Raw genomic sequence first — 524,109 nt, 5'->3', positions numbered from 1 at the left:
AATAAGATTATTTGATATATGTACTAAAATATCCAGGGGTCATGAGGAGCTCACTCTAAAATCCTACTACTAGGGTAGATGGATATTACTGCCCAGAAAAATAGTAATTATCCCTGGCTTGTATGGAACTTTACAGTGTGAAAAGCACAGCCAGAACTCCTACCCTGTGAGACCACCACGTTCTTCTATGGTTAGAGAAGTTAATCAAGTCACTTCCCCCAAACGCCCCATTGCTGGAGCAGGGAGGCTGCTCAAAGCACTGCTTGAGAGCTAGATAAGTTCCATGACAGCTCAGTTGGTTAGAGCATCATCTCGAAACACCAAAGTTTGGGTTCAATCCCCATTCAGGGCACATACAAGAATCAACCAGTGTATGCACAAATAAGTAGAACAAAAAATTGATGTTTTTTTTTTTTCTCTCTCTCTCTAAAATCAATTTAGATAAATAAAAATAAAGAATTGCCTGACAGAGACAGGTACAGGGAAAGCCAGTGCTTGGGCCTGAAAAGCACTGGCCATTTTTTGCTCAGGCCTATGAGATCTGGTTGCTTAAAAGACTGATTTTGCTTTCCAGAGTGTTAGACATTCATCACCTCAGATTAGTCTGAATCACTGAGCAATTTGTTAACAGATTAGAGACAAGTATTTTCTCTAGTGGGCTTGAAATCTGATGGCCTTGGGAATGAGTCCCAATGTGACTCTAACACTTGCTAGCTGTGTGATCTTTGCCAAGTCTCTTAACTTCTTCGGATCATAGTTTATAACAAATGTAGTATAAAATGTGGTGAAGAGCACAAACCTTGGAGTCTACTGCCTGGGTTTGAACCCATTTTCTATCATTTACTCATTATGTGACTTTAGGTAAACTAGAGACTCTCTTTGTACCTTACTTTCTTCATCTTTAAATGAGGTTGATTATAGTGCCTCCATCACAAAAATGTTGGGAAGCTAAATGGGTTAATACATGTAAAGTGCTTGGAACAGTGACATCAGTGTTAGTTATAATGACATTGGGGTGATGATCCTCATATCTCAAGTTTATTTTGCAGATCAACTGAAATGATGAAGGTGGAAAAGAGTCACAGAGCTATGAGTGCTAGAAGAAACATTAAAGATTATCCAAATAACCACCCTCATTTTATAAGTGGGAAATCAAAACTCAGAAATGAAGACTAACTGGTCTAGCATCACACTTGAGTTAAGGACAGAGTCCAGGTCTCCTGATTCCAAAACCAAACTTCTGTCCTTTGCTCTGCATCAGAGAAAGCAACATCTCCAGAGGGCTGGCTCTACAGGTTCCTTTTATGTAGACCTTGGACTTGTTGCTAGTTAGTGCACTTTCCTACGAGCTGCATTTGAAATGGAGAGAAAACTTGGGAGAGACTCTCCTTCCTCCCCCACTGACTTTTGAGGTGGCATGTTAGTGCAGGGGAAAACTGCAGATTCAGTTTTCCAGGGCTGGGAGAAAAGATTTGCAGAAATCATCACTTAGTTCCATGCCATTGTTTCAGCTAAAAACCAAACATGTGCAGTGTCCATAAACAAGCTAGAATTATAAATTAATCCATTCAATTTGTTTCTAGTATCAGAGAGTTTTCGTATCTTTTTTTTCTTCAGGTATTTAATTAAGCTGCTTCCTCCAGGAGTGGTTTCATATCCGCTTTTTGGTAAAAACTAAGGTTTCACTCCCGAATATATGAGTTGGGGACTGAAACATCTGCGTTTACTTTTCCCAATTTTTTTAGGGTCATGCCCTGCCTTAGATTTCTTCCGCTTTGAATCACATTTCCCAGTTGGACTTCTCAGGAGTGATTGAAAGATGGGTTGGAAGAAAAGTCAGGATGTAGAAAAGACCCTGTGAACAATGGCAGAAGAAATTAGAACTATTTGATTTAGAGAAAGGACAGGTCCCAGGGATCGTGACTTCTTTTCTCAAGTCACCTAAGGGTGTCATGGGGCAGAGGGAACAGACTCTGTAAGGTCTTTAATAGCACATCTAGTACAAATTGAGTGAGAAAAGGAAGAATAATTTCTAGGAGGCAGATTTTAACTTAAAACAAGAAAAATGTTTGGATTATGAGAGCTGCCTACAGATAGTGTGAACAGTGAGCTCCCGTCCCTGCCTAGAACGTGTACTTTAGAGGAAGAGATTTTTGGTTGTGAGGCCTGACAGCCACTTGTCAGAGATGGGGATTGGAATTAACTAGCCAGACTAGGTCAAATTCGAGATCCTACCAACTCTAAATTTGTCAGATTCTGGGAATTTAAGAACCAGTGACCAATTTCATAGAGTTCCCACAGTTAAGAACCAGCTGGAAAGCAGCAAAATCAGAAATTCATGACCTGCTTTTTTATGTGTTTCTCTATGTCTTTCTTGAGCTTCCTAGCGTACTCTTTCATATAACAGGAACCTTTGACATTTTGCAGGGAATAATCTTTTTCTTTTAAGTGTGTTTCTGACTCAGCCTTTGCTCCTTCAGCATCATTAGAGAGCTCTCTGGAGATTAGCTCTGGCCTGTCACCACAGCAACTGCCCAGGCCCTGCGGGCATCCGTGGTAACAGACATAGGGCTTTGAGAGGCAAGCTTGACTTGCAGTGTGAGGAAGCTCCACAGGGGAGCCTCATATGAAATAAGCATGTCATGTATGGGGAGGTTTTTAAATAGGATTAGCTGTGCAGGTAGGCCTCACTTTACACAGTTGGCCAGGCCCTGAAAAGTATATGTGTATCAAGTTTTGGTAAATGGAAGAAGTCTTATTATAAAGGCAGAAAAGAAATTTGCTTTCCAAATCCCTGCAGTGAATCCTCTTTGTAAAATGGAGTCTTCTTTTGTAAAGTGAATCTCTACCCACGATGCAACCTGGCTGTTAATGTAGTGCTGAGTATCTGTAAGTGGGGCCATCTGCAGAGAACCCCTGGGGCATGCTTCCACCTCCACTGTAGGCAAAGAACAGCAGCAATGCAGCTGGCTTGGGGTTGGGGGTGGACAGAGTTTCACAGGGGAAGCACGGTGAGTATGGGGCCACAATGAGGGGAGGTCAGGAGGGTGGGCCTTGCCTAACATGAGCAGTTCTGCTGTAGTAGCGGTGGGGTGTCTGAGAGACGGGTGTTCTTGGAGGTACCAAGCACAGAGGGGTCCGTGTCCAGCGAATCAGACATCTTGTCACAAATGGCATCCACCAGGCGCTCAAAGGCCTGCCTCACGCTGATATTCTCTTTAGCACTGGCTTCAAAGAAGTCAAACCCTGAGGAGAGAGGAGAGATAGAGATAAGTATTTTTTCCTTCCCTTTCATGGCCCCTGTCCAGAATACTCTGGATTACTACAGCCAGTGCTCAGGGGTGAAGCAAGGAGGCCCAATTCCATGGACAGAGAATTCTACCTCAAGGAGATGGTACAGAGCAGGGATTGCCTGCACTGGTTTTAGAATTGGACAGATCCTGGCTCTACCATTGATCAGCTGTGTAATCTCCAGAAAGTCATCTATTTCTCTTCATGAATCAATGCCCTGGTTTATAAATAGGGATAATTTTACCTACCTCATAGAATCAGTTCAAGGACTAAACAAGATAATGAATGTTAAGTGTATAGCTCTGTGCCTGACAGAGAGGGGAGCCATTAGATGTATTTTCTAATAGAGTGACTACTTCAATATGTGTGCACAGTACTTCACCAGTTCCAAAGCATTTATCACATCCATTATCTCATTTGATCTTCATGTCACACCTGGGGGAAAGAGGGTCCAGGCAGACCCTCTCTATTGCACTAATGCAGACACTGTGGCTTAGAGAAATACACTGACTTGCCCAAGATAACTATGAGAAGCCCAGGCTTTGGCCTTTTTAACCAGGGCTTTTCCTCCTCTTTCCCCTGCCTCCCTCTCCTCCTAGTCTTGCTAGCACTAGTTTAGGCTCTGGGAGGTACCCCAAGATCCACACTGAATAAAGCAAAACTCTGTTTGCTTTTTTTACCCACAGATACAATGGCTTAGCTCCATTCAATGGGGTTTTCCCTTCCTGAATTCCCCTGGAATTGCCCTGTATCTCTCCCTCCCCGTGCCCCCCTCCCCCCCAAAAAAGGCCCAGGGAAAACTGCACCTAAAGCATGAGACATTCTTGTCTGTTTTGTATCCTTAACGACACTTTCTGTGGCAATGAAAAAACTTGCTTGTCCTAGGAGACACAAGAAAGGCCCTCTTGATTTAGACAAAGTGGCTGCTTTCCAACTGAGGAATCTTGGCCAGGCTGGTGGAAGCCCTTGGAAGCCTAAGTTGCTTTCTCCATCACTTCCCTGCCCTAGCCTACTCCTTCCTCTTTTGTCTGTCTACCTCTTTCCTTCCTTTCAAGTCTATCTTTATTTCTCCTCAAAAGCTTCTTTTGTCCCTTTTTTTCATTTTAGCTCTCCCTTTTCCCTTATGATCCTTACACTCTCTTCTTGGGGTCTCTAATATTTATTGAGCACTTACTATATGCCAGATGCTATGCTAGGATTTTTTTTTTTTTTTATCCTCACCCGAGGACATTTTTCCATTTTTTGCACAGATAGAGTGGGAGGGAGAGAGGGGAAGAGAGAGAGAGAGAGAGAGAGAGAGAGAGAGAAACATCGATGTGAAAGGGACACATCGAGTGGCTGCCACCCGCACGACCAACCAGGGCCGGGGACAAAAGGCAACCGAGGTACATGCCCTTAGCGGGAACTGAACCCGGGTCTCTCCGGACCGCAGGCCGATGCTCTAACCGCTGAGCCAAACCGGCCAGGGCTATGCTAGGATTTTTACAGATATCATCTTAATCCTCACAGCAGCCTGTTGGGTAAATGTAATCTTCTCCAATTTATAACTGAGAAAACAAAGCCTCCAAGAGATTATATAGCTCACACAAGTCCACATGGCTGTATTAGTGGAAACTGGGTCTAGATCTGGGTTTGGCTGTCTCCCAAGTCCATACACAGCCCAGCCTCCTATTTCTTTCTCTTTCTCCCTTTCACTCACCTTTTATTTTTTTACTGATCATATCTTTTTCTTTCTTTACAAGTATCTTTAGCCTCCTATGCTTTTATCTGACGAATACAGTATCTGGATCTGGGCAAGTCACTCCATCTTTTTGAATCACTTAACCTCTCTGAGTCTCAGACTCCCCATTTGTTAAGTAGAAATAACAGTGTTTTCCTGCTGAGACTAGTTGGAAGGATTGAGTGAGGTGATGGATAAACTGCTGTACAAAAGTTGCCTGTTATAGTGACAGTTTCTTTCTCCTCTTCTTCTTTCATCCATTTCTCTCCTCTCCCTCTTTTTCATCTTTTCCCACAAAGGAGGGCCATTACCACATTATCCACAAAGAGGCTGAAGCCCCCAGGTACAAACAAGGCTCCTCTTCCCCAGCCATCCCAACTTGAAGGCACTCAGAACTCCTGCCAGCCCATCTACAATTGTCGATAGCTTCTCCTGTGGCCCATTTTCTGACCTGAAAAAGGCAAGCTGCAGAAGTGCTGGCTAATTGCAGCATGTGATGAAGAAGGAGGCAGCTGCTGGCTCATTAGCCTCAGGCAGTACACCTAGTCAGCTTCAGAGACCCTCCAGCATGTAGCTTTTCCTGAATATCATCATAATTGACCCTCTGGTCTTTGACTGGCTTATTACAAGTGACAGTGTTAGGGGACAAGGTGGGGGTGTTATCTGCCTAGGAAAGGAGCAAACAGATAAAGAAGTAAATAGGCTTAAGCCAACAGTTTAGATGAACATGAGGACACAGGTCAAGGCCAAGGACACAAATGCCTTCTGAGGAATTGGTACTGAAGGGAAGATATGTCACATTGTGCAGGTGGGCAGTGGGAGGAGGCCCATGAGTTAGATAGTCTGGATTTGAATACAGTCTCGGTCAGCTACCAACTGTGTGATCATAGGCAAGTTGCCTAATGTCTCTCAGCCTGTTTCCTCATCTATAGAATGGGGTAAATGTTACATACCTCATAGGGTGGTAATAAGAATTAAACACACAAAAGTACGTGAAGTGATTGGCCCTTATATTCCCAGCCAACCTTAGTCCCAGCTTCCTTGCCTCTGCATTGTCTCCCAGGACCTTTGGGGAAACGCTCATTTTCTTCATCGTCCATTGTTAATCAATAAACCAGGTCTTTATTGCATACTGATTTTGTACCAGGTTCATGTTGAATGCCAGGGACAAAGGGAGACCAAATGTAATTGTGGAGAAAAGACACACTAATCAGGGTCAGTCCCTCGCATGTGCATGGTCCTTAACAGTTCACAAATTCAATTTTAAAACAACCTTGTGATGGGGCAGGGGTGAGACAAGGGTTATCATTTACTTATAATTTACAGAGAGAAACTGAGTCTTAGAGATGGCGCATTAGCCAGGACTCTATCCCTTATGCCCCCTTGACTCACTCTCAAATGGAACAGTGACAGAACACACTATATTATTTCTAACCCAGGTAGAGCAAACCAGAGGCTGTGCAGGAATGCAGTGGCAGAGGAGAGGAGAGGGAGGACACTTCCAGAAGTTAGTGGGGATGGGAGCCTTTAAGGCCAGTACTGAATGAAACTCTTCACCTAACTTCTCATTCTTCAGGACTTCGTTTAGATAGGGCCTCTTCACTCTCCTCTTTGCTTCCTTTGCCATAGCACATGTCACCCTTCATGGAGAATTCCATTTGACAAGAAGCTTCAGAGCAGGGACCATGTCATTCATCTGAGCTAGAGTGGGTGCTTAGTGGGTACCGGTTGAATGAATAGATGAATGAAGAAGGTGTGAAAGATAATGGAAGGTGTGGGTGAGGGGATGTGCACGGTAAGGGTCATAAAAACTGAGCTTAATGAGCATGGCAGATCCTGTGCTGGGCACTGGGGACACTGAGGTGAATCAGACACAGTGAAAATATTATAATGATAAAAGCTGGAGTGGTAAGACGCCAGAGGATTGTCAGGGCACAAAGGAGGTACCTAAATGAGCCTGGGGACTAGGGAAGGCTTCTTGGAGAAGCTGATTTCTAAGAAGATATCAGCTAGATAAAGACGTGATTGTGAGTGTATGTGTGAGCACATGCATGTGCAACATGCCACATGGGAAAAGTATAAGCACAATAATGGGGGAAAAAACAGCCTTTATGCTAGAATGAATGACCATAGCAGTGTGGTCTTATTAGAGCAGAAAGCTCTAATAGTGAGAGATGAGGTAGTAAGTGGCCAAACATAGAGAGCTCATATGTCCTGCCAAGGACATGTCCCCACGGTCATCTCAAAGGTACCTGAGGTATGAGAACTCTGATTCAAGTAACCAGCTCATTGCCTAGCCAGTTCTTTTGCTAGCAGAACAACTCCAAATGCACCTCCACCCAATTACTGTCAGTCTCCTGAAAAGTCATTAGTAGGCCCAGATGGTAACCTTTTCCCCAGGTTCATTAGTAAGGATTCTCAGGAGCTGAGCATCTAGTGAGATCATAAAGATGACAACTGATTAGTCAGATCTAGCCCCCAGTCCTTGCCTCCCTCTAATTGGCTTCAGAACAATGGGATTTCTGCTGTCTTTAATAGGTCCCAATTCTTAACTGAATCTGGTATAATTCCTTCCACCTCAAAATGATCATGTTTACCTATCTAGTCCAAAGGCAGCTGTCACAGACCCACAGAACCACAAACAGTGTCCATGCTTCCTGCTTCTAAATTTGACTTCAAAATTCCCTTCAGAAACTTGCAACCTACTAAACTCACCTCTCCATTCTGACCCTGCCCCAGAACATTTCACATCCCTTCTCCATTCTGCTCTGATATCTCTTTATTTCCATGATGTGTCAACCTTCAACTCACACCTCTCTGATCACTGATGATTTTGGGAAGGGACTCCCTGTCTTCCTTCCCATCCAGGGTTGTTCTCATTCTCAGGAACCCTGGGTTTCATGTTGACAATCCATCCAACAACACCTGGCCTCTTAATTTCCTAAACATCTCATTTCAGCTACCTTTTCTTTCATTTTGTTTCAGCTATGCCCCTGTCCTTATAACCTGAGCTATTTTGACTTGCATTTGTGTCACTGGAACTGAGAGCGGTCTAATTAATGCAATAGCTAGACTCACTGGCTTAACACCCATGGCCCTGCATCATTTGGCCTCTGTCTACTTCTCCAGCCTCATCTTCCTGGCTGACACCATGTTCCAGAAATATCAACACTTTCTTATTTGGTGCCTTTTCTCAGGCTTATTACTCTCTAGCTCTTACTCCTAATTATCTTTATTAGGAATCACTGATTCCAGAGAGCCTTTGCTTTCTCTTCCCACCCAACCTCTATCACTTTGAACATACAATGTACCTCTCCCCTGTAATAGTACCATACCCAATTGTTTTAGTCAGATCTCAATGGGAAAATGGGAATTATTCTTTTTCTTTTTTAATTGATCCTTTTTAGGGAGAGATGAAGAGAGAATGAGAGAGAGAAACATCAATGTGAGAGTGAAACATCTATTGGCTGACTCCTGCATGCCACCCACCAGGGATCGAGACCAAAACCGAGGAATGTGCCCTGATCGGGATTCGAACTGGCAATTTTCAGTGCACAGGGCAACACCCAACCAACCAAGCCACACTGGGAAGGGTGGGAACTATTCTTAATATTTAATCCAGAGGGAACTGATTATATAGGTGATAGAAGAACTAAGAGGCCAAACTGAATAGTGAGGAAACCCAGAGATTATTAACAGCTTAAAAAAAAAAAGTCTTGGCTAGGTAGTGCTGTTGGTTGGAGTGTCAACCTGATGCACCAAGGTTGCAGGTTTAAGCCCTGGTCAGGACACATATAAAGAGTCAACCAATGAGTGTGTGAATAAGTGGAACAGCAAGTCGATGTCTCTCTCTCTCTGGTCCACAGGCCAATGCTCTTACTGCTAAGCCAGACCGGCCAAGGCTAATGTCTCTTTCTCTCTCTCTCTCTCCCTTCTTGTTGTTCTAAAATCAATAAATCAATTAAAACAAAACAAAACAAAAACTATCACTGGGGCCAAAGGAAACCAGAACCATAGGAGCAGGAGTCAAAGAGGAGCAACCTGTACTGGAAAAGCTGGCTAAGGGGTTGGGGGGGCATGTGCAGATTTCTCCCTTTTCCCCATCTCCCATCACCTGTCTGTGTCTCCCCTTGGCTAACTCAGTCAAGAGCCACAGTCATGAGAGCCTGGGGAACGAACACAGCCTGCAAAACTGAACACCCCAGAGGGGGTTGCAGGAAAAGACAGAGCAGGTTAAGGGTGAAGAATGATAGCAAACAGGCTAAAGACTAGCACAGACGTCTACCCAAAGGATGTTGAAGTGATCTCTCTACTATTTTATTTCCCTGGTCAATGAGGATTTTGAGGGCAGGGAACTCATTCACCTCTGTGTCCCCAGGGTCCATCATGCATTTAGTGATTGTGACATATTGTTCATTGCCCTCCCTGTAGAGGATTTTACATCCCTACAGATTGCCAAGTGGCTTGCAGCGCCTCCTTATAGGAAGTATATATATCTTCCCACTTCAACATCAAATTTGACTCTATGACTTGTTTTGGCCAATGGATGTGGACACTCTAAGTCTCACCAAAATCTTTAAGAAAAGCCTTTGTGTAGTTTAGTCATCCCAGATTGGGTCCCAGAGTAGAAAGTTGTAATGGAGCTGCAGCTGACTTGCCGTGGCATGTAATGTGAGAGAGAGAAAAAACTATTATCTAAACTTATGACTCAGGTTATATATTACCACAATATAATCTAAGGAAATCTCATTAACACTGTGACTGAGGGTGGAAATTTGAAGAGAAACTATGGCAAGTTTTTAGGAAACCAGCACTGGATGATAAAATGGGAGCCTTGGGATTTTAAGTCCAAAGGCTGAGTTTGAGTAGTATTGGTCCTGCCACCTACTACCTGTATGGCTCAGAAAAGTTACATAATCTTTAAAAAATAAAAAATAAATAAAAACAATTACACGACCCTGGCTAGTGTGGCTCAGTTGGTTGGGAACCATCCCATGCACTGAAGGGTTACTGGTTTAATTTCTGGTCAGGGCACAAGCCCGGGTTATGGGTTTGATCCTGGTAGGGGGTATGCAGGAGGTAGCTTATCGATGTTTTGCTCTCACATCAATGTCTCTCTCTCTCTCAAAATCAATAAAAAAATCTTTAAAAACACAATTCCACAGCATTTATTGTTATCTGTTAATAACATAAGGGTAATCAAAACAACATGAATAAATGTTTAAGAACAATACTCCCGCCCTGGCCAGTTTGGTTCAGCAGTTAGAGCGTCAGCCTGTGGACCAATGAGTCACAGGTTCAATTCCAGTCAAGGGCACGTACCTCAGTTGTGGTTCATCCCTGGCCTTGGTCAGGTCATATGGGAGGCAACCCGTTGATGTGTCTCTCTCATATCAATGTTTCTCTCTCTCCCTCCCAATCTATCTAATGACAAATAGAAAAATATCCTTGGGTGAGGATTAAAAAAGAAAAGAAAAGAACTATACTCCCAACAAAAGACACCTAAAAAACACAAACTGTAAGGTCATGTAATCTTTAAGTGAAAAAATAAGACACAGAAGTGTGGTATAGCTCTTAGTGTGCAAGAAACCCCAAGTAGTCTGGACTTAGTGGAGCTGATGATAATGCTGCCTTCCAGGCTACAGGGGAGAGTGAGAGTTATAAGAGAATTGTTGTGAAAGCACATTGTGAATTTCACCAAAGTTAGTTACAATTATCAACACCAACGAGGTCTTTATTTCTCTGGAATCAGGCTCAGTGATGCAAGGTTTCAATAATTCATCCCAATCCAAAAAAACATTCAGCAAGCACCTAAAATAAGTAAGGCAGTATGCAAGGGTCTGTGGAATCTGAGTAATGAGTGGAGAATTTTGTGGCTTGAAATCATAGGATCAAAGAGGAATAAAGCCAAACAGACCTTCCCAGAAAACTAATCCATATCACTTTTTTTCAGAGGGGCAAACTGAGACCCACAGACAAGAAACAAGATGCTCAAGGTCACATAGTAAATTAGTGGCAAAAGCAGGAAAAAAACCTTCAATCTCCCATTTCTAATCTGATGCTTTTCCCATGTGTGTGTCTTTATGTACATGTTTCAAATCCACATTTTAAATGGATCTCTTCTTTTCTTGTAGGCAGAAGCATATTTACCTTTTCCTAGCTTCCCTGGGCTCTGGCCAGACCCTAAAATGCCATGTTTCCTGGAATAGGAGTCCTTGAAGCTCCTTCACCCTCCCAAAGATTCACTTTCCTCAGGGTCTTTACAGCCTGACTCATGTCCCTAGAATTTTATAGAAGACCTGTTGCTACTCACTCACAACTTCAATAAATGCTAGTTTGCTAGTTGCTAGCCATATCAATAGTTTTGGCTGAATGAGCTGAGAAAGCTAAAAAAAAAAAAAAAAGAAAGAAAATCCTGAAGAGGGATCCCATAAAGCAGAGAATGACACTGCAGCTCTCACAAGCAGACTATGGAAACTTACTTAATAGCTGGCATAGCAGAGGGATAGGACTAGGGTGGTGATGAGGAAGGCTAACCATCTTCCCTCACTGTTCCCATATCTGACCACTTCCTTGCAGAATTCTTAACATGGTCCACAAGAAGTAGGTCTCTACCTAATTCTCTACTCTTTTCTCACATGATTCTCCTGTTGATTGCTTAGTCCCTGTGACATGGCCTTCTTTCACTCTAATAAGTGTTTCAAGCTCTACCCCACATGAGGCCTATTCTTGTTGTAGAACACTCCCCTCCACCCCCACACCCTTTTGCCCTGCATACCCACCCTTTGCCTGGCCAACTTTTTCTCAGCCTTTAGTTCTCAGCTTAACTGTTACCTTCTCAGAAGATCTTGACTCACCAGTCTAAACTTAGGTCTCTCTTTTTCACTTTCTTCATAGCACTAGTAGCTTATGTTCTTTTTATCTGCTCACCATACTTTCCTTTAAGGAACCTCTATTTGAAACAGTTGTGGTGTGACTATAGGTTGTAATACTTGCCTCCCCAGCCATTGGGAGAGGAATGTGACTCACAGGTGACCAGTCATATTCTTCCCTGAGATTCATATATGGTGGCTGGGAGAGAGAGGCTCTTTTTGCAGGATTTGGGAAGATATGAATCTGGAGTTGCCATCATCCATCTTACTCCCCATGCAGAGTTTGACTACAAGTGGAGGCTGAAGGGATAAGTAAAGCTGAGAACCAGAGAGTGCAACTGAGTCCTGGGTCTAGTGGACTTGCTGGGTACATGAACTAAATGTGTGTGTGTGTGTGTGTGTGTACACATATATATATTTTAATATTTTTCTTTATTAATTTTAGAGAGGAAGGGAGAAAGAAATAGAAACATTGATGAAAGAGAACATTAATTGGCTGCCTCCTGCATGTCCCCCACTGAGGATCGGGCCCACAGCCTGGGCATGTACCCTGACTGGGAATCAAACCAGCGACTTCTTGGTGCATGGGTCAATGCTCAACCAGTGAGCCACACCGGCTGGGCTAAATGTATATATTTTTAATTAAAGCTAGTTTGATTTGGGATTTTATTATTTGTTATAACAAGAGTCTTAACTCATGCAGAACTTATCACAATTTTTAACAGCTTTGAGATATAATTCACATATCATGCAATTCACCCATTTATACCATTTGAATTATATATATTTTTGTTTAATTATTTGTTAAAGTTTCTTGGTTTCAGGACAGTAAGGATGAGGGCTGTTTTGTTCACTGTTATATCCTAAGTGCCAAAACAGAAACTGCCTGACTCAGAGTACATGCTCAAAATATATTTTTAAATGAATATCTACCATGTTATGGGTGCTTGGAATAATGGAAACAAATTAGAAGACATAACTTCAGCTACTCTTGAGATCTAGCAAGAGATATAGACATGTAAGTAAGAAAGTTCTGGTAAGCAATAGAGGAAAGCTCAGGAAGTTGAGTAGGACAGAAATGGGTTACCTTGACCTGCCCAAATCTGATCAGTTCATTAAGGCCCTCTTCAGGTGCCTCCCTAAACCTCTTACTAAGAATTAATCTCACTTCCATCTACATTTCTACATAAATTTGATAGATCTATACTGACTCCACTACTTCCTAACTGTGTAGTCTTGAGCAAATTACTTAATCTATGAACTTCATTTTCTAGAGTATTGCCCTATAGTACCTACCTTGAAGGGTTATATTGAGAATTAAATGAGATAATTAATGCAAAGTATTTCATAGAATGTTTGGCTCAATATATATCACCCATTATTACCATATTTGCCCTAGAGTGTGGTTAAGTGGTTATGCTCTGGAGCCAGACCAGTGCTTACGTTAAAAGTCTGACTCTACCTATTACTAACTGTGTGACCTTAAGCAAGTTACCCAACTTCTCTGTGCCTCAGTTTTCTCATCTGTTAAAAAAATAATAACTTGTCTAGCCATTGTAGCTCAGTGGTTGAGCGTCAACCCATGCACCAAAAGGTCGCCGGTTTGATTCCTGATCAGGACACATGCCAAGGTTGTGGGCCCGATCCCCATTGTGGGACATGCAGGAGGTGGCCAACTGATGTTCTCTCTCATCAATGCTTCTATCTCTCTCTCCTTCTCACTTCCTCTCTCTCTCTAAAAAAAAAAAAAAAAAAATCAATAAAGGAAAAAATAAATAAACAAAAACTTGGCCCTGGCAGGTTTGTTTGCTCAGTGGTTAGAGCGTCAGCCCACAAACCAAAGAGTCCCGGGTTCGATTGCAGCCAAGGGCACGTACCTCAGTAGCAGTCCATCCCCAGTCCCGGTTGGGGTCATGTGGGTGGCAACCAATCAATGTGTCTCTCTCACATTGATGTTTCTCTCTCTCCCTCCCTCTCTCCCACTCTGTCTGAAGATAAATGTAAAAATATCCTCAGGTGAGGATTAAAAATAATAATAATAATAACTTGGAGATAATAAAATTACATGTCTCAGAAGGTTCTAGGAGAATTGAATTACATGATTAATACCTTAAAACACTTATAGTATCTGGCACATGGTAAACACCTAGTAAATATTTAACCAACTTGTTTTTTAAAAATCTTAGTCATAAGGACTTGGCATGCTGGCTATATATTCTTTTCTAGTATAAAACTAACTCACCTTTTTAAAACTTAGTCTTGTTTAACTCTAAGGACTTGACATGCTGATTATATTTTTTCTAATACACACAAAAATATATACATAAAATCATTTTGCACACTTCCAGTGTTCATGGGTCTCTCTCTTTGAGAAACACTACTCTCAGCTCACACAATCTCATGATTTATGGTTGCGGGAACATGAAATGCTATTCCTTACCTTTGCTAGTGTTATTCCCCCTGTTTAGAATGTCTTGCTTCTTTTCCTCACTTGGCTGCTCCTACTTGTCTTCAAGATGCAGCTTGGGCATCATGTTCTCTGATCCCAACTGAATTAAGTGCCTCCTCTGTGCTTCCTCCTCCCCTCCCCCATATCCCTCTATCACAACACTGATCACTTGGGGTATTGTTTCTGTCCTTCACAAACCATGGAATGTACCCTATTTTACTGCACAGTACGTGGCATAGAGTAGGTACTCAGGAAGTCTTAACTGGATTGAAGTTAAATGGAATAGCCAAATACTTAACATAATAAAAATTTAATAAAAAAATATTTGTGCAGTATCTACTCAGGGCCAGGCCATATGCTAGGCACTGTGGGTACAAAGATAAACGAGACTAATTTCCTGTCCTCATGGAGCTTTGGGGAGATGGACAAGAAGACAAGTGCAATGGGGACTGTGACTGCTGCCTGTATGGGGTACATCAAGTGCGGACACAAAGAAAAGAGCTCTGGGAAGCCAGGAAAGGCTTCATGGAAGGTGTAAAGTTTAAGCTGTTTTGAAAACTGAGTAAGGGTTCACAGATAAATGAGGGTAGGGGATGGGGCACAGATGGGGCATAGCAGGTCCAGGGAGAGTGCTGGGTGTTTTCCTGGTGACAGCAGGTCGAAGACATAAAGACATAGCCTGAGATTACCTAGGTGTGGGCTTCACCACATGCTTACTGTTCTGTAAACCACAAATGGGTGGAGGCATTTTCTAGACCCTGAGAACCTCTGTGATGGTATAAGAATAGCACAATTCATGATGATCCAATCTCCCTATTTATTATTTACCTACAGTTTGCTCATTTCTATTCCAGAATACCCTGGAAAAATAGGGGAGGAGAGAAAGAAGTATAGGACCCCTCCCCCAACACACACTCATAATACATGTAATACAAATATATACAACACGCATAATACAAATATATACAACACACTGGTACATTATACAGTTTACCCACTTCCCAGCCCAAATATCTGTATTTCAGAAATTGTCAGAAAGTATAACTTTAAACTTGTTACTTCTGAAAACTTACAGCACCTAGGCTGTGATAACTACTTAGAGAGACTGACTGAAAGCCAAGCAGTATATCCATTCTTCTAGAGCAGTGGTTCTCAACCTTCCTAATGCCGCGGCCCTTTAATACAGTTCCTCATATTGTGGTGACCTCCAACCATAAAATTATTTTTGTTGCTACTTCATAACTGTAATTTTGCTACTGTTATGTCTTAGGTGACCCCTGTGAAAGGGTCATTCGACCCCCAAAGGGGTTGCGACCCACAGGTTGAGAACTGCTGTTCTAAAGGAAGAGTTCTCTAAGTCAACCTTACATTAAACCCCAATACAGAAAAGAAATGAAAAAGCTGCTATTTCAAGCAAGTATAGGCAGGAGTCCTGCTGTGGGGCCACTGAGACACACTTAAGGTACCTGAGTCTCAATGGAACACAAGAATCAAGATACTTTAACCTTGCTCCTCAGTCAGAGCATTATTGAGCTGCATACTTAAAGCCACAGTTTCATTCCTTCATACAGTAATTTTTGTTGTAAACCGTGTTTTGGTGAGGAAGGATCAGTTTACATTGAAAGAAAGTGTAAGATACAACCTATAACGTTCAGTATTATAGTTATTGTAAGGTTGTTTGATATTAAGGACACTGTCACATGCCACATAGAGTCTGCTCACAGTTTTTGTTGTTGTTTTTTCTTTATTGATTTTTAGAGAGAGAGGAAGGGAAAGGGGGAGAGAGATAGAAACATTGATGAGAGAGAACATCAATTAGCTGCCTCCTGCATGCCTCCCACTGGTGATTGGGCCCACAACCTGGGCATGTGCCCTGACCAGGAATCAAACTGGTGACCTCTTGATGCATGGATCAACGCTCAACCACTTAGCCACATCGGCCAGGCTGCTCACAGCTGCCAATGAAGAGCAGTGCTTCTCTGGAATAATGGGTTTGTATTTAACTTAAGAGTTACCTCTGAAACGGATTATATTTCCCTCTTTGCAATAGTTGCTAGGAAGCTCAAAGCCAATATTTTGGCCCAACTCTTGCACATACCCAAGAATTTACAATATACATACTTATCTCATCACTGGCTTCCTTTTATTTTCCTCCTACCCTTGATTTTCCTTTGCTCCAATTTTCTTACTTATTTTGATTTTTAAAATGTTCTATGATGACTTTTATAAAACATCTCAAATCTTTTGTGGAAGGAGCTAGTAAAAAAAGAGTTTATGATTATTTTAAATTAATTAATTAATTTTTGTTACAGATGTTTCTTCTTTTTCTCCCATTGACTTCCTCCTCCCCACTCCTGTGCCCCACTTTAAAGCATTGTTGTCTATGTCCATTGGTTATGCATATATGCATATAAGTTCTTTGGTTTATCTCTATTCCCACCTTACCCACCCCCTTCCTTTGAAGTTTGTCAGTCTGCTCCCTACTTCCATGTAAGAGTTCATAATTTTAAGTTTTACTTATATACTCAATGGAACAAAATGTAACATATAATAATGAATCACCTAGCACAAAGCTATATGTACATCACACAAATATAAAACAATGCACACAGAGCGCATATGTACATACTTCGCAAGCACAACCCTCCCAAGTCACACTTCCGTGAACACATGTACACTCACACACATGAACATACACGTGTTGTATACATACCAAGCTGCTCTGCGAGGAGCCGGCCCTTTTCAGTGGGAACAACCCTTTCTTCCTCCATGTCACACTTGTTTCCCACCAGGATAACCTGTGCATTGTCCCAGGAGTAAGTCTTGATCTGAGTAGCCCTAAAGAGTGACAGAGAGAGGACTATGTTAGTGACACCCCACCCAGGCTGTAAAGGACTCTGTGAAGCTTGAAGAAACCAATTCCTTTCCATAGGAATAGCAACACCCAGGTTACTGTTAATTAATTCAGCTGAGGACAGAGACAGACACATGTCCCTACTGGCTGTCACAGATGCTGATACCTGAGCCCTGGTTGCAAACCTCACCTAGCTCTTTGGAGCCCTCTTCTGATATATCCACCCCTCCCTCTTCTCGCTGGGTAGAGAACTCTTGCTAAAATGTCTATCTGACCATATCCTTTCTTAAAAGCTTTCTGCCTACTATTCATGCAATGAAGTCTAGATCCCTCAGTTAGGTGTTAAAGATTACTCATCTTCTGTCTCTCCAGCCTCATCACCCTTCCTCCCACTTTACAAACCTTCTCACCCATTCCCCCAAAATGCTCTCCCATGGATTTTGTCCTTGCCTGTACTGGGAATCCCTTCCCCACATTAACTCATCCTCCAAGGCTCAAGGCTCATCCCACAATTCCCTGTGGGAAGCCTTCCCCAGGCCCAGCTAGCCTCTCTCTCCTCCTCTGGGATTCATAAACCTTCTATCACATCAGCAGTGCTTTCTTTCATATACAATGATTATGAAACTTTAAAAAAATAGTTTTATGTACTTTTCAAATTTTGAAAGTGAATATGTTTTACTTCTATAATTAGAAACAAAATTTTAAAAGAGGGGACAAAATAGGATCCTTATATTGTGGAGATGTATTTTTTGTGGAAATGGGCCTAATTCTGTTTTCCAACCAACCACCAGGTAGAAACAATTACTTCCCCTTTTGATCCCCTACCCATTTACTGAGGCTATTGTTACATTTAGCTGAATTTATCTGTCCTTCCCTCCAGGGCAGGGACAGGCTTTTTCATCTTTGGGGTGCTAGCTCCACCAAGTAAACAGATCAGAGAATTTGACAGTGAATGTGTGATGAATGAATAAGCCAGCAAATGGTTAATCCTTAAGCAGATCAAAAATTATGACCCTATCCTGACATTGACCCTCAATCTAACTCAATCCTAACTACAACCTGCACCTATTATTAACCCTGCTCCTAAAGCTGATCCAACCTTTTGTTTAATGGTGAGAAGCCAATCCCTCAAAGGATGGAATTCACTCAACCACCATTTGTTGTGGGCCAACAAAGAGCTAGGTTCCAAGCTGGGCACTGCAGCTCAGATGGCAGGTGGGGGCTAACCTGGGACCAAATTTCTCAAAGGCCAGGACTTGGAAGAGAGACATACTCAGTCTTCATCCTCAAGGCAGTTAACTGGAGCTAACTCTCCATGTTTCCTCATGCAACTCTTCCTGTCATTTTCCTCCCTCCTCCCACTGTAACCACTCTCAACTCCCAGATTAGCAGCTCAGGTTATTCTTGGAGAAATTGTCACCAGGTGTTAAAGTCACTGTGTTCCTGAGGCAGAATGAACACGGACTGATGGAGAAAGAGGTCAAGACCAACAAAGAATGAGCAGTGTGGAGACACTTACAGAAGGAGCTAATCACTCCATGTGGGGAGATGGGAGGAGGAGAGAAACATCATGACTGGAGGGAAGAAGGGGAATAATAAAGGAAAAAAAGAGGAGTAAAGAGAAAGGAAGAAGAAAGAAGGAAGGCAGAGAGGAGTTGTTAAAGGGAAGAGCGAGAAAGGAGGAAGAAGAGGATGATCAAGGAGCAGAGAAGGATAACACAGACCACCATGAATGACAGACGTGCAGATGGCACCCTGGACTACTGTTTAGAACAGGGGGGTGCAGCAGGCAGTCTGCAAGGCCACTCTCAGCTCAAGGCCCCAAGACACAAACAGTGATTCACATAGTCATGGCAACTGTTCCTTGGGAAATGGGAAGTCCTCAAAGGGCAGGTGTTGGCAAAAGGGAGCAGGAGAAAAGCTTGGTACTGGGCAGCACTGCTGCTGTGTGCCCGGCATGCTCAGCTTGCCCCCTCATCCCTCATCCTTTCCACTAATTGGAGCATAGGGTCCTGGCTCCTTCCTCTCATCCATCCTTCCCCTCATGCTACCTTCTACCTGTGAGTTATGCTGCAGAAAGAAAGATTTAAGTTGCTCAGAGGTTGTACCACTGAAGAGCTGTGCTGACTTCCACAGTGAGTTGAATCTTTACGAACTTAGATCGGATGTGCTCTTGGACACCTAACTCATCTCAGGGATAAACTTTATAGGGAAGCAGTATGTGGATTCACTCACTACTATGGCCAGAATGATCTTTCTAAAACATTAATCTGAGCCTGTTGGTTCCCTGCTCAAATGTCATCATCTGTGGGATAAAATCCAAACTTCTTACCCAGAACATAAAATTCTTCATGACTTTTGCTCATTCTATCCTCTTGCCTACCTTCTCCCCTTTGCACATCTATATTTTTTCCTGGAAAATTCTTAACCATTCACCCCTCTGGCTAACTCTCATTCATCTTAAAACATGCAGCATATGTGTCAGCAACTCCAGGACACCTTCCTTGACTCCCCAAGCTGGGTCAGAGCCCTCCACTGGGTTCTGACAGCCCTGGTTACTCTCTTCATCACTGTATCTGTCACACAGTATTTTCATTGCCTGCTTACTGATCTGTCCTCTCCTCTCATCCATGAATTCCTTGAGGACAGGAGCCAATCTGATTGATTCAGATTTCTCTAGCCCACAGCACAAGGCCTACCGTGCTTTAGGTTTTCTTGAACAGTTTGGTGAATGAATGAATGAATGAATGAATGAATGAATGAATCTCATACCAATCTTGGACAGCATTGAAGGACTCCTCATTGGTGATATCATACATCAGAATGAAGCCCATGGCCCCACGGTAATAGGCTGTGGTGATAGTCCGGTATCGCTCCTGCCCAGCTGTGTCCTAGGTGGGAAAGGAAAGAGTCAGCCTCTTAGAAAGTTTGTTTTTGTTTCTAAAAAGTCCCCAGAAGAGTTACCTAATAAGAGCAACTATTATGTCTCATATATTAATCTTGGTGACTAGAATAAAATGGTTTTTAAAACCTCATTGAAATTAATAAGAATATAACTAAAAATCCCAACAGGCAAGAGGAATAAACAATTCACAAAAAAAATGTAAATGAATATTTAACAAGGTTTTATCTTAAAACATGCAGCATATATGTCAGCAACTCCAGGACATCTTCCTTGACTCCCTAAGCTGGGTCAGAGCCCTCCACTGGGTTAACAAGGTTTTAACCTTATTTTTAATTATAATTCCCATAAGTGTAATGAGATATGCAACCTCACATCTGCTCATGGGAGTTGGAATTTGATTCAATCTTTTTGGAAATCAATTTGGAAGTCTCAATAGCATTAAAAATATTTGTACTGCCCTGGTAGCTTTAGCTCAGTGGTTAGAGCATCGGCCTGTGGTCCAGAGAGACCCAGGTTCGGTTCCCGCTAAGGGCATGTACCTCGGTTGCAGTTTTTCCTGGCCCTGGTTGGGTCATGCGGGTGGCAACCACTCAATGTGTCCTTTCACATCCATCTTTCTCTCTCTCTCTCTCTCCCTCCCACTCTATCTGAACAAAAAAATGAAAAAATGTCCTCGGGTGAGGAGATACATATATATATTGCCCTGGCCGGTTTGTCTCAGTGGTGGAGTGTCGGCCCGCAGAGCAATGAGTCTCAGGTTTGATTCTGGTCAAGGGCATGTACCTCAGTTGCGGTTCGTCCCCGGCCCTGGTCAGGGTCGCATGGGGGGCAGCCCGTTGATGTGTCCCTCTCACATTGATGTTTCTCTCTCCCCTACCCTCCTACTCTGTCTGAAGATAAATGGAAAAATGTCCTCGGGTAAGGATTAAAAGAAAATTTTTTTAAATTTGTACCCTTTCACCTAGAATGTTTTCTCCTATAAACTTTTCCTACAAAATTGGAAAATCAAACAAATACCTAATCACAAAAATGTTTGTTACCACTTTATTTAAAAAGTATCATCAACCTATATATTCAGCAATAGGAGAATGACTAAAATATAAAAATTTTTATATGTTTATTTTTGTAAGAGATTGCCCACTAAATATCAGAATTGGGATTCAAAACAAATCTGTCTGACTCCTACACCTATTACAGTATACTGCCTTGGCCATGAACCATACTTTGTGTGATATAAAAATGAAACAAGCACCATCTCTGCCCTCAGGAAGCCTCAGTAAAAGTGAGGAGGTGGCTAAGACACACCAAATCAAACTGATAATTAGCAATATGTGGCAGTATGTCATCAGTACCAGATAAGTTGTACAAAGAAAATGTGTCACACAAGTCAGGTAAGAGAATCATGGTGGTTTTAGGTAGTTATGGAAGGTTTGTCAACAGAGATAGTGTACCAGTTAGGTTAGAGTGGGTTATTCAGTAACAAGCAAGCATAATAAACAAGGTTTTATTTTTTACTATTGTTACTTATCCACTAAGGGTTGCCTGGGTGCTCTGCTTTTCGTCCTCCTTATTCTAGGATCAAGACTGACAAGGCAGCTACCAGAGGGAAAGAAAGTGTGAGACTCATGTATTGACTTAAAACTTCCACTTTTCCCATTTCGCTGGCCAAAGCAAGTCACATGCCCGCACCCAAGAATGTACTATCCTATAATATGCCCAGGAGAACTGGAAATGTGATAGACAACATAATGATTCCCTCAGGTGAATTTGTACTGAGCCCAGAAGCATTGCCTGAAGATGTGCTTATTTGGCAATAGAAGGAGGACAACGGGGGCTTTTCTAAAGAATTTTCCAAGCAGAGAAGTAAAGGAAAGATATTTTGGCAGAAGAAAGTTTTTGCCAGTGAGTACCCTAGAAGAACATCTGGAATGATAGGAAATAGGAAATGGGTAGGCGATGATTAACATGATTAGATCTAAATTTTAGAAAGAACACTCTGACTGTGAGGTGGAGAATGGACTGGAAGGGAAAGGCATGGAAAGCAGAAAGGCTGGTTAGAAGATCGTTGCAGTGGTTCAGGTGAGACCTGATCAGGATTTGAACTAGAGTGGTAACAAAGGGGGTGGAATAGAACCAGATTCAAAAGGTATTTAAGAGAGCCCTGGCCAGGTAGCTCAGTTGATTAGAGTGCTGTCCCAAAACGCCAAGGCTGAGGGTTTGATCCCTGGGGCAGGGCACATAAAAGAATCAACCAATGAATGCATAAATAAGTGGAATAACAAATTGATGTTTCTCTCTCTCTCCCCCCTCTGTTTATCCCTCTCTCCCTTCATCTCTCTCTCTCTCTCTCTCTCTCTCTCTCTCTAATCAATACATTTTTTAAAAAAGAGGTACTTAAGAGGTAAATTATAGAGCATGCTGATAGATTAGATGTGAAGAGATGAGAAATGGCTCTGGCTGGTATGGCTCAGTTGGTTGTTGGTTGAGCATCACCCTGTGAACCAAAAGGCCACCAGTTTTATTCCTGGTCAGGACACATGCCCAGGTTGCAGGTTTGATCCCTGATTGGGGTGGGTGTGGAAGGCAACTGATTGATGTCTCTCTCACACGTAGATGTTTCTCTCCCCCCCCACCCCGAAATAAAAAATATATATATATTTTTTAAAACTCCTGGCCAGTTTGGCTCAGTGGTTGGAGCGTCGGCCTGCGGACCAAAGAGTCTCAGGTTTGATTCCAGCCAAGGACACGTACCTCGATTGCGGTTCATCCCCAGCCCTGGTTGGCGTCGTATGGGAGGCAACAGTTGATGTGTTTCTCTCACATGGATGTTTCTCTCTCTCTCTCCCCTGCCCTCCTTCCCTCCCACTCTATCTGAAGATAAATGGAAAGGTATCCTCGGGTGAGGATAAATAAATAAATAGATAAATAAAAGATAGTTATGTTTCTGGCAGGGCTCAGAGAAATATTCACTGTCTGCCATATCTACATAAAAGCTCTGTGGCCCTGGCCAGTTTGGCTCAGCAGTTAGAGCATCGGCCTGCAGACCATAGAGTCCCGGGTTTGGTTCCCACTAAGGGCACGTACCTCAGTTGCAGTTTGTCCCCAGCCCTGTTGGGGTTGTGTGGGTGATGGCCACTCTATGTGTCTCTCTCACATCAATGTTTCTCTCTCTCTCTCTTCTCCCTTCTCTCCCTCCAGCTCTATCTGAAGATAAATGCAAAAATGTCCTCGGGTGAGGATTTAAAAAAAGCTCCGTGGCCTAGGCTGGTTTGGCTCAGCAGTTAGAGTGTCAGCCTGCGGTCCAGAGGCTCAGTTCTCACTAAGGGCACATACCTCAGTTGCAGTTTGTCCCCGGCCCTGGTTGGGGTCATGTGGGTGGCGACCACTCCATGTGTCTCTCTCACATCGATGTTTCTCTCTCTCCCTTCCTCCCTGTCTCCCTCCTGCTCTGTCTGAAGATACATGCAAAAATGTCCTCGGGTGAGGGTAAAAAAAAAAAGCTCTGTGTGTGGACCTAGGAAACAGTGCAGTCATATTTAATCCACCCCTCCCATGCTCTTACCTCTGCTTCCCGAGCTCCTTAGAGCCAACACCACAGACAAGATTACTCAGATCCTAAATTTTGTCTTCTAGGATTTAGAATTAAGTGACTCTTCTATCCGGACTGGTGACCTAGAGGCCTGGGCAGGATATCTGAGTGACTTCACTGCCACCAGGTCTTAAGTCTTCTTACTCCACTTGCATTAGACTGTTTCTCTGTGAGGACTTCTAGTCCCCCATCTCTGCCTAGAGCCTGGCCCGGTGTCCCAGCTCTTTGACAGAAGAGTTCTGTTATTAACTGATGCCCAATTATTTGGAAATCTTGGTATGGAATAATAAATAAACTTAGACATGGAATCAGTTTGATCTCTGTAGTCCTAGTGCCTGGAACAGAGCTGGGCACACCGTAGGGATTCAAGCACCACTTGTTAAACAAAAAGGCCATATAGTTTGTTTGTTTGTTTAAATCTTTACCCAAGGATATTTTTTCCATTTATCTTCAGATAGAGTGTGGGGGCGGGGGGGAGAGAGAGAGAGAGGGAGAGAGAGAGAGAGATAGAGAGAGAAATATCAATGTGAGGGAGACATATCAACTGGTTGCCTCCCTCACAACCCTGACCAGGGGCTGGTTCTGAACTGCAACCAAGGTACATGACCCTGACCAGAATCGAACCCCCAACTCTTTGGTCCATGAGCTAATGCTCTAACTGCTGAGCCAAACCAGACAGGGCAAAGGCCATATAATTTTGATGTTAAGAGCATGATTTCTGGAGTTAGATTTCTAGGTGTGAATCCCTGTTCGACCACTTACCAACTGTGATAATGGGAGGCAGTCTCTAAAATGGCTCCTAGTGATTGCCATCTCCAGGTATTCATGCTCCTGTATAACCCTCTCCTTGGGCAATCTACCTTTTGTGGTCTTAGTTTCTTTTTCTAGAAAAATAGAAATAATAGCAATACCTCACTTCATAAAGTTATTATGAAGATTAAGAAAGTTATTATAGCCCTGGCAGATTCCGTCCCAGCCAGGGAGTTTACAGGAGGCAATCAATCAATGTTTCTCTCTCACATCAATGTTTCTCTCTCTCTCTCCCCCCTCCCTCCCTTATTCTGTCTCTAAAATCAATAAAAACATGTCCTCAGGTGAGGATTTAAAAAAAAGAAAGTTATTCTATTTTAAATGCCTGGAACAGCTTCTAGTACATAGGAAGTACCTGATGGGCATTAGTTATCAATTATTATTTCCAGAGTCAGCACCAGGAGCAGGTTCTCAAGGTCTGCCCAGCTGGAGTGAATGAGTATCATGCCATGTGTCACTCCTACCCAAGGCTGGAGTCTCAACATGAAGCTTCCTTCAAAGAGTAGAAAATGGCCAGACACAAAGGGAATGAATGAGTGTAAGAGTTGATTAGGCCTTGGTCTAACTCTCACTTTGCCATTCACCACCTGTGTGATTTTGGACAAGTTGGGTTTGTTTGTTTTTTAATCTCTCTAAGGCTCAGCTTCCTTATATCTGGACTGGAAATAATAATGCCTATTTTGTAGGGTGTTTGCAATGAATTAAGATGTTTTTAAAGTGTCTAAGTCATAATAGAAACTGAAATATGGAAATTTATCATTTTCATTATTATTTAATTTTTCTAAACCTTAATTTCCATATCGGTAAAGTGGTGATAATAAGGCCAACCATGAAATAGTTGTGTAAGGATTAAAGATAATGTATGGGTAGAGCCTGGCAGAGTGCCAGGCACACAGCAGATTTTCAATAAAGCTCATAGGAACTACTGCTGTTACTGTTAATATTGTTGATATTGTTATTTCACCTAAAGATAAACAAGGCTGAAAACAACAACAATCCAGCTGTCACAGACCTGTGCTCAATGGAAAGTAGCTCAAAGAATAGCTCCTAAACCTCCCTCCCTCTCTCTTTTATTTTAAAAAATCACTTTGATGAACATCGATTCTCTTCCCACTGATGAGAGTCAGAAATAGAACCAGAGAGGAGACAGGAAGAAGAAAGAAAGTGGCATGACTCACTGGCTACTTGAAGAAAGAGACCATGTCATCAAGAGTAATCAATTTACTTCTAAGAAACAGACATTCATTGAGTTCTTCATATGGGCAGAGCATTAAGCCAGAGAGTGGACACCAGGGTGAGCAAGCCACTGCCCTGGCCTCCAGGAGCCCCATCAATGTGGCAGACAGACACATGAGCAAGGGGGAAGGGAGCTAACATCAACTGAATACCTATCATATGCCAGCCTCTTTGGTAAGTGCTTTACATATGGATCTCATTTATTATTTGTAGTAACAAAATAAAACTGCTAGTTGAGCATTGTTATATGCCAGCCACTTTTCTTATTTAATTTTTTTAATCTTCATTCGAGGATATGATTACTGATTTTAGAGAGAGGAGAAGGGAGGCAGAGATAGAGAGAAATATTGATGTGAGAGAGAACATTAACTGGTTGCCTTCCGTACATGCTCCGACCAGAGATTGAAACTGCAACCTAGGTACATGCCCTGATTTGGAATCGAACCTGCAACCTTTCAGTATATGGGATGATTCTTCAACCAACTGAGCCAACGGCCAGGGTGAGCCCCTATTTATATATATATAAATTAATTGAAGTTCACAGAGATTAAATATATTGCTAGAGTCATGAAGTATAAGAAGCAGAGTAAGAATTCAAATTCTGTCTTTGTGAATTTTCAACATAACCTATAGCCCAGCTGACTGTGTATTCTTGACCCCCTCCAACACCCAGGGCAGGATGTAGCCCACTCCTCAGCCTCCTAGACAGGAGGTCCTCCAACCATGTCTAAGGCTTCCTGGGGCTGACAATATCCTCTGTACCAGAGTAAGGCTAGAAATCACCCACAAAGCTTAAATGGAACCATGTGTGTCTGGCACACAGTTTATATGTAACCAATATTAGTTATTCTCTTTATCTTCCATTGCATCATCAATCCAAACAGACCATTCCTTTCTTTCTGGAATTTCCTCATGGTTGCACACACATGCCACACTCATTTCTGCTCCATATTTCTGTTCATGCTACTATCTGTCACATATGCCCTCTCCCAGCTCCTTCGCCTGTCTTGACTATCAGATTGTTGAATTCTAAGGTTAAAAGGAAACATTAAAAGTTATTCAATCTATCCTCTCACTCATACTAGGAACTCCTTCCATGGCATACTTGTATTGAGTGTTTCCAATGTTGGATGCCCACCCTTGAAAGGCAGCCATTCCACTAGTGAGTAGTTTTGGTTATTAGAACTTTTGTTTTCCTTCTGTTGAGCTGAAATCTGCATGTGGTAATTCCTATCCATTGATTTAATTTTGTTCTCTGGAGACACAAAAATAAATCTAATTTTTCACTTATGTGGCAGCCCTCCAAATATTTAAATCCTACGTTTGTTTAGCTCTTAGTGTTTACAAAGTTTTTTCTTACTATCTCAGTTAATTAGAAGAGAATTTCTGTGAGAGAAGAACACATATTCCTCATTCCACAGAAGAGGCAACTAAAGCCTAAAGAAAGTGAATCATGAAAAGGGGTTTCTGACTCCAAGAAACTAGTGTTCTTTGCACAAGGCTACCTCTCTGATGTTTGAATCACCTGTAACAGGGACTTTGACAATGAACAGAATGACCACAACACTGACGAGAACTTGAAATGGTAACAACTTAAGGAGAAAGATATTTCGTACTCTGGTGAATAGTACTGCTATCTTAAAATATCTAAGGTGCCTAATGGGGTTTTCCTTCTTTCCCTTTCTTTTTTTCAAATATTCATTGGGTGCTGATTGTGCAGCAAGTGTTGGCTAGGTCCTGAAGAGTAAAGAATGGATAGGACACACTTCCTGCTTGATTCTTTGGATGGGGGTTCTGAAACCAGAAGGCTCATTCCCATAGAGCCTTCAGACTGCCTTTCCTTGAGGCAACACCCTTTGGAGCTCAGCACAACAGAGAAGCTGCCTTGACCATCCTGGCAAAGTCAAATGTTCCAATTACATGCTCTCCTTGGCACCATGTGCTTCTCCTTTGTAGCACTCATCCCCACTGTAATTTTGTATTTATTTGTGTAATTATTTGATTAAGGTCTCTCTCCCCTGCCAAACTGCAAGTGCCACAAGAACAGGATGTCTGGTTTTGCTTACTATTGTGTCTGGCACAGCACTGACACATAGGATGGGGGGAGGTTTCAATAAACACTTATTGAAAAGATGGATTTATTGGGTGTCTGCAACATTTTTAATAGAGCACACGGAATGTCAGATAGGTCATTCTAAAATCCAAATCTCATCATCTCCCTCACAGTCTAAATCCTTTCCCTGGCTTCCCACAGCCCACACAATGGGGCAAAAGCTTCTCAGTGAACATATAGACCCTTCCTGTTCCTTCTCTCTTATTCTTTCACTTAGTTCCAGCTTTGCCAAACTACGTGTGGTTTCCCAAACACACTGTTTCTTCATAGCCCTGGGTCTTATGCCGATACGCTGATCTTTGCCTAGAATCTCCTTCTCTTATATTTACAATCTATGCAAAAGTCACATCCTCTCTGAAGCTTTCTTTGCACCCCCCCCCCAAACACACACACACACACACACACACACACACACACACACACACAAAGTAACTTCCTTCTCTGCTCTTCTATGGCTTGACATTATATCACTGCACACATCACATTTATTAGTTACATTTATCTGTCTCTTCTTTCAGATTATGAGCATCTTGAGACCTAGTCTTACGTTTAGTTAAATCCCAGGCCCTCAACTATAGCACCTTGTACATAGTTGCTATAGACACTTAATAATACTGGTGAGTGAAACCCAAGGGATGACAATGTACTGAGTAGGGAAAACTCATTTAGAACCTCAGGATTGGTTGGAAAAGTGTCTGTGAAATCATACAAACCACCTCGTCTTTCTAGTTCCCTTCCATCTTATAGAAAAAAGGGGGAGGCCCAGAGCAGTGACAGACTAGGGAGGTCACTTATCTAGTAAGAGGTTATCTCTGGGGCCTCTATCCCTATATCCTTCCCTGTTATATATCTGGTCGCCCCAGCCAGACACCTCTCTCCCCCTATGCAATTCACTCCCTCCAGGTCAGATGGGGGGATAAGGACGATGAACACTCAGGAGGCAGGTAATGAGAACTTCCAGGCTAGCTCTCCCCACACCCACCATCTAACCCACAACTTTTCAGGGAGATTCAGTGGAGCCAGGGAGAAGCAGAGGACTGAGAAATGGAGAGCACGATCCCTTGGAGCTGGCTTGGTGTTATACCCATCTACCCTCAGTAGTAGAGACCATACGATAAAGTACCCTATATAGTTCACAAGCATTTTTGCTGCATCATCTCACTGCATCCAAACAATGACCCTGTGATGCAGATGTTTTATAGCCAGAAGAAACCAATCATCTTAGAGCTCACTAAGTCTGACAGCTTATTTTGCAGGTAGGAAAACAGACCCAAAAAGGTAAAGTGACTTTCCCAAGGTCACATAGCTACTTACTGTCCAGCTGGGCTGAGACTCCAATCCAAATATTCTGACTCTACATCCAGTGTTCTTTCCAGTATACCATATATTATTGTCGCTATTCATTTATAGGTGAGAAAACTGAAATTCAAGGGCACAGAGCTAGTGATTGGTAGATCCTTGAAGGCACAGGGCAGGAAAGAATTCAGTGGAATCCAGGACAGGGGATTATAAAGCACTCTCTGCCCAGTTATCCTATCCAACTCTTAAGGTCTAAATCAGAGGGCACCTATTCTGGGAAGTTGTTTAGAATCCAGCATTGAAATTCATCATTATTCCTTCCAGGCTTCCATAAAATGTACTTGGGCCTTTATTTTAGCAACAATGGAGCACAGAATTTTAGAGCTAGAAGTCCCTTGTGAGAGTACTCAATTCCACAAACATTTACAAAACCTATGCTATGCCAGTGAAAAAGACCCATGTGATCCCTGTCCTCAGAATTTTTAGTTTATCGAGAAGTTGCCTCACATGTGACAAATCCTATAACAGATATATACAGGGTCAATGCCCTCATTTTACAGAAGGGAAACCAAGGCCCAGAAAGATGAGTGCCCTGTATTCTTATTTTTGGCATTGGTCTCTCATACAAAACCCTCAAAAACTCAAAATTCAAAATCTCTCACAGATAGGACAATTGATTTCCACTAAGATATAGCACTACACTTTACTTCAAGTAGATAAACAAACAGTCATAGGACTTCCTTTCATTGCTCCTCAATGTATTTGGCATATCTTAGGTGTTCAATATTTATTTTTTGAGTGTATGGACCATTGCATTTATATCAGGGATTTGTTTCCACTCCCATCTATGTCTCCTCATTTAGACTGTGGGTTAGGAACTGTGTCTTTGATTTCTGAACCATCATGATTTCTGAACCATCAACAATGTCTAGCACCTGGAAAGTATTTTTAAAATATTGAATGAACAAAGGAATGGATGAAGAAATGAATGAATGAACAAACGAACAAACAATGAGAGAAGGATGGATGATGTAATCTCTCTGTTGCTCTAAATAACAAGGATGACATCCCCAAACATACACACTCTTCTTCAGGAAACTTCTCCTTTCCTCAGCTTCTGTGAGACCTTGCTTCATCAGTTCTTTCCCCTCATCTTCTGCTCCTGCTTTGTCTCTCACACAGGTTCTTTATCTTCCCCTGGGTTCCTCACTTCCAAGTTTCAGATAGAAATTTCCAAATGTCTGCTTGACATCTCAACTTAGTCTAAATGCCTCTGACATGTACATAATTGCTATTAATTATAACCTATTTCTTGTATCTTCTCCAGCTTAAAGTCCCTCATCGGTACCCAGCACAGATCTGGACACATAGCAAGTATTTTAAAGATACCTGCTGAGTGAACCATCACCCATACACTTCAGTGTTTTGGCATGGACAAATTTAGCATCAGAGTTGCCAACCCATTTCCTCTTCACTCCTTTTGCTTCCAATTGACATCAGCACCATTCAGAGCATTCTGAGAAGTCTCTCTGGGGAATTCATTTAATTTACCACCTGCTGTATCTTTTATGTGACTCACCCAACTCCCCTTCAAGACAGGAAGAGGTGGGGGAAGAAGCGAGGCGGGAGAGGGCCAAGAGGAAAAAGAGAAGCTTGGAACAAGATTATATTTAATACATCCCAGGTCACAGCAAGTAAAATAAAATAAGATTCAGGTCCGGTACTAAGAAATTGCTGGTGATACTAATAGGACCCTTATCAGACAGTTTGCAAAAAACAAATGATTAATAAATATATAAATGATTGTTCAATAAATAATCATTGAAATGCAATTTGAAATGACAAGATACCATTTTTTACCTATTGAATTAGATAATATTTGAATCCGGCAAAAGGTAGAATAAAATATAAATTTCACTACTGAAAATCTGTCTAAAGAAAATAATATGAAGCCTAGCAGATGTTTTACACACAAGGATGATCAGTGCAACATGATTCATAACATTCCCAAATTGAGAAACAGTTAAATGTTCCAATAATGGAAAATAACTAAGCTTTGAGAGGCCAGAAATTGTCCCTCTTTCTTTTACCACCGTTTAGACTGCCCAACACAAGTGCAACAAATATTAATGGATATGGTGCATCCTCCCTATAACATAAGATGAAGTCATTAAAAACATATTCATAATATTTTCTAACAATGTTAGCTATACCTGTAATGTTATATTTAAAAAAGCAGGGTAGGCCCTGGCCGGTTTGGCTCAGCGGTTGGAGCGTCGGCCTGCGGTACAGAGAGACCCAGGTTCGGTTCCCGCTAAGGGCACGTGCCTCGGTTGCAGTTTGTCCCTGGCCCTGGTTGGTCGTGCGGGTGGCAGCCACTTGATGTGTCCCTTCACATCGATGTTTCTCTCTCTCTCTCTCTTCCTCCCGCTCTATCTGAACAAAAATGGAAAAATGTCCTCGGGTGAGAATAAAAAAAAAAAAGCAGGGTAGCCCTGGCCAGTTTGGCTCAGCAGTTAGAGCATCGGCATGCGGACCAGAGAGTCCTGGGTTCAGTTCCCGCTAAGGGCATGTACCTTGGTTGCAGTTTGTCTCCGACCCCAGTTGGGGTCGTGTGGGTGGCAAACAGTCAATATGTCTCTCTCACACAGATGTTTTATTTTTCTCTCTCTCTCCTCCCCCTCTCTTCCTCCTGCTCCATCTGAAGATAAATGTAAAAATGTCCTTGGGTGAGGATTAAAAAAAAAAACAGCAAAGATAAAAAAAGCAGGGTATAAAACTGAATATATAGTATGACCTAAACTATGTTAAAATTTCAGAAAAGAAACTGGGAAGAAACCAACAAAGTCAATAATGTTTTCTTATTCATGCTTGGCTCTAATTTCAAAGTATTTTTTAAATTGAGCATATATTAGTTTTACAATTAAGATAAATTAAACCCATAGTAAGAACTGGCAGTTGCATTATTAATAGTCCAGGGAGAAGGGTCTATGCACATGGAACACAAACCATGAGTTGATAATTGTTGTAGATGGTTGATGGGGTCCATGTACTATTTAGTCTCCCTACTTGAGGCAACACTGGAAATAATAAACAGCTAAAAAGAAAAATAGTAAGGCCTGAAACAGCACAGCACCTGGGAAGAGTACAAGCAGTTCTATTTTCACTGGAGTGTAAAATACAATATTTTATGGATTCTTAGATGTCCAATTTTTTTTACATTTTAGCATCTCTGATATAAAAATGTATCTTACAATTGATAGTGTTTTAGATTTCTGAAACACAGTGCTTAAAACACTAGCTAGAGGAGAAAGTAGGTAGGCAGTGAGGCTGGAGCTAGATCATGGAGGTCTTGAATGCCAGACCAGGTGCTTGAACATTGTCCTGAAGAGAACAGGGAGCCACTGAGAGGTTTAGTGGTGTCCCACATAGGGCCTATTTCTTGGAGGACATTCATTAAGTGTGTGTTATTAAATAGTAAGGCCATTGAGGATGGGGTCACTGCTGCTTATGCCAAGGGCCAGGGAAGTGAAACTCTGGGAGAAGTGTTTGAGTCCTTGCTCTCCCCACCTTTTTGTCATTCCATGAGTCCCAGTTCTCTCCAGCTCTGCAAGGCGAACTATTGGGTTTTCTGATAAAGTTGTCTTTCTTTCTCCAATCCCTATATTGCTTCCATTTTCCTGATAGCAAGAAATATTTCCCCCAAACTGGAGCCAGCACCCTAGCTGATGTGAATGATCACAGGCCTGGGTTCCACAGCACCTTCTGACATGTCATCCCAAAGCCCAAAGCCTCAGTTTGGAGCTGGCCCAGGGACCTACTTAAGAACTCATTTTCAAAGACACAAGAGTTAACATATACAGGGCAGGTAAGAGATTAGAAGGAAATTCCCAGGATTTCTAGGATTTAACTAGAAAGATAGTCCAGAACTTCCATCCTGCCCTGGGCTGTGCTTTCCCTTTGGTCTCACAGCTGCTCTCTTTTGGGAATTGGCCCGAGTCACCACAGCAGACAAATTCCCTGCAGATCATTTGCATACAGGTGCCAGCGTGTTCTAAAAATAAGATAAACATTCAGCTCCACAAAGAAAATGCTTTGAAATTTATTTACAAGGGAGGGGAGACAATCATTTGAGAAGGAGGGTGACCTATCAGAGGCAGCCTGCCAATAGTAAGGGAGCCACATAATATAAGCTGGGTCAGGAGACCTGGGTATGATTTAATTCTACCACTAACTTGCTTGGAGGGCTTATGAATACCCCTCACTCTGGGCCTTGAGTTTTCCATTTTAAAATAGGGATATTAGACTAGATTTTTACAGCCACTTATAACTCTAAGGAGTCAGGATAAATAATAATAATAATAATAATAATAATAATAATAATTGCTAACATGAATTACATTACTTCATCAACCCTCACAACCAGCTCTTTGAGGCCAGTAGGACAAAGAAACTGAGGCACAGAGAAGTTTAGTACTTCCCCAATTTAGCAAATGTTGGAGCTAGGAGTTTGACCCCTGTGCTATACTGCTTTTCAGGATGCTAGCTAGCGTTTTCTAACTTAACTGTGTCCCAAATATTGTGTTCCTCACAATCTCTGTGCTTTGCTCATGCTGTTCTCTCTGCCTGGAATAGCCTGACCCATGTACTGCTGAACCTGTCACTATTTACCACTCAGAATTCAGCTCAAATGCTTCCTCCTCTATGATCCACATTTTCCCTATACCCACAGGCAGAAGGAGTGACTGGCTCCCCATTTGTTGAGACATAGAGTGTGGCTAGCACTGTGCTAATTCTTACAACTTTCTGAGAGAGGTTCCATTATCATACCCATTTTACAGATGAAGTTGCTGAGACTCAGAGGTTAAATACTTGCCTAAGGTCATATAGCTGAAAAAGATCTGTAGTAGACAGTTTGATCTCACAGCCATCCTACCCCTATTCTATCTTCTCTGTAATGAACTACTGTATGAATTGCCAAGATATTTGTCTCTACCAGACTATAAACTCTTCTAGATTTTTGTTGTTGTTTTTAAGATTGACTGAACTGCTGGAAGGTAATTTGGAGTGTATATGAAGGAAAAAATCAGGTTAGAGTTAGAACCAAGCTGGAAAAAAAAAAAAAAGATGAAGTCTCTCATTCTGTCTAATTTTGTCACTTTAAATCCCTTTGGGAACAAGACAAAAATATATTTTTTCAAAATTCTATACCTTAGCATCCACTTGTGTTTCCATTTCAAGAGTTAAGATTACCTCCTCCAAGAAACCTCTTTAAATCCTCATTCTTATCATCCCCTTAATTTTAGTATTCCTTCAGCACATATGTGTCATTTAATTAAACACTATATGCATTTAATAAGTGGGTACTGTTGCCCGGCCAGTGTGGCTCAGTGGTTGAGCATCGGCCCATGCACCAAGAGGTCGCCAGTTTGATTCCCATCCTGGTCAGAGCATATGCTCAGGTTGTGGGCCCAATCCCCAGTGAGGGGCATGCAGAAGCAGCCAATTAATGTTCTCTCTCATCAATGTTTCTATCTCTCTCTCCCTCTCCCTTCCTCTTTCTCTCTAAAATCAATAAGGAAAAAAAAGTGGGTACTGTTGAGGGGCAACAGTAAGAGTGTGGCTTTGGGGTCAAGCAAATCTGAATTCAAATTCCAGCTCTGGAGACTTCCAGTCAAGATGGAGGCGTAGGTAAATGTGGTACTCGCCTCCTCCCACAACCACATCAAAATTACAACTAAACTACAACACAACCATCATTCAGAAACACCTGAAACGAGCTGAATGGAAGTCCTACAACTACTAAATTAAAGCAGCCACCACACGGAGACTGGTAGGAGGGGCGGAGGCGCAGACTGACTGGTCCCACACCCACGTGTGGTGGATAAAAATCTGCCTCTGCTGGGAAGACCCTCCCTGAGGAGTGAAGGGTCCCTGTCCCACACCAGGCGCCCAGCTCAGGGTTCCAGTGCCAGGAAGAGAAGTCCCCATAACTTCTGGCTGGAAAACCGAGCAGGAACTGAGGCTGAGGGAGGCTACAGTTGCCAAAGCCTCAGGCAGTTCCTCTTAAAGAGCCTGAGCAGGGACTTACCTGGACTTGCTCCCTCTGAGCTCGGAGGGGAGGCAGTTTGGGGGGCGCTGGAGACAAACAGGGAAGAACTGAGCTGTTTGGCCTCGGGATGAGGGCTGGAGAGGCGGCTCTCTTCTGGACAGACATGCTAGTGGAAACTGATATTGCTTTGGTGAACCCTTCCCTGGGGTGGCAGACAGCTGTCACATCTGGGACTCCAGCAACCTGGCTCACAGTTTGCCCCGCCCAAGTGATTCCCGGAGGCTCTGCCTACCCAACTTTTGAGCCCACCCAAGCTGTTTCCAAAGGTTTTACCATAGGATTGACCTGTCTTGGATCCTGCTTCAGAGTTTCCTAAAATCTCTCAAACAAGCAGCATCTGGTCTCAGCGAGCCCCATACCTCTCATTAAGTGGTCCCAAGCCTGGCACTAGAAGCAACCAGTTTGATTCACAACTAGGCTTTTCCTGGGTACCTCCAAGCCCAGCACAAGAAGCAGGCATCTGCAGATTACTTTGTAGCTTATGTTTGAAGGCCCTGAGTAGAACACAGGCAGTGGCTGACCTTGCCCCAGAGCCAGCACACCCAGTGGACAGCTTCAGACCACATTGAAACATCACCATCCAACCACCTCCACAAGTGACATTCTCAATGAGTGGACTCAGTGGGTACCAGAGCCCTGATGAAGTAAGTCTTGCTCTGTGTGGTGGGCTATACAGCTGATCCTCCAAGGTAGTCAGAGGTCAGTGGTTAGTGGGCACAACCAGTCCTTACAGCTGATCAGCCTGAGTAAATCCCTCCATTGACATGCCAAGAGCAATCAAGCTCAATTACAACAGAAGGGTATACAGTCCACACTAGGGGTGCACCTCGAGGGCCCAGCTGGGGTGATCAGGGAGGCTGTGCGACTGAATCCTACAGGATACCTATAACAATAGGCCGCTCTACAAAGCCTAGAAGACATAGCAACTCTACCAAATACCTAGAAACAAGCACAGGGAGGCAGCCAAAATGAAGAGACAAAGAAACATGTCCCAAATGAAAGAAAAGAACAAAATTTCAGGAAAGGAACTAAAAAAAAAGGAGATAAGCAATAAATCAGATGAAGAGTTCAAAACACTGGTTATAAGGTTACTCAAGGAACTTGGTGAGACATTCAAGGAACTTAAGGAGACCTTCAAGGAACTTAGAAAACATCAACAAAAAAAAGGACCAGTCAGAAATGAAGGATGCACTAACTGAAATAAATTATAATTTACAGGGAATCAATAGCAGACTAGGTAAAGCCAAGAAGAAAACCATCGATTTGGAATATAAGGAAGCAAAAATCACCCAATCAGAACCCAAGCAAAAAGAAAAAAGAATTTAAAAAAGGAAGATAGTGTAAGGAGCCTCTGGAACAACTTCAAGCATGCCAACATTTGCATCATAGGGGTGCCAGAAGGAGAAAAGAGAGAGTAAGAAATTGAAAATCTATTTAAAATAATAATGACAGAAAACTTCCCTAACTTGGTGAAGGAAAAAACATACAAGTACAGGAAGTACAGAGAGTCTCAAACAAGATGAACCCAAAGAGGTCCACACCAAGACACATTATCATCAAAATGCCAAAGAGAGAATCTTAAAAGCAGCAAGAGAAAAGCAGTCTGTTACCTACAAAGGAACTCCCATAAGACTGTCAGCTGATTTCTCAAAATAAACTTTGCAGGCCAGAAAGGAGCAGCAAGAGATATTCAAAGTAATGAAAAGCAATGACCTACAACCAAGATTACTCTATCCTGCAAAGCTATAATTTAGAATCAATGGACATATCAAGAGTTTCCCAGACAAGAAAAAACGAAAGGAGTTCATCACCACCAAATCAGTACTGTATGAAATGTTGAAGGATCTTCTTGAAGGAGAAGAACAAAAATCTGAACAATAAAATGGCAATTAATACATATCTATCAACAATTGAATCTACAAACAAAATGAGCAAGCAGAACAGAAACAGACTCATAGATACAGAGAATATTTTGTTGCTTGCCAGATGGGAGAGGGCTGGGAGGATGGGTGAAAAAGATGAAGAAATTAAGAAGTACAAATTGGTTGTTAGACTGATGAACCTCAAAGAGAAGGGGGGAAGGAGGGCGGGATGAGATAAACCAAAGAACTACTATGCATATATGCATAACCAGTGGACACTGACAATAGTGTGGGGAAGGCAGGAGGGAGACAGGATTGGGGAGGAGGGGGTCAATGAGGAAAAAAAGGGAGGGGGCATCTGTAATACATTCAACAATAAAGATGAGTTTAAAAAAATAAAATAAAATAAATTTTAGCATTAAAAATATAATTCCAGCTCTGCCACTTCCTGGCATGTGAGCTGGCATCTGACTTTCTGAGTTGATTCATTAGCTACAAAATGGAATTGATAATAATATCCTTTTCTTGGTATTGTTGGGAGGACAAAATGAGATAAGTGTTGTAACAGTGCTTGGACAGCTGTAAAGCTCTGTGGATAACCATTAGTTATGCTCATTCTTCCCCTGATGCCATACCCAGGATAAGCTTCAGATTCCTGGAGAAGCTGAAAGTATAGGAAAGTGCAAGGAGGGAGGAGCCCAAGAAAGCAGGGCTGATAACAGCCTGAGCAAACTTCCGCTCTGCTGGAAGGAAATTAAAGGGCTAATTATACCTCAGCTGGTGGTAAATTTCCAGGCCAGCCTTTGGGCTCAATCAGTTGACACAGCAACACACTGGTGGGGAGAGGACCATATTCTGAGGGGGCATTTTCTCTCCTTACAATGTCCAACCTTGGAATCACCTCTGTTTTTCTCTATTCACTACTCTTTTTCGTCTCTCTTATCTCCCTTATCTCTTCCTCCTAGTCCTACCTAAGGAAACTGAACAGTTCAGCCAATGAATGGTGCTATGGGTTCAGCCTGGAGCCTTATTTAAAACAGTCCCTGTGGAGGAGGCTAAGATGTACAGTACTGGTTTGGCTTCAGTATGACTCTTAATTGTTCAGTGTTAGGTCTCCCTTTTTACATGTAGAAACTGTGTGGTCCAGAGGGAAGAGCCCAGGCTTGCGAGTGAGTCACAAAAGCCTGGGTTCAACTCACTTAACGCATTTACCAGCTGTGTGACCTCTGGTAAAGTACAAACACTTTATCTCTCTGGGACTCAGTGTCCTCATGTGTATAAAGAGGATGACAAGACCTCCTTTCAGGATCAAATGAGACCACGAATGCATCGGATGACCTAACTGGACTGGTTTCCACATGGCTGAGAGGAAAGCAGCATGACCTCTCTATAGAGAGGCTAACCCAAGAGGAGCCTCCGACCTCCCAGCCACTGAGGGGCAGAATTGGTCAGAGGAAGTTCCTGGGGAAGGCATACGTTGATCTGGGCCTGAGAAAAAGGTCATATTCCAGGTACAGGGAGAATAGCTGGCCTTCACTTTAAAAGGTATAAAGCCACAGCCTGAGCACTCACTTTTGTTTTGCCAACCTCTACTGAATGCTTACTGTATGCCAGGCCCTGTGTTGGGCAATGGAACTGCGGACATGAATCAAGCTCCTCAGGAAGCTTGCAGTCTGGGAGAAAGACTGACAAGTTCCAGACATTTGTAACATAGCTAGTAAGTATGAGAAGTAAAGGAGGGGCCCTTAACCCAGACTGGGAGAGGTGGATCAGCAAAGCTTCTTCGAGGAGGTTATACTTGAACTGAGTGTTTAAAGTCAAATGGAAGTTTGCTGGTAGAAAATGAGGAGAAGGGATAATCCCTGGGGAGACGGGAAAGCAAGAAGCCAAAAAGGGCACCCTAACTCTCACAGTCAAGAGGAGCCTAAGGAGTTATGACAAGTAAATGTAACATGGTATCCTGAGTGAGATCCTAGAACAAAAAAGGGATATTAGTAAAAACTAAGGAAATTTGAATAAACTATGGATTTTGGTTAATAATAATGTATCAATATTGGTTAATCAGAACAAATGTACCGCACTCATGTAAAATGATAATAATAGGGGAAACTGGGTATGGGTGTAAAAGGTAACTCTGTATAATCTTTGCTAAATATAAAACTGTTCTAAAAAATCAAGCTTTGCCTTTTGGGTTTTGTTTTAGTGCATCTGTGTTTAGATTAGGGGTTTGGAGAACACGTGAGTGGAGCACAGATTGCTTGAAGGGTGAGTGACTAAAGCTGGGGCTGGGAAGGTAAGAAAGGGCCTAGAGTGCCTGGCAAAGGAATTTATTGGGTATTAAGGATCAGCCCTCCCTGGGTTTTAAGCAATGGAATGACAGCATCAAAGAACATAACGAAAGAACGAGACTGAGGGCAGGGACATCCATTTTGGCTGCTGCTACAATCTAAAGGGGAGATAATAGGAATCCGAGGTAGAAAGGGGGCAAAAGGGAAGCCAGGTTTACAGTAGACCTGGATAAATGTTTATGGAACAGAGGAGAGAATGCATTCAAGAGAAATTTGGGAGATTGAATTGATAGTTCTTATGAACAACTGGATGAGTAGGACATAAAGGAGGATCTTCAGTTTGGAGCTGGGGGTTGTGGATGGGGTGCTCAGGACAGGGAGCATAGATATTCCCTTGGACTTAACCTCACATCCATCTCCCCTCTCCTCCACCTCCACCCCTGGGCTTGAGCTTATAGCCTCTGCCGTCATTAGCACGAACTTGACAGACTTCACAGAGGAAGGTGAGAAACACAGGAGTACAGAGAGGATAAGAGTTTCCAGCCGTCACCTGGTAACCTAAGATGTGGGGCAATGGTGGGGGGAGGGGACATTTGCAGAAGGAAGAAATTGTAAATCTTCAGTTGAATGGCTTCCCCTACTCCCACCCTTGCCCTTAACAACACATCAGACAGGATTCAAGTAAGCTAGCAGCATCTCCCACCTTTGAAGGCAACTGGGCGTATTCAGGGGCAGAGCACTGCTTCTCTCTCCACCCACTGAAAATGGGGGTAAAAAGGCCATGAGTCACATCTAATTTCTCTACCTTCTAAACCCCACAGCTCACAATCTTAAAAGTGGTCATAACCAAGATTAGTCACCACAGTACGGCACAATAGAACACTCATGAACTTACCCAGCTCTACCACTCACTGTGTAACTTTAAGCAAATTTAATGAGCACCTACTATGTTAGAGGCACCATGCTAGGTCCTCTCCTCATAGTGTCTCATTTAATCTTTACTGCACTGCAAAGAAGCAGCCATTAATATAATTCTTATTTTACAGCTGAGGAAACTGAGGTTCAGAAATATTGTTACTTGTCACACTGATGATGCCATGTGTTCATTCTACTTATACCACAGCTGAACCCCTCCTCTCACATGGTGCCAGAATGTGCAGCAGCTCCTTACAGACCACTGCATTAAGGGCAAGTCATCAATTACATACCTACATATCAGTGTTGAATAACCTTGGATGCCCATTAGAATCACTGGTGAAGTTGTAATGGGGTGGACGGAAAAGGGCTGGTAGAAAGGGAGGGGAGCTGGAAAGCAAACAGGAGACAGTTTGCAACAGATAACCCCATCCCTTTCTGGGAATATTGGCTTAGAGGCTCCAAATTTTTGCTGTGATATGAACTCTCAACCATTTGTGAGGTCCCTGGCATGTGACAGGGCAGAGGGAAGAGAGAAGAGTGAGGAAGGCGTCTGGGTATAAAAAGAACACCAGCTCTGGCGGCAGACAGCCCTAATTGTGAATCCCAGCTGTGCTATTTACTAGTCTTGTTAAGATCTGGCCAAGTTCTTTAACTCTGAGCCTTAGTTTCTTCATCTTTTCTGTGCAGAATAGTTGTGATGATTTTTTAAAAGTATATAAAGAACCTACACTATAGAGTTTCTGCCCAGTAAATTATAATTCTTAATGTTTTCACCATCTATTGAATACTTTCTAAACACCCAAGTTCTTACCTACGTGACGATATAACAAGGAGGAGTGAGGTACAGGGCATGGGGCAGCAAAAGTTTTGAAGTCAGATTGATCTTAGTTAAAATCTGGATTCTACCTCTTGCTATTGGAGTGAACCTGAGAAAGCTACCTAACTTCTCTTGACCTCAGTTTACCTATCTGTAAAATAGGAATCATAACAGCACCTAGCTTACAGAGTTGTTGTAAGGATGAAATGAGTTGATAAAAGCACTGAGCACAGTGCTGGTATTAGCCAGTGCCACCTCGCACCAACCCTATGGGAGGTATTATCAGCCCCATTATACAGGTCAGGATATTTTACATAAATGGTAGTTGCCAAAGTAATTATTTTTATTTTATTTTAAATATTTTTTTCTTTATTGATTTTAGAGATAGAGAGAAAGGGAGGAGGAGAGAGAGATAGAAACATTGATGAGAGAGAACATCAATTGGCCACCTCCTGCATGCCCCCCACTAGGGCATGTGCCCTAACCAGGAATCGAACTGGTGACCTCTTGGTGCATGGGTCAATGCTTAACCACTGAACCACACCAGCCGGGCACCACAATAATTATTGATATGTCAAATCAAGAGGGACACCAGGCATTCAGAATAAGAGCGGCACTGTCACCAGCCTCTGGGCCTCTAAAAGCAGGGATCAAGAAGACACAAGGCCCCCTATGCCACTGCTTGTCTTGGGGCCAACTGTCTGTGATTTGTTGCACCTTTTATCACTTCGCTCATGTCAGTCATGGCAAGAAGCCCAAGTCACCCAGACCATCTGTGCACAATCCCTGGACTCTGATTCCCACACAGCTCTATATGTCATTTCTTCTAACCCCATCTCCTCCCCTCCCCACTGAAAGCTTTCCCTGGGCCTTCAGAAACTCAGTCAGTCATCAGAAAAATCTCTTTCCTCAGCCTCTCTTCTGATGTTTTCTTCACCTCCTTGCTGTAAGTGAAACCTGGCCCTCCCTGAGGACACAGTATCCCCTAAAACCCCAAAGTGATGGTTGCTTTCTGTCTCACCACCTTTGAATCATGGGGCCAGGAAGTGGGATACACATTGCTTCTCATCCCTGCTTCCAAATTATTCTGTTTCCCTCCTTCAAAAAACAAAACACCTCCAACTTTGAATCTCACATTATGAGATTATGCCACCCATGTATTCCTCTACTAACCAGTGAGCAGCACCTGGTTCACTGTTTACTCTCTCCACAATCCTTGGTGGTTTAAAATTCACACAGATGAGCCTTCCAACATCTTGGACATTCATTTTCTTGAACTGCCCTCCTCCCTACCTCAGCCGCTCACTGTCACAGTTATAACCCGCACCTTTTCATTACTGATAGTAATTTCAAGCCACCCATTCTCTGATTGCTATGATCTTTCCTGCTCCCTCCTAAATTCCCAGCTAAAGAGTCTTCAACCCCTACCATCTCTTCACTGTCCTTTTCGCCTTCATCCTCACTTCCCTCTCTGCCCAGCTTGAATTCTGTGGTCAATTATGACAGTGGCTTTCCTGAACACACCCCAATTCCCTTGGCTCTCCTTTGCTTTGTCACACTCAGTCAACAAAACAACATTCACTAAAGCCGACTCTCTGCCTATTCTGTGACTATACCCACAGAGCAAAACATGGTTAGAGAAAAACATACAGCCTTGCTTCAGATTCATGAATTTATGAATCTAAATTTATGATCACTAATTTCAAGTGGAACCTTAATCAGCAATCAGATTACATTTCCCCAGTCTATTCACTCTCCCACCTTCCTAGGTGACATTCTCCTTGCAATTCCTCCTCCATTCTCACTCCCAGCTGATAACCTTGCTTCCTACTTCATCAGGAAATTGTATTGCAAGAGAACTTCTGCCAGCACATGTAGCCCTTAGCCACACCTGTGCCAATGCCCCTGCTCTTTCCCCTTAATGTGGACGCGCAGTCTGTGCTCCTAGCAAGGATTCAATCTGCTTGTGATCCCACCCCCTCTTACCAACTTAGGGATATTGTCCCAGCAATTTTCTTCTACCTCCTATAGCATCAGTTTTGTGTTTTTGTTTCTTTGTTGGTTGCTTGGTTTGTTGATCTCCATTGGATCGTTCCACCAGGACACAAACATGCTGCTACGTCTCTTAAAAAAACAAAACAAAATCTCTTCCAACTCACTTCCCCCTTCACCCTCAGCTACCATGCACTTGCCTCCTCTTCTAAAATGCTAAATTCAGTTCTCTTCTCCCACTCCTATTAGGCTTTCATCCCCACTACTCCACCAAAACAGGTCACCAATAAACTTCAAGTTGCTAAATTCAGTGGTCAATTCTCAGTCCTCATATTTATGACCTAACATTTGCAGTAGCATTTGAGGCAGTTGGCCTTTCCCTCCTCTGTAAAACTCTATCTCTATTTGGCTGCAAAGACACCACACTTTCCCTTTTCAGTCTCTTTTGTTGATTCTTCTTCATCTTCCCAACATCTTAGTGTTGGAATGTCTTTGGGCTCGGTCCTTAGAACTTTTCTGCTATCTTCAATCCCTCTCTTGTTGGTCTTATTTGACTTCATGGTTTTAAATATCATCTATATGCTGATGACTTGCTAATTTGTATCTCTAGTCAGGGCCTCTGCCCTAAACTGCAGACTCATTTATCTACTTGCTTATCTAACAGGCATCTCAAATTTAAGATTACCAAACTCAGCCCCCAATTGTCTCCCCAAATCCTGCTCTCCCTAGAGTATTTTCCCTATTTCCATCAGAGGCATTTTCAGCCTTCCAGAGGCTCAGTCTAAACCCTCAGCATCGCGCTGGCCGGTTTGGCTCAGCAGTTGGAGCGTCGACCTGCGGTACAGAGAGACCCGGGTTCGGTTCCCGCTAAGGGCACATACCTCGGTTGCAGTTTGTCCCCGGCCCTGGTTGGTCGTGCGGGTGGCAGCCACTCGATGTGTCCCTTCACATCGATGTTTCTCTCTCTCTCTCTTCCTCTCTCTCCCTCCCGCTCTATCTGAACAAAAAAATAGAAAAAATGTCCTCGGGTGAGGATAAAAATAAATAAATAAATAAACCCTCAGCATCATCTTTGAGGCCTCCCCCTCCTTCTCTCCTACATCCAATTCTTCATCAAATCCTGCCAGCAATCTGACCACTTTCACTACCACCACTACTCCTGCCCTATTTGAATCCTCCATCATTCCCTGCCTGGATTATTACAAATCCTAATTGAGCTTCCATGCTTCTGCCCTTTGCCTGTCTATAACTTATTCCTGAAACAGGCATAATCCTGCCTCAAGTGATCCTGTTAAATACTAAAATGTTCTGGAATTAGAAGTGATGGTTGGACAGTTTCGTAAATGCTAAAAATCACTGAACTGTATACTTTTTTTTAAAAGTGAATATTGTGATATATGAAGTATATCTAAAATTTTTAAATATGTTAAGTGCAACACGAATTGGATTCTGGAACTGTAAAAGGACATTAGTTGAAAAACTAGTGAAATCTGGATTAGGTCTATAGTTCAGTTAATGATAATGTACCAATTTTAAATTCTTAGTTTTGATAAATGCACCATGGTCATGTAAGATGTTAATATAGGGAAACTAAATGAAGGATATATGGGAATTCTGTGCTATCACTGCAAATTTTATATAAATCTAAAATTATCTAAAAATAAAGTTTATTTGCCCTGGCTGGTTTTGCTCAGTGGTTAGAGTGTCAGTCTATGGTCCAGAGAGACCAGGGTTTGGTTCCCGCTAAGGGCATGTACCTTGGTTGCAGCTTGTCCCTGGCTCTTGTTGGGGTCATGTGGGTGGCAATCACTCAATGTGTCTCTCTCACACTGATGTCTCTCTCTCTCTCTTCCTCCCGCTCTACCTGAAAATAAGTGCAAAAATGTCCTCGGGTGAGGATAAAAAAATAAAAAAATAAATAATAACCATTCCAACATCTGTGAGGTGATATCTTATGTGTTTTATTTGCATCTTCTTGATGATTAGTGGTGCTGAGCACTTTTCACATATACAATAGTCCCTTCTTATCCACAGTTTCACCTTCCACAGTTTCAGTTACCCATGATCAACTGTGGTCTGAAAATATTAAATGGAAATTCCAGAAATAAACATTTCGTAAGTTTTAAATTGCAGCCATTCTGAGTAGCGTGATGAAATCTTGTGCTCTCTCTCTCCCTCCCCTATAGGACATAAATTATCCCTTTGTTCAGCATATACATGCTGTATACATTGCCCTCCATTAGTCACTTAGTAGGCCTCTTGTTTATCAGAGAGAGAGAGAGACCACATTCACATAACTCTTATTACAGTATATAGTTATAATTGTTCTATTTTATTATTAGTTATTATTGTTAATTTCTTAGTGTGCCTAATTTATAAATTACTTTATCATAGGTATGTGAGTATAGGGAAAAACACAGTATATATAGGGTTTGGTACTATCAGGTATCCACTGGGGGTCTTGGAATGTATCTCTTGCAAAAAATGAGGACTACTGTACCTGCTGGTCATTTATAAGTCGCCTTTGGAGAAATGTCTATTTAAGTCCTTTGAGAGAATTACCATATTATCCAGCAATCCCACTTCTGGCTGAGTGTGTATCCAAAACAATTTAAATCAGACCTCAAAGAGACATCTGCCATCCCATGTTCATTGTAGCATTATTCACAATAGCCAAGATAAGGAAACAACCCAAATGTTCATTGATAAATGAATGGATAAAGAAAATGTGGTGTGTACATACAATGAAATATTATTTAGGCTTTAAAAAGAAAATTCTACTATTAGCAAAAATATGGGTGAACCTGGAGGAAATTATGCTATGTGAAATAAGCCAAAAACAGAAAGGCAATGTTTTTATTTATATGAGATATCTAAAATAGTCAAATTCATAGAAGTGGAGAATAAAACAGTAGTTATAAGTTCTAGAGATCTGCTATACAATATAGAACCAATAATTAACAATACTGTATTGAAAATCTGTTAAGAGTTGTAAATCTCATGTTAAATGTTCTTACCACCAAAAAAGGAGGGGGAAGGGCACACAAGGAAACTTTTGGAGGTGATGAATATACCTATTATCTTGATTGTGGTGATGGTTTCATGGGTGTTTGCATATGTCCAAACTCATCAAATTGCATACATTAAATATGTACAGTTTTAAAATTATACCTCAATAAATTGTTTAAAAACAAACAAACCCAAAAATCTTTACAAAGGTCATCGAGGCCCTGTACAATCTGGTCCTCCCACTAACTCTCCAGCCTCATCTCTGACAGCTCTCCACCAGCTGCAGCTGTACTGGCCTCCTACTCTTCCTGGATTGTGCCAGGCATACCCCTGCCTCAGGGCTTCTGCACTTGCTGTTCCTTCTGCCTAGGATACTCTTCTTCCAAATATCCCATACCTCCTTCAGGGCTTCATTCAAAAATCCTCTGTTCAGAGAAGTTTACCTTGACCACCCTGATTAAATTTATAAGCACTCCTCACTTCCCATCCTCTTTATCCTGCTGTATTTTTCTCCAGAGTACTTATCACCATAGAACACTGTATGTTTTACTTGTTTATTGCTAGTCTAGGGAAATATGGAGTAGGCGATTTTGTCTGTTACTAGCACTGCTGTATCTGCAGCACCTAGAACAATGCTGGGTGCATACAATGTAAATATGCATGAATAAATAAACAAACACATTGAAGTTTGGCATGGCCAGAATAGCTATAGTATGAGGTATATGTGTGACTGGAAGAAATGAGAGGAGTCCAGGTACCTCACAGGAAGAATACCACACAAAGCATACAACTCACCTCCTCCCTTAATGTCTGCCTCCTACCTCAGCTTATGTCCACTCCCTGGCTTGGAATGTCTCTATTATATCTTCCTCCCTTCCCCATCCTTCATTGCCCCAGCCTCCCTCCTAGAGGCCTTTCTTACCCACTCTATCCAATATTGAGCTCTTTCTTTTAAACTTTCACTGCATTCACTCAGCACCACACATTTTAGCTCTTTACGGTTTTCTGAATTGTTTTATCTCCCCAGCTAAACTGTATGTGCCTGAAACACCAATCAGAAAGAATATATGTACCCCTATGTTCATAGCAGCACTATTTACAATAGCTAAGATCTGGAAACAACCCAAGTGTCCTTCAGTAGATGAGTGGATTATAAAGCTGTGGTACATGTACACAATGGAATACTTTGCAGCTGTAAGAAAGAAAGATCTCTTATCCTTTGAGATGGCATGGAAGGACCTAAAGAGTATTATGCTAAGTGAAACAAGCCAAGCAGAGAAAGACAAATATCACATGATCTCACTTATTTGTGAAATATAATGAACTAAACAAACTGCTGAACAAAATTAACCCAGAGACATAGAGATGGGGTACAGACTGACAAGCCTCAGAGGAGGGGGGTTTGTAGGGGAAGAGATAAACCACAGAACTTACATGCATGTATGCATGACCAATGAACATAGACAACAAAGCTGGAGATGGGGTGGGGGGGAAGGGGAGGAGGGTGTCAATGGGGGAAAAAAATGAGAAACATCTGTAACAAAAACAAATTAATAAATAAAAAAGTAAAAATAAACTGCATGTGCCATCAGGGCAGGGCTGTGCCAAAGGGGTCAGCCACCAACCACTGCAGGCTTAGCTCAGTACTCAGAGAAAGAATTCAGGTGGATGTGTATCAACTCCTGAAAAGGATGCAAAGTCTGGCTCAGATCACATCCAGATTCCTAGTTGCCACAAATCAATCCTTGAGAGTAACAGAGTTAATAATAATAAAGGTTACCAATCAGTGGTCATTTACTATGTATCAGGCACAGGCTAAGTATTATAATATATCATTCTCTCAAATACACTATGTGCTTGCTACTAACATTATCCTTATCTTAGAAAGAAGAAAATGAAACACAGAAGAGGTAACCAGACTTGAACAAGGTGGCAGTGGCAGAAATGGGTTTGGAGCACAGTTCTGACTCACTTCAAAGGCTGTGGTCCCAACCACATGCTGCACTGCTTCCTAAACAAGTAAATCATTGCAGGGGATGTCTACACACTGCCACTGAGACAAAAACAGAGGTCAGCTTGGACCACAGAACTAGATAGAGGAGACAGATGGCCCTGCCTCTGAGGATGTTACTGTCAGCTGGAGCCAACTTTTATTACCACAAGGCCACCTCCTCCATGAAGTCCTCCCTGACATGCTCTCAAGTTGACAGGAAGCACTTTCTCTCTGTACTCCCTTAAAACTTTCTGTAGCTCTCATAAGGCATCATTCATGTCTATGGGATCATCTGTATTTGTGTACATGTTATATCTCTCTTGCTACATTGAGTGCCCCTGAGTCTGACCAATCCCTGCACAGCCTACCACAGCTAGGCACAAAATGGGTTCTTGAAAGGAACTGTGCTTTTTCAAATGTCTTTTTTTTTTTTTCTTCTGCCTGTAAAGATCTTCCCCAACATTAACCTGAAAAACTTTTACTTATTTGCCAAGACCCAGCTCAGATGTCCCCTCCTTTGTGAAGCCTAAAGTAACTTTCCCAGGCAGAGGTAGCAGCTCCTTCTCCTGTGTTCCTACAGCACTTTCTCCATCTCTTTATTATGTAATTTATATTGTGTTGTGGCTGTTTATTTGTCCTCTTATGACAGTGCCTGGCACATAATAGGTACATGACACATGTTTATTGAATTAAGGAATTTTCAAATGGCTTGTAAAGTATTTCCTTTGCTCCCACACCAATTTGGGTGCAAAGAGTGAAGGCCCCTTGAATAACCAGTGAGGATTACTCGTTAATTTATTTGCAAGTTACAAAGGCAGACTATGCCTGCAATTCTGATTTGACTTCCCATCGTCTTTGTTGTGATTTTAGAGATCAGATTAAACTTCCTCCAACAGCTGGCTCCTACAGACTTGGGAGAGATGAAAGTGTCAACATGTCTCTGCTGCCTAGAAAAATCAATTCTGATGATCATAAGAGCTGAGTATGGGATGTTGTACTCAGGAACTGTTTCCATATCCCTGGAGCCATGGGGACCTGTCAGAGCCCCAGTGTCCCTGTTTAGCCTCCAGCCTCTTCTGTGCTGCCCATTGGTCCCTCTATAGAGAGACCCAGCTTATGTTCAGGTGGCCAGATTTCACCTTCCTGAAGGTGGCAGGAGAAGCACAGGAATGTGTTAGGAGACCTCACAGCGATTTGGACCCCAGCCACTGTGATGAGCTCTAAATTCAAAGGCTTGTGGGCACCTAACAAGGTGACAGGCATTCTCAGCAGGCAGTGTGAGCCTAAGACACAGACAGTACCTGTTTCAGACAGTGGGAAGGGAACTAGAATTAAAACCTTGAAGGATAGGGAGAATTTATATTAGATTTTTTCCATGTTATTCATAGATGCTGTGGTAGTCAGAATACTGCCCCCCCAAAAGATATCCACATCTTCTTAATCACCAGAACCTGCGAATATGTTACCTTGCATGGCTAAAGGGACTTTGCAAATGTGGTTAAATTAAGGTTTTGAAATGGGAAGATTATCCTGGATTACTCACGTGAGTTCGAGGTAATCACAAGGGTCCTTATGAAAGAAAGGCAAGGTCAGAAAGAGAGAAGATACTATACTTATGGCTTTGAAGATGGAAGGGACCCCAAGCAAAGGAATGCAGGATGCCTCTAACAGCTGGAAAAGGCAAGTAACAGGCTCTCCCCTAAAGTCTCCAGAAGGAATGCAGTCCTGCCAAACCCTGATTTTGGCCCAGAGAGACCATTTTGAACTTCTAACCTCCAGAACTGTAAGATAATATGTGTTGTTTTAAGCCACTAAGTTTGTGGTGATTCGTAAAAGCAGCAATAGGAAACTCATACAGATGCCCATTAGACAGCTGCCCAATCTCATATAATAACCCAGTATTATAAATTCTTTTTTTTTTATCCTCACCCGAGGACATTTTTCTATTTTTTGTTCAGATAGAACGGGAGGGAAAGAGAGGAAAAGAGAGAGAGAGAGAAACATCGATGTGAAGGGACACATCGATTGGCTGCCACCCGCACGACCAACCAGGGCCAGGGACAAACTGCAACCGAGGTACATGCCCTTAGCGGGAACCGAACCCGGGTCTCTCCGGACCGCAGGCTGACGCTCCAACTGCTGAGCCAAACCGGCCAGGGCTAAATTCTTTTTTTTTTTAATGAATTTTTATTTATTTTTTTGTTACAGATATTTTACCTTTTTACCCCATTGGCACCCCCCACCCCACCCCCCCCTCCACCCCGTCCCCGGCTTAGTTGTCCATGTCCATTGGTCATGCATACATGCATATAAGTTCTGTGGTTTATCTCTTCCCACCCTCTCACCTCCTCTTCTGAGGGATGTCAGTCTGTGCCCTACTTCCATGTTTCTGGGTCTACCCTATTCCTCAGATTGTTATGTTCATTATATTCCGTATATAAGTGAGATCATGTGGTATTTGTCTTTTTCTGCTTGGCTTCTTTCACTTAGGATAATACTTTCCAGGTCCCTCCATGTCGTCTCAAAGGATAAGAGATCTTTCTTTCTTACTGCTGCATAGTACTCCATGGTGTATATGTACCACAGCTTTTTTATCCATTCGTCTACTGGTGGACACTTGGGCTGTTTCCAGATCTTAGCTATTGTAAATAGTGCTGCTATGAACATGGGGGTACATATATTCTTCCTGATTGGTGTTTCAGGCTTCTTAGGGTATATTCCCAGGAGTGGGATCACTGGGTCAAATGGAAGTTCAATTTTTAATTTTTTGAGGTAGCACCATATTGTTTTCCATAGCGGCTGCACCAGTCTGCATTCCCACCAGCAGTGTACTAGAGTCCCCTTTTCTCCACACCCTCGCCAACACTTGTTGTTTGATGATTTGTTGATGGCGGCCATTCTGACAGGTGTGAGGTGATATCTCATTGTTGTTTTAATTTGCATCTCTCTGATGATTAGTGATGTTGAGCATTTCTTCATATGTCTCTTGGCCATTTGTATGTCCTGTTTGGAGAGGTGTCTATTCAGCTCCTCTGCCCATTTTTTAATTGGGTTCTTTGTCTTCCTTTTGTGGAGTTGTATGAGCACTCTATATATATTGGAAATTAACCCCTTATCGGATACATCATTGGCAATAATGTTCTCCCATACAGTGGGTTGCCTTTCCATTTTGATGATTGTTTCTTTTGCTGTGCAGAAGCTTTTTAGTTTGATGTAGTCCCATGTGTTCATTTTCTCCTTTATTTCTGTTGCAGGGCTAAATTCTTAAAGTCTAAGGAAAAGTCAACCTTTCTTAATGTCCTAATTTGCTTCCATTAACAAAAATAAGAGAACTATGGTACTCATTTTATTTCACTTTTGGAGTTACAGGTAATTTCAATCTCACCAGTTCCTGAGCAGAGAATGTGTCATATTCATATTAATTCCTCTATCCCCAATGTGCAGCTTGGTAAATATTTATTAAATGACTGCTCAAGGGCCACAATCCTCCTTAGTTTAGGTTTCAGGTGTGATTATCTTTCCCACATTCCTAAGCTCCATTACATTTTTAAAAATGTTTTTATTGATTTTTTAGAGAGAGAGAAAGAGAGAGAAACATCGATTGGCTGCCTCCTGTATGCACCCCAACCAGGGATTAGCCCACCGCCTGGGCACGTGCCCCAACTGGGAATCAAACCAGTGATCTTTCATGTCATGGGACAATGTTCAAACAATTGAGCCACACTGGCCAGGGCTCCATTACATTTTATTGTACTCTTATTACACTGTCCCTAAAGTATAGGTCTTTGACATTCACAAATTTAATATTTGCTAGTTTTATTTTGTTTTGTTTTGTTTTATCCTCACCCGAGGACATTTTTCCATTTTTTGTTCAGATAGAGTGGGAGGGAGGGAGAGGAAGAAAGAGAGAGAGAGAGAAACATCAACATGAAAGAGACACATCGAGTGGCTGCCACCTGCACGACCAACCAGGGCCGGGGACAAACTGCAACCGAGGTACATGCCCTTAGCGGGAACCGAACCCGGGTCTCTCTGGACTGCAGGCTGACGCTCGAACCGCTGAGCCAAGCTGGCCAGGGCGTATTTGCTAGTTTTAATATTTATGAGTGACTCCAAAGCCATATGGTGACCTAAAATTTTATTTAGGCTGCATGTGAAAATAAGGTAGTTGGCTAGTCAGTGAACCTAGCTGACTGCCCAACAGCCCCATCTCACCTGATCTGGTTCTCAGATCCTGGTTACATAGGGAGTCACTCTCATCACTGTGGAATTCAAGATCCTCAGGAAATCTTTTAAGACTCCTCCTATTTTTCCCAGCTTTCACCATTCTGTTTAACCTCCATTTGGAGATCATGCTTACTTATATCTATCTCTTTAATGATAAAAATTGCTATTGGAGGAGGAACCCTCTTTTCTTCCTCCATGAAGAAGACTGTCCCTGAGGATAGAGACTTCTACTACAGACCTGGGTAGGATGCTTTAGGCTATACAAATTAGAAAGTCTAGGTCACATAGACTTTGATCTTGGGTGCATACTGTATGGACTAATTGCAGCTAGCAACTCATGTCGGCCTATGATTGGATTTGGATGTCTATCTGACTCCAAAGTGAAGTATTAGCAAGATCCACTTCCCAGGAGACTTAAGCCATGTGCGTCATCCTAGCTTTTACCAGTAATAAGACTGTCACATTACTTTCCATCTCTCTGCCTCCTGCATTTATCTCTCAATTGATTCCAACCTTAGGTGGGGAAGAAAAGGAGTATCATTTCTTTTTTAATTTTTTTCTTTATTGATTTTAGAGAAAGAGGAAGGGAGAGGGAAAGAGAGATAGAAACATTGATGAAAGAGAACATCGACTGGCCACCTCCTGCATTCTCCCCACTGGGGATTTGGCTCACAACTTGGGCATGTGCCCTGACTGGGAATTGAACTGGTGACCTCTTGGTTCATGGGTCAACGCTCAACCACTGAGCCACACTGGCTGGGCAGAGTATCACTTCTTTTTTTTTTTATCCTCACCTGAGGACATTTTTTGATATTTTGTTCAGATAGTGTGGGAGGGAGAGAGAGAGAGAGAAAAACATCAATGGGACACAACAAGTGATTGCCACCCACACGACCCAACCAGGGCCGGGGACAAACCACAATCGAGGTACGCGCCCTTAGCAGGAACCGAACCCAGGTCTCTCTGGACCACAGGCCAATGCTCTAACCACTGAGAAAATCCAGCCAGGGCAGGAGTATCACTTCTTGATTTCCCTAGAATCTTAATAAAAATTACTACTTGTTGAGTGTTTACTCTGTGCCAGGCACAATGTTGATACTTTCTACACATTATTTTTTAAAACCATCACCAACACAACAAAACATAGAATAATGGAGGAATACACAAGCACCCCAGTGACTGAGGGCTTCAGAGCAGGGAGTTGAAGAGAGAGAAAGGAAGAAGAACAATAATGCCAGGACAGGCCCAGGCGTAGGGACAGTGGCCTATAAATCTTTCACAAAAAACAGAGTTTTGGAACCCTCAATAGAAGAATACTGAATAGGCCTGCCAGTCCATTCCTGTCTTTATATCCCCAGACACATGAGACAGACACACTGAATCAGAGGGAAGGTATGAAAAGGTATGAAAGACACAGAGAATGATTTAAAGCACATACAAGCAGAATTCACGTGGCTGAGTAGTCCTTCTGTCTACTCAAGGCTTCATAGTTCTCCTTGGGCTTTCCTTTCCACTTCCTCAATTGATCTTCACAACAAACCATGAGGCAAGAAAAGCAAAAATTACTTTTTCCATTTGACAGTTGGGAGAACAAGCCTATGGAAGCAAAGGGTCCACTCCATATTACATAATAACTGCAAGGCAAAGCCAGGACTGGAACCCAGGACCCCAAAGTCCTACATCAACTCAGTCCTCCCACAGACCCCCAAATCCTTCCCTTGACCAGCACCAGACAAAATAACCCTGCAATGGGCCCCACGTAGAGGCAGTGAAAGGCTCTCTCCTGCTCTTCTCTTCCCACAGGTCTCCAGGGGTTGCTTGGCAACCAGCACTCAGCAGTAAGTGGCCTCTAGTTAGGTTTGTTGCTGTGGAGCTTCCAAGTCTCCCTCCCTTCACACCTGTTCATGCTTTCACTCTCTATTAATAAGACTTCTCCTCTACCCCCACCACCCTGGTAAGATTCTCTTCTCTGATCCACAATAATTAACCTCCCAGGATACAGAAGGGGCTCTTGGGAACCTATGTGGGGAGGGACCCCAGAGAGCAAGGCACTACCAATGCCTTCATCATCCAATATCCCCCAGAGATGACAGAAATTCCTTTTGTGGATGATCCTGCTCAACTAGGCTCACACCTCCTCTTCTTACCTCTCCACCTTTCACCCTGAAATCTCCTGGTAGAGATCAAATAGGCTGGAGAAATTTAAATGAACACTTTAAACTATACTAATGAGTCCCTGAATGCTGTCCCAGCACATAGGTTCCCAAGAGCCCCTTCTGTTTACAAAAGTAAATATATATGAGTAGATATGTATTTCTTTCTCTCTATATACAATGCATTGATCATCGACTTTTATAAATTCTAGTTCTAGCACTGGCTGGTGTGGCTTAGTGGTTGAGCGTCAACCCATGCACCAAGAGGTCACCGATTCGATTCCCGGTCGGGGCACAGGCCCAGGTTGTGGGCCAAATCCCCAGTGTAGGGCATGCAGGAGGCGACAAACTGACATTCTTCCTCATTGATGTTTCTATCTCTCTCTCCCTCTCCCTTCCTCTCTTTCTAAAAGTAAAGGAAAAGTAAAAAAATATAAAAAGTAAATTCTAGTCCTAAATCTCTATTCTCATTTCCATCTCTTATGCCATTTTTGTCATTGTCTTAGTGTTATATGCCAAATGTTTGTGTCCTCCCAAAATGTACATGTTAAGCACTAAACCCCAGCATGGGTATATTTGGAGAAGGGGACTCTAAGGAAGTAATTAAGTTTAACTGAGGTCATAAGGATGGGGCTTTGATCTAATAGGATTAGTGTCCTTAGAAGAAGAGACTTTCAAGAGGTCACTCACTCTCTCTCCATGTGTACACACCAATAAAGGTCACGTGAGCACACAGCAAGAAGGCAGCTATCTTCTTGCCAGACATCAACTCTGCTGGCACCTTGATCATATACTTCCAGTCTCCAGAACTGTGAGAAAATAAATTCTGTTGCTTAAGTCATCTAGTCTGTGGTATTCTGTTATGGTAGTCCGAGGAGGCTAATACACTTAGTTTAAGCCCTTATAACTTACCCGACCACTAGGTTGTTTTTTTTGCCTCGTTCCCATCTATCCTCCAAACAGAAACCAGAGATTTCTCTAAAATGCAAATCAGACCTTGTTAAGACCCATCTATGGTTTCCCAATGCCTATGGTAGTGGTCCCCAATTTATACCCATATTAAGAAAAATATAGACACAACACCCACAGCATTTGTATATTTACCTAAATTATATATATATTTCTACTTTTATACACAAAAGATGTTAAAATGCATAAAATGACATAAATACTATTTAAATGTTTACATTTGGTGTTTATAAACAGTATAGAAAACTTTTCTTACAGAAAAGCACATATGCATACATACAAAAACGCACTTTCTGTTCTGGCCGGTTTGGCTCAGTGGTTAGAGCGTCAGCCCGCGGACTGAAGAGTCCTGGGTTCAGTTCCTGCTAAGGGCATGTACCTCGGTTGCAGTTTGCCCCCAGCCCTGGTTGGGGTTGTGTGAGTGGCAGCCACTTGATGTGTCTCTCTCACATCAATGTTTCTCTCTCTCTCTTCCTCCCTCTCTCCCTCCCGTTCTATCTGAAGATGAATGCAAAAATGTCCTCAGCTGAGGACAAAAACACACTTTCCTCATTTATTTATTTTTTTTTTTTTAGCTTAGCAAAAGCAATGCGATTGACTATGTCAAATCTAACTAGCTCATCATTGATTTTACCTGAAAAGATGGCTGACAATGAACTTGTACTAAGAGTCAGAGAAGTATCAGTTCAGCCATTTTCTGTACTCATTTGGGCTCACTATAATTAGTATAGTCTTCAATCAGAGGTTCCTTTGCAGGATTCTTCTTTTTTTTTTTAATCCTCACTCGAGGACATTTTTCTATTTATATTCAGATAAAGTGGGAGGGAGTGAGGGAGAGGGAGAAACATCCATGTGAGAGAGAAACATCGCTGTGAGAAAGACACATCAATTGGTTGCCTCGCGCATGACCTATAACTGCAACCAAGGGCCGTGGACCAAACTGCAACCAAGGTACGTGCCCTTGACCAGAATTGAACCCAAGACTTAATGGCCCACAGGTCAATGCTCTAACTGCTGAGCCATAGCAGCCAGGGCTACAGGACTCTTTTAAAGCCACATATCCTTTATGAGAGTTCATTCAGTTAAAATTGGGCAGTATAATCAATAAATCCACTTAACCAGGCACAGGGTAATGGCAAAAGCTCACAATGGGCAAAAAATGAATAAAGAGTGAGAGAGCTACCACTGCCAACCCCTTAGACGAGCAGAATGTCTCTTCCTACCTGATGATTTTTCGAGTGTAGAATATGTGACCATCCGATGTGGACATCAAATGAAAACATCTTTGTCAATCTACATAGTAAATATTAGTAAACATTTATTTTTTCTTCATAGATAAAATAAACTCTAATACTTTCTTCCGCTTCCCAAGGGGTCATCAGGCATTTACCCTCTGACCCAGACAAGAACCTTCTGTTTGTTGTGCAAGGTCTCTCTGACCACAAAGCTGCCATCTGATAGCCTCTTCAAAAAATTTAACTCAGCACCCTATCCCTGCTCTTTCACAACCTTGCTCTAGTTAAGCTGGCTTGCTCACCATGCCCCACATATCCTGTGTTCTCACCCTCCTCCCCCGCCTGTATTGGCTACAGAGAAAATGTCAGATAACATAAGTGGAAATTCTTGGCACATAATAGGTACTTAATAAATGCTTATTGATTCTCACCATGAGGTAGTTAAACTAGATCAGTGGTTTTTCAATTTTAGCCTGCCTCAAAACCACCTGGAAGGCTTGTTATAACACACATTGTTAGGCCATACCCCAGAGTTTCAGATTCAGTGGGTCTGAAGAGGGGCCCAAGAATTTGCATTTCTTTTTTTTTTTTTTAATCCTCACCCGAGGACATTTTTCCATTTTTTGTTCAGATAGAGATGGGGGGTGGGGAGGAAGAGAGAGAGAAAGAGAGAAACATCAACGTGAAAGGGACACATCAAGTGGCTGCCACCTGCATGACCAACCAGGGCCGGGGACAAACTGCAACTGAGGTACGTGCCCTTAGCGGAAACTAAACCCAGGTCTCTCTGGACCGCAGGCCAACGCTCTAACTGCTGAGCAAAACCAGCCAGGGTGAGAATTTGAATTTCTAACAAACTCCCAGATGATGCTGGTGCAGCTGATCTGGAGACAAACTTCTAGAGACAATGGACTAAATGGCCTGATAGCTTCTGACATTTCTAATGATTTATGATTCTTTGGTGCTTATAATAGAGATAAACTTTTATCTCTATATAAATTAATACTAAACATTGTCATGCATGGAAATATAGGCTCTCTAAGGGCTAATGTGCTTATCAACAATGTAGAGAAAACAGAACATAATTTAGAATCAAAAGATCTAAGCTGGAACCCCACTTTTTGGCTGTGTGGTCAACCTAGGGCAAGCTAATCATTCTCTGAATATGAATTGTTTTCTTCTGTAAAATAGGAGTGTATTTAAACAATACTTGCTTCTTGGGGTTAATTATAAGATAATATTAATATATGAAAGTAACTTATATAAAAAGAAAAGTACTGTATACAGACTATACCAGTAAGATATATGCACAATGTATTAACGTGCATTTAACAAGTTGAAAAATAAATAATACATGTTTTGAATACTTGAAATCACAAATTTTCAAAATTTCTAATCTCAGTGTTAATTCATTATTAAAAAATATATGATCTACATGTTGCTATATCATCTCAAATATATATGTTATTAGTACCACTGGTAAATACCAATAATAGTAGCTGTGGTGGCCAGCTTCTAAGAAGGTCCCCCACGATCCTCACCTCCTAGGATTTGTACCATTGTCTAGTTTCCTCCTACATTTAATCAGTGACTAATAGAATACAGTAAGGCTAAGTAATAAGAAACATTGCCACTTCCTCTTTGGTTTCTTGGATCTCTTCAAGAGCTGGGGGAAGCCAGCTGCCATGCAATGAAGACACTTGAGCAGCTCTGTGGAGAGAGCCACCTGGGAATGAACTAAGACCTTCTGCTAACAGCAAGTACCACACTTGTGCTTATGCCACCTTGGAAGGGAACCCTCCAGCCCCACTCAAGCCTTCTGATGACTGCAACCCAAGCCGACATCTGGCTGCAAGCTCATAAGAGGCTACAAGCCAGAAACTAAGCCACTCTCAAGTGTTCAATTCAGAGAAACTGTGTGGTACTGAATTGTTATTGTTGTTTTAAGCCATCAAGTTTTGAAGTGATTTGTTATGTAGTGATAGATATGGATATAATAGCTAACACTTATTGTGCATTACCTGTGTTCTAGGAACTATATTAAGCACCCATAGCCCTGTGATGTAGATGCTATTATAATGCCCAAAGAGGAAATGGTGGCCCAGAGATGTTAAGTAATATAGACAAGGTTCCATGACTAGTAAGTGGCAGAATTAGAATTTGAATCAAGGTCTCTCACTCCAAATCTCAAATTCTCAGTCACTCATTCATACAACCCAAGATAAAGCCTCTTCGATAGTTAAGTAGCAGGAGCAACTAGGCCTCCAGAGGAGAGAAAACTTGTATATAAAATCAGCAAGGGGCAGTCCAGAAGCCAGATCAGAAATGGCATTAGTGCCTGATGCTGTAAGACCCAGAAGTTCCAAATGAGCCCTACCCCAGCCCTGGTACAAGCAGACTAGTCCCCTGTCAGCACGATCCTGCCCAAGATGCCCAAGACTCACCCAGATCTGCAGCTTTACTCGCTTCTCGTTGCGGTAGACTGTCTTCACCTTGAAGTCGATGCCCACAGTGCTAACGAAGGCTGGGGTAAAGGTGTCATCAGCATAGCGGAAGAGGAAGGAGGTTTTGCCAACACTGCTGTTGCCAATAATGAGCAGTTTGAACATGTAGTCAAAATTCTGGTCAGAGGCATCTTTGACTCCGGCTTTACTATCAGTCACTGAAGCCATCTGCAGGAGAGACCTGTGGTCACTCAGGAACACATCTCTAATGTCACCCTGAGTCACCAACCTTTTAATGGTCACTCCGCCATTCACATACTCATTCCCCACCCCGGTATCACTGAGGAAACACACACTACTCAGAATCACCCCATCGCTGCACCTGTCCCAATGTTGTCTCAGGATTGGGTGGAACCCAGCTCTTCCCATTCATTCCTTCAGCAAATATTTACTGAGCACATTGTTCTGGATAAAACCCTGTGCTGGGCATGGGGAATACAAATATGAATCAGACATGGTGTCTGACCTCTGAGTGGCCACAGATTAGAGTAAAAAAGCATATAAACTCAGAGTAACAAAGCAGTAGGGAAGTCTTGGCTGAGGAAGCCCACAAGAAGCATCTAACCCAACCTGGAGGAATGGTGATCAAGGAGAGTCCCCTATGGGAGGCAGCTCCTGAGCTGAGTTTTTTTTTGTGGGGGGGGGGGGGGAGCCAAAACAGCAGACACATGAACATTCCTGGAAAGGCCTAGTACAGGGCTATCATTCCCATTTCAAAAACTTTTATGGCTCCCCACAGCTTTGAAGACCAAGCCCAAACTGTTCAACTTCACAAAGAGCCAAAGAATAAACTCTTTAAGCTTTATTTTCCCCTAAGTCTTTTCCCTACCAACCTGTGCTACTTTTATACCAAATTACACACTTTACTCCAAATATACAATGTTTCCTGCTTTCATCCCTTTAGACATGTATTCTTTCCTTCTGCCTACACATTCTTCTAATAAACTCCTACTCACCCTTAGAGATCCAAATGAAGTCTCCCCTTCCCTGTGCATGGCAGAGGCATGCACTCCTGCCCTGAGCTCCCAGAGCACACGAACAGTACTTGTAACATTTCAGAACTGTTTACTATTCTAGCTCCTCTTTTAGAAGCAACATCTGAGACTTAATGCACTTCATTTCTCCCTCTCTAGCTTCTAGCACAAATCCTAGTACATAATCAGCACTCAGTAAATATGTGCTGAATTAATGAGTCACATCATTACTCTGGGGCCCCATCTCATCATCTGGAAAATGGGGAGAACAATTTCTTCCCCGCTTTTCTCACAGAGCTGTTACAGGACTCAAATGAGATAACAATGAGTAAGACCTTAATAAACTGGTAAATCCCACACAGGTATGAACATAAGTCATTATTATTCCAAATCCTTCAAAACCTAGATCCTTTATTTACTTGTTCATTCACTCATTCATTCATTCAGCAAGTACTTAGAATGCCAGGTCTCCCTGAGACCCCAGCCCTCTGAGACTTGCCACCATCCTCTCCTTTCCTAGAACACTTTGGATCTGCACTTGATAACCCAGCACTTGATCCTGTAGTCTTTGAGTCTTTACTTGCTTTTTCTACATCTTACCAGCTGCAAGTACCCTGCTTCTCCATCTGTAATTTCTTCTTGTGTTTAGCATTGGGTACTAGAACATGCTGAGTGAGTAGGGGAGGGTGGGAAGACAGCCCTCATGTAAGATAAGGTGCAAGGTGTCATTCTCTTTAGGAATTCCTTTTTTACCCCAAAGTGAAAGAAAGACTAGTGGATTTATCTCTATGAGCCTCTCCAGTGAGTTGTAAGGTTAAAGCTCTCTCAATGAAACGTCAGACAAATATGTGAGAGAATTTATTAGCAGCCCTTTAATAATATGTCCTTAAATAAGCCACCACTAGCCTCCAGTGGCCTCTGTTCTTTCTTTTCTCACAGCTCTCAAGCCTTTATCTGAGACCCCCAGCCTCCCTTTCTGTATCAATCTGCCCCATGACAAGGCTCACTGGGTAATTGTGGAACATTCCCGGGAACCCCGGCAATGAGGCATAGTGTTTACATGGACGAACAAAGTGAAATTGGAGGGAAGGGGGCTTAAACTGTCTCATAGCCCTGAGTTTTCAGTTTTTCATGGTACAACATGCCAAGCCTGTTTCAAGAACTGGCAATTCAAAGGAATTATGCTTTTTCTACCTTAAAGCAAAGGAAGCAACCACAATGACCTCACACAAACCTCTGCTCAGCTACCAGTCATCTTTGTTTGTTTATAAGAGAAATTTCAACTTTGAAAGTATTTGTTTATTGTTAAAAATTAGAAAAAAAAAAACCAAGAATATAAAGAGAAATATTTTAATCACTGGACATCACACCCATTCAGAAACTACATTGTTAACATTTTAAGTGTATTTCCTCCCTTATTTTTTCATGCAATAAAATGCTATCTATTTTATGCCCTGGCCAGTTTGGCTCAGCGGTTGGAGTGTCGGCCTGCGGACTGGAGAGACCTGGGTTCGGTTCCCGCTGGGGGCATGTACCTCAGTTGCAGTTTGTCCTCAGCCCCAGTTGGGGTCGTATGGGTGGCAACCAGTTGATGTGTCTCTCTCACACTGATATTTCGCTCTCTCTCTTTCTCTCTCTCCCCCTCCTGCTCTGTCTGAGGATGGATGCAAAAATGTACTCGTGTGAGGATAAAAATAAATAAAAAATGCTATCTATTTTAAATTATATTCTATTATGTGTTCATTTAAAATGTAATACAGCCCTGGCCAATGTGGCTTGGTGATTAGAGTATCAGCCCACGCACTGGAGTGTTGCGGGTTTGATTCCAGGTCAAGGGCACATACCTGGGTTGTGGGTTCAATCCCAGCCCCCAGTCAGTGCTGGTGCAGGAGACAACCAATCGATATGTCTCTCTCACATTGATGCTTCTCTCTTTATTTTCTCACCTCCCTTCCTCCTTGCCTTCTACTCTCTCTAAAAGAATCAGTGAAGGAAATATCCTCGAGTGAGGATTAACAACAACAAAAATAGGTAATACACACATTGAAAATAATTCAAACAAATTTTTACTATTTGTAAGTACTACTTTATCACTATCTGCAGTTGCATCATTTTTTAAAACTTATCTTTACTGTTGAATGTATTACAGATGTTCCTCATTTTTCCCCTATTGACCTCCTCCTCCCCACTCCCTCTCCTCTCCTGCCTTTCCCCACACTGTTGTCTGTGTCCATTGGTTATGCATATATACATATAAGTTCTTTGGTTTATTTCTTCCCACCCCCCAACCCCCCTTCCTTTTGAAGTTTGTCAGCCTAACAACCAATTTGTATTTCTTAATCCCTTCATCTTTTCCATCCATTCCCCCATCCCCCTCCCATCTGGCAACCAACAAAATGTTCTCTGTATCTATGAGAATGTTTCTGTTCTGCCTGTTCATTTTGTTTGTAGATTCAATTGTCTATAGATATGTATTCATTGCCATTTTGTTTGTTCATATTTTTTATCTTTTTCTTCAAGAAGACCCTTCATCCTTTGAGACGACATGGAGCGACCTGGAAAGTATTATCCTAAGTGAAATAAGCCAAGCAGAAAAAGACAAATACCACATGATCTCACTTATATACGGAATATAATGAACATAACAGTCTGAGGAATACGGTAGACCCAGAAACATGGAAGTAGAGCACAGACTGACATCCCTCAGAAGAGGAGGTGAGAGGGTGGGAAGAGATAAACCACAGAACTTATATGCATGTATGCATGACCAATGGACATGGACAACTAAGCCGGGGACGGGGTGGAGGTGGGGTGGGGAGGGGGTTGCCAATGGGGTAAAAAAGATGAAATATGTGTAACAATAAAATAAATAAAAAATTAAAAAAAAAAAAAAGAAGAAGAAGAAGACCCTTCAATATTTTGTATAATAATGGTTTGGTGGTGATGCTTTTTCTTGTCTGGGAAACTCTTTATCTGTCCATCGATTCTAAATGACAGCTTTGCAGGATAGAGTAATCTTGGTTGTAGGTTCTTGCTTTTCATCACTCTGAATATTTCTTGCCACTCCCTTCTGGTCTGCAAAGTTTTGTTTTGAGAAATCAGCTGACAGTCTTATGGGAACTCCCTTGTAGGTAACTAACTGCTTTTCTCTTGCTGCTTTTAAGATTCTCTCTTTGTCTTGAACCTTTTGCATTTTGATGATGATGTGTCTTGGTGTGGGCCTCTTGGGGTTCATCTTGTTTGGGACTCTCTGTGCTTCCTGGACTTATATATCTGTTTCCTTCACCAAGTTAGGGAAGTTTTCTGCCATTATTGTTTCAAATAGGTTTTTGATTTCTTGTTCTCTTTCTTCTCCTCTGGCATCCCCAAAATGCGAATATTGGCATGTTTGAAGTTGTCCCAGAGGCTCCTTACACTATCCTCATTTTTTTAAATTCATTTTTCTTTTTGCTGTTCTGACTGGGTGTTTTTGCTTCCTTATATTCCAAATCGATGGTTTGCTTCTTGGCTTTACCTACTCTACTATTGAATCTGTGTAAATTATTACTTATTTCAGTTAGTGCCTCCTTCATTTCTGACTGGTCCTTTTTTATGTTCTTGAGGCCCTCACTAAGTTCACTGGGGTTTTCACTAAGTTTATTGAGCATCCTTATAAGCAGTGTTTTGAACTCTGAATCTGTTATGTTGCTTATCTCCATTTCGCTTAGTTCTTTTCCTGGAGTTGTGTTCGTTTCTTTCATTTGGGACCTGTTTGTTTGTCTCCTCATTTTGGCTGCTTCCCTGTGTTTGTTTCTATGTATTGCTTAATGAGAGGTATGGGGCTCGCTGAGACCAGATGCTGCCTGTTTGAAAGAATTTAGGAAAACCTGAAGCAGGATCCAAGACAGGCCAATCCTATGGTAAAGCAACTGGCAACAGCTTGAGTGGGCCTGAAAGTTGGGTGGGGCAGGGCCTCAGGGAATCACCAGGGTGGGGCAAACAGTGTGAGCCAAGTTGCTGGAGTCCCAGATATGGTGGCCGTCTGCCGCCCCAGGGAAGGGCTCACTAAAGGAACAAAGGTCTCTGACAGCACGCCTGTCCAAGAGAAAGCTGCCTCTCCAGCCCTCGCTCCAGTGCCAAACAGCTCAGTTCTTCCCTGTATGTCTCTGGTGCCATTCAAGTTGCCTCCCCCACACTGGAGCCTGGAGGGTGCGAGTCCAAGTAAGTCCGTGTGCAGGCCCTTTAAGAGGAGCTGCCTGGAGCTCCAGCTGCCTCAGCCTCTCTCAGCCTCAGTTCCCGCTGGTTTTTCCAGCCAGAAGTTATGGGGACTTCTCTTCCTGGCACTGGAATGCTGAGCTGGGTGCCTGGTGTGGGATGGGGACCCCTCAGTCCTCAGGGAGGACCTTCCCAGCCAAGGTGTCCCTCCTGATTTTTATCCACCACACGTGGGTGTGGGACCAGCCAGTCATGCCTCCACCTCTCCTACCAGTCTCAATCTCACTGCTTCTTCATTTTTGTAATTGTAGGACTTCCATTCAGCTTGATTTTTTTTTTTTTTATCCTCACCAGAGGACATGTTCCATTTTTTGTTCAGATAGAGTGGGAGGGAGAGAGAGGAAGAGAGAGAGAGAAACATCGATGTGAATGGGACACACTGAGTGGCTGCCACCCACACAACCAACCAAGGCCGGGGGCAAACTGCAACCAAGGTACGCGCCCTTAGCAGAAACCGAACCCGGGTCTCTCTGGACCGCAGGCCGACGCTCCAACCGCCGAGCCAAACTGGCCAGGGCCCATTCAGCTTGATCTCAGGCAGTTCTGAATGATGGTTGTTCTATAGTTTGGTTGTAACTTTAATATGGTTGTGGGAGGACCCGATACTGCATTTATCTATGCCACCATCTTGACCAGAAGGCATCCGTTTTCTTAATTTTTAGCATAAAAATAAGTAATGTGGAACCTAAAGGTTTATAGTGGGGGGAAAAAGCTCCCACCCCTGATTCCCAATCTCTAGTTCTTCTCCCCATAGGCAAACATGTTACCAATTCATAAATCCTTCAGAGATAATCTTTGCATATATAAGCATAGAGGTGTGTGTATATAATGATAACATCCTATACATTCTAGTCTATATTTTCTATGTACATTTTAACAGCTAAAATCATATTTTCATTAGTTTTGTACCCTGCTCTTTTTCACTTAACATTATATCATAAATATTTTACTAGATTTTTAAAACTCTTCATAAATACCATTTGTTATATTATAGTCCATCCAAAGATGTGTCATATGACCAATTCCTGAATGTTGTATGTTTAAGTTATTTTTCTATTCTTAATTATTATAAATTAAACCACAGTGACCATTTCTTTACATAAGTACTTGTTTATGTTCCTATTTCCTCAGGAGCAATCTTAGAAATGGCACTGCTGGTGCCCTGGCCGGTTTGGCTCAGTGGTTAGAGCATGGGCCCACAGACCAAAGAGTCACAGGTTTGATTCCAGTCAAGGGCACATACCTCAGTTGTGGTTTGGTCCCCGGTCTTGGTTGGGGTCGAGTGGGAGGCAACCAGTCTATGTGTCTCTCTCACATTGGTGTTTCTCTCTCTCTTTCCTTCCCACTCTATCTGAAAATAAATGGAAAAAAAAAATCCTTGGGTGAGGATTTAAAAAAAAAGAAATGGAATTGCTGGTTAAAGACTAATTACTCAGAGATTTGATCTATATCTCAATTTCCTGTCTGTTATCTTATTTTATCTTCTAACTAAACCTGGGAGATAAAATTGGAATGACAGAAATTATTATTCCCATTTGATCAAGAAGGGAACCAAGAGCCAGAAATTAAGAGTATTTGTCCAAGCCTCATAGCTAGCAGCTGAGACTAGATTTAGTACCGTGCAGTGTTATGGGAAAGTTCAAAATCCCTGCTCTATTCCTCTCTCTCTCTCTCTCTCTCTCTCTCTCTCTCTCTCTTCCTTTTCTTTATTGTTTAGAGAGAAAGGAAGGGAGAGGGAGAGAGAGAGAGAGATGGAAACATCAATGAGAGAGAACATCAGTTGGCCGCCTAGTGCATGCCCCCCACTGAGGATTTGGCCTACAACCTGGGCATATGCCCTGGCTGGGAAATCGAACCGGTGAGCCACCACCGGCCAGGCTCTACTCTTCAGCTGAATTCTTGGGCAAATCATGCGACCTATGTCACAACATTTTTACCTTAAAATACAGAAAATAGCCCTGGCCAGTTTGACTCAGCCGTTAGAGTGTCGGCTGCGGACCAATGAATTGCGGGTTCATACCTCAGTTGCTGTTTATCCCCAGCCCTGGTCAGGGTCATGCAGAAGGCAACCAGTCAATGGGTCTCTCGTGTCGATGTTTCTCTCTCTCTCCCTTTTTCTCCCACTCTATCTGAAGAAAAATGGAAAAGTATTCTCAAGTGAGGATTAAAAACAAAAACAGAAAATACCATCTACTTCACAGAGCTGTGGTACAAATAGAATGAGCAGTTACCATATGTAAATAATCTGGCATAATTTCCTGGCCCATCAAAGGTACTCAACAAATATTATTTCACTGGCCCCTTTAATTTACCTCTGCAGTCAAATCTTGTTCAACTGCCCTCTCCCTGATCTGGGCTACATTATTGGGGCTTATTTTACAATGAACTATCTGCCTCCTCTTCTGGAATAAGTTGAGTTGTATCTATCCTTAACAGCTGTTAATACTTAGGGCATATTACTCCTTTCAACAAATGTTTAGTGATCATTTGCCATGTGCTGGAGATAGACTATCAATGTAAATGCTATAGTATTACTGGTCTTCATTTTTCTGATGCAGCTGTTTATACGCTTAGATTCCTGGAATTAGAAGGGGGTTTAGAGTGACAGCTTTTTCATAACAAAAAGCCTGGCTCCTGGTCCCAGCTTTCCCAGTAACTCAATGCATAAACTTGGGCAAGTCACTTAAACTCTGAGCTTCAGTGTCCTCATCTATGATATGATAATATTACGTACCTTGCAAGGCTGCTGTGAATTTTAAATAAGAGAATGTATATAAGTGTGTTTTGTGCATGCACTGTGTGGAGAAAAATACATGTGGCCTCATGTAGGATCTTTATTAGCTATGTCTGCCATAGGTATGAGAAGGAAGAGAAAGGCAAAAGTAAAAATTAGTTTTAGTTCCTAATCTGATCCACTTCCCTTCATTTTACAGGTCAAAAATTGAGACTCCACAAAGAGAAGTGATTTATCCAAAGTCACACAGCAAGTCATGACCAAAATTCTTGTCATCCTAGATTGGACTGGATTTAGGCAGGGGGTGGGGGGGACGACAACAATTTTAGAGTGAGTAAAGAAGCATCCCCAGCACCCTGAGCATCTCTATCTTAGCACTTGCCGTACTGTACTGCCAACATCTGTTTATGTGCACACAGCGTAGCTTTCCCATGAAGGTGGTATGAAATCAGGAAGAGGCAGAGGGCAGAGAGGTTCAGTTGGAAGGCACGTTCAGATGTAAGCCCCCAAGGGGATCTTCTCAAGATGGGGGTAGGGGCTACACAGACACTTGGAAGAGAGGTAAAAAGCATCCTAGCAAGCAGCCCCCCACGGCAAATCTGAGCAGACAGGTCATTGCACATGGCACATGCAGGACTACATTTGTGAGATAAGCATCAATCACATCTTCCCTCTCTTTTGTGACAGTCACATAAATGATAGAGCTGGGAAGATCACTGTCTCTGTAACAAGCAATATAGATAAAGGCCTAGGGACCATCTGGGAAGTCATTCCTGGTTCCTGGCTAAGGGAAAGAGGAGAATGGCTCCTCTAAGAGTTGGTGTGAAAAATAGATAATGTGTTCAGTCTGATAGGCAGTAGAAATAAGCACCTAAGGAAGAAGCCAACCTCAGACAGGAGGGGTGGGGAGTGGGGTGGAGAGGAGAAAAAAGCCCTAAAATCCAGCCATAAGCGATCAATTCAATACATGCAGTGAATGGATAAACTTCTCTCTGATGGAAAAAGCACAAGATTGAGTCAAGAGACCTGGGTTGAGCCCTGGTTTTCTCAGCAGTTATGTAACCTTAGGCAGATCACACCCTGGGCCTCAGTTTCCTCACCTATAAAATGAGTTAATAAAATGATTTCCTGGCCCTGGCCGGTTTGGCTCAGCGGTTAGAGCATCGGCCTGCGGTCTGGAGAGAACCGGCTTTGGTTCCCGCTAAGGGCATGTACCTCAGTTGCAGTTTGTCCCCAGCCCTGGTTGGGTCGTGTGGGTGACGACCACTCGATGTGTCCCTTTCACGTCAATGTTTCTCTCTCTCTTTCTCCCTCCCCTCTATCTGAACAAAATATCGAAAAATGTCTTTGGTTGAGGATAAAAAAATTAATGAAACGACTTCCTGGCAAACTGTTGTAAGAATTAAAACCAGTCTATGGGAGAGTGCTTTATAAAACACTTAAATTTGTCTTTTTGTCTAGGTGCTTCATGTTTTCTTCTACCAGGTCATCCTGGGTGGTGAAAATAGCTTGGGGTTCCAAATCAAACAAACCAGATTCAGTTTCCAGGTCTATCATTTATTAGCTGTGAGACCTTGGCAAGAAATTTTACATGACAGTTTCCTTGTTTGTGAAAGCATTATTGGGAAGAGTGTAGCCAATGTTGGTAAAGCATCTAGATAGTATATGACATATAGGAGGTGCTCAATAAATTCTGTCTTCCTATTGGGATAATTTATCAGTGAGGATAAAGAGGGAGTTGGGCATATGTGGACCTCACCCTACTATATGCTACGTCTTCCCTAAAGCCATACTCTACTAATGTTTCTGATTCAACCTTTCTTTAGATCATTCCCCACTGTCAACCATCACCACCGTCCAGCCTACCTCCTCACTGTTTCCCCACAGAAACAGTATCATAATAGCTACCATTTTTTGAGCATCTACTAAATGCCAGGCACTCTACCAGGTATTTTCAATGCATTCTATCTTCCATACAAAAGAAGCTTGGAAAATGTTCACTTCCTTCTTTCTTTAGACTGGAAAGAGCCATGGGTGTGGCCACTGACAGAATGTAGGCATACTTGTATAATAACATTAGTGGTCTTTCTCTTTTGTACAGTGCTTTATACATTATGAAAATTCTTTTCACCCACACTATCATATTTGATTCTCACAACAATTCTTGGGGGTAGATAAGAAAATTGAGGCAATAGTACAAGCACAGCTCAATTATTCATTCACTCAACATTCACTGAGCATGTACTGTGAGCCAGGCCCTGTGCTGCATTCTGGGGAGATGAAGAGGAACATAAAGAGTTCAAGCTTAGATGGGAAATCTTTTTAAATATTCTTTACAGGTTACTGATGCTTCCCTTCATATCATAATCCTTAAGAAAATGGAGATTTATTTCTTGGACTAGAGATCATTTTAGAATTTTGCCTTCTCCCATACTATCTCCTCTAATAGGAATATAATTTCTTCCACTGCAAGTTAAATCTTTCATGACCAGAAAGTCTTCCCTGACCCATCATCCTCTAGCAAAATGTCTCTCCTCTGGCACAGGGCTTCCTATTACCATAGACAGGGACTTCCATTGTCTTCCACCCTTTATAGGCACAGAACAGATGGGCATCCACCTGTGCACGCACACATCTAACTCCATTTACTATCCTCCACCCCTTTCCATCTGGATTCAGAGAAACTGAGATGGAGGGCCCTTTCTCCCATCTCTCTCCATATCTCTATTAGCTTCCAGAGGCTGCTTCCCTGCCCTCCCTAAAGTCTCTTTTCACACTTGGACTTCAAAATAGAGTCAGTCTGTGGATGAATTTTTCTGTCCACAATTTTCTTCTTGTCTTTGATCACAGGTGGAAGTGTAAAAGGGTCCAGTGCCTCCATCCTTTTCACAGCCTTCTGAGGAGCTAAGACACAGATAGCACCTGTGTGCCCATGGTCTTCACTCTGGGCCCCCAACATCTTTCCACTCTCATACCACAACTCACACCTGGCCTCCTCCCCAGCCTAACCCAGCCTGACGCAGTGCACCCACTACCCTAAACTCTCCAAGTTCCCTGACAGCTCCTCCACTCCTCCACCAGACCCCTGCTCTAATCCAGTGTTTCTCCACCCCTCACCTCTGGCCAGTCCACTGCCTACATCCGAGGCCACTACCCTCTCCTTGGACCAGTTCTCCACCCCTTCTTCTGCAGGCCAGGTAGACCCATCCCAGGTCCCATCCTCTCATTCGTCCAAGCTTCCCACCTCCAAGCCCAACCTTCGCCTCCCACTCAAGTTACCCACCTTGCCTGTACCCAGCTGGGTTCCAGCTCCATATCCTTTTCGCTCCCAGCTCTCCACACTCAAATCTCCAGTCCCCAACCAGCAGCCCCGCTCTTGCCCAGCGCCCCTTACCTTCGTCACCTCACTCTTCTCCGGCTCAAAACGAGCCCCGCTGACCAGTCCCCCTCCCTTAGCTCGTCTCCCCTACCCTTCGCTCCTCTCAATTCTGTGGCTTTCGCACCCCCTTCACCACCCCTTGGCTGCCTGGTACCCTCTGCCCGCACTGCCCCTCTCTGCTCCCTCCACACATCTCCCCGCCCCCAACGCCCTCCGTTTTCCCCTCACTGCGCTTCAGTGGCCGCTCAACATTTCCCCCCAGCCCCGGCGCCCCCTTTCTGGCTCCCGCACTCCTGCTCCCCCCTGTCCTCGGGGCTCCCCTTGCAGCCCTCACATTTCGGGTAGATCCTCCCTTATGGCCCCCTTCTCAGGCTACGCGCCCCTTCACTGCGGCGGTGTCCCCTCCTTAGCGGCCTCCCCCATCCCCTTCTCCCCGGCGTCCCCTCCGCTGCCCTGCGCTCCTTCGCAGCGCCCGCTCTCTGTCCCCAGCGCCCCTCGCGGAGGAGCGGTCCCTGGTCCTCCCCGGGCTGGGCGCTGGGGCCGCGCCCCTTACCTGGGACTCCGGGTGCGGGAGAGTGGCTCGCTCCCCAACAGCACAGCTGGACAGCCGAACCCGGCAGCGAGTGGCAGAAGGCGCAGCTGGGTTCGAGGAGCAGGGCGGTGCGGGTCCCTTCGGGTCCAGTCTGGTCCCCACCACCACGACTTCGGGCTGAGGCTCCGGCTACAGCTACGGCCGAGTCCAGGCCCCACCCACGCCCCGCCCAGGGGCAGGGTCCTTGTTAGCCCTGCCCCAACTCTGCAGCCCACAGGTGTAGGGTATCTGATATATCTTGGGGGCCCTGAGCTGCCTAATATCTGAGTCAATATCGTGATTTATCTTTTTAAATTTTAAAAAATTTATTGATTAGAGAGAGGGAGACGAAGGGAGAGAGACAAACACCGATTTGCTGTTCCACTTATTTATGCATTCATTGGTTGTTTCTTAAAAAATAATTTATTTTTCTTTATTGAGTTGAGAAAGAAAGGAAGTGAGAAGGAGAGAGAGAGAGAAACATCGATGAGAGAGAACATCAACCGGCCACCTCCTGCATGCCCCATACTGGGGATCCAGCCCACAACCTGGGAATGTGTCGGGACTGGGAATTGAACCAGTGCCCTCTTGGTGCATGGGTAGACACTCAGCTACTGAGCCACACCTGCTGGACCATTGGTTGTTTCTTGTATGTGCCCTAACCAGGGGTGGAATCACAATCTTGGCTTGTGGGGAAGATGCTCTAACCAACAGCCACTGGGCCAGGGCTCTATCGTGATTTATCTTAATTCTCACACCTCATTCTACAGACCAAATTTACTAGGGTGATAAGAGAACTTTTTTTTAAGAGAACGTTTTTTGTTGTTTTTTAATCCTCACCCGAGGACATTTTTGCATTCATCCTCAGATAGGGAGAGAGGAAGGGAAACATGGAGTGGTCACCACCCGCATGACCCCAACCAGGGCCGGGGACAAACTGCAACTGAAGTACATTCTCTTAGCAGGAACTGAACCCAGGACTCTCTGGTCTGCTGGCCGATGCTCTAACCACGGAGCCAAACCGGCCAGGGCAATAAGAGAACTTTGATGATAATGTAGATAATGATTAGTACCAAGATTTGCCATTTCCAAAGCACTTTCCTGTTTATTATATCACTTCATCCTCACAAAAGCCTAGGCAGAGATGGAGAATCTGAACTGCTAACTATAAGAAGAAACTAAGCCAAAAACCTGGGCATTGTCCTCTACCCTATGCTCTTCATCTCATCAGTCTGGTAATAATACTCCCTTAACATATCCTATCTATCCTTTCCCTTTCTCTCCATCTCCACTGCTCTCTCCCTGGTTCAGGCCTCATTATTTCTTCTTCTTTTTTTAATCCTCACCTGAGGACATTCTTGCATTTATCTTCAGATAGAGAGGGAGGGAGGGAGAGAGAAACATCCATGTGAGAGAGACACTGGCTGCCACCCACACAACCCCAACTGGGACCGGGGACAAACTGCAACCAAAGCACATGCCCTTAGTGGGAACCGAACCCGGGTCTCTCAGGTCCACAGGCCAATGCTCTAACCACTGAGCCAAATCAGCCAGGGCTCATTACTTCTTGTCTGGACTAATGCAAAGCCTCCTAAAAGGTCTCCCTGCCTCCACTCTCCAATCCATCCTCTACACCAAAGAGCCTGAGTGATCATTCTAAATGTCACCATATTACCATCAACCTTGTTAAAACAAACAAACTTCAATGTCTCCCCATTACCAGCAGCAGCCTAGCGTGAGAAAAATGTCCTTACCTGGTCATTAGGAAGTCCCAACTCCACTAGAGAAGGAAGGTATATCAGGTAATTAGTACCATATCCTCCCATTCGAACCTGGACTTCAAGTCTTCCTGATGTCACAGGAGCTAGCTGCCAGCTTTGGTTTAGAATCATTGCCCCTTTTCACACTCTTCCCCCATCTCAAATCTTAGAGGTCTGAATCAGATACCAAAACCATTTTTGCCCTAGGTTCTATTATGACCCTATCTACAATTTGTCTCTCCAATTTGGGGAACCACCCATTGACAGCCCCTCCTGTTGTCTTAACTTCTCTGCCAGACTCATTCTTATACTGTTCTGAGCTTCTCCACTCCCTCCCTTCCACTCACCTCCCCCCGCCCCCACTGTCCACCTCCTGGCAGCCCTTTCCACTGTGCCCTCTAGAATCCTGTTCCTTTGTCAACAAACTCCCCTACACCCTCTGCTTCTTCAGAGTAGTCAGATTACTTTTTTGCCTTTATTGAAATTTGAACCTCCTCCAGGACTCCTCTTGTAGCCCTCTGCAAGAAGGCTTCTCACTTTTCCACTCCCCTCACAACATAAAACCAGGAGGTAGGGTCAGCACTGCCACTTCCATGCTTGTAGAAAAATTCTTTCTCCTTTGCTCTCCAGCTATATCACCTTCCATTCCTTCTCATCAAAGATATCACTGACCCCCTAGTTGCTTCTTACGCATTTCAGCCCTTGGCTCCTGGTCATCCTCATTAGCCCCTGCCCTGCCATCCTCCTGGTGACTTCAATAGCCATGTGCTTCTTGATCCCTCAGTCCTTGGTCTCCTCTTCACATCACCTTGGCCACTGGCTCCCATGGTCACACTCTGGACTCTGTAAGCACCCAGAACTAGTGCCTCTGCGATCTTAAAATCAAATATCCTATGCTGCCTGCTCCCTCATTCCCTTTCTCCCACAAGAACCTAGTTTCCTCATTTCGAAATGGGTGTGATGATAATGATTATTCATTCTTCACAGGCATGAGATAACATATAAAACCACCCTTTTGCAGTTGCAAAACAATATGAGAACAGATGGTATTGCGTTTATGTAGCCTCAGGTCTTCTGATTACTTTCTTCTTCTTCTGAAAGGCCATTAGTAAAACAGAAAGAGCACAGACTTGGGATCAGACAGATTTGGTTCCACCACTTGCTGGCTGTGTGCTCTTATGTAAATCACCTACTTTTTCTGACACAGGCACCTCATTCTCATTTGTAGAAATAACAATAGTGAGAGCTAGCTCCCAGGGTCATTTACAATAAAGATCAAATAAGAAAATGAGATAGTGATTGGCAAGTTCTTGACAGAGTGCCTGGCACATAGTAAGCACTCAATAAATTGGAAACACTGTCATTATTAAAACAGGGGGGGAAAAAAGTGCTATTTTTAACCACAACTACCTTCTAAGAAGGATCCACCCTAATGCACAGAAGGTCCTTTGTCCTAGTTAGGGCCCTGAGGAGTGTGAATATGTAAGTGAGGGAGGAAAAGAGGGGAATATTAAATTGTTCTGTGTGAAAAAGGGAGGACAATTTGGAATTCACTTGGCAAATGGAAGAGAGAGGTAATCAAGAGAGCTAGGAGGGGGAAAGAGAAAAGATGAGTAAGAAAATCAGTGTAAGGGTAGGTGCTACATGGGTAAAAGGTCAGAAAAAACTCTCCCATGGCAGGTGGACAAAGGAGTGTTTAAGCACTGGAATACACAAGGGATAAGTTTGTGTGTTTTTTTATCACACATATAATGTAACGGCTTTCTTGCCTTTAAGAATTCACTAAAGGTCATTACACTCAGGAATGCTTTCTGAGCGAAGGTATTTGTGAGGAGAGTTGTTAGGCAAATTGAGCAATGGGCTTTGTTTTTCTGCCTTGAAAAAGGAGACCAGCAGCAGAGACTATGAGACCATAAGCTCTAGTGAAATTGGCAGAAATCTGGAGGGTTTCAAACTTACAAGGGTTAGAAGATATGAAAACTGAGCTTCAATCCCATTGCATTTAGATCTGAAAGGGGCAGAGAGGCCCTTTGGACTGTTCATTTTTGCCCCCCCCCCCCCCATAGTTACCTCCTTATTGACTAGCAGGTCATATATTGATCACCAAAGAATATAATAAATCAAATTATTTTAGATTTTCTTCACTTCCAGATCCAAATGCCCAAGTAAGAAAAGAAAGATAAAATTCTACCTTTTCCCTTAGATGACATTGGTTAACAATTATAATCATTAAGACCTTAAAATACACTGGGCTCATTCACATCTGTTATCTCATTTAGTCCTCAATACAATCATGCAAAGTATTGCTTGTCATCCCTTTTCATAAATGAGGAAACAGAAGTCAGAAAGTTTACATGACTTGCCAAGGTCACACCTCTCATAAATAACAGAACCAGATACCTCATCTGTCTGACTCCAACTCTAGGGCTCTTTCTATCAGACCCAGAATTATGGTTGCTCAGTGAACACCATTGTGATTAAGAGTCCTACGAACAAAATTTCTTTATATCTTTTTCAGTTGCCAGAGTAAATCAGCCTTCTTAGCTCTGGTTTTTACATGAAATTAAAAGTTAATACTTTTTATTGAATGAGAATCAGTCACTTAGAAAAGGTAATAGCATAAGTGTGGATGTCATTTGAAAAGTCCAAATCTTCACAAGGTTCAAATCTACACCCCAGTGTGAGTCCCTCCTGGCCAACCTAAAAACTCAGAAGTGTTGACAAGTGGAATGTTTCCATCTGACCCCATCAAGTGAGCTGCCTCATGCAATGTGGGAGCTAGAAAAGATGCCCGAAGGTCACCAGAACCCGTGAAGCAGCTCTAGGAACATAGGGATCAATGTGGCAGAAGCACTGCCACTCCAGGACTGGAAGCAGAGGCAGGGCCAGATGATCTAATCAATTATATTAGAGATTTGGGAACTTACCTCGCAAGCAAAGATTTTAAGCAATGGAGTAACATGTTTACATATGCATGTAAGTAAAATAGCTCTGACAGTGTTATGACAGACTAGATGGGAAGGGTAGGGAGCAGAGAGACAGAAGATAGGGAACACAGAGGTTACCGTAATAATCCAGGTGAAAGATGAAGAGAATCAGAACTCATGTCATAGCAGCAGGGAAAGTGGAAAGTAGAAGGATTTGATATGTATTTAGGAGGTAAAATTCCCTGGACTTGGTGACAGATTAAATGTGAAATATGAAGGAAAGGGAATTAGCATAAGTGACCAGGCAGACAGTGAAGCCATTTGCTGAAAACAATTGCTGCCTAACAAACCACCACCTAAAAATCAGTGGCCTAAAACAGCAATAATTTATTGCTTCTCACAGTTCTGGGGGTGGCTGAATGGGTTCATCTGCTGATTTTACCTGGGATCACTCATAAGCAGCATTCAGCTGGAAGGTCTGCTATACTGGAAGGTATAAGAAGGCCTCATTCATAGGTCTGGCAGTTGGTAGGCTGAGAGCAGGATGCCATGGCTCTTTGCCATGTTCTAATCCATCAGTAGGTTAGACCAGCTTACATGGTGGTCCTGGGGCAATTTTTCAAGAGGATAAATGCAGAAGATACAATCTCTTTAGGCCTAGCCTCAGAAATTGCATAATATCACATATATTTTATTCTATTGGCCAGATTAAGTCACAAGTCCAGCCCAGATTCAAAGGGGTAGAGAAATAAACTCTACCTTTGACTGGAAGAAGAGCAAAGTTGCATTACAAAGGGGCATGGATACAGGAAAGGGAGGAATCAATGGTAGTAACCAATCTCCCACAGTAGTGGGAATAGGTTTGGATAATAATTTTTAAAAAATGATGAGTATCTCAAATGCCATTTCATATACTAATCATTTCATCCTTCTCTGTAATTCAGGTTCTTCATTTGTAAAATAAATGACTATGCAGGTCCATTCTCTCCCCACCTGCATCAGTTTATGAGGTGAAACTGGTGAATATGCACACTGAGGACACTGTAACATCATCAGGACACACTGCTGTCAGCAGGGGTGGAATCTGAGACACACACAGGGAAACATGCAACATATGAATAGTTAGAATGCAGGTACCACCCATCACCCCTCCCTTCCCCTCACCCACCCTGGCAATGCTTCACTGAAGCCAATCCATTCTACTGCCATTCCATCCCTTCCTCTCCATCCAGAGCCATTGCCTCCATAACTGTCCTATTCTCATGATAGCCACCAACCTTCCCCTGTAATCCACACACCACACTGCAGCAGAGGACTCTTCCTAAACCCAGTTTAAAATCCCTCCCTTTGCCCTACTCCAAAGTCTATCTGTTTAATGTGCACATATGGCCACTTGTGGTCTGGCCCCACCCACCCTCTAGCCTCATTATTGGATACTCCTCCATGATGCTTTGAGCTCCAATATTAAACTACTTATGGTTCCCTTAATATGACCTGATCCATAACATGAATTTGCATCACTTTCTCTCTCTTCCTGGAATGCCATTTATTCATTCATTCATTCACTCACCCACACAGCAAATATATCCTAAGTACCTACTATACATGGAGGTGAATAACAAATGGTCCCTGGTCCAAAGTTGCTCATTGTCTGGTGCAGGATAGCAGGCTCTAAGATCCACTAGTCTGAGCTCTACAAAGACAAAGGACACACTACTGCCCAATACAGTGCCTCCTGGATCATTCTTATAAGGAGACAGAGGGTATTTGCTGAATAAATAGGCATTAAATATTTACAAAGGATTTCTCATATTCACCATATTATTTAACTTTCACAATAAACCTATGAAGTAGGGACTGATTTATATCATCTTGCATGTGAGGAAGAAATAACCAAACCATGGTTTTTTAGCTAATGAAAGTAGGAAAAGCCAAGACTAAAATCAGTGACATAAATTAATTTGGAAGGACATGGCTGTTGTTTTCTTGCCAGCAGGGAGGAGGCTGAGAGTTAGGCTAGGCACCATGCTGGGATGCAGGTCCTGGGATGCAGAGAGACATAAACTGAGCCTTTAAGGATAAGTAGGAGTTAAACTCATGAAGAAGCAACCCAGGCATATGGACCAGCATGAGCAAAAATCCAAAGGTGTAAAATGATGTGAAATCTTCAGAGAACTTCAGGATCTGTCTCTGGAAGCACAGATATGATGGGCACAGTACAGGTACTGAGTGAGGTGGGGAGATAAGTCAAAGCTACATGTCAGCCAGGGCCTGGGAGGCCATGCTAAGGATGATCAGGACAATACAGAGCTGTTACAGGGCTTTATATGGGGGGAGTCTTTGCCAAATTCATGCTTTAGAAAGATCTAAGCCTGCACAACGGGAGATGGATTGGAGATTCCAATATACAGGGACAGGGAGACCAAAGAGAAGGCTGATCCAGTGACTTCAAAGGATCATGAGACATGAGCTGGGAAATGTAGTGGGGCACTAAAGGATGAAAAGAACAAGTTGTGGTGACTGATTGGCTATACATAGGGAGAAGAGAAACTGAGGCAACCAGGAGAACTTTCTGACTTGGGTGGTACCATCCCCTGTGAGAAAGGGAAAAAGGATAGCCATGGGGGGGGGGGGGGCAGTGACCAGAAGTTTACAAGAAGTCTACTTATCTACTATTTTGCTTTCTCCTAGGGTTTACTAAGGGAGGCTGATAAATTGGCCCCGTGATCCTTTGCAAAGGTTTAGTCTCATACTCCCCCTCGTGCTCTGAATGGGAACTGCATTCTCTCAGAACTGACCAGTAGCCATAGTGCTGAAATCAGCCTGAGTTTAGGGGCTGAAAGGAAGAGAACTAACATTATTTTGCATTTATACACCACATTGTTTATCTATTTATCCATTGACACACACTTGAGTTGCTTCCACCTTTTGGCTGTTGTGAAAAATGGTGCTATAAACATAAGTGTGCAAATATCTATTCGAGTTTGTGCATTCAATTCTTTGGAATGCATACTCAGAAGTAGAACTGGTGGTCATATGGCAATCGCTTTCTTTTTTTGAGAAATCCTGGGAAACCACTTTTGGGAAAATGAAAATCTGGATATAAAATTCTGCATTCATGTATCTCTTGTAAAGTCTTTATGTTCTCCAGCTGGGAAACTCCTATTCTGAATTACACTTTGAAATATAAGGGTAATACAAAGTGTGGTGGAAAAAGCGTAAGTTTGGAGTAAGATAAGGATGGTTAGAATCCAGCATTTAGTCTAGAAACTGAGGACAAGCCACCCGTCTCCAAAGTTTCCTTTTCCATAAAATGAGACTACTAATACCTGTCCCATAGGACCACTGATAGAATATAAGAATAGATTAAAAGAATCTACCACAGAGACAATTCACTTGAAAGTACATTGTTGCCTGGCCAGTGTGGTTCAGTGGTTGAACACTGATCCATACATCAAGAGGTCACTGGTTCGATTCCCAGGCAGGACACATGCCCAGCTTGTGGGCCCGATCCCCAGTGGGGGGACATGCAGGAGGCGGCCAATCAATGTCCTCTCCTCAATGTTTCTGTCTCTCCCTCTCCCTCCCGCTCTCTCTAAAATCAATAAAGAAAAAAATAGTTTAAAAAGAAAAGAAAGTGCATTCTTTTGGGACCTTGGTGCACAGAACAGAGGAATAGCCTCTGCCCTAGAAGAGCATGGCTGCCTGGTGACAGCCACAGATGTACGAATAGTTAACTACAGTATGTGGTGGGGAGCCAAGATAGATATACTGGGGGAGGGACATTTTATCCTCATAAGAAAGGTCAGGAAAGCCTCTGGAAGAGGTGGCTCAAAATGTTAAGGATGCATAAAAAGAAAAGATGATTTAGGCAAAGGAAGCTAGCCAAGCAAAGACACAAAAGCTTAAAAGAGCTTGTTGGGGGCAGAACTTGAAACAATATGGTATCACAACACAAAATGTGGAGACATGAATGGGAATAAATGAGGTCAAAGAAGTAGGCAGCTTCTTCAAGGCTATGGTAAAGATCTTGACTTCATCCTGTGCCTTGGTTTTATCATATGCATCAATTCCTTCTGTAAAATGGAGATTATAATGTACCTTTCTCACAGGGCTGTTAGGACTGACGGCAAATGAAACGGGATAACACAAAGCACTTAGAGGAACGCCTGGCACATAACGAGGTCCAAGTGTTTCCTAATAATACTATTATCTTGAAGGCAGCAGAAAAGTCTTCAAGTAGGGAGGTGACATGGTCATATTTGCATTTTGGAAAGCACTGAGGATGGAGTGCAGGACAGGACACTGTAGTAGACAAAAAGGCTGTCACAATAAATAGTCTAGGAAACAGAAAACGCCTGCCCTGTGCTAAAACAGTAATAGTGAGGATGGAATGGAATTCAGCTATTTAAAAAGTTGAAGAGATGAGCTGATGCCCATTTGAATGTTGAAGGTGGGGAATAGGAAGAGTCCCAGATTAGACTCTCAGAATTAGTTTTCTTTCTAATCTCCATCCCTCCCTCCATTCTCCAATAACAAAAAGGCCATCACAACATACTTCCTTTTAAAGTTTTATTAAAGTTTAATAGTACAATTAATATTTTTTAAACCCCAGTACAAAAATACAGTTGACAATTTGACAAAAATGGCTCTGTCTAGGGCTTGAAGGTTTGAGTTTCTCCAACAGTAACAGGGAAAGCATGCTTCCAGCTGAGGCTGAGTCCAAACACACAGCCACTCTGCACACGCATGCGTGCAAACAGGGAAGCCCAAGCAGGAGAAAAGGAAGGAAGTTTCAGGGATTCAGGAGGAAGGCCAAGATTTTTCCCAGGAAAAAAAGAGAGAGAGAGAGAGAGAGAAGAATCAGGCTGGTCTCCTTAGTGGGGGCAGAATTACTCACTTACATTTAGGGTTTGTTCTTGGAAATGATAAGCAATTTCTGCAATTTTAACATTGTAGAAAAAATGCTCCTGATCTCTTTCACCACCAAGGTGAATAAAGTGGTAGGAAATGGAAAAAGTTTCAAATACTTAAGTTTGAGGAGCAAACCTCCAAATGGCTCAAGATTTGTGTCAAAAGGTATCATCCTTTACATTCAATGACAAATAGACATTTAGGTCCGAGGGGCTGGAGAAGAAAGTCGGCCACATGCTGCTGGATCCACAAACATGGAGACCAGCTTCTGTCAGCAGAACTCTTCCACAGTGAGAGAGCTCCTTCTCATGTAGGCAGGAGTAAGGTTTCTTGGTTGGTTTAATTGTTCTGAGCAATTCCTCAACATTCCCTCCCTGCTGCCCTCCTTCCAGAGCACTAACTTGGATGAGAGAAGGAACACATTCATGTTATAACTCATCTTCGAAATGTTTCTCTCTGTAGGCATCACCCGTCAGCCTTTCCTGAGCTTCCTTCATCCCCTGAACAACTGTGAAATAAAGGTTAGGGGAGAAAAGTATGAAGTAGATCTTAAATATTTGACATCTGACAAATAATGTTTTAAGAGAAATATGAGGAGAGCATGGGATCTGGACACAAGATCCAGTTCTGGATTTTAGCCCTGGGAAGTCATTTTACCTGTGTGAATTTTTGTCTACAAAATGAGGGGCAACGCTACTTACACTGCACAGGATGCTTGTAAAAATTAAGGCAGAATGAATAATAAAAGTGTTTTATAAAGCATGAAGTGCTACAAAACTGTTAGTAGTTACTTTGGCTTACCCTCCAGCATTAGAGTTGAACCCATCATAGACTGTATGTGTTCACTTGACACAAGGAATAGAAAACATCCTGCTACCATCCCCATTATATCTTTTGGGTGAATGTTGCATTTATTTCATTTCCTGTCAAGGTTACAGGTTACACTATCTGAGTGTGAGTGTGTGTGCACACCGGGAGGAAAGGTGGTCTTCACTGAAGGAGACAGTCATGTCTAGTATCAACTATATACGGAAGAAGCCAAGTTCTCAGGCAAAAAGGAAACTTGGGAAGAAGGTCCTAGAAAAAAGGAACATAAAACTTCTTGTCTATCTCAGGGCATCCTTCCTGTGGATTTAGACTTCAAGGAAGACGGCTGTTTTGGTACAGGCTCCCTACACAACGGCAGGCCAGGAAGGAGTTAGGTTGAGCCAGTTTGTGAATCTATAATGCTTTTTGCATTCTGCTGCTGGCTAGTCTCATTCTTCAGGACTCAATCCAGTCATCATTTCCTCTAGCAAGCCTTCAGGACACACTATGTTGGGCTATACAGCCCCCCCCCCCCCCCCCCCGGCTTGCTTCAATAGCTTGAAATGTCCTTCTCATATCTGAACAGAGACAAATTCTCATTCTTCTAGATCCAGTTAAAGTTTACTATCTATGAAATCTTTTAGACTCAATCAGCTAATAGTTAGCATGACCCTCCTTTGAATCCACCCCTTCTTTGAATTCTTACAAGAGTAGCATTAATGCAGTGGGAAAAAAAGCTATGTTCTGGACTGAAATCCTGGCTCTGTGACATATTAACTGTGAGACTGTGGGCAAGTGACAAACTCTATGAGCCTCAGCTCTTCAATTTCATGTGGGTCAGTTACCTCCCAACTGGACTGTAAGCAGTCGGGGAAGAAGCACAGGCTTATCTTTCTCCTATATTCTACACAGGATCTAGCCAAAATCTAGTCATGCAGGAGATGCTAACATGTTGAATTGGGTTTCCCATCATAGGCCTTACATATGGTTTATCCTAGATTTTTAAATCTAGCAGCAACCTTCCCTCCTCTCTTTCAACATAACCATACCTTGCTCAGCATTGGTGTAGAAATATTTGTAGCTGGGGTTTCCATTCTCATTGATAATTTCAGGACGCACCTTGCCACTGGGATCTATTGTAGACAAAATGGCACAGGGGTTGCGATAATTATGAGAGGTACTTCAAATACTATATGGTACACTAGGCTCTGGAAAACAAGACCTGCCCATCTTTGTAGCCCATTATCTCACCACTCTACTCCCCATGTTTTATGTTGTAATCACAATGGATTCTTTGCACTTTCCTAAACACAATGCCCCTCCCCCATGTCTTGGCATATGCTGTTCCCTCTTCCTGACATGTTCTTTTTCTATTTGATGATGATGGGATCCTGTATTTTTTTTGTACCCTCCATAGAATCCAGCAGAATGCCAAGTAAAGATTAGGTAGTCATTCAGCGTCTTTTATAAAATTGTTTTTGGGAAAACATTTGTTTGGTTATGGTTCCATTGCCTCTGCTGTACTATGGTGTCAAGGGTAGGAACTGTGGTTTATCTGTGTCCCTTTAGCACCTTACATAGTGCTTGACTTAGAGCTAATGCACAAATGACTGTTGATGGATAAATGGATGATCAATACTTCATTGCTCACAAAAGCAGTTAGTTAATGAGGAAAGCTTTTCTTCACACTTAAAGTTCTGGCACTGAGAACTCTCCCTACTCTCTCTTAAAACTGGTTTCTGTTTGTTGTTTTTAGCCATCCCAGTATAGTTTCACTAGGTGGAGTCAGTGTCTTGCTTCATTTTTCTCTCCTTCTACATCATGGATCCCCAGATTAAGATCTTTCACGTTACCCAGGAAAAGAATTCGTGGAATATAACCCCCATCAGGGCTGAAATCTTCATCCTTGGGCTCCTCTTCATCCTATTAAGTATAAACCTTAAGTCAGATCATGTCCCCTCCTCTCTCCTCAAATCCTTTCAGTGGCTTCTCATCTCACTTAGAGTAAAACCCCCTAAGAGGCCCTACCTGATCTGCCACCTGGGCACTTCTCTAACTTCATGTTCTACCCCTGTTCAGTCTATTTCAAGCACACTAACCTGGTTGCTGTTTCTGGCATTTATCAAGCCAGGCATGCTCCTAACTCAGGCTTTTGTAATTGTTTTATCTTCAGCCCGGAGACACTTCCCCCCAATTATCCTTATTGCTCACTCCTTTTTCTGCTTCAAATCTTTGCTCAATGTCACCTTCTTTGATAACCATCTTTGTAAACTATCCCCTCCACTCTTCATTTTTAGCCACAGCATTTACCACCATCCAATATTTGCCTGACTTCCCCATATTCAAGTCCCCATTAGTAATTTCAATGAGGGTAAAAAATTTTGTTTTGTTCTTTGCCGATTCCCAAAACATCACTGACTTACACATAGTATTTCCTGAATGCATGATTTAATGAAATTGACATTTTAGCTACAATTGTGGAGTTGCAGTCCTCCCAGGAGATAGGACCACACAATTATCTTTCTTTTTCAAAATCTCCAAAGCTGAAGAATGCTCACTGAAGATATTTCTATTTCCTTTAAGAGGTAATTCTCACTACCACAGAAAGTGGCAAGGAGTTTATACGCATAGGAATCAATAGTAATTTTGTCATTTATGGTGTGGTCCACATTTCAGAAATTAAATGAGGTCATTTCTTCAGTTAATATAACTTTGCCTTGAGTGAGGTTTATCAGCATTCAGGCTATCCACAAGCTATATAAATAATCCCTTAGCTGCCTCAACATTAACTATTAATGTGTTCAGGAAATATCCAGTACTATGTTTAAGTAAACATTATTTTTCAGAAAGTTAGGGCTAGAAGTATCATCTTAGAACATCCAGCATCCCACCTTTGAAGAGTATAGCCTAAGAGGCAACATAGCTAGGCCACAGTACCTGTTCTTATCACTTATTAGGCTCTATGATCTTGACTAAGTCACCTCCTTTAGGCCTAAGATGCTCTTTCTGTAAAATGGAGATAGTATAAATGGCCTAAAAAGCCCTTCTAACTCTAAGATCTGATATTCTGATTTGGGAAGCCAAGACCTCTAGTCTATGTAAAGTACATAAAGGATATCTAATCAAGAAACAAAAAGCTGCACATACAAGCCCAGGACAGAGTGGGCTTTCAACTCAATCTCATTTTGCAGGAACTTGCAGCCTGCATGTTACTATTCCTTTAGATCAGCTATACAAAGACATAAAAACATGTCATAATCATGGACTAAGAATGAAGGGATCTTAGGATTCAGTCATCTTATCCAATTCCACCTATCCTACTTCCTCCCACTAGTGGAGGCTGGATAGCTTTCTACTGTATCTGACACAAAACTTAGTGTTAAAGGTCAAGAAAAAACACGTATAAGCACCCAGCTCTGCTAAATTTTATATTAATACTGATCATTCTAAAAAAATAAATAATTAAGATTATAACAGAAAGGAGAAACTCTTACCTCAAGATTTACCATAACAAAATTATGGGAAAGTTCTGAAATTTCTGTAGATTCAGCAAATTTGGGCTTTAAAGCTAGGGGGAAAAAGATTTTGGAATAGAAGAAACATCACTGTTATATCCAAACTCTAATTTGCTGAGCTGATTTATATAACTAACGCTTAAATCAGGACACTTGAATTCTGGTCTGCTTCTGCCACTTACTTGCATAGCTATGTGACCTTAAGGGATTGACTTCATTCCTCTAAAGCTTTTACCTTACTTATAAAATATAGATAATGATATATAAATAAAAAAAATTATTACTATTTGCTTTTTTACATTTCAATAACTTCTATTAAAAAATAATAGACAATAGGGTAACAATACCACTAATGTGTATATATTATTACAGTAATTATTTACACTAATTTTATACTCCTTTTCCAATTAGGATTTTATTAAGTACAGCATAACAAACACACAAAAGTCTGACTTGGAAGTGGCAGGGTGGTATAACAGAAAAAATACATGCTACAGGGTAAAATAACCTTGGATTCAAGTCCTCCAGGAAGACTTTCCTGACCTTCTCATGTCTCTCTCTGTACATTTCAGCTTCCACTATCATGTATTGTCTACATGACTATTGTAGCACTGAATCTCATACTTATTTTATTTTTTTTATCCTCACCCGAGTATATTTTTTCTATTTATCTTCAAATAGAGTGGTAGGGAGGGGGAGAGAGTGAAAAGGAAGGAGAGAGAGAAACATCAATGTGAGACACACCAGCTGGTTGCCTCCCATATGACCTGACCAGGGCTGGGGACCGAACCGCAATCGAGGTATGTGCCATTAACTGGAATCGAACCCGCAACTCTTTGGTCTACCAGCTGACAATCTAATCGTTGAGCCAAACCAGCCAGGGCTACTCTACTTTTTTTTTTTTTCCTCACCCGAGGACACTTTTTTTTTGATATTTTGTTCAGATAGAGTGGGAGGGAAGGAAAGAGAGAGAGAAACATCGATGTGAAAGGGACACATCGAGTGGTCGCCACCCACACGACGCAACCAAGGCCGGGGACAAACTGCAACCGAGGTATGCGCCCCTAGCGGGAACCGAACCGGGTCTCTCCAGACGGCAAGCCAAGGTTCCAACGGCTGAGCCAAACCAGCCAGGGCTACTCTACTTATTTTAATTGCCTCACCCTTCAACCCCCTGCAAATATAACTGCAATTTCTTGGGAGCAGGGAATCTATGTCATATATTTCTTTGGTATTCATTAAAGCAATCAGCAGTCACTGTGTCAAAGTCATTGCTCCTATATTTTAAACGTTAATTTCAGAATACATCTGAGGTTTGATCATTTGCACTTACCTTTGCAAGCTCCACACCAGGATTTATGGATAATCACCATCACGGGCAATCCACTTAAAAACAAAACAAATAAATTATAATCTAGCAATTCCAGTTCTTGGTATCTATCCTAATAAAAATGACCAATTTATGAAGATAAAGATTAATGTATGTTCATGTGGTATGATTTTAATTGGGAAAGTTTTAGGACAACCTATTTAATAACAGATTATTATAATAAATGTACTGATAAGTTCTGGCATTCCTATAAATTCTACAAATTGGGCTTTAAAGCTAGAGAGAAAAGACTGTAGAAAACATCAAATTTATATATTTTTATTGTTGAAAGTATTACAGATGTCCCCCCACTTTTCCCCAGAATACATCAAATTTTTTATTTTTTTAATCCTCACCCAAGGACATTTTCACATTTTTGTTCAGGGAGAGAGAGAAACATCGGCGTGAAAGGGACACATCAAGTGGCTGCCACCTGCATGACCAACCAGGGCTGGAGACAAATTGCAACCGAGGCATGTGCAGGCACGCGCCCCTAGCCCCAGGTCTCTCTGGACTGCAGGCTGATGTTCTAACCGCTGACCCAAACCGGCCAGGGCAAATACATCAAATTTAATTAAGGTGATATAACCATTGAAAATGTTAATAAAAATTTTCATTGGTATAATGTTAAGTCAAAAACTAGAATATAAAATTATTATCTGTAGTTTGGTTTTATTATACAAATATGTACAGAAAAAGGGTCCAAAGGAAATGTGTCCAAATATAATACAGTTATCACTGATAATGAGATTGTGGATTTTACTATGCTTCTTTTTCTACAAGTAAATGTAATTTTTATAATCAGGGAGGGGAAATTTTTTTTTTTTTTTTTAAATAATGAGCAACATAATCCATCTGAACCCATCTTGGCCAGATAAAGCTCTTTAAGTTCTCAAGGCTCAAATGATAACTTGTAGAAGGGTCCTAGGTAAGCAGCCATCATCCAACCACCATGTCACTATACCATTATACACTGTGTAACACTGTATTTACTACACTGAACTATATTTACCCATCTCTCCCCACCAGACTTGGATCCTTAAGGAACTCTCAGCTGTTTCTATATCCCCTACATCTGGCATATAAAATCATAGTGATAGCATTTACAATGTATCAAGCACTATTCTAAATATACATAAATTAATTTAATAAGTGTCAAATGAATTATTCAGCTCATCAGAGGCCTACTACAAATCTGGGATAGATTTCTGCCTCTAATACTTATACAAGCTTATAAACCAAATGAGCAGGGCAAGCTTAGGTGACAAGTGGGATCCAGGTAACTATAATAATAGCCAAAGGTGCTAAACTTTTATTATAAAACATGGTACTGTGTGCTTTATATGCATTGTCTCACTTAAATCCTTACAATAATCCTAAGAGATTATTAATGGTTTCATAATAGGAATGAGAAAACTGAGACTCCAAAGAAATTAAATATTTGGCCACATAAAATCTAGGTTCTGCAATTTACTAATTCTTAAGTCTGACTCCAAAACCAGTGTTCTTTTTGACCAATATAGTGTACTTCAATTTAGAATGGCAATCCAGAATTCATGGGTTTATACCCAACTCAACCAACAATCAATTAACTTAGAATCAGAGAATGAAAGTTAGAAAAGGACTTAGATTTTAGTCCAAACCTCCATTTCACACAGGAATCCTTTCATATATCAGAAACAAAAGGAGGTCCCCAGATTGCCTGATGAGCAGGAATGCATCACCAACCATGGCAGCCCATCCTTTTAACAGCTCCATGCACTTAGAGAAATTTGTTTTGCTCTCTCTTTTCTCCCAGACATTCAGCCTTCTAGAGCAGAAGTCAGCAAATTACAATCAACAGACCTAATCAAGCCCACTGCCTACTTCTATAGAGCTGTGAGATACATGTTTTTTACATCTATAAATGGTTGAAATGAATCTAAGAATAGTTTCTTGTGATATGGTAGAAATATAATTCACATTTCAGTGTACATCGTTTTATTAAAACACAATGACACTTTTTTTTTCTTTTAATCCTCACCTGAGGACATGTTTATTGATTTTCCTTTTTTTTTTTTTTTAAGAGAGAGAGAAACATTGATGTGAGAGAAACATTCAAGCCCATGACCTTTCAGTGTATGGGACAATGCTCCAACCAATTGAGCCACACTTTTATACCTACTATCACTCTTTTTGTGTTACAATGGCAAAGCTGATAAGCTGGAACAGAGATGCTATGGTCCACAAAGCCTAAAATATTTATATTTGGCCCTTTGCTATCCCTTGTTCTAGAGCGACAGTTCACATATTAATCCCCTCTGTAAAATCACCTTCTCTCAACAGCTAGTTAGTCCTTTCCTTCTCTGGACTCCCAAAGCATTCTGTGATCAACCTCTAATCACCAACCCCTTAATTCCTGTAATATTCTGTTTACTTGTCTATATTTCTCACCAAACTATTAACTTCTCAAGGGCAAAGATTACCTAATTCATCTTTGAAAATCACAAGCCCCTACCATTTTTTAAATCAAATCAATGGAAGAATGAAAGATAAGCTTAAAGTGACATTTGCTTTAAAATATAGAATGAAGCACAATTTACATAAGTTATAATCACTTTAGATTAGAACAAAATATCCCATCTCTTTCTAAGCACTACTGAAGTACTATTTCAGTCAAAGGCACAATAGTAATAATAGTGGTTGGCAAAGTAGTTTACTTTTGTTCATATGGAAAATAATACAATAATAAATATAATAAACTTTCATGTACTCACAACTGTAAAACTACTTTTGCCCACCCGTGTATGTATATCTAAAACGTTATATTAAATAAATTAAATGAATGACATTGTTACATTAATGAAAGAGATTCCAGCCAACCCTCTTCTTCTAAAAAAATTTATTAGATGAAATAATCTAGTGGTTATGTCTTTCACTTCCACTAGAACCAAAGCTTCCCAGGTACAGAAACCAGTAGATTTATCTGTGACCCCAGAGACCCCAGGATAGAGACTAGCAGAAGGTTTAGGTACAGCACTAAAAAACCTATTTGTGGTATGAAAGGAGGACCAGTGCAGATGCAGAACTGTGCCATCTTCAGTTTCTGTTCACAATTGTTTTAAAATAACTCATCCATCCCGTCTAATCTCCCACAATTCAGATGGGGGAAATCAATGCAGTGTACTATATATCCCAAGTAGAACCCAATCTAAGCAAGCCCTGTCTACCTGATCTCTGTCCTCTGGAGGAATTTGCCAAGATCCTTCAAGTTAGTTCCACATTCTTTCTAGTCTCCATATGCTCCAAACTCAAGGCCTGGCACCGAGGCATTATGCAAAATATGAATCAGTCACAGAATCACACATCAATATGCTATGCAGACCTTCAAATTAATCTTCCCAGAAAAATACTGTGCAGTACAGGTTAAACACGAAGCTATGGCTTTTCCCCAACCCCCTGTGGTTAGAGCAGGCTCTGGTTCAGATACTGCAGAAACATGTTGGCTAGTTGAGACAGGTTCTCATTGTTGGGACGCACTTTGGTGTAGGAAATAAACTGGCGTCGGAGGCGACTCAGTTCTGCCATGGACAAAGGCCGGGTAAACTGAAGGCGTTCCGTGGTCCCAGGAAGCTTAAGCAAGTCTCCGGGGACCGCGCTCTTCTGCGCTTCCATCAGTCCTGCCAATACCTGGCTGGTGATCTGATCCAACTGGTGCAGAAAGCTGCCGGAGGCAAGGGGCTGGGACTGGGTAGACTGATGGGGTGGAGGAGCCCGGTTCTCAAAAAGGGCAGCCCGGATCTCTGTCAGGGGCAACGGCTCCTCTAAGCTCACTAAGGTGAAGAGGGGTCTGTCCCAGCGGTTCCGAGAGTCGGGAGCCTCGAAGCGCTGTATTAGGGACTCCAGAAGTTCGGGAGGGTAAAAGACACCGGACACATGCTTTGCAGGTTTCTCGAGTTCCGGAATCACGAGAGGTGAAAGATCTGGCGCCCTGGCTTCCTCCGGCTTCAGTTCCTCCGGTACGTGTGCCTGGGTTCTCCCATTTACTACAGAGTCCAATGCTTGCGGTTCCCTAAGGACACAGGTGCCCGCTACCAGAGGTCTCCCTCCCTCTAAAGTACGCGGCCGCCAAGTCACACTGACATTCTGGCTCCGGTTCTCCTCCGCATCCGCCACCCGAGGTCCCCCGCTCAGACTGCCTGGCCGTACGCAGTAGATCAGGCAGAGCGGGGTGCGTGCCGCCCGCGCCAGGCAGTACAACTCGTAGCGGAAGCCCTTGATGTAATTAAGCGAGTCAAGGATGACCACATCGTGACGACTCAGGCGCCGCTCCACTGAGGCGCGGAGGGCCCCACGCAACGCCTTCTCACGGGTCGAATCGCCATACACTGTCGCATCCTCCGCGCCCAGAACCGCCGCGTCGTCCACCACGTACACCGCGCGGCCCTCAGCTGCCAGCGCCCGGCGGAGCTCCTCTGCGCGTCGGCTCTTCCCGCAGTACGGCAGCCCGCAAAACACTACGAGCGGCATCCTCCAAGGGCGCGGCCATGTGCAACCTCGGGGGTCAACTTCCGGGTGTCCGGCTTTTCCGGACACAAACCGGAAATACAAACAACTTCCGGTATCCCTTGACTCTTAAAGGACCTTTTGTTGCTACGAAAACAGGAGTTCCAGCCAATTAGACCCAGGTCCTCTTCTCTCCGAAAGGAGATGGAGACTAGAATGGCATCATTTATTTACGTCAAATGCTACAGGCCTCAAGGGAATGTTATCTCTTTTCGACCAAAGACTGCCCATTCGTTTCTAATGTGGCATTAATGAACATTAAATATTGCAAAAACAATCAGAAATATATTCAGCATATACAAGACAATTCACAAATGCTAGTTCCCTTCATTCCTTACACCCTGTGACTCCCAATAACTGTTTATTCAATAGTCATTTTAATCACTCAACATCTCTATGTTTGGGGATTTGGAAATGAACATAGAACGGTTCCCCCATAGGAGATCAAGGATCTGAATGGGAAAAGTTAGGCACCTACAGCAGAAAAATATATACTATAATGAATGATAAAAGAATGTAGGTTGAGTTGTAACAGTACAGAAAAGGAAAACAAACTGTCCAGAAAAATCTCTGAAGACTTTATCTATAAATAGTCATTTATTTGACTTAGAAATTGAAAAACTAATAGGAATTTTTCTCCTGGGTATGGTTGTCAAATAAAATACAGGATGCCTAATTAAATTTGAATTCCAGATAAGCAATATAAAAATGTTTTTAATGTAAGTATGTCTCAAATATTAAATGGGCATATATATATATATATATATATATATATATATACACACACATATATATATATAGTTTGTTTGTTTGTTTGTTTTTGGGTTTTTTTGTTTGTTTTTGTGGTACGTGCCCCTAGTGGGAACTGAACCCGGACTCTCTGGTCCTCTGGTCCACAGGCCAATGCTCAACCACTGAGCCACACAGGCCAGGGTGGGCATGTTTATTTTTATTTGCTAAATCTGGCAACCCTACTCCAGTTTCAGAAGGTATGAGACTCAGAATCATGAAGCCATAGGATCTGTTCTAGCAAAAGCAAGCACTCTAGTTTACAGAAGTGTGAGGGTTTCTGTGCAAGTATAAGGTAGGTGCACATAGGTATATTGGGTCTTTATATTTCTCCACAATGGTATAGTAGAGAACATTCAAGTCTTGGCTCTGCCACTTACTAGCTGTATGAACTATTATCATGTTATTTAACCATTCTGTATCTCAATTTCCTCTCCTATATAACAGTTCTTATTTCACAGGCTGAACCAACCTCAAAGGTTGTGAAGATTAAACAAATTAATGCATGTAAAGCACATCCCTCCCTTGCTCTGCCTTTTTCACCCCCTTTGTATCAGTTGTCTGAGCATAGACTTGGAACTTGAGACTACTCAGCTTGAGACTATATGGTTTGCTAGTTGAAGGTAGGCTCTGACAAGCCAGAATGTCTGCATCTAAATCTTGGCTTCACCACTTACTAGCTCTGTGATCCTGGGCAAGTTATTTAACTGTTCTGTGCCTTAGTTTTCTTAACTCCAAAATGAAGGTAACAACAGTACCCACCTCAAAAGAGTTATTATGAGAATGAAATAAGCTAATTCACATAATTCAATGCCTGGTGCATAGTACACACTTAATAGATGTTAGATAGAATTATTGTTGTTGTTATCAGGCAACTACTCAGTTCTTGCTCTGCTTTGGCATGACCTTCACCTGAAATTAATGCTAAATTGATGTCTGAAAAGTATTTAACCACCCTAAATAATCTAAAACCATATCTTATACCTGGCAGCTGCTTCTCTCTTCCCATCTTCTAGTGTCCTCCAATGAATGTGATCACCAAAACCTAGAAGAAAAGAGTCAAAAACATTCACATGTGAACAAAGAGCAAAGACCCAAGAAAGAAGTGTGGTATGTTCACCCATAAAGAAGGCTTTCCCGCCCTGGCCAGTTTGACTCAGCGGTTGGAGCATCGGTCTGCGGTCCAGAGAGACCCGGGTTCGGTTCCCGCTAAGGGCACATACCTCGGTTGCAGTTTGTCCCCGGCCCTGGTTGGTCGTGTGGGTGGCAGCCACTCGATGTGTCCCTTTCACGTCGATGTTTCTCTCTCTCCCTCTCTTCCTCTCTCTCCCTCCCACTCTATCTGAACAAAAAATAGAAAAATGTCCTCGGGTGAGGATAAAAAAAAATAAAAATTAAAAAAATAATAAAATAAAAATTTTTTTAAAAAAAAGAAGGCTTTCCTCTGTCAAAAGCATGGTGTTCAAGTCCCAGCTCCACCACTTTCTGGGTGTATGGGACCATGGATGGTCCCATACCTCAAGCTTCACTTTTCAGACCTGTAAAATGGAGATAACATTGCCTACTCATAGTTTTTAAGGAGAATAAATAATGTTTGTAAAATGCTGTGCAACCTAACATAGAGTGTGCAAATAATACTGTAGGAATGAGAATTTTTCAGAGTAAACATAAAGCAGGTCACAACAAATCATTACTATTTGAAGACAATACAACAATATAGCTTTAGAGTTGAAAGACATGGATATGGACTATTAAATGTACCAATGTTGTGAATAAAGTAAGCTCTCCAAGTCCCAATTTCTTCATCCGTAAAATCAAGATAATAATACCTACCTCCAAGTGATGACATAAGAATTAAATGAGATAATATTGTTTAAGCTTTTCTTGTTTTTTATTCCCCACACTTCAGCCAGAGTGGTATTTTAAAATCACATCTCTGGTGGGTAAAAACTTGTCAGAGGCTTTCCAATGCCCAAAAAAGAAAGGTTAAAACCAAACCCTTTCAGCAGACTTACAAAGCTTTCAGAATATGGCACTTGCCCACCTCTCCAGGCTCACTTTCCACAATTTTTCTAAAATCCTACACACAAAACTTATTTTGTTTCCTTAAATGTAGCATGCACTTTCTCCCCTCCAGCTTTCATAATCACTGCTCCTTCTGCCTTTCCTTCCACCCACACTTCCAATTCATTCTTCAAGTATAAACCTAGAGGGCATTTCTTCTGGTAAATCTTCCCTGATTCCCAAAGCCCCACAACAGCACATCCCAAGCTGAATTGTAAATGTTGGATGTGGTGTCCCTCACCCAAAGGGAATTCCCTAAAGGGCGAGGACCATATCTGTCCTGTTCCCTCCTGTTTCCTACACATGGCCAAGGTAAGTGTTCCATAAAGTACTGAGTAAATGAATCTTATTTTGGCTAAAACATAAATGACTTAATTTTATATCTGGAAAATGTAATCATAACAATGCTAGCTGTTATTTATTGATCACCTTATATATGCCTGGCACATCACACATGTTATCTCATTTAAATTTGGCAATAATTTACAATAATAATCCTCTTTTACTTAACCTCTCTATACTTGTTTTCTCATCATTAAAATAGGTATAAATGATCAATAAATGGCAGCTTTTGTTATTCTTTACAGTTGAGACTTCTGAGGCTCAGAGAAGTTACATAACCTATACCAGGTCACATACCTGGTAAATGGCCAACCTGGGATTTAAACTTCAATTTTATGACTTTTTAATTAATATACTATCTCCCAGGGCTTTCTTTCCTAGAAATAAATTCACATTTCCATCAGTGTTAACACAGAGAAATAAATAGCTTATTCAGATTAGCACATGGGGCAGAATTCAAACAAACCACCATTCCTTTTCAGTCCCAACAGCATGGGCTGATGGCCAAGAGGAAATGTGTCACTTTCCTAGGGCCCAAAGTCTAATCCTGAAGAGTGAATGATTAAGTAAGAGTGAAATTGGGAGGATGCTTAGAAGAACTGGAAGGTACCTAAGGTGATCCCCATCTTTCTATCAGTTAATACTTAAATTTAGGCAACTTAATCCTGCTTTGGCAGTCTTAGAGGCATATCCACCTAAGAAACAATGAAATCCTAGATAAAATGGACTTTCAAAATGTACCCACAGTAATAAACACAAACACAAAGTAAGCTAAAACCAGATGAAGAACTAAAAGGTAAGGCTGACCTGAAAGCAAATGTACATTATGATGTGTCAAAGAGACTATAGTGATTCCACATCAATAATACTCCTGGTCTCCAGATTAATCAAATGCCAAACCTTTCTAGAGAAAAGATTCCCCATTTGAAGCCTTCAGGATAGAATGGTGAACAACTATTTTGAGCTTACAATCATAGATCCCCAAATTAAAAAACAAAAACGAGTCACAACAAGTAAGAGTCTGCAGAAACAACAGATAGATTTAGACTCCTGAGAACTTCAGATATTAGAATTATCAGCCACAGGATACAAAAATAACTACGTATGAATGGTTAAAGAAATAACACACAGGATCACAAAAATGAGTATGCAACACACAAAACAGGGTAATCTGTAAAGGCACCACAAAATAGAACTTTTAGAAATTAAACATATAGCCCTGCCCAGTTTGGCTCAGCAGTTAGAGTGTCGGCCCATTAACTGAAGGGTCATGGGTTTGATTCAGTGAAGGGCACATACCTGGGTTGCAGGTTCAATCCCTGCCATGGTTGTGGTTGTACAGGAGGCACAATCCATGTATCTCTCCTGTCAATATTTATTTGTTTTTCCGCCCCCCCCCCCCCCGCCTTCATTCTATCTAAAAATCAATGGGAAAAAAAATCCTTGGGTGAAGATTAACACATACTATGTGTGTGTGTGTGTGTGTGTGTGTGTGTGTGTGTGTGTGTATCAATGGATATGTACGGATAAAAATAAATGAGTTATTAAGCCACAGAAGACAAGGAGGAACCTTAAATGCATATTGCTAAGTAAAAGATGCCAATGTGAAAAGAGTGCATATTGTATGATTCCAACAGTAACATTCTGTAAAAGGCAAAACTATATAGAGACAGTGAAAGGATCAATGGTTGCCAGAGGTCCATGGAGGAGGGAAGGATGAATAAGTGGGACAGGGAATTTTTATAGTAGAGAAACTAATTTATATGATTCTGTAATGGCAGATATATACTGTTATGGGCTAATTTTGTCTCTCCTACCAAATTCAATATGTTGAAGTGCCAACCTCCAGCACCTCAGAATGTGACTATATTTGGAGATAAGGTCTTTAAAGGGGTAACTGAGTTCAAGTGAAGTCATTTCAGTTGACCTTAATCCAATATGTCCTTACAAAAACAGATTAGGACACAGAGAAAATCATGTGAAGACACAGAAAGAAGGTGCCCATCTACAAGAAGAAATCAACCCTGCCAACCACTTGATTTTGTTTGAATTTCTAGCTTCCAGAATTGTGAGAAAATAAATTTCTGTTGTTTAACTGAGTCTGTAGTATTTGTTACGGCAGTTGTAGCAAACTAATACATATGTCATTATATGTTTATTAAAAAGCACTGGATGTGCAGCACAAAGAGTGAATGCTAATGTCAACCATGGACTTTAGTTAATAATAATGTTTCAACACTTGCTCATCAATTGTAACAAAAGTACTGCACTAAATGTAAGATATTAATAATAGAGGAAACTGGAGGTGGGGGGAGATAGAGGAGTGAGGGCTTACATAGGAACTCTATATTTTCTGCTCAATTTTTCTATAGACATTAAACTGCTAAAAACAAAACAAAACAAAAAAGAACCTTCATTAATTAAAAATAATTCAATGGATAGCTTAAAACAGGAAATTAGAGACAGGTGTAGAGATGGATCAGAAGTTATACAGAATGCAGCAGAGAGAGATAAGGAGATAGAAAATGTGAAGAAGAGGCCAAGAGATATGAAGTAGATGAAGAAATAGACTAGTATATATAAAATTGGAGTCTCAGAATGTAAAGATGAAGGAAAGGGACATTTTTTTAATCCTCAGCCAAGGACATTTATCTATTGATTTTTCAGATTGAGTGGGAGGGAGAGAGAGAAAAATATCAATGTGAGAGACACACTGACTGGTTGCCTCCCACACAGCCTGGGATCGAACCCGCGTCTCTTCGGTCCTCGAGCAGATGCTCTAACTGCTGAGCCAAACTGGCCAGGGCAAGAAAGGGACATATTTGAAGACATAATATCACTGGGGTTAGACATTGAGTGACAGGAGAACAAGAGTGGGAGAAAAAAATATACCTTTTAACAAATGAAACCATGTTAATATATTCTATACATAAAAATAGATTTGTGCCCTGGCCAGTTTTGCTCAGTGGTTAGAGTGTGGGCCCATGGACCAAAGAGTTGCAGGTTCGATTCCGGTCAAGGGCATGTACCTCGGTTGCAGTTCGGTCCCCGGCCTTGGTCGGAGTTGTGCAGGAGGCAACCAGTTGATGTACCTCTGTCACATCGAAGTTTCTCTCTCTCCCTCCTCCCTCAACTGTAAATGAGGATAATGACAGCAGCTACCTCACAGGGTTGTTGTAAGTATTAAATAAATGAACACATTAAAGAGCTTAGAACGGTGTCTGGAACTGGAGAATTGCTGCAAGTATTTGCTATTAATATAATATGCCAGGCACTATTCTAAGTACTTTACAAATAACGATTATAACATCCTTTGAAGTAGGTACTCTCATTCATCCAATTTTACCGAGGTACAAAGTTTAAGTAACTTTCCCAAGTTGACATAGCTAGTAAGTCTCAGAGCTGGAAGATCTAAACCTACGCAGCCAAGGTCCAGACTCTTTGCTTTTAACACTACACAATGTTGTCTTTCAAAGTAGAAGGAAGTCACTTGGCTAGTGTGGCTCAGTGGTTGAGCATCAACCCATGCACCAAGAGGTCGCTGGTTCAATTCCCAGTCAGGGCATATGCCCAGGTTATGGGCCAAATCCCTAGTGAGAGGTATGCAGGAGGTGGCCAATCAATAATCTCTCTCATTGATGTTTCTATCTCTCTCTCCCTTCCCCTTCCTCTCTCTCTAAAAAAATCAATAAAGAAAAGAAAAGAAAAATAATTAATTAATTAATTAAAAGGGGGAAAATGTGAGTAGATATGTACCCAGGGAGAACATAGCCATATGCAAGGAGAGAGGTCTGGTACAGATCATTCCCTAAGCCTTCAAAAGAAACCAATCCTATTGATACCTTGATTTCAGACTTCTAGGCTCCAGAACTATGAGACAACAAGTTTCTGTTGTTTAAACCACTCAGTTTGTGGTACTTTGCAGCCCTAGCAAACTAACACAGGGGAGAAAAGCAAAAGTAAAGGAGACTAGTAAAGTGGTTATTGCAATAACCTAGGCAAGCAATGATGATAGTTTGGACCAGCTGTGGTGGTGGAGGGAGTAAGGTACTTTCGAATTCTGGATATATTTTGAAGGCAAAGTCAAAAGGCTTTTGCTATGGATATAAGGTGAGAGAAGGTAAGGGTCAATCTATGGATTTTGGCCCGGGCAACTGGAAGAATGGGGTTGCCATTAATAGAGATGGGGAAGAGAGCAGATGGACTGAGTTTTGGAAAGGAACATTAAGAGTTTGGATTTGGATATGTTTATTTTGAGATGCTTACTAGACATCCAATTAGAGATTCTTAATAAACAATTGAATATCTGAACCTAAAATTCAAAGAAGTTATGGATGTTATTTAAAGCCTGAGATTGAATAAGATCCCAAGGGAGTGAGTATAGATGCAGAGGGAGACCAAGAGCCCTGGAGCACTCCCAGGTTAGGGGAGATAAAGAAAAACCAGCTAAGGCCACAAGAAAGAACTGCCAGTGAGTCGGCAGAAAACCAGCAGCACGTGGAGTCCTACAATCCAAGTATTTCCAAGATGCCTCAAGAAGGAAGGGTGATCAACTGATTCTAATATTTTTGTTAAATCAGAAACAACCACTGAATTTAGCAATTGAAGAACAATGCTGACCTTGACAAAACAGTAGAGGAGTGAGGATGAAAGCGTGATCAGAGCCAATCAAGATAGCCCAAAGAAAGAACTAGAGAACATACAACTCTTTCAAATAATTTTACTGGGGTGGGGGTGAGGAATGATTGTTAAAGGGAGCTGTGAGTTGAGGAAGGGTTTTATTTTATTTTTGTTAATCCTCACCTGATGATATTTTTCCATAGATTTTTCTTTTTTTTTAAGATAGTGTGTGAGAAAGAGAGAGAGAGAAAGAAACATTGATGTGAGAGACACATTAATTGGTTGCCTCCCGCACAACCTCGACCAGGGCCTACAACCCAGGTATATCCCTTGACTGGGAATCGAACCTATGACCCTTTGGTCCCCCCGCCCATGCTCTAACTGCTGAGCCAAACTGGTCAGGGTCAGAGAGGAAGGGTTTTAATTCAATGGGGAGGATGTTGAAAACTGACATAAATTATATAATAATGATAGAAAAACTGATGATACAGAACAAGAAAGAAAAGTAAAAGAATATCTTAACTAGATGAAAAGAAACATGGGATTTAGTACTTAAGTAGAGGGATCAGCCTTTGCTAGGAGTATAGACAGTTTATCCATAAAAAGAGGAAAGGAAGACTATATGAACACTGGTGCCAGAAGGTAGGTAAATGTAGTGGTGACAATTTTTGAAAGGCCTCTTCTAATTCCTTGTGTCCAGCTGAGAGCAAGGATTGTGGAAGAAGCATTGTGGAGGTTTGAAAAGACGAGGAAATATGAAATAGTCCGCTAGGACAGAAGAATCACAGAAATGGGATAAATAAAGGGCATGTTTCAGGAAGGAAGTGATTCCAGAAGAAAGCCTAGATATAAGAAACAGTGAGCAAATAAATCGGTAAACATGTAGATAAATCTAAATATTATCCGCATAAAAATGTATAATGCTCAATTTGTAGAGTTTTGAAAAAGGACAGAACTAAAGTGCTAGACAACAATTACAAGAGGAAGTGACTGAAGTTAAAATGTTATTAGTAACATTAAGATATTAATGCTAGATTTTGTTAAGTATGTAAGTAAAATTTCAAGAGTAACCACCAAAAGAAAAGAACTAGAACACCATCCTCCAAACCAATTAAAGAGATAAAGCAAAATAAGATCAAGCAAATACTCAATCCCCAAAGAACGGGCATAAAAGGAGAAAAATGCATAGAAAAAACAGTAGTAATGGAAACTGGATGAGAGAAATGTGACCATTTCTAGTCACCCACAAACATAAGTGGACTACACTTGCCAATTAGAGTTAAAAGACAGAAATGGTCAGACTTTGGTTTTTGAAAAAACTATATGATGTTTACAAGAGCACCTAAAACAGAAGGACTTATAAAAGTAAAATATAAAATGACAGAAACATATATCAGCCAAAAGAAAGTCAGGGAAGCTAGATTAATATCCGGTAAAATAACATTTCTCCATAAACTTAGGCTACTCAGAAGCTAGCTGACAAAACTTACAGTCATAGGAGGTTATTACTAAGAGAGTCAGTAGGGCAGCGTGGCTAGTGAGTATTTGAAATGTAGCTAATGCAAATGAGAATCTAAATTTTCAATTGTATTTCATTTAATTAATTTAAAATTTAAGAGTGACACGTGGCTAGTGCTACTGTATTGGACAGCACAAACTTAAGAGATCAATTATTCCAATCCTCTCATATTACAAGGCCTAAAAAGGACAGAGCCTACCCAAGACCATGGAGGAAGCCACACCAGAATTTAGGTCTCTTGATTCCTAATTAACATGCTTTTCTGATACCCCAACAGTTCCTTAGCCACTTTACTGCATTACCCTTAGAATTAGTCTAGAGGTATAAATTGAAATAGTTTACTAGATGTACAAAATTTCTTTGAAAATTCATATTAAAAAGTAACTGGGCCCTGGTCGGTTTGGCTCAGCGGTTAGAATGTCGGCCTGCGGTCCGGAGAGACCCGGGTTCGGTTCCCGCTGAGGGCGCGTACCTTGGTTGCAGTTTGTCCCTGGCCCTGGTTGGTCGTGCAGGTGGCAGCCACTTGATGTGTCCCTTTCACGTCGATGTTTCTCTCTCTCTCTCTTCCTCCCACTCTATCTGAACAAAAAATGGAAAAAATGTCCTCGGGTGAGGATAGAAAAAAAAAAGTAACTGGACCCTGGCCAGGTGGCTCAGTTGGTTGGAGCATCATCTCATACAATAAAAAGGTTGGGTTCAATTCCAGTCAGGACACATACATGGGTTTCAGGTTCAATCCCCAATCAGGGTAACCAATTGATGTTCTCTCTCTCTCTTTCTCTCTTTCTAAAAGTCAATAAACATATCCTCAGGTTAGGATTAAAAAAAAGTAATTGGAGCCCTGGCCGGTTTGGCTCAGTGGTTGGAATGTCGGTCCGTGTACAGGAGAGTCCTGGGTTCAGTTCCCGCTAAGGGCACGTACCTCAGTTGCAGTTTGTCTCCAGCCCCTGTTGGGGTCGTGTGGGTGGCAACCAGTCCATGTGTCTCTCTCACATTGATGTTTTTCTCTCTCTCTTCGACCCTTTCTCCCTCCCACCCTATCTGAAGATGAATGTAAGTGTCCTCAGTGAGGATAAAAAATAAAAATAAATAAATAAAGTAACTGGAATTTTTCCTAATAGGAATAATCACCACCATTGCTTTATGAGTTCTTACCTTATGTGATAATTACAATAACATAATGATACAGTAACAATATCAATGACTAACATTCATATGGTATTTATTACAGCCCAGGCACAGTTCTGCATGCTTTTCACATTACTTATTTAATCCTCAAAATAAACTTATGAGATAGAAACTATAATTATCCTCATTTTACAAAGATGGAAGCTAAAGTTAAATTGCTTTCTCAAGGTTACACCTACCAGTAAGTGGCAGAGCTGGGATTAGAACCTAGGTGGTGGAGTTCCAGAGCCTGTAGTTTAACAACTCACGACACTTTACTTCCTCTCCAGCAAAGATTAAATGAATAAATGAATGAATGAATGTGGCTTCACCAAAGCAGAATGAAACCACTGCATTCAGATCTGGAAAACCCTGGTCCTTTTGTTTCCCTTCAAAAATAACTTGAAAGGGTACAGTGTTTACCTTGTTACTAAAATCACCTACTTCCCAACACCACCCACACTCACACACATGCCAACGTGGAACATCTGAAGACAGTCCAGTTTCCTAACGTGTCACCTGCACAGCCACTTAATTTATACCAGTTATCTACAAAGTGAGCTGAAGTCTCCCACGTCAGCAACTCCTTCCCTAAAAATATTTAAAAAAAAAAAAAAAAAAAAAAAGGTGACCATTCCTAAAGACAGCACTTACATCAGACTTTCCAAGCTCTTCGTCCTAAAATTTTCATGAGGGTAAACTAAAGACGTCAGAAAAGTATTATCCACCCCCTCCCAGCTGACAAAAGGTTAAGTGTCAGAGTTGGCAGCCAAGACTCTAAAACAGGGAACACTGTACCTGAGAGGTAGAATAACACAGTGGCTAAATAAAGCCTGTCTGTGGTCAAACAGACCTGGATTGGAATTCTAGTTCAGTCACTTACTGTTTTCACAAATGCAAAATATGGCTAACAAAATGTCAGTTTCACAGAATTGTTGTGAATGTGAATAGGACACAATGTGGAATATAAACACTCTGTATGTGTCAGTGCCTAATTTTTATTCTGAAGACTTGACTATTATCCATTTCTGTTTCAGGAGGAGGGCACATAAATTATCCCCACTGACAACGTTCTCATTTCTCTTTTAAAGTCTTCAAAGGAGTTTCTGTACTCAGAGGCAGAAGTGATATACTTGTTATGAGCACTGGCTCAGGGATTTGTAGCCCAGCTACCCCCACTTACTAGGTGTGTGACTCCTGTGTCCCATTTTAGGTTCTTTACCTGTGAAATGGGGATAATAATAATATTATCCATTTCAGAAGGTTACTATGAGGATTAAACCAGCAAATTGTGAAAAATACACAGAACAATACCTGAAATTTAGCAATGTACAATAAATGTTAGTCATTACACTTCTCCCCATAGGTAATATAGTCCAATGTTTTAGAACATAGAGAATAACAAAATTATTTTAGAGCTCTAGAATGTTAGAGCTGGAAGAACTGTTAGGAATAATTTCAAGTCCAACTCTCTTATTAATAAATGGTCCCCAGGGAAAACCACAGCTGGTTACATGGTCTGACCAGAATTAAAACCCAGGTCTCCTGCCCAGCCAGTGTGGCTCAGTGGTTGAGCATCAACCCATGCACCAAGAGGTCGCCAGTTCAATTCCCAGCCAGGGCACATGCCCAGGCTGTGGGCCAAATCCCCAGTGGGGGGCATGCAGGAGGCAGCCAATCGATGTTCTCTCTCATTGATTTTTCTATCTCCCTTTCCCTTCCTCTCTCTCTAAAATCAACTAAAACAAAAAAAACAAAAAAAACAAACAAAAAAAAAAACCACAGGCCTCCTGATTCCTATCCAGTGCTCACACCATACCACTGTACTTCCTCTTCTTAATAAAAACAGTAGAGTCATGTAGTCTCTCCTGTCTGCAAACTACCAGACCATCTTCTAAAAAGAGCTGGAGCTCCTTATACATCTGGGAAGAAATCCTACTCATTATAATTTTTCATGAACAACTGCTTCAGGTAGCACTTTTCTGGGAGATGGGGTGGGTGGACAACAATTTATTTCCCAAGAATCCACACCCAAGAGATACAAAAAATGAAAGTTTGAAATATTATTAATTCCTTTCAGGAACAATTAAATATTCTTTGGGAAGACATTATAATAAATATTAACTAAACACTTTCTAAATTTGTAACATAATATTTGGAGCCTTTTGTTTTCTAATTTAATGATCACAACACAGTCCTTCTGCCTCAAGTTGCCCTCCTATGTGTTGCTCCTAGTTACCTGATGTTCCTTGCTCACAGTGTCAAGTAATTGCCTGCTGACTTTGTCTTGATTAGTCTTCAGACTACCTCCCATTCCATATGCTGTTCTTACAACATGAACTCAACATTCCTCTATGCTGGGAGAGGTGGAGAGGTTAATATCCCTCCCCCTTGAACAGGCCCAGACAGAGTACAGTGGAAGTTATGCTATGTGACTTATAAAGCTAGATGATAAAAATGCTATGCATTTCCACCTTGTTCTTTTGAGGTACTCACTCTTGAAATCCAGCTGTCTTATTGTGAGGTGGTCCATACTAGCCCATGAAGAAAGACCACATGAAGAAGTAGCACCCCTGCTGAGGCCTCAGACATCACAGAACAGAGTAACACACCTTCCCCACTATGCCTTGTGTGAATTCCTGACCCACAGAATCATGAACATAATAAAATGATTTCTTTATGCCACTAATTTTTAGGGTGGTTTATTATACTGAAATGATAACTGGAATAACCACAAGAGCTTCATGTCTAATAAGGAATAAAAATACTGAATATACACCCAGCCTGTGTGGCTCAATGGTTGAGCATTGACCCATTAACCAGTAAGTTGCCAGTTTGATTCCCTGTCAAGGCATATGCCCAGGTTGTGGGCCAAATCCCTAGTGGGGGGCATGCTGGAGGTGGCCAATCAATGTTCTCTCTCATCAATATTTCTCTCTCCCTCTCCTTTTCCCTTCCTCTCTCTCTAAAAATCAATAAAGAAAAAAAAATTTAAAGAAAAAGAAAAAAAATGTTTAAAAATACTGAATACGTGACTCTAAGGAATTGCCTACACCTAACACAGTACCTGGAACAGAGTAAATTATTTATTGATGTCTGAGGTAGTTATTTTGCCCACTTTTGCAGATGAGAAACTAAACTTTGAGAAGTTAAGCAACTTACCTAAGTAGCCCTCTTAGCTAGTTAATGGTAGAATAAATTGAAACTCAGATCAAAACCCACACTCCTAACACTACACTTCTGCCTGCCTTGGCACTTATAATTTTACACTAAATATACAGTAATCTGTTTTTAAATGGGGTTGTAAGTATTTAAAACATTCTGGCCCAGTAGAATTCACCATGCAGTTTCATCCCTGAGATGGAAACCCATATATTACCTTCTCAGAAAAATATTCCCTATCCTTCCTAGTTCAGGTAATGCCAGCTCCCTCATCCTTTCCAGCCTTTCTACTCTATCCCAGTTTCATTTTCTTTCCAGCACTTTTCCCTAGCACTTCTCTCTCTTATTTGTTCATATGTCTACTCTCTGTCTCTCAGAGTTAAATACAAGCTTGTGAGAACAGGAGTGCCCAAGATAGTGCCTGGAATACTGCAAATGATCAAAAATTATTTACTGAATTAAAGAATGACTGTATTCATGCACAGTGAATGTCCACCCAATATTATCACAGGCCAATAAATGAACAAGTAGGAAGAATAAGAGAAAATAGAATTTAAAACAGCAGAACTGCCACAGTCATTCCATACAGTAAGGTCGGTACAAAAAAATTGGAATTGGAGGAGAATCAATGCTACCACTCACCCACTTAGAAAAGCATAAAGCCTGAGTCTGAAGGAAGATGTAGGTAATAGATGGAGTAGGGAGGTCACATCTCCTCCTATCTTTTATTCATAACCACTGTCTCCTCAGGCCTCACAAACCATTCAATTTCTTCAGACACACTGAGGCATAAAAAGGACAATTGTTGGTGGCACCTCTAACATTAGACATTCTGCTCTCTTTTAGCCCTTCCTTTTGTACCAGTCACCTCACTTCCTGGAATGCAGGTGCTGTTCCCCCCAGGACAAGGAGGAGGCAATAACCTAACTCTTCAGGGAAGAGGTAAGTTGGAGAATCTTCAGACTCAGGGCAAGGCTCTCTGTACATGCAGATGCCCAAAGGCCCTATTTCTCCTAGCAGTAAAAGTGACTGTTCCTGAGGATCTACCAAGTGCTAAGCACTATGCTGGGCTCTTAAACATGATTTTTTCTCATTTAAGGGCCATTCCTTACCCCACCCCAAGAAAAACTTCCCCATCAAATCATTCCCTAGATCCGCTACTCCCTATCCTAAGAAATCTTCAAACTCCATGAGAGGTTGGAGAGGATAAAAAGGAATCTAGTGTGACCTAGTAACAGTGGTTCTCAACCTGTGGGTCATGACCCTTTGGGGGTCGAATGACCCTTTCACAGGTGTCGCCTAAGACCATCGGAAAACACACATTTCTGATGGCAATTCATAACAGTAACAAAATTATAGTTATGAAGTAGCAAGGAAAATAATTTTATGGTTGGGGGGTCACCACAACATGAGGAACTGTATTAATGGGTCGCGGCACTAGGAAGGTTGAAAACCACTAAGAGGTAGAATGGGAGGAGGATCCTGTTACTACAAGAAGAGGGTTATACTGGGCTAGGACCCAGGATAAGTAAAGATTAAGATAAGAACATGGTCTGACCATTTCCAAGCCCAGTATGTCCATCAGAAGAGGTGACCAGGAGCAGGAAACTGAAGCCCAGCAAACAGGTGGCCCCGAGACCAGGTCGCAGCTCCATGGTGATAAGTGTACGGGGCCACCGGGCAGAGCAGATGCAGGGATGGAGTCCTAGCAGAAGGTCCAAGCCGTTCCCTAAGTGCGGCTCAATCCAACCCCTCGCGTTCCCAGAATTTTTTTTCCCCTTAACCCTGAAGGAAGTGATGTTAAACGGATGTGGGTGGTGCCTCCGGGGTCCGGATTGTGACCGAGTAAGTTTAAAGGTGCAGATCACGTAGAAGGGTACGGATGTTGTTCTCAAACACCAGTTGCTTTCCCTGTACCCCGCCCGGATTCTGGATGTTCAGTCGGAGGACCTAGAGGGAAAGGTGGGCCGAGTTAGTGAGGGGTGGGGAGGAGGCTTAGAAGAACCGTTGCTGGTCGCGTCTGTCAGCAGACTAGCCCCGCCCCCTAGAACCGCTGCACTTAATATTAACGCAAATTATTGATCGGTGAGGTCAGCCGCTCCAAACAGTGGGCGGGTTGCCCATTGGCCTCTGGTCCCACTTCCTCTGCCGCAAATATAAAAGACTAGACAACCGGATTTAATCCTTACGTTCCTGCTTAGGTCTCAAGGAGCCCTGGCAAACCTGTTATGTGGTACATGTCTCCGTGCCTTGCAAGAATGCCTCTTCTTGCTGGTGAAGAAGCGCTGGACCTTGATTTCCTTGCAACCGCAATTCTTCCACTCAGAGATTATGTAACTGAGGGCAGCTTCGAGAAAACCCGAACTTGGAATCTATTATTGCAAAACTGACTAGCCTTCCAGGGAACCAGTACAGACATCACTGCAGGCATTAAAACTGTAAAGCTTCTTCTGGTTAAATCTATTTGTTTTTCAATTTTGTGGGTTGAGTATTTCTCCAAAATTTTTCCTGTTCTATAACAAGTCAAAATTTCCCGTCTCTCTTCCTAAGTGGAAACTAGCTGAGTACGACAGTGCGTACTTAATGCCTAGTAAAAGACATCTAACAAAGTACACACCCAGACAAAAATACACACTGCCGATTTATTAGGTTCCCTGCATATTGCAGGCACCAACAATGGAACGCTCGGAAGACTGCAAGCTCCAGAATGCAGCGCGGCTACCTGCACCTGACACTTTCCCATTGGCAGGCGCAGAGCAGGCTGGACCCGGTAGTTCGTATATGCTCTTCCCGGATAGGTTGCTCTGGTGAGGGCCGGCTGTGTCACGTGGGCCCGCTCCCGCCGCCACCGCCTCCGTCGTCTTTCTCTGTCTCGACTGAGGTAGCCATCTTGCTCTTGCCGCGTGCTGGTGTTGGAGGACTCTCCCTGCTTCAGGTGAGACCCCCGGCGGTCCCGCCACTCCACGGCCATAGGCCGCTGCGCACGGTCTCCCCCGCGCCCTCTTCTTCCGACACCCGCCAACCGCTCGGGCTGCCACTTCCGCCGTGGCGCGCGAAGTGGGGGCGGAGGCGGCTAGCCTGGCCTGTCGGTTACCGGCGGCGCAGCTGGGGGTCGGCACCTGAGGGAAGGTCCCCAGCACCACCGCCCTCTGTGGGGGCGAGCGGGCCCACGCAGTTGCCACCCACATCCAGCCCCAGGAGGCGGGTGATCCCCCGCCTCTGTCCTGTTACTTTTCATTATTCGCAGCAGTGCTGTGAGCTTTGAGCTATGTACAGCCAGTCTGTTGTCATCTCATTTGATCCTCTCCTACAGATAGGGAAACTGATGTTAGCAGTCCCCTAGTGCCTGGAACCGAATTACGGTACAACACTCTTCACCTCCTAATGGCAGTATTTACCAGTCGGCCTCCCACTCTGAGATGCCTTGCCCATCCTCATAGTCCCATCACAAGGCTTGATGCGTAGTAGGCTGTCAGGAAATTGATAATTGACCAACAGACACAGTGTTACATCGCTAGTGAATGGTGGTTTCAATTTTCTTTCCTAGATTTTTTCACTATACTATAGCTGTTCCCTCGAGATTGGTAACAATAGTTACCAGTTTTTGTGTATCTACTGTGAGCCATACCTTGTACTATTTATAACTTTTAACCATTAAAAACAACAACAAACGTATGAAGTGTGAGGTGTTACCTTTTCTAGTACAGAAGGAACACTGGTTCAGATAAGTAAAATATGAAGCCCTAAGTGGTAGAACCTTGATTTATCTGATTCCAAATCCTGTGCCTCTCTTAGAATAAGCTCACATGATAAAAATAAAAAAAGTTGGGAGTAAAGGTTGAAATTATTTTATCCATGTGTAAACAATGTATGTGAAAGTGCCTACTATAATGCTTGGAACTCAGGCACTCAAATATTTGAGTATAACCTCATTATCAACACCCTTTCTTGAGTTCTGAGGAAAGGGATCTCCTAGGATCCCCAAGGAAGAACTCAGTAATCATATGGCCTTAGAAAAGTCACTTTTCCCTTTTGAGCCTGGAAAGTGTCTTCTCCCTTTTAGGCCTTCATTTGCAAATCTATTAAATTGGGAGGGAGGTGAACTGTTCATAATTTTTAACCTGCTGCTTGCAAGTATTTGAGATGGCCTTACATACAAGACAATAAATTACAGGTTGATTGAGGAATAGGGAAGTAAACCAGGTGATCTTTAAGGTTTAGTCCAGATTCTTTCTAAGCTTGACATCTCTCATAGAGACTCATCCTCTTTCCTACTTGAATCCCATATTCCCCAACCTGCTAATAGAGGACCACCCATCTTCCTCCCCTACTCTCTTGAGCTTTTAACCTCCCTAAAATACTTTTTTTTTTTTCTGAGATACTCCTTGAGAACAAGTTCTCTGTTGTCGTGATTACCTGAAATGGAATCTGTTCTTTCATCTATGCACTGATATAGTTAATTTTGTTGCTTTTGTTTCAAATACATCAGAACTCTATCTTGGCTTCTGTCTCTTCTCTTCCACCTCTTAGGGACTGACACTTGAAAATGCAGGAGAGTCCCCCATGAGGTTTACCCTATGTCTCGTTCTAATATTTTCACTTAGCCCCATTTTTGTCACACACACACACAAAAAGTCCTTAGGCTCTCTTAGTTGACTACATCTTCATGGCCAAATCCTTTGAGAAAAATGAATATTGGTCCTCTTCTCTGGATACTGAGCAGAGATTGGGATTTACTTCAATAGTAAATTTAAGTCTATAGAATGTTGAGATTGGCACACACCAAAGACTTCTGGTTTTGTATTCTAATCACACTTCCTCCTATGAGATTGCTTTTAGTTGCTTGAGCATTGTGATACAGTGCTGAGCAAAGATTTAAGATCATTAATGCTAAATGTTACTTGATTAGGCTGCACAACTGGGAAAATGAAGACTAAATAAATACGGGATTAATGTAAAATAAATGTTATTTGAGAACTGGACTTTACTTGGCCTTAATGCAGAAATATATACAGGTTAGTGCCTAAGTACAGTTTCAGAATATGGAATGTTTAGTACTTATATAACCTTTGATTCTCTTTCATTTCTCAAATGAAGAAAACAATCTTTTTCATCTGAATGATTATTATAAAGAGGTTAAAAATAAAAATAAAGAGGTTAGAGAATTGGCTGAAAAAAGGTTTAATAACAGCCTTGTACTTTATTGCATCTCACACATCTCAGTAGTAATCTGTTGATCCACAGAACAAGTACAGTAAGACTTTCACATTGGTTTTTACTTGTTTATATGGTGTGGAATGTTATGGCCCATTATAAACTTAAGAACTTTTTTCCTTAATACAAATATTACTGACCAGACTGGGATTCTTTATTTTATAGTGTTCTTAGAATTTTCAAAATTAAGTTAGGCCTAAAGAGCTTATATATGAGTCTCTTCACCTCTCCCCACCCCCAAAATTAAGTATTAATGTAACAGAAATATGTTTTTTGTCAAATTGTGCAATGAGGCATTATACCTTGTGTGCAGGCATATCTTGATAAGTGTGACAAACCATCATTGCAAGGTATTGAATGAACCCTGGAAAATGCTGCAGAAGCACTGAATGTCTAAAAATCAGGTTCTCTTTTCCTATTAACCTACCATCTGACCTTGAACAGAGGACACAACAGTCTCATATTTTGACAGCTAGACAGCCTATTGTTGATTTTTTTGTCCAGCTTTTTTTTGGTCTTCTATTTATAATTCACAAGAAATACAGAATGTGATTTGGGAGAAAAAAATTCTACTTAAAGGTTGTGCCAATAACATTTGGTAACAGCTCTCAGCTGTAAAAATATTTGAGGGAAAAATTGGCTTGCCTACAGAGATTTCATAATTGGTTAGGTTTTACTGAATGCCAGAATACTGAATCGTGATTTTAAGGAGGGATCTTCAAATAAGTAACTTTGCATCCCATTCTGTTTTCTGTTTGTCTATTCGACTCCCTCATGGTATTATTTAATTTTGGTTCTTTTAATATCTGGTTTATGAAGCTAGAAAAAGTTATTAATATTTATTAAGGATATAGACTATTAATATGATGGTGGTGGTAATGAATACTGCAAAGTCAATGAACTAGAAGGTACTGTTACATAAACAGTTATTTTATTTTGGTAAAACAGTGACTTTAACAAATCTATTTTTCCCCCCCTAGATTTACCAACAGCATGAATCAAGAAAAGTTAGCCAAACTTCAGGCTCAGGTCCGGATAGGGGGCAAGGTGAGTGTGGCATAAGAAAAACTGATAGGAGAATGTATTATTACCAGATAATATTATTATTATTTTGGATCTGTGGTCATTGAAAATCTAAAATCTTTTTAAAAAATCAAGATCAAACCACATTCCAATTTGAAAATAATGTCTAAATCTAAAATAATTAGAACACTTCTCTCTGTGATGGTGAGATGGAAATAGCCACTTTTGTTTGAATCCTTTTAACATGTGGTAGTTATGTGACATGAACAAGCTACTCAGCCACTTTTACATCTGCAGAAGAGAAATAATCCTATATAAGATGCTCCTAAAAATCAGAGTAATATCTATAAAACACCTAACATGGGCATGGCCGGTATGGCTCAGTGGTTAAGCGTTGACCCATGCACCAAGAGGTCACTGGTTTGATTCCCACTCAGGGCATATGCCCAGGTTGTTGGCCAAATCCCCAGTGGGGGACATGCAATAGGCGGCCCATCAATGTTCTGTCTCATCGATGTTTCCATCTCTCTCTCCCTTCCCCCCTCTCTAAAATCAAATCAATAAAGAAAGGGAAAAAAAAAACACTTAATATGGTGTCTGGCACATAGTAAATACTTAATAAATTATAGCTATTATTATTATCATTATTTTAAAGATTTATTACTGATATTTAGAGGGGGGAGGGGGGAGAGAGAGAAATATCAGTTGGCTGCCTCCTACACACCCTCTACTAGGGATCGAGCCCGCCACCTGGGCATGTGCCCTGATCGGGATTCTAACTGGCAACCTTTTGGTGCATAGGATGATTCCCAACCAAGTCACACTCTCCAGGGCTGATAGCTATTATTATGTTAGACTCACCTGCAGGGCATCCCAAATGTTAAGGTTACCTCATCTTGGTTGAATACTGCTACAGTTTGGTTTACAAGTAGTTTAACTGGAGATACTCAAGCTGACTGTACATTTTGTTCATTGCTAGGTTTTCCTCCCAAATTCCTGCCTATGTGAACATGAGCATTCTTTTTTTTGTTATCCTCACCCGAGGACATTTTTCCATTTTTTGTTTTAGGTAGAGTGGGAGGGAGAGAGAGGAACAGAGAGAGAGAGAGAGAGAGAAACATCGATGTGAAAGGGACACATCAAGTGGCTGCCACCCGCACGACCGACCAGGTCTGGGGACAAACTGCAACCGACGTATGCGCCCTTAGCAGGAACCGAACCCGGGTCTCTCCAGACCGCAGGCCGACGCTCCAACCGCTGAGCCAAACCGGCCAGGGCAACATGAGCATTCTTATTCCATATACTTTGAAGCTTAAGGAAGAGCTGGTTCTGCGCTCCAAAAGTCTTTGATTCCCTTCAGTTCTGGTCCAGGCTCAAGGAGAATATTCTACCCTTATCTCTGTCCAGTACAATCTTTGCAAAAGGAAAAGCAAGAGTAGTTCACATGTGGTAGATAGGACACTATATAGCAGCCCAACTGTCATTTACTTTGATGATAACCACAGATCCTGGGGATGAGGACAGGAGAGGATAAAGGGAAAAAGTCACTAATACTTTCTCCTTTCATAGTGATACAGTTATATGACTTTTGGAGTCATGTTAACGTTCATGTAACCAAAGCAGTCACATTGTAGCATCAAGTGTAATGTACCAAAGCAAAAACTAGGGATATCTAGGAACCATAGAATATACCTAGAAGAGCTTGATAACAGTGCATCACTATTATATATATTTTAAGCTAGGTGGTTGACACATTCATTCATTTCACTAGTCTATTGAACACCTACTATGTGCATAGCACATAGAAGATAAACAGGTTAAGGTTTTCTTCTCTTGACACAGTTCAACTTGGAAGAGAGACATGCTCACAGTTACACTACAGAGTAAAAATGTTGAAGTACAGCCCTGGCTGGTTTGGCTCAGCGGTTAGAGCGTCAGCCTGCAGTCCAGAGAGACCCGGGTTCAGTTCCCGCTAAGGGCATGTACCTCGGTTGCAGTTTGTCCCCAGCCCTGGTTGGGTTATGCGGGTGGTGACCACTTGATGTGTCCCTTTCACATCGATGTTTCTCTCTCTCTCTCTCTCCCTCCCACTCTATCTGAACAAAAATGAAAAAATGTCCTCAGGTGAGGATAAAAAAAGAAGTACAAAGCACTCTTGCTTAGGAGAGACAAGGAAGTCATCACTGAGCTGAGATTTGAAGAATCAATAAAATATCACTAGGTAGACAGGTGATAGGGTAAGTGGATAGGTTGAAAAGAGACTGTCGTTTTCATACAGGCACAAAGGATGCTGAGATAACATGGTGCTTTAATGGGATGGTGTGCTTTAGTTTGGTATAGCTAGAGTTTAGGATATATAATTTGGGGCTGGATTATAGTTTTATATGCCATACTGGGAGCTGAGGATTTTATCCTAGAGTCAAGGGGCAACTATTGAAGGACTTTAAGAAGGAAATAACAACCTGGCCAGTGTGGCTCAGTGGTTGAGCTTTGACCCATGCATCAAGAGGTTGCTGGTTTGATTCCCAGTCAGGGCACATGCCCTGGTTGTGGGCCTAGTCCCCAGTGAGGGGCATGCAGAAGGCAGCCAATCGATACTCTCTCATTGATGTTTCTACTTCTCCTTCTCCTTTCTTCTCTCTCTAAAAACAGAGAAAATAAAATTTAAAAAATAATAGTAATCTGAAGGAGGCGGCCAATGGATGTTCTTTCTCATCAATGTCTCTATCTCATCAATGTCTCTATCTCTCTCTAAAATCAATAAAGAAAAATTATTTTAAAGAAGAAAAATATATTTAGAATTTCAAAGTATCCATTTAGAAATGAGCTTTTTTAATCTTAGTAAATAGTATGCTTTTCAACCTTTTTGCTTAGGCCAGACTTCTAAACATCATTCTAGATTCCTTTTTTTCTCATATCTGATATCCAATCCATCAGCAAGCCTTGTTCGTTCTTCTGGCAGTCTGAGCTCTCCCCATTGCCACTGCCACAATCCTCATCTTTCCTCAGGACTCCTATAGTCACTTCCTGAATGATCTCATTATAGTTCATTTTCCACAGCATCTTTTAAAAATGTAAATCTTCCCTAGCCAGTTTGGCTCAATGGTGGAGTGTTGGCCTGCAGACCAGAGTCTCGGGTTCGATTCTGGTCAAGGGCACGTGCCTGGGTTGTGTTTGGTCCCCGGCCCTGGTCAGGGTCGTGCAGGAGGCAGCCAATCGATGTGTCTCTCTCATGTCCATGTTACTCTCTCTCCCATTCATGTTTCTCTCTTTCCCTCCCTCCCACTCTATCTGAAGATAAAAATGGGAAAAAAGTATCCTCGGGTGAGGATTTAAAAAAATAAATAACATTGTAAATCAGATCAAGTCATTTCCATGCTTAAAACCTTCCAATGGCTTTTTATTGCAATTGGAATAAAATTGAACTGCCTATGGCATTCTAGGCTACATGACCCTTGCCTATCTGTCTAATTTCATTTTCCTCCTCCTTTCCTATTGTTCATTCTGCTCTAGCCATACTGGCCTGCTTTCTCTCTCTGTAGACTTAACAGGTTTACTCTTGTTTCATTCTTCCCTAGATCTTCCATGGGTCTCAGCTCATATGTCTGTCACCTCTTCAGAGAGACCTTCCCTTAACGTTCTAATAAAATAGTGCTTAGTTCCCACCTAGTACTCTTAACACTGTGTTTTCTTAATACCCTTATCCCATTTTAAATTATCTAATTTGTTTATATACTTACTGACTTTACCCTCCTACTGTAGTAGTATATGCTCCTTGAAGTAAGAGCGTAATGTTTTTTATTACTGGATTCTAGGACTCTAGAACACTCACATAGTAGGCATTTGATTCTTAATTATGTCATAATCTTCAAAGTTTCAGAATATCTTTAGACTTTATTGTCAGGGTATGGTAGGTACTATAAAGAAGTATTCCTTATGATGTTTGAAAGTTGTTATAAAGCACACTAAATTGTCCTGAAGTTATAAGCTATTTTTTATTAGAAAACTTTTGAAACATAATGTGTTAAAATGATAAAGGCTGGATGTTGGAAAGAATAAGATCTGGCTAGAACTGACCTTCAAAAATCTGGATTAGGTTGACAAACACAACTCTGAGCATTATTAATCATTACTATTAAGTCAGCAATTTTTTATGTGGGTTTTAGAGTCCTGTGAATAGGAAGACATGATTGCAGTTGCCAGATACAAGGCATGCTAACCCTTCTGTTTGGTTATTTTTCAGGGTACAGCTCGTAGAAAGAAGAAGGTGGTACATAGAACAGCTACAGCTGATGACAAAAAACTTCAGAGTTCTCTAAAAAAACTGGCTGTGAATAATATAGCTGGTATTGAAGAGGTATGATCACTTTGTAAATTGTAAAATTATGTGGACAAATAGCACATTCACAAATAATTATCCACACTTTTCAAATGTAGAGTATCACCTTAGGAGAATCTGATATTGTCACTCAGATGTCTTTGAAGGACTGTAGCTGTTGAATTTGCTTATTGTATAAAATTGGATGATTGTCCAAAATGATTTTAGTAAATAGTTAAGGAATTTATACTTTTCAGACTGAAAGTATTTGCATATATGACAAAATTATGGAACTGCTCTTGAATATTAATGTAAAATAAGATTTTTAAAAAATATCTTTTTACTGATTTTTAGAGAAAGAGGAAGGGAGAGCCGGGGAGAGAGAGAAACATCAATCAGTTGCCTCCTACACACCCCTCACTGGGGATTAAGCCCACAACCTGGGCAGGTGCCCTGACTGGAAATCGAACTGGCATCCTCTTGGTGCATGGGTTTATGCTCAACCACTGAGCTACACCAACCAGGCAGATTTTTTTTTTCTCTAATAATATAGAAATAAAGAAATCCCAAGATTTCTTAAAATACAGTGGACTTTTTTCCCATAAGAGCACCGTTCTGCTCAGTAAGTCTCTCTATTATTACCTCAGCCAAGAAGCTCTAGCAATAGCTTTCCATAGATTAGATTTCTTACTAGTCTTCTTTCAAAAATTATTGGTTAAATATTTTTAAATAATTTTATTATATTTTGATACTACCTCTCTCAAATATGCAGCCAAAGATTAATGTTATTTCAAAAGACACTCAAGAAAAATTATCATAATGTCAATTACTTGTGATGTTACCATCTAGATCCACTTCTACCTAATGATTCCATTTCTGATAGTAACCAAAGTTTAAATTTTCATTGCCATAACTTAGATTTAATTATATCATTACTATGTGTGGTACCACCTTACCAAAGAAAGGGAAAGTACCTGCCCTATAGCCTGTATTATTGAGCACCTCCCATGCAGAATTCATTATTTACCATCATAGATCAAATAAATACCAACACTGTTTCTGAGGACATTACCATTTTTCCTTTTTCAGGTCTTAATGCAGGTGTTATTTCCTCCCAGAAACGTTGTTGGTATCACACTTATACATTTGTGCAATGAAGGGTTAGATGCCTTTCCTTTGTGCCTCCATAATGTCCTGTTTTTACTATTATCATAGTATTTATTAAACTGAATTGTGAATTCCTTTTTGTTTGTACTGCCAATACAATTCTGACTTCTTGAAGAGTCATAGCTCCAGAACATCACACAAAAAATTAATGGTACATAATAGGCATGTACACACTTTTACATGCACCATGTATACGCACATGTATGAATGCTGTCTTCTAACCCTCACAAACTAGTTGTACTTTTACCAAGTAAAGTTCTAATCTTACTTTCTAGGCTGTCAGTATCAGTGATTTTTCTGCCACCCAAAGCTTAAAATTTAAGTCCTCTTCAGAAACTTCAAAAACTGACAGACTGTTTGGACTGAGATAAGTTTCTCTGGTCTTTTATGTATGCATTCGTTTGTTGACTTGGTGTAATAATTATAATCATATATAGATTTCTTTACATGTTACCAAAGACAGAGAAGTCCAAAGCTATCAAAAAGTAAAGGGCAGGGAAGTGTCAGAGACTGTTTTCATATAAAACAAAGTAAATAAGCAGATTTTATAAAGGAATTCTTAGGTGGATTCCAAGAGTAACCCAGAACTAAATTTCTAGAAATGTTTTATGTTCTGTGACATTTGAAAATACTTGGATGTGCTTCTTATTTGGTAATCTAGTTGGATATGGTGACTGTGCTGACACTTTTATTCCCATGATAACATGACTCTATCAACAATAGGAGTGATTCCATTTCTCAGAAACAATTGATTTAGCAGAATTATTTGATGAAAAATGTCACCAAAAATCTGAATCTCTAGTTGCTTCATCGAGTTTTACTATTACATTCAGCTTCTAAACTAGGGTATACTTTTACCTCTATGAAACCCCTATCTTTCTAGGAATAATTAATCACACTTTCTCTGTATTTTTGCTGTCCATAGCTTACATTGCTTTGCTACAGTACATTTATTATTACATCCTCATATTGTGGATTATAATGGTTACTTATTAACCAAGTTCCCTGTTTTTAAAGTTATTGTTGACCCTTACCACAGTTCCTTCTTCCTCCAACTAGAGCCAGTGGGTGCCAGTAGGTGGACAGCTCTAAGTATAGGAGAGTGAAAGGGAAGTACTATGGCCCATTTACCTTATCATTCCATAGCAGCCTTACTTTATCTTTTTTTTTTTTTTATGTTTTTTTTTATCCTCACCCGAGGACATTTTTCCATTTTTCGTTCAGGTAGAGTGGGAGGGAGAGAGAGGAACAGATATAGAGAGAGAAACATCGATGTGAAAGGAATACACCGAGTGGCTGCCACCCGCACGACCTACCAGGGCCGGGGACAAACTGCAACCGAGGTACATGCCCTTAGCGGGAACCGAACCCGGGTCTCTCAGGACCGCAGGCTGACGCTCTAACCGCTGAGTCAAACCGGCCAGGGCATATCTTTTCATTTTAGTTTTTACTACATTTTTATTGTGAGATACACACACACACACACACACACACACACACACACACACAGTTGAGCAAAAGTAGGTTTACAGTTGTGAGTATGCAAAACAGTTTATTCTTGTATTGTTTATTAATTATTATATTGTTTTCCATGCAAACAACTGTAAAACTACTTTTGCCCTACCCTGTATATAATACATATATAATTTTGCCATTTAAACCATTTTAAGTGTACAATTCATTGGCATTAATTACAATCACAATGTTATGTAAGCACCACATTGTTTTTCATTATTCCAAACAGAAACTCTATACCCATTAAGCAATAATTCCCCATGTCCCTCTCCCTCAGCCCCTGATAACCTCTGACCTACTTTCTGTCTCTGTGATTTAACTATTGTAGATATTTCATATATGTGGAATCATGCAATATCCGTCCTTTCGTGTCTGCTTACTTCACTTAGCATAATGTTTTCAAGGTTCATGTGGTACCATGTATAGAACTTCACTCCCTTTATAGATGAATAATACTTCATTGTGTGGATAATATCACATTTTATCTATTCATCTATTGATGAACATCTTTTGTTTTTAAAATTGCTTTCCCCCTTCAATATCAAAGTATACTGTCATTATAGAAAAATTAGGGGTATGTAGAAAGCATGGTAAAGTTACTAACATTCAAACATAATCCCATTACCCAGAAATAACGACTATTATTAGTCTTGTATTTCTTTCCAATTTTGTGTGTGTGTATAATATATATATATATAAAATATATATATATATTTTAATCCTTACTCGAGGATATTTTTCCATTTATCTTCCGACAGAGTAGGAGGGAGGGAGAGAGAAAGAAACATCGACGCAAGAGGAACACATTGACTGGTTGACTCCTGCACAACCCTGACCAAGGCTGGGGTCAAACCACAACCACTATACATGCCCTTGACCAGAATCAAACCCATGACTCATTGGTCCGCTGGCCAACGCTCTAACTGCTGAGCCAAACCGGCCAGGGCTGTATGTATATATGTGTATATATTTTTTGTTATCCTCACCCAAGGACACTTTTCCATTTTTTGTTCAGACAGAGCGAGGGGGAGAGAGAGGGAGAGAGAGAGAGAAACATCGACGTGAAAGGGACACATCGAGTGGCTGCCTCCTTCACAACCCAACCAGGGCCGGGGACAAACTGCAGCCGAGGTACTTTCCCTTAGCGGCAACTGAACCCAGGTCTCTCTGGACCTCAGGCTGACGCTCTAACCACTGACCCAAACCAGCCAAGGCTCTATATATTTTTTCGCATATACATACATATATCTGAGACTAGCTAGATGTACAATTTGGAATCCTTTTATTTTTTCCCAAATAGCATATTATAAAAATTATTTTATATCAATAAAATTTTCTAAATCATCAACCTAGATGTCTGCATATATTCTAATGTGAATATATCATAATTTAACATTTCTTTGTTATACATTGTAATGCTTTGATAATAAAAGAATCAGATGTTGGACTTTTAGGTATATAAATAGCTAGCTACCTCCATCTCTGATTTCCTTCAAATAGATTCTTGGAAATGCAGCTACTGGCTGAAAGAGCGTGAACATTATTAGATATCTTCATTGATGTTGCCAAATAGCTTTTCAGAAGGGGTATGCCATTTTACATTATCTACAGCATTGCTGTAGAGAATTCATCTCATCTGACTCTTGCCACCAGAGCATAAGAGAAAATGGTCTTAGCATATTACATAGTATAATGATAGCTATTTGCTTTAGCTTGTATCAACAAGAATAGATTATATGGGAGACATCTGTAATACTTTCAACAATAAAGATAGATAGATAGATAGATAGATAGATAGATAGATAGATAGATAGATAGATAGAATAAGAATAGGTTATACTTCATACTAGCCTTTAGAAATAAACAGGTGCTGAGCTTAGAAGGATTGTATTAGGAAGATAATGACTTACGGGAGTGTGCTCAAAGCCCATAATCCTCAAAATATGATATCACTTAGACTCACAAAACCCCAGATACTTATGTGCCTTATTCCTAAAATGTCCATTACTTCACCCCATTAAAATATAGGAGGAAGTCAATATAAAATGAATTTTGTGATAAACATTTAAGTGCCACTATAAGAAAGAGTGACAAGAAGACTTGATTTTAAGAAAACTGTCGCCCTGGCCGGTTTGGCTCAGCGGTTAGAGCGTCAGCCTGTGGTCCACAGAGACCCGGGTTCGGTTCCCGCTAAGGGCACGTACCTTGGCTGCAGTTTGTCCCCGGCCCTGGTTGGGTCGTGTGGGTGGCGGCCACTCGATGTGTCCCTTTCACATCGATGTTTCTCTCTCTTCCTCTCTCTCCTTCCTGCTCTATCTAGTAAAAAATGGAAAAATGTCCTCAGGTGAGGATAAAAAAAAAATTAAAAAGACAACTGTCAGTTTTCAGAACTGCAGCTATCTGACCTAGTGGGGCTTGAATACAAAAAAACACACAGAGCAGAAAGTGTTATGGAGTCAAATATAACTTTGTGAGCCTCCTATAGCCATAAAAACTACTGCTGTGTAGGAATAAAACAGGAATCAGATTTACCAGATAGAAGGCTACTGTGATTAATATATGTGCCCTACTCAGAGGCCAGGGAAGGCAGGGACTTTTAAAGTTTTGATAGCAGCATAATAGTGCCACACAGCAGTTGCCAGGAATGACTTAAAATGGCCCTAAATCCTGTAGGGCAGTTGGGCTGATTCTGAAAGGTCAGAACAATAGGAAAAGTCAGGCCAAAGAAGGTCCTGGGCATCTTCATTGGGGGTATTACTGGTGCTATTTCTAAACCTTGAGGTGACCCCTTATTTAGTATTTGGGAGTTGAGGTGTGACAGCATCATGATTTAGAATAAATTATATAGGCAGTGTCCATTCATTCAGCAAATTTGAGTGACTATTATGTGCTGGATACTTGGGGGTGTACTATATCTAGTAAGGCATGGTCTCTGATCTCAAAGATTTCATCTCTAATAAGATTAAAAACTTGCAAACACAATTATACCACAACAATTCTATTTAATTTTTATACCCATGAAGTATAGAAGGTGCATAAACCACCTTAAGTTTAGTAGCGTCTCACCCAAAACTTGGATAAATGGGAATTTACAAGGTGGAAAAGCAGGAAAAGGGTTTTTAAAAAAGTGAAAACTGCATATGTAAATACATTTGGCATGAAAGAACAAAATACTTTCTGGTAGCCCGGCCGGTGTGGCTCTGGTTGAGCATCAACCCATGCATCAAGAGGTCGCTGATTCGATTCCTGGTTAGGGCACGTGCCCAGGTTGTGGGCCCTATCCCCAGTTGGGGGCATGCAGGAGGTGGCCAATCGATGTTATCTCTCATCACTGTTTCTATCTCTCTCTCTCCCCCTCTCCCTTCCTCTCTCTCTCAAAATCAATAAAGAAAAAAAAATTTTTTTTAAATACTTTCTGGTAACTACAAGACACGTCAGTATTGTTAGAGCAAAAAAATAAGAGCAAGGGCATTTGGTGTTTTGGACTTGGGTCTCAAAAATGCCTCCTTCATTGCTCAAGTAGCATCCTTTACTTTCAACTACCTGTTAAGTAGAAAAAAAACATTTTGACATAAAGGAGCTATTTGGTTGAAAAGGGTATAATAGCTAGTTTAATAGTCTTTGTTGACTTTTCTGTTCTTTGTTCTTATACTATATATAGATTGTATGACTTATTTAGACCAAACATCAGTAAAATCACTGGAAAAAGTAAATTCTCCATATAAAATACATACAATTCGCTTTGTGAACTTAACAAGTTCCTTAGCCCTTCTTTTACCTCTAAAAGGGTAGGGGAGGTATCTAACTGATCAGTCCAACAGTTCATCCTTTGATAGTTTCTAATAGCTTGTGTCTAGGAGCCTTATATAACCATGTTATTTTTCCGTACAGAGGAAGGAATGTTAGAAATAAAACAGTCTGGCCTTTTTAACTTCGAGTATTTTATTCTTCTAAAATTAACTAAACTCTCCACCTCTTTCTGGACCTTTTTATTCAGGAAGCTACATTTTTTATACAACCCCATTTGAAACAACCATTAATAAATTTATTTCCATATCAGTCTGAGAATGGAATTCATCTTACTTTTCACATTAAACTCAGACAAGATATTTCAGACTACAAAGACCTACATAAGGATGTAAAATAGGACTTAGCATTTAGCCCTGGGGAAAAAAGATTGAACAGAAGGGAAACTTACGAATTTGTTTATTCTTTTTGGCCCCAGGTTAGCCTCTTATTTTGTAGCCAGGAAGATATATATATATTATCCATATATGTATGCTGTTTTCCTTTTGCATTCTCCATTGAGCCTATATTCTGAGATACATAATTCTCCAGCAAGCTTTCATGGGGCCACAGAATTGAATTTTTATAGGCAAATAAACATTTTAAGAATGTGAATGACATCATAAGAAGGAAACTAAACAGAAAGTTAGGAAACCCAAGTTCAAGTTCTGGGTTTGCACATAACCAGCTATTTGTCCTTGGGTATATTGCTTCACCAACAACTCTTGTCTTTAGTATTCATTTCTTTAACAACAGATTAGAACTAGAAGTTCAACAAATATATGGCCTGACTTTTTTGGGGAAAATATTGATTTCAAATCTTCCATAATTTTAATGTCTGTAAATTTTTAAAATCTCAAATTCTAATGTTTGAGGCTCTCTTCATACCTGGAAGTATTGAAATAAGTTCTTTATTAAATTATGTGATTTGGTCTTGATTTGGAAAATAAAGCCCTACCATATCTTTATTCTTTCCCCATACTAAAATTATGTGATTCTAGAATAGGTCCAGAGCAACATCTTATTTCATATCCACTGTGCCACTTCTTCTCAAGACATTTCTCTTGCAGATTTTCAGCCACTTTAACATTAAACTTTTCTAACTAAACTATACTTATCTTTAGAAATATATATATATTTTTCTAAAGTTAATATAAACTATTTTTAACTCAAGATGATATTTGTTCAGAACAGCTGGACTGAATGCTTACTGTGTGTAATATATATAATAGAACCTTAGGCACAATACTGAGAGAGGGAAGGGTACAGAATTGAAATAGTGATTTTTATCAGAAAAAAAATTGGAAAGTTATTTGTGGGATTAAGTTACAGTTTTCCAGGGAATTTGCCTTTATTTTCTCTGTGTTCCAGGTCTTGCCTGAAATTTAGACGCCCCTTTCTTCCCCTTCTATTTTGGTGCTATCAGTGGTGGTGATCACCTCTGAGGAAGAAAATCTCACTTCCACTGACCATGGAGAACACTCAGCATCTCTGCTTGATTGTGACAAGGGCAGTTTTTGGATGGATCATGAAATGCTTCTAAAGAAGCCAAGAGTTAACTCTCCTAACCTTTTTATATAATAAGCATGTTACCACTAAGGTAACTTAACCAGTGGAGCCAGCTACATAGTGGAATCACATAATTTACACATTTAACATATGCAAATTCAATTCTACTAAAACAAAGTGCATGAGTGAGAGAAAAATAACATTTTAAATAGCACATGCTTGCCCTGGCTGGTTTTACTCAGTGGTTGGAGCATTAGCCTGCATACCAAAGAGTCTTGGGTTCAATTCCCGGTCAAGGGCAAATACCTGGGTTGCAAGTTCAATCCCCGGCCCTGGTCAGGGTCCTGTGGGAGGCAACCAGTCAATGTGTTTTTCTCACATCGATGTTTCTCTCTTTCTCTCTCCCCCACTCCTTTCCATTCTATCTAAACATTAATGGAAAAATATCCTTGGTTGAGGATTAACAAAAAAATAATTTAAATTGCACATGCTCAACCTTCCTTGTCAATAAGTCCCAGGTTGTGGATTAAATCAAATCTGAAACAATTCATATTGGTGAAAACTATAGAAAGAATGTGAGGATGGTTTTAAAGGTTTTCCAGTAATTGATAAAGCATATTTAGGTGGCCAGGCAAGTGGGTGGGAGAGCTTCTTTTACATTTACAAGAGTTATTGAAGGTTGATGAGACGCAACATTTAAGAACTGGAGCAACTGCCCTAGCCAGTTTGGCTCAGCAGTTGGAGTGTCAGCCCATGGACCAGAGAGTCTCAGGTTCAGTTCCTGCTAGGGGCACGTACCTCGGTTGCAATTTGTCCCCGCCCCAGTTGGGGTTGTATGGGTGGGAGCCACTCGATGTGTCTCACATCAGTATTTCTCTCTTTCTCATCCTCCCTCTCTCCCTCCCGGTCTATCTGAATATAAAAATGTAAAAAAGTGTCCTTGGGTGAGGATAAAAAAAAGAATTGGAGGAACTGATAAAAATCCTCTACTGAGAATGACATGATGAGAACAAGTTGAAATTTTTGTAAATTTACTAAGTTTTCAAAGGAGTAAAACACCTGATTGATTAAATTTCTGAGTGTTCTTTATGGATTTTCAGTGCTTATTTTTACCATACACTATTACCCCATTACAACCTGTTCCCTAAGTAGGATGCTACCAAATAGTATCTCTACCAATTTAGTTTGCTAGTGTAAATTGAGTGAAATAATGGCTACTTCATTAAGAAGCTAGTTCTTGGCTGATTATTTTTTTAAATGAGGGCATGAAGTTCTTTCTCATAGTAGAAATATTTGAATTTAAAATCTAGATTCTTTGACCATCATAGTAATTTGTGCCATCTACACCATTTTACTACCTTGGGAATGCATAACTACCAACTTAAAAAAAAAATAGTTGGCTAAATTGTTTTTTAAAAAGATACTGTTTTAGTTGTACCTATTTTGTGAAGTACATTTTTCTTTCATGGTCATACAGGTAAACATGATTAAAGATGATGGAACAGTTATTCATTTCAACAATCCCAAAGTCCAAGCTTCCCTTTCTGCTAACACCTTTGCAATTACTGGTCATGCAGAAGCTAAACCAATCACAGAAATGCTTCCTGGAATATTGAGTCAGCTTGGTGCTGACAGCTTAACAAGTCTTAGGAAGTTAGCTGAACAGTTCCCTCGGCAAGGTAGGTATTTCAATTTAGTACCTCTTTTCCTCCCCTCCTTAATTGAAGAACCTAATGATTTTAAAAGGTGTCCCTTTTAAGGATTTGCCTGTATATTGCTTTTATAATATTACTTGTATGCTTCATAAATTTTTTAGTTTGTTTCTGTAATAATTATGTAATATGGCATAGGGAATATTTGGATACATTTTGATAGAAATATAGAGTTGAAAGTAATTACCTAAAAGGTAAGTGCCAGGATCTGCAGGCCACATTTTATAAACAGTTAGTTTGATACTCGCTTCTAATTAATGGCATCAAGAACATAAGCCAGCCTCAGCTGTTTGGAATGGTGCTGGACACTCTAAGAAGTGCTTGAACTGACAGTCAGTGGGCCCTCAAGGCCTTCTAACTCCTGCTGACCAGCCTTTCCTTACCCTTGTGGCAGCTATTCAGGACTGGAGTCAAGGCCAATTCTGGGATAGGAAGTAGAGGTTTCTGCACTTCCCATCTCCTCACAGGGGTGTACAGTCTTAGAAAAAGTGACATTTCCACAAGATCCTCGTCTACCACCCACTCTTACATCATACTTTCCTCTCTATTACTTTTAGCTGGAGATTTCTGTGGATAAGTAAATGCTGTTTACTAATTCATGATGAATGGAGCCTTATTTAGGCCCCAAGCAGACTGGCTTAATAGGAGTTATGCTGCAGAAAGAATGACCTAGCAGAGTTATAACATTATATATTGGCCTGGAAATTTATTGGACAGTTGTATAACACTTATGAAACCCATGGACATAGCTTTTAGCACCCACACACGGATAGTTTTTTCTTTTAAATTGTGGTAAAATATACATAACATAAAATTTACCATGTTAACCATTTTAAGTGTACAGTTCAGTGGTATTCAATACATTGACATTGTTGTACATGACTTACAGTTTTAAGTCTTTTGTATTTAAAAGTAGAGCCACGCCCTGGCTGGTTTTGCTCAGCTGTTAGAGCATTGGCCTGCAGACCAGAGAGTCCCGGGTTCAGTTCCTGCTAAGGGCATGTACCTCAGTTGCAGTTGGTCCCCAGCGCGGTTGGGGTCATGTGGGTCGCAACCACTCAATGTGTCTCTCTCACATCAATGTTTCTCTCTCTCTTCCCCCTCTCCCTCCCGCTCTATCTGAAGATAAATGCAAAAAAAAGGTCCTTGGATGAGGATTTTAAAAAAAAGTAGAGCCATGCTCAGTGGTTGAGCATCAACCCATGCATCAAGGGGTCACGAGTTCGATTCTTGGTCAAGGCACATGCCTAGGTTGTGGGCCCGATCCCCAGTGGGAGGCATGCAGGAGGTAGCCCATTGATGTTCTCTCTCATCGATGTTTCTATCTCTCCTTACTTCTCCCTTCCTCTCTTCTCTAAAATCAATAAAGAAAATGTTTTTTAAAAAATAAAATAAAAGAACAGCCTTGGTTCCTTTTCCCCTACCACCCTCCCCTTCATTTGACAAAGTAGATTTTCCAGAACACCTGTGTTTAACTGGTGTAGTATATTTAGAGTACAAGTCTTAGCTCCAAATCGGTGATGATGTGTTGTGACAAGGAGAGTTACGTTGGGACCTAACTGCTCACAAGTCACTGTATGGTTACAGTTCTACATTCCAAGAACTAGAACTCAAGCTGATGTCATCACCATGGCTTATCAAAACCAGCACCAATTTTAGATATATTTACTTATATGTTGAGGAATGGAGTATGTAGGTGGCCAGACAGAGGGGAAAATGAGTTCTAAATACTGAACACTTTATTAAACTATGATAATTAACATAACTTTAAAGGCAACAGAGTTTCTGAATTTTTCACAACTGTCATTTGAGTCCCACGTCCCTAAGTTTGCTCTATCACACAATATTCTGAGGGGAAAATGCAATTAAGTTTAAGTTATATGAATAAAATTTTTATAGTTAAAAAAACAACAACATAGCCCTGGCCAGTATGGCTCAGTTGGTTGGGCATCATCCCACCCACTTAAAGGTTGCTGGTTCAATTCCCAGTCAGGGCATATGTCCGGGTTGCAGGCTTAATCCCCTCTTAAGAGGTATGCAGGAGGCAGCCGATCGATGTTTTTTTCTCTCTCTCAAAATCAGTTTTTAAAAATATCTTACCCTGGCTGGGTTGGGTCAGCGGTTAGAGCGTTGGCCCGTGGACCAGAGAGTCCCGGATTTGGTTCCCGCTAAGGGCGCGTACTTTGGTTGCAGTTTGTCCCCAGCCCTGGTTGGGGTTGTGTGGTGGCAGCCAATCGATGTGTCTCTCACATCGATGTGTCTCTCTCTCTTCCCCCCTCTCTCCCTCTTGCTCTATCTGAAAATAGATGCAAAAGTGTCCTCAGGTGAGGATTATATATATATATATATATCTTAAGTCCTGGACAGTTTGGCTCAGCAGTTGAAGCATCCACCCTTGGATCAAAGGGTCTCAGCTTCGATTCCCAGTCAAGGTCACATACCTTTGTTGCAGGTTTGATCTCCAGCCCTGGTTGGGGTCGTGTGGGAGGCAACCAATTGATGTGTCTCTCTCACATCAATGTTTCTCACTCTCCCCCTCCCTCCCTTCCACTCTCTCTAAAAATCAGTGAGGAAAAAAGATCCTCTGGTGAAGATTAACAAATAAAAAATGAAATATAAAATAATCTTTAAAAAAAATAATTTAAGGAAAACATAACAACATAGTGTTTTCACAGAACCATATTTTTGTTTAATATTATTGATTGTACTTTAGATGTAGCAACCATACGTCCTGATTTTCCAAGATAGTTCTGTTTTCAAATGTCTTACCACTCTTAAAAATCAAAGAGTCTCTTATTTCAGTGCTCATACTACATAGATACTTTCTTATACCAAAAGAGATTTTAAAAATCTTGAATATTAAATTTTTATTTTGAGAATATGGAATTTGGGGAATAAATTAACTATATCTTTTTATTCAAACTAATCTGGATTACTCCATTTTGCATATGTTTTACTTCAATGCCCGTTGAAATTGCCAGCTGTATTTAGTGTATATCTAATGAAGTTAAAGTTTTACTGATTTTAGTATTAAATAAAAAATGTGGCATTAGATTAGACAGTATTTAGCTTTTTCTGAACTATATAAGATATAGATAGGAAAAAAGAAGAAAGTGTCTGTAGGTGTCTTTGTTCTCAATAATTAATTTTAAAATGAACTTCTTGCAGTTTTGGATAGCAAAGCACCAAAACCAGAAGACATTGATGAGGAAGATGATGATGTTCCCGGTAAGCGACAGTTTATTTATTTGTTTATTTTTTTAATGTATCTTCATTGTTGAAAGTATTACAGATGTCCCTCCTTTTTTCCCCCATTGACACCCTCCTCCCTGCTCCCGCCCCCTACCCTGCCTTCACCACACTGTTGTCTGTGTCCCTTGGTTATGCATATATGCATATCAGTTCTTTGGTTTATCTTTTCCCTCCCCCCGCAACCTTTTCCCTCTGAGGTTTGTCAGTCTCTTCCCTACTTCCATGTCTCTGGATCTATTTTGTTTGTCAGCTTATTTAGTTCATTATATTCCTCAAACAAGTGAGTTCATGTGATACTTGTCTGAAACACCAATCAGAAAGAATTTATGCATTCCTGTGTTCATAGCATCCCTATTTACAATAGCTAAGATGGGAAACAGCCCAAGTGTCCATCAGTAGACAAATGGATAAAAAGGCTATGGTACATTTACACAATGGAATACTAGGCAACTATTAGAAAGAAAGACCTCTTTCTTACCTTTTGAGATGACATGGAGGGACCTGGAGAGTATTGTGCTAAGTGAAATAAGCCAGTCATGGAAAGACAAGTATCACGTGATCTCACTTATTTGTGGAATATAATGAACAAAATAAGCTGACAAACAATTCTTCAGTTGTAAGATTTTTAACATCCTATTGATCCCATTTAATTCACTGCATAATGACTTACGGTTTTTTGTTCATAGTGAGCTCATGAATTTAAATTGATTTACAATGATGTGGATATGATCTAATGAAAAAGAATAAAAACCCTCCCATTTAGAACTTAAATCAGAAGTTATCACACAAAGCTTTGCTGCCTGCATATGAATTTGAAATCACTGTGATTATACATTTGCATAGTTATTGTTATAGCATTTCTGTGGAAATTATGATTGACATATGAAAATACTGTTCACCTTAGTATGTACAGACAAAAAAAGACTAATATTTCCCTAGGGTTACTGTTTAAGCAGATAAATCAAACATTAGTGAAATGCCACCAATTCATTTCTGCCCCTTGTCCTATATATTTTCATGCTAATTCCAGTAGCAACAATTTTTTTTTATTGGAGTTAGGAGTTAGGAATTTTATTTACCTCTTTTTTTTTTTTTTGTATCTTTAACTCATTTACTTTTTTTTTTTTTTCAGATCTTGTAGAAAATTTTGATGAGGCATCAAAGAATGAAGCTAACTAAAATCTTTTCTGGTTTTTGGAAGCTGGCATGGACTAGATTTAACAAATCAGCTATGTGGTTCCAAAGTTTTACAGACACGGAGAACATCAACTGTTACTAGTTCCGTAATATAAATATTTTGTATATTAATAATGCTGTTTATTCAGCATTTTTTGGTCATTTGATTTTGCATTTTGCACTTCCTCCCAGGATCTATTCTTTTGGTCAAAATACGAAGTATTGGTGCAGTTTGAGGGTGTTTTGATTTTTGATTCTTTTTTTTGTTTGTTTGGGGTATTTTCGGTGTGTGTATGTTTTATGTATGCGTGTGGGTATGTGTGTATACAGTGGAGAGCAAATTGGAAAACAGTTCTATTTATCTTTCTCCTTTCCCCAGTAGAAATAAAACAAATCTTTACATTTGTTACTTTTTATTTTTTTTTCTAATAATGCACAGAATTAATGAAAAGTGAGTATATTGGATTTCAAATCTGAGGAGATTTTTATCCTTGGAGGTTTGGTTTTCATTTGCTTGGTTATATATTTTTCATACATTTCTGTGGGTTTAAAATGTCGAGATATTTTCACCAGCTTCCTGCTGGTGTAAGGGTAGCATATCTTTGGTGCAGTTGCCTTAGATTCACTTACTTGGTCAGACCCAGAACTTTCGTCCTAAATTTCTTTTTTTTTTTTCTCTCTCCTTTTGGTCTCCAAGTGGCCTGGTCAGCCATTGGTAATGCTCTTCCTCATCTTCCACCTAGCCTCAGAAGGATGTTCTCCATATAGAGTAAAGTGAGTGCCTAATCCCTCTTTTTAAAGACTCTGTTCCTTTATCTTGAGGAATAACAGGTCCATCTTCAACTTTTTATTTCCCCCTTGCTTTTACAGTTTGGTAGATTTCAAACTTGAATAGCTAGCATGTGCTTGCTAATATGCCAGCCTTATTCTGTATCCTAGTTGTTCTTAATAGCAGGTGCAAAAATGCCTCTTTTTTTTAGCAAGGTTGAAATTGGGAATGTCCTTTTGAATCAGAAAAGAATAGGCCATAGACCATAGACTCATTCCCCAGCACAAAGGGCATTCTATGAAGTGTTACTGGCCTGAGGAGGATTTCTTCAACCACTCTCCTACTCTGGCCTTGAACCTACCTCTAGATTGGATCTTACTATTATAGCTGCTTACAGCATCCTCCTGCATGCTTACTAGAATAATGCTTTGGGAAGAACACTGGTAAAACACAGTATTTATTTTTCACCTCCTTTCAGAGGACTTGGAGGTAAGTTGCATTCATTCATTCAAGTTTCCCTCTTGCTGTCTAATGATAAAAAGCTTGTGTTTTGCTATATCAGCATTTGTTATAGCTAATATTTAATACGATTTAGAAAATCTATCATTTCCTAGTCCATCATCAAACGAAGTATGGCTTAACCTCGCAGCATATTAACTTCATTTCCAGCTAGATATCTTTATTTGATATCTAAAGTACAAGACCAACAACATATCAAGAGATCTATAAACATGAAGGCAAAGCTCTTGTGTTTTGTCATCCAGACACCTCAATTTATTTTATAAATTTGTTCGTTTTCCTGTTATGTTTTATATAATATATGGACTTAACTACAAAATAAAATAACAGTAATAAAATAACAGAGGGTTATTTCCTCTTGTGCTTCTCTTATTGTCTGCAGAATTTCCTTCTTTTGTATTTCCTCTCTACTCCCCACCCCCAAATGAAATTTAGCCCAGTCATTATTTGAAATAATGTTTCATCTATTGTTACTCTAAATGGTCTACATAGTCCAGAATTCTGTTCCTCTGACTGTCCCCAAGGGACACATTGTGGGGCAGAGAGGGTTAAGGTGGGCATCCAGTAGTTAGGGACATGTAAGAGATGAATAGTATAGCAAAGGGAAAAGAGAATAATCATCTAGAAGGCAAGAGTCTGGACTCTGGCAATAACTATGTGACTCTGGGCAGGTCACCTAATTACTCTGAAATTCATCATTAGTCAAATGAGATGTTTCTAAATCTTAATCATTCTTTCACTCCAGCAGTCCTGTGAATCTCATTTCTGTAAATTCTCAAGGAGGTGATTTTATCTTCAGAGATATGTTTTTATCAATATCCATGAAGTCTTTCTGTGATACATTCTTCTTTCTCTTTTTCCCTTTTGATCACATTTTAACTACTCATCCAGAGGAATTCTGGTCAATATTTCCTTTTATCCTGTTAACAACTCCTAACGGCTGGCCTTGTGTTTGCAATGGCCCAATGTTCTGTTCTTAAAAGTATTTTCATACCTTCTGCTTTCCTGGACAAAGTATATTGAGATCCTCATTCAATCCAAAGAAATGTTCCTGCCTAGGCATAGGTAAGAGTATAGATGAAACTTTTGTAAATTATAGTGTACTTGCCATAAATAAGAATTACATAGTTGTAATTTTTTTTTTCTTATCTGAGGACATTTTTGCATAGAGCGAGAGGAAGAGAGAGAGCAACATCAGTGTGAGAGGGACACATCGACTGGTTGCCACCCACACGACCCCAACTGGGGCAGGGACAAACTGCAACCAAGGTACGTGCCCTTAACGGGAACCGAACCCAGTTCTCTGGACCACGGGCCAACATTCTAACCACTGAGCCAAACCAGCCAGGGCAGAATTACATAGTTTAAAAAATAATAATATAAAGTAGTTACTAAATATGTACTTTTTACCAAGGTTATGTATTTATTGCCAAGATAACTGTAGAAGATTTTCTGGGGAAATTCACCTGAAATTTTTAGGATAAATCAAGAAATGTCTGTCTGCAGGGGAAAAAAAAGAAATCCTTTGTGTTTAGTGCTTACAGTTTTTGTAAAGCTTCTCATTTATCTATTTTCAGGAAGCTCAAAGTAAATAGTTGGGACCTTATATTTGTTTTACCCTTGTTTTTCCTATTATGCTGTGGTTTAAGAATACATCAAGCACCTTGATTTGTTAAATAACTAGATTTATGGGATTACATTAAATTAATTTTAATAAGCCTACCAGGTTCTTGTGGAAACCCATACTGGGATGTGTTTGATTTGTTTCTTTAATTTTGTGTTTGTCCCCTAAGTGTGCTATATATCCATAAATAAAATGTCATGATAAGCTATTGCATGGTACAGTAGGAAATGCAGTGTTTAGATAGAGATCAGTACTATTATACACCATGCTGTAACCTTTCCAACAGGATTGCTGCAATGCACAACCCTAAAGCCACCTTCATATTTGTTGTGTTCCAGGCAGTGTCGTGTTCATAGAATACAGTATTAATAGTGCTCCTGAAATAGTGCAACAATGGCCTTGCTCTCTCAGCCTGTTTTCTCCTCTAAAACGATGCCTGCATTAAACAGAGTTCCTTAGAACCTGCATTGCTCTGCTGCATAGAGCTTGCCTGGATTATTGTACTCCCCCCCCCCCCCTTACTGATCTTGCTTATGTATGACTCACTCCCTTCAATCCTTCCTCTACACAGGAACCAAACTATCCAAATTTCTTATCTGAGCATGTTGTACCCAGCCAAGGCAATGAGGCAGGCCACCAATGATGCACACGGCTTGCGGTACGTGATCCCTGCAACACAGACCCAAAGGAGCTGGGTTAACCTGTGCTAACCAGTGGTCAGCAACCCTCTGAGTCCAGATCCAATGTGTTCTCCTATCATAGCCCAGAGACTTGGTGGTATCATGGAGGTGCTTCCAGTTGTATTGCTGAGCCCCACAAAATATACAAGATACATGATAAGAATACAGTCATTTCACTACTTTTGACAGAATTGTTAGAAAAGCTTTTTTTAAATATAGAATAGTGTTATTGATTTTTAGAGGGAAGAAGGAGCCCTGGCCGGTTTGGCTCAGCGGTTAGAGTGTCCGCCTGCGGTCCGGAGAGACCCGGGTTCGGTTCCCGCTAAGGGCATGTACCTCAGTTGCAATTTGTCCCCGGCCCTGGTTGGTCGTGCGGGTGGCAGCCACTCGATGTGTCCCTTTCACATCGATGTTTCCCTCTCTCTCTGTCTCTCTCACTCCCACTCTGTCTGTACAAAATAAAAAATAAAAAAAAATAGAGGGAAGAAGGAATAGGGAGAGAGTAACATTGATGTGAGTGCAACATTGATCAGCTGCCTCCTGCACGCCCCCCACCAGGGATGGAGACCACAACCCTGACATGTGCCCAGACTGAAAATTGAACCGGGCGAGGGACGACACCTAACCAACTGAGCTACACTGGCCATGGCCTAAAAGCTATTTGAGATGCAATACCAATAAATAAAAGCTGTCAAAAGTTTTTTAGAAAGTACCATTCTGTTTCAAACTTCTGTTCCTTTGTGCATATTTATATAATAGTACAATATTAAGGTTATTTGATTTATTAATACATTTCCCATCTAGATCACGGGTACCTTGATAGTAGATGGCATATCATACATACATCTTTTATCCCCAACATCTAGCATAGTGCCCAACATGTAGTCTACTTATGATCATAATAACTAACACTTACTGAAATCTACTGCAAAGAGTTATCTCATTTAACTTTCAAACAGTCCAGTGGGGCAAATATTATAATCTTTTCGTTTTTTCTTTATTGATGTTATTTAGAGAGAGAGGAAGGGAGAGAGAGAGAACATGGATTGGCCGCTTCCTGCATGCCCCCCACTGGGGATTTGGCCCACAACCTGGGCATGTGCCCTGACTGGGAATTGAACCAGTGATCATTTGGTACATGAGTTGTCACTCAACCACTGAGCCACACCTGCCAGGCTATAATCCTATTTTTAAAAAGGAACAAAGAATGGTTTAAGAAGTTGCCAAAGGTCACACAACTAATTGGTGGGAGAACCAGGATTCTAATCTAGATCTATTATAATCCACAATCTAAATATCACCACATACCACTCAACAAATATTTATTGAAATGAAAATTATGTGTATGTGGCCTCTATCTAGACAGATATACTCATCAAATGTCAATCAATATTAACCTGAAAGTCAAACCTATCTTAAGGATTATTCAGAAAATAAGTTTGAGGTGTTTTTTAAAGTAGGATTTGTAATTTTTTATATATTCAGACTCTTTGATGGCAGTATTTGGGCAAAAATTCTTAGGTTACATATGTTGATCTCCTTGACACCAGCATTTCTTTTCAAAAATTTGCCACCCTTTAGGCACACCTTGTCAAAAATATTATATAAATGAGATCAAGGTGGTGATAAATTTATCCTGCAGCCACATTTTTTCTGTGTTTCAAAATCAAATGAGTTGGCTGGCTAGTGTGACTCAGTGGTTGAGTATCGACCAATGCACCAAGAGGTCGCTGGTTCAATTCCCAGTCAGGGCACATGCCCAAGTTGTGGGCCAAACCGCCAGTGGGGGTCATGCAGGAGGCAGCCAGTCGATGTTCTCTCTCATCGATGTTCCTATCTCTCCCTCTCCCTTTCTCTCTCTCTAAAAATCAAGAAAAAAAATTTTTTTAAAGAAAAAAGTGCAGTCATTAAAAAAAAAAAAAAAAAGCAAATGGGTCACCCTGGCCAGTTGGAGCATCGCCAGCAAACCAAGGAGTCCCGGGTTTGATTCTGGCCAAGGGCATGTACCTCGGTTGTGGTTCGTCCCTGGCCCTGGTCAGGATCATGTGGGAGGCAACCAGTCAGTGTGTCTCTCTCACGTCAATGTTTCTCTCTCTCTCCCTCCCTCCCACTCTATCTGAAGATAAGTGAGAAAATATCCTTGGGTGAGGATTAAAAACGAAATAAAAATAAAATGGGTCTGCAAAAATGTTAGACTAAATGAATTCAGCAACATTGCAGAATACAAAACCAATACAAAAATCAATTGCATTTCTCTACACCAACAATGAACAATCCTAAAAGAAAATTAAGAAAACAATTCCACTTACAATAGTATCAAAAAGAATAAAATACTTAGAAAAAAACAACCAAAAAGGCAAAAGACCTGTACACTGAAAACTAGAAAACATTGCCAAAAAAATTAAAATACAAATAGACGTTTTATGTTCGTGGAATGAAAGAAAATGTTAAAATGTAAATACTACACAAAATGATCTACGGATTTAATGCAATCTCTTTCAAAACCCTGAAAAAGTCCGGCCGGTGTGGCTCAGTGGTTGAGCATTGACCCACGCATCAAGAGGTCGCCGGTTCGATTCCCCAAAAGGACACATGCCCAGATTGTGGGCCTGACCCCCAGTGAAGGGTATGCAGGAGGCAGCCAATGGATGTTCTCTCTCATCAACGTTTCTATCTCTCTCTCCCTTTCACTTCCTCTCTCTCTAAAATCAATGAAGGAAAAAAAAAAAAACCTGAAAAAGCTTTTGCAGAAATTTTTTAAAAACCTAAAATTTATATGAAATTTTAAGGGGCTCCAAATACCCAAAACAGTTGAAAAAAGAACAAAGTTGGGGGGCTTGTTCCTAATTTCAAAACTTACTACAAAGCTGCAGCAAGCAAAACAACATACTGGCATAAAGACAGACATATAGCCCACCTGGTGTGATTCAGTGGATTGGGTGTCATCCCAAGGACTGAGAGGTCCCGGTTCAATTCCCAGTCAGGTCACATGCCCCGGTTGTGGGCTCAATCCCCAGTAGGGAGTGTGCAGGAGGCTGCCAATTGATGTTTCTCACATTGATGCTTCTATCCCTTCCTCTCTCAAAATATATATATATATATATATATATATATATATATATATATATATATATTTTTTTTTTTTTTTTTTTTAAAGGACAGACATATAGACCAATAGAATAGAATAGAGATCTCAGAAATAAACCCTTACATTTATGGTGAAGAGTTTTTGCTCATTTTTCAATTAGGTTGTTTTTATTGTTAAGTTGTAATTATTTATATACATTGTGGATATCAATCCCTTATCAGGTATGTAATTTGCAAATATTTTCTCCAATTCTGAAGGGTGCAAGACCATTCAATAGGGAAAGGATGGTCTTTTCAACAAATGGTACTGGAAAAACTAAACCTTCACATGCAAAAGAATGAAGTAATTAGACCCTTATCTTACACCATAGACAAAAATTAACTCAAAATGGATCAAAGACTTAAATGTAAGACTAAAAACTAAAATTCTTAGAAGATATTAAAAGGGGAACATCTGTAATACTTTCAACAATAAAGATAAAAAATAACCAAAAAAATTCTTAGAAGATAGAAGGAAGATTCATGGCATTGAATTTGGCAACGATTGCTTGGATATGACACCAAAGGCTAAGGCAACGAAAGAAAAAAATAGGACTATATTAAAAAAACTGAACTACATCAAAATTAAATTCTTGTGCATCAAAGGATACTATCAAGAGAGTAAAAAGCCTGGCTGGTGTGGCTCAGTGGTTGAACGTTGACCCATGCACCAAGAGGTCACCAGTTCAATTCTCAGTCAGGGCACATGCCCATGTTGTGGGCCTGATCTCCAGTGGAGGGCATGCAGGAGGCGGCCAATCGATGTTCTCTCTTGTCAATGTTTCTATCCTTGTCTCCCTTCCTCTCTAAATCAATAAAGAGAAAAAAAAATTTTTTTTAAAGAGTAAAAAAACAACCTGTAGAATGGAAGAAAATATTTGCAAATTGTATCTCTGATAAGGAATTAATATCCACAATATATAAATAACTACAACTCAAAAACAACAAAAAACCTAATTTGAAAATAAGCAAAAGACTTGAATACACATTTCTCCAAAGAAGATATAAGAATAGCCAATAAGCACATGAAAAGATGTTCAATGTCACTAATCAAAAAAACGCTAATCATCCCTGGCCGGTTTGGCTCAGCGGTTGGAGCATCAGCCTGCGGTCCGGAGAGGCCGGGGTTCGGTTCCCACTAAGGGCATGTACCTTGGTTGCAGTTTGTCCCCGGCCCTGGTTGGTTGTGCGGGTGGCGACCACTCGATGTGTCCCTTTCACGTTGATGTTTCCCTCTCTCTCTGTTCCTCTCTCTCCCTCCCACCTAAACAAAAGGTGGAAGAATGTCCTCGGGTGAGGATGATAAAAAAAAAAAGAAAGAAAGAAAATGGAAATCAAAGCTACAATAGGCTACCATTCTACACCTATTAGGATGGCAAGGATGTGGAGAAATTGGAATCCTTGTACATTATTGGTGGGAGCCAGATTGGTTTCAGAATTAGATTTATTTTGGATTTAAAAAATGTAATATAGGACATATGTCATTTAAGTAACACTCCCAACTGAGTTTGAGGCAGTACTCTATAATCCAACACTTTAATATATCTGCAAAGTTTGTACCAAATTTATTTAAAATGTACTTTTTTCCCAAACCATCTTGAATTTAATTGGGGTTTGGACTTGTGGATATTGTAAACACGTATTATTATTTGTAGATAATCTGAAGGCTATTAAGTATGCAGGTTTCCATAGCTTAAGAAAATATGTATATTTTATGAAAGATGATGTGGTGTCATATCCAAATTATTTTTACCAGTAGATGCACTCATCCTACAGCTGCAGCCATTGTGGGCTGATAACAATTCACACTTGTCCCCTTCTCGGAAATGTGCCCTTGAACAAAAAGGAGCCATTTCTCTTTGGGGCAAGGGAAATGGGGGAAAGACCTGTCAATGACTGACATAGTCCCTTATTTCAAGGGACCAATTTTGGGGTACAGCTCTTGTTTCAGAGATTCCCTGTGGGATTAGACTGAAGCAGGATTTTGAATTCATGTTCTTTCTTAGTTTTTCTCTCCTCTCCTATGCTGCTTCTATCTCTCATCTTTTCCTAAGAGTAAGTCCCTCAATAAATCACATGAACCAGAATCTCTCTCTCAGGCTCTACTTCTAGGTAACCTAATCTAAGACATTTAGTGCCAAGAGTGGTCCTAGACAGAGAGTGAACTGATGGTTGCCAGAGGGGTGTGTGTGGGGCGGGGGGGAGGTGAGGGACTGAGTGAAAGAGGTGAAGGGATTAAAAAGTACTAATTGGCGGTTACAAAATAGTCATGGGGATGTAAAGTACAACATAGGTAATATAGTCAATAATATTATAATAACTATGTATGATGCCAGGTGGGTACTAGAAATATCAGGTGGAACACTTTGTAAAGTATATGATTGTTTGACCACTATGCTGTACACCTGAAACTAATACAAAATAATATTGAATATAAACTGTAAAAATATACAATTAAAATAAATAAAAATAAGGTTAATTTAAAAATCCGGAACCTCTATACCTATTAAACAACTCCCTATTTTCCCTCTCCCCAGCCACCACTATTCTACTTTTCTGTTTCTGTAAATTTGACTATTTAGATGTCTCATATAAGTAGAATCACGCAGTATTTGTCTTTTTGTCTGCTCATCCATTCTTGATCTCTTTTAGTTTTATATAATGGGTAGTTCATCTATCTTGGCCCCAAGAACACCAAGTTCTTTGAGCTATTTCCAAAATCCCTGTAAGCCAGACCTTTCTGGCTAGCATTCTGACAATAAGTCTACCCTTCTGATGGTTAAATAGTGCCACTGGTGGATTACTACCATTGTTATTAAATATTTATTGGAGGGCTGTGCTTTAGCTTTGCACAAAAATTACAGCTTTTTATTTTACTTACTAGCATTTACTCTTTTCATAGACTAATTTGCATGGGATTGAGAAAAGACTGGATGGCTAAGTGAAAATAAAATGAATTTGAGAGTTAGACATATATTCAAATCCAGTTTTTGCTGCTTCATTCATTCAATAACATACAAAGAGTCTACGTCACTGTGAGATATAGGGGGAAAGTTGTTCCTTAGATGTCAGGCTTCTATTTTGACTGTAAGGCTTCCATTATGACTAAACACTATATGTTGGATTTTAATACGTCTTTTTAATCTTTGCAAAGTAATACATAAAAATTTCTTTCCGTAGATAATAAAAAAATGTTTGTGAAGGTATGACTTTTTGCTTTTACAAAATGAGTGTAAGAACACTCATATCTTGTATATTCTTTGTGGAATGTCTGACCACCAAGGTCAGGTTAGCTTGACCATGACTGAATCCAGGAAGCCAGAAATAAACTTCCCAACTCTCATTTTATCTAATTAGACATTACAGTGGTATTAGAGTATCTTGTCCACCCCCAGCTCCTGAAGCAAATGAGACAGCAAATAGGACAATGCGATGTTCAGTGTTGTACTTTTCCTCGATAAAGCTCTCTGCTATCTGCCAGAGGCACTGTTTGCCTGTACCAGGGGCCACCCAGCCCTGACATTCATAAAGGGTACAAGAGAATTCTACCTTGCCACTTGTACTATTTTGCCTTTTATTCTTTCCTTCAGAGGCTTAAGGGAGGTTGTGGGTGGTGGCAATAAAGCAGAACAATAAAACTCACTTGGCAATTGGTTGTGAGAGTCATTTCCTTAACCCTGTTACCTGGGCCAAATAAAATAGAACTACATCTCAAGGCATACGAATATGAAGTTTGTGCTCGAAGTCTGTGCTCGCTTTGGCAGCACATATACTAAAATTGGAACAATACAGAGAAGATGAGCATGGCCCCTGTGCAAGGATGACATACAAATTTGTGAAGCATTCCATATTTTTTAAAAAAGAAGAGCCCTGGCCGGTTTGGCTCAGCGGTTAGAGCGTCGGCCTGCGGTCCTGAGAGACCCGGGTTCGGTTCCCGCTAAGGGCACGTACCTCGGTTGCAGTTTGTCCCTGGCCCTGGTCGGTTGTGCGGGTGGCAACCACTCGATGTGTTCCGTTCACATCGATGTTTCTCTCTCTCTCTCTCTGTTCCTCTCTCTCCCTCTAACTCTACCTGAACAAAAAATGAAAAAAATGTCCTCGGGTGAGGATAAAAAATAATAATAATAAAATAAAATAAATTAAAAAAGAAGAATGTGAAGTTTTTCATAGCTTTAATTGGGCTCTACCCCCTCAGAACATCATCCAATCATGACCTCTAATTTACCAAACTATATAGTCACTTTTATGTCACTGATGATCTTGCTCAATGAATTAGAACAATTTAATTTTGGCTTATTTTAACTCTCAAGATTACATATACTGATCTCTAGGCACTTTAAAAGTCCTGTTTTGGATACAAAATGGGGACGTGTCACTGACATACCCTTATCCACCCTAGCTCCTGCTTTTCTCTCTGGTTCTAGACAGAACACTTTTTGAGAGCCAGTAATTCTCCTGTGGGTGACAGTGGCAGTTTAACTCCTCCAGAGAGCAGACACCAAGACACATATAAAATGCAATAAATTCATTGGGGGTACCATCTGTGGAAGATGAAGGAGAGAAGGAGCAGGAGTAGTCAGTGACAGGGTCAGATCTTTTACAGTGCTCCTCTCTTCTCTGAGTCATTGTTCATTCCAAAATAAAACTCAGCTAATAACCCCAGCATACATATTCATTATGTTAAATGCTCCTTTTCCAAGGCGTCCTAGCTGGAATTTAAACACAATAGATTTGTCTAACTCCAAAGCCAATGTGACAGATATTGTGCTTGGGCCTGAGTTAGTGAACAAGATAAACAGTCCAACCCACAGGGAGTTCACAGTACCAATAATTCTCCCAGTAATCATGTTTCTTCTCTGGACCCCAGCCTCAATAGTTACCATTTATTGATTGCTTCCCTGTGCTAGTCACTGTGCTAATTCATTTAGTCCTCAACAGCCTCCCTGTTAAATGGGTATCACTAACCCTATTTTATATATGAAGAAACTGAGATTTGGAAAAATTAAAGCTATTAAGTATAGCTAATATTTATTAAACTTTATGTATAAAGTATAGCTAATATTTACTGAGCTCTCACAATAACCTTATGAAGTAGGTGCTTTTATTATTTTCATTTACAAAAGAGAAAACTGAAGCACAAGCGCTTTAATAGCCTTTCCAGGGAAATACAGCTAAGTAAGTGGTGGAGGTTCTCTAGTTTTCAGAGCTTGCTTGCTCAACCACTATTCCAAACTGCCAGGAGAAATTTTCATCCCAAGCCTGTCTGATTTCGAATTATCCTGTCTAAGCTATACATTGCTTTTCCACTCAATTGTTCCCATTCATTCCTTCTTTTTGTGTGTGTGAGCAGATGACCTACTTCCTCAACAAATACTAAGTGCCTATTATATATGCTATATATTAGGGAAACAAGATATCCATGCAGTATGTACAATATAAGAGAAACTCCAAAATTATGAATCTCAGAGCTTATCAAGATTGGTCTTCACAGCTGCCATCCTTCCCCCCAGAGATTAAGAAACAGGTCTTGGCTCTGGAATATAAACAGATCCTATTGGGAGAGGTAGGAAAGATCTCTATTTCACCTTCTTGGAATGTAAACAAATGGCTCTGGGGGGGAGGGGAGATAAGAAATTTTATCTGTCCAGAAGTCTCATTTTTAGGGTTGCTATTCAATCACTCTTTAAGCTAGGTTGCCAGGTGGTTGTTTTTTTCTCAGAAAGCTTTAACCACGCAGCAATGTAAACATTTTGTGGAGAGTTGTTTCTCAATCTATGTAAGGGACATTAGTGAGATACCAAGTGAAATTTGTATATGGACTATATGTTATACAAAAATATTGAATGAATGTTCAATTTCTTGAATGAATATCATTCAATATCAATAATATAATTGTATTATAATATAAAAAATATATTTTAAAAATCCTCACCCAAGGATATTTTTCCATTTATCTTCAGATAGAGTGGGGGTGGGGAGAGATAGAGAGAGAGAGAGAGAAACATCGGTGTGAGAGAGACACATCAATTGGTCGCCTCCCGCACGACTCTGAGCAGGGCTGGGGACCAAACCACAACCGAGGTAAGTGTCCTTGACTGGAATAAAATCCTTGACTTTTTGGTCCGCAGGCTGGCGCTCTAACCATTGAGCAACCAGCCAGGGCTCATTATGAGATATATATATATATATATATATATATATATATATATATATATATATATATATTTTTTATCCTCACCCGAGGACATTTTCTGTTCAGATAGAGTGGGAGGGAGAGAGAGGAAGAGAGAGAGAGAGAAACATCGACGTGAAGGGACACATCGAGTGGCTGCCACCCGCACGACCAACCAGGGCCAGGGACAATCTGCAACCGAGGTACGTGCCCTTAGCGGGAACCGAACCCGGGTCTCTCGGGACCGCAGGCCGACGCTCTAACCGCTGAGCCAAACCGGCCAGGGCGTGATATATTTTTAAATGTTCTTTTTTAAAGAGATAAGTGCTGAAGTATTTAAGGGTAAAGGGTCATGATGTCTTCAACTTGCTCTCAAATGGTTTAGCAAATAGTAACACCATAAATACTATGAAGAAATAGATAAATCAAATAAAGGCATATTAATAATGCATGAATTAGGGGAAGGATAGTTCATTAAACTGTTCTTATAACTTTCCTGTAGATTTGAACACTTTTTTAAGTATAGAGGCATGAGAGGGAACTTCAGTCTTAGAGAAAGAAGCTAGAGTTCCTGAGCTAGAATCTGGAGTCACAAGAATAGAACATGGAATTATATTTTTTAGAGTCTTGAATTTTGAGATTGGAATTTTGAGTTCCAATAATGCAATATTGAAGTTTGAATGCTTAGCCTGAAATACAAGTATGAGATATGGAATTCAGAGAACACATCTTGAATTCCAGAAGAAAATCTTGAAGTGCCATAGTGGGACCTTGAGGTACAATATTAACTTATGAGATTCTAAAATTGGAATCTAGCATATTAGATTAGCATTAGAACCAGTCTTCAATAGTAACAATGCTAATGGTTAACATTTAAGAGCTTACTATGTGCCAAGCATTGTTCTACTCTGCATGTTTCATTGTTGTTATTACATTTAGTACTCACAACAAACCTGTTGGGTGAGTACTTTCATGATCATCTCTATTTTACAAATGAGGAAACTGAGGCACGGAGAGCTTCAATAACTTTCCAAAGGTCATACACCTGGGAAGCACAGAGACGGTATCCAACATGTGCCTCCAGAGCTCATGCTTTTAACCACTATGAAAAGTGTTTCTAGATTCTAGAATCTAGAGAACTTTGAATTTCAGTAGTAAAAGTTTAACAGATAGAACCTGGAGTTACCCTAATAGAAACTATAGATCTAATACCATTTTGAGTAATCTTTATGTCCAATGATAGAATGAAGGGCTCACACATATAATCTGGAGTTCCCAACATAAATTATTCAATTCTGAAATTTGAGTTTCAAATGAAGAACCTCAATTTGATCTCAATAATTGGAGTCCAAAATTCTACTACCAGATCTTCAGATTGAACTCTAACCTTCGGGCATAATCCTAATAACGGGTCAGTGTTTCTAAGAATTAAGCATAAATTCCTGAAGTAGAATTTTGCTTTCTGGGAGTGGAAACTTGAGGTTTTATTTATTTATTTTTATTTCAAAAATTTTTTTTCTTTTTTGATTTTAGAGAGAGAGGAAGGGAGAGGGAACATTGATTGGCTGCCTCCTGTATGCCCTCCACAGGGGATCTGGCCCACAATCTGGGCATGGGCCCTGACCGGGAATCAAACTGGCGACCTCTTGGTGCATAGGTCAATGCTCAACCACTGAGCCACACTGGCTAGGAGAGGCTTTAGTTTTAACTGATTTTTTAGAGAAAGAGGAAAGGAGAGGGAGAGAGAAAGAAAGAAACATCCATGTGAGAGCAGAACATAGTTGGGCTTCCTCCTGCACACTCCCTGGGCATGTGCCCTGACTTAAAATGAAACCAGTAAACTTTCAGTGCACAGGACAACACCCAGCTGAGTCACACCAGCCAGTTGGTGTGTTCACTACCTCAAGTCAAGTCTCCATCCATCATCATTGATCTCCTCTCTACCCAATGCTACCTTCCCCAACAATCCCCCTAGCCCTCCCGGAACACCAAGTTCTGATCTGTGACTTTTATTTTCTATTTTTGACCTTTAATTTCTATCAAAGTCTGAGATTCTAATATTGAACTCTAGGTGCCAAACTTGGAATTGTAGTTTTTACTGTACTACTCCAGATTTCATTCTGGTAATCCTAAATTTAACTCTCAGTTTTCTGGCTTCTATATCTAGAGATTGGAGACAAAGGATTTTTAAGAATTTCCCAGGCATAATTACTTGATTATACACTGTACTGAATTGTGCTCTCAAATTCCTGGGATAACAAGTCCTTTGATGAATGGAGTCCTCTAGCAATAGCTACAGCAATTGGGAACCAGGTTGCCCAGTGACAAAATTGTGAAGTAAATGAAACTTCCTATAATTCCCCCCTCTCTGTAGCTATTCTTCAGATCTCCAGTGACCTTATGCACTCTCACTGCTTCCATCAAACACACTTAGTTAGGTCAAATGGCTCTCAAGAGTATGTTTGAAGCCCTGGCCGGGTGGCTCGTTCCAATATGCCAAGTTTGTGGGTTCAATCTGCAGTCAGGGCACATACAAGGAGCAACCAACGAATGCATAAAATAAGTGGAACAACAAACAAGTCTGTCAGTCTGTCTGTCTGTCTCTCTCAAATCAATAAATTAAAAATAAAACCATTCTTAGCATTAAGTCTTGTTTTTAAAAAAAAGAATGTACTTGAAACTTTATATTTCTTGATTGATTTTAGAAAGGGAGAGAGGAAGGGAGAGAAAGAAAGATAGAGAGAGAGACATCAATTTGTTGTTCTACTTATTTATGTATTCATTGGTTGATTCTTGTATGTACCCTGACCAGGGATTGAACCCACAATCTTGGTATATTGGGACAATACTCTTACCAACTGAGCTACCTGGCCAGGGCCTGAAACTTTTTATTTTAATTTATGTTTCTTTAAAAAATATGTTGTTATTCATACTGACAATCCCCAGAAGAGGGGGTGGTGGGGGAGAGATAAACCACAGAACGTTTATGCATGTGTGTATGAACAATAGACATGGACAACAAAACTGGGGACAGGGTGGGGAGGGAGGAGGAGGGGGGGATCAGTGGGGGGGGAAGGAGAAACATCTGTAACAAAAATAAATAAATAAATAAATAAATAAATAAATAAATAAATAAATAAATAAAAATATGTTGTTATTGTTTTTTAGAGAGAGAGGGAGAGATAGAAATATTAATGTGAGATCGGCTGCCTCCTGCACGCCCCCTACTGGGAATTGAGCCGGAAACCGGGCATGTGTGCTGACCGGGAATTGAACTAGGACCTCTCAGTCCAGGGGAGGATGCCCAATCCACTGGGCCACACCAGGTGGTCGAAACTTTTTTTTTTTAATTCTCACCCGAGGATATTTTTTTTTATGTATCATCAGATAGAGTGGGGGCCAGGGGGAGAGAGAGAAACATCGATGTGAGAGAGACACATTGACTGGTTGCCTCCTGCACAACCCAGCCCAGGCCGGGAGGAACCGCAACCGAGGTTCGTAACCTTGACCATAATCAAACTCGAGACTCATTGCTCCACAGACCGACGCACTAACCGCTGAGCAAACTGGCTAGGGCAAAATTTTTTATTTTAAAATGGAAATGAATTAAAATGTTCCATCTGTTCTCCTTCCTCTCCCTTTCATTTAAATATTAACAATTTAAAGCCTCAGCCAAAGAGTGGAAGCTCCTAAAGTAGCATTACACACATTTTCAAGGAATGAGGGAGGTAATTTGGAAGGAAAATCATAGGGCCTCTGGTGGAGCCTTGAAATCACCTTACCTAAGTAATTGATATTGTGTTGGGAAAGGATTCTGGGATTTGGAAAAGTTTCCTCATTTGTAAAATGAGGATAAAAATTCATGTCAATAATATATGTAAAAGAGCTTTAAGAACATTAGGCAAATATTAGTTATTATTTCTCTACTTTTTCAAAGGAGCATGTCCCTGGCTGCTTTGACCATGACTACTGTGCCACCTATTGGACATACCTTGAATTACACCGCTCTTTTTCTCTCCGAGTCACCCAACAATCCATTACCTTAGATTTTCTCTAGCATACTTGAAGACCCTTTGGAAAGAAAACTCTCTTGATTGGTTTCAGTGAATTTACAATATATTACTTAAGATTAGTGAGTTCAACAATTATCTACTGAACATTTACCAAGTAGAAAGGTCCAAGGAGAAAAAGATAGAGAAATCTTAATACCTACTGTTGAGGGGATAAGGGACATGCCAGTGTGTTAAAAAAGACTTCACTGAGTAGGTGATCTCCTACTTGGGTCTCATGAAAAGAGTATAATTTGAGAGGGAAATAAGAGCACTTCAGGCAGAGAGAACAAATGAACAAAGGCATAGAGCTGTAAAAGTACCTTTGAGAATGGTAAATTGGTCTGTGTAATCAGAGCATTGGATCTAAGGAAGGAGATGATGCCAGTGATTAATAGCCATTGTTCACAGCCTTACTGTGCAGTGCTTTTAAACATATGTCCTCAATGGAGGCTTTATAGCATAATGGTTGACACCATGGACTGTGATGGCAGCTAGACCTTCATGTAAGTCTGTTTTTATGTGATAATAATTTAACCTCTCTGTTTCAGTTTTCTCATCCAAAAATAAAAGTACATATTTCATTGGGCCCTTGTTAGGATTAAATAGGTTTGTCAAATTCGTATACACTAGCTAGCACTTAACTGCAATAATTAGTAGTTATCATAAATTACTATTATTTAATCTATAAGGTAGAAATTACTATCCCAGTACTACAGAGGAGGAAACAGGTTAAGTGCCTAAGGTAAAATGCCACATCTTACGCTTTCTAAACTATATATACCAGAGGCTCCAGACTGCAAAAGAGGGTTGGGACCAGAGTGTTAAGAATGACAGTATAGCCCTGGCTGGTTTGGCTCAGCGGTTAGAGCGTTGGCCTGCGGTCCGGAGAGACCCGGGTTTGGTTCCCGCTAAGGGCATGTACCTCGGTTGCAGTTTGTCCCCGGCCCTGGTTGGTCGTGCGGGTGGCAGCCACTCGATGTGGCCCTTTCACATCGATGTTTCCCTCTCTCTCTCTTCCTCTCTCACCCTCCCACTCTGTCTGTACAAAAAATGGAAAAATGTCCTCGGATGAGGATTAAAAAAAAAAAGAATGACAGTATAAAGTTTGGGCTTTATACCATGTAGGTTATGGGGAGACACAGAAGACTTTTTAAACAGGAGAGAGTTTTAAATCAGGTTTCTATTTTAGAGAGAATTCAGAACCTTCTGAGTAGAGTCACTGGACTGACAAGCAATAATTGTAATTACAATGATAATAAACATGTATTTCACACTAATTATGTATTAGGTATGTGGAAGGAATAAATCTTTTGCATTGCATTTATTTTTAGAAAATAAACTTAGATGGCATTGCCTCATTAAAAAAAAAATACATAGGAAGCAAACAGAGGAATATTCTATTTCTAATGTGATTTTTTTTTTCCTTAAGTGAAAGGAGGTTATATGTTTGTCTTCCACAGGTATTTTATAGACATTATCTCTCATCTTCACAGCATGCAGAGCCTGGGGATCTGAGGATGGAGCAGTAACCTGTCCAAGGTCACAGAGCTGGTAAAATGGCAGGGCCAAGATTCAAACTCAAGCCTATTTACTCCAGTGTTCTTGCTCTTTCATCATTTCACTTCCTCCCTGTGGTTAAAGGAGATATTTTAAGGCAGGAAGATGCTTCCCTAAAAATATATTCAGAGTGTGAATAAGAGGACAAAGGGTGGATGCTGGGCTCCTCCCTCAAATGGAGAGAAGAAAATGAATTTGAATCCTGGGAGATTCCAGTCATATGAGACTGGGGTGGGTTGGGGGGAGTGGACAAATGAGAGGGGAGCATATGAGGAGGGAGCAGGAAGCAGGGAGGGTTCTGCAGTTGATGACATTCCACCTGCTGAGCTTCATCTCACCAGGTAGGCAAGAGTTCTGGTGGACCTACTCTGTGCCAGGGACCTGGAATTGTGGGGACTATTAAGTTCTGATTCCATAATATTTCACTATGTTACAGTCTCATAAGATCAGAACTAGAAGGCCCATCAGAAACTATGTCCAATATCCTCATGGAATAAGGAAAATAGCCCAGAGAGGAGCAGTGATTTGCACAAGGGTCACACAGCAGTGAGAGGAAGAAGTTAGGGCCCCTGCCCTATTGGGATTTACTTCTCTTTCATTCATACCAAAGTAAAAGTAACTGATAGAAGATCCTTTACCCAAATCATGCTTTTAAGAGAAGAGAGAGCTCCTAGCAGAGAAAGCGGGTATGGAGGGAGGAATAAGAGCCTAGGACCTCCGGGACAACTCTGGCCCCCTCTCCAGTCTTCTCAGGAGCAGACTATGTCCAGTGATTTAAGAGGTTGTTACGTTGAAGGTAGTGACTCTTGTCATAGGAAACAACTAAATTTTGTGTCATTATAATTGGGTTCCAGTCCTGAAATTGGCTCCATGAACTTGGGCAACCTGTCTCTTTTAGCCTCATTCCCTTATTTATAAAACAGGTTTACTAATCCCTACCCTACTCACCATACAGGACTATTATGGGACTCAAACAGGATGGTGCATGTACAAAAGTCTCATAAATTGTGAAGGGCTATCTGTAAAAGTAAATGTCTATTATTAATAATAATCCATAGCTCATCTCCCAAGGGGACTCTGGGTAAATAAAGTAATATTAAAGTGATGTTCCAAGTGATTGAGGCCAACGAGAGAGCTTTGGTCAGTATGCCAAGTCTAAACCTGATCCTCTCCCATGGGTTAGGCCTCTGTTTACTTTTGAAGAGAGAAGAGAGAAGCCTGAATATCTCCCCAATCTCTTTAATGCCTCAGGGTGTAAGGAGAGGAGAGAAAAGTCCAAATATAAGACATGGCTTGTTTGTTTGCTCTATTGCTGTCTGCCAAGATAGGGAGAAGAATCTGACAGATCTCTTTTTGTGTTCTGATTCTTCTGGCTCCTCCATCCCCCAGGGCAGGTGTACAACACTGCTAGAACCTTGGGGAGAAGGGCTTTTTATTAGTTAAACTGATGTCAACTGTTTTACACATCTTCACTGCCCATCTTCACTCTGGCATATCATGGAAAACATATATTCCTGGGTATCCAGGGAGGTGGTGTTAACATATAAAAGAAGAGTCAAATGCTGACCATCTATCTATTCACTTGTTTGTGACCTTGGACAGTTCCTGGGCTTAATGCCTACAACACGTAAAGTGGTAAGAGATGTTGGATTCTAGGATCACTGATGTCCCTTCTCATTGGTGATATGCTAGTAAATGTTTTAATGTGCCTGTTCTTTGAGTATAGGTCTGATATGAATGTTGGTTAATATTTTAGTTTATGTTAATAGGTAAGATGAAAGTAAAACAACAAAGACATAGTTTGGAACTTCACTTATTTGTCAATAATATGAGTGATTTATTTGCTGACTCAGATAATAGTTTTCAAATGCTAGAAGAATATTTCCTCAATTTTTGCTGTGTTTTTCACAATGTGATAGCTCTAGATACAACATAATTTTAGGTTTAATCTGCATTATTAACATTTGCTCTATAACTTTTTGTTGTTGTTGTTAATCCTCACTTGATGATGTTCTTCTATTGATTTTAGAATGGAAGGAAGGGAGGGAGAGAAAGAGAAAAAGGGAGAGAGAGAGAGAAACTGATGTGAGAAAGACGAATCAATTGGTTGCTTCTGGCCCAACCCAGACCAGGGCCAGGGATTGAACCTGCAACCCAGGTATGTGCCCTTGACCAGGAACTGAACCTGAGACCCTTTGGTCTGCAGGCCCATATTCTAACTGCTGAGTCAAACAGGACAGGGCTGCTCTAGCACTTTAAAATTTTTTTGATTAATTAATTTTTCAATTACAGATGTCCCTCCTTTTTCTCCCAATGACACCCTCTTCCCTGCTCCTGCCCCACCCTGCTCTATTATTTTTAAAAATCTAAACAATCAACAAAATAAGCCCTAATTTGTAGCATTTGCCAATTTCTGTGGTATGAATATTCCCACTATGGCCAATTTCACAAAAGGTTTAACTTTTGACCAAGTTCAATTTATCTAGTTTTTTCTTTGCTTGTACCTTTGGTGTCATATCTAAGAAATTGTCGTGTCATCCAAGGTCACAAAAATTTATATCCATGTTTTCTTCTAAGAGTTTTATAGTTTTAGCTTTTACATATAGGTCTTTGATAATTGTGAGTTCATTTTTGTATATGATGTAAGGTAAGATTCAACTTCATTCTTTTGCATGTACATATACAGTTGTCTCAGCACCATTTATTGAAAAGACTACTCTTTCTCCATTGAGTGGCATATAGCACTCTATAATTTAAAATATTTGAAACCTTGAGAATTAAAGTGTTTTATTTCTTTGTGAAAAGTTATCAAGCGTAATCTGAATAGCACTTGCCTTCCTAGTGTATAACTTACAATATGAGTGACCATATTTTCTATGCTTGGAACATGATCCTATTTCTTTTAATTTTGGATCAGCTTTCAATATTTTACTCTTTACACTTTCAACATTGTGAAATATCTCCAAAAGTTTTAACATGAAGTTTTCTGCTGAGGTTACTTTTTATAAGACATCTTCATTCTTTTGGTCACAACCACTTTCCTCATTTATACCAATATGTTTGCCTTCACTAAGTTCCTAGAGGCTGTACATCTAGAGTCTTTCAAATGGAAGGAGTGTCAATGCTCCAATGCTTAACTATTTCTTCTATAATTCTATTTATGTTCAATTAAAATTTCTCTTCCAACCTTATCACTTTTTGTTTATTTGCTCCATTTGAACTATTTTTTTTTTCAACCAATCTCTTTTATTTTTTCCTTTTTGATTCTTCATTTCTGTAAAATGCCATGGGGGTTTTGTCACTGGTAGAAAAAAAGGCAACACAATATATACTTTATTGTCTATGCAAGAACTGAATAACAGACATGAATAACAGACAAGTTATCAATCAATGACTGTGAAAGAAGTGATGTGCTTGGTCACTGATCATGATGTGCATCTGTTTTTTTACATAGTGACTTGTGGCTTGAAGAGATAGCAGCAAAGTTTGTACTTTGTGCAATTGCTTACAGTTAATATACTGTAATAAATGAAACTAGAGTTGTGTTGGGGGATTGATGTTATTTAACTAAACTATGGTAACTAAAGCCCCGGCTGGTGTGGCTCAGTTGGTTGAGCATCGTCCCATGAACCAAAAGGTCTCCAGTTCTATTCCTGGTCTTCAGTCCCTGGTCAGGGTGTGTATGGGAGGCAACTGATCCACGTTTCTCTGTCACATCAGTGTTTCTATCTCTCTTCCTCTCTCTAAAAAATTAGTGAAAACGTATTTTTTAAAAATTAAAAAATAAACTATGGTTACTAAATTTTTTACATTTCAGAACTGCAAAGGGCTTCCTGTATTTATTAACTGTTTTTATATAATTTATTATATATTATTTATTACCTGTTTTTATATAAATTATATAAACTTAACCTTTTAAATGGCTGTGCTTAACAATAGTCTCACAAAGTTCATTAAAATTTAACTGGCTCTCATGAGCTGGCTCTAGCCCATCAGTGCTTTCAGCTCATAGATTACTTTTCTTTTTTTTCTTAGAGAGAGAGAAATGAAGAGAGAGAGAAAGTCATCGATTTTGTTGTTGTTCCACTTATTTATACATTCATTGGTTGATTCTAGCATGTGTCCTGACTGGGGATCGAACCCACAACCTTGACATATTGGGACAACACTCTAACCAACTGAGCTACCTGGCTAGGGCTTATTCCTTGATTCTACAAATCCAATCCTTCCTTCCCTTTCCTTCCCTCAGCCAAAACACAGATACACATATAAATACATTCAAAATTAAGCAAAAACATTCTCTTATTTTCCAGCTCTGTATCCCTATAGTGTCTGGGTCATAGTTAGAGCTCAGTGTTTGTAGAATGAAGATGAATTCACATTCACATGAGATTGCACACATAAGTTCATACACACAAGTTGGGTGTAGCACGCCCAAACAAAATAAATGCTGTGAGTCATAAGGCTGTAATGGATGCTGGCTGCTTGGCTAGTCTACTCTGTGATACAAAATATTTTTTGTTTACTTGGTTTTCTGATTATGAGAGAATACATGTACATTGGAAAGAACAGAAATGATATAAAGAAGCTGTTAACTCTTTTTTTTAAATTTTTTAATTTTTTTAATTTTTATTTTTTTCAAATCTTTATTGTTGGATGTAAAATGTATTAGAGATGTTCCACATTTTCCCCCCATTGACCCCCTCCTTCCCACTCCCGCCCCCCTCCCACCTTTTCCCACACTATTGTCTGTGTCCATTGGTTATGCATATAAGTTCTTTGGTTTATTTCTCCCCCGCCCCCAACCCCTTTCCCTTTGAGGTTTGTCAGTCTAGCAATGAATTTGTGCTTCTTAATCCCTTCACCTTTTTCACCCATTCCCCCAACCCCCCTCCCAACTGGCAACCAACAAAATGTTCTCTGTATCTATGAGAATGTTTCTGTTCTACCTGTTCATTTTGTTTGTAGATTCCATTGTTGATAGATATGTATTCATTGCCATTTTGTTTGTCCATACATTTTATCTTTTTCTTCAAAAAGGCCCTTCATCATTTCATATAATAACGGTTTGGTAGTGATGAACTCCTTTAACTTTTTCTTGTCTGGGAAAGTTTTTATATGTCCATCGATTCTAAATGACAGCTTTGCAGGATAGAGTAATTTTGGTTGTAGGTTCTTGGTTTTCATCACTCTGAATATTTCTTGCCACTCCCTTCTGGCCTGCAAAGTTTCTTTTGAGAAATCAGCTAACAGTCTTATGGGAACTCCCTGGTAGGTAACTAGCTGCCTTTCTCTTGCTGCTTTTAAGACTCTCTCTTTGTCTTGAACCTTTTGCATTTTGATGATGATGTGTCTTGGTGTGGGCCTCTTGGGGTTCATCTTGTTTGGGACTCTCTGTGCTTCCTGGACTTGTATGTCTGTTTCCTTCACCAAGTTAGGAAAGTTTTCTGCCATTATTGTTTCAAACAGTTTTTCGATTTCTTGTTCTCTCTCTTCTCCTTCTGGCACCCCCAAGATGCGAATGTTGGCACGCTTGAAGTTGTCCCAGAGGCTCCTTGCACTATCCTCATTTTTTTGGATTCTTTTTTCTTTTTGTGGTTCTGATTTGGTGTTTGTTGCTTCCTTATATTCCAAATCGATGGTTTGCTCCTTGGATTTACATACTCTATTATTGAAGCTGTGTAAATTATTCTTTTTTTTTTTTTTTTTAATCCTCACCCGAGGATATTTTTCCATTTTTTGTACAGATAGAGTGGGAGGGAGAGAGAAAGGGAGAGAGAGAGAGAAACATCGATGTGAAGGGACACATCGAGTGGCTGCCACCCGCACGACCAACCAGGGCCGGGGACAAACTGCAACCGAAGTACGTGCCCTTAGCGGGAACCGAACCCGGGTCTCTCCGGACCGCAGGCTGACGCTCTAACCGCTGAGCCAAACTGGCCAGGGCTGTAAATTATTCTTTATTTCAGTTAATGCCTCCTTCAGTTCGGTGTATCCATGATTTCTAACTGGTTCTTTTTTATGCTCTTGAGGCCCTCCCTAAGTTCACTGAGGTTCTCACTAAGTTCACTGAGCATCCTTATAAGCAGTATTTTGAACTCAGTATCTGTTAAGTTGCTTATCTCCATTTCGCTTAGTTCTTTTCTTGGGGTTTTGTTCTGTTCTTTCATTTGGGACCTGTTTCTTTGTCTCCTCATTTTGGCTGCCTCCCTGTGTTTGTTTCAGTGTATTACTTAATGAGAGGTATGGGGCTCGCTGAGACCAGATGCTGCTCGTTTGAAAGACTTTAGGAAAAACCTGAAGCAGGATCCAAGACTGGCCAATCCTATGGTTAAGCAAGTGGTAACAGCTTGGGTGGGCTTGAAAGTTGGGTGGGGCAGGGCGGGGCCTCAGGGAGTCAGCAGGGTGGGGCTACCAGTGTGAGCCAGGTTGCTGGAGTCCCAGATATGGAGACTGTCTGCCGCCCCGGGAAGGGCTCACCAAAGGAACAAAGGCCTCTGACAGCACGTTTGTCCCCGAGAAAGCCCCCTCTCCAGCCCTCGCTCCAGTGCCAAACAGCTCAGTTCTTCCCTGTGTGTCTCTGGTGCCCCTCGAGCTGCCTTCCCTCCAAGCTTAGAGGGAGAGAGTTCGATAAGTCCGAATGCAGGCCCTTTAGGGAGCTGCCTGGGGCTCCAGCCGCTTCAGCTTCCCTGAGCCTCAGTTCCCGCTGGTTTCTCCCGCCAGAAGTTATGGGGACTGCTCTTCCTGGCACTGGAACCCTGAGCGGGGCACCTGGTGTGGGACGGGGACCCCTCAGTCCTCAGGAAGGACCTTTCCAGCCGCGGGAGCCTCTTGATTTTTATCCGCCACACTTGGGTGTGGGACCAGCCTGTCGTGCCGACGTCGCACTGCTGCCTCTGCCACCACCGCCCCTCGCGCCGCTGCCCCTCCTACCAGTCTGGATGTGGCTGCTGCTTTAATTTCGTAGTTGTAGGACTTCCATTCAGCTTGATTTCAGGCGGTTTTCAATGATGGTTGTTCTGTAGTTTAGTTGTAACTTTGATGTGGTTGTGGGAGGACGCGATACCGCGTTTACCTACGCCAACATCTTGACCGGAAGTCTTTATTTTATTTTATTTTTGGAATCCTCACCTGAGGGTATTTTTCTATTTATCTTCATACAGAGTGTGAGGGAGGGAAAGAGAGAGAAACATCAATGTGAGAGAGACACATCGACTGGCTGCCACCCACACGACCCTGACCAGGGCCAGGAACGCACAGCAACTGATGTACCCACCCTTGACCGGAATCAGACCCATGACTCATTGGTCTGCAGGCCAATGCTCTAACTGCTGAACCAAACCAGCCAGGGTGAAGCTGTTAACTCTTTTCTAAGCTGTAAAGATAGAGACAGGAGACAGTGTTTGAGGTTAAAAATATGAGAAAAGTCAAGAGAAAATAATTAACTTTGAGTGCCTATGATGTATCTGGCACTTTCTTGGTAACTCTTATAATCAGGTACTATGTACATGAGACAAAAACAAGATTCAGAGCGAGTAAGTGACTTCCTTCAGTCAAACAATCAGAAATTGGTAGAGCTGTGAATTGAACTAAGATCTGCTGACTCCAAAGCATAGGCTCTTTTGGCTATACTATACTGTCTCTGTACAAGGTGGGCAGTATGGAATAGCCTGGCTAAAGGAGCCCTGACTGAACTGGACACCCTGAGGTAAGGCCCAGAGATTCAAATGCCTAAATAACAACTTTCCTCCTCAGTCCAGTCCATGTTTATATCTAGAACCCAGGTGTCCAGTCTCTAACCCAGGGTCATTCCATTATACCACATATACCATGCTGTCTCATATATAATTCTTATGAAAAACACATCATAGCCCGGCCAGTGTGGCTCAGTGGTTGAGCATCAACTCATGCACCAAGAGGACACCAGTTTGATTCGCGGTCAGGGCACATGCCCAGGTTGTGGGCCAAACCCCCAGTGAGGCACATGCAGGAGGTGGCCAATTGATGTTCTCTTGCATCAATGTTTCTCTCTCTCTCCCTCTCCCTACCTCTCTCTCTAAAAATAAATAAAGAGAAAAAAAATAAAAAACAAACAAACACCACATCATAAACATTCCCCAGTATCAAATGTATCCTAATACTTTCCTTCTAGGACAAGAGGATGACAGTGTGAGTCATCATGGACAGAGTGTTAATTATGCTTATGGAAATACCCTCGTTTTATTATTCGGTCTATTTTGACTTACATGAAGGCATTTCATTCATATTATAAATGCTCCTGGTGGTTTTCCCCTCCCTGGTGGTTGGTACACATTCCTACTCTGAGTGTGGGAGGAGGTGTGGTGCTGCTGAAGCAACAAGGACATGTGTAGTCCGATAGACCTGGGTTGGAATCTTTGCTCTGCCACTTAGAATTACCCTGGACACGTCATTTCACCTCTCTGAACCTCAGTTTCCTAATCTGTCAACATGTTGAAACAGTACTCGTTATTTTTTCTATCAAGCCTGTTCCTCTTCCCCTTCTGGCTCTTTGCCTGATAGCATGGGCTACCAAGTTGCCCAAGCCAGAAACTCAAGTGTCACCTTTGATTTCTTTCTCTTTTTCACACACCAATCCAATCATAAATTTGATTATTTTGCCTCCCCAAATCTCTGTTCTCCTTAATGTACCCTAATTCAAGTCATCATCACTTTTGCCTTGATTATTGCAACAGACACTTATAAATGGCTTTCCTGTCTCCAAATGTGTCCTTTAATCTATTCTCTACATAGTAGTTAGAGTGATCTTTCTAAAATCAGAATTGTTAATGCCACTGACCAGCTTAAAAGCTCCAGTGGCTTCCCATTGCTCATAGGATAAAATCCAAAGTCCTTAATTATAAGGCTTTTACTGATTTAGCCTCTGCCTTGGCTTTCATTGCTCCCCCACTCTGTCCTCTCTGCCTAGGCCAAAACTGTTCTATCAGTTCTTCAGACACATCATATTTTCTCTTGCCTCTAGGTTGTTGCGTATTCCATTTCTGCTGCCTGGAACATGTTCTCTTCCTACCTACTACCTTCCTATCTGTCTACCCAATTTACTTAGCTAAGTCTTAGCCATTCTTCAGATCTCCGTTTAGGTATCATGTCCTCTTAAAAAATATTGCTCCTGATTTGTGTTCATGTATCATACTGTGCTTACTCCCTAATTGCCTGTTTTTTCACCTGCTTTGACCAGTAGAGTCTAAACTTCTTAAGGGCAGAGATAGTATCTTGCTCACCACAGAACATAGGTCTGGTAGGCACATAGTAGTATTCAATATATATTTGACCAACTGACTGAATTAATGAACAGTCCTGTGCTCTCACTGACCAGATCCCTGGCTCCATACACTAGGTTTCAGAATCTGGTTCTAGCCCTCTAGGTTTAGGTGACCTGTTCTCTTCTTTCACCCTTGGTAACTTCCAAGACTTCAACTCTGTATATTTTCTCTTATTGTCAACTTCCTCTGCAGTTCCAATGAGGATAATCTGAGGAATCCAGGGTGCTGGAAACCCTGACTACCGCTGCTACTTGCCCAGAAATAATCAGATAATAACAACGAACCACTTAATGAACACCTACTTTGTATATAAGGCAGGCATTAGTCTCATTTTACTGATGAGAAAACATGTCCTTCTATTCATATCTAATAGTTACTCAGGATTTGAACCTAAGTCTGTCTTGTTCCTAAGCTTTTCCACTGCATAGGTTTGAAAGTGTTAAATCCCTCATTGTATCAGGTTTGACAAGAAACATACATGTTGGTAAAGGAGAGAGACAATGGTAGAAATGATACTCCTCTCCCCTTTGGAAGAGTCTGATGATATCTAACAAAACTATATGTGCATTTATTCTTTGACCCAGAAATCCCACTTCTAAGAATTTATCCTTCAGATACATCTACAACATTAGAAAAACACAAACGCACAAAATTATTCATTGCAACATTATTTGTAATACAAAATACTGGAAACAACTGAAATACCTCCACATCGGAGAATGATTGAATAAACTATAGAAGTGTTTCTCAAACATTTTGGTTATAGGCCTTATTTATTTATTTATTTATTTATTTATTTATTTATTTATTTTTTATCCTCACCCGAGGATTTTTTTCCATTTTTTGTACAGATAGAGAGGGAGGGAGGGAGAGGAAGGGAGAGAGAGAGAGAAACATCGACGTGAAGGGACACATCGAGTGGCTGCCACCCGCACAACCAACCAGGGCCGGGGACAAATTGCAACCGAAGTACGTGCCCTTAGCGGGAACCGAACCCAGGTCTCTCCAGACCGCAGGCTGACGCTCTAACCGCTGAGCCAAACTGGCCAGGGCTATAGGCCTCATTTATATGCTTATAAATTATTGAGAATCCTAGAGATATTTTATTTATGTGGATTATATCTATTAATATTTATCATCTTAGAAATTAAAACTGAGAAACATTTTAAATATTATTCAAAATAACAATAGTAAACTCAATATAAGTTAACATAATTTATTTTAGTGAAAAATTATATTTTCCAAAACATAGTAAGAAGAGTACCATTATTTACATTAAAAAAAATCTCTTTAAAATCAATCTACTAGAAGACAATTGGGTTATCATATTTGCTTCCACATTCAATCTGTTGGGATATGCTGTTTTAGTTGATGTATATATATATAAAGAATCTGTCCTTAACAGATATGTAGTTAGAAAAGTGGTGAGTATTTTATTTTTAAATATGTTTTAATTTATTTTTTAGAGAGAGGAAGGGAGAAAGAGATAGAAACATCGATGTGAAAGAGAAACGTCAATTGGCTGTCTCCTGCACACCTCCCACCAGCCAGCAACCTGGGCATGTACGCTGGCCTGGAATAGAACTGGGACTTCTTAGTTAACGGCATGATGCTCAATCCACTGAACCACACTGGCTGGGCAGTGAGGAGTATTTTAACAGTCATTTCAGATACTTGTGAATATTTTCTTTGATACTACATCAACATTTGACAAGTGGTAATTTCTTTTTTATTTATTGTTCCGCTTATTTATGCATTCATTGGTCGATTCTTGCATGTGCCTGACTGGGGATCAAACCAGAAACCTTGGTGTATTGGGACAAGGCTCTAACCAACTGAGCTAATAGACCAGGGCCACAAGTGGTAATTTCTTATAGGTTAGTTGCAATGTGGAATCTGAAACCATATCAGTGAATTTGTGTGCTCTATTCCATTAAAGTCTTTTATCTATATTATACTTTAAAGGGATATTTTACCCATCTATCTTTTTGTAACATCATGCATTGGTTATTTGAAGAAATACTAGCTCATGGAGTTATGCAGATCTACCAAATATTGACACATTCCATTATACAACATAAAAAAACAAAACACTCTACATTTGTTATATTACCACCTATCTTTTCAGAAAAGTTTAGGAAGTTGTCAAGTTCACGGTGGTGAATACAAGTTTTTCAAAATTCTAATATTTACTGCCCTGGCCGGTTTGGCTCAGCGGTTAGAGCGTCGGCCTGCGGTCCCGAGAGGCCCAGGTTCAGTTCCCGCTAAGGGCATGTACCTCGGTTGCAGTTTGTCCCTGGCCCTGGTTGGTCGTGCGGGTGGCAGCCACTCGATGTGTCCCTTTCACATCGATGTTTCTCTCTCTCTTCCTCTCTCCCCCTCCCATTCTACCTGAACAAAAAATGGAAAAATGTCCTCAGATGAGGACAAAATTCTAATATTTACTCGAAAGCTTAAATTTTATCATTGGCAATAAATACTGTTAGTTGTTTCCCTTGAAGTGACAGGCTCACTTCATTTATTTTCTAGAAAATGTCTGTTAAATTCCCAAGTCTGAATAAATAACCATAGTTATTTTATTGTTTTTTATTTTTTCTTTTTTTTCTTTATTGATTTCAGAGAGAGAGGAAGGGAGAAGGAGAGAGAGATAGAAACATCAATGAGAGAGAACATTGATTGGCTGCCTCCTGCATGCCCCCCACTGGGGGTCAGGCCCACATTGTGGGCATGTGCCCTGACTGGGAATTGAACCAGTGACCTCTTGGTGCATGGGTTGACACTCAACCACTGAGCCACACCGGCCGGGCTATTCTATTGTTCTTTAAAGTAAAAATGATGTTCAAGTAAAAGTGGTGTGTGTGTGTGTGTGTGTGTGTGTGTGTGTGTTTTCTAGTTCTACTCACTTATAGAGCCTAGAAGCAATGGCACTGCAGTGGTAATGAGCTCACCTAGCACCTAGATCTTGGATTCTAAATACCATTCTCCACTAAATGGGAATAGAGCTTTTATAGGAAATGGGTGATTCCAGGACTGAGTCTGGGAGAGCACAAGATAAGCCTGGGATGTAGTGCCAGAAAGTAAGGGAAATGCTTTAAAAATTTTGGAGATGATGAAAGAACATAAAAGTCAGCTAAATCTAAAACAATTTGTACATCAAAATAAATAATAATTATATAATTCATAGAATAAAATAAAAATAGATGAGCTCATTCTAACATAAATCAACAAATTGATATATAAATAAATGGGGTAGAAGCAAAAAACTCTCCCATACAGTAGGAAAACAAAAAATGTATAAGGATTGATGATAATGTTATTAGAAAATTGCCATTTGGCAACCACTGTAGTAATAATTATTTCAAGCGAGAATTATCAGTGGATGTTAGAACTTGTGGGTAGTCTCAAATAATTTCCCCACAAGATATTTATTAATTATAAAGAGAAAAATAGTTACTTTACACTGGATAAACCTGGCAAATACTGCCTTCATTAATTAATTGGACAAAGTTGTTCTCATCAATGATGGGACATATACTGGTACCACATGCCACCTAATATGATGCATTCAGAAGAAAACAACATCAGTTCTGAAGTATTCCTCTAAAGATGCATAACCCAAATCTAATCATGAAGAAACACCAAACTCAAATTGAGGGATATTTCACAAAACAAATGGCCTTTATTTTTTTTAAATGTCAAGGACTTGAAAGACAAAGACTGAGAAACCTGTAGATTAAAGAAAATTAAAGAGATTTGACCAATTATAAAGTGTGATCTTGCACTGATTTGGGGTCAGAAAAAATGATTTTCTTTTTCTATAAGGAATACTAGTGGGTCAATTGGCAAAATTTGAATAAGATCATATATTAAATCACAATACTGTATCGATGTTAAGTTTCTGAATTTGGTACTCTTTTTTTAGTTTAAATTCATTTTATTTTTAGACAACCTACATGACTTTTTTTTTTTTTTCTTAAAAACAATGCCTCCGCTCCAAATAAATCAAGGTCAGAATAAATGAAGAGCTCAAGATAACATCAATCCCATTTGTCCTAGTCCTGGTGTGTGGATGAAAAGCAGCAGCCAGTTATGATGACAGGTGATAGATCCAAATTTCCAAATGTGTTAACATTTTTCCATTTCTAAACCATCCTTAAAGAAAATCATATATGGTGTCACACCATCCTCACGGTAGTCCAGCAGAGCAACCATGCCATCTGGATTCATGTTTTCACCAATAAAGAACTGGTAGTTTTTGAAATTAGCAAGGATGTGCTTGATTTGTACTGCAGCCCCTGACATAAAAGGCTTTACTCTTTTTGGTCTCTGTTCTTCAAGTTTCCCTTTGATTGATTTCATGTAATCTTTGATGTACTTCTTGTAGGCTTCTTCTGTGAAGCTTGTTTCCTGCAAATGATGGTTCATGACAATATCCACACCAGTGATTACTCTGCTTTCGGTACCTTCGCCGTCGGGGCCATCGGCGGAGGCATTTCCACCAATGAGCGAATCATCACTGTTACCCTCTGTCCTACTGACCATCTTCCCCTCTACCTCCAGGCACAGCCCGTCTGCAATCTCCCGGATCCAGTAGATGTCAGAGAACATATCATGGCTGAGGAGGCCTGGGTAGATGATCATGATGGCGGCTGGAAGGAGACGACAGCGGTGCTGCCTTAGTACTAGCCCGGAGCTTGGGAGCTGGGAGGGAGGGCGGTGCAGCCAGAGCAGCGCACAGGGGTGGGCGGAAAAAAAAAAAAGTCGTACTCTTTTTTTTGAGGAAATAGACTGAAAAATATTTAAAGATAAATGGATCATAAAATAATTACAACTCCTTCATATATCTCTATTTTTTTATCTACAGTCGGCCTCGTTTATCATGGTTAATCAGTTCCAGATTCTATCCCATAAATGAATTTCCGCAAAGTAGGATTCTTTATTTATACAGTCGTCCCTCGCCACTTCGCGCTTCTACTTTCACGGCCTCACTCTATTGCCGCTTTTTCAAATATAGTATAGTATAGTATTTGAAAAAATCACGATAGAGTGAAGCTGCGAAAGTCAAAGCGCAAAGTGGTGAGGGACGACTGTTTTTCTCCATACAGATAGAAGAAAGAGCAAGAATAAGAGCGCACGCATACACAGGAAAAAGAATAATAAAGCAAATGTGGTTAGATAGGGGTGAAAGATACACAGATAAATAGGATTTGGGGTTGTATTTTTAAAAATATGTTTTTATTGATTTTTGAGAGAGAGAGGAAGGGAGAGAGAGAGAGAAAAACATTGATGTGAGAGAGAAACATTGTTTGGCTGCCTCCTGCACGCCCACACTGGAGATCAAGCCCATTACCTGGGTATGTGCCCTGACTGGGAATTGAACCAGCGACCTCTTGGTGCATGGGTCAACACTCAACCACTGAGCCACACCAGTTGGGTGTCATTTAAAATTCCTTAAAAGGTAATTGTTAATGGATATATAATACTGTACTTCTTGTGTGGAGGTACTGTAATTTTTATTTAAGGTTTGCCTTAAATTTTTGTTATAAGCCCACAGTAAAATATATAAGGAACATCTTTTTGTATATATCTTTGTTCACATATTTGATTATTTCCTTATGCTCCATTCCTAAAATGTGAATTGCATTGTTCTTTTTTAAATAATTCAAATGACATAACAAGCTCCCAAACATCCCCAATTTCCTTTTTAAGTTTGTGCTGCTTTACTGACTTCTGGCCTGCTCCAGGACTTACCTGTTTGGTAACAGAGTGTGAATTCTGGGTTTGACTCCTGGTTGTGGTTGGTGGCTGCAGAGGGGTGTGGGAGACCACAGCTGGCAGCAGCAGCTGGGGTCAGTTCTGGGCTGCAGGGCAATCACCTGTTGAAGGGGAGTCTTACTCTTTGCTGAGACCAGTAAATTAACAGGAAAGGCCTAAAAAGTTACTAAGTGTGTAGGATGCACCGGCTTGATGCACATCAGGCTAAGCCACAGTTCAGTTTAGCTTAACATTCCCTGACATATACTCTGCTGAGGTTGGGTGTGAGGACACAGTGATAAATCAAATACTGAACCTGGCTCACAGGGCTTACAATCTGACAGGCGAGACATACATGTAAACAGATATTGACAGTGCAATGATGAGAACTTATAAATTGGGAAGCACAAGGATTATCGGGAGCATGGAAGAGGTTTTGTGTCTCCTTTTATACAGTATATACTCTTGTACACAAATATATTCATTCATCCCTCCTTTCTCCTTTCCTTTTCATTCAGTGCACCTGCAATTTGTTGAACATCTAACCTAGACAAGCAATTTTCAAACAGTGTGCCACAAGATTTTTTAAAACATGCAACAGCTGACTATTCAGTCAGGGACATTGACTTCTTTTCCCTTAGACTGTCAAATTAAAAAAAAAAAAAAAAATGACAACAGCCAATACAACAATAGCCATCCGGTGTGAATGAATCAAAATTATACCCTTTTTTTTTGTCAGATCGGCACAAAATATATTTTTTGGTGTGCCGCAGAATTTTAGTAATTAGTTTATGTGTGCCTTGAGAAGAAAAGATTGAAAATCGCTGTCCTAGACCAAAATGGGTGGCAGTAAAGTTGGAGAGAAATTCAATAAAAGAAGTAGAATTTATTAGGCTTATTGACCAATTGTCCAGGACAGAGACACAAGGATTAAGTGTGACTCCTGTGCCATTTACCAAGCCAGGAAATGAATATCTTTTTGGCCTGAAATTTCCCCCCCGTTTCATTCAGGTATAATTGGCAAAAAGGCCTGAATTTTAAAGAACAAATTTTATTTATTTGTTTGTTTGTTTATTTTTTATATAAAAACAGATGTTTATTACAGAACATTAAAAAAAATTAATTAAAAGCTTTAAACTCAAAACTGTAATTCCCCAAACTGACTGCTGACTGACTTAGTAGTATGCAAATACTTTAGGCCAGAGAGGCAGGTATGTTTGTTCTTGATTAATTTACATATAATAAATTCTTATGATATTTGATTCTAAAATGTATAAATTGGCTTGACATTATTAATAATTTAAAGTAAAGTGTAAACATAAGGACAATTTAAACACTGGTATTAATTTAGGAGTCAATTTAAGGTCAGTGACTGGAGTGATATATTAAAATAAAATCTGGGGCCAAAAAATATTTAGGAAGCAACCATGTATCTTTGTACATTTGAAGATCAAGAGCTAAAAATCCACTCTTGATGAATACCATTATGCAAAGGATGTATAACATCCATCATACATCTGTTTCGAAAACAGCATTTTCCCAAAATTATACATTTTTTTTTACAAATAAACATTATACTATTAATAACTATAGAGAAACCATTGGAATGAGTCCCAAAATATGTCAGCTCTCACAAAGCATCCCTGAGCCATATCTTAAGGCATCCCTTTTAATCTTGGGGCTTTAGAACATTTTCTTTACTTTAATTGGTTTTATGACTCCATTTTTATCTTCTTCATAATTGGCATGATCTCTTTTTTTGGCAAACTTTTTTCCAATTGTCCCCACCAAGGTCTCGTATCTTCTAGCCATTTCTTCATCTGACATATCAAGCTCCACTGTTTCGCCCTGGCCAGTTTGGCTCAGCGGTTAGAGCGTCCGCCTGCGGTCCGGAGAGACCCGGGTTCGGTTCCCGCTAAGGGCATGTACCTCGGTTGCAGTTTGTCCCCGGCCCTGGTTGGTCGTGCGGGTGGCAGCCACTCGATGTGTCCCTTTCACATCGATGTTTCCCTCTCTCTCTCTTCCTCTCTCTCCCTCCTACTCTGTCTGTACAAAAAATGGAAAAATGTCCTCGGATGAGGATTAAAAAAAAAAAAAAAAAATGGAAAAATATCCTCGGGTGAGGATAAAAAAAAAATAATAATAAAATAAATAAATAAATAAATAAATAAAGCTCCACTGTTTCATCTTCGACTTCTTCTGCTTTGTTCTTAGCATTCATCTTAAGAATTAATTTCTCAACCTCAAGATTAAATCCTCTGAATGACATTCTTCCATAGAGAAGATCTTCACATCACAAGAAACTCTGCTCTTCTATTATGAAACTCTCTTTCTCTTTAAGCTCTGGCAAATCCAAGTATCAGCACTCTTCACTAATGATTTTCTTTTCTACTAGTTGTTTCTTGGTTTCCGAGTCTAGTCCCCTTTGTGTGAACTTCATGCGCAGCAAATTCTTTTTTTTTATTATCCTCACCCAAGGACATTTTTCCATTGTTCGTTCAGGTAGAGAGGGAGAGAGAAGGAGAGAGAGAGAGAGCGAGCAAGACAGAGAAACATCGATGTGAAAGGGACACACTGAATTGTTGCCACCCACATGACTCAACCAGGGGGCCAGGGACAAACTGCAACTGAGGTACATGCCCTTAGCGGGAATGGAACCCCGGGTATCTCTGGACCGCTGGCTGATGCTCTAACCGTTGAGCCAAACTGGCCAGGGCAACGCAGCACATTCTTGGACAACTTAGTCTTGCGCTCAGACGCCATGCTGGCTCCTGCCTGGTGCCATTCTCCACCACAAAGAACAAATTTTAAAGAGCAAAGAAAATTTTGTTTGGGGTGCTACAGCTTACACTCACTTGAAGAAGCCATTCTTAGAGTACTTGCTTTCTATAGGATGTATGTATATGGTATAAAAATAGAAGTGGAGCCCTGGCCTGGTGGTTAGAGCGTCAGCCCACATGCCAAAGGGTTGAGGGTTTGATTCTGGTCAATGGCACATACCTGGGTTGCAGGGTCATGTAGGAGGCAACCAATCCATGTCTCTCTCATACTGATGTTTCTCTCTCTCTTTCTCCCCCTCCTTCTGTCCCTTCCACCCTCTCTAAAAATCAATGGAAAAATATCCTCAGGTGAGTATTAACAACAACAAAAGAGTGGGGAGGTCTTCCAGTTAGGAATAGAGATATTTTAGAGTCACTGGATGATAGTAGTGGAAATCAATGCAAAACTGAGAGTAGGATAACCAAATCAATTGACAGCAAGTCAAGATAGATTAAAATGAGACAGTATAGGAGAAAAACAGACGAGAGACATTTCAGGAGCAGAGAGCAAACTGGGCACAATGAGTCAAAAAGATGAAGGTGGTAAAAATGATAAAGGCAGCCTGTTTCAGCAACATAATTTGAATAGAAGAGGAGAAAGTGTGAGGCAAGAGGAAACTGGTTATGGGAACAAATGAATCATCTTCACGAAGTAGTTACACCCTGGGTAGCATGATTATTCCTAAACAAACACAGATTTCCTGGTGGTGTGAACTAGTCTTGGAAAGCATATTAATAATGTTAGGCTGTCAAACTGATCTAAGTTAAAGGGCCAGTTTCTCTAGATTGAACATTTTTAGCAACCATACCTTACTCTTACAGCATTTTCTTAATATTGCAGAAAGGACTGTTAGGGCATCAAATGGGAGACTGAAGGAATCTCAGGATTTACTTTCAGCTTTTCCTTAGATTGGTGCATTTCACAAGTAAAATGGTGGTAGTATAGTAGTTAATGCATAGAGTTGTTGTGAGGATGCATCATAGTTTTCCTCTGAGCACCAGTTTCTCTGGGTATAAAAAGGGGATAGTGATTTTTGTTTTGTTTTGTAATGTGACTCAGAAGTAGATGGTGCTGGCACACTCAGGATTGGAACAGCTTTCATTGATTGGAAGAGAGCTGTGAGGTTATATTATCTCTAAGGTGGTTGCTCAATTATTATTTGAAAGTTCCTGGAGACCTTATATAATGATCTCATTAAGATTTATTATTATTAGGGCATAACCTCAGTTAAGGTGAGATTGCCTCATAATTTTTTTTAAGAAATAAAAATATACTGGTTCTATGCTGATGTCTGCTATGCAGCAGAATGTCATAGGATCCACTGTATTAAGCTTTATTATTCTTTAGTGGAGGGATGTTATATAAATCCATTACTGAATTTAGGAAAATTTTACCCAGACCAAGGATGATGAAAAATAATGCATCCATCTTTTTTTTTTTTTTTTTTTTTTTTGTACGTGCCCCTAGCAGGAACCACACCCGGGACTCTCTGGTCTGCAGGCCAATGCTGCCGCTGAGCCACTCTAGCCAGGGCTGCATCCATCTTTTGACAGGAATACATTTATACACACACACACACACACACACACACACACACACACTGAGAGAGAAAGAACAAAAGCAGGTGGCAACAATTTTGATTCTAAGAAAGACTGAGAGGGTATTTTGGAACAAAGAAGATTTGAAACTAACATTTAAGTACCTTTTTTTTTTTAAATCCTCACCTGAGGACACTTTCCTTTTTTTTTTTTTTTTTGTTCAGATAGAGTGGGAAGGAGGGAGAGAGAGAAACATCGACGAGAAAGGGACACATCGAGTGGTTGCCACCCGCATGACCAACCAGGGCCGGGGACAAACTGCAACCGAGGGGACAAACTGCAACCGAGGTCCGTACCCTTAGGAGTGGGAACTGAACCCGGGTTTCTCTGGACCGCAGGCCGATGCTCTAACCGCTGAGCCAAACTGGCCAGGGCACATTTGAGTACCTTCTATCGACCAGTTCCTGTACATAAATTATCTCGTCTTCACAATAAATAGCAAGGTAGGCACTAAAAAACTGAGGGCCAGAAATAATTAACTTGCCTGAGATCATAAAGCTAAACATGACAGAGGCTGGAATTGCTAGTATCAGAATCTGTCTGCCACCGAAACCCCTGCTCATTTTACCATACTACTCTATAATAAAATACTGTATTTGTTAAAATTTGAGACAATAGTATTTGGAGAATTTCTCTTTCCTTACTTCCCCTGGGACAGTCTTTGTGTTTTGTTGTTTTTTGGTTCTGATGTTTGCACCCTAAAATTTGAGTGGGTTATCCAAACAGAATGCTTCTACAGTCCCCACAACAGAACAATTTCCTTCCTTCAGAGCCTCTTACCTGGGATTTGGCAAGGGTGGGGGTGGAAGAGTAAAGGCAGGGGTAGGGGAAGGGATTAGTTAGAAAAGATGCATGGGTCTTTTCTTACCTTTAAATTGTTTTGAATTTCAGGACAACTGGTTGGCTATTCTCTTTTCTTGTTTGAAACATCATTCTTTTTATTATAGGGGAGGTTTTAGGGGTTAAGGTTTAGTATCTGCAGGAAATTTCTGTAACGATCTGCATAGTAGATCCAAAAAAAGTTAAGGTCAAAGACAATTCCTTCATCTATTTTGGGAGAGGATTGTGTGTGCGTGTAAAAAGGTTGGCGCTGGGTCACTCTTACACCCAGGGAATCCCCCTGGAACCGCGAGAGAGGAAAACGAGGAGATTGTCTCACACCCCGACTCTCAGGTGAGGGTCCGAGTGACAGGAACGTTCGTGTATCTATCTCCTGAAGCGAAGGGAAAGGTGCAGAGGTGCTCGGGATCTGAGGACCTGGAGTGGGTAGGGGGGTACCAGAGTCGGTGGAGACCTACGGGTTTCCGCCTCCCAGAGGCGTCGTCCGGGGCGGGCCCGAGGCCGTGGGCCTTGCCGGGAGCGCACCGCCCCTGCCTGCCCCCGCCCGCGTTCCTCGCCGTTCCCAGCCGCTCTTGCCTGAACGGCCGCCGCAGTCCTCGCGTCGTAGCCCGGCGTGGGGTCCAGGGGGCGCTGTGGCCCAGCGGCGCTGGCGGCAGGAGCGACCAAGGCGACGCTGGAGGCTCCGCCGAGGTTCTCCGCCCGCGGCGCCTCGGTCGTCCCGCCGCAACCTTGCGCCCCCGGCCCGGCTCAGTGGAGCTCCTCCGGGATCCGCGTGGCTGCGGCGTCCCAGGAGCTCGATGCGGCTCGGTGGGTGCTGGGCCTCAGCAGCAGCGGCGGCCACAGCCCCTTCAGGGGTGGGAGGCTTCGCGGCGGTGCCTGGGGCTGCGCCGGTGCCCTCCGGAGGAGGCTGTAGGCTCAGGGACGACCCCCCCGGGCCATGTTGAGGCGACGGCGGCCGCTGCTGGAGGTGAGTGTTGCGCGGCGCGGTCCCGGGCTCGCTGGCCATCGGCCTCTGGGGGAGGGCCCTGGCGGCAGCCCGCCAGCCCGGCGGACGGGGAGTCCAGCCGCTGCGGCAGCCCCCCTCCCCCCCACTCCGCGGTTCTGGGGCCTCAGCCTTTCTCCCCATGTCCCCCGGGAGGCTGGAGGCGCGTGAGGGGCGACTAGGCCCCACGCCGCCGAGAAGCTCTTGTCCTGGCCTCCGTTCCGGCGCCGCCCGGTGTGTGGAGCAGGGGGCTGGCAGGGGCACCGGCACCCTTCACATTGGCCCCGGGCGGAGCGCAGTCTCTGATCCCCGGCCCTGCACGTTCATCCCCAAGAGATGCAGAGGACGCCTGTTTGCAAACAGCCTTGGCTTTTCCGCGTCCCACTCCGAGCCCCGCAGAGTCCCGGGGGGAAGGGCGGGAGGACAGGGTGGGAATTGGAGTGCTAAAAGTGATGGGCCCGAAAGCCCCTCGTATCTCAGGAGTGTGATTTACGGATCTGATGGGTTGAAAAGAACCTTTTGCGACTTATTTGAGGTGAAATTTCATCACCTGCCGGTAGCTCATCCCTGCCTTCTTCTATTACATTTGTCTTGCAGCGTGGTCTGCCTTGGAGAAAGCTCATCCCAGCCTTGCGATGTTTCTAGATAAATGCTCACAGTTCATTGGAAAAAAATACACACACACACACATTTATATAGACTTTTGTACAAACGTCTATTCTCCCTACTCCCAAATAAGTGTATTTTAATGCTTCAGTCTTTGGTTACCAGAATGTTCTACTTAAATAAATCCATAGAATGGATGACGAGAGGATTTTAAAAGTCTTGCTCACTATCCTAATAACAGATAACTGATAGGAATGGGACATATTGTAAATGTCAGAAATTAAATTATTTGTTCTGGTATCGATGTAACAGAAAAGTTAGTGATTAGTGATTACGCATTGATACCCTAAGTCAGATTTATAGGTGTTTATGATAAATGAGGTTACAGGTTATTCTTGTTTTCCTGTTATGTATGTGAAGGTTGTAGGATTGATAAGTGTTTCTAAAACTTATAAACATGAAAAAATAAATATGCTTATTGTTGAAAACTTGGAAAGTACAGAAAGGTACCATCTAGACTCTCCATAAATATTTAATAATGGGGAAAGGTCACCTATAATCTTATAGTTAGTACATATTTATGGTCATTTAAAGTTTAAGATGGGCTTATACTGTTGGTGATTTTTAAATTATTATTTCTGCATATTAGGTTCAAAGTTACAAGACTATTCCGTTTTACTGTTTAACGCAGTCATTTGTAAGATCTATAAAAATGTTTTACTAAATTCTATTGCAGTCATAGTTTAATTCATCAATTAAAACAGAATAAGGTGGGTAACTACCTAAAAGACCCCTGACTTACCACCTGTGCAGCATGAGAAGCTCCTGAGGTGGTTTGGTGTAAATCTTTTTGAGGACCTATCCTGTTACATGCAGTAGCCTTGTATTGTTTTTGTAAGATTTTGCTTAAATATTTATGATGGTAAAAAATTGGCTTGATTAAAAAAATTTTTTGTAGATTAAATTAGGTTTTAAAAAGTCTAATCCAGTTTTTCTCAGTGTGTCTCTAAAGACTACCAACATTAGAATCAGCTGAAGGTGCTTATTAAAATTTGCAGATCCCGGCCCCTTGAATCAGAATTTCTAGGGCCCTGGAGGGGTAGGTCAGTTTGTTAGAGTGTCAGCCAGCCGATGTGTCAAGGTGGTGGGTTTTATCTCCTGGTCAGGGCACATACAAGAATCAACCAGTGAATGTATAAATAAGTGGAACAACAAATCAGTGCCCCACCCCCCTTCCTCTTCTCTCTCTCAAAGCAATAAAAAGAATTTCTAGGGATGATGGTGGCTCAAGGATCTTCATTCTTATCAAGCTCCCCTATTCTTAGTCCTACCACAGTTTGAGAAATTGCTGATATAATAAGTTTAAAGTTAACTAATCTTGGCAAGCTGAATGAGAATATGGTATTTGTTTTCTAGTAAAGCTGTCAGTCGAGCTTAAGTGGCCATATATTTCTCATAGCAACAAATAATGGTGTTTTAATCTTAGAAAAATGATATTTCCGGGGACAGCTGATTCAGTCAACAAACATTTGAGAGCTTTTTGTGATAGCTGTGTTGTTATAAAGGGATACCTGTCCACTTACTTTGGTACTTATCTCCTTGTACCTCAGTGTTACTGTCTGTAAAATGCAGATGGTTATGCAAGACTGTTAGGATAAATATGTCTGAAAATTTTTGTAACCTGTAAAAGATAGTTATACAATTTTAGCTATTATTTTTAAGTGCCAGGTGCCTTCTTCGGTGTTCTGGGAAACACAATAATGACCAAGGTCTTTGCTAGCAACTAGCTGATTGTGGAAGCAGGATATATTCAGTTAACTGTTACAAGGCAGGGTCAGACAAGTGTTGTAATTGAGTGGAACAAGCTAGATCTCTCTTTAAGTCTTCTATATTTAATTCAGTAGCTTGACTTGAAGAATATTCATAATTTTTATATATTATCTTTCCTTCCTCTTCCAATTTCTGATTCAGTGTTTTAGTCTTTAAGGAGGTAATTGTATATGTTGCCTGTTAAATGATAGTTTTATACTAACTACTTTAGAAAGACAGAATGAGTAGAGATGATCCCATTTCTTTCTCTGTTGCTAAGTTACCTGTTCATTTCATTCAGTAAACTTTTATTTGGTACTGTTATGTACTCGACAGAGATTAGTTGCAAAGGCACAATTTAAGCTTCAATTTTCTCTTCTACAAAATGAAGCTGATAATACCCACCTTATAGGATTATTGTAAGGATTAAATGATATAGTGTGTAAATCAGGTATGATTCAGTCCCAGCAGTCCCAGTAAGTCATTGTTACTCTGGAAGTAGAAAATATACTGCTTGTTTACTTCACTTTGAAAGAGTTTGAAAGATTATTATTTATTTATATAGTTTACTACTAAGAAGTAAAATCAGTATGATCAATTTTAAAGTATTAGAGATTGCTAAATTAAGGAGGAACCAAGGTGTCAGTAGTTAGTATTTTAATTGTGTAGAATATCTTATACTTTATAATACTCAATATTTTATTTAATAAAATAACTTGAAAATGCTATTTTTAAAATATTTCCTCTTATACAAATTAAGTACTTAAAATTTTTTCTTTTGAATTATTGTAAATAGCCCATTTATAGAACTGAACTATTGTAAAAATTAGAACAGTATATAATGTTTTGTACTTATGAAATACTTTCCTTTTTTTTTTTTCTATTTATCATCAGATAAAGCGGGAAGGAGGGAGAGAGAGAAACATCGAAGTGTTAGAGCCACATGGACTGGTTGCCACTGGCACTACCCGACCAGGGACGGGGCCCCCAACTGAGGTACATGCCCTTGGCTGGAATTGAACCCGTGACTCATTGGTCCCTGGGCTGACGCTCTAATTGCTGAGCCAAATTGGCTAGGGCTTATGAAATACTTTTTGAGGGCCTTTAATAAAATAAGGTAAAGATGAAGAAATTTAATATGTCTGTGGACATGTTAAAATCAAGAAAAGGCATTGGGCCCTGGCCAGTTTGGCTCAGCAGTTAGAGCGTCAGCCCGTGGACTAAAGAGTTGTGGGTTCGATTCCGGGCACATACCTTGGTTGAGGTTTAGTTCTGGCCCTAGTCGGGCTCATGTGGGAGGCAACCAATCAATGTTTCTCTTTCTCCCTGTCCCTCTCCCTCTCTCTGTCCCTCCCCCTCCCCCCACTCTATCTGGATATAAATAGAAAAATATCCTCAGGTGAGGATTTAAAAAAAGAGAAAAGGCATTGGATTTATATTGGGTAAGGGAAAAGGAGAGCTTAATGAATGTTAATGCACATCTTTAGGCATTTAGGATTTTATATTACAGAACTATTTTACAATCATAAATTTTTTCTGTCAGTTGTCTTTTAGTTTAAAATCTGTACATTTGTTTATTTAAGCTTAAAAGATGCTTTGCTGGACCTAGGCTTTTGACTATAATAGTTTCTTTAGTTGGAAATTCTGTAGTGATTTAAAATATAGAAGTACTAAATCCATGCCCTAGATTTTATTTTATTTATTTTTATTTATTTTTTTATCCTCACCCGAGGACATTTTTGCATTTATCTTCAGACAGAGTGGGAGGGGGAGAGAGAGAGACACATGGAGTGGTTGCCACCCACACAACCCCAACTGGGGCTGGGGACAAACTGCAACCGAGGTGTGTGCCCTTAGCGGGAACCGAACCCAGGACTCTGGTCCGCGGGCCAATGCTCCAGCTGCTAAGTCAAACCAGCCAGGACCATGCCCTAGATTTTTAAAAAATTAATTGAATTTAAATGGAAATTTATTATCTTTCAAAGGAAGGAGCCTTAGGAACTGGTAAGATAAGTCTAGAATTTTTCATAAACTAGGGAAAATTTGGATATATTCAGCCTTGGGTTCTTTTGGCAGTTTGAAATAATATTAACTGTATAGGGGCTATAACATGTGAAGTGAAGAATTACATATACTTCAATTAAATTTAGAATATTAAGGAAAGGCTCTATTTTTTTGGGTAACAGTTTTATTGAGATTTAATTCACATACCATGCAATTTACCCATTTAAAGTATACAATTCAATGGCTATTAGTCACAGAATTGTGCAAACATCATCACTATCTAATTTTAGACATTTTCTCTTTTTTTGTGGTATGTGCTGCTAGCAGGAACTGAACCTGGGACTCTGGTCCGCAGACCGACGCTCCAACTGCTGAGCCAAACTGGCCAGGGCTAATTTTTAGACATTTTCATCACTCCAAAAAGAAACCCATACCCATCAGCAGTCACTCCCCGTATTCCCCCAGTCTTCCTATCCCTAAGCAACCACTAATGTACTTTCTGCCTCTATGGATTTACATATCCTGGATGTTTCATATAAATGGAATCATACAATATGTTACTGGCTGCATAATGTTTTCAGGGTTCATCCATGTTGCAGGCTGTATCAGTTCTTCATTTCTTTTTATTTTCTCAAATAATATTCTATTGTATGGATGTAACATATTTTATTTATCCATTCATCACCATAACCATCATTCATAACCAGAACTTGATGGAACTGGTTAACCATATTGGGTGGTGATGGGGATAGTGGTGTGGGGGCTTTAACTATAAAAGGTTGTGTTTTAAGAATATTGTTTAACAAAAGGCAATTGTAAGCCTTAGTTTTAGTTTTCCTTCAACTGCTAAAACATTTCTAAAAAGTTAGAGTCCAGTTGCATATTTAGTTATTAAAATTTCTAAGCATTCAGGACTGACAGATTTTAACAATTGCAATTACCTCTTCATGATATATAATTCTGTATACATACAGATTAGTCACTGCTCTTTAATGTAGTATGGTCCCTATTGTTTGTTTCCATAAAGCTTTTCATGAGGATTTTGTAGGACATACTTCAGAGTCAGCAATAATGACTTGCTAATGTTTCTAAAGTTATTTCAAAACAGTAAACACTGCAGGGCACCATGTTTGAATTAACAGAGTGCAAGTTTTGGACCTTCATTCTACACACTGTGAATCACCCACAGTATTTTTCCTTTTGATTTAATCACTTTGAGATCCTTTAATGGTGACTCTGAACTGAGTAAGCTGAAAGGCTTCCACTGCTTTGTTGTAGTCTTTTAGTTGCTTTGGATGCCATAATTTCTATATAAAGTTAAAACAAAAACACACACAACAGTTCTGAGTCTTTTTGCTGAGATTAGTGAAAAGGTATGCATTTCTATTTGTAATATATTTTTTTCTACCTCTCATGATTAAGGCTTGGTAGTTTATCTGCCAGAATTCCTTTTATTAAAATGAATAAAGAGTAAATGGCATATGTTTTTTATTATTCTTTCAAAGCACAGCAGAGCCTATTTCAAAATTCTCTTTTAAAAATAAAAAGTGCCTGGCTGGTGTGGGTCAGTGATTGAGTGTTGACCCATTCACCAAATGGTCACTGGTTTGATTCCTGGTCAGTGCACATGCCCAGGTTGTGGGCCCAATCCTCAGTGGGGGTCATGCAGGAGGCAGCCAATTGATGTTCTCTCTCATCAATGTTTCTATCTGTCTCTCCCTCTTCTTTCCTATTTCTCTGAAATCAGTAAAGAAAAAAAAATATCAAAATTTTAAAAAAATTCTGTCAGGGTTTATGTAAATTCTAGTCTCCATTTTTTATGATTAATTGAACATGAATAATAACCCCTAAAAAGTAATTGAAGTAAAACACTTTGAGTTTGGGAGAAACCGTAAAACTTCAAAATACATCATCTGACGTTTTTGTGATTCTGGTGATGTAATAACTGCCCATAAGGTTTTTTTTTTCCCAAATAATAGCTGAGGTAAATTGTTTTTGAGATTATTAAGAGGTCACTCTTAGAAATTTTTGCTCAATGTCTAAGAAAATAAGGTTGAGATTCTTTAATATGGCACAACCTCATGATTTGGTTCCAACCCGATCATTCCTCACTCCTATTTCTGCATGTCCCACTGTCCAGTCTTTCTAAGAGTCCAGGTTTATGAAGTTTTCCTTGATTTCTTTGACTTTGGATTACTTGTGTAATATAAAAGTTTTGTCAACAGTGTGCTACCTTCTGCTAGGTGTGTCCCATATATTAATTCTAATTATTAAAATGATCCTGTACTATCCATAGTGTTATGCCTGTTTTACAGCTGAAAGATCTTGAGAGGCTTGGGGAGTTTTGACTTTCCTAAGCGCACATCCGTGATTCAAACCATATATCTCTGACTATAAACTCTATACTCCTTTTCATGATGTTAACCTCTCATGTGTTCTGTATTTGTTGTATTTTAGGATTTTCTATAATGCTTGAGCAAATATTCATATTAAGAGAGCACAAATTTAGTTGATTGACTTTGGTGGATATTTGCTTTGGAAGTATACTACTGATATATAGCATTTTGTATAAGAAAAAGATGTGTGTGTATTTTAGAAATTTCAGCTTTCATATACACTTATTTTTAAAAAGACCTTATTGTGGTAAAATATACTCTATACTGGTATTTTTGAAGCAGATAAAAATGCCTGCTTTGCAATTATTAGAAAAATGTAATAACTGATCTGTGCAACTCATTTCTCTGATCTGAAAATGAAGGGTGGACTAGATGTTTAAATCACCTTCCACATTTAGTATTATATTCAATGTTTCTAAAGAAGAACTGAATGACATGTCGACAACTCCAGGCAATTGTGAGTAAATGTCATTAATGAAGTTACCAGAATGGGGGTGAGTGAGGGTGAGTGTGGTAGCAGTGGGCTCTGGGGTAGTGGCTAAGGAAGATAGGAGAACCAAGACCAAGGGATTGTTATTATAAAAGTTTTTCCTGTAATAAAGGAAATATATTTCAGAAAAAAACATGGAAATTCTCGAAATTAGCTGGATGAATAGCTTGTGACTGTGGCCTCTTCTCTCTCTACCTTCTTTCTCAAGTAGCCCCTTTCTTCTGCCCTTTTTTGTGATAGTGTGTATGTGTTGGAGAAAAAAATGCATGTAGAGCTGTGTTACATGAAAATAACCAGGTTACCAGTAGCACACTTAGAATAAAGCTTTTATATTGCTCATAAAGTGAGAATTCAGTAATTAAAATGGGGACCAGTTATTGTAGAGCTTAACAAGTTTGTTGATAAAGCAAGAGAGGGCATGCTGTGCATTCAAAAAGTGTGAGATGTATTTTAGTGCAAAAACTTTTACATAGTCTTCCCACCCTCTACGTATTAGAGATGCTAATATTGACCTATAGATAGACAGATGATGTCTTTACTAGCTGGAAAATTGTCCTTGTTCGCTTATTCTGGAGTCTTTGCATCAGTGAATCTTGATTTTGGGAAGAAATCATTCTACACCAGGAGCAAGGAAGTGTTCTTTAATCAAATAAGTTTGGATTTTTCAGCATACTACTGTATTCCTCAGGTAGAGATTTGCAAATACACATTAGCATATTAAAAATGGAGGAATAAAAGTAAAGAAACTTGTTTAACTTTGTTAAGCAATATAATCCAAACGTATTGGATGTGGAACCCTTTTCTCCCCCATAATACTTAGTACTTTTACTGATCTAGGTCAACTTTTACCTGTTTCATAAAGCTTCAACCTTAAGTGATAGGCCCTGCTTACTTCCTGAAGCACCTCATTCTATTGTTAGTTACTGCTAATTATTAGAAAATGTCTTTTATATTTAGCCCCAAATCTGCTTTTCTGTCATATCTATCCTTTTGTTGTTTTTCTCTCTAAAATTATACAGAATAATTACTCTCACCTTAATATCTGAAGATGACAAGATAATATATATTTTTTCCTATTATAGTGACTAAAAGCACAGGCTTTATAGTCAGACTGCCTGGGCTCAACTTTCAGTTCCATTGCTTTTACTGTGTGTGATCTTGGGCAAGTTAATTAACTTTTCTGTGCCTTGGTTTTCTCATCTGTAAAATGTGAATAACAATTCTACTTTTGTGGGTTAATGAGATGAGTCATATATAGAGTTAATTTTAGCCCTGGCTGGTTTGGCTCAGCAGCCTGTGGACCGAAGGGTTGAGGGTTCAATTCCCAGTCAAGGGCACATACCTGGGCTGCAGGTTCAATCCCTGGCCCTGGTTGAAATTATGTGGGAGGCAACCAATTGATGTGCCTCACATCGATGTTTCTTTCTCTCTGTCTCTCTCTCTCTCCTCCCTTCCTCCTTTCTTTACATTCTATCTAAAAATCAGTGGGAAAATATCCTCAGGTTAGGATTAACAAAATAAAATAAATTTATAAATAATAATAATGATAATAAGAGTTAATTCCAAAATGTGTTGCTTTAGGTCCCATGCCTGTGAAAGGAATGGGAGAGGAAGCTGAATTGACCAAAGAGAGCCTCATAGATCTGCAACATAGATCTGAAACAGGGCGCTCCAGAGCAAAAATTGCCTGTTAAGAGGAGTTCTGTATTGGGAAGAATGGCCAGATTCTAGTACACCCACCATTGGCTAGGAGCTACCCAAGAAGAGTATGGCCTAGACTGGGAGACTTGGAAGGCTGAGATGAATTGTGAACATGCTGTATCTGGAAGTTGTTAGCTAACTACTCTTTGTACCCAAATGCAAGTTCTTTTTTTTTTTTTTATTCTCACCCAAGGACAATTTTGCATTCATCTTCAGATAAAGCGAGAGAGAGAGAGAGAAGGAGGGAGAAACATCTATGTAAGAGAGACACATTGACTGGCTGCCACCCACAGGACCCCAACCAGGGTCGGGGACAAACTGCAACCGAGGTACATGCCCTTAGCAGGAACCAAACCCAGGTGTCTCTGGACCACGGGCCAACACTGTAACTACTGAGCCAAACTGGCCAGGACTGCAAGTTCTTTTCTTTTTAATCCTCACCTGAGGACATTTTTCTTTTCTTTTTTTTTTTTTTCAGATAGAGTCGGGGGGGGGGGGAGGGGCATTGATGTGAAAGGGACACATCGAGTGGCTGCCTCCTGCATGACCCAACCAGGGCCAGGGACAAACTACAACTGAGGTACGTGCCCTTAGCGGGAACTGAACCTCTCTGGACTGCAGGCTGACGTTCTAACCAAACCGGCCAAGGCTGCAAGTTCTTTTTTAAAGCGTACTCCAAGCGACTGCCACAGTCCATTTCCTGGTCTTCATGTATGTCTCCAAACATTTTTTTTTTAATCCTTACCCCAGGATATTTTTACATTTATCTTCAGATAGAGTGGGGGGTGGGGGGGAGGGGGAGAGAGAGAGAGAGAGAGAGAGAGAGACATTGATGTGAGAGAGACACATCAATTAGTTGTCACCTGTACAACCCCAACTGGGGCCAGGGATAACCACAACCGAAGTATGTGTCCTTAGCCGGAATCAAACCTGGGACTCCTCTTTGGTTCGTGGGCCAGTGCTCTAACTGCTGAGCCAAACCAGCCAGGGCTGTCTCCAAACATTTGCTTAGAGCAGCTTCACCAGGGTTCTACGGACTTCACTTTCTGATGGGAAACTTTGAAGAAGTAGGTTAGTGAGATAGGCTTCGGCCCCCATCTCTGTGGTCATGACTACTACTTGGTTGGACTTACAGTAGTCTTAATCATTCTGCAGAGGCCAGACTGATAAAATAAACAAACATATAAAAGGCACTGCCCGCCCTGGCCAGTTTGGCTCAGCGGTTAGAGCGTTGGCCTGCGGTCCAGAGAGACCCGGGTTCAGTTCCCGCTAAGGGCACGTACCTTGGTTGCAGTTTGTCCCCAGCCCTGGTTGGGTCATGTCGGTGGCAACCACTCGATGTGTTGCTCTCACGTCGATGTTTCGCTCTCTCTCTCTCTCCCTCTCACTCTATCTGAACAAAATATCGAAAAATGTCCTTGGGTGAGGATAAAAAAAATAAAAAAATAAAAATAAAAGACACTGCCCCTCTATCTTGGAGATCCTTAAGAGTAGCACTAATCTCTGCCATTCCTTTTATCTCCACCCACTACACAATACTATTTTGGATTTATTATTTTGGCCAGAAAGGGGGAAGATACCAAGTTTCACTTGGCCTTTTCCCTGTGATAGCACTTATTCCACAGGCCAAGGACCCAGGGTGGGGTTATCTCAACCACCAAGTATGCCAGTCCCATTTATATATTCAGGGACTGGGAAATGACTGTTGAGTGGGTCTGTGGACCAGTGGATCCACTGTAAGCTAGACTTTGACCAAGACTTATTTATTGCTTAGTTTCTGTATTTCTTCCCTTGTAATAGTGCTATAATGATATTCCCATCTCCAGATATCATTGTCATCTCAGACTTAGTGACCAATAGTTCTTCAGATGTCTGGGTATTTTCCTTTTCACTATACAGTCACCTGAGTAAATAGCTATAGGTGCTTTTGGGGGAAAACTTGGGTAAATCATTATTGTGTTGCAGAATCCTTACTCCTGGGGACCTAGCCATCTCTTTGTCAGTGGGTCTGGATTTGAAAACTGGCTGAGGTTCTGTAATTAAGCAAGGGAAAGTAGATTTTTATTGAGACAGCCACTCTCAGCCTTGTGCTTATCCATTCTTGCCTTGTGTTGATTGTGTATATTAAGCAGCACAGTTGTTGTCTGCCTATTTTGCTCTAAAGTTAACCCTCCTAAGGGTTAACATTAGTTATTAGCATGGCAAGCAAGAGTGGAGGTGGGAGGCATATCCTGAGTGGAACTCTTGTTGCCTTGTAGGCCAGAGGTCTCTGAAGGGTGTTCTTGAAGAGTGGGAAGTGCTAATGTCATCCCTGAAATCTCTGAGGCGGTCAGAGGAGTCTGGAGAATCAAAACCTAGATGAAACCCTGTTTCATCTGACAGGCTTCCTTGGTTTCCAAACCAAAACCCTGACCTTGCCATAACATATTTGCCTTGGCTGAGCATTCAATCATCTTTGAAGCATTGCCGTTTTTTTAACTATCCTGAGTTCAGTCTTCATCTTTTCCTGTTCTCCCACTATAAGTGATAAAGACCTCTGTGAGCCACTGGAAAGCCCTGTGACCTTCACACTTAGTTTCCATTTGTTTGTTAGCTGCCTCCTCTAGGGAATCACTGCAGTACAACAGCCAGTGTATTCCATTGTTCTTGTATTCATTGTTCACTTCACATTTTTCAAATATCTAAATCATTACACTATTCAGAGTGTTCCTCTCTTGGAACATTCTCCCAAGAAAGGTTTAGCACTTTTTCCAAGAAAGTTTTAGCATTTGGGCCACCAGTTTGTGCCAAGGACTGTCCATGTTTCACATTCCACCCAGGATAAGATTCTCCTTGCCAGTTGGATAGTAAGTGATCTAGTTTTCAAACTCCGTCTTACCTTCTGCTTTCTTAGTTCACTTCTGGTACCAACTGTCAATTTGAGTTCTTGAAGCAGATTCCAAGACAGAGTTAGAAATGCAAGAAGTATATAGGAGAGAAGGAGGACTCCTATGAAAGGAAAAGTGGGTGGAAACTGAATAGGCAGGGAGAGTCTCAGACCCAGTGAAGACTCCAGAGCAAAAAGTTCTTCATTAGAGGAGCCCTGCATTCCACAGAAATGGCCTTGTGTTAGTACTTGTGCTGTGATCAGTCATTGGCTAGGGCTGCCCAGGAAGAGGGTGATCTCAGCTTGATAGCTAGAGACCCTGAAGGGACTGCAGCTGGAAGCTGTGAGCTAACTGCATGCCTAGCAGTTGAATAGCTGTATCTCTTTCTTGAAGGGAGATCGAAAGGACACGTCTTCATGACTGCCACACATAATAAGTGCTAAGTAAATGTTAGATACTATTATAATTACCTACAGATTAAATTTTCCTAAGTTGCTTTTATCCTTTATAAGTAAAAACTTCTAGACATCTTACTTTCTTGGTTATTTTCTGTTGGAAATGTTTAAGATATGAAATGAATCTTGTGCTTGGAATTAGAGCTAAAAACAGTATTTCAGGTGTGGTCTGGCACATAGTAGGTGCTCAGTGAATGTTGGTTGAGATGAACTGTGCTTATTGATATATTCAGCCTGTAGCATGTAATCCCTTCCCCTCCCCAATTTGGACATTTCTAATATTGTAACCTGAGATTACATGAGCTTGTTTCCTGATGGCTTTTTTTCTATAACAAATTATTCAATAGTTTTTTTTTTTTTTTTAACACAAATGTAGAGCCATATATCACTGTAAAGCATCATATTAGATTTAGTTCATTATTCTAATTTGATTCAATCATTTGAGTACTGATTCTTTGATCTAGCAGATCCAGCTGTCACATTCTTCTTTATATAGTACTACAGATTTCATCAGTGTACCACAAATGCTCACACCGGTATCATTAATAAAAATGTTGAACCTAATAGGATTAAGAATCAAGCTTTAGACTATGCCATTCAGATTAATAAGTGTTTATGGTCAACACTATTTAGCCTGTTAAGAATTCATTAACCATGTTGACATATGACCCAAATTTTTACATTTGTCCACTAAAAGATAGTGAGAGACTTTATCAAATAAAGACCTTGCAGAAATTGAGCAGACCAAGGCTTGTTCCTTAGGCAAAAAAAGGAAATGAAGTGAATCAATTTGGCTACGGATGACCACCACTTTTCTTTCTAAGTACTTACTTTTTTTTTAAAAAAAAAAATTGATTTTAGAGAAAAAGGAGAGAGAGAGAAAGAAACACACATCGATGTGAGAGAGAAACATCAATCAGTTGTCTCCTGTATTTGCCCCAACCGGTGATCAAACCCTCAACCTAGGTATGTGCTCCGACTAAGAACTGAACTGGTAATCCTTTGGTGCAGGGGATGATGCTCCAACCAGCTGAGCCACCCAGCCAGGGAAGTGGTTACTTTTTACTTTTATCTACCAGAAATTAGCTATATGACCTTGATAAAATCACTCAGCCTTTCAGGACTTCACATTCCTGAAATAATGATTGGTAAGTTCACAGAGACAGAAAGTAGAACAGTGGTTACCAAAGGCTGGGGGAGGGGTTAATGGAGAAATAGTGTTTAATGGATATAGATTTCAGTTTGGGAAGATGAAAAAGTTGTGGAAATGGATGGAGATGATGGTTGCACATGTGTATATATTTAATGCCACCGAACTATACACTTAAAAAACCCATATCAAACTTAATGGAAACACTAAATAAATTTCCATGAAAGTCAGAAATAAAATAAAATGTCCATTATCACCACTTTTAGAGGAACAAGCAATGTAATTAGACAAAGGAAAGAAATGAGACATCATTGGGGGAAAAAAAGGACAACTTGATAGAGGGACCCTATTGATCTTCTTGACTCTGTATTAGAGAAATAAAAGTACCACTGGAAGGATTATGGGAGCCCTGAACAATCTGTTCAGGAGAGTTTTGTGTGTGCCTGCCTATAGAGATATGTGTGCATGTGTGGAAGGAAACAGAATAAATCAGTTGAAACCTGGAAAAAAATGATTGAATTAGATCAATGGGGTCTACAGAATCACTATTGAGTATAAGTGAAGGGGAGATGCAAGCAAATTCATGGGGTGTGTTAATCTACAGTGATCTGGCTACTAACTTCAGTCCTCTAGAACACTTACTTTTCTATGTACTGTTGTTGGGGTTTTGCACTGCATTGATCTAAAACCCTTTGGATTCTTAGAATAGGAAAGCTTAATATTTGATGTTTAGTTCAATAGTTCATAGTCAGCATAGTTCCTAGAACATAGTAGTGTGAGTGAGATTATAAGAAGAATCATTGAAAAGACAGACATATAAATAATATTAAATGTAGTTGTCTTCTAGGCTATGCTATCAATTATTGGAGAGTTGGAAGCATATCTTATATTTTATCTATTTCCTCTACTTTGATCCCCCTTTTGCTACTTGTGCTCTTTTTGAATTCCCTCTTTTATTTGAAGTAAAGATCATGTTCCAGGAAAAGGTGGTTAGTTAAGTTCACATATCAAATAAAGTGCATGTGCTTTTTTGAGACAAGCATCACACTTTGGTATGCAGCGTAAGTGCCTTATTTGTACTTCCCATTTTGTCACAGAATATTAAAAAGACATTTACTCAAGAGTTGAGATTTAACAAAATTAATACATTTTATTGCTTTATCTATCAAGTGACGCTGGCATTTAAAAATTTAAACAGAGTTCATGCGGTGAAGAATACGACTGGTACAATTTGGTGTTGCTGCCTTGATTTGTGCTGAGGTACCATGCAAACAGTTCTACCCAGCATTGCTTTGCAGTGTGCAAATGTATCCATCCATGTGTCAACACAATGAAAAAGGCACACTAAGTCATGTTTTAGTGTTATGAAAATAGTATTTTTGTTTGTTTTATTTATTTTTTATTGAATGTATTGAGGTGACATTGGTTAATTAGATTATATGGGTTTCAGGTGTATAATTCTATAATACATTATCTGTATATTGTCTTATGTGTTCACCACCCCAAGTCAAGTCTCCTTCCATCACCATTTATCTCCCTATACCTCCTACTACCTCCCCCTACCTCCCTTTCCTTCTGGTAATCACTATACTGTTGTTTATGAGTTTTGTGTGTGGTTTTTTTGCTTGAACCCTTCACCTTTTTTTTTGTTGTTCAGATAGAGCGGGAGGGAGAGAGAGGAAGTGAGAGAGAGAGAAACATCGAGGTGAAAGGGACACATCGAGTGGTCGCCACCCGCACAACCAACCAGGGCCGGGGAAAAACTGCAACCGAGGCACGCGCCCTCAGCGGGAACCGAACCCGGATCCCTCCGGACCGCAGGCCGATGCTCCAACCGCTGAGCCAAACCGGCCAGGGCCCTTCACCTTTTTTACTCAGCCCCATAACCCTCCTCCCCTCTGATAACTGTTAGTCTGTTCTCTATCTATGATTCTGTTTCTGTTTTGTTTTTTATTTTGTTCATTAGACTCCACGTATGAGTGAAATCATGTACTTGTCTTTCTCTGACTGGCTTATGAAAAATAGTGCTTTTTTTGTTAATCCTTATCCAAGGATATTTTCCCATTGCTTTTTTTTTTTTTTTTATCCTCACCCGAGGACATTTTTCCATTTTTTGTTCAGGTAGAGTGGGAGGGAGAGAGAGAGGAACAGAGAGAGAAACATCGATGTGAAGGGACACATCGAGTGGTTGCCACCCGCACAACCGACCAGGGCCGGGGACAAACTGCAACCAAGGTACGTGCCCTTAGTGGGAACCGAACCCGGGTCTCTCAGGACCGAACCCGGGTCTCTCAGGACCGCAGGCTGACGCTCTAAACGCTGAGCCAAACCGGCCAGGGCCCCATTGCTTTTTAAACAAAGTGTAAGGGAGGGAGGAAGGGGGAGAGAGAGAGAAACATCAAAGTGAGAGAAACATCGGTCGCCTCCCCATGACCCCAACTGGAGCTGGAAATTGAACCTGCAACCTAGGTACATGCTTTTGACTGGGAATCAAACTCTCGACTCACTGATCAGTGGGCTGATGCTCCAACCCTGGAGGCAAACCGGCCAGGGTGAAAATAGTGCCTTTTAAAAATTGAGTATAATTGACATACAGCATTATATTAGTTTCAGGTATACAACATAATGATTTGATATATGTATGAAAATAGTTTTGACCTTATATACTTACTGAAAGAGTCTTGTGAATCTCTAGAAGTCTATGGACCACACTTTTGAGAACCATTTGAGTAATCTAAACTAATTTCATTTTGTACTTGGATGCTTTCAAGCAACCTGAACTTTACCTTATAAGATTGCCTAGCTTATTTTTAAAGTTTTATAAATTCAACACCCTGGTTAGATAAACACCATTAAGTATTTAACTGACTTAATCATTAAAAAATGTTTTAATAATATAGTGCTTAATCTGCACCCTTTCTTGTTTTTAGTGAATACTTGACTACTTGCTCATACCTATTAACTCTACCCTGATGATTTAAAAAAAAAAAAAACACAGCTAGTTGTAAGATTGGCATTTCATATTTTCTTACTCTGAACAGATCTCTTAAAATACAGCAGTTGATCTTTTGACATTTAAATCCTCTGAGATTCATGCAATAAAAATCTTTGTTTCTCTAGCTCCTTTGGGAAAAGGTAAATAAATTTAGGATTGGTGGAATATTTTCAGCAGATTCTTGAAATGAAAGCAGTTAGAAGTATTAGTTGTATTGTAGTATTATTATAGTTTGTATTTTGTCATATCTAATACAGTGGTTTCTATGTCGGAGTAGCTTAGGAGTGAGGTGTGGGACTTTTCATTTAATATAGTCCTTGTTTAAGGAAAGTATTATTAAAATCTCTCATAAGTGAAAATTGAAAATAGAAACAAGTAGAGTTTTTGTTACCGATTAGATACTTAACACATTTTAGATGGATTATCAAGATTCTTCTGGTATATTGAAATTTTATTGTTTTGATTTTTGTTGTATATAACTAGCAGTTGGCCAGCCTTAATCTGATCTCCCCATAAACTCCTCATGTTCATGTAATACTCTTCCCCTCATTTAATCTGCTCTTTACCCATGCTGTTCCCTCTTCTTGGAAATCTTTTCCCCTAGATATTCGTTAAGTTGCTTCTTGACATTCAGGTCTTGACATGTCTGTCACCTTCTCAGTGAGACCTTCTCTGCCAGCTCTATCTAAAATTGTAATCCCCAATCTTTTTTTGTTTTCTTCATTTGCATGTATCATCTAGTGCACCATATATTTTACATGTTTATGTTGTTTATTATTCATTTTCACCCATTAAAATGTAAGCTCCATGAAAGTCAGGGTTTTGTGTGTTTTTATATGTTGTTGAATGTTGTTTGCTAGTATTTTGTTGAGGATTTTTACATATATATTCCTAAGGTATATCGGTCTGTAGTTTTCTTAGATGTCTTTGCCTCATTTGGTATCAGGGTAATTTTATTCTCAGAAAATAAACTGGAAAATGTTCTCTTCTGTACTGTTTTTTTTGGGGGGGGGGCAGAGTGGGGTGGGGATTGAGTTTGTGAAAGATTGGTATTAATTTGCTTTTTAAATATTTGGTAGAAGTTATCATTGACACCACCTGGACTTGGTATGGATGTTTTAAAATTTAATTTCTTTAAGTTTTAAAATTAATAATTCAATCTGTTCACTTGTTTATAGGTCTGTTCAGAGTCTCTATTTTTTTTAATGTCAATTTTGGTAATTTGTTTCTAAGTATTTGTTTCATTTAGGTTGTACAATTTGTTAGTGTACAATTGTTCATAGTATTCTTTTTTTATTTTATTATATATATATTATATATATATATATATATATTTTTTTTTTGTCCTCATCCGAGGACATTTTTTCATTTTTTGTACAGACAGAGTGGGAGGGGGAGAGAGGAAGAGAGAGAGAGGGAAACATCGACGCGAAAGGGACACATCGAGTGGCTGCCACCCGCACGACCAACCAGGGCCGGGGACAAACTGCAACCGAGGTACGTGCCCTTAGCGGGAACCGAACCCGGGTCTCTCCGGACCGCAGGCCGACGCTCTAACCGCTGAGCCAAACCGGCCAGGGCTATATATATATTTTTTTATCCTCACCCGAGGACATTTTTGAATTTATCTTCAGATAGAGCGGGAGGGAGAGAGAGAGAAACATCAACATGAGAGAGACACATCGAGTAGTTGCTACCCACACGACCCCAACTGGGGCCGAGGACAAACTACAACCGAGGACAAACTACAACCGAGGTAGGTGCCCTTAGCGGGAACTGAACCTGGGACTCTCTGGTCCGCCGGCCCACACTCTAATCACTGAGCCAAACCGGCCAGAGCTGTAAGCATTCCTTTCTCTGAAGCCCATAAATTTTGATGTTTTGTGTTTGCATTCTTATTAATCTTAATGTGTTTCTAATTTGCCTTGTGATTTATTTATTATTTGACCTGTTGGTTTTTTAGTGAGTTGCTTAATTTCCACCTATTTTAAAAAATTTCTCCAATTTCCTTTTGTTAATTGATTTCTAATTTCATTCCGTTGTGGTCAGAAAACATACTTTGCATGATTTTAATCCTTTTAAATTTATTGAGGCTTGCCCTGGCCAGTTTGGCTCAGCGGTTAGAGCGTTGGCCTGCGGTCTGGAGAGGCCCGGGTTCGGTTCCCGCTAAGGGCATGTACTTCGGTTGCAGTTTGTCCCCGGCCCTGGTTGGTCATGAGGGTGGCAGCCACTCGATGTGTCCCTTCACGTCGATGTTTCTGTCTGTCTCTCCCTTCCTCTCTCTCCCTCCCACTCTATCTGTACAAAAAAAAAAAAAAGGAAAAATATCCTCGGGTGAGGATAAAAAACAAACAAACAAACAAACAAAAAAACAAACATGTCCTAGATCATATCTGGCATAGGTGGAAGATGCAAATAGAGAAATATCCATTATGTTATATTCAATGGACATTATTTCTTTTTAATCTTCAGAGCAATCTTTTGATGTGGGTGTTGTTGCTTTCACTTTACAAATGAGCAGATTGAAACTCAGAGATTTATTAATTTGACTAAGGTCACCTGGTGAGTGTTCCTTTCATTTTCTATCATTCTTTTAGTCTTTACTTCAATAAATATGCCAGGCTTTGGAGATACCATGACCCTGTCAGACATGATCCTTTGCCCTCATGAAGTGAATTGTTTGGTGGAGTCCTTTTACCTAGTCTTTGAGCCACATTTCATATAATTATGACATATATTTGTAGAATATTTTATAAAATATGTTTTATAATTTTTATCTAATTTTATAATTGTTATCTAATTGTTATCTAATTTTATAATTCTTATTGCAATTTTGTGACCCTGGTGGGTTAGATATTATTGATATTATTCTCGTTTGAAAACTGAAGGAAACTAAGACTTAGTGATATTAAGGTCACGTGGTTAGTAAATGGTGGAGCTAGCACTCAGTCCCAGGTCATCTGGCTCCAAGAATCCTGTACTTCTTCCATTACACTGCATTGTCTCATTGTTTCACATGAAACTATAAGCCTAGATCGCCAAGAGTGATATACTGGAAAGTAACCAGTCCAGCAGCACTTAGCAAAGCAGAGCTCTACTAGGCAAGGTATGTGGGAGTTGAAAAAAAAAAATCAAGAGGCTCAAACAGTTGTGTTTAGTGTGCTGAAATGAACTTTTTCTTAAATAATGTAGTGAGAAGAAACTACAACAGGAGAAATATTGCAGAGATGTGGTCTGAGCAACACCTAGATGGGCTCTCAGGGACTTCCCCCTCCCCCTTCCGGAACAAAGACTTGAAACAGACGGTGAATTTAAGAGGAAGGACACCCAAGCAGTACAAGACTCTCTGTACAGAGCTGTCTGCAGCTGCAAATCAGAGTGTAATCTTTATATGAGGAAGGGATTGCTTGTTTTACATTGACTACCTCAGCTACTTTCATGCAGGTACAGAGATAGCGATCAATTCAGTAAAAACATTTGAGTGCTTCCTCTGTGTAAAAGCTGTTAGGCATTGTGGGAGTGATAACAACATAAGCATGACACCATACTTGCCCACAAGGAGCTTGTAACCTGGTAAGGAGGTTTTGCATTCATTCAAACAATACTTGTTCATCCAGGGTTTATTATGTGTCAGACCCTATAGCAGGTGTTTAGGAGACCTGAGTGGAGATAACATAGAAACTGCCTCTAAGCCTTTAGCTTATACTTCCCATTGCTTGGAGAGTATTTCCTTACCTCCTTCCCCTATGTCCAAGCGAGAGAAACCTTTTAAAGGACCTGAAATTCTCTTAGCAAAATAGCCATCAATACTGCTGTTCTTGTGACTTGGCCACAAATAGAACCTGGTAGCTTATGTGTCAGAACTTAGGTGTCAGTTGGAAAATATATACATCATATTTAACAGTCAGGATTGCTGCTCAGGATATGTAAAAACTCCGACAAGCCCTGCTGGTGTGGCTCAGTGGTTGAACATCGATCCATGTACCAAGAGGTTGCCAGTTCGATTCCCAGTCAGGGCTCATGCCCAGGTTGTGGGCCAAATCTCCAGTGGGGGACATACAGGAGGTGGCCAGTTGATGTTCTCTCTCATTGATATTTCTGTTTTTTGTTGTTTTTTTTTATCCTCACTCGAGGACATTTTTCCATTCTTTGTTCAGGTAGAGTGGGAGGGAGAGAGAGGAACAGAGAGAGAGAGAGAAACATCGATGTGAAAGGAACACATCGAGTGGCTGCCACCCGCACAACCCACCAGGGCCGGGGACAAACTGCAACCGAGGTACGCGCCCTTAGCGGGAACCGAACCCGGGTCTCTCAGGACCGCAGGCCGACGCTCTAACCGCTGAGCCAAACTGGCCAGGGCTTTCATTGATATTTCTGTCTCTCTCTCCCTCTCCCTTACTCTCTCTCTTTAAAATCAGTAAAGAAAAAAAACAAAACAACAAATAATTAAGAAAAATAGACATTCCAACAGAAAAAAATGGGGAAAGATTTGAAGAGGAGATCACAGAGTAGGGAAATTCAAAAGGTAAAAATATATGTCAATCTTATTAGTAATCAGAGAAACGATGATTCAATAATGAAATACTATTTTTACCACTCTTACTAGAAAAAATAAAAGTTGGTAATAGCAAATTTAGGTAATAATGATAAGAAAACTTTAAGGAACTTTCCCTATGACAGGCACAACAATCCTGTGAAGTAAGTACTATTATTACTACTGTTTTTTTTAATCCTTACCTGAGGATAGTTTTCCATTGAATTTTAGACAGAGTGGAAGGGAGGGAGGGAGGGAGGGAGGGAGGGAGACAGACAGACAGACAGACAGACAGACAGACAGAAAGACAGAAAGAAAAACATCAGTGTGAGAGAGACATACTGGTTGGTTGCGTTCTGCACGATTCCCACTAGGGTGGGATCGAACCTGCATGCAGACCCAGGTATGTGCCCTTGACCAAAATGAACCTGTGACCCTTTAGTCCTTAGGTGGATGCTCTAACCTTGGAGCCAAACCAGCCAGGGCTGTTAATGTTTTCTTGATAAGGATAGAGTAACTTGCCCTAGGTCAGGCATCTAATTAATATATGTTTACCTCAGATTTGAACTCAGGCAAATCTGTCTCTAGAGCCTGCACTCTTTTTTTTTTTTTTTAATTTTTTAAATTGATTTTTAGAGAGAGAGGACGGGAAAGGGAGAGAGAGAGAAACATCAATGTGAGAACAAAACATCAATCATTTGCCTCCTGCACACCCCCTTCCGAGGACTGAGCCTACAACCCGGGCATGTGCCCTGACCAGGAATTGAACCAGCAACTTTTGTTGCCCAGAACAACAATCAACCAACTGAGCCACATTGGCCAGGGCTACAGCCTATACTTTTTTATTTAAAAAAAAATTTTGTTTTAATCCTCACCGGAGGACATTTTGCCATTTTTTTGTTCAGGTAGAGTGGGAGAGAGAGAGAGAGGAAAAGAGAGAAACATTGATGTGAAAGGGACACATCGAGTGGCTGCCACCCACACGACCCAACCAGGGCCGGGGACAAACTGCAACCGAGGTACATGCCCTTAGCGGGAACTGAACCCAGGTCTCTCTGGACTGCAGGCCAACACTCTAACCGCTGAGCCAAACCAGCCAGGGTAACAGCCTATACTCTTAATCACTAAATCAGTCTGGGTTGATTATCATTATGTTGTATGCTCAGCTTTTAGAACAAAGCTTACCAATAAAGAAAACACTTAAATATATGTTGAATGAATTTGTAAACCAAGTATGTATTAGGCACATTATTTTGGAGTGTAATTTGTTAGTATCAAAAAGGACACACATTAATTCAATTTCTTAATGTGTATTTTTTTTTTTTAAACGTATATAAGAAGGCATGCACAAGGGTATTCGTGGCAGGCAGCATTCTTGGTGTTTGTGGAAAAATAAGGGAAAGTGTAAATGCTCATTAATGGTGTAAATAACTAATAAATATAATAGTAGTTACATGTAGCTATAGATAACTAATAAATATAAGTGAGAAAACTATGATATGGGTATATTTTAGAATTCTGTATGCACAGCTAAAATAAATGAAATAGCTAACCTGGAAAGATATCTAGGATATATTATTGAATGAGAAAAGCAAGTTCTAGAACTTTTTCTACCGAAATAGATTCTAGATGATGGAAGAGTAAAACATGAAAATAGCAGAGAAATATGGGTGAATATTTTTATAATATTGTAATGAGGAAGGCTTTGTTGGTAAGCATGATGTGAAACATAGAAGCCATAGAGAAGGAGAAGAATGATGAATTTGATGAAATAAAAATGGAAAATTTCTCCGTAGGAAAAAAACACATTAAACTTGGACAAAAATTATAAACATATAAAAAATATTTATAGGCAATTTGTAGAGAGCCAATAAACATATGAAAGTTGTAAATTAAAAATACAAATTGGAAAATCAGGTCCCATTTTCTTCCTGTGAAATTGACAAAAATTGATAGTACTCAGTAACTATGAGCTTGTAGAAAAAATTATTTATACTGTTGGAGGAAATATAAGCACAGCATGTTTGGTGGAAATTTTGACAATATTTATTAAAATCAAAATGTATACTACCCTTGTCTCAAATTCTACTTTCAGGGATTTATTATATATTAAAACATAAAGATAAAAGATACTCATTATATTGTGCATAGTATACAAATATGGAAAGAAGGTGTTCATTGGTAGGGATGAGAGTTAAATTGTATATTCATGTGATAGAAAGCTGTATTTAAAAAGACTTACAAATCTAGATGTACATGCACGCCTCATTTTACACTCTTCTGTGTAGTGCTGATTGATTATAATGCTGTTAAGTAATGTATGAATATATTATAACAGTAGACATATATATATTTTGAAAAATCTATTATACTTTGATAGATGGTTATAAACTTAATGTGATCTTTTTATAAGGTATTTAAATGCTGCATCACTATATTGTCCATCTGAAACTAATATAATATTATATATTATCTCTACTTTAATTTAAAAAAATGCATTATAGTACCTTGTTGATCTGTATCTTTTTCCTTGCCCTGTTCTGTGTACTATTATCTGTAGTGGGAACATTAATAAATTCAGACCTACTGTATAGTCTAATGTTTATATGTTATTTTATTTTTTAAAATTTTTATTGATTTTTTTTTTTTTTTTAGAGAGAGAGAAGCATCAATCGGCTGCCTCCTGAACGCCCCCTACTGGGGATCGAGCCTGCAACCCCGGGCATGTGTCCTGACCGGGAATTGAACCAGGACTTTTCAGTCAATGGAGCGACTCTCAATCCACTAAGCCACACTGGCCAGGCTGTTTATATGTTATTAAACAAGAGTTTCTTTTTCTTTTTTTCTTTTTCTTTTATTAGTAAAACAGTGAAGGAGGAATGTTTCCAAATATATACATACCCTGTAGTTTGAGAGTCAGGGATATAAAACCAGATTTCCTGGGTTCAGATCTTGGCTGTACTACTGTGTGTAGCTGTTCAGGTTAACTCCTTTTTGCCTTCATTTCCTTATTATTCATTCAACAAATACTGGAGTGCTTACTGTATGCCAGGCACTGTCCTGGATGCCAGCAATACAACAAGGAGAATTAAGACAAAATCTACTCTCTTGCAGTATATATGCATTCTGGAGGGCTTAATTCTGTACCTACTATTTAGGGTTGTTAAAGGTATTAAAAGTATGCCCTGATCGGTTTGGCTTAGCGGTTAGAGCGTTGGCCTGCGGTCCGGAGAGACCTGGGTTCGGTTCCCGCAAAGGGCATGTACCTCGTTGCAGTTTGTCCCCGGCCCTGGTTGGGTTGTGCGGGTGGCAGCCACTCGATGGGTCCCTTTCACATTGATGTTTCTCTCTCTCTCTCCCTCGCACTCTATCTGAACAAAAATGGGAAAAATTTTATCCTCAGGTGAGGATAAAAAAAAAAATGTACTAAGAGTTATAAAGCACTTGGAACAGTGTATGGTATATAATTAGTGGATAATAAATAATAATAGTATTTATATTCTCCCTTCTCTCCGAAAAAGACACAGAGGGTTAATTTAGTCACTGTTTTATAGAGGTTTTTGTTACATGTAATGACATTAAAGCAGTGGTTCTCAACTTTCCTAATGCTGTGACACTTTAATACAGTTCCTCATGTTGTATGTGGGCGTTATCTGCATGTGGGTGGACCCGCCTGGAGATGGATAGAGGAGCGGTGTCTCGGTTCTAAGACCATCAGAAATATGTGTTTTCTGATTGTCTTAGGTGACCCCTGTGAAAGGATCATTTGATCCCCAAAGGGGTCACGACCCACAGGTTGAGAACCGATGTATTAAAGGCTATATAAAACAGTCTGTTTCAGTATATTCTTACATTTGCCCTCATTCGGGGTGCTCTCATACACTCATAGTCATTGAGCTCTAACTTGGCAGTAAGTGTTCTACCACCTTAATTTGAGTGTAGTAGATGTTGAGGGGCAAAATTTACAGTGGTTCTTTTAAGGAATCTTGATGAAAGTTATAGAGAAATAAGGAGGGTAAAGATCAACAGATTGTTAAGATTGGTGAATTGAAGGTCATTGTAAACATCTATAAAGCCTGGGAAGATTGACTAATAATTATATAGCATTTAATGGGGAAAATGAAATGTTATGGTTTTAAAAATTAATTTGTAAATTCACAAAATGCGGTATGTTTTTATAGAATAAATATTTATTTACTGTCTGTCAGGTGCTGTGCTTAATGCTGTCAATATTTTGGTGAACAATATAGTAATTGAACCTAACCTTATACAGCTGATATTTTACAATGTTACAAAAATAACTATAGTGTTATAAGAGCTGTGCAGGAAACCTAGTGGGGGGGGGGGGTCAAAGGAGGAGCTGAGATTTAATCTGAGACCTGAGGTTGAGTAAGTTTGTATTAGTCAGGAGGAGAGAGTCAGAAGAGTGGGAAACAGCAGTCCAAGGAGGGGAATAACATGGATAATCCAGAGGTGGAAAGAACATGATACCCTTGAGGACTAGAAAGATGTCAGTGCAGATGGAGAGGAAATAACAGGAAAGAAAGTGGCAAAATAATAAGTTGGAGCCCTGGCCAGTTTGACTCAGTGGTTAGAGTGTTGGCCCACAGACCAATGAGTTGCGGGTTCGATTCCAGTCATGGGCATGTACCTTGGTTACGTTTGTCTCTGGCCCTGGTCAGGTCGTGCGGGAGGCAGCCAATTGATGTGACTCTGTCATGTCTATGTTTCTGCCTCTTTCTCCCTTCCTCCCACTCTATCTGCTAATAAGTAGAAAAATATCCTCAGGTGAGGAATAAAAAAAAAAAAAAAAAGTTGGAGAGTTAGCCAAGATTTAATTATACAGGACTTTATAAAGTCGTCATAGTAAGGAGTTTTGATATTATTTTAAGTCAATAGAAAATAATTGAAGAGTTTTAAGTAGGAGAATCACTTTATTAGATCTTTTTTTTCTTATTCTCTCCTGAGGACATTTTTTGCATTTATCTTCAGATAGAGTGGGAGGGGGAGGGGGAGAAAGAAACATCCATGTGAGAGACACATTGAGTGGTTGCCACCCGCACAACCCCAACCAGTGCCAGGGACAAACCGCAACCGAGGCACGTGCCCTTAGTGGGACCCGATCCCGGGACTCTCTGGTCCACGGGCTGACGCTCTAACCACTGAGCAACCGGCCAGGGCTCACTTTATTAGATCTTTTTAAAGATTACTATAACTGCTGAGTGGAGAAAGGGTTAGGGGAGGAGGTGGCAGAGTAGATATGAGAAGATCATTTCAGTATCCAGATGTGGAATAATGGTGGCTTGGACCAAGTTAGTGGTTGTTGACAGAGTAAATGGATTTTCATCTATTTTAGGAAATGATTGAATGTTGATGGTGAGCATCATGGAGAAGGAGGGATAGGGAATGACCATATCATGAGCAACAGGGTAGGTAATGATATAAGGAACAGAAGAAACAATGTTGATTAGGATGAGCCTAAATGTACATAGTGAGTTTGAGACATCGAGACTTGAATAAGCACTGTATATATAGATTCAGAACCCAGAAAAGAGGTCTTAAGTGGAGAAAAGGAAATCAGACTTGTTAACAGATGGTGTTTGAGGCAATGGTAGCTAGAGTTTCTTGGGAAAAGAATATAAATCCAGAAGAGAAGAGGATTGAGTACAGAACTTTGAATAATTTCAACATTTAAGATTGGATAGGAGAGGAGGAGTCAGGGATGAAGGTAAGAGGGAGATGTCAAAGAAGTAGGAGAAAGTCAGAATTTCTAGTGTCACATAAGACATGGAAGCAGAGTTTCATAAAGGAGCAGGATGTGATTTGTAATTGAATGTTGCTAAGTTGGAGAAAGAAGCCAGAAAATAATGGGAGCATACATGGGAGGTGAGGTGGAAGGAGGGAGACATTAAGAGTTGACAACTTTTGAGAAAATATTCCTCTGAAATGCAGTGGATTCACTGAAATTTGAGGTATAGTGAAACATCCAAATGGAGAAATACTGTATGTTAGGTAGGTGAAGTCTTGGTCCTGAAATTTGAGTAAAGTTGAGGATTAGATATGAGTCATTCACATGGAGATGGTAGTTGAAGACTTTGGAAGAAAAGGGAGCCAAAAATGGAACTGGGAAAGCATCTTCAGTTAAGATTTTCTTTGGCTCATTATTAAATAATATTATAATGTTCATAATGCAAGTAATTTGAGCATGGACCTGTTCCGTCCAACTCAGTTATCCCAAGTTTTGGCTGAGATAGTTCAGGTTATGCTCTTCTTAGATTTGACATGTTAAAAGAAAGATACAATGCTCTGAATGTTTACAAAAAGTTGTCAATTCAGTAGCAAACATAGTATCTAATTTTACTGCAGGTATTAAGGTATACAATTTATGAACCTACCAGTTTGGCCAGTTTTCCAACAGTTGATACTGGTATGTGAAGTGTATCACATGTAGTGACTGGATTAGTGGTGAGTCATAACTCGCTTTAAGTATACTCTTGTTACTACTCTTGGTGCACACAGTTTGTGGTATATAAATTATATCTCTCTGTCAGTCTGCTACCTAGAATGATCCAAATGATTAGACCCTACCCCCAGGGAATTTATCTCTCATGTATAATCTACTTGTTGATCAGAGAATATCAGAGTTAGTGTCTAATATTTGAACTTCTAGGTATGCAATTAAAAAATGATTTTTATATTGTTTGTCTCAATTTATATCATGTTATTGGGATATATTTGTTAAGACTTTTGTTGCAACTTAAAGGAACCAACTAGAACTTAAGATAAAAGGGAAGTTTTTAAAGGATACTAGGATATCTCACAGAATCCAAAAGCAGGGATTGCAGCTGTATCTCTCAGTAATAGTGTAGAAGGGTCTGTGATTCATTCAACTTAAATCAGGAGCTCACATCAGGTTAATAAATTGGTTAGGTTGATAGGTTTCCCCTGGACATGGCATTTTATCTTGCAATAAAAATGTATGTGTGTATATGGAGTGAGAGGTGGGCAACTCTAGAATTCTGTTGGGAAAAATAATCCAGTGGGTATCTGCTGTCTAGAAATTAGAGATATGAATTTGGGCAGATACAGTGTTAATTAATGGTTCATTTATGAACAATCTATATGCTACTTTAGGGATGTATATATCTGAATAGTTTCTGACCCTATACTGTGTATATATACATTTGCTTATATGGTTTTTAATCTTATTACTCCAAACATGAGAATTATACATGTTCCTTATTTTAGTGTCAATCTCAAATCAGTTACTGTTCAAGAGATTCGAGCGCATATGTATATTTGATATATCTGTTATCATCATGTTTCCCAATATTTATTAAACTACTCTGCTTTTTGTTTAGTGTATACTAGGTGAAACAACCCCCTGGTTCTAATTCAATGTTTGTGAAAGATGCTAGATTGATATCCTGGAAACTGAAGCCCTGTGTGAATGTGGGATAGCAACAATGTCAACTTGCCAGATCTTCCTCTCTTAACATACTTGATTTGCAGGAATAAAGCTCTTCTCAAAGATTATCTCTTCTTTTTTCTGCCACTGTGAGTGAGAGTGTTCATATTTAAAGGGTTTTATTTTAGGATCAAATGTACTTAGCCTCTTCAGAAAGTTGAACAGTTAGGTTACTTTTTTGTTCCTGTATTTCTTTTCATTGTTCAAACTGAGTTGATTGCTTAAGACCAATGGCCCTGATGTATTAATTGTATAAACAAACCAGTCTGCTGGTTTGTTTTATGGTTCAAATTACACTCTGCCTTTTCTAATTCTTTCATACAAATTGCTTTTTGACAGTAATAATAGTTACCATTTTTTGAGCACTTATATATCAGCTCTAAGTGAGGCACTTTATTTAAACACATTCTTCTTCATCATTAAAACTATCCTGCAAAGTATGGTTTTCATATAAATATAAAGAAACTGAGTCTTAGGGTAAATAGCTTGCTCAAAGCAGCAATGCTGTTAAATACTAGAGCATGAATTCCAGGCTGGATTTGCCAGAGTCCTGTGCCAGTGCTCTTTAACCAAGCTCCACTGACTACTCATAAAAGGTGTTCATTTGGGTTAAAGGTCATACAGACAGGTCTATTACATGTTGGTCATGGTTGATTTGGGATTCAGTTTTGCTAGATACTCTATTGTTGTATTCATAGATACTCTTGAATCACACTTTTTCTTTCTTTAAAGGTAAGTCATCAAACTAATAGGAGCTGTCTGAAGAGTTGTGATTATGGATAAAAAGCCTACTAAGACATGATTTAAGTTTGAACTGTTCTTCAGTATGCAAACTAATAATTTTATGTTGATATTAATAAACTTTACATTAAAGTCTTAATTTCAGCACAACTCTTGGGATCCTTTGTATAGAAAATTTTCCTAGGTGGAGGTGCTGGGAAAATAAATCCTTTAGTTATTTACTTGGTGTCACAAGTGGTTACGAGCACTTAACTCTGTGCCAAACATTATGCCATAAACTAGGGATGTAATGATAAATAAGACAGAAGTAGTGCCTATCCTGAAAAACCTCAATAGCCTGAAAGGGAGAGATAAGTAGTAAAAAAAAAAAAAGCATAAGTCAGTTGATAATTGCTATGATAGAGGAAGTAAAAGATAAACAAGAAAGAAGGAGCACCTATCCAAGACCTAGATCAGAAGGGCTTCCCAGAAGATGTGTGATGTGTAGGATAGGATAAGGAGGGTAGGTAAGAATTAGTCAAGTAACAATGTTAGGGACAGAGTATTCTAGGCCTAAGTAATAATGAGTGAAGGAATGTTTTGTTTTGTTTTTACAACAGTTTTATTGAGATATAATTTACAAACTATAAAATTTCACTCCTTTGAAGTATACATTCAGTGGTTTTCAGTATGTTTATAGAGTTGTGCAACCATCACCTCTAATTCCAGAACATTCTCATCAAACCCAGAAGAAACCCCCATACCCATTAACAGTCACTCCTTATTCCCTCCTCTCCCTGGCCCCTGACAACAGTGAATCTACTTTCTGTCTCTAAGGATTTGCCTTTTCTGAACATTTCATATAAATAGAACCATATACTATGAGGTTGTTTGACTGGCTTCTTGCACTTAACATAATGTTTTCAAAGTTCATCTATACTGTAGCATGTATCAGTATGAAGGCCTGTTTTGAGGAATGGGGGTGGGCAAGATGGGGAATTAAAAGTTCAGTTGATCAGGATTAGTAGTGCATAGAGCAAAAATTTGAGAATAGAGAGGAGAGGTGTTATACTAGAGAGGTAAGCAGAAACCATATAGAGGAATGAACTTTATTCTAAGGGTAATAGGACACCATTGAATGGTGTTAAGTACAAAAATAAAATAATCAGATTTGTGTTTTATATTTGTATAGAGAATAAGCTGGATGGCTACAAAACAGGTGTGGGACAGGGAGGCTAGTTAGGATTCTTGCAAAAATCTGGGCAACAGAAAGATTGCGGTGGTGTGGGATATGGCAGTGGGAATGGAGAGAGTGAATGAGTTTGGGAGATTTAAAAGGCAAGATTGACAAGACATGGTATTAGATTGAATGTAGAGGTGGGGAGAAGGAGAGGTAGCATCTAGAATGGCATTCAAAGTTTTGAGTTGGTGAGCCAGATGGATAATGATGCATAGACTTATTAAGGAGCTGGCTAGCTAAATGAGTTCCAACAGTGCCAATCTATAAGGAGTACTAAAATGGTTCTGGAAAGTTAATGAAATGAAAAAAAAAGTAGAGTTCAGTTACCAGAACTCTTTACTTATTAGTAGATTACTGTATGTTATTTAGAGGAAAACTTTGTAGAAGGTAAGATCCCTCCCTCCTTCACCCCAGCTTGATGCTTGAATAATGAGGTACTTTCTAAACTACTCTAAGAAGCCCAAAGGCTGTTTTATTGAGTGGGATATGCAAATTTGGAGTCAGCACTGAATAGCTCAATAGACGAGAGGCTGCTATCAGTGGGTCTTTTTTTTTGTTTGTCCTTATGGTTCTAACCCTTTTCTTTAGAATATTTATATAAGATTGGGTTGAAGAATAACAAATTACAAATCTATTACATATATCTATTGCTATGTGATAAACTACACCAAAACATAGTGGCTTCAAACAACTTAATTATTGTCTCTTGTGGTTCTAGGGATTGACTGGCCTCAGCTACGTGGTTCTCTGTTTGGGTCTTCGTGTAGTTATAGTTAGACAATGACTGGGGCTAGAATCAGTCATCTTGATGCTTGCTCATTCATATATGTGAGGTCCATGGGCCAGATCATCTACATGTGTCCTTTCCATGTAGTTTCTCTGGCATGATAAACTCATGGATTCCAAGAATGAGTGTCCTGAGAGAACCAGGTAGAAACTGTATTAGCTTTTATGACCTAGCCTAGAAGTTACTGTAGTGTCCTTCATGTTTTTCTGTTAGTTGAGGTAGTCATGAAGGTCTGCCCAGATTTAGAGGAAGGGAATATACATTTCACCACTCTTGTAAGAAAATCTTGTGGGATGGGAGATATTGCAACAGCCATCTTTGGAAATAGAATCTGATACACCTACCTTGAGAGCCTGCCCAGACTAGGATAGGGAACCAAGAAAGAGGACTTTGGAATTTTGAATGCAGTTTGTACATGTTGAGTTTAATTCCTTGCCAGACTTCCTGGTGGAAATGTTATTGAGAAGTTTGGTTACTAAGCAGATAACTGTATTTGTTCTGTGTTGAATAGTATTAATCAGAGCCAAAACAGAAATAATGCTTAACTGAGAATATTTTCTAGTTTACCCTTCTCATTTTCTTTTCTTTCTTTTTTTAACCTAAGGCCAGGATTTTGGAAAGTATTACCTTCATAAATTTCTTCTATTAAAAACATGTCCACATCAGTGATGCCTGGAAATGGCTTGCATCTTATATTTAAAACAATTTTTAATTTATTGATTTTTAGAGAGAGAGGAAAGGAGAGAAAGAGAGAGAGAAACATCAATGTGAGAAAGAAACACCAATAAGTCAACTCCCACTTGCACCCAACCGGGACTGAATCTGAAACCTAAGTATGTGCCCCAACAGCCACCTTTTGGTGATTTGTAATTTGTTATTCTTCAACCCAATCTTATATAAATATTCTAAAAAAAGAGGGAAAGGTTGATTTGTTCCACTTATTTATGCATTCATTGGTTGATTCTTGTATGTGCCCTGACCGAGAATTGAACCTTGGCATATTGGGATGATGCTCTAACCAACTGAACTACCCTGCCAGGGCTGCATCTTATAGTTTAAACATCAATTTTATTCATGTTGTTATTCTTTATATGTTTATTTTTAAAATAAAATCTTGGTATATTAATTTTAGGTGAGTCTTCATTTTCTTTCCCCATATTATAATTAAAACTTTAATCTGTTATATATCCCAGTGAGATAATTTTTTAAAATTCTTGTTTTTCTGCCCTAGCAGGGTGGTTCAGCTGGTTGGAGCATTATCCAGTTCACCAAAAGGTGGCTGTTGGGGCACATACTTAGGTTTCGGATTCAGTCCCGGTTGGGTGCAAGTGGGAGTTGACTTATTGGTGTTTCTTTCTCACATTGATGTTTCTCTCTCTCTCTCCCCCTCCTAACTCCCTTTCTCTCTCCCTCCTCTCCTCCCCCCCTTCCTTCTGCTCTCTCTAAAAATCAATTAAAAAAAACCCATATCCTACCCTGGCCACTTTGGCTCAGTGATTAGAACATTGGCCTATGGACCAAAGAGTCGTGGGTTTGATTCCAGTTAAGGGCACGTGCCTTGGTTGCAGTTTGTCCCTGGCCCTGGTCAGGGTCATGCGGGAGGCAACCAGTTGATGTGTCTCTCTCATGTCGATGTCTCTCTTTCTCTCTTTCCCTTTCTCTCTCCCTCCCACTCTATCTGAAGATAAATAGAAAAATATCCTTGGGTGAGGATTAAAACAAAACAAAACAAAACATATCCTTGGTGATGATTAAAAAAGAAATCCTTGCTTTTTCTATTTTCTTTGTTTTTCAGTTTTCATATTTGAAAGTAAAAATTTAATTAGCTTGGGGTTTAGTAATTGAAATTCACATATCTTCAATTCTCTTTCCTTTTATTAACAAATAATATACATTTACATTTGTCCTAAGAAAAATGAGGACTGTTTACACCAATAATGAACTCACAGAAAGAGAAACTAAAAAAAAAAATAAAAAAAAAATCCCATTTACCATTGCTGCAAAAAAATTAAGATACTTAAGAATAAACTTAACCAAAGAAATAAAGGGCCTATTTGCAGAAGACTGCAGGACATTGAAAAAAGAAATAGAGGAAGACATAAAAAAATGGAAACACATACCTGATTCATGGATTGGAAGAATTAACATCATTAAAATGTCCATACTACCCAAAGCAATCTATAGATTCAATGCAATCCCCATCAAAATACCAACGACATATTTCACAGAACTAGAACAAATACTTCAAAAGTTCATATGGAACCAAAAAGACCCCGAATAGGAGAAGAGTGGACAGCTCCAGACCAGCATAAAGACAAAGTAGAGGGTCCGGCCCTGAGGTGCTAGTGGACCTTGAGCAGAGCAGAGCCTCAGCTGTGAGTACATTGAGTTGTGTTTACTAAGGAAGGGAAGTGGCCTCAGATAGTTCAGAATGATTTTTTGCAGGAAGGATTTTCTGTCTTGAATCCTTTCCACTCCCTTTATAAGATTAAAAAAAATTTTTTTTAAATTAATTTTATTGTTGAAAGTATTAAAGATGTTTCTCCTTTTCAAGATAGCCACAGCAATCTTGAAAAAGAAGGACAAAGTGGGTGGGATCACAATACCAGATATCAGGTTATACTACAAAGTCACTGTAATCAAAACAGCCTGATACTGGCACAAGAACAGGAGTATAGATCAATGGAACAGAACAGAGAACCTGGAAATTGATCCAAGACATTATGCTCAATTAATATTCAACAAAGGTGGCAAGAGCATGCAGTGGAGTAAAGACAGCCTCTTTAATAAATGGTGTTGGGAAAATTGGACAGCTACATGCAAAAAAATGAAACTAGACCATCAACTTACATCATACACAAGAATAAACTCAAAATGAACAAAAGAGTTAAATGTGACTCATGAATCCATAAAAATCCTAGAAGAAAATGTAGGCAACAAAATTTCAGACATATCATACGCAGCAGAATTTTCACTGATACATCACCTAAGGCAACAGAAACAAAGGAGAAAATGCACACATGGGACTACATCAAACTAAAAAGCTTCTGCACAGCAAAAGAAACAACATGCACATTAAAATGGAAAGGGAACCCAGTGTATGGGAGAGCATAATTGCCAATGATACATCAGATAAGGGGTTAATTTCCAATATATAGAGTGGTCATACAACTCAACAAAAGGAAGACAACCCAATTAAAAAATGGACAGAGGACCTAAATAGACACCTCTCCAACAAGGACATACAAATGGCCAAGAGACCTATGAAGAAATGCTCATTGTCACTAATCATCAGAGAGATGCAAATTAAAACAATGATGAGGTATCGCCTCACACCTGCCAGAATGGCTGCCATCAACAAATCAAACAACAAGTGCTGGCGAGGGTGTGGAGAAAAGAGGACTCTAGTACACTGCTGGTAGGAATGCAGACTGGTGCATCCACTATGAAAAACGGTATGGTGTTTCCTCAAAAAATTAAAAATTGATTGCAATTTGACCCAGTGATCCCACTTCTAGGAATATATCCTAAGAAGCCTGAAACACCAGTCAGAAAGAATATGTGTACCCCTATGTTCATAGCAGCACTATTTACAATAGCTAAGATCTGGAAACAGCCCAGGTGTCCATCAATAGATGAGTGGATAAAAAAGCTGTGGTACATATATACAATGGAATATTATGCAGCTATAAAAAAGAAAGATCTCTTATCCTTTGAGACGACATGGAGGGACCTCAAGAGTATTATGCTAGGCGAAATAAGCCAATCAGAGAAATACAAATACCACATGATCTCACTTATTTGTAGAATATAATAAACAGGGTGGGCTCATGAACAAAATAGACCCAGAGACATAGAAAGGAGTATGGTTCAGACTGACAAACCTCTGAGTAGGGGGTGGGGAGGATGGATGAGATGAACCAAAGAACTTATATGCATGTATGTATAACCAATAGACATAGACAACAGTGCTGGGAGGGTGGGAGAGGCGGGATAGGGAGGAGGGTGTCTAGGGGGGAAAAAGGAGAAACATCTGTAACAAAAATTAATAAAAATTGGAGGGGGAGGAAACAAAAAAGAAAAATGAGGACTGTAGAGGCTTGAAAACAGTGAAATCACCCAAACCCTGTTGATTCTCCATTATATTTTGATGCATATTTTTTAAGACTTTTTTTTTTTATCCTCACCCGAGGACATTTTTCCATTTTTTGTTCAGGTAGAGTGGGAGGGAGAGAGAGGAACAGAGAGAGAGAGAAACATCGACGTGAAAGGGACACATCGAGTGGCTGCCATCCTCATGACCAACCAGGGCTGGGGACAAACCGCAATCGAGGTACATGCCCTTAGCGGGAGCTGAACCCGGGTCTCTCGGGACCGCAGGCCGATGCTCCAACCGCTGAGCCAAACTGGCCAGGGCCATATTTTTTAAGACTTTTAAGTTTTTTCCCAAATATGGAGTCTTACCATTTGTACCATTTTGTAAACTGCTCCTTTCATTTGCCATTTATATTTTTCCCAATATTTCACTATTTTAAACATCAATCTAACAGTAACTTATTCTACATTTTTTCTATTTATTCAGTTTCTTTTTTTTTTAAATCTTCACCCGAGGACATTTTTGCATTTATCTTCAGATAGAGTGGGAGGAAGAGAGGGAGTAAGAGAGAGAAAGAAAAACATCAATGTGAGAGAGAGACATTGAGTGGTTGCCACCTGCACGACCCCAACCAGGACCGGGGACAAACTGCAACTGAGGTATGTGCCCTTAACGGGAACCGAACCCAGCCTCTCTGGTCCGCGGGCTGACGCTCAAACCACTGAGCCAAACCCGTCAGGGCTCAGTTTTTTCTTTAAGGTAAATATCTAAAAAGGTAATTGTTAATGTCAGAGGGCCCATGTTTATATAATAGTGATACAATCCCAACTATTGAAATCGTTATCACCTTTTTCTCTACTACTAGAGAATTTCTAGGTTTTTTTTCTTCTCTCTTGCATTTGCTTGCTGTCTCTCTCACCTATGACACACATTCACAAATGTTTATTTCTTAGGGAAGAAGAAATTTTTATCATTAAGTTGAGTACTTAAATATGGATTTCGTTAATTTCATACACTTTTGTCAAGCATTTGTCAAGCAGTATGTGGTATGCCATGGGTTAGAGAGAAGGAAGATACAGCCCTTGTTCTCAATGAACTCCCACAGTCCAGTGGGGAAGATAGACATTCCAGGCATATAAAAAGGTGGAGATGAGGTACAGAGTTGAAAGTAGAATGACTAAGGAAAATATACTGTGAAGTCATAATTGCAAAGTTGAGACCAGTCACCACATGTGTGATATTCATCCAACCATATTTAATCTGCTTTGGCCAGGGGTGGAGAACCTTTTTTATGCCAAGGACCATTTGGATGTTTATAACATCATTCTTGGGTCATACAAAATTATCAACTTAAAAATTAGCCTGCTATATTTGGTCAGGCTAATTTGGTGAGGCATGTGATGTTAGCTGGTATTGATTTTGTGGGCCTTGTGCAGCCCAGATGTTCCCCACCCCTGGTTGGTAGACAGTTGGGCTTAACCAGGCTTGAGGCTTTGCCAACTGAGGCTAGAAGGTCAAAGGGATATGATTCCAGAAGAAGAACCTATGGTCTTTGGGATAGTCACATGGTTGTTGGACTTGTCTCACCCATTAAAATATACATATGCACAGGATTTGACTTTGAATCTATAGAATTAATTTTATTTGTTTAAAACAAACAAACAAAAAAACTTTAATTAGCCAACTATTAGAGGGGAGGACCTTACTTTTGCCTCATTTGCATTTTGACTTGATACGTTTACCCCATATAGCCCTTTCATACTTCTGATATGATTTCGTTCTTCTTGATAAACTTAAGTTTATTTCTTAGCATCAGCAGCTCTTCTCATGTAGAATATATAGCATGTACACATTTTTTCAAGTTCTCAAGACAGGAAAGTCTTATACCAGTGATTTTCATTTCATATTTTTTTATTGGTTTCTGGAATTTTAGGCCTTTTTCTTATTTTTTAGTAAGCACATAATTTTCACATCAGATAATAGAATCATGTTTTTAATACTATCAACAAATTTCTTTTAGTGTCTTAGTTTATCTTTAAAATTAAGTTATGTCCATTAGATCATCTCTATTATACTTTTTTTGTTCTGAAAATTCTATGACTATATGTTAGATATTTTATACAGATAATATGAAGTTCTTAGTTTTATCCTGATTAGTTTCATCTACTAATCTTGTTCAAGGCTAAATTAAGCTCTTAAAGAATTTCAGATTTTCTGAGCAGTTGTAGAGGCATTTGCTGAACTACTCTAACTGCATGGATATTGTCATATGTTCAGAAGAGGGAAATAACATTTGAGAATGTTTTGTCTTTTGCATTCTCCTGGTAGTATAGGTTAAACTTGAGTTAATAGATTCACTGCTTCTAAGCAGAAGAGGACTGGAATCATGAGACTCTACTTAGAGGAAAACAGTTGTTTGGCAATAAAAATCTTAGCAGGAAGTTTTTTTTAAATTTTTTCATTGATTTGAGAGAGAGGGAGAGAAACACCGATGAGAGAGAACATCAGTTGGCTGCCTCCTACATGCCCCTCCCACTGGGGATTTGGCCCACAACCTGAACATGTGCCCTGACTGGTAATCAAACCAGTGACCTCTTGGTCGACACTCAACCACTGAGCCACACTGGCTGGGCTTAGCAGGAAGCTTTTGAATCTCATTTTAAGAATTTTGTGTAGGTAGAGAGAAAAATCATACCAACAGGACTTTCTTGTGAAGCAGGAATTTTGTTAGCTTTGGATTTTTGGAGGACCTATTTAATATAAAATCAGTGGTATTTTTTTTTTTTTAAACCTCACCCAAAGACATTTTCCCATTTTTCAGATAGAGTGGGAGGGAGAGAGAGAGAGAGAAAGAAACATCGACATGAAAGGGACACATCGAGTAGTTGCCACCCACATGACCCAACCAGGCCCGGGGACAAACTGTGACCGAGGCACGTGCCCTTAGCGAGAACTGAACCCGGGTCTCTCTGGACTGCAGGCCGACACTCTAACTGCTGAGCCAAACCAGCCAGGGCAAATCAGTGGTATTTTTATGAATTAACATAGTTAAAGACATTGGGTAGAACGTGCCTGCCTTAATATTTCACTTATTATTTATTGAGATAAGTGTGCAAAAATGCTTAAACTGTTCATTGAAATATTTACCTATTGGCCTTTTTAAACAATATATTGTGTCTGCTGCTGCATTCCATTTCATGCTAGCCAGCCACATCTTTGAATCTGAAGATGTAATTGCAATTTATTGTTTAAGTCCCATAGCTTTTATTTTTCTGGCTATGATAGGTTTATATGAAGAAAATTAGGGCTTATTATTGCTTTAGCAAATGTAATGAACAATGTGTTTTTTCTTTAGGATCAAGCAGAGCATACTAAATCAGCAGTACTGCCCGGTAGTGCAGCAAGCACCATGATTAAGCACAGAGAAGTCTGTTTCTTATCACGTATGTAAGGGGAAAAGGTAAGGTACCACTGCTGCTTCTCTCAGAGCTTAAACTTAAGAAAACAACTAGATCTATAGAAAATAATGGTCATGTATATATGCTGCTTGCTTCATTTATATTATTGTGTCTTGTTAAATCAGGAGTGTAGTTTTAAGAAAAATTTGACTTAAATTCAGAACAAAAGGGTATTTTTTAAATTACTGTTGAGCCCTGGCCAGTGGTTAGAGCGTCAGCCCGTGGACCAGTGAAACCCGGGTTAGATTTTTTTTTTTTTTTTATCCTCACCCGAGGACATTTTTCCATTTTTTGTTCAGATAGAGTGGGAGGGAGAGAGAGGAACAGAGAGAGAGAGAAACATCGATGTGAAGGGACACATCGAGTGGTTGCCACCTGCACAACCGACCAGGGCCGGGGACAAACTGCAACTGAGGTACGTGCCCTTAGCGGGAACCGAACCCGGGTCTCTCAGGACCGCAGGCCGACGCTCTAACTGCTGAGCCAAACCGGCCAGGGCTCGGGTTAGATTTTGGTCAAGGGCACGTACCTCGGTTGCAGTTGGGCCCTGGTCAGGGTTGTGCGGGAGGCAACCAGCCAATGTGTCTCTCTCACATCAATGTTTCTCTTTCTCTCTCTCTCTTTCTCTCTTTCTCTCTCTCTCCTTCCCTCCTTCCCTCCTTCCCTCCTTCTCTGTCCAAAGATAAATGGAAAAATATCCTTGGGTGAGGATTAAAAAAATAAAAAAAATAAGTAAATAAATTACTGTTGAATTATGTTGAAAATGCTAATTTCTCTGCTAGTACTTGGCTTTTCCCTTTTAAAGTGAACTTCTATCTTGAGCATAGAAAGGTAATTTCGCCCTGGCCGATTTGGCTCAGCGGTTAGAGCGTCGACCTGCGGTCCTGAGAAACCCGGGTTCGGTTCCCGCTAAGGGCATGTGCCTCGGTTGCAGTTTGTTCCCGGCCCTGGTTGAGCCACTCGATGTGTTCCTTTCACATCGATGTTTCTCTCTCTCTCTCTCTCTGTTCCTCTCTCTCCCTCCCACTCTACCTGAACAAAAAAATGGAAAAATGTCCTCGGGTGAGGATAAAAAAAAGAAAGGTAATTTCACCATGAAAAAGAACATGGATTTTGAGCAGTACTGTTAAGAACAAATAATAGTAATCTACCCAATTAATGCCATTTATATTTCTTAGTTATCATGTAAGAGCTCAACAATTAAAGCTAATTTTGGGGCAGGGAATCAGACATACAGATTTAATTACATTATTTTGTATTTTTAGACTACTTATGTAGAGCAGTGCTTTCAGGTAGAAAATTGGAAGTATTGCCCTGGCCAGGTAGCTCAGTTGGTTAGAGTGCCATCCTAATATGCCAAGGTTGTGGGTTCGATCCCCGGTCAGGGCACACACACGAGTCATCCAATCAATGCAGAAATAAAGTAGAACAATATATCGATGTTTCTCCCTCCATGCGTGTGCTCTCTCTCTCTCAAACCAATCAATAATAAATAAACTCTTACTAAAAAAAAAAGAAAAGTGGAAGTATTTTATTAGTTCTTATAGAGCAGGAATCATTGACTTTTTCCTGACTAGAAATCATGTTTGATTATTTAAGGGGTAGAAAATGGTGGTGGGGTGGAGGGTAGATAGATGAGATTGGTTTTAGAAACTAATTATATCATTCACTAATGGGGTACCCCATACTCTGGCTGAGTTCTCTGGTTTTCCATGTAAACTTTGAGGGTAGAGGCATGGGTCTGACCATGTGAGACAGGAGACTGAGCTTCTTTTCTATTCAGTTGAGAGTGGAGCAAAGACATTTAGCAGTGATGCCTTCCTCACTAAAACTTCTGGGCCTGCAGTTGATAAGCTATTTCTTGTCCCCTAGCATTCTCACATAGAAGCGTGAGAAAGGAATGCCCTTCTCTGTTTTCACCTGCCAAAATTTTACTCTTCAGGTGCCACCTCTTTAGGAAGTTTTCACCCACTGCAAAGACTATCAGTAATAATAATAAATAAATAATCAGCAATAATAAAGTATTATATTTGCTACTGTAGCCTACTGTACCCCAAATAATATACTCCTGCTTCAGTCTAATTTAGATTCACCTTTTCTTTTGTTCCATAGCACCAGTACATATATCAGTTAGTATATACCACAGTGTTTTATCTTTTAAGTTTATTTATTTCTCTATGAAACATTAGGCACCTTTAGGTCAGGACATTGTTTTATTTGTCACTGTAACCTAATAACTAGGATAGTGCCTGGTATATAGTAGATGCTCAGTAATGTTTCATGCATGAATGTACACATGTTTATTGTGATTAGTATATGACATAAAGAGGAAGTACCAGTGAAGGAGACATAAAAGGAATCAGATCAGTGCTGTAAAAGTGGGACCCCCTAAGACAGATTCAGGAGTGTCTGAAAGGACTCTGATCAACAGAATTAAAAAAAAAAAAAAAAGTTCTGGAAGCCCAAAGAAAAAAGAAGAGGTCTTCAGGAAGAAAACGTACTGAAAATTAAGTAATTACATTTCTTTTTGAGATGTGCATGTATAATATTTAGTGACTTCTGTTTTTAAAAGGAGATGTATACTTTCATAAGGCAAATAAAGAATCTGAGAGGCCCAGTTTATGCAGTGAGATGCCTGCCTCTCTCTGGTCCGCAGGCCAACGCTCTAACCGCCAAGCCAAACCAGCTAGGGCGAGCTTGTCTCTCTCCCAGGTCCTCAGGAGAGCACAGATTTTGCTTTAGAAAATGAAATTAAAGAGATTCAAGACTTGGAGACATTAGGCATGGCAGAGATCAGGGATGAGGTGCCATAGTGAAAACAGGGCTTAAAGGAAATCCTATATATTGACAAATGAGACCCTTTCTCTCCTTCCTTTGCTCTTCTTTCAGAAGGTGATTGATACTACATCTCCGCATCCCCTGACAGGAGATTGTGAGTTTTCTCTGGAATCCAAAGAAAAAACTTACGTATACTGATATTTTGAGGTCTTTCAGTGAAATAGTTGTGTCTCAACCAGTCACCATGCATTGGAAGCCTCCTAGTTGAGAAGCCACACATGCAGAACTTTCCAATTGGTTGTTGGTACTTGATTTGTTCAGTAGATAGGCATTTGTGGAACGCCTCCAATGTGAAACACAGAGACCCAAACACAAAAGTACAAGAGAGAAACTTGGAGGAAACAATATTGAAAACAGAAGAAAGTTTAAAACAAAATTACGTCAGAGAAGTAAGAGAAGAAATTATATCCATAAGATTCCATAAGAGGATCAGAAAAAGAAAACTTGAAATTTAAAATATGATAGACACTTTTGGTGCATTTTAAATAATTTAAAAATGATCTCAAGTTTATAGAAAAGGCATAAGTATATTACAAAAAACTTCTTTCTAAACCATTTGAAAGTGAGTTGCTAGCTGCATGCTTTCACCTGTGAAACTGTTTCCTACAAACAAGGACAGTCTCTTACATAACCACAATACAGCCACCAAAATCAGAACTAACTGGTGTATTATTACCATCTGATTCTCAGACCTTATTCAGGTTTTCCCAGTTGTACAAATAATGTACTTTAGGTAAAGAGGATCTAGTTTCAAATCACATGTTGCATTTAGTTGTCATGTCTCTTTGGTCTCCTTCTGTCTGGAACAGTTCTGTGGTATTTGATTTTCTTGACCTTGACCTTAAAAATTACAGATCAGTTATTTTGTAGAATGTTCCTCAATTTTGGTTTGTCTGATGTTTCCTCATGACAAGGTTCAAGTAATACATTTTTGGTGGGAATAGCACAGAAGTGGTGCTGGTTTTTTTTTTTAAATCCTCACCGGATGATATTTTTCCATTAATCTTCAGATAGAGTGGGAGGGAGGGACAGAGAAAGAGAGAGAAAAACATTGATGTGAGAGGGACAATATCGACTGGTTGGTTGCCTCCTGCATGACCCCGACCAGGGCTGGGGACGAACTACAACCAAAGTTTGTGCCCTTGACCAGAATCGAACCCACGATTGGTCTGTGGGTTGATGCCCCAACTGCTGAACCAAACTGGCCGGGGTAAAGTGGTGCTGTTTTTTGTTCTTAATTAGTAACCTTTATTTTTTTTATCCTCACCTGAGGACACTCCTCCATTTTTTTTGTTCAGAGAGAGTGGGGGTGCGGGGAGAGAGAGAGAGAGAAACATCGACGTGGAAGGGGCACATCGAGTGGTCGCCACCCACACGACCCAATCAGGGCCGGGGACAAACTGCAACCGAGGTATGCGCCCCTAACGGGAACTGAACCCGGGTCTCTCCAGACTGCAGGCCGACGCTCTAACCGCTGAGCCAAACCGGCCAGGGCGTAACCTTTATTTTTTAGAGCAGTTTTAGGTTCATAGCAAAATTGAGCAGAAAGTACAGGGCGTTCCCCATATACCCCTATCCTTTCTCTTTGTTCCCCACACACATAGCCTCCCTCAGTATCAACATTGCTATGTCCTTTTCATTGCAACTCCTCAGGGAACACAATTTCTATTACTGATGTTCAGTTTGATCTCCTGTGTAAGGTGATATCTGTTAGGCTTTGTCTCTGATGTACTCTTTTTTTCCTATTTTTGTGGAGAGGAACTTTGAAACTGTAAATATCCTGTTCCTTCTCACATTTGGGATTTATTCATTCATGTTGTAAAGACTCATGGTTTTCTTTTTTATTCAAAAGGTTGTAATCCATTGCTATCATTATTTATTTTGATGCTCAAATTGCCTCTAATTTGGCCGGTGGGAGTTTCTTCAAGCTGGTTCCTGTGTCCTTTTAACATGTCCCAATCATTCTTGGAGCACTTGTTTGCTTTCTAGTACACAGGATAGATATTCAAGGATCTTCTTTTTTTATTAATTGGAATATAATTCACATACCATAAAATTCACCCTTTAAAAGTATATAGTCCATTGTTTTGTTTATACTTACAGAATTTTGCAGTTACCACCAATGTCTAATTCCACATTTTCATCACCCCAAAGAGAAATCTTGTATCCATTAGCAATCACTCCCCATTTCCCTCCAATTTCCCCAACTCCTGGTAACCACTAATTTACTTTCTTGTTCTGTGGATTTGCTTATTCTCTATGTTTTAAGTGGAATCATATAATATATAGCTTTTTGTGTCAGCTTCTTTCAGTTACCATGGTATTTCTAAGATTCATCCATGTTTTAGCATATAGCAATACTTCATTCATTTTTATTATGTAATATTCCATTTTGTCGATATTCCATACCACATTTTATTTATCCATTCATCGGTTGATAGATATTTGGGTTGTTTCCAGTTTGGGCTGTTATGAATAATGTTGCTATGAGTATTAGTGGATAAGTTTTTGTGTGAATGTTTTAATTTCTCTTGGATATAAACCCAGGAGTGGAAAAGCTATGTCATGTGTTAACTCTGTTTAAGATTTTGAGATAATAAATGTTTTCCAAAGTTGCCACACCATTTTACTTTCTTCCCAGCAATGTTTGAGGGTCCATATTTCTCTACAACCTCATCAAAGGTCTTATATTTTTTCTGCTCCAGTTTTGGCATCAGCCATTTCTCGCTGGAGCTATAGTTAATTTTGGTGTATAATAGTATGTAAAAACAAAATCTGGTGCTAGGTATGCTTATTGCTACTTGGAATTGAGGTGGGGCTTTGCTGCTTCAAGATCCTCTGTAGATAGAGCTAGAAAATATCTGTGTATACACACACACACATTTGCATCTATATTTATTGCTATAAACATCTGTGTTTATTGAAGTCCATGAGTTCACACTGATATCTCAGATTCCAAATTAACACTGCAGGGTTCTTTATAGTTTTCCGTTTCCACATTTTAACCCCTTTCTTCAACAGTGATAGACCTTCTCTCATTGACTTTCATGTAATCGCTTATTTGATCCATCTCTTTACATGAAACCAACCTCCTTTTTTTATTTCTTTATTGATTTTAGAGAGAGAAGAAGGGGAGGGAGAGAGAGAGAGAATATCGATTGGCCCCCTCCCCCATCGCCCACACTAGGGATTTGGCCCACAACTTTTGGGTATGTGCCCTGACCAGGAATTGAACTGACGACCTCTTTGTGCATGGCTCGATGTTCAGCCACTGAGCCACACTGGCTGGGTCATGTAACCAATCTCTTATCACTATCGTCTTCTCTTGTCCCTTCTTATCCTGTTCAGGCTCTGACATACCACCCTGGATTGCCCTCTTATATCTCCTCCTCACCCTACTTGCACATAGACTCTTCTAACCTGCTTGGGCTCTGACACCCCATGCTCAGCTGTCCTTCTGAGTAGAAAACTTTCTTACTCTGCTGGGGCTTTGACACTTTATGGTGGACCACCCTTACTTACCATATTATTTACCATACTGGGGCTCTGATTCTCTCTTACACAGATGCCCTCTTCATCCTGCTCCGATGTTTATTTAGTTTTTAATAACTCTTTCCTTTTATTTTTATTTTTTAAACTTTTTACTTTAAAGTAATTATAGATTAACAGAAAGTACAAAAATAGTATAGAAAGTTCCTTTATCCATTTTTCCTCATTGGTGACTTCTTACATAACTGTAGATCATATCAAAACCAGAAAATTGATATTTTATTTATCCGTTCATCAGTCGGTAGATATTTAGGTCATTTCTACCTTTTGGCTATTATGAATAATGCTGCTGTGAACATATGTATGTAATTCTCTTCCATTTATCTTCAGATAGCGTGGGAGGGAGAGAGGAAGGAAGAGAGAGAGAGAGAAACATCAAAGTGAGAGAGACTTATCGAGTGGCTGCTACCCACACGACCCCAATAGGAGCCAGGGACAACCGATGTACCTGCCCTTAGCGGGAACCGAACCCAGGACTCTCTGGTCCGCGGGCCGACGCTCTAACTGCAGAACCAAACTGGCCAGGGCTCTTGTTTTACTTCTTTATAGTCACATGCACCCTTCTTTCCCCACTATCTCATATTTTATGACTTTTTAAAATTAAAAGCATTATTACAAGTCACAGGAAGAGCTGGGTAAGCATAGAAGTAAACCATGTTATGTTCATGAATGGGAAGAATTAATATCATTCCCAATCTTGAGTGAGAAGCAGGCTAGGAGTTCTGATTTCTGAATGGTTATTTTATAGCACTCTCTTCCATCCTGCGCCATTGTTGAGTATAGGGGCCATTTCCCCCACCAGCTCTTGGTTTTGTGCAGAGAGCTCAATCTGGCTCCCTTCAATGCAGAAACTTCTATAAGTTTGTAGCCAATAATTCCCATCCTCCCTCCTAGCTTTCAAATCCCAGGCCTGAAGGTTGCTGTCTGTGGACTGCCACCATACAGTTTTCACTCATTACTGTGGCTTGGTTTCTTCCTGGTATATGGCATCTGTATATTTCCTTTTCTTGCTTTTGAATTTTAGTGTATAAACTTTTTAAAAATAGTCCATTTTGACTGTATTCACAATGGAAAGGAACGGTGCCCACCACCAGCTCATTACACTTTTTTCTTTTCTTTTGAAAAATTTCAAGCTTAAAGAAAAATTGAATGAATAGTACAACGAAGACTCTCATATCCTTTACCTAGATTCATCAATTTTTACCATTTAAAAAAAAAATCCTCACCCTAGGATATGTACATACTTATTTTTAGAGAGAGAGAGAGGAAGAAGGGAGGGAGGGAGGGGAGGAAGAAGAAGAAGAAGGAAGGAAGGAAGGAAGGAAGGAAGGAAGGAAGGAAGGAAGGAAGGAAGGAAGGAAGGAGAAAAGAAAAGAAGAGAGAAGAAAAGAAAAAGATCTATTGGTTGCCTCCCGTATGGTTTGATCCCAACCAGGGATTGAACCCCCAAGCTAGGTATGTGCCCTGACCAGGAATCAAACTCACAATCTTTTGGTGTACAGGCCAATGCCAACTGAGCCACCTGGCCAGGGAAATTTTTATCATTTTGCCTCTTTTTTGAGCACATCTCTCCTCCTCTCTCTTACCCTTCTCACCTCTACACTCAGACTCACATACTTTTTTTCTGTATCATTGCAGATAACACAACATGTCTTTCTCAAATAGTTTAGCAGGCATCTCCTAAAAGTAAGGACATTCTCCTACAAAATCAAAATACAGTTATCACATTCAAGAAAATGATTGTTAATTCACTATATCTAATGTGTAGTCCAAATTCCCCTGATCGTCCCGTAAATGTTATGTTTTGCTTTGTTTGTGAATATATGTGTTTTGTTTTTTTTAGGATCTAGTCAGTGTTCATGCATGGCATTTGGTTACTTAATCTCTTTTAAGTTAGGATGATCTTGTTTTCTATAATACTAAATTTTTTGAAGAGTTTAGGATGGTTATGGAATAGATTCTAGATTTGTTTTATTGTTTCTACATGATTCAATTCAAGTTAAAGATTTTTGGCAAAAATACTGAGAAGTTTTAAACTTCTCATTGCATCACATTTGGAAGTGCATAATGTCAACTTGTTAAACTATTGGTGATGCTGTTTGATTAAGGTAGTGATTACCATATCTTTTCACTGTGAACCCATTTTTTTCTTTGTAATTAATAAGTCATCTGTGGAATGATACTTTGAGGCACTATGAATATTTTCTTCCCCAGTAACCATTTACTTAAAGGTTTTAACATCTATTTTTCTTTTTTTTAATCCTCACCTGAGGATATTTTTTCCATTGCTCTCAGGAGAGAGAGTGTGTGTGTGTGTGTGTGGGGGGGGATCAATTGTTTGCCTCCTGAGACCCTTCAATGTGAGGGTCAACGCTCTAACCACTGTGCAACACCAGCCAGGGCTTAACATCTATTTTCGATGCTTGCCTAAATTAATTATAATTGGAGTTTAACACAACTTATTGACCATCTGTGTATACAGTGTTCACTTATTCATTTCACAGGTGTTTCTTGAAAAGTTTCTACATTAGGTTCTGTGCTAATCACTTGGTGAGCACAATCTAGTGTTTGTCTTTGTGGTGTCTGTAGTCTTCTGGAAAAGATTGACATTAATCATAATCACACCAATGTATATTTAGAGATTGTTATAAATATTATAAAGGAAAAAATGGGGTGCTGTGAGAGATTATAAAGAGAGATCACCTTTTTTAGGGGTTCAGGGAAGACTTCCCTGTGAAAGTAATCTAAGAGCCGAAAGATATAGAATTATTTGGGTAAGGAGCGATGTTGGGTAAAAGGTCCTGAAGAGAGACATTTGGTATCAGTTGTTTTGTCTATAAATTATATTTTAACAATTGAAAGTGTATTACAAATTTGATTTTTCTAGATTTAAACAAGTCTCTTAAGTGGTGTTTCCTCACTGATGGAGAATTACTTCCAAGCAGAAGCTTACAACCTGGACAAGGTTTTAGATGAATTTGAACAAAACGAAGGTGAGAATTTACTTTGGCAAAGGTATTTGAATGTATTTTGATATAGAGAATGTGTGGTTATAAGAGGATGCAGTACTTTAAAAAAAAGTAAAATCAGGCCTTAGCGGTTTTGCTCAGTGGTTAGAGTGTTGGCCTGCGGACCAAAGAGTTGTGGGTTTGATTCCGGTCAAGGGCATGTACCTCGGTTGCAGTTTGGTCCCCAGCCCTGGTCATGGTCGTGCAGGAGGCAACCAGTCGATGTATCTCTCTCATATCGATGTTTTTTTTTTCTTTCGTGTCAGTGTTTCTCTTTATCTCTCCCTCCCATTCTATCTGAAAATAAATGGAAAAATATCCTCGGGTGAGGATTTAAAAAAAAAAAAGTAAGATCAGCCCAGCCAGTGTGGCTCAGTGGATTGAGCATCCCATGGACTGAGAGGTCCCAGCTCAATTCCTGGTCAGGGCACATGCCCAGGCTGTGGGCTTGATCTCCTATAGTGGGCGTGCAGGAGGCAGCCGATTGATGTTTCTCTCTCCCTTCCTCTCGCTCTAAAAAATTAATAAAAACATTTTAAGAAAAATAAAATAAAAGGTAAAATCAGGTTCAGTGACTTAATAATATTATATATTAATAGCCAGAGTTATAACTAACATTTTTAATCACTGTGTCAGATATTATCCTAAACCATTTACATGGATTTTATCATTTTTATCTTTAAAATAATCCTATGATCCTATGAAAGTAAATCTTATTTACATTTTACACATGAGAATAGAAGCAATTCTCCAAAGTTACTTTGCTACTAAGTGGCAGGATTTGAGTCCAGGCAGTATAATACTAGAGCATGAATTCTCTTTTATTATATACAACCAATTTATAGTCAAGAAAAGCTTTAAAATGTATGATTGTATTTCCTAACCTAAGAAAGGTAGCTTATTGAATATCGATTGACCAATAAAGTCAAGATATATTTTAAACCTAATTTTAAAAGATTAAGCAACTGTCAAAATGGTTATTTAAATTATACATTTTTAAGGCTCAGTCTAAAAATGTCTGGATAAGATTCACTTCATTTAGGGAAACCTTTTCCTGAAATTCCCCTCTCAGGATGACTTGAATGGATAATTCATAATTTAAATCTCTTTCACCTTACCCACCTTCCTCGGTGTTCTCTGGTTCTAACAGAAAATGGCATGTAATGAATTTAGAGTGATATATTTCCATCTAAAGTCCATGATTTTAGTAATGGCCTTCAGTGATTCAGTAATGGATCACTATATCCAGTATTCTTTGATAGCAGTTGGTAAGAGAGATTAGTTTTGATTTTGTTGCTTTGGGTCTATGATAGAGGAAGCCTTAAAGAAATCATGGGGAGTAAAGAGGGAAAAAGGAGAGGAATGATACATGGAATGACCTGTGCTTCTCATATTTTACCATTGATGACCCAAATCTAACCCATAACCCTAGGTTCATTCCTGATTCATGTAAATGTGAAACCTAATCATTGGGATTTTCTTGGATCTAGATGAGCTTTATATATACCAAGGTGGAAGGTGTATTATCTCAGTTTGAATCATTTATACAACTATTTTCTCAGTCCTTTCTTTGTTTTAACACTTTATGTATCACAGTTATTTGTCATGAGATATCTACACAGATGCTACACCTAATCTTGTGACTACTATACTTCTAGAATACCACTGACTGACTAGTAAAACAGTTCATTACATCAATCTCTTATTGTATGCAGATTCTAGAAGGGGTACTTTGTATATAGTTGATTTCTAACACTTTTTTTTTTTTTTTATCCTCACCCGAGGATATTTTTCCATTTTTTGTACAGATAGAGTGGGAGGGAGAGAGAGTAAGGGAGAGAGAGAGATAAACATCGACGTGAAGGGACACATCGAGTGGCTGCCACCCGCACAACCAACCAGGGCCGGGGACAAACTGCAACCGAAGTATGTGCCCTTAGCGGGAACCGAACCCGGGTCTCTCCGGACCGCAGGCCGACGCTCTAATCGCTGAGCCAAACTGGCCAGGGCTAAGTTTTTTTTTAATTTTTTTATTTTTTTAATCCTCACCCGAGGACATTTTTCGATATTTTGTTCAGATAGAGTGGGAGGGAGAGAGAGGAAGAGAGAGAGAGAGAGAGAGAAACATCAACGTGAAAGGGACACATCGAGTGGCCGCCACCCGCACGACCTGACCAGGGCCGGGTACAAACTGCAGCCGAAGTACATGCCCTTAGCGGGAACCGAACCCGGGTCTCTGTAGACCGCAGGCCAACCTTCTAACCGCTGAGCCAAACCGGCCAGGGCATTTCTAACACATTTTTGTTGAATCATTAAAATTTGTCTCTCTCAGTTTGAAAATAGAGCATTTGCACTTAAAAATAACTCCTTTAACCCTGGCCGGTTGCTCAGTGGTTAGAGCGTTGGCCTGTGGATCAGACCAAAGGTTCGCAGGTTTGATTCGTGGTAAAGGGCACATACCTGGGTTGCAGGTTCCATCCCTGGCCCTGGTTGGGGTCCTGCTGGAGGCAGCTAGTTGATCTCTCTCTCTCCTCCCCATGCCCTCCTCTCGATCTAAAAATCAATGGAAAAATATCCTCAGGTTATTTTGACAACAACAAAAAACTTCTTTAGAAAAAGGCGAACTTCAGGAGCTACCTTTTTGTTTGTAACTATATTGTTCATTTGTTTTGAACTTTAAAAAAAAATCTTAGTACCAGTTGTTAAAACTATTGCCTCTAGCCTGGTACCTTTCCAGGTATATTTTTAATGATTTCTCATTTTGCGTTAGTTTCCTCCTTTTTTTTTAAATTGATTAGAGAGAGGAAGGGAGACGGAGAGAGAGAGAGAAACATGGATGAAAGAGAACATCGATTGGCCGCCTACTGCATGCCCCCCACTGCGGATCAGGCCCACAACCTGGGCATGTGCCCTGACTGGGAATCGAACTGGCAACCTCTTGGTGCACAGGTTGATGCTCAACCACTGAGCCACATCAACTGGGCTAATTTCCTCTTTTAAGTGAAAAATATATCACACTCAGACTGAGATGATACTAGATAGTTAACATGCCCAAGTAGTAGGTGGTTGAAAAATGAAATTTTAATACCTGATTATTCTTGTTTGAATATTATTAAATATTCTTATAAGAAGCAGTATTTCCTTTTTTATTTTCATGAACCAGCTTGGTAATATGATTTCTTTTATTTTTTTTTTCTTTATTGATTTTTAGAGAGCAAGGGAAAAGGAGATAGAAATATCGATGAGAGAGAACATCGACTGGCTGCTACCTGCATGCCCCCCACTGGGGGAGATTGGGCCCGCAACCTGGGCATGTGCCCTAACCAGGAATTGAATCAGCCACCTCTTGGTGCATGGGTCGATGCTCAACCACTGAGCCACACCAGCCGGGCATGATTTCTTTTTTTAAAGGAAGCACATGTTACTAAATCTCAATCTCTGCTACCCCAAATTTGGTAATCTCAGGATTTAACATTTAGATACTAAGCCATTCTCCACACAATCTGATGTTTTATGGCCTTTATAATCTTCCTTTCCTAGCTTCTTTTCACTATTTTCTTACACGAATTCTTTTTTTTTTCAGTCCTCACTCTAGGACATTTGTACATTAATCCTCAGATAGAGCTGGAGAGAGAGAGGAAGGAAGAGAGAGAGGAAGGAAAAGAGAGAGAGAGAGAAACATCAATGTGAGAGAGACACATTGATTGGTTGCCACCCACACAACCCCAACCGGGGCTGGGGACAGACTGCAACTGAGGTATGTGCCCTTGGCTGGAATCGAACCCGGGACTCTGGTCTGCTGGTGACACTCTTACCACTGAGCCATACCAGCAAGGGCTTACACACATTGTTTTTTCAACCCAGACTGATTTGCTTATTGCTCTCTCAGATAGTTGTGTTGGGGTCTATACTTTTTCTTGTTCCTCTTTTACAAATGTCCTCTTTTTTGAACTTACATAAAATTGTTTTTGAATCACATCCCATTTGCCCCTGCCTCCATGAATTCAAGCTTGCTTTCTCAGCCTGTACAGTGTCTTTTCTTCTCTGAATTTGTTTTCTTTTACTACATAATAGTTTTCAAATACTTATGCTAGCCTGTACTGCTAATTAGATATTCATGTGTATTGTAGCTATTTTTTATTTTCCCAGCTAGATTATGTGCTTCTTGGAGGCCAGAGCTACCATTTAATCTTTGTGTTCCTTAAGCTCAATGCTTTTACTGTGGTAGATAAACACTTAGCATGTATTTATTGTGTACCTACTATATACCAGGCACTATGCAAAGTAAGGACTTATACTGATGGAAAGAAATGGTGTCTGCCTGAAAAAGTCAGGTTAATTGCCCATTGCATTACAGTGTAATAAACGCTTTAATAAAGATATGAACAAGGTGCTAAGGGAGCATTGAAGATTAATGTTACTACTGAGGGCAAAATATATCTGCATAATTTCAGGACTATGATTATCAGATTTACTGGAGAAAGCAAGAGTAGTAAGTGCATTATTCCTCATTTCTCTAATTAAATATACACATAGCACTGTAACTTGGGGAAAATAGCCATCATAGTTATGATCTGATAAAAAGTAAACAGAAACATGAAATTATGCTTATTCATAGAATATGAGTAGGTTGGTTTAATAAGATAAATGAGTGCCAAATGTACTTGATAATGTAAATATGAACCTAATTAATATATTGTGACATGGTTACAAGCAGAATTTCACATACTGTAGCAAACTTAAAAAACTTATTATGGAAAAATTTCAAATATATACAAAGTAAACAATAATATAGTAAATTCTAGAGTACTGATTACAGAGCTTCTCCAGTGATTGATGATGCCGTTTTTGTTTCTTTTATCTCTTCAACCATTCCTCACTCCCTGTTTCATTGTTTTTTGTACAGTTTTTTTTTTTTTTTTAATCCTCGAGGGCATTTTTGCATTTATTTTTCAGATAGAGTGGGAGGGAGAAAGGGGGGAAGAGAGAGTGAAAAACATCGATGTGAGAGAGACACATTGACTGGTTGCCACCCACACGGCCCCAACCGTAGCCGGGACCAACTGCAACCGAGATATATACCCTTATCGGGAACCGAATCTAGGACTCTTTGGTCTGCAGGCCGATGCTCTAACCGCTGAGCCAAACCGGCCAGGGCTGTACAGTTTTTAAGATAAAATTTATACACATTGAAATGTTAGATCTTAACTGTACATTTAAAAATATATATATATCCATGTAACCCACATTCTAGTCATGATGTAATTATAGAACATTCTGTCTCTGCAGAAAATTCCTTTCCTTTCCTTTCTACTCAATTACCATATCTTCATCACTGTTCTGATTTTTTTTTCACCTTAGATTAGTCCTCACCTCATGTTGTACTCGGCCAATCCAAGGCCGTTTCCATTGCTGGTGCCCCTCTACCCCCAAGTACAGTCTGTGGGCCACTTGAATTATGCTACTAGATTGAGGTAGAATTCTTTTGTTGTTTTGAATATTCTGAGATATTACCACTCAGTGACATACAATACAGGGGACAGTTGTAAATATATTTTCTTATTCTTAGCTAAGAATTAGAAACCTCACATCCTAGGAATATTTTATTTTCAGATTATATTTGCAAATGTGGTTGATTAATTTAGTCCAGTATTACCAACAAACTTATTGTAGTTATTTATTTTTTTCAGATGAAACAGTTTCTCCTATTTTATTGGATACAAAGTGGAATAAGATTCTAGATCCCCTTTCTCACCAACTGTCATTTAACCCTGCATTGGCAAGTGTGAATGAAACTGCAGATGAGACACAGCCACAACTGAAAGTCTTCTCCCTGGCTCATTCAGCTCCTCTGACTACAGAGAGAGAGGACTATTATGCTAATGGGCAGGACTGTAGTCTGAATCCAGAGATCAACACAATGTGGATTGATGAAAATGCTGTTGCAGAAGATCAGTTAATTAAAAGGAACTGTAATCAAGATGATCAATGCAGTACTGTTGAAGTGGGAGAGAAGAAATGTGGAAACCTAGCTTGCCTGCCAGATGAGAAGAATGTTCTTGTTGTAGCCGTCATGCATAACTGTGATAAAAGGACATTACAAAGCGATTTGCAGGATTGTAATAATTATAATAGTCAATCCCTTATGGATACTTTTAGCTGTTCACTGGATAATGAAAACAGACAAACTGATCAATTTAGTTTTAATATAAATGGGTCCACTGAAAAAGATATGAACTCAGAGAAAAAGATGGATTTGTTGAATAGACCAAATGCAGAGGGGGATTCTGTTAAACATATATGTACTACTTCATCTGATAATCTAACTAGTATCTGTTCCCCTTCACAATTAAAGGATGATGAAAATATAGGTAGGGACCCCTCCATGTCTTTGATTACAAGTTTAACAATTGATTCAGTAATCTCATCCCAGGGAACAGATGAAGATCCTGCTGATAAAAACCAAGAGAATTATATGCCAGATGAGGTTCTCATTGGCAAAACCAGCTCTCCTAGGACAGATCTAGGGAGCCTAAACTCTTTTCCCCATTTGAGTGAGGGGATTTTGATGAAAAAAGAGCCAACAGAGGAGATACCAACTGAAGAATCTCTCCGGTCTGGTTTACCTCTGCTTCTCAAACCAGACATGCATAATGGGTCTGGAAAGGATAACTGTGAACAGTTTTCAGATTGCCTTGTGCCCAGTGAAATTAGAGCTGATGAAAATGAAGGTTGTGAGCATAAAGAAATTCTTGGCACTACAGACCTTCTTAATATGACAGAACTTGTCTCTGAATCTCAGGAGATGGCTAATTGGAAATCAACTAAACTAAATGAGATGAATGACAGCCAAGTAAATAAAGAAAACAAGAAGTTTTTGCAGATAAATCAGCCTGAGGACACATACAATGATAGTGGAGAAGAGTTTGATAGAATTGCAGAAGCAGATCTAGATTTAAAAGGAACTTTCATAAATGAAAGTAAGGGATGTGATTTCTCCACTGTTACGGATACACCAGCAGCAAATACTTCATCTAATTGTTGTGATTCCTATGGAATGCAGAGCCCAGTTGTTTGTTTTATTCCAAAGACTTTACCCTCCAAAGAAGATTCAGTAACAGAAGAAAAGGAAATAGAGGAGAGCAAGTCAGAATGCTACTCAAATATTTATGAACAGAGAGGAAATGATGTCATAGAAGGTAGTGGACTACTTTTAAACAGCACTGGTGACCTAACGAAGAAAAATTATTCACACAATTTCTCTAGCCAAGTTCCATCAGTTCTTGGGCAGTCTTCACCCAAGATAATAGCAAACCTGCAGTCTATCAGTGTTCCTTTTGGTGGTGCAAGACCCAAGCAACCTTCTAATCTTAAACTTCAGATTCCAAAGCCATTATCAGACCATTTACAAAATGACCTTCCTGCAAACAATGGCAATAATATAAAAAACAAAAATGATGTTCTTGGGAAAGCAAAAATAGGAGAAAACTCAGCAACCAATGTTTGCAATGCCTCTTTGGGAAGCATTTCTATTGCTGATACAAATGGGGAACATTTAGAAAGTTATGAGTCTGGAATATCTAGTAGACCAGGCCTTGTATTAGCTCCAGATAGCCCAGATAATGATCTCAGAGCTGGTCAGTTTGGAATTTCTGCCAGAAAACCATTTACCACTCTCGGTGAGGTGGCTCCAGTATGGGTACCAGATTCTCAGGCTCCAAATTGCATGAAATGTGAAGCCAGGTTTACTTTCACCAAAAGGAGGCATCATTGCAGAGCATGTGGAAAGGTAAGTTGTGTGTATCAGCTCAGAAATCGAGCATACTTGTTTTGTAATGCTCAATTAAAAATTGATAAAGGAAATATAAGGTGAACATACTTCTGGTTGAGATGAACATTATAAATAGCTCTTGAACACCCAGTTCTAGTTCTAAATAAAAAATGACCTTACTGCCCTGGCCGGTTTGGCTCAGTGGTTGGAGCGTTGGCCTGCAGTACAGAGAGACCCGGGTTCAGTTCCCGCTAAGGGCACGTGCCTCGGTTGCAGTTTGTCCCCGGCCCTGGTTGGTCGTGCGGGTGGCAGCCACTCGATGTGTCCCTTCACATCGATGTTTCTCTCTCTTTCTCTCTTCCTCTCTCTCCCTCCCGCTCTATCTGAACAAAAAATGGAAAAAATTTCCTCGGTGAGGATAAAAAAAAAAAAAAAAAATGACCTTACTGATTCTTGGTGTTTATATAGGATTTTTGTTGCCAAGATTTAAACTGAATCCGTTTTCATGAACAGATGAGAATAGAGGAAGTGTTAACTTTGTGGTTTCTATATTGATAGATAGTTGGTTAATGGAATTGTTTTAAATAAGGAAGTTATTCTTTCAATTTAAGAAATGTTTGTGATTTAGTTCATATTTTTAATTCTTGAGAAATTGAAAATTACATTTAGAATCTATTGTGATTTTTGCTGTAGGATTTTTGCTATTGTACTAGACATTCTGGAACTTTTTATATATATGTACACATTTTGTCTTTTCTCCATATATCTTTGATACAAATAGAGTTGAAGACTATACATTTTTGTGACAAGATTATAAGAATAGTTGATAATTGCTTAATTCTCCCTAAATTGTTAGCTAGTAACATCAGCTTACTAGTTGTATTTTTTTTTTTTTTAAAGAAGAGCTTATAAACAAGGAAGAAAGGGAATTTTGGTGTCAGGTCTGGATCCGAACTTCAGCTTTGTTAATATTAACAATATAACTTTATTAAGCCTTAGTTTTTTATAAAAAAGCAAAAGATTAATAATTTATATATATTGGACTTTATGAAAATTAAATGAGATTACAGATGTGATAGTAAGTACTTAGTAATTAATCTCTACTTCCTTTCTTGCCTGATTTATTGGATAATTAGGATGCTTTCAACTTCAAGAAACAGAGTATCTGATCCAGTGACTTAGACAAAAATAACATTTATTTCACAGAGCAAGAAGCCTGCAGATACTCAGTTATATCTAGGTGCAATCAGGATTACTGAAGTTTTCTTGGTCTTCCCCTCATGGTCTTAAAATAGTGGCACAGCTCTAAGCATCAAGTCCAACCTGACAACTTCCTAAGTGCAAAGAAACTGGTTTGGGAGCAAAAAAGCCTATTCTTGCCACCCCTTCCTTCATCAGGGAGGAAAGGATCCCCCGTAACTTTTTCAAAGTATTGGCCAGTTTTAGACCACAGGTCCTATTTTAGACAAAATACTGACAAAGGGCTACAGAATTACCAGGACTGGCTAAGATCAATTATGATTCATCCCCTGGGACTGAGCCCATTGTTGGTTGGGATTCTGTTTGTAAGGAAAGGGGAGAGAATGCTTCCTTGGTGCAATCAGCAAGGGCTACTATATGGTCCTAGTGCAAAACAACTAAATGATGGGGAGCAAAAAGAAGTTAAAGCTGTGACTAAGCTGTTAGTCTCTGATTATTAGTATTTGAAGACAATAATGTGTATAATTTCTAAATATTTTTCAGTCTGGAGTAAACCTATTGTCAGTAGCCTTTACAGTTGTTTTTTTTGTGAGGGGATAGAGTCATCTTTTTTTTTTTTTTTTTATCCTCACCTGAGGACATTTTTTTTTGCATTTATCTTCAGATAGAGCGGGAGGGAGAAAGGGGGGGAGAGAGAGAGAGAAACATCGATGTGAGAGAGACACACCGAGTGGCTGCCACCCACACAACCCCACCCCGGGCCAGGGGACAAACTGCAACCAAGGTACATGCCCTTAGCGGGAACCGAACCTGGGGTTCTAAGGATCTGCAGGCCGAAGCTCTAACTGCTGAGCCAAACTGGCCAGGGCTAGAGTCATCATTTTGACTATAGTTTTGCTTACTGTGTATAACACTTTCTGAAAATTTTGCTTTCTTAAGGAAATAACAAAAACAGATCAGAACATCTACATGTAATGAGTAAATAGCAGCTTGGGTTGATTCAGAAAGAAAATGGTGCCTAAATGTACATAAATTTAAAAATTAGATGGAATTTTAGAGTAGAATTTATGAAATTTCTGAACTTATTTGGATTATGGATTCATATTTCATCTTTTTTTCCCTTTTCATCTCTAGTTACCTTAGGGGTGATGAGATAATATTTGTAAAAATCCTTGAGCTCCTCAGAAGAAAAGGGCTTATAAACATAGGTAGACTTTTTCTAGGTATTAAATTAATCAGATTATACTGGGAATGTAGTTAGAAAAATACCCCAAGCAATGTAATTTTATAAAATAATGTGTACTGTTGAGAAAAGAAATTTAGTTTGTTCCATTCTAGTAGAAAGTAGGCATATTCAATAATTTCTCTATTTAATATCTACAGCTAAATTCTCTCTACTGTATATAACAAGTATATATTAAGTATCTAATGTATGTAAAGGTTATAGGCTAGGTATTGGAGATTCAGAGATACATAAAATGTGGTATATGTTTATAATCTAGGGCACTGATTTCAGTGAGTGGAGAGAGGAGTATTCCTGGAATTAAAAAAATATCCTGAAATAAAAATTGTGCACCACTGATCTGAGTAGACAAACAGACCATCCCACAGCACATTATAATACAGTGTATTAAGAGGCAATTATATGTGCTTTGTGTTCATTTTCATTTAATCCCCATCACTGCCTTGAAGAATGGGTTGTTAATTTTTCCTATTTGACAGATCAAGAATTGGAGACTCAAAGGTCAAGGAATATGCCCAAGGTTATAGCTTAAAAGTGCTAGAGCCAACTTTAAAGCTAGTATTCTTTCTTTTAGTCATACTGCTTCCCCCAATGAGCTTATCTCCTCATTCATACTGACAGTATGAACGAATTACTTTAGGATCATTGCGGAATGAGAGTTTAGTTTTTCTAAGAATGGCAACAGGAGTTAGCGAAGTCAAGTATGTGAGAAAAATGGGATCATATCACATCAAAGGTGAAGAATTATCAGTAAGGAAATGGAAATAAATTTATCTCAGAAAACTGAGTCAAGATAAAATATACTTGAGTATAGAAGGGATTAAATAGAAAATTGTAGGAAATTAACTCGCATAGCATAAGGTTTATATTTAGCTCTTTATAAGTAGTACATATTATAATTGTTAAAACATTCATTTTGGTATAATGTAATTAAGTAGAATATAAAATGATTATACTAGAATTTATGAAAGTTAAAATACTGCAGTTTATTTTTATATTACTATAATGGAGATCAAGACATCTGGATTCCATTAATTTCACTGTTGGAAAAGTATGTCACACTCTGAAATGCTCTGCAAATGTGAGTTTTATTATTTCAGACATTAATTTAGATAATTGTTCGGTATTAGTATATTCCCTACTTGTCCTATATGATAGGTGTTAAGAGTACAAAAAACCCCTTCCCCAAAAGGTGCTCTCTTAAATGCAAATGATCACCTATCCATATTAATTTCTTTTGTAAATCACCAATTCCAGTAGATCATGGTTATTTCTGTTCTGTCAAGCTCAATTTGTCATGAATCTTTTCACCCTTTTTTATTTCATATTGGACTTCAAAGCCCTTAGAAAGCCATTGATTTTCTAGTTATTTGCAAGGCTTTGTCACACTTTATCCATTACTGTCCTTGATGTGACTGGTTATTTTTTACTAGGTGCCAGCTGGTTAATGACTCTGTTCTATCTACTATTTGATAGAAGCAGACATAAGAATAACCTTTAAATGTAAAACTTCTTTGAACTGATACTTATAACTTAGGTATTTTGTATTTGTTTAGGATGTAATGAAAATAGAAGAACATTTTTGAAAACTGCTTTATGCTAAACTTACCTAGGCTAACATCATAATTCTCTGAGATATATAGCTGAGAAAAATGCACCCCAGGAAGGTTAAGTATCTTGCCTAATTCTCAGTTTATAAATAAGAGTGCATGGATTTTAACACAAATCTGTCAGACTCCAAAGCCCCATATTCTTTTTACCACACTGGATGTAGCAACAAAATTTATCTACACTTCAGGTGCTTACTAGAACTATGTTTAGGTGAACATTAGTTTTGGGCAATGGTGAAGGACTGGGGATTTGAATATTTAAATTTTTAAGAAAGACAGAAATGCTGAGTGTTTGGTGTTGTCATGTGATGGAGGAACCTAGTTAAAGTTAACAGGATTTTATGTTTTATTTCACCTATCAAGTCTTGAACTACAGAGTAAGAAAAGAACAATATGGTCACCGAATCACTGAATAAGGAGAGATTTAGTGACAGCAATATATACCACTCCAGTTTACTCATTATTTTTTCCACTTTGACTTAAAAAGTATAATTCATAATAGATGAATTTTTGCTGCATAATTGTTCGACTTGATAAAACAGAGGAGAGAACTGTAGGAGAGGTAGTATAGAAAAGAACACTGAAATGGGTATGAACAACTCTGGGCTTCTGTTTCCTCTTCTATAAAAGGAGGGTTTGCATAGATCTTATTTCTGATTCCCTGCAGCTCTTGAAAATGCTTGTGTGAATTCTGTGTTTTAGAAAAATGGAAAAAGAAAACAGAAGGATTTATGTTAGCACTGATTTATATCTAAACTTACTAATTTGCTACGGTCACTTTATGGGAAGAGTATGCCATTAACCATTTTGAAATTTGCTGTGCTGAAAGTGTATTTTCTGGAAGTCATCTCAGTTAAACTGTTATTAAGGTACCAGTTAAGTGGGTGACACTGAGGGTTTTCTTTGCAATTACTGTTTCCTTTTTTATTTATTTCTAATACTAATTTCTTCAGTATCCTTTTAGACACACATGATCTTCATCACTTATACTTAAAAAAAATAGTTTGATGACATGCATAATGTAAAAATGGGATGTTGAAAATGATCTATATTAAATTTTTTCTTTCTTTAAAATAATTTTAAATTAAAAATGTTTAATCGAATTTATTGGGGTGACATTGATTAATAAAGTGATATAGGTTTCATGTGTACAATTCTATAATACGTCATCTGTATATTGTATTGTGTGTTCACCACCCCAAGTCAGGTCTCGTTCTGTCGTCATTTATCTCCCCACACCCTTTTCAACCTCCTCCACCCCTCTTTCCCTCTGGTAATCATCATACTGTTGTCTTTGTCTATGAATTTTTTGTTTGTTTTTTTAGCTTAATCCCCTCCCAGCCCCACAACACCCCTCCCCTCTTAGATTAAATTTCACCCAGCCCCACAACACCCTTCCCCTCTTAGATTAATTTTCAATAATAATTCTAGTTTAAGTGGAAAAATAAAGAATTAAAATATATTAAAAATAGCTGTTTAATGGAGTTCCAGTCAAGATGGTGTAGAGTAGGTAAATGCTATACTTGTATCTTTCCACAACATCATCAAAATTATAACTAAACTACAGAACAACCATCGTTGAGAACTGCCTGAATTTAGCCGAACAGAAGTCCTATAAAATAAGGATGTGCAGAAGAAGTCACATTGAGACCAGTAGAAGGGGCAGAGACGTGGATTAGGTGCTCCCCATTCCCATGTGTGGTGGTTAAAACTCAAGAGGGCTATCTCAACTGAAGAGTGAGGAGGTCCAGCTCCACACCAGGCCCCCCCCAGCCCCTGGTTCCATTGCTGAGAAAAGTCCTATGCTTGGACTTACTCAGACTAACTTGCTGAGTTTCAGCACTGGGGCAGCACCTAGAAAGGCTCCAGGGACATAGGGGGAGGAACTGAATTGTTTGGCTTTGGGGCTAGAGCTGGAGGGGCAGCTTTCTTCCAAACAGAAGTGCTAACAGAGGCCATTGTTCCTTTGCTGATCCCTACCCCTACAGGTACAGTGGGCATTCTATCTGAGTCTCCATCAACCTGGCTAATACAGTTCACCCCACCCTGGTGATTTCTTGCGATCCCACCTCCCTATAACTTGCAGGCCCACCCAAGCCACTTCCAATGGTGTTTCCATACAAATGGCCCATCTTGGCTCAAGTAACCCTAAGCCCAGCACTAGAGATAGTTTGGCCTCTCCTTTGCACCTCTAAGCCCAGGACAAGTGGAATCTATCTGCAGAACACTTTTTAGCTCATGTTGGGTGGCCCAGGGCAGGGCACAGGCAGTAGCGGACCTTGGCCTGTACCTCTTGGGAGGTTCCAGAGCCAGCCCACCGAGTGGATTGCTTTAAACCATGCCAGAGCAACACCCAACCACCGCCATGAGTGACACAAGCGGTTGACTCAGCGGGCACCAGAGCCCTGCTGAAGGGAGTCCTGCTCCATGGGGTGGGCCACTGCACAGTAGCTCTTCCACTATAGTCCTTGGAGGTGATTGGCCTGGGGGCATTATGTGCTCCCATTGACATGCCAACACGTCAGCTACAATAGGAGGGTGCACACAGGGATGCACCTGGAGCACCCCACTCAGGTGACCAGGGAAGCTGTGCCACTACACCCCACAAGACACCTACTACATAAGACCACTCTATCAAGACCAGATGTAGCATTTCTATATAATACATAGAAGCAAACACCAGGAGCAGCCAACATGAGGAGACAAAGAAACATGTCCCAAATGAAAGAACAGGACAGAATTCCAGAAAACTAAACAAAATGAATACAAGAAATCTACCATGTGTGGAGTTCAAAACAATGCTTATAAGGATGCACAACAAATTTAGGGGAAGAATAGATCATCAACTCAGTGAGAGCTTCAACAAAGAGATAGGAAACATAAAAATGGAGATAGAAAACATGAAGAACCACCAGATATGAAGATGACAATAACTGAAATGAAGAATACACTAGAAGAAAGAAAAGAATACACTAGAAGGGATCAGTAGTGGATTAGATGAAGCAGAGGATTGGATCAGCTATTTGGACAATAAGGTAGCAGAAAATATCCAATCAAAACAGCAAAAAGAAAGTGTCCAAAAAAATGAGGATAGTTTAAGGGGCCTCTGGGACAACATCAAACATGCCAACATTCATATCATGGGAGTGCCAGAAGGAGAAGAGAGAGAGAGCAAGGAGTTGAAAACCTATTTGAAAAAATAATGACAGAAAATTTCCCTAACTTGGCAAAGGAAATAGTCATACAGGTATAGGAAGCACAGAGTCCCAAACAAGATGAACCCACACCCAAACACATTATAATTAAAATGGCAAAGGTTAAAGACAGTTACCTACAAGGGAGCTCTCGTAAGACTCTCACCTGATTTCTCAACATAAACTTTGCAGGCCAGAAGGGAGTGACAAGAAATATGCAGTGATGAAAAGCAAGGACCTATAACAAAGATTACTCTACCCAGCAAAGCTATCATTTAGAATCAAAGGACATATAATGAGCTCCCAGACAAGGAAAAGCTAAAGGAGTTCATTACCACCAAACCAGTATTATATGAAATGTTAAAGGGTCTTTAAGAAGGAGGAAAAAAAGATAAAAAATATGAACAATATAATGGCAATAAATACATAACTATCCACAAATGAATCTTAAATGAAGAACAGAATAGAAACAGACTCATAGATACAGAGAACAATTTGACAGTTGCCAGATGGGAAGGGGTTTGGGGGAATTGCTGAAAAAGGTGACGGGATTAAGAATTACAAATTGATTGTTATGGAATTGTCATGGGGATGTAAAGTACAGCATAGGAAATATAGTCAGTAATATTAAATAACTCTAGCCCTCGCCCTGATGCCAAACAGCTCAGTTCTTCGCCATAGGTTTCTGGTGCCTTTCGAGTTGCCTCCCCCATGCTGGAGCTCAGGGAGCAAGTCCAAGTAAGTCCTTGAACGGCACTTTAAGAGGAGCTGCCTGGGCCCTGGCCAGTTTGGCTCAGCGGTTAGAGCGTCGGCCTGCAGTCCGGAGAGACCCGGGTTTGGTTCCCACTAAGGGCATGTAACTCGGTTGCAGTTTGTCCCCGGCCCTGTTTGGTCGTGCGGGTGGCAACCACTCGATGTGTCCCTTTCACGTTGATGTTTCTCTCTCTCTCTCTCTCTCTCTCCCTCTCTGTCTGAACAAAAAGTGGAAAAGGGTCCTCAGGTGAGGATAAAAAAATAAATAAATAATCTGTCTTTAAAAAATAAATAAATAAAAGAGGAGCTGCCTGGGCCTCCAGCAGCCTCAGCCTCCCTCAGCCTCTGTTCCCGCTGGTTTTACAACCGGAAGTGATGGGGACTTCTCTTCCTGGCACTGGAACCCTGAGCCGGTGGCCTGGTGTGGGATGGGGACCCCTCACTCCTCAGGGAGGATCTTCACAGCTGAGATATCCTGCTGATTTTCATCTGCCATACGTGGGTGTGGGACCAGTCCATCTGAGCCTCTGCCCCTCCTACCGATCTCGATGTGGCTGCTTCTTTAATTTCATAGTTGTAGGACTTCCATTCAGCTTGATTTCAAATGGTTATGAATGATGGTTGTGTTGTAGTTTAGTTGTAATTTTGATGTGGTTGTGGGAGGAGGCGATACCACGTTTATCTACTCCACCATCTTGACCAGAAGTCCAAAAATTTTTTTAGATAAAGTTTATTAAAATATTTACATGACTGCCCTGGCCGGTTTGGCTCAGCGGTTGGAGCGTTGAACTGCGGTCCTGAGAGACCCGGGTTCAGTTCCCGCTAAGGGCGCGTGCCTCGGTTGCAGTTTGTTCCCGGCCCTGGTCAGTCGTGTGGGTGGCAGCCGCTCGATGTGTTCCTTTCACATCGATGTTTCTCTCTCTCTCTCTCTCTCTCTCTCTCTTTCTCTCTCTCTCTCCCTCTCTCCCCCACTCTGCCTGAACAAAAAATGGAAAAATGTCCTCGGGTGAGGATTAAAAAAAAAGAATTTTCACAAGTTGTTACTGTCACCGATCTTTGTGAATAGCTGAATATTGGTCAGTCACAAGCACTTTCCTATTCTTTTTTTTTTTTTTTTTTTCATCCTCACCTGAGGACATTTTTCCATTTTTTGTACAGTTAGAGTGGGAGAGAGAGGAAGAGAGAGAGAGAGAGAAACATCGATGTGAAAGGGACACATCGAGTGGCTGCTACCCGCACGACCAACCAGGGCCGGGGACAAACTGCAACCGAGGTACATGTCCTTAGCAGGAACCGAACCCGGGTCTCTCCAGACCACAGGCCGACACTCTAACCGCTGAGCCAAATCGGCCAGGGCGCACTTTCCTATTCTTGCAAGGCAATTATTTTTGTCATAATTACAGGGTTTTTTGAAGACTTGGGACATCAATTTTTTCACTTTCTAATATGAAAAGAAATGAACATTTGATAATTTAAATATTCAAGAATTGCAAAGGAGTATTATTCATATTGTAAGGGGGTAGAAATAGACACAAATGGTACTTGCATATAAAGCTGGTTCATAAATTTGAGTGCATATTAATGTTTGTTTCTCCATTTATCTGTTCATTTTTGCAAAGTTTTACTAATCAAGGAAGCAATAAACATTTGTCAGGTGCTTATTTTATTTCAATGTGATAACAGTATTAAAATACTTTATTGTATGGAGTTTACATTGTAGTTTGGGAAAATGGAGAATGCGTGCAGTGGATTACAGTAGATTGTGTTAGTTGTAATAATAAAGGTATAAGGTATGGCCCTAGCGGTTTTGCTCAGCGATTAGAGCGTCGGCCTGCAGTCCAGAGAGACCTGGGTTCAGTTCCAGCTAAGGGCGCGTACTTCGGTTGCAATTTGTCCCTGGCCCTGGTTGGGTCGTGCGGGTGGCAACCACTTGATGTGTCCCTTTTCATGTTGATGTTTCTCTCTCTCTCTCTCCCCTTCCCACTCTATCTGAACAAAATATTGAAAAATGTCCTTGGGTGAGGATAAAAACAAAATTAAAAAATAAAGGTATGAGGTGTGATATTTCAGCAGTATAGTAAGTTAAGTTTTTTGTTTTTGTTAATCCTCACCCGGGGATATTTGTCCATTGGTTTTTATTTTTTGGCATTTTAAACAACAGAAATTTATTTTCTCACAAATCTGAAGGTTAGAATTCCAAGATCAAGATATCAGCAGGGTTGATATTTTCTGAGGCATCTCTCTGGGTTGTAGATGGCCACCTTCTCACTTTGTCCTATTGTATGGCTGGTGCTGTCTGTGTGCCTGTGTCCAAATCTCCTCTTATAATGACACTAGTCATACTTGATTATGGCCTACCCTAATGACCTCATTTTAACTTAATTAGCTCTTTAAAAGCCCTATCTCCAAATACAGTCACATTCTGAAGTATTGGGGATAAGGGCTTCAAAATATGGATTTTGACAGGATGCAATTTAGTCTGTAACACCATGTTATAGTCTGTTTCTTACATATATTTTTGGTCAGTTTGACCAAAGTCAGTCAAAATGCTCAAAGGAGTTTGTATGTATGTTTGTGTGTTTGTGTGTATGCAAAAGTCCAGTCTTATCACTCAGTCAGGTCTAAATTTTAAATTATTTTTTCTGATTACAAAATTAATATATGTACATTATACAAGATTCAAATGCAACAGAAATACATGAACTGAAAAGTGAAAGTCAGCAGGTCAACAATGTATATACAACTTACTCTTCTAATTTTTCTTCCTTACATAGAGATAGTAAAAATGAAAAAGGAATCATATTCAACATAACATTTTATAATGTACTTTTTTCTCTTAATATATCATGCACATCTTTCTATGGTGGTACTGTAACTGTGAATCTGTGTCAAATAAATATGTGTATATGTTTGTGTGTGTGTGTGTGTGTGTGTGTGTGTATATATATATCTCAACCATTTTGTTGTGTGCATATACCATGATTTATTTACTTATTTTTATTGTATTCCACATAGCAATATTGTATTTTATTTTTTTAGATTTAATTTATCTTTATTTTTTAAAGTATTTCAAATGTCTCTCCCCCCCCCCCCCTTTGACACCCTCCTCCCTTCTCCCCCAGCCTTCCCCTCATTAGTTATACATATATACATATAAATTCTTTGGCTTCTCTCTTCCTGCCACCCCCACCCCCTTCCCTGTGAGGTTTTCAGTCTGTTCGCTACTTCCATGTCTCTGGATCTATTTTGTTTGTCAGCTTATTTTGTTCATTATATTCCACAAATAAGTGAGATCACGTGGTACTTGTCTTTCTCTGACTGGCTTATTTTGCTTAATGTAATACTCTCCAGGTCCCTCCATGTTGTCTCAAAGGGTATGAGATCTTTCTTATAGCTGCATAGTATTCCATTGTGTAAATGTACCACAGTTTTTTCATCCACTTATCTACTGATGGGCCCTTGGGCTATTTGTACATCTTAGCTATTGTAAAATAGTGCTACTATGAACATAGGGGTGCATATATTCTTTCTGATTGGTGTTTCAGGCTTCTTAGGATATATTCCAGGAAGTGGGATCACTGGGTCAAATGGCAGTTTCAGTTTTAATTTAATTTTTTGAGGAAACACCATATTGTGTTCCATAGTGGCTGCACCAGTCTGCATTTCCACCAGCAGTGTACTAAAGTACCTTTTCTTCACATCCTTGCCAGCACTTGTTGTTTGATGATTTGTTGATCAGTCAGCTATTTTGGCAGGTATAGGTGATATTTCATAGTCATTTTAATTTGCATCTCTCTGATGAGTAACATTGAGCATTTTTTTCATACATCTCTTGGCCATTTGAATGTCCTGTTTGGAGAAGAGTCTCTTCAGTCCATCTCCCCTTTTTATAATTGAATTGTTTGTCTTTCTTTTGTTGAGCTGTATGAGTACTTGATATATTTTGGATATTAGCCCATTATCCGATATATTATTGGCAAATATGTTCTCCCGAAGAGTGTGTTCCTTTCTCATTTTGATGCTGGTTTCTTTTGAAATACAGAAGCTTTTTAGTTTGATGTAGTCCCATTTATTAATTTTTTCCTTTGTTTCTCTTGCCCTAGGCCAGCGTTTCTCAACCTTTGGGGGTCGAACAACCCTTTCACAGGGGTTGCCTAATACATAACAGTAGCAAGATTACAGTTATGAAGTAGCAACGAAAATAATTTTACGATTGGAGGTCACCACAACATGAGGAACTATATTAAATGGTCACAGCATTAGGAAGGTTGAGAACCACTGTATTGGTGAAAATTCTGCTATGTGTGATGTCTGAGATTTTTTTTTTTTTTTAATCCTCACCCGAGGACATTTTTTCCATTTTTTGTTCAGATAGAGCAGGAGGGAGAGAGAGGAAGAGAGAGAGAGAAACATCGATGTGAAGGGACACATCGAGTGGCTGCCACCCACACGACCAACCAGGGCCGGGGACAAACTGCAACCGAGGTACGTGCCCTTAGCGGGAACTGAACCCAGGTCTCACTGGACTGCAGGCCGACACTCTGACCGCGGAGCCAAACCAGCCAGGGCTGGGATTGTTTTTTTAGTTTCCCTTTCTGAGTGTTTATTATTGGTGTATAAGAATGCCATAGATTTCTGGATGTTAATTTTGTATCCCACTACTTTGCTGAATTCATTTATTAAATCTAGTAGTTTTTTGATGGATTCTTTAGGGTTTTCTTGTACAGTATCATGTCATCTACGAATAAGACAGTTTCACTTTCTCCTTTCCGATTTGTATGCCTTTTATCCATTGATTTTTAGGTAAACTAGAAGGGAAGGAGGGAGAGAGAGAGAGAAAAACATTGATGTGAGAGAGACACATTGATAGTTTGCCTCCTGCATGACCCCGACCAGGGCTGGGGATTGAACCTGCAACCCAGGTACTTGCCCTTGACTGGGAATCAAACCCACAACCCTTCGGTCTGCAGGCCGATGCTCTAACTGCTGAGCCAAACCTGCCAGGGTTGTCATGTCTTTCTATTTGATTAAAACATTTAAGTGATTTCCCACTGCTATAATAAAAAGACCAAAATTATTCACACAACCTATAGAACTTTTGCTTGGTCTGGTCTTCTCTTATTCCATGCAGCCCTTAACTCTCAGGCCTGTAGCCACATTAACTTGTTTTTACCTCATTGTTGGAACCATGCTGTTTTGCTTAATGGAGCCTGTGTACATGCCATTTCCTCTGCTTATTGTTTCACTTCTTAGTACCTACCATTACATGCAGAGAAAACTTACCCATTCTTCACATTTTATCTCTGGTCATTTCCTGATTAAAACCTTCCCTGACCCTGTCAATCTAGGTAAGCCTAGAATACATGATCCTTTTTTACTATGCATTTTTTTTTTTTTTTTGAAGCAAGTAATTTTACATTTACTTGTATGATTGTTTGATTTTAGATTATAACCTCCATAGACCACAAAGGCAAGGACTAGGTCTGTTTGTTCATTGCCACACCCAATGGTGGTGCAGGGGTGTAGCATGGTGCCCAGCTCATAGTCAGGGCTCAAATATTTGTGGAATAAATGAGTAAATTTTGTCTTCTTGGTTTTTATCTCTTGATTAAAAAGGTTATTGAAGGATTTCAGGAAGATTAACAATTAAGTTTACTTTTTAGAAAGTTGTCATTTCATATTTCTGTTAAAGATGAATTGCAAAGATACATCTGAAAATTAGGACAGATACTTGATTATGATGATCTTGTAGGCTTCACATAATAAAGGCCTGAAAAAAGACAGCAGTATTAATGATGGAGAGGAAGAAATGGGACTAGCCCTGGCTGGTATGGCTGAACGGTAAGAGTGTTGCCTGCGGACCAAAGAGTCCTGGGTTCAGTTCCAGCCAATGGCACATACTTCAGTTGCAGTTTGTCCCTGGCCCCGGTTGGGGTTGTGCAGGTGGCAACCAATTGATGTGTCTCTTTCACATCGATGTTTCTCTCTCTCCCCCTCTCCCTCTCCCCCTCTCCCTCTCCCCCCCCCTCCCCTTCTCCCACTCTCCCCCTCCAGCTCTATCTGAAGATTAATGTAAAAAAATCCTTGGGTGAGGATTTAAAAAAAAATAAAAAAGAGGGAAAACCAGCAGGATCTAGTGACGGACTGGATGTGGTCATGGTGAGGGAGAAGGAAAAGTCAAGTTTCAAATTAAAATGAAATATGTGAATTAGTATGAGGCAGTGTTACACAGTGGTTAAGAACAGAGCCTGCGGAAACTTACGTAACTTACTAGGTGTACGACTGAGCGTTTTTACTTAACATTTAAAAAATTTAACTCTTCATTATAAATAAATGTCTTCATAGAATTTTCAAGGTTAAATGAGATAATAGATGTCAAGTGCCTAGTATTTATACAGTTTGCTGTGAACTTGAGCAAATCATTTAACAATCCAAACTTAGTTTTCTTATGAGAGAAAATAATAATGTATCCCCTGCTCTTCCTACATCACAGAGTTACTTTGAAATGTAAAGCCTCTGAAAACTGTAAATTGGTAATCATAATAGCTAGCTATATTAGTAATACCTAGAAAGAGAGGAGATGATCTTTTTCACATTGTCTTTGATATGACTTCATTTCTTGGTTCATCTTTTTAAGATATAGAATTCATCTTGGCCATAAGAACTGGATTAGTAGAATTTACCCTACTGAGAACAGCTTTCTGCTTCTATGAAGCTCTCCGTGATAAGTGACTAATGAGTTCTCAAGAAAATAAATCTTCACAGGTAGCTAATGAGATTCTTGTTGCCTAGTGTGGAAGGGAGAAAGAAGTAAGATTATCAAGAGCCAAGCCTGGAAGGTAGAAATAAGGTGCTAGTGAAAACAGCTGGTATGATGGATTTTTTTTTGCAAATTTTTTTAATCTTTATTGTTGAATGTATTACAAATGTTCCTCATTTTTCCCTCATTGGCCCCTTCCTCCCCACTCCTGAACCCCTCCTGCCTTTTCCCACACCGTTGTCTGTGTCCATTGGTTATGCATATCAGTTCTTTGTTTTGGCAACCAACAAAATGTTCTCTGTATCTACGAGAATGTTTCTGTTCTGCATGTTCATTTTGTTTGTAGATTCCATTGTCAATAGATATGTATTCATTGCCATTTTGTTTGTTCATATAGTTTATCTTTTTCTTCAAAAGACGCTTCAACATTTCATGTAATAACGGTTTGGTGGTGATGAACTTCTTTAACTTTTTCTTGTCTGGGTAAGTCTTAATATGGCCATTGATTCTAAATGACAGCTTTGCAAGATAGAGTAATCTTGGTTGTAGGTTCTTGCTTTTCATCACTCTGAATATTTCTTGCCACTCCCTTCTGGCCTGCAAAGTTTGTTTTGAGAAATCAGTTTATGGGAACTCCCTTGTAGGTAACTAACTGCTTTTCTCTTGCTGCTTTTAAGATTCTCTCTTTGTCTTGAACCTTTTGCATTTTGATGATGATGTGTCCTGGTGTGGGCCTCTTGGAGTTCATCTTGTTTGGGACTCTCTCTGCTTCCTGGATTTGTATGTCTGTTTCCTTCACCAAATTAGGGAAGTTTTCTGCCATTATTGTTTCAAATAGGTTTTTGATTTCTTGTTCTCTTTCTTCTCCTTCTGGCACCCCCAAGATGCGAATGTTGGCACGCTTGAAGTTGTCCCAGAGGCTCCTTACACTATCCTCATTTTTTTGGATTCCTTTTTTTTTTTTGCTATTCTGAGTGGGTGTTTTTTGCTTCCTTAGATTCCAAATCAATGGTTTGCTTCTTGGTTTTACCTACTCTACTATTGAATCTGTGTAAATTATTCTTTATTTCAGTTAGTGCCTCCTTTGTTTCTGACTGGTCCTTTTTTATGCTCTTGAGGCCCTCACTAAGTTCACTGAGGTTCTAAGTTCATTGAACATCCTAATAAGCAGTATTTTGAACTCAGCATCTGTTAGCTTGCTTATCTCCATTTCAGTTAGTTCTTTTCCTGGAGATTTTTTCTGTTCTTTCATTTGGGACCTGTTTGTTTGTCTCCTCATTTTAGCTGCCTCCCTGTGTTTGTTTCTATGTATTACTTAACGAGAGGTATGGGGCTAGCTGAGACCAGATGCTGCTTGTTTGAAAAAATTTAGGAAAATCTAAAGCAGGATCCAAGACAGGATAATCTTATGGTTAACCAACTGGTAACAGCTTGGGTGGGCCTGAAAGTTGGGTGGGGCGGGGCCTCAGGGAATCACCAGGGCAGGGCAACCAGTGTGAGCCAGGTTGCTGGAGTCCTAGATATAGTGGCTGTCTGCCACCCCAGGGAAGGGCTCTCCAAAGGAACAAAGTCCTCTGACAGCACGTCTTTCCGGGAGAAAGCCCCTTCTCCAGCCCTCGCTCCAGTGCCAAACAGCTTAGTTCTTCCCTATATGTCTCTGGTGCCCCTGGAGCTGCCTCCCCTCCAAGCTTAGAGGGAGTGAGTCTGATAAGTCCGTGCACGGGCCCTTTAAGAGGAGCTGCCTGGGGCTCCAGCCGCCTCAGCCTCCCTCAGCCTCAGTTCCTGCTGGTTTTTCCAGCCAGATGTCATGGGGACTTCTCTTCCTGGCACTGGAACCCTGTGCAGGGCGCCTGGAGTGGGACGGAGACCCCTCAGTCCTCAGGGAAGACCTTCCCAGCCGAGGTGTCCTCCTGATTTTATCTGCCACACGTGGGTGTCGGACTAGCCTGTCTGCCTCCGTTCCTCCTGCCAGTCTTGATGTGGCTTCTTTAATTCCGTAGTTGTAGGACTTCCATTCATCTCGATTTCAGGTGGTTTTGAGTGATGGTTGTTCTGTAGTTTAGTTGTAACTTTGATGTGGTTGTGGGAGGACACGATACCATGTTCACCTATGCCGCCATCTTGACCGGAAGTCCTGATTTTTTTTTTTAATTGTTGAAAGTATTGCAGATGTCCCCCAATTTTCTTTTTTTTCTATTGACCCCCTTTTTATGGCTCCCACCCCCCTCCTTCCCTCCCCAAAATAGTGTCTGTGTCAATTGGTTGTATGCATATAAATTTTATGTATGCATATAAATTCTTTGGTTTATCTCTTCCCTCCCCTCCCACTCCTCATCTCTCTGAGGTTTGTCAGTCTGCTCCCTACTTCCATAATTCTGGATCTCTTTTGGTCAACAGCTTATTTTGTTCATTATGTTCTCCAAATAAGTGAGATCATGTTGTACTTGTCTTTCTCTGACTGGCTTATTTCATTTAGCATAATACTCTCCAAGTCCTTCCATGTGATCTCAAAGGGTACAAGATCTCTCTTAAAGCTGCATAGTATTCCATTGTGTAAAGGTACCACACTTTTTTTATCCACTCATCTGCTGATGGGAACTTGACTGTTTCCAGATCTTAACTATTGTAAATAGTGCTGCTATAAACATAGGGGTGCATGTATTCTTCCTGACAGGTGTTTCAAACTTCTTAGGATATGTTGTAAGAAGTGGGATCATTGGGTCAAATGCCAGTTCTGTGTTTTAATTTTTTGAGGAAAACACCATATTGTTTTTCATAGTAGCTACACCAGTCTGCATTCCCACCAGCAGTGTGCTAGAGTACCCTTTTCTCCACATCCTCGCCAGCATTTGTTGTTTGGGAATGGTATGATATTTATTCAGTAAAAACAGAAGTTAAAACTCAGAATTCTCAATCTTTGTTTATTTTACCCTGCTATATTACCTTTCCTAACAGAAATAGCAGATGTGACTATAAATGCCTATTATATTTAATATTGTGTATAGGAATTTTGCCTAGGGGCAACTCAGTACCTTCTCCTACCCTTGCTGTGTTTTTGCTGATATTCACTAAGATTTTTTATTTTCAGTCAAGACTTTCACTTTCCTCATTGCTGGCAGACATATGATCTCATACTCTTGCTTTTGAATTGGGTCTTGTGCTCAGTTTCCTCAACTGCATTTTCGTTTGATGTTTTTAGTGTTGTTGTAATGAAGTTTCCTATCAGTCAGTGTTGGTCAGTGCTGGTTTACTCCCTTTATACTGTGATCCTAAATAAATTTAGTATGTTCTTTTTCCTGCAGGTTTTCTGTGCTTCCTGCTGTAGCCTGAAATGTAAATTGTTATACATGGATAGAAAGGAAGCTAGAGTATGTGTAATCTGCCACTCAGTGCTAATGAATGGTAAGTATTAAAACAGGTCAAATTCACAGTTATTGAGAACAAGAGAATTTCCTGCCTTTCTTTATAAGTTGTTTAGCTTCTGAAATGTCATAACTTTAGCTGAAAATATTGAGCTAAATTTCCATGTTTTGAAAATATTTAAGCATTTCACAATTCCTGTACTGAATGTAATGAATACATGCTAAGGTCAGGTAAGTTTTGCAGAAAGAATGGAAGTTCTTGTGAAGTTCTGGTGCTATGTGGCTGTTAATGTTCCGGTGAAATGATCAGAGTGGGATGGGGTAGGGAGCTATTGACCACTTAGATGATGAAATATTAAAACTGGACCAAGGTTTTCCTTTCAAGGGAAGCTATCTCCTTCTAGGAAATAACCTTAATAACTTAGAATATATTCTTATTAACTTGTTGTTTCATTCACCTTGTTAAAAATAAATATGTTAGCATCTAGGATCAAATAGAAAATTACATTTCTCCTATCAGTTATCTCCTTAATACTACTTAGATTTGTTATAAGGACAATGGTTTTGAATTTAGTTATATCGCAAATATATATATGAATGAGAAGGCAAATATAGCTCATCCAGGGTTCCTCTTTTGTGGATTGGAGATATGAATCCTAGGCATTTCAGTTAAACAAACAAGCAAAACCACAGATATTCTCGTAAAGAGATATATAATTGATTAGGCTGTAGTATTTTCTTCTTTGAGTGCATCTTTGTACAGTTGTCTGAATAATTACTAACTGAATAAAATGTTGAACTTGGACACCGCTCCTGCCTGTGTCAGGGTAGTGTGCCTCCTGGAAGCTGAAACTTATCTGCTCGAGGCACCTCTTGCTCTGTGTGTCTGCATTGCTCATAGTGATGTTTTCCTGTTGCTGGCTTATTAACCTATTGCATGTCAGTTAATCTGATCTGTTCTAATCTATGATCCATCCAGTTTCCTCTCATTTCTGAATTCTTATAATTTTGATCAAATATGAATTAATTCTCTTTACTTTTAAATGTCATTTGTTAGATGGTGGTTATTTCACTCTGTTGCTCAAGTGGTGATTTTTTTATTCCTGCTTTTATTTTCGGACTTATATCCACAGTTGAGAGCATGCTGCTTAATTGCATTACCCAATACCTCTGATGAGGTCTTTCAACTTGATAGCTTTTTTTTTTTTTAACTTGGCAACGCTAAAGATGAAGGAAATGGCAGAGGATTCATATGGACTACTTACTGTTTACTAAGCAAGGATGCCCTTAATGGAATCCTAAAATAATCTACTTCTCCTGGTTTTTCCAGTGTCTTTCCTCTTGCATGGCTTAGCCAGGTCTTTTACTGAATATTTAATTTGGTGCTTTTCAGTGTTCCCTATCCCTTTTTCCTTTTCTCTTCCCCTCTTTCTGCCAGTGCTTTCAAAGGAATATCGCTGTTATTTCCAGCCTTGTCCGGCAGTTTGGAGGCAATAAATATTCAAAATCTTGTAGATCATTCTTTGAAGTTGAATGAAATGTTTAAAAAGATGTTCAGCCCTGGCCAGTTTGGCTCAGTGGTTGAGCGTCGGCCTGTGGACCAGAGGGTCCCGGGTTTGGTTTCCGCTAGGGGCACGTACTACAAAAAGAAAGAAAGAAAGAGAGAGAGAGAGAGAGAGAGAGAGAGAGAGAGAGAGAGAGAGAGAGAGAGAGAAAGAACAGCAGATGCGTTTAAAAAAAAAAAAAAAGATGTTCAAAAAATTGGGTGGTGTCTATTTTGGGGCATATGATACTATCTATTTTGGGGCATATGATACTACCTGAACCTGGAGTATAAAATTTGGTATCTTTCATTTCTGTAGCATATTTTATCCTATTTACTTTAAAATCAGTAGTTGATATGTCAGCATTTAGTTAAATTATAGACTATACAGTATTTTAACACATTGTGAGCATTTATATTGATTGATGGCACTTATATGGTATTGGCACATTTTCATGTTCAAATGGGTCCTGTGCTTTTAAGACACACCAAAGATGTGAAATGGTTATTTTTGCTCGATACTTTTACATAGGATGATGATTGCACAAAAGTAGAATTCACAAACATGTTAAGATGTGTTTTCCTGAGCTTTAGGCTTCAGAATTTTTCAAGTGAGGTTTTACCTCAACTAAGAGAAGAACCTAAAAGTTTAGAAATGACCAAGAAAACACAATACAATGGAGTCATGCTATTTTAGCCCCTGATTTTGATTTTTTTTTTTTTTATCCTTACTCGAGGATATTTTTCCATTTTTTTGTACAGATAGAGTGGGAGGGAGAGAGAGACAGAAACATCGACGTGAAGGGACACATCGAGTGGCTGCCACCCACACGACCAACCAGGGCCGGGGACAAACGGCAACTGAAGTACATGCCCTTAGTGGGAACCGAACCCGGGTCTCTCCGGACCGCAGGCCGACGCTCTAACCGCTGAGCCAAACCGGCCAGGCCTGATTTTGATTTTTGATAGAACTTGATAAAATATATTGAACATTAAACCTCCCTACCTCATGCCCAAATGTCTAAATGCTATCCCGGTTGCAGTTCCTTAATAAATTTGATGTTGTTTTATTTCCTCTTAAGGGAATGTGTGGTCTTATTTATTTATTTATTTTCCTCACCTGAGGACATTTTTTCATTTTTTGTTCAGATAGAGTGGGAGGGAGAGAGAGGAAGAGAGAGAGAGAGAGAATCATCGATGTTAAAGGAACACATCGAGTGGCTGCCACCTGCACAACCCAACCAGGGCCGGGGACAAACTGCAACCGAGGCACACACCCTTAGCGGGAACCGAACCTGGGTATCTCTGGACCGCGGGCCGATGCTCTAACTGCTGAGCCAAACTGGCCAGGGCTGTATGGTCTCCTTTAAAGAAACCAGGGGCCTAGTGATTAACCTCAGACTGACCTATGGATCTGTATCAGAAGTATCATTCATATAATTGTATTTATTGCTTCCAAATAGTTTACTTAACTAAATGGTCTCCTTTATTGAATAAAATTATTTATCTCCTTAATACTGTTTTACTAGCTGGAAGAGAGACATACTATTAGTGTTAATGAGGAGGAGCTACATTATTTATCCAATATTGTGGAGGTCTTGATGTCCATATTTTGCAATCCATTCACATTGATTGTGTCTGTATTTGCTTTAGCTCAAGCCTGGGAGAACATGATGAGTGCCTCAAGCCAGAGCCCTAACCCTAACAATCCTGCTGAATACTGTTCTACTATCCCTCCCTTGCAGCAAGCTCAGGCCTCAGGAGCCCTGAGCTCTCCACCTCCCACTGTGATGGTACCTGTGGGAGTTTTAAAGCACCCTGGAGCAGAAGGTAGGGAATCATGTGCTATTCTCTCTCTTTTTCCTCACCAAGTTCCTCTGAAATGTGCTGATGTGATTTTACAGCACAAGTCTTTAAAACACTACAGATGAGTCCCTTTGGATAGTTTTTAAAGTGGAAGAACAAGGTGAGAAATGTGTTGAGACTATTTCTGGGCATGTAAAGAATACTATTGTGTTGCCTGATATTTTGGAGGCACCTCTAAAATATGTCAGTGTTCTCTCCAGTTTTAGAATGGTTATGCTTGAAAAGAGATGCAGATTTTGAATTCTGCCTTAAAATCTTAACCTCATGCCTACGTTAATGTTCTTTGTAGGTGTTCAGTAAGTGATGAAAAGAACAGTTCTTTCTTCTGACCAGCCCATTGCTTTTTGGCATATGCAGAGCCATTTTCTCTTTTCATTTTTAATCTGTTCATATAAAAATATGGAAATATGGTGTTAGGTACATAGATCTTTATAGAATCCAGAACTTTAATTCTGATTATATCATATGATAGATAGGAAATTATAGGCTCAACTTATTTTAATTATATCTTTATGTCCATGCTATTGTCAGATGAAAGGAACTTTGTAAGTTCAGGGAATTATCAGTAGTAAAAGTAACAATTATATATTTCCTTAAAATGATCTTGTCAGGAAGTTTCCCTTGATAATTAAAATCAATCTTCTTTCATTAATTTTATGTCTTTTTGTCTAGTAATATTTCCTTTTCCTTGCCCAATAGCCCTCCTCCCCTTTTGAAGATCAAAGACTTCTATTGACATTATCATACTCTTCCCCATTTTCCCTTTTCTTCAGATCATCCCTTAGTGATACTCTTTGTATTTTATGAGTTCAGGCTTTCTTAAAATCTTTATTCTCTTTACTTTGTCAGTTTTGTTGTTCTTCCCTAGGCTCTCTTTGTTTTGGATGTTTGAATTGATTTCCAAAACTGGATTTAAAAATATTATTCATCAGATTCAGTTTTCCAGCTTTCCCCTGTCCTTTTACTAAAATACCAACTACTTTTGCACTGCCAGATCAGTCTTTTTCTTCTTCAGTTACACTTTAGCCAAAGATTTGGTCAGTTTGCTTCCCAATTCTTACATATCTCTGCCAACTCTTCCTTTATTAATGAATAATTCTTCAACACTCTTCAGGGCATTCTTTGCCCTTTAAAAATACCATAGCACTTTTCCAGATATTTAATTCCTATGGAACCTCATATTTTTAGGAGATGTGGATGTCTACAGATAGGTATTTTTTTCCCTGCAATTAATTTGTTTCCTGAGAACTTAAAACACCTTCTTTAGTTTCTCTTTTAGTGACATGGGACAGAGTATGTGATATAATCACAGGTGTATTTAAGAATTCTTAATATTTTAAACCAAAGTGTTTTAAATCTTTACATATAAGTTATAGAAGTAAAGTATATTTAAATGTGTATTTTATTAATTTATAACAACTTTTACACACAGTTACAGTTCTGATATTTCTAATTATAAGTTGCTAAATATTGATTTTTTTTGTACATCTGGAATTGGTGACCTTCTCTTCTTAGATGTTAGAAACTCAGCTGATGTCACATTTATGCCTATTTCATTTTTCTGGTTCCTTAAGTGGCTCAGCCCAGAGAGCAGAGGCGAGTTTGGTTTGCTGATGGGATCTTGCCTAATGGAGAAGTTGCTGATGCAGCCAAATTAACAATGAATGGAACTTCCTCTACAGGAACCTTGGCTGTGTCACATGACCCAGTCAAGCCAGTAACTACCAGTCCTCTACCAGCAGAGGTAAGAAAACAAAATGGCAACTAAAAGTGAGTACTTTACTTAGCATGTGCTACCTCTGTCTTGCTTTTTTCTAAGTTGAGTGACCTATCTGTGGAACCCTGTAGGTTTGGATACAGTGTAGTGCATGTGTGTGTATGTGGATGTGCATGCATATGTGGATGTGCAGGGGTAAAGTATATGTGGCAAAATCAGTTGTTCTTGTTTGTTCTATATTTGGAAATTTTTTCAGGAGAAAGATTCTTATGAAGGTTGGTCTCAGGTGAGCTCAGGCTACTGCTATAGCTAGCTAGAGGTTGTGCTAGAGGGAATCCTGGCCCCTTGATACATTGGTCTTCAAACCATGTTCCCCAGGTTCTATTGTAGCTTCTCTGGAGTGCCATGGTAAAGAAGAGTCAAGCAATATGAAGGTGGCCGAGGAATCCCTCTATTTCTTTGTCCTCAACCCAAGCATCTTCATTTTTTTCTTTTCTACCTATTGTGTTTCCATGGAAGATTTTTATAAAGGATCTTAAAGCTTAAAAATTAGTTTAAAATCACCGACTTAATGGTTGGGAGACACATTATTTACCTAAGGAAACTAGCTCATACTGTGTTGTCACCTCTACCATGTCTCTATAGGAAATACTAGTCATAATTTGGGAGCTAATGAGATTCCTTTGGACCTGATTTTCAGAAGGGGACAAATACCAGCTACTTCTTCTGGAGTCAGTGAGAAAACAGTCACCTAGGGCCAAAATGATGAAGTACATACATAGGATCCTTTAATACAGTGGTACCCTTTCTATTGCTGATTGCCTTCTTCAATTTGGTGGTCAAAGCTATAATAAGGCTGTTAATTCCACCTAAGTATGTATGTCAATCTTTTTTTTTTTTATTCTCACCCGAGGACACTTTTGCATTTATTCTCAGAGTGAGAGAGAGAAACATCGACATGAGAGAGACACATTGAGTGGCTGCCACCCACATGACCCCAACCGAGGCCGGGGACAAACCGCAACCGAGGTACGTGCCCTTAGAGGGAACCGAACCAGGGCCTCTGGTCTGTGGGCCAATGCTCTAACCATTGAGCACACTCAGCCAGGGCTTTTAAAAAAAAATAAATTAAGAGGATCAAGTTTGGATAAAGTTTTTTACTCTTGAAGTTTTCATAGAGTTGTTAATACTATTTATATTTATGTTCAATAATTTTTTCCAGACATTTACATAATATTTGGATTTTATTTTAACTGAAATTGCATGTTATTAAGATTAGATTTATTGATATACAGAGCTAAATTTTCTGTTTGGTGAAGGAACATTAAACCATGTCATATCTGCCTGGCTGGTATGGCTCACTGTTTGAGTGTTGACCCATGCACCAAGAGGTTGCCAGTTCGATTCCTGGTCAGGGCACATGCCCAGGTTGTGGGCCCGATCCCTAGTGTGGGGCATGAGGAGGCAGCCAGTTGATGTTCTCTCTCATCGATGTTTCTATCTCTCTCTCTCTCTCTCTCTCTCTAGAATCAATAAAAATAAAAAAAGTAAAAATATATATAGCAAAGTGCTTTAGGAGAATTAATCTTTGGGAAACAACTTGACACACACATGCGCGCACACACACACCATGTAACCACTACTCAGGTGAAGATGTAAAATATTTTCATCACTCTAGAAGGTTCCCTCATGACCTTTTTCTGTCAGCAGCCCTTTCTGTTATATCTTTTCCCCAAGGTAACCGTTATTCTGACTTGTATCACTATGGATTCATTTGACCTGTTCTTGAATTTCATATAAATGCAAATATATAGTATATAATATTTTGTGTCTAGCTTATTAAACTCAAACTAATGTGAGATTTATCCATGTTGTATGCATCAAAAGTTAATATTATTTATTGTTAAGGCATTCCATCATATGGTTATATCACAATTTATTTTCTTGTTAATGGTCATTTGGATTATTTCCAGTCTTTGATTATTATGAATTGAATAAACCGCTATAAACATTCTTATACATGTTAAAAAACAGTTTTAAAATGCTTTTTAAAAAACTCTTTTAGCCCTGGCCAGTTTGGCTCAGCGGTTAGAGCATCGGCCTGCGGTCCAGAGAGACCCGGGTTCGGTTCCCGCTAAGGGCACGTACTTCGGTTGCAGTTTGTCCCCGGCCCTGGTTGGTCGTGCGGGTGGCAGCCACTCGATGTGTCCCTTCACGTCGATGTTTCTCTCTCTCTCTCCCTTCCTCTCTCTCCCTCCCACTCTATCTGTTCAAAAAATGGAAAAATGTCCTCGGGTGAGGATTAAAAAAAAAAAAACAACTCTTTTAAAACTTCTTATTCTTTTTTAAGTGATGGAGAATATGGAGAGGAGAGCATCATTTTAATAGATATTTGAGTGTAGTCTATTAAGTCAATATTTAAGTGGATTTAACCCCATTTAATGTGTTTTGCAACATTATACTTTTTTTAAATTATTTTTTATTAATCCTCACCTGAGGATGTTTTTCCATTAATTTTTAGATAGAGTGGAAGGGACGGAGAGAAGGAGAGAAACATTGATGTGAGAGAGACATATTGATTGGTTGCCTCCCACATGACCCTAACCAGAGTCAGGGATTGAACCTGCAACCCAGTATATACCCTTGTGACTGGGAATCAAACCGGAAACTCTGGTCCAAGGGCCAGCGCTCTAACTGCTGAGCCAAACTGACCAGGGCTGCAACATTATACATTAAGTGTAGCTAACATGATTATATTAATGCAAAGAGAAATGAACATGAAGTTCTATTTCATTACATAGTAAATGAAAACGCTGACCAATTTTAAACTCTGTATTTTATCAAAGTTGTTTTTCTTCTTTGTTATTGTGGTAAAATATATGTAACATAAAATTTACTATCTTAACCATTTTTAAGTGCACAAAATCCTTGGCATTAAGTACTTTTATATTGTTGTACAACCATCACCACTGTTCTCAAAGTTAATTTGTAAAAAAAAAAAAACCGTATAAATGAGACTTTACACCCAAATACATTTAAAGTTCAGAAATCAAGATAGTATTGAAATTTTGTTTCTTTCCCACTGCAAATTTTTAAATTGTTATTATTTTTCTAATATGCTTTTATTGATTTCAAACAGAGGAAGGGGGAGAGAGAGAAAGATAGTAACATTGTTGAGATAGAAACATCAATCTGGCCCTGGTCGGTTTGGCTCAGCGGTTAGAGCGTCAGCCTGGGGTCCAGAGAGACACGGGTTCAGTTCCCACTAAGGACACGTACCTCGGTTGCAGTTTGTCCCCGGCCCTGGTTGGGTCGTGCGGGTGGCAACCACTCGATGTGTCCCTTTCACGTTGATGTCTCTTTCTCTCTCTCTCTCTTCCTCTCCCTCCCTCCCACTCTATCTGAACAAAAAATGAAAAAATGTCCTCGAGTGAGGATTAAAAAAAAAACAAAAACATCAATCTGCTGCCTCCTGCACACCCCCTACTGAGGATCAAGTCTACAACCTGGGCATGTGCCCTAACCAGTGGTGGAGCATTGACTCATGCACCAAGAGGTCTCCAGTTTGATTCATGGTCAGGGCACATGCCCAGGTTATGGACCTGATTCCAGTTGGAGGCATGCAGGAGGCAGCCAATCGATGTTCTTTCTCATCAATGTTTTGATCTCTCTCTCCCTCTTTCTTCCTCTCTCTCTAAAATCAATAAAGAAAAAAAAAGTTACCAAAAAAAAAAAAAAACCCCCAAAAACCCAGTCCTTTAGGAAACCACAGATTGAGTATGAATTCCAAATTTTCACTTAAATTCCCATTTATATTCTTGACTGTATTCTGCCAGTCTTGAACCTCTCTATAATGCTCACTTTGCTCATTTGCTTTTCCTAGACAGATATTTCTCTGTTCTCTGGGAGTATAACTCAGGTTGGAAGTCCTGTTGGGAGTGCAATGAACCTTATTCCTGAAGATGGCCTTCCTCCCATTCTTATCTCCACTGGTGTGAAAGGAGGTTTGTGTACTTTTATATTTAAACAGGATAGTTATATATGCCGAATACTGCTTTCTAATTAAGGAAGAAGATGGAATTTGACTGATAGCAACCCTTCTTCAACAAAAAAAGCAACTACTCAGTACCATGAAAATAATTGTTCCTTGTGTGCATATGTGCACAGCCAGTGGACACAGACATTAGGTTGGGGGACATCTGTAATACTTTCAACAATAAAAAAATAATTGTTTCTGTTACTGGTTGCTTTAGAGTAGATATTTATGTTTTTGTATTATAATGTTATTTCATTTATTGGAAGGATATAATACATTCTTTTATTGTTAATTCTCACCTGAGGATGTTTTTTCCATTGATTTTTTTTTTTAGAGAGAGTAGAAGGATGGGGGAGAATGTGAGAGAGAAACATTGGTTACGTCCTGCATGTACCCCAACTGGGGCTGGGAAATGAACCTGCAGCCCAGGTACATGCCCTTGACTGGGAATCAAACCCTTGACCCTTTGGTGTGTGGTCTGATACTCTAACCACTGTGCAACACCAGCCAGGGCAATATTTTTAATTGTAGTATAAAATTCATTGGCAGTTTTTCATTATATTTGAAAGCATATAGTACTCTAAAGAGTTTCTTGTGGTTCTAGGATTGCCCCACCTGATACAATCAGTACATCAATTTAACCTTTTGTTTTGAAGAATAGTGTACATCTAAAAATGTACATATAATAATAAGTGCAGGGTACTGAACTTAAATAGCAATTTTACTGTTAAAAATATTTTTAGTGAGTCCTGATAAGTAAAATTATTATCCAGTTTAAAGAATGCTTAGCTTTATGTGAAAGTTTCTTGTTAATATATCTAGATAAGCATCCAGTAATTTTCAAAAGATGTTTTATCAAAAATCTCTCCTCAGTTTCTTCCTAGTCTTTTACCTGGTCTTCTTGCCTTTAGTCTTTCTGTTCTTTATTTTATATTCCACATTGTTGCCAGTTATCTTTTAAACATAGATATTATCATATATTGCTTTTGCTTAGAAACAATGGATTTTCACTGCCTTCAGTATAAATTACTTACCTTAGCATACAATGTTCCTTATAACCTTTTCTCAAACTTACCATTCTAACTTTATTTCCAGCTACTACCTCAATACTACTGTTTTTTGAATATTCACTTTTCATACTTTCATACCTTTTCTTCTTCTGTGGAACAGTGGTAAGAAAATGGACTTCAAGCTAGACAAACCTGAGCTTTGCTCTCAGTACTATTCCATTGTAGCTGTGTGATCCAGTGGGCAAATCATTATCATCTCTGAATCTTGTTCCTAGTCTTTAAAAAAAAAATTAGGTAACTACACCAATTTAATTTAAGAGTCGTGAATATTAAATCAGATTTCACACCTGAAGGTACTTAGTAAGAAAAGTGTCTGGTACCAAGTATACATGTAATTAATATTTTCCTTTTCTTGCCTAGAATACCCTTCTATATCCTAGACTCCTTGAAGAATTCCTTAACCTTTCAAAACCCAGATTAGTGGAAAACTCTCCTGAATCCTTACCTAGGTTGCCTCCATACTAGTGTTTTGCATCCTCATCTCTGTTCTAATAGAAATAAAGTGTTGCTACATTAACAGTTTTCTGATTGTAATTTAGATATTTTGTAAGTCGAATTATTTCACTTAGACCATGATTTCCTTCTGTCTTAATTTATGTTTGTGTCTTCTGCTGTTAGCATGGTGCTGGGCCTATAGTAGGCTCTCAGCAATGTTGCATGAATGTATCGTACTATCAAATCTAGCTGTGTTCTGATAGTTCAACAGTGAGCTTTCACATAAAGTTAAGTATTCTTTTGCTTGTATAATGCCTATGCTCCTTTACCCATAAAAATTTTTTTTTGTTAGTAAAATTACTACTTAGGTTTCAAGTTTTGGTTCTTTTAATAAATCTTAGCTTAATAAGAAATTGTGTTGGCCTACTCTTTTATTAAAATAATTAAGATTGCATTTTTATTAAAAGTCATATCCGTCCTAGCCAGTTTGGCTTAGTGGTTAGAGCATTAGCCTGTGGACCAAAAAGTTGTGGGTTCGATTCTGGTCAAGGGCACATTACCTCAGTTACAGTTCAGTCCCTGGCCCTGGTCAGGGTCATGCAGGAGGCAACCAATTGATGTGTTTCTCTCACATTGATGTTTCTTTGTCCCCGTCATGTCCCCCCCCCCCTTTTCCTCCCTCCCTCCCACTCTATTTGAAGATAAATAGGAAAATATCCTCGGTAAGAATTAAAAGTAAAAGTCACATTCATTAACTCTAATTATCAAAATCTCTCCTACCAAGAAACAACAACTAGTTATCTAATATTTACTTACTTAAACCATATTATTCTCTCTTCATCACAGTTTTGCAATGTTGTATTCCAGTGAAACAACTTCATAAATTTTTTTTCTTAAGTCACTTAGTATTTCTCTTTCTAATAACTATTTTCATTGATAGGGTAAATATTTCTCATGCATTCAAAAAATAGTTCTTTTGGTTTCTATTAGTCATTGGGAAATGATGTTATGTTGTTCTACCTGGCTGTTCCTTAATGATACATTTTATATAAGACCAGTCAAACAATATGCAGTTTTCAGGTTTTCCATTTCTTTCCCCTATTTTTATATTCTACAATGATTATTATCCATGATTTTGACATCGAGCTGAGAAGACTACCATCATTCAAAATGGGGTGGCTGAATATGACATAGTACTGTGCTTACAGGGATTAGATGGGAATGGTTCTGTTCAGAGCCTCAAGTATTAACATGTTCATGTTCAGAATTTGATGTGTGATATACTGATTTTGGTTCTATATATACTGAACTCTTGATTTTTACATAGAAGAATTATTTCATGACGCCAGTCACTTAACATTTATTTTCTGGGTGCAGTTTTTAAAGTTTAATTTTTTTAATGGTAAAATATCTCAAATTATACAAAAGGATATAAAGTAAAAAGTAGGATTCCCTTCTACCTCAATCCCTAGGCATCCTTTCCAGAAGTAAATACTATATTATCACTTTCTTATATATCATGGATTATTTTAAATGTTGGTCTTAGAAAAAGGTAAAATGTGAAATTCTTATGATTGTTGGAGAATTTTGTTAAATAAAAGTGTTGACTTTAGATTTGGCACAAATCATTTTGTGGGGAGGTCTCTATGTAGGATAACCATGTTGTCATCCAAACTGGACTGGGTCACTTTTGAGAGTGAAAGGGGGCACTATTAACATGATACAGAGATAGGCACAAACCTATTCACCCTCTCTATAAACAAAATGCTCTCTCTTTCCTGTGCATAATCAGCCTGTTCCTCAGATTTCTTTCTGTGTTTGTCGCTTTAGCCAATCTCTTACATTGTTTTCTCCCTTTACAGACTATGCTGTGGAAGAGAAACCATCACAGATTTCAGTAATGCAACAGTTGGAAGATGGTGGCCCTGATCCACTTGTATTTGTTTTAAATGCAAATTTGTTGTCAATGGTTAAAATTGTAAATTGTAAGTTAGAAATTTATTTTTCAAAATAAAAATTAAATACTTTACTGATTCATAGATAATAAATAGAGCTTTCAAATTTATTACATGCATGTTTTTTTTTTAATCCTCACACGAGGACTTTTTTTATTTTTGTTCAGATAGAGTGGGAAAGAGAGAGGGAGAGAGAGCGAAACATCGATGTGAAAGAGACACGTCGACTGGTTGCCTCCCACACAACCCTGGGCCGGGGACAGACTGCAGCTGATGTACGTGCCCTTGACAGAAATTGAACCTGGGACTCATCAGTCTGCGGGCTGATGCTCTAACCGCTGAGCTAAAATGACCAGGGTGCACACAACTATTTTTTTTTTAATCCTCACCCAAGGACATTCTTCCATTTTCTGTTCAGACAGAGTGGGAGGGAGAGAGAGAGAAACATTGACGTAAAAGGGACACATCAAATGGCTGCCTCCCACACGACCCAACCAGGGCCGGGGACAAACTGCAACTGAAGTACGTGCCCTTAGTGGGAACCAAACCTGGGCCTCTCTGGACCACAGGCCGATGCTCTAACCGCTGAGACAAACCGGCCCGGCTAGTATTTTTTTTTTTTTTATTCTCACCCGAGGATATTTTTCCATTTTTGTACAGATAGAGTGGGAGGGAGAGAGAGGAAGAGAGAGAGAGTGAGAGAAACATCGACGTGAAGGGACACATCGAGTGGCTGCCACCCGCACGACCAACCAGGGCCGGGGACAAACTGCAACCGAAGTATGTGCCCTTAGCGGGAACCGAACCCGGGTCTCTCCGGACCGCAGGCCAACGCTCTAACTGCTGAGCCAAACCGGCCAGGGCCCGGCTAGTATTTTTATACAGAGCCACATCTTACTGAAAACTGGATACTGAAAAAGTTGATTTGTATAAAATAATATATCCCATGGGACAGTTGTGAGACTAACAGAAACTCTTACTTTTAGTCATAGGGATGAGATGGGTGAATTCTCTATGGAGGAAAGCCAAAGAAAACTTGAACTTACTGAGTTAGGTTCTTCCTGAGATGGGTATATTATGTCACAACTTATCACCAGAATAACCAGTGGTTGATAAATTATCCAGGAAGGTCAAACAATTTAATGCTAGATTTAAATCTCAGAAACCTTAACAATGGTGCAGAAACTTAGTTGGGAGAAGTGTTAATTAACTAACACTTAGTGAAACTTCAGTAGATTTTAAGAATCAAAAGAAACTTCTCAATTCTTGGTGCCTTCTTGGGCATCAGGATGAGAGAAGACAGAAACTTAAAATCTCGATTCTAAGATGGTATTGGAAAATAGAGAACACATTAGTCCTGGATGAATATTAACAGGCACAGTTTTGGAGAGGAAGGAATCACTGGAGAACAGTCCTCTAGTCCCCACTGTGTGCTTGTTTTTGTTTGTTTATTTTTTTGTTCATCCTTACCCAAGGATATTTTTTCTATTGATTTTTTTAGAAAGAAAGGAAAAGAGGGAGGGTTGAGGGGAGAGAGAAAAACATCAAAGTGAGAAAGACACATTGACTGGTTACCTCCTACACGAAACTCAGCTGAGGCTGGGACTGAACCTCCAACACAGGTACATGCCCTTGACCGAGAATTGAACCACCTTGACCCTTCAGATTGCAGGCTGACACTCTTAACCACTGAGCCACACCAGTCAGGGTCATTGTGTGCTTGTTTTAAGTTAACTTTGGAAATCAGAAACATTTATTTCCTTAGAGGTTCTCCATTGATGAAATGCAGATTTCTAGTTTACTAGCTAATTATACCCTTGCATGTTTGGCCAGTTGTTTTTTGTTTTTTTTTTAAATAATTTTTCTTTATTGATTTAGAGAGAAAGGAAGGGAGAGAGAGACATCAATGAGAGAGAACATCAACTGGCCGCCGCCTGCACACCTTCACTGGGGATCCAGCCTACAATCTGCACATGTGCCCTGACCGGAAATCGAACCAGGGACCTCTTGGTGCATGGATCAACGCTCAACCACTGAGCCACGCTGGCCGGGCTTGTCCAGTTATTAATGTTTTCCATCTTTCCTTCTAGAATCATATTTTAAAATAATTTGTTCATTGGGGTGGTGAACACACAATACAATATATAGATGATGTATTATAGAATTATACTTCTGAAACTTATATAATTTTATTAATCAATGTTACTCCAATAATAAATAAATAAAATAATTTGCCCACAATTTTAATTTATCATATCTAGTTTATAAGTTACACTTAGAAAATAGCTAACCTAGAATTCCTGAAATGCACACCATCTTAATATAGTTGGAATGGGCACCTTCTGTTTAGGTATATAAAGTAACAATAACAAAGTAAAAGAAGGGATCTTTTATTGGTTTTGATTTACATTGTAGTATTCATAATTTTATTAGAATCCTTTGAACATTATTTTCAACTACACATATGGCTTATGTTATTAGGACTCTACAGAGCCTTATAGTGAAGAAGTGGAAGTAAGTAGTCCAGAAAAGCCATTCTTTTCACCCCTTTTTTTTTCTTTATTGATTTTAGAGAGAGAGGAAGGGAGATGGAGAGAGACAGATTAAAACATCGATGAGAGAGAACATCGATTGTCCACCTCCTGCATGCCCCCCACTGAGGATTGGGCCCACAACCTGGGCATGTGCCCTGACTGGGAATCGAACCAGTGATCTCTTGGTGCATGGGTCCATGCTCAACCACTGAGCCACACCGGCTGGGCTCTTTTCACCACTTTTCACAGCATGAAGCCAAGTAAAATCATGTTGTTGATTATCTAGAATTTTCTCCCAGAGAATTAAAATAACTAGAATTGTTCAATCACAAATGAATGTGTATATAAAAGAAATATATTTTAGGCTATATCCTGAATTCAAAGCTATAATATTAGCTTTTGTTGTTTTGTGTCTTACATAAGTAATTATTTCTATTGTTGAAGTGTTTTCTTTAAAGATGGGGAGATATATTTTTTTTAATCATTCTAGCCAAGGATAGGTAGTTTGGTTTTATTTTATTTTTTAAAGGAATATTATTTCTTTTGATAATTACACTTCTTTGTAAAATTTTATCATTATTATTTTTTTATTTATTTTTAGAGAGAGAGGAAGGGAGAAGGAGAGATAGAAACATCGATGAGAGACAACTGAGCCACACCAGCTGGGCGATAATTATACTTTTTAATAATAACAGTTAAAAGTTTTCAGTGTAGCCCTGGCTGGTTTGGCTCAGCGGTTAGAGCGTCGGCCTGCAGTCTGGAGAGACCCAGGTTCAGTTCCCGCTAAGGGTACATACCTCAGTTGCAGTTTGTCCCCGGCCCTGGTTGGATCGTGCGGGAGGCAGCCACTCGATGTGTCCCTTTCACATCGATGTTTCTCTCTCTCTCTCTCTTCCTCCCTCTCCCTCCCACTCTATCTGAACAAAAAATGGAAAAATGTCCTTGGGTGAGGATTAAAAAAAAAAGTTTTCAGTGTATTTCTTTCACTATTATTCCTTTTACTTTCCTGCTAGTTTTTTTTCTAAGGGTTTGCCTAGAGCCAGAGGCATTGGTATATTTTATTTTCTACAAGTTCTTTAGTTCAATGCAGTGTAATTAACAGGTTGAATTATACATACAGTATGATCTATTTTATTTTTTTCTGTAGTATAACATAGATATCTGTATTTTTTAAGGGAAAGAATTGAGAGGAATGTCTTTATGTTATCTTTTTATTCCATCTATAGACGTGAACAGGAAGTGCTGGTGTTTCACGACCAAAGGAATGCATGCAGTGGGTCAGTCCGAGGTAGTCATTCTTCTACAGTGTTTGCCAGATGAAAAGTGTCTGCCAAAGGATATCTTTAATCATTTTGTGCAGCTTTATCGGGATGCTCTGGCAGGTAGGATTGCTTTATGATATAATCTGCACCTTTTATAGATGATAACAATTTTTAGCCACAGATGCAAAATAATATCTTAAATTTGGAAGCCTGGTGTTGGATGTTGATATTGATGGCAAGTTAGAACTTGCCATGGTTTGAGGAAATTATAAATTTTAGTAATTTACTTGGTGTGGTTGTTATTTTACAAAGACTAAAATCAAGCTTGATGTAAGAATATTTTTTCTTTGAGTAGCTTAGGGATCATGATATTGGTACCCAATAGAAGGAAGCATAATCATAGCTTACCTGTTTCTTCAGTTAACAAATTTATATAATCATAATGTAAATATTGTACATTTAATTATGAAATTTCAAGAACCAAACATGGATATCTTTATTATAGTTTCAAAATAAATTATAAATATTTACTCTAACAGTGTCAAAGTAAATGTATACCTATTAGAAATTGGAGAAGATTAAGGATGCTAATATAAAGACATACTACTAAAAGTTGAGAGAGAAAGAAATTGCAGGATTATATAGTAATCATATTTTTAGTTTTTGAGGAACCTCCATACTGTTTTCCAGAGTGGCTGTACCAGTTTATATTCCCACTAACAGTACACCAAGAGTTCCCTTTTCTCTATATTCTCACCCATACTTGTTATTTTAAAATTGATTTTTTAAAAAGCTATTGTAGCCCTGCCCAGTTTGGCTCAGTGGTTAGAGCATCAGCCTAACCAACCCGAACCAGAGGGACCCAGGTTCGGTTTCCGCTAAGGGCACATACCTCGGTTGCAGTTTGTCCCCAGCCCCAGGTGGGGTTGTGTGGGTGGCAACCAGTCAATGTCTCTCTCTCACGTTATGTTTTTCTCTCTCTCTCTTTCTCCCTTTCTTCTTCCTGCTCTATCTGAAGATAAATGCAAAAATGTCCTCGGGTGAGGATAAAAAATAAATCAATAAATAAAAATAAATCAATAAATAAAAATAAATCAATAAATAAAAAGCTGTTGTAGGAATTCAGCAAGAAATTAACAGGGTTCAAGTTAAGTAATTGCGATGGGAATAAAGAATGTTGAGATATAAAAGACAGTGATGCTTCAGTTCAATAGAATTTCATAACTAACTGGATGTGAGGGGTGAGAGGGAACAAGTCAAAGTTGACTTCAGATTTCTGACTTGGGCATAGAAGAAGAGCAGATTTGACAGCTGAGGTCTTTGTTCAGTGCATTGAATTTGAGGTAATGACAATAGGTGGTGATATGTAAATGGAAGGTGACTATATGGGTATGGACCTAAGAAGGTATCACTGGGCTAAAATACAGACTTGGGAAACCCAGCATTAATGTGATAGTTGAAACTATGGTTGTGAATAAGGCCAATGTGAAGAGCTGTGAATGGAACTCTGAGAAATATCAGTAGGGAAAGGCATGAATCATTATATGAGTCATTAAAATATATGTTTAGCATAAATGGTTACTTATTTTTAAAAGTCTTTTTTTTTTTTTCATCCTCACCCGAGGACATTTTTCTATTTTTTGTTCAGATAGAGCGGGAGGGAGAGAGAGGAAGAGAGAGAGAGGGAAACATCGATGTGAAAGGGACACATCGAGTGGCTGCCACCCGCACGACCAACCAGGGCCGGGGACAAACTGCAACCGAGGTATGTGCCCTTAGCGGGAACCGAACCCGGGTCTCTCTGTACCGCAGGCCGATGCTCTAACCGCTGAGCCAAACCGGCCAGGGCTAAAAGTCTTTATATATCATTCAAGTCCATTATTTTATTGAAATGCAAAAAGTCAGCAACAAAAAAGTACTAGGAATTGATAGTAAGATAATGCTGATAGTCTAAGGTTAGCCTATAATACATCTAAGCCATCTTAAATATTATCTATAATATAGGGTGAGGTCATGTACATATATATCTAAGTAAATAACATTTCAAAAGCATAAACAAATGGGCTATAAAAGTCTCTCCTTGATTAGAAATCATTTCACAGCTCAGAAATATGGTCCTAGAAAAGTATCTTAGATTATCTAGTACAACTCTTTATTTTTTAGGTGAAGAGAATGAAACCTGGAGGTATTAATGGCTTGTCTAAATCACAAATGTAGTTGGTGGCAGAATCAGGTCTAAAGCTCCCATACCTATTCTTTAGTTTATGTCAGTAACTTCTGTGTATATATTAATAGTATAGCAGTTTTTAAAAACAGGTATGCAAAATATTTATGTGATGTGCAAATTTTATTAAGAATCCTGTTTTTAGATAATGAATGTATTTTTTTTATAGGTGAAAACATATTTTAAGTGTTTTAAAATGACCCCAATTCATTCTTTTTATCCTATGTAGCATAGTGTATGGAATTGGCAAATTATATCTTAAATTTCCCGAGTGTGAAAGCCTTGAATACTCTTATCACTTGCATAACAGTTCCTCTGCCACAAATCAGTAAAAAACCTTTAAAATCTTTGAGTGAACTGTTTTTATAATTTAATCTGAATTTTTCATCAAACTATATGTATTTAATAGTAATAAGATATGTGTGTATATATATTTCTTATTTAACATATATATATATATGTCCTACATAGTTGCTTATGCTTTTCACAGTGGAGGGGGGATTTTATTTTGTGAGAAATGATATTTGAGAGTTATAGGATGCCTTCTGAATATTATAATGACATGGGAGATTTTAGATTGTATATTGTTTTTCTCTCCCTTCCTCCATATTCTGAACTTGTTTTTTGTAAACAAACATTCAGAACAGGGATTTGAATGAAATGAGAATGGTATCTGCCAGACTATTTTTTTTTCTGGAGTTAATCTCTGGTTGTTTCTCTTACTTGAAAACCTGTATTGGGTCCATATTGTCTTTAGCGTAAACTGTGCGTGCCAACATTCAGTATGCTACATAATCTGATCCTATATTTTCATTCTTATTTCCCACTAGTAGTCTTCCACTGTACAATGATTTTCTACTTTATTACTCATGATCATGTTTTTTTTTTTTAAATCTTCACCTGAGGATATTTTTCCATTTATCTTCAGATAGAGTGTGAGGGAGAGAGAAAGAAACATCGATGTGAGAGAGGCACATCGATTGGTTGCCACCCGCAGGACCCCGACCAGGCCTGGGACCAAACCACAACCGAGGTACGTGCCCCTGATTGGAATAGAACCTGCAACTCTTTGGTCCGCTGGCTATCGCTCTAACCACTAAGCCAAACCAATCAGGGCTCCATCATATGTTTTTGACTTTCATTCATTACTTTAGTGGTTCTAATGTATTCATTTTCAGGCTACTGTTTTATACTCATTACATAAATTTACCAGAATTTATTTTCATTCTGATGAACAGTTTGCTGTTCTTACCAGTTTATTATTACTATTTAGACATACTCTATAAAATTTTTATATATTTATACTTAGGAGTAGAATTTCTTATAGGATGTTGATAACTTTAACTTTATTAGATGATGTCAGAAAGGCTGAATTAAAAACAATGTGTATTGAAGGAATTAATAAATTGGTGTGCTGTCTCTAGGAAGCATTTTTTTCGTCATGTGGTTGAAAAGCACCTGGAGGAAAGGGGTCCTAAGAGAACATTTTTGTTACTAAAAATGCTGTGCCTATTGTCCTTGGGACTTGGAAACAAGGAAAAGTGCTATTTAGGTTAGCCTAAGAGTATTCTGAGGCTCAGTGTCTGGTCACGTGGGAAGTTTCCACAATTTTAGATCTTTGAAAGATTTTTTTTTTCTTTTTGCTATCTTTTTGTCACCTATTCTCATTTTAAAGCCTTCCTTATTTTGTATCTTTAAATTGTGAACCCAGGTGAACTTTTGGTTAAATTTTTTTCTCATATAGATTTATCAGAAGTCAATGTAAGCTTTAAGATTTATTACTGATGTTATTAATACATTTCATTCATTGAATTTTATTTTTATTAATAATTTTGTGATGATACTGATAAGGTTATAGGGCTCAAATACAATGGAGTTTGCTCTTTTATTTTTTACTGTGAAAGTGTATCTCAGTCTAAGGATATACATGCATATTCACTATGAACTTAGGAAAAAGGGTATGGAAAATTTTTAAATCATTATCTCTTACCTATTTTCTTTTGTTGTTGTTGTTTAGTTTTTATTTTATTAGTTTTTATTTTATAATCATAAACTTAACTCTGCAATTCAGCTAGACTTAAAAGGGGTAAGGAAAATATGGAACCCAGTGAACTGCAGTGAGAGCATGAAGATTATAGCTTATTCCAAATAGATGGGGGTGAGGAGGTGCTCTCCTGAGCTACAGAAGGAATGTTCTGATAGTTAAGATAAAGCACAAGTCAAATTTATTAGAGTTGTCCACAGTCAGCAATGGTGATCTTCTTTCTGGTCTTGCCATTCCTCAATCTAAAGCACTCCCATGGCAACCACAATATCCATGCCGTTCGTCTTTCACCTGGCCAAAGACCACATGCTTGCCATCCAACCACTCCGTCTTGGCAGTGCAGACGAAAAACTGGGAACTGTTTGTGTTGGATCCAGCATTTGCCATGGACAAGATGTGAGGACTTGTGTGCTTCATGATGAAATTCTCATCTTCAAATTTCTTCCCATAGATGGACTTGCCATCTATGCCATTATGGCTTGTGAAATCACCACCCTGGCACATAAATCCCGGAATAATTCTGTGAAAGCAAGAACCGTATAACAAAATCCCTTCTCCTCAGTGCTCAGAGCATGACAGTTTTCTGCTGTCTTTGCAACTTTGTCTGAAAACAGCTTGAAGGAGACATGGCCCAAGGGCTCACCATCGATGGTGATGTTGAAGAACATGGTGGGGTTCATCATGGCTGGGCACTGGTGGCTCTGGGGTGGCGGCATCTGCAAGGCAGCCTCTTGCCCATTTTCTATCCCCACAAGCATGTAGAAGAAAAATTATAGGTGAATCAAAGAAGGGGGAAAATAGAGACTTTAAAAAAATAGCCTTTCAAAGAATATACACAGTTGATAGGGTGTTTATAAAAACATGCTAGGTATCCTGTAAATGTTTGTGGAATGACTGGCAGTAAGTCAAGTTTTGTGCATATTAGAAAATATTTTATAATATGTGTATGTCTTTTTTTGATCAGTATCTAGAAATGTATATCATAATGGTAAATGCTTAATCAATTCATGTCTTATAATTTTTCAGATTTTAGTAGGTTGCCATTATCTCTCATGACCACAGAAATTACACTACTTATAATCTTTACTATTTCTGAAGTGTTACTTTTTTACCTGTAAAACATGAAAAAGTTTCCTGACTAATGTGTTTCCAGGGAAAGAGAAACCTCATTGATGTTTTCACCATCATTGATAATTTTCTTGTGTTGTTTTACCAGTTAAAGAATATTATCTTATGGTACACATTTTTATTATATTTTTCTAGCTAATTGTGAACCTTTTTTATTATTTCTTTTTTGTGGGAAAGGGGGGGTCAGTCCTCTCCTGAGGACATTTTTTAATTGCTTTTTTTTTTTTATCCTTACCTGAGGACATTTTTGCATTTATCTTCAGATAGAGCGGGAGGGAGAGAGAGAGAAACATCGATGTGAGAGAGACACATCGAGTGGTTACCACCCACACGACCCCAACCAGAGCTGGGGACAAACTGCAACCAAGGTACGTGCCCTTAGCGGGAACCAAACCCAGGTGTCTCTGGTCCTCAGATCCACGCTTTAACCACTGAGCCAAACCAGCCAGGGCTAATTGTGAACCTTTTTGATAAATTTATCTTTCTATGAACAAAGGAGCCCATGGTATTGATGCTTTGCAGAGTAATTTTTCAACTGATGAGAAAGTAATATGGAATATTTATGAAGACATGATTTAAAACTAATACTTAATATTTATTGAGCACTTACTACATGCCAAGCAGTGTATTCATTGCTTTATGTGCACTATTTCATTTCTTCTTACCTATGAGATTTATACTGTTGTTGTTCCCATTTTACATATGAGGAAACTGAGAGGCACTGAAGGCATAAGTAATTTGCCCACAATCACACACATAGCTGGCAGGTGGTTGGACCCAGGTTTGAATTCAGCTGTGTCTTCTCTAAAGCCCATGTTTTTGAATTATAAAAAGCAATAAACTGTTCTTGAGCTTTTTGAAGTTACATGGTAAATCTCACAAATGCTCTAAACTGAGGAAATGATCTTTTATGAAGTACTCATGCTTAACTGTAAAACTCCAAGGAACTTTCTAAATTATTTTGATGGCTTAAGCTTTGGTTATGTTAATGCTTAAAATGTTAGTATTTCTTGAAGTAAGTGAATTATTTGCTTGGAAATTATTTCATTTGAGTTGATGTAAGGATTGATAAATATACTTTGAAACAAAGGAAGCTATTGTTATAGATATTTAAGTTGTATTTGAATTGAATTTAAAGATGGCTATTTACAAGCACTTTGAAAAACAAAGTTTTAATTCCAAATTTAAGATGGAAAATTATAAATTATATATATATATATATAGAGAGAGAGAGAGAAGAGATATATATATATATAGAGAGAGAGAGAGAGAAATTGTGGTTTATTGAAAGACCAAGAGATTGAAAGGTCTGCCTTTTAGATCTTATTTTGCCACTTATCTACCCAGTGTCTTTTTTTTTTTTTTTTTAATCTTTATCGAGGATATTTTTCTATTTATTTTCAGATAGAGTGGGAGGGAGGGAGAGAGAAAGAGACAAAGAGAGAGAGAAACATCGACGTGAAAGGGACACATCGACTGGTTGCCTCCTGCACGACCCTGACCAGGGCCGAGGACAAACTGCAACTGAGGTACGTGCCCTTGACTGGAATCAAACCCAAGACTCATTGGTCCTCGGGCCGACGTTCTAACTGCTGAGCCAAACCAACCAGGGTGTCTTTTTTTTTTTTTTTTTTTTAATATGTTTTTATTGATTTTTTTTAGAGGGAGAGGAAAGGAGAGGGAGATATAAATATTGATGTGAGAGAGAAACATTGATCAGCTGCCTCCTGCACACCTCTACTGGGGATTGAGCCCGCAACCCGGGCATGTGCCCTGACCAGGAATCGAACCGGGACCTTTCAGTACATAGGACAATATTCAATCCACTGAGACACACCAGCCAGGCTATCCAGTGTTTTTTGAGAGTCACTTCACCTCTGCCCCAAAGTTTCAATTTCTTCATCTGTAAAGTAAAACTCCCAAATTCAGAAATGGTACTAGCTCTGTTAAGCTAGTAGCACTGACCTGATAATTACCTAAGCATTGTCATATAAAATTGTTTTATAAACTATTGATATAAAGCATATGACATTTTTGCCAGGTCATTTAAGCTCAGAAGCAAGAGTTGTCTGTTTTAGCCCGGCCGGTGTGGCTCAGTGGATTGAGCGTCGACCCATGCACCAAGAGGTCACCGGTTCGATTCCTGGTCAGGGCACATGCTCAGGTTGTGGGCCAGATCCTCAGTGTGGGGCTTGCAGGAGGCAGCCAGTCGATGTTCTTTCTCATCAATGTTTCTATCTCCCTCCCCTTCTCTCTCTAAAAATCAATAAAGAAAAAAAAATTTAAAAAAACAAAACAAAAAAGCTTGAGCTCTCTCTCCATGAAGAAAGAGTTGAAAGCATTAAAATAAAGAGTTGTCTGTTTTCATTATATAGATTCTTGAATGATCTTGGGGTATAAAGAATAAGTTCATTGGATTCATTGTGTTAAATGTTTCCATTAAGAGGTATCTATGGCCCTGGCCGGTTTGGCTCAGCAGTTAGAGTGTCGGCCCGCGGAACAGAGCGTCCCGGGTTCAGTTCCCGCTAAGGGCCCGAACCTCCATTGTGGTTTGTCCCCAGCCCTGGTTGGAGTCATGTGGGTGGCGACCATTTGGTGTGCCTCTCTCATGTCGATGTTTCTCTCTCACATTCCCTCTCTCCCTCCTGTTCTATTTGAAGATAAATGCAAGAATATCCTTGGGTGAAGAGAGAAAGAAAAAGAAGTATCTGTGGAAATTAGTATAAAAGAGATTTTATGAGTTCAAGAGCTTCAGATTAAGTCTTCAAATGAAAGTCTTTATCAAATTCTTATGTCCAGGGTGTTATTTTTGCTGATATCTGTGGAATGTTACTTTTTTTATTTTTTAGATGAGGTGGTAAATGGCAGTGTACACTAAGTCAATCTTTGGGTTGATAACGATCTACTTAAAAAATTGTAAAGAAAGTAAATGCTTAAAGGATAAAATATATATTTTATAATGGAAGGGGACTTAGTAAAAAATTAGAGTGTGATTGGGATGGGGGGGTTGTTAGGTGGTAGAAGCAGAAAGGTAATCAATAACAAATAATTGGGAAAATAACAAATAATAGATTCCAATCTCTAATAGGGAAATTGCAAAGGAATAATTAATGAATGCCTTGAGTACTGAGCCAACATTTTTCACCTCTGAGCTGTATTCACTAGGGCATTCTTATGAAACATAAACATGCTATCATTAGACCTTTAGAGGAATACTACTGTGTACTCTTCATTGTGAAGGGGGAAGAAATTGTCCATCTTTTTATCCTCACCAGAGGATATTTTTCCGTTTTTTGTACAGATAGAGTGGGAGGGAGAGAGAGTAAGGGAGAGAGAGAGAGAAACATTGACGTGAAGGGACACATCGAGTGGCTGCCACCCGCACGACCAACCAGGGCCGGGGACAAACTGCAACCGAAGTACGTGCCCTTAGCGGGAACCGAACCCGGGTCTCTCAGGACCGCAGGCCGACGCTCTAACCGCTGAGCCAAACTGGCCAGGGCTGTCCATCTTTTCTCTTATTTCTCCTCCTCCTTTCCCTTCCAGGTAAAAAGGTGAAAATTTTTATAAACCTTACTGCAAAATCTTTGATAGAGCAAAGAAAAATCCTGTAATGTTTGACTAATTATTATATGCATATTTGCATTATAACAATAATAGTTATGTTTTGAGAGCACACTGTCAGGTGCTGATAGGCATCTTACATATACTATCATTTATTCTTCACAACAGGTCTGAAGTTCAGTATAATTTCTTCCATTTTACACAGATGTTGAGGCTCACAGAAGTTAAGTAACTTGCTCCCAAATAACACAATAATGAGTGATCAAACTAGTAGTCAAACTTATATCTCTGAAACTCCCAAATTTGGCCCAACAGCTTAAATGGGCAGCCAGTTTTGGGTAATCCTGGGGCAATAGTACTTACCACTCCTAATGATGATGATGTCCAGGTGAACATAGCTCTTACCCACAAAGCTTTTCTGAGTTTTATGGGGAGGTGTTCCTTTCACTTGTAGACCCTACTATCAGTATAGCTTCCCACCTTCACTCAAGGATTCTATGATCTGTCAGTGAACTGTTCTGTGAATAGACAGACTCTGGTTTTCAAGGAAAGTAAGCATTAACCTTTGTGATGGGGATTTTTTTGTAGTTGGTCTTACTTCTTTCAGAGGTATCAAAGGAAGCTTACACATGTCTAGTGGACATATCTGTCCTTATATTATTGAACAGCTCTTATCAGGAAGTTCTTTTATAATTCTAAACTGCAGAAAATACCTCATTAATGAAGGACTGATTTGTTACTGTTTCATTTTTAAAATACTTAAATTAGAAAGTGTTTAGTAAAGAATATTTGCAGGTAAAAGAAAGAAACTCACCTAATTTGAATTTAAGTAAACCCTAAATTGTTTACATTTCAAATTTGTCTTCACCAAAATTACAGTGGATACATTCTATCTGTGGTACTACCTTCAGTATAAATTTTCTTTTCCCCCAAATGTCTTATACATAACTGCATTTTATTGTCTTAATTCATTATGTTCATGAATTAACTTTTTTCATCCAGTGAGATTGTAAACAGGTAACTAACTAATCTTAACATATTTTTGTGACCTTTGAGGCGATAATTCTTAGCTGATTCATATAGTAAAGGTTCACTATCTAGCTAAGGAAGCCATCAGTAGTTTTGGCTTGTAGCTAGACAAACTTCTGTAGTGTGATAATACAAGTTATACCATGCTCACCAGAAGCCCTGATAAAATTGGAAAAAAACTTTTTTGTTTAATAAATAAATGCCATTTGTTTCTTTAAAAACTTTCTAACCCTGGCTGGTTTGGCTTAACAGTTAGAGCGTCGGCCTGCAGTTCAGAGAGACCCAGGTTCGGTTCCCGCTAAGGGCACATACCTCAGTTGCAGTTTGTCCCCGGCCCTGGTTGGGCTGTGTGGGAGACAGCCACTCGATGTGTTCCTTTCATGTTGATGTTTCTCTCTCTCTCTCTCTTCCTCTCTCTCCTTCTCACTCTGTCTGAACAAAAAATGGAAAAATGTCCTTGGGTGAAGATAAAAAAACAACTTTCTAAACATGGGTGTTTCATGGTGAAAAGTTAGGAATTAGTGTTCACTAGTGTCTGGCCTAGTATTGAGTAATAATGATTACTAAAAATATGATTGATTTATTGATAGAAAGTAATCAGTGAACTTTTTTGTTTTAGGGAATGTTGTGGGCAACTTGGGACATTCCTTCTTCAGTCAAAGTTTCCTTGGTAGTAAAGAACATGGTGGATTCTTATATGTGACATCTACTTACCAGTCACTGCAAGACCTTGTACTCCCAACCCCACCTTACTTGTTTGGTATTCTCATCCAGAAATGGGAAACTCCTTGGGCTAAAGTGTTTCCCATCCGACTAATGTTGAGACTTGGAGCTGAATATCGACGTAAGTAGTAAAATACTTTCTTCTAAAACACAGGAACAAGACCTGATGACTAAATATACTTCTGAAATGTTCAGAGCCCCTCCCCCACCCCATGGTACTGATACAATTCAGCAGAAGTAGTATTTTGAAATAGCTAAGCTATACTAAACTTTGCCATTGTCTCTACTCATTTTATCTAGAATGGGAAGGACTGAAAATATCAAATAAGAAAGTTGGTGATTAGTTATTACCTTGTGAACTTACTGGTTTTATATTATAGTTCATTATAAATACATAATCATCTTGAGAAAAAATAAATTTGAACTTAACAGGTAACTTTATTATTTTTTTTAATCCTCAACTGAGAATTTTTAAAATTGATTTTATTTAGAGAGAGAGAAAGGGAGAGGGAAAGAGAGGAAAACATTGATGTGAGAGAGAAATATCAATTGGTTGCCTCCCTTACACGCTCCAAAAGGGGATTGAACCTGCAAGCTATTGGGACGACACTCCAACCAGTTGAGCACCCAGCCAGGGCTAGCTTTATTTTTTATAATATCTATATATGACAAATATATTTTTTGTCACTTGGTTGGAAAATTATATTTTATGTAACCTAACAGATACTGGAAACTAGTGATATAGAGATCACTCTCAGTTGACAAGGTAAGCGATAGAAGAGCTTCCTTCCCATGGTAGTAATAGTGCAACTTAAGTTGTGATTTATTTTTAAGACTGCGAGGACTAAATGTAAGCTTTATATCTTCACTTAATTGAAAGTGTACTGGTCTAGAAATCAGACCACTTGAATAGGTTCTTAACTCTTATTAGTTCTGTAACTTTGGTCAAATTACTCAAGTTGTCTGATTGTTGGTTTCTTTTGCAACTGGAGATAATGCTTGCCTTTTATATTATATAGGATTTTTAAGAGGATCAAATGAGATGAAACCTTAAAATATATATGTTCTCAGCAGGTCAACTTCATCATTTCATTTATTTATTTATTAATCTGGGAATTCAAAAATGGCAAAGACCCGTTATAGGCCCTTGGAAACTTTTGTAAGGAAGATACACAGAAATCATGAAGTAGTATATTGCATTAAAACACATACTCAAAGTTAACAGAGTTCTTTGGGAGCTCCAAGATGGGCTCTAATTTCACCAAGAATGATGGAATTAGATAAGAAATATGTCTTGGACCAAGGGCCTCTGAACTGAACTGTGAAGGAAGCATATGAATGAGCCTAGTGAAGTAGGGAAAGGAAAGTGATTGTATGCAGATGAACCAACATGTATAATTTCTTATCTTGAACACACAGTTCAAACTAGAATTCAAGGAGTGAGCCAGTTAATAGGATCATCAGGTATTTGGCTCCCCCGAGGAGGGTCTTGGTTGGGAGATGTCTAAGAGTGAATTCTTTTAGATTGCTTGAGCACAGAGGAATCAGAAGATATTTATTTCCTGGATCATATCAATCCACTTTGAAGAACAGTGCTTCCTAAAACTTTTTCATCATTTTTTAAACAGCTACATCAAAAAGCTTATTCTTCAAAATAGATTCAAAAACATGGAAGTAGAGAACAGACTGACAAACTTCAGAGGGAAGTGGGGGTGGGAGTATAGGTCAAAAAACTTACAGTCATATACGCATAACCATTGGACATAGGACATAGAAAATAGTGTGGTGAAGGCAAGGGGGCTGTCAATGGGGGGAAAGAGGAGAGGCATCTGTAATATTTTCAATGATAAAGGTAAATTAAAAAAAAATTAGTTCTGCCCAGCTGATGTTGCTCAGGAGATTGAGCATCCTCCCAGTCAGGGCACATGCCTGAGTTGCAGGCTTGATCCCCAGTAGGGGGCGTGCAGGAGGCAGCTGATGGATGTTTCTCTCTCACATTTATGTTTCTACCTTCCTCTCTAAAGATCAATACAAAAAAATTTTTTTTAACCACTTCAGGTAAAAAAAAGATTAACAATAAATAAGGTATGGCTTTTGCCTTAATACTCAGCAGGTGTGTATACATTTTCATATTTTCCATGCGATTTCCAAATCAAAGGAATGAATAAAGCAAGCTTGTTTATTTTTCCTAACTTGCAAATTTCATAAACCATTAAATAGTTTTGACTGAAAGAAGCAGGCCAACAAGTACTTGATTGAAACTTGCTTTTATTGTTTGTGGTGTTTTGTCAAGTTTATGGTTACCTTGTCATAGTAATAAAGCTTATGATGATTTTAAAAACTAGGCTTATTGTCATCAGATGACTGGTGTAGTTTGTAGAAGGCTCAGGATTTGCCTCTGATGCTACCATGCTAAATACTAAATACTAAATTTTATGTGCTCTAATGAATCATTATATTTTGGAAACTGTATCAACCGGGATAACTCTTATACAAATCTTAAGCTGCTAGACTTAGTCTGATCACTTCTCATGTTTATAGTTTATCCATGCCCACTGTTCAGTGTCAGATTTCGGAAGCCATTGTTTGGAGAGACGGGGCATACCATCATGAATCTTCTTGCAGTAAGTTGGGAATTTTTGCTTTCTTTTTCCTTTTTGGGGTTTGTATGGGAGAAGGAAGAGAAGGCTTTTATTATTTTGTTGATAGCAATGCCCCTGCTCCTTCAGGCAGGTGAAGATTTATGTTAGAGGGAAAGAACATATATATACATTCTTTGGAAAGTATAAGGAGCTTGGAGTGAAATAGTATACAGTTCCAGCCCCAATTATACACTTATTATCTAAGTGACCTTGCAGTGTTACTGTGAGGACTAGAGGTAATGTATAGTTAAAGCACAGTGCATTTTGTCTTTTTATTTTAAGCCTAGCATCCTAGAGTATATCTAGAATATATCTAACAGTTCACAATCTTTTGAACTGTTAACTTCTTGGTCCAAATGAGCACTGTCTCTTGCCTGGATTATTATTATTATTTTTTTTTTATCCTCACCTGAGGACATTTTTCCATTTTTTGTTCAGGTAGAGTGGGAGGGAGAGAGAGGAACAGAGAGAGAGAGAGAGAAACATCGATGTGAAAGGGACACATCGAGTGGCTGCCACCCGCACAAGCGACCAGGGCCGGGGACAAACTGCAACCGAGGTACATGCCCTTAGCGGGAACTGAACCCGGGTCTCTCCGGACCGCAGGCCAATGCTCTAACCGCTGAGCCAAACCGGCCAGGGCCTGGATTATTTTTATTTTGTTTATCTGATCTCCTTTCTGGTGTCTCTGGCCAACTCCCAGACCTTCCAGACTCCCCTCATAACGATAGATACATGTACTCAGCTTTAATCTGCCCCTCCCCATTCCCAGGCTGGTCATCCTGGTCTCAATGTTAGGGTAGCATGGGATTACTGGGGCTTGGTTTTTACATATTTAAAGCCAATTTTTAATTACTCATTTCATTAAATGTAGGTTGCCACACATCATTGTGTAAATACAGTCCAAGCACAAACCTGGCCAAAAAAAAGTAAAAGTAAAGGTTTTTATGGTGGTCTGTAAGACCCTATGAAATCTAGCTATATGCTATCACTTGACCTCAAATCATACCACTCTTGCTCTTTTTGCTCCAGCCACACTAGATGTTGTGTGTGTATGTGTATGTGTTTTGCCCTACAGATACTCATTCAGTACCTAGGATGTTCCAGGCATTAGAATATAATAAGAACAAAACAAATGAGAGTTCCTACTCTCTTGGACCTTACCTTAGGGGGAGGAGACAGTTAATAAATAAATACAGAAAGTGTTAAGTGGTGTTAAAGCAGGGTAAGTATTCAAATATTTGTTTAATATTGTATGTAAGAGGTATATGAACCTTTTAATCTTCCTTGTAAGAGTTTATAGTCTAGTGGAGGACTGGAGTACGTGTACACACACACACACACACACACACACACACACACAGTAGGGCTTTCATTATCCTTATTATTAAGATAAATGGGATCTTCCCATTTTGACATTCTTTCCATTTTTGCTAATTTTATTACTATAAATGAAATCCTGCCATTGATAACTTCTTTATTCCACTTCAATCTGCTTTTTCCCAGGACTTCAGAAATTACCAATATACATTGCCAGTAGTTCAAGGTTTGGTGGTGGATATGGAAGTTCGGAAAACCAGCATCAAAATTCCCAGCAACAGATACAATGAGGTAGGATTTACCATGAAGGCATATTTTTTATAGTTCAGTGCATGGATAAGGTGAAAAAATAGAGAATTACATATAAATTTTATTTTTAATTAATTGACAATGAGATCTGTTCACAATATTGTATGACCTAGATCAATGATGGGGAATTCCATAATAGGCAAGATATTGTGATTTACTTAGTCAGTTAGTTTTGCTTTTGACCTTTGGATGATGTGATAATCAGCGATAGATTTGTATTTTGATCCAGATGTAAAGTTAACTTATCTGGAAATAGCCCAAGTGTCCATCTGTAGACGAATGGATAAAAAAGCTGTGGTACATATATACAATGGAGTACTATGCAGCTTTAAGAAAGAAAGATCTCTTATCCTTTGAGACGACATGGAGGGACCTGGAGAGTATTATCCTAAGTAAAACAAGCGAAGCAGAGAAAGACAAATATCACATGATCTCACTTATTTGTGGAATATAATGAACATAACGGTCTGAGGAATAGGGTAGACCCAGAGATGTGGAAGTAGGGTACAGACTGATAACCCTCAGAAGAGGGAGGACGAGGGAAGAGATAAACATGGAACTTATATGTATGTATACATAACCAATGGACATGGACAACAAAGCTGTGGATGGGTTGGGGGGGGTAGGGAGGACGGTGTCAATGGGGAAAAAAAGAGAAACATCTGTAACAAAAATAAGTTAATAAAAAGGCAAAAAAAAAAAAAGATATAAAATTAACTTGGTAATAGTCATGGTGGGATCTTTTCATTTTTCTCTTTTACAATAAGAACATGTTAGTTTTGACTATCCTTAGGGTTTAAGCACAGTACACTTTAAGTCCTGAAATGACATTTAAGTAAAGTTCCAAAAGCAAATGTTGGCATCTTAAGTTAAGCTGTATTTCGTAACTAAAATGAAATTGTGCATACTGCACACATATTAACATTGCATAAATAATGTTCTTTACCTCTTTGTCATATGAAATCTATCTTGAATTTTAAAATTTCTTGAAATAATTTCTGAAATGTTTAATAGTAAACATTGTGGTTTAGAAAGAGAGGAAAGGAGAGAGAGAGATAGAGACATTCATGTGAGAGAGAAACATCGATTGGCTGCCTCCTGCATGCCCCATACTGGGGATCGAGCCCGCAACCCCGGCATATACCCTGACTGGGAATTTAACTGGACCTCTCAGTCCATGGGACGACATTCAGTCAACTGAGCCACACCAGGCAGGCATAAAAGAGAATTTTTATTTTAAAACGTAGCTTGATATCATAGTTAAAATGTGTTGTGGTATTTGTTTAAATTTGTTGTTTTATTAGGCAGGGTGGTAACTCCTTGATTACTTCTTTCACTATTTCTTGGTATGAAATAATTTCCTCCTTTTCTCTCTTTTTCCCTTTCTTTCTTTCTTTTTCCCTTCTTTATTCAGATTTCTTTTTACTTATTCATTTGTACGTTCAATAAACATTCTGTACTCGGTGGGCACTTAGAATCACACAAATGTTTTACTGGACTTAATAAGCTTAGGGCTTATGTGAGAACGACCTTTACCTGTGGCTTTTTCTGTGATGACTTTTTTCAGAAGAATAGAAAATAGTAGCTAGAGTGTATGTTTAATTTTTTCTGAAATACAATTATCAGTTTTTAGCTGTTAGTCCTGTCTTAGAATAAATATCAAGCATTAATAGACTAGGCTAGGTAGAGGCAAGTCTTTAAAGTGAACTATTTTTATAGAACTTGTGCCCTAATAGTATTAAAAGAGATGATGCCTTGAAAATTTGTTTTATTTCTCATATTTGAAGTTTTATTATCTGTTTCACACACATATACTCTGTGATATGAAATACAAAGATGAGTAAGAACATTATGCTTGCCTTGTGGGAACATACTGTCCAGAAATAAGAGGATCAGATGTCATTCCCAGATGGGTAACATATATTACTATCCTTGGTGTTTGCAAGATGGTGCTTTATGTTGGGAATTGGGTCTGTTTAGTATATCTGTAAAAGCTATGAGTCTCCCCATAGTTATTTCAGTACTAACTGATGACATTCATGACAGCAGCTGCCATTCATATTATTTGTCTTCATCTGAATTCTGCCTCCTAGGTTTATGGTTATGCGGGTTCAGAAATCTTTGTTCAAAAATAGTAACTGTATTTCTTTGTCACTTACTACATTTTCATTTTTTGTTTCAATTCAGCATAATTGTATCTCTCACAATCTTGGAAAATTCGACTGCATTGTGTCTAATAAGTCTTCATTTTATATTTGAAAAACTAATTTCTTTTTTTTTTTTATCCTCACCCCAAGGACATTTTTGCATTTATCTACAGATAGAGGAGGGAGGGAGAGATGGAGGAAAAGAGAGAGAGAGAAACATCAATGTGAGAGAGAAACATCAACTGGTTGCCACCCACACGACCTGGGGACAAACTGCAGCCGAGGTACGTGCCCTTAGTGGGAACCGAACCCGGGTCTCTTTGATCCGCAGGCCAATGTTCCAACTACTGAGCCAAACTGGCCAGGGTGAAAATCTAATTTCTTATACATTATTTTATTCAATCACAACAATATTCCACTTTTTCTCGCATTCATTTTTTCATTTATATTTATAGATTTTCTTATTATTTCCCAATTATGTTTCTTGTTTTGCTTTATAGGCTTTGCACAAGGTATCTTTTTTTTTTTTTTTTAAATCTTCACCTGAGGATACTTTTCCATTTATCTTCAGATAGAGTGGGAGGGGAAGAGAGAGAGAGAGAGAAATATCGATGTGAGAGAGACACATTGATTGGTTGTCTCTTGCATGACCCCAGCCAGGGCCGGGGACTGAACCGCAATTAAGATACATGCCTTTGACCGGAATCTAACCTGCAATTCCTTGGTCCAAGGGCCAACACTGTAACCGCTGAGCCAAACCAGCCAGGGCTGCACAAGCTATCTTATTGATGCACATGTCCCCTATTCTTCACCTGCCTAACGCTTACTCATTTTTCAGATGTTAGCTTAGATGGCATTTTCTCAGATAGACTTTTGTGTAACTTCCAACTGGGATAACCCTCCCTGTTATAAGCATTTCTAGAATTCCACACATCCTATGTGCAATACTTACTACATTTAAAAAAAATTTTTTTTTATTGATTTTATTTTATTTTTTCAATCCTCACCCGAGGACATTTTTGCATTTATCTTCAGATAGAGCGGGAGGGAAAGAGAGAGGAAGAGAGAGAGAAACATCAGTGTGAGAGAGACACATTGAGTGGTTGCCACCCACTCCACCCCAACTGGGGCCAGGGACAAACTGCAACCGAGGTACATGCCCTTAGCGGAAACCGAACCCGGGACTCTCTGGTCTGCGGACCGACGCTCTAACCACTGAGCAAAACCGGCCAGGGCTTTCTTTATTGATTATAGAGAGAGAGGAAGGAAGAGGGAAAGAGAGATAGAAATGTCTATTAGTGAGAACATCGATTGGCTGCCTCCTGCATGCCCTCCACTGGGGATTGAACCTACAACCTGGGCATGTGTCCTGACTGGGAATCGAACCAGTGACCTCTTGGTGCATGGATCGATGCCCAACCACTGAGCCACACTGGCCAGGCCTCACTATGTTTGTAATTTCCTTTTTCAGTGTCTTTTAGTTTCTCTATTAGACTTTTAGTTCCATGAGGGACCATGTCTGTCTTCTTTACCACTGTATCATTAGCAGACTACCTAGTATAGAGTAACTGCACAAGAAATATACTTTGAATGAAGACATGAAACAGAACTAATATAGATAGCCCTGGCCTGTGTGGCTCAGTTGGTTGGAGCATCATCCTGTACACCAAAAGGTGGCAGGTTTGATTCCCATTCAGGGCACATACCCAGGTTGCGGTTTCAGTCATCGATCTGGGCACATTCAGGAGGCAACTGGTGGATATTTCTCTCTCGCTTCAGTATTTCTCTCTCTCTCACCCTTTCTGTAAAATCAGTTTTTTAAAAAAGAATATAGATAAAACAGTGTAAAAACAAAAATGAGAAGTATTGCAAGTTTACTAAAGGTTAAGAGAGGGGAGAACTCATTAATGTAACTGTTAGGAATGTTTCTTCATTTCTAATTAGTCCTGAATCCCTAACAGCCAGAGCAGCATGTTCTGTGTAAAAGATGTTTGTAAATGTTCATGTAAGTATAAATGCTATGTAAATGTCAATGAATGAAAGATTTGAAACGGATAGTGAATGATGTTTAGGCACTAGAAAGAGAAGGGTGAAAAACAGCAAGTGAAAAGAAGGGATAGGTACCAGTCTAAACAAAGGCAGGAATGATTGTCTTGTAGGGACAATGGAGATAATCTGTGTAGTGAAGAAGAGGCTAAAGCAGACTAGGAAATGAAGCTATACAAATAGACTGCTGGAGTCCCCTTTTCTCCACACCCTTGCCAGCTCTTGTTGTTTGATGATTTTTTGATGGAGGCCATTCTGACAGGTGTGAAGTATGAGACCTTATTGTTGTTTTAATTTGCATCTCTCTGATGATTAGTGATGTTGAACATTTTTTTCATATGTCTCTTGGCCATTTGTCCTGTTTGGAGGTGTCTCTTTAGGCCCTCTGCCCAAATGTCCTCACCCGAGGACATTTTCCCATTTTTTGTTCAGATAGAGTGGGAGGGAGAGAAAGGAAGAGAGAGAGGGAGAGAGAGAAACATCGACGTGAAAGGGACACATCAAGTGGCTGCCACCTGCACAACCCAACCAGGGCTGGGGACAAACTGCAACCGAGGCATGCGCCCCCAGTAGGAACCGAACCTGGGTCTCTCTGGACTGTGGGCCAATGCTCTAACCGCTGAACAAAACCGGCCAGGGCCTCTGCCCATTTTTTAATTGGGTTCTTTGTCTTTCCTTTGTCAAGTTGTGTGAGTACTCTATATATTTTGGAAATTAATCCCTTATCTGATGTATCATTGGCAATTATGCTCTCCCATATAGTGGGTTCCCTTTCCATTTTGATGCTTGTTTCTTTTGCTGTGCAAAAGCTTTTTAGTTTGATGTAGTCCCATGTGTTCATTTTTTCCTTTGTTTCTGTTGCCTTAGGTGATGTATCAGTGAAAATTCTGCATGTCATGTGTGAAATTTTGTTGCCTGTATTTTCTTCTAGGATTTTTATGGAATCATAAGTCACATTTAGTTCTTTTATCCATTTTGAGTTTATTCTTGTGTATGATGTAAGTTGGTGGTCTAGCTTCATTTTTTTGCATGTAGCTGTCCAATTTTCCCAGCACCATTTATTAAAGAGGCTGTCTTGATTCCACTGTATGCTCTTGCCACCTTTGTCAAATATTAATTGAGCATATTGTCTTGGGTCATTTTCTGGGTTCTGTATTCTGTTCCATTGATGCAGACTGTTGCAGCCACTATGGAAAACAATATGGTGTTACCTCAAAAAATTAAAAATTGAACTGCCATTTGACCCAGTGATCCCACTTCTAGGAATATACCCTAAGAAGCTTGAAATACCAATCAGAAAAAATATATGTACCCCTATGTTCATAGCAGCACTATTTACAATAGCTCAGATCTGGAAACAGCCCAAGTGCCCATCAGTAGATGAGTGGATAAAAAAGCTGTGGTACATATACACAATAGAGTATTATGCAGGTGTAAGAAAGAAAGATCTCTTATCATTTGAGACGACATGGAGGGACCTGGAAAGTATTATCCTAAGCAAGATAAGCCAAGCAGAGAAAGACAAATATCACATGATCTCTCTTATTTCTGGAATATAATGAACTAAACAAACATGAACAAAATAGACCCAGAGACATAGAAGTAGGGTACAGCCTGACATTCCTCAGAGGGGGGGAGGGATAAATCACAGCTTAAATGCAAGTATGCATAAGCGATGGACATAGACAGCAAAACTGGGGACGGGGTGGGAGGGTTTCAGGAGGAGGGAATCAATGGGGGGAAAAGGAGAAACATTTGTAACAAAATTAAGATAGATAGATAGATAGATAAAGGGGGAAAAGACAGCTGGATTTTCAAAGGCCTTCAAAAACGGACAAAGGAATCTGGACTTTAATGTGATCATTTGTAAAGAGATTTAACAGATTTTATATCAGAAAAGTGACAATGCAAATTGTTTTAGAAAACGGAGTTTTGGCAACTATATGTAAAATATGTGTAGAGGGGCTCACTAAGGAAAGATTTTAAGTTTAGAAAGCAAGAAGAGCCCGACTGGTGTGGCTCAGTGGATTGAGCATCATCCCGTGGACACTGAGAGGTCCCACTTCCATTCCTAGTCAGGGCACATGCCCCGGTTGTGGACTCAGTTTTCCCAGTAGGGGGTGTGTAGGAGAGAGCCAATCGATGTTTCTCTTTCACATCTATGTTTCTCTCTCTCCCTTCCTTTCTCTCTAAAAATTCAATAAAAACATTTTTAAAAAACTAAAAGAAAATAGTACTTCTGACAGCATGGAACATTTAATAAGTGAAGTAGTCATTGTGTATAAATTTTCTAATCTTCTTCAAAGCCATTTAAGGTCTCTGTTAGTTTAGGTAACCCTATTCATGTTCTCATAATAAGATTATTTTGATCCCTGTATTAACTAACATTTATTGATGATACATATCTTAGGTACCAGATACTGTTCTAGGCATATATGTATCTTTATACTAATCTCTATAAAATGATTATGGTAAGTACCTTTTTACAGATCAGGAAATTAAAGCACAGAGATAGCAAATGGTGGAGCTATAATCAAACCCAGGCAGTCTGATTCCAGTGTCCCTACTCTTAACAACTATACTAAACTAATTTTTATAGACATCAGTTTAACAATTACCAGTCTGATATTAGGGCCAATTTTAGGTTTTTTACAGAGGTAATCAAGTTCAGATGAGGTCATTGGGGTGAGCTCTTATCCAGTATGACTGGTGTCCTTATCGGAAGGGGAAATTTAGACACATAATGAGAAGATGATATGAAGAGATATGGGGAAAAGACAGATATCTACAGGTCAAGGAGAGACATCCGGAAGAAATCCTTCCTTTATAGCCCTCAATTGGAAACAACTCTTCCAACACCTTGATTTTGGAGTTATAACCTCCAGAACTGAGAGACAATACATTTCTGTTGTTTAAGCCACCCAGTTTATGGCAGTCAGTTCTAGGAGCTCTAACACACTAATATGTTGATCCACTTTAAATAGCTAAACATGGAGAGAAAATATGTTGGGGGCGGGGAGGACAATGTGCCCGGGTTGGTTTGGCTCAGCAGTTGGAGCATAGGCCTGTGGACCAAGGGTCATGGGTTAGATTGCCAGTCAAGGGCATGTGCCTGGGTTGCAGATTCAATCCCCGGCCCCTGTTGGGGTCATGCAGAAGACAATCAATTGAATGTCTCTCTCCCTCCCTTCTACTCTCTCTGAAAATCAGTGGAAAAATATTCTCAACTGAGGATTAAACAAACAAACAAAAAGGACAATGTGGCAGAGAAGGTGAGTCCTATGATTACCTTATTATCTGGAATTTCTAGATCATAGTTCAGTTTGAGAGAACCCAAACTTAGCCTAGAGGTCTCCATGAGTTAAAGAGAGAGAGTTGAGGATATCGGGAGGCTACGATGGCTGGAATTTGCAAGACAGGTAATAAACAAATCCTGGAGATCTGTAGGAGGTTCCCTTTATGTCTTCAACTCACTACAAATTATCCCTAGTGACCCAAGTAATTTATAAATTCAGGTTACTCTGATTCTACCTAACAAGCTTAAAAGAAAGGATCAAGGAGAACATAGGGAAAAAGCATGTTAAGGAGAACATAGGGAAAAAAAAGACCCAGCCCTGGCTGGTGTTGGCCCATGCACCAAAGGGTTGTGGGTTTGATTTCCAGTCCAGGGTACATGCCTGGGTTGCAGGTTGGATCCGTGGCCTTGGTTGGGGCACATGCAGGACGCAACCAATTTCTCTCTCTCGCTCTCTGTTTTTTTTGTTAATCCTCACCCAAGGACATTTTTGCATTTATCTTCAGGTAGAGCAGGAGGGACAGAAGGGGGAGGGGGGAGAGAAACATCGATGTGAGAGAGACATATCGACTGGTCGCTACCCACATGACCCCACCCGGGCTGGGGACAAACTGCAACCGAAGTACATGCCCTTAGTGGAAACCGAACCCAGGAATCTCTGGTCCACGGGCCGATGCTCTTATCGCTGAGCCAAACCAGCCAGGGCTCGCTCGCTCTCTCTTTATCCCTCCCTCCCTTTCACACTCTTTCTAAAAATAAATGGATAAAATAGCCTTGGGTGAGGATTAACAACAACGACAAAGGACCCAAACAAAGAAATGAAAATGACAATGAGATGTAAAATACACTGGATTAGATTAATGCCAGATTAGACACTGCTGAAAAAAAATTAGTAGTCTTAAAAGCAAAGCAATAGAAACTATCAGAATGAAACACAAAGAAAAAAGACTGAAAAATTAAACTGCAGAAAATTAAATGAACAGTTTATGATTGAACTTTGGGAAATGTTCGATGGCCTAACTCTGTAACTGAAGTCCCCAAAGGAGAGGAGAGGTGGGCAGACAAAAAAATATTTGGAGAATCGGTGATGTAAGTTTTTTTTAAAAATTTTTTTTCTTTATTGATGTTAGAGGAAGAGAGAAGGAGAGACAGAAACATCTATGAGAGAGAGCATCGATTGGCTGCCTCCTGCATGCCCCTTACTGGGGATTTGGCCCATAACCTGGGCATGTGCCCTAACTGGGAATTGAACCTGTGACCTCTTGGTGCATGGGTTGACCTTCAACCACTGAGTCACAACAGCTGGGCAGTGATGGAAATTTTTTGTATATTTTTTTAAAATATGTTTCTATTGACTTCAGAGAGATGGAGGGAGACGGAGAGATAGAAATATCGATGTGAGAGAGAAACATCGATCGGCTGCCTCTTTCACACTCCCACCAGGAATCAAGCTCACAACCTGGGCATGTGTCCTGACCAGGAATTGAACCTGGACCTCAGTCCATGGGATGACGCTCAATCCACTGAGCCATACTGGCTGGGCAGAAATTTTTTATAAATTTAATGAGAAGTATAAATTCATAGATTCAGGAAGCTCAGTGATCTCCAGTAGGAGAAAACATGAAGAAAACTACATTAAGGAAAATTATAATCATCATAATCACATCGTTTTAACACCAGAGCTTAAAAGAATCTTAAAAACAGCTAGTGAAGAAATAATCCACATTAAATGATGAGGAACAAATATAAGAATGACAGCAGACTTCTCATTAAAACACTTCAAGATGGTTTTGGCCAGTTTGGCTCAGCAGTTAGCATTGGCCCGCGGACTGGAGAGTCCCGGGTTTGGTTCCCGCTAAGGGCATGTACCTCAGTTGCAGCTTGTCTCCGGCCCTAGTTGGGGTAGTGTGGGTGGCAGCCACTCAATGTGTCTCTCTCACATCAATGTTTCTCTCTCCTGCTCTATCTGAAGATACATGCAAAAGTGTCCTTGGGTGAGGATAAAAAAAAAAAAAAATTCAAGATGCAAGATAGTGCAGCAGAAAAAAATAACCTATTGAACTATATTTTATGCTAAGTAAAAATGTTTAAAAATTGAAGGCAAAATGCTTTTTCAGAATATAACAGCTAAAAGAATGTATGATTAGCAGACCTATTCATTGAGAAATGTTAAAGGAAGCCCTTCATGGAACATTCCAAAGAGTGGAAATCTGGATGTGCATAGAGGAAGGAAGAGCAACAAACATAGTAAATATAAAATATCTTTAAAAGGTAATTGTTTGGCCCTGGCCGATTTGGCTCAGCGGTTAGAGCGTCGGCCTGTGGTCCCCAGAGACCCTGGTTCGGTTCCCGCTAAGGGCACATACCTCAGTTGCAGTTTGTCCCCGGCCCTGGTTGGGTTGTGTGGGTGGCAGCCACTTGATGTGTCCCTTTCACGTCGATGTTTCTCTCTCTCTTTCTCTTCCTCCCACTCTATCTGAACAAAATATCAAAAAATGTCCTAGGGTGAGGATAAAAAAAAAGGTAATTGTTTGAAACAAAAAACAATGTATTTTGGAGTTTATAACGTATGTAGAAACAAAATAAATGATATGAATACCACAAAGGCCAGGGAAGGGGAAATGGAATTACAGTCGTCCCTCACCACTTTGCGCTTCGACTTTTACGACTTCACTCTATCGCGTTTTTTTTCTCAAAAATATTCATTAAAAAGTTGATCGAGCCCTGGCCGGTTTGGCTCAGCGGTTAGAGCGTCGGCCTGCGGTCCTGAGAGACCCGGGTTTGGTTCCCGCTAAGGGCACGTACCTCGGTTGCGGTTTGTCCCCGGCCCTGGTTGGTTGTGCGGGTGGCAGCCACTCGATGTGTCCCTTTCACATCGATGTTTCTCTCTCTCTCTCTCCCACTCTATCTGAACAAAATATTGAAAAATGTCCTCGGGTGAGGATAAAAACAAAACAAACAAACAAAAAGTTGATCGAGACAGTGAAAATGATACAGTGCATGCTTGGTTGCTCGGCTGTCTGAGTCAATTATACACCCCTGTATTACAATTACAATTAAAATTACTGTACGTATGGACTGTAGGTCTATGTATTCGAGCACCTCAGGAATCCTTCAACACTAGGTGTAACCGCTAGAGTCTGGAATGGATTAATCACGATAAATGAGGGATGACTGTATACAGATGTAAGGTTTTTATATGACATGGGAATTGGTATAATATTACTTAAAAGTAGATTGATAAAGATGTATAACATAAATCCAAAAGCAGCCATTAGAAAAATTAAAACAAAGAGGTATAGCTAATAAGCCAACAAAGAAGATAAACTAGAATCATATAAAAAAGGCTGAAAAAGAAGAAAAAAGAGAACAAAGAAGAGATGGGACAAAGAAAATAAATAGCAATATGTTAAATTTAAGTCCAACATACGTACTAATAATCACATTAAATATAAATGATCTAAACATCCTTAATTAAAAGGCAAAGATCAGATTGTATAAACAAGCAAGATTCAGCTATATGCTGTGAATAAGAAAACCACTTGAAATATGAGGACAAAAATAGTTTAAATGTAAAAGAATAGAAAAAGATACACCACAGTAATACTAATCAAAAGAAAATTTGAGTGGATAGAGTAATATCAAAGTGTATTTCAGAATAAATATTACCAGCAATAAAAAGAAATACTTCATAATTATTAAGGGATCTTTTTATCAAAAGGATATAACAATTCTAAATATACATCTAATAACAGTTTCAAAATGCATGAAGCAAGAACCGATAGAACTACAAGGATAAATAGATAAATCCATAAGTATATTTGGAGATTCTAATGACCCTGTTACAATAATTGATAGAAGTAGAAAGAAAGTCATCAAGGACATAGAAAACTTGAACATTGTCCACAAATTTGACTTGATTGATTTTTATTGAATATTCCACTCAACAGCAGCAGAGTATATATTCTTTTCAGTGCACAGAGAACATTTACAAGATAGACAATGTACTATGGTGTAAAAGAAATATCAATAAATTTTAAATGATTCAAATCATACAAAATATGGTCTCCAACCACAGTAGCTTCAAGTTAGAAATTATACCAGAAAGATCTCTAGAAAGTCCCAGTATTTGGAAACAAAATACATACTTCTTAATAATCTGTAGGTCAAAGAAGAAACCTAAAGGAAAATTAGAAAATATTTTGAGCTGACTGAAAATGAAAATATGGCATATCACAATTTGAAGGATACATCTAAAGCAATGATTAGAGAGAAATTGATAGCATGAAATTTCTATATTAGGGGGGGAAGTCATCTCAAATCAATGACTTACTCTTCTATCTTCAGAAATTAGAAAAAGAAGAGCAAATGAAATAAAGTAAACAGAAAAAGGAAGTTATAAGACCTGCAATTGATAAAATAGAAGACAGAAAAACTATTTGAAAAATGAAACCAGAAGTTCTTGAGAACAATAAAATTGAGAAACTTGTAATCAGACTAATTAAATTGTAAAGACGCAATTTGCCAATATAAAATATGAGAGAGGAGGATATCATCACAGGTCCTATAGACGTAAAAGAACAATAATGGTATAGTATGAACACATTTATGCTAATACATGTTCAGCTTGGACAAAATGGACAAATTCCATCAAGCTTTCATACTTCTGTCAAGAAGAAACAGACAACCTGAATAGCCCTGTATTTATTGAAAGAATTGAATTATTGTTAGAAACCTTCCCACAAAGAAAAGCCCAGGTCTCCGGAGAGACCTGGGTTCGGTTCCCGCTAAGGGCATGTACCTCGGCTGCACTTTGTCCCCGGCCCTGGTTGGGTCGTGTGGGTGGCAGCCACTCGATGTGTCCCTTTCACGTCGATGTTTCTTGCTCTCTCTCTCTTCCTCCCACTCTATCTCAACAAAAAAATGTTGAAAAAAAAAAAAAAGAAAAGCCCAGGTCTAGATGATTTCATTGGTGACTGTTACTAAATCAAGGAAGAAATGACACCAGATCTATAAAAACAATCTCAGGAAATAGATGAAGAAGGAATCTCATTCTATAAAGTACAACTTTACACTCATGACAAAACCAGAAAAAAAATTACCAGAAATGAAAACCACACACCAGTATTTCTCATGAAGATAGTTGTATAAATATATAAAAAGGTTTTAGTACATTCAATTCACCAATACAAAAATGAAAAGTTACATCCAAGGGGGTCAAATATATGGTGACAGAAGAGATTTGACACAATGCAATATACAGATGATGTATTATAGAATTGTACACTTGAAACCTATATAATTTTATTAACCAATGTCACTCCAATAAACTTAATTATAAAAGAATGCTAAGTTGGTTTAACATTCAAAAATCAGTCTATAATTTAGTATATTAGCAGGATAAGAAAGAAAAATCATATGATACAGAAAAAGCATTTGATAAAATTCTACTTCCATTCAAGGTATTTATCTGTGTATCTTTGCAATCTAAGAATAGAAGAGAACTTCCACAACTTAATAAAGAGCATCTACCAAGAGAATCTATAGTTTACATATCTATGGTGACAGAATCAGTGCTTCCTCTTTAGATTAGGAACAAGAAAAGAATGTCTACTCTTATTTCTATTCAACATTTCAGTGGAGCCAATGTAATAAGGCAAGACAACAAAATAAGGTGAATACAGATTTTAAAATTAAGTAAGGGCCCTGGCCTGTTTGGCTCAGCAGTATGAGTGCCTGCCTGTGGAACAAAGAGTCGCGGGTTTGATGCCGGTCAAGGGCACATACCTCGGTTGTGGTTCGGTCTCCAGCCCTGGTCTGGGTCACACGGGAGGCAACCAATTGATGCGTTTCTCTTGCATTGATGTCTCTCCTCCCTCCCACCCATTCACTCTATCTGAAAATAAATGTAAAAATATATTCCTTGTGTGAAGATTTAAAAAAAAGAAGATTGTCTTTTACAAGTAACATGATTACCTGTGTAGGAAATCCTAAGGAATTTACAAAATGACTACTAGATCTAATAAGTGAATTTAGCAAAGTTGCAAAACCATTATGTAAAAATCACTTTATTTCTCTGTACTAACAATAAATAATCAGAAATTGGAATTTAAAAACAGTACAGTATCATCAGAAATACGACATACTTAGGGATAAGTTTGCCAGGAAATCTGCCATATCTTTACACTGAAAACTACGGAACGTTGCTAAGAGAAACTGAACAGGACCCAAATAAATGAAGAGATGTTTTGTTACTATGTTTATGGACCAGAAAACTCAATATTGTTAAGATGGCAGTTTTTTCCAAATTGATCCATAGATTCAACACAGGCTCAATCAAAATACCAGCAGGCTGCTGCTGGGTTTTTTTTAGAAATTAAAACACTTATTCTAAAATTTATATAGAGATACAAAGAACCTAGAGTAGCCAAGACAACTTTGAAAAAGAACATAATTCAAGGACTTAAAACTACTTGATGTTAAGGTTTATTTTTAAGGATAGATAAATCAAGACATTATTGTTCAATGGAACAGAGTAGAGAGTGATTTCAAGTACTGTTTTTATGAGTATGTAAAAGTTTCAAAATTAATCAAATTGTATACTTTATGTACATTTTGTCAGTTATTTTAAATATAACTAAAAAATAAAGCATTTTTTCTAGTAATGTAGTGAACATTCACATTTTTTTCAGGTCAGTGGAATAATAGAGCAAAAGAGTTAACCCAAGGTCAAAGTCTCAAGCAAAAAGAACAGAATTTTGTTAATAACCTTTTACTCAAAACCAGAGAGACCAGAATAGAGAAGTTTATGTTGGTTGTGATATAATTAATGTAAGAATCTCTGAGATCATTTCTATACAACTCCTCATCTTGTATAATTTAGGCTGAATGGCCTCTTGAGATTCTTTTTACTCTAAGATTCTAAAATAGGAGTTAGAGTTTATTTTAACTCAAAGCTACACATATTCTTCAGAGAAATGTGTAGTTATAAAAGCATAATTTCAAAGGTTCATTGTAGCACTAGCAAGAACAGATGGCCCTAAAATCTGAGGGATGTTTTATTCTCTTCAAGAATACATTTCTCTTAGGGAGGAAGAACAGATAGTTCTCTTTTCAAAAGAATGATAAGAATTGGTGAAACAGTGCAGAGAAGGGTTTGTGCCCTTGACTGGAATTGAACCCATGATTCTTTGGTCCGAAGGCCGATGCTCTAATCACTAAGCCAGACCAGCCATGGCAGCTCTTGTGATCTTTATAAATGGTTAGACTACAGTGCTGAGAAATACAGAAGGTAAGGCTTACGTACTACTTCACTTGATATCTTAAAATGGTTCTTTCAAGATAAGATCCATATAGCATAAGCTTAGTGCCTGTCTGGCTCATAGTTGTTGCTCCATAGATGTTAGCTATTTTGCACATACTGTTGTCACAGCAGTTATTTTCCTGCCTTTTTTCAGTATGTCATCGTTACTTATTTGTGATCTCTTAGAAAGAGTCTAAATCCCATTATCTCATAGAGGTACTGGGTTGAATTATTTGCTGCAGATTTTATAAACAGGGTGGAGGAAACAAGCAGACACATTTTATTTAATAAACAACCAGTGCTTAGTATGTTCTTGGTGCTCTTCTAAGCACTTTACAAATATTTAATCCTCATACTCGCATGAAATAGTTACTTTTATTATATCATTTTGTAGAGGAGGAAAGTGGGACACAGAGAAATCAAATAAATTGCCCAAGGGCACACAGGTAATTAGTAGCAAAGCCAGGACTGAAATATAGTTAGTTTGGTTTGAGTCCTTGCTATTAATCTTAACCCAAATCTGGATGTAGATAATGCCACATAAGAAATACAAAGAATGTGCTATTGCATTTCAGAGAAGGGAGTGGTCACATTGGAGTCTGATTGGGAAATAAGGCTACATGCATGAATTGGTATTTCACTGAGCTTTGGTTTGGGGGGCAGCTTTTTCAGGTGCTTGGATATGGGAGAAGAAAAGGTAGCCTAATAGTAGCATATTGCTGAAGCTCATAGATGGGAAATAGTAGTGTGTCAGGAAATATTCCTGCATATAAGGATACAAAGGGAAACAAGATGGAAAGCTAGTTTGTGTCCAGAGCAGAGCATAGGAAGCTTGTGATTTTGAATAGAGGACAAGGTGGAGAAGATGTGACTTGATCAGAACTGTGCTTTGGTAAATACGGAAATATTGTGTGGAATGACTCAAAACTGATAGAGACAAGTGTAGAAAAATCAGCTATAAGGTTATTACGTCCAGAAAAGAGGTAATTATGTCTTGAACTATGGTGCAGGTAGTGATAGAGATAAGACATAATCACAGAATTTGAATTGACAGAGCAAAGAAATAGCACAGCTAAAATGGAAAGTCAGGTATTTATATCAGTCTTCATATGTAAAGTGTATGTTTATTTTATGGTCACTGAGGTCTTTTTAATATCTGAGAAACTCTCCTCTTGGTGTAATATTTTATTTCTAAAGAAATATGAAGCTTTTTATCTCATTGGACTTGAAGTTAACATTCAGGGAAATGATTTTCTTAGAGCCTAACTATTTATTCAGAATGTCTGAATTGAAAATGTTTATTAATCTGCTTAGTGTAATACATAATAATTTTCTGTTTTGTCTTTGAGAAGGTGAAGGAGTTGTACCATGTCAGACCAAAAAAAAAAAAAAAAAAGCCCATTCCTGGCAGATAAGAAAACTGACCCTCTTTTTTTTTTATTGCAGATGATGAAAGCCATGAACAAGTCTAATGAGCATGTCCTGGCAGGGGGTGCCTGCTTTAATGAGAAGGCCGACTCTCATCTTGTGTGTGTACAGAATGATGATGGAAACTATCAGACCCAGGCTATCAGTATTCACAATCAGCCCAGAAAGGGTGAGTGTTTGAGCTGTTAGAGACTATGAGAATGGAAGATTGTACTGGACTTGGAGAGTTGGATATTTCAGCCCCATAACACTTACTTTCTAGAAAGGTGACCACAAACAACTTGATTAAATTAACCTTTCCAAGCTTATTCTCCATGGTTATGTTGACTCTCATGGTTATGTTGGCTTAGAGTTAGAGTTGCAAACGGCATCTCTATTATTGAGGGGAACATTAAAAAATACTGCCTCATCCCTGGCCGGTTTGGCTCAGCAGTTAGAGCGTTGGCCTGCAGAACAATGAATCGCAGATTCGATTCTGGTCAAGGACACGTACCTCAGTTGCAATTCGTCCCCGGCCCTGGTTGGGGTTGTATGGGAGGCAGCCATTCAATGTGTCGCTTTCACGTCGATGTCTCTCTCTCTCTTCCTCTCTCTCCCTCCCACTCTATCTGAACAAAAATGGAAAAGTGTCCTCGGGTGAGGATAAAAAAAAAAAAAAATACTGCCTCAGCCTTGGTCAGTGGTTAGAGCATTGGCCCGCAGACCAAAGGGTCAAGGGTTTGATTCCTGGTCTAGGGCACCATTCCTGGGTTGCAGGTTTAACCCTGGCCCTTGTTGGGGTTGTTCAGGAGGCAACCTTTCTAGCGTCGATGTTTCTCTCTCTCTCTCCACTCCCCAGCCCCCTCCCTTCTACTCTATCGAAAAATCAATGGAAAAATATCCTCAGGTGAGGATTATCAAAAAATACATACACACACACACACACATAAACATGCACACATATGTGTGTGTATAGATATATACACACACACATATATATGTATGTATGTGTACACACACACACACACACACACACACACACTTCCTCAGGATATTGACCAGCATTGGTATTTGAAGGTAGGAGACTAGGTCCTATAGTGAGAATATACTTAGATTTGGAGCTTGTTGAATGACCATACTCAAAGAATATTAATTAGTATATCGACAGGATTCAGAAGGAAGGCTTCTAGGTTCAGTGGTACTCAAAATGTGGTCTCATCACTTAGGAGATTCTTAGAAATGAAGAGTCTTTACTTCAGATCTACTAAATCAGAATTTGCATTTTAACACAATCCCCATGTGATTCAAATGCACATTATAATTTAAGAATCATTGCTCAGTGTGACATTTTCTGAAGTGTCTTATCAGGTTCTATGGTTTTAAAAAATACATTAATAGATAAAAGTCTTGATTAAAAAAGTCTTGATACATTAAACTGAGAAATCGTGGGTTAAACAAGCTTAAACAGATTTATTTACTATAGGACTTTTCAAAGCTTTTAACAAGCTGATGTATACTGTGATTTTTCCAAAAGGAGGATAGTGAATAGCCCTTCCTAAATTTATATGACCATAAATCTTTTTTTCTTTAGAATATCTCCTAGCCCTGGCTGGTTTGGCTCAGCGGTTAGAGCGTCATCCTGCGGTCCAGAGAGACCCGGGTTTGGTTCCCGCTAAGGGCACGTACCTCGGTTGCAGTTTGTCCCCGACCCTGGTTGGGTTGTGCGGGTGGCAGCCACTCGATGTGTCCCTTTCACGTCGATGTTTCTCTCTCTCTCTCTCACTCCCACTGTATCTGAACAAAATATGGAAAAATGTCCTCGGGTGAGGATAAAAAACAACAACAACAACAACTAGAATCTCCTAAAACCAGCTTTCTTTAGTATGCTTTATGAAACACTTCTCTAGAAGACATACGGTAGGTCACTTACTTTATATTTTATATCAGCTGTTTAGTAAAGGCGTAAAAGGTATTTAGCACGTATATATTCAAAATAAGGTAGGTGACAAGTCCACAATGCTCCCTATTAGTCAGATCATACCTAGAATATTTAAATAAGTTCTGGATATCATTAGTGTAATTGATGATACCCATTGGTAAAATTGGAGGGTCTTCAGAGGATGATTCAAGGCCTGTGAGAAATCTGGAAACTAGGTCAAAGGAAGACGTCTTGACTGAAGTATAACTGTTTAACCTAAAAAAGTATAAATTGGAAGAGAGTGAAAAATAGCTATGTCTATTTTTAAGGTTTTCTATTATGTGGAAATTTGATTCACCGTATGTAGCTACAAAAGGCCAAAAGATGCACTGATGGCTGAAAGTAACAATGATCTAGATTTGGACTCAATTTGAGAGCATACTCTATAATACTGAGAGTTATCCAGAAGTAGAATGGATTGCTTTGTGCTGATGTGGGCTCCTTGTCAGTAGGAATCTTGACAAAGGCTGAATGACCTACCTATTAGAGATAAGGTACTGTAGGATCGATGATTAGGGAGTTGGAACAGCTCAGTCCAATTTAAGATGTAGAGAAATAAAGACAGTGCAGAAGTTTTCATGAAGCTAAATGTATTAAATATCCTTTTTTTTTTTTTTTTTTAATGAAGAGACAGTGTTATCAGGTGTTTGTCTTCTAAATAAGTGCTTGTTTTCTTAATAGCTCCACTTGGTAAATAAAATAGTTGGCAACCATATCTCTATATTCAAAATATATTTGACCTAGAAAACAACCTGGAAACCAGTGAATTACATCAGGGATCAGCAGACTTTTTCTGTATATTTTAAGTTTTGCAGGCCCGCAGTCTTTGTCATCAACTATTCAACTCTGTGACATCATATTTCAAAAACTGCCATAGACAATGTGTAAATTAATGGACGTAGCTGTGTTACAATATAATTTTATTTAGAAAAACAGGCTTCAGACTCTTATTCAAGTACTGGAAGAGTACTGGAATAGTACTGGAAGTCTTAGCCACAGCAATCAGACAAGAAGAAAAAATAAAAAGCATCCAAATTGGAAAGGAGTAAGTGAAATTGTCACTATTCACGGATATAGAAAGAAAATCCTAAAAACTCCACTGAAAAACTATTAGATTTAATAAATGAATTTGACAAAGTAGCAGGATACAAAATCAACATCAAGAAATCATTGGCATTTTTATACACCAATAATGAACACACAGAAAGAGACACAAACAAACAAACAAATCCTATTTACCATTTCAACAAAAACATTTAGATACCTAGGAATAGCCCTAGCCGGTTTGGCTCAGCGGTTGGAGGGTCGGCCTGCGGTCCAGAGAGACCTGGGTTCGGTTCCTGCTAAGGGCACATACCTTGGCTGCAGTTTGTCCCCAGCCCTGGTTGGGTCATGCGGTTGGCAACCACTCAATGTGTCCCTTTCACGTCGATGTTTCTCTCTCTCTCTCTCCCTCCCACTCTATCTGAACAAAAATGGAAAAGTGTCCTCGGGTGAGGATAAAATAAAAATAAGATACGTAGGAATAAACTTAACCAAGGAGGTAAAAGACCTGTTTTCAGAAAACTACAGGACATTGAAAAAAGAAATAGAGGAAGGTATTAAAAAGTGGAAGCATACACCATGTTCATGGGTTGGAAAAATTAACATCATTAAAATATCCATACTACCCCAAGCAATCTAAAGATTCAATGGAATCTCCATTAAAATACCAGCAACATATTTCACATATCTAGAACAAATACTCCAAGAGTTTATATGGAACCAAAAAGACCCCAAATAGCCAGAGCAATCTTGAAAAAGAAGAACAAAGTAGGAGGGATCACAATTCTGGGTATCAGGTTAATATTACAAAGCTATTGTAATAAAAACAGCCTGGTACTGGCACAAGAACAGGCATATAGACCAATGGAACAGAACAGAGAACCCAGAAATTGACCCAAGACATTATGCTCAACTAATTTTTTACAAAGGTGGCAAGAGCATACAATGGAGTAAAGACAGTCTCTTCAATAAATGGTGTTGGGAAAATTGGACAGGTACATGCAAAAAAAATAAAATTAGACCACCAGCTTATACCATACACAAGACAAAATGGATAAAAGACTTAAATGTAAGTCGTGAAACCATAGGCAGCAAAATCTCAGACATCTCACATAGCAGAATTTTGACCAACACTGACAAACCTCAGAGGGAGGGGGCATGGGAAGGCAGGAAGAGGTAAACCAAAGAAGTTGCATGCATATATCCATAACCAATGGACACAGACAACAAAAATGTGAAGTGGGGGCAGGAATGGGGAGGAGGGTGTCCATAGGGGGAAAAGGAGGGACATCTCTAAAATAAATAAACAAACAAAATAGGCCTTAGACCAAGACCTAGACTTAACCATTAAGATTTTTTTCTCTGCCTACAAGATTCTTTGATTCTTGATTGGAGGGAGAGCAAAACAAAATGAGAAAGTGTATCTTAAAACCTCATTCCCAGCCTGTCATAAGCATCAACATTTTTGGTTACTTGTTTATTATGGTGTATGTAAAGTTGGTGTTTTTTGTTTCTTGGATATGATGGTTGGAGTTCCCAACTACTAAATATTTTATTGTTCTCAGTTTATCAGTCTCAAGATCTATCTTCACTAAACCAATTCTATTGCTATTTTAGTGACTGGTGCCAGTTTCTTTGTGTTCAGTGGTGCTCTGAAATCCTCTTCAGGCTATCTTGCCAAGTCCAGTATTGTGGAAGGTAAAGCATGAGTTATTTATTGCACATACGTTATTAGTTCAGCCCTAATTGTACAACTGAAAAGCGAAGGATACTAAAGGAAGCTTTGACATTTTTGCCATAGACTTCTGGACTCATTATTTATTCAGTAGCATCTCATTCTTCAGCTGCTTAAAACTGTCATAATGGTGCTAAGTTCTCCAAAGAAGGGAGTAAGTGGTAGAGTAAGTGGGACAGTACATAAAAATTAAGAGATGGCTCCATCAGAGCTTTGGGATAAGGTACCCAAGGGGACATAGTCTAGGTTTAAATATATCATTGGGCACAAATCTGTAAATATGTAGATGAAATTCAGTCCCTCTTACCCACAAGAATGGTGCAATCATCATGTGGGATACAGGAGAAACTCCTTGTTGTGTCTAAAGTGTAATCTACAGGCAAATGTTTTAAGAAGAACACATGTTGGTGTTTGCTCCTCATAGCATTTTCAGTAAGAGTTTGGCTCAAAGAACAAAACCTGTTTGGGTCCGTCAGCTTTAGAGAGTAGAGCAAAGTTTTACATTTAATCCTAGAGAGATTTTGCTAGATGCCAGGTACTGCTTTTCAGCTGCCCCTATCCTTAGCTTTTCATTTTTTACACCTGTATTATCTTGATGCTGATTCTCAGATGGCGTCATGGTCCAGATCACTGCAGAGAACATGGATGCCTTGAGGCAGGCGCTGAGAGAGATGAAGGACTTTACCATCACCTGTGGCAAGGCCGACGCTGAGGATCCCCAGGAGCACATCCACATCCAGTGGGTGGATGATGACAAGAACGTCAATAAGGGGTAAATGCCACCAACTTCCCCCTTCTGTCATCTAGTTATGGGCTGGGCTCTGGGTTTGTCTGCACTGGTGTTTTATAACTTGATTGAAAGCTCTACCTAAGAAAAAGGAATGCTTTGTATACATAACATAGAATTTTAAATTTCTGGTTTCTTGACTTCATTTCTGAAGGAATTTCTGTGCATCCTTTTTTTTAAAAAAATAAATATGTTTTTACTGATTTTTTTTAGAGAGAAAGGAAGGGAGAGATAGAAACGTTGATATGAGAGAAATATCAATTGGCTGTCTCCAGCATGCCCCCTACTGGGATAGAGCCACAACCTGGGCACATGCCCTGACTGGGAATCGAACCAGGACCTCTCAGTCCATGGGATGATGCTCAGTCCACTGAGCAACACCGGCTGGGCTATGTGCATACTTTTGAAGGGAAGAGGAGGGGAGAAGTCGATGAAACAAAACAATTTCTCAAAGTTATTGAGATAATAGTTAAATACCTAAGCCTTTTATGGTTTGCAGAGCACTTTTACTAATATTGTTTAATTCGATAGAACTAGTGTTATTTCCATATTACAGATGAGTAAGCAAGTACCAAAAGGCTAAACAAGTTCACAAAGCTAGGAAGTGGCAGGGCTAGGACTACCTCCTTGGGCTTCAAATGCTATATTCTTTCCCAGTACATGGCCTCTTGTTCTGATGGTTCAAGCCAAAATCATAGAGTCGCCTATATCTCACACTCTATACCTAATCCAACAGTAAATCCTATTAGCTTTACATCAAAATATTTAAAGAATCAGAATGTTGCCCTGCCAGTGTGGCTTAATGGTTGAGCATCAACCCATGCACCAGGAGGTTCCCAGTTTGATTCCTAGTCAGGGCACATGCCCAGGTTGTGGGCTTGATCCCCAGTGGGGGGCATGCAGGAGGCGACCAATCGATGTTCTCTCTCATCGATGTTTCTGTCTCTCTCCCTCTCCCTTCCTCTCTCTAAAATCAATAAAGAAAAAAAAAAGAATCTTACTACTTCTTACCATCTCTACTGCCATCATCCTGGTTCAGGCCACCATCATTTGATCTGTATTATTGCAGAAGCCTCCTAACTGGTTTTCTTATTTCTAGTCTTGGCCTGCTCCCTCCCCTAAGCCTAATCTGTTTTCAATACTTCAGTGTTGCTTCTCTGCTCGAAACCCACCACTGACTTTCAGTGTCGTTCAGGCTAAAAACAAAAGTCTTTGCGAACTCTAAGGCCTTATACAATCTGTGCATCCCTCTGCCCACCCTCTTACTCCTCAGAACCTGCCTTCTTGCTTGAATATGTCAACTATATTTCTGCCCTTGCACTTGCTGTTCTCTCAGCTTATGCTTTGCCCCTGTAGCCACGTGAGTCACTCCCTCACTGCCTTCTGTGCAGTATAGTTCTCAAGAGCACTTATAACTTTCTAAAAGACACAAAATTTTACTTATTTATTTTATTATATTGTTCCTGGGATGTAAGCTCCATGAGGGCAGGGATTTTTGTCTGGTTTATTTATTGCTACGTTACCAGCACCCAAAGCACTGTCTGGTACCTAGCAAGTACTTTAAAAAGTTGATTGAATAAATGAATATGTTATACTTCATTGTATTAAGCTTTCTCCCATCCATCCTTCATCCTTCAGGCAATAATAATTCTACATTTGGGCCTCTGGAGATATAAAAATGAATTCCATGTAGTCCCAGCTGATGTGGCTCAGTCTGGTTTTGAAGTAGTTAAAAATAAGTGTACCAAAGTATGGAAAATGCTATAGAAAACACTATAGGATACAGTGAAGATTTAAAAAAGAAGAAAAGAAGAGAGGAAGCTTGGTAGAAGTGTTAGGGCAGTATTGAAGGACGACTTCATAGAGAAATGGCTTTTGCTTAAGTCGAATCTGGTAAGATGAGTAGGTATTTGCCACATAGCTGTGGTGGAGTAGGCTTTCCATTCTGAGGGAATAGCAGGCCCAAAGGCAAATAGAGGGCATTTACAACACGGCATAAAAACTCGTTATTGAACAAAAGGAAGCAATTTCTAAATCAATGAGTGCATTTGACTCTTTTACAAATAACCTTTTATGTTTCTCTGTGTCACTGGCAAATTTAATTTCAAAATCAACTGTGTTTCTCTATTATAGTCGGAAATGAACATGGTTATTAGGACCCAAAAAATGATACTCTGAAAATCTGATGCCATAACATGTTGGTAACTAACTACAAGCAGGCTGCCCCTTCCTACAAGTGCCATTGACAGCATCTTAGAAAACAGGACAAGAACTAGTCAGGGAAGACTCTTGAATTCAGGAGTTTAGTTTGTAGTGTAAATAGAATGTTTTCCAGCTTGTCCCTCTGTCTGAGTATCCTCTCTTGAAAGAGTGCTAATCAACTAAGGGTGTTCTTTCATTGACATTGTTGTCTGATAAAATTAGCAATTAAATTTAACATTGTTTAAATAATTTTAATTCAAATGAATGTAGTGAATCTCTGATGTTGAAGTCTATGTTAAATTTCATCTTATATATATAGAGATTAAAAATCATTAACAGCCCTGGCCAGTTTGGCTCAGTGGTGGAGCGTCGGCCTGTAGACCAGAGAGTCCTGGGTTCAGCTTCCGCTAGGGTCACGTACCACAAAAAAAAAAAAAAAAATCATAAATAGCCCTGGCCAGTTTGGCTCAGCAGTTAGAGCATTGGCCCACGGACCAATGAGTCATGTCCAATTCTCGTCAAGGGCACATACCTTGGTTGTGGATTGTCCCCGGCCCTAGTTGGGTTCGTATGGGAGGCAACCTATCAATGTCTCTCTCACATCATTGTTTCTCTCTCTCCTCCTTCCTCTCTCCCTCCCTCCCACTCTATCTGAAGATAAATAGAAAAATATCCTCGGGTAAGGATTTAAAAAAATAAAATCATAAGCAGGTTTGAAAATTTTTAGGAAGAGTTTGGAATCTTTGTGATTCTGTTGTGAATCCTCTTCACCAATGAGTGTGTATCTCCACTGATTTTACTTGTTATATTTTGGAGAGGTAATAACTATAAAAAGTGGGCCTTTCTATTCAAGAGTCTAGGAATATTAATTTAGTGCTGAAGGGAATTTGTTGTGATAGATAATAGAGATACTTGTCATAATTAATATACACAGTTAAATAATTCTTTTAATCAGTAAGCATTTATTAAACTCCTATGTTCTAAGTAGTATGTCTGAACTGAGAAATAGCACACAGATGTGAGATATCATATTCCTCCCCTTCAGAAGTTCATTTTTAAGACAGATACACAAGTGTATGACGAGTATAACATGATGGGTTCATTATAGTCAGGAACAGAAGGCTGTGACAGAGCAGAGGGGAGAGCAAGATTGGGTGGGTGGCCATGTAGTCACTGAAGGAAGGGATGCTGAAGAAAAGAGTAGGTTTGAGTAAACAGTTTCTTTATATTAAAATAACCAGCTCTGAATCATGAGTCATTTTTTGTATGTGTGTTCTCTGAATTATTTTAGTGAGCGCTTTCCATGAGCACTCTGTTCTCATACATTTTTGTGTGCTGGCTTCTTGCTCTGATATGTTGCACAGATGTGTTTGGCAAGGTACCCAGTGTAATTAGTAGCAAGATTTGTAAGAGCTGCTTCCATCTCTTTTCTTTGCCTCTATTTCAGTGTCCTAAGTCCTATAGATGGGAAGTCAATGGAGTCTATAACAAGTGTGAAGATTTTCCATGGATCAGAGTATAAAGCAAATGGGAAAGTCATCAGATGGACAGAGGTAGGAAAATTAAATTTGGCATTCCTGACCCCCTTTGAGCACAGTTTTTTGTTAGGCCCAGAGACACATTCCGGGATGATTCTGGAAGATAAGAAAAAGAGTCTGTTCATCTTCTATACTCCACTTCCCTCTGTTCTTAGTTCACCAGCAAGAAATGCCACCAAGTGCAGGCTGCAGCACTGATGTCTCCTCCTTCCTTTGAACTAGCTGTCAGAGATTTGTTTGCATTGGTATTCATGAAGGGTACATCTCTGAATGGTACATACCATTTTTGTTGTATTATTTAGAAAGTTGGGCTAGTTATGCTGCACTTACAGTTAAACTATCTTAGATAACACAGTCTTTATTTTTTATTTTTTTATTTTTTTTTATCCTCACCAGAGGACATTTTTCCATTTTTTGTTCAGGTAGAGTGGGAGGGAGAGAGAGGAACAGAGACAGAGAGAGAAACATCAACGCGAAAGGGACACATCGAGTGGCTGCCACCCGCACAACCAACCAGGGCCGGGGACAAACTGCAACCGAGGTACGTGCCCTTAGTGGGAACCGAACCCGGGTCTCTCTGGACCGCAGGCTGACGCTCTAACCGCTGAGCCAAACCGGCCAGGGCGATAACACAGTCTTTAAAAAATTGACTGACTTCACCAATGGAAAACTAGTGTGTCAACTGTAATTTATTTCTTTTTTCTTTTTTTTTTTCTCCTCACCCGAGGACATTTTTCCATTCTTCTGTTCAGATAGAGTGGGAGGGAGAGAGAGGAAGAGAGAGAGAGAGAAACATCGATGTGAAAGGGACACATCGAGTGGCTGCCACCCGCACGACCAACCAGGACCGGGGACAAACTGCAACCGAGGTACATGCCCTTAGCGGAACCGAACCCAGGTCTCTCTGGACCGCAGGCCGACTCTCTAACCGCTGAGCCAAACTGGCCAGGACTATAATTTAAAAAGAACAACAGAAAACTAAAGTTTGGAGACTGAGTAGCTTGTCTAAGCTTACATGGCAAATAAGTAATGTCAAAGTCCTAATTCAACCCAGATCTGACCAACTCCTAAGCTATTCTCCACTATATTGTTCCTTAACTTGAAAGCTGTATTAGAGGCTAACCTGGAAATGAGAGGAGCAGGGCAGAGACTCTGTATACATGTCCAAATCAGAAAGTTTATTCTACGATAATAAACAGATGGGCCCTAGGTCTCCCAATATTTTTTTGAGCCTTATTTATGCTTATCTATAAAATAAACTATTAAGTTAAAGATCTCTAAGATTCCTTGAAACTTCAGAAGTAACTTTTTAAAAAGTTCTGTAACTGCCTGGCCAGTGTGGTTCAGTGGTTGAGCACCAATAGTTCGCCAGATTGATTCTCAGTCAGGGCACATGCCCAGATTGTGGGCCAAATCCCCAGTGAGAGACATGCAGGAAGCGGCCGCTTGATGTTCTGTCCCACCGATGTTTCTATCTCTTTCCCTCTCCCTTCTTCTTTAAAATTAATGAAAAATAAAATAAAATTAAAAGTTCTGTAATTTACAGCTTTTCCGTTTTACACACAAGGTAACTGAGGCCATGAGAGAAGTTAAGTGCCTTACTCAAGTTCACGTAACTGGTTCCTGATAGCACAGAGACTAGAATATGGTTCTTCAGTTGTGGACCTGTTGTTTCAAGTGACTTATCCTTCATACTAGGCTCAGTGTTTTCATACATAACTCAGTGGTCTTAGCTGCTTGCTTTATGATTATTCCTTTGACACATTTTGAGTAATGCAGACTCTGGAACATGTAAAACTCTATTGCTTACAAAGTAGTTTGACCTCCGTTCCCTCCTTTTTGCTTCCCAGTAGCCCAGTGAGGTTAGGGAGGTGACCCATTCATTTGCATAATGAGAAAGGCTTAGAGAGGCTATATAACTTTGTGACTTGCCTGATGCTAGTTACTGGTAGAGCAAAGGCCAGAGGCCTCCTGACTCCCACTCCAGAGCTCTTTCCATCATTTCATGCTGCCACTCTGACTCATGCATCAGGCTCAGGGCTTTGGAGCTGACCCCTTTTTAGTAAAAGGTGAAAGATTTATACAATTTGAAGAGAAACCAGAGTATCTTTTTAAGTATTCTTAGTATAAGCTGCTTATTGAGCAGTAAGCTAGGGGTTGGTATATATAAGCATATTTTGCTTATATGTCATTTACTTTTTACAGTAACTGGAGAGGTCAGGTGCTTTCCATTTTATAAGTCAAATTGGCATTAAGAAGCCAAAGTAGCCTGGCCGGTGTGGCTCAGTGGATTGAGTGTCGTCCCATGGACTGGGAGGTACTGGTTTGATTCCTGATCAGGGCACATTTCCGGGTTGTGGGCTTGATACCCAGTGGTGGGCATGCAGGAGGCAGCTGATCGATGTTTCTCTCTCACTGATGTTTCTCTCTCTCTCTCTCCCATTACTCTCTAAAAAATCAACAAAAACATATATATATATATATATATATTTTAATCCTCGCCCAAGGATATCTTTGCATTCATCTTCAGACAGTGGGAAGGAGAGAGGGAGGAAGAGAGAGAGACACATCGACTGGCCGCCACCCACACAACCCCATGGAGCCAGGGACAAACCACATCCAATGCACGTGCCCCCAGCGGGAACCAAACCCCGGGCTCTCCGGTCTGTGGGCCGATGCTCCAACCGAGCCAAACCGGCTAGGGCTATAAAAACATATTTTTTAAAAAAGAAGCCAAAGTACTTGCTCATCAGCCTCCTCTATGTGACTAGGACTCAGGCCTCTCAGTTCCAAGTTTGCTATGTTTCTGCCTATCCCCAGTGCAGTGAACACTGACATAGCTCAGGCCTCAACAGAAGCAAGGCGTGTGGTGGGAAAAGCTCTGTGATAAGAGGCATGAGACCAATATTCTGGACATAACTCTACCTCTGTCTCTGAGTACTTATATGCATTTGGGTGAGTCACCTCCCTTCTATGAGTAACCTGTCATATGAAGGGTTTGGATCACATTTGCTATAGGGGCCATTCTCTTAGATCTAAGAAAATCGTCCACATACAGGAATTACCTTTTAGAAGTACACATTGCAAACTGTAAGCCTTTTCTGGTTCTGAGTAGAATGAACAATTATGACCCTGACCATGGCTTTCAGAGAGATAGACAGGTTGCTGCTACCACTTTGTAGATGCAGAGACTGAGATTGTTTCTTAGGCGTAAGATGTTAGTGCCCTACTTTTGGCCCAGGGACTTGAAGATATTCTATGTCAGGTCTTTTTGCACATCTTGGTGGATCAAGGTGCTCATGCACAGTGAACTGATGTACTTGTTTCTTCCCACATCTCCTGGGCACAAGGTTAAAAGTTTCTTTTGTTTGGGGAACAGGCGTTTTTCCTAGAAAATGATGACCAGCAAAGTTGCCTGAGTGATCCAGCAGATCATAGCCGACTGACGGAGCACATTGCCAAGGCTTTTTGCCTTGCTCTCTGTCCCCACTTGAAGCTCCTGAAGGAAGATGGAATGACTAAACTGGGACTACGTGTGACACTTGACTCAGATCAGGTAAGAAGATTCTTAGGCAGCCTTTGAAGCTGGCATTGGACAGTGTCTATATTTTCTTTTTCTTTTTTTAAAAATCTTTATTGTTGGCCCTGGCCAGTTTGGCTCAGCGGTTAGAGCGTCGGCCTGCGGTCCGGAGAGACCCGGGTTCGGTTCCCGCTAAGGGCACGTACTTCGGTTGCAGTTTGTCCCCGGCCCTGGTTGGTCGTGCAGGTGGCAGCCACTCGATGTGTCCCTTCACGTCGATGTTTCTCTCTCTCTCCTTCCTCTCTCTCCCTCCCACTCTATCTGTACAAAAAATGGAAAAATATCCTCGGGTGAGGATAAAAAAAAAAAAAAAAAAAAAAAAAAAAAATCTTTATTGTTGGATGTAAAATGTATTACAGATGTTCCACATTTTTCCCCCATTGACCCCCTCCTCCTCCCTCCCGTCCCCCTCCCACTTTTTCCCACACTATTGTCTGTGTCCATTGGTTATGCATATAAGTTCTTTGGTTTATTTCTTTCCACCCCCCCAACCCCTTTCCCTTTGAGGTTTGTCAGTCTAGCAATGAATTTGTGCTTCTTAATCCCTTCACCTTTTCCACCCATTCCCCCAACCCCCCTCCCAACTGGCAACCAACAAAATGTTCTCTGTATCTATGAGAATGTTTCTGTTCTACCTGTTCATTTTGTTTGTAGATTCCATTGTTGATATATATGTATTCATTGCCATTTTGTTTGTTCATACATTTTATCTTTTTCTTCAAAAAGACCCTTCATCATATATAATAACGGTTTGGTGGTGATGAACTCCTTTAACTTTTTCTTGTCTGGGAAAGTTTTTATGTGTCCATCGATTCTAAATGACAGCTTTGCAGGATAGAGTAATTTTGGTTGTAGGTTCTTGGTTTTCATCACTCTGAATATTTCTTGCCACTCCCTTCTGGCCTGCAAAGTTTCTTTTGAGAAATCAGCTGACAGCCTAATGGGAACTCCCTTGTAGGTAACTAGCTGCCTTTCTCTTGCTGCTTTTAAGATTCTCTCTTTGTCTTGAACCTTTTGCATTTTGATGATGATGTGTCTTGGTGTGGGCCTCTTGGGGTTCATCTTATTTGGGACTCTCTGTGTTTCCTGGACTTGTATGTCTGTTTTCTTCACCAAGTTAGGAAAGTTTTCTGCCATTATTGTTTCAAACAGGTTTTCGATTTCTTGTTCTCGCTCTTCTTCTTCTGGCAGCCCCCAAGATGCGAATGTTGGCATGCTTGAAGTTGTCCCAGAGGCTCCTTACACTATCCTCATTTTTTTGGATTCTTTTTTCTTTTTGCTGTTCTGATTGGGCATTTTTTGCTTCCTTATATTCCAAATCGATGGTTTGCTCCTTGGATTTACGTACTCTGTTATTGAAGCTGTGTAAATTATTTTTTATTTCAGTTAATGCCTCCTTCAATTCTAACTGTGTATCCATGATTTCTAACTGGTCCTTTTTTATGCTCTTGAGGCCCTCCCTAAGTTCACTGAGGTTCTCACTAAGTTCATTGAGCATCTCTTATAAGCAGTATTTTGAACTCAGTATCTGTTAGGTTGCTTATCTCCATTTCGCTTAGTTCTTTTTTTTTTTTTTTATCCTCACCCAAGGACATTTTTCCATTTTTTACTCAGATAGAGCGGGAAGGAGAGAGGAAGAGAGAGAAACATCGATGTGAAAGGGACACATCGAGTGGCCGCCACCCACACGACCCAACCAGGGCCGGGGACAAACTGCAGCCAAGATACATGCCCTTAGCGGGAACCGAACCCTGGTCTCTGTGGACCGCAGGCTGACGCTCTAACCGCTGAGCCAAACCAGCCAGGGCTCGCTTAGTTCTTTTATTGGGGTTTTGTTCTGTTCTTTCATTTGGGACCTGTTTCTTTGTCTCCTCATTTTGGCTGCCTCCCTGTGTTTGTTTCAGTGTATTACTTAATGAGAGGTATGGGGCTCGCTGAGACCAGATGCTGCTCGTTTGAAAGACTTTAAGAAAACCTGAAGCAGGATCCAAGACCGGCCAATCCTATGGTTAAGCAAGTGGCAACAGCTTGGGTGGGCTTGAAAGTTGGGTGGGGCAGGGCAGGGCCTCAGGGAGTCAGCAGGGTGGGGCTACCAGTGTGAGCCAGGTTGCTGGAGTCCCAGATATGGCGACTGTCTGCTGCCCCCGGGAAGGGCTCACCAAAGGAACAAAGGCCTCTGACAGCACGTTTGTCCCCGAGAAAGCCCCCTCTCCAGCCCTCACTCCAGTACCAAACAGCTCAGTTCTTCCCTGTATGTCTCTGGCGCCTGTGGAGCTGCCTCCTCTCCAAGCTTAGAGGGAGAGAGTCCAATAAGTCCGTGCGCAGGCCCTTTAGGGAGCTGCCTGGGGCTCCAGCCGCTTCAGCCTCCCTGAGCCTCAGTTCCTGCTGGTTTTTCCAGCCAGAAGTTATGGGGACTTCTCTTCCTGGCACTGGAACCCTGAGCGGGGCACCTGGTGTGGGACGGGGACCCCTCAGTCCTCAGAAGGACCTTCCCAGGTGCGGGAGCCTCCTGATTTTTATCCGCCACACTTGGGTGTGGGACCAGCCCTTCGAGATGCCGCCGCCCCACCCCTTGCGCCTCCGCCCCTCCTACCAGTCTGGATGTGGCTGCCGCTTTAATTTCGTAGTTGTAGGACTTCCATTCAGCTTGATTTCAGGCGGTTTTGAATGATGGTTGTTCTGTAGTTTAGTTGTAACTTTGATGTGGTTGTGGGAGGACGCAATACCGCATTTACCTACGCCGCCATCTTGACCCTATATTTTCTGACATGAATTTCCCTGTGTCAACCCAGAAAGTTTAATTATCCAGGCTTTGGGCCTGACCAGATGTAGTATTCTGGCCTTGTCTCTATTAGAAATACACCTTGATGGGTTTTTTTTGTAAGTTATTTATTTTTATTGATTGATTGATTTTTAGAGAGGAAGGGAGAGGGAGAAATATCCGATCGACTGCCTTCTGCAGGCCCCTTACCAGGGATTGAGCCCCCTTGATGTGCTATTTGATCAGACTGAATCATTTGGACCTTGGTTTCCTTGCCTGAATATGTTCCAAGGACTTGGTTTTCTTTTGAGGGTTAGGAGAAGTGTGCGAGAAGACCTGCTGCCTTCATGTGAATGACATCAATGCTACCCTTTGAGACCCCTGTCTTGCCCTTTAGGAATCATTCTGCTTTCTTAGCAGGTCCAAGCTGTCCAATATCCTGTTTTTCTAATCTGACCACAGTGGGCCTCTGATGACTGGCCTCTACAGCTCCCAGTCCTTAAGGTTTTCTCATTGTGAACATTTCCATGTTTGTTAGTAGATAAGACTTGAGCTATTTCCCCATTAATTCTCCTGTCAGCTTGAGTCTCCTATGGCCAAGCTTCTCTCCCTGTCTTACTCAAATTTTTTGTATACTATTAGCAGCAGTAATATATTCCTAGCACATGTGCCTTTGCCCTCCCCCAATTCCTTGTCCCACTGCCTCTCTCCTGTGGCCTAGCACTCTAATCTCTCTACAGGCATACCTCAGACACATTGTGGGTTCTACTTCAGACCACCGCAATAAGCGATAAAGCGAGTCACATGAAGTTTTTGGTTTCCCAGTGCATATAAAAGTTATGTTTACACTATACTGTGGTCTCAGTGTGCAATAGCATTATGTCTAAAAAAAAACAATGTGCACGCCTTAATTAAAAAATACTTTATTGCTAAAAAAAAATTCTAGCCTTCACCTGAGTCTTCAGTGAGTCATCATCTTTTTTGCTGGGGGAGGGTCTTGACTCAGTGTTGATGGCTGACTGATCAGGGTGGGGGTTGCTGAAAATTGGTGGCTGTGGCAATTTCTTAAAATAAGACAACGTAGTTTGATGCATCAATTGACTCTTCCTTTCATGAATGATTTCTTTGTAATGTGTAATGCTGCTTGATGGCATTTTACCCACTGTAGAACTTTCAAAATTGGAGTCAATCCTCTCAAACCCTGCCATAGCTTCATCAAGTTTATATAATATTCTAAATCCTTTGTTTTTATTTCAACAGTCTTCATAGCATCTTCACCAGGAGTAGATTCCATCTCGAGGAAACCACTTTCTTTGCTCATCCATAAGAAGCAACTCCTCATCCATTAAAGTTTTATCATGAGATTGCAGTAATTCATTCACAACTTTCAGGCTCCATTTCCAATTCTAAGTCTCTTGCTGTTTCCACCACATCTGCAGTTACTACTTCCTCCACTGAACTCCTCAGTCATTCATGAGGGTTGGAATAAACTTTTTCCAAATTCCTATTGATACTTTGACCTGTTTCCATGAACCGTGAATATTCTTAATAGCATCTACAATGGTGAATCCTTTCCAGAAGGTTTTCAATTACCTTTGCCCAGATCCATCCAAGTAATCTCTTATCTATGGCAGATATAGCCTTACAAAATATATTTCTTAAAAAGTAAGACTTGTGCCCTGGCTGGTTTGGCTCAGCGTTAGAGCATCAGCCTGCGGACCAGAGAGTCCTGGGTTTGGTGCCTGCTTGGGGGCATGTACTTCCGTTGCAGTTTGTCCCTGGCCCCGGTTGGGGTCGTGTGGTTGGCAGCCACTCGATGTGTATCTCTCACGTCAATGTTTTTTTCTCTCTCTCTTCCTCCCTCTTTCCCTCCTACTCTGTCTAAAGATAAATGCAAAAAAAAAAAGACTTGAAAGTCGAAATTGCTTCTTTATCTACAGGCTACAGAATGGATGTTGTGTTAGAAGGTATGAAAACATTAATCTTATTGTACATATCCATTAGAGCTCTTGGGTGACCAGGTACAATTATTGTCAGAGAACAGTAATATTTTGAAAAAAATTTTTCTGAGCAGGTCTAGACAGTAGGTTTAAAATATTCAGTAAACCATGTTGTAAACAGATGTACTGTTATCCAAGCTTTGTTGTTCCATTTACAGAGCACAGGCAAAATAGATGTAGCATAATTCTTAAGGGTCCTAGGATTTTCAGGATTGTAAATGAGCAGTGGCTTTAACTTAGAGTCACCAGCTGCATTGGCCCCCAAGTCAGACTGTCCTTTGCAGCCAGGCATTGACTTCTCCTCTCTAGCTATGAAAGCCCTGGATGGCATTTTCTTCCAATATAAGGCTGTTTTGTCTCCATTGAAGTCTGTTATTTAGTGTAGCCACTTTCACTGATTATCTTTGCTAGATCTTCTGGATAATTTGCATCAGCACTTGCTGCTTCACCTTGCACTTTGTTTTAGAGACAGCTTCTTTCCTTAAACCTGATAAACCAACCTCTGTTAGCTTCCAGCTGTTTTCTGCTGCTTCCTTGCCTCTCTCAGCCTTCATAGAATTGAATAGTTGGGGCCTTGCTCTGGATTAGACTTTAGTTTAAGGGAATGTTGTGGCTATTTTGATCTTCTATCCAAACCACTAAAACTTTCTCTATATCAGCAATAAGGCTGTTTTGTTTTCTTACCGTTCGTATGTTCACTGGAATAGCACTTCTAATTTCCTTCAAGAACTTTTCCCTCGCATTCACAACTTGTTGGCTGTGTGGTGCAAGAGGCCTAGCTTTGGGCCTATCTGAGCTTTGGATATGCTTTCTTCACTAAGTTTACTCATTTCTAGCTTTTGATTTTAAGTGAGATGTGCAACTCTTCCTTTTACTTGAACACTTAGAGGCCATTATAGGGTTATTAATTGGCCTAATTTGAATATTGTGTCTCAAGGACTAGGGAGGCCTGAGGAGAGGAAGAGAGATTAGGGTACGGCCAATCACTGTAGCAGTCAGAACATACACATTTATCGGTTAAATTCGCCAACTTATGTGGGCATAGTCTGTGGCGCCCCAAAAACAATTACAGTAGCAACATCAAAGATCAAATTGCAGATCACTATAACAATAATAAAGTTTGAAATATTTCTAGTATTACCAAAATGTGACACAGAGACACAGAGTGAGCAAATACTGTTGGAAAAATGGTCCTTGATAGACTTGATGCAGGGTTGCCACAATCCTTCAATTTATAAAAAACTCAATATCCACATAGCACAATAAAATAAAACACAGTAGAATGAGCTATGCCTGTACCTTTCTTTTGGATCCCTATGGCATGTCCTCGTGTTCCTGCTTTGATACAGAATTGTATCATTATCAGGGAAAATGTGAAAGGGTATCTGGTTCCATTTCCTGACCAGTCATCAATCAATACATTTTTTCTACTTAAGATCTTCCCCAATGCTGTACTAAGCATGTCAGGGTAATACAAATGAGGTATCATGGTCCGTTGTTGAATGGTACTGATAATCTGGCTAGAGAGAATTACTTCACATAAAACAATTAAAAAAGATTTTTTCTGCTGGTGAGTGGGCCTCTGGAGAGCAGGAGGGAGCCCATGTATGTTCATCTTTGAATCTATTAGAAGGTGCTTAGAAAATGGTGTGTGGACGGGTGGTTGGCAGAACAAGTATTCAGTTCCTGCTATGTTGGGGAGTTATACCTAGTGTATTTCCTATTTTAATTACTTAACCCTAGGTTTAGGTTTTATTTCTGACATTCCATACCTCTCTGTATCACCCCAGCCCCTTCTTAGGAAACTAAGACCTGAATAGGTTAAATATCTTGTCCAACGTCTCACAGCTGCCAAGTGTTAGGTGTCAGGATGAATAAATGACAGGATAATAAATGACAACTCAGGGAGGAGGAGAAATTTGTGTTAACTGCTGTGTCTACTAGCCATAGCCAGGAAGCACATCTCCTTTCCTGCTCAGCCTCCTTGGCCCTTGGCCCTCTGGAGAGACCTTCTCTATTCAGTAACCTGTCACCCCCTTCTCTCTGTGGTGTAGGTTGGCTATCAAGCAGGGAGCAATGGCCAGCCCCTTCCCTCGCAGTACATGAATGATCTGGACAGCGCTTTGGTGCCGGTGATCCACGGAGGGGCCTGCCAGCTCAGTGAGGGCCCCATCGTCATGGAACTCATCTTTTATATTCTGGAAAACATCGCATAGACAGAGGACATCTTTTTTTTTTTTTTCCTGTTCAGACTTGTTGCAACAGCAGTCATACCCAAGTCATTTGCACTTTAGAACTGGAAGATTAAGCTTTTGTTAACACTATTAATTGGGGGGGGGGGGGTACTGGGGTGGGAAAGGGTAGTTGGGGGACAGATCTTCCATAATTCTAAGTCTTCTATGCATTGTCCACAAGAAGATCTGGGCAGCTTCCGTTACTGCGCAAGTTATGCTATCCTTGCAGCTAAATCCCCTTCTGTTACTGTTTAGACAAGAATTTTGGTCCTGTTTTAAGACTTACGGTCTTGTGCTCAGAAATGCTCAAATGGGTACAACCATCACCAGGGGTGGGGGTGGGGGGCAGAGGAGAAATAAAAAATGAAGCATCAGTCTTGCACTCTTGTACAGAATTGATATAAAGAGAATATCACACTGGTATGGTCCCATACATCAGTGACTTCAAGTAGAAGTCACAGATTTTTTTTGTTTTTACCAGATTACCCAATGGATTATCCCTCTTCTAGCCAAGGAAGGGTGACTCAGTGTAAGTGAGGTGACTTGGAAAGCAGAGCCAAATTGAGGATTGCTCAACATCTGCCCCAGAGAATGGCAGGTATTGGTGGGCCTTTCTGTGAAAGCTGACAACACATGCAATACATTTTTAGTTCTAATATACACTAGAAGTATTTTTAAAAACACTTTATTGAGAAATAATTTAAACTTCCAAGAAGGGTGCAAGTACAAAAAACCCTATGTATGCTTCACCTACATTCACCTGTTGTTTACATATTAACATTCTGCCTCATTTGCTTTGTCAGTGTCTCTCCACAAAAAATGGAGACGTTTGAGAGTAAGTTGCATAGGTAATAGCCCTTTACCCCTAAATGCTTTAATGCTCATTTCCTAAAATTAAGGACATTCTCTTACATTACAGCAGGACATTTTGCAACCTCAGTCAATGTAACATTGATAAATCAGCTACTTTACTGTAGCATCCGTCCAATAATGTCCTTTATGGCATTTGTCCCTCTTGTAAAGCTTCTAGCCTAGGATCAGACATGGCAAATAGCTTTCCTGACCCACCTATATCTTTTATGCCCTTCATATTTTTGTGAGTATCGTTCCCTCACCTCATTTTTCAAATTTGATTGGTGTCTTTTCATAATTAGAATCAGTTTACGCATTCTTGGCCAGAATCCTACCTAAGTGATGTGTCCTTTTCAAGGAATCACCTCTGGGGTCACTGATGATGGTCAGTTTTGATCACCTGGTCAATGTTGTCCAATTTCTCCACTGTTTTTTTCCCTCCTTGGAATGAATAACCAATGTGTACAAACATTTTCAGATCGTGCAAATGTCTTGGCTACAAGAAAGATTTTTCAATTCTAGCATTCCCACCTTTACCAGTTACACTTGGTCGTCTATAAGCAAAGCTCTCCCTTCTTCCCTATTTATTTCCACTGTGGACTTGTGGTTTACTTTGTGAAAGGTTCTAATTCATTATTTGGGTCCTCAAAAGGCCTCAGCTTTGGCCAGAGAGCAGCCCTTCAGGGTAGCTCCTACATCCTTGTGACATGCTCCTATCTTATTTTTTCTGGCCTAACAAGACATTCCAGGCTCATCTAATACTCACCCTGCCCCAGCCTCGGAATCAGTCATGGTTTATTTTAGTGGTATTAGAAACCATGATTTGGTTTATCCATGACATATATGATATACTCTGAGTACTTTCTTTTCCATTAAAAACTCTGGTCACAGACCTAATGGATTTCACAATCGAGAGTTTGAAAAACATGATTCTAGGGTAATTCACTCCCTTGTCACTGTCATCTTCTGAAAGCCTAGGCCAAGCAGCAGATGGTCCCTCTGCATAAAAGTGCAGCTCCAAGAATCCTCGAAGCTACTGCAGGCCTCTGGGATAGTGCGAGGCCGCTTCCCAGTGGTTAAAGCTGGGCTTAGCACTTGGAAATTAAGGCTGTGGAGCTATATTTAGGGCAGCAGCCGTCTTCCAAATAGGCCTAAAAGCCTGGCCTTTAATTTGAAGTGTGTCTACCTACATTTATCCCATTTACATGGTTGGGGTGTGTGTGTAGAAATCCACATTCTCTATCTGTCTCTCCATAGGCTTTGCTGGTAGTGGCTGCCGAGAACTGTGATTGTGACCTTTCCTACAGACTCAGAGGTACTCAGGGCTTCTAAGGGAAAGAGTAGATGACCAAAGAATACCAGTGTATACTGAGCCCTGGGACCACACACATCCTTCCAAAACCTGACAGGAACACCTGTTAATGGGGGCAGGGATTTGGGATGTAACATCCAGCTTGCAATTGTACATATTTCTTCTGGGACAGTACAAGCTTTTAAATTCTCCCACTAAGGACAAACTGGCCCTGCAGAGTCAGGTCCATTCTCAATTGCATAAAATAGCCAAGGCTAGTTTACTTTTCCCCTTCTTGTTTTTATACACTGTATATTGTAAGAATTATATAAACCAGTGAGCTGAAACATCACTTTTCTAAATAAGTCAAATTTTTCTAGAATGTAAACTTAAAGATTGACATACAGGTACCCTTATAAACTGAAGAGGAATAGAATTACCATATGATAACATTGTTTTTAAAAATTACTGAATTCTTACCAAATGCTAGCCAATGTGTTTCTCCATTTATTTTTATCAACACTTTCCGAGCTCCTCCTACTGGACTATAGAAATATGGGACTTTGACTCGTGTGTAAGTTCCCATCTAATATCGTCCCTCATCCAGTGGTTCCAGAATGCTTGTGGGCCCAACAATTCCAACTAAATTTATTTGTCATAACTAGTCATCAGGGGAAATAATTTGTGCATTTAATGTATTTTAGTCAGTCAAGAAATCTGAACACTGTTTCTGTACTGAATAAGTTTGTCCTATTTTAATGCTAAAATAATTTTAACATTAATGGGAATTTTAGGGATTGTATATGTAGCCAGAAAGGCTAAGGAGTAGAGCAGGAATGATAAGCCCATTCTAGATTTGGGGAGCTGAGGCCCAGAGAGGAAGAGTCTGTCATGGAGCTGGACCAGGTGCAAGCTCCCTGGCTCCACCAGTCTCAGCTCCACAGTTTCATCCTAAAAGGAGCTGCCTAGTTAAAGGGCAGGATCTTTTAGACATGCCCACAAAATTTGGTAAACAAGCTCTCAAAATTTGGAACCAACAATGCAGGTTTCAGAATGATGGTACAAGAAAGGAAAATAATGTTAAAGTCACAAATAGTTTGCCTTTTCACTGTGAGCAAGACTTCCTAAGAAAAAAATGTCTTCCCTATTTTATTTAGTTCACTAATTCAGAAGAAAGTGTGCCTTGCACTAGATTAAAGAGAGAATTTAAAAATATTTCAGTCATGGGTGGTTCTCAACTGTTCAAGTCACTAATCTCCAATGTTTGGTTGCTGCATTTGGGCAAATCTTAGGACAAGCTGAGACCGGTCTGGCTCCACCCACTACCAGTGACCCCTGCATGCCCTGACTACAACAAAGGCCCTTTCAGAACCTGTGTCCAAGTCCAGTGGGCAGCTTTGTCTTGCATCCCTCAGCCTGGAGGTTCTGTTTTCCAAAAATGGGGAAGGAGACTAAAATTGAACAGGTTGCAAGGGGAAATCTGTGAGCCACAGAATATTTCCAATCAAATTGGACCAGAGTATTTCCAGCAAAGGCCTGAGTTTAGAAATTCCTAGGGCTGGTTGGAAACTTTGAGGATAACCACAGCTGTCCTAACCCTCTTAGTAAGCACTAGTTGAGGTGCAAACCCTGAGGGGAAGGATAGGTTGGGTCAGAAACCCTTCTTTGTGCTAGGCCACCTTATGAAGGCTAGCAACTCCTTTTCATTCTAGATCACTGCTTGTTTGACACACAGATGTAACTACAATTAAGTGTTAAATCTCATATCTGTGGAAATTTTGGTAGTTTACTCTGATGGGTAAGAAAGACTGGCCAGAAAGCTCTTGGAAAAAAAGTCATTTGTCCTTCCTGCTGTTACCCACTAAGGATTTGCCACTAAGGGCAGGGAAGCACGGTCCAGCCCTATCCCAGAAAAAGACACACCAAAACAACTCCAGAGCTGTGCTTTTGCGGTCCTGTAGTGATCAGTAAGCTCAATGTATTTGCTTCACTTAGATCCTTTTTAAAATGACCTTGAGGAATGCGTTGTTGAACTTAAGCTAATGCTTCAAAAGGTGTGGTGGTGGGAGAATGGGATGTTCAAGTTTATTTCTAAGAAATGTGGAATACTGCAGTTTTGAATATTAAATCTGTTGCAACTATAAATCCCTCCGTCTCCATCCATTCAGAAACACAAAGCCAAAGGAGAATTTCTTGGAAAGAAATAAGGGATTTTCCTAGGTGATCAGCTGAAGAGGCAAGGCTCCCTCTGCCCTCTTTGAGGAAGTCATAGCAGCAGTTTCTGTTAATTACTGCTACTCTGGCTTTTAAAAAGTGACAGGACTTTTGTTTAGGACTTCGATGATTAGATGAATTAGACCTAGTTTCTAAAAAAAAATTTTTTTCCCATTCCAGTTAGTCTTTTAGTTCTAGATGCATGGACCGAACCCAAGATATAGCCTTGCCTACTTCTTACCACACCGTCCAGAACATAACTTCCTTCCTCCACTAAGAGCTTGGGGAACAAGGAGGCTAGTGCAGGCAGCTGTCAGGAGACAAGGCACAGGCAGAGCAAGGTGAACAGAGTTGTGTGGCACTGACCGCCACTGACAAACGAGTCCCAGAACCTGCCCCCACCCTAGCAGGGGGGTTTCTGATGACTCTAAGTTCTCTCATCTTTTACAGTTATAACTTTTAAAGGCACATTCAGAAATGTTGCAACTAGGGGCTAGGGTAAGCTGCACACAGTTGCTATACTGGGATTAAAAGGCTGCAAGACTTCATGGCACAGAAGGAAGGGGAGGCAGCCTACTGGACCAGCCTGCTTTGGTGTGGAGGCCTAGGAAGAGGCCAGCAACAGGAGACCAGGGCCGTGGTCAGTAATACACATACTTAACAGGTCTTTGGTGTTTGTTTAGCAGCATCCATCTCCCTTATGTACAAAGGCTTCTGCAGCCAGCAAAGCTGGGAAAAGTAAGTATGCTTCTGCACACAGCCGCTGGCCTGACTCCTCTCCCAATACTGACTGACTGAAGCACAGGCACAGAGCATAGAAAGTAGGAAGTAAGTCTCAATTGCAGTGAATATACAAATAGAGTTTAGAAAGGATTTCCTGAAAACAGTTAGACCTGGGAAGGTTTAACTCCCCTCCCAGGTTCTACTGAGGATCCTAAGCAACTAAGCCCAAGCCCTACCCAACAGTTTTGCCTCTTGACCATCCTCACAGATGAGAAATTCTTAGGCTTTCTCCCTAGATATGACTTGACCATTGGAAGTGTCCCTTTGGGGCCTGGGCAGAGAGCAGGGGCAGAGGTTCTAAGGGCTCAGAGAACTGCCCACCTCACAAGCCCCTAGGCTCCAGGACCAGCCAGTTCTCAGTGACCATCTGTATGTCCTGGCCACTCAGAGGCTCCCGCAGCCTCACCTTCACCTCCAGCTTGCCCCCAGTGGGCTTCCTTCCATCCAGGACCTGTAAGGACCACAAGAGGCAGATGGTAACTGATGGGGACAGGGGCTGGGAGCAAGTTACTCCCTATGCTCACAGGTAAAAAATAAGGAGCTAAAACAGCCTGCAGTATCAACATAGGAGTCTCCATTTCTTGATAACCCTGGTGGTGGTGGTTTTAGGTAAAGTAATATGTAAATCCAAATAAGCATCAATGCTCTGAGGTGGAGATGAGAAACTAGAGTTCTGCTCACTGTCTGGCAACTCCTGGAAGAAATGCTCTGGCTTAATGGTGCAGACTGAAAACCACTAAGCCCAGACCCTCACTTCACAGGTGGCCCAGAGAGAGGGTGTTATATTACACAGCCAGTGTGGCAAGGCCAGGACTAGAATCCAGGCCAAGGGTTCCTTTCTACCTACCATGCTGCCTCCCACTGCCTCCCTCCTGGGCAAGGAGGGAGCAGCTGGAGTGCAAAGCAGTGAGTGTTGTAAGCCCAATAAGTCTCACCACCAATGTGGCCAATACAGGCCCCACTTAAGAAAAACTCCCCAAGAAAGGTGGCAGAGGGGGAGGTAGGTGCACCATAGTGGGAAAAGCCTCACTTACAAAGGCATCAGCAAAGGTCTGGGCTGTGCTGTGCTGGGGACACACCCTTTTCCTCTCTGGACCTTAGTTTCCTCATCTGTCAGAGGCAAGCTCTTAGAGTCACTGCCTGTGAAAGGAGATGTCTGGGGCCAATTCCTTAACACAGACTAGCTTCATTGTGGTGGGTCTCTAATCTGAAATACCTTATCAACTTTATGTCCAGAGCTTGTTCCATTTAACAAGCTTCCAGACAATTGCCCCAACCATAATTCTGCCCCCCAAACCTAGGAGTTTATGTGCCAAGTTGACAGCACTGACCAGACCCCCAAAGGACCCTGTAATCAGGTGGTTCTCAACCTTCCTAATGCTGTGACCCTTTAATACAGTTCCTCATGTTGTGGTGACCCCCAAACATAAAAGTATTTTCGTTGCTACTTCATAACTGTAATTTTGCTACTGTTATGTCTTAGGCGACCCCTGTGAAAGGGTTGTTCAACCCCCCAAAGGGGTCGTGACCCACAGGTTGAGAACTGCTGCTGTAATCCATCATCCCTGGGAACTTGAACGGCTGAGTGTTGTGGAGAGTATAGCTACTTTCTGCCCTGGCTGGTTTGGCTCAGCAGTTTGAGTATCGGCCCATGGACCGAAGGATTGAGGGTTCAATTCCCAGTCAAGGGTATGTACCTGGGTTGTAGGTTTGATCCCCAGCCCCAGTCAGAGTTGTACAGTAGGCAGCCAATCAGTGTGTCTCTCTCACATGGATGTTTCTCTCTCACTCCCTCCCCCCTCCCCCCGCTTCCTTCCACTTTATCTAAAAATCAATAGAAAAATATCCTCAGGTGAGGATTAACACAAAGAAAGAGTATAGATTCTTTCTAAATGGATAATGCTATGAATTTTTGTCAGACCCTCTGAACCTCTTCATTTGTAAAATGGGAACAGTACCATTGTTCTGCGCACTTAGGGGTATTTTTTAATGGGTACCAGACTCCTATAGTAGGGACCGATGTTCAATGAATATTGGCTTTTCACTTGCCAAGTCCTCTGGTTTGCCCACCCTACCTCCATAATCTCTGGGTCCTACCTCCAAAATCTCTCTGATCTCACACTCATTTTCCAACCGCTCCAGTTTCAGGTGGGCTGTGCCGACCAGCTTGTCACTTCTGAAGAAGGATCTGGGGAGCCAAGTGTCAGGAGAGGATTGGACTGGGCAGGGAAAGCAGGAATGAGCTGGCTGAGTCCAGCACAACAAAAATGAGTAGTAGCAGGGACACCAGCAACAACAGAAGCCTTTTCTTCTTCCCAGTCCACCTTGGCAGTATGACTGAGGGACCTCACCCTTTGTGGAAGATTTCAAACTTGATTCCTTTGTTTTGGATCACCCTCCTGAAGCCCCGGTGGTTTCGGTTGATATTTAGTTTGAAGAGCTGATCAAATTCTGCAAGAGTGGGAAAAGAAGGCTTGGCTCCCAGGGATTTCCTGAGGAGATGGTAACAGGTCTAGGAGCTGGCCTCCCCTTTGGATCACTCTGCTTGCAATTGAGAGAGACTACCACCAGAAGGTGGTAGAGCATGTAGATCCTGGCCTTGAAAGTCCACTTGGACAGTTACTGTACTTTTTTTTTTAGTTCCTGTACTCTTATATAAGACACACATTATACTCAAGTGGGAGGCGCTTAAAATTTAGAGTCAGGATTCCTGGATCCAAGTTTCACTACCTCTGCTTGGAAGCCATAGGCAAGTCCCTTTACCTCTCTAAGCCTGTTTTCCCAGCTACGTGAGAGGAGTGGTAATAATACCTGCTTTTGTCTTCTAAGTTTAGTACCAAATAAGATACCAGATCTGGAAACACAGTGCTGGCATGCATCAGAATGAGAGGGAGGAGAAAGCAGCCTCACCTGGAGAGTTCGTGTTCTTCACCACAGCTGTTTTGCTTTTTTGAGCCTGGTCCTAAAGCGGTAAGAAGGGAGAAATTGGGACAGCTTGAAAAAACAGGTCTATAGGGCCTGGAACTCTGGGCTGTCAGTGTGGAGGGAAGGGAAGCCTATTGGGAAGGGGCCTAGGGTCTTCAAACTCCTCCCTATAGCCAGACCTCCCAGAGATGGGGAGAAATTGAGCACAGGTCTATAACAGAAGGTGGGATTCTGAGGATCCTACCTATACCTGAATCTCACCGAGTTAGGGTAGTGGAACTCAAACCTCACAAAAGCATCCAAGTCATCAGGGGTCACCCCTAAAAAGGAGAAATGGGAGTCAGGATGAGAGGGAGTAGCCAGGGGCCCAGCACTTGAAGTGGAGAGGAACAAGTGCCTCCCCACTGGCTGGAGGTGGAGTGTCTAGGCAAGAGCCTCCTGGAGTAGGGGTGGCCCTAGGGTTACCTGGAGGGGCTGGGAGGTTCATTCCCCGGACAATGATGAGATGCATTTCTGTGCTGTTGAGTTCTGAGAAGATCCTATAGCCAGGAAGCAAGGAGAAAGAGCCCAAAGTATAGGTGTGCAATGGGAAAGGGTCCCTTCTTCCAGGGACTGCCTGCCTGCTGGGTGGTGGTCAGGAGTAGAGCGGGAGGCAAAGCTTCTCTGTCTAGGAGCAGCAGAGCTGGTACAAAGACCTCAGTCCAGAGCTCCTTCCCCAGCCACCCACAGCTCTGAGCTCCTCATAGGTAGGTACCAGGTCCTACCTCCCACACTCCCAGGCCCAGTGCCTATGGCAGGACCAAGTCTGGGAATTCTTACTAAAGGGGCCTAAATCTCCATCCTTGGCTCCCAGCCTCTTAGCCCAACCCTGCATGGAGGCATTGTCTCCCTTAGGCTTTGGTACCTCACAGTCTGGAATGTCTTCAACTCAAAGTGGTGGCCAGGAGGGTCAAGGCCCTGGGCCTGGGCCAGCTGCAGGATCTCAAGCTGCTTCTTGCGGTCTTGAGCAAGCTTCTCAAACCTGACAGGGACGGGTGCACACATCAGCACGACAGGGCTCATTTTCTGTTCCCTACCCCACATGTCCCAGCCCTGCATTTACCGGGTAGTCTCAGCCACATTGCCCTGGTGCATGAACTGCTTGGAGAACAGCAGACACTTCTGAAAATAGAGGCCCAGAGTGGGTCTAGGTTGGCTGTAGAGGTTTGACTTCTGAAAGATCCAACCTTCTCCCCCAAGGTCCCTATTCCCAAGTCCCTAAGTTTTTGCTTTTTTTCTTTCCTGCTGACAGCCATTCCCAAAATTCACTTAACAAACTCCTATTGTTCCTTCAAAACCTAACAGAAACATCACTTCAGAAAGCAGATTTGCAGACAGCAATTCAAATTGATACATAAAAATGTACATATATGTATGCATTTTTCTATATACATATATATGGGTCCCCTAACACTTCCCCCAATCTTCAAAGTACTTTCCTCTCCAGTCTGTTGTCTGAACTTTATAACCACCCTGGGATATTAATCATTCCATTTTACAGATGAAAATGTGGTTCAGAGAGGGAAAGCATCTTGCACAAAACCAAACAGTAAGTGGAAGAGCTAGAATTTGAATCCAGGCCTATCTGGTCTGAGCCACATGCCTTTCCTCAAAGGGAGGCTGGGGGCACTGAAGGGAGGAGAGACAAGCAGTCAACTGACCTCATGTTGTTCCAGAAGCATTTTTTGTAGGTGGACATACACCTCCTCAGCCTTCTGGGAGAGTCGCAGGTCTTCATGGTGAATGAGGATGAAGTCACCCTCTTCATCCGTCAAGGGTGAAGGCACCTGCCCAGGTCACAAGGCCCCTCAGGGGCCCCAGAAGTCAGATTATCCCTCCACTCTACTGAGCCTAATAAACACAGGAGTCTGAATTGAATGTTTCTCCAACCTCTGACCACCAGCGATGGGAACTCATTGCCTCCTATTCTATTCCAGGCTGCGGCAACACTCTGCCTCCCACTGGCCTTGCCCTGCCTTGTCATCTCTGAATACAGGCAGCCCACTTGGCCTTTCCCAGCCTCTCTTGGGGCCAGGAGGTAGAGAAAGGCATGAGCAAAAGGCTCTTTTCCAGCGGTCACCACATCCTATCTAAGTCCTACCTCTCAGGTTGGCCTGAAGACCTCTCAGGGAAAGTATGACTGATGGCAATGGAGAGTGGCATCCAAGCAGCTACCTTGTTCACAGCTCTGCTGTCAAGCATGCCACCCATCTCTTCTGCCTGAGAAGTCCTGCTTAACCAGGTGGGGCTCACCTTGGAAAGGTCCACAGGTTGGCCAGCTCGGATCTGGACGATCTGAGCCTCAAGACATTTGGCCAGCCGCAGATGGGCTTTGGCTTGTTCCAGGTCCTGGCCACGCTTGGCCTGCAGGGCTGCCCGCTGGTACTGCAATTTGCGGGCCTCTAGCAGTGCCAGCTGCTCCCGTACTGAAGGGAGAGCGACCATGGTTAGAGCCATGCCTGCCCCTCCTTAAAACCTTCAGTCCTCAACCCCTCTTCTCCCCAACTCACCAGAGGGACTCAGTGACTCCTTAGAACTCGAGGCCTTGGGCTCAGGCAGGGGCCGGGAGGAAGGTACCAGAGGCTTCTTGGATACTGGGGCCTGGGCTGGAGGCTCATCCTGCAGTGCCCAGGAGGATGTCACAGGGGATCTGTTCCCCACCCGGCTGTGGCAGCTCCCAGACGTGGACTCTCTTATAAACACTGCACTAACTTGCTGTGTGAGCTAAAATGAACAGCCTCCCCTTGTGGGCCCTAGAAAATCTCTGAAGCTGAGCTAACCTTCCCAACAGCAGACAGCAGGCATGAGCTCTGGAGTCAGAAAGACCTCCATTTAAATGTAGCTCTGCTAATGCCTATCTGGGTGCCCTTGGCCAAATTTTTTCTTTGCAAAATGGAAGAAAGAATAACTACTTCACTGGGCTTAGTATGGACAACAGGGTCTGGGTTTACCCCTCATCTACCATTTCCCCCTACCAACCCCTGGAGTCTTGGGCCCTCAGCCAAACCTCATCCTCACCCCATCTTCCTCTGCTGCGGCTATTTCCTCAGAGGCCAGTTTCTGGGCAGCTGCTAAAGTAGCTGCTACCGCATCCTCCTCAGTGCCCGTGGTGGGCTCCAGACCAGGGATGGGGGGGAATCCTGTGGGAGAGAGAGCTGGGTGAGGGATAAGGTGGGCTCAGGGAAGCACTGGGCTGCTGTGGGCCTCAGCTGCGTCTTCCTGGGCACGGCTGGAAGCCCAGAGCAGAGGCAACTATGTGAGGAATCATTTTCCCTCTCCCCCTCAGAGACCTCATAAAGACCCTAGGCCAAGCACCACTTACCTGGAGGAACGGGCAACTCGGAAAAATCAACTTTGCGTCCTGCTCGGTGCGCTCGAATGGCATCTTGATATTGCTGCAAGGGAAGAAAGGGAGGGACCTATGGCGGGCAGCAGTCTACAGGCTCCACACAGGGAGAGACAGGAAGAGGAAGACAGAGAAACACCAGCCCCAAGAGGAAAAAGAGCCCCCAAGGCAGCAAGAGCTCGAGAGAGACAGAGACTCAAACACCAGGGCTAGCAGCAAGGGCAGAAAGAGAGCAGCGAGAGAGAGAGGCTGACACATGCAGGGGGTTTCATGTCTGCGGGCCCACCTTGGCAATGCGCTCATGCATCCGGGCCTTTCGCTCATCCCCACTGCTCCGGGCCTGGATGCCTGCCTCACGGTACTTGTTCAGCCGCTGCTGCAGGGCGTCCAGCACTGTCTGTGGCTCAATATGGGCCACTTGAGAGGAGGAAGGAGACAGCATCAGCTCTGCCTACTCTCCTCAGGTCCCCATTCTAAGTCCCACCATCCTGTCCTACCTGGGGTTCCTGGGGTGTCAGAGGCCATCACTGGCTGCACTCGCTCCACTGCCGAGGGTATGACTGTGGGTGCTGTGAGGGCCTTGGAAGCCTGTGGGAGGGGCTTCAGGTCTGGGGGACCCAGAGCAGAAGTGTAGGTGGGGGATGCCTGACCTGTCCCAGCCTGAGCAGGTTCCCCCCACCATCCCCATACTGACCCTCAGGTGCTGGAGGCATGGCACTCAGGTCCACAGGCTGCCCCTTCTCCAGGGCCTCCAGGACGGCCCCAAATCTCTACAGTAGTAAGAAAAGCAGGTGTGGGCACAGACCAGGGAGCCCCAAGAGCTGTAGCTGAAAAAAGTCCTCGTGGAGCCAGTCTCACTCAAGCCCAGTCTTGCTGTGTGACCTTTAACAAACCACTGCCCCAACTGTGAAACAAGGGGTTGGACATGGCCCCTGAGCCAGATGTCATACCTTCCCAATCCTCATGAGCTCTCGGGCTTGGTCTAGGTCTCCGGCCCGCTTGGCATTCAGGGCAGCCACTTTGTAATCTCTCTGTCGGGCCAACAACAGGGCCCGTGGGTCTGGGTCTGAATCAGGTGGGGCAGAAATGCCAGGGCTACTCAAGAGGCTTGTCTTAGGCTGGGAAGGGTTGTCTATGGAAAAACAAAAAGCCCAGAGAGGGCATCAGGGTCAAAGAAAAAGGTGCAGGCCTTCAGTTCCCAACATCCACAGGAAGGGTGTGACTAATGGCAATGGACAGTGGCAGATGTAGAAACAGAACATAGGCCCTGACCCTGGGAACTAAAACAGGATTTGAGTGTCTCCAGATACCTGGCAATAGGGTAGGGGGAACAAGGGTGTCCGCCTCAGGGCTCCTGATGGTTGTTTCCTGGGGGGCCAGGGACTTCTTGCCCAAGGCCACTGGAGGTGGAATCTCATCCTCATTGATCTTCCTGCCTTTCCTCACAGCAGCTAGCTGGGACTCTAGAGTCTGAGGGAGAAAACCAGAAACCCAGCCAGCCATATCAGCCTGGGCCCTGCTTAAAGACAGGTGAGGGATCCTTCACCTCCGCCAGGCCGGTGGGGAGGCCTCCTTCCGCTGGCCCAACCTCCTGCTGCCTTACCTGCTGCCTTACCCGCTGCCCTCAGCCCCACTCCTCCCAGCCCTGCTCCCGGCTGGGCCCAACCTACCTTTAGGCCTCGCTCACAGCGCCTGGTTTTGGCTGCTTCACCTGCCTCCTTGGCGCTGGCTGCAGCCTCCCGGTAATTGTGGATCCGATCTTGCAGCAGAGCCTGCAGCTCCTGAGGCCCTCCAGCCTACAGATACTCCAGTTTAGGGACTGGCCAGCTAGGCCCTTGCTGCTCCCTCCCTGCAAGGAAGCTGACCCAGAAAATGGAGCTCTTGGATTTAAGAAGGACAAGCCTAAAAGCCTCAAAGAGGAGGCAACGAATTATTGGAGAGGCCAGAGGCCATATGAGAGGCAAACACAGAGGCACAGACAATCTGTGGACGGCTGCAGGGGGTGGTCTTGGAGAACAGAGAGGCCTTTGAGGCCAGCCAGGCACCAAAGAGTTTCTCATGCTCAGTCACTGCTTAAGCAGCGGCACTGCTGGAGAACACTAGAAAGGGTACTGCAGCCTTCCTATGTAAGCCACGTTGTATGCACGTTATACATGGACACCCGGGGGTAGCAGAGGCACAAGGGATCTCTTCAGAACCTACCTGAGCTGCTGGGACTGAAGCTGTTACAACAGCTGTCTGCACTGGAGGTTCAATGTTTTCCTGTCTCTTCTCCTCCTCAGAACTACCCAGGACGGCTGTCTCATCACAATCCAGGTCCCCAGCTTCCCTATCTGCACCCAGGACTTCTTGCAGCTCAGTCTGGGGAGACACAAGTCCCGGGAACTTCTTTTTTTTTTAATCCTCGCCCGAGGACACTTTTTGTTCAGGTAGAGTGGGAGGAAGAGAGAGGAAAAGAGACAGAGAGAAATATCGACGTGAAAGGGACACAAGTGGCTGCCACCCGCACGACCAGCCAGGGCCAGGGACAAACTGCAACCGAGGTACGTGCCCTTAGCAGGAACCAAACCCGGGTCTCTCTGGACCGCAGGCCGACGCTCTAACCGCTGCGCCAAACCAGCCAGGGCTCGGGAACTTCTTAGAAGCCTCATGGCCATACCTATGATAGGATCTGAAAATAAAGGACCCCCTCACCCAGCAGTACTTCTCAGCATCAGTCATTGTGCCTGAAAGTCCCCTTTAGCAAAAGTCCCCTTAATCTGACTGAAAATAGCCTTGAAGACAATGAGACCACAAATCTGAGAATTCCCAAGTACAGAGTCCAGACCAGACATCAAAGGAAACTAGTCTCACACTGTACAGTCAGGAAACAGGCCCAAGAAGGGTATGGTAGTCATTCCACATCAGAGTACAGAGAGGGACAAACCCAAGGCCGCCTCTGCAGGTTTGACCACAGAGCTCTCGGACACCAGCCTGGCAGACGCACCAGCAAGTCTGTATCCTCCTCCAGCCCTTCTTCCTCCTCCTCTTCATCCACATCCCGCATACAGTCTGCCGCCAACTTCTCGATGTGGGCCATAGGTAAGGGGGCTGAGGGAACAGAGGGTCAGGGCCTCAGAAAAGGCCCATGAAGAGTCAAGGAAAACCTCCAGTGCACTGTACCGTTCTATACCCGGCAGACTGCCTGCCCTTCCACAGCCAAAGTCCCACCTGTAAAACTCCTGTTCTTCCATTATGACCCAGCTCAAAAAAACCCTTAGAAGGAAAACCTTCCTGGACCCTCTAAAAGGCAGCAAGTTGCTCCCTTGGCATTTTTGCTATAGTTCTTCATAGATATATTCATCCATTCCTCCTAACTACACCTTTCACATATGTAAAGACTTTTAACATCCATTTGAGCTTCACAACAATTCTGCAAGGTAGGCCACATTATCCCCATTTTACATGAGTAAGCTGAACACTACTATTAATTTTCCTAATGTTGCAATCCTATTAAGTGGCAGAGCCAAGATTCAAACCCAGGCTCATCTAACTCCAAAGATTTAGACTACAAGAAAATGGAAGGCTATGGCTTTTCTATTTTCCTCAGCTCGGGAGTACAGGGATTGGAAGGAAGTTCTCTCTGAGGGTTCCTGACATGAAGAGAGGAAGATTTAGATCCTCTGATCCTCCCAGACTTCAGGTCTCTGTCCTCTTCCAGGCTAGGGAGGAAGATTCCACTTATTCATTCATTGGACACAACTTCTATGCACTTATTTGTGCCCAATTCAGTCTGTGCTGAGCTGCTACTCATTACTCTATACCAGGCCCCGGTAAAGGCTAAGGACAGGGGCCTGAATCAGTCAGAGAATCAGATTATTGACTGTCCGCAATGAAGTGGGGGCAGTCCAGGGAAGGAGTGAGCGCCCCATCACACAGGTGTGTGAGCAGGGCAAGATGGCCTCTTGGTGGGAGTGCTGCAGAAGGGGCATGGATATCAGAAGGACCAAGTGATTTGGCTGGATTCTCACAGCTATGAGAAGAGGAGACCCTCTCCATCACCTGCCTGAGCCCATCTGGTACCAGCACCAAGTTCAGCCCAGCACCGAAAACTTACCCTGTCCCTTGGGTGCTGGCTTCCTGCCTGTGATCCCTGCTTCCCCAGTGAGGGCCAACAGCTCAGCCTCCAGGTCCCCATCATCTTCAGTCTCCTCCATCCCCAGCAGCATGTCCTCAGGGTTGAACTCCACAAAGAGCCCCAGCTGAAAGCAGAGATTTCTTAGGAACCACACAATGAGGTACAGGGTGTAGTCCAGCCCTAGAGCCAGTCTCCTGAAGATTAGTGGCTCCTTCACTGTCTGAGGCCCAGTGTGCAGAAAGGGAAACTGAGGCCTGCAATATTACCCTTGGGATACTCCCTGGTGACTCTATAAAGGATCCAATAAGACTACAATGCCATTATTATTACAACATGATTATTTTAGTTAATTCTCACAATGCTGAGGGGTAGGTCCTATTTTTTTAATTATAAAACACACGTAACAGGGAAATTCTCATCTTAACCATTTTCAAGTGTAGAGTTCAGTGGCATTAAGTACATTACACTAGTGTGCCACTATTACCACTATCCATCCACAGAACTCTTTCATCTTGCAAAACTGAAACTCTGTACCCACTCAACAATATAACTAGTAACTCCCCATCCCTCCAGTCAGCCAGGCAGATAACCACATTTTACTTTCTGTCTATGAATTTGACTACTCTAAATAAAAGTAGACCCTTTATATCTCCATGTTCAGATGGTAATGAGACAAGTGGCAGAGCTTGAATTTTAAAATAAGGCCATGTGACTTGAGTCTATGCCCTTTATCCTACCACCTCTCTTACCTGCCTCTTTTAAGACAATAAAAATGGACTAAGAAGTTTCAGGATTTGGGCCCAGAATAAATAAATAGAGAAGATTAGAAAACAGATCCCAAAGCTGCAAAGCTCTTCCAGCTGGACTCAGTGCTCAAGCCCTGGCACCCGTGGCTGGCAAGCAGAGTTGTGGCCCTAAATGAGGAACCCATGAGAGTGCTGAGACCCTATCAGCACACCCTAAACTTTGACAGTTCCTGAATCCTCCAGATCACTTGTTTGGAGGTGGCCATGACAGAAGGATGCCTGTTTTGAAACAAAGGAGAGTTCAGGCCTCATCTCCCGTGTGTGTGTGTGTGTGTGTGTGTGTGTGTGTGTGTGTGGCAGGGGCCCGTCAGAGTGTCTCTAAAGGCTCTGCCAACTCTAGGAGGCACTGCTCCAAGTCTCTGCACTATGGGGATACCGTACAAGTGGCCCAGTTTGTCGACGCTATTTAGGAACACCCCCCCAAACCCCACCCTGGTTCAAGGGTGAAGAAGTCTATACATACCTGCTTGGCAGCTGCCACACCCTGACCAATGGCCTGAGGGCCCTTCCGAGGTTTTGGTCCTGGCATCTTGGCAGCCTAGATACCTGTCTGATGGGAATGAAAGAGACTCAGACTGGAACAACCTATAAGCCCCTTCCCCAACAGTGCTACCTTAGTAAGGTGTGCTTAGTAAACTTTCCACTCAGAGAAAAAAGGCAATGCTTAAGACCAAAGGATGAAATAGTAACACTGGAGTATAGCACTGAAGCAAGCAACATGGGCAATAGAAGGGATGAGGACTACCTGTTAATGCGCTTAAGTGAGGAGTGTGGATGCACAATAAAAAGTTAGTGAACCGATTGACAAATGTGGATTAAACCCAAGAGGTTGAGTGTGGAGGAGCCTAGGAAAACAGATTAAGGGAAGTAACTCTAGAGAAGGGGTGGCGGGGTACAAGGCTGGGTACAAGAAAGGTTCTAAAGCTGTGCTGTCAAATATGGTAGCCGTATGTGGTGGCTATTTACATTTTAATTAATTAAAATGTAAATATCCCGTTGTCATTGGTTACCATTGACCAGCACAAATACTAAACAGTTTCATCACCACAAAAATTTCTATCGGACAGTTCTGCTCCAGAGAAACCTGACTCAGCATTCTGATTCAGCGATGTAACAACCATTCATGGAACCTACTATGTGTCAGAGACCCTGTGCTGGGCACTGGGAGAACAGGGATGAACCTGACATGTTCTCAACCCTCACATTTACATGGTGGAGAGGCCTTAACAGTGGACAAAAAGCACAGGGGGCTGCTCCAGGGGTCGCCAGTGCCCAGTGCAGCCCCTTAGCTAGCACATGGAGAAAAGGCTTCTTGGATCTCTGAAGCTAAGCAAGGTCCGGCCTGGTTAGTACTTGGGAGAAAAGGCTTCTTGGAGAAGATGCCTGTGCTGAGTCATGTAGAAGTTAGGAAAAAGGATTCCAAACAGAGGGAACAACTTGATAAGTTTTGAGGTGAGATGTAGTTTGACCTGCACAAGCAAACTAAAGACCAGGGATTACTGGGGCATAAAGTGTGAGACAGGAAATGGTACAAGTGAAGCTGAAAATGTGAGCAAGGGGCAATACAAAAAAAATCTTTAAACTCTGAAGGAATTTGGGCATTATCCGCAGGGCAGTGGACATGACGGGATCAGGTCGGCGACTCAGAAACATCCTCAGAAGGGAAGGGGACAGGACGGGGAGTGGAGGCTGGAAGCCGACCCCGTCTAGCAACGGTCCGGCAAAAGGGGCGAGCTGTGGCGGCCGCGGGCGGCCAGAAGTGGAGGGCGCAGTTAGGGGGTACAATCAGCTGGGCTCCAATGTTAGCTGGACTGGGGCGCACGGGAGGGGGCGCTCATGGCGACTTCAGGAGTCAGACTTCAGAGCTTGGCTGCATGGCGGGCGGTCACCTGAGCGGGGGCACCGAGTGAGCGGGCTCAAGGAAAAGACGAGGTCAGTCGGGCATGCCAAGCCTGTGGGTCTGGGGCACCAGAACGGGGACATCAGTGCTGGACCCAGGCCCGTGTGCGCGGGAGAGGCGAGGCCGGGGGACCCCATCCCTCGCGGCAGGACGCGCCTCCTGGCCCCGCCCCAGCCGACTCCATCTCCCCCGCCGTCCCCAGGTCACCCCTCGCCGAGGGCGGGTACGCGGCATACCTCGCGGCGAATCGGGAACCAACCCGGGCCTTCTCTCACCCCGCACCGCCCGGGGCTCCCGCGGCCACCGGGCGGCGGCGGCGGCAGCAGTAGTGACAGGAAGCTCCCCCACGGAGACCGCTCAGGCCCTAACACGTGACTCCACGCCCTTGCGGCGTGCACTACGCATGCGCAGGCAAAGCGGGTGTGGCGCCCCAACAGGTGACTCCAAGGGTGGAGTTCTGAGCGCGCAGGCAGCGCAAGGCTCGTTTTGCAGGGTGGTGCCGGGGTGTCCACCGGCTTGAGCAAATTCAGTCGGTGCGTCACCAGCCCTTGCCCAATTACAACTTCCCCGCCAAGTTTCCTCCTTCCCAGCCTCCGGCTCCTGGGCGCACGCTCGCTTCACGTCCTCGCTCCGCCCCTGTCGGCGTGGGGGCGGGACTGGCGCAGACCGCATAGTAGAGCAGGGCTTCTTTGCCTCCCACCTTAGTCAAGTGTGCCTTATGTGTATCCAGGAAAATGGAGATGGGGCTCAACATATTTTTAATCATTTAGTAACTGAATATATCTTTTCCAATCGGAAGGTGGGTTAAATATTTAAGATATGATAGACAGTGGGTGCTCACTGCACCTCTCTTCATGAAGTCACTTCAGATAGTTTAACACCAAGTTCTTACTCCCCCCCCTGCCCTGCAGGGCAATGAAATGGGGGATGGCAAGGGACATTAAAGAGAATCTTCCATCTAAAACAAACCTTGCAACTTACTCCTGTCTCTTCAGTTAAGTAATTATGTTTTTTGTTAGCAAACTGGAAGAATCTTCGTTTTCTTGGACAAAAGAGCTTTTCCAGTCTCCTATTGCTTTTCGGTGGTTGCCCAGACTGAACTTAGCATTGTAAAATTGAAGTTTCACTGCCATTATTTTCTCATTAAATATGAGAAATTCAATATATACCCAAAGATATACAATATTTCAGTTTGCTAGAATGCAAACTCCACTGTTCTCTAAGTTACCACCAGTGGCTAAAGCAATGCATGGCATATACTAGGCACTCAAAAAATAGTTCCTGTTTCTGGTGTGAATTAACATAAGCACCAACCACAAGTTTAAGTACAGTACAATAATGCAGTTGAAGCTATCTATACACCTATCATGATGCAAGTCTTCCCTAAAGAATTACCCACTCTCCTGAGTTTATTCTTCTTGAGTATTTCTATTTCTACTATTTATGTATATGCCCTTAAATAATCCATATTTTTTGCAAGCTTTAACATTGTATCATTGATATCATAGCATATATTCCAACTTCTTTGTTGGCTCAATCCTATTTGTAAACTTCATCCACGTTGATACCATTTACCTAGTTATTTTTCATTTCTGTATGGTATTCCATAGCATAAAAATAATTCACTTTTCCAATGTCTTACCATTATAGTACTATGAACATCCTTGTATACAACTCCTAGGGTACACGTTTTTCTAGGGTATATACCTAGAACTGGAATTGCTAACTCATAGGATTTCTGCATTTTCCAGACTACAAAACCAAAGTATCTACAAAGTATTTGTTCCAGTTTACACTCCCATCAGTGAGGCATTTGGGTTCCAATTGTTTCATATCATCATTGAAAGGTTATCTAATAGATGTGAAAGGGTTTTGACTTGCAGGCCACTTTTACTTTTTCCATTTTGCTGGTCACTGTGTTTCTTCTTCTGTGGGTGACTTACTTTCCCATTTTTACTTTTAAAAAAAATATGTTACTGAGTTTTTTAGAGAGGAAGGGAGACAGAAATATCGATGTGAGAGAGAAACATCAATGGGCTGCCTCCTGCACACCCCCTACTGGGGATCTAGCCACAAGGCGGGAATATGCCCTGACTGGGAATTGAACTGGGACCTCAGTCCATGGGATGACGCTCAGTCCATTGAGCCACACTGGTCGGGCAACCATTTTCACTTTTTAAAAATTGTTTAATTCTTTAAAATACTCTGATAACTGATCCTCAGTCCATTATATGCAGTTATAAATGTGTATATACATACCTGTGCATTTTTTCCTGAACTATGAGAATTTCAGACATTTCATCATGATTCTAAGAACTAAGACATTCTCCTACACAATTTATCACTCACAAGATTTAACATTTACATAATGCTATTATTATGATTGTGTCCATAGGAGATGTCCACAATATATATAATTATTTGTATCTCTTAAATATACAACCCAATCAAGATTCATAGCACAGTTAGCTCTCATTTCTCTATTTCCTTTAGTTTAGAATAGTTCCTTCATTTTGTTTTTGTCTTTTGTGGTATTGACACTTTTTAAAAAATTTTTATTTTAGTTTATATTTTTTTGGTACATGCCCCTAGTGGTAACCGAACCCGGAACTCTCTGGTCCACAGGCCAATCTCTAACCTCTGAGCCAAACCGGCCAGGACTGTGGTATTGACATTTTTGAAAAAGAACAGCTGCTTTGTGGAATATTTTCCTCTCAATTTTGATTTACCTCATAATTTTTTCATCAACAGATTCAGGTCAAACGTTTCTGGCAGGACTATTATTACACAGGTGTGTGTTTCCCACGAGGAGGCTTCAGATGACAGTTTATCCCATTGTTGGCTTCCATATAAACATTAGAATTAATTTGCAAAGTTATACAAAAAAAATCTGCCAAGATTTTTATTGGAAGTGATTTCTATTCAGAAATTACAGCTCTTTATTAACTTTATTCCTAGGTTCCTAATATTTTCTGTACCAACTTTTTGTCTTTTTCATTTAAAGATTTGTTCTTTTGATATATGGCATTTTTATTCATTCATTCATTCATTCATTTTTTGGTATGTGCCCCTAGCGGGAACCGAACCCAGGACTCTCTGGTCCGCAGGCCGATGCTCCAACCGCTGAGCCAAACTGGCCAGGGCTTATTTATTTATTTATTTGGTTAGTTAGTTAGTTAATCCTCATCCACGAATAGTTTTTGATTGATTTTTAGAGTGCGGAAAGGGGGGAGGAAAGAGAGAATCACTGATGTGAGAGAGACACATCAATTGATTGCCTCCCACACAACCCCAACAGGGGCTGGGGACTGAACTGGAGACGCTTCAGTCTGCAGGCCTACACTCTAACCACTGAACCAAACCAGCCAGGGCTATACGGTACCTTTGTAAAATTTACATTTTCTAGCTATTTGTTGCTAGGGATTCCTTATTACTGATATTTCCAGCATTTCTTTTTTATAAACTAAGCTTGTTTTAGTCACATCATTCAAAAGTGAAAAGATACATAATGATATACAGTGAAAGTCTTCTTCTAACTCCTAATCGTTGCCATCCATTTCTTTCCCAGAGGCAACCAGTATAACCAGTTTCTTACATATTCTCCCCAAAGTATTTTATATCAATATAAGTTATTGTATGCTTTATATACATGATATGTTACCATTAAATAAATGGTGGGGCCCTGGCTGGTTTTCTCAGTGGTTAGAGCATTGGCCCTTGGACCAAAGAGTTGTGGGTTCAATTCCAAGTCAAGGGCACATAGCTCAGTTGCAGGTTCAATCCCCAGCTCAGTCTGGGTTGTGCAGGAGGCAACCAACTGATGTGTCTCTCTCACATAGATGTTTCTCTTCCTCTCCCTCCCTCCCACTCTATCTAAAAGAGAAGTAAGTAAATAAATAAATGGTGGGGCTATTAACAGAAATAAAAGTCAGAGGAAGGGCCTATTTGGTTTTATAATCTGATATTTGTAATGACCACACATTTCCCAAAGGCTGGAAAAACAAATTGTTTAATAGAAAATTCCAAACCACATGGTAGCCATTTCCTTTCAGTATACTTTGACAAAACAATTCCATGTGCTTAGAAAAAGAAATTGGACTCTTTAAAAACAGCAGCTCACAGTCCCCCCTTGGTAAGTTCTTCACTCTTCTTTCAGGGCATACAGCACATCACCCTGGCTAATGTTGAGTCGCACACGAAGGAGCATGTCATTCCTGCTGGGCTCCACAAGGAGCAGGCGGCAGGAGCCCAGGTGAGAGCACACTGCCATGGTCTCTGACATGGTGGGGTATGGGAGTCCCTCCATCCTGCACAGTTCCACGTGTTGCCTGTATACCTAGAAACAAAAAGGAAATCCGCAGTCAGCTGCCAGAAAGGTTAAGGGAGGAAAGGTAGTCCTGGGTTTGTATCTGATGATTTATTTCTTCTTTTAGGGAAATCCAACACTTTGTGGCCAGGATACTTAACACCCTGGGAAGTATCAAAGGTTGCCCCAATGGGACACAAATGAAAGGCAGAATACTGACTTCAGAACCAGAGGATAGCAGGTCTGAATCCTGGTTCTAGCAAATACCTAAATAAGAGACCCTGGGCAAGTTATCTCACTTTTTGAACTTCAGTTTTATTTATTAAATGTATTATAATATCTCTTGAGTTAATGGATATAAAGTATCTACTACCGAAATTGTTATACAAAAAGTGCTGGTATCCAGGGGCTGAGATCCACAACTGAGGTTGTCATAATTCAAGTCAAATTTTGCTATAAGACATTTTCCTTAGCAGACACAGTGTACATGCCCAGGCATGACCCTTGGAAAAGCAGAGGCACAGACACAATACTGAATAAATAGAGGCAGGAGGGTAGACAGAAACGTAGATACCTATCCTAAAGCCCCAAGTGGGTCAGGTAAGTCTACAGTAGTTTCTGGGCACTCTCTCTTCTAACTATGTCTATCCCTACCCCCAACCCCACCCATACAGGGAGCTTGTCAGGAGCAAGGATATTAACCAATTGAGATTGGGGGTCCTGGTTCACAACACAGTTAAGGACACATTATAGAGGTTCAGAAAATGTTTACAAACTAAAATGAAAATCACTCTCTGTAGAAGAGCTGCTTGAGGTTGTAGAAAAAAAATAATGGGCACCCAACCAGTGTGGCTCAGTGGACTGAGAAGCCCTAGTCAGTTCGATTCCCAGTCAGGGCACATGCCTGGGTTGCGGGCTCAATCCCCAGTAGGAGATGTACAGGAGGCAACCGATCAATGTTTATCTTTCTCATTGATGTATCCATCTCTCCATTGCTCTCTAAAAAAATCAATAAAAACATATTTAAAAAAAACAAACTTTAAAGTGGTACAATTTTCTATATGTCTAAAACATACTCATATACAGACATACATATTCCCAAGTACACGCTCACAGACCTTTAACAATTCATCTTCTAAGGGAGCCCATTGCCTATGGACACCAGTTGTAAATAAACCACTAAGGCATAAAGCCCTCATGCTTCCTTTTATTCATTCATTCTTTTTTTTTTTTTTTTTTGTGGTACGTGCCCTTATCAGGAACCGAACCTGGGGCTCTCTGGCCTGCAGGCCAATGCTCAACCGCTGAGCCAAACTGGCCAGGGCTACTCAACATAATTTAAACTATGCTCAAAGAATGTTTGGATTGATCTTTGTGATTTTAAACATGGCTCATTCTGAAAGCCTTGCCCCCACTACACCAAATAAAGTTGTATCAGGACAGTGACTTTTGTTCATATTTGAAACCAGTTGCTAAAGGTCTCTTTTTATGCAACTCAATAAAATATCACATAAAAATAGGTGCTGGCGCTGGGCCGGTGTGGTTCAGTAGATTGAGTATCGTCCTATGGACTGAGAAGCCCCAGTTTGATTCCCAGTCAGGGCACATGCCTGAATTTCAGACTCGATCCCCAGTAGGGGGTGTGCAAGAGGCAGCTGATCAATGTATCTCTGTTGCTCTCTCTTCCTCTCAAAAAATTAGTAAAAACATATTAAAAAAAAAAAAGGTGCTGGTTTGATATTCTTTAGCATTATCAGGATGTCACAAAATACAGACAGACTGTTACACAGTGATTGAAACTCACACATATTTTAAAGGCACCAGGCCAAAATCTAGAAGATTTGAAGAAAAGGAGGTTGATCACCTGTTGAAATGTTGCTTCCTCCAGTCCTGATCGACGGAACTCTGCAAGGATCGCTCTCAGGAAGCTCTGTTCCATAATAGAGGAATTTCTTAAAGAAAATGAAGATGTGGATTCTCAGTAAGTGGTTGCACCAGCACTGACAGGAATGCCAAATAAAGCCTTTCTGCATCTTTAGAGACAGGAAAATACTGGGGACTACTTCCTCCTATATTACTCGGTAAGGGTCCCTCTACCCTCCCAAAGTCTTAAAATGATATAATAAATGCCACTTTAGAAGGGAACACAGCAACTACATCTAGAAAGATTAAAGAACCCCCATTCCATGAGCTGAGTATATCAGTGTGAGACAACTAGCCTTTTTCTTGTTCCCACAGCACTTTATTAAACACCTACAGTGCAACACAATTCATAGAAAGTCTCCTATTACATACTAGGTTTACATTCCTGACCATGCCCCGTAAGAAAAAGGGCAGTATCTTCAGTAAATACACACTGAATGAGCAAAGGCTTTGAAAGGGAAACATGCTTCCATGGCCTTCCCAGACTATGGCCCTCTCCAGTGGTTTTCCAAAGAGAGTTCAAGGTCAGGAAGCAGAAGCATCTTACTTGATAGCAGTGATGTATGATGATGAAAACATCTCATCTACTGCTTGCAGTAAGTGGGCTACAGTGACCAGGCCAGGGGAGCCAGGCTTCTGGCAGGAGAATTCACAGATCTCGGTGGCACGCCTACAGATGTCCAGGCAGCGTCGTGCATCTCCAGAGAGGGCTGCTACCTACAAGAGGGATCATTTTCTTCCTTAAGGTCCCCTTGCCATATCAGCCCAAGAGAAAAAACAACAGATTCTGTATTCAGCTAAAAAACAAAAGGTGTTACTGAGAATAGACTTAAGCCTAAAGTTAAGCACTTAGTTCTGGTTGGGAAGCTGGAGGAAGCCCATGCTCACAGGCAACGTGCTGCTTAACAATGGGGATACATTCTGAGAAATGCATCATGAGGCCATTTTGTCACTGTGCAAGTATCAGAGTGCACTTACACACACCTATATGGTATAGTCTTTTGTTAAGTAGAAATAATGATGAATAGTATAGTAAATACATAAACTATTAAGTCTTTTATTATCATTATCAAGTATTGTGCACTGCACATAATTGTATATGCTACTTGTTCATACAGTTGGCAGCGCGGTAGGTTTGTTTACAACGGCATTACCACAAACACGTGAGTAATGTGTTGTGCTACATTCCATCACCAGGCAGTAGGGACTTTTCAGCTCCGTTATTTTATGGTCCACCATCGTGTATGCAGTCCTTCAATGACCAAAATGTCACTATGCAGCACATAACATTTTACTGTGCCTGGGACTCTTCCCTGAGTTCCAACTTTTGTCTTGGTTTTACAAATAATTCCACAGTGGAAAAGGCAGAAATTCCCAGCTTTAATATTAGGGAAATGAAATCTATAAGAGACCCGTGCCCCACGATCACATTGAAACATCTGAAAACGTAAGGGTTCTCATTCCCTGTATGAAGAGAGAAATGTGCCCAGTATAGTTCTACAGTTGGAAAGAAGGTGCCGAGTAGTGGTTGATTTAGCAAATGAAGAAATCCAATTCCTAAGCAGTAATAAAGAATCTAAGAGCAGCCCTGGCCGGTTTGGCTCAGCGGTTAGAGCGTCGGCCTGCGGTCCGGAGAGACCCGGGTTCGGTTCCCGCTAAGGGCATGTACTTCGGTTGCAGTTTGTCCCCGGCCCTGGTTGGTCGTGCGGGTGGCAGCCACTCGATGTGTCCCTTCACATCGATGTTTCTGTCTCTCTCTCCCTTCCTCTCTCTCCCTCCCACTCTATCTGTACAAAAAATGGAAAAATATCCTCGGGTGAGGATTAAAAAAAAAAAAAAAAAAAGAATCTAAGAGCAAATCTAAATTATACTACAAATCTACAAAATGCTCAGATTTAATGGTATTGAAACTGGAGATAAAGGGGAAAGTTTGGCTAAATTAAAGGAGTGGTTAAGAAACTGGTGCCCTGCCTGGCAGGTGTAGCTCAGTGGATTGAGCATCGTCCCATGAACTGAGGTCCTGGTTTGATGCCCAGTCAGGGCACATGCCCAGGTTGCGGGCTTGATACCCAGTAGGGGGAGTGCAGAAGACAGCCAAATGATGTTTCTCTCTCACATCGATATTTCTCTCTCTCTAAAAAATAAAAACATATTTGAAAAAAGAAAGAAATTGGTGCCCTAGACCAGGAGTAAACAAACTATGGCCTGCCACATGTTTTTTTTTCTTTGAGGGAGATAGAAACATCAACAAGAGAGAACATCGATTGGCCACCTCCTGCATGCCCCCAAATGGGGATTGGGCTCACAATCTGGGCATGTGCCCTGACTGGGAATCCAACCGGGCACCTGTTGGTGCGTGGGTTGATGCTCAACCACTGAGCCACACCGGCCAGGCCACATGTTTTTGTATATAAAATTTTATCAGAACTCAACTATGTATATTCCTTTACCTATTGTGCACAGCTGCTTTTGGTGATACAAGGGCAGACTTGACTAGCAGTAGCAGACTATTATGGCCTGCAAAGACTAAAACATTTACTACCTGGCCCTTCACAGAATGTTTGCTGACCCTTGCCCTAAATCTTCTCCTATTTTATGCTGTGGGACAAATATGAGGTCCACTGAGAGAAGGGACAGTTTAGGGCTCTGTGAGCAAATTTTGTGCCTTATTAATTTGTACTGTTTCTATTAAACTCTTTGCCCTAGAGATAGTCCCTCTTATACCATGGCAGGAAACCCAAGATTTATTCTCCTCCCCCACTTTTTTTTTTTTTGCATTTATCTTCAGATAGAGCGGGAGAGAGAGAGGGAGGAAGAGATAGAGAAACATCAATGTGAGAAAGACACATCGAGTGGTTGCCACCCACACGACTCCAACCGGAGCAGGGACAAACCGCAACCGAGGTGCGTGCCCTTAGTGGGAACCGAACCCAAGACTCTTCAGTCCACAGGCCGACGCTCTAACCGCTGAGCCAAACCGGCCAGGGCTCAAGATTTATTCTCAAGCATGAACAAAGTCTCTAGACCAGGGACACTAGGAATTGTTGCAGAGAAAGGAATGTCCCTTGTGTGCATGCTGAACTCTGGGTCCAGCCCACCTCTCCCACCCCCAGAACACTGCCTTCCAGGCAGGACACAGGAAGCCTACTATGGGATATCTGACAATCCCAATGGAAGACAACTAAAATTGGCCCAATCAGATTATCCTAGTGAAGCTCTAAGTGAAGAAAGCTCCACTCACATGCTTAGAGCTCCCAATAAGCTTTGTAATCTTCTCTCTTACACATATGTGGACAACCAAGACAGCTGAGGAAAGTAACAATGCAAGCTAAACCAACAGACAAAAGCATGTTGGAGGAAAAGGAAGAAGACAACCTCAAACAAATAGGATGGTATAAAAAAGGACCATTCAGAAAGGAAAAAAATTTTTTTTGAAATAGCATGATAGCAATAGAGGATCTCTTTTAGAAAGCAGAGCTTGGGCCCTGGCCGGTTTGGCTCAGCGGTTAGAGCGTCGGCCTGTGTCCAGAGAGGCCTGGGTTTGGTTCCCGCTAAGGGCACATACCTCAGTTGCAGTTTGTCCCTGGCCCTGGTTGGGTCACGTGGGAGGCAGCCACTCGATGTGTCCCTTTCACATCAATGTTTCTCTCTCTCTCTCTCCCCCTCTCCCACTCTGTCTGAACAAAAAATGGAAAAATGTCCTCGAGTGAGGATTGAAAAAAAAAAAAGAAAGCAGAGCCTGGAGAGAAGCACCTATCTGGTTCATTGACTACATAACCTAACACAGCAAGGCGCCAGTCCTTAGCAGGTATAACAGACATGTGATGCTGCTATAGGCATTCAGAGGTCACATCATCTCAGGCAAGACACTAGAAATAGGTTTATAATTCTTTTAAGTGCTGAAATACTGTAGCTGTGTGGTCTCTTGCGTTCAGCTTGAGGGAGATATTTAATCCACTTTATTCCTCAGTAGCCTTTCTTAGTGGAATCTCATTTGGTATTGTTCAAATCTCATACCGATCATGGAGTATGTATCTTCCTAGGTACATTGTAGATATCACTGAATTTTATTCTCACAATGATCCTGTGAGGTAGCTAGTATTATTCCCATTTTTCAGAAGTAAACAGAGGCTCAGGAAGTTTTAATTTTTTTTCTCCCTTACCTGAGGACATTTTTGCATTTATCTTGAGATAGAGGGGGAGGGAGAGAGGAAGAAAGAGAGAGAGAAACATCAATGTGAGAGACACATCGACTGGCTGCAACCCACCCAACTCCTGGTTCCAACCAGCGCTGGGGACAAACTGCAACCGAGGCACATGCCCTTAGCGGGAACCCAAACCAGGCCTCTCTGGTCTGAGGGCCGACGCTCTAACCCCTGAGCCAAACCGGCCAGGGCGAGGCTCAGAAAGTTTTAAAGTAACTTTCCTAGAAACTTCCACATGCCTATTAAGTTTCAGAGTCTTAATTCAAACAAGGTTTGTCTATCTAACTATTCTGCCCTTTTCATTATACAAAACTGCCTGCTCCCTGAATCAGTTAATTTTCATTTGTATATAAGTCCACCATAGTCATGCCCCCCTAATCAATTATACAATAAGAACATTTCAGGAATTTTTCAGAATTTTATTTCTACTTTTTATGTTTGCTTTTACTGGACTTCCTAAATTTCTTTTCACCCTCAGAGCACCCAGCACAGGACCTCATACAAACAGGTGCTCAGCAAAGAATTGCCCAATGTTTTGTGGGGTATAGCTAGGAGCTCCCCGAGGCTGACTTACCTTTCTGGCTACCAACTGAATGGCATCATCCTCAAAGGCCTTTAAATCTTTGAGTCGGGACACTACAATCTGCTGTAGCTGCCTATAAGTATAGGGCTGGAAAGACATCCTGGTGAGACCCTGGGGAGCCAAGATGACAGAGAAACAAGTTCACTGATTGCCCTGACAGCCCTTGTGGAAGGTCAGCTACTAACCCCCAAACCCCATTTCCAGGTCCCATATAATAATGTGCAGATTTCATGCTGGGACCACCACTGCTTCCAGATCTTCGTTACTAACCACTGCCAGTGGTATCCCTTAGGGTTGTAGTCTCAACTACTTTTCACTTATTTTTTATTTATTTTTATTTTTTTATTCTTTCTTTATTTATTTTTTTCAAAAGAAGATCCTATCTTCTTTTATTTATTTTTTCTTTATTGATTTTTAGAGAGAGAGAGAAACATCAATGAGATAGAACATTGATTGGCCACCTCCTGCATGCCCCCTACTGGAGATTTGGCCCATAACCTGGGCATGTGCCCAGGAATTAAACTGGTGATCTCTTGGTGCATGGGTCAATGCTCAACCACTGAGCCACACCGGTCGGGCCTTTCCATTTAGTTTAAAAGATCCTTTAGTTCTACCAGAATCACTGAGTAGATAGAAGCAGAGGTGCTCCAATGAGGGTGGGTGGGAGGATCTGCAGCTCCATGATCTGCACAGGCAGGGCCCCTGGCTTCACTAGTCATGCTCGTAAATACCTGTGCTTCAAGCAGAACCACGGGTCCTGGAGGGCAGAGACCACGCCCATCTTGCTCACTGCTATGCTCTAGGCATTTAACACTGCCTGGCAAGCGTAAGTGCTTAAATATATTTTAAAAATAATTAAACCTCCAGGGCCCTGCAGTTTAAGGGTGCACAGGTAGCAGAACATCAAGTTGTGTTTGTAGCAATTCGTGCAATGGTGACATATTTAATTCCAATTTAAAATGATAAGAATTTTAGGAACCATATTTCTTACTTTTCCCATTTATTTTAGTTTCCTATGTATTCACTTTTGCAGAGCTCCTTGGCCCAGTTTCTAGATCTGTATGAACAGCTTGAGAATGGGCCCTAGGACCTACCAGCCGGCTTGACACCCGGTTCATCATGATGCGCTCTGGCAGGTCCATGGTATTGGCAATGGTCAGGACCACAAGCCGTGCCTCCTTGTGAGTGGGCCAGTCAAAGAGATTGTACATTATGTCTTGTTTCTGAGTCCACAGAAGGTCGAGCTGCCAGGGAAATGGAGAGAGATGCAGGGCCACAGAGACCGAGCCAGGGTCCCCAAGTAAAGACCTGCGCCTGCTTCAGCAGCATGTGCTTCTCAGGCCACATCAGCAGAGCAGTGAGGAAGTCCATGGACACATGCCTCTCGCCACCAGAGAACAGGCTCAGATGAATGAAGAAGGAGCCAGAACTTCCCTCCCACCCAGATTTGTTCCCAGAACATCGCAGTCAAAAACCACGCCGCTCTTTTCCAGTTCTCCTGTGGGGACTTCCTTACCTCATCCACAAGCAGCACGGTGGTTTCCTGAGCGGACCCTTGGGTGCAAAACTGCTTCGCCAGCAGTTCTACAGCATGGTTAGCGGTTGCCTTTTGGCCTGTCATCTTCTGAAGTGGGGGGAAAACAGGTATGGTAAACTATAAGGACTTACTCCACTGGGCTTAAAGTTAAATCTGCAAACAGAGGAAGCTATTTAGTCTGAGGACTTCAGGATCCCATACTCTGACTTCCACTCTAATCTAACCTAAACTTGGTAAGAGAAAAGCACCAGAACAGAAAATAAAGTCTGTGGGACTGAAATGCAAATGAGCAACAGACTGGCCCCAGAAGCCCCTCCAAAATCATGACTGCATGCCTCTATTTATAACTGGACATTATCTGTTACAAGATGACAGCTAATGAACAAAAGAGCGAGGTTCAAACTCTGGCCTACCTCTAACCCTTTTCTGTAGTTTACCACACTGCCTCCTGTGTGCAAATGGTTTTCACCATGTTAATAATTACTGGCTTCCAGTAATTCATATCGAGCTCCTAAACTTTAAGGTCCTTGGGGGTAGGAATTCTGCCTTCTTTGCCCTTGCTACTATCTTGACTCAGAGGGCAATGCCTGGCATGTTGAAAATATGTAATATGAACAAAGTTAAGTAAACCTTTTTTTTTCATGTGCTACCAAGAAACTGTATTTTCCAAAAAGCCCAAACTGCTTTGCTTACCTGCAAGATTTGCACATAGACTTGGTGAGGCTCTGTCAGCTTCATGCCATTGACTTCAATGAATTGAAAGGGAGGAACTTCATTTGCTTTGGCCGCCTGCTGCAAGCAGTGTATTACCTCGTGCACAGTGGCAGTCTTCCCAGTCCCAGGTACCCCGGAGATATACATGCACCTAGGCAAGAAGGGAAGGCATAGGCTTAGGTCTGTGCCAGGTGCCTAACACTAACATCAGTTAGGAGTGTGCAAATGTATGCTAAAGGAGGGCCCAAGAGTCTTGCAATGTGGAGGTGTAGGCAGACCATCCTTGGAAGCTGATCAGAGCAGGACCTGAATCATTCATTCCACAAGCAATGCTGTATGCCAACTGCCTACCCAAAGAAGGCCACTTTCATTTTCTTTGAGAGACAGAATTTCTATTCCTACAGAATGACTTTGACAACAAAAGCTGCTTCAGAAGTTCTAGGCTTCAGCAACAATTTTGCCTGTTCTTCTGACACTGGGGAAAGACCATTTGGTTGAAATCTGACACCTGAGGGGGTATACTGGCAAAAGCATCCCCCTCTCCCTACTTGCCCCACCCCCCAGGCTCAGCATGACTTACCCTCCAGTATGATCAAGGAGTTTGCTTTCCACAAAGTTGTAGATATCCTGGAATTCCTTTTCCCGACAGGGAAGAGAGTCGGGTACAGCAGAAACATGCAGACTAAATAAGGGGAAAGGGGGACTTTAGAAGCATTTCACCATCTACTCAATAATAAATGGAAAAGACTTAGTTATAGTTTCTATACAAAACCTTAATCACAAATCCAAGGGAATGTCTTCTTTCTCAGATCTCTTCATGTAGCCCCATAATCCTTTCTCCACTCGAATCACCAACTCAATTGTTCTAACCAAGGGTACATGTCACTGGGAAGCTTTCCCCAAATCACATGGCTGGACCTCATCCCATAAGAGATTCTGATTCCGCTGATTTCTGGCAGAATGTAGGCTCATTTTGAAAAAGTCCCAACATAGTTCTAAAGGGTACTATAACTGCGAAGTAGTGTACTGACCAATCATGTTCCATTCCTGGGAAAATGATGGCAGTAGACTGGAAGGTTACTCCTTCTAGAACTGGTCCACATTAGCTGACCCAGACACTACTTGAGAGGTTTCTTCTCTCTAAATACACATGTTCATTTTACTCTCGCTTCATGTGAATGAAAGCAGAGGCCCATTTCTTTCTCTTTGAAAGGGGCCCACGAGCAGTGTTACCTTAGCCGGGCTTCCTCTAGCACATTGGCCGGGCCCTGAGCAGCCAGGTTTCTGCTGCGGATCTGGGGAGTGGCACAAGGTGGCATTCTAGGCTTGGGCTGTTTTAAAAAAAGAGAGAGAGAGAGAGAGAGAGAACATATTTCAGAAAAACAACAACAACAAAGCAAAACACTATTCAGGACACATCAGCCAATCTGATTCCTGATGATCTGCTAAAAAGAGAGGTGGTAAATTCCTTAGTTCTTTTATGTATAAAGTACCAAGATTCTCCCTCTTTCTCCTCATATCACTTTCTTTGTTCATAGTCCAAACAATTTCTTTTTTCTAGGATTTGAAAACAATGTCAATCTAGGGGGAGAATAAATGAAAGTATGGATTAAATACTATTTAAAAATAAAATATTACTTTGAAAGAAAGACAAGAAATTATGAAGAAATCCTAACTACTCTGCCCAAACATAGGGTAGAGTAGGAGGCATAAACTGGGTTTGATTAATAGGATCCTCCTTCTAGATTTGTTTATAAATATGGTTAAGCCCTGGCCGGTTTGGCTCAGCGGTTAGAGTGTCGGCCTGCGGTCCCAAGAGACCCGGGTTTGATTCCCGCTAAGGGCACGTACCTCAGTTGCAGTTTGTCCCCGGCCCTGGTTGGTCGTGCAGGTGGCAGCCACTCAATGTGTCCCTTTCACATCAATGTTTCTCTCTCTCTCTCTCCCTCCCACTCTATCTGAACAAAAAATGGAAAAATGTCCTCAGGAGAGGATTAAAAAAAAAAGGTTACACTTGAGCTCAGTACTTCCATAGTATAGTACAGTATTTGGAGAAACCTCGCTAGACTTTTCCACTCCAAACCCCAGGGCCACTGCACACTCTACACTAAAGCCCTGTTCTCCTTGCTCCTGGCTCCCTAGAGCAGGCCTGCCACCCATTCTTCATGGTGTTTCCACAAAGCACTCCCTTCTGCAGGGGCATTTCACCTACCCACCCTCTGCTTCTAGCCAGGCTATAGAGTGATAACAATCTCTCCACCTCTTCCTCAAGCAGGAAGCACTCAGACCACTTAACTGACAGAACAGGAAAAGAGGAACAAAACCTCTCAGAAAATATCAAAAATTTGATGGACTTTTTAGCATACTAACTCTCATACCCTAAATCTCTTCCTCCGGGTGGGACCCAGGAGATGCAATCAAACCAGAAAGTAGGTGAGATATATACATAATAAAGAATTCCGGGTAAGACCGCCTCAGGCCCAAAAGTGATCTATTGAATTCCCTTCCCTAGGGGTGTTCCAAAGAACATTAAACTCCATGAAAGAAAAGTTAACTGGTCAAAGACTCAGATTCTAATGGTCTATTTGAAGATTGCAATAACATTAATAAGTTAACGGCCTTGGGAAGTCATGTGAGAATGAAACCAATTTAACTATGTAATCCAAACATTTCTCAAATACATCTGAACAAGGGAAGATTCTTCTTAATATCTTTCACTGTTCTGCTAAAGTTCCACCGGAAGCAGAAGAGACACTCATCATTCTCTTCCCATTACACAAACCTTTACCAATACCTGAGTAGAGTTCCCTGTTTTTCAGGTGTATCAAGTGGCACTGTTATGGGACAGGTGAGCTGACCCTGAGCAGGTCTGCCTAGGGCCAGCCAGTAGCATGTGGGTTGACTTCGTGCAGGAAAAACTTCATAGCACGAGTCCAAGTGACTATGAGGGTACGTTTATTAAAGCTGAGAACAATGAAACAAGGAAGGGATTAGCATAGAAGTAACAGAAGAGTCTAGGCTGGAGTGCCTTAATTCACTGGAAAGTCACAGAAAAGGGGACCTTGGGAACAGGTTCAGGGGATTAGCCTGGGACAAGCTGCTGCTGCCCATTGCTCCCCTGGATGCAAGTGAGGAAAGAGTTTAGGAGATGCATGCCTATGAAGAAGAGGGGGTAGGGAATGGCCCAGGTTGCTCCCCAGAGAAAGAGCGCTCACTAGATCCTTTGTCTAGCTTGCAGGCTAGAATCTTAGGGGAGGTCTCAGGGGAGAGTTTCAGCAGAATAGTCATCAGTTTTCCGGGTGTGCTCTTTCAGGGTCATGGTCTCTGATAGGTCAGTACCTAGGGGGTCATTAGTCACTGAAGCTGGGAAAGCTCACCTGGTTTGGCTACTTTTCTGTGCCTGGAGCTGAAATATAACTGAGGTCTAGATGTTATTTCTGTATCTGCCTATATATTACTTAGCCAGTTTGTTTGGCTATCTGTCTCAGTTTCCGTTTCCCTACTCCACCTGTCCTGTCTTACTGGCCTGTCTCAGCACAAAACCAACAACATGGCTCAATAGCCTTGGATTCAATAACCACTGAGCACTGATTATGCACAAAGCATTCTGCTGGGTTTTGTGGGAAATGCAAGGACAAAGTGCCGGTTCCTGTCCTCTCTGGAAGTTCAGCTCTTGGCCATTTGGTTCTGTATCTTATAAGAAACCTGGACTCAAAAATCACTAACTACTGGTTTATTTTTCAGCCCTAGGGTTCATGAATATTCCAAGAGTAAGAGCTTTGAATATTAACAGACATGTGCTCAGAATCTAGTATACTATTAGTGTGATCCCAGCCATCACCTTTTTAAAAAAAATCCTCATCCAAGGATATTTTTCCATTTTCTTCGGGTAAGTGGGAGGGAGGGAGCAAAACATCGACTGGTTACCTCCTGCAGGGCCAGGAATGGACCACACCAAGATATGTGCCCTGGACTGGAATTGAACCCACGATTCATTGGTCTGTGGGCTGACGCTCTAACTGCTGAGCCAAACAGGCCAGGGCCACCTTTTTTAAATTGAGAGGGATGCTTCCTTGAAAAATAAAGCTAAAAGAAGCTTACAGTTTTCTTTGGTGTTTTGGAGGGGGTGTGTAAGGATGACTTCACGGAAGAGCGTAGGTTCCTGGATACATAACTGCGTGTTCTCCTTGGAAGGGGTTGTGTAGAAACTTCTTCCTTCGCACTGTTAGAGTCTGAAATCTCTGCTGCCGGCAGAAATTCTTCTTCTTCTTCGTCACCTTTACTGTTACCTAAAAACCTGAATGGTGGGACACAATTTCTGATATTCAGTGTTTAAAGTCTAAATCAGAAGTGCCCTAACAGGTCAGTGTGGATTAGAGGTGTTGCAGTTTCTCCTAAGATGTGCTCTGCTTGCTTGCTACTGAAGTATTCTGCTAAGGGCTTTATTTATATTGTGATTTGTACATCACTATTCCCATTTTACAGATAAGAAAACTGAGGCTTAGAAAGGTTATGTGCCCTGGCCGGTTTGGCTAAGTGCTTAGAGCATTGGCCTGCAGACCAAAGAGTCACGAGTTCGAATCGCAGTCAAGGGCACATACCTGGGTTGCAGGTTCGATCCCCAGCCAGGATAGGGTTATATGGGAGACAACCCATCAATGTGTGGCTCTCTCCCTCCGTCCCTCCCTTCCTGCCATTCTATCTAAAAACCAATGGAAAAAATATGCCTGGGTGAGGATTAACAACAACAAAAAAAGTTACATAACTTCAGTTTCAATCCAAGACAGTAAGAATCAAAGTTCAGCCCTGGTCGGTTTGGCTCATTGGTTAGAGCGTCAGCCCGTGGACCAGAGTTGCAGGTTAGATTCTGGTCAAGGGCACGTACTTCAGTTCATTTCCCGGCACTGGGTGGGGTTGTGTGGGAGGCAACCAATCGATGTGTCTCTCACATTGATGTTTTTCTATCTCTCCTCTCCCTCCCTCCCACTCTATCTGAAAATCAATGAAAAACTATTCTCGAGTGAGGATTAAAAAAAAAAAAAAAAAAGAATCAAAGTTCATGCATCTAGGCATCCCTCTAGTCTTGCTAGGTATGATTATGGGGCCCTGAGAGCCACCTATGCCCCTAACTATGACATTTATGTGAAATTAACATAATTCCAGACATAATAGATACAAAGATGAATTTCAATGGAATAGCAAATTACAACTATATATGGCTGGATTATAGATATCATAGATGGCAGTGATAATCGTTTTTCTGCCTCCCAAGGAGCACTCTTACCGAAGCTGCTGCCTAATTCGATTCAAAGTCAAGCGAGAACTCTTTCTGAGGATACGATGGGGAACAGAGGTAGCTTCTTCCTGTGCTTCTGTTTTCTGTGCCTCCCTGCGAGATATCACAGCAAGGTTACAGAAGGCAGTTTTTGGCACTAGAAGATAGTCAGGTGGCCTGATTTGCTCCTATTCCTTTTACAGGAGATAATCACTTTGTTAAAAAGTTTATAACTGAAGTTTGACCCAAACCCAGAGATCAACATATGCTTAAAGCTTACCATTTAAATCAGACTCACCACCCAACTAGAGACCAGAATATACTAACCCCACTCTGTTTCTTTTCCTTTTTTCTTTCTGACATATCCATGACTTCACAGTCCACCCAGCTCAAGGTTAGCAAAATGTAGCTATAAATACAAAGCATTTGTATGATCTGGGTGCTAGAGCTTCTGAGCAGGGAACACTGAAATATCTAGTTTCTGGCTTCTCACATTATTTGTGCAGTCTATTATTTACAAACACTGTATAGTGTCAAACTGTAAACTTTGTTCTAGGTGCTTATCTTCTTGTACTACATGTATTTGAGAATGGTTTCTATTTAAAAAAAACACAAAAAACTAAAAAAAAAAAAGGCTGTTAAAATGTGGCAAAGAAACACAGCAAGTAACAAAATCCAGGACTATGAAGCAATTCAGGTTTGGGAAATTGTCTTTTGAAGCAGTGCTCCCCACAGGGTGGCTGAGTATACCAGAATCACCCAAAGAACATTTAAAAAATGCAGATTCTTGGGCCCAACATTTGGAGATTGATGCAGTATTCCTGGAAAGAGGCTCAGAAATCTGTATTTTGAAAAAATTCCTGGTGATTCTGACACGTTCAGATTTGCAACCCATTGCTCTAACTTTATCTACTGTTACCCACATATTTCATATCACATAAACCATTTGGATTTGCTCTATGGGAGGAGGGTAATGTCCTGGTCACCTCTTTTTTATCTTTACTGGTTTCAGAATCACAGAAGGCACCACCAAGGATTTCTTTCCCCCTCTGACAGGGTCCAGTGTTATTTTCTCACTAATCTCTGTGGTTTTCAAAGCTGGGACCCGGGTTCTCAGGATCATGTGACATTCAGGTGAAGCCTTCTTGTCCTGCTCAACACAAGAGCATAGAATCTCCCCAGTTTTCTTTGGGGCTTTCAGAGCTGCAAATGAGGTCTGAAGTCCATCAGGCTGAGATCTCTTACAAGGTGAGGTGATCTCAGAGGCTACTTTCCGTTTAGTTCTTCTGGGAGAATCCAAAGATGTGCATGAAGTCTGATGGGAAATCCCACTGTTAGGTGTCATTGGGAAACCTAGGTCCAAGAAAGATCACCAGACCATTTATAAGTTTTATAACCAGCACCATACACACCCCTAATCTAATTATAGCTAAATCCATCCACTGAAGTTATCCACAGACATGCGTTATCCATATTATGAATTTTTCCCCTAAGCCACGTAGCTATATTATTTTTAGTCTCTCTCCTAAATTCCATGGGTGCTTTTCCTAGCTAGAACCATAAGTCAACTATTAAGTCAGCTTTTGTAGATGTATGTTTATTCAGACCTCTCTGAAGTAATGCACATCCTCAGCCCCCATTCAACAGCATTTGAAAATCTTATTCCAGTGGCTCTGTTGAATAACACCAAGGCCTAGATTTTTTTTAGATCAGATTAAATCTACCAATAGAGAGAAGATGGATTCCTGGAGGCTACCAGCTCTTTTCAGTGAATACACAGAACTGCGTTAGAATTTGCTCCTCTCACCATGACCACAGGCACCATTCACAGATGTCAACTGAACTGTTAAAATGGTAAGGTATGTGGAACTTCCGGTCAAGATGGCGGGTAGGTAAATGCGGTCTCGCGTCCTCCCACAACCACATCAAAGTTACAACTAAACTACAGAAACCGTCATTCAAAACCGCCTGAAATCAAGCTGAATGGAAGTCCTACAACTATGGAATTAAAGAAGCAGTCACATAGAGACTGATAGGAGGGGCGGAAGCGAAGGGGCTGGATAAAAATCAGGAAAATACCTCGGCTGGGAAGGTCCTCCTTGAGGACTGAGGGGTCCCAGTCCCACACCAGGTGCCTCGCTCAGGGTTCCAGTGCTAGGAAGAATCCCCAGAACTTCTGGCTGGAAAAGCCAGCGGGAACTGAGGCTCAGGGAGGCTGAGGCGGTCGAAGCCCCAGGCAGCTCCTTAAAGGGCCCGCGCGCACAGACTTATAGGACTCCCTCTTCTAAGCTTGGAGGGGAGGCAGCTCGAGGGGCGCCAGAGACATACAGGAAGAACTGAGCTGTTCGGCACTGAAGCGAGGGCTGGAGAGGGGACTTTCTCGGGGACAGAAGTGCAGTCAGAGGCCTTTGTTCCTTTGGTGAGCCCTTCCCTGGGGCTCCAGCAACCTGGCCCACACTGGTTGCCCCACCCTGGTGATTCCCTGAGGCCCCGCCCCACCCAACTTTCAGGCCCACCCAAGCTGTTGCCAGTTGGTTAACCCTAGGATTGGCCTGTCTTGGATCCTGTTTCAGGTTTTCCTAAATTCTTTCCAACAAGCAGCATCTGGTCTCAGCTAGCCCCATATCTCTCGTTAAGTAATACATAGAAACAAACACAGGGAGGAAGCCAAAATGAGGAGACAAAGAAACAGGTCCCAAATGAAAGAACAGAACAAAACCCTAGGAAAAGAACTAAGCGAAATAGAGATCCGCAACCTAACAGATGCCAAGTTCAAAACACTGCTTATAAGAATACTCAATGGACTTAGTGAGAACCTCAGCGGACTTAGTGAGGACCTCAAGAGCATAAAATCGAACCAGTCAGAAATGAAGGAGGCACTAACTGAAATAAAGAATAATTTACACAGATTCAATAGTAGAGTAGGTAAAGCCAAGAAGCAAATCATTGACTTGAAATATAAGGAAGCAAAAAACACCCAATCAGAACAGCAAAAAGAAAAAAGAATCCAAAAAAATGAAGATAGTGTAAGGAGCTTCTGGGACAACTTCAAGCATGCCAACATTCGCATCTTGGGGGTGCCAGAAAAAGAAGAGAGAGAACAAGAAATCGAAAATCTATTTGAAACAATAATGGCAGAAAACTTCCCAAACTTGGTAAAGGAAACAGACATACAAGTCCAGGAAGCACAGAGAGTCCCAAATAAGATGAACTCCAAGAGGCCCACACCAAGACACATCATCATCAAAATGCAAAAGGTTCAAGACAAAGAGAGAATCTTAAAAGCAGCAAGAGAAAAGCAGTTAGTTATCTACAAGAGAGTTCCCATAAGACTGTCAGCTGATTTCCCAAAACAAACTTTGCAGGCCAGAAGGGAGTGGCAAGAAATATTCAGAGTGATGAAAAGCAAGAAGCTACAACCAAGATTACTCTATCCTGCAAAGCTGTCATTTAGAATCGATGACCACATAAAGAGTTTCCCAGACAAGAAAAAGCTAAAGGAGTTCATCACCACCAAACCATTATTATATGAAATGTTGAAGGGTCTTCTTGGAGAAAAAGATAAAAAATATGAACGAACAGCCCTGGCCAGCTTGGCTCAGCGGTTAGAGCGTCGGCCTGGGGTCCAGAGAGACCTGGGTGTGGTTCCCGCTAAGGGCACGTACCTCGGTTGCAGTATGTCCCTGGCCCTGTTGGTTGGGCGGGTGGCAGCCACTTGATGTGTCCTTTTCACATCGATGTTTCTCTCTCTCTTTCTCTTTCTCCTTCCCACTCTGTCTGAACAAAAAAATGGAAAAATGTCCTCGAGTGAGGATAAAAAAAAAAAAAAAAATATGAACAAAATGGCAATGAATACATACCGACAATTGAATCTACAAACAAAATGAACAAGCAGAACAGAAACATTCTCATAGAAACAGAACATTTTGTTGGTTGCCAGATGGGAGGGGGTTTGGGGGAATGGATGAAAAAGGTGAAGGGATTAAGAAGTACAAATTGGTTGCTAGACTGACAAACCCCAAAGGGAAGGGGGGTTGGGGGGTGGGAAGAAATAAACCAAAGGACTTATATGCATATATGCATAACCAATGGACACAGACAACAGTGTGGGAAAAGGAAGGAGGGGGACGGGAGTGGGGAGTAGGGGGTCAATGGGGGAAAAATGAGGAACATCTGTAATACATTCAACAATAAAGATTAAGAAAAACTAAAAAAAACAACAAAAAAACCACAAAATAAAACCAAAAAACAGTTCAACAGAAAAATAAAATAAAATAAAAATGGTAAGGTATGTGCCAGGTGCTCAGAGAAAACAAGGTTGAACGAGACAATCCTGGTCCCCAACCACAAGGGGAAATGATATACATGGATGTCTATAATGTGAAGTAAAATAATTGTCCTAAAGCACCTAAGTGCTAATAAAGATGGCTTTTGAGATAGAGCATGAAAGAAAGGGCCAGATCTTACAGGTCTTTGAACACGAACAGAAATAAAAGAACCTAACTGTATATCACCAATAATATAAACATCAGAAGAAAAAAATTAAATTTAAATTTAAAAATTTACTTCCTCAGTGGAATATATTCTAAAGGCATTAAGCAATGCAAATTAATTTTTAACTTTTACTTGGTAAGTTTACTGCTGGTGGTAGTATTGGTATAGGTACTGTGAAATTCGTGTGTATCAGGTTTGCTCCTGGGAACCAGGGCTCTTCTCCCTAAAGAAGGGTGATACAACCATGTACTAGGGGAAGAAGGGTAAGAGCCCTGTTGTCTATAAACAAGAAGTATCAGTATGATTTCAAGAGTTTTAAAATATATATGTCTCTTAACTCTTCCATTAGGGATCTAAAAGCAATGTCACCTTAGTAGCAGAGGTCTTGAAGAAATAGCTCATTTACAGAGCTCAGTATCACTAATCACAGAAAAATGTAACAACATACTATCTCACACCTATTAGGATGGCTACTATTAAAAACAAAAAAATAATGCCCTGGCTGGTTTTGCTCAGGGGTGAGAGCGTCGGCCTGCAGTCCAGAGAGACCTGGGTTCAGTTCCCCCCAAGGACGCGTACCTCGGTTGCAGTTTGTCCCTGGCCCTGGTTGGGTTGTGCGGGTGGCAACCACTTGATGTTTCCCTTTCATGTTGATGTTTCTCTCTCTCTCTCTCTCTCTCTCCCTCCCACTCTATCTGAACAAGAAATGAGAAAATGTCCTCGATTGAGGATAAAAAATAAATATCAAGTGTTAAAGAGGTGGAGAAATTGGAACCCTTGTACACTGTTGGTGAGAATGTAAAATGGTACAGCTGCTATGGAAAACAGTACAGTGATTCCTCAAAATATTACAAACAGAACTCCCGTATGATCCAGCAATTCCACTTCTTTGTATATATCCAAAATGAAAGCAGGGACTTAAGCAGATATCTGTGTACCTGTATTCATAGCAGCGTTAGTCTCAATAGCCAAAATGTGAAAGCAACCCAAATGTCCATCACAGATGGCTGGATAAATAAAATGTGGTATGTACATACATACAATGAAATATTATTTCAGCCTTAAAAAGACAGGGAATTTTGACATGGATAAACCCTGAGGACATTATTCTAACTTAAATAAACCAGTCAGAAGAGGACAATACTGTATGATTGCACTTACATGAAGTATCTTGAGTGGTCAAATTCAGAGACAGAAAGTAGAATGGTGGCTGGCAAAGAATGGGGGAATGAGGAGTTACTGTTTAATGGTTGGAATATAATGAAGATGGTTGTTTAACAATGTGAATATATTTAATGCCACTAAACTGTACACTGAAAATGGTAAATTTTATGTTATGTGTACTTCAACAAGTAACCAATCAGTACCTAGCCCATTGCTGCACTAACTTAATACTGTAGTATGAATTAATATTTTATCTTAGCCCTGGCTGGCTTGGCTCAGTGGTTAGTATGTTGGCCCGCAGACCAAAGAGTCATGGGTTTGATTCCAGCCAAAGGGATGTACTTCAGTTGCAGCTTGTCCCCGGCCCTGGTTGGGGTCGTGTAGGAGGCAGCCAGTCAATGGGCTCTCCCACATCAATGTGTTTCTCTCTCTCTCCCCCTCCTACTATCTGAAGATATTTGAAAAAATATTCTTGGGTGAGGATTAAAAACATATATGTATTTTATCTTATTCCTTTAGCTTCAATACTGCCCACTGTGACCCATTCCACACTTACTGCTAAGTTCTAGCCTCTTCCTTGCCCTTGGGGTAACAGGATGGGTAGGAATTTGGTGAGATTTGGAGGTGGAGTGCCTCAATTCAATCCTTTTGACCACATGCTTTGCTGTGGTCCAAGAAGGGCTTTCTATGCTGTTACTCTTGGCTTCCATGGGCTTCTGGCATCTAGGACTGCCTTCTTGTAGCTTATCCAACTCTGCAAATAGCTCTGGGGATAGTGGTTTGAAGTTCTTCTCATTCCAAGATAGTTTCACAAAGAGTGTCTTCTCATTTTTCAGATCCGTAGGTAATACTTCATCTGGAGCTAAAGCTACCACCTGAATTTGGAAAGTATAAGTGAATAGGAAGAAATGAGAACTAAAATAGCCAAGGAATGCTCCATGATAGCTATGATCAAAAAGCATTTAACTCTGCATCCTTACCTGGAACATTCCCCTTCCAAACTAAAGAGGCATAGCCATGGCACAGCATATTTCTACAGACTCCTCCTCACTGATATTCACACCCCATGTTTCTCTCTTTTCCAGGTCATTCTCATCAGCCATGTCAAATTTCTCCACAAAAACTTCTCTAAGCATGCTCCACTGATCAATAGTCTATAATGACTCCCCACTACAGCAAGATCAGATTACTCAAACCAAATTTCAATGCCTTCTAAAATCTGGCCCCATTTTACCTTCCGAGTGGTCAATATTCTTCAAAATGGTCTTCCATCACTACTCAGGCTTGGCTTTTCATAGTACAGCTCACCATTGTGCGCCTGTCTAAACACCCTCTTCCCTCTCTGCCTTTCCAAATCTACCCATCTTCTGCTTCAACTTCTACATCTGCCTTTCATTTCTTCACTCTGGGCCCAGATCGGAAAAAAATCTGACTATAATCATGCCAGACCAAAGTCTCTGTCCTACCAATTAAACCACCATGAGACCACACTTCACACCATGATCTCTCATTTTGAGCCTGAAGTAGCTTGAGGAATAACCCATATCTTAGTCTCCAAACCAGTGCCTCAATTCAGCCTACAGCTCTTTGGAACTTGATTTATCATAAAATCCCATAACTCGAATTTACCTGTAGTAACCAGCACTTTTTGTACTGATTTACTGAATGTGAAGTCCTCGTTTAAGCAATGCTTCATGCCTACCACAATCATAGCTAAACACAATTTCCCACTGCGGTACGTTTGCTAATTCTGCTCATCTCTGAGGTCACAACTTAAATGTTACTCCCTCCAGGAGGCTCCTAACATATGATAAGTGCTCTCAGTAAATATCAGTTGAAATGAAATAGGCAGACAAGCACAAAAGATGACAATAGCAAAAAACTCATTTCTGTGGGGTAAATTAGAGTCAGTAATATCTTAAGGTCATGCAGTTTAGGAGGCAGACAGAAATAAGCTTCAAGATAGAACTGCAAATCAAGGCATCACCTACTCTCACAGGGCCAGTGATGGTCTCGGCATTGATGTTGCTGTCACAGGCAGGGTAATCATACCAGAATATCTCCTGTGCATCAGGCCTCCGACCCAACAAATGCTGTTTATGAACAGGGATTTCACAGAATCGAATAAACCACTGCACTCGAGCACGTTTCTTGAAATGAGGTTCAGAATCTAGGAGGGATAGGTAGAAAAAGGAAAATTAAGAAAATGTTAGAACATTATGTTAAGCACTTCTTATGTCAGGCACTGTGCTAAGCACCTGATTAACATATTATTTTTAATCTTCATAATAACCTTACAATGTAGGGACTATGGCTATCACCCTTATACAGGCAAAATAATCGAGTTACAGGGACCTTAAATAATTTGTGGTCACAAGATCAACCAGCAACAATCTGACTCAACCCAGCACCCATGTTCTTTTCACTTTGCTCCACTTCCTAATGGTGGCTATCAGTCATCAAAAGTTACAAGGCATTTGAGAGGAGCAATTCTAATCAAGGGCACTGAATAAATCTTACAAATCAGTGATTATAAAGAAGCCATCAAATAGCAGAAAAACAAAAATCCTGTCAAGAATTAGAGCATCAGCCACTGAGATGCTTTTGGCAAACATATGCTTGTAATTTCCAGTTTCATCATTGTACTACACCACTAATATCATTCCATACCAGCATTTGCTCTGAGTAGAAAGACAAACACTCTAGTGCCATCATCATCATTGCCTCTTTTCTTCCTTAGCTCTCTTCAGAGAAAGACTGAAGCACCCCACAAAGATTCTAAAATCTGTACACAAGGGCCCATACTGCAAATACAGAAGTTCATACTGCTGAGATGCTCCTAGTCGTGAATATTAGTTTGACAGGTTTCCTCCAGACTTGTCAAATACCCTTCCTATCTAGGTAATGTAAAAACATCTTTATCCACTCACTCTATCAGTACCTTTTAGGCATCCAAACTACCAAAGGACTAACTAACTGTCATTCCTTTTCTAGCTCTTAGAATAGGCAGTTTTGTGTAATTTCAAATTCTTCTTAATGCTCCTTTTGGAGTTCTCCCCATTCTCACTTTTCTGTGCTCTTCTCTGCTTTACAGAAGGTTAAAGCTCAGAGAATCAGCTGAAGTAGTGAGTGTGTACTTGCAGGCTTTGGTTAACACTATCTTCCCTTTTGTTCTTCCTTTTTGTTTTATTGACTGAACATCAACTCATACCAATCCAACTTACCTCCTTCTCACACTAAGAATTTAAATGTGTAAAATTCATTACTAACTTCCTCATGTGAAAATTAAAGGACAAGTCTGTATCAAAGAGCAAATCATCTATTTGTTTCTTCCCCCTTCTTCCCAAATTCATCCTTTTGCTCCATTCCAAAGATCCTGCCTTAATGGCCATTCTTACCCACTCAAAAATAATAGAAAAGCTAAATTCTTGAGCTACAGCCCTCCGACCCCATTTTATTCACTACTGCTCTAGAGAGTAAGGAAGTTCACTAGATAAAAGAAGGTATAGCTAGTGCTAAATTTACCCCACCTCAGAATTTAGGGCTCACACCCTATAAGCTACCGTGAACAGAGGAATGAATAACTACCCCCACTTCCCCACCACCTGGCATCTCCCAATTATTCATGACAAGGAATGGTTCTCATTCCAACCCAAAACTCACCATCTTCAAACAGCTCAATCAATTTAGCAACATTTGGATTTTCATCATCATCCCTTTCAACCAACACAAACTGTCCAACTTGGATGTGAATCTCAGTCGAACAGCCTTTTGATGTCACATTCATTTCTCTAAGAAGTAACAGAGAAACATGTTAGGAAATCACTTAGGGTGAGCCAAGCTCTTCAGACCCTCTGGGCACAAAGAAAAGTGCTCCCCAACTGGAATATCCCAATAGTTTCTCTTTGCTGACCAATTCTCCTACTGCAGAACCAATTCTCTAGTTCTATGCAAGAGAAGACAAAATGGGTTGAATGAATTGTTTTAGTATGAATGATTAATCCAGAAGCCTTAATATGAACCCTACTTCTCTTAGTTATTAACGAAGAACAAAGGCTTCCAAAGGCTGCCCAATAATATCAAATTAATCAGGGATCTCTAGGGCTGGAAGGACACAGTAACAATATCTAACGCTACCTGTTATTAGCAGAATTACATCGAATCTACCTTATTTGGATATGTCATTGTCATACATATCATATTTTATTAACCTGACAATGTATTCCTTTATCACTAACTACTATATTTATGCTACCATCTTTTTGCATCAAACAAAACCTCTCCTTACAACGGGCTGACAACCCACAAATAAGTCTGTCTGGTCTTCAGCCTTGTAGGGCAGTATGTCATGGCTCCTGTGTAAAAATCACTAACTCCGATTTAATATGAAAATGCTTCGATGGATTCTAGGATACAATCCCTGCTTTTAATGAGTTCAATCTTCTTTTCTTCCCCAGCTACACTCCCACACATTTTAGACTTAGAAAACTTTTTTTTGAGGAAAAAGTCAAGCTCTATGAAGAACAAGCATAGCTCTATGAAGATCAAGCATAAGCAACTTATTATCACCTTTGTATATCTTGTACTATGCATATCTCTTCCTATCCAGGGAAACAGGAGAGTCAATGTGTAAGAATTGAAACTATAAATGTTTAGAAGTACTTACTAGGTATAAGGTACAGTTTTAGGTATGGAACCTCTAACAACTTGAAACTAAAACAGTGATACAGTGGTTGGTTGTAAGTGTCTTTATAACACTTATAATCTAGAAAGGGGTAAACTATAAATGCACTAAAGGACAAAATAGTGCAAAGAGCCAGAGAGACTACTGCAAGTTAGAGAACCAGGTTTTGTGGCTATTCAGGGAAGAAGGGCTTCCTACATGGGTTTCTGCACTAAATACTGAATAATGAGCCGATATTGATAAAATGGAATGAAAGGAGGGATTTCAAGAGATGGAGGCAAAAATATGCAAGAGGCACTTGGGGAAATAACAATGGGTTTTATCAAATATATATTTTCCACTTAGATTAAAGGAAAAAGAAGTGTCACTAACTTATATTGCTCCGACAGTTGTAAGAGGTACTTTTCTTTGCAGCTAATGGGTCCTAGATAAGTATTTTGAATAGCTGAAAAGAAATGCCTGTATTAAAGTACACGGAAAAAAAGACGCTTTTATTGACAAAAACAAAAATGTGAACAAAAAATCCAAACATGCCAATCCTCTTTAAAATTTGGAAACTGTAATCTATTAGTCCTAATAATAATGCCAACCTATTAAGTTTAAATAATCAAGAAAATAAGCCTTAAATACATGTCTAACCACACAACTATGCTGTACAATTGAAACTAATATAATATTAAATGTCAACTGTAATTTAAAAAATAATATATACATAAGAAAACGAGTCTTTCCTCTAAATTCAATGCTTTTCTTATGGAGCTAAAATTTGAACTGGGGTAAATCACTCTGAATTACTGATAGTGGGAACAATAATTGCAGTGTATGTGGAAAACAAAAGAATCAGGGTAGTATATTAGCATCCTGATTAAACAAGCTGGTTTCCTAAAGTTCAGTAGTATTATGTCCTACATTCTACTTGGGAACATTTTGACCCATAAGTTTCCTACTTTTAAAAAAGATATTTTTTAGTATACTTTATGGAAACTAATTAGCAAAAAGGAAGGAAGATAGTTATTAGTAAATATTCAGCTTATAAATAATGCCTGAATGATTGCTATTATTAATATCAAGAGTATAATTCACAACATAGTACTATTAGAATCAATCTAATTTCTATTGAGCACATCATAGAAATGAACAAACAGCAAAAAGAACTGATGAGTAAAAACAAGTAGAAGATTGTGTTCAAGTAAAAAATGAATTTGGATTTATATAATCTTTTGATAAAAATTAGTAAAAGTGTTTGACTCAATAAATGTCCAAGGAAATATGTAACACTAACTTACCTTCAATATATGTCCCTTTAACAGATGATGTAACACAGAACTGTCAGAAGTAAACTCGAAACTTGACACCTTCCCACAATGAATCAGGAAAATAGGCTCTGAGATACAAAAGATTACTCACTAAGCTCTGTCTTAAAAAAACTATAATTATCACCGAGAGTGCTTTGCAGCAAACTGGTATCTCTCAGCAAACTTTCTACAACTCTTAAATAATATAATTATAGGATAAATGGCCTGATTTGTCACTTTGACTATATTTAATTGCACTGGCACAATGATTTACAAACCAAAAACTGGCATACAGAAGGACCATCCCCATATCAATAAGGTATGCATGTCTACTTAAGGCATCAAATCCATACTCTCAACTCTTTTAAATCCCCACCATATTTTAGCTAACTAAAGCAGGAATCCTTTAAAACCAAGTCAAGATAAAATTTAACATTTTTTTTCTAAGAGGACATGAGTTATGGTCAATGAAACCAGTATGGTAGTTTCCCTTTTCTGCAGGGGATAAGTTTGAAGATCCCCAGTGGATGCCTGAAACCATGGATACCCAACTCTATACATATATACTGTTCTTTCCTATATATACATAACTATGATAAAGTTAAATTTATAAATTAGGCACAGTAAGAAATTAACAACAATAAAACAGAAAAATTATAACAATGTACTATAATATTAAGTTATATGAATGTGGTCTCTCTCTCAAAATAGCTGATAACCAATCTGATAACTAAACAGGCTAATGGGTGGATAGCTCATACAGCCTGGATACACTCACTGGACAAAGGATGATTCAGTCCTAGGCAGTCTAGAGAAGGACTGTGCAAGATTTCACTATGCTACCCGGTACTATGTGCAATTTAAAACATAAATTTGGCCCTGGTCGGTTTGGCTCGTCGGGTAGAACATCAGCTGGCGGGCCAGAAGAGTCCTGGGTTCGGTTCTGGCTTAGGGCATGTACCTCAGTTGCCATTTGATGGGGTTGTGTGGGTGGCAACCAGTCGATGTGTGTCTCTCATGCTGATGTTTCTCTCTCTCTCTTCCTCTCTCCCTTCCTCCCGCTCTATCTGAGGAAAAAGTCCTCGGGAGACTTTTCAAGATGGCGGCGTAGGTAAACGCGGTTATCACGTCCTCCCACAACCACATCAAAGTTACAACTAAACTACAGAACAACCATCATTCAAAACTGCCTAAAATCAAGCTGAATGGAAGTCCTACAACTACGAAATTAAAGAAGCAGCCACATTGAGACTGGTAGGAGGGGTGGAGGCAGACAGGTTGGTCCCACACCCACGTGTGGCAGATAAAAATCAGGAGGGACACCCTCTCTGAGGACTGAGGGATCCCCGTCCCACACCAGGCAACCCGCTCAGGGTTCCAGTGCCAGGAAGAGAAGTCCCCATGACTTCTGGCTGGAAAAACCAGCAGGAACTGAGGCTCAGGGAGGCCGAGGCAGCTGCAGCCCCAGAGACATACAGGGAAGAACTGAGCTGTTTGGCATTGGAGCGAGGGCTGGAGAGGGGCTTTCTCCAGGACAAATGTGCAGTCAGAGGCCTTTGTTTCTTTGGTGAGCCCTTCCCTCAGGAGGCCAGCAGACAGCGCCATATCTGGGCCTCCAGCATCTGACTGGTTGCCCCGCCCTGGTGACTCCCTGAGGCCCCGCCCCACCCAACTTTCAGGCCCACCCAAGCTGCTGCCAGTTGCTTAACCATAGGATTGGCCTGTCTTGGATTCTGCTTCAGGTTTTCCTAAATTCTTTCAAACCAGGAGCATCTGGTCTCAGCTAACCCCATATCTCTTGTTAAGTAATACATAGAAACAAACACAGGGAGGCAGCCAAAATGAGGAGACAAAGAAACAGGTCCCAAATGAAAGAACAGAAAAAATCTCCAGGAAAAGAACTAAGCAAAATGGAGATAAGCAACCTAACAGATGCTGAGTTCAAAATACTATTTATAAGGATGTTCAATGAACTTAGTGAGAACCTCAGCGAACTTAGTGAGGGCCTCAAGAGCATAAAAAAGGACCAGTCAGAAATGAAGAAGGCACTAACTGAAATAAAGAGTAATTTAAACAGATTCAATAGTAGAGTAGGTAAAGCCAAGAAGCAAACCATCGATTTGAAATATAAGGAAGCAACAAACACCAAATCAGAACCACAAAAAGAAAAAAGAATCCAAAAAAATGAAGATAGTGTAAGGAGCTTCTGGGACAACTTCAAGCGTGCCAACACTCGCATCTTTGAGCTGCCAGAAGGAGAAGAGGGAGAACAAGAAATCGAAAACCTATTTGAAACGATAATGGCAGAAAACTTCCCAAACCTGGTGAAGGAAACAGACATACAAGTCCAGGAAGCACAGAGAGTCCCAAACAAGATGAACTCCAAGAGGCCCACACCAAGACACATCATCATCAAAATGCAAAAGGTTCAAGACAAGGAAAGAATCTTAAAAGCAGCAAGAGAAAAGCAGTTAGTTACCTACAAGGGAGTTCCCATAAGATTGTCAGCTGATTTCTCAAAAGAAACTTTGCAGGCCAGAAGGGAGTGGCAAGAAATATTCAGAGTGATGAAAAGCAAGAACCTACAACCAAGATTACTCTATCCTGCAAAGCTGTCATTTAGAATCGATGACCACATAAAGAGTTTCCCAGACAAGAAAAAGTTAAAGGAGTTCATCAGCACTAAACCATTATTATATGAAATGTTGAAGGGTCTTTTTGAAGAAAAAGGAAAATATATGAACAAACAAAAAGGCAATGAATACATATCTATTGACAATGGAATCTACAAACAAAATGAATAGGCAGAATAGAAACATTCTCATAGATACAGAAAACATTTTGTTGGTTGCCAGAAGATTGGAGGGAGGTTGAGGGAATGGGTGAAAAAGGTGAAGGGATTAAGAACAAATTGGTTGCTAGACTGAGAAACCTCAAAGAGAAGGGGGTTAGGGGTGGGAAGAAATAATCCAAAGAACTTATATGCATATATGCATAACCAATGGATACAGACAACAGTGTGGGAAAAGGCAGGAGGGGGGCAGGAATAGGGAGTAGGGGGTCAATGGGGGAAAAATGAGTATCATCTGTAATACATTCAACAATAAAGATTTAAAAAAATATCCTCAGGTGAAGAGATTTTTATATATATATACACACACACCATAAATTTGTATTTCTGGAATTTTCCATTTAATATTTTCAGACCATAGTTGAAGCAGGTAACTGAAACCTTGGAAAGTGAAGTTGCAGATAAGGGGGGAATACTGTACAGGCATATATGCGTGCAAGTGTGGGTGATACACCCTCAGCTCAGCAGGCAGAGGGTATAGGAAAGAAGACTATTTGGGCCTGTACTACATTTACTACATAACCTGCCTCACCTGGATCTATCACTCTGTTTCAGGCCTGCTTTTCCAAACCTCCAACAGACCAAGGCTGTTAGTGCCCACAGACTTAGGCAGCTGCTATTCTCTCTTCCTGCAAATCTTTGTAGGGATGGCTCAAGTCTCAGCTCCAGTGAAACTTTCTCAGAGGCCTTCACTGATACACAATGAAAAGTCACCCACCCCTACATCCCTCAGGATCATGTTTTATTACACCACCCTATTATCAAAGCAATGACCATTACATTACTTTCTTATTTAGTGTTTCCCACATTCAAATGTTAACTTTCAAAAGAGCAGAGATCCTGTGACCTTGTCTATCTTGTTCATAAATGCATCCCCAGGGCCTTGGTTATGAGTTGGCATGTAACAGGTGAATGAACAAATGAATGAGCAAAAATGATTAGGGCAATACCAAGTATGGTACGGATGTAGAACAGCCAGAACTCATACACTGCTGGAGGTGCATGTGAATTGGCAAAACCACTTTGGAAAATTAGCAGTATCTACCAAAGCTAAATGTATTCATAAGTCCATGACCCAACAATTCCAATACAGTTGCCCTCGTTTATCGTGGTTAATGAATTCCAGACTCTACTGTGATAAACGAATTTCCGCGAAGTAGGATTCTTTATGTATTATACAGTCATCCTTCGCCACTTGGCGTTTCCACGGTCGCAGCTTCACTCTATCCCGGTTTTTCAAATACTACACTGTATTGGAAAAACTGCGATAGTCGAAGGGCGAAGTGGCGAGGGATGACTGTACAATATACCCAACAGAAAAACATACCTAACATCAAAAGACATAAGCCTGAATGTTCACAGCAGCATGTTAAAGCAATGAAATTAAGCCAAGCACAAAGTGAGGAAAATCTCACAAAATAACAATGAACTAAAGAAATCAGATACCAAAAGAATACATACTATATTTATTCCAGTTATAAAACATTAAGAAACAGGTAAAAATAACCAATGGTGTTAGAAGTCTGAATAGAAGGTAACCTAGGTAACTGAAAGGAAGCATGAAAGAGTGTTTCTGAGATGTTGGTCATGTTGTCTCTTGATCTAGATACTGGTTACATGGGCATCTAGAACATGGGCATATTCTCTAAGAAAACTCATTGACATGCTATTTCTAAAACTGGCAGATTAACTGAAAGAAAGTATAAAGTAAAAAATATTCAAACAATAAAAACTCACTGAGCTGCACATTTACAACTTATGCACTTTTCTGAATGTATATTATTTTTTAATTAAAAGTTTAAAAACTTAAGCAGGAGTCCTTCTGAAGAGGTAGCATAAGGAAATCATAGATGTCAGGCTTCTGTATTGTTACCCCACTTTCTTACCCTCCTCCCAGCATTTCATCTCAACCACCATCAACAGAGAGATTCCCCAAGAGGGGTGATAAATGGGGTAAAATGGGAGACCTGACTTGGCCTAGCAAAGGCTTTGGCTTCTAGAAGATACCTACTACAGCTTTTCAATGTTGCAGATAGAAATATGTAACGTACACACCACCCTGTTCAGGGGTCACACTCAAGGAAAACAGATAAGGGAACTGCAGTAAAAATAATGATAGCAGATATTTATTGAGCCAGTATGTGTTTATCTCAGTTAATCCTCACCATAATCCTAGAAAAATGTTAGTACATAGTATCAAGTTCACAAAAAGCTCTCAATAATGAATATTTGCTGAAAGATAGATTTTATTATCACTTCAAGATGGTAACTTGTCTCGATGTTATACAGGATGGCACAGCCTTAATTCAAACCCTGAGTAGCTGGATTCCAATGACTGCTCTTAACCACTTCACCATACAAGCAGATAATGTTAAATATATGCCTGAGAAAGCTTACTTCTGGTGTACTTATTACAAGAAGTCAGGCTTCCCAGACATGACTGAGAGGTCAAATGGGCCTAGGTTTCCTTATCCATAATATAGAATAACAACAGAACCTTCCTTTTATTCAACCAATAATGTATTAATCACCCATTGTGTGCCAGGCACTGTTCTAGGATTACTGAGGATTAAGAGAGAAAATGTAAAATTGTAAATTCTCGCCCTCACTTTCTTAATCCCTTGCTCTATTTGTAAGGGACAGTGGTTCTTGGTTTTCTTTTTTTACTAACTGAATGTTATGAAACTCACATACAATTCACACAAATTTTTGCATTAAATTTCAGGGGTTTCATAAACCTTCTAAAGTCCACATACTGCCCTCTGTTACGGTTAAGACCTGTTATAGAGGAACTTGGTACACCATGTTCTCACATCAGACACCTCCAATGGCATTCACAAGCACCCATTACAGCAGAGAAGAGGGTACTATTTTTACAGACAAGTGAAATAAAAAACTTACATATTTAATCATTGCAGTTTAACAGATAGTAAACCAGGGTAAGAATCTCGCCATCTCATGCATCTAAATCCAATGCTTTTTCTAGCTATCAAGAAGGAAGGCCCTTCTATTCTAGGGTTAGACTACAAGAAGTAGAAAAGATAATTAAGAGCAGCTTTGAAAAAAACAGCCTAGACAAGCCTCCCTCTAGGCGCAATTGCTACATCTGTAAAATGTGGTAATAACTTCTGCTGTTCCTACTTTCCTGTGGTGTTTGCTACACTAAGGCTCAAAGGAGGAAAAGATGCGCAGCTTTACAAGGGCAATGTAGACTGAGGGATGGCTGAGATCATCACTAAGTCTCTGGGCGCTGAGGGCAGGAATGCTCACGCTTCTCTCCTGTAGGCTTCCGGCTTCCCCGCTGCAAACTCGCAGCCCCCGAAGGAGCGGAAAGTGTTTTAGCAATCGGGAATGTGGGAAATAAACGCTCCTAATGGGCTTAGAACGATGCCTTGTACTTAACGGTCGCCTAGTATCTGCTGAATTAATCAATGGCTGCGTGAGTTTACAAATAACAACTTCCTCATTTCCCGGCGCCTTCAGGTCCCCCTCCAGCCCGCGGGACGCCACACGCACCGCGGGCAGAAGCTTCCTGAAGCTAGGAGCAAGTCCTCCAGTTCCCAGCATCATTGATTCAGGAGCTCGTGGAGCTGCATTAACTCTCACCTGTATCTGCTGGATTCCTCTGGCAGCCAAAGGGACGCGTGCTGGTGCCGCAACTGGGTCCTCGCTAGAAACAGGAAAAAGGTGGAGAGAAAATTTCGCGCCAAACGTTGTAGTCCCGCCCCGAGCCTGTCTCTACGTTGCGTCACCAGCCAGCCCTCCCCCTGTCCCGCCTACCTAAGAGAGGACGTATGACGTACGCACGCCAAAGATGAGCGGCCATCATTGATTGATTCGGCCACGCCGTTTGCGGAAGAAAGTTTCTAACTGCAGCTTCTCAAATTTCAAGATGGTCGCCTGAGCTATTTAAGTGAGATTTCACCTTACCCGGTTCTGAGGTGTTTTTTTTAAACCTGGATGTGACGCATAAAGGACCCGACGGAAATAGAACTGAAGGCGTTCTAAAATGGCGAACCGCACGGTGAAGGATGCCCACAGCATCCACGGCACCAACCCTCAGTACCTGGTGGAGAAGATCATTCGGACTCGAATCTATGAGTCTAAGTACTGGAAGGAGGAGTGCTTTGGACTTACGGGTGAGTGGGAGCGCGCCGACCCCACCATCAGCCGCTTTGTGGCCCAGTTCTCCTGACCAGGCGCCGGTGGGACTGAACCCTAGGGGTGAGATTGGAAGGGAATCTGTCATTCGGAAGAACCTGAGCGCCTCCTATGTGCCTAGACTTCTGTTGTGCTCTGAGCTCACAGATGGCAGGGTCTTATTCCGAAGGGTGTCTCAGTTTTGTTCCGGACAGTGTTAAACTCAGGGTCCCCGAAAGTCTTCATTTTTCTTTTTTATGGAGAGGAAAGGAGAAACAAACAAACATAGGTTTGTTGCTCTGCTTATTGATGCATTTATTGCTTGATTCTTGTATGCGCCCTGACCAGGGATGAACCTGCAACCTTGCTATATGATGCTCTAACCAATTGAGTTACCTACCGGGCCAGGGCCAGAAAGTCTTAAAGGAAAGTCAACATGCCCAGAACCAAATTCATGATCTTACTAGCCCTTAATCTGAACCACTTGCCGTATGTCCACTTCCAGTCCTAATATAAATATCAGTTCTTCAGAGAAGTCTTCCAGGTAGTGTTTTAATCTTTGTTCAAATTCTGGCTCCTCTTTTTAGTAGCTGCTACTTCAGTGAGCCATAGCATCCTCTACTGTGAAACGAGTATAATAATACCCACCTCAAAAAGTTGTTATAATTGCAATAATGTATATATTAATAAAAATACTCGCCCTGGCTGGTTTGGCTCAGCGGTTAGAGCATCCGCCTGCGATCCGGAGAGACCTGGGTTCGGTTCCCGCTAAGGGCATGTACCTCGGTTGCAGTTTGTCCCCAGCCATGGTTGGGTTGTGTGGGAGGCAGCCACTTGATGTGTCCCTTTCACCTTGATGTTTCTCTCTATCTCTCTCTTCCTCTCTCTCCCTCCCACTCTATCTGAACAAAAAATGGGAAAATGTCCTCGAGTGAGGATAAAAAAAAATAATAAAAAATAAAAATACTCAGTAATCAATGGTGGTCATGGTGCTAGTTTTTACTACTGTTAAATACTGTGTTATAGTGCTGCCACCACTGCTAGCTTTGTGTCCATGAACCAATCCTATTGTTGCTCTGAGTCACCATTAAATTTTAGTTGTGTAAGTTTTATTTTTGGTCCCTTTTCTCATTCCGTAGTTCTCTCCTTGGATGATTTCCATAACACAGTTACATCCTATATATGTAGATGCCTTCAAATTTATCTCTCCAGACCAGAACTCTCCCTGAGCTCTAAATCTCTAATTCCAAGACATGCCAACTCAGTAGTCCAAAAGTGAACTCAGGACCTTTTTTTCCCCCATTAGGTTACATTCCCTTGTATATTTTTATTGTACTCTGCATCTTCATTTAACTACTCATCATACTTTGTTATTTTTGTCAATGCTTTCTGATTTGCCAGGCTGTAAACTTTGTAATAGTAGTAATTGTGTCCCTTTTCTTTATCCTTCTATCTGTATCTCTAGAACTTAGCACTCAGCTGTAAGTGGTGAACTGTATGTTGAATGAATTAATACAGAATTTATCCTAAAGGAACTTGGCATCTGATATATAAAATGATTTCCCATTAATGGTTGCTAACATTTTATTATTTGCTATGTCAGGTTTGATTCTCACTATAGCCCTTAAACTTTGTATCTTTATTATTTAAATTAGAACTGACAGGCTCAAAGAGAAATCAAGTGACTTGCCCAAGTTCACACAGCTAATGTTTGATTTTGACAACAACATTGGAAAGTTATCCCCATTTTGTAGATGAGAAGAAGTTTACTCACTGTTATGTAGCTATTGAAGAATTGTTTGTTATTGTTTTGTTTCTTTAGTGAATGAAAAAGGGGCTCTATAATACATCTGATGTGTTCAGTGGCAGGAAATAATTTCACAGGGCGATCTGATCATAAAGTCTCAACAAGTCATTAGGGGTAGTCATACCCAGGTCTGTAACTTCTTTAGGTTTAACAATGCCTTAAGCAAGTCCTGCCCATTGTTCTTGTGCATCTAGGTTAACACACATTTGAACTGTCAGTAACCCTTTTTTCAGGAACACATAATCTTAACTATCCTGTAATACAGTCGTAGAGATTTCCCCACTTTGCTTTTTCCCAAGATCATGTAATCTTAGTTCCCTTAATTCCAAATGTATAAAAAGAAATGCAAAATTGTCATTCTCGAGAGCATTTGAGATCTTGCTTTCTGACATATCAGTTTGGGTCAAATAAATTCATAAAAATTCTCTACTGGTTTGAACATTCTTATGTCTCACTTTTAACTCCAAATATGGCTAATTTTTCTCTAAGATGATGGTGACAAGTGGTGTACTCTGAAGTTAGACTGCTTAGATTTAAATCCAGGCCTTGCTACTTTCTGGCTGTAGACCTTGAGCAAGTCACAACCTTTGTTACACCTCTTAACTGAAAGCAGGGGCAGTGCTAGAACTTAACCTCATGGTTTGTTGTGAGGATTAAATGAAATGATATGAAATGCTTAGCTAATTCTTGTTATATAGTAATTCATCATTGTATGTTAGCTGCTGTCATCATCACCTGTTATTATTACTATTTAATAATTATTTTTTCTCCTAATATTAAACTGTTGATGACTATTCAGGAGCACCAAACCTTGAACTGACTTCTCTCTACTTCAAACTGGGAAAAGCTTAGTCTTAATATGTCTGATATGCCACTGTTTTTGTTTTCGTTTTTAGCTGAACTTGTAGTCGATAAAGCCATGGAGTTAAGGTTTGTGGGTGGTGTCTATGGTGGCAATATAAAGCCAACTCCCTTTCTGTGTTTGACTTTGAAGATGCTTCAGATTCAACCGGAGAAGGATATCATTGTTGAGTTTATAAAAAATGAAGATTTCAAGTGAGTGAAATGTTAATATAAAAGCTTCAATTTCAGTAGTCCAGAATTTGTCTTTGGTTAAGAGAAGTGATAACATATCTCATTTCCACAGAGTTCCACTCTAGGGTTTTGTTTTTGAACTCTTAAATTAGTATTTTATCTGTGTTGATTGTAGTGATCTTCATTTTTCCAGTTTCAGTAACTTTCCCCCAAAAAAAGTATGTCACAAAGTCACAGATGCTCAGGGGTGAAGAAAACAACATACTGTAGAAGAGGGGAAACTTTGGTATTAGATACAGGTTCATGTCTAGTCTCTGTTACTTATTAACTGTGAACTTAGAGAAGTTACTTAATTTTCTAAAGAAGTTACTTTCTTTACCTGTAAAATGGAGACAACAGTATCAACTCAGGATTGATGTGAGGGTTACAAAAGATAATGCGAGGTGTATGTTGCATAGTCAACATCCCCAAAATGTAAGCTGCTCCTATTTTATTATCCATTTTCAAGTAACTTACAGACAAGAGATATACATAATAGTTTAACCTTCACAACAACCCTGTGAAATTATTATACCCATTATAATAGAGGAAGAAACTTAAACACAAAGAGGTTAAGTAATTTCCCCAATGTCAGACAGAAAGTGGAGAAGCTGGCTTCAGATATCTTATTCTTTGCTACTGTCTTATCTAAGTGGAGGTTTGAATAGGTAGTTGGATATAAGAGAAAGGGAAAAGGAAGGAATCTTAGCAAAAACATTAACAGCTAGAAAATAGCTAACTTTAATTAGGCACTTACTATGTGCTGTATGCTGTGCTTAGAACTTTACACATACTTCTTTCTTAATATGCCATACCAGCAAATTAGGTGCTGTCATCTGCATTTTACAAGACTTGAGAAAGCAAATAACTTGTCCAGTGTAACAAAATTAGTAAGTAATGGAATCAGAATTTGAACCCAGATGACTTTGACTTTTTTCCAGAACTAGCATTTTGCTGCCTAGTAACAATTTATATATTCATGTTTATATGTATTAGTTCATGTTAGTAAATATATCTTATATTTTCTGTTAAATTCAGTGTCTTATTTGATTCTTACAATAATCCTGTGAGGTAAAAGGTTTAATCTTAGTTTTTCAGATGATATAATAGATTCTGAAAGTTGAATACCACATCCCAAATTCCCACAACTAATAAGTGGTAGAATGGGGACTTGAACCCAGGTCTCCATATTTTAGCTCTTTTTACTGCCCCATGCTGCCTCTAAAATTGTAGCTTTCTCATCTGCCAAAGAGAAGAAAAGTAACTTGTTTACCCAATACTGTCATAAGAAAAGCAAGCCAGTTGTAAAATGTATGAACTTTTTAGGATGAACTTTTAGGATCTTTTAGAACTTTTTAGGAATTGCTATTTCACTGTCATTTTTCTGTCAGGTATGTCCGCATGTTGGGAGCACTTTACATGAGGCTGACAGGCACTGCAATTGATTGCTACAAGTACTTGGAGCCTCTGTACAACGACTATAGAAAAATTAAGAGCCAGAACCGAAATGGGGGTAAGTATGATGCCATGTGATGGAACCTTCATCCCTGAGCTGGTTTTTATTTCACATCTCTGCCCTCATATTGTCACATACATTGTGAGTGCTCCCCTGTATCTCCCTCATGGGGAGTAGTACTCCATTAGACTGTTAGCCTCCTGTTGGCCTTAACCAGCCAGCCCTGCCTGCCCGCCTTTCCAACTACTTTTTCTTTTTTCTTTAAAGGAATGCTTCATGGACTTACATGTTATCCTTGTGCAGGGCCATGCTAACTTCCTCTGAATTGTTCCAATTTTAGTGTATGTGCTGCCAAAACGAGCACCCGACTGCATCTTACATTGATTCTAGCCTTGCATTATGTGCTCCTTCCACATGTGCTCCATCCCGTAAGATTTAGCCCTAGAATGACCTCCATAAAAGCCTTCCTCAAAACTCCTAGGTTAGGTTTCCATGTTACATTTTTCCAGTTCTTTTTACTGGCCTCTCTAGAACTAGACTTCACACTGCAATGTGTAGACTAAGTGTACTTATTCATACTTATGTAGGAGTCCCACTAAAAAATAATAAGTATATCCCAGAGGTACAGCTCCATGCCTCTTACAAAGAGATATTTTTAGTGGTAAAGTAGGATAATGTAATCAAAACCTTTTTTCACATAGCGCGATAAAAGGTTGATAACATTTTTTTTCTTTTTTCTTTGCCTTTCCCACCTACATGTATCATTATTAAGCAATAGAAGGTTAAGAATTTGGAATTATACTTTAAACTTTTGTTAACTTATTAATTCATTCATTGAGTAAATACATATTAAGGGCCAAGTCATGCCAGGTACTGTGCTATGTACTGGAAATAACATGGTGAACAAGATGGATGTGGTCATGGCCATCATGGAGTTAACTTATTTATGGTTATGTTATGTTAACTAAACTAAGAAAGGATTTCTCAATTTATTGGCAACTTGGGCCAGATAATTCTTTGTAGGGAGCTGGTCCTGTGCATTATAGGATATTTAACAGCATCCCTGGCCTCCATCCCTTAGACGCCAGTAGCACTCCCCACCCTAGATATGAGGGGCAAAATCACCCCTGGTTGAGAACTAAAGTAATGTTCACTACAGAAGTTCTGAAACTGTTCCATTTACCATATAAGAGACATGTTCTGTTTCCAGAAACATAGTAGGTTCACATGAGAAATTACACTTTAGTGATATGATCTATTCAAGAATATTACTCCTTGCCCTAGCCAGTTTGGCTTAGAGGTTAGAGCGCTGGCCCTCAGACCAAGGAGTCACGGTTTTGATTCCAGTCAAAGGCGTGTGCCTGGGTTGCAGTTTGGTCCCCGGCCCTGGTCAGGGTCATGTGGAAGGCAGCCACTCGATGTTTTTCTCTCGCCATCTCTCGCTCGCTCGCTCTCTCACGCTCTCTCTTCCCCCTTCTTCCCTCCCACTCTGTTTGTGGAAAAAAAAAAAGAACATTACCCCTATACAATTTACAACTATTGTGCTTGCTTTTGTGTTTGTCTCGTCTGCTGATTGGGACAGCTTTATTTATTACCCTCTTATCCCCAACTCCTAAATGAGGCCTGGCACACAGATGGTCTCATTAAAAGTTGAATTGAATGAAGTTGATGGTGAAGCCTTCAAAGGGCTGTAGTTTAAGCCCAGCTTTGAAAGTAGTCCCTTCTGTGTAATTAGTACTTTGCAATAGCTTTACTAGTGAAAGGGAAGCTGTAAGGAATTAACACTTTTACTTTTTGGCTACCTAAATTTATTTCCAAGCAGCTTGAGCTTATGATTTTTCTTTCAGAGTTTGAACTGATGCACGTAGATGAGTTCATTGATGAACTACTGCATAGTGAGAGAGTCTGTGATATCATTCTGCCCCGACTACAGGTAAGAGACAAAAGTCTCATATGTGAGTCACCCTTCTCCCCCTAAAACAGGCACAGGCGCATGCACACACACTAAACTATTTAAACTGATGGATTTCAGGATCTTCTTAGTCTTCATATCTATGAAAAATCAGATTGGGGGTGAGAGGAAAGCAAATAATTTGAAGGGTGGGAATTTAAAAGTGATTAACACAGGAAGACTTCCTGCTTTAAAATGTCATGTCAGCCCTGGCCGGTTTGGCTCAGCAGTTAGAGAGTCAGCCCGAGGACCAGAGAGTCCCAGGTTCAGTTCCTGCTAAGGGCACGTACCTTGGTTGTGATTCATCCCCAGCCCTGGTTGAGGTTGTGTGGGTGGCAACCAGTTGATGTGTCTCTCTCACATTGATGTTTCTCTCTCTCTCTTCCTCCCTCTCTCCCGCCCGCTTTATCTGAAGATAAATGCAAAAATGTCCTCAGGTGAGGATAATAAAAAAAAAAGATAATAATAATAAAGTGTCATGTCAAGGAGACTGTAGCTAGGGTAGATTTTAAACTTGGTGAGCACCTTTTTTCAAACTGACTTTTATATAAAAATTTGGGATATAAAACAGATAAAAGGAGGCTCAGGAGTAAGGAGACTGAGACCTTAACCCCTAAAACAGCACTGTAATCATCCTGCCTCCCTTTCCCAGAGATAAATGATGGTCCATAAGTACCTTTCAGGAATGGCTTTTTTAAAGAGTATGATTTTAAAACTGTTGAAAATACAAAGGGAAAACAGATACAATAGAGGTAGCCTAAAGAGAAAGGGAATGTGGAGATTACTAAAGAAAAAGTGTAGAGTTGACTGAACAGGGAATTAGGAGACTTAAGTTTCTGGGTTATTATTACAGCTGACTAGCTGTGAGACCTGGTCTTATTTTCTCATCTAAAAATGGAAAAAATTAGATTACCTCAGTGGTCTGCCCAATGAGACTGTTTTGTTTTTTATAATTTGTGTGTGTTTTTTTTAATATGTTTTTATTGATTTTTTAGATAGAGAGGAAGGGAGACATAGAAACATCAACATGGGAGAGAAACATTGATCAGCTGCCTCCTGCATACCCCCTACTGGGGATCGAGCCCAAAACCTAGGCATGTGCCCTGAATGGGAATCGAACAAGGACATCTCAGTCCATGGGACAACACTCAATCCACTGAGCCACACCAGCCAGGCCCCATGGGACTGTTTTAAGGCTACTGAAAGGAATAAGAGGAGGTAGCCCCACATTTCCCAACCAGAGCAGCTCCTTTTTCTCTAAAAAAACATATTGGGCTTGAGAGTGAGATTTTATTTGAGCAAAGGTTTTTTTTAAAAATGGCTTTATGCCCTGGCCAGTTTGGCTCAGCGGTTAGAGCGTCGGCCTGCGGTCCGGAGAGACCCGGGTTCAGAGAGACCCGGGTTCGGTTCCCGCTAAGGGCACATACTTCGGTTGCAGTTTGTCCCCGGCCCTGATTGGTCGTGCGGGTGGCAGCCACTCGATGTGTCCCTTCACGTCGATGTTTCTCACTCTCTCTCCCTTCCTCTCTCTCCCTCCCACTCTATCTGTACAAAAAATGGAAAAATATCCTCGGGTGAGGATAAAAAAAAAAAAAAAAAAAATGGCTTTATTAAGGTTTAATTGACATAAAATAAACCATAGATATTTAAAGTAAACAATTTGGTAAGTTTAGACATATGTACTTATACCCTTGAAACTATCATCACAATTAAGAATAGTGAACATAACCATTACCTCAAAAACTTTCTTTTGTGTAATCTCCCCCTCCCCGCCCAGCTCTCTCTCACCCCTAAGCAACCATTGAAATGTGTGCTACCTATTACAGTGGATTATTTTGCAATTTGGAATTAATACAGTACAGCCCAGCCAGTGTGGCTCACCAGTTGAGCATCAACCCATGCACCAAGTGGTCACTGGTTCAATTCCCGGTCAGGGCATATGCCCATGTTGTGGGCCAAATCCCCAGCAGGGAACATGCAGAAGGTGGCCAGTCGAAGTTCTCTCTCATCCATGTTTCTATCTCTTTCTCCAAAATCAATGAAGAAAAAAAACTTAAAGCCCTGGTCAGTTTGGCTCAGCAGTTGGAGCGTTGGCCCATGGACCAAAGAATCATGGGTTCGATTCTGGCCAAAGGCACATACCATGTTTGCAGTTCATCCCCAGCCCTGGTTGGGGTCGTTCGGGAAGCAGCCAATTGATGTGTCTCTCACATTGATGTCTCTCTCTCTCTCTCTCTCTCTCTCTCTCAAGATAAATGGAAAAATATCCTCAGGTGAGAGAGAAAAAAAGAATACAGTACATTCTCATTTTTGTCTGTCTTCTCATTCAGCATAATTATTTTTGAAATTCATCTATGTTGTTGCATGTATCAATAGTTTATTTCCTTTTATTGCTGAATGAGTGGTATATCTCTCCTGTTCCATACTGGCTACCGTAGGCCGTGTAGTGAAGAGAATGAGATTTCAAATCTGAAAACTGGCTTTCAGGGCCCAGTTCTCTCACTAGCTCATTGTGGATTAGTTGTTACTATTTTCTGCTATTATTTTTATTTTTTTAAATATGTTTTTATTTATATTTTAGAGAGAGAGGGAGAGAGAGAAACATCAATTGGCTGCCTCCTTCATGCTGTCTACTAGGGATCGATCCTGCAACCTGGGCATGTGCCCTGACTGGGAATTGAACCGGGACCTCTCAGTCCATGGGCCGATACTCAATCCACTGAGCCACACCAGCCAGGCTGCTATTATTATTTTTAGAAATACAGCAAGAAATGTAATACTTAGAATTGCAATCATGTTATAGTTGACGGTTCCAAAGCCCAGTCAGCTCTAAGCAAGCCCCACTGAGGAGAGAGAAATTGAAATCTGACTGATACCTTTATGTCACCAAGAGGTGTGTTCTAGTGTGGGCCTCTTACATGTCCTGGATGAAGTGATCCTTAAGAAGTGACCCCCCTGTACTGATTCAGTTCTTATTAAGCAACACATAAGTCATCAGTTTAGCCTTTAATTTCATCAAACACAGGTATATCTGAGTATATCAACTTTAGTCACTTCCAGGTCTGGTGAGCATTAGGGATTCTGAATATCCTATCTAAGGCCATCGTAGATCCCAAACTGTGGTGATCCTATGATTGGAGAGCATTTTTCTGAGGGATTAACTTCAATGAGTGGCATCTTTGTCTCATTTCTACCAGCTTTTATAGAATTTTGTTAGGGATGAATGAGAGCTAAGTATTATACAAATGTTACTATTTGTTCTAAGGCTGTCCAACATTCATGTGCTTGGCACAAGGAAATGGTAAGGGATCTCATGACCCAACCAGTCCATTTGGCAGTTTTGAACTCTCCTTTGCCTCTCAGGTCCTTAGTCACTTGATAAGCACTGCTTAACTACATCTCGATAGAAGGCAGAACCAAGTGAATTGTTTATTTCCTGTGCCTTGTTAAAAATATGATCCATGACAACTCTCTGAATCTTGGGTATAAAAAAAATTAGTGCTACTCTAAGGCAGGACCCAAGGCACTCTTCAGCCCCCAGACTGGGCTGAGCCTTACTGGATCTCTTGGGGGTACATTCTGATCTGAGCTGCTTCTGGCAGAACTACCAGCCAACACGGTCTCAGCCATGAACTTATGGCCCTTGTATATGAAGTCCTTTTTTTTTTTTTTTAATCCTCACCCAATGATATTTTTCCATTGATTTTTAGAGTGGAAGGGAAGGAGACAGAGAGAGAGAACTACCAGTGTGAGAGATACATCAGTAGAGTTGCCTCCCGCACGACCCTGACCAGGGCCAGTGATCAAACCTGCAGCCCAGGTACGTGCCCTTGACTGAAATCAAAGCCGTGACCCTTCATTTGACCTGTCGACGCTCTAACCAGAGCCAAAGCGGCCAGGGCAAGTCCACATATTTTATTTGAGGCTATACCTATCCTGATTGGTATCCCAGTGACCTTAAGAATATAAGATCACAGCCCTGGCCGGTTTGGCTCAGCGGTTAGAGCGTCGGCCTCGGTCCGAAGAGACCCGGGTTCGGTTCCCGCTAAGGGCACGTACTTCGATTGCAGTTTGTCCCCGGCCCTGGTTGGTCGTGCGGGTGGCAGCCACTCAATGTGTCCCTTTCACGTCGATGTTTCTCTCTCTCTCTCTCCCTCTCTCTCCCTCCCACTCTATCTATACAAAAATTGGAAAAATGTCCTCGGGTGAGGATAAAAAAATAAAAAATAAAAATAAAAAGAATATAAGATCACAGAGAATAGAGGCAACAGAAAATGGAGATGTCCCTTCAGCTTTGTATCCGTTACAGGGGAACCTAAAAGACTGTATAGATTTAAGCTATTTAACCTCCCTAGACAATCTTAAACTGTCTAGAATGTCTTTGAAATGAATCTCAGAAGCCCAGTGTTGGGGCTTCTGGACATAGAGGATATAGCAAGGCCCCCTAACACTCATTGTGTTCTCTTTAGAAACGCTATGTGCTAGAGGAAGCTGAGCAGTTGGAGCCTCGGGTTAGCGCTCTAGAAGAGGACATGGATGATGTCGAGTCCAGTGAAGAGGAGGAAGAAGAGGATGAGAAGGTCAGGTACCTAGGAGCTTAAGGGAGAAGGGGATAGTTATAGGGGATGGGAATAGTGCTGTTTTATTTTGTGAAAATGTTTAATTTTCTTTAACCAAAAAATGCAGTATTTAGTCAATAAGAATATGGGTTTTAGAGTTAAAAAGACCTTGGTTTATATCTCAGCTCTGCTAATATAGTGGTATAATCTTGTGCAAATTACATAATCTCAGTTTTCACCTCTGTAAAGAATAATGATACCTTTCATTTAGGACTGTTAATGAATATTAAATGAGATGATATATGTAAAGCCCTTAGCACAGTATTAGGACATTATAATTGCCTAATAAGGGGTAGCTATTAAAATAAATATTTGGGACAAAAGTAATACTGTTTATAATTGAACCATCCTAAGAACTAAGCCTGGTTTAGAAAAAAAGAAGTGCCTACTGCATGTTCATGTTCTTTCATATTAGTTATAATATGAAAAGCTGAAAACAACCAAGCTCTCAGGGAGCAAACTAATATATCAATTGAACAGTAGGCAGCCATTAAAACTGTTAGGAAAAGTATAAGATAACATGGAAATACAGTAAGTTAACACATATTTGACTGCTCACGAGTTAACTCGTGTTTTCCTACCCAAACGTTGTGGACCGCGCACAAGTTAACTCGGGTTTGCACTTGCATTAGCTATTTCAGTTTTTGAAACTCAGGGTAATATAGGATTATTGTATTTGTGACTCTTCGCCCTGAGGGTCCAAGTTCGAAAAACAGCACACAGTTCTATATTCTTGAAGTAGTTAGGGAATGGATATCTGCTGGTTCAAATGAGTACAGCTCAGAACCTAACGTGCAGTTTGCCCAAAAACATGCGGTCCCTGGGGTATGTCTTAGAGATTTCTATGCGGTACGCAGTGTGTTAAAAAAGGACCTAAAACATTTGTGATTAAAATTAAAGCAACAATATATGCATGGGAAAAGGCTAGTGGGATTCTGAGACATTACAAATGGAAGTATATCCCTGAGCCATCAGGCTCCCTTAAAGTTGAGTGCAGAAGGAAACACAATCATTCATGAACTCAAAGCCATGCAAAGCTGAGGTGCTTTTCTGTGGTGAGTGATCAAAAGTAGGTTTTTTTTCTTTAAATGGAAAGTTTTAGTCACATACCAAAGTGAAGAGAATAAACCTCAATTTACCCATTAGCATAGCTTCAACAGTGATAAACTCATAGCCAGTTTGTTTCCTCTACCTCTATCCAGTTACCCCCCCCCCACACCAATTATCTTGAAACAGTTATTTCCTTTATCAGTTTTTGAAATGAGTTGATTCTAGTCTCCCAAGATGGTGAGTGCTCTTTTGTCCTTGGTAACATTGTGAATTCATGGATTTAAGCATTTTTTATGTGTTTTGAACCATTGTTGTTGCTTTTGATGCTCAGATTGTCCCATCTTTGGCCTGTGGGGCCCCTCAACTTGACTAGTGAGACTTTGATACAGTCATAGTAGTCTCAGCCTCCTTACTTTCTGATGTATGTTCTAGTTGTGTCTTATTAGCTTCTACCTCCAACCTGGAATTAGCCATTTTCCAAGGAGCCCTTGGTTCCATTTACTGAGATACGGTATTTAGATAGCACAACTTGGGTACTATAAGTGTATTGCTATGGTTTGGTCAGTGTTACTAGACCTTTATAGTTGGCTGAGCTAGGGGAAATTTTTTTTAAGATTTAAGTATACCCTGAGTTTGTACTTAACCTTAATGATTTTACATCTATATCTCCTTTTGCTTTGGAAATCCAACTTGAGATAAACATCATTGCTTATCTCTCACTACTCTCAAAAAGTCCCAGAGTAATGGTACCCACACCATAACAATAATGGGATTATTGGGAAGTTTTTTTATTTGGAATTTTTTTCTCATCAAGATTATCCCTCCATGTTTTCAAATTACTGTTTTTAAAATCACTTGAAGGTAGAATTTGGGACAGGATGGGGAGGGGAGTGTGGCAGTGTTTCTAAATGGCTCATCACTGATCCATCTATCTCGTTTCCAGTTGGAGAGAGTACCATCACCTGATCACCGCCGGAGAAGCTACCGGGACTTGGATAAGCCCCGTCGCTCTCCCACACTGCGCTACAGGAGAAGTAGGAGCAGGTCTCCCAGGAGGTAAGGCCCTAGTCATTTGCCTCTTCCAGGGAGACTTTAAGCATTGTGGTGTCTGAGTTTGGACTTCAGGGAAGGAAAAATGCCAGTCTTTGGAGAATGTTTGCTTGCCCAATGTGTTAGTTGCTGGAAAATAACCATCCACAAAACCTCAGTGGCAGACAATAACCATTTATTTAAGTTCACAAGTCTGCAGTTAGTGATATAAGCTGGGCAGTTTTTTGAGTACATTATTTTCACTCACCTGATTTGTAGTCTGTTGGCCATTACAAGATGGCCTTAGCTAGGATGACTGGGGCAATTCATCTCTTCTATGTGTCTCATTCTAGGCTAGATAGGCACGTTCTCATGGTAATGGCAGAATTCAAGAGCAAACAAGCCCAATCATGCAAGTTTCTTTCCACTATATGCTTGTATCACATCTGTAAATATCCCATTGGCCAAAGCAAGTCACTTGGAGTGGGAGGGTGCTAAAAAGTTACATGACAAAAGAGATGGATAACAGAGATGGGTTAAGAATTGGGGCAATTTTTTGTAGTCTACAACATTCAAGGCACCTACCTACTAAGGCTCTTCATGTTTTCTTTCCACATAGGCGGAGTCGGTCTCCCAAAAGGAGGAGGTAGGCCTTCAGGGTTTTTGTAATGAAGGATAGGAATTGGGGGGGGGCATGGTTTTTTGTGATCATATTGTCAGACAGATATGGGAGTTTGAGCAGTCATTTCCACAGCCCCTCCCCTCGTCGAGAGAGGCATCGGAGCAAGAGTCCAAGACGTCACCGCAGCAGGTCCCGAGATAGACGGCACAGATCCCGCTCCAAGTCCCCAGGTATAGCATTTGCTACTGGTTGTCTTACAAAGAAATGTAATAGGGACAGTTAACCTCCTACAATACTGGAGTGCCCGTGTTATTGCTTAGAACAGGAAATGGATTAATTTGAAAATTAAGAGTTCACATCTTGACTTCCACTTACAAGCTTTGCTGATAAGATGAGCCTCAGTTTTTTCATGTGAAATTTTAGGGCTAAGACCTAATAGAGGGATGGTAAATAACCAGTGTGATGTTTGTAGAATAAGCATGAAGCCCAGAATGCATATGAAATGGATTCAGTTCTCCTCTCCCCACTATATACACACTAGTTCAGAGAGGTGCTACCAGAGGTGTCCCAGCATAGGCCAAAAAAATATTAAGCTAATGGAAGGGATTGCAGGAGGTGAAAATGACAGTGGAGTAGGAGGGTAGAATCTTATTCATCCATTGGCCTTTTCTTCCCCAGGTCATCACCGTAGTCATAGACACAGGAGCCACTCAAAATCTCCTGAAAGGTATGGACTGACCTCTATTTTGACTTGAGAATTTCACTCTTTTTTTTTTTATCCTCACCTGAGGACATTTTTCCATTTTTTGTTCAGGTAGAGTGGGAGGAAGTGAAAGGAACAGAGAGAGAGAGAAACATCGATGTGAAAGGGACACATCGAGTGGCTGCCACCCGCACGACCAACCAGGGCCGGGGACAAACTGCAACCGAGGTACATGCCCTTAGCGGGAACCGAACCTGGGTCTCTCTGGACCGCAGGCCGACGCTCTAACCGCTGAGCCAAACTGGCCAGGGCAAGAATTTCACTCTTTATTCAGAAATTAAAGGCCCAATCACAACTAAATTTGACCTGAAATTTTGTTTTGATGGGAATAGTTAGGGAATCTCATTACAGGACAAAAATCGGCCTGTTTCCCTGAGAATTTCTAGAATTATATATGTTTGTATTGTTTTGTTTTTTCTTGTAGGATTGTAGCTTTGGATAGTGGTAAGGGCATAAGCTTTGATCTCAGGAGACCTGGGCTTAACCCTAACTTTTAACACTTTAACAGAATGACATTGAACAAGTCACTTAAATTTGATAAGCTTTCATTAGAAATGTCTATATGCTATACAGTTAGGTTCATTCTTAATCTCAGAGGTCATTTCCTCAATAGTAAATTTTGGATAGTAATGCTACCTAGACTCATTGTGTTGCTCTGAGACATAAAAACACCAGGCCATTGCCTGGCTGGTTTGCTCAGTGGTTAGACCAACGAGTCTCAGGTTTGATTCTGGTCAAGGGCACATACTCCCTGGGCCTGGTGGGGTCATGCAGGAGGCAACCAGTTGATGTGGCTCTATCACATCGATGTTTCTCTCTCTGTCTCTCCCTTCCTCACGCCCACTCTATCTGATAAGTAGAAAAATATCCTTGGGTGAGGAATAAAAAAAAACACACACCAGGCCATTTAATGAATATTGGGTATCATCTCTGTCCCCATCGGTGTCACCATACCCCATCAAAAGTCCTTGAACAGCTATTAAATTTAATAATTTGTATGTGTTGCCATTTCAGATCTAAGAAAAGCCACAAGAAGAGCCGGAGAGGGAATGAGTGATGGACTCAGTTTGGGTTTAGTCCATATGGCCTCCTGCTGCAGATATGAAGTCATCTCTCTAAGTGGAAGGATTAATATCTACTCCCAAGGCAGCTATGAGAATATTTTAGGGTGTTTTGTTTTTTTTAAAACCTAAAAGAAGTTTCTCCACTTTTTATTTTAAAAAAAGAGGTGCTGAGTTTTATATATTTTTTTGAATCCTAATCCATGTTTGAGGGGTAACGCTTCCCAAGGGCTGCTTTTGAACCCCTTGTACAACCAACGTTGAGGATTTGAGGGGTGGAGAGTATGAATGACAAGCAGAGGATATGGCCACCTAGTGCTTCTTTTGTTACTAAATTTAACACACCCATTTTCCATCTATCTGGTTTAGTTTTTTGTTTGCTCCCTGATTGGAACTGTTCTGAGAATCTTAAGATTTTTTCTCCTGCTGTTAATCAAAGATCAAGTCAGTAAAACAGCACCAACTTTCCCCCCCAGCAGTAGCAAGTGATAATAAACATGAAAACTGCTAGTCAGTTTTGTAAGGAAATGTAGTAGTAAGGCTTCTGAATCACTTAATCCAGTTATACTGCACAGTTCAACAAACAGTAAAATTTAACACCTTTTATACAGCATTCTTACATAGTGTTTTCTTTTTCCACACAAGCCTTGAATTTCAGGTTAAGATGCTCAGCCTTTATTCTACAGGAATTCACATTATCCAAGTCTGGTCAGTAGCAGTAGGGCAACAAGATGGAAAAGTTTGATGGAGAGAAAAGTAATACTTAGGGTTTTGACCTGAAATGGACAAGAGTGCCATTCACAAAGCCAGAAAATATAGCAGGAAGAGATCAGGTTCTACAAGGGTAGGTAGCAAGAGTTGTAGTAGTGAAAATGATGTATTCAGTTTAACTTGAGACAGCTGTGGTATATCTAGACAAATCCCAGAAAGTTGGAAATAAGAACTGGAGCTGAACATACTGATCTAGCCCTGAACTGAGGATGTTTGAGTAATTTTGGATGCCTAGAATTAAACATATTGACCCCAGGCAGTGTGTGTATAATGTAGGAAAAGCCAAAAACAGAATTATAAGCAACAGCAGCACTGGTGAGAGGAAGAAGTACAACCATGGGTTGAAAACTGAAATGAACCATTCAGAAAGAATTAGAAGAGGTCTAATGACACAGAAGCAAAGTAAGGACTGAAAAATGTTTATGGGAATTGATAAGAGAATGTTGGGATCTTTGCTAGAAAAGTTCCATTTACCTATACTTACCTTTCCTCCTTTAAAAATGGAAAAATGATTGAATGACTTCCTGCAGCTCTAATCCCAGCAAGAATTGTGAATACCAACTGCCTCACTGGATGGATCCAGTTTCTTGGAAAGCCATATCTGGTCATAGGATTCACATTCTATTGCTTGCTATTGAACTGAAGGATTATTGCAGCAGTATTAAAAGTATTTGGGCATCATATTTATGATTTCAAATTCTTCAGTGATTCTTCTCTGAAAATACTTCAGCTAGCTAGTAAGAATTGTCCGTCAGAGCTCTTTTGGTTTATCATACCACTATACATAAGACTGCCTTTAAAAATTAAATACAAGCACCTCTTTTTACCTCTGTTTTAGAGTCCTAACAGTTATTTCTTACCATTGATGATCTAGGCAGAAAGAACCATCTTTTGGCTGAATAACCTATGGACCAACCAACTCATTATCCAGTATATTATTAAAATAAAATATTTAAAGTACACTTTAAAATAAAAATGTAGCCTGGCCTGTATGGCTCAGTGGATTGAGCATCATCCCATGGACTGGAGAGGTCCCAGTTCGATTCCCAGTCAGGGCACATGCCCGGGCTGTGGGCTCGATCCCCAGTAGGGGGCATGCAAGAGGCAGCCTATCGATGTTTCTCTCAAAAAAAAAAAAATAAGAACATATTTTAAAAATAAAATAAAAATTTATAATGTTTGTCTTAAAAAACCAACAACTTTTAATAACAGAAATAAACCTCCCCAAACAAACTGTAAACATAAAGTATACTTGTTCGGCATATGGTGAAACCTGGACCAAATTGGAGCAGCATAGCCAACCTATAGCAGGAAGCAGACTGTCCAAATTCTTGTTAGTACAACAAAAGAACAGTGAGTGGGATATGATGAACATCTCTCTGGGTATCGTCTTGATAAATTACAGGTTTGCAGAGGAGATGGAGCTTAAGGATAAATCTTGCTGAAGGGCCATTTCTGTCATCTATATGTTAGCTAGTCTCGTAAATGAGGTCTTGGAACTGTAGCTTTATAACTTTTTTTTTTGCTTTGGCCTATAAACAAACTTTGCATCATGTGTATTCTGTACTGAAAAAAATCTTAATACCTTACGCAAAATACATTCTGATGTTTTCTATGTCGTACCCGTTTTTAATGTTGGGTGCAAACCACTAAATTGATTTCACTTCCCACAATTTGAATTACATGGCCTTAAAGCTTTGCCATAGGGCACAATGACTTTTAAATACTAAAAAAATTAAGGGAGAAATGTGTCCTCAGAAGCAAAGGAAATAATATAGTGAGATGAGAGGCTTCTAATATAACAACCCAACTTAAAGCTCATTCCTCTTAGCCCCTTTCTGTTATTTTCTGCAGACTGGCCTGAGTTTAAATAAGCATTAATCAGAAAAGCATGATCACAGGTGGTGGCCACACACCCAAAAGTTAAACAAGTTCTCCACAGTGATAAGAGTTTTTAAAAATGCAAATGTACAAGTTCAAAGGAGAGATTAAAAGATAAGACATGGAAAATTAGCTTGGAAGAGTGTAAAATGAAGATGTGAAAAACTGGAAAAATGAAACCTTAGAAAACAAAATATAAACAGAAGGCACTGAGAAAATAGGTTGGAGGGAAAAATGGAAAATAGTAAAAGCTATAGAGATAATAAAAAATCCTTCATATGATTCCTGATGAGAACTGAGCAAATCAAAGTTTGAACATTTCTCCACTTTCATATTTTTTTCATCTTGTTAAATCCAAGTAAAATTAATTTTCTATATTTACTAAATACAGGATATGAGCTCATTTTGGTAAAACTGCATGTATACATATGTTTATGTTTAAGAGATGGTTGGAATGAAGGAAGTTCACCAGATAAGAGTATTTATTTCTGGTTGATGGGCTTCTGAGTACTTTATTTAATGCTCACTTTATTTTTTCTTTTTAAATAAACATTTAAATTAAATTCTCTTTTACAAGGAAAAAGTGAGTTGTTTGGAAAAAGCTTTTTTATAAGCTTACCAACACACATTTTATATGTGGACAGTAATTTGGCAGTATGTCGGAGGAACCTTGGAATTTTCATCCTTTTTACCTAATCTATTTCTAGGAATTCACCATAATATGGAAACATGCACAAAAATAGTTTATCCCAGAAATAAAACTAGACTAGTTAGAGCATATACAAAAATTTAAAAATGGATTAAAGACTGAATTTGAAATGTAAGACCTGAAACCACAAAACTCCTGGAAGAAAACATAGGCAATAAACTTTTGGACATTGGTCTTAGCAATATTTTTTTGGATATGCCTCCTAGGGCAAAGACAACAAAAGCAAAAATAAACAGATGGAACTACATCAAACTAAAAAGCTTCTGCACCATATAATTAACAAAAAGGCAACCTACTGAATTGGAGAAATTATTTGCAAATAATATATCCAATAAGGGGTTAATATCCAAAATATATAAATAACTCCTAGTTTGGCAAACAATAAGATTAAAAATATACAGAGGATAAGAATAGGCATTTCTCCAAAGAAGACATACAGGTGGTCAGGGAAATGCAAATCAAGCCACGATGAGATATCACCTCACACCTGTCAGAATAGCTATTAATAAATCAACAAGTGTTGGCAAGGATGTGGAAAAAAGGGAACCCTTGTGCACTGTGTTGGTGGGATTGTAAATTGGTGTGTACCCATTATGGAATACAGTATGAAGTTTCCTCAAAAAATTAAAAACAGAGTTACCATACGACCCAGCAATTCCACTTCATTTCTGGGTATTTATCTGAAGAAATCCAAAACACTAATTTAAAAAGATATGTGCACCCCTATATTCATTGCAGTATTATTTACTATAGCCAGATATGAAAGCAACCTTGGTGTTTATTGATAGATGAATAAAGATATAGTGTGTGTGTATATATATATATGTATATATATATATATATATACACACACACACACAATGGAGTGTTTTACTCAGCAATAAAAAAGAATGAAATCTTCCTATTTGGGACATAGATGGCACAAAATGAAATAACTCAGAAAGAAAGATGAATACTGTATAATTTCACTTTTATGTGGAATATAAAAAACAAACTCATAGATACAGAGAACAAACTGAGGGTTGCCAGATGGAAGGGGGGCGTTGGAGAGGGATGGGTGAAAAAATGAAAGGGAATAAGTCCAAGTACAAATTGCCAATTATAAGCCCTGGCCAGTTTAGCTTAGAGCGTTGACCTGCAGACCAGAGTCAGGTGTTCGATTCCAGTCCAGGGCACATACCTCAGTTGCAGTTTGGTCCCTGACCCTGGTAGGGTCTACAGGAGGCAACCAATCAATGTGTGTGTCTCTCCCTCCCTCTCTTTCCATTTATCTGAAGATAAATGGAAAAAAATATCCTTGGGTGAGGATTAAAAAAAAAATAGTCATGGGTCCCAGGCCAGTTTGGCTCAGCAGTTAGACCCTCAGCCCAAGAAAAAGAGTCACAGGTTCAATCCCTGGCCTGGTCGCCAGGTTGAGATTGTGCAGGAAGTATTCAATCAATGTGTCTGTCTCTCACATAGATGTTTCTTCCTCCCTCCCTCCCATTCTGTCTAAAAAAATCAAAGGTCCTTGGGTAAGGATTAAAAAAGAAAAAGTCACGGGAATGTCAAGTATATATATCATAGGGAATACAGTCAATAATATTGTATTAACTATATATGGTGCCAAATGGGTGACTTATGGTCATCACTTTGTAAGATATATAAATGTCTAATCACTATGTTTTACACCTGAAACTAATATCATATGTCAACTATAATTGAAAATTAAAATTTTAAAATTAGCTTTACCCCATCATCTTTTTAATATGTGAGAAAAAAGAAATAGCAAAAATATTCATCTTAGGGATTGAAAAAATAAATCACATAGTACGTCATTAATATTCATATCTTTGAATATTTAATGGCAAGGGGAAAAATTATTGTGTCCATGTCATAATTCTACCAAACATTTCAAAACTATACGATCTTAATTCAAAGTGTGTGTGTGTTCTCTGCATGAGGTGAAATAATTTTTTACCCTACAAATACATTTGAATAAAACCTTTCAAGTTTACAACTTATGTGAAAAGTTTGCAAACTTACAAACTGAGCTACTACTGTATAAATTACAAACTAATAAGAGTCTTCTGTTTTTCAACTAGGAACAGTTTTGCTGGTTATTGAACACTGGCAACTCCTGAAGGAAGGGACAAGTGAGATGATAAAAATTATAGTATATAACTGTCATATAAAGAAAACCTAGGTTACTGGGATCTATTGCCCTTAAATACTTATTGCCAGGTCATATAGTGCTTTCCTTGAGGAAGGAAGGCTGAGCTTGGGGCAGTCTCTTGTTGCAGACTGTTTTCTTTTTAATGAAAATTTCAAATATACATAAAAGTAGAATAAGTTAAACACCCTGTACACCTGATAACCTGTTCTTAGACCTGAAAAGGAAATGAAATACTTGAACACTAACTTTAAAAGAAAATCTTGAATGCTTCAAGTCACATTTTAACACAAAAGCATTACGTTGGGCCAGGTATCTCATTAAGAAATTAGTTAACTTCACCAGTTAGTAGGATTCTGAGGGATGCCAAAACTTTAATATGAAAAAGTAACAGTAAATACACCTGATCTTAACAATTAGTAAATACCTTTTCAGGGCTGTAAATATGACAGGAAAGCCCTCAACCTCCTGCAATAGATTTCAAGCATCTTCCATGTTGGAAAATATGGCAAAAGCCCAGGTAGTCTCTCCTATTTTAAGTAATGCATATCTGAGGAAGCAGAACAAAGATAACACACTCACTGTCCATAAAATACATTTTTTTTTTACTTAATCTGCACATTTCTAAAGAAACCTATAGCATCATTTAGCCTAAAATCCCTGGCAAATCTCTTTGAGGAATTTAGACAAAATGACTTTAACTTCAATGTATTAGCACCAAAAACAGCTAAAAAAATCTACCATCAATGACCCAAGTTTAAGTTCCAACTATAATCACTGACCACAAGCATTACTGAGAAACACCATCCTGGCAAGTTTGTTTTCCAGGTAGTAGTACAGGACTCAAAATGCATAATGTTCCTCAGTAAAGAATTACCTTCCTTTCCCTTTCATTGCCAGTATCAGTCTCAGTGTTTAAAAACTCTACCTCAAAAGATCTGTTCCAATTTTATTTCCAACATGTTTAAGTACACTACTTTTGAAACTCATTTTATTGTTTTGCACCTGTTTTCTCAGTGATAAAATGGAAACAGCATTTGCTTCTATCAACAGCATATGGGTGTTGTGAAGATCCAAAAAAAAGGGACATAAAAAACCTTGGATTTCTAAAATTATGTCTGTGAGTCAGAATACTCGCTGAGAGTAAAACAAGTCTCTGAATTGTTACATTATATTTCCATCATCTAAACCACCAGATGAATTAACCAAATTTGACTCTTGTCAAAAAGATTTATTAACTTAAAATAGAATTACTTCAAATACAGATAAAAGCAACTTTCTGTTCAAGTTTGAATATTTTTAATATACTGTACAAGAATGTAAAAGAAAAAAATTCTGAATCTTCATGTTGTAGTTTTATTTTATTTTTTTTTTTTTACCTTTTAAAAAGTTTTTGGCACTACAAGGTTCTGTAAAGAATAGAAGTGACAAATTTAAAACACATGAAAGTCTTTCTAATTCTTAAGAACAATATATATAAAGTCTGAAGCAACCAAAGTATGAATACAGCTAATAGAAAATAAAGAATGTAATTTTTTAAATTCTCTCTTTATACAATTCATCAAGGTTAAACAAAACATAAAATTCCCTTAAAAATAGGGTAATAAAATAGATGAAATTTGTATCACTCAATTTGGTGATACTAGTAAAAACTATAGTTCATATTTATATACAAATAATACAGCTCTTAAAAACAGTCTTAGAATTTAAATAAGCTATCTAAACGTGTTAAAATTTAAATCAGAACCTGATTTGTTTTGCTTTCCATTAAATGTCACTTTTTCTGCTGAATGTAACTGACATTGAGGTACGGATACCCTTGAGACAGCAGGATTGGCTGGTTGCTGTGCATCGGTAGACCAGCTGAAAGAAAATGGACTCGCATTACTCCGACACGTTTCCTCTTGGTGGGTGGGGACAACGCTCTCTACACCGACGGGTGGCACATCTGTCTGTTGGACACAACACAGACAGGAAACTGAAAGGCTTGTGCCTATGTATCTGATAACCCCTAGAATTAACTTGCAGCTATTCTCTTTTTTTTTTTCCTATTTATACAGTGAAGAGATGATGAAGCACATCAAAACATTTGGTAGAGGGAGAGGAAAAGGGGGGGAAAGGAAATGTAGATGTGAAAGCAAAGACGACACAAAGGAGAGAGGGAGGGGAGAATCAAGAAGAACAAAACCATCAGGGAAGTACTTCAGACTCTCCCCCCTAAAATGACTTGTATGACCAATAGTAACTTCCCTCAGCCCCAGTTCTTTGCTCAGAAGAAAAAAGCAGTCACAGTCAAAATTCTGCCAATCTATAATACAGGGATGCCCCGGCAGTACATGGATAGTTTAGGAAGGCTGAATATATCAAGCCTGACAGTCATACCAATGGCTGCCCTTTAAAATTATCATTTCATTCAGTCAACATTTCCTGAGTATATTTCTTTAAATTCTTGAACTCCTAAGTTTAACTGTAATAACTCTAACTCTAGTTTTTTGAACTAGGTTAACCAAGAGCTGAAGGTCAGACTCAGACAATTCCTTTTAGAATTAAGATACCTTTGAGGCAAGTAGGCTAGCTAAAATGCTACAAGTTCCTTGGCATTCATTCTCCTTAGTTTTTATCTTCATTACTTAGATTAAAGCCATTATTGGTACATTAGTACCAACTGAATATAGTAAATTCTAATGTAATTCAAATCTTAAGTTTTACTACACAAATCTGACCATGTCACCATTCGACTCAGAAAATTCTATTAGATTCTGACATCTTATTAAACTGAGTCCAGCCCTGGCCAGTTTGGCTCAGCGGTTAGAGCGTCGGCCTGCGGTCCAGAGAGACCTGGGTTCGGTTCCCGCTAAGGGCATGTACCTCGGTTGCAGTTTGTCCCCGGCCCTGGTTGGGTCGTGTGGGTGGCAACCACTCGATGTGTCCCTTTCACGTCGATGTTTCTTTCTCTCTCCCTCCCACTGTATCTGAACAAAATATCAAAAAAAGGTCCTCGGGTGAGGACTAAAAAAAAATAAAAATAAAAAGAGATGAACTTAAACTGAGTCCAAACTCTCATGATATGGCCTCAGCCTACCTTTCTCTAGTCTCTTCACCTATAGACCTTTCCCGTTTACCTCATCCTCTAGTCCTATTATTTCCTCTTCTTTCTATTTTCTCCTCATGCCAAGCAGAACTCAGAGACTCTGTATGTATTATTTCCTCAGCTAAAAACACTCCTCCACTCTAATCTCTAGAAAATCTCCAGGAGAAAAAAATCTTGTATCTCTTTCAAGATCTAGTTCAAATGTAAAAATCATGTGTGATTTGATCCCTAGTGTCCTTATCCTGCTTTCTCTGCTAGGGTAACATTAATTGATTCCTCTAAACTCCTATTCTTACCTGGCTGTTCTATAAAATAGCCATTAAGTGTGGGGGTTTTATTTAATTCCTGCTTGAGCAACAAGCACCTACCATAGTCTGACACATAGTATGCTCTCTCAATAAATGTTTACTGAATGCATGAAATTTTACTCCTGGATCCTGGCCTTCACAAAGGTTCCTTGTCTCAGAACAAAACCCACCCAGCCTATTAACAAATTTGTAAGCAATGGTACCTTGAGTATAGAAAGGTTTGTTGGGCTGAAATCTGGCATTTCCCTGATGCATGAAGTTTTGATGCAAACCATAAGGCCACGAAGCTGGGACAAGAGGGAAATGGGGACGTGGTGCATGCTCCCAAGGAATTGGAGGATTCAGTCCTGGAAAGCCTGGCTCTGCATTTCAATAAGAAAGAAAAGACATATTTTAAAACATCACATTGTTCACTCATATATTCCTTCATTCCACAAAGATTTAGTGAGTAACTATCACTGGCCAAGAACTATGCTAAATGCAGAGGATACCAAAAAAAAATTCTTTAAAGGATCCAACACTGTAATTGTGTTCAAATTATTCATATAGGAGACATATAGAAAGACATATACAATAATATGTGGAATTTGCTATAACATATCTGTAGAAGGGGTTCCAAACAGGTCTAAACAAGTTGTTCGAAGATAAAATTTTTCCTAAGACAACTGACTAAATTGAGTTTTAAAGTACAAGAAACAAGTTAGGCAAAATGGGACAAGGAGGGCATTTTAGACAAAAAGAATAGCATATTTAAAAGCCAGAAAGCAGAGAATTATAGTAAGTTTGGGGGAAGTTTCAAAACAACTTGACAAAATAGAAATAGGGGTAAAGGGAGGACTTAGAAACAGAAAAGGCTGGATGGGTAGGTAGAATCTGTATTTCAAAAAATGTTAGTACATCATTAAGGAGCTTACATTTTATCCTAAAGACAATACCAACTACCCTAGAATTAATTATATCTTGTCCTGGAAAGAGATCCTATTTATTGGAAGCTGAGGCACTGTGGTATAATGGTTGAGAACTAGAACTTTGAAGCCAAATAGGTCTAATAAGTTCAAATCCCAGTTCCAAAAATTACTAAGGTTCACGCTGGCCAGTTTGGTTCAGTGGTTAGAGTGTCAGTCCATGGACTGAAGGGTCACATGTTTGATTCACAGTCAAGGGCATGTACCTGGGTTGGAGGTTTGATCCCCAGCCCCGGTGGGGGTCATGTGGGAGGCAACCAGTCCATGTATCTCTCTCGCTCACACGCTCTCTTTCTCTCCCTCTATCCTTTCCTCCCTCTCTCCTTCCCTTCCACTTTATCTAAAAATCAATGGAAAAATATCCTCAGCTGAGGATTAACAAAAAAATAAAATTACTAAGGTTCAATTACGAACCTCAGGTTGTTGTGGGGATTAAATTAGATAACAAAAACAAATGTGGATTGTACAAGTTCTGGTATATAAATAGGAACTAAAAAAAGTATGCCTATTCTTTCTATGGCAAACTACCCATACCAACCTACTTCCCTTTGAGATGATCTTTAAGTGCAGTACCCCCTGAATCTTCTGGATCATTTTTGTGGTTTTTCTTATTCAGGGTCACATGTGGCAGGAATTAATCTGAAAGACACTGCCCTTATTCATTAAATGTCCTACCAGGAACTCAAATTAGGAGATATAAGATATGGAGGAGTAGGGAGCTAAAATCCATACTAGCCAAAATCTTCTAAGCTCAGTCTTCAAGAAGTAACCAGGAAAAACAAATCTGATGATTTACCACAAGTTCATAAAGCCAAGTTTCAACTAAAAGCTCAAGCTGCAGGTCTCAAATTTTACAAAAAATAAATGAGATCAGGCATACATACTGAAGTCCTGACCAACTGAGAAATGTTCTAACATAAAAGGATATTTTTAAGGATATATTCCAATCTGCCTTGACCATTTTTCACAACTGTTTCATAATAAAACTAATACAACCTTATTCAAGATAATTTCACAAATGGGAAATAAACTCACACAATCTCCAACTATAACACAACCACTATTTTTTTAATATATTCTCATCTAGTCCATTTAAAATATATATATTTTTGGCTCAGCGGTTGGAGCGTCGGCCTGTGGTCCAGAGAGACCCAGGTTCGGTTCCCACTAGGGGAGCGTGCCTCGGTTGCGGTTTGTCCCCGGACCTGGTTGGACGTGCGGGTGGGCAGCCACTCAGTGTATCCCTTTCACGTCGATGTTTCTCTCTCTCCCTACCACTCTACCTGAACAAAAAATGAAAAAATGTCCTTGGGTGAGGATAAAAAAATAATAATAATAATAAAATAAAAACTATACATATCTTTATTGATTTTTAGAGAGAGGAGGAAGGAAGAGGAAGAGAGAGATATAAACATTGATGATCAAGAAACATCAACAGGCTCCCCTCCTGCACGCCCCCTATTAGGGATTGAGCTCACAACCCAGGCATGTGCCCTGATCAGAAATCAAAACAGCAACCTCTTGGTGCATGGGTTGATGCTCAACCACTGAGCCACACCAGATGGGCTCATTTAGCCTATTTTTAACACAATAGTAATGTTAGCTGTCTTGTCAACTAGGAGTTATACACCATGCAATAAATAATATTTACTGAGTAATAGTTTATTATGTAATAATATACCTACCAAACATCAAGCACTACCCTGAACACTATACCGAACAATGACAGACAAGAAACAACACAGAGACTCAATAAGTTCAGTCTAATGGGTTCTGCAGACAAGTAAACAGGTAATTTCAACATAGTAAGACAAGTATTATGATATGGATATTAAAAAAAAACATGGAGAGAAAGGATACCTAATACAATTGAAGAAAAGGATCAGCAAGAGTTAAAGGCTTCCTGAACAAAGTAATCTAAATTTAAAAACAGAGAATGTATGAGTTAGCCCCGCTTTGGAGCAAAGCAGGAGGAGGTGAGAGGTGAGACTAAATAGAAGAAGTAATGGAGAGAGGGGATATTCTAGGCACAGGGAACAACTTAGGTGAGCAATCAGGGGTAAGAGACAGTATGATTATGTTTGTGAGATGTTAATTAGTTCACTAAGGCTGAAACAGAGACCAACTAGTGGTGAAGAGAGGGAAGATTTAAAACTCTAAGAACTGAGCCAATATATCAAAGGGCAAGGCACTGGGTGTGTCTTCATGGTTACATAACTCAATGCCCATCATGGTGCATGTCATGACATACATAAAATAAACATCTGTTGAATGAGAGAAGCAGAGACCACATCATAATGGTCATGTATATCATTATCTTTTGATCTTGGATATCTAAACAAGTTCCTACATTCTAGCATTTCTGCTCAGCAAAATACATTATCTATATTGTTCCCAAAAGGGTCAGAAATACCTCCTCAACCAGTGCTCTAAGGAATAGCATACTTTTATTTTTAAATTATCACTAAAATTCTTTGGAAAATTGATAAAGGGAAGGAATCAAGATTTTAGTCTACAATTCCAATACAAACTATATGAGGGGAACAAGCAATGTATAATGAAAAGTTCTTTATAAAAGAATAATAGCCCTGGCCGGTCTGGCTCAGCGGTTAGAGCATCGGCCTGCGGTCCTGAGAGACCTGGGTTCGGTTCCCGCTAAGGGCGCGTACCTCGGCTGCAGTTTGTCCCCAGCCCTGGTTGGTTGTGCGGGTGGCAGCCACTCAATATGTTCCTTTCGCATCGATGTTTCTCTCTCTCTCTCTCTGTTCCTCTCTCTCCCTCCCACTCTACCTGAACAACAAATGGAAAAATGTCCTCGGGTGAGGATAAAAAAAAAAAAAAAAAAGAATAAAAATAGAGCCCTGGCTGGTTTGGTTCGGCGGTTAGAGTGTTGGCCTGCGGTCCAGAGAGACCCAGGTTCGGCTCCTGATAAGGGCATGTACCTTGGATGCAGTTTGTCCCTGGCCCTAATTGGGTTGTGTGGGTGGCAACTACTCAATGTGTCTCTCTCACGTCGATGTTTCTCTCTCTCTCTCCCTCCCACTCTATCTGAACAAAAAATGGAAAAATGTCTGCAGGTGAGGATAAAAAAAAAGAATAGTAAATAGAAAAATCATTATTTTACAACCCCTAGTGAAATAATGGATATTAGCAATAATTATCAATGGTGTCTAAGACTATTATGTAAAAATTAATGAAGAACTTTATAATGGTTAGAACATGCTGACATCACCTAACTCACTGATCAATCTTATGTCACTAAATGAGGAACCAGATAGTTCCTTCTGAAGTGTGAGAAAAGGAAACATACGGGACCAACCAAGAAGTAAGATTCTTGCCAACAACAACAAACCTTATTCTAATCTAGCCGCTGAACCAAACTACCAGTTTAACAGGAAATATGGGAACAGCAGTACATGTTAAACAACACCACAAAAAAGCAGTCAATCAACACCAGAATGTGGGAAACTCTACACTTTCTTTAATAAATAGTTATGTGGGGAAGAAAATAGTGAGGGAGAACTGTTATAAGTTAAAGGAGACTTAAGAGATATAACAACCACATACAATGAATGGGCTTTGCTTGAATCTTGACTCAAATAAATAAAAAAAAACACAATAATTTTAGAGAAAAAGGCAAAAGGGAAAAAGGGAACAAGAGATGGGCATTAGAAAATCCTAGTTATGGTCTTGATTTTCTGAGATAAAACTAAAGTTCATAAGCAAATTTGATATGTCTCATATTTGATTAAATACTCAAGCCAATTTTTTTTTTTAATCCAAACCTTAGAATATTTTTTTCCATTTTTTGTTCAGAGAGAGAGAGAGAGAGAGATCGACATGAAAGGGACACATCGAGTGGCTGCCACCCGCACAACCAACCAGGGCTAGGGACAAACTGCAACCGAAGTACGCGCCCTTAGCGGGAACTGAATCCAGTTCTCTCTGAATCGCAGGCCATGCTCCAACCGCTTAGCCAAACCAGCCAGGGCCCACAAAATATTTTTAAGGGGATGAAGAGGTCAGATAAAAGAACAGCAAATGTTGCCCTGGCCGGTTTGGCTCAGCGGTTAGAGCATCGGCCTGCGGTCCGGAGAGACCCTGGTTCGGTTCCCGCTAAGGGCACGTACTTCGGTTGCAGTTTGTCCCCGGCCCTGGTTGGTCGTGCGGGTGGCAGCCACTCGATGTGTCCCTTCACATCGACGTTTCTGTCTCTCTCTCCCTTCCTCTCTCTCCCTCCCACTCTATCTGAACAAAAAATGGAAAAATATCCTCGGGTGAGGATAAAAAAATAAATAAAAATAAAAAAAAAAGAACAGCAAATGTTGATAACTATTAAAGCTGTATATAAAACTAGACTTACAGCATATATAAACCATTTTTCAATATGCAAATATTAGAAAAGGAGTGAATAAATGGCAATAAACCAAAATATTACTTAGTAGTTATATATAGGAATTAAGACTATGAATGATTTTCAAATGTCCCATAATGAATATCTATTACTTAAATATAAAAATAAACATTTTTTAACGCTAAAAAATGCTACCAATACCTTCTTCTTTTTAAAGAATTGCTCCTTAATGGGAGACAGTAAGAGTCTAGGGCAAAGAACACAGGTTTCGAAGAAAAAAACGGATTAAATCTTGGATCTACTATGATTAATTATGACAGCATGATAGTTAAACTTAGTTAACCCTTCAATTTCTTCAACTGTAAAATAAGTGCTAATAATACACACAAAGCAATATTGCAGCCAAAATTTAAAATAAAATAATTAACATTTATGTCTGTTACACTTACTATTCACAATATCCCTGTGATACTATTAAGATCCATATTTTACTGATGCAACCAATGCACAAAGAGTTTTAAGCAACTGCCCAATGTCACATAATAAATGGCAGGGTCAGGATTCAAATCCAGGCAGTCTGAATCCACAGTCATACTCTTTACTTTTATCTAATGCTTATACTGCCCCTCCACAAATATTGTTTGCCATCCTTTTCTTCACATTTATTTCCCCAAGTTCAACCAGTAATACACATCGCCCAACCTTTCTACAGATAGACAGACAAAAAAGATTACCTGAATTCCCCACTGCACCATTGTTCACCAGGGAATTTGGAGCCACAGTACGAGGCCAGTGTCCATCATGAGAGGAGCTGGGAATTGCCACAGGTCTGGCAGCAGGCTGTGCAAAGATGATGCTGGGGTCATTCAGGCCAATATTGCTGGGGGCACTGCCTGGTGCAGAGTGGATCACTGGGCCATGAATAGGCCAGGATGGGGCAGGGATCTGGAGGGGATGCATTGGCAACAATCCCATATTGTGCATGGGAGAATACTGAGCTGGTGGTGACTGAGGAAAGTTATACATAGGCATCTGGACCTGATGTGGGGGCTGGGCTCCCTGCTGAGGTGGGCCAAGTTTGGGTTGGGATCCTGGCTGGGAAGGAGGCTGGGTAATGGCAGCTGATTGGGAAGAGTTCTGTGGAAATGGCTGGGGCTGGGGAGAATAAGATGGTGAATCCGACTGCAGAGGGAAAAAAAAGATACATTTTTAAATTAATTAATAAACACCTTAATTTTATAAAAGCAGAGATTATCAAAAGACAAAATTATGGAATTATTTCATTATAACATTAAAAACACAGCTCTGTGATGTACATTAACAGCAAATACCAGAAGCCCGTACTACATGAAAGTAGAATTTTTTCCCCCAAGGTTTTCAAACCCACCCTTACATGAGGATTTACTTCATAAACCTTTTTATTGCCCAAAGGAGAGCTCAAAAATCATTCTCATCATGTAGAACCCACATTTACAATTGTAACTAGAAACTTACATCTAAATATCTCAGTCACTTTCATTCAGTCCTTCAACTAAGTATTTAGTATGTGTCAATTATGTACTGAGCACTGTTTTAGAAATTAAAAATACAATACTAACATGTATGCTCTCACAGAGCTTCAAGTTTGTGGGGGAAAGAAAGAGGGGCAGATAAAGATTTCATAAGCAATCAAAATAAAGTACAATGATTACTATGATAAAGAATGTAATAATGGCCCTGGCCGGTTTGGCGCAGCGGTTAGAGCGTCGGCCTGCGGTCCGGAGAGACCCGGGTTCGGTTCCCGCTAAGGGCACGTACTTCGGTTGCAGTTTGTCCCCGGCCCTGGTCGGTTGTGCGGGTGGCAGCCACTCGATGTGTCCCTTTCACGTCGATGTTTCTCTCTCTCTCCCCCTCTCTCTCCCTCCCACTCTATCTGTACAAAAAATGGAAAAATGTCCTCGGGTGAGGATAAAAAAAACAAAAAAACAAAAAGAATGTAATAATGTACGGTGTATAATGAAATCACAGAGCGTGAATACCTAAACTGACTTTGGGGGAAGAGGGGAGGTAAGATGAAAGAAAGAGAAAACCAAGGAAAGCTTCACAGAGAAAATGAACTTTAAGTTAAGATTCAAGGATAAACAGAAACCAATCTGATTTTTAAAAGGGTAGGGATAAGGAAAAGGAAAGAGTGTTTCAGGCAGAGGGAACAACATGACTGAAAATCCACCGACACAAAAACACGTAGCTTTTAAAGTAACTGCAACCTGAAAGAAGTTTATTATTATAAGGAAAGAGGAATGGCAGATCTGAGGCTGATGAACTAAATAGGAGAAGATGATAAGTTCCTATAGGTCCTGTAGTTTAAACTCTATCCTGAGGGCAATGAAAAACCACTAAAGGGTTTTAAACACATCAGAAACATGATCAATCTACATTTTAGAAAAAATATTCTGGCTTAATAAGAATGAAATAGGGAGTATTTTAAATAAAAGACTGTTGAGCCCTGGCCAATTTGGCTCAGCGGTTAGAACATCAGCTTGCAAGACTAATGAGTCACTGGTTCAATTCTAGTCAAGGGCATGTACCTTGGTTGCAATTCATCCCCGGCCCTGATTGGGGGGGTGGGGGGTGGGCGCGCAACCAGTTGATGTTTCTCTCTCTCTCCGCACCCCTCCCCCCCTTTCTATCCCTCTCTCTCCCTCCCTCCCACTCTATCTGAAGATAAATCCTTGGATGAAGATTAAAATACTGCTGAGACTGTTTAAAAGGCTGCTGTAATATAGAGGTCCTGAGATGATGGTAGACTATGCTAGGGAAATATAATATAGAGACAGGGGGAAGCAAATGGCTATGAGCTAGCTTTTTTTATTTTTTAATCCTCACCTAAGGATATGCTTTTTAAATTGATTTTTAGAGAGAGAGAAAGAAATATCGATGTGAGAGAGAATCATCAATCAGTTGCCTCCCGCATGTGCCCAACCAGGGATAGAACCTGCAACCTTTTTGATGTATGGGTCGATGTTCTAACAAATTGGGTCACCTGGCCAGCGTGAGCTAGCTATGTTTTATATGCACAAACAATAGGACTTGGTGACTGACTGGATGTGGGGGTTGAGTGGGATGGAGAACTCCCACTGGAAACTAGATAGTAGGATCATTCCAGGAGATGGAGAACATAAGAGAAAAGAGGCAAGTCTGGGGAATGGCTGAAGAGAACATAAGCTACATTCCACACACGTGGAGGTTGAAATGCTTTGTGAGACCTCAGAATAGCAATGCCCATTTAGACAGACTCTTCCCAAATCTCAGATGACAGAAAAGTGAGTACTAGATGCAGAGAATAAAAGTTAGAGGCAGTATAGGAAAGTGGTTTGGAGCACAGGTTTTGGAGACAGCTTGAGAATTCAAGTTCTGGTTCCAAGTATCTGTTGACCTTAGGCAAGAAACTGAGATCTCTGTTTCTTTACCTCTAAAATATAAATAATAACAATCTACCTCACAGGTTTTTGTGAAGATTAAACAATGTATGTGGAAAACATAAACACCAAATTCAGAATAGCAGATACATTTTAGTGGGCTCCTAAATGTTTTTCTGACTCTCCCTATTACTGGTTTTTAGATGCTCTAAGTATTGTTTCTAAAAATACAGATCACATCCGATTTAGCATGTTTAAGAGAGTTAATAGCTTTGAAGCTGTTTGAATCTGGGTTTGAATCTTTTAATTTATTTTAGCTTCCCAATTAGTAAAATTTGATCATACTAATACGTACCATTTCCCATGGCCAAAGGATTAAATTTAATAAATGTGAAGCACAAAAGTAATGTCAGGTTTAAAGTAAGCATTCAATTGGTATTGAATTAACTTAAGAAGTGCAAGGTGAATACAGATTCAGACAAAGGTTAAGGGTAATTCAACAAAGTTAATATGAAACCTGTGAATCTGAATTCTAATTTAATACTCTGTATTTTACAGAGTATATTTCACTATATCAGCTATAAGACAAACAAAAGTTTCAAGCAAGTGAAATGCCATGCAAATGTACTAAACCCCTAATACAGCTCAATTTTTAGGTTCATTTTCATTAATGGTACAGATATTTCTCCACTACGCAAAGCCTGAAATCTTAAAGTCATTAACTTATTTTAATCCAACCAACAACCTTATTAGGTAGTTAATCTTATTTTACAAATAAGAAAGCAGGTTCAATGAAGTTAAGGAGCTGGCTCACAGATATATACACGAATCTACATTACCCCAAAAGTAATACTCTTTTCCACCTCATATGCTTAGCAAGGACACATCCATAAAGCACTGTGTAATCTGGAAGACTGTTATTTACCAGTCTGAAAGATCAACCCTATTATCTACTGAAATTAGTACTAACTCCCTGCCAAGACTAACCCATTTGTAGGCAGAGTACTTACACATTCTGAGGACTGTCTAGTCCTTATGGACTGATCACCCTGTTGCTGGGATGAACTAGCCACCTGTTGGGCATTTACAAGGTTGCGAACCAGCTGGGCTGCTAAGAGAAAACATTAGAAAGAAAATCAAAAGAAAGAAAATAGAGAAATGACAATCTATAAAAGATGTCAAGTCTCTTTGAGCTTTTATAAACTTGGACTTTTAAATTATGATGATGTTAACGAAGGACTTACAAAAACTAAAATTTTTATGCCATTTTTCAATCCCAATCATTAAAAAAAGTACACTGTTCCTAGAAATAAGAACAAATGCTACACTGCTTTTCCAAAGACGACAATATATTTACTTAAGAAAATACCTTTTGCAATAAGAATCTGAATAAATGAAAATGATCACCTCTTAAAGTATTCTATTTTTTTCTTTCAATAAACTCTCATTTGGGTTTTTAATTCCTAAAGTTCCTTATGAAATATAAAAAGAACAGATCTCCCTCTCTCATAACAGCAGTGGGAAGATATATAATTTCTCCTATACGTTCCCAGAAGAAAATTTCTCATTAACTGTTAGGGGAGAAATAGTTAATTTCTGTTAACTTTTACACTGAGAAAAACAAAGTGTGATTCAAATCTGAAGAATACTTAGAGAGAACTGATTGAATACAACAGACCACTAAAGACCTAGAAAGTGAACATATCCAAATACTGTTCAGAATAAAAGCCCATCTAAATGTTAGCTTTTTAAGAAATTATAAGGTCCAAAATCATACAGCTGGGTTTGGAACAGAGGGGAATTAGGGTCCTTAGAATGGCATCAACATAAATTACTTCATTTTCAACCAAAAACTATTTGAACCTTTTCTATTTACCTGCCACACTGCTATTCCTCTGACGGGCCAGCTTGACCTCTGGGCACTCCCTTCGTACATGTCCTGCATCTCCACATATAAAACATCTGAGGTCTCTGGGGTCTCTGAAGTCTCGAGTATCATGGAGGTCCCGGGGGTCAAGAAGGTCTCGAGAGTCTTTCTCCTCTTCATTCCCTTCCTTCTCTTCTTCGCTGTCTTTCTTCTTTACTCTAAACAGTAAACTGCTGATACCAATAATGTGGGGCTAGGGACTTGTAAACTGAGGGAATCACGAACAAACTAAACTGTACAAGAGCCTCACAATTAAAGGGACTAACATGCCCACATCTCATGCATCTTCTTGAAGGCAAAGGAACTCACATTTATAGAACACCTACTCATATGGCAAAACTGGGTATTCCAGTACTTTCATAATAAAATATCAAATTTAAAAAATTTTAAATATCTTAGTTTAATCTTGTAACAATCCTTAGAGGTTGGTATTTATTATCTTCATTTTACAGGGGAAGACACCTGGGATTAGGGAAGTTAAGTATCTCGCATACATTTAACAGCCAGTAAAATAGCAATGATAAAAACTAGGGAGCTTGATGAATAAAGAAGGGCTTTTCCTAGCCCATTAAACTATATGTATACTAATACATATAGAACACAGGAAAGTATTTTCATAGATATGTCTTAGGTGGTATTTATAACGCATATTCCTCAAGGCAAATGTTATATACCTTCACAGTATATACCTCAAAGATTCAGTTAATTATATTTTAATTATTGTTTTGTATGACTGTGAGGTCCTCAGTCAGAACCCATGTCTTGGCCTTTTTTTTCCCCTTGGTTCCTAGCACAGTTCCCAGCATACAGTAGGTGTCAATAAATGCTTCTTCAATTAAAAACAAACAAACAAAAAAACGATTTAATAAATGAACGAATGACTGTTAAGAGACAACATGGTACCACAAATAAATCTCACTCTATTACAAAATTCCACTAAAATGTACATTTACCTAAGGTCCAATTAAAAGCCCTGAACTTTCTTACTGAAACATATCTGAACACAGTTAAGAGCTACAACTGACCTCAACTTTAATTTCCCTGTAATTTTGACACAAAATAATTTGCCAACCTTCTCCTTTTAGGGCAGTCTTTCATGTAGTGGCCTATTTTTCCACAAACACGGCAACATCGATCATTGGGAGCCAGTTCTCCATCTGTTAATACTCTGGAATCAAAGAAGTACTCCTAGGAAGAAAATACAACTTTATTAGGGGGAAAAAAATCACTATAAACTTTTGAATACAAATGGAAAGGAGACCAAGATGCAAAAGTGTTTTTTTTTAAGAGGAACTAAATAACAAATGTTTCACTGCAACTAAAACCATGATATGAAAACAAGATTCACAAGAAACCAAATGAACAAAAGACCAAAAAAAAAAAAAAAAAAAGAAAATGAGATTCAGAATTATCACCATGAACACCTCAGATGCTAAAAGTACTAACTACTTTACATCTGCAATGTTTTCTCATTCATCTGTAACATCTCTGCATAATATCTCAATATAGTAGATTCTGTTTTCATCTTTATTTTATCCTTGAGGAAACTCAGCTCCAGTCAGCACACTACAGGAGGCAACCAATCAGTGTTTCTCTCACATTGATGTTTGTTTCTCACTCTCTCTCTCCCCTTCCTCTTTCTAAAATAAAAAAAAAAAAGAGTTAGGAATACTCCCATCTCTCTACAAAAGAGCCATAGTGAGACCAAGAGGAATGGGGGACACGATGCTACCCAGTTTAGGCAAAAAGAATCCTCTTAGTCCATGCTATCTAATTCAGCTTACTAGGGTTACATCAAAACTAGAGCAGATCTAATTTGGACATATCTCATTATGGACTATTATAAGTGTAATAAGAAAAAATACAGGAAGCTGTAACCGTCTCCCTATTTCTAACACCAACCTAAAAACAAGAGTAGGTTTCTTGTACTATAAAAAAAAAGTTATATAAGAAAATAGAAAAAATACATAATTAAAATTATGTAAACTTACAACTTCTCTGCCAATGAGTGGATAAAAGGGAGTACCAAAAAGTTTCCTTCCATTGATAAATGCCTTCATGATGAAATTGGTCACTATTGAAGAAAGAAGAAAACAATAAAGATGTAGACCTTAATGTGTAAGAGCTTTAAGAGCAGGCAATTTCTGTATTTAAAACTTACTTTTTCTAGAAACTCCAGCACCAAGATTATGATTCAAGTCAAAAGGATCTAGAATAGAAAATTTTTATTTAATTGAGAATTATGTTCATTGTAACATTAAATATACTTAGTAGTCATGACTACAGTCTAATACTATATAACTCAGACCACCCAAGAAGCAAATTATTTCTTTAAATTATAAAGGATAGAAACTGATAAAAATCCAAAGAAAGAATCCTCCAAATTCTAATGTATATCAATCTTCCCCTCAATTTCCTTGCCCACGTGAAATTGGCATTTCATTTTGTTTTTGTTTCTGAATAAATATCAGTTAAATGATTACCTTCGATTGCAATGCATTTGGACGTCCACTGCTTCTCAAAAGTTGTTAACAGCTTTTTCTGCCGAATGCTAATTACATATTCCTTGAAATCAAACTCTTCAGTATAGAAGCGAAGCAGTCCCAACCAAAGCTCTCCTAATGTTTCTGTGTTCTTTCCAAGTGAAGGTAAACGTTTTTTCTACAGGTGAGAAAAAAGAGAGGGAGAGAAATATCTATACCTATCCAAAATATGGACTCCAAATCCAAGTGAAATTATTAAAGTAAATTATGCAAATCCTAACATTTATCAGTAAGCATTCCATAACATAAAGACTATTTAAAAATTACCAGTTCTTCTGTTTTATCAAAGAAAAAAGCATTCCATCCATCAACCATTCTCTGTGGAATCTGTTTTCCATCAAAGATCTGCATAAAAAATTAATTTTATTATTAGATTTTAAGTCATCCAAGCCAAAAGCCTAAATGTCCTCACCTCATTTCAGAATTTAGCTAGAACAGACATACTGAAATACTTCTTCCAAAATGAATATGTCGGGATGGCATAATTTGATGTCAAGTTATTAATGAAAAAAATGTATCTGAAAGACCAAAGCTGGGAAAGAATATCTTAAGAGCATCAGACTCACCAAATGACACATTTGATGTCACCTATTTTATCTGTTAATACACATCCAGCCCAAGATTAATAAAGTAAACACAAATTAAAACGGCATTTTCATCCAAGGATCACTGATGTAGAAATACATTAATAGATAATACCTATTGACTGTGCACCCAAAGGACATCAATTGAATTGTTTGTTTTGGGGAAGGGCTCTAGTAGCTTTAATCTTTATCAGATGAGGCTGAAAAGCACCCTGGACATCGATTTTTTTTTTTTTTTAAATCCTCACCCAAGGATATTTTTCCATTTATTTTCAGACAGAGTGGGAGGGAAGGAGGAAGGAAGGGAGAGGGAGAAAAAGAAAGTGAGGAGAGAGGGAGAGAGAGAGAGAAAGAAAGAGAGAGAGAGGGAGAGAGAGAAACATCAACGTTAGAGAGACACATCAATTGGTTGCCTCCAGCATGACCCCAACCAGGGCCAGGGACCAAACCGCAACCAAGGTATGTGCCCTCAAGCAGAATCAAACCTGTGACTCTTTGGTCCTCAGGCCGATGCTCTAACTGCTGAGCAAAACTGGCCAGGGCTGGACATTGATTTATTTAAAAAATAGCTCTGGCCGATTTTGCTCAGTGGTTAGAGCATTGGCCTGCAGTCAGAGAGACCTGGGTTCGGTTCCCACTCAGGGCGCGTACCTCGGTTGCAGTTTGTCCCTGGCCCTGCTTGGTCGTGCGGGTGGCAGCCACTCGATGTGTCCCTTTCACGTTGATGTTTTTCTCTCTCTCTCTCTCTCTATCTCTCTCCCCCTCCTTCCCTCCCTCCCACTCTACCTGAACAAAAAATGGAAAAATGTCCTTGAGTGAGGATAAAAAAAAAAAATAGAAAACTAGGTAGATTTCTCTGACATCTTAATGGAGACTATAAAATCATCATGAATAGTAAGTCACTGTCCTAAGGAGTGGGGGAGGAGGGAGTAATGCTATATTACTGGAAGAAAAGTACCCCAGAAGATTGAGACTTATTTTCTATTGGCGATTTAAGAAAGAGATACAATGAAACAGAAAGCTGTAACAAGTTCAGAGTCAGGAGACCTTACTTCTAGTCTTAGTCTAGCCAAGTAGTGATTCTGAGCAATACCACTGTGTTTTTAAATCCTCAGTTTTCCCAATGAAAATGAGAGATTAGATTAATTAGGTCAGTTGTTTTCAAATTTTATCTTTCTGTTAAGTTGTAAAACTTTTTCCTAAAATGGAACCTTCTTCAAAGTTCAGAAGTGTAAAACAGATATAAGCAAAGGTACTCTGATAGAAGCCTGAGTGGAGAAAACATATCCCATTTTTCCTTACCCCACTCCTCAAACATACACTAGTGAGCTCCTAAGAATTTATCATAATACGTATTTTTAAAACCACTAGATAAGGGGGTCCCCATGGTCCCTTCCATTTTAGATGGAACAATAAATTACAAAATCAACTATATGTCTGGCCATTCTAATTTTACTCTCAGGTTTAAGTTCTTTGTGGGGAAGGACTATATAACTTATCTCTGAACCAAAATTACATCAAAGCCTGCCATATAAAAAATACTTAAAATATGTTTATTGAATTTATATATCTACTCTGTATGCATGTTTATATAAAGTTTCCAGGGACTTAAGCTAGTAAACTGTTTTCATATTTACATATAACTTAAACAAATACAATTACCAAGAATTGCCTAGCATAAATTCTGACATTTTATAGAACAAAAAAGGTAGAAATTACAGCTATCGATATGTAAAGCAAAATACATGGGATCCTATCTCAAAAAAGAAATGCAGGTTTTTTGGTTTTTGGTTTTTTATCCTCACCCGAGGACATTTTACCATTTTTGTTCAGATAGAGTGGGAGGGAGAGAAAGAAAGAGAGAGAGAAACATCGATGTGAAAGGGACACATCGAGTGGCTGCCTCACACACGAACCCAACCGGGGCTGGGGACAAACTGCAACAGAGGTACGTGCCCTTAGCGGTAACCGAACCCGGGTCTCTCTGGGCTATGGGCCAATGCTCTAACCGCTGAACCAAACTGGCCAGGGCGCAGGTTTTAAAGAGGCCAATATATTTGATGCTATTATACTTATTACAGGGAAATGGCACAAGATACCTCTTTAGACCTTGATTCTTTTTTTTTTTTATCCTCACCCGAGGACATTTTTTGTTCAAATAGAGTGGGAGGGAGAGCGAGGGTGGGAGGGAGGGAGGGAGAGAGAGAGAGAGAGAGAGAGAGAAACATCGATGTGAAGGGAACACATCGAGTGGTTGCCACTCGCACGACCCAACCAGGGACGGGGACAAACTGCAACCAAGGTACGTACCCTTAGCGGGAACTGAACCCAGGTCTCTCTGGACCACAGGTTGAGGCTCTAACCGCTGAGCCAAACCAGCCAGGGCAAATTTTTTATTTTTTTGGTACGTGCCCCTAGCGGGAACCGAACCCAGGACTCTCTAGTCCACAGGCTGTCGCTCCAACCGCTGAACCAAACTGGCCAGGGCGCAGGTTTTAAAGAGGCCAAAATATTTGATGCTATTATACTTACTACAGGGAAGTGGCACAAGATACCTCTTTATACCTTGATTCTTTTTAAGAAAATTCTTACTTTTTAGTAACAACTATGATCCAAACCCAACTATGTTGGCTAGTAATACAGTAAAGGGGACCTGTAGGCCTTAAAGGGTATTTAATCACTAATTTGCCTGTTTTTATAAACTCATTTCACAATGCCTAACTTTACACCCTGCCTTAACCCTTGGAAGCACTAATTGTATCTTCTCTTTCTCTTACACACACACACAAATACACACACACACTTTCTTTGTTTCTCTCTTCTCTCCTCTCTCTCTCTCAACATCATTCTTGACTAAAGCACTTAGTTTTCCCTCTAAAACCTCACCAAGCAAGTCAGTAATATTTGTACAAGGAGTGACTCTGTACATTTTCATATTTACTTTCTTATTGTAATAGTTTAGTATCTACTGCTATATTTAAATTGCAATTTCTCAGTTGTACAAAAATTAATCATCTTAATCATTTCAAGTGTACAGTTCAGTGGCATTAAGTCCATTTCCACTGTTGTGCTACCACCCATCCACATAATTCTTTCCATCTTGCAAAAATAAAACTCTGAACCTATTAAACAATAATTACACATTCCTCTCTCCCCTCAGCCCCTGGCAACTTTCTGTCTATGAATCTGACTACCCTAAGTACCTCCTATAAGTGAAATCATACGGTATTTGTCCTTTTGTGACTGGTTTGTCTGACTTAGCACAGGCTCACTCATTCAACAGCAATTTTTAAGCTAATATAAACTAAGAAAACAGCAGTTCATAATACCAAGTGTGAATAACACTCCTGTTATTTTTAACTGAAAATTTACTTTTACTTAAGATGATCTGCTAGAATACAGCAAAATCATTCTACTTAGAAAAGCCCCTTCTGACCTCAAGAATTTTGTATTGTTGACTATGAAAAAAATAGTCTTAGCAGAGCCTTATTTATACTCCGTCACTTAGTCTAGGTTCAATCACAAATGGAGTCAAAGATCATCAGCTTCATTAAACATATCCTTACCCTTAAGAGTTGATCGATGCCAATGACCAATATTTAAATGATGCCAGAGCAATGGACAAGCAAAAAAGGCCAGAAGCAAAAATCCATATATCATCAGTTCATATGTATCACAAAGCCCCCCACAATGACAGCTCATTATGATGGAAAACATTCCATGGACTGTCTCTCATTTCATCCATCATTGTCTGTTAAGCAGATAACGGGAGAGTTCTTGAAGTTGGCTATAGCAATCCTACCTACATTTCCCCAATAATATTAGTAAAGATGCTAATGACAATAATAATTAATAACAATAAAAGCAACCACCATTTGTGAATACCTATTTTAGCACTTACTACATTCAAAGGTATTCATTGTCTCTGTTCCTTGTATTAACATCAAAATAATACCATTATTACATTTTTACTAAAGAAACTCAGACTAGTGGTGGTAAGGCACCTTTTTGAAGGCGACTATTTCAGAATTAAGATTCAAACCAGTTATTTCTGGCTCCAAATTGATGCCCTGCTCTTTCCATTATATCATGCTGCCTCAATAGCTCCTCATCCATCAGTAATATAATGAGAGAACACAGACAAACCACCATAATTTGTGTTCCATTTCAGTTAAGCATAGTATTCTGTCACAGTCATAGCAAATCATAGCAAATGGCTACTGTGATATCACTGAGGCAACTTTGCAAAATATCCCCAAATTTAAGGCCTTAACAACAATTAGACTAATACAGAGAATAATCTTGACCCTGGAAGGCCTAATAAAAATTCATGCTAAATTTCAAATATCCTTCAGAGAACAACCTTGTTTAAAAAAATACCACTCAACATAGATTCAGCAACTTAAAATTTTCTGCTAGAAAACGATTCTTAAAATTTTTATTTCTCTTTCACTGTTTGTTTAAAAGAGGAAAACAAATGCTGATAAAACCACATGACATTCATTAGAACTTTTAAAAGTTTACTAAGGCCATCTGACACCCACCATATGGCTTGCTATTTTGTGATTTTTCTTCTTTCACATGACTATCAAAGTTTATGTGAAATCAGAGTATGTTATTTTCAAGACAATTCTGATGCTTCTCTCCTACCTCAAAATAACAACCTTTGTAAGAAATTAGAACTGGATCCTCCCTAATGTTTGTAAATTCACTTTGTCCCAAGAATGAGGAGAAACAGATAGATGATTAAGAATTCCTTTGTACCTATTTGAGAGAAAATAAATTGGCTATAAAAAGGGACTCTATGAGTCACCAAGTCTGAGTGAATATGAGTATAATCTGTTTCTTTTGATGTATATTCTTATGCTTAATGCAATTAACATGACCTTACAGAACTGAGGAAAAATTTCCCTGGGTTTTCTCTCAATCAAAATTGACAAAGTTGACCAAAATATAGACAAGAATAAATCAAGCTTCCTTGCCAAGCAAAAAGAGAAAGAATACTCTGGAGAGAAAAAAGGCATATATTTGCATCTGAAAGACTAATATATGAGTTCATGGATGGCTATATAAATTTCATAATGATCTGCAGCATTCTGACTATAAAATATAAAAATGTTGCAAATGATATTCAATAGCACTGTTCATCTATTATTCTTTTGGTAGTCTATATTCTCCCATAATAAACTTTTTTAAAAGGTTCATTGTTTGATTATACCATTAGTGGAAGAAGAAAACTTAGGATGTCATGATGAAAAAAATCCTTGATGATCTCATGAACTGAGCAAGATGTGTTTAGATCGACTGTTTTCACAAGAAACTTCAGTGTTCTTAAATACCTACCTCTTGTAGAACTGGGATAACAGGTGGTTTTCTCTGTTGCAGAAAGTACAGCACCATAAGGATATAAGCATATGAAGATAAACTTCCCCTGGAAGCATCGCCAATATCACATCGCTAAAGAAACATAAAAATGATTTAAAAAACTTCAGAATCTTATTCCATGCAGAAATATTGACTAGTTTGAGACACTATTTTTTTTTTTAACCCATCAAACTGACAAATATCCAAAAGTTCAATAACAAACTTTCATAGAGGGAGTGGATAAACAGGTACTTATATATACAGATGAGCGTGTATATTAGCATAAACTCTATGAAGAATAATTTGGCCATATCAAAATTACAAACAAAAGCACATTTCCTTTAACCTAGCAGTTCTGTTCTAAGAATTTATTCAGCAAATATTCCCCAAACATGTAAAATGACTAAATAAAAAGTTTTTTAATTGTGGCACTGTTTTAATCAGAAAGAATTTAAGGTTCATCAGTAAAGCACAGACTTAAAAAACTGATGAGTATCTACATAATGGAATAATATGTAGTCATTTAAAAAGATCAAAGAAACTCTTATATACTCACAAAAAATAATCTCCAATATCTATTGCTCCGTAAAAAAAAAGCAGAGTACAAAACACTGTTTTTGATGTGTTTATACTTGTAATAAAAATGAGGTAGAAAATTTACGTACTGGTCTATTTCTGAAAAAACACAGAGAACTTTTGACAATAGGTGCCTCCAGCAAGAGGCACTGATAGGCTAGGAGATAGTTGTGGAAGGGAGACTTTCCACCATAAACTCCTTTAGACCTTTTGAATTCTGAACCACATGAATATGCTTGTTATTTTAAAAATTTTTAATCAAAAAAATAAAAGCCACTAAATGAATCCTCAGAGACTTCCCTTGAGCAAAGCTTTAACTGATGTTATTATATTAAGGGAGAAGAATGATTTTCCTGACATGATTTGATTACTAAAACCACATGGGAGTATAGAATTGTCATGTTGGAGGAATTTTATGAAGCAAATCCAGAAAAGTAGCTCTATCAAATATGATTTTAGTATGTGGCTAGATATCTTTCTTTTCTAAGATGACCTCTGTCCACAAAGATACATACAGGGTTATCTAAACAAATATGTCTCCCCATTCAAAGAGTGGATTTTATGAAATGAAATTGTTGACCGAGTTTCCTAGTAAACCGTTCCAACACATTCATAAAATTAACTATTAACTGAGCACCTACCATAAAGCAGATACTACATGGAACTAAGTCTGAACAAAGGTCTCTACCCTCATGGAGTTTACATACTTAGTAAAAAAAAAAAAAATTTTTAACGGAATTTAGTATTAGAAGTGTTATAAAAGTAACATAGGGTTTTATTGGTATTATTTTATTTTCTTGGCCAGAAACATGTATCACTAAACCCAAGTATCAGATTTTCTAACCCAGAGATTCTTAACAGGGATAATATACAAAGTCCCATGCCTGTGGTTGAAAATCATTATCACACTGAGGAATATTACCAATGAGAAATTTTCTAGTGTTACACATGGGACCGGAGCGTGCACAGGAAAGACTAAGAACCACCCTATTCTAATAAATATAAATTTAAACCATTTAATATTGAGTATTTCTTTTTAAAAGTTCAGGTAAACAAAACTCAGAAAATATTTTTCACATGTCTGACATCAGTATGTTTCACTTTAACTGTCATGAGTCTTACAACAAAGCAGGTCATTCATTCATTTTTTTAGTAAATACCTTAGCAAACACTTTCATAGTATATCCCAAGTACTGCACTCTAGGATCAATAGCTGCATAAGTAGCTAGCATTCTTGTGTTATGTTGAGCCTGAAAAATAATTACATATTTGAAAGCATTTCAAATTTAATAAAATTAATCCTAAAAATCAGATAAAAAGATGTAATACACTCCAAATGGAACATATAAATGTAAAACTTAAAATACTTATAAATTAGCCAAACAAAAACTAATTTTCAATTTGAAGGAAATATCAAGATCGATTAATTTTTTTCCCTTATACTGCTCACATTGAAAGCTTTAAATATAAAGGTATAGTAACAATCTGTAAACTTTTTCAATGACAAGTATAAACATATCTTGGTCTACAAAGACAGAAAAACTTACCAATGTATTATATAAACTGATATCGCCTTCTAAACCACTTCGTCTGTGTTCAAATTTTACTATAGGCACTTTGGCAGTAGTTATAGGCAAAATATTTCTTAAACCTGATTAAAAATAAAACTTCACTAGGTTAAATAATTTTTACAAAGCTAAAATATATTTTCTGTCATTTTAAAGTTATAATTTAATATTCATACCTGGATGTCTCTTAAGAATTTTTGCCAAATTTTCAATTATTTCTTTACAATTTAATTTCTAAAAAAAAAACACAAAAGAAATAAATAATAAGATTTGTCTGACTTAATTGGGCCTCATACAAATTCTACTCTAATCAAGGCAGTTAATATTAGCATTTAAAATCTCTAGCCATAAGCCCTATATAACCTTCTACTCAAAGTATGTGGTCCTTAGACCTGCAATATCAGCATATCTGGAAACAAAAGAAATATAGAATATCAGGCCCCACCTCAGTCTACTGAATCATAATCCACCATTTTAACAAGATGCCCAAGTAATTCACATCCACATTAAAGTTTGAGAAGAACAAAGGTAAGAGGATAATGTTTTCAAATACATGAATAAACAACTACAGATGGGTTTGATGAAGGCAAAACAGTGTACTGATTAAGAACATAGGCTCTGAATTTAGACAAACCTGAATTCAAATCTTAAATTAAGTAATGACTAGTTATGTGACTATGATCAGATTCTTAACCCCTCTGAACGTCATACTACTTACTCTATAAAACTGAGATTATCATAAACTCCTGCCCTATAGAGTAATAAGAGGGATTACATGAGATATGTATGTAAAGCATTCAGCAGCATGCCTGGCACAAAATAAGTACTTTAAGCCTGTGAGCTATTTATTATTATTATGTTGATGAGTAAAAAAAAATAATTCTATTATAAGCAGCATCTACTTCTTCAAGGAAATTCTTACCTCTACAAATTTAAAAGTTGACTTTTTAAAAACTAGACAGCAGAGCTGATATAGTAGTGATATCCATAATATAAGAAACAGAGAAGGTAATGGCATTATAAATTAACTGCATTAAGCTAAAGGGTATTTACATCAATGCCCACTCTTACTACTAAAATCACTTTTGCATATCCCCAAAGTGCTCTTTTTAGCTATAAGAAAGTAGTGACCATTGCAGCTTAACTTGGGGATTTCAAGGGAAACTTTAGTTACTAATTAGCACACAATAAAATAAGAGATTATTTTCTTCTTTATCATGCCAGGATATAAATTTATAATAAATTTTAAGTTTTCAAGTATGGCGCATCTGGAAATAAAAATGTATGCTTTGTCACTGTTTCAATCTTCCACAGATTATATGTAATACATAAGTCCTTAGTTATTAAAAGTATGATTATAAAATTTTATATAGAAGATACCTGAAATCCTAACCTTCTTCCTGAGTAAAAATTACTTTCTATTCCTTCAACTCTTGCTCTTCAAAATGGAGAGGGACCTCTCTCCAGGTAGATAAGTACTTGAATAGAAGTTATAAAGAACTAAAATATTTACAGATTTTCAGTTTCCTTATAGAACTAGATGATGATAGACACCAGAAGCAATTTCTTACAGCCAGAAATAAGGATCTACCAGACATCAACGCCATCTCCATTCTGGTTCTAACAATTCTAAAACCACCTTTTGAAAAACCTAATTCAGAAATGCATAGGTACACTATTCCGCTGAATTCTTTTATAATACAACAGAGGCTATACTGATACTACTACAGATGCCAGAAGCTTGGCCTCACCCCAATCTTGCAAGCAAACCCTGGTTTTGAAACATAAAAAGAAATAACTATGGTGATAAGGGAATGAGCAGCTACAGGGATCCCCTCCGTTTCTAATTTCTGCTAGGAAGGCCTGAGACACTTCTTTCCTGTCCAATCAGCCCCTTTCTTTTTCTATTTTTGTAATCCTCACCGGAGGACATCTTTCCATATTTTGTTCAGATAGAGTGGGAGGGAGGGAGGGAGGAAGGGGGAGAGACAGAGAGAAAGAGAGAGTGAGAGAGAGACATCGACATGAAAGGGACACAGCGAGTGGTTGCCACCTGCACGACACAAGCAGGGCTGGGGACAAACTGCAACGGAGGCACGTGCCCTTAGCGGGAACCGAACCCGGGTCTCTCTGGACCGCAGGCCAACACACTAACCGCTGAGCCAAACCGGCCAGGGTCACTCAACCCCTTTCTTTACTGGAGCTTGGACAATCTTGTTCCCACTGTTGAGGCCTGATACACAAAGTAGAAAGGCCTAAGTACCCACTCTCACTGATGAGACTGCTCTGGGGGAAGGTCTGCTCCTAGCATCTCACAGTGGAGCTCAGAAAGCTTTCAATTTCAGAAAGTAGTGGTTAGGTTTTACAGTACTATTAGTACTATATTTCAGCTACATTGTGGGTTAAATAAATTACAGAGATGCAATGAGATACAATGGAAAGAGCATAAACTCTGGAGTCAGACAGACCTGAGTATGAATCCTGGCTCCAACCATTTACTAGCTGTGAACTTGGGCAAGTCAGTTTATCTCTCAAAGCCTCAGTTTCCTCATCTGTAAAATGGGGAAAATTAACTACCTCAAAGGTGGTTGTAAAAGTGAAATGAAATAACGTAGGTAAAAGTGCAACCCTCCTCTCCCAAAATGCGTTTCTAAAAGCTATTCTATGTGTTAAGTGCTACTGAGTTGGCTCCAAATCCTGGAGATCGTATGAATGAGTGATGTCCACAATGTCCTGACCTCAACAGCCCTTCTCAGCATTCGCAGACTCATGCCTATGGGTGTCTTCTGTGGAGTCAATCCATTTTGTATTTGGTCTTCCTCTTTTCCTGCTGCCTTCTACGTCTCACAGCATTATTGACCTTTCCAAAAAAACCTGATTTCTCATGATATGTCCAAAGTAGGAAAGCTTCAGTTTTATCATTTTTGTCTCCAGCAATGTTTTAGGTTTAATTTGCTCAAAGACCTCCTTTTTGTCTTTCTGGAGGTCCATGGTATCCACTCCAACACCATATTTCAAATAAATAAATATTTTTTCCTATCAGCCTTTTTCATTGTAACACTATACTAGTACAAATCATTTATAACATTGCTTCTGCAGAAAAGAATGTGTTTAAGTACTCCAAAACTGGAATCAAATTGTAGAACACAAGCCATTTATAAATTACATGTCCATCTTCCTTTTCTATCTTTAGACCTGAGCTAATGGAAGAGATGAAAAGACAGTGAGATCAATATTCATTACTTAACTGAAGCATCAGATTCTCACTGGTTCTAATGAAAAGAAATTCCAACTCTATGGTATATTATGTTTTATGTAAATGTATTATAAGCACTTATAACTCTCAGTGACATGATTTTTGCATTATAAAATTAGCCAAATAGTAAATTTACTTATTTAAATATTTAATGTCTTTAAAAATGCTAATGCTTTTACATTTCAAACACTGCTGTTGCTAATATATTTACACAAAGAATGACACTGTATATTTTTATTAATACTACATACAAAATTAAAAATAGATTCATCACTGGAAGAAAATAAATTTCCACACCCCTTTCCAAAAACTAACTCTTACCTCTGCATTTTCATGGCCTTCCAGGGTCATACAAATGTCCAGATCACTATCACGAAATCCAAATCCATTCTTAGAAGAGCCAAATAAGCACAATCTTGCCTTTTCTAAGCAAAGAAAAATAAAAGCCAAAAGCTTTCTAATTAGCAAGAAAAAGAAGTCTTCTATTACCTACTTATGGTCTAACACATATTATCTTGTCCCACTTCCATGCCCTAAATTACCCACCACTGACAGATATAATGCAAAATTCCACTCATCTAAAGCACAAATCTAATGCTCAAGTTCCCACACCCATGTATCTAAATGCTTCATATATTTTTTCACAGACATCATAAATTCAACAAGTCAAAACTAAACTATCAAATTTATCTCAAACCTACTCTCATTCCTTATTCTCAGCAAATAGTATGATTGACTCAGGTGCTCAAGTCAGAAATATACGTGTGCCCTGGCCAGTTTGGCTCAGCCGTTAGAGCGTCAGCCTGTAGACGGGAGAGTCCCGGGTTCAGTTCCTGCTAAGGTCACATACCTCGGTTGTAGTTTGTCCCTGGCCCTGGTTGGGGTTATGTGGGTAGCAGCCACCACTCGATGTGTCTCTCTCACACCAATGTTTCTCACTCTCTCTTACTCCCTCTCTCCCTCCCACTCTATCTGAAGATAAATGCAAAAAAAAAAAAGTCCTCAGGTGAGGATTAAAAAAAAGGAAGAAATATACGTGTGATTCTTAACATTTCTCTCTCAACTTTCGCATGAAAAAACTACAAAGTCCTTTAGCTTCTTCCAACTTAACTATCTCATAAATTCATCAACATATATTAATTCTCAACATTACTATCAACAGTTAAGATCAATATTTACAGATTTATGTCTTGGAAATAAACTAGTTTTTTCAAGGCATAATTCAAGTGATTTTACAAATATCACCTTAGTACACAGGATTAATTCTCCTCCAAAGTGAGTCATTAATCCATATACATTATTACAGGGTTATCATCTCATTCTTAGTATCATTCACTACTGATGCCACTATAAATAGGATCAGTTTTTTTCTCCCTATTAATTCTTGTAGACTCTACATTTAGATAACAAAATCTGTATTTTCAAAACTTAATCCTCTAATTCAGTTCTGATACCCAACTTGAAATTTCAATGATAACAGAGAGATATAAAAGAAGCTATGCTCATAAGCAAATACAGTGTGCATCAGTTTAATATAACAGGGACTTAGATTTGGTCAATACTTCACATACTAGCAAATATAAAAATAAAATCTTATAGCACATAACAGATTATCTTTTAAAAGTACAAATTCAGCCCTGGCCGGTTTGGCTAAGCGGTTAGAGCGTCGGCCTGCGGTCCACAGAGACCCGGGTTCGGTTCCCGCTAAGGGCGCGTACCTCGGTTGCAGTTAGTCCCCAGCCCTGGTCGGTTGTGCGGGTGGCAACCACTCGATGTGTTCCTTTCACATCGATGTTTCTCTTTCTCTCTCTGTTCCTCTCTCTCCCTCCCACTCTATCTGAACAAAAAATGGAAAAATGTCCTCGGGTGAGGATAAAAAAAAAAAAAAAAGTACAAATTCATTCTGCCCTGGCCGGTGTGACTCAGTGGTTAGAGCATCGGCCCAACCACTGAAGGGTTGTTGGTTCAATTCCTAGTCAAGGGCGCATACCTGGGTTGCAGGTTCAATCCCAGACCCAGTCAGGGCACATGCAGGAGGCAACCAATTGATGTCTCTCTCATATTGATGTTTCTCTCTCTCTTTAAAAAAAATCAATGGAAAAAATATCCTCGGGTGAAGATTAACCAAAAACATTTTTTAATAAAATAAAAGAACAAATTCACTCTGATTGTAAATCAACTTTTATCTTTTCTAAAATATTTGGCCACAGAACTTGATTTTTCACCTCTACACTCAAAACCTGCTCCTTCTGCCATCTTTGCCATCTCAGTTAAATAGCACCGCCGAACTATTGAGGTAAACACCTTGAAACCATCTTTGACCCCTTTTCCTTACATCATGTAACACATCAGCAAACCCTGTTTGCTCTACATTCAAAATATATCCTAAATCTGACCACTTCTTCTCTCTCATCTAAACTTATGCAACAGCCTTCTAAATATTCTGCTTGCTTCTATTCTTATGAATCTATATTATGTTCTCTCAGATCATGTCACTTAAGTGTTAAAATTGTCCAGAAGATTCTCATTAGATACTCCAAATAAAATTCAAAGTCCTTCTACCAACATTCATAAGACCCTACTGATCCAGTCTCTAGGCTACCTCTCTGATCTCATCTTTCTAGTACAGTCACCTCACATACTTCACCCCAGGCACACTGACTTCCTGGCTAACTTTTAAACATAGCAAACATAATCCACTCTTAGGGTATTTATACTTGTTACTCTTTCTTTCTAGAGTGGTCTCTCCTTAGATATTCATATAACTTGCTCCTTCATATTATTCATGGCTCTGCTCAAAAGTCACCTTATCAGAAAGTACTACCATAACACCCCATCATTATCTTCTTAACTCCTGAATTTTAATAGCATTTATTATTTCCTGATATTACATTACAAACATTTTTTACTTGACTGTCTCCCCCTCTTAATATAAACTTCATGAGAGCAAGTTTCACCTCTTTTATTAGCACTGTATTCACAGCACCTAGAATAGTACCTAACACATAACATTCAATAAACACTTTTTAAATAAATGAATGAAAGAAACTCAGACCAAGTGACTATAATTTTAAAAAGCATCAATTTTTAACATATGACATACCATCATATTCTTTTTGAATAAACTTTTCCAAGCCCATTAAAATTTGCTCCCTGTTGTGTTGTTCAGAGAAAGGTGGTGATAACTCATCTAAATTTAAAAAAAGAAAAAACAAAAGTAAGAAAAATAGAATCTAAAAATATCTTCAATTTTTTACCCTAAAAACTTTACTTAAAAATTTCTTTATTATTTGTTAACTTCTATGAATATAAAATCATAAATATTACTAGGGAGGAAAGGGGTATAAAAACAGCAAAAAAGTAATTTTTATAGATCTATGTACATTTCACATGATCATTTTTCTTATGAAATACCTATAAAATATATTTACTTCTACAAATTACTTAAGACTGTTTTCTCTAGACATTCCACTCTTTCCCATATACATGCTTGGTTTTTCCTCCTGGTAAAACTATACTCATATGGTTATACTAGGCACCTGAATCTTTAAATCTAACAGTTGTTACAAATGCCTGGTCAAGATTTACATTTTACCTATAAGTTACCCAACCAGTGGTCAAAGACCTTTCCTTAACTAAACTTCCTTAGTTCTCCAAACTGCTTGACAGTTTAGTTTACACCGTCCTTTCAGTTTTCTAGTTGTTTCATTTATAGTCATCTTATTTTTCTAAATAAAGCCATATACAGAGTGGGGCAAAAGCAGGTTTATAGTTGTTTGTATGGAATATAATACAATAATTAATAAACAATAATACAAGAATAAACTCTGTTTTGCAGTCTCACAGTTGTAAACCTACTTTTGCCCTACTCTGCATTCCTTAAGAACAGTCTTTTCTTCCTATCTCCTCCTCCAGACTTATCCCCAGGAGTTAATACGGTAATGGGAAAAAGCAGTAATTTATTGTAATGAATTAAACTAACACTCAGCTTCTGAAAAACAAATGTAGCATCAGCAATTGTAAGCTAAAAACCTGAAATACAAGTGATAATTGTTTTTAGAGTGGTAAACTATTCTGTATGATACTCTAATGGTAACACATGATACTATGTACTTGTCAAAACCCACAGAACTCTGCAGCACAAAGAATGAACTTTACAATATGCAAATTTTAAAACTCATCTAGGAGGTCAGAGAATCTCAGGATGGAATGCAGGTTGTAACTAGAAAATCTAAAAGTGTTGCCCTAGCCGGTTTAGCTCAGCGGTTAGGACGTTGATCCTTGAACTAAGGGTTGTGCTGGTTCGATCCCAGGTCAAGGGCATATACCTTGGTTGCAGGTTTGATCCCTGGCCCTGGTTGGGGTTATGAGGGAGGCAATCAATTGATGTGTCCTTCTCACAGGATGCTTCTCTCTCTCTCTCCTCACCTCTCTCCCTTCTACTCTCTCTAGAATCAATGGAAACATAGCCTCAGGTGAGGATTAACAACAACAAAATTTTTTTAATCTAAAGGTATTTTAAATGTATAAGACAATTTCACTCAAGGGAGTTAAAAGGTGCTAAACTAAGTAACTTTGAAAATGAGCAGAGTCTGCAAAACTAAGAGCAAAAGGAATTGCATATAAGCACTGTACTCTAATTAATAAAGTTGTTTTCCACAGGGGTACAGGATAACAGTTCTGATAATGTTATACATACATACTTAAATAGAACAATTAAATAAATAGGTGGCAGATGGAGGGAGCCAGATTTCTCATGTTGGAGTAGGAAATTTACAGATAAGCAGAAAGAAGTGGCTAGTATGAGACATGTAATAATGTATTAGAGTTAGAAATATCAGTAGAAAGTCAAGTTTAGCTTAATGTAGATAAGATGGTTACATATAGAAATATTCATAGATGTGTGTGTGCATATATATACGTATGTATGTTAGTATTCACACATAATTTTCTTGTTCAGAAAGGGCCTAGAAGCAATAACACCCAATAATAACAGACAACCCTAGCATCTAGATCTTGGTTATTGGATAATGCTATTATCCATTAAAAGGAACCAGGGCTCTTGGGAGAAATGTAGGAAATATAAGTGTGTGTGTGTGTGTGTGTGTGTGTGTGTGTGTGTGTGTGTATCTCTTGACTTGGAGCATTTGTAATGCCAGAAAAGTAAGAACGTGCTAAAACAAACAAAAACCTCATACACTGATGTGGGTTTATCAAAGGGATAGATGAACCAACTCAAAGAGCTCCCAATAGCCAAATCTGGAACAATTTGAGCAACAAAATAAAGTGGTATTGGATTAAAACTCAAAGTATAAAATATCCATGAGTACATTTTGAGACAGGTAACTAAATAAATAAAAACAAATGTGGTGAATCATATCTTCATAAAGCTGCTAAAATAAATGGCCATGACTGAGCCACTCAACTCTTAGGTATTTACCCAAGAGAAATTAAAACATGTCCATACCCAGATCCATATATGAAAGTGCACTGCAGATTTATTTGTAATAACCAAAACTTAGAAACAAACCGAATACTCATCATTAGGTGAATGGGTAAACAAACTGTAGTACATGCATAGAAAGGAACATAACTCAGCAATAAAAAGGTATGAACTGCCCTGGCCGGTTTGGCTCAGCGGTTGGAGCATCCGCCTGCGGTCTGGAGAGACCCGGGTTCGGTTCCCACTAAGGGCATGTACCTCGGTTGCAGTTTGTCCCCGGCCCTGGTTGGTCGTGCGGGTGGCAGCCACTCGATGTGTCCCTTTCACATCGATGTTTTTCTCTCTCTCTCTCTCCCTCCCACTCTATCTGTACAAAAAATGGAAAAATGTCCTCGGGTGAGGATTAAAAAAAAAAAAAAGGTATGAACCATCACTGATACATACAATATGAATTAATCTCAAAATAATTATGCTAAGTAAAAGAAGTCAGACCTCCCCCTACACCCCCCCCCCAAAATAAAAAGAGTACATGCTTTGTCATTCTATTTACAAAGAATTCTAGAAAATGCAAACTAATCTATAGTAACAAAAAGCAGGTAAGTGATTGCCCGGCAGGAGGTAATAAGGAAGGTTAAAATGTTACATCAGAAATTTTATCTTACCTGGGACACAGCAAGTAATTTAAAAATGTTTATTTTATTAAATTAAATTAAGAATAAATAAATAAATAATTTTAAAATGTTTGCTGAATGATGATTCATCCCAAATATACCATAACTGTTTGTTAAATGAGGTAGTATGACAGGCTTTCCCAAAAATATCTTTATAGCCTATCTCCCTCTATTGCCTTTCTTATACTCTACCAAATGTAAGGTAATTATTCTCCCACACAAATTAAACACCTTTGCTTTTATTCATAATCTGCAGTTCAAGGTCCAACTCAAAGGCCACATCGTTAATTCCAATTCCTCTTATCCATCCCAGTTAAAATTGTGTTTGCACTACATTTTGTTTACCACTACTATAGCATGTAACACATTCTGTTTCCAATAATGGCAATGTTCATACGTGTCTTATACATCCATCTAGAGTAGCACTGTGCAAGAACAATGCAAATATTAAAGTGTTCTCTATCTAGACTGTCCAATACAGTAGCTTTCAGACATATGTAGTTACTCAGTACTTGAGATGTGGCTTGTATAATTGAGGAACTTAATTGTTCATTTCACTTTAATTAATTTAAATTTAAATAGCCACATACAGCCAGTGGCTACTATAATAGACAGCACAGATCCAGATTCTAAGCTCCTTAAAAGCAACACATGGGGACTCTATTCCCCTTGGCATTTACCAGTGCCTTGCAACAGTAGGCATTTAGTAAATATCTATAGTTGGGTCTCAAGCCATTCAAAAACCTCTACAAAAACAAATGTAAGCAAACTGTTTTTATATAAATAAACAAATATTCAAAATCTAAGAAAGAAACTAGTCTCAGTAGTTCTAATAATAAAAAAAAGAGACTTACCAAAACATCTTTTACATACTAAATCAAGTATTTCCCGAAATCGATTTGTCATTGGTGGCAGAGGTTTTAGATCAATTTTCCTGAAATCCTCTGGGCAATCATTTTTTGAATGGCCATCCTTTTTGCAGATGCTGCATACTATCGTTGGAGGCTATACAAAAGCAAAAAAAAAATCTAATCTAATAAAACTATTGAGGGACTTCATCATTAATTAGAAAGCAGGTACAAAAAGAAGATTTTATGTAATTCAGTTCTGAGGAAGTTGGGGGTGGGGAAAAGCATGTTAATGAAATGCATTGTTAAATGTAAAAAACATACTTTGAACCAACCACTTTAACTTTCTTCCCCACTAAAATGGTATTATCAAGGATTAGCTTTACCTGACGATATAAAATAAAATACCAGGAGATGCAAAAGGTACAGGTTAATTTAAACAGTTTTGTCAGCCCCCAAATTAAATACATACATTACAATTTAATCTATAAGATCTTTTTTGTTGTTGTTAATCCTCACCTGAGGACATTTGTTCCATTGATTTTTAGATAGAGTGGAACGGAGGAAGGAAGGGAGAGAGACACATCGATTGGCTGCCCCTACATGACCCAACTGACCCCGATCCCAATCAGGCCAGGGATGGACCCTGACCCCAGGTACATGCCCTTGACCAGGAATCAAACCCATGACTCTTTGGTCTGTAGGCCGAGGCTTTAACCACCAAGCCAAACCACTAATCTACTAAAATCTTTAACAAAGTAGATTACAGTCATACATCGCTTAATGAGTGGGGATATGTTCTGAGAAATGCATCATCAGGTGATTTTTATGATGTTTTGCAAACATCATAGAGTGCACTTACACAAACCTAGATGGTACAGCTTACTACACACGAATAGTATAACCTACTGCTGCCAGGTTACAAGCTTGTACAATACATTACTATACTGAATATTGGAGGCAACTGTAACATTTTCGTAAGTATTTGTATATCTATTCATAGAAAAGGTACAGTGAAAATATGGTATAAAATGTGTGTCTGTGTGTACATTTGCAGGGCAGGGTGAGGCCTGTGGATAGGAGCACCATTGGTGGGAGAGTAGACATCAGAGGAGGCAGAGAGGAAGAGGGAAGGAAGGAAGAGAAAGAGAGCAGAAGATCAAGAGACCCAGAGAGATAAAGATTGGGATGAGAAATAATAAGAGGGGAAGGAAGACAGGGAGAGGGAAAAGGAAAAAGAGGGAGTAAACAGACTGGAAGAGATAAAAAAAAAAAAAAGAGGGAAAAGAAGTGAGTGTGTGCATGAGAGTGTGTGTGGTATGTCCCTTGCTTGCCTAATTGGTTCAATTTATTACATTAGCATGGTACTCCAGAAACCAAACTGTAGAGTTGAATTCTAAAAATAAATTTGCTTCATACAAGGAACAACTCTTATGTAACTGCCACAAACTTAACATCAAACCCTGTATCACCATTTTAAATTTATTCCAGACCTGGTCGGTTTGGTAAAGCGGTTAGAGCGTCAGCCTGGGGACCAAAGGGTCTCGGGTTCAATTCCCAGTCAAGGGCATATATCTGGGTTGCAGGTTCAATCCCTAGCCCCAGTCAGGGTCATGTGGGAGGCAACCAATCTATGTGTGTGTCTCTCTCTCCCTCCCTATCTCCTTTCCACTCTATCTAAGGAGCAATAGAAAAATATCCTCGATAAGGAAAAACAATTTTTTATTCCAGCACACCATCAGGCATACAGGTAGCTAAAACAGTAAAAATGTATTCCAACTACTTAATAAAAAACACATATGGTAAAGGAAGAGCACTACTCTTTTCTTTATTGTAATATGCCAAGATCCTAAGTAAGCGTCTTCCTCTAGGATTAGCCTGGACATTTACCTAGCTATGAACCGTGACGCAAATTATATACAGAAATCTCTATTTGTAAGACTGCTGTGTTGTGGACTAATTAACAGTAGTACCATAGGAATTTCTATCAGCTTTTCAAAGCTTTTTATTTATTTTTATCTTTTATTTTTTTTGCATCCATCTTCAGATAGAGTAGGAGGGAGAGAGAGAGAGAAACATCAATGTGAGAGAGACGCATTGAGTGGTTGCCACTCACACGATTCCAACCGGGGCCGGGGACAAACTGCAACCAAGGTACATGCCCTTAGCGGGAACCGAACCCGGGACTCTGGTCCAAGGGTCAACGCTCTCACCGCTGAGCCAAACTGGCAAGGGCCAAAGCTTTTTATTAATGGCATATTTATCAGAAAACTCTAGAAATAAGTTATCGATAACTAGAAAAAATTAAAATTGAGAAATAGCTACCCTAAGATAAGTTTCCAGGAAAAAGAAAGTATAAAGTAGAAGAAATATAAACTGCAATAATATAATTAAAAGGCTTTTCAAAAATCTGCCATTTATTTCATCCTTTCAATAGTCCATATGCCCTAATTACTGCAACCTAAACAAAAGCGATATATGTACCCTTACAAAGAATGAAGAACAGAGCTTAGTAATTAGGTTAAATTTTTTAAAGCTGTGAATCAGTAATTATTGATAAAATTGGATAACTTTCCAGTTGTTTTTTATTAGATGCCACTTGGTTTACACATGATCTATATAATCAGCACTCTGGGTGCTAATAATATTTCGATTGTATATTCTGCACTTGAAGCAATGTGAAACTTTATTTATTTATTTTTTTTTTTTTTTTTTGTACAGATAGAGTGGGAGGGAGAGAGAGGAAGAGAGAGAGAGAGAAACATCGACGTGAAAGGGACACATCGAGTGGCTGCCACCCGCACGACCAACCAGGGCCGGGGACAAACTGCAACCGAAGTACGTGCCCTTAGCGGGAACCGAACCCGGGTCTCTCCGGACCGCAGGCCAATGCTCTAACCGCTGAGCCAAACCGGCCAGGGCGCAATGTGAAACTTTAGGTAAAGTTTTTAGGTAAAACTTTTTTTATTAACAAAGTAGTTACTGCTTATTTTCTGTTCATTGGGGCATTTTATTTTCTATAATATACCAAGTTAAAGTTCAGACTATGCCACCTAGTAGGAAAGTTAAGACTCCTATAATTTATTTTAAAAATATGCCAAAATTCAAAGACAAGTTCAGTGGTAGAGAAAAAGAATCTGAATTCTTCATTTTTTTGGTTCCTGCTCTTAGTTTCCACTCAACTATCTTTATTAAATTTATACTCCCACTCCCCAACCACCCTACTCTCTGCCAAAAAAAATCCTTTAAAACAGAATACTATTATAGTTTACAATTCTTGTATTCTCATTTGTGGAAGAAAAAATAATCATTATGTATTAAAAATAAGCACAATTTAAATATATAATGCTTTTGCCAAACTGATTTTCATAAAATATCTCATGAATCCTTTCATCTATAAGAAAGTGAAGCAAATCATCTAGTAACAGAGTGCTGAAACCTTTTGGGGTTTTATATACATTCTTAAAAGGCAACTACTAGAAAAAACACAGTAAGTAAAATTAAAATATACACTAAAATATCATTTTAAAACAATTGTCTACACTATCACAGAAGCTATTTTTACATTTCTGAATCTAAAAACTATAAATACAAAGCCACACAACAATGACATCTACAGAATGTTTACAAACTGTATCCTACCTTGCCAGAGGTTAAAATAAACTTATCAAACACATAATGAAATTCCTGGGTGGGGTGATTATCATCATCAAGGTCAGAAGCATCTTCTGTAGCTTTGCAGTTGCAAGAGGTAGCAGATGTGTCAGAGCACACAATCTGATGTGAACTCTCTGTTACTAAATTTGACCTGCAGTCTGTATCAACAGATTCATTTGGGTCAGAAGATTTATAATCAATGCAATTACATTGGCTGAGTTCCTTTTTTAAACAAGTTTCTGAAGGCGCTAAATCATCTTGTTTCTTAATTGATTTTGGCTCTAACTCACTGCCTTTACTGGTAGAAAGAGATGAAGATTCCTGTCCATGTCCAGCCAAAACTAGTTCATTTACCAACAAACTGTCATCTTTAGTAATACATCTCTGTGATGTACATTTCATTTCATCACACTTATCAGGTTGACTTCTTTCTTCATTTATTTTTTCTGTGCTTTCCCCAAGTTGAATGCAACAATTAGATGCCATATTGTCAGACTTCACTGGTTTCTTACTGTTTATTTTCCCCTTTTCTTTTTTCATGGAATCCACTGTAGATTTATCTGCAGCCCTCCTCTGAGGACAGGCAAAATATCGATAAGCTGCCCTGAATCTCTCCACAACATATTCATAAACAAGCTGGCTGTTTAAGCTCCGTGCAACATTCCTCTTGACCGAAAATGGATCTAATAAAAAAGAAAATGGTTAGTAGCTAAGTATTTACTAACAAACTACATTTTCAAGCTTATACAAACAGATCTTAAATGCTAGATTGTGAGCAGAGTACATTTTCCCAAGGTATTTCTAAACTAAAGTCCCAATGAAAGTTCCTACAAACTTATTAGGGCAAATACAATAGCAACATCTTTTCTTTTGTTTCTATCATAAAATAAAAAAATATTTTAGAAAAGAATAACAATAAGGTAATTAATGAGAAAATAGCTGAGGAGCCCAACTCCGTAATTACAAAGTTTCAATAATGAAATTGCTGGAAACAGCTATGCCATTATGCCTCCCCATAGTGTCACTGAATAAAATTTTCAAGTTCCGGGACCCATTAATAATTTTCATTGTCATAGTATTCTTTAGTTACATACTCCTGGTAATTTAAACAAATAAAATATAACCTTAAACTCTCAATTTCAGGTTCAAAAAATAGTGATTTTTAAGATTTAACTTTAGTGAGATCAGAAAATTAAAGAGAGAAAGAAGGAGAAACAGAAAAGTAGAGACCTAAGAAAGTAAAACTTAAACCAAAATTTAAAATGGCTATGTTGAGAAGGTTTGCATCAACTCATACTTCTGAAAACATTTATAGGTTTTTGGATTTTCTAAGCCTTAAATACAAATATGCCAAGAAAAAAGAACAGTACCACCAAAAAAAAAACAATACACATTTTCTCCACTACTGACCATCATTAAGTAAAAGGATTAACAGGACAGGATTGCTATGGTTGAAGTACCGGTTACTTTTTGCTGTTATCTAAATAAAGGCTTTAAAAAGCTTCCCCGCTTCAGAAGAAAAAGAAATTATGATGGCTGGAGGTTTCTGAGCTCATTTATTTACTACATGTAAGAGAGCATAAGATGTGAGGACATGCTTGCGTGTACGAGAACATGTGTGGGTTCAATTCACACTAGAGAAGGCCAGAAGTGGATTGGGGAAACAGAAGAATGTGTAGGTTAACGAACTAAAATAATGGACAGAAATTCAATTTCCTATCTATAAAAAGTAAGTGAAATATTGTAGAATTTAAAATCTGATTAAGAATTTAGAAGCCATTCTATTAATTTCCGTACCTCTAACGATCTTAATGTTCTTGGGATTTGATGTGAAACCTGAGTATGTCAACATCAACTGTTCTTTTTTTTCTTTAGCTTAGTCACATTTAACAAATGAGATAATTTAGAAGACAAAAAAAACAAAAACAAAAACGAATTTTATCCCGGCTGGTGTGGCTCAGTGGATTGAGCGTTGACCCATGGACCAAGAGGTCCTGGTTTGATTCCTGTTCAGGGCACAAGCCGGGGTTTCCGGCTGGATCCCCAGTTGGGGGCGTGTAGGAGGCAGCTGACTGATGATGTTTCTCTCTCCCATTGATATTTCTTTTTTTTTATCCTCACCTGAGGATATTTTTCCTTTTTTTTGTTCAGATAGAGTGGGAGGGAGAGAGAGAGAGAAACACCGATGTGAAAGGGACACATCAAGTGGCTGCCACCCGCATGACCCAACCAGGGCCGGGGACAAACTGCAACCGAGGTATGCGCCCTTAGTGGGAACCGAACCCAGGTCTCTCCGGACCGCAGGCTAACGCCCTAACCATTGAACCACACTGGCCAGGGCTCCCATTGATATTTCTACCTTTCTCTCTTCCTCTCTCTAGAAAATCTCAATAAAAAAAAATATTTTTTAAAAAACTGAATTTTAAAATTATATTTTAACAATTTTATGACACAAATGTCTTTTAAGAGATCTTGTAGTATTCATTATTCTATTTTTCTATATTTTTGAAATTTTTCATAATTAAAAATTAAAATTAAGATATGTAAATAAGCTAAAAACCCTAACCAATATAATATTAACAGATTAGAAAAATTTAAATGAGTATTAATCCTATAATGGACTTAATAAAGAATTTATCTAAAAATATGACAACCTTGTGGCATATAGAGTGCTACAAAGCCAAGAGATAAAATTTATAACACTGTATTAGAAACAGATGATGAGTGGCACACAAAAATTATTCTCCAAATGAAATAAAATGTATCTTACCTTCAATGGCTATTCGCCTTTTAGGCCAGTTTTTGTTTTCTCTTGTTAAAATCTCTTTTAGCCGTACACATATGACATATTCCTCCAAAGCAAAATCCAGTGTGTAAAATTTTAGCAGCTCTAACCATAACTGTCCCAGGGATACCTGATTTGGTGTTTCCAATGTTAAAGGAGACTGGGGAAAAAAAACACTTTTCATTTAAGCGTCACGAAACTAAAGAATCATTTACTTTTCAGTTTAAAAAAACCTTAGAGATCACTTTTCAAAACTGAGCATAAAGAAGCAACTTGCCAAAGAGCAATCTGTGGCATACCTGGGAAGAATTCCAATTTACTGACTCCTAGAATTTTGTGTCCTTTCCACTAAACCAGTAATTCTCAACCTTCACTGCACATTAGAATCACAGTAGAAGTACTAAAATACACTAATACCTGAGTTACACACCACTCCCACCTCCCATACCCTTCCCAAGATTATTATTTAATTGACCTAGGCTATGGACTGGGTATTGAGATTTTTAAAGCTCCCTAAGTGATTCCCACGTGCAGCCAAGGTTGTAAACCACTGCATAACAATCACTACAGCTCCTCACCACAGCAATTACTTTCAAAATCTAAATAAATGCCCTTTGCTTGCAAAAACTAACGCCTTCATTTGGCAAACATTTATTTAGAACTTACTGGAGATATAAAATACATAATGAGAGCTCACACACATATTGCTCACCATGTATCATTCACTCTTCTAAGTGCTGCGCTTATAATTAATAATTCTAACAATTCCATGAAGTAGAAACTATAGGGCAAAAATCCATGTTGCTAATCACTGTAACATACTGCCTGCCACTCAAGTAAGATGAGTGGACTACTTCATGGACTACTAGGAAAGGAAGAGACAATTTAGCAATTACAGCAAAGGCTGCATGCTAAAATGGGCCTCTAATCGAAGGGTTGTAACAGAAGAGGTAATACCTGATTTTTAAGGGAATTAGCTAGATAAAAACTGCCTAAAAGTGACCACTAACGAGCATAAAGGCATGAGGCAGTCATTCACTCATTCAATTCTACAACTATTCATTGAGTACCTACTATGTGCCAGGCACTTGAGACAGATCCATGAAAAGAAAAAAATATCCTTGCCTTAGTAGAGCTCACTTTCCAGGGGAAGAGCACAATAAACAACAAATTTAATAAGTAAATTACATAGTAAGTTAGAAAAAGAAAAGTGCTGTGGAAATAAAAAAAAAAATTTGAGTAGGTTTAGTAAAGGGGATAGGAATATGGAAGCCGGTTTCAATGTTAAAAAGAATGGTCAGGGTAAGACTGGTTGAGAAGGTATGATTTGAAGAAAAAGGAAATTAGTTCTAGGAATAGGAAACGGAGCAAACACTAAAGTAGGAGTATGACTAGCTTTAAAAAAGAAAACCAAAAAATCTAGTGAGAGAGAAAGAGGGGAGAAAAGAAGAGGAAAATAAAAAGCTGGCTAGTAAGAACTCTTTGGCTTTTATTTTAAATTAAATGAGGAGCAACTGAAGCATTTTGAGGGGGAAGAGCATGATCTAACTTAAGTTTTGGAAGAACCATTCTGATTGTTTTGTTGAGAACAGACTATAAGGGGAAAGGTAGATGCAGGAAAACAAATTATTATGGTAGTAATCCAGACCAGAGATGATAGTGGCTAGGACCAGAATGGTAACAGTGAAGGTGGTAAGAGGTTGTCAAATTCCGGATATTTTGAAATAGAGATGACAGAATTTCCTGTCAGATTTCATATGGGGTATGAAAAAGAGATGACTCCAATGTTTTGACTAAGCAACTGAAAAGATATGGTGCCATCCTGAGATGGGAAAACTGCATGTGAGGCAAGGGGAAGACCAATAGTTCGGTTTTAGATATGGTAAGTTTGAGACATCTATTAGACATCTAAGTAGAGACATTATATAGGCAGCTGAAGATACAATTATAGCATTCAAGAAAGAGGTTTAGCTGAAGATTAAATGAGAGTCCATCACCATACAGATAGTACTTAAAATCCAGGGGACTGGATAAGATCACCAGAGGAGTGTAGATAAAGAAAAAGGGGATCAAGGACTGAGCCCTGGAGCCCAACAATAAGAGACTGGAGGGGAAAGATAGAACCAGCAAAGGAGACTAAGAGGGAATATTTAGACATGGGTGTGGTATCCTGAAAGTTAAGAAGTTTTTCAGAGAAGAAAACAATCAACTGGCAAATGTTGCTGATAAGTAAAAAAGATAAAAATTGATAAATAAACCATCAGATTTAGCAATGTGGAAGATAAAACACATGATACAAGTTTTGGCAGATTGATAAGGGTCAAAGCCTGATTAGTATGAGTTAAGAGGAAACAAGAAAATTGGAAATAGTGAATACAGACAATTCTTTCAAGCAGTTTTACTGCAAAATGGAACAAAGGAATAGTTGGGAAAGGAAGTGGTGTTGAGATTTTTCTTTAAAATAGAAATAAAACTCATGTTCGATTCAGTAAACAATGAAAAATTGGTAACTTAGGAGAGAAAGAAAAGAATTGCTAGAGCAATGTTCTGGAATAGACAAGAAGGCTTGGGACTGAACACACAAGTGGAGAAAATGACTTTAGACAGCAACACAAGAAGTTCCTTTTTTTATAAAAGCAGGCAACAAGGCAGCACATGTGAGTGCAGATAGTGGTGGAAGTGTATAGAAGTTCTTTTGATTACTTCAGTTTTCTCAGTGAAGTAATAACAAGAGAATAGAAAATGGAACAGTTGAATGGATTAGACCATATGTTCAGGGAACTACATATGTTCAGGGAACAACATCAATATTTCAGTAACATTGTCATTTCTTTCGTAATATGTCTGTCTAGTTCAGGAGTAGGAGTCCAGAAAGACTATATGCTTCTGGAGGACACAATGCATGGATATTCAACTTTCATTCTCTAGCACTCAAGATAATGCCTGGTATGTAGCAGATCCTTAATAAATGAATGTTGAATGATTAAATAAGCAAGTCACACCCTAAAGGACCACAGGGACTTTATTTCTCCACCAATCTGGTAATATAATTCCCATATGCTAAAGTATTAGTTACAGCTCAACTCTGTAACTAGAAATTTTCCTTGTCTAAATGAAAAATATACAAAGAATTACTTTGACATAATTGAAACGCAAAGAAATCTCCCAAAATGAGTTATAAATTCATTAGGAAATCTTGGTACTGAAGAACTAAACCAGATCAACCCCTCACTTTACAGATGAAGAATATGAGGCCAAGAGGCTTATTCTAGATCAGTCAACCTACTATTAAAATAACTTCAATCAAAGGCATCACAAATATTACAGATAAAAAATCCAAAGAAACAAAAACCAAAAAAGCTTACTTTGCCATGTTTTCCCTTCATGGCATTACTTTGGTTGTCTGTTTCTGTCTTCTTGGTATCATCTTTTGGTTGGTCTGCCTTAGCTTTGTTTTCCTCAGCAATTGAGTTTTTCTCAGTTGCACTACTTGAATTATATTCCCACTTCACAAACTTCTCTTCTATTATGCCCTTCAGCTGAAAGTCATCCATTCTTTTTGGGTCAAAGCCTTCAATCTATATAAAACGGCATTCCAAATTGGCAGTGGAAAAATTATTTAAAAAGATGGACAGACAAACCAGAATTCCAGCTTAAATTGTGTGAACAGAGCACTCTTCAAGAGCAAACTACATATGTACATACATATGTCACAAACTCATGCTTACCCAACTTCCAAGTAAACAAGGAAGAAGAGGGGGTTTTCTTTGTTGTAGAAAAAACATCACCATTAAAGCAAAACAGTAAGAAGGAATTCCGCCATCAGTTTGGGAGTCAATATAGCACAACTGCAAAATGACAGAAAAAGTACCATCATTTATTTTAGCTTTCTTTAATTTTCTTTGCTCCTCTCACAATAAAAGTTGCTTTTTTCCCACCATAATCACTGTAAAAAATTATAAATATATAATTATATTAATATCAATATATATAAAATATATGATCCAAAATCTAAGCACCCTGAAATAACTATTAACATAATGGTGACCATCTTTCCATTCATATTTTTATTGCATATAAAGACACATATATGTTTCCGTTAAATGAAATCATACCATATAATGTGCTTTTATTGTGGACACCTTTATTTTTTTTAAATCCTCACCCGAGGACATTTTTCCATTTTTTATTCAGACAGAGCGGGAAGAAGAGAGAGAGAGGGAGAGAGAGAGAGAGAGAAACATCGACGTGAAAGGGACACATCGAGTGGCTGCCATCCACATGACCAACCACGGCCGGGGACAAACTGCAACCGAGGTACGCGCCCCTACGGAAAGCGAATGCGGGTCTCTCTGGACCGCAGGCTGACGCTGAGCCAAACCAGCCAGGGCGAAAATAATATGTTTAAAAGGTGTTCACAATAGCCCTGGCTGGTTCAGGGAGACCCAGGTTCAGTTCCCACTAGGGGCGTGTACCTTGGTTGCAGTTTGTCCCCGGCCCTGGTTGGTTGTGTGGGTGGCGACCACTCGATGTGTCCCTTTCACATCGATGTTTCTCTCTCTCTCTCTCCCCCTCTCTCCCTCCTGCTCTGTCTGAACAAAAAATGGAAAAATGGCCCTGGCCGGTTTGGCTCAGCGGTTGGAGCGTCGGCCTGTGGTATAGAGAGACCCGGGTTCGGTTCCCGCTAAGGGCATGTACCTTGGTTGCAGTTTGTCCCCGGCCCTGGTTGGTCGTGCAGGTGGCAGCCACTCGATGTGTCCCTTCACACTGACGTTTCTCTCTCTCTCTCCCTCCCGCTCTATCTGAACAAAAAATGGAAAAATGTCCTCGGGTGAGGATAAAAAAAAAAAAAAATGGAAAAATGTCCTCGGGTGAGGATATAAAAAATATATATATATATTATTTTCTTATCTTACTTCTAATTCTGCCTCATGTTAATAATCTTCTATGTATTCCATGCCTTCTTCTATATTCAAATAACCTTAGACAAATATATATACATTTCTATTTTCTACATAAACAAGGAAGGTTTTATTTTTTGTCACTATTTTACCAAAACTTTTTATTATCGACATCTCTCTGCATATTATTCTTCTCCCTTAACAATGCACCAAGAAAAGTCCCTTTAAGTCAATTAGTACAGATCTAACACATTCTTTTAAATGGTGATAGTTTATGATCTGGATGGTTGGTCCCCCACCCAAGGATACTCACATTTGTTCTATTTTTTGCTATTTTAAACAATGCTGTAATATTTATCCTTATACATATTTCCTAAGTACTGGTGCTTATTTGTGAGCTATATTTCTTTTGCTGGATTGTCTTTGCTGGATTAAAAAATATGTGGTATATTATAATTCTAACAAATATTATAAGATTTTAACTGTCAACAGGATGGGTGCAATGTCGCACATGTTTACTAATCATTTGGATTTGCTCTTTTCTGAACAGCATATACATTACATATCAACGAGTATTTATTCTTTTTTTTTTTTTTTTTTTATCCTCACCTGAGGACATTTTTCTATTTTTTGTTCAGGTAGAGTGGGAGGGGGAGAGAGGAAGAGAGAGAGAAACATCGATGTGAAAGGGACACATCGAGTGGCTGCCACCCGCACGACCAACCAGGGCCGGGGACAAACTGCAACCTAGGTACATGCCCTTAGCGGGAACCGAACCCGGGTCTCTTGGGACCGCAGGCCGACGCTCTAACCGCTGAGCCAAACCAGCCAGGGCCGAGTATTTATTCTTAAAAAAAAAATTTTTTTAAATTTTACTGTTGATAGTATTACAGATGTCCTCCAATCCCCTCACCCCTTTACCCCTCTCCTCCCAGCCCCTGCCCCACCCTAGGCCCATCTGTGTCCACTGGTAACAGTATATGTATATAAGTACTTTGGTTAATCGTGCCCCACCCACCCCAGATATGTCATTCTATTCCATGCCTCCAGGCCTCTAGACATGTTTTGTTTATCAGTTTATGTTCATTAGATTCCCCTTATAAATGAGAGTATGTGATTATTTCTTTCTCCTACTGGCTTGTCTTACTCAGCATAATACTCTCTAGCTCCCTTTAAGTCATGTTGTCGCAAAGGATAAGAACTCTTTCTTTTCTACAGCTGCATACTATTCCACTGTGTAAATGCATCACTGTTTTATCCACTCATTTCCTGATGGGCCTTGAGCTGTTTCCAGATCTTAGTTATTATAACTAACACTGCTATGAACATAGGGTACATATATTCTTTCTGATTGTTATTTCGGGCTTCTTAGGATATATTCCTAGAAGTGGGATTACTGGGTCAAACAGTGGTTCCATTTTTAACTTTTTGAGTAAATTCCATACTGTTTTCCTTAGTGGCTACACCAGTCTGCATTCCCAACAGCAGTATACTAGCGTGCCCTTTTCTCCACATCCTCACCAGCACTTGTTGATTTACTGATGGTAGCCATTCTGGCAGGTGTGAGGTGATACCTCACTGTAGTTTTAATTTGCCTCTCTCTGATAATCAACACTGAGCATTTTTTAACATGTCTAATGGCTATCTGTATGTCCCCTTTGGAGAAATGCCTATTTAGGTCCAGTGCTCATTTTTTAATTGGGTTGTCTTCCTTTTATTAAGCTGTATGAGTTCCTTATATATTTTGAAAATTGTGTCATTGGCAAATATGTTCTCCTATACAGTGGGTTCCCTTTACATTTTGATGATTTTTTTTCCTGTGCACAAGCTTTTTAGTTTTATGTCCCATTTGTTTATTTTTTCCTTTGTTTCTCTTGCCCTAGGAGATGTATCAATGAAAATTCTGCTATGTGAGATGTCTGAGATTTTGCTGCCTATATTTTTCTTCTAGGATTTTCATGTATTCACGACTTACATTTAGGTCTTTTATCCATTTTTTTTTTTTTAATTCAGGTAGAGTGGGGGGAAGAAAGGGGAACAGAGAGAGAGAAACATCGACGTGAAAGGGACACATCGAGTAGTTGCCACCCGCACGACCCAACCAGGGCCGGGGACAAACTGCAACCGAGGCACGTGCCCTTAGCGGGAACCGAACCCGGGTCTCTCAGGACCGCAGGGCCGACGCTCTAACCGCTGAGCCAAACCGGTCAGGGCTATTTTTTTTTTTTTTTTTTTTTTAATCATCCTCACTCGAGGACATTTTTCCATTCTTTTTTCAGATAGAGTGGGAGGGAGAGAGAGGAACACGGAGAGAGAGAAACATCGATGTGAAAGGGACACATCGAGTGGTCGCCACCTGCACAACCAACCAGGGCCGGGGACAAAATGCAACCAAGGTACATGCCCTTAGCGGGAACCGAACCCGGGTCTCTCCGGACCGCAGGCCGAAGCTCTAACCGCTGAGCCAAACCAGCCAGGGCGGTCTTTTATCCATTTTGAGTTTGTTCTTGATATAATGTCATTTGATCTAGTTTCATTCTTTTTGCATGTACCTGTCTGATTTTCCCAACACCATTTATTGTACAGATTGTCTTCACTACAATTGTTTGTTCTTTTCTCCTTTGTCAAATATTAATTGACCATAAGATATGGGTCAATGTCTGGAGTTTCTGCCCAATTCCATTGATCTACATGCCAGTACCAGGCTGTTTTGATTACAGTGGCTTTGTGTATATGTTCTTTTTCATTATAGATAATAACCTCTTATATCTGATACATGCATTTGAAAAAATGTTATTTTTCCCAATCTGTTTTTCTTTTTACATTATTTATGATACCTTTTACCATATAAAATATATTAATGTTTATGTAGCTAAATATGCTTATCTTATACAGCTTGTAGGCTTCTTATGGTAAAAAAGTTTCCCCAACCCACAGGTTTTATTTATATATATCATTAAATTTTCTTCTAAAATTTTTATTTTTCATTAAAGCAGAATTTATTTTTTGCATTTGGTGTGCTAAGGGTCTAACACTGTTTTCTTCAACAGAGATACAACTGTGATGGCACCATTTATTAAATAAACCACTGTTTTATTACTAAAGTAAAATCTTTTACTTTTTATACATTAAAATCTCATTTACACTAGGCTCTACTTTTGGGCTTTCTATCCTGTTCCACAGATCTATTTGTCTATTCTTATGCCAACGGTATACAATTAACTAAGTCAGTTTTACTAGTCTTTTCTTCCTGAGTTCTTTTGGCTATTCTCAAACATTTTTCTTCAATACTAATTTTAAGATCATTTTATCAAAAATTTTTTAAATTCTTGGTAATTAGAATTAAAATTACTATACAGTTGAGCCCGGCCCGTGCGGCTCAGTGGTTTAGCATGGACCCATGCACCAAGAGGTCGGCAGTTTGATTCCTGGTCAGAGCACATGCCCAGGTTGTGGGCCAAATCCCCAGTGGGGGGCAATGCAGGAGGAGGCCAACCAATGTCTCATGGATATTTCTCTCTCTCTCTCTCCCTCTCCCTTCCTCTCTCTCTAAAGTGAATAAAGAGTCCTGGCTGGTTTGGCTCAGTGGTGGAGTGTCAGCCTGAGGACCAATGAGTTGTCAATTCGATTCCGGCCAAGGGCACATGCCTTGGTTGTGTATGGTCCCCGGTTCTGGTCAGGGTTGGGCAGGAGGCAACTAGTTGATGTGTCCCTCTCACGTCGATGTTTCTCTCTCCCTTTCTCTCCCTCCCATTCTGAAGATAAACAGAAAAATATCCTCGGGTGAAAATTAAAAAGTAAAGAAAGAAAGAAAATTTTTAAAAACAACACATTTTTTAAGTAAAAAATAAAAATAAATAAAATTACTATACAGCTAAAAATTAATTTAAGGCAATTTTACATTTTAAGGATACCATCTCCTTATCCAAAAACTTGGCTCCAAAAATCTAGGAGTTCTCATCAATTACTCACTTCCTCTCAACTCTCATATCCAATACCTCTGCAAATCCTGCCTCCAAATCTCATCCCAAATCTGTCCTCTTTATTCAAATCCACTCTAACCTTACTTAGCTTTCATAGCTATTTTGTCCCCACATATTATGATTTATGTTACAAGTTAGGTAATTTTTTCCTCTATTCCACTCACCTTAGCCCAATAACGAAAGGCTAACACCAAGGGAATAAAGACAGGTTCCATTTTTCCAAGAGCAGCAAGTAAATCAGTAGTGAGGCATGCCATGTCATTTCCTGCACTCACTCTACAAAGTAAGCCACTGTGAATGAGAAAGAAACAAATTTCACTGTATTAATACTTTAAAAAACACAATACTTCAAATTCTGTCACTATCCTTTCCCATCACCATATTTTAATACCTAAGAAGCCATAATTGAAACTAATGTTACGCCCTGGCCGCTTTTGTTCAGTGGTTAGAGCATCGGTCCAAGGACCAAAGAGTCTTGGGTTCAATTCCAGTCAAGGGCATATACCTCCATTGCAGTTCGGTCCCCAATCCTGGTCGACGTTGTACAGGAGGCAACCAATTGATGTGTCTCTCTCGCATCAATGTTTCTCTGTTTCTGATTCTCTCTCTCTCCCTCCCTCTCACTCTATCTGAAGATAAATGGAAAAATATCCTCAGGTGAGGATTAAAAACAAACAAACAAAAAATAAATGTTATAATAAACTTATAGTTAACTGAAAATGTATCAGTTCCATCACTAGAATCCCATATAAATTAAAGATGTTTTAAATGTTCATTTGTACTTCAGAAATAAATTTCAACTTCATTTAGTATTTAAGTTCATGAGAAATTAATTTCAAAAGCAGCATTATGAATCACCAAAATTTGATTTATGAGAGAAAAGATACTGATCTTGTCAATGTCAAATAAGAACGTACATTCCTAGTGCATTTTTTGCTTTGCACAGATAAAAACAAAAAATAAATTTCTGAACTGACTAGCTATACTTCCTGACTCTAATTTTTCCCTATCAAAGCTTCCATGATTTTACTGATATGCTATTTTCAGATCAGAGATTAGAAAGAATTTACATATTAACCCACAAGTAATGCTTATGTGTAGTGTAGAGAGCTACCTTAAATGGGTAACAGAATTATAGTAGAGCTATTTTGGTGGCAAGGGGAAGAATTTATCTGAGGTTGCCACACAGAGGCAATTAGATACAATGTGATGGAAGAATAAAAACCACTAGAAGTCAGAATACCTTCATTCCAATTCTAATTTTTTACCTAAATGATGTGAATTTGAACAAACTGCTACTTGTCCTCCAGGTCTCAATTTTCTAATTTAGAAAAAAAGAAAGTTGAACTAGATCTCCATATATCCTTCTAGCTTTGAATAAGAAAATATAGCAATCTTAAAATATAAGATATATAGTTTGATAATAAAAGAACACTTTAGCTCAGCCTGTGTAGCTCAGTAGACTGAGCGTCATCCCATGGACTAAGAGGTCCTGGTTGGATTCCTGGTCACAAGGCACATGCCTGGGTTGCCGGCTCCATCTCCACTAGGGGGTGTGCAGGAGACAGCCGATCAATGCTCTCACACTGATGCGTCTAGCTTTCTCTCCCTTCCTCTCTCTAATAAAATTTAAAAATATACATATTTTTTAAAAAGAACACTTTATTATTTCTGTATTGTTTCCATGTCTCCCACATTGATCTAGAAAATAGAATTTAGTTTATTTTTTGCAAAGGTACTTTGCTGAGTCCTATAGATATCTGACTAGAAGGAAAGGCAAGATTCTTCTTCAATGACTAATTTAATTTCAGTGAACTAAAAACTAGAGTCTTATAGACTGTGAGCTCCTTGAGAAGAGAGGCTATTTCTTACTTATGTTTGTATCCCTACAGGAAAGCATTACTTAACATATAGTAAAAGTTCAGCCCTGGCCGGTTTGGCTCAGCGGTTGGAGCATTGGCCTACAGACCAGAGAGTCCCGGGTTCGGTTCCCGCTAGGGGCACGTACCAAACAAACAAACAAACAACAAAAAAAAACATATAGTAAAAGTTTAATATTGTTGGATAAACAAGAAAAAAATAAAAATTTCTGCCTCTGAGTGTTTTATTTTTAACTGTCTGATAGTTCTATTTCTTGTTCACATGCTTTTTTAATAAGCCTGCTGTTTTAATAAGGAGAAACTAGCCTAGTCATAATCCAAGAAATCTGAAAACAAAGATCTTTTCTCTTGGAGATGTTCACTGCATATTTAGATGTTGTCATTATTTTTAAAAATACTTTTTCTTCATTGTTACCAACCTTTTCCGATCTTTGCACACCACAACAGGAACTTTAGCGTGAAAATCAGATTCCACATCTATATATAACACTAATAAGAAAAAAAATAAAACAAGTAAGTGAATGTTAAGATCTCTGAAATGTTTACTCTATGGTAAACATTAAGTAACAGTTTCCCTCTAAATATCACTCTCATTGCTTCTGTGGGATAATCCATTCTTCTCATTATAAGCATCAACCCAACTGAATCTCTTACCTCTACTGGGGTCATCTGCTGCACATCACAAACCACAGGTACAGACCCAAATACTGTCTGAAAATTATAATCACTTTAAGAAAAATGGTTTTAACATCACTAAGAGTCTGAATATATCCAAGTACGTATACAATCTAGTCCAAGTTGTTAAACCTTCATAGATATAGAAAACAAAAGGCATCACTTACTTCTAGGGCTATTTGCACAGGAGTCACAAAATGAGATCCTACAATGCTTTGAAAATTTAGTTATTTTAAGCAGGGAACAACAGACTGATGAGTCTCAGAGGGAAAAGGGAGAGGGTGGACGAAAAGAGATTAAACAAAGAACTTATATGCATATATCCATAACCAATAACCAACGGACACAGACAATAGTGTGGTGAAGGCCTGGGTGGAGAGTTAGAGCAGGGTAGAGGGGATCAACGGTGGGGGGAAAGGAGGACATATGTAATACTCTCAACATTAGGGATAATATTTTTAAATAAATTTGAAAAAGAAAATTTAATTCTTTTAAGTATCTGCAGAAGTAAAAGGCTAATTCTGCTGGCTCCATTTCCTGTAAACATATAAAAAAGTCTGTCCAATTAAAGCTCCTAAGGACTAATGGGTGAAACATACTTCCACTCTGAAGTTCACCTCTACATCTCCAAGAAGGACCCATGCCATAAATATATAATCTAAAAATAGATGCATTAATATTATTTCACTTAAAGCTTAGAGAAAATCTCTTAGTAGTATTTGTTGGAATTATTAATTTATCCAAAAAAACATGTGCTAAACACCTATATGTCAGGAGTTAAATTATGCTTGGTAGATATAACAATGAATAAGACACAAAGAGCTCAATCAGGGGTTTGGAAAACAAAAATATAAACAAATCCTGTAGACAACAGGATAGAGGGCTTTAAAGAGTACAAAGAGGGCAATAAAAGAAGAAATAATCAATTTTACAATCAGACTGCATTTTGTACACCTAAGTTATGTGACTCAAAATGATCTATTTGTGTATTTTAGTGGAAAAGACCTATTTAAAATATTTTTGCTAAGCTGATACTCTCCACTGAGTCTAAAGAGGTAAAAGCTCTGTATTTAACTTCCTATATTTAATATGTTTTAGAGTTTTTAGACACTGATATTTATTAAGAAAGAAAATGATATTAAAATCCCTTTACAACAGCAATTTTCAAACTTTTTCATCTCATGGCACACATAAACTAATTACTAAAATTCTGTGGCACACCAAAAATATATATATATATATTTTGCCAAATTGACATAGAAAAGGTTTAATTTTGATTGATTAAAAAAATAGTAATAATAATTACCTACTCGTGCTCCAAAGTGAATTTTAAAAAAATCAGGTGCCTATACTTGTATCAAAGAATTTCTGGTACCAAGAATTAACCAATCAAACATAACCTTACAATGCGACATAACCAATAAGATGCAACTCTATTATATGACCTATATATTTATGGTTCAAGACAGGGCATTCACACCAGAGGGCTAATGTTGTGCTGGCTGGCTGTTGTCATTTTCTTATTTGACAATCTAAGGGAAAAGCGGTCAGAGCCCCTGACTAGTCAGGTATTGCATGTTTTAAAAATTCTTGTGGCACAACAGTTGAAAATTGCTACTATATAAGATAAATGGACCAAATTCATCCTTTAAAAAGAACTTCCCAGAAAAATGACCAACAAAAAACTGAAAATGGAGAGCAAATGGGGCAGAGAGAGAGAAAAAGGAAGTTTAGAACTGATCGTAGAGTCAGGTTAAAGTCAATAAACTATCTCTTCCTAGCCAAGTTGCTAATATTTTTGCCAGGTACTTTTAATTCATAAAATCTAAGATGACAATAGTAATAATAAAAATCACAGCAGCAGAAATTTAATAAGAAGTTCCTGTATACCAGGCACTTTTCCAAGTTATGGCTTAACCCATTTCATCCTCACAACTTTCTCATCAGAAAGATATTATATTATTACCATTTTACAGATGAGAAAACCTAAGCATGAACATCAAATAATGTCAAAAAGCATACAACCAGCAAGTGGCAGAGCTAAATTTTGTGCCTAGAAAGTCTGGCTACAGATCCTGAGTTCTTAAGCATTTACTTCAAAACAAGAAAAGCAGTAAATAAAAAATAAAAAAAATAGTAGCGCTGGCTCAGCGGTTAGAGTGACAACCCTTGGACTAAAGGGCTGTGGGTTCGATTCTGATCAAGGGTACATACCTGGGCTACAGGTTCACAATCCCCGGCCCTGGTTAGCCTTGTGCGGGAGGCAACCAATCAATTTCTCTCTCACATTGATGTTTCTCTCCCCCCTTCAACTTCCCTCCCTCACTCCCTTCCACTTTCTCTAAAAATCAATGGAAAAACATGCTCAGATGGATTAACAAAAAAAGAAAAAACCTAAGAAAATAACATTATAGACTGTATTACATGACCTGCGGCCTGGGTTGGGACAGTTGTAATTAAAGATTTTTTTTTTTAATGTAAAAAGTATTTTTACTTTCTATAAATGTCCTTTTGACGTTAAAAAAAAAATCCAGACATATGAGGCACATATGAAAAGCTTACTAAGTATGACTGCGTTGGTGTAATATAAATGATTAGATTAGGCTGATAGGGCTTTAAGGGTGGAAAAAAACATATTTACTCAATGAATGCACATTCTCCCCCACCCCAAGTCTCTCCTTAAGTCTTCATTCATCGATGACTTTCCAATGATTATAGATTTTTCTATCTTCTTTTACACAAGAAATGCTCATAATATTCAAAGCTAACATTTTATAATTATAAGAAAGGCAGTAGATTTTACATATCAATTTTAAATATACTTCTGATCTTATCGACATATAAGTTTTCTAGTACACCTATTAAACAAATACATAAATGTGTATATAACCATATATAATACAATGACTCAAATATGATAGGAGTTTGTTTAATTTGGTTAGCCATATATAAACAACACAATGCATGTATCTTTAAAGAATTTTCTTTAGAAGACAAATTAAAAAACTCACCACTTTTTTTTAAAATCCCAAGCACTTGTATCAGAAGATCTGGATGATTCATCTAAAAAAGTTTCAAATTAAGTTAGTATACTAATTTCAAAGTTCAAGTTGCAGAACTTTAGAGAGAATTCAATTTCATTAAACATTTAAATAAAGCCATGATCTCTATTTTAATATAATGAAAACAGAAGAGTGTTTTACTTTTATGTTAACACATCTTGCTCATGGAATCTATGTGCTATGATTCCAGCAATACTCCTTGAAATAATGAGTTCTTAGGTAAGAAGATTCTGGAATTTCACAGCAAAAGAAATGTAAAAAATTAGTTTACCAAATAATTGTTAAAGAAAAGTTGTTGAGATAAATTTAAGAGATACTGATAACTGACAACATGGCCAAAAGCCTTAAATTAAACTACTACTTTAAAAAACAAGCTTGTCAAATGTTTAGTTTAACATGTACTTTGCTGCTATTTAAAAGTATTTAGTAATTTGTCCGGCCATTGTGGCTCAGTGGCTGAGCATCGACCCATGCACCAAGAGGTCGCCAATTCGATTCCCAGTCAGGACACACGCGTAGGTTGTGGGCCTAATCCCCAGTGAGGGGCATGCCTGCAGCGGGCAACTGATGTTCTCTCTCATTGATGTTTCTATCTCTCTCTCCCTCTCACTTCCTCTCTCTGTAAAATCAATAAAGGAGCCCTGGCCAGTATTGCTCAGCGGTTAGAGCATCGGCCTGTGTTCCAGAGACCCAGGTTCGGTTCCTGCTAAGGGTACGTACCTAGGTTGCAGTTTGTCCCCGGCCCTGGTAGGGTTGTGCGGGTGGCAACCACTCAATGTGTACCTTTCACGTCGATGTTTCACTCTCTCTCTCCCCTTTCCACTCTATCTGAACAAAAAATGGAAAAATGTCCTTGGGTGAGGATAAAAAAAAAAAAAATCAATAAAGGAAAAAAAAATTAGAAGTATTTAGTAATCACATATTAATTGTAAGTAAATGATTGTATCAAACTAGAAATTAATCATCTAATTTTCACCCAAATCAACCTCCCTGACCATAAACTTAATTCAAAATGTTAAAAACACATAAAATGTCAATTATTTTAGATGTTTGATATGTCAATAGATAAGCAATGTTAGCAGTGATAAACAATATTGGTACTTTTGCTAATGTTACAAGGCACTACTTTTTAAAAGTGCCCATAATGGCCCTGGCTAGGTAGCTCAGTTGGTTAAGAGCACCATCCCAATATGCCAAGGTTGGGGGTTCAAAACCTGGTCAGGGCACATAAAAGAAGCAACCAATGAATGCATAAATAAATGGAACAACAAATTAATGTTTCTCTCTCCCCCCTCCTCTCTCTAAAATCAATAACTAATTTTTTTTAAAGTATCCATAATGTACCAGGCACTATACAAAAATACCTGGTATATATAATCTTATTTAATATAAAACTTATTATCCCTATTTTGGAAATTAGGAAACTGAGGCTCAGAAAGGTCAAGTAAATGTAACCTGCTCACTGCAGCCAAGATATGAACATTGATCTTGAATGATTTCAAAGCTCTTTCCACTTTCTATACTACTTCCAAAAGCAGTAACTATTCAACATGCTCAAATACAATCACCTTTTTTAATACATAAAAGATTAGTTTACTGAAATGACTGGTTAGGAAATAATAATAAGAACAATTCCAGAAACTATTTTTATACATATTTTGATACGGTTATGGTACTTCTAACTCAAAATTGAAATTCTGTGGTACCTTCTGAATTAAAATTTGGTACTTTTTCTTTTTTTTATCCTCACCCGAGGACATTTTTTGATATTTTGCTCAGATAGAGTGGGAGGGGGAGAGAGAGAGAGAGAAACATCAATGCGAAAGGGACACATCGAGTGGTCGCCACCCATACGACCCAATCAGGGCCAGGGACAAACTGCAACCAAGGTACGTGTCCTTAGTAGGAACCGCACCCGGGTCTCTCCAGACCACAGGCCAACACTCCAACCACTGAGACAAACCGGTCAGGGCAAAATTTGGTACTTTTTAAATTAAAATTTGAGTTGCATTCCAATTAAGATAAGTGCTATATTAATACATAAAATAAATGCATTTTCATTTTTTCCACGTAGAGGCATTTAAAAATTGGTGAATTTTGACAGCATGATTCAAAGACTGAAAATATGTCACATTTTCAGTCACAATCAAACATGAGTGGTGGGACATTAACTCTGAAATCCTATTAGACTAGTTGTAAGCTATAAACTGGGGCACTAGGTTGAGCTACAGGGCAGAACTCCCATGTAGAGTCATGCAGAGACTTTGGGTACAGTTGAAGGGCTTGGATGGGCATATCACTATGGGGTTGGGCCATCACTTGCTGGGAGAAAAGCCTGGTTTTGGGCTGAGGAAGAAAGAGCAGGGGCTGAGTAGGAGGCATGGGAGTCTGAAGTAGAGGCTTGGCGACCTGGTATATCAAGGGCTGGAGCAGAGACAGAGGAAGCTGTGGATTTTTGAGATCACTGATGTTTGGGATTTAATGTTCAAAAAATGGCACTACTGGGGTGTTAAGAAATGGCATCACATTGCACTAAGGAAAGATGGTCTCCTTAGTATTGGGGATTTCCATCACTTCATGCTGAAGGATAGGCAGCACCACAGCAGGACGAGCAGGACATTTTGTGGAAGGACAGAATAGCGATGGGCTCAGTGTAAGGACAGATTAGAGGCTGTGGCTGAACAAAGAGGTGGGTTCTGTACTGGCATTCATCCTTTCTTTGCTGCTGTTTCTCATGTTCAAACTTCTCAGGTTTCTTGTTGATGTGTGTAATAGATTCCTCACTGCTTGAAAGGTTTTCTCCAGTCTCACTGGATATGCTGAGATCTTCCTTCTCCCTTGCAAGAGCAAGGACGAGGACCATCATAGCTATGAAGTCCAGTCTCAATGTGGCTTCCTCTGTAAATCACTGGTTATAAGATTTCTGTTCAGCTAATTTTCAGTTGGTTATTCAGGCTGATCGTTCTATATTTCAGTTGTAATTCCAGTTTGGTCTTAAGAGGAGGTGAGTGTAACTTCCACCTAACTCTGCTGCCACATTGGAACCTCCCATTTTTTCCTTTTTTTTAATGACTGAATTTCTCTGCTTTTTTTTGTTCTGTCCCTTATCTCTTTTATTCTATCTATGTCTGACACCTAATAGTAGTTTCCAAAAGTACTGTTTAATCATGACTGTAACTTCTAAAAGGCAGAATTTTATAAAAAAATACCAAATACTAGTTAAGAACCACATAGGAAAAGTTCTTTTCTAATTACTTACCTTGGGAGGAAATTTTATATCTATATTAACATCACTACTTTTCAGAGCAAACTTAGTCAGAGATGAGCCATACAACCTAAGTGAACATTCTGGAAAAAAAAGAAAAAATATCAAAGCATGAAATAGCATGCAAATATGGGACCTTTAAAAAACAGTGGTAGGAAAACTACATATATCTCAATTCTATGTTTTCTAATTCTAATACAACAATTTTAGAAGATATAGAATGATATCCTTCCTAACCGACCTACAAAATAAAAATGTTTCTCAGTTATGGGGTTCAGGAACACAGGTGGAAGAGAGAAATTACTCATAAAAGCTCAATATTTAAACAAAATTTCAGAAATAGTTCATTTAGGAATGACTACAAGTATGTTTACATTTAATATGTAACAGTGAAGAATGTACAAACTAATTATAGCTACTGTCACAAACTGCATTTCTTTCTTTTTAGATATTTACGTTTATGTAAGAGATAGCATTTTACATGGGGAAAGAATCATAGACATTCAATGACAATGCTCTTTAAAAATACAAAGTGAAGCCAAGTCAATTAACATTGCAAACCTAAAACCAAAATAACTCTGTGGCTTTCAAGAGTTCATATAACAAATTAATTAAAACAATAACATACTACCTACATCTTTCTCAGACCATCAATTATGTCATTTCAAAAATCATAATAAGGCAAATTTTAAAAGGATCTCATCAGAGGGCAATTTGAAAAATAATATGATTGGAACTGATCAGGCAGGTTTAGTTTCTTAGAAAGTGAGAGTTCATACTCAGTTGTAGCTATAGAAGCCTACTTTTCAAGTTCACAAAACGTATCAAAATCATTCAAGTCATTAAAGTCATAAAAATTTCATTTCTAGTCTTATAATAGTGAATTATTCTATATGTAACTTAAATTAGCACTCAGTGTATTTTAGATAGGCCACATTACAGAAATAATAAAGAGAAATAAAAATGTTTTCCATTATTAAATTTCAATTTTATATTCTTATACATCCCACAACAGCTTTTTTATCAAACTATAATTTACCAACTGCTCAAAATCCCTTTGGTGTTAAGAATTCTTAATATACGTTTACTTAAATTCAATACTGATGCAAAAATAAAGATAAGAATTGGGAGCTAAGCAAATAATCTTTACATAAATGTCTACAATAAGCCTGGCCCAACTACCCCTGGCACCAAAAACATAAGGTTTCTATAAAGGAGGAGCAGAATAAAAAAGAAATTAAAGTGAAAATTTTATCTCTAACTTCCTTTCTTAATTTTTCCCTACCATTTTGCAATAGACATTTTATTTAGTGACTGCTTATAATGTATATATTGAAAATAATATAACTAAAATGTTCATTCATAAGTCAATGATACTGAAAAATTAATATAAAATATAATGTCCAACTACTAAGAAATTATCCTGTTCCTGGCAGTTAAAAAATATTTTTTTTAATTACAAAACTATGTTGTGCCAAAATTCTCCATTTTGCTTTTGTGCAATATGTCTCCCCCAAAAAGCCATTTACATAACAATTAAATTCATCTACTTTTAAGATAAAGTGGGGGGAAAGGAAAACATTAAGAAATTTACCCTAAGTTCAAGAGAAAAGAAGAGAAAGAGTTGTGCGATTTAAAAAAAAAAGTATAAAATATATTTGTACCTGGTAAAAATGTTGTTATAACCTTTGACATTTCCTCCACAATTTCCTGACGGACTCTGAGGTCATCATCTGTTATTCCTTGTTCTTTTGCTAATTCAATAACTGCAACACTTAAAGCTGCCAAGTGGGCAGGGGAAGGAGGTGGCAGAGAACGAAGCTCACTTTCTTCCTGTTTTTCCTGTTAGTATAACATTTAACAACAACAATATAAAAAAAATGTCTATTTTAATGTCCTTATATTTAGGAGAAAAAGACAAATATATTCAACATCTATGTGCCAGATTTAAGGCACATAGGATATGGAAGTGAACAAGAGAGACAGAGATTCCTGCCCTTGTGAAGCAAATTTGGAAGGCCGAAAGCTACTGTGAATGAGGCTATTAAACATTAAAAAATAAAACTTGTTATACTTCATTGTCTGCATAAATTCTGAAATGCCAAGAGACCATAAGTACAACACTTAGCTGATAATTCTGTTGCAGCAAAGAGATTGTTTGAGATGTAGTAGGCCTTGAATTGCCTCTGATCAGCAAATACAGTATCAGATTAAATGGTCACAAGAAAACATCCTAGACACTATCATCACTTTGATATATTACCTACAATTTACGATTGATTTCTCTCTATTATCCAACACTAGGCAAAAATGTTTTAAAACTCTCTCTCTCTCTCTCTCTCTCTCTTCTGCTAAAACAGGGGTAAGGGAACATCCAGCCCCCAGGCCGAATAAAGGCCCACAAAATCAATACCAGCTATCATCACACGCCTCACCAAAGAGAAGCAGTTCCAGCCATCACATTAGGGGTAAATTAATTAAATGTTTGACCAAATATAGCAGGCTAATTTTTAAGTTGATAATTTTATATGGCCCTCAAATGATGTTATAAATATCCAAATGACCCTTGGCAGTATAAAGGTTCCCCACCCCTGTGCTAAAAGTTTGAAAGCCATATTAAACCAAGGAGCTAAAGAGGGACTATATTTTACATATATACAATAACTTTTTAAAACTAACTTAATGTTCGGGTTTTTAAAAAATGCATGCTAACCGGAAAAAAAATGACATAAAATATAAGAAAATAGAAAGAAGAAAAATCTCTCACAAGCTCGTGTCCTACTATTTTCTTTATATTTTAAACATAACTGAGACCTATCATTTCTTTTATTTATTATTATAACAAGGGCATATTCTTTTACCACATTTCACAGAAGAAATTATCTCTAATTTTGAGACATGGAACTCCCAATAGATCTAATAATCAAAAACAGTTTGGCCCTGGCCGGTTTAGCTCAGCGGTTAGAGCATCGGCCTGCGGTCCCAAGAGACCCGGGGTTCGGTTCCCTCTAAGGGCACGTACCTCAGTTGCAGTTTGTCCCCAGCCCTGGTTGGTCGTGCGGGTGGCAGCCACTCAATGTGTCCCTTTCACATCGATGTTTCTCTCTCTCTCTCTCTCTCTCCCTCCCACTCTACCTGAACAAAAAAATGGAAAAAATGTCCTCGGGTGAGGATAAAAAAATTTAAAAAATAGTTTGTTCTCCCTACTCTCCCTAGTACAGTTAAACAAAGACTGGTCTATTCCTAATTTTATTCATTGTTACCATATTCAGTCTTAACATAAGTAAAGTTTACCTAAGGCACAGAATAATCAAACATAGGAGTTAAGACAACCTCATTTTTATTAAGTTTCTGTGACCATTTCTGCAACTTTAATTATAAGTCTTAAGTTTGCAGTATATATATATATATATATATATATATATATATATATATTTTTAGGATTTATCCAAGTATTAATAGCAATATACTTAATGAACAAAAAAATACAGTAAAACCTCAATATAACAGACTAATTCGGGCAAGGGAGTGTCCGTTAAAACTGAAAGTCTGTTACATAATAAAGTAGGTTTTCTGAATGCATGTTAAAAAATTGACAAAAAAGTTTACTTGTGTTTACTTATATAGACACATTTGTGTAATTAAATTAAGTATGTGTGAAAAGTTTAATTTCACATTAAAGTTTTCTAAGTATATCACAGCAAAATGCTTTGAATTAAATTGCTAGATTGTCATGGCAATAAGAAAATAAAAGACAATCAATGAACACACTCTTCTACCTATGCTATTAATAAGCCTATTCTACTTCCTTTAGAATACTGTTCCATCAAACATTCTCACTGATATCCTCATATCATTGATCAACCTCACATCCTCCCAATATCCTCATATATCCTTTGTCATAAATATAATCAATGAAGTACCTGCCCTTATGTAACTTACATCCTAGTTAGAGGAAACAGACAACAGATGAATATTATCATGTCAGGTAGTATTATGAAGAAAAATAAAACAGGGTAAGAGACTACAGACTGGGGGTTTTGTTTTTTATAATAAAGTGGACAAAGAAGGCTACTCTGAACAGGTAATGTTTAAGCAAAGACCTGAAAGAAGTAAAAGAGACAGAAAATTTCTGGGGGAAGAGCATTTTAAACACAGTGAACAATAAATGCAAAGACTCGGAAACAAGAAAGTGCCTAATGTTATTCAAAGAGATCAATGTGTCTGGACTAACAAAGGGATGACTGTGCAAGATGATGAGGTTGAAGAGTTAACTAGAAGTCAAATATTGTATGACCTTATGAAACTTGGTAAGGGCTTAGAATTTTATTCTAAGTTATGAAGTCACTGAAGGGCTATGAGCAAGAAGTAACATCAGATGACACTGTAAAAGATTCCTAGTTGCTGAATAAAGAATAGATTGTGGGGGACAGGAAGAGATGTAGGTTGAAAACAGTCCAGGTAAGAGATGGTGGTAGCTTTAGACTAAAGCAGAAAGAATAGAGGTATATGGAAAATGACTAAATTTGGAATACATAATGTTTTGAAGGTAAATTCTATAGAATGTTACTGGTTTGAATGTGGTGTATAAAAGAAAAGATAAATCAAAGGTACTTGTCCTAAGCAACTGGATAAATGGCGGCACCTTCTGTTGAGATGAGGTAAATTCTTGAAAGAATTACTTTAGACTAAGAAAACTTGCCCAAGAGGCTAGAGCCTCCTAATTAGTGTTCCATTTCCAGTCTTTGGCCCTTCATCACATTCCCTATATCTCTACCAGTTACTCTCCTAATTAAAAGCGTCCAATAAATCCTCAACAAGATACTAGCAAACCAAATTCAGCAGAATATTTAAAGGATAATATACCATGACCAAGAGTAACTTATTCCTTCTGGAATCCAAGAATGGTTCAATATACAATACTCAATCAATATAACACACCACCTTAACACAATGATAGGGCAAAAAAATGACACAATCACATGATTACCTCAATTGATGCAGGGGAAAAAAAAACTCAACAAACTAGAAATAAAAGAAAATTACTGCCCTGGCCGGTTTGGCTCAGCTGTTAGAGAGTTAGCCCGTGGACTAGAGACTCTCAGGTTTGGTTACTGCTAAGGGCACATACCTCGGTTGCAGTTTGTCCCCGGCCCCGGTTGGGGTTATGGGGGTGGCAACCAGTCGATGTGTCTCTCACATCGATGTTTCTCTCTCGCTCCCTCCCTCTCTCCCTCCCGCTCTGTCTGAATATAAATGCAGATATGTCCTCAGGTGAGGATTAAAAAAAGAAAAGAAAATAACTGCCCTGGCCTGTGTGGCTCACTTGGTTGAGCATCGTCCTGTACGCCAAAAGGTCACCACATGGATTACCCATCAGGGCACAAGCCAAGGTTTTGGGATCAATCCCTGGTTGGTGTGCCTGCAGGAGGCAGCCAATCAATGTTTCTCTCTCACATCGATGTTTCTCTGTCTTTCTCCCTACCTCCCTCTCCTTTCCTCTCTCTGAAATCAATAAAAAAAAATTTTTAAAGCCATAAAAAATAAACAATTCCCATGCCAGAGAGACACATTTAAAAAAAAAACTACTTGCACCCTGGCCAGTTTGGCTCAGCGGTTAGAGTGTTGGCCTGCGGTCCGGAGAGACCCAGGTTCAGTTCCCGCTAAGGGCATGTACCTCAGTTGTAGTTTGTCCCCGGCCCTGGTTGGGTCGTGTGAGTGGCAGCCATTCGATGTGTCCCTTTCACGTCGATGTTTCTCTCTCTCTCCTTCTCTCTCCCTCCCACTCTATCTGAACAAAAAATGGAAAACTGTCCTCGGGTGAGGATAAAAAAACAAAAAACAAAATAAAATAAAATAAAATAAAACTGCTTTCACATAATAAAGACCACATATGAAAAACCCACAGCTAATATCATAGTCAGTGGTAAAGACTGAAAGCTTTTCCTCTAAGATCAGGAAAAGTCAAGAATGCCCATTTTTCACCACTTCCATTCAACATGTTATTGGAAGTTCTAGCCAGGGAAATTAGGCAAGAAAAAAAAATATAAAGCAATCAAATTTGAAAGGAAAAAATAAAATGATCTCTACTCAGATAACATAATCTAATATTGTAGAAAACCAAAATGATTCCACAAAAATGTTAGAATAAATAAACAAATTCAAAGGACTTCCGGTCAAGATGGCGGCGTAGTGAAACGCAGTATCGCGTTCTCCCACAACCACATCCAAGTTACAACAAAACTATAGAACAACCATCATCCAAAACCGCCTGAAATCAAGCTGAATGGAAGTCCTACAACTACGGAATTAAAAAATAAAATAAAATAAAAAAAGCAGCTACATCCAGACCGGTAGGAGGGGCGGCGGCGCGAGGAGTGGCGGCAGCGGAGTGGCGACGCGATGGGCTGGTCCCACACCCAAGTGTGGTGAATAAAAATCAGGAGGCTCCCGCGGCTGGGAAGGTCCTTCCTGAGGACTGAGGGGTCCCCGTCCCACACCAGGTGCCCCGCTCAGGTTTCCAGTGCCAGGAAGAGAAGTCCCCATAACTTCTGGCTGGAAAAACCAGCAGAAACTGAGGCTCAGGGAAGCTGAAGCGGCTGGAGCCACAGGCAGCTCCCTAAAGGGCCGGCGCACAGACTTATCGGACTCTCTCCCTCTGAGCTCGGAGGGGAGGCAGCTCGAGGGGCACCAGAGACATACAGGGAAGAACTGAGCTGTTTGGCACTGGAGCGAGGGCTGGAGAGGGGGCTTTCTCGGGGACAAACGTGCTGTAAGAGGCCTTTGTTCCTTTGGTGAGCCCTTCCCTGGGGCTGCAGACAGTCGCCATATCTGGGACTCCAGCAACCTGGCTCACACTGGTAGCCCCGCCCCACCCCACACAACTTTCAAGCCCACCCAAGCTCTTGCTACTTGCTTAACCATAGGATTGGCCTGTCTTGGATCCTGCTTCAGGTTTTTCCTAAATTCTTTCAAACGAGCAGCATCGGGTCTCAGCGAGCCCCATACCTCTCATTAAGTAATACACTGAAACAAACACAGGGAGGCAGCCAAAATGAGGATACAAAGAAACAGGTCTCAAATGAAAGAACACAACAAAACCCCAAGAAAAGAACTAAGCGAAATGGAGATAAGCAACCTAACAGATGCTGAGTTCAAAATACTGCTTATAAGGATGCTCAATGAACTCAGTGAGGGCCTCAAGAGCATAAAAAAGGACCAGTCAGAAATGATCGCTGCACAGTTAGAAACAAAGGAGGCTTTAACTGAAATAAAGAATAATTTACATAGCTTCAATAATAGAGTACGTAAATCCAAGGAGCAAACCATCGATTTGGAATATAAGGAAGCAAAAAACGCCCAATCAGAACTGCAGAAAGAAAAAAGAATCCAAAAAAATGAGGATAGTGTAAGGAGCCTCTGGGACAACTTCAAGCGTGCCAACATTCGCATCTTGGGGGTGCCCGAAGGAGAAGAGAGAGAACAAGAAATCGAAAACCTGTTTGAAACAATAATGGCAGAAAACTTTCCTAACTTGGTGAAGGAAACAGACATACAAGTCCAGGAAGCACAGAGAGTCCCAAACAAGATGAACCCCAAGAGGCCCACACCAAGACACATCATCATCAAAATGCAAAAGGTTCAAGACAAAGAGAGAATCTTAAAAGCAGCAAGAGAAAGGCAGCTAGTTACCTACAAGAGAGTTCCCATTAGGCTGTCAGCTGATTTCTCAAAAGAAACTTTGCAGGCCAGAAGGGAGTGGCAAGAAATATTCAGAGTGATGAAAACCAAAAACCTACAACCAAAATTACTCTATCCTGCAAAGCTGTCATTTAGAATCGATGGACATATAAAAACTTTCCCAGACAAGAAAAAGTTAAAGTAGTTCATCACTACCAAACCGTTATTATATGAAATGATGAAGGGTCTTTTTAAAGAAAAAGATAAAATGTATGAACAAACAAAATGGCAATGAATACATATCTATCAACAATGGAATCTGCAAACAAAATGAACAGGAAGAACAGGAACATTCTCATAGATACAGAGAACATTTTGTTGGTTGCCAGTTGGGAAGGGGGTTGGGGGAATGGATGAAAAAGGTGAAGGGATTAAGAAGCACAAATTCATTGCTAGACTGACAAACCTCAAAGGGAAAGGGGTTGGGGGGTGGGAAGAAATAAACCAAAGAACTTATATGCATAACCAATGGACACGGACAATAGTTTGGGAAAAGGTGGGAGGGGGGCGGGAGTGGGGAGGAGGGGGTCAATGGGGGAAAAATGTAGAACATCTGTAATACATTTTACATCCAACAATAAAGATGTGGGGAAAATAAATAAATAAATAAATAAAAAATAAAAATAAATTTAAAAAGTCAAAAAAATAAACAAATTCAGCAAAGTAGCAGGTACAAATCAACACATGAAAATCAGTGCACTTCTATACACTACCAATAAACAATCTGAAAAGGAAATTAAAAAAACAATTACACAGGGTAGAGGGAATCAATGGGGGAAAAAACAGGGGACATCTGTAATACTCTCAACAATAAAAATAATTTTAAAAAGAAAAAGAAAATTCCATTTAAAGCAGCATCAAAAAGAATAAAATACTTAGGAATTAACTTAACCAAGGAGATAAAAGTTTTGTATAGTGAAAACAATAAAACACTGCTTAAAGAAATGAAAGACATGAATAAATAGAAAGCCATCCCATGTTTATGAATTCTCAGACTTAATATTGTTAAGATATTAATACTACCCAAAGCAATCTATAGACTCAATGCAATCCCCATCAAAATCCCAATGACATTTTTTTCTCAGAAACAGAAAAACTGATTCTAAAATTGAGGTGAAATCTTAGGGACCCCAAAGAGCTAAAACCACCTTGAAAAAGAACATCAAAGTTAGAGAACTCACATTTCCTTATTTCAAAACTTACCACAAAACCACAGTGACCAAAATAGCATGGTACTGGCATAAAGACAGCTGTATTAGGGCAATGGAATAAAATAGAAAGCCCAGAAAAAGATGTTCACATATACGGTCAAATGATTTTTTTAAAGAATTTAAAACATATGTTTCTATTGTTTGTTTTTTTTTAGAGAGAGAAACATCAATTGGCTACCTCCTGCAAACCCCGCACTGGGGACCAATTCCACAACCTAGGCATGTGCTCTGACCGGAAGGAACCTCTCAGTCCATGGGACAACACTCAATCCACTTGAGCCATACCGGCTGGGCTCAAATGATTTTTAATAAGGATGTCAAGACCATTCAATGGGGAAAAGACTGTCTTTTCAAGAAATAGTGCTAGAAAAACTGGATATCTACATGCAATGTGAACCCTTACCTTATACCATCTATATGAATTAACACAATCAAATAGGATCAAAGACCTAAATGTAAGAGCAAAATTACAGAACTCCCTTTTTTTTTTTTTTTTTAGTGTAATAGAATTTTTAAATTAAGTATATTGGAGTGATACTGGTTAATAGGATCATATAGGTTTCAGATGTAGATTTCTATGATACAAGATCTGAACACTGTACATTGCTGGTGAGAATGTAAAATGGTTCAACTGCTATGGAAAACTGAATGTCAGTTTCTTGGAAAACTACACACAGGTCTACCATCTGATCCATTTAATTATGTTGGAAAGGAAAGACATTAAGAAGGCTTCTGGATATATAATGAAAGCAGGGATTCAAACAAGTATTTCTACACCAGTGTTCACAGTAGCATTATTCACCATAGCCAAAAGGTAGAAACAACCCAAATATATATCCATGGATTAACAAATACACAAAACATGGTATATACATAGAACGGAATATTATTTAACATTAAAAAGGAAGAAAGCCCTGGCCGGTTTGGCTCAGTGGTTAGAGCGTTGGTCTGCGGTCCGGAGAGACCCGGGTTCGGTTTCCACTAGGGGCGCATACCTCGGTTGCAGTTTGTCCCCGCCCCTGGTTGGTCATGCGGGTGGCAGCCACTCATGTGTCCCTTTCACGTCGATGTTTCTCTCTCTCTCTCTCTCTTTATCCCTCTCTCTCCCTCCCACTCTGTACAAAAAATGGAAAAATATCCTCGGGTGAGGATAAAAAAACAAAAAGAGAAATCAACGGTGCCCTGGCCAGTTTGGCTCAGCGGTTAGAGTGTCCGCCTATGGTCCAGAGAGACCCAGGATTGGTTCCCGATAAGGGCATGTACCTCAGTTGCAGTTTGTTCCCGGCCCTGGTCGGGTGGCAGCCACTCGATGTGTCCCTTTCACGTCGATGTTTCTCTCTCTCTCTCTCGCCCTCCCACTTTATCTGAACAAAAAATGGAGAAATGTCCTCGGATGAGGATAAAAAAAAAGACATCGACGGCATTTGTATACACCAATGATGAACTCACAGAAAGAGAAACTGAAAAAACAATCCCATTTCCCATCACGGCAAAAAAATAAAGATACCTAGGAATAAACTTAACCAAAGAAGTAAAGGACCTATGTGAAGAAAAGTACAGGATATTGAAAAAAGAAATAGAGGAAGATATAAAAAAGTGAAAGCACATACCTTGTTCATGGATTGGAAGAATTAACATCATTAAAATGTCCATATTACCCAAAGCAATCTATAGATTCAATTCAATCCCCATCAAAATACCAACGACATATTTCACAGAACTAAAACAAATACTTCAAAAGTTCATATGGGACCAAAAAAGTCCCTGAATAGCAACAGCAATCTTGAAAAAGAAGGACAAAGTAGGTGGGATCACAATACCAGATATTAGGTTATACTACAAAGCGACTGTAATCAAAACAGCCTGGTACTGGCACAAGAACAGGTATATAGAGCAGTGGAACAGAATAGAGAACCCAGAAATGGACCCAAGACACTATACTCAATTAATATTTGACAAAGAAGGCAAGAGCATACAATGGAGTAAAGTCAGCCTGTTTAATAAATGGTGTTGGAAAAATTGGACAGCTACATGCAAAAAAATGAAACTAGACCATCAACTTACACCATACACAGAAATAAACTCAAAATGGATAAAAGACTTAAATGAGACCTGTTAATCCATAAAAATTCTAGAAGAAAATGTAGGCAACAAAATTTCGGACATCACACGCAGCAGAATTTTCACTGATACATCACCTAAGGCAACAGAAACAAAGGAAAAAATGAACACCTGGGACTACATCAAACTAAAAAGCTTCTGCACAGCAAAAGAAACAATCATCAAATGGAAAGGCAACTCACTGTATGGGAGAACAATGATATATCATTGTTAATGATACATCAGATAAGGGGTTAATTTCCAAAATATATGGAGTACTCATAGAACTCAACAAAAGGAAGACAAAGAACCCAATTAAAAAATGGGCAGAGGAGCTGAAGAGACACCTCTCCAAACAGGACATACAAAATGGCCAAGAGACATATGAAGAAATGCTCAACATTACTAATCATCAGAGAGATGCAAATTAAAACAACAATGAGGTATCACCTCATACCTGTCAGAATGGACACCATCGACAAATCATCAAACAATAAGTGTTGGCGAGGATGTGGAGAAAAGGGGACTCTAGTACACTGCTGGTGGGAATGCAGACTGGTGCAGCCACTATGGAAAACAATATGGTGTTACCTCAAAAAATTAAAAATGGAACTGCCATTTGACCCAGTGATCCCACTTCTAAAAATATACCCTAAGAAGCCTGAAACACCAATCAGAAAGGATATATGTACCCCCATGTTCATAGCAGCACTATTTACAATAGCTAAGATCTGGAAACAGCCCAAGTGTCCATCAGTAGACGAATGGATAAAAAAGCTGTGGTACATATACACAGTGGAGTACTATGCAGCTGTTAAGAAAGAAAGATCTCTTATCCTTTGAGACGAAATGGAGGGATCTGGAAAGTATTATCATAAGTAAAACAAGCCAAGCAGAAAAAGACAAATACCACATGATCTCACTTATTTGTGGAATATAATGAACATAGCAGTCTGAGGAATAGGGTAGACCCAGAAACATGGATGTAGGGTATGGACTGACAACCCTCAGAATAGGGAGTGGTTGGGGGGAGGGCAGAGATAAACCACCGAACTTACATGCATGTACGCATGACCAGTGGACATGGACAATGAAGCCGGAGATGGGATGGGGGGGATGGGGAGGAGGGTGTCAATGCAGTATAAAAGGAGAAACATCTGTAACAAAAACAAAATTTAAAAAAAAAAAAAAAAAGTTTCACACTCATGAGGTCAGAATTCTCTTGTCTCAGGGCACTGATGCTTACAGAGGTGAAGTAGCCCAAGGTGGTAGAGCTGGCAAACGGGATTCCAACCACATCTGTCTGGCTCAAAATCCAAGCTCTTAACCACCATGATACTCTGAAAGAAGAGCTGAAGGATGCAGACAGCCTCAGGAAGGGGAGGAAGAGAAGCCAGCAAAGTGCCCAACGAGGTAAGGTAGAAACTAGGGCTTGTCTGATAGAGGCAGGGCATCTCAGGGAGTGGGGAGAGTCTCTTCAACATTGGTGCCACCAGACAGTGCGTGAGGATGAGGTCTGCTGTTATCACTTATTAAGAAATTTGAAAATACAAGTGATAATTTCTTTTAAAAAAAAGTAATAAATAAACTATTACTTCAAGGTTCAATTCAAATGTTCACTTTCTCAGAAAAATTGTCCCTGTTCTAGAGTATGTAAAATATTCTTATACATTTCTTTAGCAATACATTTCCCCCCTTAATAAAACTCATGATCCTTAAATCCTTATTCAAGGGATGCCTTCACCAATCTTTAGAAACTCTAAGGGCAAAAACGACAACTATCTTATTTACCATTGCCTGGACCTAAGCACATAAGAATTCAATAAATATCAGTTGGATTAACTACACCTGATGGTTTTAAACTTAGGAATCAACACACTTTAGGATGAGCAAATTGGTCTCTGAGAAGGTTCCCCCCTTGACTATGTAAGATAAGGAGGGAAATCAGTGTTTCAACGATGTCACTGAGGTTACTAATATACAACTGGATAAATACTGGATTTTCACTTTCATAAATAAAAAATATTTGATATAGTTGTACCATTCAAAAATAAATAAAACATTTTATAATAAGAACTTACCAAAATATTTTTCTTATGTCTTTTCTCCTTTATATGTTTATGAGCTCCCTGGATATTTTCAATGTGAATTAAGCAAAGTTTGCATAGATACCGGCAATTGGTATATTCTGGTGAGCGCTAAAAAGTGAAAACAGAGAAATAATGTTTTACTATATATGTGAATGACACAATTATGTAAGCACAAGAGATAAAAATAAGCACTGAAGGATTAAATTTTAATAAACAAATCAGTACTTATATAACCAAGATAGTTGTCCTTTCAAAACAGTCATCATAAGATTAGATACTAATTTCTTTCTTTCTTTTTTTTTTTTTGGTACGTGCCCCTTCGGAAACCAAACCCAGGACTCTCTGGTCCGCAGGCCGATGCTCCAACCACTGAGCAAAACTGGCCAGGGCAGATTAGATACTAATTTCAAACACTATCATAAAAATGCTAAATATGTTTGCATAATATAATTTTTACAATCCAATGTAAAATAAGAAAGGCAATGTTGTTACTAAGTTATATTCTAATGATGCCCCCAAAATTGGTTTTAAACTTTTAGTCTTTTTGATTACTATAAAAAATAGAATCCATCCTCAAATAGGGGATTCAAAAGCATGAATTGCAAATATGGGAGGTAATTCCAAAACCTGAGTTCCAAAAACACTCCAATCAATCACAATCTCATGGGAATAAATGGATAACCTCTTGAGGTTATTACTCTGAAGGGAACAATTCTGACACATGAAAAGTATCAATCACAGTACTTTAGTCATAGTTTACATATATATTCTTGAAATAAAAAACTTGGTAATTCCAAAGTGCTTGTTATATTCCAGGTACCTTGCTAGCTGCTTCACATACAATGTAACTTTTTTTTCTTTCTTTTTCAAATCCTCACCCCAAGACACTTTTCTATTGATTTTCAGATAAAGTGGGAGGGAGGTAAAGAGAGAGGGAGAGAGAGAAACATTGATGAGAGAGAGACATATCAACTGGTTGCCTCCCACAAAACCCCAACCAGGGCCATGGATCAAACCGCAACCAAGATATGCGCCCTTGACCAGAATTGAACCCGCAACCCTTTGGTCTGCGGGCTCACTCTCTAACTGCTCAACCAAACTAGCCAGGGCTGTAACTTTTCTTTTAATGTAAGTTTTTACTGATTTTTAGAGAGACAGCGAGAGAAGAGAGAGAGAAACATAGATAAGAAACATCAATTAGCTGCTTCCTGCACACCCCCCACTGAGGATTAAGCCTGCAACCCAGACATATGCCCTGACTAGGAATCAAACTGGCAATTTCCTGGTGCATGGGAAGAAGCTCAGCCACTGAGCCACACCAACCAGGCACAATATGGCATTTTAATTCCCCTAATAACCCAATTAGATTGGCATTATCTTCATTTTATAGATATAAAAACAAAAGCTCGAAGAGCTTGCAACTTTCACAAGGATAAAACATTAAGTGGGAGATGCTGAATTTAAATTCATGTATGTCTGAATCCAAAGCCAACTCTCTATCCATAAGATTATGCAATAAAAAATTACAAAAATATTAACCATGTGCTGAATTTTAAAACATTGTTTCTAGACCCTTACACTGAAATTGCAACAGTACTTAATTTTTATCTCAGATTGATCTTCAAAAGGCTGCAATTCCTGACAATAAGATTCTCACTTCAGAATATTAACTATATGATTTTCTTTAAATGGGAAATCTGGCCTAAATATAGTAACAGTCCTGCCATAGACTCAAAATAAGCATACCCATCACGAACTCAGTATCTACTAATCTTACAACTCTATGAGGACTCTCCATTTTACTGACAAAGCAACTAAACCTTAAGGATTAAATAATTGCCGAAGGCAACAAGCGAAGAAGAAAATTCAGCTCAATATCATTATTCCAATTCTTTAGTACAAAAATTATTTCCAATCTGTCCTTACTGGTGAATGAATTAAGCCCTCACAGAAACTTCTACCTCTTAAGTATCCTACCACAACTACTTAATTCACCAACTTTTTTTTTTTTTTTTTTTGAGCTCATACTATATATCAAACATTTTTCTAGGAGATGAGTATAATAGCGTAAACAAAATAAACAAAAATGCCTGTCCTCATGAATTTACATTCAAGTGTAGCGATACAGGTAATAAATAAACAAATGTACAAATAAATAAATAGGAATATGGTAAGGGGTGTTTCTGCTTTTTAAAAATAGGATCATCACTTAAAGACCTTATTGACAAACTGACTTAAAGAAAGTGAAGGATTAAGCCTGTGTGGATATTTGAAAAGAGATATTCCAAACAGAGAAAAATGTGAATGCTAAGGCCCTAAAGAATCTGCCTAATATGTTTGAGAAATGGCAAAAAAGCTAGCATGACTGGAACAAAAAGGTAATGGAGGCCAGATCACAAGGTCTCTTTATAAGGATTTTGGCTTTTATTCTAAGTATAAGGGGAAGGTATTGAAAGTTTTGAGCAGAGAATTACAAGATCTAGACAATATTTTAAAGAAATCACTTGTCTTCTATATTAAGAACAGAAGCAGGAAGAGCTTGTTGCCATTATGAGCATACTGCAATAATCCAGAAGAGAGATTATGTTGGCTTGGTTCAAGGTTTAAGAGTGGTGGAAGTGTCTGGAAGGGTTGGATTTAGGAGTTGAAAGTATAAACAAAAAACACCTAAATCCACAAATACTGATGAGGTCACTAAGGGAGTCATGCAATCACTCATGAATTTTTCAACTGTAAAGTGTTAGCAGACAAGGGCATACCTGGATTCTTTTAGTAAGAAAAACCTGATAGAAACTGAATGGGGAGTCAGCAGGTCTGGGATGACATCTCAATTGACCTTGGATAAAATTCTAACACTGGAACCTGCTTCAATATAGGTCCTTAAAATGAAATAATAAAAACTGCCCTACCAACCCCCTGGCCGGTTTGGCTCAGCAGTTGGAGCATCAGCCTGCGGACTAGAGAGTCGCGGGTTCAGTTCCCGCTAGGGGCACATAGCAAAAACAAACAAACAAACAAACAAAAAAACTGCCCTACCAGGTAAAATAACTCAATTCCACAGTAGCTAATCTTTATTCAGTGCTTACTAAAGTTCTGTGCGAAGAACTTTACATATTTTATCTTATTTAATCCTCATAATAGCCCAATGAGCTGGGTGTCATTATTTTCATCAACTCTGTTTTAATGATAATGAAACTGAGGTTTAAAAAGGTTAAATAACCTATCCAACGGTATTCAATCAGTAACTGAGAGCTAAATAGACCCAGTGACTCCAAAACCCATACATTTGCCCTGGGAGATTTTGCTGAGTGGTCAGCAGACCACAGAGTCCCGGGTTGGGTTCAGTTGCAGTTTGTCCTCGGCCAGTGGGTGGCATCCAGTCAATGTGTCTCTCTCACATGGATGTTTCTCTTGGTCCCTTCCCCCTCTCTACCTCCCGCTCTATCTGAAAATAAAAATGCAAAAATGTCCTCCAGGGAGGATAAAAAACAAACAAAAAAGCCCATACACTTAACCACTAAGCAAACTACCTCTAATTACTAACCAATTATGTGCAATGCAATGTATTAGGCACAAAAGTAAATAACACAAAAACGTTCTCACCATCATGAAGTTTCTAGTTTCACAAAAGAGACAAATGAAAATTGTTTTAAAATCCCTTCATTATATTTTATTTAACCATTAAACAAATATACTAATAAACTTTCTTAAAGTTTCTGCAAACCAACTAAAATAATAGTTGCTGGGCATGGAGATTCTAAGTATTTCCTAGTCAATATTTAGCATTCACTATAGGGAATTTAACCCTTCTAATCTAATTGTTTGGATTTATTCCTTCTTTGGCACTACAGGTTAAAAATCACATCTTTGCCCCGGCTAGTTTGGCTCAGCGGTTAGAGTGATGGCCTGCAGACCAAAGAGTCATGGGTTCGATTCCAGTAAAGAGCACATACCTTGGTTGCGGTTCAATCCCCAGTCCTAGCTGAGGTCCTGCGGGAGGCAACCAATCAGTGTGTCTCTCTCACATGAATGTTTCTTTCTCTCTCCCTCCCTCCCACTCTATCTGAAAATCAATGGAGATATACCTTTGAGTGAGGATTTAAAAAAAAAAATTACATCTTTATTCATCAATTAGATCATCTATGGGTATAAGTGTGAACAAAAGGACCTGATGAAATAAAAAATAAGTTGGTAAGAATATTCTTAATGAGTGTCTAAAGTTGGTAAAGAAAAATGTTAATTTAAGAGTATACTATAGCCCTGGCCATTCTGCCTCGACAGTTAGAGCATCAGCCCAAGGACTGAAGAGTTGAGGGTTGATTCCCCGTCAAGGGCACCTACCTCGGTTGCAGGTTCAATCCCTGGTCCCAGTCAGGGTCATGCGGGAGGCAACCAATCAATGTGTCTCTCTCACACTGATGTTTCTCTCTCTTTTTCTCTCTCCCTTCCTCCCTCCCTCCCTCCCTCCCTCCTATCTAAAAATCAATGGAAAAATATTCTTGGGTGAGGATAAAAAAAAAGTATACTGTAGTATACTAGATTGAAAACAAAAGGTTCTGGACGGCTTGAGAAACAAAGCGGTGTCAGAAAGAAAAAAGATTACAGACATCTCTGCTGGAATTGACACACTAATTTTACATCATTGCTGTTTAAATTCAACAACAAATAAAATGTTCCCATGCTTTCACCCAATACCATTCTTTCTTACTACCATCAAATATCCATTCCACCCCAACTTCTTTCTCCCAAGAACTAATCTTTCCATTTCATATCCTATGTATCCATTTCATATCCTATGTATCTTCCCATCCAGTCCCCCGCTTATTTTTCTTAAAAACATATTTCCACATTTCCTTTATACATCCCATATAATTTACCTACATCACCCCCTTCCCCAACCCATTTGGTCAACTTCTAATCACTCCTTCTGACTCAGTTCCAATATCACCTTCTTATAAAGAATTCCCCAATTTGATACCTCTATATCCCAACTCAAGTTGGTCACTCCTTTGTCCAAGATCCAATTTTCAAGCAATACTGTTATTACTATTATTGCTTACATGTCTTTCTCTAATTAGTAATCTCCTAAAAGAGCAGTATCATGTTTTTAAAAAGTAACACATACCCCATTTCAACTTTTTATCACCTTATCATGGCACATGAAAGGCACTTAATGTTTATCTTGACAATGCAGATCCAAAATAGCTACTAATTTTCTAGGCTTAGGAAAGAGAAAGTGAGAGTAAAGATAAAACAGCAAACTGCAAAAGAGATTTCTAATTAGGACTTTGTGAGACTAGCTGTACAACCCAAAATCTCTCCTATGGGCTTCTACACCTTAGCTTCTACTCCTTAATATTCCTTTCTATTTTCATAGGGTGACTACTCTGTCATAAACTTTATTAAAAACCTAGGACTGCCTTCTTCAATTTAACTATGACCTGATTTTTCTAAACTATACAAAATCAGACCATTTCTTGCTTTCCTTTATTATTTATCAAGAATGATGACCTACTTCTTTACATGCATGTTCTTTTTTTTTGTAAATATTTTTTTTTTATTGATTTTTTTAGAAGGAGGAAGGGAAAGGGAGAGAGAGATAAAAACATTGATGAGAGCCCTGGCCAGTTTGGCTCAGCAGTTAGAGCGCCAGCCGGCGGACCAGAAAGTCCCAGGTTCAGTTCCCATTAGGGGCACGTACCTTGGTTGCAGTTTGTTCCCAGCCCCGGTTGGGGTCATGTGGGTGGCAGCCAGTTGATGTGTCTCTCTCACATCGATGTTTCTCTCTCTCTTCCTCCCTCTCTCCCTCTCGCTTTATCTAAAAATAAATGCAAAAAATGTCCTCAGGTGAGGATAAAAAATAAAAATAAAAACATCGATGAGAGAGAACATTGATTGGCCACCTCCTGCATGCCGCCACTGGGGATTTGGCCCACAACTTGGGTATGTGCTCTGACTGGGAATCGAACCGGCGACCTCTTGGTGCATGGGTCAATGCTCAACCACTGAGCCATACCGGTTGAGCTTTATATGCATATTCACAAATATCACAAGTATCTATTTGTGAACAGAATAATTGACTATTCATTCCTTCAATACCTAGCAGTATTTTTATTGTTCAGGCTAAGAATGTGTATTTCTAGGTTAAGAAATTAATTAGTACTCAGGAACAAGATACCAATGGCTAAAACAGTTCCTAACACATAGATGTTCAGTAAATATGGAAGAAAAAAGAGGAAAGGAGAAAAAAAGCAAGGGGAAACGGAGGAAGTCTAGAACATCATGTAGTATTTTGTAATTCATTCCTATCACTCCAAATGAACTGTTAACTTCTAATGGACAGAAACTGTGCCATTTTCATCAATAAATTCCCAGTACCTAGCTCATTATCTAGAACATACCAAGAACACAGTGTCTATTTGATGAGTAAATAAATCAGGGGTCAGCAAACTTCTTTCATAAAGAGACAAAATAATATTTTGGTAAATAGTTTATGCTTTGGTAGAAAGCAAATATTTTGTGCTTTGCAACTACTCAACTCTGCCATGGTAGCAAAAAAACAGCCATAGACAATACATAAACAAATGTACGTGGTGTTCCAACAAAACTTTTTTACAAAACAAGGGGCTAGGTGTATTTTACCACATTTAAAAAAATAATAATGATAAAAGGGTGGGCCACAATGCTATCAACCTCTGGGATGAATAAATGAAGTCACAGATGTAAAACTTTGCTAAACAAAGGGAGGGAAGGGAGAAAAGGAGAAGAAGAAGAAAGAAAAGAGGGAAGCAAGGAAAGATGAATGCTATTTCTGCATTAGGAAGAGAAGAAAAATAAAAAGAGTTGTACTTGGAAAAGAAAAGTTATAAAACACATATTTTCCTCCAAATAACTAAAACAGTATACTTTTTCAAGTCGAAAGATGTGATCTCTTTCTAAGCGTTCTTCTGCTTGTTTCAAGCCTAGCCTCTGCTCAGGTGTCAATGTAGATTCATCTATCACAGTGGCATTTTCTAAATAGTCCATCTCTGAAGAATTTTCTTTATTAGAGTCATCATTCTTCATTTTACCTAGAAAAGGAAGCAATCACTTAGTTATCATTATCATCAGAACTGATAAATTTTTAAAAACTTAATGAAAAACAAATATTCAATTTATATACACAAAAAAAATATTCTTTCTTTGGTTGTACAAGTTAGCATACCTATGTAAAATGTAAGTGAAAGATATACATGGTATCAAAAGTCACAAAGAAAAATCTACTTCATGAATCAAATGCCTATCTTGTTCTTCCAAGCTACCTATCAAAAGAGACAAAGATGACTGAGACTTACTATATATACAAGACTAAAATAACATAACCATTTTGTAAAATCTCTAAAGTAAAAATAATATAAAGCTCTTTTAAGTCCCAACAAGTAGTCAGTGAACTAAAGTCGCTTTATTAACTTTATCACTATACACTAGCAGCTGAAAGAACATACATACTCCAGACCACAAATCCACACTAGGCTCCTCCTCCTTTGCTTTCACTGAACCCATAGATATCTCCACAACAATATTTTTTTAATGTATTTTATTAGCCTCCTAACTAGATTAGAACCTCTCTCTCTCTCTCTTTTTCTTAAATCCTCACCCAAGGATATTTTTCCATTTATTTTCAGATAGAGTGTGAGGGAAGGAGGGGGTGAGAGGAGAGGGAGAAAAACATCGATGTGAGAGAGACACACCGATTGGTTGCCTCCTGCACGACCCTGACCAGGGCCAGGGATGAACCACAACTAAGGTATGTGCCCTTGACTGAAATCGAACCCATGACTCTTTGGTCTGAGGGCCAATGCTCTAACTGCTGAGCCAAACAGGCCAGGACTAGATTGTAATCTCTTTAAGGCATAAACTATGTGCTTTCATCTTTGCATTTCCGGCACCTAGCAATATGTACCTGGTATTGGTTCTAGCACCAGTGTGATTTTTTAAAAATACAAATTGTGTCATGTTATTCTCTTGCTTAAAATACTTAAAAGGCTTTCTCAAAGCAATCAGAATAAAGATAAACTCTCTAGCATATTAGACACAGTCCTTACCCTCATGAAGATAGTAAAGAGAATACATCATAATTTCAAGTTATGAAGTAAGTGCTATAAAGGAAGAAAGCATGTTACTGAGAGAGAGACTAACTTTAATTATGAGAGTGAGGGAAGGTGTCTCTCTCTAACCTTATGTCCTGCCCTAACAGTTTTCACTTCATTCACACCACGTGCTAGAATGGATCACTGCTACATCAAGTCTCAATACCTTTACATATGCTGTTTACTCCACCATCAAGACCTCTCCACTTGAACCAGTAATATTTATGTCCTGCAAAATACAGCTAAGTTGTCACCTGTTTCAGAAGACAGTTGTTATTCTTTATATTCTATAATAACACCCTCCATTATTTCTTATTTGCATAGTAATATAATTTATATTCATTTACCTATATCCTACATTAGATGAGATGAATTCCTTTATGCCAATGACTAGTCTTACTTAAGTTTGTACTTTCATATTTTAATACAATGCCTAGACCAGAGATAACACAATAAAAACTATATTGAATAAAGAAATTTGGATGTATTTAAAAGCACTGCTAAAAGTAAATGTTCATAGATAATCAACAAATCTTTGAACTCTACCCTCAGAAGTCAACTACATGCCATCTATAAGAACTCTAATGGTCAATTCTACCTTTTGATAGCACTAATTTTCTGAACAAAGAAGAAATAGTGTGCCTCTGAAGGTAATGTGTTTCCTACCACAAAAGCAGAGAATAGCTAGGCAAGCTCTTATATAAAGATGCTATAAAAAGGATTTAAACATTAGAAATGTCAGTAGGTTAGCTAAGTTTTATTAAATTATTGTCAAGAGAGCCCTAGCCAGGTAGCTCATTTGGTTAGAGCACAGTCCCAATACACCAAAGTTGTAGATTCAATCCCTGGTTAGAGTACATACAAAAACCAACCAATGAATGCATAAATAAGTAGGACAAAAACCTGAGGTTTCTCTTCTTTCAAAAAAAATTCAATTGATAAAAAAAATTTATTGTCAGGGGAACAATGATGCACTATGAGCAATTTGCAACTGTATCCTAACATTCGGGAAAATAATTTAGTTTTTCAGTAATAATTTTACAATGGAAATGTAAAAGAAAAGGTGAAATCCTAGTCTTATTTCAACATTTCATGAAAAAGGATAACAGCAAGACAATAATATAATACTCTAAACTTCTTCTCTATATATACAACTTGCGCTGCATGACAGTAATTTAAGAAACTTAGCTAACCTAGTGACACTTCTAATGTTTGAATCCTTTTTGTAACATCTTTATGAAAGAGTTTGCCTTCCTATTCTCTGCTTTTGTGGTAGGAGACATATATCTCCTGAGGCATATCAGCAAACACTGCATAATTATCACTTCTACCAATATAAAGAATTAGAGAAAGCTATCTTTCCTTAAAAGTCAAAAATATATAATTTAATTCCTGAAATCAACATCAAAATTAAATAACATCAGGAAGAATTTCCCAAACTTTGTTCCACAGAATACTAGTACCTTCAGGTATTAACACTCTCACAAAAGAAGAGTTGAAAACAGATGTTCAAACAAAAACCTGAACATGACTGTTCATAGCAACACTATTCACTACAGTCAAAGATGGAAACGACCCAAATGTCCATCACTAAATAAATGAAGAAACAAAATGTGACATATCTATACAATGGAATATTATTCAGCTGTCACAGTCAGATTAGGCTGCCATAAAAAAATACCACAAACTAGGTGGCTTAAACAACAAAAATTAGTTTTCTCACAGTTCTGGAGGCAAGAAGGTCAAGATCAAGGTACCACTAGGGTTGGTGTCTGATGAGAACTCTCTCCTTAGATTGTAGACAGCCACCTCACGTGACCTTTCTTTGGTACATACACCAAGAAAGATCTTCCTCTTCCTCTTCTTATAAGGCCTCTAATCCTATCAGTTTAGGACCCCACTTTTATGACCTCATTTAATCTTAACTACCTCCTAAAAGCTTTTATCTCCAAATATAATCACATTGGGGGCTAGAGCCTCAACATAGGAATTTTTAGGGGACACCATGCAGTCCATAGCATCAGCATTAAAACGGAAAGAAATACTGACATATACTACATGAATGAACCTTAAAAACATGATGTTTTGCCTTGGTTGGTTTGGCTCAGTGGTTAAAACGTCGGCCTGCAGTCCAGAGAGGCCCAGGTACGGTTCCCACTAAGGGCACGTGCCTTGGTTGCAATTTGTCCCCGGCCCTGGTTGGGAAGTTCAGGAGGCAGCCACTCGATGTGTCCCTTTCACGTAGATGTTTCTCTCTCTCTCTCTCCCTCTCTCCTTCCCACTCTGTCTGAACAAAAAAATGGAAAAATGTCCTCGGGTGAGGATAAAGAAAACAAACAAAAAACATGATGTGGTTCGGCTCAACGGTTAGAGCGTCAGCCCAATGACCAAAGAGTCACGGGTTCGATTCCGGTCAACAGCGTGTACCTTGGTATGGTTCAGTCCCAAGCCCTGGTCTCACATCGATGTTTCTCTCTCCCTCTCCCCTTCCTACTCTGTCTGAAGATAAACAGAAAAATATCCTTGGGTAAGGATTAAAAAAACCAACAACATGATGTTTAATGATGGAAGGCAGACACACACAAAAATACATATTGATTTCATTTCTATGAAATATCTAGAATAAAAAAATACACAGAGCCTGACCGGTGTGGCTCAGTGGATTGAGTGCTGTCCCATGGACTGAAAGGTTCTGGTTTGATTTCCAGTCAGGGCACATGCCCAGGTTTTGGGCCAAATCCCCAGTGGGAGGCATGCAGGAGGCAGCCAATAGATGTTCTCTCTCATCGATGTTTCTGTCTCTCTCTCCCTCTCTCTCTAAAATCAATCAAGAAAATAAAAAAAAAGAAAGAAGAAAGGTTAAAACGGGGAATCATTTAAGTGTCTGGAACAAATTAATTCAATTTAAATTATTCCTAATGGGGGAAAAATGATTCCATTTTCGAACAAATCACTGGTTGAACAGTCTTCTGGAATGAATTAAAGCCACTGTACCACTTTATCTGTATCACCTCCATCTAATTAGAAGCTTCCTTGAGGTCTGAGGCTGGGGGGGCGGGGGGTGTTTTCATTGTACACACATACTTGACATATAAAAACACAGTACATACATGTTTGGTGAATGAATGAGCAACATATTACCAAGACCATTTAAAAAAAGTATGAGCCTTGGCTGGTGTGGCTCAGTGATTAAAATGTCAGCTCAGGTACCAAAGAGTCTCAGGTTGGATTCTCGGCCAACAGCACACACCTGGGTTGCAGGTTCAATCCCCAGCCCCAGTCTCAGTGCATGCAGGAGGCAATCAATCGATGTGTCTCTCTCACATTGATGTTCCTCTCTCTCTCTCTCTCTCTCTCTCTGTCTCTCACCACACCCCCTTCCACTCTCTCTGGAAATCAATGGAAAAAATAACCTTGGGTGAGGATTAACAAAAATAAAAAGAGTATGAAAGGAGGAGAAAGGGGAAGGAGGAGGGAAGAGAGCAGAAAAGAGGGAAGGAGGAAAAAGGAGAAGAGGAGAAGAAGGGAGGAATCATACTGACTACAAGAGCCACTAAATTTATATTTGTACAGGCTTTTTACCTACCATAATAAATGTAAGTTCTTTTTTTAGTTTAAAGAGTCATATTATTAATGTCCTTCTGAATTACAAAGTGGTTAAAATAAAAATGGGGATACCTGGACTTCCGGTCAAGATGGCCGCATAGGTAAATGGGGTATCGCGTTCTCCCACAACCACATCAAAGTTACAACTAAACTACAGAACAACCATCATTCAAAACCGCCTGAAATCAAGCTGAATAGAAGCACCTGCATCGAAACTGGTAGGAGAGGCAGAGGCGTGACGGGCTGGTACCACAGCCACTTGTGGCAGATAAGATTTAGGAGGATACCTCGGCTGGGAAGGCCTCCCTGAGGACTGAGGGGTCCCCATCCCAAACCAGGCGCCCCACTCATGGTTCCAGTGCCAGGAAGATAAGTCCCCATAACTTCTGGCTAGAAAAACCAGCGGAAACTGAGGCTCAGGGAGGCTGAGGCAGCTGGAGCCCCAGGCAGCTCCTGTTAAAGGACCTGCCCACAGACTTATTGGACTCACTCCCTCTAAGCTCAGAGGGGAGGCAGCTCGAGGGGCGCCAGAGACATACAGGGAAGAACTGAAGTGTTTGGCATTGGAGCGAGGGCTGGAGAGGGGGCTTTCTCTGGGACAAACTGCTGTCAGAAGCCTTTGCTCCGTTGGTGAGCCCTTCCCTGGCGCGGCAGACAGCCACCATATCTGGGACTCCAGTAACCTGGCTAACACTGGTTGCCCTGCCCTGGTGACTCCCTGAGGCCCTGCCCCACCCAACTTTCAGGCCCACCCAAGCTGTTGCCAGTTGCTTAACCATAGGATTGGCCTATCTTTGGATCCTGCTTCAGGTTTTCCTAAATTCTTTCAAACAAGCAGCATGTGGTCTCAGCTAGCCCGATGTTAAGTAATACAAAGAAACAAACACAGGAAGGCAGCCAAAATGAGGAGACAAACAAACAGGTCCCAAATGAAAGAACAGAACAAAACCCCAGGAAAAGAACTAAGCAAAATAGACATAAGCAACCTAACAGATGCTGAGTTCAAAATACTGCTTATAAGGATGCTCAGTGAACTTAGTAAGAACCTCAGGGAACTTAGTGAGGGCCTCAAGAGTATAAAATTGGACCAGTCAGAAATGAAGGAGGCACTAACTGAAATAAAGAATAATTTACACAGATTCAATAATAGAGTAGGTAAAGCCAAGAAGCAAACCATCAATTTGGAATATAAGGAAGCAAAAAATACCCAATCAGAACAGCAAAAAGAAAAAAGAATCCAAAAAAATGAGGATAGTCTAAGAAGCCTCTGGGATAACTTCAAGCATGCCAACATTCACATCTTGGGGGTGCCAGAAGGAGAAGAGGGAGAACAAGAAATCAAAAACCTCTTTGAAACAATAATGGCAGAAAACTTTCCTAGCTTGGTGAAGGAAACAGACATACAAGTCCAGGAAGCACAGAAAGTCCCAAACAAGATGAACCCCAAGAGGGCCATACCAAGACACATCATCATCATCAAAATGCAAAAGGTTCAAGACATGGAGAGAATCTTAAAAGCAGCAAGAGAAAAGCAGATAATTACCTACAAGGGAGTTCTCATAAGACTGTCAGCTGATTTCTCAAAAGAAACTTTGCAGGCCAGAAGGGAGTGGCAAGAAATATTCAGAGTGATGAAAAGCAAGAACCTACAACCAAGATGACTCTATCCTGCAAAGTTGTCATTTAGAATCGATGGCCATATAAAGAGTTTCCCAGAAAAGAATAAGTTAAAGGAGTTCATCACCACCAAACCATTATTATATGAAATGTTGAAGGGACTCTTTGAAGGAAGATAAAATATATCAACAAACCAAAATGGCAATGAATACATATCTAGCGACAATTGAATCTACAAACAAAATGAACAGGCAGAACAGAAACATTCTCATAGATACAGAGAACATTTTGTTGGTTGCCAGATGGGAGGGGGATTGGGGGAATGGGTGAAAAAGGTGAAGGGATTAAGAAGAACAAATTGGTTGCTAGACTGACAAACCTCAAAGAGAAGGGGGTTGGGGGGTGGGAAGAAATAAACCAAAGAACTTATATGGATAACCAAAGGACACAGACAACAGTGTGGGAAAAGGCAGGAAGGGGGCGAGAGTGGGGAAGATGAGGTCAATGGGGGGAAAATGAGGAACATCTGTAATACATTCAATGAAAAAAATTTTTTAAAAAGGAAAAAAAAAATGGAGATACATTAAACTTTCAAGTTTAAAGAATGTTAACATAGGAAAATCCCTCCAAAAGTCACTTCTGGGATAATTTGTACTTACTCAAATCATCCGATATGTCTTCAGTTCCTGAAGCACTATCATCAGAATCACCAGTATTATCTGTAGATGTTTGTTGCTTCTGAGATCGTGGTGAGTTTTCCAGGGCAGATTTTTCTCCCTCTACACCAATATTCACTTTGTCCAGAGAAGTCAAAGAGCTTGGAGTTTTTTTCCTAATCTGCTGTAATTCATTCTGTCTCATGTTTTCTTTCAACAGTAAAGTGGGTACCTTCTCTGCTTCTGCTGGTGAACTGGGAACCTTTTCTGATTTCATCTGAAAACTAGGTGCTTTTTCTGCTTTCTTCTGTGAACTAAGTGCCTTTTCTGCTATTGCTGCCTGTGAACTGGGTGCCTTTTCTGCTTTCACTGGTGAATTAGGTGACTTTGGCAATTTTTCTGCTTTTGCCTGTAAACTGGATGCCTTTTCTACTTTTGCCTGTGAAACAGGTAACTTTTCTGTTCTCACCGGTGAATTAGGTGACTTTTTTGCTTTGCAATGACTTTGATCTCGAAGGACTAACCCCAAATCTTTAGGGCCTGGAACATTGGCAGCATTTACTTTACATGATTTAATTTCTGTTTTTCCTATACAAATATCATTTTGCTTATTTTTTTTACTACTATTCCTATTTGGAGAGCTGGTCCCAATTTCTTTTATGGATTTATCATTTCTGGCTTTCAAAGTTTGATTAGTTATAACTTTAACTGTTTTGCTTTCTTCAGAAAGAGCCCAAGCATTCTTCTTTGGTTCATGATTTTCATTTTTAGAGGTCTTAGACTCTTCCATTATTTGAAAACCTGCTTCTTTCCAATTGTGATATTATAAAATAGCAGATCTCCAGTAGTTTGAATTGCTTCAAATCCAGTTTAGACAAGCAAACTATTGAATTAAAAAAAAAAAACTGTTATTTAAAATGCAAGTCATTTTTTAATTGATGAAAAATAAATTTTTTTAATTTGACTCAAAACTAAAAAAATAGTAAAAAATATTTAAACTCTGTAAACTATATAAGAATTAAAGCCCACTTAGTAAATAATAGCCAAATGCTCATAAAGGAGGTTCTAATGTAATTATGGCAATATGTCATTTTAGAAAACATTTTATATTACTCAGTAAGAATTTCAACTAAAAGGAAAACAACTGTGATGCACCATAATTAATAGAAAAGGAAATGGAACAAAGAAAATACAAGCCCTGGCTGGTTTGGCTCATCTGTTACAGCGTTGACCGGTGGACCAAAGAGTCGCAGGTTCAATTCCAGTCAAGGGCACGTGCCTCGGATACAGTTCGTCCCCAGCCCTGGTTGGGTCATTCGGGAGGCAACCAGTCAATATGGCTCTATCACATCAATGTTTCTCTTTCTTCTCTCTCCCTCCCACTCTATCTGATAATAAGCAAAAAAAAATGTCCTTAGGTGAGGAATTTAAAAAAAAAGAATTCCAATGTATATGCAACATAGGAAATCAGTTTATAAAGCCTAAGTGATCAAGTCTTGTCCACATGATTTTCCTACAAAACACTACATATTTATATCACTAACCTTCTAACTTGCTTCGCTAAACATAGGGATACATACAATTCAACATATTTTCTCCACCTCTGAAGTATAAAGAACATTAAATAAATTCTTCTGAGGTAAATAAATAAATAAAATAAAAACCAATAGAGCCCTGGCCAGTTTGGCTCAGCGGTTAGAGCGTCAGCCTGCGGTCCAGAGAGACCCGGGTTCTGTTCCTGCTAAGGGTGTGTACCTCGGTTGCAGTTTGTCCCCGGCCCTGGTAGGGTTGTGCGGGTGGCAACCACTCGATGTGTCCCTTTCATATTGATGTTTTTCTGTCTCTCTCCCTCCTACTCTATCTGAACAAAAAATGGAAAAATGTCCTCGGGTGAGGATAAAGAAAAAAAAAAGAAAAAGAAAAAGAAAAACTAATAGAAACCCAGAGTTAAAAAGTGATAGTGAAGTTTTGTATAGTATAATGATGAATACGTGTCAGTATACATTTGTCAAAATGCATGAAATGTATTCCATGAAGAGTGAAACCCAATTTAAACTATGGACTTTGGATGAGTGTAGGTTCCTGGCTGTAACAAATGTATCACTCTGCTGCAGGGATGTTGATAGTAGGGAATCTATACTGTGGGGGGGGAGGGAGTATATGAGCACTCTGTACTTTCTGTTCAATTCTGCTGTAAAACTGAAACTGCTCTAAAAAAAAGTGTAAAAAAAAGATGATAGTAAAAACACTTATATCAGAACTAATTTTGTTCTAAAATATGAACAATTATGCATTTACCAGAGACTACAAACTATAAGCAAATTAAATACTGCATTTTGTTAAAATATTCCAATAACTATCTTGTATACTACATCATATGGAAATCAGGATATTTTGCTGTTCACTGTGCCCTGTACGCTTTATATTCAGACCAATGCCTCTAAATAAAGATTAATAATATAAGTAAAACTTAGTCAACAAAAGCAACCTGAATGTGTAGCACCATTGATTTTACTTGGTTAATTCATTAAATTATATATTTGGGCAGTAGAACACCTCTAATAATATACTATATAAACACAAAAATATTACCTAAAATAAAAAGCTCAGAACACAGGTCATTTACTCCCAACTACCTGTATTTATGCCAAAGCATATCTGCAAAAAACATAAAAAATAACTAGTTATCTCTCCACTGAAACATCTTACTCAACTTGAACCCAGTTTTTATAATTCCTATTTGTAATATGTTCCTCTACACTCTCTGTCCTGATGTCTCTCTAGAAAACTATTCTTTTATTAAAAAAAAAAAAAAAAAACTTAGTCTTTCTAAATTATTTTCTGAATATTTTAAGATATTATGACAAAATTTAAGCCAAAACCATACTAGATTTTCACCATTAATTTCATTTTGAACTAACATTATTTTCCAGTAAAAACCTATAGCACTTTTATCCAATAACTATCTTGGTTTATGAATATTTGCATTTTTTAATTAATACATTATTCTTTCATTATATTTAAAATTTTTTAGTTACTGATTTTTAGAAAGTGAAAGGGGAGGGGGGGAGAGAGAGAGAGAGAAAATAAGAATAATCGATTTGCTATTCCACCCATTTATGCATTCATTGGTTGATTCCTGTATGTTCCCCAAAAGAGATTGAAACTGCAACCTTGGTATTATCAGGAGGACACTATGAACAACTGAGCAACCTGGCCAGGACTCTTTCATTACTTTTGATAAGGTGTTTTACTGTCAAACAGTTGTCAAATAAATATTTGATTATGCCTAAATTCTTGCAGAAATTGCTGTAAGTTCCTAATTTTAAAAATAGCACTGGGTTCTATTTCAAAGATTAGATTTACCTAATCCAGTAACTAAAATATTTTACATTTTCTAATACTATTCTACAATAAGAATTCTTTAAAAATTTTGTAGATGTCATCTTACTGACAAAGTCCATAAATAATAAAGACTTAATACAGAAACACTGATCCACAATTCTGTTTAATAAATATTTGTGGGAACGCTCTTTCTCCACTCAATGAAAAAAAAAAAAAAAAAAAAAAAAAACCTCTATATATGAAGTTCGCATGTATAAAAGCGTCAACAATTTTTAAAAATCAATACAGTTAATTAATATAAATAAATGGTAGTAAAGAGTTCAAGACTCAGAAAATTGCTAGGTTTCACTTTAAGGAAAAATTTTGTTTCATATAACTAAAAATACATTTAAATTTTTAAAAGAAACAATGGGTTTAAAAAAACAAAGTTTTCACCCTGGCCAATTTGGCTCAGCGGCTAGAGCGTCGGACTGCGGTCCAGAGAGACCCGGGTTCGGTTCCCGCTAAGGGCGCGTACCTCGGTTGCAGTTAGTCCCTGGCCCTGGTTGGTTGTGCGGGTGGCGGCCACTCGATGTGTCCCTTTCACATCGATGTTTCTCTCTCTCTCTCTCTCTCCCTCCCACTCTATCTGAACAAAAAATGGAAAAATGTCCTCGGGTCAGGATTAAAAAACAACAAAGTTTTCAATTAAAAACACTTCTGCTGCCCTGGTCAGTTTGGCTCAGCAGTTAGAGCGTCAGCCGGGAGACCAAAGGTTCAATTCTGGTCAAGGGCACGTACCTCAGTTACAGTTCGGTCCCCAGCCCTTGTCAGTGTCATGCCAGAGGAAACCAGTCGATGTGTCCCTCTCACATCAATGTCTCTCTCTCCCTCTTTCTCTCGCTCTCGCTCTCACTCTCACTCTCGTTCTCCTTCCCTCCCTCCCTCCCACTCTATCTGAAGATAAATGGAAAAAAATATCCTTGGGTGAAGATTAAAAGAAATTTTTTTTTAAAAAACCACTTCTGCCCTAGATGGTGTTGTTCAGTGGTTAGAGCACAAGCTCATGCACCAAAGGGTCATAGGTTTGATTCCCAGTCAGGAGCACATTCGACACCCAACCCCAGTTGATACATAGGCAGGAGGCAACCAATCGATGTGTTTCTCTCACATAATGTTTCTCTCTCTTTCTCTCCCCTCCCCCTTCCCTTCCATTCTCTCCAAAAATCAATGGAAAAAAATATCCTTGGATGAAGATTAACACACCCCCCAAAAAAGGCTCTGACTTCTATAACTGTAAGGTAATATATTTTTAAGATAATAAATCTGTAAGATAATCTGTGGCAACTAATGTGTTACAGCATCAATAGGAAATAAAATGAAAACAAATGGTCTGTTTTTAACTTTCTCTAAGTTATCAACAGTATAACTGTTATAAAATGTTATAATTCTTAGAAATAAAGTTCTCTCTTAGGACACAGGGTTTTAAAAATAAGATCCACAGCCCTGGCCAGTTTGGTTCAGTGGTTCGAGTGTAGGCCCATGGACCAAAGAGTTGCAGGTTAGATTCCAGTCAGGAACATGTATCTCGGTTGCATTTCAGTCCCCGGTCCCGGTCGGGGTCATGTGGGAGGCAACCAGTGGATGTGTCTCTCTCTCATACAGATGCCCCCCCCCGCCCACTCTATCTGAAGATAACTGGAAAATATCCATGGGTGAAGATTAAAAATATAAATAAGGTCCAATGCTTCCTAGAGCACACAAATAGCAAAATTGGTGGAACCAAATAAAAATAATCAGACTTACTTTCTAGTTCCTAGTTATATTTTTAGAATTTGATGAATGAGCATTAAATGAGATTCTAACTTTAAATAACCAGTTATTAATACTAGGAATTTTTAATGAATTTCTAGCCTGTATGGATATAGAAAATGATAGTATTTCCAACTTCTAGTTCTAAGCATGCATGTCTTTTATCTTCTCTGAATATATACAACACCTATCATAATGCTAGGTACTTAGGAGACATTCAAAATCACCAGCAATTAAAAGAATATCTATGCCCCAGCCAGTGTAGCTAAGTGGTAAGAGCGTCAGCCCATGTACCAAAGTGTGGCGGGTTCAATTCTCAGTCAAGGGCACATACCTGGGTTGCAGGTTCAAACTCCGGCCCCAGTTGAGGGCACATGCAGGATGCAACCAATCGATGTGTCTCTCATATCAATGTTTCTCTCTCTCCTCCTCCCTGCTCCTTTCCACTCTCTCTAAAAATCAATGGAAAAAATATCCTCTGGTGAAGATTAACAACAACAACAAAAAATATCTACTCCGCCCTCACCCTCTTGGGAGATCCACTAGCATCCTTCTCCTAAAGCCCAGCAGCCCTGCCCTTCTGAGATTGGAAATCCTGGCAGAATCTGGGAGAGACTGAGTTGTATGGCTCTAGGAGGGGCCATTTTCCCTCACACGCCCAACTGGTGCAGAGTCTTTCCCTCATATGGCCAAGTCTTGGCCTATTTGAACTGGTAAACTCTGCTGGCATCACCCTGACAACTCCAAGACCCCATCCCACCACAAAGGCATGCAAATACCCAGTAGGTAAAAGCAGGTATGCCCTGGGACATTTGCTGAGTGGCTTCAGACCCAGCACTGGCACTGAGTTTGAATCTGTATCAATCTGGTGAACACTATTCACCCCTACATGGTGACTCACAAGAACCTATACCTCATGCAACTCAAGTACTGCCAGAGGCTCTTTCAGTGACTGAGTCTAACAGAGTGCCAACAGGCAGAGGCAAGGAAAGGTGGATCTCAGGGTACCTTGGGACTTCCACTGACCTGCCCCTGGGCCTGGTGCTGATAAAAAGCTGGCCCTTTTTTTGCCCGGCCAGTGTGGCTCAATGAATTGAGCATCATCCCATAGACTAAGAGGTCCTGGTTTGATACCCAGTCAGGGCACAAGCCCAGGTTGCAGGCTCGATCCCCAGTGGTGGGCATGCAGGAGGCAGTCAATTGATGTTTCTTTCTCACAATGATGTTTCTCACTCTCTCTCTCTAAAAAAAAAAAAATATATATATATATATATTTTAAAAAATAAAATATAGCTGGCCTTTTTGCACAGCTTGGTCCTTCCCATGCAAACCCAGACCCAGCATAGGCAGCTATAAACTGTGGATCGCGCCCTGGCCGGTTTGGCTCAGTGGTTGGAGCGTCAGCCTGTGGACCAGAGAGTTCCAGGTTCAGTTCCCACTGGGCCCTAGCGGCTAAGAGCACGTACCAAAAAAAAAAAAAAAAAACTATGGATCGCTTTGTAGCTCCAAACAGATTGCCCAAGGGTCAGTCACAGGCAGCGTCTCACATTGGCCTACACCAGAACTTCTGCCAAGGGCCCCCAGTACTCACACCCAGTGGCCAGCTTCAGACATCAAAGCAGGATCTAATTAGCTTCACAAGCAGCATATTTACAGGGAAATCTTGACAGGCACCAGACCTGCTGAGGCAAATTCCACTTCATGTGGTCAATACCTGCATAATTCATATGGCTTGATCCTCACAATCAGCCAGCCTGAGGGTCAACCCCAAATACAAATTGGCTAATAGAAATCAAGACTTAATTACAACAGGAGGGCCCACACAAGAGACATTCTTGGAGCACCCAGTAAGGTGATCAAGAAGACTGCACCACTGGGTCCCACAGGACACCTACTACATAAGGTCACCCTACCAAGACTGGAAGTTATAGCAGACCTACCTAATATATAAAAACAAACACAAAGATACAACCAAAATTGGGAGACAAAAAAAATGCCCCAAATGAAAGATCAGCAGAAATTTCCAGAAAAAAGAGCTAATGGAATGGAAGTAAGCAATTTGCCAGATATAATGTTCAAAAAAGTAAAGTTATAAAGATGCTCAAGGAACTTAGTGAGAACTTCAACAAAGGGCAAGCATTAAAATGGGCATAAAAACCATAAAAAAGAACCAGTCAGAAATGAAGAATCCAAACCTGAAATAAGGAATACACTAGAAGGAATAAACAAAAGGTTGGATGAAGCAAAGGATCAAATTTGTGATATGGAAGACAAGGTAGCAGAAAACACACAATCAGAACAGCAAAAAGAAAAAATAGCCCTGGTCGGTTTTGCTCAGCGGTTAGGGTGTCGGCCTGCAGACCAGAGAGTCCTGGGTTCAGTTCCCGCTAAGGGCACGTGCCTCGGTTGTAGTTTGTCCCCGGTTGGGGTCGTGTGGATGGCAGCCAGTCGATGTGTCTCTCACACATCGATGTTTCTCTCTCTCCCTCCCACCCTCTATCTGAAGATAAATGCAAAATTGTCCTTGGGAGAAGATAAAAAAAATAAAAATAAATAATTTGAAAATGAGGATAGGTTAAAGAACTTTTGGAACAACATGAAGCATGATAACATCCACATCAGAGAGATACCTGAAAGAGAAGAGAGACAGCAAGGAATCGCGAACCTATTTGAAGAAATAATGACAAAAAACTTTTCTAACCGGGTGAATAAAAAGACACAAAAATCCCGGAAGCACAGAGTACCAAACATGATAAACCCAAAGAGGGCCACACCAAGATACATCATAATTAAAATACCAAAGGTTAAAGACAAAGAGAAAATCTTAAAAGCAGCAGGAGAAAGACAGTTACCTACAAGGGAGTTCCCATAAGACGGTCAAAAGAGCCCTGGCCGGTTGGGCTCGGCAGTTAGAGCGTTGGCCTGCGGTCCAGAGAGACCCGGGTTCAGTTCCTGCTAAGGGCACGTACCTCGGTTGCAGTTGGTCCCCGGCCCTGTTTGGGTCGTGCGGGTGGCAACCACTTGATGTGTCTCTTTCACGTCGATGCTTCTCTCTCTCTCTCTCCCTCCTACTCTATCTGAACAAAATATGGAAAAATGTCCTCTGGTGAGGATTAAAGAAACAAAAAGACTGTCAAATGACTTCTCAACTGAAAAATTTCAGGCCAGAAGGGGTTAGCATGAAATATTCAAAGTGATGAAAAGCAAGGACCTACAACTAAGACTACATTACCTAGCAAGGCTATTGTAAAAATGAAGGAGAAATAAAGAGCATCCCAGACAACAAAAAGCTAAAGGAGTTCATTACCAACAAACCAGCATTATAAGAAATGTTCAAGAGTTGAAGAAGAAGAAAAACGGAGGGAGGAGGAGGAGAAGTAGTTAGGGGGAAAAGGAAGAGGGGAAGAGGAAGAAGAAGGAGGAGGAGGAGGAGAAGAGAAGAACAACAACAATGCCCTGGTCAGGGTTTTTCAGTTGGCTGGGATGTCATCCTGTGCACCGAGAGGTCACCAGTTCGATTCCTGGTCAGGGCACATATGTGGAAAGGAGCAGGGACTTGATCCTCAGTAGGGGGCATGCAGGAGGCAGCCGATCAATGTTTCTCTCTCTCTCTCTCTCTCCCCCCCTTCTTCTCTCTCTAAAATCAATAAAAACATTTAAAAAAAACATATTTAAAAAAAATAAAATGTCAATAAATACATACCTATCAATAAGCACGTTAGCCCTGGCTGGTGTAGCTCAGTTGGTTGGAGTGCCATCCCGTACACCAAAAGGTGGAGGGTTCAATTCCCAGTCAAAGCACACACCCAGGTTAAGGGCCTGATCCCTGGTTGCAGTGTGTATGGGAGGCAACCTATTGATGTTTCTCTCTCTCATCAATGTTTATCTCTCTCTCTCACCCTTACTCTCTCTAAAATAAATAAAAAGCACATAGTTGGGTGAGGAAAAATGTTTTTAAAATAATAATAATCACTTTAAATATAAATGGCCTTAATGCTCCAATCAAAAGGCATAGGGTAGCTGGATGGATAAGAAAACAAGACCGATATATATGCCATCTATAAGAGACCCACCTCAGAATGAAAGATACACACAGACTAAAATAAAAGGGATGGAAAAGACATTTCATGCAAATGGAAGTGAAAAAACACTTTAAAAAGCAATACTTACATACAAAAAAATAGTCTTTAAAACAAACACTATAGTAAGTGACAAAGAGGGACACTACATAAGGATAAAGAGAGCAATCCAACAAGAGGATATAATAACCCTTGTTATATGCACCCAACATAGGAGCACCTAGCTATATAAAGCAAATCTTGAGGAACATAAAGAGGGAAATAGGCCCAGCCAGTGTGGCTCAGTGGATTGAGCATTGTCCCATGGACTGAGAGGTCCTGGTTGGATTCCCAGTCAGGGCTCGTGCCCAGGTTGCAGGCTTGATCCCAGTTGGGGGTTCTGCAGGAGGCAGCCAATCGATGTATCCCTCTCACATCAATGTTTCTAGATCTCTCTTCCTCACTCTCTAAAAAAAAAAAAATCAATTAAAACCATTTTTTAAAAAAGGAGAGAAACAGTAATATAGTCATAGCAGGGGATTTTAATACCCCACTGACATCAATGGATAGATCTTTCAGAGAGAAAATCAACAAGGAAACAGTAGCCTGCACACTAGAACAGATGGATTTAACTGATACCCTCACATCATTTCATCCCAAAGCAGCAGAATATACATTCTTTTCAAGTGCACATGGAACATTTTCTAGGATAGACCACACATTACAACACAAAACAAGTCTCAATACATTTAAGAAGGTTGAAATCATATCAAAGCATCTTCTCAAATCACAATGGTATGAAACTAGAACTCAAGCACAAGAAAAAAAAAATGTTAAAAAACAAGAAATGTGTTGACAATGAGATTATGGAAGAAATCAAAAGATACCTTGAAACAAATGAAAATGAAAACAGAACAATCCAAAATCTATGGGACACAACAAAATTTGTCCTAAAAGGAAAATTCATAGCATTACGGACCTAACTCAAGAAACAAGAAAAATCTCAAATAAACTAATAGTGTATATCAATATTACCTCAATAAAAAGGAAAGAAAAACACAGCATTGGTAAACAATGCTCTCCTTCAGGAAAAAAGCTTGTTAAGAAAAAGAAGGGCACATAAACTAGGACTCCAGAGACTGAATTATACTATTGAATAAAGTTATATTGTCCACAATGTAACTAGAAAATGTCTCTCTTCCAGAAAGCCGACCCTAATCCATCCCCTACCCTCCTACCACCCAGGCTGGTCTCAGATAATTATGCCTCTATGAACTTTGCTCTTACCTTTCTCAGCACTTAGCACTTAATGCTTTTTAATGTGTTTACTTCCTACTTGTACAGTCAAGATTTTTTTTTCTAATTTGCTTTTTTATAAGACAAATACAATTATATAGTGCAAAAAGTCAATAGTATTTTCAGACAAACAGTGTTCTCTTACTGACTACCAATATCTCTTCTCAGAAGCAACTACTTCCAACTCTTTTAGCTGTTTCTTCTGAGACTTAGCTCCATATTTCTAGATTACATGCTTAAACTAATACATATTTTGTGTTAGCTTTAGATGTTATTTATTGATTTCCTACTATGGAAGATAAGGATTTGGCTGTCTCAAACCCCCACCCCCCCACCCCAGAGACAGAAAGAATTGTACATACTCATCTGTTTCCATCCCACCCGCATCCAACCAGGATGATTTTAATGTGACATGCTAATATTAAATGAGCCAAATATTATACCAGAACACCGAGTTTTCTAGATGTCCATCATCAAAATTCATTTCTCCTTTTTCCTGACCACATAGTTAGACATGTCTCAACCTCCCTTGCAGTTAAGTGTGTCCTTAAAATCAAGTCATACTTCCTCCTTGCTCTCCCCTTCTCAATGGATAAAATTCTCATCATTCATTTTCAAACATACAGTCAACAATTATGTCCTAATGCAGACCAGTGAGTCTCAAACTTTCATGCATAGGAATCAACAAATGGGCAAAATGACTTAAACAGACTTTTCTCCAAAGATAAAGAAATGGTTAGTAAGTACATGAAAAGATGCTCAACATTAGTCATTAGGGAAATGAAAAACAAAACTACAATAAGATATTATTTCATACCCACTAGGATTATCAAAAAAGCAAAAAATAACAAAAATTGGCGAGGATGGAAAGAGTCTGAAATCCTCATAAAATTGTTTGTGGAAATTAAATGATGCAGCCAATGCAAAACAAAAAACAAAAAAACGGTTCGGCAGTTCCTCAAAAGTTAAACATAGCATTACTACATAATCCAGCAATTCTACTCCTATCCAAAAGAATTAAAAGCAAGGACTTGAACAGATATTTGTACGCCACGTTCACTGCAGTATTATTCATAATAGCCAGAAGATAGAAGTAACCCAATTATCTATCAAAAGATAAACAAAATGTGGTATATACACACTCAGCTACTAAAAGGAAGGAAATTCCAATACATGCTACAGCATGGATGAACCATGAAGACACTATGCCAATGAAATAAGTAGTCACAAAAGTACAAATATTGCATGATTCAATTAAATAAGATTATTTAGAATAAGCAAATTCATAGAGACAAAGTAGAACAGAAATTATCAGGGGTGAAGGGGAGAGGGGAATGGGGAGTTATTGCTTAATAGGTACAAAGTTTCTGTTTGGGATGATAGAATTGTTCTCTAGATAGACAGTGATGATAGTTACACAACACTGTGAATATACTAATGCCACTGAGTTGTACAATGAAAGATGGTTAAAAGGGTAAATTTTATGTTATGTATATTGTATCACAATAAAAAAATTTAAACTCAAAACATTTTAATCAAAATAAGGTGCATTAAGCTTATATAAAGTATCATGGACCTCATACTTGAAATGTTAATCACTCTTGAAAATAGCTAAAAGTTTCTAAAAACGTAACTTTTTATATGGGTAAATCAACTGACAGAATTTTTTATGAACAAAGGCAAATGGAACTGTTCCTCCCCTCTCAAAGCCAGTTTTGTGAATAAATGAGATTTCTAAACTAAATTACCTAGATACTAACCCACAATCTGATTATCTAGGTTTCCTTGGTTATTCAAGACTTTTCCTTCCTTGTTCATTTGTAAGCATTTTTGGCCATTTTATTGTATATTAGGATCTTCAACAGCAATGGTTAAAGAAGTGTAAATTCTGCTTTTATCCACAAGGAATTTGTTGTTTAAAACAGCCTGAGTTTGCCAATTGTTTGTTTGTTTGTTTTATCTAATGAGATGTAGAGATTAATCTTGATTCCCAAATTACCGAAGCCACATTTTCCTCTTTTTCCTTATAAACAAATAATCAAGAACCAGCTCTAGATATGAAGAGTTCTGTGATGCAAGATACACTAGAGAGCTCTTGATTCTGAATCAAGCAGATCCTGGGTATTTATTTATAATAATATAACTAAGAATGTTTTTTGGTGGGTTTACTTGTTTGCTGGGGATACCTACTATGTCCCATATGTGCAAAAATTGTGATAGGAAACTGCGCTGGTCCTATAAGGCTACACACATTTTGAAATTTCACAAACTCTATTACTCAAAACGGGCCACATTATGCTACAAATACTGATCACATGAGTTGACTTATCAACTCCTGCAAAATCCTCTGTGAATTCAGTTGACTGTCCAAGGCTGTCTTTCATGCATTGGCTCAGCATTCCAAACTGCTTTAATCCTGTGTTACCTCCCACTATTAGCAAAACAGGGAAAAAAAGAATGGCACTGGTCACCTTTGCTCCCATTTCATTTACCAAAACAAGTCACTTGGCTGCACCTAACTTCAAGGCAAATAAGGAACACAACCCTCAGAATGCTTCAAAATCAAGCAGCTTCAATGCTTATAACATTAGTACAAGGAGAACAATGCCAGCTTTTGTCTCATTGCATATTAGTATTTCCTTTCAATTCTTTTGTTCAGGGCTGATTTCATGGACAAGTAATCTGTGCAGTCACATAGGGCTCCAATTAGAAAGACCCTGTGCTTGATTTAAAGCTCTGCTGTCACAATCTCGAAAGTCTTAATAATTTTATCTTTAAATTTGTTTTTTTGGAGTGAAGTCAGATGGGACAATGCAATATGCACATGAACAAAGGATATACACGCAAAATGCACATCTGCCACTCCTTTCCACCTCATTCTCATATTGCATTGGTGATGCCCCATGAGCACAGAATTCTAGTGGATCCATGGTGTGTGGGAGTTCAACAAGATTCAAAGTAAGTATAAGGTAACCACGTTGTCTACAACTAAGTAAGCAGGGGTACTAACAGCCCAAGAAGCCACATTTTCTGTTTAAATCATAACTTGCTTTAAACACAGAAGAAAGGCAATGGTATTCTAAGAAACATGAATGACAAAAAAAAAAAAAATTAGCATATCTTTTCTTATGCATGTTACTTCCTTGGTATTAACAAACCCCTTAAGCTCCAAGTAATGACACAGAAGGAAAGGAAAAGATAAAGCAAGCCAGTTTCTTTTCCTTTCGGTCCTGCCAAAGTCAAAGGTAGAAAGTATTGGTAAAATGTGCAAGTATAAAAAGTGAAATAAAAACAGTTGTGTAGCCCTGGTCAGTTTGACTCAACAGAGCATCCGCCCACGGATTGGAGAGTCCCGGGTTCGGTTCCCGCTAAGGGCATGTACCATGGTTGCAGTTTGTCCCCAGCCCCGGTTGGGGTCGTGTGGGTGACAGCCAATCAATGTGTCTCTCTCACATCAGTGTTTCTCTCTCTCTTCCTCCCTTTCTCCCTCCAGCTCTATCTGAAGATAAATGCAAAAATGTCCTCAGGTGAGGATTAAAAAAAAAAAAACACTTGCAGAAGTTTTTGTTGTTGTTGTTAATCCTCATCCAAGAATATTTTTTCTATTGTTTTGTTTTATCCTCACCTGAGGACATTTTTCCATTTTTGTTCAGATAAAGTGGGGGAGAAAGACAGAGGGAGAGACAGAGAGAAAGAGAGAGAAACATCGATGAGAAAGAGAGAGAAACATCGATGTGAAAGAGACACATTGACTGGCTGCCTCCCACACACCCCCAAACAGGGCCGGGAGGAATCGCAACTGAGGTGCCCTTGACCAGAATCGAACCCGCAACTCATTGGTCCGCAGGCTGATGCTCTAACTACCAAGCCAAACAGGCCAGGGCTCCATTGATTCTTAGAGAGAGTAGAAGAGAGGAAGGGGGGGAGGTGAAGAGAGAGAAACACATCAATTGGTTGCCTCCCACACCCACTCCAACCCTCCAACCCTCCAACCCTCCAACCCTCCAACCCTCCAACCCTCCAAACCTCCAATCCTCCAACCAGAGCTAGGGATCCAACCTGCAACCCAGGTATGTGCCCTTGAGCAGGAATCAAACCCATGATCTTTTGGTGAATGAGCTGATGCTCTAACTACTGAACCACACCAGCTAGGGCCACAAGTGTAAGTTTTGTGCAGTTTCCCCTATTCTGATAAGAATAAAATATTATGTATGAACTATGAAATACCAGCAATTTCCCATAAAAGTTACATACTCTTATATTCGCATTTAAAACTGGCATTGCATGGGGGGGGGGGGAGCTAAACCACAGAACTTACATGCATGTATGCATGACCAATGGACATGGACAACAAAGCCGGGGACGGGGCAGGGGTGGGGAGGGGAGGGGGGTGCCAATGGGGTAAAAAAGGAGAAACATCTGTAACAAAAAAATAAATAAAAAATAAAATAAAACTGGCATTGCACAATATAAAGATGAACAATAAAATCCATGTTTAATAACTGTAAACTTTTCATTCTTTTATTTAGAATGACATTTAAAGGTAAATTAGGCCCTGGCCGGTTTTGCTCAGTGGTTAGAGCATCGGCCCGCAGACCAGAGAGGCCAGAGTTTGGTTCCCGCTAAGGGCACATACCTCAGTTGTAGTTTGTCCCCGGCCCCGATTGGGGTCGGGGCCACTCGATGTGTCTCTCTCCCATCAATGTTTCTCTCTCTCTCCCTCCTGCTCTATCTGAAGATAAAAATGCAAAAAAATGTCCTCGGGTTGAGGATAAAAAATAAATAAATGAATCAATGAGTGAATAAATAAAAGTAAAAATAAAGGTAAATTGGCCCTGGCCTGTGTAGTTCATTTGGTTGAGCATTCCATGTACCAAAAGGTCTCTGGTTCAATTCCCGTTCAGGGCACAAGCCAGTGTTGCAGGCTCAATCCCCAGTAGGGAGAGTGCGGGAGGCAGCCAACTGATGTTTCTCTCTCACATCAATGTTTTTCTCTCTCCCCCCCTTCCTCTCTCTCAAATCAATAAAAACATTTTTTAAAGTAAATTAAAAAGCATGACAAATTGAGAAAAAGATCACAGAAAAAGGAAAAATCTTTGTATTTTAGTAATTTATAGCTTTATATATTTAGTAGCTTTATATTTTAGTAATAATAACTTAATGGTACTTTTATCTTGCTTTTTAAAAATTTTAACAAAATATTTGTCAACATTCACATATCAGATGCTAGGTTAAAAGGTGTGGATACAAAGATAAATAATGGGCCTTGTCTAAAAGGGGAGATAATCACGTAAACAAATAATGACAATATTATGTGACACATTCTATGGAAACCCTGAGGAAAGAGACCAAGAAAAGTCTTCATCTTGGAGATAATTATAGTTTAGCTGAGAAAGAATTTCACACTTGGGAGAGGGAGTGTGAAGGAATAGTCCTAACAGATAAAACTTGTACGTACTAAACAAAATGTATTTATAAAACTGATAGGTTTTCAGGACCATAAAACAGCATGCATAATGATGAATACAGCAGATGAACTGGGAATGTAAAATGGTGTTCACATTTGCATACCAAGTAGAGTTTAGACTTTAGAAAAGCCATAAATTTATTTATAAGCAGAAGAGTGGCACAATTTCTGTTTTAAGTTAATTTCATCAGAACAGGAAGACAGAGTGTTGAGGAAAAGGAGATGAGTCAGTAAAGTAAATAACAGTAATAACAGTAATTAACAATAATAGTAAAATGCCTTATCACAAGCAATTTTGGTATGGCTGGGGAGAAGGAGAAGCTGTGTTAAAGTTAAATGGGTTTCTTTCCAGAAGGACTTTTCTGACTCTTCAATATGCTAATGAGCACAGTAAATCTGAGAGATATAATTTACACAATTTATTTGACTAAAGAAGCTTCTTTTGCCAGGACCACCTATCAGTACACATCTCAAAGAACTGCAAGGATTACACATTTTATAACACTGTTCTATGAAACAGGAGGCCAGCAACTGAGTGAGAAAAGCAGAGGGCAGTAGAGGACTTAAGACAGATGTAAAACAACAGCAAATGTGAAGAGCAGGAAAGAAATCTAAAACACTGCCAAATTAACATATAAACATATAAAACACTAGTCTACTAGTTTATACAAGTTGCAGATATTTAATTCATACTAGGTATGGGATTGACAGAATGAACATTTCAATAGAAATTGTTACGAATCTTTGACTATCAATTTGGGGAGTATTGTCATTTTTTTTTTCTTAATTATGTTTTTATTGATTTTTGAGAGAGAGAAGGGAGAGAGATATAGAAACATCAATGTGAGAAACACATCAGTAATGGTACCAGTAGGGGAAAGAATAAGCCATAAAGAGATGACATAGAGATTAGGAACAGATCAGAAAACTGGAAAAAAAAAAAAAGAATAATGCACCTATACATATTTAGGAGATTTTGGTCAGAAGTAGAATAGTTTTTGAACCATATGAAAATGTCAAGAAAAGTATAGCTGAATATCACTACAATACAAATATTAAGAAAAAAATGAAGTTAAGGTGCTAGACAAGCTTCAAATGTTATGCTTCCAAATGCCCAATATGATGTCAAGAATTACTCCAAAGTATCAGTGAATACAGGGAGTGAACCAGAGATTGAAATGACAAAGTAGCATAAGAAACATAGCCAGCAGGGCACCAGTCTTAAAAGAAGAGGAATTTTAGAGGATATAAAAGAATAAACAGCCAATATGTAGAAAAATATGGGTTCAATTCCTGGCCTTGAGAAAAAAGGTGTGAGGAAAATAAGCTACACCCCTACGAGGATTTAGAATAATGAGTCTCAACCTTTTTTCTATGCCAAGTCCTCTGAAAAACAGAATACACTCCCAACAGATGTAAAGAAGAACACAAGAGGGGGGAAAGGATAACTGTGTGAGGTTTATAATGCTTTCTAAAATGATTATGAAATGTCTTCCTAGGGAAGTACAGCTCTCATATATTGCAAGTCACAGGTTAAAACTGGTACTATCACAGAAAGCATAAATACAAACTAACAAATTTTTATCAATATGACACAATTCAAGCAAGATACTGCCACATAACAATACCACAAGCTCCTATATAAAGTCCCAAAATTCTTACAAACATTTCACTAACAACCAAAAAAACAAACAAACAAACAAAAAAAAAAACCTGTTTTGAGCCCTGTGGTTCTGTTGGTTGGAGCATGGTCCTGTGCAGAGGAAGGTCTCGGGTTCAATTCCCAGTCAGGGCACATACCTGGCAGGTTCAATCCCTGGTTGGGGTGTGTATGGGAGGCAACTGATCGATGTTTCTCACATCATTGTTTCTGTTTCTGTTTCTCTTTCTCTCACCCCACTTCCTCCCTCTAAAATCAAAACAAAAAAGAACTCTCTAAAAAAAGTTTTGATGATTCAGCATCATCTAATATATGTCTAGTATGTCCATTCATTTATCTTTACTCATCTGTGAAGTTAACACAGTCTTGTTATATTTCCATTTTATACATTAATGAGGCACCCTAAACGTATACTTACCTAAAATGACACGAATGGGACTGGTTTATGACTAACAAGAAACAAGAGTCCCAATTTTTGGTCCCATGTATAAGCACTAGGGCATGTCTCTTAGCCTAAACCAGTGGTTCTCAAACTTTCTAATCTCAAGATACATTTATTCTCTTAAAGTTACCAAGAATCCAAAAGAACTTTTGCTGAGTAGTGATGATTATATAACCTTATGAATATACACTGAACTAAACACTTTAAAAAAGGTGAGTTTCATGGTATCATAAATTATATTGCAAAGAAAAAGACAGAAAGAATACACTATTATGCCCTGGCCGGTATGGCTCGGCGGTAAGAGCATCGCCTGCGGACCAGAGAGTCCCAGTGCGATTCTGGCCAAGGGCATGTACCTCAGTTGCATTTCATCCCCAGCCCCGTTGGGGTTGTGCAGGTGGCAACCAATCAATGTGTGTCTCTCACATTGATGCTTCTCTCTCTCTTCCTCCCTCTCTCCCTCTAGCTCTATCTGAAGATTAATGTAAAAATATCCTTGGGTGAGGATTAAAAAAAATAAAAAGGAATACAACTATTATACTTTCCACTGGCCACCAGAGCAATGCTTTCATTTATCATGTAGTCTTTACTCTACATTCCAGATGAGAGGAGAGGGGAAAAGGCAAATATTGTCTTCTTATTACTGTGAAAACAGTTGTGACTCACCCACCCCACACAAGAAGTCTCCAAACACAGTTTGAATACTCCTGGCCTAAACTAATACGCAGCACAAGATTGGAGCTTAAATACTTTATGATTGATCAATTTTAATGATAATTATTTAAACTACAGTGTATAGCTCAGACTGACAAAAATGCAATCAGATTGCATTATTATGTACAATTCATACTTTAGGCTCTAAAGAAATATTTTTTGACAATCTATGTGATTATATTAAATTTAACACCCTCTGCATACTAAGTTTTGACAACCTAAAACTGAGGTGCAACACAGTACTGTGATTAAGAGCTTTGAATCTAGACTCAGACACCTGGAATTCAAATCCTAACTTGGCAGCACAGTAGCTGTGAGATCTTGTCCAAGGTATTTAACCCTTCTACACCTCCTTTCCTCACCTGTAAATAAAGATAACATAAAAAAGGTTATTGCATTGCCCTGGCCAGTTTGGCTCAGCGTCAGCCCGCGGACCAGAGAGTCCTGGGTTCAGTTTCTGCTAAGGGCATGTACCTTGGTTGCAGTTTGTCCCGGCCCCAGTTGGGGTTGTGTGGGTGGCAGCCAGTCAATGTTTCTCTCTCTTTCTTCCCCCCTCTCTCCCTCCCACTCTATCTAAAGATAAATGCAAAAATGTCCTTGGGTGAGCACAAAAAAAAAAAAAAAGGTTGTTGCAAGGACAGAGTTAATGCTTGTAAGATCTTTAGAAAAAAATTAGCACAGAGTAACTATACATAAATTATATATTGGCACTGTAAATCAAATACCCATTTAAAACTACCTGACTACTGTGTACTTACAAACATACCTATTTCTTTCTAAAAGTACAGGCTACTTTGTGTAAAGATTAAGACCTCACTCATCTTTACTGATGAACACTGAGCTTGAATGAATGCTTCTCCTTCTTTCCCACATTCCCCAATGCCTTACCCTATTGCTTTCTAGTGTTAAACTAGAAAGTAGTCAACTAACCCAGGCCAAGAAGTGAAGAAAACTTCTTGAGTAACTAACTATAACAAGGCGATTTCTCCCAAAGACATTTTTATCTCAAAAGAACCTTCTAAGATATTAAACATTCTTAGACAATAAAATTTGGATGACAGGATTCTCAAAAGAACCAGTCTGGAAGACAGTAACAGAGAGGAGAGAGGAGAGTGGCATGGAAAGGATGGCAGGTAAAAGCTATTGGTAAGGAAGCCAAAGAGAAAGAAATACTAAACTAGGATTCAGAATACATACCTCTGATCACAACTCAACCACTATCTTACTTGGTGATCTCAATTTACAAGATAAAAATCCAAATGCCTTAATTTAACATACACAATAAGTTTCACAATCTGACTGGTACTTCCAAGCATTTCTCTCACTGCTCTATCCATAAATCCTCAATTCCTGACACTGAATTTCTCACTCTTTCCTACACACAAAGCCCCTCAACAACTTATCATCTTTGCATATACCATTCCTTAGCTCTGGAATGACCTCCAGTCTATCCCTTTCTCCACCTAGCAAACTCCTATTCATCCCTCAAATGCCATTTTCTACCCTCTAAACTCCCATAATGTAGGGCAGCTATTTTTAACTGATGGGCAGCAGGAGGCACACTGCTGTGCCAAAAGGATTTTTAAAACATGTATGCAATACCTGAATATTTAGTTAGAGGCACTGACCTCTTTTCCCCTAGACTATCAAATAAAAAAATGATAACAGCCAATACAATAGCCATCCAGTGTTAGTGAACCAAAATTATACCTATTTTTTTTTTGTCCGAACAGCAAAAAATATATGTTTTGGTGTGCCATAGAATTTTACTAATTAGTTTATGTGTGCCATGAGATTAAAAAATAGGTTGAAAATCACTGATCTAGGGTGTTGTACTTTATCTGTATTCTATGTAGACTGACTTCTCTGAAAGATTGTCTTCAGTAATTCTGTATCTCTAAAACCTAGCAACATCTAGCATGAAGTATAATGAAATGTAAATGTTTGATGAAATGAATGATTAAATGATGAATGAATGAGCAACCTTTAGCAATTTCTCCTATAAAATCAAGAGAATACTTGATATATCAAAGAAGCAACACAGCCTATATAATAGTAAGAACACACAGAGCTGCTTTGAATCTTTCTAACTCTATGATCTTCAGCAAATTACTTAACCTCTGAGTCAGATATTTATCATCTACAAAACAGGTTTCATAGGGTTTTTTACATTGAACAAGTGGGGGAAAAAACAACACAAAAAACCTAATACCATGCCTGAAACAAAACAGGTACGCATATAAATGTTAATTCCCTTTTCTTTCCTCCTTTAACTCACAGGATAATTATGGACATCCAATGAGATAATTTGATATGAAAACAACGTGGAAACTAACACATCACACAAATTAAATGTCATTCAGCGGGGGGTAGGATTTAAGCTGTTTACCTTTGCATTTATATACCTTCTCTTCTTATTTTATAATTTTTTTAATCCTCACCCGAGGACATTTTTCTATTCCTCTTCAGCTAGAGTGGGAGGGAGAGAGAGAGAAACATCGATATGAGAGGGAGGGAGAGAGAGAGAGAGAGACAGAGAGAGAGAGAGAGAGAGAGAGAGAGAGAAACGTCGATATATGAGAGAGAGAGAGAAAGAGACTGTTTGCTCCCCACAGGACCCTGACCAGGGCCAGGGACGAACCACAACCGAGGTGCCCTTGACCGGAATCCAATCCAAGACTCTTTGGTACAAGGGCCAACACTCTAACTGCTAAGCCAAATCGGTCAGGGTTATACCTTTTCTTCTTTTTGGAGTGTGAGAAATACTTGGAGACATTTACGCTGGTTTTTAAACATTTTCCCAAATTATGCAACTATGGAGGATTCTAAAATAAAAACATAGTTTAGTGTAAACAATCCTAATTTGTCTAAAATTAAGAACAATGTCTATATATCCAGCTTTAAAAAGGGGAAGTGTCCTTTTCCCTTCCCTGTTTTAGGTCTTTCTAGAACTGTTCTTTTTTTAGAACATAATTCTATCTACAGTAATGACTTCGACTGATTTTTATAACATTATTTTATAAATTCAAGCACTTGTAGTTTACTTTAGAAAATAATACATCTCACTGAATTGTTATATCAAACTGATCTGATTAATTTAATGGTAAGTCTTGCTTATTGTTTCTCTGAAACCAGAAACTTTCTGTAGAAAATAAATTCAAACACTTTTTTCTACCCACAGATCCTGATTTTACATTCTGTAAAGAACACAACTTAATTAATGGTGCTTATTATTCATGTCAAGGTTAACTCTGAGGTAAAAAAGGTTTTCTAATTACTCTTAGTAAAATCTGCTCTGAGAATAAAAATTCTCTTTAAACAGCTTTTTATTAACAGAGATATTTATAACTACAATTATAAATTTTTATTTTAAAAAGTCTAAAAGTATATAGAGCCTGTACTGTTCTAGCTAAATTATCTAAAAATGTAATTCTAGATGTGATTAAGGATTTATAAAATTAAACTAAATTTATGTGCATATCATCTTAATTTATCTGTATTAACAACTTGACCTAAAGCAAAGTTTTCATTTTCTTTTAGTATTTAGATATTTGCTACACTTAAAATATTAAATGTCAATAGCCTTTACTTCCACTACTGTATTATTTCAAGGGAGCTTTATTTTTTTCATTTTCCACACTAGTCAAATAAAAAATTGCTAACAGCATGAAAATTTAAATGAGCTCTTTTTTTTTAACAACTTTCTTTTGTTTATACTAAGTATATTTTTAAGTGTAAATGACTTAAAATTCTTACCTCCCCCAAAGTATATGTTTGTTTGTTTACTGATTTGAGAGAGAGAAAAACATCAATTTGTTGTTACACTTATTTATACATTCTTTTTTAAAAATGTTTTTATTGATTTTTTAGAGAAAGAAGGGTGAGACAAACATCCATTTGAGAAATATCAATGGGCTGCCTCCTGCACGCCCCCTACTGGGGGATCCAGCTGGAAATTTGGCATGTGCCCTGACCCAGAATCAAACCAGGACCTCTCAGTCCATGGGACAGTGCTCAATCCACTGAGCCATACCGGCTGGGCTATTTATGCATTCTTTGATTGTCTTGTATGTGCCCTGACGGGATGGAACCCACAACTTAAGCAAATCAGGATGATGCTCTAACCAACTCAGCTACCCAGCCAGGGCCCCAAAGTACATATGGTTTTTAAGAAGCACTCCTTAAATTTTGTTTATGAAAACATTATAGCACACTAGACACTAGTGACTTCATTATCTTAAGCACAGCTTCCTAAATTAATCAGCATTTCGTAATTTTACAAGTTGTGCCTAATCAGTACGAAGATGCAATGTAGTTCAGCAATTTCTAAGGAGACATACAAGGGTTCTGAGCCTAAAGAAAATTTCGGGATACGACTGACTCAAATACAGAATATGCTGACTGATACTAACCAAAAAAAGTCAACTTAAAAAAAAATCATCCCTCAATTCGCCACCTTGGTATGCCATTCTCTCTAAATTATAACATCTGATTGGAATTATCCAACTTTATTAGTTAACAGTTCTCATTACTTTAAAAGCAGGAACAGAATATGTTCTGTTTCACCAAGTGTTATACATTTCACTACTACAAGATTTGCGGGGGGGAGGGGGGATCCTTTGGAAACAAAAGGTAACCTGATCCACTCCGGCTAATTACTTCATGTCAACAATACACAATTCGAAATGTATTTCTGGACACTAAGAAGATTACAAAATGAGTGGAATGTCAAAATATATCAAAATGAAGAAACATGGTATACCAAAACTAACATCTCGTGCAAGGTACAAAACTCATCTGATTAATGATTTAATAAAAATCTTCTAAAAGAAAACGTTTAATCGACGTTGTTAAAACGCTAGTAATTCATCCCATTCAGGTACGACCTTTAGTCCCAATAATGTGCAGCTTTCAGGTCTAAATATCTCATTCTTTTGCAATCTGGATACCAAAAGGACCTGAAACCTCTCGTGGAAGCGTGCAATACACTTGGTGAGGGCTGTCTGTTTACAAATAAGAATCTCACAGTTTCCCACGTCAAAAGCTTTCATTACCACCATTCCACAGGGGCGGGGGGTGGCGCCCGAGGGAGAGAGAAGGCGGGCGAGCAAGAAACGAAATCCACATTTACCTCTGCCTTCTCCCGACAAGAGCGAGCCCAGAGAAATATTTATGATGTATATTATATGCGTGTATATGTTTATGTTATATATACAGATATAGACATATAGATATATATACAGATATATGCATATATCTAAGCAGGAGTGAAAGAAAGGGATATCGTACTGGACCCAATAAAATCCTCACGCCAATTCCGTTAACTCAGAATCCGTCTCCCAGGTCTACAGGTTTCGGCCCGGGGCTGGGAGCCCCAGCTCTCAGTGGAGTTTGGCCCCAAAGCGCCCCAATGTCCTCCTCAGGCTGCTCAGGCGGCCCAGGCCGCCGCCCCTACCTCCCTTATCTCTGCCTTCCCCTGGGACACCCGAAGCCCATTCCGGCAAAGAAAGAAGTGTCAGGCCCCAGAGGAGCGACTGAGACTCGCTCAGGCCCGGCCGCCGACACCTGCAAGGCACCGCACCTGAGGGCGAACAGGGGGCGGCCCGGCCTTCCCAGAGCACACCCCCTCGGCGCCGGGTGCTTCGCCTGGGCCGGAACCTCCGTACCTGCGAGCTACAGGCGCGCGCGGCGCCTCCTCATCTCAATGGCTCCCGCTCCCCCTCCGCCTCCCGCTGCGGCTGTTGCCGCCGCCGCCGTCACCGCCGCCGCCGCTGGAGGCCGGGACACGACGAGCTCAGGACTCCACCGCCATGTCCGCCGCGCCGCGAACTGCATTGTGGGGGGGAGGGAAAGGGAGGGGGTAGAGGGTGAGGGAGAGAAAGAGGAGGGCCCGCTGAAGGGAGGGGGCCGTAGGAGAGCAGGGGGAGAGGGGGAGGGGAGAGAGAGAGAGACAGAACCCTGAATGGAGTCCTGCCCCTGGGCGGGAGAGGAGATCGATCCCGGAGATGAGACCCAAGGGAAAGGGTTCAGGGGTATCCCCTCCCTTGGTTCTGGGGGCCCCCGGGCACCAGTGAAACCCGGCCGGGAAGAGTAAACGCCATTGGGGGAGGGGCTACGTTCGGGGGCTAGTAGTGGCGGCAAGAAACAATGGGGAGGTGGTCGAAGTGAGAAGGCAGTGCACACACACTCACGCTGAGGGAAGGGGCGGGCGCGGGAAGACACTCTGGAGCCCGCGAGGAGGGGGCTGGGCACTGTAGCGTCGGGGGAGGGTCGAAGTCACCAGGGGCTCGCGGGGAGGGGCGGGGCCAACGAGCGGGTCCGGAGGTCTGGCTCGCAGCCGGGGCCCCTCTAGGGAGCGGCGCGAGGATGCCTGCGCGCCGGAGGAGGCGGGGGTCGCGGGCTCCGCTACGCCGCTCTGGTCCTGCTCCTGGGTTGCCAGCCGCCCTGCCGAGGCCCTCGACGAGGAAGAAGAAGCCAACTCCGCGCCTCGCTCAGGGAGTGGTTCCCCTAAGGAAGGGTACCCGGCCTTGAACGTGCACCCTGTGGCCAGGCTCACTGATCCGCCTCTCCCGGGCCTTCGCGGACCCTCGGCGGCTAGCGCGGGCTTCTGAGCACCAACGGGAAGCTAGACAGAGGAAGACTCGGAGTTGACCCCTCCCCACATTTACCTTTGCCACTAGTACACCAAAGCTGAATCCATTTCTTTGTAAGAGGCAGCTAGCAGAAGTTAAGGAGTTCAGCAGAGAAATCTCAAGAGCATCCACCCGGAAAAAGATTTTAGACATCACTCCTTTAGTTTCACGTGGATTTGGAATCAACTACCATCCATAGGCCCCCTTCCCTACCCTCCTTGCTTTTAATATGTCAGGTCCTTCTACATAGTTATTTAAGTCACAATCCAAGAGAATTTGTGGTTTGGTTAGTTTTTTTTTAAGCGCCCCAGCCTTGGAGATTATTCAACCAACCCCTGGCCTCAAAGCTGGACAATGCACACAACGAAGATCCTTGCATTTGACAAATGCTAGGCCGGAAAAGGATATGACAAGGATGCAGGAGGGCCAGGGGTCAGAGACAGAGTGAACTAAATCTTAAGTATTTACTGTATACTGCCTTATAAATTTTCATATAAATTGCCTCAGAGACAAATCTGTAAGAGGTTAGAGAAGGATATTCCTCTTTGCGTAGTCCATATACTTCCCACTATACCCCAAAACTGGATACCGTATATATTTGTTTATGCTCATATGAATTGGAAGCTTAGTGAAAAGGGAACCAAGCATTGCCCAGTAAGTATGTATTAAGCATTTTTAGTAGGGACTTCACATATTCCATCTTTTTTTTTTTTTTTTTAATCCTCATCTGAGGACAGTTTTCCATTTTTTGTTCAGGACATATTTCATCATTTAGTGTTAATTGCAACCCCATGAAATCAGAACTATTGTTCCCATTTACAAAAGAAAACTAGAGCTCTGAGCTTAAGTGCATTTTACTCCTACCTGTCTGATGCCACAGGACCCCAGTATAATACATAGGGTTGTGGATTTTAAGTCAAAAGAACCCAGCCTGGCTGCAGCACTTATCAGCTGCATGACTTTGGGCAAAAATGCAACCTCTGAGTTTCCTCATCTGCAAGTTTTTAAAGTAAAAAAATCTACTTCACAAGGATGGTGTGATGAAAACAACAGGACACAAAAGTCAAAACCTATAGAGACATTAAGATGATACCACCATTCCCTTCACTTTAGTGATACCCTTGTCCTTGGAGCAAGTTCAAGTGAATAAAATTTCCTGATTACTTAAGAGCAAAGCATTGAGTTAGGTGCCTAGGGATACAAAGGCAAATCAGATTCCTGTCTCTAAAAAATTCACCACTGAGCAAGGAAGGTGGTTCTATGGAGCTACAGTAAAAAGCATAGTTCATATGAACAAAGGCTGGACTAGTACAGAGGAGAATGTGATAAATTCCACTTGGGTAAGGCTTTAGTGGGAAAAGGTAGAAGATAGACTTTGGAGGCTTGCCTGCTATGTGCCAGACACATGTATGTGATTCAGAGAACATAATTTAGTTTGGAGTGTGCAGAAGGTAATGCTTATGGAAACAAAAGCCAGGGCCAGACTGAGAATCCCAGCCTCTTTGCTCTTATCCCTTCCAGATAACTCTTCTACCCCTTTTCTGTTTCTCAAGACCCAGCTCAACTCCTGCCTCCTTTATCAAATCTTCCTGATCACCCCCTCTCCATGAAATGTGATAAATCTATCCTCTGAATCCCTACATGTTACTTTTATAAGTCTGGCCAATTAGATTATAAATTTGAGCATAAATACTTATACTTGTATTCCTGCCTAGCTGGTGTGGCTCAGTGGATTAAGTGTCGTCCCATGGACTGAGAGCTCCTGGTTCAATTCCTGGTCAGGGCACATGCCTGGGTTGTGGGCTCGAGCCTCAGTGAGGGGCATGCAGGAGGCAACCAATCGATGTTTCTCTCTCACATGGATGTTTCTATCTTTCTCCCTCCCTCTTTCTTTAAAAAAAAAAACAAACAAACAAACAAAACATATTTATGACCTGGCTGGTTTGGCTCAGCGGTTAGAGAGTCGGCTCACAGCCCTGGCCAGTTTGCTCAGGGGTTACAGCATCGGCCTGTGGTCCAGAGAGTCGGCCCACGGACCAAAGAGTTGCGGGTTCAATTCCAGTCAAGGGCACTTACCTTGGTTGCAGTTCATTCCCTCCCGCCCTGGTCGGGGTCGTGTGGGAGGCAACTGGTGGATGTGTCTCTCTTACATTGATGTTTCTCTCTCTCCCTCTCTCTCCCTCCCTCCCACACTATCTAATGATAAACAGAAAAATATGCTCAGATGAGGATTTAAAAAAAAATTTTTTTAAACACTTATATCTGTATTCCTTATAATACCTACATGATGAGTTGAAAATTTTAGCAACTATAATCTTATCACAACTTGTATAGAGCAAGTATTAGTTCCACCTAAAGAATGAAGAAACTTAGGCATAAGCGGCCAGGGTCATACAGTAAGTCATAGGCAGGACTAGAATACCAGCCCTGTGTGACTCAGTTCTTTCCATTGAATCACAAACAGCTTACTGAGAAATAAAATGGCAAATGTCTGGCTGCTTTGTAAAAATACACTGAGAACTTATATCTGATACTTGCAAGAAAGACCTCATGGTTAAGTCTCCAAATTTAGCCTTTCACAGAAGTTCAATTTCACCCAAACTCAGGTGAAAATTACTTGCAGCAAAAATCTTATTTCATCATATATAATGGGAAATACAATTTCCCAGTGGATCAATATTCATATTTTATTATCTTCCTAGGTGATAGGAAAAACTAGTCCAAAAATAATCATGTTGGATAAAAAGGTGATATGGTGGGTAAATTAAATTAAAACAAGAAAAGTATCTCAGAGATAAGTGTGCTCAAACCAAGTAAATCTGCTGGTAGATTATAAAGGGAACAAATCATAAAAGGTCATGTATGCCATTAGAAAAAAAACAGGCTTTATCCTGCAGTTAGTAGGGAGTCACTGAACATTTGTTTTTTTGTTTTGTTTTTGTTTTTTTTTATCCTCACCCGAGGACATTTTTCCATTTTTTGTACAGACAGAGTGGGAGGGAGAGAGAGGAAGAGAGAGAGAGAGAAACATCGAGTGGCTGCCACCCACATGACCAACCAGGGCCGGGGACAAACTGCAACCAAGATACATGCCCTTAGCGGGAACCGAACCCGGGTCTCTCCGGACCGCAGGCGAGCACTCTAACCGCTGAGCCAAATCGGCCAGGGCAGTCACTGAACATTTGTAAGCAAGGGAGAGAGATAATCAGATCTGCTAAAGATTTTTTCTGAGCCTCCTTTTCCCCCCTTATACCTGATTTCTTCAAGGAGAGAGACTTCAGTGGTTGGTAACCTTTTATAGACAGTAGCTGATTATGAGCTCAAGTCAAAAAGAGTGCATCACCTCCATGATGTGGTCCTAACAGTGCCTTCTTCACTTTTGTATTCCAGCATCCAGCACAATCCTGACATATAGAAAGTACCTAGAAATTGCTTGTTGACACTGTATATAAAGCAAAAAATCTGTTCAAAGTTTAAAATTTTTGTGATTCTTACAAATAGTATACAATACCAAAGCTCCTAAATTATGTGCTCACCTCAAGGATAGTGCAAAGGATCTCTTTCTTTTTGACATTTTATATTCTTTTTTTTTTTTTTTTTAATACTCATCTGAGGACATTTTTCCATTTTTTGTACGGACAGAGTGGGAGGGAGAGAGAGGAAGAGAGAGAGAGAGGGAAACATCAATGTGAAAGGGACACATCGAGTGGCTGCCACCCGCACGACCAACCAGGGCCGGGGACAAACTGCAACCGAGGTACATGCCCTTAGCGGGAACCGAACCCGGGTCTCTCCGGACCGCAGGCGGGCGCTCTAACCGCTGAGCCAAACTGGCCAGGGCAACATTTTATATTCTTAAATAAACTAAAATATGTTAAATATCTATTACATAGTAAACATTCAACAAAAAATAATTTCCCTTCTCCCTGAAATGGAGTTTCATGTCATATACCCCGAACTGGATTTTATGTGCCCTTAGACTCACCTTAGAACATGTGTGTACTTGCTACCCATTGATTCCGTTTAATTTGCTCTGAGGATTCTATGTGTGGAATTTTAAACTATAGCCACACCCTTTAGCTTACTTCCTTGAAACATTAGAGTCTTTTTTTTTATCCTTACCTGAGGACATTTTTCCATTTTTTGTTCCGATAGAGTGGGAGGATTGGGATAGAGAGAGAGAGAGAGACATCAACGTGAAAGGGACACATCGAGTGGCTGCCACCCGCACAACCCAACCAGGGCCAGGGACAAACTGCAACTGAGGTACATGCCCTTAGCGGGAACCAAACCCCGGTCTCTCTGGACCGCAGGCCAACGCTCTAACCACTGAGAAAACTGGCCAGAGCAGAAAGAGTCTCTTTTTAAAGGTGGCTTTGTTTAATGTGAATAAAATCTGAGAGTAGAAAGGACATTAGAGTTCATACAGTTGCATTTCTCAAGAACATAGATACATGCAGGAGATGTTACTATAAAGGTAAATTAGCACCACATCATAAGAGCTATATATGCCATTTTTAAAAGTTGTTCTTTATTCTGAAGTTAATGGCATGTACGCCATTTTTTAAAGCTGGCCTTTATTCTGAAGTTAATTGGCAGTCACAAGACATTTGCAATCAAGACAGAGAGATGATCAGACATGCCTTGTACAGCACAACTTATAGATAATCATCCAAATTGTTTGAATATTTGTAGTTATAGAGAGCTCATTCCTTCCCAGATTATCATCCTAGATGTTAGAAGTTCTTTCCTTCTTCAAGATGAAATCTTCCTTATATATATCTATTACATATATTTTTATTATTGTTGTTGTTGCTGTTGTTGTAATTCTGACCTCAAAAGCAACACCAGTCCTCTTTTTCTTCATATATAAAAATAAGGATGTGGTCCTGGCTGGTTTGGCTAAGCAGTTAGAGCGTTGGCCTGCGGACCAGAGAGGCACGTTCCCGCTAGGGGCATGTACCAATAATAATAATAATAATAATAATAATAAGGATGTGAACTAGATGAACTAGGGCAGGAAACAGGTCTATAGGTCTATAATTCTGATATAAACTCCTTTTTAAGTCAGCTATTTTACCTTCCTCTAAATCAAACTGTGTCTTCCTTTTTTCTCTAAAACAAAAACAAGATCGAATTCCACTCTAAAAGGTTCCCTAGGACAAATTCTAATATGTTAGGACAGTCTGTACTCTGATTCATCTTTGTATCCTATAAAATGTCCTGTACTCTGTCCAGAAATAAACCCTGTGTGTATGGTTAAATGGTTTTTGATAAAGGTGCTAAGGCCATTCAATGGGGGAAAGACAATCTTTTCAACAGATGATTCTGGGGAAACTGGATATTCATATGTAAAAGAATGAAGTTGGACCTTTACCTAACACCAAATATAAAAATTAACTTAAAATGGATTCATGACCTAAAGTGTAAAACCTAAAATAATAAAACACTTAGAAGAAAATATAGAGCAAAACTTCACAACATTGTATTCTGCAATAATTTCTTGGATATGATATCAAAGGTATAGGCAACAAGAGAATAAATAGACAAATTGGACTTCAAGAAAACTACATTGCTATGCATCAAACAGTATCAACAGAGTAAAAAGGCAACCCACAGAATAGGAGAAAATATTTGCAAGTTATATATCTGGAAGGGGATTAGTATCCAGAATATACAGAGAACTAAAACTCAATAACAACAAAAAACCTGACTCAAAAATGGTTAAAGAGCTTGAATATATATTTCTCCAAAGAAGATATACAAATGGCTAATAAGTACATCAAGAGATGCTCAACATTACCAATCACCAGGGAAAGGTAAATCAAAATTAAAATGAGATACCACTATTTGGATGGCAACTATCAAAAAAAAATTATTTTTAACCTAGAAAAGAACAAGTGTTGGTGAGGATGTGCAGAAATTGGAACCCTTGTGCACTGTCAATGATAATGTAAAATTATTCAGTCACTATGAAAAACAGTATAGTGGTTCTTCAAAAAATTAAACATTGAATTACCATATGATCCAGCAATTACACTTCTGGACATATACTCAAAAGAATTGAAAGCAGGGTCTCAAAGAGATATGTGTACACTCATATTCATAACAGCATTATTCACAATAACTAAAACATAGAAGCAATTCAAGTGTCCATTGATAGATGGATAAGCAAAATGTGATATATACATACAGTGGAATATTATTGAGCCTTACAAAGAAAGAAAATTCTGACATAGGCTACAACGTGGATGAACCTTGAAGAAGTTGTCCTAAATGAAATGTCAATCACAAAAAGACAAATACTGTATGATTCTAGTTGTACAAGATACTTAGAGCAGTCAAATTCATAGACAGAAAGTAGAATGGTGGTTGCCAGGGGCTGAGGGGAGAGAAAAATTAGGAGTTATTGTTTAATAAACATAGAGTTTTGGTTTTGCAACATAAAGAGTTCTGGAATTGAATGGTGGAGATGGTTGCAGAACAATATGAAATGTACTTAATACTACTAAACTGTACATTTAAAATGGTAAAGATTGTAAATTTTATGTTATATGTATTTTACCACAGTTTTTTTTGTTGTTGTTGTTGTTAATTCTCACCCAAGGATACATTTTTGCTTCCATTGATTTTTAGAGAGAGTAGAAGGCGGGGGTTGGGGGGGGATGTGAGAGAGAGAGAGAAACATGGGCCCTGGCCGGTTTGGCTCAGCGGTTAAAGCGTCGGCCTGCGGTACAGAGAAACATGGATGTGAGAGAGACACATTGATTGGTTGCCTCCTGAACGCGCCTTTACTGGGGCCAGGGATGAACCTGCAACCCAGGTATGTGCCCTTGACCAGGAATCAAACCTGTGACCATTTGGTATGTGGGCCGACACTCTAACCACTCGGTCACACTGGCCAGGCCTACCACAATATTTTTAAATTAAAAAAAATTGTCATGCATTTTAAATTTAAAAAAAATGTCTGGAGCTAAAGCTCTTTTCCCTCACATCAATGTTTCTCTCTCTTTCCTTCTCCCTTTCTCTCTCTCTAGCATCAATGAAAGCATATCCTTGGGTAAGGATTTTTTTTAAAAAGAGCCTAAAGCTAAATCTAGACACAATAAGAAAGAATGGTGAATTAGTCATTTCTGCCATGGATGCAGAATAAAAGAGCACTAGAACATGACAGCTATTTAAAATTCCTGTTCTCAGGCCGAGGAAAGATAAAAATGTATCAGGTGTGTTAAAGAATACATACTGTGTATTTCCTATTTGTTTTTTAATCTTTATCCAAGGATATGTTCTTTTAAAGATTTCTTTTTAGAGAGGGCGAGAGAGAGAAACATCTGTTGGCTTGCTCCCCTGCGTGCCCTGACTGGGAATCGAACGCACCATCTTTTGGTGTACGGGATGATGCTCCAACCAAAATAGCCACCTGGCCAGGGCAGTGTGTTTCCATTTTTAAAAATTTAAGAACAAGTAAAACTACTTTTTGTTGATAGATGTCAGAATAGTGGTTATTTCTGGGTGGGCATGCAAATATAGACTGGCAAGTGGTAAGAGAAACCTAATGTTCTAGATCTTGACACATTTGTGAACAACCACTGAATTGTACACTAAAGTTTTGTGCTCATTACTATATAAATGTTATACATCAATAAAAAAGTGAAAAAAGTTAACGTGTGTTAAAAAATGGCAAGTAATCTGATGTAACACATGGTAAGGAAGAAAAAGGTAAGATTACTAGGAGATAAAGTTAGAGAGGTAAAATGGCAAAAAATTATGAAGGGTCTTGAGAGCCATATTAAAGAGCTTGTACTTGCCCTGGCCAGTTTGGCTCAGCGGTTAGCATGTCGGCCTGCACACAGAAAGGTCACAAGTTCGATTTCCAGTCAAGAGCAGGTTCCTGGGTTGCAGGTTAAATCCCTGCCCTGGTTGGGGTCGTGCAGGAGGCAACCAGTCCATGTCTCTCTCTCTCTCCCTCTCTCTCTTTCCCTCCCTTCCACTCTATCCAAAAAAAGAAAAACTCAGCTGGTGTGGCGCAGTGGTTGAGCATCAACCCATGCACCAAGAGGTCACAGGTTCGATTCCTGGTCAGGGCACATGCCCATGTTGTGGGCCCAATCCCCAGCTGGGGCATGCAGGAGGCAGCCAATCGATATTCTTTTTCATCAATGTTTCTCTCTCTCCCTCTCCCTTCCTCTCTCTAAAATCAATAAAGAAAAAAACCTTTTTTTAAAACAATGGAAAAATACCCTCAGGTGAGGATTAACAATAAATAAATAAGTAGCTTGGACTTGATCCTGCAGGCATGGGGGAGCATCTCAAGTTTTGAAGTAGGAGAAGTCTATGCTCATATCTCTGCTTAATCTGTGCAGAATCTGCTTGGAGAAAGAAAGATGAAGAACAGTTTCTCTGACCCAGATAGGATTACAGACCTTGTACCTACTTGGCTAACTGGATATCAATTTTATATCCATTCTTGGAAATCATGAAAGGGAGGAGAATTCAATAGTTACCTTTGAAAGCACTTAACAAGTGACTTATTAAAATTTAAATATATTTTTGTTATGAACCAAACATAATTTCAAAATTTCCTCATTTTAGGAATGAGGAAATTCCTCATTTAGATTGCAAAATTTCAAGCCTAAAGAAAAGTGGCATAAACTACCTATTATCCCACCACAGGACTATTAGCATTTTGGTATACTGGATTTCTTACCAATTTTTTTCTTTATTTTTAAAGTTAGTTGTTCAAGATAAGGCAACTGGCTGCTAGAAGAGTAACATGGTTCAGATACGGAGAAGCATAACCAAAAGTAATCTCTGAGCATATTTTAGCAGGAGCAAGGCAGATCTAAAAGAAAAACAAATGAGCCCTGGTCAGTTTGGCTCAGCAATTAGAGCGTTGGCCCCCAGTCCAGAGAGACCTGGGTTTGGTTCCCGCTGAGGGCACGTACCTCGGTTGCAGTTTGTCCCCACCCTGGGTGGGGTCTTGTGGGTGGCGACCACTCAATGTGTCTCTCACATAGATGTTTTTCTCTCTCTCTCTCTCCTTCCTTCTACCCTCCCACTCTATCTGAAGATAAATGCAAAAATGTCCTCGGGTGAGGATAAAAAAATTTTTTTTTAAGAAAAACAAATCAGAAATATGTGTCTAAAATGAGGAAACAAAGAGCAAAAATGCAAAGGATAAAGAGGTTCAAGAGCTAGCCACTGCAGGACAGTATGTATAGGGAAGTTCCTTTTATGGGTATCTACTGTGTATTGTGAGCCTGAGTGTACTTGTTTAAAGTGCTGGGCTGAAGAGTTGTAATCTTAATTATTTTGGCTTATTTTCATTTAACCTTAAATCATAAGCATTTTTCATGTTGTAATGTAGTCTTTATAACCACTGGTGTTTTCAAAGATTGAGTTTTATTTTTAATAAAATAATTATAAAAAATAAATATATTTAAATGTTTTATTTTATTCCTTTAACCATTTTGTTTTATTTCCTTTAGCATGTTTTCTACAACTTCTAAATCTTTTGTAAAATTATTTTTTACTGCCCTGGCCGGTTTGGCTCAGCGGTTAGAGCATCAGCCCGCAGACCAGAGAGTCCTGGGTTTGGTTCCCGCAGGGGTGCATGCCTTGGTTGCAGTTTGTCCCTACCCTGGTTGGGGTCGTGTGGGTGGCAGCCACTGGTGTGTCTCTCTCACATCGATGTTTCTCTCTCTCTCTTTCTCCCTCTCTCCCTCCTGCTCTATCTGAAGATAAATGCAAAAATGTCCTCCAGTGAGGATTAAAAAAAAAATTATTTTTACTAAATTACTTTTATATTTGTAAACATTTAGTTCCCTGATTTTTCAGACATTTAAAACTAATTTTGTAAAGATTTTTTTGTTGTTGTTGATTTTTAGAGAGAGAGAGGAAGGGAGAGAGAAACACCAATGTTAGATTGGCTTCCTCATGCACATCCCCCAGCGGGGATTGAGCCAACAACCTCGGCATGTGCCCTGACCAGGAATTAAAACAGCAACCTTTCAGTGCATGGGATGATGCTCAACCAACTGAGCCACACTGGCCAGGACTAAACATTATTTTCATATTATAATAGTATTACATGCACTTTGTACAAAATCAGGAAAATATAAAGAATAAAATACCAATAACAATAGACCATAACTTCACTATCTTTTATTTTTATTAAACAATTTTTTTTTCTTTATTGATTTTAGAGAAAGGAAGGGTGAGGGAGAGGGAGATGGAAACACCGATGAGAGAGAACATCAATTGGCCGCCTCCTGCTTGTCCCCTACTGGGGATCAGGCCCACAACCTGGGCATGTACCCTGACCTAGAATCAAACCAGCTACCTCTTGGTGCATGGGTCAATGCTCAGCCACTGAGCCACACCAGCCGGGCCACAACCTCACTATCTTAAGATCATCAAGCTAAACAACTTTTTGGTGTATTTTCTTCCAGTCTTTTTTTTTTTTAAATGCATTTTAGCATAGTTGTAGTCACACTTTCTGTATAGTATTTCACTTAATGTTTTATAAGTATTTATCCACATTATTAAGAATTGTTTGTAAATGTAGTTTTAGAAGCTGCAAAATATTACTTAAGATGCCAGAGTTTGCTTAACCAGTCCCTTATCGTTAGGCATTTAAATTTTTACTATTATAAACAATGTTTTTTGCATAAATATATAAAGCACTATAACGTTATATCCTCATAGAAAATTCTCAGATGTGGGATTTCTACATCAAGTAATGTGAAAATTTAATAGGTTCCTGATATGCACTGCCAAATAGATTTTTAAAAGGTCTGTCCTAAATTCTACTTTCACTATTATGTGGGACAGAAAACCAACTAAACATTTTCATGTTTTATTATTATTACCATTATTATTTTTATTATGGTTATTTTTAATTCTCACCCTAGGATATTTTTCCATTTATTTTCAGATAGAGTAGAAGGGGGAGGGAGAGAGAGAAAGAGAGAAGAGAGAAACATTGATGTGAGAGAGACACATCAACTAGTTGTCTCCCACACAACTCCAACCAGGACCAGGGACCAAACCACAACTGAGGTACTGTATATGCTCTTGACCGGAATTGAACTCTGGACAATTTGGTCTGAGGGCCAGCGCTCTAACCGCTGAGCAAAACCGGTCAGGGCACATTTTCAAGTTTTAAAAATGATAGGCTTCTCAGAATCTCTGAGCAAAGGCTATAGTATCTATGAATGTATTTTTCCTTCAAAAAATAAATACTGGCTGGTAGCATAGAAGTCCCAGATTTGGGGAAGGGGGATTTGCCACACTTAATTTACTTTGAAGTCCTCAAAGAACCTGAGAAACATACCTTTTCAAAAGCTAAGTACCCCCACCTTGTAAGCCAACCATATTTTAGAAAGTGATTTCCTTAATGTTAAGCAACATCGACAAAACATCTTGGTGGGTCTCCAAAGTTCCCCAGAAATTATGACCCAGGATTACCTACGGCTTCTGAGGGGAGGCTCTCTAAGGGTTCCCTGGAGGGACTGCCAGTTCTATCAGATGGTATCATGCAACTCTGACTTTTTCTTTCTTTTTTGTGTGTGTGTGTGTGTTTTTTTTTTTTATCCTCACCCGAGGACATTTTTCCATTTTTTGTTCAGGTAGAGTGGGAGGGAGAGAGAGGAACAGAGAGAGAGAGAAACATCGACGCGAAAGGAACACATCGAGTGGCCGCCACCCGCACAACCGACCAGGGCCGGGGACAAACTGCAACCGAAGCACGCGCCCCTAGCGGGAACCGAACCCGGGTCTCTCAGGACCGCAGGCCGACGCTCTAACCGCTGAACCAAACCGGCCAGGGCTTTTTTGTGTGTTTTTATTTGGATTGCCCTTGGTCCAGTTTCAGAATCCTTTTCTGGCCTTCAGGCCCTCCCAACACTCCTCCAGGGTTCTCCAGAATTCCACAACCTTGAGAGAAACTTGAAGCATTCCCCTTGTCTCTTTCTCGTCCAAGCATGCTTGCTTACTCTAGCTTTCCTCAGCCCATTCTCACTTTCATTTTCTTTTCTGCTCTTGTTCTCCCCCAACTATTTCTCTCACCTTTTCTCTAAGCTTCTTTTTATTTTATTTATTTATTTATTTATTTATTTATTTATTTATTTATTTATTTATTATTTTTATCCTCACCCGAGGACATTTTTCCATTTTTTGTTCAGATAGAGTAGGAGGGAGAGAGAGAAAGAGAAACATCGACGTGAAAGGGACACATCGAGTGGTTGCCACCCACACAACCAACCAGGGCCAGGGACAAACTGCAACCGAGGTACGTGCCCTTAGCGGGAACCGAACCCGGGTCTCTCTGGACCACAGGACAAACTGGCCAGGGCTCTAAGCTTCTTTGAATGCTATTCTCTCTCTTGCTCTATCTCTCCTGGTTCTCTCAAACTTTCAACCCTTTCCTCCTCTTCAAAGGTGACATAACTGACCTTTACTAGGAACAGCCTCTCTCTCTTTTGTCCCCAAACTTCTCTCCCCTGGACTTTTCTACTCTCTCCAAATGGCGCACAACATTATCAATTTTGCAGGAGTTTCTCCCAGCCTCTTTCATACAGGAGATAGCTTTTACCAAGGAATACTCTTAGTACAGTACTGCTATTCCTCTAACCTAAGTATGACTTCCTTCTGGTATTTATCCTTATCATAAAGTCCAAGAAATGATTAATTATATTTTGCCCATGTTTTCCTCTCTGTTCAAATTAAGATACATGAAAGTACAAGTATATAAGCATACTTATAGTTATGACAAGATAAGGTATTTGAAATCTGGGCTGTCCTTGCAAATCTGGGACATAATGTTGCTATAAATTCCACCCATCCAGAATCCAGCTCTCAAGCAGTTTCACAAGCTAGAACTCTAAACATCCTCAGAATTGTTAGGAAGTTTGAGTTCTATATATTATACAGTCTAAAAAAGATGTATTCTCCCTTTTTTGCCCACTCTGGGAGTCAGAATTTTGACTGCACATCGGGCAGGGTCTAGCCATCCAGATTGCTATCTATAGATCATACATAGAGGAAGTCTTTATTATTATTATTTTTTTAATCATCCTCACTCGAGGACATTTTTCCATTCTTTGTTCAGATAGAGTGGGAGGGAGAGAGAGGAACAGAGAGAGAGAGAAACATCGATGTGAAAGGGACCCATCGAGTGGTCGCCACCCGCACAACCAACCAGGGCCGGGGACAAACTGCAACCAAGGTACATGCCCTTAGCGGGAACCAAACCCGGGTCTCTCCGGACCGCAGGCCGATGCTCTAACCGCTGAGCCAAACCGGCCAGGGCCATAGAGGAAGTCTTTAATTGGAGACTTTATGAAGGTCACAAAAGAGTTCACTGAGAAAAACTGACATGAGAATATACAGTTTACTGCCCATTGACTTACACATAAATCTGTATAAAGATTTTCAATGGGCTCGGGCAGTGTGGCTCAGTGGATTGAGAGTCGTCCCATGGACTGACAGGTCCCGGTTCAATTCCTGTCAGGGCACATGCCCAGTTGTGGGCTTGATCCCCAGTGGGGGCCATGCAGGATGCAGCTGATCAGTATTTCTCTCTCACATCGATGTTTCTATCGCTCTCTCCCTTCTTCTCTCTCTAAAAAAATCAATAAAAACATTTTAAAAATAATTTTTAAAAAGCAATAAAAACTTATTTAAAGAAAAATTTTTTTCAATAGTGGTTTAGGAGATTCTGGTTTAAACTTTCAGTTCCCTAAAAAAAATTAGGGAAAGCTCTTAACCAATGTAAATTCCTCAGGTTCAATTTTAACCTTCTTCGTGCATTATCCAAGATCTGTTGATTCTGTTCCATCTGGGGCCCTTAATTTAAATCCCCATGGTTATATGTGCTCAAGGTTTACTTTAAGTACAGTCTTAATCATATTTCTGAGGAAGTTTGCTTCCTCCAATAAGCCTGCAAAACTCTCTCTTCTTATTCCTTATTGTCTCTTGAAATGATGTTTCTCTTTGGGAATTAATATGGCTCTGCAAGACTCAGATAATCCTCACTCTTCTGTCATGTGTCTTGTTTGTGTTGCATTTTCCACCCACTTTTGTCCTTATTTACAGTGAAGGGAGTATTTTAATTTTTTTTTTTCCAGAGAAATCAATTCAGTGGTTAGAGGACCCAACTTTAAAAAGGACTCCCAGGACCAGCTGGTGTGGCTCAGTGGTTGAGCATTGACCCGTGCACCAGGAGGTCACCAGTTCGATTCCCGGTCAGGGCACATGCCCAGGTTGTGGGCCAAATACCCAGTGGGGGGCATGAAGGAGGCGGCCAATTGATGTTCTCTCTCATCGACGTTTCTATCTTTCTCTACCTCTCCCTTCCTTTCTCTAAAATCAATAAAGAAAAAAAAAATTTTTAATAAATAAATAAAATGGACTCCCAGATTCCTGGCCAGTTTGGTTCAGCAATTAAAGTATTGGCCCTCCCCGGATTAACATAGATGCCAAAATCCTGAACAAAATACTAGCAAATCGGATCCAGCACTACATCAAAAAAATTATTCACCATGACCAAGTGGGATTCATTCCAGGGATACAAGGCTGGTACAATATTCGCAAATCAATAAATGTGATACACCACGTAAACAAAATGAAGAATAAAAACCACATGATCATATAAATAGATGCTGAAAAACCATTCTACAAAATCCAGCATCCATTTCTGATAAAAACGCTCAACCATGTGGGAATAGAGGGATCATATCTCGACATAATAAAGGCCATACATGAAAGACCTACAGCCAACATCATACTCAATGGGCAAAAACTAAAAGCATTTTCCTTAAGAACAGGAACAAGACAGGGATGTCCACTTTCGCTACTCTTATTTAACATAGTACTGGAAGTCTTAGCCACAGCAATCAGACATGAGAAAAAAATAAAAGGGATCCAAATTGGAAAGGAGGAAGTGAAATTGTCATTATTTGCAGATGACATAATATTATACATAGAAAACCCTAAAGACTCCATCAAAAATCTACTAGATTTAATAAATAAATTTGGAAAAGTAGCAGGATACAAAATTAACGTCAAGAAATCCACGGCATTCATATACACCAATGATGAACTCACAGAAAGAGAAACTGAAAAAACAATCCCATTTAGCATTGCAGCAAAAAAATTAAGATACCTAGGAATAAACTTAACCAAAGAAGTAAAGGACCTATTTACAGAAAACTACAGGCCATTGAAAAAAGAAATAGAGGAAGATATAAAAAAGTGGAAGCACATACCTTGTTCATGGATTGGAAGAATTAACATCATTAAAATGTCCATACTACCCAAAGCAATCTATAGATTCAATGCAATTCCCATCAAAATACCAACGACATATTTCACAGAACTAGAAAAAATACTTCAAAAGTTCATATGGAACCAAAAAAGTCCCGGAATAGCAACAGCAATTTTGAAAAAGAAGGACAAAGTAGGTGGGATCACAATACCAGATATCAGGTTATACTACAAAGCGACTGTAATCAAAACAGCCTGGTACTGGCACAGGAAAAGGCATATAGACCAGTGGAACAGAAATGAAAACCCAGAAATGGACCCAAGGCAATATGCTCAATTAATATTTGACAAAGGTGGCAAGAGCATACAGTGGAGTAAAGACAGCCTCTTTAATAAATGGTGTTGGGAAAATTGGACAGCTACATGCAAAAAAATGAAACTAGACCATCAACTTACACCATACACAAAAATAAACTCAAAATGGATAAAAGACTTAAATGTGACCCATGAATCCATAAAAATTCTAGAAGAAAATGTAGGCAACAAAATTTCAGACGTCATACGGAGCAGAATTTTCACTGATACATCATCGAAGGCAACAGAAACAAAGGAAAAAATGAACACATGGGACTTCATCAAACTAAAAAGCTTCTGCACAGCAAAAGATACAATCGTCAAAATGGAAAGGCAATCCACTGTATGGGAGAACATCATTGCCAATGATATATCAGATAAGGGGTTAATTTCCAATATATAGAGAGTGCTCATACAACTCAACAAAAGGAAGACAAAGAACCCAATTAAAAAATGGGCAGAGGAGCTGAATAGACACCTCTTCAAACAGGACATACAAATGGCTAAGAGGCATATGAAGAAATGCTCAACATCACTAATCATCAGAGAGATGCAAATTAAAACAACAATGAAGTATCACCTCACACCTGTCAGAATGGCTGCCATCAACAAATCATCAAACAACAAGTGTTGGCGAGGGTGTGGAGAAAAGGGGACTCTAGTACACTGCTGGTGGGAATGCAGACTGGTGCAGCCACTATGGAAAACAATATGGTGTTACCTCGAAAAATTAAAAATTGAACTTCCATTTGACCCAGTGATACCGCTTCTAGAAATATACTCTAAGAAGCCTGAAACACCAATCAGGAAGAATATATGTACCCCCATGTTCATAGCAGCACTATTTACAATAGCTAAGATCTGGAAACAGCCCAAGTGTCCATCAGTAGACGAATGGATAAAAAAGCAGTGGTACATATACATAATGGAGTACTACGCAGCGGTAAGAAAGAAAGATCTCTTATCCTTTGAGACGACATGGAGGGACCTGGAAAGTATTATCCTAAGTGAAATAAGTCAAGCAGAAAAAGACAAATACCACATGATCTCACTTATATACAGAATATAATGAACATAACAGTCTGAGGAATACGGTAGACCCAGAAACATGGAAGTAGGGCACAGACTGACATCCCTCAGAAGAGGGAGTGGGGGGGTGGGAAGAGATAAACCACAGAACTTATATGCATGTATGCATAACCAATGGACATGGACAACAAAGCCGGGGACGGGGCAGGGTGGGGTGGGGAGGGGGGGGTGCCAATGGCGTGAAAAAGGAGAAACATCTGTAACAAAAAAATAAATAAATAAATTTAATAAAAAATAAATAAATAAAGTGTTGGCCCTCGAACCAAAGAGTTACGGGTTCGATTCCAGTCAAGGGCACATACCTCAGTTGTGTTTCAGTCCCCAGCCCTGGTCAGGTCGTGCGGGAGGCAACCAATCAATGTGTCTCTCTTGCATTGATGTTTTCTCTTTTTCTCTCTCTCTCTTTCTCCCACTCTATCTGAAGATAAATGGAAAAAAATATCCTCAGGTAAGGATTAAAAAAAAATGGAACCGCAGAGAAACATGAGTGGCCTGAGACATCCTGTGTAATCCAATAAATGTCTACCCACCCCACTCCCACCTTTGCTGGCTACAGCAACTGTAAGAGTCAGAGAGGGAAAGGAGTTATTTTTAAGCATTTCATGATTAGTCTTGTGCAGGCTATACATGCTGTAGAGTTTATGCACTTTTTTCCTAGAAGGGACTCTCAACTCTTATTTCACTTGCAGTTCCAACAAGTTTGGATATTTTGTTTCCATGTCATTAGCAAGATAAAAACAACACCTAGGAACTTGTGGTCAAGATGGCAGCATAGATAACTGTGGTATCACCTCCTCCCACAACCACATCAAAATTATAACTGCATTACAGAACAACCATCATTCAGAACCGCCTGAAATTGAGCTAAATGAAAGTCATACAACTACAAAATTAAAGAAGCCACATGGAGACTGGTAGGAGGGGCAGAGGCACCGGTGGGCTGGTCCCACACCCACTTGTGGAGGATAAAAATCAGGAGGGCCCTTGCGATTTAGCTCAGCGGTTAGAGCGTCAGCCTGTGGACCAGACAGTCCCAGGTTCGGTTCCCACTAAGGGCACGTATCTCGGTTGCAGTTTGTCCCTGGCCCTGGTTGGGGTTGTGTGGGTGGCAACCAGTCGATGTGTCTCTCTCACATCGATGTCTCTCTCTCTCTCCTCCTCCCTCTCTCCCTCCCGCTCTATCTGAAGATAAATACAAAAATGTCTTCGGGTGAGGATGAAAAAAAATCAGGAGGGATGCCCAGCTGGTTTGGCTCAGTGGTTGAGCATTGACACATGCACCAAGAGGTCACTGGTTTCATTCTCAGTCAGGGTGCATGCCCGGGTTGTGGGCCCTATCCCCAGTGGAGGGCGAGCAGGAGGTGGCCGGTGGATGTTCTCTCTCATTGATGTCTCTCTCTCTCTCCCTCTCCCTTCCCCTCTCTCTCAAAATCAATACAGAAAAATTATTTTTTTAAAATCAGGAGGGAGCCCAGCTGGTGTGGCTCACTGGTTGAGCATAAACCCATGCAACAAGAGTTAGCTGGTTCGATTCCCAGTCAGGGCACATGCCCAGGTTGTGGGCCTGATCCCCAGTGGGGGGCATGCAGAAGGCGGCCAATCAGTGTTCTCTTTCATGGATGTTTCTAACTCTCTTTCCCTCTCCCTTCCTCTCTCTCTAAAATCAATTTAAAAAAAATTTTTTTTAAATCAGAAGGGATACCTCAACTATGAAGGCCCTACCTGAGGAGTGAGGGGTCCTAGTTCCATATCAGGGCCCCCAGCTCAGGGATCCAGTGTCAGGAAGAGAAGTCCCCATAACTGCTGGCTGTAAAAACCAGTGGAAATTGGCCCTGGCCGGTTTGGCTCAGCAGTTAGAGTGTTGGCCTGCGGTCCTAAGAGACCCGGGTTAAGTTCCTGCTAAGGGCATGTACCTCGGTTGCAGTTTGTCCCTGGCCCTGGTTGGGTTGTGTGGGAGGCAGCTACTCGATGTGTCCCTTTCACGTCAATGTTTCTCTCCCCCCCCCCACCTTCCACTCTATCTGAACAACAAAATGGAAAAATGTCCTCAGGTGAGGATTAAAAACAAAACAAAACAAAACAAAACAGTGGAAATTGAGGCTGAGGGAGGCTGAGGCTGAGGGAGTCCCAGGGAATTCCTCTCAAAGGGCCTGTGCACGGACTTACTCAGACTCGCACCCTCCAGGCTCCAGTGTAGGGGAGGCAGCTTGAGAAGGACCAGCGATATACTGAGTTGTTTGTCATCAGCTTTCTTCTAGACAGACATGCTGGCGGAGGTTGTTGTTCCTTTGATGAGCCCTTCTCCGACAGGGGCCAGTTGATGGGCGCCATATCTGGAACTCCAGCAACCCAGCTGAAACTGCTCCACCCTGGTGATTCCCTGAGGCTCCGCCACACCCAACTTTCGGGTCCATCCAAGCTGTTTCCAGTGGCTTTACCATAGGATTGGCCTGTCTTGGATCTTGCTTCACATTTTCCTAAATTCTCTCAAACAAGCAGCATCTGGTCTCAGCGAGCCCCATACCTCTCGCTAAATGGCCCCAGGACTGGCACTAGAAGCAGCCAGCCTTGGTTCACAGCTTGGCTTTGCCTGGGCACCTCCAAGCCCAGCACAAGAAGCAGACATCTGCAGATCACTTTGTAGCTTATGACTGGTGGCCCCGAGTAGAACACAGGCAGTGGCCGACCTTTCCCCAGAGCCAGCACACCCAGTGGACAGCTCCAGAGCACATCGAAGCACCACCACCCAACCACCTCCACAAGCAACACACTCAAGGAATGGATTCAGTGGGTACCATAGTCCTGCTGAAGTAAGTCTTGCTCTGTGTGGTGGGCCCTTGGACAGCTGATTCTCCAAGGTAGTCAGAGGGCAGTGGTAGTGGGCACAGCCAGTCCTTGTAGCTGATCAGCCTGAGTAAATCCCTCCCATTGATGTGCCAATAGTAATCAAGACTCAATTACAACAGAAGAGTAGACAGTCCACACAAGGGGTATACCTCAAGAGTCCAGCTGGGGTGATCAGGGAGGCTGTGTCACTGGATCCTATAGGTCACCTACTACAACAGGCCACCCTATGAAGCCTAGGAGACATAGCAACTCTACCTAATACATAGAAACCAACTCAGGGAGGCAGCCAAAATGAGGAGACAAAGAAACATGTCCCAAGTGAAAGAACAGAATAAAACTCCAGGAAAAGAACTAAAACCAGAGATAAGCAATCTAACAGATGCAGAGTTGAAAACACTAGTTATAAAGATGCTCAAGGAACTGAGCGAGGACCTCTAAAGCATAAAAAAGGACCAGCCAGAAATGAAGGATGCACAGTCAGAAATGAAGGAGGCACTAACTGGAATAAAGAATAATTTACAGCCCGGCCAGTGTGGCTCAGTGGACGGAGCATCATCCCATGGACTGAGAGGTCCCAGTTCAATTCCTGGTAAGGACACATGCCCAGGCTGTGGGTTCGATCCTCAGTGGGGGGGGGGGGTGCAGGAGGCAACCAATCAAAGTTTCTCTCTTATCGATGTTTCTATCCAGCCCCCCCCCTTTCTCTCTCTCTAAAAAATCAATACAAGCATATTTTAAAAAAAGAATAATTTACAGGGACTGAATAGTAGAGTAGGTGAAGCCAAGAAGCAAACCATCAATTTGGAATATAAGGAAGCAACAAACACCAAATCAGAACCACAAAAAGAAAAAAGAATAAAAAAAAAAAAAAAATGAGGATAGTATAAGGAGCCTCTGGGACAACTTCAAGCTACCAACATTCGCATCATGGGGGTACCAGAAGGAGAAGAGACAGAGCAAGAAATCAAAAACCTATTTGAAAAAATAATAACAGAAAACTTCTCTAACTTGGTGAAGGAAACAGACACACAAGTCCAGGAAGCATGGAGTCCCAAACAAGATGAACCCAAAAAGGCACAAACCAAGGCACATCATAATCAAAATGCAAAAGGTTAAAGACAAAGAGAGAATTAGTTAATTACCTACAAGAGAGCTCCCATAAGACTGTCAGCTAATTTCTCAAAAGAAACTTTGCAGGCCAGAAGGGAGTGGCAAGAAATATTCAAAGTGGTGAAAAGCAAGGGTCTACAACCAAGATTACTTCGTCCTGCAAAGCTATCATTTAAAATCGATGGACATATAGAGAGTTTCCCAGACAAGGAAAAGCTAAAGGAGTTCATCACCTTTACTATATGAAATGTTGAAGGGTCTTCTTGAACAAGAGGAAAATAAAAAATATGAACAATATAAGGGCAATGAATGCATATCTTTCAACAATTGAATCTACAAACAAAATGAACAAGAAGAACAGAAACAGACTCATAGAATCAGAGAAATTTTTGTTATTTGCCAAATGGAGGAGGTTGGGGGGATGGCGAAAAAGGTGAAGGGATTAAGAAGTACAAATTGTTTGTTAGACTGATGAACCTCAAAGGGAAGAGGTGAGGGTTGTGGAAAGAGATAAACCGAAGAACTTATATGCATAATCAATGGACACAGACAATAGGGTGGGAAAGGCAGGGGTGGGCAGCAGCGGGGAGGAGGGAGGGTCATTGAGGGAAAGGGGGGACATCTGTAATACATTCAACAATAAAGGTAAGTTTAAATTTAAAAAAATACAACAGCTAGTAGGTGGGAGTTGGAGGAGGGGTACAGAATAAGATAGTAGTTAAGAGTACCGAATCTGGAGTCAAAATGCAGGTTTGACTTTTGGCTCTGCCACTTCCTAACCATATGACTTTGAGTGAGGTACTTTACCTTTTGCCTCAATTTCCTCATCTGTAAAATGGCACTAAGAAAAGTACCTATTTCACACAGTCATCACAAGGATTAAATGAGTTAATGTATATAAAGTGCCTGCAACAGTAGGTACAAAATGAGTATTATATGGAGTGGGCACATTGATAACAGTTCTTACAAAAAATGAAAGTAATAGCTTACAACCCACTAAGCCTTTGCAACATGGTGCTTCTTTTTTTTCTTTTTCAGAGAGAGAGAGAAATACATCAATGATGAGGGAAACATCCATTGGCTGCCTCCTGCATGCCCCTTACTGGGGATCAAGCCTGCAACTGGGGCATGTGCCTTGACTGGGAATCAAACCTTTGACCTCTTGGTCCATGGGTAGATACTCAACCCCTGAGCCACACAGGCCAAGCACAACATGGTGTTTGTTTGGCCTGATAAACCTTATTGCTTTTTTTTGCTGGCAAACTATCACCCAACTTATATCCTTCCCTCTGTAGCCTCCCGTGGTTTCTTCAGAGAGAATGTCACTCTTTTTTCTTTGAATCTGTGGCACTTATCACAATCACTTCACTTGATGGTATTGTGTTGTAATTACTTATTTATGAATCTTCTCCCTTACCAGATTTTATGGTCCTCCTCAATGGTTGAAGCCACATCTTATTTTCATAGCATCTAGCACAGTACTCGGCTCTCAATAAATGTTTTGATGAATGAAGAAATAATAAGAGCAAACACACAGTGCTTAGTTCTAGGCTCTGTTCCAATGCCTAACAATATATTAACACTTTTAATCTTGACAATAATCCTATGTAGTATGATTATCATCTCTCACTTACAGATAAGGTAAATGATACACCAAAAAAAAAAAAAAAAGTGATGTAATTTGTCTAAAGTCACCTCAGCTACTAATTATCAAAGCCAGGATTCAAATCTAAGCAGTTGGTATTAAGACCTTGTTTTCAATCAACACACTACAATGCCTCCCAGAAAACGGGAAGAATCGCCTTTGCCAAAGGTCTCAACTTCCTCAAGTTTTAAAATGGATCATTCATTCATCCAACAAAGATTTACACAGTCCTTTCTATGTGTACACCATCATGTTAAACACCTATCTCTCTTTGCTCCCTCTTCCCCTCTCCACATCTCTACCCTCTTCTCCAATTTCTGCTACCTGCCTCAAACTCCCGTTCTCTGTGAACTTCTCTAGTTTCTGAATTCGTCGTGCTCCCTCTCAGCTCTAGACCCACGACTGCCACTTTGCCTGGCTAACTCATGCTTACGCTTCAGGTCTCAGCTAAACTATTTTGTTCTAAAAGCCTTCCATTATCCCCTAAAGTAAGTTGGGTGCCCCTGCTCTGGGATCCCTATGGCATTTTTGTACTTTTTTTTATCATAGTATTTGTCATATTGTTCTTGCCCATTTACCCATCTGCCTACTGCACTAGATTATAAACTCTGAGAGCAAGGAGTGAGTCTTATCTGGGTTATCATTAAATCAGCAGCACCTAGCCAATTACCAGCACATAGTAGGTGTTTGATAAATATTTCTTGAATGATTGATTCAAGGATGAGCAAGACAAAATCTATATGCTTAAGAAGTCTTGCCTGGCCGGTATGGCTCTGTGGTAAGAGCGTTGCCCGCGGACCGAAGAGTCCGGATTCGATCCCAGCCAAGGGCACGTACCTCGGTTGCAGTTTGTCCCCAGCCCAGTTGGGTAGCAACCAGTCGATGTGTCTCTCTCACATCGATGTTTCTCTCTCTCTCTCCCTCCAGCTCGACCAATGAGACTTGGGTTCAATTCTGGTCAAGGGCACGAACCTCAGTTGCAGTTCACCCCTGGTCCTGGTCGGGGTCGTGCAAAAGTAACCAGTTCATGTATCCTTCTCACATCGATGTTTTTCTCTCTCTCTCTCCCTCCCTCTCACTCTATCTGAAGATAAATAGGAAAAAAAAATGTCCTCGGGTGAGGACTGAAAGAAAAAAAAAAAGAAGAAGTCTAGTGGGCCCTGGCCAGTTTGGTTCAGCGGTTAGAGAGTCGGCCTGTCGGTTGCCACTAAGGGCGCATACCTCGGTTGCAGTTTGTTCCCGGCCCTGGATGGGTCGTGTGGGTGGCAACCACTTGATGTGTCCCTTTCACGTGGATGTTTCTCTCTCTCTCTTCCTCTCTCTCCCTCCTACTCTATCTGAACAAAAAATGGAAAAATGTCCTCGGGTGAGGTTAAAAAAAAAAAAAAAAGAAGGACCTAGCGGGGATACAGGGAAATAAACAGTTACAGTATACTGTGATAAATGTTATAATAAATCATGTGTATGCCAGGATCTTCCAGGGACACGGAAGGGAAGATTTCTAATTCTACCTGGAGTAAAATGAGAGGGGGGCAGTTCAATAGAGTCTTTTTTTTTTTTTTTCCATTTATCTTCAGATACAGTGGGAGGGAGAGAGGGAAGAAGAGAGAGAGAGAAACATCGATGTGAGAGAGACACATCGATTGGTTGCCACCCACACAATTCCAACTGGGGCCGGGGACAAACAGCAACCGAGGTATGTGCCTTTAGTGGGAACCGAACCCGGGACTCTCTGGTCCGCAGGGCAATGCTCTAACTGCTGAGCCAAACCAGCCAGGGCTCAATAGAGTCTTAAAGGATGAGTGAGAGTGCTCTGTCCGGTTTGGCTCAGCGGTTAGAGCGTCGGCCTGCGGTCCGGAGAGACCCGGGTTCGGTTCCCGCTAAGGGCATGTACCTTGGTTGCAGTTTGTCCCCGGCCCTGGTTGGTCGTGCGGGTGGCAGCCACTCGATGTGTCCCTTTCACATCGATGTTTCTCTCTCTCTCTCTCTCTCTCTCTCTCTCTCTCCCCCTCTCTCTCCCTCCCACTCTATCTGTACAAAAAATGGAAAAATGTCCTCAGGTGAGGATGAAAAAAAATAATAATAAAGGATGAGTGAGAGTTTATGAAAAGGAAAGGAAGATGTAATATAGAGGTCATAAGCAAGAACTATGCTAGAAATTGCTTGGTTGCCTAAGTGACTAATCCATTTTTATGTGTCTAAAATAACATTAATCTAAATTTAATCCTACAAGTGACTGATCTAATATGAGCTTGAAATCAGTATGAAATAACATAGAAGGCAATATGATGAAATAATTTAATTCCTTACGTACTTCTCCTGTGAATTTTCATGAAAATCTCTTCTTACCTCTACCATCATATTCATCACACTGTACTGCCATTGTCAAAGTGTTTCTACCCCACCTGATGAGCTATTTAAGACCTGGGATTAAAGTACTTTAAAGCCTGATTCAATTCTATGTCTCCCTAGTACCCAGAACAAAGCTAGTCCCAGAGAGAGAATCTGTGAATACTCCAACATGCCCATAAACTCTTAAATGGGTTGACCTCCAGCAGCCTCTCAGCTTTGTCTTAAGTCCCGTGCTCTGTGCTTCAGCCAATACATATCTTTCAGTTCCCTGAACAAAATTTGGTTCCTTAAACCTCTGGACTTTCCCACGTGCCAACACCACTCCCACTGTCTCTTCCCACTTATTTCCCCAGCTCTTCATCTAGTTAACGCCTGCTCATCCTTCAGATTTTAGCTTCAATATTACTTCTGAAGGAAGTCTTCCCTAACCCAAAGACAAGTTTAGATTTTACTATTAAATGGTCCTATAATACTCTATATTTCTCATTTGTGTCATTTACTACACTTGTAATGCTTTATAATTGTCCCTTCTGTAGGTCATACGTTTCATAATGCAACACTTGGAACAGAGCCTGCAAGATAACAGATGCTTGCTAAAAATTATTTGGAATAAGTTACTAATTAAATGAATAAAGTGTTGTTATTTGTTTTTAGTATAATTTTAGTGTTCCAGTTTTCAGGAGGCTCTGTATGGTGCTGTGAAAGATTGGGACTAATTAAATCAAAGCCCTGAATCACCATTTAGTATTAGAAGCATTTCCCATGCACTGTTAAGAATTA

At 39.8% G+C, this 524,109-nt stretch overlaps 10 protein-coding genes, 2 non-coding genes and 2 pseudogenes across 33 annotated transcripts; 4 read left to right on the top strand and 10 right to left on the bottom strand.

The window, feature by feature from the left end:
* Positions 1-2,505: 2,505 nt before the first annotated feature.
* Positions 2,506-71,219, bottom strand: RAB3B (RAB3B, member RAS oncogene family). The gene is made up of 5 exons (XM_036256543.1): positions 71,112-71,219; positions 59,158-59,385; positions 19,959-20,077; positions 17,046-17,170; positions 2,506-3,246 (listed from the first exon to the last, which is right to left on the bottom strand). The coding sequence occupies exons 2-5, from the start codon at positions 59,383-59,385 to the stop codon at positions 3,059-3,061; spliced, it is 660 nt and encodes a 219-aa protein (XP_036112436.1). The 5' UTR covers positions 71,112-71,219; the 3' UTR covers positions 2,506-3,058.
* A 9,176-nt stretch (positions 71,220-80,395) lies between these two features.
* On the bottom strand, positions 80,396-106,435 carry TXNDC12 (thioredoxin domain containing 12). 2 transcript variants are annotated; one of them, XM_036256420.1, is made up of 7 exons: positions 106,188-106,435; positions 92,740-92,800; positions 86,386-86,438; positions 85,032-85,105; positions 83,391-83,460; positions 82,587-82,670; positions 80,396-81,238 (listed from the first exon to the last, which is right to left on the bottom strand). In XM_036256420.1, exons 1-7 carry the CDS (start codon positions 106,282-106,284, stop codon positions 81,159-81,161), a joined length of 519 nt encoding a protein of 172 aa, XP_036112313.1. In that variant the 5' UTR covers positions 106,285-106,435; the 3' UTR covers positions 80,396-81,158. The 2 variants fall into 2 exon arrangements, with proteins under 2 accessions (XP_036112313.1, XP_036112312.1); XM_036256419.1 differs by lacking the exon at positions 80,396-81,238 and adding an exon at positions 81,270-81,807 and having other exon boundaries at positions 106,188-106,434.
* On the bottom strand, positions 85,052-92,800 carry KTI12 (KTI12 chromatin associated homolog). 2 transcript variants are annotated; one of them, XR_004958915.1, is made up of 4 exons: positions 92,740-92,800; positions 89,631-91,053; positions 86,386-86,438; positions 85,052-85,105 (listed from the first exon to the last, which is right to left on the bottom strand). XR_004958915.1 is itself a non-coding variant. In XM_036256418.1 (2 exons), exon 2 carries the CDS (start codon positions 90,928-90,930, stop codon positions 89,866-89,868), a length of 1,065 nt encoding a protein of 354 aa, XP_036112311.1. In that variant the 5' UTR covers positions 90,931-91,053; positions 92,740-92,800; the 3' UTR covers positions 88,546-89,865. The 2 variants fall into 2 exon arrangements, 1 of the variants encoding a protein (XP_036112311.1); XM_036256418.1 differs by lacking the exons at positions 85,052-85,105; positions 86,386-86,438 and having other exon boundaries at positions 88,546-91,053.
* Positions 106,436-107,470: 1,035 nt separating the features above from the next.
* On the top strand, positions 107,471-132,920 carry BTF3L4 (basic transcription factor 3 like 4). 4 transcript variants are annotated; one of them, XR_004959011.1, is made up of 8 exons: positions 107,471-107,564; positions 110,824-110,890; positions 115,110-115,223; positions 124,639-124,840; positions 128,042-128,101; positions 129,258-129,403; positions 129,999-130,075; positions 132,785-132,920. XR_004959011.1 is itself a non-coding variant. In XM_036257279.1 (6 exons), exons 2-6 carry the CDS (start codon positions 110,837-110,839, stop codon positions 129,302-129,304), a joined length of 477 nt encoding a protein of 158 aa, XP_036113172.1. In that variant the 5' UTR covers positions 107,471-107,564; positions 110,824-110,836; the 3' UTR covers positions 129,305-129,706. The 4 variants fall into 4 exon arrangements, 1 of the variants encoding a protein (XP_036113172.1); XR_004959010.1 differs by lacking the exon at positions 132,785-132,920 and having other exon boundaries at positions 129,999-130,542; XR_004959012.1 differs by lacking the exons at positions 107,471-107,564; positions 132,785-132,920 and adding an exon at positions 109,539-109,644 and having other exon boundaries at positions 129,999-130,542.
* A 6,847-nt stretch (positions 132,921-139,767) lies between these two features.
* LOC118627296 lies at positions 139,768-139,874 on the top strand. The gene has a single exon (XR_004959060.1). It is a non-coding gene; the product is annotated as a U6 spliceosomal RNA (small nuclear RNA).
* Positions 139,875-161,055: 21,181 nt separating this feature from the next.
* On the bottom strand, positions 161,056-161,752 carry LOC118626645 (translationally-controlled tumor protein-like). Its single transcript, XM_036256625.1, has one exon. It carries the CDS (start codon positions 161,741-161,743, stop codon positions 161,228-161,230), a length of 516 nt encoding a protein of 171 aa, XP_036112518.1. The 5' UTR covers positions 161,744-161,752; the 3' UTR covers positions 161,056-161,227.
* A 2,787-nt stretch (positions 161,753-164,539) lies between these two features.
* LOC118627243 lies at positions 164,540-165,619 on the bottom strand (annotated as a pseudogene).
* Positions 165,620-169,055: 3,436 nt separating this feature from the next.
* ZFYVE9 (zinc finger FYVE-type containing 9) lies at positions 169,056-311,038 on the top strand. Of its 2 annotated transcripts, XM_036255100.1 has the most exons (19): positions 169,056-169,081; positions 207,770-207,874; positions 217,147-217,252; positions 222,958-225,056; positions 243,101-243,200; positions 246,357-246,533; positions 248,144-248,313; positions 252,170-252,290; positions 255,690-255,812; positions 259,543-259,698; positions 270,187-270,411; positions 272,832-272,914; positions 274,439-274,543; positions 290,799-290,949; positions 295,399-295,479; positions 296,126-296,288; positions 299,953-300,058; positions 303,423-303,599; positions 310,439-311,038. In XM_036255100.1, the coding sequence occupies exons 3-19, from the start codon at positions 217,183-217,185 to the stop codon at positions 310,598-310,600; spliced, it is 4,269 nt and encodes a 1,422-aa protein (XP_036110993.1). In that variant the 5' UTR covers positions 169,056-169,081; positions 207,770-207,874; positions 217,147-217,182; the 3' UTR covers positions 310,601-311,038. The 2 variants fall into 2 exon arrangements, with proteins under 2 accessions (XP_036110993.1, XP_036110994.1); XM_036255101.1 differs by lacking the exon at positions 246,357-246,533 and having other exon boundaries at positions 310,439-310,689.
* Positions 264,031-264,529, bottom strand: LOC118625999 (annotated as a pseudogene).
* On the bottom strand, positions 310,959-329,423 carry CC2D1B (coiled-coil and C2 domain containing 1B). Of its 2 annotated transcripts, XM_036255104.1 has the most exons (25): positions 329,128-329,423; positions 328,881-328,951; positions 327,455-327,541; positions 326,165-326,309; positions 325,055-325,158; positions 324,271-324,429; positions 323,739-323,864; positions 323,379-323,538; positions 323,019-323,200; positions 322,763-322,838; positions 322,566-322,676; positions 322,355-322,485; positions 322,045-322,117; positions 321,741-321,862; positions 321,233-321,341; positions 320,976-321,148; positions 320,384-320,509; positions 319,786-319,844; positions 319,588-319,704; positions 319,149-319,222; positions 318,945-319,003; positions 318,669-318,720; positions 318,110-318,209; positions 317,856-317,946; positions 310,959-316,209 (listed from the first exon to the last, which is right to left on the bottom strand). In XM_036255104.1, the coding sequence occupies exons 3-25, from the start codon at positions 327,518-327,520 to the stop codon at positions 316,081-316,083; spliced, it is 2,544 nt and encodes an 847-aa protein (XP_036110997.1). In that variant the 5' UTR covers positions 327,521-327,541; positions 328,881-328,951; positions 329,128-329,423; the 3' UTR covers positions 310,959-316,080. The 2 variants fall into 2 exon arrangements, with proteins under 2 accessions (XP_036110997.1, XP_036110995.1); XM_036255102.1 differs by lacking the exon at positions 328,881-328,951.
* A 3,550-nt stretch (positions 329,424-332,973) lies between these two features.
* Positions 332,974-365,814, bottom strand: ORC1 (origin recognition complex subunit 1). Of its 9 annotated transcripts, none has more exons than XM_036256742.1 (18): positions 365,529-365,578; positions 359,063-359,160; positions 358,149-358,235; positions 356,756-356,883; positions 355,084-355,262; positions 353,649-353,967; positions 348,421-348,787; positions 347,444-347,548; positions 346,261-346,456; positions 343,393-343,490; positions 342,740-342,841; positions 342,139-342,310; positions 341,425-341,532; positions 341,003-341,152; positions 339,900-340,019; positions 335,668-335,837; positions 335,062-335,149; positions 332,976-333,227 (listed from the first exon to the last, which is right to left on the bottom strand). In XM_036256742.1, exons 4-18 carry the CDS (start codon positions 356,877-356,879, stop codon positions 333,033-333,035), a joined length of 2,493 nt encoding a protein of 830 aa, XP_036112635.1. In that variant the 5' UTR covers positions 356,880-356,883; positions 358,149-358,235; positions 359,063-359,160; positions 365,529-365,578; the 3' UTR covers positions 332,976-333,032. The 9 variants fall into 9 exon arrangements, with proteins under 9 accessions (XP_036112639.1, XP_036112632.1, XP_036112631.1 ...); XM_036256741.1 differs by lacking the exon at positions 365,529-365,578 and adding an exon at positions 364,824-364,945; XM_036256743.1 differs by lacking the exon at positions 365,529-365,578 and adding an exon at positions 364,824-364,945 and having other exon boundaries at positions 358,149-358,221.
* Positions 365,741-383,269, top strand: PRPF38A (pre-mRNA processing factor 38A). 3 transcript variants are annotated; one of them, XM_036256750.1, is made up of 10 exons: positions 365,741-366,061; positions 368,864-368,925; positions 370,335-370,456; positions 372,247-372,332; positions 376,820-376,930; positions 378,963-379,075; positions 379,668-379,694; positions 379,791-379,900; positions 380,349-380,397; positions 381,448-383,269. In XM_036256750.1, exons 1-10 carry the CDS (start codon positions 365,954-365,956, stop codon positions 381,488-381,490), a joined length of 831 nt encoding a protein of 276 aa, XP_036112643.1. In that variant the 5' UTR covers positions 365,741-365,953; the 3' UTR covers positions 381,491-383,269. The 3 variants fall into 3 exon arrangements, with proteins under 3 accessions (XP_036112643.1, XP_036112641.1, XP_036112642.1); XM_036256748.1 differs by having other exon boundaries at positions 365,742-366,061; positions 368,766-368,925; positions 381,448-383,268; XM_036256749.1 differs by having other exon boundaries at positions 365,745-366,061; positions 368,766-368,925; positions 379,803-379,900; positions 381,448-383,267.
* On the bottom strand, positions 370,662-370,763 carry LOC118627345. The gene has a single exon (XR_004959103.1). It is a non-coding gene; the product is annotated as a U6 spliceosomal RNA (small nuclear RNA).
* Positions 383,270-387,447: 4,178 nt separating the features above from the next.
* Positions 387,448-474,143, bottom strand: TUT4 (terminal uridylyl transferase 4). Of its 5 annotated transcripts, none has more exons than XM_036256734.1 (30): positions 473,264-474,143; positions 466,159-466,322; positions 459,244-459,360; positions 447,776-447,953; positions 446,106-446,194; positions 442,796-442,847; positions 439,529-439,598; positions 437,394-437,520; positions 432,074-432,193; positions 431,711-431,923; positions 428,331-428,505; positions 425,546-426,243; positions 421,910-422,060; positions 418,045-418,131; positions 415,263-415,366; positions 411,862-411,919; positions 411,665-411,768; positions 411,278-411,367; positions 409,521-409,634; positions 403,861-403,938; positions 403,534-403,711; positions 403,212-403,259; positions 403,042-403,124; positions 402,123-402,238; positions 401,000-401,223; positions 400,134-400,234; positions 396,460-396,907; positions 390,610-390,768; positions 388,755-388,870; positions 387,448-387,557 (listed from the first exon to the last, which is right to left on the bottom strand). In XM_036256734.1, exons 1-29 carry the CDS (start codon positions 474,048-474,050, stop codon positions 388,782-388,784), a joined length of 5,022 nt encoding a protein of 1,673 aa, XP_036112627.1. In that variant the 5' UTR covers positions 474,051-474,143; the 3' UTR covers positions 387,448-387,557; positions 388,755-388,781. The 5 variants fall into 5 exon arrangements, 4 of the variants coding, with proteins under 4 accessions (XP_036112627.1, XP_036112628.1, XP_036112629.1 ...); XR_004958934.1 differs by having other exon boundaries at positions 387,490-387,557; positions 388,825-388,959; XM_036256735.1 differs by lacking the exon at positions 387,448-387,557 and having other exon boundaries at positions 388,222-388,959.
* Positions 474,144-524,109: the final 49,966 nt, after the last annotated feature.

The sequence above is a fragment of the Molossus molossus genome, unplaced genomic scaffold (genome assembly GCF_014108415.1).
Source record: "Molossus molossus isolate mMolMol1 unplaced genomic scaffold, mMolMol1.p scaffold_m16_p_12, whole genome shotgun sequence".
Lineage (NCBI taxonomy): Eukaryota > Metazoa > Chordata > Mammalia > Chiroptera > Molossidae > Molossus > Molossus molossus.
This window is presented reverse-complemented; position numbering and strand designations above follow the sequence as displayed.

Excerpts from the sequence above, each read along its gene's own strand:
- RAB3B (XM_036256543.1), bottom strand. The coding sequence starts at position 59,385 with ATGGCTTCAGTGACTGATAGTAAAGCCGGAGTCAAAGATGCCTCTGAC. Across the intron at positions 17,171-19,958 it reads TTCAATGCTGTCCAAGATTG|GGCTACTCAGATCAAGACTT; the intron begins GTATGAGATTCA and ends GTCACTCTTTAG. Across the intron at positions 3,247-17,045 it reads GCTCCTCGCAGAGCAGCTTG|GGTTTGACTTCTTTGAAGCC; the intron begins GTATGTATACAA and ends CTCTCTCCTCAG.
- KTI12 (XM_036256418.1), bottom strand. The coding sequence starts at position 90,930 with ATGCCGCTCGTAGTGTTTTGCGGGCTGCCGTACTGCGGGAAGAGCCGA.
- TXNDC12 (XM_036256420.1), bottom strand. The coding sequence starts at position 106,284 with ATGGAGCTGCGACCTGGTCTCGGGGCCACCTGTTTGCTGGGCTTCAGT. Across the intron at positions 85,106-86,385 it reads CTGGTGTGGAGCTTGCAAAG|CTTTAAAGCCCAAATTTGCT; the intron begins GTAAGTGCAAAT and ends TTTTCCCCCTAG. Across the intron at positions 81,239-82,586 it reads CTACACCAATGCTGAGCAAG|TTGTTCAGGGGATGAAGGAA; the intron begins GTATGGTTATGT and ends TTTATTTCACAG.
- BTF3L4 (XM_036257279.1), top strand. The coding sequence starts at position 110,837 with ATGAATCAAGAAAAGTTAGCCAAACTTCAGGCTCAGGTCCGGATAGGG. Across the intron at positions 124,841-128,041 it reads TGAACAGTTCCCTCGGCAAG|TTTTGGATAGCAAAGCACCA; the intron begins GTAGGTATTTCA and ends AACTTCTTGCAG. Across the intron at positions 128,102-129,257 it reads GGAAGATGATGATGTTCCCG|ATCTTGTAGAAAATTTTGAT; the intron begins GTAAGCGACAGT and ends TTTTTTTTTCAG.
- LOC118626645 (XM_036256625.1), bottom strand. The coding sequence starts at position 161,743 with ATGATCATCTACCCAGGCCTCCTCAGCCATGATATGTTCTCTGACATC.
- ZFYVE9 (XM_036255100.1), top strand. The coding sequence starts at position 217,183 with ATGGAGAATTACTTCCAAGCAGAAGCTTACAACCTGGACAAGGTTTTA. Across the intron at positions 252,291-255,689 it reads CTCCACTGGTGTGAAAGGAG|ACTATGCTGTGGAAGAGAAA; the intron begins GTTTGTGTACTT and ends CTCCCTTTACAG. Across the intron at positions 290,950-295,398 it reads TCACAATCAGCCCAGAAAGG|TGACTGGTGCCAGTTTCTTT; the intron begins GTGAGTGTTTGA and ends TTGCTATTTTAG.
- CC2D1B (XM_036255104.1), bottom strand. The coding sequence starts at position 327,520 with ATGCCAGGACCAAAACCTCGGAAGGGCCCTCAGGCCATTGGTCAGGGT. Across the intron at positions 323,865-324,270 it reads CTTCAGTCCCAGCAGCTCAG|GCTGGAGGGCCTCAGGAGCT; the intron begins GTAGGTTCTGAA and ends GAGTATCTGTAG. Across the intron at positions 316,210-317,855 it reads AGATCAGAGAGATTTTGGAG|GTCCTGGATGGAAGGAAGCC; the intron begins GTAGGACCCAGA and ends TGGTCCTTACAG.
- ORC1 (XM_036256738.1), bottom strand. The coding sequence starts at position 365,751 with ATGATGGCCGCTCATCTTTGGCGTGCGTACGTCATACGTCCTCTCTTA. Across the intron at positions 365,593-365,702 it reads CGTCATACGTCCTCTCTTAG|CGAGGACCCAGTTGCGGCAC; the intron begins GTAGGCGGGACA and ends TCCTGTTTCTAG. Across the intron at positions 343,491-346,260 it reads CCAAAACACCAAAGAAAACT|CCCAAGCCTAGAATGCCACC; the intron begins GTAAGCTTCTTT and ends TTTTTAAAACAG.
- PRPF38A (XM_036256748.1), top strand. The coding sequence starts at position 365,932 with ATGGCGAACCGCACGGTGAAGGATGCCCACAGCATCCACGGCACCAAC. Across the intron at positions 370,457-372,246 it reads GAGCCAGAACCGAAATGGGG|AGTTTGAACTGATGCACGTA; the intron begins GTAAGTATGATG and ends TTTTTCTTTCAG. Across the intron at positions 379,901-380,348 it reads ATCCCGCTCCAAGTCCCCAG|GTCATCACCGTAGTCATAGA; the intron begins GTATAGCATTTG and ends TTTCTTCCCCAG.
- TUT4 (XM_036256734.1), bottom strand. The coding sequence starts at position 474,050 with ATGGAAGAGTCTAAGACCTCTAAAAATGAAAATCATGAACCAAAGAAG. Across the intron at positions 422,061-425,545 it reads TTATTTTAACCTCTGGCAAG|CCTCCAACGATAGTATGCAG; the intron begins GTAGGATACAGT and ends GCTTTTGTATAG. Across the intron at positions 390,769-396,459 it reads TGGTGCAGTGGGGAATTCAG|AGCCAGGCTTTCCAGGACTG; the intron begins GTAATCTTTTTT and ends ATTGAAATGCAG.